Genomic DNA, 526,423 nt, shown 5'->3' on the forward strand with positions numbered 1-526,423 from the left:
ACCTGTACATCTCTCTCCCAGGTTCAAGTATTAGGTCAATTTACAGATAAAGAAACTGAGGCTTCAAAAATGACAAGGTGTCAGGATGGGGGAAAGGGACTGGCTTTTCCTCACTCACCCTGTGCCCTCCTGTTTCCTACCCCAGCAGCTTCTTTCACATGGGCTTCTTAGAGGAGCAGCTACCCCACCCCCTCTTTTCCTTTCTTTTTCCAGAAGTCTAACTTTTGAAATACATTTTAAAATATTTGCCTGTGTGGGAGAAATACATTTATTTAGACAGGAAGGGAAAAAAAGGGCTCAGTTACCAGTTTTTCCATGAAGCCTTCCAGCCCACAGAGGTCTCTCCTTTCCATAAATATTTTTAGCATAACTTGTCTTTATTATATATTCTCCTATTTATAGTCAAATAAAACATATTCTAAAATGTGGAATGCCAGAACACGCACGCTTTGGGTGGCATGTGGAGGCGGCGTGAGATGGTGGAAGAAGCAGTCTCTAGAAGTCTGGGATGGACACTGGTTGTTGGAGGACTGAACAGCTGCGGAGGTGCCTTGTACACAGCAGGCACTCAGAGTTAGTTCTCCTCCCTGCTCTGCCCTAGGAGTCTGATTTCCCTAACGCACAAGAGGCTCTACCTCTTACCAGCTGCGTGACTCCAGGGAAGTTACTTGCCCTCTCTGGGCTTCAGTTTCCTCACCTCAAACACAAAGATGATAAGAAACCTATCTCACAGGGTTGCCATGAGAGTGCCTCTTTGATAGCAGACATAAAGCATGAAGCGGAGTCTGGCACATCGTGGCAGATCTGCCATTTCCATACAGGAGGACTTGGAGGACTTGGGACCTTGTCTTAAAGCTGTACATCCAAGGTGCTTACCCTAACTTTGCCCAGCCAGTATGTTTATTGGGAATACTGGGGGCCTTGGGGGCTGCACAGATAGGAGCAATGTCGCCTCTTAGTCATTACAAATGTCCAGTAAACGTCTGCCCTATTGTTGTCTCCCTGATTCAGGTCACTCAGCTAGTGAGTGGCCCAGCCAGAACCGTAGCCCTGGTCTTCTGTCTGACTCCCAGGCCAGTGCTCTTTCTACCCAGCCTCTTGTTCCTTCATATCTAATTCCTCTCCCTTCTACAGGCACTGCTTCACAGTCCCTATTGCAGATAGGAAAGGTGAGGAGAGAAAAGGTGAACAACGTGCATGGCCCAGGGAGTCGAAGCAGAGGGGAGACAGGCCCCTCAGCCAGTGATGCCCCACATTGTGGGAGGTTCCTAGAGGACAAGCTCCTACACAGAAAGCTGGCTCCTAGTCTGATGGGGTGGCAGGACACAAGAATACGTATGGAAACATTGCCAGGACATCCAAGAAGTGGCCTCCAAGAAGCCTTGAGCTGGCATTGGGGTAGAATCTAGAGGACTAGTCTCAGAGGTCTCCCTGGAGGAAGAGAATGTAGGGCTCAGTGTGAAAGAAGAGACAGGACCAGGCAGGGTATAGAGAAAAGGCACTCCACGGAGGAGAGAGGCTGCCCCCAAAGCTTAGGTATGTGGCAGGGCAGGGCTGAGATCCTGAGGGTGGGAAGCAGTGGGCCAAGGTAAGCCGCGGGACCCGGGACCATCAGCCAGACTCTCAGTGGCCCTCCCCAGGTGCCCTTCCATCTCACAGCATCTGAAACTCCACCCCGCCTAGGAGACACCCTTCCACTCTACCTCCATCCTGGCCCTCTGCGGCGGGGGTAAAAGGATGTCAAGGGGGTTCCCTAGGGCATTTGGGCCGAGAAGGGGCTCCCCTGCTCAGCCCCTGGCCCTGAATAAAGGAGAGGGGCTGTGGAAGGGATTCCCTTCATGGTTTCCTTCCTCTTCTTGAGGATCAAGAACTACCCGGCCGGGGTCCCCCGACCTCTCCCCAGGCTTAAGAGCAATTCAAGGGCCGAAAAAATAGAGACACAAAGACGAGTCTTCCTGGGGCTGTCTCAGGGCTCAAGGGCTGTCCAGAGACACCGCCCAGAGTGTAATCTGGGGTTACACGCTCCAGATTGCGTAAGGATGAGGAGACCCCGCTTGGTGTTTTCGAAGCACTTCCACGTTTGCTCTACTTAGTTGCCATGGAAGGCGTCAGGGCCCCAAGAGAAAGTGGCCAAGGTCTCCAGACCGGAAATGGCAGAGCTGGAATTAATGCGAGATTTCCCCTAAATCCAGGCCAGGGCTCTTAAAAATCCTCTGCAATTTTATTTGTTAAATTACAAAATCAAACATGCTCGTGGTAAACAAATGTGAGCGTTGCAGGCCTGCGTGATTTACGAAGTGAGAGGCCCGTAATCGCACTCCCAGAGGAGCGAGAATTTGGTCATCCTCCGACGCCGGCTTCCAGGTTTCTCTCCGCGTCGCCAGAGATGGGATCTGGCCCGGCGGGTCCTCCCTGAGGGGCCCGCGACCGGAACGCCCGGCCGGAAGGAACAGGGCCGAGCCCCAGCTGCGCTCCCGGGGGCGGCCGCGCTGCGCTGCGCCAGGCCCGGCTGGGCGGGGTGGGGCCGGGGAAGCCGCTACGTCACTAGCCAGTCCGGAGGGAGCCGCAGCAGGTCCAGCCAGGATTCCATTACCTCACCCGGCAGCGCGGAGCTGAGGCTCGGTCAACACCCCTGCACACCATTGGCTACCGTGCCGCCCCTCCGACCAGTAGCACGGGCGCATGCAAATGAACCATTGAGCCGAAGCTTCCTTCGGGTCCGTCGTAGGCAAATAGACGTCATTGTGAGGGTGGGGGAAATGAGTTAAGAGGGGTCCTGAAATCTGTAGAGTGCTGGTCTGGGGGCTCGCCATCCCAAATCTGTTCCAGCCTGTCCTGAGGAAAATGGAGTATAATTAAGGGTGAGCGCCCTTAATTCTTGAGCTGTCTTTGCAGATACACCTCGCTGCTTGGAGACTGAGTGAACCTAAGAAAAGGTGCAAAAACTATTTAGGTCAACTTGGAGAGCAGGGAAGGGAAGAAATAAGAAATAAAGAGGTACGGAAAGCTGGAACATACTTCGGAGAAATACCTAGGTCAGCCCTCTCACTGGAAACACAGCACAGAACAAAACAGACACAGCTCCTGTCCCCGGGCTGACAGCCAAGTAGGAGAGATGAATGTTCAACAATCTTGCACATAAGTAGTAAGTGCCATGGTGTTAGCCAGCGTTCTCCAGAGAAACAGAACCAATAGGATGGATATACAGAGATATAGAAAAAGATTTATTATGAGGCACTGGCTCCCATGATTATGGACGCTGAGAAGTCCCCAGGATCTGCCCTCCGCAAGCTGGAGTAGTTCCAGTCCGCGTCTGAAGGTGCAAGAATCAGAGCATGGATGTCTGAAGCAGGGAGAATATGATGTCCCACCTCAAAGAAGAGCAAATTCGCCCTTCTTCTGCCTTTTTGTTCTATTCAGGTCCTTAACAGATTAAATTATGCCTGCCCATAGCGGTGAGGGCGGTCTTCTTTATTCAGTCTACGGATTCAAATGCTAATCTCTTCCAGAAACAGCCTCACAAATACACCTAGAAATAACATTTTACCAGCTGTTTGAGCATCCCTTAGCCCAGTCAAGTTGACACTTACAATTAACCATCACGGTGGCTCACGCCTGTAATCCCAGCACTTTGGGAGGCCGAGGCGGGCAGATCACTTGAGGTCTGGAGTTCCAGACCTGCCTGACCAACATGGTGAAACCCCGTCTCTACTAAAAATATAAAATTAGCTGGGCGTGTTGGCGGGCACCTGTAATCCCAGCTACTCTGGAGGCTGAGGTAGGAGAATTGCTTGAACCCAGGAGATGGAGGTTACAGTGAGCTGAAGGTTGTAGTGAGCCGAGATTGTGTCACTGCGCTCCAGCCTGGGCAACAGAGCGAGACTCCGTCTCAAAAAGAAAAAAAAAAAATAACCATCACAACCATAAAGAGAAAACGAAATGGAGGATGTCAGTGAGATATTTAACGGGTAGTTATAATTTTTGCAAGGGATGGATAAGAGAGAGCTTCTCCAAGGAAGTAGCTTTTTTGTTTGTTTGTTTGTTTGTTTGTTTGTTTGTTTTGAAACCGAGTCTCACTCTGTCACCCAGGCTGGAGTGCAGTAGCACGATCTCGGCTCACTGCAAGCTCTGCCTCCCAGGTTCAAGCCATTCTCCTACCTCAGCCTCATGAATAGCTGGGATTACAGGCGCATGCCACCAAACCTGGCTAATTTTTGTATTTTTAGTAGAGATGGGGTTTCACCATGTGGGCCAGGCTGGTCTCACACTCCTGACCTCATGCGATCTGCCCGCCTCGGCCTCCCAAAGTGTTGAGATTACAGGCGTGAGCCACTGTGCCTGGGGGGAAGTAGCTTTTAAACTGAGGGAAGGCAGGGCACCACTGGAGGCTCAAGCCTGTAATCTCAGCACTTTGGGAGGCCGAGATGGGAGGATTGTTTGAGCTCAGGAGTTTGAGACCAGCCTGGGCAATATAGAGAGACTTTGTTTCTACTAAAAATAATAATAATAATTTAAAAAATAGCCTGCTTGGTATTACAGGCCTGTGGTCCCAGCTACTTCAGGGCTGAGTTGAGAGAATCACTTGAGCCCAGAAGTCTGAGGTTGCAGTGAGCTGTGACAGCACCACTGCACTCCAGCCTGGGCAACAGAGTGAGACTCTGTCTCAAAATAAATAAACTGAGGGGAGTTTGTCAGTGGAGAGTTAGGGGAAAGGGATAAGTTGCAGGGAGAGGAAACGGTAATGAAAAAGTGCCAGCTTGTTAGAGCAGCAGAGTAAGGCAAGTGGCTGGAGCCCAGTGACTAAGGGGGACGGAGCTGGGGATGCGGCGAGAGGAGCACTCAGCCCAATCCACAGGCCCTTGTGCCAGGCTCTGTGCTGATGACTTTTTTCCTTTGTCTCTTCTTTCAGCAGCCATCGAAGGTGGGCACTATTTTAGTATTGAGGAAACTGAGGCTCTAAAAGGTTAAGTAGACCAGGTGCGGTGGCTTGCGCCTGTAATCCCAGCACTTTGGGAGGCCAAGGCAGGCGGATCACATGAGGTCAGGAGTTCGAGACCAGACTGGCCAACATAATGAAACCCCGTCTCTACTAAAAATACAAAAATTAGCTCAGCATGGTGGCCTATGCCTGTAATCCCAGCTACTTGGGAGGCTGAGGCAGGAGAATCACTTGAACCTGAGAGGTGGAGGTTGCAGTGAGCCAAGATTGCACCACTGCACTCCAACCTGGGCAGCAGAGCAATACTCTGCCTCAAAAAATAATACAAAATAAAAAATAAATAGGAGGTTAAGTAAATATGTCCAGTGTCACACAACTGAGAAGTAGCAGAGCATGGTTTTGCATCCAGACCAGTGTGGCCTCAAAGTCCTTACACTGAGCTGCTATGTTATTGCCTCCCAGCGAAGAAGTTGAGCTTCCCAGAGTCGAAGAGATTTGCCCTTCATTTCATGGCTTGCCGCAGAGCTGGGACCCCTGCCTCAGAGAGTTCTGTAGATACTGTGAAGAGGGACAGGGCCTAAGAAACGGGAGAGGGACAGGGAGGGTGGAGAAAATGCTCCTGCAGCAGCATTCCCTGAAGACCCTGCCTGTGCCCAGACCCTACCCATGCCTTTGCGCCTTTGTGTGCAAAAGTCCTTCTTGCCCAAGCTGGAACTTAGGGTTTGCTGGGGTAGAAAGACGCAGAAGTTTGTAAGTGTCCGCTTCTAGGGGTGTGCTGCTGGCCAGCAGCCACCGCCCTGAAGGCTGTGGGAGGGCTGGCCACTGGGGCAGCCCAGATGAGCTGGATTTTGTGTGCTGTGCCTGTTGCTAAGTAACGCTGCTCCTGCTCTCCCCAGCGGAGCCAGCTCTGGTTACTGGTGACAACCCTCAAGGGAGGGTGCCTGGAGAGACATGAGGCAGGCAGGAGGGAACTGAAGGAAGCCAAGCCCTTCCCCACACAGGTTTATCTGGCACAGGGGTAGGTATTCCTTAGCTCTCTGGTGTTCTGGTGTGTGTGTGTGGTTTTTGTTTTTTGAGACAGTGTCTCATTCTGTTGCCCAGGCTTGAATGCAGTGATGCAATCATAGCTCATTGCAGCCTCAGCCCCCCTGGCTCAAGTGATCCTCTCACTTTTGCCTCCCAAGTAGCTGGGACTACAGGCATATGCCACCATGCCTGGCTAATTTTTGTATGTTTTGTAGAGACAGGGTTTCACTACGTTGCCCAGGCTGGTCTCAAACTCCTGAGCTCAAGCGATCCACCCACCTTGGCCTCCCAAAATGTTGGATTACAGGTGTGGGCCACCACACCGGCCGTCTCTGGAGTACATTAGGGGCCTGTTTCCCCTGTGCCTTGGCCATGGGCTCAGAACTCCAGGACCCACAGGCACACAAGGAGGGTGCAAAGGCATGGGCAGGGTCTGGGCACAGGCAGCGTCTTCAGGGAATGCTGCTGCAGGTGTTTGGAGGGGAGTTCTGCCCCCACATCTGAGCACCAAGGAGAGAGGTGGAGTGTGTGTGCATGTGTGTGTCCCTCCCGTCATTGGACAGGCAATCTGTGGTCAGGCAGGTGGGGCAACTCACTCACTTTCCACTGCTCTTTTAGAAAATGTCCCACACTTCTCCAGCTGGGGGCTTCCCACCTGTCAGAGGGTCCTGGAATCAGAGTAAACAGGTCCTAGCTCCCTGGGAGTGCCTATTGTGCCTATTCCACTAAAGGATTTGGGGAATACTAGAGAGATAATTTCACTTAAAGCATTAATATTTTTAGGGAGAAGTTGAATTTTGGTCTTTTTGTTTTTGTTTTTTTGTTTTGAGATGGAGTCTCACTCTGTCACCCAGGCTGGAGTGCAGTGGCACAATCTCAGCTTGCTGCAACCTCTGCCTCCCGGGTTCAAGTAATTCTCTGCTTCAGCCTCCCAAGTAGCTGGGATTACAAGTGCCCACCAGCACGCCCAGCTAATTCTTGTATTTTTAGTAGAGACGGGGTTTCACCATCTTGGCCAGCCTGGTCTTGAACTCCTGACCTCATGATCCACCCACCTCGGCCTCCCAAAGTGCTGTGATTACAGGCATGAGCCACCGTGCCCGGCCTGGTGTTTTTGTTTTTTAAGCAGGTATCTTTTTTGTTTTTTTTGTTTTTGTTTTGTTTGAGATGGAGTCTTGCTCTGTCACCAGGCTGGAGTGCAGTGGCTCAATCTCAGCTCACTGCAACCTCCGCCTCCTAGGTTCAAGCAATTCTCCTGCCTCAGCCTCCCAAGTTGCTGGGGCTACAGGCATAAGCCACCACGCCCAGTTACTTTTTGTATTTTTAGTAAAGACAAGGTTTCACCATGTTGGCCAGGATGGTCTCGATCTCTTGACCTCATGATCTGCCTGCATCAGCCTTCCAAAGTGCTGGGATTACAGGCGTGAGCCACTGCGCCCAGCCCGTTAAGCAGGTATCTTAAAGGCACAGAATTGGCATGGCCATAATCATTCATACTTCTCTCTGTCCTTTTTTTTTTTTTTTGAGACAGGGTCTCATTTTGTCACCCAGACTGGAGTGTAGTGGCACAATCTTGGCTCACTGCAGCCTCAACTTCCTGGGCTTAAGCGATCCTCCCACCTCAAACTCCCGAGCAGCTGGGACTAAAGGCACATGCCACCACATCCGGCTAATTTTTGTATTTTTTGTAGAGACAGGATTTCACCGTGTTGCCCAGGCTGGTCTCAAACTCCGGGACTCAAGCAATCCTCCCACCTCAGCTTCTAAAAGTGCTGGAATTACAGGTGTGAGCCACCGTACCTGACCAACATAATCATAATTCTTAACATATGATCACCATATGCTGGGAGAACGCCCTCCTACACTCCTGAGCCTAGCCATGGTACTCTCAGAAGTAAGGGTGTATGTGCCTAGTCCCTGGAGGGGTGTGTGGCTCTGCCCTCCCCAGTAGGCATCAGAGTGTGTGGGTGCCCCCCTGTGTCCAGGGCCACCAGTTCAGTAACAGAGTGGGCCGTGAAACAGGAGGCATAGGGATGAGGGTGGAGTGCAGCCCTGGAATGACACCTGCAGCCTCCACGTGCACCCTGAGTTTCTCAGGCTCCTCTTCCTCTTTTCTTGGGGGCCCTTAGCACAGGAGCCAGAGCAGCAGAGCTCTCAGCCCTCCCAGTGCTGACTGTCTGCAGAGATCCAAGTGCTTGCTCTGGGCAAGGCCCTGGCTCCCAGCATCCGGAGGCTGCCAGTGGGCACGGCGTGGCTGGGAGCTGCCTTAGCTGCTCAGGCTTGGGAGAGGGACCATCCCACAGGAGCTCAAACCATAAATGTCCAGACACAGAATCACATCAGAGCCATCCTCAGCAGACCAGGCAGGGCTGCCTCCCAGGGAGAGCTGGGTAACCGGAGCTGCTGGCAGGCCCTCAGGTCACTTCAGGAGCACAGGGCAGTCAGCTGACGCTGCTGGGCTAAGAGGCACTTGTGGTAAGGATGGGGCTGCTCCCACCTCCCACTGTAAGGCCCCCCCTCAATCCCTAGTCTCCCTATGGAGATTTGTGGGGAGCCCACAGCTCTGGCTGGAATCCCTATGGATAGCCACTGTGCCTATCAACACACCCCTCACTTCCTGGCCAGAAGATGCCTGGCCATCTTCTGTCCATGGAGTTGAGGCCACCAAGCAGCCTCTTCCTCAACCCCATCAGCCCTGCCCAGTCTCTGTGCTCTCACCTTCCCCTCCCGCCTCAGAGGAAGAGTGGGTATGTCTGCTGCTGCCCCTCCGAGAGAACCTGTGCACATTCCTGAAGACCCTCCTAGCTCCTGCAGGCCTAGTTTGGTGGGTGGTTAAGCTGGGCTCAAATACGCATATTCCCAGTGTGGCTTTAGGCAGGCTTTGTATATCTGCTGAGCCTCAGTTTCTTGTTTGGGAAATGGAATGATAATAATAATATCTCCCTTTTGGTGTGGCTGTGACTGTGGGACTTTAAGAGCACATTCCAGGAGGCAGATTGCCCAGCCCTGTCTATCTGTGTGGCCTTGGGCCAGTCACTTAAGCTCTCCGGGCCTCAGTTTCCTCATGTAGAACAGGACAGCGATATGACCTACCTCCCTGAGTTGTTGTGAGGATCCAGTGAGTTTTTATGCATAAAGCACTTAAAGAGTTCCTGGCATGAGGTCAGCACCATGTAAGTGTTGGCTATAATTAGACAATGTTTGGAGATCACTTTCCTCCGCCTTGGCTCCTAATAAGCTCTTGGTGAAAGGTAGTAGTTATTTTTAACTTCTTCATTCTCCTTTACTGTCTTAATTCCCACCTTTATTTAGCCTTGCAATTCCCTTTAAATACCTTATCTTCTCCCCTCTTTTGTTGTCAATCTGCTGCACTACCAATAAAGGCGTGCATAAATTATATTTGTCCCATGTTTACATTCATAAAACATTTCCCATGCACTCCTGTCCCGACCTCACAGCAAACCCGTGAGGGAGCAGTGCGGCTCATGTCATTGCCCTCATTTTGAGAGCCCGGGACAGGGTGTGATCTGTCCAGAAGCATCAGCTGCTCAGGGGTGTGTCCAAGCCACCAGTGAGGGTATTCCGACCTTGGGCACCAGAGCACACCGGATGATGCACCCAGGGCGTGCCAGCTTGGTGCTGCCAGGGCAGATTAGCGCAGGGGGCCCTCCTGCTTCCGGTCCCAGCTGTGGGAGCGCCCACATTATGGGAGGAGAGGCCTGTGGGCTTTTTAAATACCTCCCATTCCAGCAGGAGCCCCTGCGGCCCCCAAGTGCTGTACGGTGGTTCCCTCTGCTGGTAACAGGAGGTACTGCTACCTCTTATAAGGGAGGAAGTTGGATCCCTTCACATTTACGCAAAAAGCTAGCCAAGGCCGGCCATGTGCCGGGCCCTCTTCTAGGAACCACAGAGGAAAAGAACCTCGGAAAGCCCTGGCCTTTCATGGAGGTGCCTTCTATGGGAGGGATAAAGACAAAAACATATATAAGAGAACGGCACATAACGAGAAGTGCAATGAAGAAAAACAGAGCCGGGTGAGCTGCTAGCGAATGATAGAGGGCGCTAGCGATACGGAACGGCCAGAGACGGCTTCTCCGAGGAGGCGACAATGTAGCAGGGACCTGAGCGAAGCTAGGAAAAGAAAGGCCCCTACCCGGGGAAAGGCCATGGAAACACAGGACAAGTGGGAAGGCGCTGAGATGGGGGGAAAGTCTGGGTATGCCGGAAGAACAATGAGGCCCACGTGGTTGAGGGCAGTGCCGAAAGAGGCCGGGCGTGGTGGCTCACCCCTGTAATCCCAGCAGTTTGGGAGGCCGAGGCAGGTGGATCACCTGAGGTCAGGAGTTCGAGACCAGCCCGGCCAACATGGCGAAACCCCGTCTCTACTAAAAATATGACAAATTAGCCCGGCGTGGTGGCGGGCGCCTGGAATCCCAGCTACTCGGGAGGCTGAGGCAGGAGAATCACTTGAATCTGGGGGGCGGAGGTTGCAGTGAGCCGGGGTTGTGCCATTGCACTCCAGTCTGGGCGACAGAGCGAGACTCTGTAAAAAAAAAAAAAAAGCAGCAGTGAGCAAGGTCGGAGAGGCGGAGGCCTCCAGCTCCTTCCTTACCACGTGGTACGTGAAGAAGGCAGAGCTCGTGCAGGCTCAGGAAGCAAAAGGAGAGCCCTAACCAGCATGCAATGGGCTGTGTGCGGGGCCTCACCGCTGCCTGTGAGTGGGTATTCCTGGCATTACCACCATTTTGCAGAGGAGGAAACTGAGGCTAAGGAAGGTAGAGGTTGTGTGGTTTGCTCAAGGATGGAAATATAAAGTCACAGAGCAAGGACCTAAATCCAGGTTTGTCTGACTCTAGTTTTTTGGTTGTTTCTTTTCTTTTTGGTTTTTTGTTTCCTTTCTTTCTTTTCTTTTCTTTTTCTTTCTTTCTTTCTTTTTTCTTCTTCTTCTTTCTTTCTTGTGACAGGATCTCACGCTGTCACCCAGGCTGGAGTGCAGTGGCCAGTGGCACAATCACGCCTCGCTGCAGCCTGGAACTCCAGGATTCAAGCGAGCCTCCCATCTCAGCCTCTCCAGTAGCTGGGACTACAGACACTCAGATCATTTTAAAAAATTTTTTGTAGAGACGAGGTCTTGCTGTGTTGCTCAGGTTGGTCTTGAACTTCTGCTCAAGAAATCCTCTGGCCTTGGCCTCCCAAAGTGTTGGTGAGCCACCCCTCTGGCCGAATCTGGGCTTTTAACCATAAGTTAAGCACTTGGAGAGAGAGAAAAAAAGGCAGCACAGAACAGCACGTAGAGAATGGCCACAATTGTATTCAAATACATATATGTGTATTTTATATCCAGAAAAAAGGCTGAAGGCAATCCACTGCATGTGATAATTTCTGGAGGTGACTTATGTTCTCCTTCCACTGTGGGGCTGGGGCAGGGAGAAGGATGGTCGTCACCCCCGCAGAAGGCAAGAGACTGCCCTTAGAGTTGATAACAACCATACCTCACACTCACAGGCTCCTTTGCGGTTACAAAGTGTCCTTCACTGCTGAGCGTTTGCTCCTCACCACAGCCATTTCACAGGAAAGGAAGCCAAGCCTCAGAGAGGCCGCGACTCTCCCTCAGATACCCCGTGGCACGGCTGGGGCCAGGACCGACCTCTGCACGTTCTGAGTCCTGCAGGCGCATTTCCAGGAGAGAGGAGAGCTGACAGAGAGCTCCAGGAGGGTCCAGGAGCCAGGCCGGGGGCAGGGTGACGAGTGTGGCCGTTCCAGAGTCTGCCGGCAGAGGGCGCCGCCGCCCCGCAAGTCGGCCAGGCCACGCCCCCTAGCAGGACCCGCCCCTTTGCAGGGGGGAGCCACAGCACCCTGTGAGGAGCGGCTCGGCGGGCTGGGGTTCGAGGCCATGGGGATGAGAGGACGGTGGACGGGCTGGGCCGCGGCAGGAGGAGGAGCAGCAGGGGAGGGGCTGGGCCGGGGCAGAAGGAGGAGCCGCAGGGGAGGTCACCGGCGGGCCAGGGTCTGCGTGGGTGAGGGGTTGAGCGTGCAGAGGCGCCCGCGTCTGCGGCTGGGAGCGCGAGATGGAGGCGGGGTGGGGGCGGGCTAGTGCGAGGGGAAGGTCCCAGTGTGGCGGGCGGCGGTGCGCTACGGCGCCAGGACTTCCTGAGGCGGCGGGACTGGCTGCCTCGGGAGGCGGTTACTCGCTCCGGCGCTGCCACCTGCTTCCTTCCCAGATCCCAGCAAAGCATAACCCCGAGGCCCGCTCTGCGCTCCCACCCCACTCGCGGCGGCGGCACGCCCAGGAGGGAGCTCCTCTCTGCAGCTCAACCCACAGCCTCGCAGCCCCGGGGCGGACGAGGGTGGAGAGGGAGGGCGGCTCGGGGCGGACGAGGGTGGAGAGGGAGGGCGGCTCCCGGCGGGCTCCACCCGAGCGGCACCGCCAGCCCCCAACCGCCGCAGTCTAGCCCAGGCCTTGAAGGCCAGCCTGCAGCCTCTTGAGCAGCGCGGGGGGCTCCAACCCCCAGCACCTCCACCTGTCCCATCTCTCCTAGCTGAGCCCCAACTCTGGTCTAGACGGGAACCCTTGAAGAGCAGACTCCGGCAGGGATCCCCCGCCGGCTGTGCGCCCCAGCCCCGACTGCTCTCCCTTCCCCTCGCCCCTGAGCACTGGCGATACCCAGCCCGCCGGCAGGGGCTGGACAGTGTTGAGCCCCGCCCCCATCTCCTCCCTCGCCCCCACCCGTACCTCCCTCCAACCAAGGCGAGGACATAGATGCGTCAGCTAGGATCCCTGCCCTCTAACAGCTCCCAGTCTGTAGGCAGACGGCCACCATCCATACCAAAGCTTACACCAGGCAGCAGAAAGTGGTTCCGGGCCAGTGGGAGGCACAGGTCCTTAGCTCCCCAAGAAGACACAGCCTCAGGGGACCGAGTTCGGCCAGTATTTAGAGTCCCAAGGATCTGTGTGGGACGGAGCTCAGAGATCTCCAGAATCATCTTCAGTCAACATCCTTTCAATAAAGACTCACTGAGCAGCTAGGGTGCTTTAAAAATACCAACGCCTCAGCCCACCCTAGAACTCCTGGATCAGAATCTCAAGGGGGCCAGGAGTGGTGGCTCACACCTGTAATCCCAGCACTTTGGAAGGCCAAGTTAGGAGAATTGCTTGAGCCCAGGAGTTTGAGACCAGCCTGGCCAACATAGCGAAACCTCTCTCTACAAAAAATACAAAAATTAGCCTGGCGTGGTGGCGTACGCCTGTAGTCCCAGCTACTCCGAACGCTGAGGATCGCTTAAACCCAGGAGATTGAGGCTGCGGTGAGCTATGATTATACCACTGCATCCAGGTTGGAAGACAGAACAAGACCCTGTTTCCTGTTTCTTTCTTTCTTTCTTTTTCTTTTCTTTTCTTTTTTTTTTTTTTTTTTGAGACAGACTCTCGCTTGTTGCCCAGGCTGGAGTGCAGTGTCCCAATCTCTGCTCACTGCAACCTCCACCTCCCAGGTTCAAGCGATTCTCCTGTCTCAGCATCCCCAGTAGCTGGGTTTACAGGTATGTGCCACCATGCCCGGCTAATTTTTATATTTTTGGTAAAGACTGGGTTTCACTGTGTTGGCCAGGCTGGTCTTGAACTCCTGACCTCAAGTGATCTACCAACCTCCCAAAGTGCTGGGATTACAGGCGTGAGCCACCGCACCCAGCTGACCCTGTTTCAAAAACCAAAAAAAAAAAAAAAAAAAAAAAAAAACCAGAAAAGAATTGCAAGGGGAGGGGAAGGGAAAAAAGAATGGCAAGGGTAGGAGTACGGCCCTATCTGCTGTTAAATGTCCCCCACCCTGTTGACTGCCGTAGCTGCCAGCCACTGGTCTTGCCTTATTTGCCGAGAGACCACACTCCTCAGAGAGAGTGGCTCGTGCCAAGCCCTCAATTAGAGTGAGATTTGGGGGGCTCCAGAAGAAGAAGCTATGTATGCTGGGACCTGGGTGGGCTGTCACTCTGTGGGTTACTGAGTGGACCAGATCAACTGTGAGTCACTAAAGGCTAAGTGACTCTGTAGGGGAGCAGCTGGGAAAGAGACCCAGAGGCAGTATTTGCATGTTTACTTTTTGCATAAATTTGTGTGTTCTCCCCACAAAGGCCAACTCCAAGATGGAAGGATCACTGAAGCTTAGGAGGTGTCCCTGAAAGCAAAAATTCATGTGTCTTAGGCAACCTGGTGGCCTTCTGCTCCTGGGAGCTCCCCATATTGATTGCATGCAAGACACATCTCTAAAAATAAAAATAAATTATAAAAAAATAATAAAAACACTTTTGCATCTTGCAATTGAAAAGTATGTTTCCTCTCCACTATCAACCACAGTCCATGAGCTTTCATACCACACAGGGTTCTGTGCAGAGAAGGTCTGTTGGTTGGAGTCATTTAGTCATGTAGTTAGATGTTCTGGACTCAACTGTTCATTCATTCATTCATTCAGACGTACCTCCCTTCCATCAGTGCTGGTGTGAGATGGGGTTCACTCCCTTGGGAGCCCACAATCTGGGTGGTGGGGTGAGGAGTGGCCCTGGGGACCAGAAGTAGTGGGAGGGTGTCTGAGCACTTCAGATAAATGGTTGTGGGGTTCAGGGGAGGCTCCACTTTGTACAAGCCTGCAGCAGGCTGAGGAAGGGCTGAAGAGGTGGGCGCTAAGGAGGGAGGGAGGCTGCTCCCAATGGTTGGCTGATGGGAGAGCCCTGCTCTGTGCCCCTCTCCACCTGGTATGGTCCCGGCTCCCCACCAGGGGTCAGCACACTGCTGCACTCTGGCTGTTTTACTCTCTTGAGGAACTCTCCTGGGTTTCCCTGGCCCCTCCACAGCCCCTAGCTTCCTTTCTGTCTCACTTCTCTGAGCCCATCACTCCCCAGTTACCGTCATTTCATCCACCCGTCAGTGCAGGACCAGGCAGCCTCCCAGCCAGCCAGCCTGATGTCTCTCCTGAGCTGGGGAATCCCACAGCCTCCCTCACTTCCCAGCCTCATGAGCTTGGGCTGGGCAGCAGAAGGGGCCTCCTGCTGTCTTTCCTCTTCTCCTGCTGCCATTCAATGCAAGGTCTCTGGTTTGGTTTCCAGGGGAAATGGGAGGGTTCAGAGGTTCGCTCCTTCTAATAAGTTTTCCCACATGTGTTAGCAAAGCTCTTCTCCAAGCCCACCTCCCCTGTTTTGTGGACCCCACCAAGTCTCCAGAGCCCCCCTATGCTCCCCTTAGATGGGAATGCTCTCCCTCCCTCCAGCACAGCACCTGCATGCATGGAACCGGGAACTCTCTGGGCTGGCCCCTCCTCCTACTGCTCCCTGGCAAACCTTGGACCTGCTCTTTCGGGTCCTACCTCTCATATACCTCATATACCCACCAAGCCAACACCACTTTTTCCACAGGCGAGGCCCCTAGCCTGAGAGGCTCAGCTCATTACTCACCATCTCTTCCACCCTGTCTTCACACCCCTTCCTCCAGAAAGACTTCCTTCTCACCACCCTAAGCTATAGAGACAAACAGGCATGAGAGCATCTTGGCCTTGCCAGGCGCCAGCTATGCTGCCTTAACCTAATTCTCAGTCTCTTTATCTGTCAAATAGAGAGAGCTTTCAGATGTACTGTGAGGTCTCAGTAAGGTAATGGATGTGGAAGTGTTAGCCCAGCACATAGGGACACAGAAGTCACCTGTCCTTTTTTTTATTTTTTGAGATGGAGTCTCGCTCTATTGCCTAGGCTGGAGTGCAGTGGTGCTATCTCGGCTCACTGCAATCTCCACCTCCCAGATTCACGCGATTCTCCTGCCTCAGCCTTCCAAGTAGCTGGGATTACAGGCACCCACCACCATGCCTGGCTAATTTTTGTATTTTTAAAAGAGACGGGGTTTCGCCATGTTGGCCAGGTTGTTCTTGAACTCTTGACCTCAGGTGATCCACCTGCCTCGGCCTTCCAAAGTGCTAGGATTACAGGCATGAACCACTGTGCCCGGCCACCTATTCTTTTCTTGTGGTGCAGCTGCCACCCCCACTGCCCACCCCCAGCCTGATGATGGGAACCTGCCCTTGCTAGGCACACTGGCTGCTTCTGCAGGGCTCTGTGGGGACCTCAGACCAGAACCCTATCAGCAGGGCCATGTCCCTCCCATGACCATGCATGAAGCCTGGAGTGGAGGCCTCTGTCCTTCCCTGGAATTGTCGGGAGCCCCTTCTGGCCTAGCATGGGGGAGGGGCTCCCACAGAGTTCCCTGAGGCTTTGAGAGGAGCAGAAGGCTGGTGGGAGGCAAAGGAGGGGCGGCAGGGCAGGGGGAATACCGACCACACAATATTCTGAGTCCCTGCTCCTTTTCCCATCCACCCCCACCCCCTCCGCCAAACACGATCCCTGGGTTAATTTTTAGCATCGCAGCCCGCACATTAGTCACTCCCTGTCACCCACCTACACGGCAGGAGGCTGCTGTGCTGGTGCCGTCATCCCATCAGCTGAGAGGTGGGATCTAGCCCCGCCCTGGGCACCCCTCACCCTCCCCTACGAACTCACGGCTGGCCAGGAGTCCCCGTCAGCCTGGGTGAGGGGGCACCGACATCACTCCTGGGACTAGCTACATGGCAGGGGGTGGGGACAGACTGGTGGTCAAGGGACTTGGACTCTACTCGGAGGAGAAATCTAGGGAGGCCCCTGCAGCCTTCCACCCCCCTGTAAGGTGCCAGGCTATGCCCAGGCAGTTGGTCTCCTGGCAGCCTTGGATCTGGGAACGAAGGTGTGAGGGGGCCCCTCCCCTAGACCTGAGCCTCTGGGAGCCAATATTTGTCATCGCCACAGAGCAGCTGTTCAAACAGGGAGCTTGGGGAAGCTCCATTTTCTTAATCAAATGTCCTCCCTTCCTGGGACAAGGGAGGACAGGGTGGCCAGGTGCAGGTCCCCTGGCTGGGGCCGCCACCCAGCCCCAAAGGGATTTTCAGAGAAGGGCCTACAGATGCCAGCTACAGATGGAGCAGAAGAGGGGCGGTCTCACCCAGTCCCTGGGGCTCAGAGGTGAGGAGGTGGTGGTTACCCCTAGGCAGGGTTGGCCGCAAGGAAGCATTTACTCATCGGCATGAGTTAATAGAGCCCCTCCTGTGTGCCAGGCTCTGTTAGACCCTGGAGGTGCAACTTCAAACAAGGCTGGGTTCCTGCCCTCACAAAGGCAAGACAGAAACAAAAGACGTCAGTGCGATTCCCAATTGGGAGAAAGTGCTATGAAGTAAAAAAGAAAATAGACAGGCGCGGTGGCTCATGCCTGTAATCCTAGTACTTTGGGAGGCCAAGGCGGGCGGATCACCTGAGGTCAGGAGTTCGAGACCAGCCTGGCCAACATGGCAAAACCCTGTTTCTACTAAAAATACAAAAATTAGCTGGGCGTGGTGGGCGCCTGTAATCTCAGCTACTCAGGAGGCTGAGGCAGGGGAATGGCTTGAACCCAGGAGGCAGAGGTTGCACTCCAGCCTGGGTGACAAGAGTGAAACTCTGTCTCAAAAAGCAAACAAACAAACAAACAAGCCCAGAGGACTCAAGATAAAGAATAATGGGGTCGGCAGGGCACGATGGCTCACACCTGTAATCCCAGCACTTTGGGAGGCCGAGGCGGGAGGATCATGAGGTCAGGAGATCAAGACCATCCTGGCTAACACAGTGAAACCCCGTCTCTACTAAAAATACAAAAAAATTAGCTGGGCCTAGTGGCAGGCACCTGTAGTCCCAGCTACTCGGGAGGCTGATGCAGGAGAACGGCGTGAACCCGAGAGGTGGAGCTTGCAGTGAGTCGAGATTGTGCCACTGCACTCCAGCCTGGGCAACAGAGCGAGACTCTGTCTCAAATAAATAAATAAATAAATAAATAAGTAATGGGAACTCAGGGAACTACTTCCTATTTGATCAGGCAAACCTCTCTGAGGAGGTGATGTTTCAGCTGAGTTGTGAAGAAGAGTGTTCCAGGCAGAGAAGACAGCCTGGGTGAAGGCCAGAGGCAGTAGAGAGCTTGACATATTTGAGGAATAGGAGCAGAAAGGATAGTGTGCTTAGATGTAACAAGTGACATGGAAGGAGAAACAATTTGAGATCAGAGGGAGAGGCAGGGACCAGATTCTAGAGGGATTCATGGAGGGCATCAGGATATAGTTGCAGAGGTTGGATACTGCACAAAAGGCTCCCAGTTACCAAACTGTTGGGGCTATGTGGCTGCTGTCAGCCTGGAGAAAGGGATGCTATGTTGTTATTTGTCTCCCCAGAAGGACGTGTTATGGATAGGCCATGGTAAAGTGTTTGGACCTTATTCATTTATTCCAGGGAAAGGCATGATGGGTTTAAGCAGAGGAGGGTTGTGATCCAGTTTCCTTTTTGAAAAGATCATGCTGACTGCTGTGTGCAGAAGGGATGCTCAAGGAGCAAAAGAAGAAACAGAAATGGGACCCACTCAAAAAGCAAGAACCATGGTGCAGGACAGGCGGGGAGGGTCTGCTCAGACCTCTCTCAAAGCCACCCTTTGCATGCTGGTTACTCCCCGGGAGGAGCACTGGAGCAGGGGCCTCAAGTCCCAGGCCCAGCTCTGACACTAGCTTGCTGTATGACTCCAGACAGGTCACTTCAAAGAGGTCGTGACCACCACTTGGAGATGCTTGGGCACACGCCATGTTGGCACATACTGTATTGAGGGTCTACCATGTGCTAGCGTCAGGCAAGAATAAAGCAGTGAAGACAGAAAAGGCTCCTGAGCCCTGCTGCCAGAAGCGTGCATCCTCCTGGGTGGGGAGGGCAGGCAAAGATAAACCCATAAAAGTCAAGACAGTCTCGGATGGCGATGCATAGTCTGATGGGAATAAAACAGGGCTGTCACAGGGGAGGATATGACTGTATTTACCACTGAGTGGGAAGGTCTTTGGGAGGCAGGGCTGAGGACTGAAGGAGCCACCTGTGGGAGGGGTAAGAGCAGAGACCCTGACAGAAGGGGTCTGAAGTGTGCCAGGTACAGCCAGCAGCGCAGCCAGAGCAGGGAGTGAGAAGCAGAGGCTGGTAGGGGTCAGAATCTCATCCTGGGAGGCCGGGCGCGGTGGCTCACGCATGTAATCTCAGCATTTTGGGAGGCCAAGGTGGGCAGATCACCTGAGGTCAGGAGTTCGAGACCAGCCTGGCCAACATGGTGAAACCCCGTCTCTACTAAAAATACAATTAGCTGGGTGTGGTGGCACCTGCCTGTAACCTCAGCTACTCGGGAGGCTGAGGCAGGAGAATCACTTGAACCCGGGAGACGGAGGTTACAATGAACTGAGATAGGGCCACTGCACTCCAGCCTGGGCGACAGAGGGAGACTCCAACTCAAAAAAAAAAAAAAAAATCTCATCCTGGGAGTATGGGAAACTGCTGAAGACTGCTAGAACAACAGAGTGATCCGTGACTGGGCCCGTCACAGGCCAGGTGGTAATGCCTCAGGTCCCTGCAGATCTGGCTTGTGCCCCTCAAGGGAGACCTCAGAAGCTGGGAAGAAAGGCATGCCAAATGCCGAGCACACGTATTTCTACAGGGATGACTAAGGACTTGAGGCAAGCCTTGGCCACCACCTGCTTTGGGTATTTGGGGAGGGAGGCTCAAGTTGTGAAGAAGCGTGGGGCCTCCAGCTCAGGCCCATACATGTAAGTTTAAATCTCCCAGCCTATTTCCCTGGCTTCAGGCTGCAAGAAAACAAGATGTGTGTGTGCGTTGGGCGGGGGTTGGGATGGTGGAGTCAGAGCTTGCCCCAGCCCAATCCTCCCCCTCAGGCAGTCACCACACTCACACAGATGCAAAAAACCATCCATTTTATACAGTTTGTGGTTCAGAAGCAACAATATGCTGAACGGTGGAACAGGCTGTGCTGTCCCCACTCCACCTGAACTTGCCGGTTCCTGTCTCCCAAGGGGCACAGAACACAGGCCCCCTGCCTGGCAGGACCCCACTTAGTTACAGGCCCCTGGGAGGGGCGAAGCCCTTAGGGGTCGAGGCCAGGAGGGAGGAGGACCAGCACCTGATGCCCCTGGGGGCCCGCTGGGTCATGGAACTGTGTGTGTGGAGGGTGGGGGGTCAGCCCACCACGGGCCATTTCTCCCCAAGGCTAAGGGCGGGGGAGCAAGTAAAGCTGAGGAGAGGGCTGCATGGGACAGGGTTCCCATCCCCTGCTGGGAGGGTGTTCCTGGATACCCCACAAGGCACTACAGATGCAGACTGTAGGCGAGCACCCCCATCTTTGGCCCCCGATTGCCTGGCTCTCCCCCTGCTCCAGCTCCCACTGGGGTTTGGGGGGCGGAGAAGAGAAGGGGCTGGGCCCCCACCTCCCTCAGCAGACACCAGCCAGGAACCGACCCGGCGGGCCGAGGCTAGCAAGGACCCTCTCCCGCTGCTCTGGGCTCCTGGGGTCCTCTTGGCTCGGCCTCCCCCTCTTTTAGTGCTGGCTGTTGCGAATAAATAAATAAATACCTCCCTGCCCGCCCCCGCCCCTACAGCTGGCTCTCCTCCTCCTCCAGGGAGCGGTTGAGTCCGGGGATGAACTTGAGCAGCCGCCGGCGGAAGCTGCGGTACTTGGTTTTGCGCAGGCCGGGGCCGCATAGGACCTGCTCGCGGGCCTCAGTCCACAGCGCGCCCGGCGCGCCCCCGCCTCCGCCCCCGCCAGGGCCCGCGCACCTCACACTGGCGCTGCGGCTCAGCGCGGCCCGCGGCCCGGGGACCGGCCCCACGGCAGGGGTCTCGGCGGGGCCCGGGCCCAAGGCGCGGGCCGGGGGCGGCGGGGGCGGCAGCGCCGGCGGCTCAGAGTCCCCGAAGAAGCACGTGTGGTAGACGGCGTCGTCGATGTCGCCCCTGGCCCGTCGGGCGCCTCCGCGCGGACGCCCGGGTACGGCGAGCAGAGGCCCGAAGGGCAGCGAGCCCGGGAGCAGGCCCGCGCCGTACAGGCAGGAGCGCACCGACTCCAGCGTGTCGTAGATGCTGGGATCCTTCACCACCAGGCCTGCGCGGAGCCGGGAGAGGTGGGAGGCGGGTCAGGCCTGGGCCGTGGTGTCCTCCGCAAAGGGTGGGTCGAGGGCACGGGCGGGGCATCCCTGCTCCGTCCTGCTGACCATCTCTGTGGCCCTGGCCAGGCACAAACCTGAGACCCTACTTCCCTCACCCGCAAATCAGGAATTATCACTCAGCTCCTTATGGGGGCCGCTTAGCACAAACGGGCCTCGGAAAGAATGGACACAAACTCTTTGAGCCCTGGTGTTGCCCTCTGTAACGTGAAGATGACACTGTCTGTTACTTACCTGCAGAGGGCTAGCGTGAGAATAACCAGAAATGTGGGTGCGGCAGTACCCAAACTAGTAGCTCAACAAACCTTGCTTTCCTGTGGAGGTTTACTAGTAAACCCTTCTTTACTAGAACCCGCCAGTTCTGAGGGGGAAGCGCAGACGGGGTGTCTGTAGCAGAACAAGTGGCCCCTCACACCCCAGGATCTACTCACCATGCACCAGCCGCTGCTCCTGCACCATGAGGGACCTGTACTCTCCCCACTTCTCATACAGGGTTTGCTGCAAGAGACAGTCCCCACCCCACTGTCACAAGCTAGCAGGAAACTAGCAGGACGTGGGTACAGACGAGGGATCGGGGAGTAGACAGAAGAAAGCTTCAGTTAAAGGAGATTCAGCTATAAGTGACCCCCCACAGGGCAGAGGCTTGGGAAGAGAAGGGTGGAGCCCAGACATTATCTAGGTTCCCCTACCTTCAGGTACTGCAGACGAGCCTCCAGTTCCGCCTTCCGAATTGACGTCCCATATAGAGTTTCCAGTCTGAGGTTGGGGAATCAAAGGCTGAGTGAGCCACAGGCTGAGGAAATACCAAGAGGCTGAGCTCAGGAATTCAAGCACCTCGGCTCCTAGACATACCTGAGAACATTGCCTGATGCCTTAATGATGTCCACAATCTCTCGATGCCGGATGCCTTCCACATTCAGGCCATTGACGCTGGCGATGGTGTCCCCTGCCAGGCAGACAAGGGGGTTAGATTTGCTCCATGGGGCATGCTAGAATTCCGGCCTCCTACCTTAGCCAGAAAGGGGAGAAGGGTGGGTAGTAACTCCAAGGAATACTCCTGAACTCCCTCCTCCAACTCCTCATGGTTCTCGGTAGACCTCTGACATCTCTCATACTCGATCCAAACACACAGAACCACAGCCATTCCTCTGGGCCTGTAGTGATTACCAGGTTGTCCAGGCCCAGCACCCCAGCCAAAGGGCGGGGACCTCACACACCCAACACCCTCACTCTACCCTCAAGAAGTTCTGTCCCAAAGCTAAGCCCACCCAGGACCCTGGGCTGCCCTCAGATTTGGTTATTTCTGTCCAGTCCATGCTGGCCCTAAGACCCAGTCAATTCAGGGAAGGGCAGGTGAGCAGCACCCAGCTGGGAACCGACCCTGGCCCCAGGCATGGCAGGGCCTCATGGATCCACAGAGAATCAGTCCAGCCTCTGGTGGTGGAAGAGAAGCACAGGGAATGACTGGCCCCCAGAGGGATAGTTCTGCTACCCTGCACCACTGGAGAGCCTCCTGACCTCAAGTACAGTGTGCCCCATGTCAGGGCCCCATTCCCATCTGTAAAAAGGGGTATGGATCCCTGCTGTGGATGCTTCAGGGATGATGGGGAGGGAGAGTGGATTTGAAACTACCTTGAGAAGTTGTAGTATACCACTTGGCTACTGCTACCATTTAAATATGATTTGTCCTCAAAACTCATGTTGAGCCTTCATCCCCAACCTAACAGTATTGAGAGATGGTAGGACCTTTAAGAGGCATTTGGGGCCGGGCGCGGTGGCTCATGCCTGTAATCCCGCACTTTGGGAGGCCGAGGCGGGTGGATCGCCTGAGGTCAGGAGTTCGAGACCAGCCTGGCCAACAAGGCAAAACCCCATCTCTACTAAAAGTACAAAAAGGAGCTGGGCGTGGTGGCCGGTGCCTGTAATCCCAGCTACTCGGGAGGCTGAGGCAAGAGAATTGCTTGAATCTGGGAGGCAGAGGTTGCAGTGAGCCGAGATCACGCCATTGCACTCCAGCCTGGGCAACAAGAGTGAAAGAAACTGTCTCAAAAAAAAAAAAGCATTTGGGCCGTGAAGGGATCCGCCTAGTGAAGGGATCCATGCTGTTTTTGGGGAGTGAGTTCTTGCTCTGGCAGGACTGGTTTAGTTACTTGGCGGGTGGGTTGCTATAAAGGAAGATCACCCATGTTTTGTCTCTTTTGCATGTGCCTACTCACCACTCTTGCAGGCGTTCCTGCGATGAGATGCCATCCATCATGTCAGAACGCAGCATGAGGCCCTCGCCTGATGTGGCCACCCAGTCTTGAACTTCCCAGCCTCCAGAACCATGAGCTAAATAAACCTCTTTTCTTTATAATTACCCAATCTCAGGTATTCTGTTATGGTAACACAAAATGGACTAAGATAGCTAGCACGGGCTGCTGGTAAGTGGGAAGGAGGTAGGGGCTTAGGGGCAAAGATGGTGGAGGGGGGATTGATTCATACAGTTTCAGGCTGCCCTTCCTGGAACCTAGGGACTCTAGATCTGCTCAATCCAGGAGTCTCCTACTGAGGCATAATTTCCTTGTTAGAGGAAGTAACATATTGCTTTGGGAGGCAGAGGCAACAGGAGGATCGCTTGAGCCCAGGAGTTCAAGGTTATAATGAGTTATGATCATGCCACTGCACTCCAGCCTGGGTGACAGACTGAGGCCCTGTCTCTTAAAAAAAAAGTTTTTAATGTTTTTAAAAGGGAGTAACATCGGTTCCTCAGCGTTGGGCCCATATGGGGGCAGGATTGGCCTGATCCCCAGTATCAAGCAGACTCAATGGAATGTTGCTTCTTCCCCGGCTCCTGCCCATGCTGACTGCCAGGTTGCTGGGAGGAATCAGAGCAGCAGCAGCAGCATCCACCATTAATTAGGCCCTGGCGCTGTGCCCAGGGAATCCCCTTGTCACACTGTGATGTTTGGATGCATTATTACCCTCATTTGGTAGATGGGGCTGTGCAAGATCACACAGTACATGGCCAATTTGCCTAGATCCAAAGTCCAGATTCTACCCATTCTTCTTTCTGGCCTTCTCAAAGAAGGAAAAGGAAGAGGAATTGATTTCAGGAGAGATTTCTCACCCCCTTTGCTTGGGAGTAAGGTCATATCCCCTTCCCAGACCTGGGTGTCCTGGGCTCAGGCCCCACCTGGTGTGAGCCCAGCCAGCTGGGCAGGACTAGACTCATGAACTCGGCAGACGAAGGTCACCATTTCCACACGCTGCTCCTCCCGGTGGTGAAGTCCATAAGTCTGTAATGGACAAGGGGACCCTCAGCCCAGGGTTGGGACAAGTCCGTTCATCCCTTAGGCTGGCCGTCCAACCCCCTCCAACCCCTGTGTGCAGCTTCTCCCACCTGGATCTCAAAGCCGAAGGTCTGGTTATCCTTCTTCTCCAACGTCAGCACTTTCCTGCAAGAGACACAGGGGTCAAGACAATCAGGATTAAAAGGTGTAGCAGTCCCATAGCTTGGGCCTCCCTGGATATTGACAACTGGTCTAGAACATTCCAGCAGGACTCAGTCTCCAGTGACAGCTCAGTCTCATCACAGATTATTGGAATGTCTTTCCCATACCCAACTGAAATCAGCCTCATGGAGCCACAGAGAACCAATCCAGCCTCTAGTGGTGGGAGGGAAGCACAGAGAAGGGCCAGTCCCCTGAAGGATGGGCCGGCTGAGTTTTTTAGCCACATCCCAGCTTTCCAGTGAGCCCTACAGTACCGCTTACTGACTAGCTAAGGCCCCAAATTCAGCCACAGCCTGGAGCCTCCTCTGTTCCACAGCTTTGGAGAGAGGACTGGCCCCACCCCCAGAGGCCAGTCACGAGGCTCAGCAAGACCACAGCTGCTCCTCCCAGCTATGCTAGGGCCAGCCCACCAGATGTGGGGGCTGGGGGAGGGGAGCCTCGAGGCCGCCCCTTCCCGCACTGAAGGCCTGCCCGCTGGACACAATGGTCTGGAGCTGCTCCAGATCCTCGCCTGCTGGGGGAGCCCAGTTTCCTCTGCCCACTCCCACCCCCTTCCTTCCCGCCCAGCCAGACGCACAGTTAAAGCAGCCTCCAAAGGCCCCTTCAAGTAGCTCAGCCTCGGAAAGGCCCTGGAGCCCAGGCTTCTCCGCTCCCAGCCTGACCCAGATATTCCCCCAAATGCTGAGCAGCACCTCCCCACTCCAGCTCAAGCCCCTCTCACTGAACAGCAGGCCTTTCCCCTCTCTGTACTATTGGGGCAGGGAGCGGAGTGGCTGGGAGTTCCGCGTCTACCCCAGTGTTCTAGGGTTTTTTGGAAGGGTCAGCAAACTTTTTCTGCAAAGGGCCAGATGGTAAATACTTTAGGCTTTCTTTGCAGGCCCCTTATGATCTCTCATATATTGTTATTTGTTTTTATTTTTACAACTCTTTAAAAATTACTAGCTCAAGGGCCAAACAGGCCAATCTGGCCAGCAGGCCAGTTTGCTGATCCATTTTAGAGAAAGTCAAGCCCAAATCAGGGGTGGGACATGAGTAGGGAAGGGAAACTGTGGGGTCCCAGGGCCTGGTGTCAGCACCTACTTCTGCCCACACTCAGATCCCTCCTAAGAGGGCTGTCACAGGCTGGGACCAGAAGAGGACTGACATTCTGGAGGCAGGGGCAGCCAGCCCCAAGCAGCTGGACACAGCCTGGCTAAGGTCTGGGCCCATGGGGTTTGCCAAGGCTGGGAGGGCTCAGGGGAGCCCAAGAGGCCTGGGTTAGGACGTTCCCCACAGACTTTGCCTACACCCCCTCCCAACTCCCACATCCATTCATCCAGATCTCCCCAGGGAGTGGTAACTGGCAGGGACTGGGGGTGTGCTGAAGAGAACCTAGTGACTCAAAAGTCCCCACCTCCTTTCTCTGCCACCCCTTCACACAGCCCACACCCCCACCTGCCCTCACTCCCAGCCAGGAGCCATGCTTAAAGGCTAGGAGAATGACTACCCTCGCTAGGCTGAGATGCTGTCCTGGCACCCCCCAACCCAGCACCTCACCCCTTTGGAACATGGCAGGGGCTGGGTGCTGGTGACTCACCGCTGCTGTTCAGGACTCTGGCTGAGATTCTTCCAGCGGAATCCTGAGCCCTGGGCAGTAAGATGGTCAGAAGGAGCAGGTGAGGCGGGACTGTCCTTGAGCAGACACTGGGAGCACTACCCTGGTCACAGCGACCCACTTCCTGTCTGCCCCTTCCCAACTCCACATCCACACCTGCTTTGGTACTGGTGGAACTATTTGCCAAGCGCCACTACTGGCACCACTCCTCAACTTTCTCTACAGGCCTTACCTTCGTATCTGGGACTGCAGTGACACAACCATCCTCCTGGGTTCCAGATCCATGAATCTCTAAGCCCTTGCTGGTTTCCACACTGGCAGCAGGTGGGGAGATCATTATTCTAGAATGGTCTCCACCCCTAGGGCCCATGTCTGTAGAGGCTCAGGCCATCCAGACTCCCAAAGCTGAGGCAGGGGCTCTTCCTCAGTGGGATTCAGAGGATAGGTGTCGCCTGGGCTCACCTATCAAGGTGCTCTGAGGACTTTCTGCCAGTTGGGTCTCTCCATCTAATTTCTCAGCTACGGACAGAGGCTTGGGAGGGCTGGGGTCAGGGACCCTGGCCTGAAGGGCTGGCAATCCCAGCCAGAATTTGGGGTCAGAGGTGCCAGGTGTCCTAAGGTACAGGCCGTTTCAGGGACCAGTTGTGGATCCCAGCTGCAGGTGACCAGCTATGCCCAGCTATACCTGGATCTCTCTCTCCATTGCCATATATTTTGTGCTTTCTGGGACAAAACATCTTAGATGTCAAACTTGTCAGCAAGTCTCACTAAAGGAGCGAGATTGGGAGTTCTTTAGGGGTGATGGTGGGGGGTGTGGAGGAAGGATGAGAGATGAAGATTCCTGTCTCTTCAGGGTCCTTGATAAACTAGTCTCTCACCCTCCCTAACTTTTTGGTCCTTGGAGGAGGTCCAGTCCCAGAGCAGCCGTTTTCTTTGGAGCCTGCACAGCCCAGGGCCTTTCTGGTCTGTGCCTTTGCTAACCCTCCCCCCAGGCTGCCCAAGGCAAGTAAGAGAAGGGTCAGAACCAGACTGGCCTCAGGGGTGGGGACAGTTCCCAAATGGCCAGGGAGGAAGGACTGGGCAGCACAGAGAGACCCCTTTGTCTTTCAACATGATTTTCATAAAATGCAAATTCTCAACAAGCTGTTCATTGTGTGGGGGCTAGCTGGGGGCCAGGGGCGAAGGAGGGCGGCTGGGTGAGGAAAGGCCACCAGTCCCCTCTCCTTAACCTGGTGTGGTGTAGGTTCTGAGCCTCAGGTCCCCTGGGGCCAGAGGAAGAGGCTGGCAGAGGGGACTCAGAGGTGGGCGCGGCCCGCATCCTTCCTGCCCCGCGGGCGCCCTGCGACCCCTCCCACTGCGTCCGGTTCCGACAGAAGTCCAGGGAGCCGTGGCCCTCGCGCCCCGCACGTCAGACGTGGGGCCAGGCGGCAGGCCCCGAGCCCAGGAATCGGGGAGTCCCCTCGGAAGGGTGTGCTCTCCGGAGTCAGCGGCTCCCCACGCACTTCCTCAGAGTGAGAACGCACGCGGCGCAGCCACCCGCCCACTTCTCCCACCGGGGGCTCTCGAACCTTCAACTTGTCTGGGGCTGTCTCTGCCCCTCGGGCGAGGGGATCCTGGGGACCCAAGACACCAGGCCACGGGGAGGCCCTCAGGGCATGGGGGGCAGAAAGCCAGACGGAGCGAGTAGCAGAAGGAGGGTGCTGGGAGGAGTCAAGGAGGGAGAGAGGGGGAGCGCTTGGGGCGCGGAGTTGAGAGCCTGGGCGCGGTGTGCAGGCGAGAGGCCACGGCCTTCGGAGCAGCGGGGAACGCGGGGGGTCGAGGCGCCCAGCGGGCCGGGGAAGAAGGTGGGGGACTCCGCGGACGCCGAGGAGAGGGCACTGCGGAGTCAGGAGGCCGTGTAGGGAGGGGGTCGGAGAGGGGCTGAGCAGGTCCCGAAGGCGGGCAGGGGACGCACCTTTCGGCGGGGCAGGGTGCCCCCGGACACGGCGAGCGCGCGGTACAGCTCGGCGGGGTGATAATCCTCCAGCGCCGCGTACAGCTCGTCCGCTGGGGGCCCAGGGGTGGCGGCTGCGGCAGGGGGTCCCGGGGTCGGGGTCGGAGCGGCGGGCGCGACTTCCGAGTCGGGAGCCCGGGCGGCGGGGTCCGGGGTGGCCGCCGCCTCCTCCTTCTGCTGCAGCTTCCTGAGTCGGCGGAGGGTCATGGCTCCGGCGCCGGGCGCCCCTCAGAGACTGCGCTGGCTCCGCTCGGCGGGGCTGGCGGCGGCTGGGGGGATGCCAGCCGGGCGGGCCGCGGGTCGCCTCCCTTTATAGGCTCCGAGAGCGGGGCGGGGTTGGGGGCGGGCGGGGAGCTGCCTCGGGTGGCCTCGCCCCCAGACGCAGGACCCTCCCCGCGGGGCGCAGCCGCCCTGGAGCCCCGCCCACGGCGCTCGACGGTCGAGGAAACTGCGGGAGCTGGGCGCTCAGTGGGGGAAACCGAGCCGCGGACGCGAAGGGGCGGGATGAGGCCCCCGGGGCGGGGCTCGGGGCTACGTGATACCTGGAGGGGTCTGTGAAGGGACATTGCGAAAGGTTTGAAATTTAGGGACGAATAGCTCTGGCGATTCATGGAGGGGGGCACGGTAAAAGGTCACTGTAAGAAGCCTGGGGAGTCGGGGAGGTAGGGAGAGTCACGGGCATCCGAGGGGCTGCAGGAGACTCTAGGGCAAGGAGAGCGGCAGCGGGGCTGCGCGGGAGTGGGGGTGGAGGCGCGACGGAGGAGGGAGGAGGCTCCCTGAACTCACTGCGCAGAAGCCCCCAGGGAGTGAGAGGGCCCAGGATTTTCCCTTGACACAGCTGCCCCAGAAGATCTGAAAGAGGCTGCCCCCTGTTCGCACGTCTAGGAGAAAGGGAAGAGGTGGAAATCCTGAAAGCAGTAGGCTTAGTTCTGGCCTGTCCCCTCCGAGGGGCTTGAGTGATCCCTGCTGGAAACACCTTTCCTCAGCTCCTGATGCCTGGCTCAGATCCCCCTTCCCAGCAGACAGACGCTTACTATGGACTTGACTCAGGAGGTTGGGATGAGCCCAGGCTGAGTGGGAGTTCAGGGCTCTGGGGATGGCCATGCTCAGCCGTTCTCTGACCCCATCTTAGGGACCATCCCCCAGGCTGTTACCATGGCTGCCAGGCGGTAGGAGAGGCGGGAATGGCCCAGCCGAAGTCTCTGTCGTCAGTGGTGCCCGAATAAGAAGTGAGAGGAGGAAGTGGAAGGCAGCGTCTGGTGTCTAAAGAGCGGCTAGCCACCACAGGGCGTCAGCAGCACAAGCTGGGGACTCCATGTCCCAGCACCCATCGGCCAAGAAGCAGAGGCGGCAATGCGGTGCCCCTGTCTGTCCCCTCCTCCCCCAGTCTTCCCAAATCTGTTATGCCTTCACCGTTAACGTTTATTGAGCACTTACCATGTGCTATGCACACTGTTTGTTCTGTGTGTCCTTCTACATACATGCATTAACTCACTTGGTCTTCATAACAACCCTACGAAATAAGCACCATTATCCTCCCTTACAGATGAGGAAACTGAGGCCCAGAGAAGATAAGTAATTTGCCCTAAGTCACTCAGCGGCAGAGCTGAGATTCAAAGCCAGGCAGCCTGGTTCCAGAGCCTGCAATCTAACCACTCTGTGATGTTGTCCAACATTTAAGCCCTGCTGTGTGCCAGGTACTGGCTAGGCACTGGGGTTACAGAGGCTCTTGGCCTGGTAGGGAGTGGTACCTTGCACATGTGCTGTGTTAGACGTGGCATAAGGAGCACAGAGGGGCAATGGCCACGTCCACCTGCGAGGCCAGGAAAGGCTTTCTACCTCCTGCCTGTCTCAGTTCTCGCGCCTGGCTCAGTCTTCTTCTTCTCTAGTCTCCTTGACTCTGTGTTCTCCTCCCCATCCCCAGTCCTCTAGGCCCCCATCCCCTACAAGAGGTGTGGGTGGAAGAGGGTGCTTTTCCGCCCCTCAGTGATTGCACAAGTCCAGATGGCAGGATGCTTGTTGGGTGGGGGGCCGGGGTGGATTGAGGACTGCCAGGAGCTAAGAGGTAGCTCTCTCAGTGCCTTCTTCTCCCTCCTCCCACCTCCCGCCTTGGCACCACCAAGTGGCCATCAGCTGAGGGGCCGAGGGGGTGTCGGTGGGGAAACATGGGACTCTATTGTGAAGCATTAGCACAGATGGACCCTGGGACCGTCTGTTGCCTGCTCCTGACAGACAGCATCTGTGGGGGGCGGGAGGGGGAAACGCAAAGCGGAGAGGCAATGATATATATTCCATTCATTCCATTGCTTATCCCCAAAGGGACCCAGCAAAAGGGCATCTTGCACAACCTCCTCTGTGAAGGAGCCACCCCAGCTATCACAGAGGGTTACCTAAGGGACATGTCTCCTTGCCTGAAACCTGGAGAAGTGGATGCCACAGGTGTGGCACAGCCCGTGTCTAACAGCCTGTGGAGCCAGTCATCCTTCAGCTGATGTGGAGGCAGACTTCCCCAGTTTATGCAGGGCAGTCCACCTCCAGGCCTCCAAGTGAGTGAACACCACCAGAGGACTAAAATTCACACCTTGTTTCCTCCTCTTGCTAGGCAGAAAGCCGTAGAGAACCCCAGAATAAGGGTGGGCCCCGGAAATGCAATTTTTATCAAGTCCTTTGTGTGATTCCTTAAATCCTGGGATTTCAGAGCCAGAAATGGCCCTATGGTCTGGAAAGGATAGCGTATGGTCCAAGCCCTCATTTAACAGAAGGAACTGAAGCCAGAGAGAGAAAGACAGAATCATAACAGGGACTAGAACCCACTAGAACCCAAGTCTCTTGACTCCAGAGACTGTTTAATTCAGCTGCTGGTAGCTCCCTGAGAGCTCAGAGATCCCTGCCTGCTTCCTCCTCCCAATTTCCCCAGTTTCTCCAAGGAGGCGCCCCTGGAGCCCAGGATGCCATACTGTGGAGTGGTTATGCCCTCTGGTGGCCATGAGTCTCGGTGGAAAATCTTCAAGCCAGGCGGAAAGGCTGGAAGACTCCACCTGGAATCCCAGCCCTGTTTCAGGAACCCCCACGGCTCCTCTTCCTCCCAAGAGGATCTGGGCACATCTGGGATGCCAAGCTCCACTTTGGTCACTGAATTCTGGAATCTCACAGCCAAGTCAGTTAGGAAGTTTTTTGCATCAAAGCTGCTTCTGCTGCAGGTGAAATTCAGCAGGGAGAAGGCAGACAGCTGGCGGGCCTTCTTGGTGCACTAACCTTTGCATACCAGGCAGTATATATGAGGCCTCTAAAGCTTTGCCTTCAACTCTCCACAGCTTTCTCCTAAGCTTGAGTCTCTTGGCTAGCATCTGTTCTCATCCTATCTTCTGCAGCCCTTTAAAGCTTGGGCGGTGGGGGAAGCATTCTGCACACCACCTGCAGCTTCATACCAGGATACATCCCCCTCCTCCTCCCTCCAGGAAGCCTCCCCACAAAACCTCCACCGCTCTGGCTCCTCAGACATCTGTACTCAATCTGTACCTTCTTTCCAAGCCAGCCTCTCTCAGAATGAGCTCTCAGGTTTCCCTTCCTTTGCTCTGCCTGCCCTGGCTCCTGACACTCCTGGCTGGCCTGGGGTGGGGGCTTAGACGGTGGGGGCGCAGCTAAAGGACAAGGCCTAGGTAACACTCCTTCTCTTCAGGGCAACCCCTTGCCTGGCTATGTAACAGTCAGCAGCCCCCTATGGAGGAAATTGGGAGAGCTGAGTCTTCCACTGAGCAGCTTAAGCTCTAGGGTACCATGATGAAGTCAGAGCACTTGGGGCTAGTGCTGGCCCCTCTGGAGTCTGACCTAAGTCTCAGAGCTCTAACATGGGCCTTGTCCATCAGCGGGGCCCGGAACTGGCAGAGATGAATAGTTTACTGGGAGTTCCTCACTGGGTACTGTCACTGCTCCTAAGCTGGGGAGGTGGGAGGGAGAGGGCCTGGGGCCCTGGCTCTCTGGTCTGTCAGGAATGAGGGGCTGGGCCCCCAGTTGCATGACATCCCCTCTTGTGGGCGGTGGACAGCTGATGGGCAGCTGACTGGGCGGGGAGTGGCTGTTTTACTTCGTGGCTCCTATTGCCCAACCATTTCCATGGGACAGTGTCTGTGCGTGTTCAGGGACCTAGAAGAGAGAAGCTAGCAGTATGGTTGATCTGGCACAGTCCAAAGATCTGATCCCAGGGGGTCTTGGAGTAGGATCAATGTAGATGTTGCAGTTTATTTGCATTGAATGTGGGTGGTCTCTGGGTCTAGTCCTGTTCAAAGGCCAGGGACCATCTGGCCTCTTGGATGAAAATGGCAGGGCATCTTTGGCATGAACGGGCTGGAGTGGCAGAAGGAAGGAAGGTTAAGTCTCCAGGTTTCCTACAGCATCTGTACACAACTCCTAAGACATAGGGTATGTGTTATGTTATCTTACCCGGCCTCATTTCAGAACAGGTGCACATAGTGAAGAAAGAAAATGGCAGTTCTTAGGGCCCTAGACTGCCCACATCTCTTTCCGCTTGGCAAACACACTTGCTCAGCTGTTTCATCCCTGGTTCCCTCTCCCAGGGGACAGTGTTGTGCTCCAACCCCCCTAACCCCCAAACACATATGCAGAACTGCCAGGCTAAGATTCTTTTACTCCAAACTGAAGTCAGCTTTCCTTTTTCCCTCACCATTCACATCTGATTATGCCCCAAACCTGAGTATTGTACCCACTCTCTCTCCTGCTGTTGTTCCCAGCTTCTTTTTTTTTTTTTTTTTTTTTTTTTTTTGAGACGGAGTTTCGTTCTTGTTGCCCAGGCTGGAGCGTAATGGCGCAATCTTGGCTCACTGCAACCTCTGCCTCCTGGGTTTAAGCGATTCTCCTGCCTCAGCCTCCCCTGTAGCCAGGATTACAGGCACGTGCCACCACGCCCGGCTAATTTTGTATTTTTAGTTGAGATGAGGTTTCACCATGTTGGTCAGGCTGGTCTCGAACTCTTGACCTTGGGTGATCTGCCCGCCTCTGCCTCTAACAGTGCTGGGATTACAGGCATGAGCCACCGCGCCCGGCCCTTCCCAGCATTTCTTTTTTTTTTTTTTTTTTGAGACAGTGTCTCACTCTGCCGCCCAGGCTGGAGTGCAGTGGAGTGATCTAGGTTCACTGCAAACTCCGCCTCCCGGGTTCAAGCGATCCTCCTGCCTCAGCCTCCCAAGTAGCTGGGATTATAGGTGTATGTCATCATGTCTGGCAAAATTTTTTGTATTTTTAGTAGAGATGAGGTTTCACTGTGTTAGCCAGGATGGTCTCAATCTCCCGACCTGGTGATTCACCCGTCTCGGCCTCTCAAAGTGCTGGGATTACAGGTGTGAGCCACTGCGCCCCGCCCCTTCCCAGCTTTTCTTACTCTGCCACCACTACAATTCCTTTCTAAAGTCAGCACTGTGATTTTCCCAAAAGACAAACAGGATCACATCACTCCCTTGCTTAAAATCCTCTACCATGGTCTGAATGATGGTGTACCTCTAAAATTCCTATGTTGGAACCTAATACCCAATGTGATAGTATTGAGACATGGGATCTTTAGGGGGTGATTAGGTCACAAGGGCTCTGCCCTCATGAATGGAATTAATGCCCTTATAAAAGAGGCTTGAGGGAGGCTGTTTCCCCCTTCCACCATGTGAAGACACAGAAAATGCCATCTAGGAGAACAGGCCCTCACCAGACACTGAACCTCTTGACCCCTCGATCTGGGACTTCCCAGCCCCGAGAACTGTGAGCATTACATTTATATTGTTTATAAATTACCCAATCCATATTATCCTATCCAAAGAACTTTTTTTTTTTTTTTTGAGATTGTGTCTCACTCTGTCACCCAGGCTGGAGTGCAGTGGCATGATCTTGGCTCACTGCAACCTCCACCTCCTGGGTTCAAGCAATTCTCCTGCCTCAGCCTCCCAAGTAACTGGGATTACAGGTGTGCACAATCATGCCTGGCTAATTTTTGTATTTTTAGCAGCAGCGGGGTTTCGCCATGTTGGCCAGGCTAGTCTCAAACTCCTGACCTCAAGTGATCCACCCACCTCGGCCTCCCAAAGTGCTGGGATTACAGGCATGAGCCACCATGTCCAGCCATCAATCTAAGGTACTTAGCAGCAGCAGCCAGAGCTGACCAAGACACCCTCCAGTGGCCTATTCCCTACATCAAGAATGACAAATGTGTTTTAACTTATGGGACAGTAAGCACGCTGTTGAGAAAAATGTGGAGACCAACTCAAGAGGACAAATTACTGATAGATTAGTACAGTCTGAGGTAGCTGTCACAGGGCAAGTGATGGCATTGGTGTTACCTATTTGCCATTTCTGGCCCGAGGATGAATTCCTGACCTTTCAGAACTCAGCATGGGAACAGCTCTAGCAGGCTCCCTCATACTGAACATCTGTGGTTCTTGATTGGCAATTCTTTTTGACTAAAACCCCCTCCTCTCCTCAGTCAGCAGGCCGAAATAGATGTCCCTCTCTTGCCCCCAACCTCCTCCCATAGTATTCTATCCCTATGGGAGTACTGATCTCCTTCCATCCTATCTGTTTACTCACCCATTCCACCAGGTAGGGAGCCACTGGAGGGCACGGATATGTTACTTCTTCCCCAAGACACCTCATCTGTGGTCCCATGGTACTTTGCATACTGCTCTGTAATGGGATTTGCCCAAATCTGGTATTGCTGCCTGTACAAATCCTATCTGTCTAGATTATAAACTCCTTGAAGGGCAGGGACCATGGACTGTTTAGCTTTCTTTTCTTTTTTCTTTTTAAGACACTCTTTCTCTGTTGCCCAGGCTGGAGTGCAGTGGTGCAATCTCGGCTCACTGCAACCTGCAACCTGCAACCTGCAACCTTCAACCTCCACCTCCCAGGTTCAAGTGATTCTCATGCCTCAGCCTCCTGAGTAACTGGGATTACAGGTGTGCGCCACCACACCTAATTTTTGTATTTTTAGTAGAGATGGGGTTTCGCCATAGCTTTCTATTCTACCTACCACTCCATTTATTAAGGTTGCTTGACAAATACTTATTAAAAGAGCCCAGGCTATCCAATTGTTCCTTAAACTGCCCTAAACCCCCATTAACCCCCCATTTTGGCTTCCAAGGAGAATTCTCAGAAGAACCCAGGGATATCTTCCATATTCCTTAAATCCCATCCTCTGACCATGGAATCCCCAATAACTTTCAGGATAGTTGTCCAGCTGTTTCGTCATATGCTATTCCAGATGTTGCTGTGAAGGTATTTTAGACGTGATTCACATTTAAATCAGTAGACTTTGAGTAAAGCATATTATCCCTCCATAACGTGGGTGGACTTCATCCAACCAATTGAAGGCCTTAAGAGAAAAGGCTGAGGTGTCCTGAGAAAGGATTCTGCCCCTAGGACTGTGACATCAATTCTTCCCTGGGTCTCTGAGCCTGCTACCCTGCCTTGCAGCCCACACAACCATGAGTCATCTCTCTTTCCAGTCTGTCTGTCCATCCATCCTATCGATTCCGTTTCTCTGGGGAACCCTGACTAGTAACACCGTTCCTGGCCTGACCCAGGGCTTCTCCTACTTCCCTCACCTGTGCTGTGCATTCCTCTTACGTTCCTGAGTCTCTTGAACTCCACCACTCCTCATTCTGGTTTGGTTGTGTTTAGCAAGCACGTTCTAAGGCCTGTAAAGGTCAGAAGACATATGGGCTGGGGGACAGAAATTTAAGCTATGTGAAACAATAACTCAAGCGATACAACATTCAAATGAAGTCAAGCCTCCTGTGTCACAGGCCTTACTAAGATGAAACATTGTTGGCAACCTTCAAAGGCACAGGAAGAGGCACTAGAATGGTTGCCATTCTGATTTTCAAAATGGTAGAGTTGAGCCTGCAATCATAGCCTAGTGAATTTTAGGTCCATGCCTGGCAAGATGACTGACTATTCACAGGATAGCCTGTAAGGGGCCTTCATTTGAACCAGGCTGAGATTCACTACAAACCACTCTGTCTTTCTTTCCAATGAACAGGTAGATAGATCAAAGAGAGCCACAATTATACTTTAGCAAAGTACTTGGGCTTCTTCTGCTATCTCTGTCCATCTAAAAATTATGGGCCAGGTGAAGTGGTTCATGACTGTAACCCTAGCACCTTGGGAGGCCGAGGAGGAGATATTCCCTGAAGCCAAGAGTTCAAAACCAGCCTGGGCATCAAAGGGAGATCCTGTCTCTGTTTAAAATAATAAATAGGCCGGGAGCGGTGGCTCACACCTGTAAGCCCAACACTTTGGGAGGCCGAGGTGGGCAGATCACCACCTGAGGTCAGGAGGAGGTGGGCAGATCACCTGAGGTCAGGAGTTCGAGACCTGCCTGGCCAACATGGTGAAACCCCGTCTCTACTAAAAATACAAAAAGTAGCTGGGTGTGGTGGCGGGCGCCTGTGATCTTGGCTACTTGGGAGGCTGAGGCAGGAGAATCGCTTGAACCCTGGAGGTTGCAGTGAACCAAGATCACGCCACTGCACTCCAGCCAGGGCAACAGAGACTCTGTCCCAGTAAATAAACAAAAAATAAAAAACAAAAAATTGGCCGGGTGAGGTGGCTCACGCTTGTAATCCCAGCACTTTGGGAGGCCGAGGCGGGCGGATCACGAGGTCGGGAGATCGAGACCACGGTGAAACCCCGTCTCTACTAAAAATACAAAAAATTAGCCGGGCGTAGTGGCAGGCGCCTGTAGTCCCACCTACTCGGAGAGGCTGAGGCAGGAGAATGGCGTGAACCCGGGAGGCGGAGCTTGCAGTGAGCCGAGATTGCGCCACTGCACTCCAGCCTGAGACTCCGTCTCAAAAAAAAAAAAAAAAAAAAAAAAATTATGGCCAGGACACAAGGACAATTTAATTAGCAGCTGATTAGATTATTGGGATAGATGCCAAACTTAAACCACACTTTTAGGAGTAAGTTACTTGATTTTCTCAGCCCAGCAGAGTCTCAGACAGGGAAACTCACAACAATGCAAAACTCTGGGTAATAATCAGGATTTAAAAGTAGTGACAGGCTGGCTCAATGGGCATGGTCTACAGTGAAGTTTAATAGAGTAAAACTATAAGGTCCTGCACTTGAGTTCAAAACACCAACTTCCTTTATACAAGGAGAGGGTAGCTGGATTTTACTCAATCAAGAGATGAGATGCGGCCGGGCGCGGTGGCTCACGCTTGTAATCCCAGCACTTTGGGAGGCCGAGGCGGGCGGATCACGAGGTCAGGAGATCGAGACCACGGTGAAACCCCGTCTCTACTAAAAATACAAAAAATTAGCCGGGCGTGGTGGCGGGCGCCTGTAGTCTCAGCTACTCGGAGAGGCTGAGGCAGGAGAATGGCGTGAACCCGGGAGGTGGAGCTTGCAGTGAGCCGAGATCGTGCCACTGCATTCCAGCCTGGGCGACAGAGCGAGACTCCGTCTCAAAAAAAAAAAAAAAAAAAAAAAAAAAAGAGATGAGATGCAGTCCTGGGATGTGATCTGCGGCATCAAGCACACAGTCTGTGGGGTTCTTGTTCTAGTCTGTGATGTCTGCTAGACATCAGACATCTGGATGGAACGTTATGTACGCATCCTTTGTGGCCCGACTCTAGCTGGGTTCAGAAGAGAGCAGCCAGCCTGGGTGAGGAACGTGGAACCAGAGCAGGATAGTGCAGTGGGGGAAGGGCTGTGCTCTGTGGTCAACATCCCGGACCCAAGGTCTTTTCCACCCGTGAGCTACGTGATCTTGGGCAACTTATTTGACTTCTCCAATCCTGTTTCCTAATCCATAAAGAGAAGATAATGATGCTCATCTCATATGGTTGCTCTGAAGATTAAAACAGTTAATATACGTAAAGCAAATTTTGGCACATTGCTTGGCATGCAGTGAGTTTTCAATAAGTATTCACTAATATTAACTGAAGAAACTCGAAGCTTTGCCAGAAGATTCATGACAGCTGCCTGTAAATATTTTAAGGGACCTTATAAGGGAAGAGAGAGTAACTGCTTAGAAAACCCTGTAGAAGTCTCATGGAAGTTGCCCAGCTCTACAGAAGGAAGGGTTTTCCACTGAGCCACGGAGCCTACAGATGGAGCTGTGGTCCAGCATTAGCAGGAGGCCACACAGGCACCTGACCGGGACATCGTAGGGAAGTCGAGTGCCTGACAGTGAACTAGGGGATCTTGCAGGTCTATTCTAAACTGGATTCTATGATTCTAGGACTTGTTATCTTAGATTCCCTCAGCCTAGAGAGAGAGGACATTCACACCCAATACATGCTGAGAATACCAGAGGAGTAACCGCTGAAGACTCCCTCCTCAAAGTCACCTAAGCATCCCAGAATTCACAATTTCACTTCAGCTTAGGAGGAGGGCTCATGCCTCTAAGACATGAGTGTGACTAACCAGGAGCATGACCCTGTTGTGTAAATAGGTAAAAACATGAGAAGACAAATTCAGACAAAGCCCAAGAAAAGGGCGCTTGGTTTCTTCTGCCCCTGACATGCCAGACCTGCCCTCCAGGAACACAAAGCAACAGTCTCAGGAAGACCCAGGACGCTGGGATCAGCACTCCTCTTGCTGGGGTCTGCTACAGCTGGTGTGAGCACTAGACCCGGACCTTAGAACATTCACCCCATTCCCAACTCCCCTGACAAAAGCTGGGTGGCCGCACTACATATGTGGGACAGATGGCACCAGAGCAGCTCTGTGAATAAAACTTTTAATAATGTACAGCAGAAATTGGACAGGCTCATTCTTATATTAAAACAAAAGATTTCCTATATTACAATTTATTTACATTTGCATACTGAAGAGGTAAAGTGTCTAAGTGGCTATTTTACAGTCCTTTCTAATAAAATGTACAAAAACAAACAGAAGTACCGAGAATGCCGTTCGGGGGCCTTTATGGCGACGTAAGAACGGGCTTGGACTTGGTCTGTGAATCCAGAATCCAGAGGTGCAGGTAGCACTATGGATCAGGGTTAGCCTCGGGGGGCCAAAAACACGGCTTCAGTTTCTCCCCAACTCTCACTTAGTGTTAAGAGTGGCAGGGGTGGGTGTGGGAGCTTCCCAAAGACCTGCTCCATCTTCCCCAAAGGTGGAAGAGTTGGACTGTGTGTGGGGTAAGGGCAGAAGGGCCAACTGGGGAGTGGGCTAGTGGCTTGGGAGTGGACGTGTGTCGGCAGATCCCAGAGGCTACTTGTGACTCTGGGAAGAGGAGTCTAAGTTCCATCATCACCTATAAACCACCAAGGTTCTGCTGCAGGGCGGATAGGTGAGAGGTCAGCAGGGGTAAAGACAGTCCCCCCAATGACACAATGGTATTTAAACGAAATTAGTGGCCAGTAAATTGGCCCAAAGGTTAGGGGAAGATCTCCTTTAATGCAAGGAAAGAAGCAATAATCAGTCAAATAAATAGAAGGGCCAGGAGCACTGGGGAGCCTGAGGGCAGGGACAGGGCTCTCCCTCCTCCACAGGCTTTGGCAGAGAACTGCTGGGTTGGAGGCAGAGATGCTCTAAGGCTGCATACACAATACACCTCCCCTGGGGACAGGAAGGGGGCTCAGAATGAATGCAGGGATTTGAGGTCTCACCTAGGGTTCTAAACCCCAGGTCTCATCACCCGCCTCTGGTCTCTTTGTGGAGGGGGTTGTGGGGGTTCCTCTTTCTTCAGTGATCTTATATAAGAACAGTAATTCTAGGCTCAAAAGGATCGTAGAACCAATTATGAAACCTTCTGGTCTCAAAACAGGCATCTACTTACTTGAATTAGCTCTTTTTACAGTGCTCCAGCAGTAGGACCCAAGCATGTCTTGTCCACAGATGTATTCCCAGCACCTGGCACCCAGCAGGCACTTCACACACATTTGTCGAATAAATGCCTGGAGAGGGTACAACCAGCTGGACAGTGCAAGAAAGGGCCCTAGAGCAAAAACCACTCATGGAATTGGGGGTGGGGACAAAATGCGAGAGAGACTGAGCCTCAGGGCAAAGAGGAACTCTCACTGCTGAGTGGGAACAGGCTCAGGTGCAAGGACAAACATTTCCAGTGTGATTGAGCTATGTGCGTTCAATTGGATAATTTTTTTTTTTTTTTTAGGGATTTCTTTAAAAACAAATAGACTGAGAGGTAATCACAGAGATGGTTTTCCTTTTACAAAAACTTAATATTTAACAACATTAAAAAAAGTTAAAATCCAAACCCTCCCAATAAAATTAAAAAAAAATCAAACCACTCCAGTTAAAAGTTATGGCTTCAAAGTTATTATATACCTAAGATATGCAGACCAAATCACCACCCACAGCCGTGCTTCTAGGGCTTCGTTAAATACTATCCTCAGGTTAAATAACATGTTCGGCTCAGGCTGTTCCCTCCAGTAGGGCTCCTGAAGTGGATGCAAACCTCTCACCTTCCCTCCACCCTGATCAGACAGTCCAGTAAAAGAAGACCCATGCAGATGCCTCCCTCCCACCCCAGACTCCCTCCCCACTCCTTGCCCGCCCTTCCCTTCCCCACCCCAAACCCACCATCACCAAAAATATACACTGCTGTTTCCAGGATCTGGGAGATGAAAGACAGATGTGACATTCCAATCTGAGTCCCGAGATCTGGCTTCACATTCCTCGGCCCTTCCTCGATGCTGCTGAGGATGATGCCCTTGGGCTGGCTCATTTCCCACGGCTGACACTAACACCCAAGACTTCCACCAGGATTCCTTCCCTGACCATCCCACCCGCCTCCCTCACATTTTGGCCCAAAAGCCTCTTTTGTCATGGACAACTGGGCCAGCTTTGGTTCTACAGTCTGAGATGGAGGAGGAGAGCTGTGCTGATGCTGGGGTGGGCAGAGTAGCCTGCCGGACACAGAGTACCACTGTGGCATGAGGGGCTCTGGGGGAGGGAGAGACCTCCAGGGAAGGGCACCAGGGAAACTAGATGCTGCTCACTACTGAAAAGAGGCACCAGCACGCACGGACAGCATGACGACCACACCCCCGACCTGCACATGCACAGAAAGCTCAAGCAGGTAAGTGCGCACCTACAGACACACACACACACTCACACGCACGTGTAAGGGCATGGCACGAACCAGGCACAACGGGGGACGCACCTCGGCACATGCACACACGGCTGGACAGACAAGCGGCAGATTCCGTCTCCACTGGCAGTCTCCCCGCAGCGTCCATCCCAGGGAGGAGAGGAAAGCGCGGCTCAGAGCTGCCTGTGAGAGGCGCTGCACCTCCGGTTCTTCCGGGCCACCTTGGTGTGCTGTGGGCTGGCCCCCGAAGGAAACCCTCAGCGCAGCTCAGCACTGGCAACACTTCGGCTCCTCCGGCCCCTCCCAGGCCCCCCCCCCCACCCCCGTCACCGCTCCTGGCCATGTGCCAGGTGCACCGGGTTTCACGGGGCTTCCCACTACAACCAGCTCGAGTTGTGGCACTGAGTTCTCCACACGATTCGCTCTCAGAGTCTCCATGCCATTAGGAGGTAAATAGAAAAGGTGTCTGTCTCAAACCCAACATGGGAGTGAGCGAGTCTCCCGGGCTCTGTCCCTCTTGCGGGCCAGGGATCCTGGCCACAGAGGGCTGGGCAGAAACCAGAGGTAGGCCTCCATCGCACGCTCGACGCGGCAGCTGCGCGTAGTTCTCGCTGCCAGGAGCTCCGTGTGGAGAGAGGGAGCAGTTAGATCTTCACGTCTTCCTGCACGCTGAGCTGGGAGAGGGTCTTCTTGATGCGCAGGGCCGTCAGGCGGGCCGCGCCGTTGGCATACCAGCACTCTCGCATCATCTTCCCCATCACCCGCAGCGCCTGCGCAGAGAGGCCCAGGAACCATCAGCTCGGCCATGCCCTGGAGAAGCCTTTCTGGTTCCGAGGCTCTCACTCATTTCCCTGCCACCTCCCACTCAGTGCAGAGTCTGGCAGATCCACCTCCACCCGCCGGCCGACCTTAGGGAAATGCTCTGCAAGGCTCCCTTTGTCCCTTGGCTCTTACTTTTTCTTTTTTCTCTTTTTTTTTGAGAAGGAGTCTCACTCTGTCTTCCGGGCTGGAGTGCAGTGGCACAATCTTGGCTCACTGCAACCTCCGCCTCCCAGGTTCAAGTGATTCTCCTGCCTCAGCCTCCCCAGTAGCTGGGACTACAGGCACGCGCCACTACGCCCAGCCAATTTTTATATTTTTAGTAGAGACGGGGTTTCACCATATTGGTTGGCCAGGATGGTCTCACTCTCTTGACCTTGTGATCTGCCCGCCTCGGCCTCCCAAAGTGCTGGGATTACAGGCGTGTGCCACCGCGCCAGGCGGCTCTTCCTTTTTAAGGGACAGCTTGCACAAATGAAAGGCAAACGCTGCAGCTAATGGCCAGCTCTTTTGGTCTCATCTGCCTTCTGAAGCAAACCCTGCCCCGAGGGTTCCAAGGAGTGCGGTGAGAAGTGCTGCTCTATGATGCAACACGAAAGCATCAGCTAATATGCAATTCTGTTCTGAAATGCAGAAATGCCCTCTAGTGGTTAGACTCTTTAAAGGCAGGGCCAACCTCGACTAGGTAAGTTCTGGGGCTCTAATGGACAGCAAGGTGACTAGAGTCAACAATACTGTACACCTGAAATGTGCTAACAGTAGGTCTCAACTGCTGTCACTACACACATAGGCAACAAGGTGAGGTGACAGATGTGCTCATTAACTTGAATGTGGTAATCATGTCACAATACATACATGTATCAATTCAGCACCTTGTACACCTTTGTTACAATTTCGTTTGTCAATCACACCTCGATAGAGTTGGGAAAAAAATAAGTAAAAGGAAATGCAGAACCGCAAGTGACAAGGAGGCCCATGAGCACTTCGCTAGGCGAAGCCTGTTCCCCTGAACACTCTTAAGACCCTAGAATTCCATGTTTATTAGTACATATGTCACAAACATGTCCTCCTATCAATTCTTTCCACCAAATGTTGTTTCCCCCACACCCGATTTCATCTGCCATCTCTCCCAAATTCACATTCTCCATCCCAATCCCAGCCCCGTCATACACATCACCTCCTCCCTTCGGAGTTTCTGGAAAGACCACTTTCCTCACAGGCATGTCCTCCTCCTCTGTCTGGTGTCAGGGCTTCTCTCATGGACACCTCCTCCTCACGCTTCCATGGAGCTCAGCTCAGCTCAGGCTCCAGAGCTGCTTTCCTAGTTTGGTGTCTAACAGCTCTGGGTTCAGTTGTCACTTGTTGACCACCTCCCTCATCTGTGTCTTGGAGACAAAGCCTTTTCCTTTTTCTTTTATGAGACAGGGTCTTGCTCTGTTGCCCAGGCTGAAACGCAGTGGCCCAATCATGGCTCACTGCAGCCTTGACCTCCTGGGCTCAAGCAATCCCCCCACCTCAGCCTCCCAAGTACCTAGGACTACAGGTGGTGTGCCACCATGCCTAATTTTTTATTTCTTGTAGAGATGGGGTCTCCTCACATTGCCCAGGTTTGTCTCGAACTTCTGAGCTCAAGCTATCTTCCTGCCTCAGCCTCTCAAAGCGCTAGGATTACAGGCCTATGCCACCACACCAGGCCCAAAGCCTTTTCTTCTTCTAGGCTGTGAACTCCAAATGGCACCCTACAGGGTCCAAGACAAGAGACTGTAGCTCCAAAGGGCTTGGGATATGTATAATAGCACCTAATAGTAAATAATAACTGACACTCTCAGAGGGCTCCTCTGGGGCCTGACCCCATTGTCAAGAATCCCTTTTCTAAGGTGGAGAAATCAGGCTGATGGGAAAGCCGCAGGAGGCCGGCTTCTTACCTCATAACTCTGCCACCAGTTGGGGATGTTGGGACGCAGCTTCTGATCACATACGACCTTTCGCATTTCCTCAATGGAAGGGTCAGAGGGCACTAAGTCGTAATATGGCAGCTGATATTCTTCATGGACTCCTGGGAGAAAAGAAAATTACCTGAGTTATCAACAGCAGGAAGAGATTACTCAGAAGCCAGTGACAAAACCTACATTGTGCTCTGTAAATACCACTACCCCCTAAGGTTCTTTAGAAAGTTAGTTAATTCTAAGTATGGAACAAGAAATACACAAAAGGGGCCGGGCATGGTGGCTCATGCCTGTAATCCCAGCACTTTGGGAGGCCAAGGCAAGCGGATCACCTGAGATCAGTAGTTTGAGACCAGCCCCGCCAACATGGTAAAACCCCATTTCTACTAAAAATACAAAAATTAACCAGACGTGGTGGTGAACACCTGTAGTCCCAGCTAGCTGAGGCAGGAGAATCGCTTGAACCCTGGAGGCAAGAGGTTGCAGTGAGCAGAGATCGTGCCACTGCACTCCAGCCTGGGCAAGAGTGCAAGACTCTGTCTCAAACAAAACAATTAAACAAAAAGAAATACAAAGGAGTAGCCAGGAACATTTTTTTCAGAGCCAAAGCAAGGAATCTATCAAAGACTACTGCGGTCACATCAAAAGGCACCAACTTGATAAGCTCCCAACTGACCAAAGATGGGAACCTTTAAGTAACAATAAGACAAATAACTTCAATGGAAACAAATATTTTTAAAGTCTAAAAAAGGAAACTTCAGTCACCTCTGTGAGAGGCTACAGAACCATCTCATTATTTTGAAAAATGGTAAATAAGTGGAAAGAATCAAGTATTTTTTCTGCCTCTCCTATTCCAACTATATATCATGGGAACCAAATACATATGTAGGGGAAGTAATCATTCGCTTAGTTTTGGACAATATCACCACGGCACGTTAACAACACAAAAATAGAGAACCAACACTACGCAACTTGTCACAGAAGGACAGAGGAACCTCTGTGAAGGATACGTGTCCCCAAACCCCCAGAAATGATTCTAGCTGCCAGATCTAACTACCAATTCATAGGAAATACCAGGAAGAGTAGAATATGTGAACTCTATCTAAGCAATCTGTAAAATCTAGCCTGGGAAATTCTACAGGACAAATGACCTGGATTCTCCGAAAAAACAGAGTGGGAAGAAAAAATGAGGGGGAACAGGTAGACAAGAAGAGATGTAGGAGGTGTATTCATCAACTGCAGGGGATAAAACTTATTGGAACCCCGATTTGAACAAACTGCTTTAAAAATTTAGGAGACTGGGGCAATCTCAACACTGACTAGATGTTAAGTGATATTAATGTTTGCCAGGCACGATGGTTCACACCTGTAATCCTAGCACTTTGGGAGGCTAAGGCAGGTGGACCACCTGAGGTCAGGAGTTTGAGACCAGCCCGGCCAACACAATGAAACCCCATCTCTACTAAAAATAGAAAAATCAGCTGGGAGTGGTGGTGGGCGCCTGTAATCCCAGCTACTCGGGAGGCTGAGGCAGGAGACTGGCTTGAACCCAGGAGGTGGAGGTTGCAGTGAGCTAAGATTGTGCCATGGCACTACAGCCTGGGTGACAAAGACAAACCCTCTCTCAAAAAAATAAAAATAAAAAGCCAATTAATTTTTCTCAAGCCCTTTTCCAGAAAAAGAAAAACAAAACTAAACAACAAAACCCTGCTGTCTTGAGCTAATGAGACAATTTTTTTTTTTTTAAAGTAGAGATGGAGTCTCTCCTACCTCAACCTCCTGAGTAGCTGAGATTACAGGCGCCCACCACCACACCCGGCTAATTTTTGTATTTTTAGTAGAGACAGGGTTTCACATTGCCAGGCTGGTCTCGAACTCCTGACCTCGGGTGATCCGCCCACCCTGGCCTCCCAAAGTGCTGGGATTACAGGCGTGAGCCACCATGCCTGGCCTTTATGTCTGGCTAATTTTTTTATTTTTGTAGAGATAGAGTTTCGCCACGTAGCCCAAGCTGGTCTCGAACTCCTGGCCTCAGGTAATCAGCCCACCTTGGCCTCTCAAAGTGCTGCGATTACAGGTGTGACACAGTGCCCACTCTGGGAAATATTTTTAAATAGAGAATTGGACTTGGTAATTATCTAAGGGGTAGTTACAGGCTTAAGCCCTGGCCTCAGCCTGTCCGAGTCTGAACCCTCGTTTACTAAAATAGTTATGTGACCTTGGACAAATTTCCTAACTTCTCTGTGACTCATTTTCTTCATTTGTAAAATGGCGATGATAATAGCACCTACTTATTTACTTGTAGTAGTAAAGATTAAATGAGCTTATACATAGCAAGTGGTGAATGTTAGTATTGTTATACATTTAACCTCAATTTCTGGATGTCATAAGAAGAAATAAACTTATTCACAGTTTAAGACCTGTGTGACCAGATTTTTCTTAGTCTGTTTTTTTTTTTGTTTGTTTTTTCTTTGAGATGGAGTCTCGCTCTGTCGCAAGGCTGCAATGCAGTGGCTCGATCTTGGCTCACTGCAACCTCTGCCTCCAGGGTTCAAGCGTTCTCCTGCCTCAGCCCCCCGAGTAGCTGGGACTACAGGCGTGCACCACCATGCCCTGCTAATTTTTGTATTTTTAGTAGAGACAGGGTTTCACCATGTTGGCCAGGACGGTCTCGATCTCTTGACCTCGTGATCTGCTCGCCTTGGCCTCCCAAAGTGCTGGGGATTACAAGCGTGAGCCACTTCGCCTGGCCTCTTAGTCTGTTTTACTGCATATACTGATCAAAATTTAGAGGTCCAATTCCATGAATACTACCTAGGCACTATTTCCGTAATTTGGATTTTACCAAACATGTCATAAATGGAAGCTGGAAGAGGGCATTAATATACAAAACAGTTCTGCTGGAAGACTTGTCATATTTTTTGTAGATTAGATTTTTTTAAATTTTAATTTTTGTGGGAACACAGTAGATGTATATACTTATGGGGTACAACATGAGATGTTTTGATACAGGCATGCAATGCGTAATAATCACATCAGGGAAAATGGGATATCCATCCCTTCAAGCATTTACACTGTGTTACAAACAATCCAATTATATTCTTTCAGTTATTTTAAAATGTACAATTACATTATTGACTATAGTCACCCTGTGGTGCTATCAAATACTAGGTCTTTAAAAAATATGGAACCCTTCAGGAATTTGCATGTCATCCTTGCACAGGGGCCATGCTAACCTTCTCTGTATCGTTCCAATTTTAGTATACATGCTGGCGAAGTGAGCACCACCAGTTCTTTTTTTCAACCACTTTCACTGCCCTGGAATCTCTTATATCACAGATAAATGGCTGAGAGTAGGGCTCTAGAGGTCCTGGAACTTGATCATGTGGCAGAATATGTGGAAATTATCATAAAATACTGATATACTAAGTTGACAATAAGAAGTGTTTCTGCTAAATCTGATACTATTTCTTACTGCATTCTGTCATGAATAAGAAGTTGCAAATGCCAACGATTTTTAACTATGGGAGAAAAAACTCACTTTTAAGAAAAATCTATGCACTTTTATAAATTTAGAAATTAGCACTATTATTTTAACAATGAAACAGCAGGGTTTCCCATGAATGTGGCTTGGGAGCCACCGCGTTAGAATATACTGCTTCTGATGTGAAGGAGACCACTGCATGAATACCGTGCTATTCACACCGGGGCACTCCCGGCCAGGGACTAATAAAACAATGTTTGTTTGTTTATAAAGCCAAACGAGCCTTCAGAATGGTTACCATAACACACAACACTATTCAACAAGCTGATCCCTGAAGAATAAACACACCCTAAGCACAGCTACCTCCACACCTTTGATGGCAACCTTAAACAATGATTCAGGCTCTGGCAACAGGCATCCAACAGGTTGTAAAAAGAAAGGGGGCAGTAAAACAGCTTTGGGTGATCCAGCATCCTGGAATGGGAGGTAGGAGCAAAGGCAAAAAAGAAAGGTACCTCCAGAATTGCATCTTCGAGCAATCTCCCAATATACAAGCCCGAGGGCATAAATATCAGCACATTTAAAGGAGTCAAAGTGTTTCATATTAATGGTTTCATCAAGTACTTCAGGGGCCATGTATCTGCAATAGCAAAACAAACATGGTCACGCACAGAAAATGATGACTGCTCTCTTTAAATCAAAGTATTGATTCAGGAGCCCTCTGAATGTGGAAGAGTATCACCCTGATAAAGTCCCTTGGGGCAGAAGAAGTGTACATATCTCTTCATTGCAAACTCCCATGTTTTAGATTTGATTCTAAATACTTCAGCACAGATTTGGCAATACCAGGCTACTCTGATGTGTATCTCTATTTTTAACCATCAAGATTTGTTTATTTGGCCAGGTGTGGTGGCTCACGCCTGTAATCCCAGCACTTTGGGAGGCCAAGGTGGGCGGATCACCTGAGGGCAGGAGTTGGAGACCAGCCTGGCCAACATCGCGAAACCCCATCTCTATTAAAAATACAAAAAATTAGCCAGGCATGGTGGCAGGCACCTGTAATCCCAGCTACTCGGGAGGCTGAGGCAGGAGAATCACTTGAACCCGGGAGGCGGAGGCTGCAATGAGCCACGATTGCGCCATTGCACTCCAGCTTGGGCAACAAGAGTGAAACTCCATCTCAAAAAAACAGAGTAAAGATTTGTTTATCTGAAGCATGTTTTGACTTCTTGGCAGAAGTAACTGTAATGTGGGTCACAAGGGCAGTAACAGTACATAATATTTGGTTGACACCAGGGTCTTTCACTTTATTGAATGTAGAGTCACAGTGATGGGTTGAGCTTAAGTTTCATTCTGAACTTCTTTTGTTATCTTACCTGACTGTAGATATGTCAAAATTAATTCTAGAGGTGGTCAGTGGCACCCTTGATGACTCTGAGTAGTAATTATGAGTAATTACTATGATTCCAGCCACCCCAGCCCCCACAATAAATCAGGGGATAATCTTAATTAAATTCATTTAGATTCAGCAAATTTCCACCTCTTCCACTCTATTAAAAGGCAGTCCCATTTCCAACTCATGAAGTCAGTTTGCAATCACAGCTCCTTACTTCTTACCTCACTTCTGCATGAAGTGGGAAGCAGGCCCATAATCTTGAAGGGTGCCCCAAATCTCCATCCTGGGTTACCTCTGCTATAGTTTGGCAAATCTGCTCTCCAGTCCCTAAGAACATGCTCCCTGCCTCCTTCACAGCTCTCTGCACAGGAGATGACAGTGTTTTCCCTCTTCCCGAGCCACACTTGTTGCGTGCTGTCCTTCTAAATGCTGCTCTAGATTGTCCTTCTCTACCCTCCGACCTTAATACCACCAACACCAATGTGCGTACAGTTTATGGAGCTGTGCTCAGTACTTGTATCTGTTACATGCAGTGATGTAACTTTCCAATGTGGGGAGTGCATGTTCAATTCAACTTTCAGTGGGCTGAGAGCAAGGTCCTCGCCTCCTTTATCGACACCTCCTTCTCCTGTGCATATGGGAAACGGCACAGATGGGATACTCAGTAGAAGCTGCTTAGCAAGGGCAGAGGCCCAGGCCCTCCTACCGTTTGGTCCCCACCCTCTGATTCGGGGCAATGTCGATGGTGTCAGTGACTGCATCGTGACGGACAGCCAGGCCCAGGTCTGCTATGGCACACATGCCATTTTTCTTCACCAGAATGTTCTTTGACTTTAAGTCTCGATGAGCAATTCCAGGCTTCCCTGGCAGAGAAAAAAACAGGGATCTTTACAAAAAGATGATATAAATGTTAAAAGCATAGACTCTGCAGCCAGACTGTATAGGTTTGAGTCCTGGCTTTGCCTCCTGCTAATCCAGTGACCCTGGAAAAGTGACTTTAGCCCTCTGTACCTCAGTCTTCTCATCCATAAAATCAGAATGACAGTACTTATTTCATGGGACTGTTGTGAGGATTAAATGCATTCATGTAGCTAAGACCACAGAAGCACATGTGTATTTAGCTAATATTTGTATTAATATTTACTACTACTACTCGCCTTCCCTGAGCAAATATGCTCAGGTACAGAAGTGCTGAGGGACTGAAGGGAAGTTGCTGCAATGCCTAGTTCTCAGAAGGAAACAGGCCCGATGATGAGAACGGCATTGCACAGGCTATAGGAATAGGATCCACCTTTCCCGGGTGATTTTCCATTGTGGCCCTGGTCAACCAGGCATCAGGGATCACACCTGCCATTGTGACAAGATCCAGGATCTCCCAAAGAGCCGACATGATAGTCAACAGGCAGCAGAGCTTCAGGTCTTCTTCCTCCAGGAAAACCTTCCCAGATTAGTAAGGCCCAGCATCTAATCCGCCAGCTGTCCCCATCAATGAACATGGGAATCACTAAACTGATGTTCCCAGTACACTGGTTTATCTTTTTAGTTCCATTTTTTCTCATGTCTACTGTGGGATTCTAAGATGATTACTCCTTCATAACAAAGGACTATGTCAAGCCATTGATTGACAAGTAGCTGAATATTGACATTATAGGGTTCCTGAGGGAGTTCTAAAGACAGAGGTGAAGGGAACATCCTGTAGATACCTCACTTAAGTGAAACTCAAACCTCCTTTCCTTTAAATTAAACTAGAGTTCCTGAGGTCCAGCCCCAACTTCCTCAGTAAAAAGGAATTCTAGGAACTAAATCAGGACAGTGTGGAGCTTTCATGCCTACACCACTTCGCTGCTCCTGTGCTAGTCCACTCACCTTGAGTGCCCACGATCTCCATATGCAGGTGTGCCAGCCCACTAGCAGCAGACAAGGCCAGCTTAATCATCCCCTCAATTGTCACTGTGTACCGGTTCAGATAATCAAACAGGGACCCGTGCTCATGATAGTCAGAAACAAGCCACAGCTGTGTCCAGGTGCCATTATCTGCAGAGAACCACAGATGAGTTCCAGAAAAAGCGTAACTATCAGCAAAACGGTGAAGGTTGGTAAGGATAAGTGTGTACAACACAAAATCCAGTTAGACTCCTGAATTCACATTTCCCACCTCCATGCCCCCTGAAGCCCCATCTAGCATCCTTTCATTTATAGTGGTCTACCAGTTTGGGACCTCAGTAAGGACAGGGGAACACCATTTCTTTCTTAGGACTGCTCCTGATTTCTTTTAGGTGAGCTGTAGGATTCTGAATATTATCTCAAATTTGAAATGTGAGGTACTCAGGAAAGAGGAGGCACATGCCTGGGGAACGTAACAGCTATCACCAGCTTTGTCTGCAGCACTGCTTTGATCCTCACCAAGACTTGCTCATCTGCATGGGAGAACCACAATGAGCTGGATCTACCACCACCAAACAGGAAAGCCTTGGAGGGCCTCCTGTGTCCCAGCGACCCTCTGAACACAGCCCAAACACAGCACCTGTCTCATCTGTAATGTTTCTTTTCAGTCTGTTGTTCTTACCAGGCTATGATATCTCTGTGAGTAGGAAAGATCTCCTTTATGCATTATTGGATTCCAGGCCAAAAAATGCTTTTCAGTGCATGAACGGCCCACTTCCAAGTATTCCCAGAGAGGCATCTCATCCTTCAGAGGAGCAGTGGAAGGTAGAGTGCATACACTTTATTTTCTCTTTTACACTAGGGACAGCAGGAAGGAGGAGAGCAGGAGGAGGGAGAAAAAGAAACACCAAAGCCAGGAATCGAATTAAGCCATGCCGTTGTCAACTGGAAGACTGGAAATTGAGTTGAAATCTCCAAAATTCCAGGCTGGCGCTGATTCCAGGGCACCATACTATATATACACCATGTTAAAAAGGCAAGAACGAGGGAGTCCGATTGTTTCCCTTCCCTGGCCTTAATGTGGGTTTTGAAAGCCAGATCCCTATCACACAAGCTGCCAGAATCAATAAAGGGAATGGATCCTGGAAACGCACACATCTTGGCTTCTCTTATCACAAACAAGGGGCCCACCCAACACACTGCTTCTTGCACTCTAACCAGTCCCAAAGTCCTGAGGACCCTGCTAACAAGTTCGAACAGAAGACATGATTTGATCCTTTTAAAACATGTAAGATTTAAATTTTATCAAAAGGTGATAGTGTTTAAAAAGGAATAGCTTACTCAGTGGGAATAAAAACCTTGCTCTTCCCCTTCCTCCCTTGTATTGGAATCTAAGGCTCCTCAGCTTGGGGGCAGCAGAGGCCATTACAACTTCCCACAGCAATGTGAGGAATGAGCAGTCTGCTGTTGTTTCAGGAATGAAAAACAAATAGCATCTTCTGTAGGCTTTGTAGACACTAACTTCTAAATTGCACCATGCCACAGGAGCAAGTCATGTCACAACTGCTAGAGAGACCCTTCCACAATGCGAACCAGCCACTCATGGCATCCTCTCTGTGCTCCGGGTGCCATTACCTGTCCACGTGTCTGTCCCCTTCTTCCTGGGAACTCTGTGAGGGGAGGGACTGTATCTTGCTCTTATGTGTGATGGTCCAAGCAGTCTGGCCCACAGGAGTCAATAAATGTTACAGAATTAATGAATGAAATTTTAATTACTACCTACTATCTTCAGAATGGAATACAATCCTCTCAAAAAGGCCCCTCATAATCTGGCCTCTGCCTGCCTCTCCACCCACAGCCATCCAAGTTACTTGCTGGGCCCCAAACCTCACCTTCACACGTCTGCAGTACCCTTCCCTGCAAGGAAAGTTTTTCTTCCTGACCAATTCTTGCCACCTTTGTCTCAATCGGGCTCAGGTACGAGTCAGCCCCAATTTGTGCTCAACAGAAGAACTCATGTTTACCTCCTCTAATCACCCTTACTCGTCATCCTTTGCTAGTCAATGAGGTCCTCAAACATAGGGAGGTGCCTGGCACATAAGAGATTCAAAAACTAAAGCAATAAAAGGGAGAGAAAGAAGGAAACAAGAATCCCCACGGACAGGACTGACCAAGAGCAGTGTCTGAAGGCGACACTTCGTGGACTACAGGCTTTTCTGTCGTTATCTTCCCTGCCAGGGTTGAGGCCACAATTCCTCACCCCCAGTGATTTTCTTTTTTTTTTTTTTTTTTGAGACGGAGCCTCGCTCTGTCGCCCAGGCTGGAGTGCAGTGGCGTGACCTCAGCTCACTGCAACCTCCGGCTCACTGCAACCTCCAGCTCACTGCAACCTCCGCCTCCTGGGTTCAAGCAATTCTCCTGCCTCAGCCTCCTGAGTAGCTGGGATTACAGGTACGTGTCACCATGGCCAGCTCATTTTTGTGTTTTTAGTAGAGATGGGGTTTTGCCATGTTGGCCAGGCTGGTCATGAACTCCTGACCTCAAGTGATCTGCCTGCCTCGGCCTCCCAAAGTGCTGGGATTACATGTGTGAGCCAACGCGCCCAGCCCATCCTAGTGATTTTCAAAATAAGCTTATGGGACCCCCTGCAGGAACTACACTGGAGGTGGGTTTGGGGGAGTGGAGAAAGAGACACTGAGCAGGTAGGGTGAGGGGATGTATCTTGTTTATCTGAGTAAGAACTGCTTGTTTATTTGCTTGATAACCTGGATTTCTGTATAAGCTTTTCATGGAATAAAAGGCTCCACACTTTAAGGAAAGCATGGAAACCTTGACCTTACTCAAGTTTTCTTTCTACGGATTACAATGAGGAAGGCAAACAGAGCTGTGCGCCCCACAGCTATGCACTTTCTCTAGCATCCTCCATCTGGGAATGCTGTATCGAAGCCCAGCCCTTACCTTTATTGTCAGCGGCAATAAATCCAAGGATGTTTTCATGGCGCAGCATGACCGTCTGGTATATTTCTGCTTCCCTGAACCAAGACCGTTCTTCACGAGAAGAGAATATTTTCACAGCCACATCACCACCCCTCCAGCGGCCCCGCCATACTTCCCCAAACCGACCCTTGCCAATAATCTCTTGTAAAACGATGGTTCGGGCCACTGTGCGCTGGACAAAGAGGGGTAACCCTGTGGACCAAAGAATAGGAAGAAACCTGACATTGCAAATTTGACAAATTTTCCAACTCCCACACTAATTGGCACAATGGAAAGACCCTTAACATGGTGTCTTCATCCTACACTGGTCCATTAACCATGGTGAGCTGCTGCTGCCCCTACGCATTTCTAGGTAATCTACCAGAGGGCTGAGCCAGGCGGAGAGATGGGAAAGAGTGAACACAAACAGGAAACGTGTATGATTAGCTACCCCTTATCTAAGCAATTTCTCCTCTCAGTACGCACGGATGATAGATTTGAATGTAAATGTTTGACCAGATTTACCAACTCTTCAGCCAGCCACCTGTGGACCGATCCACCCACATCTGCTTTCTTTTGGTGGAGGAAGGAAAGAGAGCAGAGGACGTGAAAGTGTGGGCTCATGTGCTGGGGGCCACCTTCTAGCTGTTCTGCTTATTAGACACTAGAGGGCAGTGCTGTGAGGCCCATGGGTTCCCACCTCCAAAGAGAGCAATGCTCTGCTCACAAGCGGAACTCCAGATGTAGAATGGAGGACTATCTATGTTTAGTCTAAGATTAACTTTACTGTCTTTATAAAACTCAACATTGCTTCATTTGACTCATTCAATATATCTCTATGTATCCAATCACCCTTACCATCACAAGTGACTCTTAACTGTCTTACTCTCACCCCCAATCAAATAAATAAATGCATTATTAATCCCTAGGTCTGGTAGATGGGAACTACCATTTACTGCATGCTTACTATGCATTAGGCTCCGTGCTAAGGGCTTTACATACATTATCTCACTTCCCCAAACCACCTGGAAGGTAAGGCACTGTTACCTCCCCATTTTATAAACAAGAAAACTAAGGCTCAAAGAGGAGGTTATGTAATATTCAAATTCATACGAGCAGTAAGTGGCAAAGCAGGGCTTAAAATCTAGGACTGTCTGACTCTATAATCTATGCTTTTAATGACAACAGTATAGAACCACCAAAATGTTTCTCAAATTAGCCCCCGCCTCTCCATCTCCGTCCGCCTGTCCTACTTTTGGACCTTCTCTAAAAGACTTCCAACAGGTCTTTTGCCTCCCATCTCAGTCTGCTCTTGCCCTGTGCACCCACACACACCCCGCCTCACCCCATCCTTCCCAACAGAAGGCTGGTAGTGAATGAATTCATCCTCCACACCACTGCCAGAATTCCTTCCAAAGGAAAAAATGAACATTCATTTCCCACATGGAAACTTTCAGTAGAAGCCCCTTACCTAGAAGATAAAGGTCAGCCCTCAAGGTCCTCTACACATGGGCCAGCCTGACACTACCCCCTGCTTCCCCAGCACAAGCACATCATGCTGGTCTCCTTATCATAAAAGTTCTTTAAACATACAGTGGACCTTCATGCCTTTTTTTTTTTTTTTTTTTTTTTTTTTTTTTTTGAGACGGAGTCTCGCTCTGTCGCCCAGGCTGGAGTGCAGTGGCGCAATCTCGGCTCACTGCAAGTTCCACCTCCCGGGTTCACACCATTCTCCTGTCTCAGCCTCTCCGAGTAGCTGGGACTACAGGCGCCTGCCACCACGCCCGGCTAATTTTTTGTATTTTTAGTAGAGATGGGGTTTCACCGTGGTCTTGATCTCCTGACCTCATGATCCGCCCGCCTCGGCCTCCCAAAGTGCTGGGATCACAAGCGTGAGCCACCGCGCCCGGCCTTTGTCTTTTTCCTCAAGGTATTTTCATTGGCCTGGAATGTTCTTTGCCCTCTTGCCTCTCTTAAAAATTCCAACTCATTCTTCAAGACTCCTTTTTTTTTTTTTTTTTTTTGAGATGGTGTCTCGCTCTGTCACCCAGGCTGGAATGCAATGGTATGATTTCAGCTCACTGCAACCTCCACCTCCTAGGTTCATGTGATTCTCCTGCCTCAGCCTTCTGAGTAGCTGGGATTACAGGTGCCCGCCACCACACCCAGCTAATTTTTGTATTTTTAGTAGAGATGGGGGTTTCATCATGTTGGTCAGGCTGGTCTTGAACTCCTGACCTGAGGTGATCTACCCAACTCGGCCTCCCAAAGTGCTGGGATTACAGGTGTGAGCCACTGTGCCTGGCCTTTTTTTTTTTTTTTGAGATGGAGCTTTGCTCTTGCTGCCCAGGCTGGAGTGCAATGGTATGATCTGGGCTCACTGCAACCTCTGCCTCCCGGGTTCAAGTGATTCTCCTGCCTCAGCTTCCCGAGTAGCTGGAATTATAGGCGTGCGCCACTACACCCGGCTAATTTTTTGTATTTAGTAGAGACGAGGTTTCACCATGTTAGTCAGACTGGTCTTGAACTTTTGACCTCATGTGATCTGCCCACTCTGGCCTCCCAAAGTGCTGGGATTATAGGTGTAGCTGCCCAGCCTCAAGACTCCTTTAAATGTGCCCTCCTCTATGAGACTCTTCCCAACAATTCCTGTCTCTCTGATCCAATCCTGGATCAGCCTTTTCTTTTTTCTTTTTTTTTTGAGACGGAGTCTCGCTCTGTTGCCCAGGCTGGAGTGCAGTGGCATGATCTCGGCTCACTGCAAGCTCCGCCTCCCAGGTTCACACCATTCTCCTGCCTCAGCCTCTTGAGTAGCTGGGACTACAGGCGCCCACCACCACACCCAGCTAATTTTCTGTATTTTTAGTAGAGACAGGGTTTCACTGTGTTAGCCAGGATGGTCTGGATCTCCTGACCTCGTGATCCGCCCGCCTTGGCCTCCCAAAGTGCTGGGATTACAAGCGTGAGCCACCGCACCCGGCCGGGTCAGCCTCTTTCTAATCTGTTTAAAACCATATCACCCAGAAGGTATTCAGTATATACTTATTTAAATGAATTAAAAGTCGTATGAGCAGCATGGACTCACTACTTTAAAAACCACATTATTAGAAACCTAACACCTTGGAAGCTCTGCATATTCTCAATGAAGAATATACTAAACCACTCAGAGGGAAATAGTTATTAACCATTTTACTACAGACGACTAAACAACTACCATGGCCCTTCCCTTGCTTCAGCTGGTCTGGGTCTTAAAAAGACTTTGGAAAACCCAATCTACCCTCCTCTAGCAGCAAATCAATTCCCACAGTCAGCCAGGAGGTTCTAACCACTGCCCCAACTCTTTCAACAAGGAACAAGCCCTAGATTTTTGCTGTTTCTAAAAATATGCAGCTTTTAAATATATCCATCATTTTGGTGCTCTCTACTGCAGAGCTTAATAAAAGCAAAGCCACTGAAATTCAGGAGATGTCACAGCTCAAAGTACTCCCGTGTCAAGCAGAATGTCTGGGCATGACTGATGGCATAATTTCCCCACAGAACAACAGTCTTGTCCCACGTCAAGGAAACATACATAAAAACATGCAAAGTTCTCACAAATAAGATCCTCTGCATTTTAGCTAGAATGGCAACAGTGATCTTTGTGGATTTTTTTTTCTTTTTTAAGAACGGACTTGAAGCCAAGAATTTGAGACCAGCCTGGGCAACAAAGTGAAACCTTCCACACACACACACACACACACACACACACACACACACACACACACTGCCAGGCTTGGTGGCACATGCCTGACATCTCAGCTACTCAGGAGACTAAGGTGGAGGATCTCTTGAGTCCAGGAGGTTGAGGCTGCAGTCAGCTGTGATTGCATGATGGCACTGCAGCCTGGGCAACAACAGAGCGAGACCATATCTTAAAAAAAAAAAAAAAAAAAAAAAAAAAAAAAAAAAAAAAAGGAACACAATACCATTGTCACAAAAATAATGGTTTATCTTCATTAAAAAAATTCTTTGTGAGGCGGGCGGATCACTTGAGGTCAAGAACACAAGACCAGCCTGGCCGACGTGGCAAAACCTTGTCTCTACTAAAAATACAAAAATTAGCCGCTGTGGTCGCACATGCCTGTAATCCCAGCTACTCAGGAGGCTGAGGCAGGAGAATCACTTGAACCACGCAGGTGGAGGTTTCAGTGAGCGGAGATTGCGCCACTGCACTCCTGCCTGGGAAACACAGCAAGACTCTGTTTCTAAATAAATAAATACATAAATAAGTTAAAAAAAATTCTTTTGCATTCATGTTCACATTTAATAGCTAGCTGAGCTATACCCTGAGACCTAAACAACCCCAAGCCCCTTTATCTTAAATTCTCGTCTTATGCAAGGTCCAGTGTTTGGTTCATTTCCCTCATCTGAGAAAGACTTGGTCAACAAAAGGCAGTACAGGAAATAGTGCTGATGCTATGCTGGAGGCCCACACTGCCTTTATTTTCACCCCCACCAAAAACCCTTGGGCAACTGGTACAAGTCAATGATTCACCAAATCCCAACTCTAAGCTTTACTGGATGTCCTTAAACTCCCCTTGTGGTTGCTCAGAGATCAATGATTAGCTGTCACCACTTCACAGGAATCTGGCACACTCCTGTTTCTCAAAAGGGGCCCTGAAATCGAGCACTCCACTGCTCAGGTGGAACCAGCTGAATTTTAATAGATGTATGTACAGTTGCAAAGCTTAGAGAGGCAGGACTTCTGTAGTGGATAATTGTGTACTATACCTTGGGAATCCCAGGGAAAGAGAGATTTTCTGTGAACCCATTATCTTATCTTATTACACGTCAGACTCCAAAAGAAGGGAAACTAGGAAACCAAATGACTCAATGCTGGTAGAAACAAATGCAGGGCCCCCAGCCTTCTCTATAAGCACTCTATCCTGGTGGGAAACTGATAACGCCAACCACAGACACGATGCCCTGGAGAACTCGGTACCTGAGCCAGACCCTGAGGTGGAGAGATCGTAGACGAGATCCTGGAGCGTCTTGTCTTTGGAGAGACACATCTCACATGAGGGATCTTCCATGTCCAGTCTCTGGCGGTTGTGATAGACACGCTGATGATAGTTAATGACAAGGAAAACAATGATGATGATGAGGAACAGGAGGAACACCGGGCCAGCGATGATGCCTACCAGCTCCACCGGGCCCCACATGGACGGGTGCTCAGGCTCCTTGAGGTGACCTGGGTCAAGTGAGAGAGGAGAGGAAAAGAATGAGAAGTAAAAACAAGAGAAAGAGTAAAAACACCTCCCTCAAAGTGAAGAGTGAAAAAGACCCCTTTCCCTGTCGATGTGTTCAGGCTCCCTTGATCTCTCTGATCTTCCTGGCTAGTCTTGTCTGCCTAGATGCTCTCAACTGCCCAACTTCTTTAGTTAAGGCACCTCTTTCCACAGTCAAACCCACAACCTACTTCGTAACCTCATGCATTTCATGGTACTATCCTCGCCTCAGGCCCCTACACAGATGCCTGTTTCTGCTCTTTAACTGCCCACAGCAACTCTAAGCTCTGCTCTAGTTTCTCTCCTTTTCCTGTGGGCTCCACAGTAATGCCTCCTGAATGGTAGACTTGCAAAAGGGTGGTATGTGGTGTTTCTCAGCTTTGGTCACTGGCCTTTCCTATTCTGGTCCCTCCTCACATCTAACCATCATCCTCCCTTGAGGAGTCACCTTTGCTCGGCTCTGGGGCCATCTCTTTCTGGATCAGTCCCACATCCTCCCGTGGGGATCTCTGCCTGGTTCTTCCACTCCTCACCGCTGCCTATGGCTGCTAAGCCACTATTCAAAACACTGCGGGCACCTCTGGGACTAACTTGAAAATCTGCTTCCTCACCCTCTAATCTACAAAAGCAACTCCTGAGAAACCCCAGCCTTTGTCACCTTGGGGAACATCCAAAAGGCATCTTTACCATCAAACCAAGTGAGTGGGCAAGAGTAGAAAAAAATGAAACGACGGGGTGCCCTACCTCCAAGCTGAGCCACTAGCCCAACAAAGGCATGCACTCACCACTGGGCACCCTCAGGTCGATCCTGTTGCAGTAGTCAGTGTAGCAGCAGTGCGTGTTACGCAGGTCCTCCGAGCTCAGGCAGTAGAAGGGCTTCCCGGCAGGGACCAGCTCCACTTTGGGGATGCAGGTGCGCACATGGTGCTCCATCCCATCCAGATTGAAAATGGAAACCATGCAGGCCCCATCTGTCTCACACGTGTAGTTGGCCTGGAGGCAGCTGGTGCACGCACACAGCAGAGCTGCAGGAAATTGGGGAGCAGACATTGACATCAATGGTGAGATCTTTTGCAGGTCCTTTTCCAAACTTAGAATATAATCCCTTAGCATACTTGATGTTCCAAAACAGTTTTTATAGAGATGGGGCCAAAAAGATATCCTTAACTGAGCACAACTTCACCTGTTTATTTAGCTCACAAACAAGGATTTTGAGGCTGCACTATTATCCTCTAAGTGCTCTACTTTATGCCTGTGAGAGACAGAGGAACTACCTTTTCTTCAAATTGAGATGCCTGACAAGAGGAAAGCATCTTCCTTTTGGAGAATGTGGGGCTGCCCCCCACTTCATGCAGAGCCACCTAGGGTTCCTGGAGCTATCACCAGCCCTATCTCCCCCAGCAGGAACCAAGCACACCCACGGCTTCCTGCAGCATGCATGCTCTCACACATTCTTTTGCTGCAATGCTTTTTTCCTGCCTAATTCTTACATATCCTTCAAAATTCAACTCAAATGTCACTTCTTTTGAAAAGCTTTCCCTGACCACTCCATTATCGTCCTCCTGCCTTTAGAAGTCCAAGTCAGGTGCCCCTCTCATTCACGAGGGGCAAAATGGATATCCTCCAAAGAGGAGAACTTGAGAGCCTCCCTCATGAAGTTATTGTGAGAATTAAGTGAGATAATGCATTAAAAGTGCTCAATACATTTAACCCATCCTGAAAGGCCCCTGGATAGCATGCACATGCGTTCACGCATGCGTGCGTGCACACACACAAATTTTTTTCAAACAGGCAGTGTACACAATCACCTCTGGGATTAATGAGTTTTGCTGGGTAAGTATCATACATAAGTGTGTCCCATTTGACAAGAAATTACTGCAAATGAATTTGGCGCCTCTGAAAGCCTCTTCAGCAGCCCTGGAATCTGAAATCCTTTATTTATTCAACTAACAAGAATAGCACAGACAGCAGCAGTTGGTTCTCCCCAACACTGTCTCCCATGAGACTAACCTAGCTCTGACCTCTTGGCATGGGCAGGAGTGCTGCTTTGCCCACCAGAACACTGAGGCTGGGGCTCGGAAGTGCTGAAGGAAGCACTCACACACTGGCAGGTGGAGGTGGTGGGGGCCCAACTGAGTCCCAGATCACACACTAAGTAAATACTATCTGGATAACAACTGGGAATGCATTCACACTATGGCCCCTGGAGATGAGACACTTATGGGCAGTCCCATGAAAAGCTACCCTGTCATAACTCACCGATTTAGGCTGTACATAGTCTATCTTCGTCTCTTCCTCCAATATTCTGAAAGGCATCTCTTGGCTTTTCAAATCCCAAGACAGATTCTAAATATCTCAGTGCCCAACCCCTCCTTCCTTAGGCTTTCTATAAATGAGCCGATTCCTTGCTAGTCCCACCCGAGGAAACCAAGGAGGCAGCCCTGGCAGGTGGATAGACAGTGTAGACAGTGCAGATCTTCACTTATGGCCTGTTGTATTTTTTCACGTTTCATCAGATCCCTTTCTTCTGGGAAAAATTCTAAAACATGCAGCCTCTTGCTTAAGAGTTTGGGTAGTGTTATTTCTTAAAGTCAGAACATTTAAAGAAGGTGCCTATTAGACTAGGATCCAAATGATAAAAGGGATTTTTAAAAGTAAATTTCTCCTGAATTTTTATTCTAACCCATTTAGACACAAAAAAGACTAAGGAATCGCTTCATTTTCCCTTCCAAATACCTTTGTTTGCTCCCTCTCTTATTCTTTCTGCTTTTACATTTACTTCTGAAACTCTTAGAATACTAGATCCAAACCTCTTTCACTCACACTGGAATCTTAACTCAAGAAAGCTAACTCCCATTCCCCTTTGTGGCAGTGGGGACATTCAGGCACTTTAAAAGGGGTTCCCTATGGAAAGCATACCTCTCAATATTTGTGTTGTGATGTCCAGCAAAGAGAACAACATTGGTTCTATTTTGGGAAGCAAGAAGGGAAAAGTAACAACTTCAAGAGAGGACTATTCTGAGCACAGTGAGACACAAGCCCAAACCCACAGTTGTCTTTCAGAAAAGCGCTCACTCCAGAGCCCACCAATTAGAGGGACTGAATAGTCAGGAGCCTCTGCTTCCAGATACTTATGCTTCTTTCGTTAGTTCACAACCTCTTTTACAGTGATTCATTCTGGAGAACGAACACACCCACACGTGGCTCATTATTTTTGGGAAGTACTTAAACAATCTTGGTGTAAGACAGGAAAGAACAAAAGTGGTGAAATCTATGCTAGACAGGACGAAGAACGGAACTGGGGGCTGGGCCGTGTGGGTTTGTGATAAGGCGCTGGGTGAGTCCCTGAGCCTATCTGGGCCTCAACTACCCAAACAGAAAACACCGTTTATCTTACAGAGATGGTATGAAGATTAGCCAAGCAACTGCTAAGAGCTGTGGGTCCTCTGAGAAAGGCCGCTCTACACGTATCTATGTCTAATTACATATTTTACAGAGTGAGAAGTCTGAAAAAGATATATTTTAAAGATAACTACCACCGCTGCCCATACCCCTGAAAAGATCAGAATTACCATCACTAGGAGCCACAGTGGGAATCATAGCAGGAACAGGTCAGAAAGGCTCAAATGCCAGCTTTAATATTAACCACATAACCTTGAGCAAGGTATTAACCTTCTTGTACCCATTTCCTAATCTGTAAAGTGGGGCTGTTAATATGCAGCGTTAGGCAATTTTGTTGCTGTGTGAACCTCACAGCGTGTACTTAACACAAACCTAGATGGCATAGTCTAAGTGGTGTAGCCTCCTGCTCCTAGGCTAGAAACCTGTACAGTATGTAACTGTACTGAATACTGTCGGCAATTGTAACACAATAAGTATTTGTATCTAACATAGAAAAGGTGAAGTAAAAACACAGCATTATAATCTTATGGGACTTCCATCATATAACAGTGTGGTCTATCACTGACCAACATGCTGTTACACGGCACATGACTGTATTTCACAGGGCTATGTAAGAATTACATGAAGAAATATATATCTAGTTTTTAGAGACAGGGTTTTGTTATGTTGCCCAAGCTGGACTCGAACTCCTGGGCTCAAGGGATCCTCCAACCTCAGCTTCCTGAGTAGCTGGAACTACAAGCACGTGCCACCACGCCCAGCAAATATATTTTTTAAAGTACTTAACAACTAGTAGATATTCAATAAATATTAATCCCCCCTCAATGTAAAACCTAAAAACAAAACAAAAAAACGCCACCCAAGTAAAAATATGCCTCCTTAACCACTAATTAGGAAGTGGCAAGTTTCAGTAAGAAACTGCTGTTCAAGTTTCAGCTCTATCAGGAACTAGTTGCATGGCTTTGGGCAAGTCATTTAACCTCTCTGAACCTCATTTTTCTCATGATTAACCAGAAACAAGGTACTGAACTATGCGACCTCTAAAATCCTTTCCAGCTATGTTTGAATCTAGTTTTAAGTTCACACTGTTTGATCCCTGACCCAACACTGGACAATTCTGCTCTGTTTTATATGCCTTTTCCTAGACATCTTTTAAAGACAGACATTTTGGCTAGCCTTCTGTTAACATTCATTTTCCACTGAAACAAAAGTGATAAATTATAAAAACATCTAAATTTACTGTAAATCTTAGTTCATTAAATCACGCACACTAAATTCATTTCTCTGAAAAGCTAAATCTGGACTAATGATAACAGCCCCTTAGAATCTGTTTCATAGTGACTCATCGGGTTAAAAATTTTACACACCATGTATATAAACAATACATACCTAAAACTCTCCTTATTCCAAGGCGGAAGAATTACGTAGTAGAAATAACACAACTCGGAAAACCAAATCACAGGAGTAACAAAATCACACTCTACACATAAACAAGTTAGGAAGTGGTCAGAACAAAAGCCCTACTAGCATAGACTTTTGTCATTAACAAGTTAGTCAAATTTAAACTAAAGACAAAACCACCTTGGCAGGGTTTGAACATGGTTCCAAAGTATGATTGGAAGGTGGTTTGTGGTAGGATGTAAATGCAAATTTGATTCACGAGACAGGCTGTGTTTTGAGTAAGGCTGACAAGTTCCAACCTGGGCAGGCTGTCTAGCTCCGTGTTACAGAGGCGCCTAACACAGCTGGAACTCAGAAAAGACAGGCCACTCAGTGACACCATAGCCCAGCTAAGAATTCTCAAAAACCGCCACACAGGGTCAGACTCACGGCCATTTAGCCCAACATCCCGCCTCAGACACTCACCAGGAGCGGTGTGGGAGAGGGCAGCATGATGGCGCCCCCTGTGAAAGGGAAGAGGCACAGCACACAACGTCTAAGTTTGTCCTAACAGATGAAGGTCCAGGAGTGCACCTAAAACTTTTTTGAAGCTATAGTAATTATGAATTTTAACTTAATTACTACTTGGGAATAACAAATTTCATAAATTTAGTAGTGGTTGTGGAGCACTGTCCTGTTTAAGTACGCTAGACTTTTTCAAATTTCACTGGGCAACCTTCTAGTTCTGCCCTTATTCTTCGTGATTTTATGACTTGATCATAAACTGCTTCTCAGCACTCTTTTCAGATGAGAAATTCACCGAACAGGCCAAAGTGATAAGAATAGCCTAATACAACCGTGATTATTTTAATTATTCTTCCCTGGCCCTTATCCCAACCCCCTCCAGTTTCTCTGGGATAGAACAAAGACCATAACTCTACACAACTGTGATTGCAGGATCAGAGACATCAGTTTTATATTCAGGTAGGATGTTTTCAGTTTGTTTCCCGTAAGAAAACACTGTGCAGAGCTACGCTGTGTTATTGTATCAGGAGTTTTCACTTTCATCCTCTCCTGTGATCCCCACAGGAACTGAGGAGCTGAGGCAGGTATAGCTGTCTCACTTTATGGATAGTAAAGCCTCAGAGAAGTTAAGGGGCTCACAAGTGGTAAACCAGTAAAACGATGGAGCACATCTCCAACTCAGGTCTCCGGGGTCTAAGTCTGATCTTTTCCCCACAACACCACACAGCATTCTACCACACTCTTTCTGACAACACTTGGCACACAGAGCCAGCAGGGCCATGGCCACACTAGGAACACTTTCATGTGATCAGATTCAGCACCCTGCAAATGTCATTCACATCACTTTCAACACATTCTTACCCTCCCCGTACCAAATGCACTATTGGTTTTCTGACCAAAGAGCCACACCACGTCTTCCTGCAGTTCATCTCCAGGAATTTAGTGTGTTACAGCCTGGGATAACAATGCCACTGGAAACCTCAAGGTTTCACCATGAATTCCTTACTTCATATTGGTGACTCTACCAATATTATACAAGTGGTGCTTTATCCCTACTTTATTTTTTAAGACTTTTTAAAAAATTGTCTTAGAGACAGGGTCTTGCTATGTTGCCCAGGCTGGAGTGCAGTGGCTATTTACAGGTGCAGTCATAGCTCACTGCAGCCTCAAATTCATGGCCACACACGATCCCTTCTGCCTCAGCCTCCTCGGTAGTTAGGACTACAAGTGTACCCCACCACGCTGGCTAAGATAGTTCTTTATACACAGTGTAAATTCCTTTAATCCCTTTGTGACTTTAAAATAACTACCTGTATAGACTTTATTAGGGTCTTTCAAAGTCCAGATCAAGTCTTTCTCTTTATTCACATGCATACTTACCTCTATAAAAAATTCCAATTAGCCCGCCTGGGCTTTGGAGAAACCATACTGCCACCTTCTCTCGAGTGGGTAGTATAATGTTCTCTTAGATTCAGTAGCCCTAACTTTTATTATAGGTCTCATCAGCATAGCAACCAGGCTCTTTCTGGAAATCTCTTTACACATATAGGAGTTACAGGTCAATTTAACAGTCTTCTGGCTGTGGTGCCATTTGAAGAAATAGACTGTGTTCCATTCACCTTTGCATCTCCAGGGCTGAATTCTAGTAGATCCACACTAAACATCTGCTCAAAAATGGCCATTTATGATGACAACATTAACGTCCTTTGAGATGCGAGGAAAAATAATATTGTCCCAGTTACTATGGTCATATAACAAATTACCCCAAAAACCTGTGGCATAGAACAACCATTTAATCTATGCATGGATTCTATGAGCCAGGAACTTGGACAGGGCAGCAGGGACAGCTTATCTCTACTCCACAACATCTGGGGCTTCAGGTGGAAGACTCCAAGGCTGGGGCTGGAATCATCTGAAGGCTTATTCACAGTTACATTTGGCGCATGATGCTGGCTGTTGGCTGGGGACCTTCGTTCTTCCTGATGTGGTCCTCTCCAACTACAGGATGAGCATCCTTTATCCAAAATGTTCGGACCAGAAAGTATTGCAGATTTCTGATTTTGGGGGATTTTAGAATATTTTCATATACATCTGACTGGGCAACCCTAATCTGAAAATCTGAAATCCAAGATGCTCCAATGAGCATTTCCTTTGAGCACACTGGTGCTCAAAAACTTTTGGATTTTGGAGCCTTTTGGATTAGGGATGTTCAACCTGTAGTCCCTTTGTGTGGGTTAGCTTGGGCTCCTCATAGCATGACAGCTGCCCTTTTCCAGAGCAAGATCCCAAAAGGAAACAAATCTGGCAGAAACTGTGTCCTTCTAGCAGCCTAGCCTAAGATACCACAGAGCATCACATCCACCATATACCATAGATCAAAGCTGTCAAGCCTCCACCCAAATTCAAGGAAGGGACATGGGTAGACCCTGCCTATTGGAAAGAGTGTCAAAGTCACATTGTAAGAAAAACATGTGGGATAGGAAATATAGTTGCAGTCATTTAGGAAATACAATTTGCCACAAAGACCCACTTCTTTAGGTCTAAAACATCCCATATATTTATCACTACTTAAATTCAGAATAAAATAACATTTATTACAAGCCAACTATGAATATAAAATTGGTTTTAAACCTTTACCTCGAGAGGTATCTAACATCTACAACTTGTCCACTTTGAAATAATTTGGACTTTTATGTTTCCATAGCACGCTTCTCAATACAAGTAAAGAAATAATTCTTTTTTTTTGAGACGGAGTTTTGCTCTTGTTGCCCAGGCTGGAATGCCATGGTGCAATCTCGGCTCACTGCAACCTTTGCCTCCTAGGTTCAAACAATTCTGCCTCAGCCTCCCAAGTTGCTGGGATTACAGGCACCTGCCATCACGTCTGGCTAATTTTTTGTATTTTTAGTAGAGACCGGGTTTCGCCATGTTGGCCAGGCTGGTCTCGAACTCCTGACCTCAGGTGATCCACCCACCTCAGCCTCCCAAAGTGCTGGGATTACAGGCAGGAGCCACCGCGCCCGGCCAGAAATAATTCTTTCAGTTTCTCTACCTCCTCTATCACTGACAGCACCTTTAGGGAGATATAATTACATAGTGATTAACAGCCTGGGCTCTGAGGTCAGACAGCCTAAGCTTAAATCCTGGTTCCATCACTTGTTAGCTTAGCAACACTAGGCAAGTTTCTTAGGCTCACAGGACTCGGGCTGCCCAATTAGACAATGCAGAAAACTAAGAGAATCAACTTCATAGCGTGGCTCTGAAGAAGAAGATAATCAGTATATAAAGCTCTCAGCCAAGTCCCTATACAGCTAAGTGTACAATTAAATGCCAGACATTCCCACTAGCACCAGCCACCGATTCTCTAGCAGGTTTCCCCCAACCTTTTTTTGTTTGTTTTTGTTTTTAAGACGGAGTCTTGCTCTTGTCACCCAGGCTGGAGCACAATGGCATGATTTCGGCTCACTGCAACCGTTGCCTCCTGGGTTCAAGCCACCACACCACCTTTAATATTTTTAAGTGCCTTTAATTTTTTGTCATTGATATTGCAATCTTCCGCAAGTTATATTTTAAATTGCAGTTTCCCACAATATTATTATCATACCTAAAATAACTGACAATAGCCTTAATATAATCAAATATCCAGTCAGTGTTCAAAAATCCTTTATTATCTTGAAAAAATTAACAACTGGCTCAAATCCAGATCCAGGAAGGGCACAGTGGCTCACACCTGTAATCTCAGCACTTTGAGAGGCTGAGGTGGGAGGATCTCTTGAGCTCAGGAGTTTGAGATCAGTCTGGGCAACATAGCGAGACCCTGTCTCTACAAAAAGTAAAAATATCAGCTAGGTGTGGTGGCACACGCCTGTCGTCCCAGCTCTTCAGGAGGCTGAGGTGGAAGGATTGCTTGAGCCCGGGAAACTGAAGCTAAAGTGAGCTGTGACTGCATCACTGCACTCCAGCCTGGGAGACAAAGCTAGACTCCGCCTCAAAAATAAAATAAAATGAAAATCCAGATCTAAATGAGGTTCTTCCACTGCACTCAGCTAAGAGATCTCCTAAAACCTTTTTTAATCTATAGGTTCCCCCTTGCGCTGTTATTTTCCTTGCAAGTTATCTGTTGAAGAATCTAGGCCATTTGTCCTGCAGCTTCCCATATTCTGGATTTTTTGGGTTGACTCTCCAAGGTGTCATTTAACATGTTCCTCTCTCCTCTGTATTTTCTATAAGCTATTAGCTAGAGTTAGAGGTTTGATCTGATTCAGGCTCAAATTTCTGGCTAGAATACTAACAAGTGATGAATACCATCCCTACCATCCCTTGCAAAGGCACAGAACTTCCAGTTGTCTCTTTTTGTGATGTTAATTCTTTTTTCTTTTCTTTCCTTTTTTTTTTTTAGTAGTGTTTTCCTCTTCTACTTTTCCAGGTCCTGTGTAGGCATTCCCTCTATCTCCACACTCCCCTCCTCAACCCAACACCATTAGCTACACAGATTTTGGCACATACACACACACATCTTTAGTCTAGAAAAGACTAAGTATTCCCTCTTCCAGACTACTTGAAATTTACTTTGTAATCGATTTCATCCAATATGCAAGATCAAATTCAGTGTATTTCCTTAAGTAGTTCTAAGACTGCGTATCCTAAGGATGGGTTCTTAACCAAAACTGCTATATTCCTCTCTTGTTCGTGTTTGGATAATCAGTCTCTAATCACTGACGTCCGGCCTAATTCTGTGGCTTCTCCAAGCTCATTATCCCAGTCGGATGGTCTGCATGATATCTCTCTTAGCCCAACTATACCATCTATATAAGGAAAGGACCTCGCTGAGCGATCTCACATGGTACTGTCTTTATCTAGTAAAGCTTCTACCTCCCATTGTGCTTTGATGCAGCCACATCCTCCCCACAGGTCTGTACTCTTAACATCTCCAACCTACTGGTTGTCTTCCCACCCAGCTGCTGACACTGAATCAAATACATCAAAGCTCTTACTTGCTACTAAGCATTTCAATTCTAATATTTCATTTCGAGGAATTCTACTTGCTTGGGGGGTCCAAAACCATAAATGTTGTGCTATTATGAATACCATATATCAGGGTTTTTTTTAATATACTTTATCTTTACTACCTTTTTTCCCCCTGCTTACCAAATTAATCCATGTTTCCTTGTTTACAAAGAACTTCAACCACCACAGAAATATATAATGTAGAGGTTGAGAGCCCCTCTAATTCCTGCCCCAGAGATAATTACTAATACATGTTTGATGTATATTCCTCCAGGGTTTCTTATGCATACTATTTTTCAAGAGGAATTTTTTTTGCAAATTGATACTGAAAAACTGAGAACCGAACTTGTCCACCAACATAAATTAAATTACACGTAATGTACAGTAAATATATGATCATATATTATATATAAATTATATACATCAGATGAGATTCAATACAATCCCTATCAGAATCTCAGTGGCCTTTTTTTTGTTTTTTTTTCCAGAAATGAAAAAGCCAATCCCAAAATTCATATGGAATTGCAAGTGACCCTGAATAGTCCAAACAATCTTGGGAGAAAAAAAAATAAAGTTGGAGGACTCATACTTCTTGATTTCAAGCTTACAACAAAGCTACAGTTATCAAACAGAATGGTGCTAAGTATAGACATACAAACCAACAGAACAGAATTGAGAATCCAGAAATAAACCCATACATCTATGATTAACTGATTTTCAACAAGAGTGCTTAGAACATACAGGGGGGAGGAAAAGTCTCTTCAAAAAATGGTGATGAACAAATGGATAACCACATGCAAAAGAATGAAGTCAGACCCTTACCTAACACCATGTGCAAAAATTAACTCAAAATAGATCAAAGACCTAAATATATTAACTAAAACTTAAACTTCTAAAACTCTCAGAAGAGGGGTAAAACTTCAGGAACTTGGATTTGGCAATGGTCTGTCAGATATGACACCAAAGCACAAGCAACAAAAGTAAAATGGATAAACTGGACTTCATCAAAATTAAAAACCTTTGTGTATCAAAGGGCAATATCAAAAGAGTGAAAAGACAATGGACAGGAGAAAATATATGCAAATCATATATCTGAAAATGGTCTAGAATCCAGAATATATAAAAAACTTTTCAAATTCAACAACAACCCAATTAAAAACTGAACAGGAGCCACGCAAAGTGGTGCATGCCTGCGGTCCCAACTATTCAGGAGTCTGAGGCAAGAAGATCTCTTAAGCCCAGGAGTTCAAGGCTGCCATGAGCTAAGAATACAGCACTGCACTCCAGCCTGGGTGACAGAGCAAGACCCCTTCTCTAAAAAACATAATTTTTAAAAAACCAACAAAACTGGAAAAAGACCTGAACAGACATTTCTCCAAAGATATACAAATGGCCTGCAAACACACGAAAAGATGTTCAACATCATCTCTAATGTATTGCAAATTCAAATGCGAGTCAAAACCATAATGAGATACTACTTCATACCCACTAGGAAGGCCATAACAATATGAAAAAGAAATTTAATAAGTGTTGGTGAAGATTTAGAGAAACTGGAACCCTTGGTGCATTGCTGGGACATAAAAGGGTATAACTGCTGCAGAAAAAAGTTTGATGGTTCCTTAATAAGTTAAACCTAGAATTACCCTATAACCGAGCAATTCTACTCCAAGGCATATACACAAAATAACTGAGACAAATGTTTAAACACAGACTTGTACATGAATATTCTCAACAGTACTATTCACAATAGCCAAAAGGTGGAAACCACCCAAATGTCCATCAAATGATGAATGAACAAAATGTGGTATATTTATGATGGAATATTATTCAGCCATGAAAAGAAACTATTGATACATGCTATAATATAGATGAAACTCAAAAACATTATATTGCATGAAAGAAGCCACATATTAAGATTCTATGCATATGAAATGTCAGTCGGGCATGGTGACTCATGCTATAATCCCAGCACTTTGGGAGGCCGAGGTGGGTGGATCACTTACAGTCAGGAGTTCGAAACCAGCCTGGCCAACATGGTGAAACCCTGTCTCTACTGAAAATACAAAAAATTAACTGGGTGTGGTGGTGCATGCCTGTAATCCCAGCTACTCAGAAGGTTGAGACAGGAGAATCGCTTGAACCTGGGAGGCAGAGGTTGCAATAAGCCGAGATCATGCTATGGCACTCCAGCCTGGGTGACGGAGCAAGACTTTGTCTCAAAAAATAAATAAATAAATAAAAAATAAAAATACAAATTAAAAAATAGTGGTGATGGTTTGCACATTATGAAGGTACTTAACACTACTAAATTGTACAATTAAAATAGCACATTTTATGTTATACGTATTTTGCTACAATTTAAAGCTACTACCATAAATCCCTATTTGCCAAACAACAATATACGATATAATCTCAATAACAAAAACAAAAAAAACTACAGTGTTTTTCAAACTGTCTTCTTCCTGAATCTCTAGACTCTCCACCGTGTCCAAGAATCTCTGAACTCACAAAGAGGAAACCAGTGTCCTTTTCAACAGTTTCTCACTGGTATCTAGTACAGCACCTGGCAAATAGCACTGCGCTCAATAAACCTCACTCAACAGATCTCAGCCTAATAATTTCAGGGGCAGAGGGGCCTCCGCCAGAGTTGCTCAGCTTTTACTCACTTTATAAACATTTCTATATTTTCATTTTTAAGAGTTCCACTGTCTTAAAAAGAAAGACAATTGTTAATAGCTACTGATCTAGACAACTGCCAAAATGTTTATGAAAATCTGAATCAGGTTAAAAAATGTCTGGCACTAAACTGTTCACAAAATAGAGGCAATGTGTGGCTTTCCTGGGGGGCGGGAAGGCAATAACTAGGAACTGATTCTGCACCAGCAAAGTTCTAACCAGCCTAAATAGAAAACTCTTGCAGCAGTAAAGCAATCACATGCTATTTGGTTAAAAGAAAAAAACACCCAAGTTACATTTTCACCTCTTACAATCATCAAAATTAGATTTTAAAAATACATTAAAACAAAAAGCTTTCAAGTACCCACGAGCCATAATAAAGTCAAATTTTACAGGTGCCAATGGTGGTATATAGAAAAAAAAAAAAAACAAAAAAAATGTACTGGTAAAAAGCACTTATGAAAAAAACATAACTGACTTAATAAAGGAAGCTATTTGTATGGTGGGGGGTGGAGAGAAACACAGATTTAACAATAAGACACTTGATAAGCTTGGTATTTAATTCCAATCTGGGAAAAGGTCTTGGAATGGGGTTTGCATAAGAGAAAGGTGTTTGGAAAAGCCAGCTCCACACTGTATCCATTCTACAAACTGCCTTTCTGACATTCTACTTGGAGACAAACCCAGCCCTAGAGAGCTGTTTAAACAAGTTCAACCTTAAGTCTCAGTTAGAGAATGAAAGCTTTGTTCTCACTCAGAAGAGACGTTTGATGTTTATGCTAAGGAGACCTGTCATTGCAACTTAATTTATGGCTGACTGTAAATACCTGAACATCTAGCAAGGGCCCACCTGCTGCCCAGGAGAATGTCAAGGTAAGACTGAAATGAGTGGGCCTCATTATGAGGGAGTGTGTCCAATGTTCCTGGGACCTATGTGTGCAGACTCAGCTGTCATATTTAGACAATCAGGAAATTGCATTTCTCCTTTGATTTCAGTTTATGATGAACATGTAAAACCACTGTTTTCTTTGTTGAGTCTGAATAAACATACTTCTGGCTCAATAGAGCAGGGAAGGATATTTATCCCTGGTATTTTCTTCCTGACCTATTTATTATAATATGGACGAATGGAGAGGAGACAGTGTATGTCACAGTTTTGAGTGAGAAGAGGGATAGGAATGATTGTTTCAGGCAACTGGGACAATGAAAAAGGAAAAAAGAAATCAGTCAAACTGAGAATAAAACTAATGAGGTTGGCAGATCAAGTTCATTTGGCTGGAATAAAATGGGTAGGTGGTAGGACAAACAGAGATGAAAGAGGTGAGGTAGAAAGAGAGATTATGATGTTCCAAGTAACTCACAAATGTTGCAGCATTTTTTGAGTAGGATTAAAATACTATATATACAAGATTATAATAAAATTAGAACAAAACAGAATTGGAATTATTTACCTAGGATTTTACTGAGGATGGAAAAGAAATGAATGAATTCAATTAAACAAACTTATTAAGTACTTAAAGCATGCAAGGCTCTGTGCAGGCCAAAGCCATATAATGAATAAGCCAGCTCCCCGCACCAACTCTTTGGGCAGAGAGAGTGGGAGGAGAAGACAACTATAAACAGTGCAACTCCAACTACCAATACAGTCTGAGGGGAAAAGCAGAGAGGATGGAATCACTGACCAGGAGAACACAAGAGGACGACGGTCCACACTAGAGGACACTGGGTTTGGCTAGAAGTGAGGAGAAGCATTCCAAAGAAAAGGAAAAGGGAAGGCAAAGGGCTGTGAAAAGACATTAGCTATACTGGGTTCACAGTAAATTGACAGTTCCAACAATGCCAAGGTTCCAGCCAAAGACAAGAACAGTCAGGGAGACTAAGACCAGATGAAACTGACTGCAATGCTAAGCTAAGGGGTCTAGAGTTGATCCTAGAAGCCACACAACCTCTAGGTCAGACAAACAGGGTGCATTTCCAAAGTTAGATCTAGCTGTAGGATGGAAAACAAATGGGAGATTGAAGGCAGAGAGCCTGGTTAGAAGGTCACTTTTACAGTACTCACAGTTTATAGTACAGTACAATATTTAGAGCACATGTTTTGGACTTGGATTGACTTTGGACCCACTGCTTAACTTCTCTATGCCCTAGTTTTCTCATCTGTAAAATGGGAATAAGAGTCCCTAGCCCCTCAAAGAATAACTACATAGAGTAAATGATACAACACAGGTGCTTAGCATAATACTTTAGTATATAGTAAACATTCAGCAAATCAGATGCTTTTATTACAATTGTCACCTGAACTCCTCATAGTCTGTGGTAGTTCCAACAAGCAGAAAAAAAGTCCATTTGCGTGTAAACTTTTTTTTTTGAGACAGGATCTCACTCTGTCACCCAGGCTGGAGTGCAGTGGTGCAATCATGGTTTGCTGTAGCCTCAACCTCCTGTTCTCAAGCTATCCTCCCACCTCAGCCTCCCAAGTAGCTGGGACCACAGGCACACGCCACCAAGCCCTTGTAATTTTTAAAAATGTTTTGTAGAGACGAGGTCTCATTATATTGCCCAGGCTAGTCTCAAACTCCTGGACTGAAGCGATCCCCTGCACCTCATTCTCCAAAGTGTTGGGATTACAGGCATGAGCCACTGTGGCCGGTCTCTGTGTGTAAACTTCTAAAGAGCAAGGACAGACTCTTTCCCCAGGATCCCTCTCAGCATTCAGCTTGGTGCTAGGCACGTCCTGGATATCAGAAATGAACACTGACTGATTACAATTCAATCTTATCTTCTACAGGTATAAAAGGTAATATGCAAACATATACCAAGGCAATATACAAGGATGTGGGGAAAGGTGAGTCCTCTACTACCAAAAAAAAAGAAAAAAAAAACAAAAACTCAGAAATTACTTCAATTCCCAGATTCCTCAATTCAAACATCCCAAGCACCTAAAAAACTTATTTCCAAAGCATCCACAATCCCCTCTCCCCTCCACTCACAAATATCTAGAAAAAAGTTATAGTCAGATGAAAGCCACATGTGGTCAAAGGATTTATTTTTATATGTGAGTGATGGGATGGCTGGGCACCAGGTCTCAAGTACCCTCATGCCTTTCTTGCGGTATTTCTCATTATTCCCCTCTCTTGCTTTACCTATTTTCACCATCACCATTTGACTTGCTCCCACCCAATGCATACATTTTTTAAACCACCACCTAGTTACTATTTCACAGTTCCTACAGGTCAGAAGTCCAGGCACAGCATGGACAGTGCCAGTTAGGGTTGCCTTCTCATCTAGGATTGGGTCCTCTTCCAAGCTTACTGGTTGTTGGCAAGATCCACTGCCTTGCAGATGAAGGACTGAGGTCCCCATGTTCCTCCTAGCTGTCAGCTGGGAACCACTCTCAGCTCCTAGAGTTTGCCTGCAGTTCCTTGCCATGTGGCTGTTGGGATCGGCAGTTCACAACATGGATGTCTACTTGCTTCCAAGCCAGCTGGAACATCTGATTTCCTCTTGTGCAATCAGCTGAGAAATCTCTCTGCTTTGAAAGGGCTAGTTCAATCAGGACAGACCCACCATGATAACCTCCTTTAGATGGCTAAAGGTCAACTGATTGAGAACTTAATTCTATCTACAAAGACTAGCATTTGAATACCTGAAGCAGGTGTGTGTACACCAAACATGGGGAATCTTGGGGGAGTGAGGAGCAGAAGGTGGACTGTGGTAGGCACAACTGCCTTACATTTCATACTTTTGTTTATTGTCCACCTCACCTGGCAGAAGGTAAGCTGAGGGAAGGCAATTTTGTCTCCTTTGGTTTACTACTGTATCCCTAACAGCTGTAACAATGCCTAGTCTATGACAGGTGCTCAATAAATATGTGTCAAGGGACCCTTTGGATCAGGGGTCCCCAACCCCTGGGGCCACAGACCGGTACTGGTCCACGGCCTGTTAGGAACCAGACCACACAGCAGGAGGTAAGTGGCAGGCGGGTACCTGAGCTCTGCCTCCTGTCACATCAGCGGCGGCATTAGATTCTCATAGGAGTGGGAAACCTACTGTGAACCGCACATGCGAGGCATCCAGCTCGCATGCACCTTATGAGAATCTAACATGCTTGATGTGCCTGATGATCCTTTTTTTTTTTTTTTTTTGAGGAGTCTCACTCTGTCCCTCAGGCTGGAGTGCAGTGGCGTGATCTCAGCTGACTGCAACCTCCGCCTCCCGGATTCAAGCTATTCTCCTGCCTCAGCCTCCCAAATAGCTGAGATTACAGGCATATGCTGCCACTACCATGCCCGGCTAATTTTTTATTTTCAGTAGAGATGGGGTTTCACCATGTTAGCCAGGCTAGTCTTGAACTCCCAACCTCAGGTGATCCACCCACCTCGGCCTGATGTGCTTGATGATCTCAGGTGGAATAGTTTCATACCAAAACCATATCGCCCCTACTTCCCCTGTGGGAAAATTATCTTCCACGAAACCAGTCCCTGATGTCAAAAAGATTGGGGACCACTGCCCTAGATCACCATGCTAGGTACTCAACATGCATATGTTTAGTTTGCAGTCTGGAAATGAGACTTCTAACTACATGTATTAAAATTCTGGTTTAGTGAAATTCTACAATTTTATTTATACCACTTTTGTATACAGTTCTAACAAAATACGGTTAATGCAAATTTATTTGTAACCCCAATATCAACATTCGTGGTACCTTCCTGCTCACTGACAGCCATGCACAGAATAGTGAAACATTTGAAACACCCACCACATGCGTTCCCAACTGAGGTCAAACAAGGCAACACCCTGCCTTCTTGTTTCAGCTGGCATACTGTAAACAAGTTATCCTTTCTGCAGTATATTTAGTGTCATGCTTTTCATTGATGATTTTGCTGTATAAAATGGTCCCCCACAAGTAGTGCTGAAGTGCTGTCTAGTGTTCCTAGGTGCAAGAAGATAGTGATATGCCTCACAGAGAAAATACATGTTAGAGAAGCTTGGTTCAGGCATGAGTTAATAGTTCTGCTGTCAGTGAAGTTCAATGTTAATGAACCAACAATACGTATTAAATGAGGTGTCTTTAAACAGAAACAAAGCCAGGCATGGTAGCTCAGGCCTGTAATCCAGCCCTTTGGGAGGCCAAGGCAGGAGGATAATTTGAGCCCACGAATTTGAGATCAGCCTGGGCAACAAGTGAGACCCCATCTCTACAAAAAAGTTAAACATTAGCCGGGTATGGTGGCATGTGCATGTGATCCTAGCCACTTAGGAGGCTGACAAAGGAGGATTCCTTGAGCCCAGGAGTTTCAGGCTGCAGTGAGCTATGATGCTTTTTTTTTCTTTTTTTTTTTTTTTGACGGAGTCTCACTCTGTCGCCTAGGCTGGAGTGCAGTGGCGCAGTCTCGGCTCACTGCAACCTCCGCCTCCCAGGTTCAAGTGATTCTCCTGCCTCAGCCTCCTGAGTAGCTGGGATTACAGGTGCACACTACCACGCCTGGCTAATTTTTGTATTTTTAATAGAGACAGGGTTTCACTCACCATGTTGGTCAGGCTGGTCTCAAACTCCTGACCTCATGATCCACCCGCCTCGGCCTCCCAGAGTGCTGGCATTACAGGCGTGAGCCACTGCGCCCGGCCTATGATGCACTCTTGTGCTATACAGCCTGGGTGACAGAGCAGGACACTGTCTCAAAAAAATAAAAATTAAAAATAAAAATAAACAGAAACAGAAACACATAAAACAGGCCAGGTTCAGTAGCTCATACCTGTAATCTCAGCAGGTGAGGCCCAGGTGAGTGGATTGCTTGAGCCCAGGAGTTCAAGACCAGCCTGGGTAACATGTCGAAACCCTGTCTCTACCAAAAAGTAAATAAATACAAAAATTAGCCAGGTGTGGTGGTGTACACCTGAGGTCTCAGCTACTCAGGAGGCTGAGGTGGGAGGATTGCTTGAGCCTGGGAGGAAGAAACTGCAGTGAGTGAGATCATGTCACTGGACTCTAACCTGGGCAACAGAGCAAGACCCTGTCTCAAAAAAAGAAAAAAAAAAAAAGAAACACGTAAAATAAGGTTATGTATTGACAGGTTGAAAAAGTGACCAGAGGCTCGCAGGAACCTAACCCTGTATTTCCCCTAGGAGCAATGGTTGAAGATTTGGTAATTCAGTTCTACAATTCAACTTTATAGAACTACCACAAATAACAAGACTGTATTAGTCCCATTTTACAGATAAAACAATGAAGCTGAGAAAGAAGTGAAGTGGCAGCTCCAGGCACACTATGGCACAGCATCCTGTTTTATTTTCTTCACAGCACTCATGGACTGATAATTGTGTTTACTTATTTATTTTCAGTCTAAGCCATTGCAATTATAAGTTCCATAACAGCAGAGATTTAGGGACTTTTGTTCATCTTGTTCTGTTATTTCCCCATGCCAAAAACTGTTCCAGGCACATACCCAATCCAATGAATAAAGAAATCTATATGTTAACTCTGTAAATATTAGGGGTGATGTTATGGTTTAAAGGGAAAGGCAGTTACTTTCATTATGCTAAATTCAAAATATTTAGGGAGACAAATGCAGGCTTAAGACTGGGTGGAGACTAAAGAAAACCAAAAAGCCCAGAGTTGCCTAAAGTGGCACTGTCTCTGAACCCTAGAGAGCAGATAAAGATTGCCTGGGATGGAAACTTCACAGCTAAACCAAACTATGGCAACTCTACAGAGTAAAGGAAAGAAAGATACTCTCTGAAATCATATTTTTGCTTAGCACACAATTTCTCCATAACAGAGGAGAGAGAGCAGACATGGACAGAAATGGTGCCTCTGAAGCCAAAGCTCAGGTTAAACCTGCATGAGAGTAAAAAACTGAGAAGAACAGAAACTCAGAGCAGGTATCTGAACCTGGCCATGAGGCAGTGCCTGCAGAATGAGAGAAATGCAAGTTGGACTTAAAAGGTTCTCGCATTCCCAGTCCAGGTGGAACTGATGGGCTGTGGTTGCCTGCAGTTATGTCCAGCATCAGAAGCACTGGTGAGAAAGGACTCTAGGATTCCCTTTTTATGAATACAGAGAGGAAAATGAGATTAAGACCCTCTGTTTTTTTTTTGAGACGGAATCTTGCTCTGTCACCCAGGCTGGAGTGCAGTGGCGCTACCTCAGCTCACTGCAAGCTCCGCCTCCCGAGTTCACGCCATTCTCCTGCCTCAGCCTCCTGAGTAGCTGGGACTACAGGTGCCCACCACCACACCCAGCTAATTTTTTGTATTTTTAGTAGAGACGGGGTTTCATCATGTTAGCCAGGATGGTCTCGCTCTCCTGACCTCGTGATCCGCCCACCTCGGCCTCCCAAAGTGGTGGGATTACAGGCATGAGCCACCATGCCCGGCCGATTAAGACCCTCTTACACCAACTCCTACAACAGCTAACACAAGAACTGAAGACAAAGAGGCGAGATCCCAGAATTAATGTTCACTGCTACTCTGAACAAAAACTGAACAGTAAACAATAAAGATTTCAAAATTATAAAGAGCTACTTCAGTATTCTAATTTAACCTTCAAAAATTAAGATGACCTAAAGCACCACGAACTGAGAATTCCATTCCACATCAACACTCTGTGCTCCTCAGCTATTATGAGAACAGACTGCAACCCAATTCAACTCATGTTCCAAAATGCAACAAGCAGCTTCAACAGGACATGCTGGAAGAAGCAGCACGTCTCATCGTTTACTGATTCATATTTTGGTAGCAAGGTTACAATTAGCTCACCGGTGGAGAATAAACCTATTTATAACACAGCAGTCCACCTGAAAGACATAATCATCTAAAAAGGTTCTTAGAGGAAAATAAAGTGCAGGTTCTTCCTGTACTGATTGCAGATTCCCAAGGTCCTTTTGGATAAAGTCCTCAGTCTAACCTTCCTGTGTTCACAGTCACCATTCTGGCCACTTCTCAGCCTCCATGTTCTTATGTAACATTTACATAGTGCCATAAACATACCCAGAGTTGCGTAAGAATTAAAACGTTGCCAAACCAATAAAGCCTAAAGCAGGTCACTCCCTCCAGACTGTCTTTGATTAGCACAGGTATGCTGCCTAGTCGACGATGTAAGAGCCTGCCAGAGACAGAAATTAACTTGAGGAAATCTGAAAGGGGTCTACAAAAAAGCACAAAAAGAAAATAACCATACTGTGACATGCTGTACGTCTATCAATCACAGAGTATGTTTTTCTGCTCCTTAAGATAAAAAAGTAACCCAGCATTGCTTATTCACTGAAGTCAGAAACTGTGTCTAAAAATACCTCCCCGCCAACTGGCTATCAGTAAGTCAGTCTCACAAATGTCCCAATAAGAGTGACACAAAATATTTCCTTATTTTACAGAGGGAAAACTGAGGCAGTCACAGAAAGGTTAAGTTACTTGTTCAAGGACAACTTGTAAGGGAGCTAAGTTCTAGGGCTGAAAACCAGCCTCCTCCCTCCATCTGGCTTTAACCTTTAACCAGAGTAGCCATTTTAATATGTTTTATCACATCTGTTCCAGGAGCTGTTTAAACAAAACTAATCAGAGGTCTCTACAAGACTGCACTTCCACTGTACTTAAAATCCATGTCCACTCAACAAAATTACAAGGCTTGGCTTGAAATTAGATTTTCAGTCCGCTCACAAAATTTCAAAATGTTCCTATGAGAATGTCAAATGTCTCTCTTGTTGCTTTTGTCTTAAGAAATGAATGTCATGTTCTCCTGCTACTAACTCAATTTTACATTTTTAAATGTGAAAATTCCAAAGCCAGGCCTTAAAACATGTACACCTATCAAACGGATGCTATTTCTAACTGAAACTCATTCTCCTTATCACTGGCCTTTTACTAAGTCCTAGTTAATTCATTAATTAATAGAAACACCTATCCCTTACTGCCCGCACATCATGTCCAAGTATCAGGCATCAGAGCTGTCTGGCTCTGTCACTCCTCCAGCCCACGTAGGGGAGCACTATATAGGAAATGCAGGGGAGGGGAAAAAAATCAACTTCTTGTTATCCCACAGCCTCTATTTTCCCAGAACTGACGTTTTACTTTAAGCCCTTCGCAGCAGTGGTCTCCATAGCATGCACTATTGGCAACTAGACGTGTCCCGGAAAAAACTGTAGTGTCTGGCCAAGAAGTTTAAAGGCCCTGGAGAATGTTTGCTGGACACACAACCTAATTTCCAATTTACCAAAAAAAGAAACGAACTCCCTATTTTACCCACCCACCTTAACCCCCACAAACATCCATTTTAGGAAGGTTACAAAAAAATGAACTCTGCCCCATTCAGAACCACTTGGATTATCAAACATTCTTAACTAGGCTCACAACCAGAAAAACCCCACAAACACTACATCAAATCAGCAGGGAAATGACTGTTAAAAATCCTGGATATATTAGGGGCAGGATAAAAATTCCTATATGAAGATTTAAAGATTTATACATACACACACAAAATGACAAACCTAGACGTTCAATCTCCCTTTTTTTCTTCCTTACTACCCAGTAGAGAACATTATGTTACACATTCCAAAAACATGGCCCTTAATAAGGCCCGAGGAACATCCTTATTCATGCAAATCATTATCTCACCACAAATATCAAGCTCTGTTCATACACCTTCACCATGTTTCTCAAACCCCACAGCACAGATACCTAAGCCACAGAGCAGTGAGGCCGAAGAACACACACGAGGTGCTCCTTAGGAGAAGCATTAGCCCGTGAACAAAGACCCCGCTGCACAGGCTCCACCACTGGGAACAAATATCAAAGCCGGAGATAATGAACTTGTTTTTGAGACTCCAAAGTGGCATGCTGTCTTTTCTTGACTGTCTGGTTTATTAAAGACGACTGAACCCACCTGAGAATCATTATTTTTAGTGTAAGAGAAGCGAGCCACAGAACACACTTTATCTCCCATTGCTGGAAGGTTAGGGGCTGCTGAGAAGTCAAAGCATCAGGCTTTGTACCTCGGGAGCCAATACAATCCTGATCATCTCTCCCAGATCCATCTGTGGGTCAATAATCGCTTCAATATAACTGCCAAATATAACCTTCATCTGCTACCCCAAGGCCAAAACACATTCGCCACGACTCTCTTAAATGAAATATTTTAGGGTTTCATCTGCTCTTAGCCCCCAAAGCCTCAAAAACAACATAGCCAGCGGAGTGTCCCGCAAAAAGGTACCCGCTTCTAGAGAGAGGAGAGTGGGGGTGGTATAAGGCGAAATGCAGACTGTGGGGATTGGAAGGTAAGAGGTGTGTGAGGGTGGGCGGGCTGGGAAGAGGCATCGTGTAGGAAGGTAAATAAGTACTGACCAAGGGCCGGGGATACAGTCCAGTGGTGGGATCTTTAAATAATCTTGGGGGGTTGGAGACAGGTTCTAGGATTTCACCTGAAAGGCATCCACAAAGTGATTAACTGAATGGGCCCCCCGGGGTAGGGTGGGGGAGGCGAGGAGGAAAGCAAATACACCTAGATTCAGATCAACCCTTGGGGAACTCGTTTCCACAGGGTTAGGGATTCCAAAGCCAGGCTCCAAAAAGGTTTAGGGGCCTGTTCGTCCCACGTCCCACTTCCTCCAAATAGCCTCCACCGGGCATGAGTGCCGGAGGGCGGAAGGGGGATTGCCCCACTGAACTCAAGGGATTGAGTGAAGGGGAAATGTGACTCCCTTTCCCAGAACATTAGGGAGGCAGTGGAGGGAGGAGAAGAAACACGCCAAGTGCAGGACCTGAAGGAAAGGTTAGAGACCCCTTCCCCTACAGTCTGAGGTGCGCGGGCTCTCAACATCAGGATCCCTCGGAGAGGCTAAGACCCCACCGCCCGAACCCCACAATCTTGGCGGGAGAAAGACGCCCCCCAGGAGCATCTGGAGGGAAGGAAGAAAGCCCCCCCGCCCCTGGACACGGTGAAGGGCAGAAACCATGGACCTCCAAATCTTGGGGCTGGAAGCTCAGACTTCCCTCTATGGAACATGAGGGCGCTGGGAGCGCGACCCCTGAGAGCTGCCCGAATCCAGTTCCGCCTGCAACAGGGCTCGGGTCCCCAGGGGCCCGGCGTGAGCTCCGTCGCCGCCGGGCGGCCGCGCCTCGGAGATCGGGGAAGCTGACTGGGGGTCACCCCGACTCCTGTGCGCCCCCCACCCGGCCATATTGTGCGCATGGGGAGGGGGCGCGCTGTAGTCCAGCAGCCGCGGCTCGAGGCCTCGCCCTCGCCGGGCCCTCTCCATCGCGGCCCCCGCCCCCCGCCCCAGGACTCACCCTGGATCCCCCGGGGCCCGGACCCGCCGCTGCCGGCGAGCAGGAGGACAACAAGGGAGAAGAAGGAGGAGGCTCCGGCCGACTCCGCCATAGTAACCACCGCCGCCGCCGCCGCCGCCGCAGCCCAGCAGCGCCCAGCGCGCGCGCGCGCGCCCCCGGCGCCTCCCCTCCTCCCGCGGCCCGGCTCCCGCCTCCCTCTCCTCCGCCCGGCGCCTGCACGTGCGCTCCCGGCGGAGCCGGCGCCGCGGCCGCCGCGCGCGCCCCCGAAGGGCGGGGCCGGGGCGCGCGCGGGCGCCCGCCTTAAAGGGGAGTGTCCCTGTTAAAGGGGTGGGCGGGGCTCATGCCTCGGCCAACCTCGCGGATCGGTGCCGAGCCCGGCGCGGAGGAGGCCGGAGCCGAACGTGCAGTCTCCTCCCTCTTCGGCACCCCACGCAGCGCAGAATTATCTTATCAGAGTCGATCCCCCGCCCCCGTCGAATATTCTACGAATCCCGTGCGTGTTCCAGTTCCTCCTTCCCTGCGCCTAGCCTCAAGCCCCTAGCGCGTCCCCTGGGATCATCGCCGCGGTCTTCTAACTGGTTTCCTTGCCTCGCCTTGCCCCCTGCCATCCTCTGGACGCGGCAGCCTGTGTGATGGAATCGCGGCACGCTCCTTTTCAGAACATAGCAAGGCTCTTTATTGATGACAGTATGGGTAAGGGTGCCGTGTGAGGCACTCTGATTGGGCTGGTAGGTAGAACCCTTTTGGTAAACAGTTGGCATTATGCATCAAATGCCTTAAAATCTTCATAGCCGTTTACCCAGTATTGTCCCCTGTCCTCAAGAAATAATAAGAGGACAGATGTTTATGAAAAATGTTAACTGTATATTTATCATTGTAAAAAGGTGGAAACTAAGTAGACAATAATAGAAAATGTTAAATTATGGCCCATCCATATCATGGAACATTATTTAGTAATTTAAAATCCTGTTTAGACATGAGAAAATGCTTACAAGATAATGTTAAATTAAAAAAGCAAAATGCAAAACTGTTTACAGTATTATTCAAATTGTACTGATAATACGTGTTTATCGGAAAAAAAGACTGGAAGGATATTTACCCAATAGTAACAGTAGTCATTGCCATAATTTTTTTACTTTTAACATTTCAATAATTTCTAAATATTTTTCAAATAAATGCTACTTTCAAATCTAGAAGAAATGCTTAAGAAAGTAAACAGATCACTCCATATCTTTCTGAAAAGAGGTCAGTTTCTTTAGCTTGAGAAAGAGCTTGATATAATGGAAAGGGCAGAATTTTTGCAGCCAGAGAATTCTGGATCTGAATTCTGCTTCCTACTAACTAGCTGTGAAAACTTGGGCAAGGTTTGAACCTCTCTAAGCACAGTTTCACCATCTGAGATCTAGGGGTGGAAAAGATGGCCAAGAGATAGGGGGAACAGTTTCTTAAATGGAATTCTCACCTTCTAAGTTTCACCAACCTGAAGAACTCCCATCGTCATATCCGGAAAAAATAAAACTGAAGACACACTCACCAGACACAGTGTACACACAATCACATAAAGTCATGGGGAGGCATTGTCTACAAGTTGGTCAGTGTAGCTGGATGAGTAAATAACTTATTCTCCTCTCCCTCATCTCCCCCAAATAGGCACACCCCACCCAGTCCCTCTAAGTGGTTTCCAATCCATGCTCTATCCACCCAGCTGTGGTGCACACAGTGCTAGGTTACTGTGTTCGTTTCCTACTACCAAACTGGGTAGCTTAAAATAACACATGTATTCTCTCACTGTTCTGGAGCCTAGAAATCTGAAACCATGGTGTTGGCAGGGCCATGTGCTCTCTGAAGGCTCTAGGGAAGAATCCTTCCTTGCCTCTTCTAGCTTCTGGTGGTTCCCAGGATCCTTGGTGTTATTTGGTTTGCGGAAGCATAATCCCATGTCTTCACATGGTTATCTTCCCTCTATGTCTACATCTCTGTCCACATTTCTCTCTTCTTACAAGGATACCAGTCATTGGATTAGGGCCCACCCTAATCCAGTATGAGTGCAAATGATCTTAATTGGTTACATCTGCTGCTAAGATCCTCGTTCCAAGTAACATTACATTCACAGGTTCCTGGTAAACACGAATTTTGGGTGGACACTATTCAACCCAGTACAGTCACCAACCCCTGCAGTTAAGAAGGGAAAGCCAACCCCTCAGGAGCACATATCTGAAGCCAAGGGGGAGGGAGGTGTCTTTCCTTATTCCTTGCTAAGTGCTGCCATTGTGGCTGTGAGGCCAGGGGTCCCAGAGGGGACCTGTGGTTGCGTCACTCCTAGACAATAATGTCAGCCACACAGCTAAATATACAGATCAGGGAACCAGAATGCTGGCTCCACAGACCAAATGCCACCTCTGTCAGCTCCATCAGCTCACTTGACAGCATTGAACTTTGGGCAAGATACTTTACCTCCGTAAACCTCATTTACTCGTCTTGTCAAATGGAGCTAATAATAGTTCTATGTCATAGAGATGTTGTTAGTATTGATAAAATATGGTAAAGCATTTAGCATAATCTCTGACACATAGGAAGTGATCTAAAAAGAATAGCTATCATCATCATTATGAGTTGACCTTCACTACAATCCTAGGAAGTGGTTGAGGCATGTCAGAGTGTGCCCCGATGAAGCAACTGAGACTTAGAGAAGGTAAGCGACTTGCCAAGGCCCACATACAATCCAACATTAAAGCCACAGCCGACTGGTCCTGTGCTTTCTTCAACAGCAGAGCATCTCCTGCTTTCATAGGGACTGGTCTTCAGGACCCAGCTGAAGGTGGGAAATGAGGTGGAGCAGGGGAGGGGTTAATCATATACCTCACACCCCATTTGTGAGAGTTTGGGGCATCTCCAAACTAGAGCTTTCCTAGGTGATGTGTCTACCTTCCTTTTAGGTCCCGCGCTAAATAGAGACTGCCTAATCCCTACCTGTGCCCTTCGCTCCTTCCCACAGCCTGGCCCAAGGATGCTTCCTTCTAGTTCTCCTCACTATCCCTAAAGGCCTCAGTAAGTGTCCATTTTCGTAAGCCTTCTTTTTTTTTTGAGACGGAGTCTCGCTCTGTCTCCCAGGCTGGAGTACAGTGGCGCGATCTCGGCTCACTGCAACCTCCGCCTCTCCTGGGTTCAAGCGATTCTTCTGCCTCAGCCTCCCAAGTAGCTGGGACTACAGGCACACGCCACCATGCCTGGCTAATTTTTGTATTTTTAGTAGAGACAAGGTTTCACCACGTTGGCCAGGCTGGTCTTGAACTCCTGATCTCATAATCTGCCTGCCTCGGCTTCCCAAAGTGTTGGGATTTACAGGCGTAAGCCACTGTGCCCGGCTTTGTAAACCATCTTAATCCAAGGGCTGGACCCACATCACAGTCTATGAACTTCTTTTCCCCTCTGCTCTGTCTCTTTGTCATGAGAGTCCCCAGAGCTATCAGGAGCCACTTCTCCAGGAAAAAGTCTTACTCCTTAGTCCCACTGACTAGAGTGACAAGCCAGTGTGACAGCTGCCACATTGGTCGCAACGCACAGAGTCACCACTACCTAGGGTATCATTTGCCTTGGTGAGCAGCGGGTCATTCATCCCAAGAAGACAATAGCTCATCTTCACTCATCCATTCCACAAGCACTTACTAAGCACCTACAGTATACCAGGCACAACATATAGACGTGGATAAGCTTGGCTTCATGGAACTTAAAATCTAATAGAGAAAAGCATGAGAAAAAGAGCAACAACGGGTTATCTCTGTGAGGACACAAGCCCGTAAAGAGCCAATGGGGACCACTCAGGGGACATGAATGATTCAGCTGTGAGGGGACAGGCTGAGGAGTTGAGAAAGATTTCACGAAGAGACAGGCTACACTGATTCTTGGAAGATCAAAGAGTCCTCCCCAGATAGGCCTGTGTCAGGAGGGCAGGAAATGGCAGGAGAGTGTTTTGCCTGGCATTTAGGAGAACCGTGAGCAGCCTAGCGGCACACCCAGAAGATGCACGCTGAAGATGATGGAGAGTGGAAAGGTAATGTTGGTGAGCCAGGCAGACGTGGAAGTCTACTTGGAAATGCAGCACACTGGAGTGGGAGTCTCATAAGAGACCCTCTTCAGTACACTTGGAAGGGTTCTAAGTGTAAATTGATCATGTTTGTATTTTAGGAAGGGCTAAACTGATCATATTTGTAAACTGATCATATTGTGTTAGGAAGATCACTTTGCTGAACCAAGTGAATTTGAACTTTGTACAGAGGCTGGTTGGAGGAAGACAAGACTGGTTGTAAGGAAACCAAAGAGGAGGGAAAGCCCAGGCATGATAGGAGGTGGACCTGACCCCAGGCAGCAGCAATGTGAAGGTGGAAAAGAGAAACAGATTCAAGAGTTCAAAGAGGTAGAAATGACAAGATTGATTAGATACGGGAAATGAGGAAAGGGGATGGTCCCATATGACTCTAGGATAATCTTAGGTGACTAGCTGTCTGGTAGTTTCATTCAGCAGACTAGAATGCGCAGGTTTGGGGAAAAGAAAATGAGTTCCTTGGCTGGGCACAGTGGCTCACGCCTGTAATCCCAGCACTTTGGGAGGCCAAGGCAGATGAATCACCTGAGGTCAGGAGTTCAAGACCAGCCTGACCAACATGGCGAAACCCCTAAAAATACAAAAATTCGCTGGGCATGGTGGTGGACACCTATAATCCCAGCTACTCGGGAGGCTGAGGCAGGAGAATCACTTCAACCCAGGAGGCAGAGGTTGTGCCACTGCACTCCAGCCTAGGCAACAGAGACTCTATCTCCAAAAAATAAAAAATTTTAAAAATGTAAGAAATGAGTTCCTTGTCAGGCATACTGAGTTTGAACGTACGTGGAGCCACAGAGATGTGGATTTGGAAGTTAGCAGCATATCATTGTTGTTCGAACAGCTCAAGGAAGCAAAAGAATTCTGGAAATACAGCAGCACCAGCAAAAAAGAAGACAGAAGGAACAGTAATAGAAGTAGGGATAGAATCTTGCCACGGCAAGAGAGGCTTTCAAGAGGTCCATGGTTTGTAATGTTGAGAAGAGGCCAAGTAAGAGGAACAAGAGTCTCTTAGGGCTTTGGTGACTTCTGATTGGTGACGTTTACCTGAGCAGGCTCAGTGGAAGGTGGGGTGAAGGCCTAACTTTAGGAGGCTACAAGTGGGGGTGAAGGCTTAAAAACACTGAGTATCATCTATTATTTAAAATAACTTGGCTATGATGGGAGGGGGAAATTTGGATTTCCTTTGGAATGGTAAACCGGGTTCCTTGAGCAAATCTTCGGCTGAAAACAACTCAAAATGCTCAGTGAACTATCAAGAAAGTGAATACTCAAGTAAAAGACTAAGAATCAAAGAGGAAAGCTGGTCACCAAAGCTGGCTTTTCTGTTCAGAGCCTTTGCATACGGGTGAGCTCGGACTTTGGTTTTCACAGGCAAGCAGGATATAGGGGACAGGAGACAGAGCTCAAGCTCATCCAAAGTGGGAAGTCTAATAACAGATCCTGTGCCCAAGGCTGTGACCCACAAAGGGTAATACACTTCGTCTAAGGGGAGACCAGAAATAATTCACTCCTCAGGCTGGGTGCGGTGGCTCACACCTGTAATCTCAGCACTTTGGGAGGCCAAGGCAGGTGGATCGCCTGAGGTCAGGAGTTCGACAGCAGCCTGGCCAACATGACGAAACCCTGTCTCTACTAAAAAAAAATACAAAAATTGGCCAGGCCTGGTGGCATGCACCTGTAATCTCAGCTGCTGGAGAGGCTGAGGCAGGAGAATCACTTGAACCTGGGAGGTGGAAGTTGCAGTGAGCCGAAATCATGCCATTGCACTCCAGCCTGGGCAACAAGAGCAAAACTCTGCCTCGAAAAAAAAAAAAAGAAAAAAGAAAAAGAGATAATTCACTCCTCCAGGAGTGAATACAGGGAAAACTGCCTGACTTAAACTTTGGCTCTTGAGATCACACCACTGCACTCCAGCCTGGGTGACAGACTAAGATTCTGTCTCAAAAGAAAAACAAAAACAAAAACAAAAAAACCTTGGCTCTGAGTGAGAATGGGAGAAAATATCCCCTGAGAATTCATAACGACAAGCTGGCCTCAATGATGTGATTTTATTCAAAATTCACCCTATCTAGGCGGTCTGAAAAACTACACACTATTTAGATTCAAGTGGTCTGAGGCCCATAGTACTTCCTGGTAGTACGTGGAAGAAAGAAGAGCAAATCATCTGTAGAGGAACCCAAATTGAACTCAGGCTACAAGGAATTCTCACAGACCAAATTTTAAGAAATATAATCTGCATAGACAAAAATCCAAAATAGGCCCAAGAGAAAAATAAGTCAACTTAAAATTGTATACTCACAGAAATGGCTTTAAAGATCAAAGGCTAAATAAAAAATATATGTTATGTATGAATTCATGCATGCTTTACTAACAGTTAAGTATTCACTAATAGAAGAGAAACAGTGTATAACTTATAGGTTAAGAGAATGAAGAAATAGAATTATACAAAATAATCCGAAAGGAAATAAAAAGGGCAATTTAGGTTGAGCATTCCTAACCCAAAAATCCACAATCTAAAATGCTCCAAAATCTGAAACCTTCTGAGCACTGACATGATGCTCAAACGAAATGCTCATTGCAGCATTTCAGATTTTTTATTTTTGGATTAGGAATGCTCACCAGGTGAGTACCATGAAAATATTTCAAAATCTTAAAAACTCTGAAATCCAAAACACTCTGGTCCCAAGACAAGTGATACTGAATCTATGGTAAAGTGGGATAAATAGAAAGAAGAAAATAAGATGGTGAAAATAAATCCAAATATATCTGTGATTACAATAAATGTAAAAGGACTAAGTAATCCAATTTATTTTTTTTATTAATTTTTTTTGCATACAAAAACAATAAACATTTTCTAAAAATACATACAAACAAAAAGATGCGTATCAAACATATTAGGAAGGTTGCACATGGGAAGTCGGGGAATAGAAATGGGGGGTGGGAGTTAAAATAAATGAGAGAGGGACTTTATATGGATCAGTGATAATAACTCAATCCTCTATTTGACAAAGAAGAGGGAGAAGGAAGAGGAAGAAAAAGAAAGTGGGATAAAGGATCAGAAAGGGAGGAAAATAGAAAAAATTAGAGTATGACTCCAGGGTAGACCTGTTTTGTTGTCACTGAGTTGGTTGGTTGGTTTGTCTGTTGTATTCTTCATGTTTCGCCAAGTTGGCCAGACTGGTCTCGAACTCCTAGCCCGAAGTGATCAACCCGCCTCACCCCCCAGAGTGCCGGGACCACAGGCGTGAGCCACCACGTCCAGCCCCCACATTGCTTCTGGCCTCCGTGGTAGACCTCCCAGACGGAGCGGCCAGGCAGAGGAGCTCCTCACTTCTACCCAGACACGGAGCGGCCGGGCAGAGGAGCTCCTCACTTCCCAGACGGGGCGGCCAGGCAGAGACGCTCCTCACTTCTTTCCAGATGATAGGTGGCCGGGCAGAGGCGCTCCTCACTTCCCAGACGATGCGTGGCCGGGCAGAGGCGCTCCTCACTTCCCAGACGATGGGCGGCCGGGCAGAGGCGCTCCTCACCTCCCAGACGATGGGTGGCCGGGCAGAGGCACTCCTCACTTCCCAGATGGGGCGGCCGGGCAGAGGAGCTCCTCACTTCCCAGACGGGGCGGCCAGGCAGAGACGCTCCTCACTTCTTCCCAGACGATAGGTGGCCGGGCAGAGGCGCTCCTCACCTCCCAGACGAGGCGGCCGGGCAGAGGCGCTCCTCACTTCTTCCCAGACGGGGCGGCCGGGCAGAGGCGCTCCTCACTTCTTCCCGGACGGGGCGCCCGGGCAGAGGCGCTCCTCACTTCTTCCCGGACGGGGCGGCCGGGCAGAGGCGCTCCTCACTTCTTCCCAGATGGGGCGGCCGGGCAGAGGAGCTCCTCACTTCCCAGACGGGGTGGCCGGGCAGAGGCGCTCCTCACTTCCCAGACGGTGGGTGGCCGGGCAGAGGCGCTCCTCACTTCCCAGACGGTGGGTGGCCGGGCAGAGGCGCTCCTCACTTCCCAGACGGTGGGTGGCCGGGCAGAGGCGCTCCCCACCTCCCAGATGGGGCGGCGGCCGGGCAGGGGCTGCAATCCCAGCACCCTGGTAGGCCAAGGTAGGCGGCTGGGGAGCGGGGGCTGCCGCGAGGCCAGACCACGCCACCGCACTCCAGCCCGGGCAACACCGAGCACTGGGTGAGCGAGACTCCGTCTGCAGTCCCAGTACCTCGGGAGGCTGAGGCGGGCCGAGCACTCGGCGTGAGGAGCTGGCGACCAGCGTGGCCAAGATGGCGAACGCGTGCCTGCAGGGAAAGGAGAAAAGGCAGGCAGCGGTGGCGCGCGCTGGCAGTCCCAGGCAGTCCGCGGCATGGGCAGCAGCAAGCCGAGTAGATTGCAGCGTGGGCCAGAGAGGGAAAAGAAAGAAAGAAGGAAGGAAGGAAGGAAGGAAGGAAGGAAGGAAGGAAGGAAGGAAGGAAGGAAGGAAGGAGGCCGCTTTCCCATTTCTTAACATCCAATGCTAATTCCCTGTGGGTCAGTCTCTCCCCTTCTCAGCACCAATGGCCCTTGGGATCTGATCCACTCATTGGCCAGTTAATGGCCTTGTTGAGTTGGAAAGAGCATTTCATTTATTAAATAAAAATTATAGAAAGCCGTCAGCCTAGTCAACACAGTGAGACGCCCCCTTCTCTACCAAAAAAAAAAAAAAAAAATACATTAGCCAAACATGGTGGCGCATGCCTGTAGTCCTAGCTAGGACTGAGGGGGAGGAAGGCTTGAGCCCAGGAGTTCAAGGCTGCAATGAGCCGTGATTGTGCCACTGCACTCAGTAATCCAATTTAAAAATAAAGATTTCCAGACTGGACAAGAGAAAAAGAAAAGGGGATTGCAGAAGGATACACAAGATGAAGGGAGTGTTTACTCCCTTTTGTTGCTTTAATAAGAAGAGAAAGACTGCAGCTTAGACTGCAATAAAAGAGCCAAGAAGAGTTCGTAGATACAGGAAGAAGTAGTAAGTAATGGAGCCAGAACCCAGGGTAGATGAGAAGCACAGGATAAAGATCCAGAGGTACAGTGATTAGCCTTGGCAAGGAGGAAATTACCTTGCTAGAGCTGGAGGAACGAGGTAAACCAAGAGAAAGTTTATAGGCGTGAAGGGTCATCCTGATGTTCTCAGTCAGGCCCTCTGTTTTGGTACAGTATGCTCAGGGGGCATGGTGGTATATGATGGTAGATGTGATTGAGGAAGGTGGTAAGGATTTGTAAAAAGCCACTGTGGAGAATGGGAGTGGTGTCCAGGGACATAGAAAAGCAGAAAGGGATTGTCAGAGTGGCACTGGCGCCCAGGCAGGATTACAGAACATAAAGTTGAGGTCATAACAAGCCTCTTTTATAATACCATTTCCTCGGGAAATGCTCAGCAGTCCAGGCTGGGAGCAGAAGAGGGGCCGTTTGGAGGTTGAAGGTGTAGGGGTGGGGCCCTGGTGACGGGACCAGGATGGTGAGGGAAGCAGAGGGAGGGCAGGTTAGGCAATGAAAAGAACTTGGATGGGATATGGCTGGTGGCTGAGGATGGGGGCTAATTAGAGGGACTGCTCTGGGCCTGAGAAGCCCAAAGGCCAGAGTCAGTGTTAGGGTCTTGCTGTGGTCAGCAGCCCGTAGTCTGTGTTTAACAGTCCCATGGGATGGTGCGGAGCTGTGGTGTACTTGGAGAAAACCCTCCCAGGCTTTTCTTGCTCACTTTCTACTCCAGAGGCAATTGCATGATTTTTAGAAGCAAGCCTTCTTTGGTTCTTTTAACCTGCACATTGACCTCATCCTCCCCCTACCCCATCCATTCCCTAGTGGCTCCTTGGAAATAGGCCCTGTGCCCTCAGCCTTGATGATTAATACATCAGTTTCTATCTGGGATGCCCAGTGGCCAAATGGGATTGCTCTTCTGGTCATTTTCCTTTTGTTGTGGACCTCATAGCTTTTGCCTATCTGGCTGGTCCCCTCCTGTGATGGTACAGTCCAGAACCTTACACAACACATCTCTGGGACTACTGGTGGTGTAACCTCCCTGCCTCCTGGTCACCCTCCTTCCAGTCCACGAGGCACCCTGCGACATAACTGTATTCTAAGAAAGCCTCCTTCATTTTGTCTGTCATCTGCCTTCTTCAAAATCCACAGGCTCCCTATGGCCAAGCCAAAAGCATGGCTTTCTAAACTAAGAGGGGATTTGAGAAATGATTCAGTTGGACTCCCTTGTTTCACAGATGAGGAATCCCAGGCTCAGAGAAGATGTGTGACTTGCCCAGGACAGAGCCAAAACTGGTAGTGAGGCCTCTACATGATGAGAACTTACTATCCATCCTAACTCTCCTGCACATCACAATACGTGCAGAGACTGCATGTACATGCTTAACCTCTCTGACCTTTGGGTTCCTCATCTGTAACATGGGAATGATAATCTTTAATTTTGGAAAAATGTTGTGAGGATAGAACGAAACTGTCATTTATCAATTGCTAAAGGCTGTAGGGAACATTGACTCCTAAGAACTTGACACAGATTATTTACTCAATCTTCACAGCAACCGCATGAGAGTAGTAGTATTCACCCCATAGTAGAGACAAGGAACTGAGGCATAGAGGGATTAAGTAATTTGCCCAAGGTCACCTGGCTCGCCCACGTCCTGATAGCTCCTCTTTGGTCCTGGCTTCCCCCATCCACCGCCTTCTCACACACGCACGCACACACACACACACACCACACAACCAAGTGCCTCATGTAGTTTTCCTCCTGTCTGGATCACCAGAGTCTGACACTGTCACCTGCTATACCCACTTCGCCTAGGGGAGTTTGCATGGTCTGCCCTCTGGCCACGGATGAGCGCACCAGGGCTGGGCATTGAACCAAGGGAAAGCAAGAAATAAACTGGCTGAGCCATGCAAGTCCTTTCTCATGAGCATTTGAACTAAGAAGTTACAAAAACCGAGTTACTTAGGTGGTGGCGGGCAACGGAGACTAGCTGGACGCTACCCTGGGCCAGGGTGAGCCAGGAGAGGGGAGTGGAGCAGAGGCCCAGGGAAAGGAGAGACAGAGACCCCTGGTGTTTACCCCAGGTGTGCTGGGAATGTGTTCATGCACACACACCCTCTGGCCTCGCCCACTCTAACAGAATCCCCAACATATAACCAGCCCAGCGTCTTCTCAGATCCCATGAGATCTGACTGTATATTCCACTGCTGGGTTCTCTGAGATTCCCATCTATCTTCCTAGGAAATCCTCTTTTCAGTTCCACTGGTTTGAGTGTGTTTGTCCTCATAGCCTGTGAGCCCTGGCTAGAACACCAGCTCAAGTAATTCGACCAGCTCAGGGCCTGACTCCTCTGGGAAGCCTTCTCCCTACCTCTCTGTATTCATCTCGTCTTCCCCAGACAGATCCCAAACCCTACTACAGCAGCGGTCACTTCCCTTTCCTTCTCAGCATCCAGCACGTACCTGTGGATTGGCCACATCTTCTACCTGGGGGTGCCCATTTCCAATTTTGCTCTTTGAAATTATACTATCCTTATGGTTACCACTTAATGTTGTAGCAAATCCATGTATCCGTCCATCATCTGTTTATTCTTGGAGCATGTATTTAGTGTCTGTGTCAGGCACTGGGCTAGGCCCTGGGAATGATGAGGATGTAGTTCTTCGTTCTTGCCCCATAGGAGTTCACAGTCCAGGAGGGAAATCCAGCTTCCTCTTGCCAAACTGGTCACACCAACATAGGCTTTGCTTTCATGATCCCAGCTACACACAAACACACATTCCAGACGTGACTATTAGCCCTGTCACGTTGTCACACACACCCAAAAACAGGCTCTATCTTGTTTTCTCCTCCCCATTCCCCTTCTTCACACCGAGTGCCACCCCTGTTTCCTGCCTGGCCTCTCACTGTGCTCAGCTCTGGAAGATGCCCTGAAGTCCTCGCTCCACCCTCTACTCTCCCTCCTTTTTTGATCCTCATTCTGTGGTGCGGGAATTGACACTGTAGTCTAAATGTGTGTGTTTGTCTGTGTGCGTGCGTGTGTGTGTGTGTGTGTGCGCGGGCCTTTATGCTATTTTAAGACCCCAGCACTTTGCAAAAACCTGATGGAGAATCCTGCCAAGGCCCAAGGGTGGGGGAGGGGAGGCTGGGCAATCTGAGCCTGGGGCAGACTGGGAGTCTGGGGAGCCAGGTTAGCAGCCGCCAGCTGCAGAGCCTGGGCTCAAACTGCCGCCGTCAACTGCTGGTTTCCTGGCCCGCGCCAGCCCAGCCCGACCCGATCCGTCCACCTCCTCTTTGCCATGCCCAAGTCCTCATTCCTCTCCACGGGTTGCTTAGGAGTTTGCACACCAGGCATCATGTAAAATTGTTGTGTTTCTGGAAACACATACACATGCAGAGAAGCCTTGAAATTCTTCTTGGAACAGGTCCAGGGATTTATTTATGAAATTCCCAGGGGGTGAGAGAGACAGAAGTCTGGACTTTGCAGACTGAGTGCTGTGCCGTCATCTTATCAACATAACCACCAGCTCTAGTGTGCACTTACTAAATGCCCACTGCATGCCCGGGCCAGGCTGGAGGGGGCTTGTGGGGAGCACAGGTGCTCAGTACTGCAGGCAGCAGGGATGCCTTCTCTCCCCAGAGGAAAAAAACCAGACATGGTATTGACATATTTTGGGCATGGTCCCCAACTCTGACCTCCCTGCTCTCTCTCCCAGCGGCCCTATCTCCTCACTTCCTTGCTCTCCTCTCTCAGTCTGCAGCCTCTCTTTCTCTTACCCACCTTCACTTTGGAGTCTATGCTGTCCTGTGGATGGATGTGTGGGTCTTCCAAAGAAGGGCTTCAAGGGTAACATCTACAGCAGGGAGAAACTGTAGTGTGCTCAATATGCTACTCCAATTCTTTGCAGTATGGCATGGAGAAGAAATGGGGTTTATGTGCAGGTGTGGCAGGGTCTGCAGAGGCTGGAGAAAGCTGGGGTGTCCAAGCCTCTTAAGATAGTTTCCACCGGGCACGGTGGCTCACGCCTATAATCCCAGCACTTTGGGAAGCTGAGGCAGGCGGATCACCTGAGGTTGGGAGTTTGAGACCAGCCTGACCAACGTGGAGAAACCCCATCTCTACTATAAATACAAAATTAGCCGGGCGTGGTGGCGCATGCCTGTAATCCCAGCTACTTGGGAGATTGAGGCAGTAGAATCTCTTGAACCTGGGAGGCAGAAGTTGCAGTAAGCCAAGATCGCGCCATTGCACTCCAGCCTGGGCAACGAGAGCGAAACTCGGTCTCAAAAAAAAAAAAAAAAAAAAAGATAGTTTCCATGTCCTCCCCAAGGACTTTAGGCAGACGCTTCACTGGGAACTAGATGGTCCCCAGTCTGGTCAGACTGATGATGTTGGGGATAGAATCTTTGCTTTGCTTCCAGGAACCAAATGTGTAGAGCTTTCTGCAGCAAGACAGGTCAACAGATCTCTGCCACTTATCTAGCCCACCATCTCCAAGAGAACCTGGCAGGACTTGAGGCTTCTGTTGCCTCCCTTTAATTCAGTAGGGGTGGGTCTGAATGTGTCTTTAGTTTCCCATGTGCACCCTGCCTTTGAGAGGAAGCCATATGATCAATATCTGTGGAATGACTGATGTTATGCAAATGTGATTTTAGAGGTAAGCTCCCAGTGGAAAATATGGACTAGTCTATCAGAGATAAGATAGAAAGACATAGAGGGCCACTGCACTTACCACAGGAAGTGGGGGACTTTTAAAAATCAAAGGTGGCTGGGCGCAGTGGCTCACACCTGTAACCCCAACACTTTGGGAGGCCGAGGCGGGCAGATCACTTGAGGTCAGGAATTTGAGACAAGCCTGGCCAACATGGTGAAACCCCGTCTGTACTAAAAATACAAAAATTAGCCGGGCATGGTGGTGGGCACCTGTAATCCCAGCTACTTGGGAAGCTGAGGCAGGAGAATCACTTGAACCTCAGGAGGCAGAGGTTGCAGTGAGCCGAGATCGCGCCACTGCACTCCAGCCTGGGCGACAGAACAAGACTCCATCTCAAAAAAAAAAAAAAAAAAGAAATCAAAGGCCACCACCGTCTAGAATATAATCAAGTCAGGGGAAAGGTAATGAAATATGCTAAGTAAAAAATGAACACTGGAACCTGAGCAACATAGTGAGACCCTGACTCTACCAAAAAACATTTAAAAATTAACCGGGCATGGTGCTGTGTTGCTGTAGTCCCAGCTACTCAGGAGGCTGAGGCAGGAGGATCACTTGAGCCAAGGAATCTGAGGCTGCAGTGAGCTGTGATCATGCCACTGCACTCCAGCCAGGGCGACAGACAGAGCAAGACTCCGTCTCAAAAAAAAAAAAAAAAAAAAAATCAAAGGCCACCATCTAGAAAATAATCAAGTCAGGGGAAGGTAATGAAATATACTAAGTAAAAAATGAACACTGGAAGCTGAGCAACATAGTGAGACCTTGACTCTACCAAAAAACATTTAAAAATTAACCGGGCATGGTACTGTGTTGCTGTAGTCCCAGCTACTCAGGAGGCTGAGGCAGGAGGATCACTTGAGCCAAGGAATTTGAGGCTGCAGTGAGCTGTGATCACGCCACTGCATTGCAGCCTGGGTGACAGAGCAGGATTCTCTCAAAAAAAAAAAAAAAAAAAGAAAAAGACAGAAAAGAAAAGAAAAAACAAACACTGGAACAACAATAGGAAGAGTCCTTTAGGGATGACAGAACTTTCCCTACTCTACTCTAAGCAGCCTAGGCTCCAGGCTCTGAAGTTTAGGCTCCCACTTGGTTTAGAAATAAAAAACCCAAAACGTCCCAGGGGTCTCACAGACCTCAGGAATTCTCTCCCTTCCTTGGGAAGCCCCAGCCTGCTTACACGGAATGAGTTGGGGTGGGGAGATATGCCTTCCATGCCTTCCAGCAGCCTCTCCCAGGTGAGGCAATCAGGTGTGGGCAGGCTCACCAGCCTGGGAAGCCTGTTGTGAGTAGGCGGGCCCATTCCTGGCTGAGAGGAGGGCAGCGTCTGCCTGCCAGGGCCTGTGTTCACGCCCATGCATGCGTGCATGTGTGTGTGCATGTGTGAGTGTGTATGTGTTGGGAGAGGGTTGGCACGGCACTGAGGACACAGAAATGTATCCCACTCATATCTCTAAAGCTAGCCTATGCTACATGACCCTTCTCCCAGGCTTATGGGAGGATAGGAAGGCTCAGATCTATTTCCTGGCATCTTAGTAGCAACCATGGGCTTTGGGTTCAGACACATCTGAGTTCAAATCCCAGCTCTATTTCTTGCTAGCTGTGTGATTTGGGACACATTGCTTAACCTCTCTGACCTTTGGGTTCCTCATCTGTAACATGGGAATAATAATCCTTAATCTTGGAAAAATGTTGTGAGGATAGAATGAAACTGTCATTTATCAATTGCTAAAGGCTGTAGAGATGAGAATTATGACTTCCAAGGGGTCCATAATGCAGGCACTGACATCAGACTGCCAGGTTTGAACCTCATCATACCTCTGTCACCTCACCTGTAAAACAGGGATAACAATGGTACCTACCTCATTGTCATGAGGATCAAATAAGTCAATACACAGCACATTTAATAGTATCTGGCTATTGTAAGTGCTCAAAATGTGTCAGCTCCTAGCACAGAGCTGGTGCTCACTCCTCTCTCTGGTCCATGTCCCAGGACCCAGCCCCACTGCAGAGCTCCTGTCCCAGCCTGCCCGGCCTGTGGCTTCTGGCCAGTTTTTTCTTACAGTAAAATCTGTTTTTTCCTCAAGCTGGTCCTTCCCAGGCATGCTGTTGTCATGGGAACCTACAGAGGCCGCCTGGGTTTGGGGGAGAAAGGGGTTGTGGATTAAAGCCAAAGAATCCTGCCACTGCTGTTGCAGCCACTGCAATAGTGGGATAGCCACCATTCTAGCCCTCCAGAATAGAGCCAGATGGTGGCGGGCCAGAAGGGGAGTTTATCTGGAGGTTCACTCCTGCCTTGGCCTCATCTGCTGTTGAGTGGGCCCCTAATCACTCAGCACCGGCTGAGTGGGTAAGACCCTATGATTCAACACTCTCTGCCACCATTCCTCTAGCACCTTTTCAAAAATGGAGCCGGTACTGAGCACTGTTGTTTCCTTGTCCTTGTAGGGCTAAACAGAATCATGGCTTAGAGTAGGGCTTTAGAATTGATTTACTGCTCCTCTTTACCTTCAAGACAAATGCGAATCTCCAGAGCAGAGACAATTAGTTTCATTTAACAGATGGGGAAACTGAGGCCTCAGGCACCCAAGTAACCACCTGAGTCATTTAGCCGGTGAAATGTGGAACCAAGACCTGGAACCTAAGTGTTTGGATCTTTGCCATTACCCCCAAATGCCTGGGATCTCTGTCTCAAAAAAAAAAAAAAAAAGACCTATCCACAGAGATGTACGTTGCAGCATGATTTATGATAGAAAAATCAGAAAGCACATCTATATAGGGGATGGCTTAATAAATTAGATAATACACTATTAAATATTAGGCAATCATTAAGAGGATTGCAAAGTCTGTGTAGAAATATTAAAATGTTTATATGTTAAGTAAAAAATACTAGACACAAAATAGAATATGCACCATGATTATAAGTATGCAAAGTATGTATGCAATGAAAATATCCGCTTCAATTTGATGGGGTGAGATTATGTGTAATTTTTTCTCTTTTCAAGTTACCAAAATATAATACTTTGCCTTTTCAAGCAAAACAAAACAAAACAAAAAAACTCTTGGGATGATATAGGGTTAAGCACTCGGCCCTATTTCTGAAACTATTATAAAGAAATGGGTGCAGAGAGTTCCAACGTCCCTCCCTCAGTCCTTGCCTCATTCATCTATTGAGTATATATTGAGAATAATTTTTTATTGAATATCTACTATATGTGTACATATCTTGTTTCTAATTTTCACAATAATTGTTTCACAAAATAGGTAAATTACTTAGGACTTTGTTGGTTTCATGTAATAAAAATCCATGCTAGCTATTTAAAGAATTTTTTTTTTTTTTTTTGATACAGGGTCTCACTCTGTTGCCCATGCTGGATGCAGAGTGCAGTGGTGCTATCTTGGCTCGCTGCAACCTCTGCCTCCTGGGCTCCCACCTCAGTTCCAGAGTATCTGGGACTATAGGCATGCGCCACCACACCCTCCTGACTAATTATTTTTATTTTTATTTTATTATTATTATTATTTTTTGAGATGGAGTCTCACTCTGTCACCCAGGCTGGAGTGCAGTGGCGCCATCTGGGCTCACTGCAACATCTATCTCCCGAGTTCAAGAGACCCTCCTGTCTCAGCCTCCTGAGTAGCTGGGATTACAGGTGCCTGTCACCACGCCTGGCTAATTTTTGTATTTTTAGTAGAGATGGGGTTTCACCATGTTAGTCTGGCTGGTCTTGAACTCCTGACCTCATGATCCACCTGCCTCAGCCTCCCAAAGTGCTGGGATTACAGGTATGAGCCACCACACCCAGCTACTTGTTTGTATTTTTTGTAGAGATGGGGTTTCCCATGTTGCCCAGGCTGGTCTTGAATTGCTGGGCTCAAGCGATTGGCCAGCCTCTGAACTACCAAAGTGCTGGAATTACAGGAGTGAGCCACCATGCCTGGCCTTAAGGAGATTTTTTTTTTTTGGTTTAAGGGTGCAGGTTTCTCACAAGCTCAGTGCAGCTGGCCTCAGTCAGTCACTGAAAGCAGGACATTAAATGTACAAGACGCTTTCTCTGTTTCCACCCTCTCCTCCTCTCTGGGCCTTTGCTTCCTTTGTGCATTGGCTTCCATCTACTCTTATGCAGACCAGCTTTTTCTGCTTCCCAGCCACACAGGACCATATGGCTACTGAAATATAGCCATGGGGTCTACAGTCAGTCTAGCTGTATGGGAAAAGAGTCCAGTGTGACTCCCTCTGGGTTCCAATTCCTAATTGGGGATGTAGCAGCTGATGGTGCCAACCTCTGGCCCAGTCATCTGTGGGGAGTGGGCTGCATCCTGTTGGACTAACATGGCGGCCAGGAACCACCATCGTCTCTGTGTGCATAGGGAAGAAGGGTCAGTTCTCAGAAAAAGCAGGTGAGAGTGGGTGGGTGGAGATGGGTCAAATGATTGAAAAGAGAAATCAACATATGGAGACATGGTGAATATTATGATGCCTCTCTCTGCAGATGAGGACTCTGAGGCTCAGAGAGGTTGGTTGACATCCTTAAGTTTTTACAGCTTGAAAAGAACAGAGCTGGAATTCAAACCCATGCCTGCCTCTCTCCAAAGTCCACTCCATCACACCACCCACTCATGTGCTGACAAATGCAAGTTGGCCAGTCTAAGAGTATCCAAGAGGGGATAGTATGTGTAGAGCCTGGTGGCAAAAAGGAAGTGTGGGTCTAAGGAGCTGAAAGGGACATGAAGAGCGAGGAGGACTATGGACGGAGGTGTGGCCAGAGCTGTAGGCCAGATCAGGTCAAGCAATAAGGGCCTGTTAATAAGGAGTTTGCACTTTAACCTGAAGGCAGTGACACTCAGCAGATAGCATTATGGAATAACAATTTGCATTTTACTTTTTTATTTTATTTTATTTTATTTTATTTTATTTTATTTTATTTTATTTATTTTGGAGGCAAAATCTCACTCTGTTGTCCAGGCTGGAGTGCAGTGGCATGATCTTGACTCACTGCAACCTCTGCCTCCCTGGTTCAAGCAATTGTTGTGCCTTAGCCTCCTGAGTAGCTGGGACTGCAGGCGTGTGCCACCACGCCCATCTAATTTTTTGTATTTTAGTAGAGACGGGGTTTCACCATGTTGCTCAGGATGGTCTCAAATTCTTGAGCTCAGGCAATCCACCTGTCTCGGGCTCCCAAAATGCTGGGATTACAGGCATGAGCCACCACGCCTGGCCAACAATGTGTATTTTAGAGGAACTTCTCCAGCTACGGTGTGAAAAACGGACTGGAGGGGTCAGGATGCAGGAAACCAGGAGGAGGTCCCACCACCCTAGGTGAGAATGATGGTAGCTAGGACCAGGGTAGGGATGAAGAGAGGTGGACAGAGTTAAGATATAACAGAAGGTAGGATGGACAAGACTTTGTGTTCATTGATTGATTGGGGATAGGGCCTTTGGTGATAAGAGAGAAGGAAGTCCTAACAAATCTCATGTGTTTATTCGCTAGTTATACCAGTCTTGGAATATTGAGGACAGAGCAGGTTTGGGGAGTTCTGTTTCAGACACGATGAGTTTGAGAGGCCTGGGAGCCATCCAAGGAGCCATCCAGAAGGAGCTGGGCCTTGAGGTCTGGAGCTCAGGAGGGAGGCATGAGCTGGAGACACAGATCTCAAAGTAACCAATAAGCACTAAAGGCAAGGCATGATGTGCTCACCCAGGAGATGTATGGAGAGGGAGCAGAGGAACTGGGCGCTAGGAACACCAGCATTTAAAGGAGAAGCAAAGAGAAACCTACAAAGAAATCTGAGGAACCCTGCAGAGAGGTAGGAGGGAGATGAGCTGAGTGGGGTAGGAAAGCCAAGAGGCAGAGTGGTCACTGGAATAAGGAATGACTGGGAGGGTCCGCTGGATTTAGCAACAACACCAGTGGTGACCTCCAAATGATCAGTTTCCATGGCAAAATCAGGGGGCGTGGGCTGAGGAGTGAGTGGGAGGTGAGAAGCTGGCTTTTCCAATAAATGTGAGCAAGAAGGGGAGGAGGAGGGAGTCCAGGGTGGCTGGAGGGGTGTGGGCTTGAGGGTTTCTCTTGGCAGCCAGTTGATGCCTTGTGGGAAGGACCTGATGGAGAAGAGTAAGTTGAGAATTCATTCAGAAGAGTGAAAGGTTATTAAGTGTGAGGAACCTGAGGCCGGGCGCAGTGGCTCACACCTGTAATCCCAGCACTTTGGGAGGCCAAGGCAGGCGGATCACCTGAGGTCGGGAGTTTGAGACCAGCCTGACCAACATGGAGAAACCCGAGCTCTACTAAAAATACAAAATTAGCTGGGTGTGGTTGCACATGCCTGTAATCCCAGCTACTCGGGAGGCTGAGGCAGGAGAATCGCTTGAACCCGGGGGGCGGAGGTTGCAGTGAGCTGAGATCGCGCCATTGCACTCCAGCCTGGGCAACAAGAGCAAAACTCCATCTCAAAAAAAAAAAAAAAAAAAAGAAAAAGAAAAAGAGTGAGGGACCTGAAAGGGGGGCTGGAAAGGTAGAAGGAGGAAGCAATAGAGACACAGGTGAGTTCATAGGTTTGTTGTCTGCCATTGAGGGCATCTTAGGGCTTCTCTTTTCTTTTGTTATCTGATGGAGTCTCACTCCGACACCCAGGCTGGAGTGCAATGGCACGATCTCAGCTCACTGCAGCCTCCACCTCCCGGGTTCAAGCGATTCTCGTGCCTCAGCCTCCTGAGTAGCTAGGATTACAGGCGCCCACCACCATGCCTGGCTAATTTTTGTATTTTTAGTAGAGACAGGGTTTCACAGTGTTGTCCAGGCTGGTCTCGAACTCCTGGCCTCAGATGAGCCGCCTGCCTCAGCCTCCCAAAGTGCTGGGATTACAGATGTGAGCTACCGCGCCCAGCCTAGGGCTTCCATTTTATTTATGAAGAAGCAAAGTCAGCGTGGGGAGTTTCAGTTGTTGGAGAAGTGTAGAATGTTTGAAAGAGACTTATTGGAGGATCTGAGAGCCACAAAGAGGGTTGTGACTCTCAGATCCTCCAATAAGTCTCTTGTTAGAGGAGTGATTGTGATAAATCTGTTTTTGTGGTTTTACCTCAACACTATGGGGATTAGATTCCCAAATTCACACCTGAAACACAATAAAAGTGCAAATCTGGAAGAATGGTGGAAAGACCAGTTTGAATAATGAATATTGATCAAAAACAATAAAAGAAGAAGAAAGAGAAGTAATTTTATTCGTTTCAGGTACATACAGTAACACAAAATATTACCTAGTGGTTGGGAAAGAATCATTTGTAATTAGCATAGAAATTGTTTGCAATGTAAATGAGTGTTTCTGAAGTACTTGACTATGCTTAAAAACAGTACTTTAGTATTTTAAGAATTCCCCTTGTGGGGCGAAACCACTTTATATCTATTTTAAGACCTTGTTAAGTCTGCTTAAATGAAGTTAATTTTTTTTTTCTGGAAAAGATACTGGCTACATCAGAAAACAGTTTCTGGCAAAGGTAAGATTGTGCAACTGCACAAGCACTTTCCAAAGGCCATTTCCACCAGAGAGCAGATCTGATTGCCGGAGATTGTTACTAAGGGAACAGTGGGGCATGAATATAAATTTCATTTCTCTAAAGACCTAACTAAAGTATTGATCCAAAGGGAGCAGCCAGTGAACACAGGATGAAGAGCCTTTTTCTAATTGAAATAAATACATATAAACATAGAAGTATACATATATATAATCACAGGTTTTCACCTTGCCTTGCAAATCTCTCCTATTTAGCTGCAGCCCAGATGAGGAGGCCAGGGAAATAAAAGAGCCAGGAGCTGGGGAGCAAAGCAAGAGGTGTTGACACCAAGCTGGTCTGCAACTCTGCAGAACTGAACCTGCGAACACTGTCGGCAAGGATAGCGTACTATCATTAGCATTATTTTTATTATTGAACAACAATTCTGGCCAGGCCTCTTGCCCAACATGATCACAGCCTCACAACCGCCTTACATATTATCCCCATTCTGAATAGGAGGAAACTGAGTCCCTGGAGGTTCTGTTATGTTTCATGCCCAGGATCTCAGGGTCTGCAGTTGTTAATTTTTTTTTTTTCTTTTCCCTCTATGGTCTTCGGGTTAATCATGGGGTAACATGTTATCATCCTTATTCTGTGCAAGGTAGTGAGACGTCTCTTAGATTTTATTTTCCAGCTCCTTCTCCAATCCCCCTTTCCATCTCCACCTATCTTGCTGTCCTCACCCCCAGGCACTGTAGTGAGCTTGCTCCACGTCCTAAAACGTATGTATATCCTTGCTAAGCATATAATATTGTTTTGAATATGTATGCATCCTAAACTTATATAAAAGGCATTGTGTTATAACCCTCATTCTCTTCATTTGCCAATCAATTCCATATTTTTAAGGCCTATCTATGTTGCTGCATATGTGTCTGGTTAATTGCTTCCAATGGATGACATCGTATTCCGAACATTTTGCTTATCTGTTCCCCTGGGGATGGACACCAAGGTTGGTTCCAGTTTCCTGCTACCACAAGCAACAGTATGTTGAACTTCATCATGTGTCTCCACTTATGGACTTGTATGAGAATTTCTAGGAGATACATGGTTGACCCTTGAACAAGGTGAGGTTTGGGGTGCTGATCTCCCATGCAATCAAAAATCTGTGTATGACTTTTGACTCCCCCACAATTTAATAATAGTCTATTGTTGACTGGAAGCCTTACTGATAATGAACAGTCAATTAACACATATGTATGTTATATGCATTATGTACTATATTCTTAAAATAAAGTAAGCTAGAGAGAAGAAAATGTTAAGAAAATCATAAGGAAGAGAATATATATCTGTGTGTGTGTATATATATATATACATATTTGAGATGGAATCTCTCTCTCTGTCACCCAGGCTGGAGTGCAGTGGCGCGATCTCGGCTCACTGCAAGCTCCGCCTCCCTGGTTCAAACAATTCCCCCGCCTCAGCTTCCCGAGTAGCCAGGATTACAGGTGCACGCTACCACGCCTGGCTAATTTTTTTTTGTATTTTTTAGTAGAGACGGGTTTTCACCATGTTGGCCAGACTGGTCTCGAACTCCTGACCTCAGGCAATCTGCCGGCCTCGACCTCCCAAAGTGCTGGGATTACAGTCGTGAGCCACCGTGCCTGGCCGGAAGAGAAAATGTATTTACTATCCATTAAGTGGAAGTGGATTATCATAAAGTCTTCATGTTGAGTAAGCTGAGAAGAAGGAGGAAGAGAAGGGGTTAGTCTTGCTGTCTCAGTAGTGGCAAAGGAGGATGGAAATCTGCACAAAGTGGATGCATGTAGTTCAAACTTGTGTTGTTCAAGGGTCAACTGTATACCCAGGAATGGTATCATGAGGCCAAATGGCATAGGAATACCCATTTTTACTAAGTAATGCTTAAAAGTCTATGCCAGCTTATACTTCTACAAGAACTGCACAAGAGTTCTTATCCCCCCACACCCTTGACAACTCTTAGCATTATCCACTTTTCTCATTTTGCCATTTTGATGGATGTTAGTTTGTATGTCATTTACACGTACATTTCTCTGATTACTAGTGAGTTTGAGCATCCCATTCTATACTTGTTAGCCATTTGGGCTTCCTCTTTTGTAAATTAACTCTGCATGTCTCTCGCCTGTTTTTCTCTTGGGTCTTACTGATTTGTAGTTTTTTATGTATTGTAGATATTAATGCCTCAAAAGTTTTAAGGACTGTAAATATCTCCTTCCAGTCTACCATCTGTCTATGAGTTTTATTAATTTTTCCAATGTTAAGTGTATAATTGAAGAGTGAACTGATATAGTCATATTCATATTTTGTTTTACAGTTTGCACTTCAAGGGTCTTCTTTTTTTTTTTTTTTTTTGAGACAGAGTCCTGCTGTGTTGCCCAGCTGGAGTGCAGTGGTGTGATCTCAGCTCACTGTGACCTCTGCCTCACGGTTCATGCGATTCTCCTGCCTCAGCCTCCCGAGTAGCTGGGACTACAGGCACCCGCCACCACACTTGGCTAATTGTTTGTATTTTTAGTAGAGATGAGGTTTCACCATGTTAGCCAGGATGGTCTCCATCTCCTGACCTCATGATCCATCCGCCTCGGCCTCCAAAAGTGCTAGGCTTACAGGCGTGAGCTACCGGCACCCAGCCAAGGGTCTTCTTTAAGTCTTTCCCCAACCCTTGGTCACAAGGATGTTCTCTTGCATTTTCTTTTACTAGACTTATAGTGTGGCCTTTTATACTTTGGTCCTTAATCCATGTGGAGTCCAGCTTTGTAGACGATGTAAGGGAGAGTCCCAACTGCATTTTCTATCTGAACGGTGATCCAGTATTTCCAACACTGTCTAAAAAATCTGGCCTTTCTTCACCATATTTTAACAGCTTTATTGAGATATAATTTACATCCCATACAATTCATCCATTTAAAGCACATAATTCAATGACTTTCAGTATATTCACAGAACTGTAAAACCATGATCACAGTCCATTTTAGAACATTTTCATCACCCCCTCACAAAACCCTGTATTTTTTAGCCATCATCTTCAGTTTTTTTTTTTTTTTTTTTGAGACAGGGTCTCACTCCATAGCCCAGGCTGGAGTACAGTGGTGTTATCTCAGCTCACCGCAACCTCTGCCTCCCAGGTTCAAGCAATTCTTGTGCTTCAGCCTCCTGAGTAGCTAGGATTACAGGTGTGCACCACCACGCCTGGCTAACTTTTGTATTTGCAGTAGAGACAGGGTTTCACCATGTTGACCAGGCTGGTCTCAAACTCCTGACCTCAGGTGATCTGCCTGCCTGAGCCTCCCAAAGTGCTGGGATTACAGGCGTGAGCCACCGTGCCCAGCCTTCACTAATTACTGATGCAACCTTTATCACATATCAGTTTTCAGATGCGTATGGATTTGTTTCTGAGTTCTTTGTTTTTTGTTTTGTTTTTAAGATCGGATCTCACTGTCACCAAGGCTGGAGTGAAGCGGTGTGATCACGGCTCACTGGAACCCTAGACTTCCACCCGACCAGCGGGCTCAAGCAATCCTCCCATCTCAGCATCCTGAGAAGCTGGGACCACAGGCATGTGCCACCATGCCTGGGTACTTTTTTATTTTTTGTAGAGACAGGGTCTTGCGACGTTACCCAGGCTGGTCTTGAACTCCTGGGCTCAAGAAATCCTCCTGCCTCAGCCTCCCAAAGTACTGGGATTACAGGCATGAGCCACTGCGCCTGGATGTTCCTGGGTTCTGTTTTGTTTTGTTTTGTTTTTCAGACAGAGTTTTGCTCTTTCACCCAGGCTGGAGTGAAGTAGCGTGATCTTGGCTCACTGCAACCTCCACCCTCCAGGTTCAAGTGATTCTCCTGCCTCAGCCTCCCGAGTAGCTGGGATTATAGGCACCTGCCCCCACATCCGGCTAATTTTTGTATTTTTAGTAGAGATGAGGTTTCACTGTGCTGGCCAGGCTGGTCTCAAACTCCTGACCTCAGGTGATCCACCTGCCTTGGCCTCCCAAAGTGCTGGGATTACGGGCGTGAGACACCGTGCCTGGCCTGTTCCTGGGTTCTTTATCATGTTCTGCTTGTCTAGTTGTCTACTTGTCTGGTACTATTCTATTTTTCTGTGACTTGTCTTATTGTCTTCTGGGGCAAGTCTCCCCCTTTGCACTTCTTTACAATTGACTCGGCCAAATTCACATATCTTTGACCCAGGAATTCCACTTTTTAGAATGTATCTTACAGAAATACTTGAATAAAGGAAAATAATGTATACACAGGTTTATTCACTGCAGCCTTGGTTATAATGGCCCCAAACTGGAAAAAAACAAAACTTCCAAAAATAGGGGACTGGTACATTCAAAGAGTGGAATACTACACTGTTTTAATTTTCTGTAGGGACTAATTCTTTCTTTGCTGCCCAGGTTGGACTCAAACACCTCAGCCTCCCAAAGGGTTGGTATTATAGGCATGAGCCACCACACCGGCCTTTATTTCTTTATTTTAATTTTATTTTTTTTTGTTCCCACACTACTCCAATGTAGATGCATTGGCTTTTGAATCATGTGAATGCATAACATAGTCAGAAAATAACCTAAAATAAAGAAAATTGACTTAGTTATTCATGAACTTATACTCTTCCATATAAATTTAGAATAAATTTGTTGAATTACCGAAACAACAGGTAGGCTAGGCGTGGTAGCTTGCACCTGTAATCCCAGCTCCTCGGGAGGACCAGGTGGGAGGATGACTTGAGGCTGGGAGTTTGAGGCCAGTCTGAGCAACATCTGAGTAAGACTTCTATCTCTAAAAAAAATTAAAAGTAAAAAAAATTAGCTAGGATGGTGACATGCACCTGTAGTCTCAGCTACCCGGGAGGCTGTCTCAGGTGGATTGCTTGAGCTTAGGAGTCTGTGACCAGCCTGGGTGATATAGCAAGACCCCGCCTCAAAATAAGTAAATAAGTAAGTAAGTAAAATCCAACAGAACAGCTGGAATTTTGTTTTTGGTTTGTTTTGTTTTATTTTTTGAGACAGAATCTCACTCTGTCTCCCAGGCTGGAGTACAGTGGTGTGATCTCAGCTCACTGCAACCTCCGCCTCCCAGGTTCAAGCAATTCTCCCACCCCAGCCTCCAGAGTAGCTGGGATGACAAGTGCCCACCACCACGCCCGGCTAATTTTTTGTATCTTTAGTAGACATGAGCTTTCACCATGTTGGCCAGGCTGGTCTCAAACTCCTGGCCTCAAATGATCTGCCCGCCTCAGCCTCCCAAAGTTCTAGGATTACAGGAGTGAGCCACTGGGACCGGCTAGAACAGCTGGAATTTTGACTTGGATAAAACCCTTTGCTCTTTACTCCTCTGCTCCTTCCATCAAGTGTCAAAAATGCAATGAGAGATGTGAGGGCCTGAAGCCAGGATAAGGCCCTAGCTGGGTGGCAACCAGGACTGGAAAACAGTTAAATCAAGAAAATCTCCAAGTTGTATATGCTGGCTGTTGTTTTTCTTTTAAACGCTGGCCACTTAGAACCATCTATTCCACTTTTCTATGTTTGCCTTACCATTTTATTAAGGAGTTGCATCTCTGGAGAAGAGGGGGAAAGAATCATTGAATATAAAATCTTTAAAACATCTGTCCATGAGCAGTGACTACTTAAAACACCAGTGGCAGGCCAAGCCTCATCACCCACTTGGTGGCAGGTTATCTCAACTGCAGGCCCAGCGCTTTAGGACAACTACCTTTGTCAAGTTGAACTTACAAATTCAACCCAAGAAGGGTGGTAGGGCCTGCCTCGAAAACTTGTTTGCTTTGTTTATTTTTCTAAACATCAGTTCAGCCTCTTGGCCTGAAGGATCATAGATTCCAAATTAGTAGACTCAAAATTAATGAGATTTTCCAGTAACAAGCTTGAGACTAAAATTAAGGAAAATGCACTAATTATAGACTATCTAGCCACCTAACCACTACTTGGATCCAAGCCTCTGGGAGGAGAGGAGGAGGGAAGAGGCCGGTCCTCGATGAGACCTGCGCTGGACTGTCCTTCCTCTAGGTGCTGCTGCCCATTTCCCTGGCCTGGGGCCTCCCAGCATCCAGTGCTTACTGCCTCGGGGCTCCCATCCTGACCCAGGCCAAGCTGGGCCCCTCTTCTGAGACCTGTGTAAGCCTTCAGGCCAAATTCCTGGAGACTATAAAATAGGGCCCACAGTGGAGGTAGGGGAATCCTTTCTCCTCAGTTCTGGGAAGCGGTATGAGGTGGGGGTGTGGAGTGGGTGGTGCTGGGAGAAGGAAGAGGGGTAGAAAAGGCAGACAAAATGCCCATTATACCTAAGCCTGTCGATTTCCTTTTTTCATGTCTTTATCAGTGTTTGTGACTGAGCTTCTTATCAACAGGAAACGCCTGCCTGAGGGGATGAGGCAGGTCCTGGGGGCTGGACATGGGACAGGGAATTCTGGGTAGTGTGTGGCGGCTGGGCAGCCAGACCAAGTGGTCACCCCTTTCCCAGGACCCAATAAGGTTCTCAGGCTCTTTGCCTTGGCATCTGGTGGATCCTTTGATGTACACAGGAAGACAGCACACCAGACATGCCCCAAAGCCAGAGGGTCTACAGGAGGGAGCCCTGACCCTCTGTGATCAAGGAAGGTCGCCAAACAGCTCAAGCTATAATATGGGAATTGTCTTTGCCCCTAGTCTCCACCAATCACCAATCCCCCTCCTTTCCAGATGAGGAGGCCAGACAACTGGCCAAGGTCCCAGATAACTTTCTGACAGTCACCTCAACTGGCCCTTGTAAGTCTGTTTCTGCATCTGAGCCCTCAGAGGCCAGCGTGTGTGTCGAGCATCCAGGCCTGGGACAATGAGGTACTTGGTATAGACCTCCAGATGAAGAAGAGGAGGGGACTCCAGCACTGACTGACCTCCTACTGTGTGCCAGGTGCTCCAAAAATATTGACCATGACACTAGGATCCTTATCTCTCAGATAAGCCTCCCAGGAGAGGAACAGACTGCAGGTCAGATTTCCCAAGAGGTGAAGATCTAATCTTAGCGCTGAAAATATAAATGCCCATGAGGGATGTCTGGGCCAAGCAAGGCTTTATGGGTGGCTGAAAGAAACAGGTTTATCTATCTAGACATCTTTCTTCAAACCGGCAGAAGACTGAATAGAGAAACAGGAACTGGCTGTTCTCCTGGTAGGAGAGGTGGGAAGGGTTTGTGCAGAACAGAAGATGGGTTACCTGGCTTCCCGTTCCTTACCCTCTGCCTATCAGTTGACCCTGAGCAACCAGATTCTGTTTCTGGTGATGCTGGTAATAAGGAAATTCCCTTTATTTCCTTGCCCATGTGTCTCCCTGGACAACCCCATTCTCCCCCTGCCTCACCATTCGCTCCTGCAGCTGGGGATGTAGGTCAGTAAGAGTGGGTGGGTGAGAAAGAACAGAGAAGAGACTCATCCAGACATGACACCCTGTAGGGCAGCAGTGACAACACTTTAACCTGAAAACTGCCTGAAAATAGACTGTGTGTCTATGACATTATGCAAATCATATGCAAAGTCAAGAAGCCCTCTGTCTCTATTTCGAGCAAACTGAATGTGGCCCTGGTGGAAGCAGCTCATTCCAAGAGTCGCCCACCCAGAGTGACGATTGCACAGCTAGCATCAGTCCCAGCCCTGGGAGACTGGACGCAGGACGTGCACCCCCCATTCCTCCCCCAGGACAGGGACTTCTAGGCGTGAGGACTTTGCCATCTCTTGGGCTGTTGATCTTAATGTTGGTGAGGATATGGAGGAAACAGCGCCCTCCTTGGAGCTGGTGCAAGGCAGGACTGAGGGAGGATGGTGCCTTGGAGGGTGGAGAGGAGAAATGTTGGTGAGGCCTTGGCAGGGGAAGGGGTGGCCCTCTACATCAAGGCTTATATTCCAGGAGCTCCCCTCAGCCCCATTGTGGCATGCTATGGCACCTATCACCCCTCCGGGAGGGCCTTTACCACACAGATGGTCCTCTCCCTCTTTGTCTAGATAGGGAAATTGGGGCCTGGGGTCCCCCAGGAAGTCAGGACAAAGCTGCAGAGAAGCAAAGTGAGCAGTGGGTTTCTTTCCTCCAAAGGCAGGCAGGTTCCCTGAGGTCTACTTGTAGGCAGGGGCTCGGATGGGGTGACTTCCCAAGGGCTCTTTGCAAGAACTGGAGAGCAGTGAGCCAATCTTGCCGCAGATCCTCCTCAGCGTTCACGTACCCCTTTCTCTGCAATTTCCCCGCTGCCCTTCTCCCCACTCTCCAACCATAGCCTGGACATCATGGGGGGGACGTAAGGACAGAGTCTGGCAGGCACAGGGGGAGGGGAAAGGCTGCCTTTGCCGGATGCTAGCAATGCTCTTATTTCCTCAAAGCTGGTCTGAGGCCAGGTGCCCGAATCCTCTGGGAAGGCACTGTGTTGTGGGGGGATCCACGAACCCAGGGTAGGAGGTTCCAGGCATGAGGCCGCCTTGGGGGTGCAAGGGGCCACATGGTCATCTGTGGTGTAAGGTGTACCTTTCCTATGTTTCCCTAAGACAGCATCTAGCACAAAGGCACAGATTTTCTAGGCTGGGCAGTCCCATGGGCCAGGACCCTCTCAGCTTCTTTTAGTACCTGCCTCCCCCATGGCATGTCCCCACCCCGAATTTCTGGGTGTGAGAATGGGATGTGTGTGTGAAGTGCTTTCTGATCCCAGGACAAGGCAGATCCCCAGGGGAGGGGATCTTCCCATGCTGGGAATGGGGACTGACTCCTGGCAAGAAGGGGACCCCATTTGAGAAGGGAAGTGAGAACAAGGAATTGAGGAGGGAGGGTCCAAGCTGCCGGTTCGGAAGCAGAACGCCCTTTGGTAGGTGTTGTGTTCGGGGGACAGTCCCTGCAGAACAGCAGGTCAGTGAGCACACGGACCCTGGTGCCCGGGGGCGGGCAAGGCTGCCCCACCCTGCCGGGAAAGACCCGCAGTCCCTGTGTAGGGATGGGAGGCGGCCGCTGGGCAGCCCTCGGCCAGCAGAGGGCGACGTGGCAGACGTGGCGACCAGGCTGCTCCCAATCTGGGGTAGGAACTGAGATTTGGGCCCCCGCGGGGGTCTGAGCAGGGGCGTGAGGAAACTGTGACCTGTCTAAGGGCAAAGCTGGGCGTGTATCCTGGGACTCTATCCTCCCCCGACCCCTTTGGTTCTATCTGCACCTCTGCGACGGGCCACTGCAGAGGCATTGGCCTGGGAAGACTCCGGAGCTCAGGATTTAACCATGGTTTATTGCAGACCTATTGTGTGCCAGGCACGAGCCCAGTGCTCCCGAAAACAGTATCTCCAGGTACGTGTGCAGACTGCTCTCAGCAACGCCACCTCCTTCGCTCCCTGGCCATTGGGCCCCCTTCTCTCTACCTGTCCCCTGTCACTCCACTTCCTGCCCCAGGCCTTCTCTTAGAGATTTTCCAGCCTTTGGGGAGCTGCTGCTTTCAGTTTCTGGCTGTGGGGTCTCAGCAGGAGTTTGTTCCAAAACCCAGTAGAAATAAAATCCTTCAAGAGGGAGATGATTCGTGGGCTGGGTGGATTCCAGTGACCAGAGGACGTGCAAACTCTGCCCTAATGATCTGGGAACCTAGCCCATCCATTGAGCTTTCTGTTTTCACCCAGTTTCACTTCCTGGTTCTCCTCCGAGCCTTGCACAGTGCTGGGAGACAGGCCTAGAAAAGTGCCACCGTGAGGATGGTGGAAGACACACATCAGATGCCGGCCTGGGGAGGTTGCTCTGGGTCATTACAGCAGGAGCGGGGAGAGTTTTCTTCACTGCCCTGCCCCTAGGCTGAGGACTACTAGGCCAGGTCTTCCCAACCTTGGGGCTGTCCTTGTCCATAGCCTGAGTCCCCACCCTCGCTCCTTATATTCCTCAAGCTCCCCTTCAACCCACTTCCCTGCAGCCCACTTCCCTGCACCCAGGGGCCAGGACAACCTGCTCCATACGTGAGCATACATACATCCTTGAAATTTCCAAGTGCCAAACTTTCTGTGTGTCTCTCTAGAGCCATTGAATTCTCCCGAGACACACTCTCTGGGCCTGGCCAGGGGTGTGGGCCTGAGCCAGGGGCCAGTAGGGGAGCTGGAGGCTTTTTGGATGGATAGCTGAATTTCTTTTGAGCCTTGGAAGCCTTGGAGGAAGCCGCCTTGCAGTCCCGGGGCAGAGAAGACTATGCCACAGAGAGGGCGAGGGGCTGGCTTGTGGTCAAAAGGCCCAGAGCTGTCTGAGCCCAAGGGTGGCCACTGGCATAGTTTTAGGCAAGAATTGGAGCTTGCAGACTTAGACTAGGAGGTGCTCCAGACACTCCTTGAGTCAGGTAAAGTTATTTTCAAACCCCCATCTTGAGGCAAATTGCCAGGGGCTGGAGCATAAGGAATAGATGAGACTGAGGAAGTTAGCTCTCATACAGGCTGAAATGTCAGAGAACTAGAACTAAAGAAGCCTCAAAGGACATCAGGACCAAATCTTCCAATATGTAGATAAGAAACAAAGGTCCTGGCCGGGTGCGATGGCTCACACCTGTAACCCCAGCACTTTGGGAGGCCGAGGTAGGCGGAACACCTGAAGTCAGGAGTTCAAGACCAGCATGGCCAACGTGGTGAAACCCTGTCTACTAAATATACAAAATTAGCCAGGCGTGGTGGCATGTGCCTGTAATCCCAGCTAGTCAGGAGTCTGAGGCAGGAGAATCATTTGAACCTGGGAGGTAGAGGTTGCAGTGAGCCGGGATCGTGCCATTGCACTCTAGCCTGGACAACAAGAGCGAAACTCCGTGTCAAAAAAAAAAAAAAAAAAAAGGGCCAGGCGCGGTGGCTCACGCTTGTAATCCCAGCACTTTGGGAGGCCGAGGCGGGCGGATCACGAGGTCAGGAGATCGAGACCACAGTGAAACCCCGTCTCTACTAAAAATACAAAAAATTAGCCGGGCGTGGTGGCGGGTGCCTGTAGTCCCAGCTACTCGGAGAGGCTGAGGCAGGAGAATGGCGTGAACCCGGGAGGCGGAGCTTGCAGTGAGCCGAGATCGCACCACTGCACTCCAGCCTGGGCGACAGAGCAAGACTCCGTCTCAAAAAAAAAAAAAGAAAAAAGAAAAAAAAAGGTCCTGAGACAGGCCTGCTTTTGTCACATGGAGCAAACACCAGGGGTCAGACCTGGGTCTCTTGACACCCACTGACCTTCCCCCTGCCATGCTTGGCCTCTATATCCTCTCAGTTAATCTGAAAGTCCTGGGCCTTTCCCATCTGACCTGCCCCTTTTCTACTGGCCTGTGATCCTGTCACACCTCAGTAGGACCTCTCAGGTTTTAATGCCCTAGTAAGTCAGGCCCCAGCTCTCTCAGGCAGCTGACATTCAGCAAGCTGCGCTCTTGTTGAGGAGACAGAAAGCCCAAGGCATCATGGAGCTGAGATACAATCCACAGAGACAAACTGATGGGCCCTGGCTCTCTGGAGCTTATGCTAGAGGCTGAAGCGTGGCAGGGAAGTGTGTGCTGAGGGCTGGACAGGGCCCAGTGCCACCCTGGCAGCTCTGGTGGGGCAGTGGGGTTGATCAAGGGCAGGGGGCAAAGCGCAGGCCCAGGCTCTGAGTCTGGGACTGGGATTCCCTGGCTTGGCACTCTGACTCTGGAGCCTCTTTTGCATCCTGTCCTGGTGGTAGGGGGTGCACCCTGCTGGCCATAGGGGGTGGGGAGAGAGCCAGGCGTCAGGGAGCCTGCCGCTTTGAGCAGGCCAGACAGCAGGGGATCAGATTTCAGCCCAGCTGTATTTTTGGCTGGGTGGGCTGGGGGCCGAGCAGGCAGGCGCAGCTGCCCATCCCCAGCACACACCACACTCACACTACCTCTACCCAGATAGGGCACCATCCACTGCCCCCCACCCCCCAGCACCCTGCAGGCAGAGAGGAATCAGGTGCTCCTGGGCTACTGAATCACTTTAGGCTTCTCTGGACTGTGGCTAATTTTCTGTAGTGTCTTCTTGATCCGCAGCGCGGTGAGTCGGGCAGAGGGGTTTGGGTACCAGCACTCCCGCATCATCTGAGCTAGGCCTGAGAGGACCTGGGGGTTGGGAGAGAGGTGCAGAGGAGAGGAGGCAGAAAGAGAGATGCAGAGAAGAGGAGGGGGTCGGGAGAGAGATGCAGAGGGAGGTGGGTCAGAGAAGATGGGAAGATGAGGAGGATGGCCGGTAATGGGGAGACATAAGCAGGAGAGAAAGGATAAGAGGAGGGAGATGAGAGATTGGAAAGGAGAGTGAGAGGAAAGACAAGCGGTGAGAGAGAGAACAGAGGATGACAAAAAATCAAAAATGGAAGAGGAAGAGAGTAGAGTGAGAAAGGGATAGAGAAAGACAGGGAGGACAGAAAGAGAGAACTCAGATCTTCGGGAGCACTCAAGCCCCCTTGGGCAAGCAGTATCTGTGAAACACCTTACCCCCATCCCCACCTTTGCTAAGATCCACAGGAAGGGGCCGATTCTTCAAGCCTGGGGGCTACCACATCCCTATCCACAGCCTAAGACCCCAGTGCAGAGGGCAGTGTCTTCCAGTCCCTCCATCAGCCATGGCTGGGCCCAGGGGACTGTGGAAGTTTGAGAAGTGAGAACTGCCCTAAAAATGCCAAGTGTCCAGGGAGCAACCCATCCCAAAAAGCTCATCAACCCATCCCAAAAAGCTCATCACCCCATCCCAAAGAGCTCATCACCCCATCCCAAAAAGCTCATCACCCCATCCCAGGAAGCTCGTCAGCCCATCCCAGGAAGCTCATCAACCCATCCCAAAAAGCTCATCACCCCATCCCAAAAAGCTCATCACCCCATCCCAGGAAGCTCATCACCCCATCCCAGGAAGCTCATCAGCCCATCCCAAAAAGCTCATCACCCCATCCCAAAAAGCTCATCAACCCATCCCAGGAAGCTCGTCAGCCCATCCCAGGGCCTGGAATGAGCTAGCCCCACTTCTGGCTCCTGAAAGTGAGGCGTATGTGTGTGTGTACAGGAATGCATACATGTGGCTTTTTGCGGATATGTACGTTGTACAGAAATGTATGTCTATGTATACATATATGTATACATGTATAGAATATATTCATTCTTTCAGTAAATATTTATTAGCACCTATTGTGAGCCAGATACTATGATAGGTAATATGGATGTAAGGGTGAGCAAAAGACATGTTCTTTGTCCTCACGGGGCCAACAGTCTGGCATATATGCATATGTGTATATTTCTGAGTGTATGTTCAGAAGGATATTCACGCTTGTATGTGTTGATATACATGTGTGTGTCTTTGTATAAGTGAAGTGTTTTGAGAAAAAACAAGGACAAACAACAACAAAACAGCAACAAACAAAGACAAATAGCAACAAAAATACCACACTGGTCAAGTGTGGAGGCTCACACCTATAATCCCAACACTTTGGGAGGCTGAAGCAGGAGGATCACTTGAGCCCAAGAGTTTGAGATAACCCTGAGCAACATAAAAGACCTTGTCTCTACAAAAAATTTTAAAAATTAGCCAGGTGTGGTAGTGTGCACTACACCTAGCTACTGGGGAGGCTAAGGCAGTAGGATCGGTTGAGCCCAGGAGTTTGAGGTTACAGTGAGCTATGACTGTGCCACTGTACCCCAGCCTGGGTGACAAGAGCAAACAAAACCCTGTCTCTCAAACACACACACACACACAGCCACAGAGAGCCTCTGACTTTTCACAGGGAAGGTGAAGGTTCTTAAAATCCCAGAATGACCAGATGGCCCTGGGGGCAGGGAGCATGGGCCAGGGTTGAAAGAGGGAGTACCTAGAGAGGTGCCCTAGCCAGGACACTCAGTATCTATCTGAGATGAAGCAGAGGCCTCAGACACAAGTTCCTGGGCCCAGAAATCCCAGCTGTGAGCCACCACCCCACGCCATTCTAGTCCCAGCGGAGGCCTCACCGGGTCTGCAGCCAGCCGGTTAGGGATGGTGGGGGTCTGCTGATCCACACACACCACCTTCTTCATGTCCTCAAAGCTGGGGTCATTGGGCACCACATCATAGAAGGGTGGTCTATAGTCCTCCACGATCCCTGGAAATGGAGAATGGACAGGACAATCACTTGGGAGGCCCAATACCACCCAGAGGAGAGCCTTTTCTACCCTCTATCCAAGGGCCAGAAACCAGTGGCCTGGACATGCTACCCCTGAGAGGGATGATATAATGCAATAAATGTGTTTCTAACTAATATTAATGACTGCCATTTGTTTTGCACATGGCATGTGCCAGGTATTCTGCTGTAAACACTTTTTTTTTTTTTTGAGACAGAGTCTCGCTGTCGCCCAGGCTGGAGTGCAGTGGCGCGATCTCGGCTCACTGCAGGCTCCACCCCCCGGGGTTCACGCCATTCTCCTGCCTCAGCCTCCCGAGTAGCTGGGAGTACAGGCGCCCACCACCTCGCCCAGCTAATTTTTTGTATTTTTAGTAGACACAGGGTTTCACCATGTTAGCCAGGATGGTCTCGATCTCCTCGCCTCATGATCCGCCCGCCTCGGCCTCCCAAAGTGCTGGGATTACAGGCGTGAGCCACCGCGCCCGGCCTGCTGTAAACACTTTACGTGCTTTATCCTGTTTGTCCTCACAACAGCCCTAGGGAGTGGGTACTAGTATTACCTCCATTTTACAGATGAAGACACTGATGCTCAGAGAAGTGGGGCCCAAGGTTCCACAGCTAGTAATGGCAGAGGCAAGACTCAAACCCATCTCGGATTCCTAGGCCAGCCTTGTTCCAGCCTTTCCTCAGCTGCCTTCCACCCAGTGCCTGGGACTTCTCCCAGGCCCCAACTATCACACATGCCTGATAATAATAACACCAAATGTTTACTGAGCCCTGTATGCCAGGTGCTGTCCTAAGAGCTCTGCATGACATCCTCACAGCAGCCCTGTGAGGTAGGTAATACTATTAGCTCCACTTCATAAGCCAAGAAATGAAGGCCAGAGAGTTTAAGAAACTTGTCTAAGATCAACAGCTAGTAAGTGACAGGGCTAGGATTTAAGCCCACAGTCTAACACCAAAGCATGTGCTCTTGACCTCTGAGCTGCACTTATTTTTTACCCAGGTCCACGTAACAACACCCAGTGTCAGGGATGGCACGGGCCTCTGCTGACTCCTGCAGCCGGCGCTGACCCCTCCTCTTGGTGTCCCCAGTTCACAGTTTTTAGCTTTCTGAAAACAATGCCTGTGGAGCTACAGACAGCCCCATGCCCCATCCTGTTTCCCAGCCCGAGGCTGGGGGGCCATGGCCACACAGGCCGCAACCTCGATAGAGCCTTCGCCAGCTGTTCTCCCCATGGCCAGCTTCCAGGCCGGCCCCTGTGCCGCTCACGCCCTAATCAGTGCTGCACAGGCTGAGTGTGTCTAATGGGCCTTTAATCAGTGCCGGGGCTGACACCAGATTACAGTGTTTATAATGCGCCGCGAGTCCGTGTGGGGCTGATGGAGCTTCCCCCTCCACCCCAGGCAGCCTCCTCCCAGACTTTCCTTTCTGCCCTGCAGCCTGGTCCAAGGAGCCTTGGCTTCTTCCAGGTTCCTCTTTCCCCCAATCCCAGTCTCCTTAGAGCCCACTCTGGCAATTCATGCCCGGAGTCTTAAGGAATCTAAGCACCTCATGAGTCTCCCCAAGGGACTGGTGACACCACGGCCTCTGTTTTCAGTCAATGATCGCCGAGGATAAATGAAGTCTGGCATAGGGCTGACTCCTGGTAGATGCTCAGGAAATGAGGACATCCTTGTCCCGAAGAAGCAGGGCTCCAGCCATATCCTGAAGATTGTCCCCAACCTGTCAGGACTGCTGGAAGTCCCTCACCATGGACAGCCTCCTCAAAGGTTGACAATGCTCCCACCAGTCTAGACGACCCACCCATCCTCCGTCCACTCCAGGGCTGAGACAGCATCGACCTCAGGGCTGTCTGCCCGGGGCAGGTCCCTCTACCTGCCGCAATCCCTCTAAATCAGAGTCCCCTGTGGCAACCCACAGTAACAATGCGGCAGCAATAAGCAGGCAGTGCAGGCACTCACATGCATTGTGTGCATGAGGAAATCAAGGGCCAGAGAGGTTTAAGTGCACACAGTGATGATGAGCACTGGCCACCGGGCAGACTGCCCGGTTTCGGACCCTGATGCTGCCTCAAGCCCACTGTCATTCTGTGCCCCTGTCTCCTCAGCTGTAAAATGGGGACAATATGAGGTCAGGCACTCATTCTATCTACAACAATAACGGCCACTAATATTTAGCTCTAGATATTGTTCTAAATACTTGGATTATCTCAACAACTGGAAGCTATTTTTATTCTCATTTTATTTATTTATTTTATTAATTTTTTTTTTTGAGACAGGGTCTCACTCTGTCGCCCAGACTGGAGTGCAGTGGCATGATCTCGGCTCACCGCAACCTCTACCTCCTAGGTTCAAGCGATTCTCCTGCCTCAGCCTCCTGAGGAGCTGGGATTACAGGTGTGTGCCACCACAGCCGGCTAATTTTTGTATTTTTAGTACAGACAGGGTTTCACCATGTTGGCCAGGCTGGTCTTGAATTCCTGACCTCAGGTGATCTGCCCGCCTCGGCCTCCCAAAGTGCTGGGATTACAGGCATGAGCCACTGCACCCATTTTACAAATGAGGAAACTGAGGCACAGAGAGGTCAAATAACCTGTGCACAGTCATGGCAAAATCAGGAATAGAACCCAGGAAGTCTGATTCCAAGGCTATGCTCTTAGCCACTAAGCAATACCACTGCCTTGTCCATACCAAAGAATTAAATAAGATAATACATGTAAAGTGCATAGCATGGCATCTGGCACATATTTAAGCTCAATCAGTATTAGCTGCTATTAATATTTCTGTTATTATCATGTACCCAAGACTTCACAGCCAGACTCACAGACCCTGTTATCTGTTTTTAAGGTTTATACCTTAAAAGGTCACTCAGCTGAACCAGCTGGTGGGCAGCATGGAAGGGGTGCCAGGAGGTCTGGCTGCAAACCTCCCAGGCCACAGGCATTGGCCATGGCAGGAAGCTCCTGGCTCCACAGGCTGATTCCCCTTTCCCTACCCTGTGTAGGGTGGGCCCTCACCATTCACGATGGTCCGGCGGGCAATCTCCCACAGCACCAGGCCAAAGGCCCAGATGTCAGTCCACTTGTAGGACTCAAAGCAGTCCATGCGGATCTGCTCGTCCAGCACCTCAGGCGCCATGTACCGCTTGGTGCCCACTCTCGGGTTGTTGCCGATGTCCAGGTAGTCGCTGCCCTGTGAGTGCATCACAGCCAGGCCTGCGGGGGTGAGGCCTGTTACTCCTGCCCCTCTCCGGAACCTGGGATCCAGGGGGTAGGCAAGGTGGGGACTGAGAGAAACAGTGGGACAGAGAGGGGAAGGCAGATGGAGACCTGCACGGAGATGGACTGGAAGACAGTGGCCACAGAGAGAACCACGGCCCCAGGTACTCTTTGCTTGTGTAGTGCTCTCTAGGTTCCCAAGAACCCGGAGGGATGTGAGTGGGCCAGGCAGGCATTATGAGCCCACTTCACAGAGCAGACCCGGAGGCTGGTGATGGGGAGGGATGTAGTTAGCGAAACCAGGATGAGAACCCAGGTTCCCGGCTCCTGCCTCCTTTCTCCTAACTCCTGGAGCCAGGATGGTATGGTGGAAGGAGTCTGGGTTTGAAAAGGGTGTTCAGACAACTCGTGGGGTCTTGAGGAGGAGAACTGAGACAACATGCGCCTGTAAGTTTTCAAGTGCTAATCATGGTCACCGCCCACAGGCAAAAGAAAGGAGAGCGCACAAGCTCCGCCCACCTGTGAAGGGCGCGCCCCTGCCCCGCCCAGCTCACCCAGGTCGGCGATGCAACACTGCAGGTTGCTCTTGACCAGCACGTTGCGGCTCTTGAAGTCACGGTGGGCAATGGCTGGTTTGCCCTGTGTACCGAAGATCTCCACGTGCAGGTGCGCCAGGCCGCAGGCTGCGGACACAGCTAGCCTCAGAGCCAGATGGGGCTCCAGCGTCTGTCTCTGCAGAAAGTCGTAGAGGGAGCCGTGCTCGTGGTAGTGCGTGATGAGCCACAGCTGCGTGCTCGAGTTGCGGGAGGTCATGTCCGAGGCGATGAAGCCTGTGTGCAGAAGGGTCAGGTGACTCAGCCAAGGGGCTGGGGCTAAGGGAGGCTGGAGTGGTCAGGGTCAGGGTGGGGTTGGGGGAGAGAGAATGGGCTGGGTCACTGCTAAGCTAGATCTGTGGGTGGGGGTTGATGTGGCTTAGGTCAGAGAGAGCTGGAGTCAGAGGTTGGGTCTGGGCCTGGCTTAGTGGCTTGCACCTGTAATCCCAACACTTTGGGAGGCCAAGGCAGGAGGACTGCTTGAGCCTAGGAATTTGAGACCAGTCTGGGAAACATAGCGAGACCTCATCTCTACAAAAAATAAAAAAGTTAGCTGGGCATGGTGGCACATGCCTGTGGTCCCAGCTACTCAAGAGGCTGAAGCAGGAGGATCGCTTGAGCTCAAGAGGCTGAAGCGGGAGGATCGCTTGAGCTCAAGAGGCTGAAGCGGGAGGACTGCTTGAGCTCAAGAGATTGAGGTTCCAGTGAGATTGCACCACTGCATCCCAGCCTGGGTGACAGAGCGAGGCCCTGTCTCAAAAAAATAAATAAATAAAATAAAAAAGAGGTAGGTGCTGCAAGTGGGCTGAGAGTCCTTCAGGTTTCTGTTAACGTCTGGAGGTCTGCAAACTTGAGCCCTGAGTGCAGCAGGGCAAAGCCCCAGGCCTGGCACAGCCGGCCTCTCCCCTTGCCTAGGATGTTGTCGTGTCTGAGCAACACTGTGTTGTAGATCTCAGTCTCTCGGAACCAGGACTGTTCATCCCTCGAGGAGAAGATCTTGACGGCCACGCTCTCACCGTGCCACAAGCCCCGCCACACTTCGCCATAGCGGCCTTTCCCTGATGGCCAGAGGGGAAGGTGAGGGTTACACACTGGGCACACAGAGCCCTGGAAGAGCCCCACATCTTGATGCTGCACTGCCTCCCTTGCCCACCCCACCCACAGAACCCCAGACTCTTAGGTTTAACTTAATCCAGACACAAACCCAGCGGCAGGCCACTCCCAGCTGCCTCTCGTTCCACCCTGGTCCTGCAGAAAGAAGAACCTAGCCCTGGCCCATCTCCAGCCCACTCCCTGCCCAGCAGAATTCCAATTCTGACCCAGGCCTGGCACCGCCTGTGATTCCGGTAGCCAAGAACTCCCTCACCCCTCCAGGCTCATGAGAGCCCTTGGTCCTCATCCACCGGGCTCACCCACTGCTCACCCACACACTCCACCAAGGCAACCTGCCGTGCCACTGTCCTCTGCACCAGGAAGGGGAGCCCCGAGCCACTCCCTGTGGTGCAGTCACTGTCCAGGAGGTCCTGGGGGTACGGAGAGGCCACTGAGAGGCTGCCACAACCAGCCGCAGCCCCCTTCTCTATCCTCCACCTGGGACCTTCTGGGTCACTGCAAGCTCCTCACTCGCCCAGCTCCCCACTGGCTCTAATCTCTGGGTGACCCCTCTGATTCTGCAGTTCCTATCTGCCCCCCTCCACCCTGTGTCCCAGGTCCCCAGGCCCATACCCCCAACATGCTATCGCCCTGCTCAGATGCTTTCAGGATGAGACTCGACTCTCCCAGCTCGCTGTGCAGGCCACGTTGCTTCTCCTGCCTCCGTCGGACATGCCACAGGCCCAGGACACCCAGGGCCGCCAGGGCCAGCAAGGCCAGCACGGGGCCCAGTATCAGGGCCAGCTGGCCATCTGTTCCTGGCTGCTCCGAAGGAGTTTGGGTGGCTGGGGGAGGGGGACACTGAGGCTCAGCTTCCACTAGGTCAGCTCCCCCCACCTCGGGCCAGACCACTCTGCCAGTTAGATCCCAGAGTCCTGCCCACCCACTTCCCCGCCCCCAGCCCCTTTATTGGCCAGAGCATGAGAGGAAAGGAGGGAAGGGAGGGCAGGGTCCGAGAAGATGGGGAGGGAGTGCTAGGGCAGCTGGACGTACCCTCCAGCACCAGGGACACGTTGTGGTTGCAGAGGTGGCTGTCGCAGCAGTAGTGGTTGACGAACTCGGTGGGGCGCCCCCTGCAGAGCTCCCTGTGCAAGTTCCCGCAGCCCCGATGTTCCTGGGGGTGCCTCCCCTCCTCCCGCACCAGCACTACTGTGCACCAGGCCCCCCGGCAGGTAGGCCCCCTGCAATGTGGGTTCTCACACGTGCAGGTCACCAGCGGGCCCCGAGACGGCTTCACGGGGTCGCCTGGGAGACACACCGGAAGCTCAGCCACCGTGGGCCCAGCTCCCACAGGCTGAGCCCGACACCCATTTCTGTCCCACTGTCCCTCTCGTCTGACCTCTCAGACAAACACCTTGAAGCTTTGGTCTCTTACTTTCATCCTCAGTCATCCTTCCCTCAGAACCCTCCCCTCAGGGCAGCTGACACTCTGAAAAGCAGGCTTCTGTCCCCTCCTGGCTCCTAGGTCCTCCCCTCCCAGTTCTAGGCTGGGCTGGGCCCCCAGCCCCAGCCCTGAGAGCTCTCCCAGGCTTGGCCTGCCAACACCTGCTCTCCCTCCACCCCACATGTAGGCTTCCACCCTAGCCTGACAGAGCTCCAGCCTGTAGGTCTGGACCAAGAGGAGAGCAAAGGAGGGCTGGGGTAGCTGGGGGCTGAGTCTAATGGGGCCTCACTGTCCTCCACTCTCCAGTCAAGCTCCTAAATTCTCCCCAGCTTCTCAAGTTCAGCCGCAGGCAGAGCTGATCCGGGCCCAGATAGCCCTTTCTCTATCCAGGTTCCTGTTTCCTAACTGCTCCCCCAGTACTCACCCTGGGTCACCAAGGCCATCAGCAGCATCAGCAGGCCTCTCCTGGGGGAGCCCAAGGTCATGGTCCCTGCAGAGAGGAGCAAGAGAGGTGGAGTAAGAGCCATGAAATGTGACAGCCGCTGGCTGTGGCTCCCTCCTGCCCAGAGGAAATCACGGAGTTTTTTTTGGAGGGGAGGCAGGGAGGCCGCCTCCCTACTCCCTGCCGCCTGGCTTTGGGGCGGGGCCTGCAGGGGAAGTCCTGGTTCACTTCCCCATGGAAACCATCCTGTTAGAGGTGAAGGGTGGAGAGCAATGTTTAAGTGACTGAGAGCTTGGGGAAACCCTAGCTCTGCACCCCTGCTGCTGAGCTCAGACTGGAGGCAGGTTGGGAGAGCCGCAGGGAGCACCCAACTGGGGTAGAAGGAGCATCTCTCCAGCAGCTCCCCTTCTGTTCTGTGTCTCTTTCCCACTCCCTCACAGCCTCCACCCCTGCCTACCCTTTTCCAGTGCCCCCCCAGCCCTGGCTGCCTCAAACATAAACAGGCTCCTGTCTTCACTTCCTGCCATTCAGGGTCCTGCCAAGCCAGGAACAGGAATCAAGATTGTTTAGATTGAGGTCTGGATAGAACAGGCAGGAGTCACGCACAGCAGGGAACTAAGGGCATATTTTCAGGGTGGGCTGCAGCAGCCACAAGGTCTGGAGGGGCTTTTTAAATATGCCCTTAGTCCCTTGCTACCCTTAGTTCCTTGTGCCTGGGACACCCACATGACAGAATTCTAGGTGGACATCCTGTGAATCATAAAATCCAGCTCCTTGTTTTACAGAAGAGAGGGGTAAGGCTCATACAGGGAAGAAGACTTGTCCCGGGTCAGACAGGACTCACTGGCACCAGCAGGAGTACATCCCAGGTTTCCAGACTCCTAATCAAGTGCTCTCTTCACTCTGTCCCTATCCAGCAGTGGCAGCCCATGTCCAAGCCCTCAGGGCTGTAACAACCACACAAAGCTTGGACGGTGCAGGGTCATGCCAGGTGTAGAGGAACCTCTCTGCAAGCTCACCAGAGTATAAGCTGCCCTCTTGGAGCTGTTCCCTGGCCCGCTTCTTTCCCCTTGCCATCTAGGAAAGGGTGGGTGGAGGGCCAGTGATGTGGCAGGGGAAGTGAAACACACTTAGACACTGAATGTTTGACGTTCCATGGCTGACTAGGGTTGAACTTTTCCAGAAGTTTGTTGGAGAGTGTTAGGGGGAGTAATTCTGGTCTGTGATAGTCCCCAATCCAGGTACCACACCAACTAGTGCTTCTGAAGCCACGCAGTCTTCATTTCTCAGAGGTTTAGAACCAGAAGATATCGGCTAAAGCTGCAGCAAGAAGGACCCTGGTCAGACAGCAGCAGGACTTTCTGAATGGTGGAGCGTGTGCAGGTGTGTGTCTGGGGACTGGATCCTAAGGCAGGGCACAAGGCAGGGAGACTGTCCTTTGGCATGACATGGTGAGCCTGACAGGGCTGGGCACATGGCCACAGAGGCTTCAGAAGGCCCATAGTTTAAGAATGGTGCCAGATGAAGACCCAAGATGCTGAGGCTCTGAGGGCAGTATGGCTAGGGGTGGGGTAGGGGGGCTTCATAGGTCTCTCTGGCTGGTGGCAGGCCTGGCCTTCCTGCCTGGGCTTCCTCTGCCCCAGAGGCCCAGGCTGGGGGAGGAAACAGAGCCCTGGGCTGCTGCAGCTGTGTCCTCAGCCTCTGCCTGACCTCCTGCCTCTTGCCCCTCCCGCAGCCAATGAGGACTCTGGCTAGCACTGTGTGGCAGGACCAGCGGTGGGATGGGATGGAGAGAGCACTCTAGAGGAGCTGAATCTGCCCACTGGGGTACTAGCAGGAAGCCATCCTTGGCGGCCTTTGCTAGCCCAGAAAGCTGCAAAGGAGAGGGTTTGAGGTGGAAAGAAAAAAGTGGCTAACAATAAGGCTAAAATCCAGCATTCCTCTAGGACCCTCTGTCTGTTCCTCTACTTCTCTGGCCGTGCCCCAGTCCACCCTCCTTCTACTTTATCATGCATCAGAATCACCTGAAGTGCTCAATGAGAAAAGCATATTCACTGCTTTCACCCTCACTCCAGACTCTGATTCAGTCCTGGAATCAGCAAGAAACATGCATTTTTTAAAAGTTCCCCAGGGAGTTCTGATCAGTTTGTGTGGGCACAACGCTAAGTCTGGTTCCTCTGCTTTCATTTTGCTGTACAGGGCCCTGCTGGGTGAGTGGGAGTGGGATGCAGAGGGAAGGGACACTCACTCCCACGCAGGATCCTCCCCATCTACTACAGAAGGGACAGCCAAGGGTAAACACCAAAGCTGGGACTTGGTGACACTGTGGAGTGAGGCCTGTCTGCATCTGCAGAACCCATCTATGGTCTAATCCTGGGAATGTGATGGAGTAAAATTGGGACTGTCTAATTTTTAACTGGACCCAGTGTGAGATCAAGTACAGGAGGGTGCTGAGTCCTGACCAGTCCAAACTCAGAGCTGACTCTGTACGATTTGCCCTGAAATCTGACTGAAGCACAAACAGACTCCTGGGGCCTGGCAGGATCCTTTCACTTCTAAGCAAAACTTTGTGAAAGATCTCCTGCTGACAGAAGCATCACTATTGTTGGCCAGAAATTACAGACGTTAAACTAATTCCAAATGTTAGCTAAACACTATGAAATACTTAATAATAACAGTTAACCTTCTCTGAGTACTAATTATGTGCTAAGTACTGAACTTGAATGGTTTATCTGATTTAATCATCACAACAGTCCAATGGGGGAAAGTGAGGCTCAGAGATGTTAAGTTTCTTGTCCATCGTCACTGAGCGTGTCTTAATAAACTTAAATTGCTGATAATAAATCCTTCCTTGGTCATTGTTATTCCTCCAATTGTTTGGGGTTAGATGAGTCCCTCGAAGGAAGAAAAAGACATGGGTCTCGGTGGACATGAACAAATTGCCCACTACTGTTGTTATTAACGGGTGCCCTACTCAGATTTGTTTAAATGCAGACAGCGTTTTTGTTTGTTTTTAATTTTCTTTTTGAGACAGGGTCTTGCTCAGTCGCCCAGGCTGGAGTGCAGTGGTGCAATCATAGCTCACTGTAGCCTTGAACTCCTGGGCTCAAGTGATCCTCCCACCTCAGCCTCCCAAGTCCCAAGGGACTACAGGGGCACAGCACCATGCCCAGTTTTATTTTTAGTAGAGATAGGGTCTCACTACATTGACCCAGGCAACAAAGATGGTGTTGCTGCCCAGAAATCATCTGTTTGCCATAGGCTTAGTCAAAGTCTGAGCCTCAGGTGGGGAGAGCCAGAGTAGTGGTATGCCCGAAAGGTGCTTATCAATCTTTTTCTCCCCAGCACACCTGAAGGATTGATAAAACCTACTCCCATCAACGGCAGTGGCTCAGCACAGCAGTGATTGTCACAGGGCTGGAGAAGCGCCATATCGAGCACAACTTTCTGGACTCACTCTGCACTTCAGTAGGCCTTACCCCAACAGCAGAGGACCAGACCCAGCTGTTCATATTGGGTTGCCCTTACGATTCATCCGTGTGATTTATTCGCCCTTCACAGCGGGGTGATGCAGTGGAACAAGCCTGGATTTTCAGGTCTCAGGCAGACCATGGAGGCAGCACAGTGTAGCACAGAGGTTAGGGTGCGGGCTCTGAAGCATGGTGACCTGGGTTCAAATCCTGCCTTTGCCACTTAGAGGTATGAAATTTGAGACAAGTTACTTAAACTTTCTGAGGCTTAGGCTTCCCATCATATGTAAAGTGGGAATAATAATAGTGTTATCTCTTAGGTAAAATGTAGTACAGTTATTTAGCAGAGTATAAGTAGTACACAGTAAGCACTTAAATGTTATCAAGACCCCAACCATGCCATTTATCCCACCATCCAAGGAGTTTTGGACAAGTCCCATATTCATGTCTGTTTCCTTTTCTGTAGGGTGGGCATAGTAATCCCTCTTCCATTAGTTTGTAGCCAGGATTACATGAGAAAAAAATATATATATCTAAGTGTCTAATAGTTAGTACTCAATCAACGATAGCTATTTCTAACAAACCAATGAGATGGGAGGACAGGTGAGAGGACAGGTATTAGGACAGACCCTGACTCAGCCAGAAGCTGGCCATACATAGAGAGGGTGAGAGTAACTGTCCATTATGCCCCTGTCCTTGGAGAAGGAAAGAGGAGCTGGGGCAGCCAGCCCAGCCATGGGTTTCGCAGCACTGGCCTCCATGGAAAATCTGGGGTCTCAGCCTGGAGGGAGACTGGGGTCCCCTCTGGCCTGGATCCTGAAGGAAGGTCGTGGCAAGGAGATGACTGACCATGCGGGGCTAGGGTGAGACTCCTGGGTTGGACTGATAGTGTCAGATTCCTCAAGCAACAGCTGGAAGGACTGGTCTGGGACAGGTGAGCTCTGCGGGGAGGCTCAACAGCTGTGGAAGTAGGCATTCAGTCCAGGTCCACCCAGCAGCCTGGAGGACGTGTGATCCCTTCTGTGTGAGTAGAGCAAGACAAGAATCCCACTGCCCATTTTATGAAGAGGGTAGAACAGAGAAGTGAAGTCACTGACCCCAGGTCACCCGACTAGAACCAAGTTTCTGATTTCCAGTCCGGTCTCGTCCAGTCCCCTCCAAGTGTCAGGTAGAGTCATGGGTAGCTGTGCGCGGTCAGCCAGGGGCAGCTTGCGTTTCTAATGAGCTGGGATTGAGCCTACCGCGACCACTCTGCCGTGACTCTGGGGTCCGCCCGAAGGAAGGGCCCACTGAAGCGGGGGTCAGGCCGCCCGCCACCCGGTCCCGTCCGCGGGCCTCGACTCACCTCTGGGCCCGCTCTGCGGGTGGCTGGGCGCGAGCCTTCGGCGGACCGGGGCCACCTCCCCTCCACCGCGCGGCCGCAGTTGCACCGCGAGCGCTGGACGGCGGGCTGGGGTCCCGGCGCGGCCCCGGACAGGACCGGAGCTGAGGAGGGGCTCGCTCGGCGCGGCTGGCGCGGCAGCCTCCCGGGACTGGGATGGGGGCTGGAGCAAAAATGTTTCTTATTCCAGCGTCTTCCTGCCTGGCCCAGCTCCACCACTCCCTCCTAATAAACCGTTTCCTTATTGCCCAGCTCGCCGACTGGCCGCCGCTCGCCCCTCGCTGGGACTGCAGGACCAGGACCCTCCCCCGCGCCGCTCCCAGCCCTTCAGGGCGGCCTCCCCTCCCAGCCGCCCGCAGCTCCCGGATCGCTGGCCCGCACCCGGGCCGGGCCTCCCACATCCGCCTCCCCGAGGGGGCGGGCCTTGGACTCAGGCCGTGGGGGTCCCGTGGGGGTCCCGTGGGGGTCCTGTGGGGGTCCTGTGGGGTCCTGTGGGGTCCCGTGGGGGTCCCGTGGGGTTCCCGTGGGGGTCCCGTGGGGGTCCCGTGGGGGTCCTGTGGGGTCCGGACCCACAGCCGTGGGAGACAGAGCCGCGACTGTAGGCAACGTCTGGCGGCCGGAGTAGTGGGTGGGGGTAGAGGGGGATCGGCTGGCAGCAGCGGAGGGGCCGCCTGGAATCGGGGCGCCGGGAAGGGGCCACCGAGGAAGGGACAGGCGAGGGTGGGACGGGGAGGGACACTACCTATCCTTACCCCACCCTCAGCCCGGGGGTCCTCGGTCTAGGAGGCTCGGAGCAATGAGGGCAGAGTTTGGGGCTAGCAGAATCCAGATACGTTTTGGCTCCGCCCTCGGGAACTCCCGACTTGGCCCAAATCCTTCAGTCCCCTCCCTCGGGCCCCTTCATCCCTCATTTGTCCCCTCCTCTCTTCAGCAGCCTCTCCCCATCCGCACTCAGCACAGGGATATACAGGCCCAGAGGGACGGCCTTGGGTTAGCCCTGAGGATGGTTTAAGCCCTTCCTGGCCGCTGTGCAGCTGGGTGACAAAGACACCCCCGCCCCGCCAGGGACGGTCAGAATGGAGGGACACGCTGGGAGCAGCCTTGGACCTTCCCCTTCCAGGCAGGGCCCCCAGCCCAGCAAATGGAGCTTTAGATAGAGGTGGGGAATGGAGCCTCCCTAGAACACTGCTGACACAAGACAGCTGGGGAGGGAAGCAGAATGGCTTCATACCGGCAGGGGAGGGGGATACAGACTCTTCCTGGTGCGCCTGCACAGGCTGGGAGCACTGACCTCACTGCCCTGCTTTGCTCCAACCATCTAAGTACCTGCAGGACTCTGGTCTTAGTCCTAGCCTCCTGGTTATCCACAGAGACTCTGAAGTCAAACTACCTACTAGGAATGCAGGCTGGTTGTGTTACCGTAGGCTAGTGACACCTCTCCATGCTTCAGTCCCCCATCTGCTAAATAGGCATAGTAAACCGTGCCAGCCTCATGGGGTGGTTGTGAGAATAGAAGGAAATGATGCTTATCTCAGCTCATAGCAAAGATGCTGGCTGGCTGAGCCTGACTCAGAGGAGGCCCTCAATGAAGGCGTTTGTTAATTAAATGAATAAATGAAAAGGCTGGGGAGGGGGTGGCCTCAGAGACACTTGGAAAGACGTGGGTATTCGAAGCAGGAGTAGACCTCTAAGGTGTCTTACTCTAATATGGGGATTCCACAAGATGATCCAGGGACCCCTCCTCCTGCCCCGCCCCACCTTTTGACAGGAATAGAGGCTGGGGGAGATAATGGCTAAAAGCTCAGACAGGCATCAATTATTGACTGACCTCACTTTCTCTGCTGAAACCCTCCCCATCCCCCACCCCGCAGCGCTTCACGAATTGTGAGCGTTGTGAATTCCCAGAACCCTGACACACCCAAATTTCAGTGTCAGGACAGAACTGTGTCCTGCAGCCAATAGGAAGTACTATGGGATTACGATATCTGCTCTTTCAGATTATAGCAGCCACTTGGGCTCTCTACGAGCTGGAGAACTGGGAGCCTGGCCGTGGGTCTGTCTTTCACACTCTCTCTCCCTGCTCCGCTGAGGCTTCTGGTCAACCTTTTCCTCCCCCAACCCCTGGATCTCTGTCCTGAGAAGCAAGAGTGGGAAGCCTTCAGTCTGAGAGGCACACTGAGCACAGAAACTTCGAGATGGACAAAAGCTGAGAGTCACTTCTGACATCAGCGGGGGATGGAAGACTATCTGGACAGAGTTTGTGAAACAGATAAAAATAGAGTACATTTTGGAAGTTGGAAGAGAGGACCCGGGGGACTGGGGTCTGTTCATCAGTGCTGGAATCTTCCCCATCTTCCCAGAGCACTGAGCCCTCTGGCCCCTGACTGGTGCTCTTTGGGGCTCTTGTGAACCCCATGCCTTCCAAAGCACACAGAGAACCTGGGGGAGGTGTCAGAGTTGGAGATCCAGAGTTGGAGAAAGCCCTGGAGAGTCATCCCAATGAGAAAAGGGAAAAGGAATTACAGACTGTGTCCAAGTCTACAAGAATTAATTACTCAGAGGGACCAGCTGTTCCCCATATTCAGTGAGGACAGAACAAGAGGAAACAGGCCCAAAGGCAAAGATTTAGATTTAGATAGTCAGAAGGATTTCCCAACGGTGCAGGAAGCAGAGGCCTGGAGATTCTGTGTGGGGTGAAACCTCAAGGAGATTCTCATCTGTGGAAGGCGGGTGACATGGAGTCTGTCAGTCTGTCAGGAAGGCAGGGCAATGGACACCTTCACCTTTCAGGACCAGCTATGAGTACTAAGTTCAAGCATCATTCTTTTCTTTTCTTTTTTTTTTTTTTTTTTTTGAGATGGAGTCTCGCAGTGTTGCCCAGGCTGGAGTGCCAGTGGCGTGATCTCAGGTCTACCTCCCAGGTTCAAGCGATTCTCCTGCCTCAGTCTCCCAAGTAGCTGGGATTACAGATGTGCCCCTCCACGCCTGGCTAATGTTTGTATTTTTAGTAGAGATGGGGTTTTATCATGTTGTGCAGGCTGGTCTCGAACTCCTGACCTCAGGTGATCCACCCACTTGGCCTCTCAAAGTGCTAGGATTACAGGCATAAGCCACCCGGTCCAGCCTCAAACATAACTCTTGATACTAGTGTGGGGCTGGCTTCATGGGAGTGTGACCTGTGCAGATGCACAGGGCCCCATGCTTGGTTTAATGCGCTGTCATTGCCATCTTAAAATTCTTAATGATATTTTTTTTCCATTTATTTAGGTCTCTTTTATTTATCAGTGTTTTTGTAGTTTTCAGCATTAACTCCTTTATGTGTTTTATTACATTTACACTTTTTTAAAGCAATTATAAACAGGATATGCTATTTTTAATTTTTGTGTCCATTTGTTCATTAAATTATATAGAAATATAATCGATTTTTACAATTGATCTTGTATACTGTGACCTTGCCGAACTCACTTATTCAAGGGGGTGAGGTTTTTGGGTTTTCTACCCCTCATGGATTCATCGGGATTTTCTGCATAGACAGTCATCTGCATCTGCAAATAGAGACAGTATTATTTCTTACCTTCCAATATGCATATCTTTTATTTCCTTTTCTTACCTGACTGCACTGGCTAAAACTTCTAGCCTTATGTTGAATAAGAGTGGTCAGAACAGCCATCCTTGCCTTGTTTCTCTTAGGAGAACACAATCTATTAATCATAATGTTAGCTGTAAGTTTCTTGTAGTAGCCACTCTATATCAGATTGAGAAAGTTCCCCCATTCCTCTTTTTTGTGTGTGTGTTCTTACCATGGATGGCTATTGAATTTTCTCAAATGCCTTTTCTGCATCCACTGATATGAATTGTGTAATTTCTCTTTGTTAGTCTGTTAATATGGTAGATTATGTCGACTGATTTTCTTTTCTTCTTCTTCTTCTTTTTTTTTGTTTTTTTTTTTTTTAGATGGAGTTTTGCTCTTGTTGCCCAGGCTGGAGTACAATGGTGTGATCTCGGCTCACTGCAACCTCTGCCTCCTGGGTTCAAGCGATTCTCCTGCCTCAGCCTCCCTAGTAGCTGGGATTACAGGTGCCTGCCACCACACTTGGCTAATTTTGTATTTTTAGTAGAGAAGGGGTTTCTCCATGTTGGTCAGTCTGATCTTGAACTCCCGACCTCAGGTGATCCACCCGCCTCAGCCTCCCAAAGCGCTGGGATTACAGGCGTGAGCCACTGTGCCCAGCCTATGTTGACTGATTTCCTAATAGTGAACCAGGCCTTGCATCCCTGGAATAAACCCGCTTGGTTATAATGTGTACTTCTTCATTATATATAGCTCAATTTTATTTGCTAATATAGTAATTTGCTGCATAATGAAGTTTCAGTCAAAAATATTCCACACATACGATGATGGTCCCATAAGATTATAAATGGAGCCAAAAAATTCCTGTTGCCTACTGATGTCATAGTAATGCATCGCATTACTCATGTGTTTGTGCCGATGCTGGTATAAACAAACCCACTGTGCTGCCAGCCATAGAAACGTACACAGCACGTACAACTATGTTCAATAAACAATACTTGATGATAAATGACAGTGCTACTGGTTTATGTATTCAATATCCTATACTTTTTATTATTATATTTTAGAGTATGCATCTTCTATTTTTAAAAAAGGTTAACTGTAAAGCAGCCACAAGCAAGTCCTTCAGGAAGTATTCCAGAAGGTGGCATTGTTATTACAGGAGAGAGCAGTTCCACACATTACTGCCCCTGAAGACCTACCAGTGGGACAGGATGTGGAGGTGGAAGACAGTGATAATGATGATCCTGATGCTGTGTAAGCCTAGGCTAATGTGTGTGTTTTATTAAAAAAAAAAAAAAATTAAGTACAAAAATGAAATTAAAAGTTTTAAACATAGAAAAAACTTATAGAGGCCAGGTGCGGTGGCTCGTGCCTGTAATCCCAGCATGTTGGGAGGTTGAGGTGGGCAGATCACCTAAGGTCAGGAGCCTGAGACCAGCCAGGCCAACAGGGTGAAACCCCATCTCTACCAAAAACACAAAAAATAGCCGGGCGTGGTGGTGGGCACCCGCAAGCCTAGCTACTAGGGAGGCTGAGGCAGGAGAATCACCCCAACCCAAGAGGCAGAGGCCGCGTTGAGCCGAGATCACGCCATTGCACTCCAGCCTGGGCGACAAGAGCAAAACTGCATCTCAAAACAAAACAACCAGTTTTTGTCCAGTTCAAGGATTATTTTCTGTGTCCTTCCACCCTGCTATTGCACTCATCCAATGAGTTTTTATTTCAGTTACTGCAATTTCCAGTTCTAAAATGTCCATTTGGTTCTTTGTATCTCCTAAATTTTTATTATTATTTTGCTGGGACATTCTATTTCTTTTTTGAGATTTTTGATTTTTTTCATTTGTTTCATGATTGTTCTTAATTGCTTACTGAAGCCTTTTTTTTTTTTTTTTTTTTTTTTTTCGAGATAGAGTCTCACTCTTCCTGCCCAGGCTGGAGTGCAATGGCCTGACCTTGGCCCACTGCAACCTCTGCCTCCTGGGTTCAAGCGATTCTTCTGCCTCAGCCTCCCAAGCAGCCAGGGTTACAGGCACCCAGCTACGCCCAGCTAATTTTTTCCATTTTTTACTAGAGAAGGGGTTTCATCATGTCAGCCAGGCCGGCCTCAAACTCCTGACCTCAGGTGATCCATCCGCCTCAACCTCCCAAAGTGCTGGGATCACAAGCGTGAGCCACCATGCCCGGCTACTGAAGCCTTTTTCTAATGGCCACTGTAAAATTTTTGTCATAACGATTCTAACATCTCTATCATCTCCGCGTTGGCATCAACTGTGTTTTTCATTCAGTTTGAGATCTTTCTGGTTCTTGGTAAGACAAGCGATTTTTTTTTTTGAAACTGGATATTTGGGGTATCATGTAATGAAACTCTGAGTCTTCTGTAAATGTTCTGTTGTAGCTGGCGTTTTATGATACCATTCTGGCAGGGGAGGAGAGGGTACATATCTCGTTACTAACAGTGGGGGAAAAAGTCTAGGTTCTCCATTCAACCTCCACTGATGCTCATTACTGGCATGTGCGGGTGGGAGTTCCGCTGGAGGGAGTAGGAGTGCCTCAATGCTGCTCCTCCATGGCCTCTGCTGACACCTTCCCGGGGAGTGGCTTCCTTATTGCTAGACTGTGGTCAAAGTCTAGGCTCCCCTTTCACCTTTTGGGGGTGTAAGTGCGGGACTGCACAGTTTTTTCTGTGGTGTGGAGCTGGAGTAGAGCAGTGATTGTGTTTAAAAGTTATGGCCGGGCGCGGTGGCTCACGCTTGTAATCCCAGCACTTTGGGAGGCCGAGGCGGGCGGATCACGAGGTCAGGAGATCGAGACCACAGTGAAACCCCGTCTCTACTAAAAATACAAAAAATTAGCCAGGCCTGGTGGCGGGCGCCTGTAGTCCCAGCTACCCGGAGAGGCTGAGGCAGGAGAATGGCGTGAACCCGGGAGGTGGAGCTTGCAGTGAGCCGAGATTGCGCCACTGCGCTCCAGCCTGGGCGACAGAGCAAGACTCCGTCTCAAAAAAAAAAAAAAAAAAAAGTTTTCTGCCTCACTGGGCTGCTCTCTCCTGGTCTTCTGGCTGGACAGGGCAGCTTTTGTTGGCACTTTCTATGTTTGTGCCCACTGGCATTTTCAGGTTGTTGGCTTCTTTGGCTCCAATTCTCTGCCAGAGGCCCTGGCTTTCTTCAGGTTGCGTTTGGGTTTGAGAAGAGCCCCTGGCTTGAGCTTGGCTTTGGGGAACTGGGATAGGTAAGTCATAACTGAGTGCTCGCCCACATCCGAGCGAATGATTTCTTCAGGAGTGGGACACCCAGCCATCGTCTGCCTGCTGCATGGTTTCTCCTGCGTTTTCCACAGGCTTCTGTGGGTGCCGGGATTCCCAGTCTGGGCACAGCCCTGGAGCACAGCTGTCTACCAGGGCTCTCAAGGCTTTGCTGTCTTGCCAGTTCTGGTTAAAGTTGGTGATGGGCAAGTAGGGGATCTTGTTCTGAATCCACCCCAGCAGCCTCTGCTTCGGCATCCGCTTCTTGGCATCATCATCCCCTTCATCCTCACACAGGGGCGTGGAGACGGAGTAGCGGAGGATCAGCGTCCACACCAGATCCAAGATGAGCTTCAGGTTCCCATCCACAATGGTTTTGCTATCGATGGACGCGAGCTTGATGCTGTCATGGTCCAGGAGCTCGAGCGCCACGGACACGGTCTTGAGCTGCGTCTGGCGAAAGGTGGGCGGCTGATGGTACTTGAGGTGCATGTGCTTCTGGCTGAGCACCTCGAGCAGCGCGATGGGCCGCAGCCCGTCGCTCAGGTCAGCGCCAACGCCGTTTGTTCACGCACTTGAGGTGCTCGTTGCACCAGCTTGTGAACGTGTTCTGCTGCATCTTCTTCCACGGCGCGTCCTCCGCCAGATCCTTCTCGGTCACCGGCATCTTGGTGGCGGGGAGAGCGCAATGCGCAACGAACTGCCGGGAAATGGTGTTTGGAGGCCCAAAGGCCGAGGAGCGAGAACCGAAGCGGAGCGGGAGCGGGGTTCTCGAACTTGCTGCTACCGGAGCCACGGCCGGCCGGGCGTGCTGGTGCTGCTCTGAGGCCGCCCGCCCCTGGCCGCGGGAGGCGCCTGGCCCCGCGCCTGCGCACTGAGCCGCCTCTTAATATTCTTAATGATGTTTCAACAAAGGACTCAGCATTTTCATTCAGCAATGGGCCTCACAAACTATATAGCTGGTTCTGCACCAGGGAAGGTAAGGAGAAACAGCAAGGGAGGAAAACTGGCAGGGCATGAGATGGGCTTTGCTCCATTGAAATTGCAGGGTGGGAGAATTATATCAGACAACCTAGGGATTTTTTGTTTGTTTGTTTGGTTTGGTTTTTGTTTTTTGAGACAGAGTCTTGCTCTGTTGCCCAGGCTGGAGGCTGGAGTGCAGTGGCACGATCACAGCTCAATGCAACCTCCGCCTCCCAAGTTCAAGCAATTTTCCTGCCTCAGCCTCCCGAGTAGCTGGGATTACAGGCATAAGCCACCAAGGCCCTGCTAATTTTTTTGTGTTTTTAGTAGAGACGGGGTTTCACCATGTTGGCCAGACTGGTCTTGAACTCCTGACCTCAAGTGATCCTCCCACCTCGGCCTCCCAAAGTGCTGGGATTACAGGCGTGAGCCACTGCTCCCAGCCAACCTAGGGATTTTTTAAACACAAGAAACATGAAAACAGTAGAACAGGGTACCCAAGGAGGAAGAACTGCGGGTCTCCATTAGGGGAGAAGTGGGACAGATGTCTGTAAATTCCATTTATCCATCTATTCAACACATAGGAGAGATGATCAGTTTTGTGGGCAAATGGAGCCTGGGATTTGCCTGGAGGAAAAGGGAGAAGAAACGACTTCTCTAGGTCTTCCTCAGCTCAGGGCAGAAAGCATGATGGTGTCCTGAAAGAGCATAAACTGTGGGAGGTGGGCCCTGGGTTGCAGGCCCAAATCATGTATCTGGGCCTCAGTTTCCTCCTCTGGACACTGAGGGGTTTCGACCAGACAATCCTGAAGGTCCTTGCCTGCCTTAAATGCTCCCTTTTGGCTCTAAGATTCGGGAATACTACCCGGTCCCAGAACCGGTCACTAGAACTCAGGTAGGAAAGATAGCTTGGCTGGTGCCTAGGTTTGGGGAGGATGGGGGGTAGCCAGAGTGCTGCCCCACGACTCAGGAAGAGGCTGGCAGATTCCCAGACTTTGAGCCGCCAAGTCATCTTCCTCTTCCTCTCCAGCTCTTCCAGATCTCCTCCAGATGGGCTCGTCCACTCCCCCCCACCCCCACCCTCAGGATGACTCTTCTCAGGATGGAACCTCTTGAGGAAGGGATGCCACGTCAGGGCAGGAGAGTCTTAAGATTGGACGGCGTCCACACGGTGCCACGGAGGTGGGTGGGCCTGAAGCCTGGTCTCTGTGGAGAAGCTGCTTTAGCGCTGCCTGCCTGGCAGTGCAGTGAGCTGTGCATTGCCCCTCCCTCCAGGCTTCCCATAGACTCTAACTGTCGCCCTCCAAATTGGCCTCAGCACTGAGGAAGAGGAGAGTTAGTGGAAAGAGCTCAGACTTGGAGTTGGAAAACCTGTGTGTGAGCCTCAGTTTTCCTTCCTGTAGGAAAGGGTTGATAATTCCTTCTCTACCACATTCTCAAACTAAGCAAACTATGTGCAAAAGCCCTCAACCAGCCGGCTGTAAAACCCACAAGGACACTGGTTTGTGAGGAAGGAGGGGCAGAGGTGTGGGATAGGAGGAAGGGCACTGAACCAGGAGTCAGGAGACCTGAGGCTTGGCCGTACACAGTGGAGGAGTCTCTATTTCCTTGTCTGCTCAAAGACGAATAATACATGTTGCCCTTTCTACTACTGGCTACATGAGAGGTTATGATACAGATGAATATAGCCCCTGAAGAGGCTGCAAAGAAGGAGGCAGCTGTTTTGAAAAAAAAATTAAAAGAATCCCAAATAAGCTCAGGGTAAAATAAATACAACTTTGCCGAAGAGTTTATAATGAGAAGCAACCGTACCCATCCCCAGACCGCATTGCTAGGGCCAACCTTTGTCTCAAAGTTCCAAATACTAGTTTTTCTGACATTTACTTCAACAAACCCTCAGTAATGTGTGTACACTGCTGTCTCTAGATTTAAAAGGTTCAGGATTTAGGCCACTTAGATTGTCTCTAATTTTTTTTTTTTTTTTTTTTTTTGAGACAGGGTCTCACTATGTACTCTGTCACCCAGGATGGAGTGCAGTGGTGAGGTCATGGCTCACTGCAGCCTCAAACTCCCTGGCTCAAGTGATCCTCCCACCTCAGCCTCCCAAGTAGCTGGGACTACAGGCATGCACCACCATGCCCAGCTAATTTTTTAATTATTTGTGGAGATGAGGTCTTGCTATGCTGCCCAGCTGGTCTTGAACTCCTGGGCTTAAGTGATCCTCCCACCTTGGCCTCCTCTCTCTCTAATTATTGATCATCATATTATTATTTTATAAATTTAAGTAGTATAGCCCAACCTCTAGTTCCTATTTATGGTATTAGAAAGAATCTCTTGACTGTGCTGATTGAGGATAGCGGCACCCTGCCCTTCCCTGAGCTGCAATGAGAGAAGACATGTCAATTACCTAAGATGAACCATCTTGTTATGGGGGGTGTTCAGCTGGAACTCCTGAAGGTGGAGATGCTCTGACGGCCGTGCTGAGCATTCCAGATGGCATAGGAGTTCCTGAAGGTATCAAGACTTCCCCATTCCAATGAACAGCAAAGTCTGAGTTTGCTTGGATGAGGAAGGGCAGAGTTGACTGGCAAGGGGGTGGGAGCCTGGCACGTTCTTGGGTGGTGTTGAGAGAACCCTTACTGCATGGGGAGCGAGTTTGAGGCATTAAGGCGACCATCCACAGTGTGGACCAGAAAAGGTTCCCAGCATCTGAGAGTAGGTAATGGCCCCGGCTGAGAGAAAATATTTGGAAGGGGGGCTGCACGTCTGGGAGAGATCAGAGCCAGCGGGATTTCCTTCAGCTCCAGCCACTCCGGTGGGTGGGACCGGATTGCTTATGCTGGACACAGGAATCTGCCTTTGTTTCCAGCTGGAGGGGAAATGCCATAAATACTGCCCCGTTCCCACCCCTCCAGCATCCGTGCCTAGGCTCTGCCCTTCTCAGGACCAGAGGGCCTGGGACTGAGGGCCCTCAGGTGAGTGCTTATTTCCAGGACCCCCAAATCCACAGGCCTCTGCCCCTTGTCCCCCAAAAGCAGGGCACTGGCATGGATGTAGGAAATAGGGGTCGGGGTATCCAAGGCGGGTCTGGAGTAAACAGGAACAAATAAGGAGTGAGGTTTAGACCTGCTCACCGCTCTCCTCTCCCTTGGAGGGATCATGGCCTTTCACAGTTAAGGAGGACACCAAGCTCTGAAGGGAGGACTTAAAGGCAGGGCCTGGGCCCCCCTAGCACCCCAATTCCTGCCCAGATAGATGGACCATGAAACTCCAACCAGTCACACAGGCAATTTTTGGAGCTGGATGGCTGGGACAATGGATGCGGTGTTGTGGGGCAGAAAGGGCAGAGCAGGGCATGAGCCAGGAATGTAGGGAAAAGGGGGCCCTGTTTTTATTTTTTCCTGGTCAGTGAGTGTTTGTGCACCTGTGTGAACAAGTGTGTATATGTGTGCCTGCATGTGAAGCCTCGCTACGTGCACCTGGGTGTTTGTGGGCCAATGGGCCTGTGTAGATGTCCGTACCTGTAAGCCCTTTGCTGACGGCTTGTCTGCAGGTGTCTGTCTAACCATCTGGAGTAGAAGTTGGCAGGAGCGGGGGTGTTGAGGAGGGCCTAAACCTTGTCCTCAAGCCCTCTCCTTCAGATCTAGGTATTTTCCTTAGGGATGAAAAGGTCTCCCTGTGGGAAAGGGGAGAGGAGAGCAGGTGTAAACTTCTGTGTGAGCTGTGGCCAATGAGGTCTCTCTCAGTGTGACCAGCTGAGATCTGATTGGTGGAAGGTTCAGACAGGCCAGGGTAAGGGTGTGGCTGGCCTGGTGGTTGATGTGGTGGAAGACGCATGTGTGGTCCTAACCACTTGGAAGGTGTGGCTGCTGGAGAGGGGGCATCCTGTCCAGGTTCCCCAGTATGGAGAAAAGAGGACACAGACCAGTGGGCCCGCACCTGTCCTCTGTCCTCCCTACATATATGTACTCCCTTGCCTTTTCCTGGTGAAGGGTTTCCTGGGGCATGCCCTGGAATGCCCACCACCGGTCCGTGGATAAGAGCAGCCCCTGAGAGAAGGAGGGAGATGATAAAGGCCCCCCTGAGCATCCAGGACCTTAGAGGAGCCTGAACAAGGTTCTTCCCTACGCACATGGTTTGAGCCTGGGATAGGCCCCAGGCTGAGCCAAGGGTTAGGGACACAGACATGGTCCCTACCCACATGGGAGTGAGTAGGGTTCCCCAGGAGTCCACACAAGCCTGGCTGACATCCCAGTGTGTGTCGGGACAGCCGACTCTGCAGTCCCAGGTACAGGAGCCCTCTGCCTCCCAGGTGGAGGGTGGACATGTGCACACTCGGGAGAAGCTCCCCCAGCTGCCAGCACTGTGGCGATGAGGTGGGCCGGGAGTGGGCCTAGGGTGGGGATGCAGAGATGTGTGTTTTCATTTCCTGGGCCCCAGAATAGTTTCCTAGAATCACAGGGGAGGCCATGGGGCCCCAAGGACACATCCGCCAGCCTCCTCCATGGAGCTGCACCCTGGGCTGTTCCCTCACTCGCTGCTGATCAGGTATAATCCCAGGCTGCTGTTGACCTACCATGCCCTGACCATGTGCCAGGGGTGTCCAATGCCTCTCAGACCCCTCACTCCTCGGGCTACAGACAGCCCTGGGTGGCAGCAATTGTGGTCTCATCATTTGATGTTACACACGAGGTGACTCAGGTTGGGAGAGGCAGAGCCAGGACTGAAACCCAGTTCTGTCTGACTCCAAAGGCTTTGCCATACCTGCATTCTGCACAGCCAGGGGCCTCACTATGGATTTCCTGGCCTCTGCTGACAGGGACTGAGTTCGGAAGCCTCAGGAGCTGTGATGAGGGAGGTGGAGGCAGGGATATTAGAGGAGAGGTTGACTTTGGGAGGCACAGGCCAGAGCAACTCCAGGCCTCAAGGTTCTCTCCCTCTGATCAGCCTGAAAGGGTTCTGGGAGGGGGAGGGAAGGCTATTGTCATGATCTATTAGAGGATTAGAGAGAAATGGCTTCGCCTGGGAGGGGGAGTTGCTAGAGTGAAGTCTGGGGACTCTAGCTGTCCTGGAGATGGCCAGGGTTTGGAGGGGTGGGTCTTCTCCAAGGCGGAGAGGCTCCCTCTGCTGGAAAACATGCTCCAACCTGGAACCCAGGCATTAATGTGGGTTCCACCAGATCCACCACGGCCAGGACAGAGGGGCCAAGGGAACCACAGAGGGCTAGTTCCCTGGCCTTGAAGGTACAGTAGTTGCCCCTGAGCAGGTTGGAGGTGGAGGGAGAGGCTCAAAGAATCAGAGGCTCAAAGTTTAATCCTCCCTGGCTGTAAGCAGATGCCATGTGCTACAGTGGAATGAGCGCAGGCTTTGGAATCTCACAGACTTGAGCTCCAAGCACTGCTTTGCCACTTACCAACTGGTGACATTGGGCAAGTTGCCTAACCTTTATAGCCTCAATTTCCTCAACTGCAAAATAGGAAGGCTGTGCAGATTAAATAAGAAAACGTAGGCCGGGCGCGGTGGCTCATGCCTGTAATCCCAGCACTTTGGGAGGCTGAGGTGGGTGGATCACCTAAGGTCAGGAGTTCAAGACCAGCCTGGCCAACATGGTGAAACCCTGTCTCTACTACAAATACAAAAATTAGCCAGGAGTGATGGCACATGCCTGTAATCCCAGCTACCCAGGAGGCAGAGGTTGCAGTGAGCTGAGATCAAGCCACTGCACTCCAGCCTGGGTGACAGAGATGAGACTCCATCTCAAAAAAAAAAAAAAAAAGAAAGAAAGAAGGAAAGAAAGAAAGAAAGAAAGAAAGAAAGAGGGCCAGGCATGGTGGCTCACAACTATAATCCCAGCACTTTGGGAGGCAGAGGTGGGAGGATCGCTTGAGCCCAGGAGTTCGAGACCAGCCTTGGCAACATAGTGAGACTTTATCTCCACAAAAAAATTAAAAAGTTATCCAGGTGTGGTGGCACACACTTATAGTCCCAGCTACTTGGGAGGCTGAGGCAGGAGGATCCTTTGAGCTCAGGAGTTCAAGGCTGCAGTGAGCTATGATCACAACCTTGCACTCCAGCATGAGCAGCAGAACAAGACTTTGTCTCAAAATATATATAGATATAGATAGATAGAACCAGGTGCGATGCCAAGTGCTGCGTCATCTCATTCAATTCTTATAACAACCCTATGGTGAACATGTTACTCTTACCTCTATTCTGCACGTGACACCTGTGAGGCTCAGAAAGTGTAAGTAACTTGTCCAAGGTCACAGGCCAACTCCCGGGGAGGCATTTTGCCACGATGCTAATCCATGACTATTGATGTAGCTTCTTTCTCCGTCTATGATGTCCAATGCCAAGGCTGGCTTCCTATGCCATGATTTCAGCAGTGGGTGGGGAGGAAAGACATCTAGCTCCATCCTGGAGGCCCTGAAGCAGTTTAATCCAACTCACTTCCCCAGGGCTCTTCCTTAATACATCACCTCTTGATAGTACTTTACAGTTTATGGAACTCTTTCACCCATACTAGCTAGTGGATCCTTCCAATAGTCCCATTTTCTCCATTTAACAGATGTGAAAGCAGGGGCAAGAGAAATTTAAGTGCCTTATTCGGGATCAAATAGGTGGGAGACAGTGAAGTTATCCTTGAGTCCCTTCCAGTCCACCATAGTGGCCTTCAGAGCCCTTCTGGGAGAAATCATATATTATCTGACCCTATTAGTCATTTTCATCTCAGTGTGTGTGTGTGTGTGGGGGGGGTGTATTTTCCCTATTCAAAGAGTGGATTTATTTTTTAATGTTTCAAAATTTGGTAGACATAATTAGAAAGTCAAAACGCCCTGTGCAGAATTCCACATAATTTATCTAGATACTCTACCCTCAAGGAGATGGTGTATAACTCCCCACTCCGTTGGTGTGGACCTTGTATAAGACTTCCTTCCAAAGATGACAGTGCAGAGAGGGGGAAGAAAGAGAAACTTTACAGTGGAGAAAACTGACAAACTACCTGAGCCAGGTGATTGAGGTCTATATCAAGTGATAAGTCATGTTCATACTATATGCCTCCCTTGACATGATGTGAGAAAAACTTTACCTCTGTGGAATCTTCCTTTCTGAAAACCCAAAGACCCAGTCTTACATTAATTATAAGAAAAACATCAGACAGGCCAGGCGTGGTGGCTCACACCTGTAATCCCAGCACTTTGAGAGGCCAAGGCAGGCAGATCACTTGAGCTCAGGAGATCAAGACTAGCCTGGGCAACATGGTAAAACCCCGTCTCTATCAAAAATACACACACACACACACACACACACACACACACACACACACCCCACCACCACCACCAACAACAAATCAGACAAACCTCAACTGAGAGACATGCACAAAATACATGACCAATACGACTCAAAACTGTCAAGATCATGAGGAACAAGGGAAGTCTGAGAAACTGTCACAGTCAAGAGGATTCTGGGAGATGTGATGATGAAATGTAACAGGGGATCCTGGGTAGAATCCTGGGATAGAAAAGGGACATTAGGGCTGGGCGCGGTGGCTCACCCCTGTAATCCCAGCATTTTGGGAGGCCAAGGTGGGCGGATCACTTGAGGTCAGGAGTTTGAGGCCAGCTTGATCAACATGGTGAAACCCTGTCTCTACTAAAAACACACAAATTAGCTGGGCATGGTGGCGCACGCCTGTAATCCCAGCTACATGGGAGGCTGAGGCAGGAGAATCACTTGAATCCAGAAGGTGGAGGTTGCAGTGAGTCGAGATCACACCACTGCACTCCAGCCTAGGCAACAGAGCAAGACTCTGTCTCAAAAAAAAAAAAAAAATTAAGGAAATCTGAATAAATCTGTTCAGTCCTTTTCTGGAGAACACTACTGTGTTCTTCCCAGGGATGCTCCAGTACCGCACTGGGGGTTAGCGTTAAAGCCTTAAGGCCACACTGGATGGCTAGACCTCAATCTTGAGCCCTGCCAGCGTCTAGCTGCAGGACCTAGGCAATTCCTTAGCTTCTCTGTGCCTCATATCCTCAAAGATAAAATCCTCAGGATTACTGGAAGGGTTAAATGTGTTACTATAAATAGTAAACACCTTCTAAGTAGTTGCTATCATTATTATAAACATACAAGCAAATATATTTACACAACAAAAGTTTGAGAAAAATATCCAAAACTTGTAAATAAGGCCAAAAAAAAAAAGTTAGTGCCCTTTCAAAGATATTTTAGATCACTGGCTAATAACCCCACTTATGGGTCATCTAGGGGAAGTTAACTTTGTTTGACATGCTATTAATATTTACTATTGATAAGGACCCAGGCTCTCTAAAAGGACAGATTAACCTGTTAAAGATTGATAAGTGGCAAATTATTTTGGTCTAGTAGAAAAAAATAAAAATGGTTATGGCTTTATTGCCAGGTGTGAATTAACTTTTTTGTGTCTAACTTTGCAATTTTATTCCAGCATTCATTTTTTCACTGATTGTCAATAATGGCTTTTCTTTTTTTTTTCTTTTTTTGATCCATCCTGCTGGTTCACTCATTAAGTAGTTAAATAAATCTTGGTACTTGCTATATATTTGTCTTAGTCATGTTTATCTTCGTGAAAATTTTACTTCGACCAATAATAATATGCCATATACACTCCTCCACTCCTTAGTTATTTTTACTTTATACATCTTGATGGTAGTTTCATATCAGAATATAAACAGCTTCCTTAATCTTATTTTAGAATACACTGTAGAGTATGCACTGTATGGATGGACAGCAATTACATCCGTAATCAATCTAGCCTGTCCCTTACTGATGGACACTTCAGGTGTTTCCACTCTTTCACTCTTGCAAACAATGCTGGAATGAATGACCTTGTATGTGTATAGGTTGAGAGCAGATTTACTTAGGCAGAGGTGGATGGGGAGGCTGGAGGCACTCCAGAGGGGAAAGAAGCCTTGGGAGGGGCCTGATTACCTGTTCCCAGCCTGTCCTATCCCATCTTCCCCTACTTCTGTGCCATTCTGGCCTCCTCCTCCTCCTGTTTCCTCTTCTGTATCCTGAGCTCCTGGTATCGCCAGAGAGGAAGGGCCAGACTTTGATGTCCTGCAGGACTGGGCTTCGGCTGGCACTGGTAGGGGGATGAGGATGCCTTGGAGAGGAGGATCTTGGGGACTTGGGGCCTGGGGCTGGTGCTATCCTTGGGTTGTAGCCACTGAAGGCACTTGCTCAATATGCCCTGAGGGCTCTGGTAGGGGACGAAGACCCACGGGGACCTCTGGGGACTCCCTGGCGGGGACTGGGGAACCAGGGGTGGGGGCGGGGCAGTACCTAACAGCTCTGGCACGGACTTGCTTCGGGTGCCCAGCGAAGGTGGGTGGTCAGGGCACAGAGTGTGGCAGGCAGTGGTGACAAAGGGACTGGCCAGGCTGGTTGTGGCAGTCACAAGGTGGTCCAGAACACCCCCCTCCTGAGGAGACGGGGCAAAGGGGAGGCTCAAGGTAGCCTGCAGCCGCTCTAGGAGTGAAGGGGCAACCTGGGCCTGGGCCTTGGCTTGGGCCTGGGCCACAAGCCCCGACAAGGCCGGCCACTCGGGCTGGTAGTGCTGGCTAAGCTGCTCCACTTGGGGCCGCCTCAGCAGCTGCCGAATCCTCCACACGGTGTCGAAGCTGTCGGTCAGCACTGCCCATTCCAGGGCCGTCTTGCCCCGAACAGGGTCCACTGCTGTCAGGTCAGCACCTGGGAAGGGGCACAGGGGGTGACATGTGGCGGGATAGGGGTTGATTTGTGGAAGGGCAGATTCTTTAGGAGCAAGACTGATGTGGGTTACATTCAAAGCCATAGAGTCCCATCCTGTTGAAGGTGGAACTGGGGAGGCCAGTGTTGCAACCTCCTGTTTAAGAGAGATTAAGACGCTTAGGTCCAGAGAGGGGAAAAGACTTCAGAGAGACCTATTGTGGGGCTCCACCTGGGGCAGTATAGGGATCTCCTCAATCCAAGGAGCTGAGCAGAGCAGCGGTAAAGGCTGCCCAGGACAGGCAGAGGCCTGAGCTGCACCCTCTGGGGCAGGTGGGTGGGGATGGTCGGCTGGTTCCCTCTCCTGGTTCTTCTCACCATCTCCCTCTCCCATCTTGGGGTAAGGAAAGGGTGTAGAGCGCCCTCCTTTTTCATTCACTCCTTTTTCACTCCAAACCCAGTAAGGTGTGTGGGGAAGGGAAAAGTGGAGGCAGGGGTCCCCCAGAGTGACCAGCAGAGGGCAGCCCCACTGCGGGGAAAGAGAGCCCCCAAACAACTCCACGGACAATGTGGACTTCACCGCACTTCCCCCTGAACGACCCCACAGAGCCACAGGCCTCAACAACACTTCCCTGGATCCCCTGGAAGCCTGGCTCGTCAGAGTTGGAGGTCGTCCCAGGGAAAGCTAACACCCTCACAATACTGGTGAGGCCCAGAGAGGGAAGCCACTCAGCTAGGAACAGAGGCTGGTTCCAGATGCCAGCCTTTTTTCGTGTTAGGTTTTCCAGCTGGGCTAGGTTCCCCTCCCACACTTTTCTTCCTGGGACCTCCACACACAATGTCTGAGCTATCAATAGCAGGACTTGGTTGATTGTACGAAGCCCAAAGCATGTGCTCCCCGCTCCAGGAAGTTGAACTAGATTGATCCTCCATCTCCACCTCTCTCCTCTCTGCAAATAATCACAGCTGACTTAGTGTCTGGTGGGCAGGCTTGGAGGAGGGACTGGAGGCCACACACCCCGGTCCAGGCCCCACACACCTGCCATGAGGAGGGTGGCCACGCACTCACAGCGGTTCCGCATGGCAGCCTTCATTAACGCCGTGAGCCCCCGCTGGTCCCGGCGTTCCAGGTCCAGGCCCACATAGTAGTTGAGCAGGAGACTCACCAGAGGCACATGGCCTGCAGGGCAGCAAGGGTAAGCTTGGTCCCCAGGAAAGGGGGTGATGAAGCTCCCAAACCGCCCTCCACCCAGCAAGACAGAGTCTGGTGTAGAACACCGTGCAACAAGGGTGGGGCTGAGGCCCTGTCTGCATCAATAGGGGGGCTGTCGGAAGTGGGGTGCAGCAGCCTCACACCTGCTTGGGCAGCCAACATGAGGGCCGTGTCTCCTCCTTTGTCCTGCTGGTTCACATCAATGAAAGGACAGTGGCTGAGCAGGGCCACAACACTCTGGAAGCCGTGGTAGCATGCGACCATGAGGCCTGTCTGAGGGAGGGGCAGCTCAGATCCCCTGCTTTCCCCCTGGGCTACTCCAGGGCCCCTTGCACCCTCTAAACCCATATCTGTCCCAGAGCCTGCCCCAAACCCTGTGAAGACCTGCACTTAACCATTCCCTTCCTCCTAAGGACTGCAGGGGGTATTGCCCCTGAACCCCTATCAGGGAGCCAGGCCAGCACGGTGTGGTGAGGATGCAGAGATGCCCCCAGCTGTCCTGGGAAGCCAGGACATCTCACCCTCCCATTGCTGTCCACCTGGGTGGCGTCCTCTGGGGAGACCCCACCATCCAGTATGGCTTGGAGCTGGGTGGGATCATTGTGGACACAGGCCCAATACAGGGCCCCCAGCCTGCAGCCTGGGGTGGGGGTCTCCTTGCCCGGGCAGGGCAGTGCCTCAGACATGTCCAGCCGTCTCCTGTGCAATGCCAGCTCTTCCTCTTCCAGGCAGGGGACCAGAAGGTGAGTCGCTCTTCTCATGCAGCTGGCATCTAAAACACAGAATGGAGAGGAGTAGTGAGTGTCTCCCTGGATCCTAGGGAGGGGACCCAGCAGCTGCGAAGTGCACAGCTCTTGCCCCAGGGAAAACATTTATCCCAGCAGGGGTCCCGCCCCACCCACCCTGAGAAAGGAGAAGCGCTGGGTCAGGAGCCCTAAGCAGGCAGGGTTCACTCTAGGTCAGCACCCCAGTGAGACTCACGGAGAGAGGGTCGTCGTTTTTTCTTACTTGGGGTTCGGAGGGTATCTATGAGGCAGTCAACGCGGGGCACAGCCCAGACTCCGCGGAGCACAATCACCGGGTCTCCGAATGCCTCCAGGTGGACTATCCCTCCCCAGGAAGCAACGCAGGTAACAGATGGCCGGACTTTCATAAAGAGCTGCTGCAAACACCTCCGGGCTGAGCCGGATCAAGCAGCTGGGATTGGGGGCCCCGGCGGGGCGGGTGGTCACGTCTCAGGAGCGGACCCAGACAAGCCCCAAGATCCTCCGGGTGGGCGGGGCCTGAGCCGGGCAGCTCCTCCCCGCCGGGGCGGGCTCACAAAGACGACGACTCCTCCTCCGGGTGGGCGGGGCCTGAGCCGGGCAGCTCCTCCCCGCCGGGGCGGGCTCACAAAGACGACGACTCCTGACCGACGCGCCCACCCTCGGCCCTGGCGACGCCGGCGGAGATGCAGCCTCGTGGGGTCTCCGCCCAGCTTTTTAGGCCCAGCCTAAAGCCCCTCCTCATTGAGTGGAGCGCGACTTGCTGAAGAGGTGATTGTGGGAGAGGGTGTGAGTGAATGCAGGTATCTCATTAAATAGGGTTGGTACTCTCAGAATGACTCTGGGGTGGGGTCTCCAGGGGTCACCTGAACTTATTTTTTGAGGTTCTGGGGAAATAAAAACATAACTGTCAAATTATGAGTATAGAGCTGGGCCCAGTGGCTCACTCCTGTTATCCCAGCGACTCAGGAGGCTGAGGTGGGAGGATTGCTTGAGCCCGGGAGGTCGAGGCTGCAATGAACCGAGGTCGCGCCACTGAACTCTAGCCTGGGCAACAGAGGGAGACCCCCTTTAAAAAAAAATTGTGGCCATGCGGGGTGGCTCACGCCTGTAATCCCAGCACTTTGAAATTCCAAGACGGGTGGATCATCTGAGGTCAGGAGTTCAAGACCAGCCTGGCTAACATGGCAAAACCCTGTCTCTACTAAAAATACAAAAATCAGCTGGGCTTGGTGGTGGGCGTCTGTAATCCCAGCTACTCAGGAGGCTGAGGCAGGAGAATCGCTTGAACCCGGGAGGCAGAGGTTGCAGTAAGCCGGGGTCGCACCATTGCACTCCAGCCTAGGCAAAAAGAGCAAAACTCCTTCTCAAAAAACAAAACAAACAAAATTGTGAGTACAGACATTATGTGTCTAGTGCAGGTGGGCAGTCGGGGCACAAAGTGCGGCAGGCAGTAGTGAGGGAAGGTTTGGCCAGAAATTATGACGTATGAAATTTAATAGATTAGTTTCGGTGTGATAAATTAAATATGAAATATTTAAATTAAATGATTTGTTAATACAATGATAAATTGTTATCAAAATATTCTTTAATATTTATATTACACATTAAGCTTGATGGATTGGTTTTGGTCCACAGATGTAGAAAATTGAGCCAATGATATTCCCCCATTGGTATCACTCCCATCATCAGACTGTACAAGACCTCTCTCTTGTTTTACTTTCTTTAGTTTCTCTCTTTCACCCTTAATCCCCACATCCCGTTCTCCTCCACCCTTTACCAACTGGCACTTGTATATCCTTGAAAATGTACATTTCATTGAAAAAGATAGTATTGATTTGTGTGTTTTTATTTTATTTTTTTCTTTTTAGAGACTGGGTCTTACTCTGTCACCTGGGCTGGAGTGGAGTGGCATGATCATAGCTTACTCCAGCCTCAAACTCTTGGGCTTAAGCGATTCTCCCACCTCAGCCTCCCAAGAAGCTACGAGCTTCTCAGAGGCACACAGGTGTGTGCCACCACGCCTGTGTAACTTTTTTATGTAGAGATGGGGATCTCACTTTTTTGCCCAGGCTGGTCTCAAACTCCTGGCATCAAGTGATCCTCCTGTCTTGGCATCCCACAGTGCTGGGATTGCAGGCATGAGCCTCCATGCCCTGCTTGTATGTGTTTTTAACTAACATGTTACAAATTGTGCTGTAGAACTTATTCTGTTAGTTTTTTCTTTTTCACTTAATACTGTGTTTTTAAGCTCCATCCTTATTGCTTTAGGTGCAGTGTATCATTTGGATGTGCATTTGGTTTTTAGTAACTAAAAAGCTGAGTGGTATGTTGTCCATAATAGACGGGCTCCTCAACATTAATCTAAAACTGCTTTCAGTGTTTCTTCTGCACTGCAGAAGTTGGAAAGCTAAAACAACACTTCCCAGATTCCCTTGAGCTATGACTCTGTGGTTTGGGTTCTGCTCTTGTGCAAGATATAAATTTGGAACAGAGCTACATAGCATGGGACATCCGTTTTGCTGTCACAGGTCATGGCAGCAGCAGCAAGTCTCTGGTGAGCAGCTTCCTGATTCATCAGCTTCCTGTAGTAGTGACTGTTGTTTTCTCAATCACAGGCAGAGGTCATGTGACTCTCAAAGCTGGGGGTTGTTCCTGGACCTAAGCCTGCTTCTCCATCCCTTTCTGTTTAAACTGATCAGATTTCTTTCTTTCTTTCTTTCTTTCTTTCTTTCTTTCTTTCTTTCTTTCTTTCTTTCTTTCTTTTTTTTTTTTGAGACAGAGTTTCGCTCTTGTTGCCCAGGCTGGAGTGCAATGGCACAATCTCGGCTCACCGCAACCTCCGCCTCATGGGTTCAAGTGATTCTCCTGCCTCAGCCTCCCCAGTAGCTGGGATTACAGGTATGTGCCACCACCCCTGCTAATTTTGTATTTTTAGTAGAGATGGGGTTTCTCCATGTTGATCAGGCTGGTCTTGAACTCCTGACCTCAGTTGATCAGCCTGCCTTGGCCCCCCAAAGTGCTGGGATTATAGGCATGAGCCACTGCACCAGGCCCAGATTTATTTCTGTTGTCTGCAGTTGAACTCTGACACATGTAGCTTAAACAAAGAGGTGCTTGTTTTTAATATATGATAAAAAGTGTTCAGGAATAGGAAACTGTTGATGTTGGTTAAGAAACTTGTCAGGGCCTTCTCTGGGATTCCCTTGACTTTTCCTCCTAGGCACAGGATGGCTGCTAAACCTCTAGCCATCACAGCAAAATGGGATAGATGCACACTGTGGAATTCTATCTATACAGCAGTTAGAAAAAAATCTATCAGATGATAAACCAGACATCTCTGATAATCTAACACAATCCCTGTTCATAACTACCCTTCTCTCTAGCTACCTTTCACTTAGGTGTTATCATGTAATGCAGTTTTGGCCAATGAAATGCAAACAGAAGTCTGATGGGCAGGGATTCTAGGAAATAAGTTCACGCCATTGTTGTAAATAAATTTTCAATGCTGCAAGGAAATAGCACTCGAACATAAATTTAATTTTCTCAGCAAGACAATTTTTACTTCTATAGAAGGGTGCGAGTCGTGAATGGAACAATGGCAAGAGCACACCTGGACAGGGGAGGAGAAAGAGTTCTTATTCCTGACACACGGCCCTACTGCTGTGGTGTTCCCCTATTGGCTAGGGTTGGACTGCACAGCCTAAGCTAATTCCAACTGGCTATTTTAAAGAGAGCAGGGATATGAGTTAGAGTGGTGGGGTGGGTAGTTTCGTGGGAAGGATGGTTAGGAACAGGGAACTAAAGGTGATTTAGGTCAGAGCAGGTGACCGGGGTGACTCAGGTCAAAGCAGGTGACTGGGATGACTCAGGTCAAAGCAGATAAACGGGATGAGTCAGGACAGAGCAGCTGACCAGAGAACAGATGTGAACTACTGATTAGGACTGGAGGAAAAGTTGTTTACTGATACTAGGAGCAAGGGGACTGAAGAGAACCAGGAAGCTAAACTTTAAAATGGATAATCAAAGAATAAGAGAGCTGAACATACTGACATACTGATTCTTTGAAGAGAAACTTGGGGTTCACTGTAATTAACACTGTCTTGATGAAAGATGTGGGGTGCACCACTTTTCTTCTTTCTTTCTTCCCTCTTTCTTCCTGCTTATAGAATTCCATAGTGTGCATCTACCCCATTTAACCTATCCCTTCTTCCTGCGATAGATGCTTAGGTTGCCTCCAACTTCCTGTCACTATAAATAATGCCGAAGTGAACGCCCTCATATGTATCTAGTTGCGGACCCATCGGGGTCTCTGAGATCTCTAGATCACAGGGCACACACATACACACTTACTGAGTGGATGCTGTCAGGTTGCACTCTGTTTCACCATATGTGCCTACCAGCAGTGCCTAAGAGTCTCCCTACATCTTAGACAACACATGTCATTATTCAGCCTTCTAATGTTTGTCAATCTGATAGAACTATAAAGCGATATTGCTGTTTTACATTGGATTTTTCTGATTATCAACAAGGTGAGCATATCTCCACATGCCCTGCTGGCCACTCTTGTTTTCCCTCCTGTGAATTGACTGTTCATGGCCTTTGCTCAGTATTCTATTGAATTTTCCTATCCTTTTCTTATTGATTTTTCAGGAATTCTTTTACTATTCTAGATAATAAACCCATTGTCAGATGGGTTATAGATGAGGCAACTGTACTATTTAAACCTTTCTGTTAGCTTTATCTATGGTGACCTTCATTGAAATAGCTCCTGAATTTTGATATGGTTAAATTCATCAGAATTTCTCCTTATACTTTGTGCTTTAGGGTCTTGTTTACTAAGAATTTTCTACTCCAAGATCACAAAGACCTTCATTTCTTTTATTAATCTTGCAGTTTTATTTTTAATATTTAGTCTTTAATTCATCTGGAATTCACTTTTATAATACTGAAGAAATAATCTGTTATAGACTAAATTGTGTCTCCCTCAACCAATGCCAATTCATATATTGAAGCCCTAACACCAAAAATGACTGTGTTTGGAGACAGGGCCTTTAAGGAGGTAATTAAGGTTAAATGAGGTTATTAGGGCAGGGTAGGGCCCTAATCCAATAGAACCGTTGTCCTTATAAGAAGAGGAAGAGACACCAGAACTCTCTCTCTCTGTGCCTGCACAAGAAAAGGACACATGAGGACACAGCCAGAAGGTAGCATCTACAAGCCAAGGAGAGAGGCCTCTCTGGAGACCAACCCTGCTGACACCTTGATTTTGGATTTCTAGCTTCCAAAACTACGAGAAAATACATTCCTGTTGTGTAACCCATTCAGCCTGTGTATTTTGGTAAGGCAACCTGAGCAGACTAATAAAGGATCCAACCTTATTTTTTTCTCCATTTAGCAAGATAACTCCATCTGTTAAACAATTGTCTCTCCCTTGATTTGTGGTGTTGTTTTTATCACATGTAAATGTTGAATTCTCTTTTATGTTTTATGCTATGTTTCAGTTATCTTATAGCATCTTATGAGGGCATTCCTGTGCCAGTGCTACACTGATTTTATTACTCTAGCCTTGTAGTCTCTCTGACTACCTGATAGAGTGAGTTCTCCATATCTGATTTTCTTTTTTGAAATTGATTTTTATTCTCTCATATAAAATTGCATATAAGATTGTTGGGTTCTTTTAAAATTTTTGCTAGAGTTTTGATAGGCATTTATTTGAATTTATAGAGTAATTTGGAGAAAATTGACTGCCTCATAATGTTAGATCTTCTCTCCTCCCTGAACATGGGATACGCTATGATCTGAGTGTTTCTCCCAGAATTCATATGTTGAAATCCTAACCCCTCAAGGTGATGGTATTAGAAGGTGGGACTTTTTAGGGGGTAGTTAGTGCCTTTATAAAAAAAGACCCCAGAGAGCTGCCTCACCCCTTCCACCATATGAGGACTGATATGGTTACGCTGTGTCCCCACCCAAATCTCATCTTGAATTATAGTTCCCGTAATTCCCACCTGTCATGGGAGGGATCCAGTGGGAGGTAATTGAATCATAGGGGCAATTACTCCCATGCTATTTTGTGATAGTGAGTTTTCACAAGATCTGATGGGGTTTTTGTTGTTGTTGTTGTTGTTTGAGACGGAGTTTCGCTCCTGTCGCCCAGGCTGGAGTGCAATGGCACGATCTCGGCTCACTGCAACCTCCACCTCCTAGGTTCAAGCGATTCTCCTGCCTCAGCCTCCCGAGTAGCTGGGATTACAAGCTTGTGCCACCACGCCTGGCTAAATTTTTTTGTATTATTTTTTTTTTTATTTTTATTTTTTTTTTGAGACGGAGTCTTTCTTTGTCCCCCAGGCTGGAGTGCAGTGGCGCGATCTCGGCTCACTGCAAGCTCCGCCTCCCGGGTTCACGCCATTCTCCTGCCTCAGCCTCCCGAGTAGCTGGGACTACAGGCGCCCGCCAACACGCCCGGCTAATTTTTTGTATTTTTAGTAGAGACAGGGTTTCACCGTGTTAGCCAGGATGGTCTCGATCTCCTGACCTCGTGATCCGCCCGCCTCGGCCTCCCAAAGTGCTGGGATTACAGGCTTGAGCCACCGCGCCCGGCCAATTTTTTTGTATTATTAGTAGAGACAGGATTTCACCACATTGGCCAGGCTGGTCCTGAACTCCTGACCTCAGGTGATCTGCCCGCCTTGGCCTCCCAAAGTGCCAGGATTACAGGCATGAGCCACCGCGCCCAGCGATCAGATGGTTTTATAAGGGGCTTTTCCCCTTTTGAATGGCACTTCTCCTTCCTGCTGCCCTGTGAAAAAGGTTGTGATTGCTTCCCCTTCTGCCATGATTGTAAGTTTCCTGAGGCCTCCCCAACCCTGCGGAACTGTGAGTCAATCCCACAAAAGTGTTGGGAATACAGGCGTGAGCCACTGTGCCTGGCCTTAATCTTGATAATACTTTACAGTTTAACATGATTTCCCTGATATAGCCCCAGCCCCTCCTCATCCAAGGTAGCTATAATCCTAGTCTCCTGTCCATTATTCTTTTGCTCTCCTTTATATATTGTTTTACTACCTCTTCTGTATTTCTTCAGAGTATTTATATTATGTATATATACATATACAATTTTAGCTATTTTATTTAGAAGCATATAATGCTTTATGTAGTCATTTGCTGTCCACTTTTATCACTTAATATCATATTGTTAAGTTTCATTCACATTGTTGTGTTTCTATGGTCTACTCATTTTGGTTGCTGTATAATACTCTATTGTGTTGATGTACGACGGTTATTATGCACTGTCTTTTTTTTTTTCTTTTTTCTCTTTTTTTTTTTTTTTTTGAGACGGAGTTCTGCTCTTGTTGTCCAGGCTGGAGTGCAATGGCGCGATCTCGGCTCACCACAACCTCCTCCTCCCAGTTTCAAGCGATTCTCCTGCTTCAGCCTCCTAAGTAGCTGGGATTACATGCACGTGCCACCACGCCCGGCTCATTTTGTATTTTTAGTAGAGACGGTGTTTCACCATGTTGGTCAGGCTGGTCTCGAACTCCTGATCTCAGGTGATCCACCCATCTTGGCCTCCCAAAGTGCTGGGATTACAGGCATGAGCTACCGCACCCGGCCTATACATTGTCTTATTAACGGATATTTGGTATGTGTCCAAGTTTCTGCTATTATAAATTCTGCCACTATGAACACACTTGCATGGTTGTTTATGGAAAAATATTCCTTGGTGGCCAGGTGTGGTGGTTCACACCTGTAATTCCAGCACTTTGGGGGGCTGAAGCAGGCAGATCACCTGAGGTCAGAAGTTCAAGATGAGCCTGGCCAAGATGATGAAACCCCGTCTCTACTAAAAATACCAAATTAACCGGGCGTGGTGGCACATGCCTGTAATCCCAGCTGCTCGGGAGGCTGAGGCAGGAGTATCGCTTGAACTCCAGAGGCAGAGGTTGCAGTGAGCCGAGATGGTGCCACTGCACTCCAGCCTAGGTGACAGGAGCAAAACTCCATCTCGAAAAAAAAAAGTATTCCTTGAGTCCAGGCACAGTGGCTCACACCTGTCATCTCAGCACTTTGGGAGGCTAAAGCTGGCAGATTGCTTGAGCCCAGGAGTTTGAGACCAGACTGGGCAACATGGCCAAGCCCTGTCTCTACTAAAAATGAAAAAATTAGCTGGGCTCGGTGGCACATGCCTGTAGTCCCAGCAACTTGGGAAGCTCAGGTGGGAGGATCACCCAAGCCTGGGAGATTGAGGCTACAGTAAGCCAAGATTGCATGACTGCACTACAGCCCGGGCGGCTGGATTGAGACTTTGTCTTAAAAAAAAAAAGAAAGAAAGAAAAAGAAGTATTTCTTGAGTGTATACCTACAAGTGGAATTGCTCTTATTTTCTAGTTTTCTGAGATATGTGTGCAACTAATTAATTTTCATCCTTTCTTCAAGTCTTTGAATATAAGCCTTATAGATCTTAAATTTCCCATTGAATACTACTTTAGTTGTTCCATTTTTACTTCCTCTTTGGTCAATGAATTATTTAGAAATGTCTTTAATAACTTTCGAACATATAGAAATGATTTTTGTTACTTATTTCTAGCACTGTGGTCAAACCTTTAAAATCAATCAAGACTTGCTTTATGATCTAGTATGTGATCAGATTTTGCCAAATACTTCATGTGTGCTTTAAAGACTGTATTTTTCAGTTGTTGGGTGCCATGATGTGTGGAAAGTATTTCACTGGTTTCTGGCTTTCGTTGTCTTGTTGAGAGTTCAGTGTGTCTGCTTTAAAGATTGTCTTTTCTTTTTTTTTAATTTAATTTTTTTTTTGAGACAGAGTTTCACTCTTGTTGCCCAGGCTGGAGTATAATGACACAATCTCGGCTCACTGCAACCTCCACCTCCCAGGTTCAAGCGATTCTCCTGCCTCAGCCTCCCGAGTAGCTGGGATTACAGGCGCCCACCACCACACCTGGCTAATTTTTTGTATTTTTAGTAGAGACGGAGTTTCACCATGTTGGACAGGCTGGTCTCGAACTCTTGGCCTCAGGTGATCTGCCCATCTCGGCCTCCCAAAGTGCTGGGATTACAAGCATGAGCCACCACAACCGGCCTTCTTTTCTTAAGTCTTCAAGGTCTTCTTCCTGTCTTTGGTGTTCTTAAGTTTTACTTCAATGCTTAGGTATGGATTTCTTAGGATTTATCTTTTTTTTTTTTTTTTTGAGACAGGGTCTCACTCTATCAGGTGATCCTTTCACCTCAGCCTCCCAAGTAGCTGAGACTACAGGCACCTGCCACTATGCCCAGCTAATTCTTTTTTCTTTTTTATAAAGAGGAGGTCTCACTATGTTGCCCAGGCTGGTCTTGGGCTCCTGGGCTCCAGTGATCCTCTTGCCTTGGCCTCCCAAACTGCTGGGATTACAGGTATGAGCCACCACGCCCAGCCTAGAGATTTTTTTTTCCCCTGTGAGCTATTTATTATTTTCCCTAGAAAATGATGTCGGAAATTTCTTGAGGCTGAGGACTAAGGCATCTTCCTTTGGAGAATACGAGTTTTTTTGTTTTGTTTTGTTTTGTTTTTTCCTGCCAGGCATGTAGAGGTATCAACCAGTCCTGAACCACTTTAAACTAAATACCTAACTTGGATAGTTTTGGGTCATCCAGGGCTGCAAATAAGCGCAAAGATCAGCTGGTGGTTACAACTCAGAGATACAGCCTCGCTATCAGCTCAGCACCAAGGCAGCTTTCATTAAAGTCCTCTGGATGTGACAGTGGGATAGATTTATTTCAGGTTCAATCTTACATGAAGGATGAATCCTTGGGAGTCACAGCTTTTTAGAGAATCTCCTATTAGATTCCTTACCTTGGTTCTATCAGAAATAGAGACTGTGAAAGTTGAAGTTCAAGTTTGCCTAATTCGACAAATATCCTCACACTAAAGAAGGATTCCTTCGTCTGTTTCCCTGAGTTCCTACCTTCCCTTAGACTTTAACCTAATACTTTCTTGCTATCTGACCAGCTCATCTACACTTTTAAAATAATTTGCATATTTCAACCAGCATTTTTACATGACTTATGCTGAAAAATCAGTCCAGAATCCAGCCAGTCATATTATTGGAAATAGAATTTCCTCTATTCCTAATTAATTGCAAAAAAGCCCAATAGGAGACAGATGTGGTGGCTCACGGCTGTAATCCCAACACTCTCGGAGGCTGAGGCAGGCAGATCACTTGAGGCCAGGAGTTAGAGACCAATCTGGGCAACATGGCAAAACCCCGTCTCTATTAAAAATACCAAAAAAAAAAAAAAAAAATTAGCCAGGCATGGTGGCCTGTGCCTGTAGTCCCAGCTACTCAGGAGGGTGAGAGGTTGGCTTGAGCCTGGAAGATGGAGGTTGCAGTGAGCTGAGATTACACCACTGCACTCCAGCCTGGGCAACAGAGCAAGACCCCATCTCAAAATAAATAAATAAAATAAAAAGCCCAATAGGAAATGGGCAAATAGCATGGTCAATTAATTCATAAAAGAAATACAAATGGCCAGGCCAGGCGCAGTGGCTCACACCTGTAATCCCAGCACTTTGGGAGGCTGAGGTGGGCAGATCACCTGAGGCCGGGAGTTTGAGACCAGCCTGACCAACATGGAGAAACCCTATCCCTATTAAAAATACAAAATTAGCCAGGCGTGCTGGTGCATGCCTGTAATCCCAGCTACTCAGGAGGCTGAGGCAGGAGAATCACTTGAACCCGGGAGGCGGAGGTTGCAGTGAGCTGAGATCGTGCCATTGCACTCCAGCCTGGGCAACAAGAGCAAAACTCTGTCTCAAAAAAAAGAAAGAAAGAAAGAAAAGAAATACAAATGTTCAATAAATGTATGAAAAGATGCTTAACCTCACAGGAGGCAGGAAAAGGCAAATTAAAATAACAATGAAATATTGCTTTTGGCCCATCGGTTTGGTAAAAATTAAACATTAATAATATTAAGTGCTTACACTGTGGGGGGAATGTAAATTAGTGAAATATTTTTGGAAAGCATTTTGACAGTATCTATCAAAATAACAAATGTACATACACATTGACCCAGAAATTCTGCTTTTAGAAATCTTTTTCAAAACAGTGCTTGCATATGTGAGCAAAGATAGACTGGGTAGGCCTGGCATAGTGATTCATGCCTGTAATCCTAGCACTTGGTGGGAGGCTGAGGCAGGAGGATTGCTTGAGGCCAGGAGTTCAAGACCAGCCTGGGCAACACACGGAGACCCTGTCTCTACAAAATAAATAAATACAAATAAATAATAAAATAAAATTTTAAAAGACATACTGAATATACCTTGAAGCATTGTTTATAATAGTAAAAAAAAATTAGAAACAACTTAAATGTTCATCAATAGAGGAAAGGTTAGAGGCACATGTAGATTATGCCTCCATTCAATGCCTCCATTTATCTTCAAGAAGAAGATAAATATCTACATGGTTTGTCCTGAAAATCTCTCTGAGCCACCTTGTTCGTGGTTGGAAAAAAAGCCAAATGTAATGACACACACACATACAAACACACAGGCACGCACTATACTGTATACATATATATACACACACATATACACACACACTTGAGGCCAGGAGTTCAAGACCAGCCTGGGCAACATAGTGAGACCCCGTCTCTACAACATACATATGTGTGTGTGTGTGTGTGTGTGTGTGTGTGTGTGTGTGTGTGAGAGAGAGAGAGTGAGAGAGACTGGCTATTTACATGTTTTTTGTAAATGCATAGAAAGAGCTGGAATGGTTATTCTTTTTTTTTTTTTTTTTGAGACAGGGTCTTGCTCTGTCATCTAGGCTGGAGCACAGTGGCACAATCATGGCTCACTGCAGCCTTGACCTCCCTGGGATCAATCAATCCTCTCACTTCAGCCTCCTGAGTAGCTGGGACTACAGGCATGCGCCAGCACGCCCAGCTAATTTTTGTGTTTTTTTTAGAGACAGGGTCTTGCTGTGTTGCCTAGGGTGGTAACTCCTGGGCTCCAGTGATCCACCCACCTTGTCCTCCTAAAGTGCTGGGATTACAGGCATGAGCCACCGTGCCTGGCCAGAATGGTCATTCTTAACATTGGCTGCACAATGTAATCACTTAAGAACTTTTTAGAAATAGTGATACCTGGAACCCACTCTGGAGATTCTGAGGCTGTTGGTCTGGGGCACAACCTGGGCAACAGGAGTTTAAAAATCTCTCCATGTGATTCTAATGTACAGCCCAGATGGGGAACCACTAGAAAAAATGATGCTCTTTAAAACATGGTTAACTTAAAGAGGAGGAATAAGAGAAGGATGAAGAAAAAGGTTTTTTGTTTGTTTATTTTGAGATGGAGTCTTGCTCTGTCGCCCAGGCTGGAGTTCAGTGGTGCGATCTCCACTCACTGCAAGCTCCGCCTCCCGGGTTCACGCAGTTCTCCTGCCTCAGCCTCTCGAGCAGCTGGGACTACAGGCGCCCGCCACCACGCCCGGCTAATTTTTTGTATTTTTAGTAGAGACGGGGTTTCACCGTGTTAGCCAGGATGGTCTCGATCTCCTGACCTTGTGATCCACCCGCCTCAGCCTCCCAAAGTGCTGGGATTACAGGCGTGAGCCACTGCGCCCAGCGGGTTTGTTTTTCAAACTTGTATAATGTTTGAATCTTCCACCTAGATAATTACTACTTGGTAATGATAGAAAAAAATATATAAAAGAATCAGAAATATTTCCCTGTTTCTTTCTTTTCTTCTGCACACAGAGTTCATCATCCCTTGGTGGTAGCTCTGATTCATTCATTCAATCACTATTAATTGAAAACTACTCTGCGTCAGGCACACAGTTCAGCGCTTGTGTTTTTCACACTAGTTATCATTAATCTCATTCTTGGCCAGGTGCCGTGGCTCACACCTGTAATCCCAGTACTTTGGTTATCTCCGTGTCTCCTGCATTTAGTACCTTGTCAGCCATTCAGTAAATGTGAGTTCCCCGCCAGATTCTCCTCTGGCCTGAAGATCACCCCCAGCATCATGCAAGAGTGATGGTCAGGGACAAGGAATCTTATTTTTGTTTGTTTGTTTGTTTGTTTGTTTTGAGAGGGAGTCTCACTCTGTCACCCAGGCTGAAATGCAGTGGCCCGATCTCGTTTCACTGCATCCTCTGCCTCCCGGGTTCAAGTGATTCTCCTGCCTCAGTCTCCTGAGTAGCTGGGACTACAGGCGCGCAAATATGCCCAGCTAATTGTTGTATTTTTAGTAGAGACGGGGTTTCACCATGCTGGCCAGGCTGGTCTTGAACTCCTGACCTCGTGATCCGCCTGCCTCGGGCACCCAAAGTGCTGGGATTACAAGGGTGAGCCATCGCGCCCGGCCTAGGGACAGAGTCTTTAACCTGTGCAGAGAGACCGTAAGAACACGTAGGTAGGTGAATGGGGATTTCACATTTTGCTTTTCAAATCCTCTTTCCCCCAAGCCCAGAGAAGCTACTTCTAGCACCAATCACCTCAGCCTCAGCAAGGGTCTTGTTACTGCGAGGCAACTGTCAGCCAGCAGGTGGCAGGCCTGGGCAGGAAGTGGAAGAGCATCCCCACCCCACAGGCTTGAGGCTGTAGCTGAGGTTTCTAGGGTCAGGTGCAGTGTCTGGGTCTTGGCAGGGCAGATGCACAGGAGGGTGGTGGGGTTCCGTTTCTGGCTCAAAGGAAAGGGATTATTTCTGTAGATCAGCTTTAGCCAACCTGGATGGGTACTCCAAGTGTGAGGATTTTTTTTTTTTTTCAGAAGGAGTCTTGCTTAGTTGCCCAGGCTGCGGTGCAGTGGCACGATCTTGGTTCACTGCAACCTCTGCCTCCCAGGTTCAAGTGATTTTCCTGCCTCAGCCACCCGAGTACCCGGGATTACAGGCGTGAGCCACCACATCCGGCTTACTTTTGTATTTTTTTTTCTTTTTTTTTGAGACAGAGTTTCATTCTTGTAGTCCAGGCTGGATGCAGTGATGCCATCTTGGCTCACTGCAACCTCTGCCTCCAAGGTTCAAGCGATTCTTCTGTCTCAGCCTCCCGAGCAGGTGGGACTATAGGCATGTGCCACCAAACCTGGCTAATTTTTGTATTTTTAGTAGAGACATAGTTTTACCATGTTGGCTAGGCTGGTCTTGAACTGCTGACCTCAGGTGATCCGCCCATCTCAGCCTCCCAAAGTGCTGTGATTACAGGTGTGAGCCACGGTGCCTGGCCAAGTGTGAGGATTCTTCTACCTTCTACCTGCATTGATGCCCTGTCTTGAAGTGCCCTGTCCAGGCCTCCCTCCTCAAGAGGACTCCACAGGGATCCCTTCCCAGCCCCTGCCAAGTTCCCCAGGCCTGGTCTTGACCCTCTCTGTGTATGCCTTTGTTGATAGAAATGACTGTGGTAGTGGGGCGTGGAGTTGTTGGTTAATGTGTAAAATAATGGATAGCTCCTGGATGATACAGGTACACTTCAGCCAGGGCCTTCCACAGTCTCAGGCTGTGGTCTTAAGGATTAAAAGCAAAGGCCCTTTATGGATTACCCTCCTTTGGACCTCTCAGCCGCTGGGGTCTGACAGGAGTTCACAAGGATGTTCCTTTGCCTGCCGCTCCTATTTCTCAATCACTCTCTTCGGTGTCTTCTGCTGGTACTCCTCTTTCTGTCTGCCTGTCTTCCCCTTTTCTTCAGCTTGATCTTTCTCATCTCGCCATCTGGCTCTTTCCATCTCCCTCTCCCTCCAATGCTCTCTCTTAAGCCCTGATAACATACACTGCTTGCTCCCTAACGTGCTCTCTGACTGCCCTGTGTAATCTCCAGCCATCTAATCCTTTGGGCTGGATTTTTGCCCGGAGTCTTGACTTGCGGAATTCAATCAGAAGAGAAGGTGGTGGGGCAGGGGGCGGGGGGTGGGGGGCGGGGGGCAGGGGGGCGGTGCAGGGGCAAATCTACAGAGAAGGAACTCAGGAAACTTTTGAGTCTGCTTTGGGAACCAAATATTGTGTCATCTCATCCCTTTCCTTTCTTCTGGGATCTTTTTCCAGCAGAAGCCCCTCTCCTCCCAGCCTCCAGGCTTGGTGGCAGTTACAGCTGGAGCCAGCAGTCAGTGGGGAAATGGCCCAGCCTAGCTGAAGGACTAGATGCAGGATGGGACCCAGCAGAGCAGGGCAGAGAATGGAGGAGGTGGCCTCTGACCCCAGCTCTGGCCCCTTCTAGGGGTCCTGTGTGACCTGCCACAGGTCATGCCCCCTACTCCCCAACCATGATCTACATCACAAAGCCCACAGCTCGTAACTCAGAGCCAGCCAGGAAGGTCTGGGATTGATTTAGGGTCCACTCTGACCAGCTCATCCTCACTGGACTATGACCCCTTGGGTGTGGGTGAGGACAAGGGTCATGGGTGAAGTTCAGGCAGGGGTGTCCTGACCACCACTACAGCATACCTGTTGCAAATCCTTCTGCACTCCTAGTGGACTGGAGGGGAGGTCTGGGTACATGAATTCAAGGTTCTCACTGAATAACCCATTCCCTCTGGCACAGCTCAGGGCCATGGTGAGGGAGCCACGGTGATTGCCTAGTGGGCGTTCAGGGACAGCATTCTCAGGAATCAGGCTCAAGGTATCTTACAAAGCAGAGACAGCTTCATTGCCCACCAAAAGGGCAGTCAGTTAAGTCCTAAGTAAGCCCTTCCACCCATCACCACCAACCGCAGTTACACTGAGCTGCTCAGAGCTGGTGTACATTTTTGTTTACAAAAATTTTTACATTTATGTTTAGCCTGGTATATTTCATGTTATCAGTTTCCATTCATCCACCATTCCCTTCTGGAGATATCACTGAAGAATATTCTCTACTCTGAGTATTTCACTTTTTTGACCGTCATCCACAGTAAATACATTTACTTCTGGACCCAGGACACATGAATGCACATGTAACTAAAAGCAGCGTTTCCTAAAACTGTAAAGCGCTGTGATGTTTTCTACTCTATTCTATTTTGTTGTAAGGAAAAAAAAGTTTTTAAAATGATTCCGTCAACAAGTAGTGGGCCGGCACTCAGAGTTTCCAGTAAATAACCTCTTACATCTTTACACCTTTGCAAGTCTTTAAAGCCCATTTTTCAAACATAGAATCCATATAATCTTCATAAAAGCCAGTGAGGAAGATAAGGCAGGGTTTTTCATTGACCCATCTTACAGATGAGAAAACAGAGACTCTGTGAGATCTGCTGAAGATCACCCAGCTGGTGTGTGGCAGGGATGGGATTCTGAGTCAGGTCTTTTGTACACCTGTTCATGGTGCCCTAATGCCCCGTCGTTTCACTCTTTCCCTGTCCTCTGACACCCTCCTGATTGAGGTCATTGTTTCCAGTCTGAAGGCCATCCCCTTCCATGGGGAAGATGGAGAGACATGGCAGCTGAGTAATTTTGTTTCCCGTCATCTGTTAACACCTCACCATCTGTCAATTCCACCCTCAGCCTCCCACCCACTACCCAGAGGCCAGCGTGGGGGAAGAGGCCATTTTCTTAGAGTCTGAGCCTTCAGGCCCCCTCCCACAAAGAGACTCAGAATACCCACAGAAAGCTCATTTTTCAGCTCAGAACAACAGCTGTGGACTAGAATTACAGGGGGCAGCACAGGAACAAGATTAAGGACTTTCTGAGGTCAGAGGTATAAAGCAAGGTGAGTCACCCCTCCCTGACCACCAGGTCTTGTCTTCATGCCCCCCGCACTACCACCCCCCATCTTGCTGAGGATCCAGAGCTGTGAGGAAGGTGAGCTGATCCCAGCAGCAGGAGCCCTGCAAGCTGCTTCAAGTGTGGCAAAGCGAGTCCATCTTACAGGGGCCTGGGCAGATTTATGGGGCCTTGGGTGTGGCTAGCTGTTGCTCAGCTTCTGCCTTTCTAATTCTCCCCTCTCCTTGCTCACCCTGCCCCCTCCTCAAGAAGGCCTTTGTGCAGGACAATGAGGAATCCATAAATTCCAGGGGACAGGGATGGGGGGAGGGGAACACTGGTCACTTCAGCTCCCCCCCATCCACCCTGGGGGCCCTGCATAGATAGCAAGGAGGGGCTTCCATGGAGTGGCCCCCTCTCATCTGATTCACACTGGAGCCCAGAGACAGAAGTGGGCCAAGCCCCACCACTGGCTTTCACAGATGAAGAAACTGAGGCTCAGAAGCAGAGGGCGTCTCCAGACCCTGCTTCATTCACTCTGCCTCTCGCTCATGTATTCATCCTCTTCCTCTTACCTATGCCCTGGTCCTTCCCTCACTCAGGCATTCACTCCACAAATACCTATGGAGTTCTAGATGAGCACCAGGTACAGAGGGGGCAATGGTTGGTGAGACCCAGCCCCTCCACCACCCCCCACTCTGGAGGGTCATAGAGCAGTGAGCTGTGGTCCCAGAAAAGCCAAAGCATAGCTCCAACCCCAGTTTTCCAGCTGGCAACCTGTACTCTTTCATCAGCAAGCCCTACACGGCTTTCATGAGCATTTTGGAGTTTGATCCTGGTGGGGGCCCTGGGAGACGGGTATTATGTACGTCTCCCCCACCACTTTGCTAATGTGGTCTCAAGAGGGTTAATTGTCACCCTCAAGAGGGTAAATGGTGGGCAAGATCACCCCTCTGGTGGGTAGCAGAACTGAACCAGGAACCACCCTCTGCACCACTCCAAGTGCTGTGGGGACCCAGAATATGGGCGTGGGCTGAGGTTCAACTTCCTCTTCTACCACGTGCCCAGCTGGCCCTGTGCCTGACCCCCATGCCGAGCTTTCCCTGGTGTTCTTCCCATCTTCCCGCAGTAGTTATTAAATGTCCCAGGCTCACCCTGATTTCTTTACCCCACTCATCTATCTGTTGGATAGTAATAATGAATTCAATGCTTATGCTGCCTGTGTGTTGTGGTGTGGATCTGTGTGTGTGGTATATCTGCTTGTAAACTGAGGCTATTAGTGTCTACTTCACAGGAGGATGGAATGAATTAAATTAAACTATGTAAAGGACTTAGAATGATGTCTGGCACAGTCAGCTGATTAGCTGTCAGCCAAGATTATTGTTCTAGCCAGCCATGGGTCTGCCCGTGTGTGCAAGGCATCTAGGTGTGTACCAGGTGAGTACAGGTGTTTGTAACTGGCCCCACCCAAAGAGAAGCCCCCTTGGAGGTGACCAGATGAACTAGCATCCAATTTGGTCCCAGGGACTCCTTTCCCGGAATGTATGGAGCATGTATTGAGTGCTTCTTGGTTTGCACCAGCCTTCGTGCTAGAGAACAAGAAAGACAAGTTCCCTGCATTCATGAAGCTGACATTCTGGTAAGTGAAACAGACCACAAACCAAGTGAATAAGAAAGATAATTACAGAATGTGGTGAGTCCTGTGGAAGAAATATATAAGGTTAAGTGACAGACTGGATCGGGCAGATGGGGCTGCTTTATTATTGTGGTCAGGGATGATGGCAAGGTGACGTTCCTGGGAAGGATCTGGGCAGAGCGATCCAGGAAAAGCACCAGCAAAGCCAAGGCCAGAGGTAGGGGAAAGCTTGTCAAGTTCAATGAACAGAAAGGCAGCCAGTGTAAGCAGCGTCTGGGCAGTGGGGAGAAGGATAGGAAGAGAGGTCTGTCTGTGCAGGTAGGGGTTTCCTTCGCAGGGAAGCTGTGGGTGGCTGTTAAGCGAGGAGGCACATGCCCTGGTGTTTTCCTGATTTGTATTTTTAAAGGTCTCTTTGCCTGCAGTGTGAACCGATTGTTGGGGACCCTGGAAGAGCGGACAGGAGTCTTTTCGATTGTGCAGGGAAGTAACAGGAGCTTGGGCAGTTGAGTGGGGGCAGGGGCAGGGGCAGGGGCTGTTTTAGGAACTATGTTAGAGACAGAGGAACAAGATTCAGAGTGAGGATGGGAGAGGAATTAAAGAAGAAAGAAAGGCCCAGGGAGCCCAGTTGATCCTGTTGTTTCTACTCTGGGCCAGGAGAGCCCCCCTGTCCTCTTTGACCCTGGCCCTCACCCACAGGGGCCAACCCTAGCCGTTTGCTCTCCCGCTGTGTCCACCCTCAGCAGCCCTCAATCAAGGGCAGGCCAGGCTGGCTCATCCGAGACCTTTGTGAGAAACGGTGCCCCCTGCCCTCCTTCAGAACGAGTTAGCACCTGCCAAGACCCAGCTTGGAATCCCATTCACCCACAACCACGCCTCCCACCTTGTATAGGTCACAACCTGCACAACCGTACAGCTCCCCTCTCCCTAGCCTGGGCCACTGGCTCGACCTGAAAATCTTCAGAACTTTGAGGACCTGCAGGCCCGGAGCTGGTTGCAGCCGGCCCTGGCCTGAAACAACTCTGGGGGTGGGGGCGGCTGAAGACTCGGCCTTTCCAAAGGGAATCTCTCGGCCCTCGTCCCGGGAGAAGGAGGTGTCTCCACCGGGCCCTCACATCACTCTCCCCTAGAAGCTCGGATGCCTGCGCCCCAGCGGCCACAGCCGCCCCTCCCGGACCCCCTCCCCGTCGGTTCCCGGCGAGGCCGCCGCCTCTCCCGCAGGAGCGAGCTGCCGAGCCGATCTTCCGGCCCCAGGCTACGGCGGGGGAGGGTCCGAGCCGTAATTGCTGCCATCTGCTCCCTCCTCCCTCCTCTTCCCCCACAGCCTGGGGGAGGCTCCGACGCTCGCGCTCTGGCCCCGCGCCCCCGCTTCCGAACGTCCGCCTTTTACGCGCAGCCCCGGCCACCGAGGGGCGGGAGCTCCAGGTGGCCCGCGAGCCCCCCTGGGGCGAGTGCGGGGGTGAACCGAGGGCACCCATCAGCATCTCTCTGGTGGGGGGCGGGCCCTAGTCGGAGCCACACAGCATTGCGAGACGGGATCCCACCGCTGGGGTTCTGCTCCTCGTGGAGCCAGGCCTTGGGAAGCACGGGGGTGTCCCTCGGCCACTCGCTCGGCCGGCGTGCACACGGGTGGGTAGCTCACGCCCGCCTCGGGATACGGATGCTTGGATCTGGATCTCGGATCTGGACAGACGCGTCCGGGATGTGTGTAGGAGGGAGGCGCAGAGCCGAGGCCCGGGCCTGAAGCCGGTGGGGAGGAGGCAGGACTCTGCTCTTCGGGCCCGGCGGGCTGGAGTTATCGTCGGCTGGGGAACCTTGGGCAGCGCTCAGAGCCGTGTCCTCACCTGTAAAATGAGGACCCAGTACCTGCTTCTTGGGTGCATCCAGAGGATTTGATTCCACAGTCTGGGAAGCAACACCTGCGGGTGGGAGAATGGTTAGGCCTAGGGAGACAGGGGCATCAGGCCTGACCCTCGCCTTGGGAAGGTGCTGTGACAGAGCTGCGAACCCGGAGGCGGCAGGGACTGTGGGGGAAGAGGGAGTGTGGGCTGGGGATGGGAGGCTGGTATCAAGGCCATTTCCTGGGGTCTCCAGCAGCATGGGCTTCAGGGGGTGAAGATGTCTGATGACAGTGCTGGGGGGCATTGGAGGAGATCTGGAATGTTTATGGATCACCCTCAGAGCTATCAGAGTCTCAAATAATCTGTCGCATTTTTCTCATAAGAACACTTTTGCCTGGCACCCTGAGTTCTGATGCTTTGCTCCTCTTTGTTTCTTCTGGATTTCTGCTCACTAGAGTCCTCACAGGGTAACAGAGAGCATCTGACTGCCCTGGTACAGGAAGCCACTCACCCCGGTCCCCTGGTGACAGACAGCCATGCTGCCCAGGACCTAGAAAATCTCACCTTGTGGCACAGAAGGTGCCTGCTGCCTCCCTCTCCTGTAGCTTTGCTGACTCCAACAAACCTGTGTTTGTCTCAGAGGCCAGCTCCTGCAGGACTGAACTACATCTCCTTCCCCTAACCGTCACTGCCACCAGTCTGATGGCCTGACCCCTCAGCACAGTGAGCCTTGGGGTGCCGAGAGCAGGCCTCCTCAAAACCCTGGAGGGGCTGTCACTGTAGGGAGGGGATACATCGTGAGAATTCTGGAATCACAGGGACCATTGGACAACCCGAGGGTAACTGACTTCTGCAGGGGTCAGGAAGATGCCCCAGAGTCAGCGGCTGCTGGGCTGGGGTTGGAGGGAGGAATAAAATAAAAGTTGACCAGGGCCAGAAGGCTCAGCCCCAGGGAGGACTGTTTGAGGCCTGAAGTTCTGGACCAGCCCAGGCAACATAGTGAGATACCATCTCAAAAAAAAAAAAAAAAAATTAAAATATTAGCCAGCTGTGGTGGTACGTGTCTGTAGTCCCACCTACTCTGGAGGCTGAGGCAGAAAGATTGCTTCAGCCCAGGAGTTGGAAGCTGCAGTGAGCTATGATTGTGCCACTGCACTCCAGCCTGGGTGACAGACTGAGACTCCATCTCTAAAAAAGTTTAAAAGTTCTCCAGAGAAGGAAGAGAAATGGTGCTCCAGGAAGAAGGAGCAGTGTGTGCAAAGATGGGAGTGTGAAAGTCCAGCTGCAGCCTGGGGAAGCATGGCAAGTGTGATGTACCTGCAGGAAGAGTGTTGGAGGGGAGGAGTTGACTGGGATATGGAGGGGAACCATGTGTGAAGGGAGTCTGAGGGACACAAATACCAGGTGAAGGAATTTCGACTTGAGTGTGTTATAACAAATTGAAGCATCTGCAGGAAGCAGTGGACAGGAACAAAAATGGCCAAAGACAAGATGTAGAATGAAAAGGCAAGGGCCAACCTAAGTGATAAAAAGGCTATTCACTCATCTGGGCCTCACACCTGGGAGACAATAGGGATTGGCGAGGTTTCTAGAATTCCCTCAATGGTGCATAGGTAAGCCCCAGGGATCCCTCCTAAAGGCCACAGTTGTTACTCAGCCCCAGCCAGTTGTTGCCATCCAGGAATGCAAACATGTTGCCAGTGTTTTCAAGAAAATTTAAAAATAGAGCCATGTGCAGTGCCTGGAGCCTGTAATCTCAGCTACTCAGGAGGCTGAAGCAGGAGGATCATTTGGGCCCAGGAATTAAGGCTGCAGTGAGCTATGATTGCACCACAGCACTCCAGCCTGGGGGACAAAGCAAGACTCCGCCTTAAATTTTTTTTTTTTTTTTTTTTGAAACAGGGTTTCACTCTGTCACCCAGGCTGGAGTACAATGGCACCACGCCACTCAGCTTACTGCAGCTTCTGCCTGCTGGGCTCAAGCGATCCTCCCACCTTAGTCTCCTGAGTAGCTGGGACTACAAGCACGCACCACCACACCTGGCTATGTATTTTTTTGTTGTTTTCTCTCTTTTTTTTTTTTTTTTTTGTAGAGACGCGGTTTCGCCGTGTTGCTCAGGCTGGTCTCAAATTCCTGGGCTCAAGTAATCTGCCCACCTTGGCCTCCCAAAGTGCTCAGATTACAGGCGTGAGTCACTATGACCAGCCAAAAAAATTTTTTTTAATAAATGTAGATTTTTGTGTTGCCTTCTGGCTTTTAAATCTTGACAACTATTTTAAAAAAAGTTTAATTATGTGAGTGCCTTAACTACACAGGACACAAACATAATGGGACTAGATTTGGCCCACTGGCCACCAGTCTTCAATGGCTTCAGAGTTGCTGGAAAGCTATTGGAAGTCTTGCAAGGAGGGAAATAATCTGAATAACAGGCCTGTTTTAGGACACTCACTCAGGGGCAGTGTGGAGGAATGGACTGGTAGCAGAAGGTCAGTGGGGGCAGTTGCGGTTGTCCAGGCGAGAGGGGCTGAGGCCTGAACAAAAGTGGCTGACCAGGAGATAGGGAAGACTCCCCAGGCGCACTGTAGGGATCTTCAGGGATTAGCCCACCCTGGGAAGTTAAAGGTTTAAAGTCTCCTGTCCCTTTGTCCCCTCTGAGGGATTGCAAAACATCATCATCTAGTGGGTGGAGAGGCCTATTTAGAGTTGGATACCCCTGGAAATCCCCAAGGGTGGGTGCTGGCAGGCCACCCCACGGGGCTAGTAAGACATTCCAAACTGCCTGCAGAGGGAGGGGTTGTCCTGGGGGAGGGGCTCAGGAATCTGGCCTGGCCTTCAGGAAGACCCCAGCCAGCCCTAATGGGAACCACACGTGGGGTGAGTTTGGAATCCCGGATTGCCTGTGACGTTTGGCTTTGGAATCGGACACTTGGCTGGGGTCACTCCTGACCTGCTGAAGTCTGAGGCCTCCCAGCCCCAGCTCTCCTCCTAATCGCTGCCAGACGCATTCTGCCCTGGGGCCTGCCTGGTTTCTGGAGAGAGGGTGCTTCTTGGACCCCACTTGCTGTAAGAAGGTCATCATCTACGCCCTGGGGGAGTAGGGGTCCTCAGGCAGGAATTCCAGGCTTCCTGCACGGCCAAGGGTTGATGCCCTCAGAGATAGCCGACCAAGAAGTTCCTTCCAGTGTCCATCAAAACAGTATTCCCTGAATTTACAACCCTCTTGGAGTCCTGATGGCTTCTGGCCTTGTAGAGACCGGTACCCTCAGCCTCCACCCCTCCCTTGCAGCGTCTGCAAGTGCTCTGTGGCTCTGGCAGTCGGAGCCTCCTCCCCCCCATGCCCCACAGGGTTAATTCCTTGCACCATCCTCAGGCACTAGGAGCAGGGAGCAGTCCAAAGGGCAGGGGACAAGCCCTGTGAACAGGTGGTTTGCTCCTGAGGAGTCCCTGAAAAACAAGAGGAGGGAAATGAGTCTCTCCCAGCACACTTCCCAAGACTTTCTCTTCCTCCCAACCCAAATACCTCCTTGTCTGAGGACTAGAGCTGCCACGTGAAGAGATGTGTCAATACATCATAGAGGGTCTAGAAAAACTCTTGGTCTTTATTTGAGTGGCTCACCCAGTCCTTGAGCCATGGCTGTCATCACATCTGCTAAGCCCTCTTCATAACCCTCTGACTATTGTGTGTGTGTGTGTGTGTGTGTGGGTGGAGGATGCACTTTCTGCTTAAGTCCCTGACACTCCCAAGGGCCCCCTCAGGCCCAGCCCCCTCCCCCTTGGTACCCTCTTTGAGAACTTCCAGGCAGCCTGCTCAGCATCAGGCCAGGGGCCCAGGAGCTTGGACAGGCTGCATTCCTGAGGGCAGGGAAGAGGAGGGGGGTACTGTACAAAGCCCACTCCTCCCTTCCAGCACAGACCCAGTGCTGCCCGGACTGATGCTCTCTCTAGCCACGCTGAGGATGGCCAGTGTAGCTTCATAAAAACCCGGCAGCAGGGCCAGGGAAGTAGGGGCTCTCCTAAAGATTAAGCCTTCTGTGCCCTGGAGCTCTTCCACTCCCGGTGGGACCTAAGGTTCCAGCATGAATAGCAGCTCATGGTGGGCACTGGGTAAAGGGTCGTGCGGCGAGGTGACCAGGCGTGGAGGAGACACAGCCCGCTTGGCATAACTTAACATTCCTTCTGCAGGGCAGCTCAGTCTCCCAAAAGTCTCTAGCGAGAGCGCAGGGACTTCCAGAGAGAAATCAGGCCCAGCCGAATGGAAGCTCGGCAGCCGCTGCAGAAGCTGAGAGCGCGCTGGGGAGGAGCGGCACCTCCTCCGGAGCTGAGGATTAGGGTAGTCCCTCCAACCCAGCCCGTCCCCATCCCCCAGCCCGATTTCGGGAAGCTCTCCCAATGAATATTTAATAGCTCAGCGCTAGGCCTGATTGAATTTTAATGCTGGCGACCCGAGCCCGGAGCCCAAGTCCAGGCAATTAGTCAGGAGCCATTAACGCTGACGGAGCTGATTTACGGGCGGGACCGGGCCCCGGGCCGGGGGCGCCCAGGCTGGCGGGCGGCCGGGGATTGGGCGGACTGAGCCTTTGCGGCAGCCAATCTTCGCGGCTGCCTCAGCCTACTTTGCATCTCATTTGCATAGCGCTCCCAGGGGCAGCCCGGGGCACGGCTTGGGGAGGCCCTGGGCCGGGGGTCTGGGAGGCGGGCGGGTGATGGGGAGTGGGGCCCAGGCGTGGCCCTCCTCCCGGGGCCGGACTAGAATTTATGGCAAAACCTCTCTCGGTTTGCACGTGGACAATCCCGCTGTTCCCTGGTAGGGTCCAGGTCTGAGGGCAAATTCCAAAGGAAAAGGAGGGGAGCAGAGACCACGGCCGACCTGGAAGCCAGGCAGCTCCGCTGCGTCTCGGGACCTAACAAAGAGCTCCGCGGTTAGCAGAGGGAGGAGCCTTTCCCGCCCTCGCTGTGTGCCAGGCGCTGTGCCTGCCTAGATCTCCACCTTCCTGCCCTGCTGCCCACCCCCTCCCGGCCCCGCCCTCCTCCCCCGGCCTCTCAGAGGGGGCATCTACGCTGATGGGAATGGAGCTGGTGGTTTTCTGGGTTTTCGTGGTTTTCAGGTTGGATTATGCCCCAGAAGGCTAGAGAGGAAGCCAAGGGCCCTCGGAGGAGACGGCCCTCCTCTCCGCCTTGCCCCTCATCCCTCTGACCTGTGTGAATGAGCTGGGACTCAGCCTGGAGTGCTCTATTGAACTATGCCCGACCCCTTAAATCATAGGTCAAGGATTTAGCTGGCCTGTCTGCTGCCACTCTGGCAGGTGGCCTCCTCCTCGCCAGCCCCACCCCTTTCCCAGCGGGTCCACGGAGCTGTGGTGGTGCCGCGGTGGACGGTGGCATCCTTCCCTTTGCAGGCAGGCGTCCCCATGGGTTCAGGCCTCCCTTGACCTGGCACGGAGAAAGCCCATGGTTTGTACTGGGGGCATGGGCAATGGAGTGGGGTGGATAGAGCTCTGGGCTGGAAGGCCAGAACCTACACGGAGGCAGTGGGGAGGTTGGCAGAGAATGGAGAGACATTAGTCAAGGAAGGCTTCCTGTTAGAGGCAGGGCAGAGTAGAGACTGGAAGGGAGGAAGGGAAGGGGTCAAGGAAAAAGGAAAGGAGAAGAAATCTTTCACAGGGGATCATCCTGTTTGAGGCAGGAGAGAGTAAGCTGAAAGCCCAAAAAGCCCCACGCTGAGTTTGGTATTCTAGTGCAGAGGTTCAGCAGGAGGCTGCCCTCCTAGGCCTAACCCAAAGACGCAGGCTGTGAAAGGATGAAGGGATGATGACCTTATTATCACCGTTTAAGGAGTACCTGCTATGTGCCAGGCACTATGCTAAGCAATGCCAATATATTGTTTCATCTAATCTTGTTTTTTCTTTTTGTTATGTTTCATCTAAAGTTTTGTTTTGTTTTGTTTTGTTTTGAGACGGAGTCTCGCTCTGTCGCCCAGGCTGGAGTGCAGTGGCTGATCTCAGCTCACTGCAACCTCTGCCTCCCGCGTTTGAGTGATTCTCCTGCCTCAACCTCCTGAGTAGCTGGGATTAAAGATGTGCACAACCACGCTCAGCTAATTTTTGTACTTTTAGTAGAGACAGGGTTTCACCATGTTTCTCAGGCTGGTCCCGAATTCTTGAACTTGTGATCCACCGGCCTCAGCCTCCCAAAGTGCTGGGATTACAGACGTGAGCCACCGTGCTCGACCTCATCTAATCTTTATAGCAACCCAATGAGCTAAGTATTTTTAGAATTCCCATTTTACAGATTAGGATACTGAGGCTCCGAGAAAGGTGGTAGTTTGACCCAGATCACTTAGCTAGTGGGTGGCAGAACGCTTGCTCTTGTCCACTACTCCACACTGCTCACAGATACCTCAAACTTACACTTTTTTCACCCCCCAAACCTGTTTCTCCTACTGTGTCTCTTCTCTCCTTTTACCGGCACCTACCCGGTGATGAAAACAGATCCTGCATGTAATCTTTGCCAAAAGCCTGAGAAGTGATCCCATCCACATTGTCACCCATGCCCGAGTGCTTGGTGTTATTGATCATTTACAGTCCCAAAGGTTTCTAAGTTCTGCTCCCTCCTCTCTGCCTGCCCCTGCTTGGTTCAGGCTCAGGTCATCCTTGCCAGGGCCAGGGGAGGTACACCACATTGAACTTCCGTCTGTGCCAGGCTCTGTGCTAAGAGCTTTCAGGCATTGTCTCTGCATCAGCCCTCTCCAGAAGCCTAAGACTAGGTCCTTTGATTACCAGGGTCTCCATTTTACAGATGGGCTGGGGAAGGTGGGGAAACTGTGGGAAGAAATCCCCAGCTGTACTGGGCCTGATGGTGGAGCAGCGAGCAGACCCCACCGGATCAAGCGCGCTTCAGAGTCTCTTGCCTTCTCAGCTGCTCCTCAAAACCCACTTCCCCAGGCTGGTTCTGGATGCCTCTCCACCCCCTTGACATAAAGGTGTTTTGGGCTTCCAGCTACGAGAGACCCAACTTAAAAATGGCTTATACAGCATTTATGATGTCACAAAACAAGAAGTCCCAAGGCTGTTGGTAAAGTCAGTGGTTCAACAGTGTTATGAAGGACCTAGGTTACTTCTCTACTTCTTTGTTTCTTGTTTTTTTCTTTTTCTTTCCTTCTTTCGTCAGCTTTATTGAGATACAATTTATATGCAGTAGGAGGCAAGATTTTATTTTATTGTTTATTTATTTATTAAGACAGTGTCTCCCTCTGTCACCCAGGCTCGAGTGCAGTAGCACAATCACAGCTTATTGCAGAATTGACCTCCTCGGGCTGAGGTGATCCTCCCACCTCATCCTCCTGAGTAGCTGGGACTACAGGCATGCACCATCATGTCTAGCTAATTTTTGTGGTTTTTGTAGAGACAGGGTGTCATCATGTTGTCCAGGTTGGTCTCGAACTCCTGGACTTAAGAGACCTGCCTGCCTGGGCATCCCAAAGTGCTGGGATTATGGGGCATGAGCCACTGTACCTGGCCAGGATGCACAGATTTTAAAATTACAGTTTGATGAATTTTGACAAGTGTTTACCTGGTCACCACCATTCCAATCAAGATGTGGAATATTGACATCATGCAGCAAGTCCCCTCCTGTCCATAGGCAGTCAGTCCCCCCCACCCCTGGCCACCTCCTGCTACAGGTAATCTGATGTTTATCTCTAGATCAGTTTTGCATATTCTAGGCAAAATATTATATGTACTCTTCTGTGTCCGGCCCTTTGGCTTCAGACAATGGTTTTGAGATTCAGGCATTTTATTGTATCAATAGTTTTTTTTTTTCTTTTTTTTTTTTTTGAGATAGAGTCTCGCTCTGTCACCCAGGCTGGAGTGCAGTGGAGCGATCTCGGCTCACTGCAAGCTCCGCCTCCTGGGTTCACACCATTCTCCTGCCTCAGCCTCCCAAGTAGCTGGGACTACAGGCGCCTGCCACCACGCCCGGCTAATTTTTTTGTATTTTTAGTAGAGATGGGGTTTCCCCATGTTAGCCGGGATGGTCTCGATCTCCTGACCTTGTGGTCTGCCTGCCTCGGCCTCCCAAAGTGCTGGGATTACAGGCGTGAGCCACCGCACCCGGCCTCTTTTTTTTTTTTTTTTTTTTTTTTTAGATACAGGGTCTCGCTATGTTGCCCAGGCTAGTCTCAAACTCTTAGGCTCAAGGAATCCACCTGCCTCAGCTTCTCAAAGCGTTAGATTCCAGGCGTGAGCTCATGCCCGGCTCATTGTTATTGCTGAATAGGTTTCCACTCAAAATATTCCACCACATTTCTTTCTCTTTTTTCTGCCATGCTTATCCTCTGGATTTTTGTCCTTGTATCCTGACTTCCCTCAAAGTCACAAGGTAGATGCTGCAGTTTCAGACACCACAGGCAGACAATGACATTCAGAGGCCAAGAAAAACTGTTTCTCTTTCAGCTTCTGTGAAATCTTTTTAGAAGCTCCCCACAAAACATCCCCTTATGTCTCATAGGCCAAATCATGCCACGTGTCCATTCTTAAATGGAATTTTAGAGACCGGCCTGGGCAACATAGGGAGACCTCGTCTCTACAGAAAACTAAAAAAATTAGCCAGGCATGGTGGCACACACCTGTAGTCCCAGCTACTCAGGAAGCTGAGGAAGGAGAATCACTAGAGCCCAGGAGGCTGAGCCTGCAGTGAGCCGAGATTGTGCCACTGCACTTCAGCCTGGGCAAGAGTAAGACCCTGTCTGAAAAAAAAATAAATAAATTCTGTGATGTCGCTTCTGCTATTAGGTTATAAAAAGACAATGGCTGCCGGGCACGGTGGCTCACACCTGTAATCCCAGCACTTTGGGAGGCCGAGGCGAGTGGATCACCTGAGGTCAGGAGTTCAAGACGAGCCTAGCCAACGTGGTGAAACCCCGTCTCTACTAAAAATACAAAATTAGCCAGGCGTGGTGGGGCATGCCTGTAATCCCAGCACTTTGGGAGGCCGAGGCAGGCAGATCACCTGAGGTCAGGAGTTCAAGACCAGCCTGGCCAACATGGTGAAACCCCGTATCTCCAAAGATACAAAATTTAGACGGATTAGACAGGCATGATGGCGGGTGCCTGTAATCCCAGCTACTTGGGTGGCTGAGGTGGGAGAATTGCTTGAACCTGGGAGGCGGAGTTTGCAGTGAGCTGAGATTGAGCTATTGCACTCTTGGTTGGGTGACAGAGCAAGACTCCATCTCAAAACAAAAACAAAAAAACTGTGGCTTCTGTCTTGAATGCTTACTGGTGCTTTCTCTTGGATCATTTGCTGTGGGGGTGGGAAGCCAGGGCCATGTCATAAAGACAGTTAGGAGGCCTATAGGGAGGCCCATGTGGTGAGGCCCTGAGGTGGTCTCTAGCCAGTAGCCAGCTAGGAACCGAGGTCTGTGCACAGCCATGTGAGTGAACTTGAAAGTGGGCTCTCCAGTCCCACATGCCTGCAGCCCCCAGAGGACAGCTTGAGTGCAGCCTCATAAGAGACCAGGAGCCAGAACCACCCAGTTAAGCCATACCCAGAGTCCTGACCCACAGAAAGTACAATATAAAATGTTGATTGCTTAAAGCTGCTAAGATTTGGGGTAATCTTTTTTTTTTTTTTTTTTTTTTTTTGAGATGGAGTTTCGCTCTTGTTGCCCAGGCTGGAGTGCAATGGCGTGATCTCTGGCTCACTGCAAACTCTGCCTCCTGGGTTCAAGTAATTCTCCTGTCTCAGCCTCCTGAGTAGCTGGGATTACAGGCATGTGCCACCACATCTGGCTAATTTTGTACTTTTAGTAGAGATGGGGTTTCTCCATGTTGGTCAGGGTGGTCTTGAACTCCCAACCTCAGGTGATCCGCCGGCCTCGGCCTCCCAAAGTGCTGGGATTACAGGCGTGAGCCACCGCGCCCAGCCGATTTGGGGTAATCTTTTATGCAGCAATAGATAATTTGGTAGAGCACTTTTTTTTTTTTTTTGAGATAGTCTCGCTCTGTGGCCCAGGCTAGAGTGCAGGGGCACGATCTCGGCTCACTGCAATCTCTACCTCCTGGGTTCCAGCAATTCTCCTGCCTCAGCCTTCTGAGTAGCTGGGACTACAGGCGCCCACCACCAAGCCTGGCTAATTTTTGTACTTTTAGTAGAGACGGGGTTTCACCATGTTGGCCAGGCTGGTCTCGAACTTCTGACCTTAGATGATCTGCCCACCTCGACATCCCAAAGTGCTGGGATTATAGGTGTGAGCCACCGCACCCGGCCCACTTTTTTTTTTTTTTTTTTTTGAGACGGGGTCTCACTCTGTCGCTCAGGCTGGAGTGCAGTGGTGCAATCTCAGCTCACTGCAACCTCCGCTTCCTCTGTTCAAGCAACTCTTGTGCCTCAGCCTCCCGAGTAACTGGGATTACAGGTGTGTGCCACCATGCCAGGCTAATTTTTTTGTATTTTTAATCTCTATTAAAACCATCTCTACGGGGTTTCACCATGTTGGCCAGGTTGGTCTTGAACTCCTGACCTCAAGTGATCTGCCCACCTTGGCCTCCCAAAGTGCTGGGATTACAGGTGTGAGCCACCGCGCCCAGCCTGGTAGAGCACTTTTAAGAAATGTTCTGTATCACCAGTACTTGTAAGATGGCCCAGATGCTGATTCTGTGTGGAAAAACAGATATTGACAGCTGGGAGTTGAAAAGTGATCCAAGAATCAGACTCTGAATGGGGTAAAGTTTTAGGAGAACCTTAACCAGTTTATTTCACCCATGTTTTCCTTGTTACATAAGTACAAAAGTAGTAAGTCTAAGAGAGCCTTTTCAGTAAGTGTAAAATAAAAATTCTAAGTGATAAGAAGTCATCGTCACTTTAATCAGCAGTTTTAGTGTTTTTTCTTTCTCTTTTTTTTTTTTTTTTCAGATGGAGTCTTGCTCTGTTATCCAGGCTGGACTGCAGTGGCGGGATCTCGGCTCACTGCAACCTCTGCCTCCCGGCTTCAAGCAATTCTCCTGCCTCAGCCTCCTGAATAGCTGGGATTACAGGCACCTGCCACCACGCCCAGCTAATTGTTGTATTTTTAGTAGAGACACGGTTTCACCATGTTGGCCAGTCTGGTCTTGAATTCCTGACCTCGTGATCCACCCGCCTTGGCCTCCCAAAGTGTTGGGATTACAGGCGTGAGCCACCGCGCCCGGCCAGTGTTTTTTCTTTCTAAAGTACATGAAGTATGGTGGTTCATGCCTGTAATCCCAGCACTCTGGGAGGCCAAGGCGGGCAGATCACTTGAGGTCAGGGGTTCGAGACCAGCCTGGCCAATGTGGCGAAAATTTGTCTCTACTCAAACGAACAAACAAACAAAACTCACAAAAATTAGTTGAGCGTGGTGGCGCATGCCTGTAATCCCAGCTACTCAGGAGGCTGAGGCAGGAGAATCACTTGAACCCGGGAGGTGGAGGTTGTAGTGAGCCAAGATCACGCCACTGCACTCCAGCCTGGGCAACAGGGTGAGACTCCGTCTCTAAATAAATAAATAAACGAGTTTTCCTATATTTAAAATTTTGGTGTGCCCCAGTAAGCCTTTACCATTTATGCTTTACGGCCTTATGACTGATGCAAGGGAAGATGGAAACACGCTGGGGAAGGATGCTTCCTCAGGGGCATCAGGCGCCCGTCGCAGCTCCCAGAAGTGTGGCCAGTTGTTGGGCAAATGTCCAGGGGCCAAAATCCGCACAGGGCACGAGGGGGCCTGGGGTTGGAGATCTGGCTATATTTTGAGCAGAGTTACACATGGATCGGGATTCATAGACTTTGAGGAGTTTGCCTTCCCATCGGGAGGGAGTGGAGCTGTATCAACAAACCACTTTGCAGGGAGGGAAGAGGGCAACCCAGGGGCTTAAGTTCCCTGGGTAAAGGGCAGCCTAGGATTTGAACTCGGGCAACCTGGCTCCAAAGCCTGTGCATGCGATAGTCACTACGTTTTGGCCTTTGAGATCTGTAGCGAGTTTTGCAATCACTGAATCCAAGCTCCTGATTTTACAGTTGAGGGAGCAGGACTCGCCCAAGGTCCATGGGGATGGGGTGGCTGAGCAGGACTCTGCGGGGCGTTGTGGATTAGTGTTGGTGAAAGGAGGGGCGGGGGCTGTAGGCATGGATGCTAGCTGGCCTCCCCACCCTGCCGCAATGCAAAGTGCCCCTGCTTTCCATCCGGGGAAAGGGCACAACTTGATGGGGGTGGAGGGCGCAGGTTCGGGAAGCCGCCCGCCTACTTCATTCCCGGGATTCCCAAGGCAGCCATTGTCCAGGAGGAATGCTGGGCAGGCAACACGGAGGGCGGGGCCTCTTCCCGTTCCCCAGACAAGCCTGCTTTGTGCTCTCCACCCCGGCCCCTCCTGGCCCTCACCAGCCAGACCTTCCCAGCATTTTTCAGGGGTCTCAGGGCAGGTCTCTAAGAGATGAAGCTACTCGGAGAGGAAAGGACCATGGGAGATGTACTCAACCCTGGAGGTCTGGGAGGGCTGCCTGGAGGAGAGGTGAGAGCACTGCCCAGAGGCCTGGGCTCCTGCTTCCTCAGAGATAAAAATATGCATTCCTAGCCTCTGGTTACTAGAACTTTATCCTAAGGCAATAATTAGACACGTGCACAAAGGTGGAAGTTACAGGTTTGTTCATGAAGCTTTTATTTCTGGAAAAAAATCAACAACAAAGGAAACTTTTTTTTTTTTTTTCCAGAAGAGTCTTACTCTGTTGCCCAGGCTTGAGTGCAGAGGTGAGATCTTGGCTCACTGCTACCTCTGCCTCCCAGGTTCAAGCTATTCTCCTGCCTCAGCCTCCCTAGTAGCTGGGACTACAGGAGTGCGCCACCATGCCCACCTAACTTTTGTATTTTGAGTAGAGATGGTGTTTCACCATGTTGGCCAGGCTGGTCTCAAACTCCTGACCTCATGATCCGCCGCCCGCCTTGGCCTCCCAAAGTGCTGGGATTACAGGCAAGAGCCACTGTGCCCGGCCAGGAAACTTCTTAAATTAATTTAGACATGTCCACTTGATGGAATATTAAGCTGTCATTAACAATTGTGTAGTATAAACGTATTATAGACAGGAAAAGATGTTCAAAATATTTGTCCATTGGCCGGGTGCGGTGGCTCACGCCTGTAATCCTAGCACTTTGGGAGGCCGAAGTGGGTGGATCACTTGAGGTCAGGAGTTTGAGACCAGCTTGGTCAACATGGTGAAACCCCGTCTCTACTAAAAATGCCAAAATCAGCCAGCTGTGGTGGCACATGCCTGTAATCCCAGCTACTTAGGAGGCTGAGGCAGGAGAATTGCTTGAACCTGGAAGGTGGAGGTTGCAGTGAGCCGTGATCATACCACTGCACTCCAGCCTGGGCAACAGAGCAAGGCTCCCTCTCAAAAAAAAAATTGTCTATTAAGAAAAGTATATTATAAAACACTGTGGAGATCTCTCTCTCTCCGTGTTTGTGTGTGTGTGTGTGTGTGTGTGTGTGTGTGTGGAGAGAGATAGATAAATAGAATAATATCTCACTGACTCCAAAATGGTTTTGTGTTTGTTTTGTTTTGAAATGGGGTCTTGCTCTTTTGCCCAGGGTGGAGTGCATTGGCGCAATCATGGCTCACTGCAGCCTCAATCTCCCCGGCTCAAGCAGTCCTCCCACCTGAGTCTCCTGAGTAGCTGGAACCACAGGCCCCCCACCACTGTGTCCGGCTAACTGACTCCAAAATATTACTGGTGGTTATCTCTGGGTGGTGGGATTAAAGGCGTTGGATTTTTAAATTTTTTTGTTTTCTGCTTATCTATTTTTTCTTATGAGTATTTTTTAAATAATAGAAATGGGTTTTACTACGTTGCTCAGGACTCATGCAATCCTCTTGCCTCGGCCTCTTGAGTAACTGGGGCTGTAGGCACATGATGCCTTTCGAATTTTTGTAAAAGGTGTTCTGCTTGTGTAACTGAAGTGTGTGTGTGTGTCTGTGTGGGCAGCTTAACTGCCCACTGCTCTGGGGTGGGTATCCTTCACTCTCAGAAGTTTCTCCAACGTGGTACCTGCCCTGGGAGGGTAAGAGAGACAGCTGTTGAGGCATTAGAAAAATGAGTGTCAAATAGGCAGCCCCTGAGCCTAATCATAATAGCAACAACTCACTTAGCACTTTGCAAGGCGTTTTCACACACATTATCTTATTTGAATCCAACCACGACCCTGTGAGGTCACATCATCGTCCTTTTCCAGGTGGGGAGACAGGCTCCCCAAGATTAAGCGGCTCCCCAGAGACAGTGCAGAAAGTGACAGAGGTGGGATTCAGTCCAGGGTCTCTGACCTTCACCCTTGGCACCCCGCTGCCTCCCTGACTCATGTCCATTACAGCATGCAGCATTTGTTCATCCACCTGTCCCTGTCCCCCACTGACCTTGGGATCTTACTTGAGTCACTGTTCCTAGAACTTAGTACACTCAGGCATCAGTACATGCTATTGAATAAAAGAATGAATGAACATTCAAACCTGGCGCCCTGGTGAAGCAGGTCATGGTAGGTCACAAACTTGTTCTTTAGAGTCCGTGCATTCTTTTTTTTTTGAGACAGAATCTTGCTCTGTCGCCCAGGCTGGGGTGCAGTGGTGTGATCTTGGCTCACTACAACCTCCACTTCCGGGGTTCAAGTAATTCTGCCTCAGCCTCCCAAATAGCTGGGACTAGAGGTGCCTGCCACCACACCCGGCTAATTTTTGTATTTTTAGTAGAGATGGGGTTTCACCAGCTTGGCCAGGCTGGTTTCAAATTCCTGACCTCAGGTGATCCATCTGCCTCAGCCTCCCAAAGTGCTAGGATTACAGGCGTGAGCCACCGTGCCTGGCCTAGACTGTGCATTTTTATACTTGCCATATTCTCTGTATTTATTTCTCTTTTGTTCTTTAACATTTTGCAAAGCTCTTTGGAAGACAGCTGACAGCAAGAGTTGCCAAAGGAATGGCTCTGCCTGGATCTGAACTTGTTCCTCCCCACTGTACACACCCATAACTAGAGACAGCCACCCCTGAGGCCAAGGGAGCAGAGGGGAGGCTCTTGGGTGTCTCCCTTCCTTACCTGAAGGGAGGGTTTCTATCTAGAACCAATGCTCGGGAAGGATGAGATTCTACACACTGAGTCATGCTGAGCACACACCCTCCCTTCCACACCCTGGCAGACTCCAGGCCCAAAGAGGTGGAGGTTCAAGGGTGGGGTGCAGATACCAAGGCTGGGCGAGTTAGGGAAGGCATGCTGGAAGAGAGACCTGGAAGGCTGGTTTAGGAAGGGGAGGAGGTTGGGGCTGAAGGGAGAGAAGCAGGGAACCTACTCCAGTAGTGCTGGATGATTTAAGTACAACCAGATGTGCTGGGAATCTCTTGTCAGGCTCAGGCCCAGAGAGGGCAGAGTGGGGGTGGAGAGACCGCTGGGCCACTTGGATTTGCAGTTCCCTATTTTGCCGTGGGTCTGTAAGCTTTAGGGAGCAAAGAAGCCCAGTAGGATTCCAGAGGTTCCAGATGGGCTCGCATGTTAGAGGGCGGATCATGCACGACTTGGGGGAGGCTTCTGCCTTTGGACAGGGTGGAGTGGGCTCAACCCCTAGAACCCAGGGGGGACAAAAGATTGGAAGTGCTCTGCTAGGATGCAGGACAGATAGGGAAGACTTTACAGAGAAGGGCATATCTGAGTTGGGTTCTGAAGGATGAATAGGAGCTCACCAGGCAGAGTAGGGAAATGAGATTCCAGGCAGAAAGATTCTGAGGTATTAAAAAGGTATGCATGTTTAGTGAGAGTTTCTGTGTGACTGTAAGGTACATGGTGAGATCAGTTTGGGGTGCTGGCTGAAAAGCTGTGCTGCAGGATGGTGCAGGATGTGCTTCTGCTCACAGAACAAACAGCAGGGCCATGTGTGGGGCAACGATTTTGGAAGTGAGGTATCAGGGTCCTTGCCAAGTGTTGGGCCCCAAGGAGTTAGTGGAGACTGATACCCACCCAGCTCCTCCTCCCAAGTCTGAGCTGCATAGAGGGAGGAACATGTTTTCTAGTTTTCCTACAGGCTTTCGAGGGCTCCTAGGCTGGATGTGGGGTGGGGATAGGATCCAGACCAGACACAGCTTGTAGCACAGTGGGAAGGCAAAGCTGGTATACATTCATGAAGAGTAAGAGTTTCGGGGGTGGTTTGATCAGGGTTGGGGAGGCACTGGGAACTGGGCCTTGATGGGCAAACAGCAAGAATGAGAAGGGCTAGAACTTCCATTTGTGGGGACAGCAGCCTGAGTCCCGGGCAAGTGTGGTTGGGGGGAAGCCCAGCTGGGTGTGGTGCCCTCTGGGCACGCACCCCAATCCCCAAGCCAGGACACATTTCCTTCCTTTCCTGCTCATAATGATTCCTGAGTGGCCGGTCCAGAGGACCACAAAGAGGCCTCCCCGCCCTTTCCTCTTCCTCCCTTCCATTTCCTTCTCCCTTCCTCCCCCACCCCATCCTTCCCCCAACCCGGGGCCCTTTTCTTTCCTTCCTCCTCACCCTACTTGCTCCTCCCGCCCTCCCTCTCTAGCTTTTACTTCCTCCCTCTACCTCTCCCCCCTCCCTCCAAAATCCTTAGTGCTGATTCTCCCTAGACCCATGGAGTTATTTTTCATCTTAATGTTTTTAGAAAGCCCTTGTTGCAGGTCTCTGGACCAGGAAGGTCACACACTCCCACACTTCTGCTGCACACCCACAGGCATGCGCCCGCAGCAGGTGCCTGCACTCAGCCACACAGCCAAGCATAGCACCTGTCTCCCCTGGGGGCGGGATGGGGGTGGGATTCTCCACCTTGGATGTGATACCAGCAAAAGGGCTGGGAAAGAATGGAGGGCCCTCTGCAGACGCCACACATTACCACCATCATTACCACTATTATTATCCAATCCATTGCCAGGCACTTGACCTGCCTGGGGATGATCACAACCACCTCAGCAGGGGCTCTCAGGGCACAGATCCCTTGACTGGGGACAGCCAGGAGTGAGGTCAGCCCAGAGTCCTCAGAGATCAGTCTCTCAGGGCCCCGCCCAAGAGGGCAGGAGGTAGAGATGTGATGAACGGCCTTCTGCCAGGACGGAGGATTTGTCAGCCCAGGAGGCTGGATGATGTATTAACAGGACTTTAATGAGCTCTGGGAGGGGGAGCCACACTTCATCGCCCGAGCACTGGTGCAGGGTGGGAGGTGGAGGGGTGAAGTGATCAACCTCACCCCCACCTGCTAACTAAACCTCTTAATGTCACCCACAGCAGTCTGCCCACTGGAAACAACTCAGTACTGCCAAGCTGCTGGCCTTGCCCCTGGAGTCCAGCCTTCTCCAGCAGGCTGATGTCTTCCACTAACTCACTAGCAAGGCCTTCCTTAGCTTTAAGCTTGTCCTTCCTTTACTCCTGGACTCCTAGAAGATGAAGGAGAACTGGATCCCCGCTCCAGGGGAGTGCATGATCAATTCCTTCCTTCACACTGAGCCTCTCAGTCCAACCCCACTCCTGTCATCCCCCCTTCCGTGGAGCGTGGTGGAGCAGGATCCCCATTGGCAATGCCATACTTGGCTTCCTGGCACTAATCCTGCTGGCTGAGGCAGCCAGCTCATGAGGATATTAGTCTTTCCCTTAGTTCCTGTCTCTGGCTCTCGGGGAACCTGACAGGTAGGGGTGGAAACAGTGCAGTGGATTCTAGATCCAGCTTTGCTGTGTGACCCCAAGTGTGTCACTTCTCCTCTCTGGGCCTCCAGTGCTCCAACAATAAGGAAATATTCAAGGAGTTCCTTCCAGCTGGTATCCTGGGATTGTCCCTCCAGCAAGGGTTCCAGTCTCCTAGCATGGTGGCTGTGGCTCCCTTCATCCTGCCTGATTCTGAAGCCAGGGGTTACTCTAGCACTCTGAGCCTTGACACATCCCTCCTCCTGTGCCAGGGCAGGGCCCTGGGGGTGTGGAGTGGCAAGGAAGAGAGAATTCTGGAGGTGGAAAAGACACTGACCTTGGCAAGTGCCAGAACCTGCGTAGGTGCTGGTTGCTTCCATATGTGGGCTGGGAAAGAAGTGGGAGCTACTGAGGCCCTCCCCTTCTGTTTTCCTGAGTGGCACCTAAAGGAGTGCTCCAGACCTGTCAGACCCCAGAGGCTGCAGGGGAATCTGCATTAGAAGAAGGGAGGGGGTAGTGTTTGGAGTTCTACAGGCTAGTGGGTGAGAGCCAATCTTGCCCCACTGACACTCAGGCTAGGCAGCCACTCAAAAGGAAAACAAGCTCTCAGGAGAGAGGACCCTTAAGCACTGCCCTTGGGTGGAAACACGATTGCCTTGGGACCTCTGGAGGCTCAACATCAGGAAGGTTCTCTGGACCCTCCATCATCAGCACAGCCCTCCTCTTCCCTTCTCCTGGGGCAAAGCCGGTTCCTGGTCTTTATCCCTCATGAAGCCCTGAGTGTGTGTGTGTTGGGCAGAATTGTGTCTACCCTTCGACTGGGAGCTCCAGGAAGACAGGGCTGTGCCTCTTGGACTCTCTTGGGTATCCCTGGTGCCCAGTCCAATGTTTGGCACAAAGTTAACACTCAGTATGTATCTGTTGAACGGATGTCTTTGGACACTCTCAGTGGACTAGAGGTCTGGGACTCATCCCTCATCTTTTCTTCCTGCCAGTCATTCTGCTTGGCCCAGTGTGACTGCCGCCTTCTGGGGAAGCCCTCCAGTGGAGCCCTCTGTTTAGATCCGCTGCCCCCGTCCGGTGCTCGCCCTCCTCCCCCGCAGCCACCCGCTCCCCGAGTGGCATCAGCGCGGAGCCGCGGCCTTGGCTGGCGGTGGGCCCTGCCCTCTGCAGCCCGGGAGGGCAGGCGCAGCAGAGTCCCGCGCGCAGTGGGTTCTCAGCTCACCTGGGGGCGGAGGAAGTGAGCAAGAGTCCTTCCAGGCTGTGGCCAGGGGGCCAAGGCAGTCCTGGGAAAGGGGGTCTGGGGCGGCCCGCGGACGGGGCGGGCCCAGGCCGGCTGCCTTCACCTTTGCCCTTCGACCCAGGAAGCCGCCCACATCCAGCGGACACGCTCGACGGGCTGGGCTGCTCAGTCCCGGCCTCGGCCCCGTCCCCGGGCCGTCCCCCACCCCTACCCGCCGGCCCGACCCCCACCCCTGCCCCAACTTCCCGCTCCGACGGCCGAGAGGGGCGGGGCGGACGGGTCTGAGAGTGGCGAAGGACACTCTCCACACCGAGGGTCATTTGCTCTTTTTTCCCCTCTGTGGCTAATTTATTTTAGAGCCGGGGCGGGAGGGGGCGGGGCCAGCCGGGAGGGTGGCGAGGAGGGGCTGGGCAGGCCCAGGGGAGGTGGGGGCGGGGCGGGGGCGAGGTGGGGGAGGGCGGGGAAGAAGCCGGGAGTGGAGGGGCCAGAGAAGGGGCGGGAGCTGGGGGAAGAGAGGGGCACTAGGAGAGGGAGGAGCAGGGAAAGGGGAGGGGAGCTAGGGCCTGCGAGGGAGGGCGCTGGGGGCGGGCGAGGGGAGGCGGGGGTGGGGGTGGGGGGTCTTGCCTGCGGGGGGAGCCGGGGCCGCCCCTTGTCCGGCCACCCCCACTGCCCAGTCCCGCTCCCGCCCGCGGCGGCCGCAGCAGCCGCAGCAGCAGCGGCTCCAGGATGGTGAGCGCCACTGCCCCCCAGCCCAGGCCTGTCGCCCCCGGCCCGCGCCGCCGCCCCGGTCCCCGGGCCGGACGCGCCCCCAGGCCGCGCACACTCACCTAGACGCGGCCGTGATGCCGAGGTACGGGGCCGCGGGCGGGCCGGGAGGGGGCGGGGGGAGGTGACCGTTCGGTCAGGGTGTCCGGAGCTTTGTCCGCCGGCGCGGGGCCGGAGAGGGCGGAGAGGGCGGGGGCTGTGGGTCGCGGGGTTCAACTCGGCGGGGGTCGGAGGGCAGGGCCGGCGAGAGACCCTAGCGGGTACGTGGGAGCCGAGGGTCACTTCCCGGGGGGAGGGGGCGGGAAGAGCAGGGGATCGCCGCCCGGCCGCCGACGGGCACCCGTCTCGCAGCCCCCTCTGGTGCGGAGGCTGCAGCGAAAGCGAGCAGCCGGCTCGGGGGCATCTGCTGGCCTGGGGGTGGGGAGCCAGGGTTTGCGGGTTCGGGTCCCAGAAGGATCCAGCGTCCGGAGCCCGAGGGCCGGCCCGCAGGCCCCTCCCACTCCGTCAGGTCTTTGTCCAGCGGCCCCTGTGTGTGTGGGAGGGGTGGGGGCTGGGTTACTGGCCCGGAGATTCCCCAGCGTGGTGACGGGGCAGTGACAGGAGACCGAGGCTACTTAGGGTCCCCGCGCCTCTAACGCCCACCCTCTTCATGTCTTCTCCCCTGGCCCGGGAGAACAGAGCCCGCGTCTCAGAGTCAGGGGCTTGTAGGAGGCTGTACTCACCTTCACCCTGGGGCTACAGGCAACAAGGGGGACCCCCGGAGCGGCCAGCTCTCCAGAGAGGGCCCCTCAAACTTCCCCACCGCAAGAGCCCCCTCTTGTTCTACACAGAGATTCGCATGCTAGCAACCCCCCTCTGCAGAGGGTCCTTCGCAGATTGTTGAGCCCTGTAGGTGATCAGCAAATGCTGGTCCCGTTCCCCAGCCCCGCTGGTCCCCCTGCCCCCGCCGGAGGAGGAGGCCTGGGAAGGGGTCTGCGCGGGGCAGAGAGCGCGCGGCCTGGACCCTGCGCCCAGCGGCGGCCCGGAGCGCAGGGGTGGGTGGACGGGTGGGTGGGCTGTTAAAGGGACGGTCACTAAATCAGGATTAGGCCGTAGGGCTGTCAGGCTGCCGGCCCTGTCTCCATGGATACCTAATTTGGAGGAGAATAGAGGACGGAAGAATGTTTGTGTTGTCGTCCGCACGGGCTGTGGCGGCGGAGCGGTCTCCCGCTCTCCGCCCGGCAGCGAGGAGTGGGGACCAGGTTCCAGCCCAGCTCTGGGCTTACGGCGCAGTGGGGCTTCCCGGTTCCTGGGCCGTGGGGCCATCCCTGTGGAGTCGCCCAGTCTCTCTGGAGTGGGCTGGGCCCGCAGATGCCACAGTGCGAAGCCCTCTGACCCTGCAGAGGGAGTCCCGGACCCTCCAGGAGCCTCCCCCGAAATCCCATAGCATCCTCCTAAAGCCTCCCCGAGCCTCCCAGTCCGGAGCCGACGCCATTCCCCGCTGTGCCTTAGCCCCCAAGGACGGGCGCGCCGGGCAGCCCGGTGCTGTGGTGCCGCTGCCACCCAGCTGTGGGACGCGGGTACCGGGCGGCCGCGCGAGGTGTGGACAGGGGGCGGGGCGGGACTTCCTGGGGTGGGCGGGGGAAAGGGGCGGGGCTTGCCGGGGTGGCTGGGCTGGACGGGTGACAGGCCTCGTAAATCCTCTTTGCCATGTTTAACACCATTTCATTTCTTTTCACTTGATTCCGTTGGCATCCAAGGCAGACGGGAGCGACCCTCGTGTCCTCGCTGTAATATCTTCTGGGCGAAGCCCTTTTGGGCCAAAGGGAATTGGGCTGTGTGGGGCAGAGGAGTTGCTCCTGGGGAGGCCTAGATGACCCGCATTCCTCGGGGGTGTTCCTGTTGCCCCCACCCCCGCCCCAGAAGAAGAAAAAGAAGGGGCTGAGAGACACAGAAATGAGTTTGGCTTCCGAGGCCCTGCCCGATTCTCTGGCCGTGGTGTGGCTGAGGGCTGGGCTGAGGATCCCGTGACTGTCAATTCCAGTACCAGCCTGGGGGAAGGCTGGGGAGAGCCACCCAGACTGAGTGTGGCGTGGCAGAGCCCTTTCCTGCCTTTCTTCTGCTCACTCATGGCCACAGCTTTTTATGGATCAGGACTCCCCTCCCTGCCCTGCCTGGGCCGCAGCTTTATTGCTGAGATCTAGGGCTCTCTCCACGCAATTTCACGCCTCTCTGCCTTTGCTCCCGCTGTTCCTCCAGCCAAATGCCTTCCCCATTGTCCCTGTCTTTCCACAACCTCCTTATTCTTCAGGGCCCAACTCGGATGCGCGCCTTCTCCGCATCACCTCCCCAGCCCCGAGCTTCTGTCACTTGCTCCTCCCTCCGTGGCCTGCACCTGTGCTCCCTTACGCCTTTGTGGCAGGGTCCACTGTGGGCTTTGACTGAAATGGAGCATGTACTCCCTGGCCCTGCCCCCACTGGGCTTGCCACAGGGCTTGACACCTTGTGGGTGCTCCATAAATATTGGTTGGCTGAATAAAAGGGGTTTTGTAAGGGCCTTTAGCCAGGCAGTCTGCATAGCATGGAATCTGGCCACCTTCAGGTAAACAGCTCTGTGCTCTTGGGTGGTGGAGACCCCTGGGTGGGGCTCCTCCTCTCCCTTTTCCTTCTTCGCCTCCTCCTCTTCCCCGTGACCCTACCCCACCCCCCCAAGTCCAGGGAGGACTTTGCCCCTTCCCTTCCCCACAGACCAGCATTCTTTCCCTGCCATTATCATTCTGTTAAACAGAGAGGCCAGTCAGGATCCATATGGATCACATTAACAATTGCTTATTATCTGGGCCAGGACTCCCCCAACTCTCCCCCCAGCTCCCACTGCTACCATTGCTGGACCCTTAGGAGCCCTGCCTTCCCCTCCCCCTGCCGTCGGTCAGCCAGGGAAGGCAAGAGACAGGCTGGTCTCCCTCACCTTCCCTGTGCTTTCTAGCAGAACTTTGCCTCTTCTGGACTTGGCGGTTATCGACTCCTTTACCAGATTTAATGAAAACCAGGTTCCTGGAAGGAGTATGGCTCTGTGAAGCTCCAGGGCTGCAGCAGGGAGATGTGGACTCCAGGCCCTGGTGCCCCTGTGCTCTGCAGCCCTGAGACCCCCTTCAGGGGACAGAGACTGTTGGGGGGGGCGGTGAGCCACAAGAGGTCAAGCATGGGGTGCTGGCATCTGCCACCCTAGCCTTGGGCTGATCCTGCCCCCTTTTGGGAGCTGGCTGTCTGGTGAGGGAGATCAGGGCAGACAGACCCTGCCAGGCTCTGTGGCGTTGGGTTCCCAGCCTTCCCCTGCAGTCAAAGAAGCAAGAAATCTGTTAGAGCTTCCCAGAGCTGCCACTGAATTGGCCTTGAAGGATGGGGAGTGCACTTCACGTTTAAACCCATATATAACCCAGGAATACTAGGGCATGGAAGAAGCCTCCAAGATTACCCATTCTGGGGGTCCATAACTTTTTTTGACTTACAGAGCCCTTGGAGGCACTGATGAAAGCCATCCCCAGAAAAATGCACTTCCATTAATCGACACCAGACTTTGCATTCTGCTTTAGAGGGTTCTTGGATCCCCTGAAGCCCAATGGGGACCTTATGTCAAGAAACCCTCACCCTAGTCCAGCCCTCTCTGATGTGCTGGGGGCAGAGTCATGCCTGCAGCCTGGGTTTCCTGACCTCCCCACTCAGTGCTCACTCCACGGCCTTATTACTGGCAGTGGGACCACCAGAACCAAGGGACCAGGGGTATGAGACCAAGGTGCTAGGCCAGGCTTTAAGTGGGAAGAGTTCACACTGGCTGGGTCAGGGTCTGGGCTGGTCATCTCATCTCTGACTATGTGGCTTGGAGAGAGGCTGTCCAGCTTTTTTTTTAAGGGTCCACTCGTCTCCAGGAACAAGTGGCAATTGCTCTTCTCCAAGGAGTTTCATAAGCATCTTGATGAATCATAGTTAACGCTTCCACACACTTGTTAAACACTCTGTATCTCATCTGTGAGGTGAGAAAATAGAGTGAAGAATGGTGTCCACCTCCTAAGCAGGATATTGTGAGGATGAAAGGAGTCAGAGCTGGGAGACCTGAGTCCTAGTCTTGAATGACTCTAGGTGCAGGTGTTCAGGGCTGTGGTTACTGTTGAGGCCGGCATTTCCCAAGTTTGCTTAGCCAAGGAAAGGGGACTGCAGTGCGAACCCCCTGAGTGCCTTCTGTCTTTTCCTTTAGTACCGAGGTATGGTCAGTATCAGCCTTTGGAATATTCATCTTCAGGGCTGGAGGCAGAGTGGGGGTTCTCAGTGAGTGGGAGGGCTGGGCAGTGGCCATGGCCTGCCTCCATAGCCCCAACCCCATCTTATGATGACCAGTCATGACCCCTACCCTAGAGACCAAGCCTTGTGCTTCAGCAACCCCTTGCTGCTAATCAGATGTAACTCCAGACAAGTGACTTCATCTGTTTGGGTTTCAATTTCATCATTTCTAAAATGGGGATAAGAACCTCATATAATGGTGATGTGGCCCTGGTTTCAAATAGTCTGCCCCTTTGATTCTGAAGCCTACCTTGGGGACCCGCTTAGTGACTCAGGGCCCAGGGACTCCAGACAATGACTTTCTGGCATAGGAGTGAGGATGGGGAAAGGATATGTGTGTATGAAAGTCCTGGCCCACAGCAGTGCTTGCCCAGGCCATCTTAAAAAAAAAAATTGCAGAGGCGGTGGTCTCACTATGTTGCCCAGGCTGATCTTGAACTCCTGGCTTCAAGCGATCCTCCCATCTTGGCCTCTCAAAGGACTGAGATTATAGGTGTGAGCCATTGCCACCAGCCTTCCAGGCCATATTTGAAGCCGCCTCCAACATGGAGTCAGGGCAGAGAGAGGGTGGGCAGGTGGATGGGAGGAGAGGCAGCATTGATGCCTGCAGGAGTCTGGAAGGTAGCAGCATAACTTCCTCTGTCCCCTCTCACTGCCAGGGCAGACTCAGGCCATGTGGTCCCCAGCCCAGTGTTGTGATTAATCGGGGATGGATGTGAAGATGTGACAAACAGCCCGCATTGACTCTTTTTTTTTTTTTTTTTTTTTTGAGATTGAGTCTCTTCTGTCACCCAGGCTGCAGTGCAGTGGCATGATCTTTGCTCACTGCAACCGCCACCTCCTGGGTTCAAGCAATTCTCATGCCTCAGCCTCCTGAGTAACTGGGACTACAGGTGCATGCCACCATGCCCAGCTAATGTTTTTTGTGTGTGTGTGTGTATTTTTAGTAGAGATGGGGTTTTGCCATGTTGGCCAGGCTGGTCTCGAACTCCTAACCTCAAGTGATCTGCCCACCTCAGCCTCCCAAAGTGTTGGGATTACAGACATGAGCCGTGAGACTTCACTTACTATTAACAAACCTGTGTTGAGCACCTACGCACTGTGTCCAGTACTGTGCAAGGCTCTGGGTGAACCTCAGCTGCTCCCGCGGGTGCCCAGCCAGGACTGGCCTTCCTGGGCCTCCCCACACATGCAGTGGACACCTATGGACCAGGCTCTGAGCTGGGGCTTTTATGCTTTGGCTTCCTTAACCACCTGCAGCCTCCCACACGGCCAGGGAGAGCCCAAGGGGGGCCCCCAGCTTTGGTGTTGCTTTGCCACAAGTGCCTAGCATGTATTATGGCTGTGAGGCCTTGAATATTTTATCCAGGCAGCTATTCATCCAGCAACCATTATTTTCTGATGTGGTGCCACCTTCAAGGAGCTCACAAGATGTTGGGGACCAGCGAAGAGGCAAAGGGACAGTCTATGCTTTTAGGACCACTGTCCCTGCATTCTCTAAGCAGAAGGAAGCCACAGAGGGCATGTGAGCTGGGGAATGGCAGCCTCTGGGCTATGGCGAGGGTACAGGACAGGTTTCAGAGGCTGTAAGGGGGAGGACCAGCATCTGACAGCAGGGGCTCGCCTCAGAGGAGTCCTCAGCAGATTGCCTTTTCCTGGGGGAGGCTGTGTTGGTGGGCATTAGAAGCAAAGTGAGACAAGGGCCACTGCTTGGGGAGGGTCCACCTGCAGCCGACTGCCCTATTTGACCCTTGGATGCTTAAGAATCTGGAGGTGTTTGTTCTTTCCAGGCCAGTGGGGAAAGAAAACTGGTAGGATTTAGGTTATACCTGAAAAAGGATCCCGCTTCCCCAGCCCTCATATCATGCAGCTCCCTCCCCACCCAGCCTGTCTGTTGGCTTCTGCTGGAGCAAAGGGGCTCCCTGGGAACTCTCTGGACACCAGGAGAAACTGCACCTTCCTCCTTGCTCTCTGGAGAGACAGCATTTCATCAGTGGCCGGGTCCTCGCTCCTCTAGGAAGGGGCTTCCTTTCCAGGCACACTGTGTCCGGCATGGGCTGGCCATTCTTGTACCATCGTCTTCCATACTGTGTCCCTCTTCAGGCCTAAGTTTTGGGGACTGAGCCCCTTGTTGAGAAAAAAGGAGCTGCCTAAAATGGGGAAGGCAGCTGGGAGGCTGAGGTAGGAGGAGGTCAGGAGTCCATTCTGGGACTTGTTGAGTTTGTAGTGATTGTTAGATATCAGAGAAGAACTGTGGAGAGGACGGGAGAGCCCTTCCACCTACCGGGCAGTGCCCCTCCCGGGAAAGGCATTCTCTGATGCTGAGTGCCTCCTCTGATGGGGACTCAGCACTTCTAGAGATGGCTCACGTGTTCTCAGATGGGGCCAAGTCCTTCTGTGAAGCCAAAAATCTTTCATGGAGGATTTGCTTCTTTTGAGGAAAAGGGGAGGAGGGGCTGTGCAGAGCTGCAGGGGCCGCCACAGTGGGTCATGCAGAGATCTGGTCCTCGGGAGCCTTTCTCCTCCCCACTCCTCTGAGCACAGTCTCAGGCTTGCCATCCTTTCTGATCGCTCTCTGCAGAGTCTGGCTGAGACCCTAACCAGAGCCCTGGGTCCTAGCCTTGAGGCCAGCGCCTCTCAGACCTGGGCAAGGATTTATTTGGTTCCATGAGAACAAGTTTGAGATACGCTAAGCTCCGGGGTTGGTGGCTAAGTGTGGGAGGGGGTTCAAGAAAGGAGGGCTGGGGCAGCAGGGGAGGTTGAGGAAGAGTGTGGGAATCAACTGCTCCCTCGGTTTTCTGAGCTGTTCGATGGGAACACCACCACCTGCTGTGGCAGGCAGAGAAGTATCTGGAGCAAGACTGCTGGGGGTGGCATCTGTCCCAGCTTGGTGACTTAGACAAGTTAATCGAGCCTCAGTTTCCTCACCTGCAACATGGGAATAACGTCCTCGCTCAGATTAAATGAACTGATGTGTGTGAAGCACTCAGGGCCGGACTTGGCTTGTGCTGAGAATCCCATACGGGAGCAGGCAGACAGGAGCTGCTGTGGTTTTCCTAGCACCCTCCCCCGGTATCTTTTTCCCTCTGTGTCCCTGTGGCCCTGCAGGGGTGGGGGGCCACCCCCTTGAGGACAGCCCTGCCCACTCACACCCAGGTGGACCGGCCAGGCTGCATAGCTGGAGTTACTCCGCTCAGCCCCCCCAGGGCTGGGAAGAGGGCAGGAGGGGCTGAGGCAATTGCTGGGGACTCCTGGGTAGGCTGCCTGGGCCTGTTTCCTTGCCTTTGGTAAGGCCTGGCCCTGTGGGGGCATGTCTCTCTCCCACCCCCATGCATGGGAAGGGGCCATATTTGGGGCCAGGGCATGCAAGATCACCCAGACTTTAAAGCTTAAGGCTTTTGGAGGCCACATGCCACCCAAACAGACTCAAGTCAACCTTGGACCCTAAAACTGGCTACGGGGAGGGCAAGTGTGGGGCCCTCCAGGAGACTCTAGGCTCTTGGGCTGAGCCTTGTGGTCCATGACCCCGAGCAGTTCCTGCAGACAACTGTATTCCAATGTTTTTGTTTTTGTTTGAGATGGAGTTTTGCTCTGTCGCCCAGGCTGCAGTACAATGGTGTGATCTTGGCTCACTGCAACCTCTGCCTCCTGGGTTCAAGCAATTCTCCTGCCTCAGCCTCCCAAGTAGCTGGGATTACAGGCATGCGCCACCACACCCGGCTAATTTTGTATTTTTAGTAGAGACGGGGTTTCGCCATGTTGGTCAGGGTGGTCTTGAACTCCCGACCTCAGGTGATCCGCCCGCCTCAGCCTCCCAAAGTGCTGGGATTACAGGCATGAGCCACCGTGCCCAGCCAATGTTATTAATTCCCTTCGTAGTCCCATGTATTTTTCCTTTATGCATTGAGAAAGTATTTTTGAGAACAGGTCATAGGTTTTCCAGACTGTGAAAGGGGCCTAAGGCTGAAAGTGGTGAAGAGCTCTGGCCTCACCCTCCATCTCACGCCCATGCAGGGCCAAGTCCCAAGCAAAGAGGAGCCCCAGATGCAGACCCAAGAGGAGACAGGCACTGGAAGGACCTCACCAGCCCCAGATCACAGGGGCACCCCAAGTGGACAGAGGACAGTCCACGGCGGCCTCCACTGAGCACCTGCGCCCTCCCCGCCGTGCCCGCTCACTGAGTGCACAGGTGCGAGGCTGCGTTGTGTGCTAGAAACAGCACCTCAGGGAGGGGAACTGACTCCGGACAGGGCAAAGCGCAGAGTCAACTGCAAATCCCTGTTCCTCAATGAAAAAGCAAGTCATCTTTTTAAAAAATAATTGCTGACAAAAAGTCATGACTATCATTAAAAAGTCCAGGTCATCCTCGTTCCCAGCGGCCCTGCTCTTTCTACCACTGTGTGTCAGGGAATATTTTCTGAGGGAGGGGACTTTGGGAAGGAGCAGGTCAGGGTAGAGAGAGAGCTGCAGAAAGGGCTAGAGAGCTACTTGCACCAGGGCTCACAGACAGGAGCTGGCTGAGCAGCGGAGGGAATGGGAACCTAGTTAACAAGTGATGTCACCTCTACATTGGGCATTGGAGTGGAAGGGCAGAAGTGCCCGGAACATGCTTTGGGGCACCAAAGAGGGAGACAGGAACAGCCTCAGAGAGAATGGGCTGATGTGACTGGAGGAGCTGGAAGCGGCCCGAAGCTGGAAGGAAGGACAGACTCATCCACCTCTGGTGCCACGCTGAAGGGTTTAGCATCGCCTCCGTGCTTGGTAGGAGGCTGATTCTGTTTTAGACAGAAAGACCACCCTAGCAGCCATATAGAAGAAGGATTAGGAAAGCAGAGAACAGAGGCAGAGTTCAGAGGTGGGGCCAGCTGTGGTGGGGAACATGAGAGCTGTGGGTTGTTTTAGAGAGAGACTGTTAACCTGACTTCATGGCCAGCTAGATGAGTGGGGGCCGGAGAGACAGACACAGGGCTCCTAGGTTTCCAGCCTCGCTGAAGAGATGGAATCAGGGGAGAGGAGGTGGAGATGTTTTCCTTGGGCATGTTGAGTCTGAGGTCTCTGTGGACCCTCCCAGAGGGTTCTAAGATTCTCACCTAGATTCCTACATCTCCTGTTAAGATTCCCGGGGACAGTGAAGAATGTGGCTCAGTTATGTCTGGGCACAGTGGGCTGTCAAGAGGGACCTGACGCAGGAGCATGAGACTTGCCTGGCAGTTTCTAAGTGGCAGAGGGTGGGCTGGGGGGGTCATGGGAGGGCCCTGGTGCTCCTCCCTCTATTAGCAGAGGAGAGGCTGGTGACAGATGTCCCAGGACACAGGTCAGAGCAGCCAGGGGTCAGGCGAGGACATCCTGGGAAGCTGTGGTTTGGGACTGCATTTTCAGCGATGGTCAGCTGGTCAGGGCAGGACAGGGAACGCACTCCTGCAAGGCTGGGCTCTTCTGGGGCCCTGCAGGCAGCTCTAGGATTGCGTTTTCTCTTTGGAGTCTTCTGTCAAACCAGTCGGGTCCTTCTGGGCCTGGAGAGCAGCCCCCTACCTCTTTCCCAGGCCGCTGTACCTAGCCAGTCTCTAGGAGCGAGTTGGAGCCTGCCCTGGGTCCTGCACAGGTGGCCCCTCCAGCCAGTCAGGGAAGTTCCACCTCTCCTTCACTGCCCTCAGGCCAGCCTGGGAGGGGGATGCTGCCTCTCCACCCCCCATTTCACAATGAAGGAAACAGATCAAGACATTGTCCCACATCTCAGAGGCTGACTCTGAAGCCAGTGCTCACTCCCTGCAATGCCTGAGTCATGGGAGGGGGGAAGGGCTTGCTCGACTGGGCTCAGAGACCCCTGCAAGCCATGGGTCAGTCTTTCAGGTTGCCCTTCAGACACCTGCCTTACCCAGGTTACTAATGGGTCCAGGCTCTATTGGGGTGGGGTACCTGGAGCAGCCAGTGAAGTGGAGAAAGCGGAGAAGGGAAGGAGTGTGTCTCACCGCAGAGCAGGCTCACGCCACAATCCTCCCAGCAGCCTGCTGAGGGCACTGAATGAGACAGTGGAGATCCAGCCCCCAGCCCAGTGCGCAGTGGCCTCTGGGAAGCACAGAGACAGGGCAGCCCTTACTCCTTTCTTCCCCCAGGGCCCAGGAGCTGACGTCCATCTCTGACCTGCTCCAACATAGCTCATGTGTAGTGAGAAGTAGGATGTGGTGTGGTGGGCAATTCCCAGCCCCAAAGACTCGCTTTCCCCGGCCTCCACGAACACTTCTAGTGGCCCATGCAGCTCACTTCGAGCAGCTGGGAAGGAGAAGGAGAATCAGCCTTGCTAATCCTCCCGGAGGTGTGACTGGCTGACAGCCTGGAGCCTCCCAGAGGTTCCATTTGGCTTAAAAGAGAATCCTTGTTAACCAAAATGGTGTTCTCTTGGTGAAATTGCAGGCAGCCTAACCAAGGGGAGCAAACATCTAGACAAGAGGGAGACACGCTGTGTTTTCTTTGGCGGCAGGGACTAGGGTAATAACAAGGCTGTTTCTCTCTACCTGCTGTCTCCCAGAAGATGGGCTGGGGACAGAGCACCAGCCTGGAGCCCCTTGTGTTCCTGGATATTGCCTAGCTTTGGGGTGAGATGAGACAGTGGAAGGAAGGTGGTCTGAGCATCCCAGGGCAGCTTCTGGCGGAGGGTCCAGAGAAAACATGGAGGTGCTGTTGGGAAGAAGGGGGCGGGGAGGAGAGGAGAGCTGGAAAAGTGATTAGCAGCTCTGATGAGGTTGGAGTCAGGCCTGGCGGCCCCAGGGCAACACAAGAGAAAAAAGGAGCTGTTATTCACAGAGGGTGAACAAAGATGGCTGCCTGACTGAGGCAGCCCCCCAGCCCATGCCAAGGCAGCCAGGTCACGGGGGGTACCGGCAGGCCCCATGCCCTTGGCATGGATGCCCCTCATGGGGATTGGGAATGGGACTGAGTCTGCAGGGAAAACATCGGAGCCTGCATCCTATGTCCAGTTCCCAGCTCCCCCGGACCTTCTTTGAGAGCAGAGGAGGCCCAGGAGCCACCCCCAACCTCCTGGGGTAGTAGATGGGCTGTTTGATCAGTGAGTGTGTAAATTGGGATTTTATGGATCGCTTATTCACGGCTGGAGCTGGGGCCCCCAAATTCCTCTGTGCCCCAGAATGCTTAATCTAGTCTTGAGCTTCCCCCTGAGAGGCAGACGGGAGGAGAGCTCCCCACAGGCCCCCACCCCTCCTGCTGTGTCCCCTCCCAAGGCCCCAGGCTTTGTCAGTTGCAGGTTGAGCGGTTCAAATGTGCTAATACACTCCCTGGGGGCCACCGGACAGTGGGACTTACTCCTCAGTGCTGTGATTGGCCAGAGAGACCACAGGAGGGGGGTTTCTGGCAGCAGCTGGGAGTGTGTGTGTCTGTGCACCCACCCACCGGCTTGTGCGCCTGTGTGAGGGGAGGAGGGGGCTGGAGGTGTCCACCCTGCTCAGACCACTGGGCAGAGACAAAGGACCTTCATCTAGCCTGGGACGAGGATTAAGCCCACCAGCCATGTCCCTACCTGGTCAAGCTGGTTAGGAAGTCCACTGCCCACCTCTACATCCTCCTATTACATTGTGACATGGTAGGGGCTTATTCAATGTGTGTTGAATGGATGGATGGATGAGTGACCACAAGAGTGACTGCATTTCTAACTGGGGTGTGTCTGCTGGAATAATCCGGCACCAACAGATTCCTCTATCTCCCCTTAGGATTCTCAAGTATCCGACCCCCACCGAGACTCACTTTAGCCCAGGCCTGACCAGACATCAAGGCTGGACATGAGAGACTGGCCAGGCCTCGGGGGACACAGCTGTGACCCCCAGACTGTGTTACCACTTGAGAGTGCTTTCACTGTGGTCACATTTCTCCCTCTCTGCTGGCCCCCATCTGTCCTTGGGATTGGATGAGGATGAGGATGGTGGGTGGGGTGGGGGAGGGGTGTTGAGCAGCTGATGGGGGAGGGCAGCGTGGCCCAAAGGCCAGATGACAAACTGCCCTGTCCTACCTTCCTCTCCTCCTCCTCAGCCTGTCCCTCCTCTCCTGAGGCAGGGCAGACAGGCGGGGCTGGGGCAGAGGGAGTTGACTCAGCTAGCCCATCCTCTCTCCCCTGGTTCTAGGGAAAGCTCCAGTCCAGGGTAGCTGTAAAACTGCCTGGGAATCCTAGGAAAAGAAGCCTGCAGGGTGAGGTGGCTCACTCCTGTAATCCCAGCACTTTGGGAGGCTGAGGTGGGTGGATCACCTGAGGTCAGGAGTTCGAGACCAGCATGGCCAACATGGTGAAACCCTGTCTATACTAAAAATACAACAATTAGCCAGGTATGGTGGTGCATGCCTATAATCCCCGCTACTCAGGAGGCTGAGGCAGGAGAATCAATCACTTGAACCCAGGAGGTGGAGGTTGCAGTAAACGGAGATCATGCCACTGCACTCCAGCCTGGGTGATAAGAATGAAACTCTGTCTCAAAAAAAAAAAAAAAAAAAAGAAGGCTAAATCTGAAGGAAGTCCTGAAGACCTTAAGAAGCGAGACTTCTGTAGTCCCAGCTACTTGGGAGGCTGAGGCAGGAGAATGGCGTGAACCCGGGAGGCGGAGCTTGCAGTGAGCCGAGATTGCGCCACTGCACTCCAGGCTGGGCGACAGAGCGAGACTCCGTCTCAAAAAACAAAACAAAAAAAGAAGCGAGACTCCATGGAAGTTCAAGATAGAGCAGCTCTCTCCCATAGAACTTTCTGTGATGATGGAAAGGTTCTGTGTCTGTGATGTCTACTATAGTGGCCACTTCCACATATGGCTGTTGAACATTTGGAATGTGGCTAGTACCACTGAGGAAGTAAAATTTTTATTTTATTAAATTTTAATGACTGCAAATTTAAATAGTTACATGGGGCTAGTGGCTGTCATTGGACAGTACAGGATTAGAGGCTGTGTTCAGGGCTGAAGCAAAGTCCTTGGGTGCAAGTGCCAATTCTGCCCCTTTTTGGCTGGTGGCCTTGGACAGGACTCTTCCCATCACACTGTGTTCCTTCCCCAGGTTGCTGGGCTGCCTCGAAGGGAAATGCAGTGTGGGCCACCTGCAGTTAGAGAGTCATCTGTTCCTTTGGGTGACTGGGCTGCCCTCAAGAGGTCCTGGATCACAGAGGAGATAAACATTCAGGGACAGCATGGCAGTCACAGTGGGAAAGAAGTGGCTGCAGGGAGCTCTAGACTTTGAGGCATCTAAAGAACTTCCTTGGGAGTCAGTCCAAGAAGTCTTCCTGGAAGAGGGGGCGGTGGGGGAGGGTTGGGCAGGAGCTGAGCCAGGGGATGGGTGGGAGGCTGTGCCTGAGAGCTTGGCCCTGGAGATCTGCTTATTTTGAGCTTGAAATGAGGACCCTGTGCTTTGAGGCACCTTGGAGAGCCTCATTGCCTCTAGGCTGGGGTAGGCAGTTGCTGACACATGGGCTGAGTCCCACTTCCCCTCTTACGGCTTGTATGACCTTGGGAGAATCTCTTTCCACACTTGCATCTCCATTTCCTCTTCTATAAAATGGGAAGAATAATGCCTATCTGGCAGGGACGTTGTGAGGATGAAAACGATGGATAACTATGAAAGTTCTTTGCAAAAACTAGAAGGCTGGGTGAAAGGGAAAGTTCATTCCTCAGGGGTGCTGGGGCCCTGGCCTGGCCTCTCAGAACAACAACAGATGGTCACAGCTTGGCTGTGGCCCTGACCGCAGACACAGGCAGGGATTTCTGTGCTGTCCCCTCCCGCCAGCGTGTGCACGCACACACAGAACCCAGATGGGGGCCGCTTGGCCAGCTTCTCCCAGGCCAACCTCCTGCTGTTTGGCATTTGACATATGAGGAGACCAGAGCCAGAGCACACCCCTCACCACACCTCCCACCCCAGAGAGGAGCCAGACTGGCGGGGCGGCCTCTGCACCTCCAGGAAGCAGGATCCCGAGGCCCTGATCTCTTTACCATATGTCCAGAGGCCTTTGATGGGAATTCCAGCACCCCTTTTGTCCTCTCCCACAGGCCTGATGGGGTGGGGGGTAACAGAAGGAGAGAGATTTAAAGAGAAGGAGGCCCTGTGGAGTCTCTGGGTGGCTGAGATAGGTGCCTTTGGGGGCTGGACACTTTCCTCTGGTGTTCACAGACACAAATGCCCCTTCTGGACTCTCCTCCCCTATCCATTCCTGAGGTGATTCCCTGGCTTCACCCCTTGCCACCCTCACCATCACAAGTGGACTCAAATTTAGTCACCCTGAATGCTTTCTTTATTTGGTCACAGATGCCATTTCAAGCCTCTGGGCTCATCCATCCATCCATCCATCCATCCATCCATCCATCCACCCGTCTGTCTATTCATCCATCCATCCATCTGTCCATCTGTCTGTCCATCCATCCATCCGTCCATCCATCCATCCATCCATCCACCTGTCTGTCTATTCATCCATCCATCCGTCTGTCCATCTGTCTGTCCATCCATCCATCCATCCATCCATCCATCCATCCATCCATCCGTCTGTCTATTCATCCATCCATCCGTCTGTCCGTCTGTCCATCCATCCATCCATCCATCTGTCCGTTTGTCTGTTCATTCATCCATCCATCCATCCATCTGTCTGTCCATCCATCCTGTAGTCTATTTAGAACTTACTCTGTGCCAGGCACTGCCCTAGGTGCTTGGGATATAACAGTGAACAAAACAAAGTCCCTGCTCTCATGAACTTTCTAGTGGGTACGCAGACAATAAAGCAACAAATAGGATTGTCCCCTTCAACCTGTTGTTCCATAATCTGATGGATGAGTGTTACAGGGAACATCCGGTTGAAGGGGACAGTGTCTGCCGAGGCAACAGCTAAGCAGAGACTTGATGCTAGGAAGGCTGCGAGCCCAGGGAAGGTGTGCTCCAGACAGGGCAGAGGCAGGGGCGCTGAGGTGGGAGGCAGCTTGGTGGGAGGAGCTGCGAGGAGGCCAGGGTGTGGAAGGGAGGGAAGAGGGGCAGTGGCAGCACGTGAGGCCGAGAGGTAATGGAAGCAGACCATGAGGACCCTGCATGCCAATGAGAGGACTTTGGCTTGTATTCTGAGTGAGATGGGAGCCACCGGAAGCTTTTGGTGGAAGAATGACTTATGGAACATGCTTTCAAGAGTTACACTGGCAACTGTGTTAAGAGAGGACAATGTAGAAAAGGGGAGGTGAGATGGAAGTGAGGCCGGGCACGGTGGCTCACGCCTGGAATCCCAGCCCTTTGGAGGCCAAGGAAGGAGGATTGCTTGAGCCCAGGAGCTCAAGATCAGCCTGGACAACACAATGAGACCCCCATCTCTACAAAAAAATTTTAAAAATTAGCTGGGTGTGGTGGCTCACCACACCTATGGTCCCAACTACTTGGCAGACTGAGGCAGGAAGACTGCTTGAGCCCGGGAGGTCGAGGCTGCAGTGAGCTGTGATCACGCCACTGCACTCCAGTCTGGGCAGCAAAGTGAGACCCTGTCTCAAAAAAACAAAACAAAACAAAAAAAAGAGAGAGAGGCTGCTGCTGTCATCCAGGTGACAGCATCCCTGGAGGTGGTGAGAAGTGGTTGAAGAATCTGATTTGCTGTTCTGAAGAGTGAAAGAGAAGTTAAGGATGACCGCAAGGTTTCTGGCCTGAGCAACTAGAAAGGATGCAGCTGCCATTTCCTGCAATGGGGAAGACTGAGGGAGGGCTAGGTTGCGGATGTGGGAGCCCGGAGTTTCACTTTTGGGCATGTTGATTATGCCAATTAAATATTCCAGTGGAGATGTCAGGAAGAAGGTTGAATAAAGTGCGGAGTGCAGGGGAGAAATCTCAGCTGGAGAACTATGTTTAGGAAACATCAATACACAGGTGATGGTCAAAGCTAGGAGATGGGATGGGATCATGCAGGGATTTACTATGGAGAGGGAAAAGAAGGCTGCAGGACTGAGCCCTAGGTCCGCAGGGTTTAGAAGGGAGTGGGTGATTGGAGGACAGCAAAGAGGCTGTGGAGGGGAGGGCAGCAGGGGCCAGGGGAGCGCAGGGCCCTGGTTTTGCAAGAGGAGGGCAGAGCATCAGATTCAGCTGTGTGGTTATGAGGCAAAGGTAGTGGAGTGTTGGGGGCAAATGCCTGCTTGGAAGGGGTTCAAGAGGGAATGGAAGGACAGGAATCAGAAATAGTAGCATAGAAAAGGTAAAAGCAAGCAAAGAGAGAGAGATAGAATGTAGCTGAAGGGGGATTCAGGAATTATTTTGGGGCCCGGCACAGTGGCACACGCCTGTAATCACGGCACTTTGGGAGACTAAGTCAGGTGGATCACCTGAGGTCAGGAGTTCAAGACCAGCCTGGCCAACATAGAAAAACCCTGTCTCTACTAAAAATGCCAAAATTAGCTGGGCGCGGTGGTGGGCACCTGTAATCCCAGCTACTCAGGAGGCTGAGGCAGGAGAATTGCTTAAATCCAGGAGGCAGAGGTTGCAGTGAGCCGAGATCGTGACACTGCATTCCAGCCTGGGCATCAGAGCAAAACTCTGTCTCAAAATAAATAAATAAAATAAAATAAAAAATTAGCTAGGTGTGGTGGCATGTGCCTGCAGTCCCAGCTGCTCAAGAGACTGAGGTGGGAGGAATGCTTGAGCCTGGGAGGTGGAGGCTGCAGTGAGCTATGGGGACACTACTGCACTGTAGCCTGGGCAACAGAGCAAGACCTTGTCTCAAAAATGTATATATATTTTGGGCTTTTTTTCCTAAAACGGGAACTATAACAGCATATTTGCGAGCTGATGGGAGTGACCCAGCAGAGAGGGAAATGGATCAGGCAGGAGAAGGGGGAACTGAGGGAACAGTGTCTTTGTTGAAAGAGGGTGGGATCAGTGCACAAGAGGGAGACTTCAGACAGCTCACCCGTCCTCTGTTCATCCTTTGTTCTATCCCCTCTCCCGCCAAGGAGTGAGCTTAGGGACAGGGAAGGAGAGCGTTCGGCTCTCATGCCCCACTCAGGGGTGTGCTCCCTGCCTTGTATCCTTGCCTTTCCACAGCCTGTGGAAGTGGGAGGAGATCTGCTTTCAGGTCCCAACTTGGCCTCCAGAGGATTGTGTGACCTGGAGCCAGCCACATCTGTCTGGAACTGTTTTATCTGCAAATAATACCTGTTTAACTGGGGCGCTGTGAGGAGTGGGTGCCAGTGCTCCCTGCTCAGCTCTGCACTTTCCTTGTTTTCTCCTGGAGCCTCCGAGCTGGGACCTGCTGTCCCCTCCATGTCCCAGTGCTCTCCATGACTGCTGCAAAATGAATTCCTGACTCCCCAGCGAAAAGTACCTCAGCTGTCTCGGAACCTCCAGCATTCTTTCTTTTCCTCTTTTTTTCTTTTTTAGCTATATCACCTTATTTTTTAAAAAATCTATCAACTATATTTATTCCTGTAATTCTCCATTTGCACAGAAAATCAACAGTTGTCTCTGTTTTAAGGGTAATACAGGCTGGGTTTGGTGCTCATGGGATTACATGCCTGTAATCCCAGCACTTTGGGAGGCTGAGAGAGGTGGGCTGCCTGAGCCCCGGAGTTTGAGGCCAACCTGAACAACGTGGTGAAACTCTGTCTGTACAAAAACAAACAAACACACACACACAAACATTAGCCAGGCTCGGTGGCATGTACCTGGCACCTGTGGTCCCAACTACTAAGGAGGCTGAGGTGGGAGGATCGCTTGAGCCTGGGAAGTTGAGGCTGCGGTGAGCTGTGATCACACCACTGCACTCCAGCCTGGGCAACAGAGTGAGACTTTGTCTCAAAAATAAAAGAGGGTAGGCCGGGTGCGGTGGCTCATGCCTGTGATCCCAACACTTTGGGAGGCCAACGCAGGCGAATCATGAGGTCAGGAGCTTGAGACCAGCCTGGCCAACATGGTGAAACCCCATCTCTACTAAAAATACAGAAAATTAGCTGGGTATAGTGGTGGGCACCTGTAATCCCAGCTACTCAGGAGGCTGAGGCAGGAGAATCGCTTGAACTCAGGAGGGGGAGGTTGCAGTAAGCCGAGATCGCACCACTGCACTCCAGCCCATGCGACAGTGTGAGACTTCGTCTCAAAAAAAAAAAAAAAAGGGTAATTCAATATTTTTATTTTAAAATTTCTTTTTTTTTAAATAAAAATGGGTATATTTATGGTATACAAAATGATGTTTCAAAATATGTACCCATTGTGGAATGGCTAAATTGAGCTAATTAACATATGCATTCCCTCACATAGTTATTTGTGGTGAGAACACCTAAAATGTACTCTCAGTAATTTTCTTTTTCTTCTTTCTTTCTTTTTTTTTTTTTTTTGAGATGGAGTCTGGCTCTGTTGCCCAGGCTGGAGTGCGGTGGCACAATCTCGGCTCACTGTAACCTCCGCCTTCCAGGTTCAAGCGATTCTCCTGCCTCAACCTCTCCAGCAGCTGGGATTACAGGCACCGGCCACTACACCCGGCTAATTTTTGTATTTTTAGTAGAGATGGAGTTTCACCATGTTGGCCAGGCTGGTCTCGAACTCCCGACCTCAGGTGATCCGCCTCCCTCAGCCTCCCAAAGTGCCAGGATTACAGGCATGAGCCACCGCACCAGGCCTACTCTCAGTAATCTTCAAGTATACAATACACTTTTATTAACTCTAGTCACCATATTGAACAATAGATCTCTTGAACTTATTCCTCCTGAAATTTTGTCTTTTGACCAACCCTCTCTCTTTTTCCTTCCTTCCTCCCTCCCATTCTCTTTCATTCCTTTCTTTTTTTCCTCTCTTCTCCTCCCTCTCTCCCTCCCTCTCTTTTCTCCCTTCCTTCCTTCTTTTTTCCTCTCTTCCCTTCCCTCCCTCCTTTCTGAGGAAACACTTTTGTTTTCTCTTCCCTGTTAGCTGATCAAGTCTGCAGGCATGGGTCCCAATGTGGTCCGGTTTGCCTCTCAAGCTGGGAGTCACAGCTGGCACACAGTGGCTGGCACACTGAAGGTATCATGGAAGGAAGAATCATGCAGCCACCCCATGGCATCCTCTAGCTCATCCCTAAACATGTGTTGAGCCCTACTCATGCTAGGCCCCTTGCCAGCTTTAGGGCAGCCCCCAGGCAGGTTTTGAAGGCTATTCTCTGGCCCAGAACTGGGGGAAGAGGTTCCTGTATGGTAGGTGCCAGGGCTGTGGCAGATGACCAGTCTTCCAGAGTCCCCTTGTTACCCCTCCCTCTCCTCTCCTCTTGCAGTAACTGGGGGGTTGGCATGAGGGAGAGGGCCTAGAGGAGGGGGCACAGTCCTGTTCAAGCTCTGCCAGGCAGCCAGAGACCCCCTGGGGCACCCGTTGTAAGCAGTAGACAAAAAGCCTGGGACAAAAGGCCTGTGGGAGCCTTGGTGAATAGATTAATGAGATTTCCATAAGGGAGGCCGACAATGGGATTCTCCCTTCCAGCCTCTTTGTTCCAGGCTAAGATAATGGAGCTCAGAGGAGGCTTGCCTAGAGGCATGGCCCCTTCTCCACACCGGCCCAGAGCCAACTCACAGCTGCCCCTTCTTGCCTACCCTGCCCCCAGCCCAGTTTGGTCCAATCCCTTCCCTCCCCTATGGGTGATGGAATCCAGAATCAGAGAATTTCTGGAAGATCCGGAAGGAATCTTAGGGGTCTCTTTTGGGGGTTCGAGGAGGGTGTTGATGCTGTGTTGTTGGGGTTTCTTCCTACCTCACCCTGTACAAAATTTATTTCAGTGTTTCTAATGAGAAAGGAAGGTTAGAGGTCCACCGATCTAAACCAACGGTCTCAATGGACAGATGAAGAAAGTGGAGCTTAGTGAGGTTAAGTGTCTTGGCCATGATCACAGAGTGACAGCTCAGGGCATTTGCTGCCCCAGGAAGCCAGGGTGGGCTGGGGGGATACCTACTGCCTGCATCGGGCCCTGTGCATGGAGAGCCTGTGGTCCTCAGGGATGGGAGAGGCACCCACAGGACCCAAGGGCAGCAGGACCACGGGGGAGATCGGTGCCTGAGTGTTCTGGCCAGCTGTGAAGGCTGAATCATCTCTCATGAAACTTGTAAGACTTCCTAAAAATGAGGGGAGAGGTTTTAGGAATGACTTGACTCCTCCATCCGGTAATTCTTTCCGTAACTATTGATTGATTGCCTGTGAGTTTGAAGGACTGCGTCCTGTGGGTAGAGTCAAGCGGGGTTCCAGCTTCCTATGTGCACAGCTGCACTTCACCTTCAAGGTCTGCAGAGAAAGAGCTGCCTCAGGAACAAGACCTTGCTCCCCAAACCAGGCAGTTTGAGAGAGAGAGTGTTTTCTCCACAGAGTCCCAGCTACCACCTGGGAAAGCTACAAAACCCAAATAAGGAACTGTGTGCCCAGCCCAGGGGTGTGTCTGGTTATCTGATGGCCCTTCACAGGGAAAGACAGGCTCTACTTGGGCGTTTTACCGGGAGGGGACACAAATTCTCCTGCCTGCTCTGAAGGGTAAATACACAGCACTTGGGGAGCACAGCCACTGTTTCCACAGGCCCAGGAAGTGAGTGTTGGTGAGTGTAGGTGTGCAGTGTGGAATGACTCAGGCTCTTCTCTGGCTGTAAGCGCAAAGGGCTGGGCCAGAGAGCCCTTGCAGGCAAGTGGTTCAGGGCTGGGCTTTGAGTCGTGTCTCCACTCTGTAATAGCCATGTGACCCTGAAGATGTGTTCATCTCTGTACCTCAGTCTCCTCCGCTGGGGAGGCGATGGGGATGACAGTAACAGTATTGATCTCAGAGCTGGCACGAGGGCTGCATTAGAGATATAAAACATAGACCAGGCGCTGGTTCTGTACGCAGTGCTTGGGTTTTGGGGAAATGGCGTCAGCTACTGGCTCGTCATATTATTACTGGAAGGAACCTCTTTTCACAGAACATTCACCAAGTTTCCCCAGCCCCAAGGAGAAGTTACTTGTTTAGTGTCACTCAGCAAGGTTGGGGCACTGCTTGGGTTCTGAATTTGTAATTTGTGCCCCACACTGGACTGTGTCCATTATATACATTATCTTTAAATCCTCACCGCCACTCAGCATGACATACGTTATGCCCTTTAACAAATGGAGAAATTGGCTGGGTGCAGTGGCTCAGGCCCGTAATCCCAGCACTTTGGGAGGCTGAGGCAGACAGATCACTTGAGGCCAGGAGTTTGAGACCAGTCTGGCCAACATGGCAAAACCCTGTCTCTACTTAAAAAAAATATATACAAATAGAAATGGGGAAATTGAGGTTCACTGAGGTCAGGCAACCTGCCCAGGGTCACACAGTGTGTGTTTGGGCCTGGATTCAAACGAGGTCTCTGAGATTCAAAGCCTAACTTTCCCCTGTGTCCTCAGGGCCTTTCATCACCTCCGGCATCACTGATCATCGGAGTGTGACTTGTGAACCTGGACAGAAGACAGGCGGTCCCCGTCTTGGGGAGATCCTTCCTGAGGCTCCTGCGGGAGGCAAACTGGCAGCAGGCCCAGGGTCTCTGTGTCAGAGCAAGAGGGCTGTAACTGGCCTGGGGGTGGGGGCAGGGAGACAGCATTTTTCACCTATAACGGGCTAGGGGAGGAAGGCAAGGCCTGGCAGGCCTGGGTCTGTTAGGAAGCATCTAAATGAGATTGCACTTTAAACAGGTGCGTGCCAGGCACAGGCATGAACATATGCACATGTGCCTGCAGCTGCGCACATCTGTACACATCCCTGGTGGTGTGCACGTGCATGTTGGTGTGTATTCAGACTCACGTGGGACATCGTTCTGAGCCTGTGTGCAGGTAAGGCAATCTCACCCACTCTTCTCAAACTTCTGCCCTCTTCCTGCCCTTAGGTTGGGGCTGGTCCTTTGGCAGCTGAGTTCTTTCTCTTGGAAGGGGTCAAAGGAAAATGTAGCGCTATGGAACTAAGTTTAGCAGAAGTTGCTGACCTGGTGCCCTGCTTCCCGGTTAGATTTTTTTTTTTTTTTTTTTTTTTTTTTTTTTTTTTTGAGATGGAGTTTCGCTCTTGTTGCCCAGGCTGGAGTGCAATGGCGCAATCTCAGCTTACTGCAACCTCCACCTCCCAGGTTCAAGATATTCTTCTGCCTCAGCCTCCCAAGTAGCTGAGATTACAGGTGCCTGCCACCATGCCTGGCTACTTTTTTTTTTTTTTGTATTTTTAGTAGAGAGGGGTTTCACCACGTTGGCTAGGCTGGCCTTGAACTCCTGACCTCAGGTGATCCACCTGCCTCAGCCTCACAAAGTGCTGGGATTACAGGCATGAGCCACTGTGCCCGGCCCCTGGTTAGATTATTGAAAGGATCTCTAGTAGATGTCATGTCACTGCATGTAGACAATGATGCCTTAAAGGAGGATGAAGAAGGGAAAAAGGGATGAGCTGGTAGCTAGTGGGGAACCCAGGGTCAAGAGAGGTCATTTTGAGGATGAGAATTAATCAAGCTAATTGGGGGGAGGGGGGAGGGGGCGGAACCTAGGAGGGATAATTGATGGGGCCGAGGACTGGGGTGGATGGACCCTGAGGCCTTTTGGGTGCAAGATGGATACAGATGTAGATAAAGGTAGAAAGAGGGCCAGAGGTAAGGGAGCTTTGCCCAATGACTTCATTTTTTGCCCTGGCTAAAATGGGAGGAAATTTACCTGGAGTGGAAGGGCCAGGTAATGAAGGGCCAAATGAAGATGGAGAATAGAGATCAGTTGGTCTAGATAAGAGTGTCATGGACAAGGTCCCCTCTCTGGAAAGGTGAGAGGGGCTGAGCCGTGGAGTAGAGGAGACATTGTGGGTATGAAGCTGGGAGGACGGGGTGGAGGATTGGAGGTGGCTTACTGGAGTCCACAGTTTCCAGGGTGGAGCAGTTCTCAGTGATGGCCAGGGCCAGAGGATCTTCGTTGGTGGGTGGAGGTTTCAGTAAGGATTGCTGAAGGCCAGGCCAGGGGCTGGTGAGAGGGAGCCTGGCCCAAAATTCTGGGGGATGAGGGACATCACTGACAGCTTTAGGAGCACACAGGCTGGCGGTGGGGAAGGAGATGTGTGTGGACAAGTCCAGATCTGAGCCTTCTTCATTTACTGTGTCTGTGCCCTTGGTGGGGAAGGTGTCACTCTTTTTCCCCAGCTTGTCCAGTTTAATATGTTCAGGGTAAATGCTATCATCAAGGTCAAATTTCTCTTTCCATATTAAGTAAGGAAACAAAGCACAGAAAATAGTAAATAGAAAAAAAAAAACAGATTTGTGGTCTGGGTAGTAACACAATACTTGCATTTGTATAACTTTTGTTTGTTTGTTTTGAGATGGAGTCTCGCTCTTGTCGCCCAGGCTGGAGTGCAGCGGTGCCATCTCGGGTCACTGTAACCTCCGCCACCCGGGTTCAAGTGGTTCTCCTGCCTCAGCATCCTGAGTAGCTGGGATTACAGGCGCCCGCCACTATGCCCGGCTAATTTTTGTATTTTTAGTACAGATGGGGTTTCACCATGTTGGCCAGGCTGGTCTTGAATTTCTGACCTCAGGTGATCCACCAGCCTCGGCCTCCCAAAGTGTTGGGATTACAGGCATGAGCCATGGAGCCCGGCCAATAACTTTGATGTTACCTCCTAAGACTCTGCAGCCAGAACCATTTGTGATTTTTGATGTTCCAGGAAATTTCCCTCTTTCACACCATGTAATGCCTCTGATCTTTGGAGATCCTTCTCAGCAAGAGCTGGAGGGCTGCATATCTGCCCCCAAGGACCTCGCACTCAGCTCTGTTACTCTGTTCTCCCTCCTGCCCAGTGGCCAGCATCACCTCTCAAATGGGGGCAGGACAACCTCGAGAACTCCACGTACCTTCCTTTTTAAGCTACACTTTTATGGCTCATGCCTTCCCTAGGCCAGTGGGGATGAGAGTAAATAGCTTTATTTTCAAATGTCTTCTCCCATTGATGTCAGGTCACAGCCACATGAAGTAGAGAGCATCAACAGGGGTGGGGTGCTGTCAACAAGCTGCTGCTAGGAAGGCCAGCTGTGGAGAACTGAGAAGCCAGCAGGTTATCTTCAGCTTCCTTTTCTACTATATACACCCACTTTCAAAGCTCTGGTGACCCAACACTTCTTGGTGTTCTCTATGGACTCGAAGTATATGGATGGTTATGTAGGTTGTGCACAAGCCTTACTTCCAACAGGGCACAATTCACAATTCCAGTGCAGCAGACACTAGATTTATGAGCTTTCCAGAAGGTGGCAGTAAAGTGCCTTGAGGAAGGGAATATGGCACGTGAGCTAGCACAGCCCTGGCTTTCTGAAGGCACTGTGCCCTGCACCTTTGAAGGTGCTGTTCTTGTGATCTGGGACACCCTGCTCACTTTAGCCTGTCTGGTCGACTTGATCCCTCACTTTTCATGGTCCAGCAAAGGCACCACCTCCTTGGGAAGTTGCCCCGAGCCCCAGTACCCTTGGCACATACCTCTATTTTCTCACTTCAGAGGCCATTGTCTACCTACCTGTCTTCTCCACCCGGCTGACCCATTCTATTCACCTTTCAATCTTTCCCCATGCCTAGCAAAACACTTGGGATTTGCTCCATAAAAATCCGTTGAAGAAAGAATACTGAACCTATGAGAATATGTGAACCTGTTAACTTGTCTTATCAAAAGCTTAGCTTTGAGAAATCATCATCGGCATCAACTGTTGCTGGGTGTGCCATGGGCCTCTTAGTCTTTGAGATATTTTATCAGGCTGGCCCACAGAAGCCCTGTGCCTGGGTAGAGCCATTCCCCAAGCCCCAGATCCCCTCACCAGAGTGTTTGGCTCATGCTGGGAGGTGCTAAGGGAGTGTCAGGAACAGTGACGGAACATCTCTGCTGTGTTTACAGCATGGATGGCAAGAAGGACGTTGTTTATTACATCTCACAGGTCTGCTTCCTGAGGACTACGAAAAAAAGTTCTATGATCTCTAAGACAGGAACACTTTTGCTTTGAGTAATGGTGTTTTTTTACTTTGCAGTGAGTCTGATGACCTCTCCCTATTTGGCTACTGGGAAGCTCAGAGACAAATTGGTGGTCCACATCCTATGATGTGCATTGTTGTGCATTAACTTTCCCCCATCTTCTCCAGCATATGACCTATTTGTTCTATATATTTTTGTATTGTGGTGAGACCTATTGGGAATAAAGCAGGTGACAGCACCTGCCCCAGGCACACAGCCATTACATGCAGCTGGGTCTGGAATCCAGGTGCTCTGACTTCATCAGGCAGAAGCCAAAACCAAGTGGGAAGGAAACGAATGCTCTGGGTCAGCCACTGAGGTTTCCCATGGATAAGGCAGTGCCACACACGCCAGCATCTCTGACCTCAGGCCCAGAGGGGGCCTTGGAATCTCAGGAAAGGCTGAGGTGAACAGAGCATTTAGGAATAACAAACTTCTGGGTCACTAGGCCAGGGACTCTGGGCAGGCCTCATACATCTCTTTACATAACCCTAGTGCCTCTGTAGTGGCCAGCACACGGTGGGTGACAAACAACTCTTACTGAGCGAGCTTCACTTGAGTTTGACTCTTCCGAGGGCTGGGGTGTCTCGCCCACTGTCCGATCCTTCACTAGAAGGCAAGGATCACGTGTCCTACAGAGAACATGGCTGGAGTGGCCAGGACAAAAATAATAACCATTGCCTACAAGGTGAAGTTAGGGCCAACCACATCGTTTCCACACCCCTTTGGGCGCTGAGGAAAATATTTTCAGACAACTTTAATCCTGGGACATAAGAAGTGTATTTGGTGCCTGGAGGGAGGGCCCCAAGAGAGTGGGGCGGTAGGTGGTGGATGCCGGAAGCCCAGCCTGTCCAAGCCGCATTATAGGCGGACTGGCATATGGCTAGCAGTGGCCCACTGGGTCCTCGGTGGCTCAGCCCTCACCAGCCCTCCCGTCTCTTGCCCGCAGCTCTGTCGAAGATGCACTGGACACCGGAACACGCCCAGCCCCTCAACCAGTGGCCAGAGCAGCACCTGGACATCTCCTCCACCACCCCGTCGCCGGCCCACAAGCTGGAGTTGCCCCCCGGGGGTCGCCAACGCTGCCACTACGCTTGGGCACACGACGACATCTCCGCCCTCACTGCCTCCAACCTCCTAAAGCGCTATGCAGAGAAGTACTCTGGGGTCTTGGACTCTCCCTACGAGCGTCCGGCCCTGGGCGGGTACAGCGACGCCTCCTTCCTCAACGGCGCCAAAGGGGACCCCGAGCCCTGGCCAGGGCCGGAGCCACCCTACCCCTTGGCCTCACTCCACGAAGGCCTCCCAGGAACCAAGTCGGGCGGTGGGGGCGGTTCCGGGGCTCTGGGGGGCTCCCCAGTTTTAGCCGGGAACCTCCCTGAACCCCTCTACGCCGGCAATGCGTGCGGGGGCCCGTCGGCGGCGCCCGACTACGCGGCAGGCTACGGCGGGGGGTACCTGGCGCCGGGTTACTGCGCGCAGACGGGCGCCGCGCTGCCCCCGCCGCCCCCGGCCGCGCTCCTGCAGCCCCCACCGCCTCCGGGGTACGGGCCCTCAGCGCCGCTGTACAACTATCCCGCAGGGGGCTACGCAGCGCAGCCCGGCTATGGCGCGCTCCCGCCGCCCCCAGGCCCACCCCCCGCCCCCTACCTGACCCCGGGCCTGCCCGCGCCCACGCCCCTGCCCGCGCCGGCACCGCCCACCGCCTATGGCTTCCCCACGGCCGCGCCGGGCGCCGAATCCGGGCTGTCGCTGAAGCGCAAGGCCGCCGACGAGGGGCCCGAGGGCCGCTACCGCAAGTTCGTGTACGAGCCCGCCAAGGCCCCCGCGGCTGACGGCGCCTCCTACCCCGCCGCGGACAACGGTGAGTGTCGGGGCAACGGGTTCCGGGCCAAGCCGCCGGGAGCCGCGGAGGAGGCGTCGGGCAAGTACGGTGGCGGCGTCCCCCTCAAGGTCCTGGGCTCCCCCGTCTACGGCCCGCAGCTGGAGCCCTTTGAAAAGTTCCCGGAGCGGGCCCCGGCTCCCCGTGGGGGGTTCGCCGTGCCGGAGCCTCCCAAAGGCGTGGACCCCGGGGCCCTGGAGCTGGTGACGAGCAAGATGGTGGACTGCGGGCCCCCAGTGCAGTGGGCGGATGTGGCGGGCCAGGGCGCGCTCAAGGCGGCGCTGGAGGAGGAGCTGGTGTGGCCCCTGCTCAGGCCCCCCGCCTACCCGGGCAGCCTGCGCCCGCCGCGGACCGTCCTGCTCTTTGGGCCGCGGGGCTCGGGCAAAGCGCTGCTGGGCCGCTGCCTCGCCACGCAGCTGGGAGCCACGCTGTTGCGCCTGCGTGGCGCGACCCTGGCTGCGCCCGGCGCCGCCGAGGGCGCGCGCCTTCTCCAGGCCGCCTTCGCGGCCGCGCGCTGCCGCCCACCCGCGGTACTGCTCATCAGCGAGCTGGACGCGCTGCTTCCCGCCCGGGACGACGGCGCGGCGGCAGGGGGCGCGCTGCAGGTGCCGCTCCTGGCCTGCCTGGACGCGGGCTGCGGCGCGGGGGCTGACGGCGTGCTGGTTGTGGGCACCACCTCGCGGCCCGCGGCTCTGGACGAGGCGACCCGCCGGCGCTTCTCTCTCCGCTTCTACGTGGCGCTGCCCGACAGCCCGGCCCGCGGGCAGATCCTGCAGCGGGCGCTGGCCCAGCAGGGCTGCGCGCTCAGTGAGCGGGAACTGGCGGCGCTGGTGCAGGGCACGCAGGGCTTCTCTGGGGGCGAGCTGGGGCAGCTGTGCCAGCAGGCGGCGGCCGGGGCGGGCCTCCCGGGGCTGCAGCGCCCCCTCTCCTACAAAGACCTGGAGGCGGCGCTGGCCAAGGTGGGCCCTAGGGCCTCTGCCAAGGAACTGGACTCGTTCGTGGAGTGGGACAAAATGTACGGCTCCGGACACTGACAGCGCGCTGGGGAGGCCGCGGGAGCCGGCGTCCCTCCGTCCCCGCCGCCTCCGCGTGGGAGGGATGTCACTGACTAAACCGGGCTGGCAGGAGCCGGAGTGGTGAATGTGGGATCGGGGACAGGAGGGGTCTGCCGGTGGATTTTTTTTTTTTTTCGTGGGAATGAAAATGCTTCTGCCAGGCAGATAGATGCCATATGCGCCGTGGACTCAGGTTTTTCCTATTTATTGTGGACTGGAAGCCACAACGCTTTTGTCTCCTCGCTATCTGAACGGCACCCTCCTTCTCCCTCACTTTCTCCACCCCATTCTCTGCATTCTCTCGGTTTTCTCTCCCTTTTGCTTTGTCGCTGACACCCCTGCCCTCCATGCTGGCCCTGTTTCTCTCCTGCCCGTCCCTCCCCAGCTCTCCGTCCCTCACCCTCTGTGCTTCTGTCTCCATCCCTGGCTCTCCAGCGTCCCTGGTCTTGTGGTCCCTGAGCTTTAATGCCTCTCCCTGCCTTCTGTTCTTATTTGGACTCTAGTGGCCCTTTGCAGGAGCTCTGGAGGCCCAGGGGCTGAGGAGGAGGGTTACCCCTCTACCCATCTGAAACCTAGGGTCTAGGGGGATCAAGGAAAAAAAGTCCCCAAAGAAGGGGAATTTTTTGTTTGTTTTTGAGGGGAGATCCCAGAAATGTAGCTTGTTTCATATTTTAGGCTTCTTATTTTTGTAAAATGTGTAGAATTTGCTGTTTTTCTTTTTATTTTGACAACTCAGGAAGAAACTGACCTCAGAAAGAATGTTAGACTTTGGCTGCTCTCCTGTGTGCCCCTCACACCTGCCCTCCCACCTCCACCCTCCCACTCCATCCAGGGGACCAAATTCTCCCAAACACTCAAAAAATGAGACTTTCGGGGAAGGGGAGAGGAAGGCCCAGAGGCCTCAGTTCCTGGTCAGGAGCAGAATGTATTCCTAAGGGCTTCCTCCCCAGGGCGGAGGCCTAGGCATGAATGTGGGGAGTGGGCTGTGGGGTTGGAGAGAGGGGAGGCCTTATTCCTCTCCTGCCGCTCCCCACCCCCTGCCCCACCCAACCCCTCCGCTGAGTGTTTTCTGTGAAGGGCTATCCAGAGTTAGGATGCCCTTGCCCAGTTCCTTCCTGAGACCCAGAAAGTAGGCTGGGAGGGCCCAAATGGGAAGGTGACCTAAGCAGAAAGTCTCCAGAAAGGTCATGTCCCCTGGCCCTGCCTTGGCAGAGGTCCCCAGTGACTTATGCTAGGAGGATTCCATCTGGGTAGACAGTCTGGCCACAAAATCAGCTACTGGACCTCAGCCGCCTCTGCTGGAGGCTCTGAGGAGGAGTGAGCATCCCTTACTTGGGGGGCTCTGTGAGGAAGTGTGCCTTCCCCATTCCCCCGGAGTCCTAGGTCTGGAGCTCCAGGGCTGGGAGAGGGTGAGGGAGATGGGCAGGGGTGTTTTCTCTGACCTTAGGGGCTTAGTCTCAGTCCTGCCTGAACTTTCCACTAGGCTTGGAACCCTTCCGAGAACCATATTTCTCTCCTTCCCACTAATTTTCCGTTCATGAGGCTTTAGCAGTTTGCTCCCACCACCCCCAGCCCATTTCACAACTCTGATCTTTGTCCAAAGCAGGGGACACGCCCCCCCACCACTTTTTCTCTCTCCCACCTCAGCCTCCCATGCAGTTCCTTGACTGCCCGTGCATTTCCTAGAGTCTACTGCCTCCCCTCCTGGCTGGGAGGGTGTCTGTGGGGGACCTTTCAGGGGCCCTGGCACCCAGGGCCTGTGCTGGCCTAGGAGTGCTGACTGGAAGGCTGCTCTGTTTCCCGCCACCCCCCCCGCCATTGCTTTCTGACCCCATCTTTGGAGCTAGCTGCCCGCAGGGCTTTGGTGCCTCACAAGCCGTGGGCTGCAGGGTCACAGCCGCAGGCTGCAAAAGACCCAAGCAGGGACCATGGAGTGAGGGGTTCTCTCAGGTGTGTATGTATTGGGGGTGGGGGGGGTGGAGGGTGTCAGGGAAGTTGGGGTGGGATCCCAGCCTTCCCTTCAAGAGGCAGGGAGCTCTGGGAGGTGGAGTCCCCACCGCTTCCTCTACTAGGCTCCTCCTGTTCTCCAGGCTTGGGGAGCTTTGCACAAGGAGACTGCCCCCAGCCTAGTGGCACCTACCTCATGGGCTCTGGGGTGGGTAGGGGAAGGGCTGGTCCAGCTCTAGTAATGTTGGGGGGAGGCATACCAAAGAATCCAGGGGCAGGGAGTGGGGAGGGTGACTTCCGAGCTGGCCTCTCCCCTTCCTCTACCCAGACTGGGGCTGGGATCCTCTCCTCCCGCTGTAACCATTTCTACCTCATTTTGCTGCGTGTTGTACATGGACGTATTTATCTCCTGTCTGACGATGCTCTGCAGTTGTGGTCTGTCTACCTCAGAAGAGACTGTATTTTAAAAGAAAGTATTACACAGTATTAAAGTGATGACATGTGGTTTGCAGAAGATTTCTTGGGGGCAGTGGGATGTAGGAGTCCTCTGGGAGGTGTCTGGACACCTGGGTATGCTGGTGCCCTGGGCGGGGTGTTCCTAATGCCTTAGTAACAAGGAGCAAGGACTCCTGTGACTCGCTGTGATGCAGTGAGCACCTACAGGAACGGGCACTGAGGCCATAGGGAAGAAGCCATGGGTAAGGGGCCTTCCTGCCGTTCTGAGCTCTGACATTCAGCACTGGGGCAGGCTCATTGTATCCCCAGAGCCACAAAATAGGGGGGCAAGGAAGGGCTCACATATTTGTTGAATGAGTGAAGAAATGAATGCAATGGAGGAAGGGGGTTGCTGAAGAGAGGGAGGAGCCATCCAGAACCTGCAGCAGCCTTCACTGAATAGAGCTAGGGTTATACTTGTATTCCATTCTCAGTGGAGATAAAGGGGGCAGAGGGCGGGGTGTGGAGATGGCCGAGTTCCAATGTTTCAGGTCACGTGGTGTCTTTTGTCTACCATCCCCCCATCCATCAGTCCCCTAACTCCATCTGTGACAGCTCATCATAAACTGGGAGACTGAACAACCTAGGAACACTTGCTGAAAAAGCTCTGTAGAGATGCCAGTGAGAGACTTGGACTCACAACTGCTAGGTCCTTGAATACTCTAGGCGAGATTGCAGAGCATGCGCAAGAGCACAGGGGAGTGGTGCACCCAGGCTCCCAGCTATGGCTCACTGCACACATTCAGGAGGCAGAGTGAGCACCAGGGAGACCCTGCAAAGCAAAGAGGACACGAATGTGAGTGTGCCTGGAGGTGGGGGCTCTAAGGCACTGCCCCAGAGTCCATTACCACAAGCCTCTCAGCCCTTGGAGGTCCAGACCCACCTGCCCCCACTCCTCTATTTTGCACCTTACTGTGTGCAGACATTGGGCCTGGCACTGAGGATACAGAAGGGGTCAAGCACAGCTGCTATTCCTGGAGCCCACATCTAGGTGGGAAAAGCTCAGAAATTGATCGTTTAAAAATACAACTGGATAAAGCTGCTGGGGGTGGGGGACCACATCAAATTAGTCTTTATATTCATACACCTAGTGCAATTATCTGGTACACAGAAGACATCGAATAGATGTTTCTTGAATAAATCCTCTAATTTCCAGATGAGTGCCCTGGTGGAGGATGCACAGGTTATCTTAAGAATGCCAAGAAATGGCTGGGGGTGCGGTGGCTCACGTCTGTAATCCCAGCACTTTGGGAGGCCAAGGTGGACGGATCACTTGAGGTCAGGAGTTGTGAGACCAGCCTGGCCAACATGGTGAAACCCAGTCTCCACTAAAAATACAAAAATTAGCTGGGCATGGTGGTGCACACCTGTATGTAGTCCAAGCTACTCGGGAGGTTGAGGCACGGGAATCACTTGGACCTGGGAGACAGAGGTTGCAGTGAGCCGAGATCATGCCGCTGCACTCCAGCTTGGGTGACAGAGGGAGATTCTGAAACAAAACAGAACAAAACAAAACAAAACAAAGAAAAAGAATGCCCAGAAAAGATCATGACTTGTGGTGGTCTTGGTGGGGCGTCGGGAAAACTTCCTACCCAGGAGGGGAGGGGGATAGCTGGGCAAAGTATGGAGGCTGGAAACTGCATCTTAACGTGCTGTGCCATGAGCCTTGATGTGTTACAAGATAGTGAGGGCAGAAATCGGAGAAGTGAGGCTGGAGGAGTCAGCGGGGACCTCACTGTGGAGGGCCTTCCATGTCCTGTTAGGAGCTGGGGCTCTATGATGAAGCCTTTGTGGGAGTTTAGGGGGCTGAGGACAGGACTGATTTGCAAGTTAAGAATTCACACAATGGCCCTGCCTCCTGGCTCATGCCTGTAATCCTTGCACTTTGGGAGGCTGAGGCAGGAGGATCCCTTGAGCCCAGGAGTTCCAAGACCAGCCTGGGCAACAGAGGGAGACCCTGTCTCTTAAAAAAACAAAAAATACACACATTGACTCAACAAATCTTTACTGAACACTTATTATGCTCTAGTTGCCATGGGGACAATGTATGGACCTTGCAGTCTAGTGGGGGGAGACAGTAAAAAGGCCGAGCTGTGGTGTGCTGTGGGGCAGATAGGAGGAGTCCCTAATGGGGACACCACTAAGGGGTGTGACTCAGAGTCAGCGGGGGCTTCCCAAAGGCGCCTGACAGCAGGAGGAGTGCAGGCGGCGATCAGAATGAGAGCGAGAGCCAAGCTTCCTTGGGGGAAATGGAATAAGTGCAGGTAGGCAGGGCCCCAGTGTCAAGGGCAGGGATGGGGGCTGGAGGCCCAGCAAGAGAGTAGGAGGGTCTGGACTCGCACCAGAGTGGGGGAATGGGATGATGGATTCATTTAATAAATACTAAACTTTAGTATTTGGTAGATAAGAGGAGAATTTAGGAATTCAGGCCAGGCACGGTGGCTCATTCCTGTAATCACAGCACTTTGGGAGGTGGCAGAAGCGGAGGCTGGAGCTGGAGACCAGCCTGGGCAACACAGCAAGATCCCCATCTGCACAAAAGGAAAAGAAAAAAAGAGAATGTAGGAATTGATTGAATATCGAGGTTAATGGAGAGCAAGCGGTCTAGGGCGTCTGGTAAAGAGGGGAGCGGTCGGGGAGTACATGAATTAGAGGAGATGTTGGTAACTTGTTCAGTTTGAGGTTATTAGTGGCTATTAGGAGGCCTAGGGCAGGAGCTACAATGTAAAGGCCCAGAATCCTAGCCTCCTGGGGGGCTGAGAACCCCCTTCCTGGGTGCTGCAAGCCATCTTACCCCAGTTCCTGAGTTTCGTGAGACCCTCCAGCAAGTGCCACGTCGGAGTCCCCGTCTCCGTCGCTGGGTGTTGGCAGCCCCCTCGTCTCCAGTCCCCTCCGCCACTAGGGCTTCCCGAGGGTTCGGAGCCTCCTCCCTCCCACAATCCGCGGCGTTCGGAACCCCTCCCCCATCGCCGGCGCTCGGAGCCCGTCTCCGTCCCCGCACAGACCTCGGTCCCCGGTTCCCGCCAGGGATGGCGGCGCGGACTCTGGCGGGCGCCTTGGTCCTGGCGCTGTGGGTTCGGGCGCTGGCTCCGGCGGGGGCCGTGGACGCTATGGGCCCTCACGCCGCCGTCCGTCTGGCCGAGCTGCTGACCCCGGAGGAGTGCGCCCATTTCCGGTCGCTCCTGGAGGCGCCCGAGCCCGACGTGGAGGCCGAGTTGTCCCGGCTTTCTGAAGACCAACTGGCGCGGCCCGAGCCGCTCAACACCACGTCGGGGTCTCCGGGCCGGCGGCGGCGAGAGGCGGCCGAGGACCCGGCGGGCAGGGTAGCCGGGCCGGGAGAGGTGTCCGACGGCTGCCGGGAGGCGCTGGCGGCCTGGCTGGCCCCCCAGGCCGCGTCCCTGTCCTGGGACCGCCTGGCTCGGGCCCTGCGGCGCAGCGGCCGCCCCGACGTGGCCAGGGAGCTGGGCAAGAACCTCCACCAGCAGGCGACGCTGCAGCTGCGCAAGTTCGGGCAGCGCTTCCTGCGGCGACCCGGCGCCGCCGCCCGCCCGCCCCTTGCCCCGGCCCCGCGCCCCCGGCGCGCCGCGGTCCCCGCGCCCGACTGGGACGCCCTGGAGCTGATCGTGGAGCGCCTGCCGCAGCCCCTGTACGAGCGGAGCCCCATGGGTTGGGCGGGGCCGCTGGCGCTCGGCCTTCTCACCGGCTTCGTCGGGGCGCTGGGCAGCGGGGCGCTGCTCGTCCTGCTCACGCTGTGGATCACCTGCGGCGGCGACCGGGCGTGGCCCGGCAGCCCCGGCCCGCGCGCCCCGGTGCAGGGCTGGTGGGAAACAAAGCCGCTCCTTCCTGAAGAGTGGCGCGCGCCCCCGGGGGCCTGGGCTGCAGATGGGCCAGATTCTCCCTCACCTCACAGTGCCGTTGCCTTCAGCTGTAAAATGGGAGCACAGTCTTGGGGCAGTGGTGCTTTGGACGGTTTATAAACGTTATGAAATACTGAAAGGGCAGAGAGTTTGTTAATCCGTTGGAAAGGAGCAGCAAAGCCCGTGGGACTGCCGGTGGAAGAGGGGCTCAGGTACCAGGCTCCCAGGGTGGCAGGTGCACCGCCCAATTCTTGTCAGCTTAGCTTTTTATTTTTATTTATTTTTTTAAGACGGAGCCTCGCTCTGTCACCCAGGCTGGAGGGCAGTGGTGCGATCTCTGCTCACTGCAACCTCTGCCTCCCGGGTTCAAGGATTCAAGCGATTCTCCTGCCTCAGCCTCCCGAGTAGCTGGGACTACAGGTGTGCGGAGCCACGCCCCGCTAATTTTTGTGTTTTTAGTAGAGACGAGGTTTCGCCTTGTTGGCCAAGCTGGTCTCCAACTCCTGGGCTCAAGTGATCCGCCCACCTGGGCCTCCCAAAGTGCTGGGATTACAGGCGTGAGCCACTGCTCCAGGCAGATTCCTTCTTATCTTGCAATTATTCTTCCACGAAGAGTTACCACTTATTGAGCACTGTGTGCCAGGCCTCATGCTAACCAGTTACATACATTATTTGATGTACTCTTCAAAACCCAAGGAGGAAGGTATTGTCTCCATCACACATGCAGAAACTCGGCCACAGCTATTTAGTGGCCTAGTCATGTTCTCGAACCTACGGCCGTCTGACCTGAAAGTTTGAGCTCCAGAAGGAAAGGTGTGTGCGCAATAAGGGGCTTGAAAAACATGATGGGAACCAGAACAAGATGTGCAGCTCCCCCTCGGGGCTACTCTTGGGCTCTGCTGGAGTGTGCAGAGGCAGCACCACTAGACAGGAGTGTGTCCACGTGCAGGGCGCCGCCTCCGAGGTGCTGCCCCCCCAGGCAAGGCCTCCTGACATGCTGAGTGGAGTCCCAAACCTTTCCCACACACCTGGGAGTGGCTAGGGCACTGCCTGCCCAGCCAAGGGGCTGGGCCGGGGTTAAGTCCTCACGCAGACTCTATCCCCGCCACAGGACAGAGTGGGGTCCTGCGAGGTGGTGGCGCCTGTCCGCCTTGGGCTTCAGTGTGAGGGCAATGACAGAATGACAGGCCAGTCCAAGAGGAGAGTTGAAAACAAGATTGACGTAACCCTTTATTGCAAATTCTAAAGTAAAAAGATGTACAGTACAAAGTAAAATTGAAATTTCATACTATAAACTTCCAATCCACTTACACATTCTCATTTCTCAAGCATTTCTGCCATTTCCGCATAAACAGAACAGGGAACAAGTCGAGGAGGTGAGGGAAGGAGATACAGCAAGGGGAAAAATTGTCTTGAATAATCACAAACCCCAGAAGCAAGTGAAAGGAAAGACATTTTCTCGACCTGCTGTCCTGGTGATGAGAAGCGGGGGTGGTTGGAGCAGTGCAGTTTAAAATGGCTCTCAGAATAGCAGCATTTATGGTACCATTTCAGCTTCCTTAAGTCCAGTAATACTTTGCCCTTCCCTAGCGCCTTTGCCTCTGTATCTCAAAACGCTTTACAAAACATTTAGTTAAAGCCTCACAACACCCCTGTGAGGTAGGTCAGTATTATTATCCCCATTTTACAGATGGGGAAACTGAGGCACAGAGAGGTTAAGTGACTTGCCCAAGGCCACACAGCGAGCCAGCGGTCAAGCTAGGGATGGAACACAGTTCTGTCCCTTTTCTGGAACCACTGGACCACACTCCCCTTTACCTATATACATTCTTCACACACACACACACCACGTGTTCACACCCACCCACCCCACCCCACTTAGCCTCTATGTACAGCAAACAGCAGTGGGGGGCAGGGGCAGGGGGTGCCTCAGGAGTTTTAATGGAGGAAATCTTGGTACTCTTGGAAAGGGAATCCAAGAAAGCACAGAGCTGAACAATGGAAACTCTGTTGCAAAACTTGGGCCCCTCCCAACCCAGACTTCCTCTTCTCTCCTGATGTCCCCCTGGCTGGCAAGTTGCAGCCAATTCTTTAGGGGGTGGGGGGTACCTGAAAATGAACGAAGCTTTTTGCTAAACTGTGGGCAACATCTGAGAAAAGAAAGAGGCATCATTACAGAAGATGCCCAGGACTCAAGTCACAAAGTCACGACCCATGGCGATCTCACCTCCACAGCAGGCCTGGAGGCTGGGGGCCGAGGGCAGGAGGATGGGGACTGACCTACCAGCCATCTCGCTCCAGAGTGGGCACTTCGAGATCCTCCTGAGAGAGTGTTCCTGAACCAGGAGACATGGCCTAGGCCTAGAGAGGGATGTCCCCAAAGTGGGACAGGTAGAGAAGGAAGAGGAAGGGTGCCCCCACCCCCACACAAATGTGAAGGAGACCAGCCCTCGTCTGTGGGCCTGTCTGGGGCGATGGAGGGCAGGGCCCAGTATGAGCTTGCAGAGTGGAGGCTGTTGGGCATCACGCATGCCCTAGCTTTGGGGCATGGGGGTAGGGTTTTTTTTTTTTTTTTTTAACATACAGGTGAAAAAGGCAGAAGTAAGGCCAGTCTAGCTGGGTTGGCTGACGTCATCTCTGAGGGCTCTGCCAGGTGGATTAGGTGAAGAGAGGTTTTATGGGCCTCTAAGCACCGGCCAGTAGTGGGGAATGCCACATGCAATGGGTGAGTGGGGATCTGGGGGGTCAGGACCTTGCTTTTCTTCCAATCTCCTTCTTAGCCAGAACTTTGCGAGAGCCTCTTTGATTTCTCTTCCCTCCATTCCCCTCCTTTCCCCAAATGTGCTAAGGTCCCAATTCCCAGACCCCTCCCAGGACTCAAGAATTGGGATAGTCAAGCAACAAACACACCAAGACAGGCTTCCCTTGTACAGTAAAAAGGGTCATTTTTATTTTGTTTCCTTTTGGCTTAGAGGAGTGATGGACTTTTTTATCACGTCTCAATAGGGCAGCGTTGGCCTCCATGCATTCACTAATACACTAATCTTCAGTGTTGGTCTTTTACAGGTTTACGTTGGTTGCAGCAAAAAATAAAAGAACTCTGGGCACTGTCGCTTTAGGGGCTTTGACTGGGAGTTTGTTTCTCTCTCTCCAGTGAACTTCTGACGCCAAAAATGGCTCGTTTAGAAAGGAGTGAGAGTAGGCCATGTTAACATGGAAGTTTCTTCCTCCTCTCGTCCTCTGCTTTAAATTACAGAGTCTCCTCATCCTAAGCAACAAGGAGGTTAAGGAAAGAAGAGGGGGAAATGTTTTTCACACACAAACCAGCAACCATGTCAGCTGCTGCTCAGTGGCTTTGGCTCTGCGTTTTAAATAAACAGCATCACACATCTTTTTGCTTTTTGTCCTTTTTTTAAAAGGTGGATTGTGGAGTATAAATACTGCACCAAGGACCTGGCTACAAAAAATAAATATTTATATTATATTTATATATCTATATATATATGTGCAGTGATACTGTGGCTGCGCTGCTTTTTGATTGGCTTCGTTAATATTTGGCAAAGCGTTGCCACTTACCCACTCAGCGAAGATGCACAAAAACGTTATCGCTGATTCTTTCAGTTCAATGCCTGTTAACTGCGGGTGTAAACTGCTGGTGATGGCGTCATTTACTACCAAAGAAGTGTGGAGCAGGATGGGTGAGAGAGTGAGTGAGTGAGCAGGTGGAAGGACAGTGGGTGAAGGATAAAAACGTGGGAAAAGTTTTTTTTTTTAAAAAGTGAAACTTCAAATACAGCGGAGGTGGCTTCTTTCCTGTGAGGCTGGCTGATGGGTGCCAGATACCAAGGCCCATGTGTTACTGAGGAGACAGCCTGCTGGGCTGGGGTCAGGAGCTAGCAGAGGGAAACGGTTAGATCTCAGAAAAATGTCATCACTATGCTCTAGTAGCTTAATGACATCACTAGCATGAGCACATGGTGTACTTGGCGGGATCTCACAGCTCTGTTGCCCATCTCAAGACCTAAGAACAATTATTAAGTTTAGCCAAATCTTGCATAGACGTGGTTAGAATTTATTGCACATTGGAACAAAAATATATATTTTTTGTTGTTTTGGAAAAGACCATTAGCAATAAAAAATTTTTTGTCTGTCTGTCTGGTTTGGGGATGTACATTGGCTGACAGCATCTAAGTTCTAAGAAGAAAGAAAAGTATAAAAAATAAAAATAAACATGACAATGGCATAAGCCAGAAGCCATTTCCTATTTAATAAGTTAATAATTTGTATTTACAAAAAGGCATGCCAATAAAATAAAATTATATATTACAGTATTTATAATTCTCTTAAAAAGAATAACCATACGTCAGCTTCTGTTTTGTGCTGTTTACAATGTAGCCTGTACATGTTACTATACATTCATCCTAGCAGTTAGCAGGGTCACTGAAAGATAGGCCTTCCCAGTCTGGTATTGGGTGTAGTACAAAAATTCTACGGATGCTGCTGCAGAAGCAGGCTTAAGAGAGCTGGACAGAGTTTCTAGTGGTCCAACAAGATAGAAAGCTCTGCTTACCAACTTACTGTGGTTTGTTCTATGCAAAACTAGTCAGGTGGACTGTGAAATTACCTTCAAAGTGCTTCTACTGCAAGGCAGATCGGTGTGTCTGATTATGGGTTGGTTCTTCTTCCCCCTCTAGTGTATGGTTCAGGAAGAATTTATTTTGATTTGGTTCACATGCTGAAGTCTCTTTTCACTCTTTGTATAGACTTCCTGACACATTCAACTGCAGCATCTTGGCTTTGAAATCCAGTCATTAGGTGAGAAACCCCTGGACTAAAAACTGTCTTTCCTAAAGCAGGAGATGGAATGGAAGATATGACGCTCCCCCAGAAGCCACACTTTAATGACAATGGGCAGGTCGCTAAGCAGATAGCAAAACTGGCTGCAAGGGAATGCACTGAGGGAAGCTGGAACATCCTAAAGAATTAATATTAAATTGCTTTCTCATGAAAACCAGTGCAGTAAAGAAACCAAGAGGGCTTGGTTCAGAGGCGGCTCCATCTCTACCTCAGGTCCCACCAGTGACTATTATTCTAATAATAAATGAAAGAAACCACAGCCGTAACCCCAATGCTGCTACCCTCACCCACCTCTGTGGGCAAGGGAAGCCCTGCTCAGTGGAGAAATGTGATGGAGGCAGGGGAGCCATGCAGTGTGTGAATACGCGACAACCCCTCTGCAGAAGAGAGAGGTCAGTTCAGAGTATCTGAACCCCTCGCAGTATCGACCCATGCCTGGAGAAAGCCACAATGCAGAGGACATGATACGAAATGGAATGAGCACCCCATAACTCCCAAGGAAAGGTCGTTTTGAGTTCCCCAAATTACCCCTAGAGATAACTGGTGCTACTTTGAATAGCACTTTTATCTCTACCCCAAATAAGTGTCAGTTCTCCAGTATGAAGGCTAAACGATCATCATAAATATTGCAAGATACAAATGAACTTTTTTTTTTTTAGCCCTAGGATTTGGTTTTACAGTGACATAGTACAAGCCATTTGGGATCAAAGTCTCCCCCATGTACTGGACACAGAGCAGCATTAAATAGTTCATCTTGCGAAATGTGCAACAATGGCTGTATGTTAGAGATGTCTGTTAAACATATACACGCAACGGATCCATCTGCTTGTTGGATTGGGTTTGTTTTTTGTTGTTGGTGGTGTTAGTCAATTAGTTGGTTGTTTCCCTACCCAGAAGGTGTATGAAGGACTTTTAAGAACTCATAATAAAGAATTGTAGCCGGTATGGAACTCTTACCATTTTCTCCAAATACAGTGAACGGTGCAGGGCTGGGTCCTGTCCAAAGGCTGACCCAATGCAAGGGACTAGGTTAGTAGTGTCCTGTGGTGTATGGATCTCATGCATGACTTCTGATCACGGCATGCCATCATGCAAATCATTTCTACGCATTGAACGAGCACAATGTTTGGAATCGGCCTGAGCAAGTCCTCCTCAGCCTGAAGAAACCTGATTGTTTTCCCCCACCCATCTCCAAACCACGTGAAGCCCATGTGGAGAAGATGCGCTTTATGTCAAAGAAACTGACAATTAAATGACATGGGCTAAATGTGAGTGTGTGCGTGTGTGTTTTCTTTTTGCTGCTTAGCTTAACTAATGTAAGAATGCAAATATAGTTTGCATGAACAAACGAACTTTTAAAGTGATGCTTTCTGCTTCTGAGAATCAATAAAATGAAAAAATAAAATCCATTTGGCTGCAACGGAAATATGCTGGTCCCGGCAGCCTCTCTTCTGCTTCTGTATCTGGTTAGTTTTGTCCTAAGTTGCATTGACTGATGTGGAACATGCAGTAACCACCTGCCCAAGCATTAGAAAATCTGTAAGTCTAGGGAGCGGGGTCCTTTGCCCTTGGCAGGTCACTGCTCAAGATGCAGCTGTGTTACGTGGTAAGCGGACGACGTTTGGTATAGATCTTCAGGTTAGAGTCTCCACAGCTGTTCTGCATTGATAATATTCAGGAAGTTTGTAAACAATCTTTCACTTGCGAGTTTTAAATCTGTATAATACTGAATTTTTGTTCTCTAACACTTGGATTCTCTGACCTCTTTTTGTCTTTTGGCCCTTTCCCTTCTTCCTTCCTCTGCCCGCTGCTGTTTCTCCTTTTCAGGTTTAGTTACACTGTCATAGGACGGGAGGGAGGCTGTAGATGGGGTGCTCTCTTTTTTCTCCCGGTGTGTGCCTCCATTCTCCAGCTTATTAGAAGTTGTCTTTTTGCAGATGAAGCCCCGCCTTGCCAAATGTCCCCGGTAGGCACGCTGCAGGACCACTGCAGATACCTCCTCCTGCTTGCGACGCAGCGTGGTTGTGATTGGCTCGTAAGACACTTTGGAAGGATTGGATGCCACGAACCGCTCTTCCATCTGCTGCCGCAGGATGTCCAACTCCCCGCTATCTCCCAGGACCCGCTTGGTGAAGGCAAAAAGGATGTCCAAGCAGTGGATGCGATCCCCACTCACCATTGGCAGATCCATAGCGATGAGCTCAATGGTATTGGGCTTGGGCACTCGGAGAGGATGCTCCAAGGCATCTGCAAAGTCTGCCAGCTTACAGTACTCAATGAACTGGGTGGCATCGGGGTCGAACTTCTCCCAGATCTCATAGAAGGTCTCGAAGTCATCCTCACTCAGAGGGTCTGCACTTTCCTCTGTGGCTACACTGAAGTTCTCCAGGATGATGGCAATGTACATGTTCACGACAATTAGGAAAGAGATAATGATGTAGCTTACAAAGAAGAAGATGCCCACTGAGGGGTTCCCACAATCTCCCTTAAAGCCACTCCCTGGGTGTTCCTTATCTAGGCTGCAGTCAGGGGGGCGGTTTAGGATGGGCAGCAGCAGGCCATCCCAACCAGCTGAGGTTGTGATTTGAAACAGGCAGATCATGCTGTTGCCAAATGTCTCAAAGTTGAACATGTCATCGATACCAGCCTCGTGCTTCACATATGCAAAATTGGACATCCCAAAAATGGAGAAGATGAACATGACCAGGAAGAGCAGAAGGCCGATGTTGAACAGGGCAGGCAAGGACATCATTAAGGCAAAGAGCAGGGTACGAATCCCTTTGGCGCCTTTGATCAGACGCAAGATGCGCCCAATACGGGCCAATCGGATGACTCGGAATAGGGTTGGGGAAACAAAGTATTTCTCAATTATATCTGCCAGGAACATTCCTAAGAAGAGGAATAGAAGGAGTTATGTTATTGAGATTGCAGACACCCTTTCTCTTTATTTTTTTTTACCTGGCATTGTGGAACCCTTAGGTTCAAAGGGCTTTGCAGAATAAGTGCCTTACTATTCAGTCTGAACTCTCAAAAAGTGACATTTTGGCTGGGCATGGGGGCTCACGCCTGTAATCCCAGGACTTTGGGAGGCCAAGGCAGGTGGATTACTTGAGGCCAGGAGTTGGAGACCAGCCTGGCCAACATGGTGAAACCCTGTCTCTACTGAAAATAAAAAATTAGCTGGGCATGGTGGTGCACATCTGTAATTCCAGCTACTTGGGAGGCAGAGGCACAAGAATCGCTTGAACCTGGTAGGTGGAGGTTGTAGTAAGCCGAGATCGTGCCACTGCACTCCAGCCTTGGTGACAGACCAAGACTCTTGTCTCAAAACAAAAAACAAAGTGACATTTTAAACATATAGAAAAGTAAACAATAAAATAGACACCTACGTGCCTAACATGCATAACACACACACAAATTTGTCTTTTGATGTTGTTGTTTTTTGTTTTGAGATGGGGTCTATGTTGCCCAGGCTGGTCTTGAACTCCTGGGCTCAAGTGATCCTCCTGCCTCAGACCTTCCGAGTAACTGGGATGGAACACAGATTTAATAGAGGCTAGCATTTTACCAATTTTTCTTCCTCTTTCATCATTCCCAGATGAAACATCCACAATGCTGAAGATGGTATGTATCATTCTAGTGTGTGCCTTTATAGATTTACTATGTAAGAATCCTATATATATATAATTTCCTACTATGGTTAGGAAATTATACTGTATCTGTCTTATTTATTTATTTTAAATATTTTGTAGAGATGGGGGTCTGCTATGTTGCTCAGGCTGGTCTTGAATGCCTGGGTTCAAGCAATCTGATCCTCCCTCCTCAACCTCCCAAAGTGCTGGGATTACAGGTGTGAACTGCCACATCCAGGCTCTATTTGTCTTCTGAAGTCCATCTATTTAGGTCTCTACCTTGTTTTTGAGATTTAACATTACAGTTGTGAGATTGGTCCCTCATGTTGAAATAATTTTAGATTAGTCATTCTAACAATTGAGTGGTATTCCCTTTTATGAATAGGTCCTCATTTACTTGTTTTTCTACTCAAGAATGATTAGTTTTTTTTTCCAGATTTGTGCACATATGATTTTCCAAGATGTTTTTTTTTTTTTTTAATTTTAATTTGTCTTTGAATCCTTTAATAATATCTTCAGTAAAACACAAAAGTGGGATTGGGGTCTGCTGCACTCACAGTTATTTCCTTTAAAAATCCATTTATCTGTCAGCATTAGATTCATTTATTCAATAAATAAATACTGACTACTACACATGCTTCCATTTGCATCTATGCACATTAAACATAACAGACTTCCTGGCATTTTAACATTGCTTTAATAATTACATTCCCAAATACAGAGGTAATCATGCTTCTTAGTCATCATTCACATCTATCAATATATCTATAGTTCAGTCCAAAAATAGCAGTTGCTTTACAGATAAATTTTTTATTTATTTTTTTTTTTACTAAGAAAATGTCTTCATTTTATTTCCTTTTTCCTTTATCATGTGACATAAGACTTTTTTTTTTTTTATTATACTTTAGGGTTTTAGGGTACATGTGCACAATGAGCAGGTTTGTTACATATGTATCCATGTGCCATGTTGATTTCCTGCACCCATTAACTCGTCATTTAGCATTAGGTGTATCTCCTAATGCTGTCCCTCCCCCCTTCCCCCACCCCACAACAGTCCCCGGAGTGTGATGTTCCCCTTCCTGTGTCCATGAGTTCTCATTATTCAATTCACACCTATGAGTGAGAACATGCGGTGTTTGGTTTTTTGTCCTTGCGATAGTTTACTGAGAATGATGTTTTCCAGTTTCATCCATGTCCCTACAAAGGACATGAACTCATCATTTTTTATGGCTGCATAGTATTCCATGGTGTATATGTGCCACATTTTCTTAATCCAGTCTATCGTTGTTGGACATTTGGGTTGGTTCCAACTCTTTGCTATTGTGAATAGTGCCGCAATAAACATACGTGTGCATGTGTCTTTATAGCATCATGATTTATAGTCCTTTGGGTATATGCCCAGTAATGGGATGGCTGGGTCAAATGGTATTTCTAGTTCGAGATCCCTGAGGAATCGCCACACTGACTTCCACAATGGTTGAACTAGTTTACAGTCCCACCAACAGTGTAAAAGTGTTCCTGTTTCTCCACATCCTCTCCAGCACCTGTTGTTTCCTGATTTTTTAATGATGGCCATTCTAACTGGTGTGAGATGGTATCTCACTGTGGTTTTGATTTGCATTTCTCTGATGGCCAGTGATGATGAGCATTTCTTCATGTGTTTTTTGGCTGCATAAATGTCTTCTTTTGAGAAGTGTCTGTTCATGTCCTTTGCCCACTTTTTGATGGGGTTGTTTGTTTTTTTCTTGTAAATTTGTTTGAGTTCATTGTAGATTCTGGGTATTAGCCCTTTGTCAGATGAGTAGGTTGCAAAAATTTTCTCCCATTCTGTAGGTTGCCTGTTCACTTTGATGGTAGTTTCTTTTGCTGTGCAGAAGCTCTTTAGTTTAATGAGATCCCATTTGTCAATTTTGGATTTTGTTGCCATTGCTTTTGGTGTTTTAGACATGAAGTCCTTGCCCACGCCTATGTCCTGAATGGTATTGCCTAGGTTTTCTTGTAGGATTTTAATGGTTTTAGGTCTAACATATAAGTCTTTAATCCATCTTGAATTAATTTTTGTATAAGGTGTAAGGAAGGGATCCAGTTGCAGCTTTCTACATATGGCTAGCCAGTTTTCCCAGCACCATTTATTAAATAGGGAATCCTTTCCCCATTTCTTGTTTTTGTCAGGTTTGTCAAAGATCAGATAGTTGTAGATATGCGGCATCATTTCTGAGGGCTCTGTTCTGTTCCATTGATCTATGTCTCTGTTGTGGTACCAGTACCATGCTGTTTTGGTTACTGTAGCCTTGTAGTATAGTTTAAAGTCAGGTAGCGTGATGCCTCCAGCTTTGTTCTTTTGGCTTAGGATTGACTTGGCGATGCGGGCTCTTTTTTGGTTCCATATGAACTTTAAAGTAGTTTTTTCCAATTCTGTGAAGAAAGTCATTGGTAGCTTGATGGGGATGGCATTGAATCTATAAATTACCTTGGGCAGTATGGCCATTTTCACGATATTGATTCTTCCAACCCATGAGCATGGAATGTTCTTCCATTTGTTTGTATCCTCTTTTATTTCATTGAGCAGTGGTTTGTAGTTCTCCTTGAAGAGGTCCTTCACATCCCTTGTAAGTTGGATTCCTAGGTATTTTATTCTCTTTGAAGCAACTGTGAATGGGAGTTCACTCATGATTTGGCTCTCTGTTTGTCTGTTATTGGTGTACAAGAATGCTTGTGATTTTTGTACATTAATTTTGTATCCTGAGACTTTGCTGAAGTTGCTAATCAGCTTAAGGAGATTTTGGGCTGAGACAATGGGGTTTTCTAGATATACAATCATGTCATCTGCAAACAGGGACAATTTGACTTCCTCTTTTCCTAATTGAATACCCTTTATTTCCTTCTCCTGCCTGATTGCTCTGGCCAGAACTTCCAGTACTATGTTGAATAGGAGCGGTGAGAGAGGGCATCCCTGTCTTGTGCCAGTTTTCAGAGGGAATGCTTCCAGTTTTTGCCCATTCAGTATGATATTGGCTGTGGGTTTGTCATAGATAGCTCTTATTATTTTGAGATACGTCCCATCAATACCTAATTTATTGAGAGTTTTTAGCATGAAGGGTTGTTGAATTTTGTCAAAGGCCTTTTCTGCATCTATTGAGATAATCATGTGGTTTTTGTCTTTGGTTCTGTTTATATGCTGGATTACATTTATTGATTTGCGTATGTTGAACCAGCCTTGCATCCCAGGGATGAAGCCCACTTGATTATGGTGGATAAGCTTTTTGATGTGCTGCTGGATTCGGTTTGCCAGTATTTTATTGAGGATTTTTGCATCAATGTTCATCAAGGATATTGGTCTGAAATTCTCTTTTTTGATTATGTCTCTGCCAGGTTTTGGTATCAGGACGATGCTGGCTTCGTAAAATGTGTTAGGGAGGATTCCCTCTTTTTCTATCGATTGGAATAGTTTCAGAAGGAATGGTACCAGTTCCTCCTTGTACCTCTGGTAGAATTCAGCTGTGAATCCATCAGGTCCTGGACTCTTTTTGGTTGGTAAGCTATTGATTATTGCCACAATTTCAGAACCTGTTATTGGTCTATTCAGAGATTCAACTTCCTCCTAATTTAGTATTGGGAGGGTGTATGTGTCGAGGAATTTATCCATTTCTTCTAGATTTTCTAGTTTATTTGCATAGAGGTGTTTGTAGTATTCTCTGATGGTAGATTGTATTTCTGTGGGATCGGTGGTGATATCCCCTTTTTCGTTTTTTATTGCATCTATTTGATTCTTCTCTCTTTTCTTTATTAGTCTTGCTAGCGGTCTGTCAATTTTGTTGATCTTTTCAAAAAACCAGCTCGTGGATTCATTAATTTTTTGAAGGGTTTTTTGTGTCTCTATTTCCTTCAGTTCTGCTCTGATTTTAGTTATTTCTAGCCTTCTGCTAGCTTTTGAATGTGTTTGCTCTTGCTTTCCTAGTTCTTTCAATTGTGATGTTAGGGTGTCAATTTTGGATCTTTCCTGCTTTCTCTTGTGGGCATTTAGTGCTATAAATTTCCCTCTACATACTGCTTTGAATGTGTCCCAGAGATTCTGGTATGTTGTGTCTTTCTTCTCACTGGTTTCAAAGAACATCTTTATTTCTGCCTTCATTTCATCATGTACCCAATAGTCATTCAGCAGCAGGTTGTTCAGTTTCCATGTAGTTGAGCGGTTTTGAGTGAGTTTCTTAATCCTGAGTTCTAGTTTGATTGCACTGTGGTCTGAGAGACAGTTTGTTATAATTTCTGTTCTTTTACATTTGCTGAGGAGAGCTTTACTTCCAACTATGTGGTCAATTTTGGAATAGGTGTGGTGTGGTGCTGAAAAAAATGTATATTCTGTTGATTTGGGGTGGAGAGTTCTGTAGATATCTATTAGGTCCACTTTGTGCAGAGCTGAGTTCAATTCCTGGATATCCTTGTTAGCTTTCTGTCTCATTGATCTGTCTAATGTTGACAGTGGGGTGTTAAAATCTCCCATTATTATTGTGTGGGAGTTTAAGTCCCTTTGTAGGTCACTGAGGACTTGCTTTATGAATCTGGGTGCTCCTGTGTTGGGTGCATATATATTTAGGATAGTTAGCTCTTCTTGTTGAATTGATCCCTTTACCATTATGTAATGGCCTTCTTTGTCTCTTTTGATCTTTGTTGGTTTAAAGTCTATTTTATCAGAGACTAGGATTGCAACCCCTGCCTTTTTTTGTTTTCCAGTTGCTTGATAGATCTTCCTCCATCCCTTTATTTTGAGTCTATGTGTGTCTCTGCACGTGAGATGGGTTTCCTGAATACAGCACACTGATGGGTCCTGACTCCTTATCCAGTTTGCCAGTCTGTGTCTTTTGATTGGAGCATTTAGCCCATTTACATTTAACATTAATATTGTTATGTGTGAATCTGATCCTGTCATTATGATGTTAGTTGGTTATTTTGCTCGTTACTTGCTGCAGTTTCTTCCTAGCCTCGATGGTCTTTACAATTTGGCGTGTTTTTGCAGTGGCTGGTACCGGTTGTTCCTTTCCATGTTTAGTGCTTCCTTCAGGAGCTCTTTTAGGGCAGGCCTGGTGGTGACAAAATCACTCAGCGTTTGCTTGTCTGTAAAGTATTTTATTTCTCCTTCACTTATGAAGCTTAGTTTGGCGGGATAGGAAATTCTGGGTTGAAAATTCTTTTCTTTAAGAATGTTGAATATCGGCCCCCACTCTCTTCTGGCTTGTAGAGTTTCTGCCGAGAGATCAGCTGTTAGTCTGATGGGCTTCCCTTTGTGGGTAACCCGACCTTTCTCTCTGGCTGCCCTTAACATTTTTTCCTTCATTTCAACTTTGGTGAATCTGACAATTATGTGTCTTGGAGTTGCTCTTCTCGAGGAGTATCTTTGTGGCGTTCTCTGTATTTCCTGAATCTGAATGTTGGCCTGCCTTGCTAGATTGGGGAGGTTCTCCTGGATAATATCTTGCAGAGTGTTTTCCAACTTGATTCCATTCTCCCCGTCATTTTCAGGTACACCAATCAGACGTAGGTTTGGTCTTTTCACATAGTCCCAAATTTCTTGGAGGCTTTGTTCATTTCTTTTTATTCTTTTTTCTCTAAACTTCCCTTCTCTCTTCATTTCATTCATTTCATCTTCCATCAGCGATACCCTTTCTTCCAGTTGATCGCATCTGCTACTGAGGCTTCTGCAATCTTCGCGTAGTTCTCGAAACTTGGCTTTCAGCTCCATCAGCTCCTTTAAGCCCTTCTCTCCATTGGTTATTCTAGTTATCCATTCTTCTAATTTTTTTTCAAAGTTTTTAACTTCTTTGCTATTGTTTTGAATTTCCTCTCGTAGCTCAGAGTAGTTTGATCGTCTGAAGCCTTCTTCTCTCAACTCGTCAAAGTCATCCTCCATCCAGCTTTGTTCCATTGCTGGTGAGGAACCGTGTTCCTTTGGAGGAGGAGAGGTGCTCTGTTTTTTAGAGTTTCCAGTTTTTTTGCTCTGTTTTTTCCCCATCTTTGTGGTTTTATCTACTTTTTGTCTTTGATGATGGTGATGTACAGATGGGTTTTTGGTGTGGATGTCCTTTCTGTTTGTTAGTTTTCCTCCTACCAGACAGGACCCTCAGCTGCAGGTCTGTTGGAGTTTACTAGAGGTCCACTCCAGACCCTGTTTGGCTGGGTGTCAGCAGCGGTGGCTGCAGAACAGTGGATTTTCATGAGGCCACAAATTCAGCTGTCTGATAGTTCCTCTGAAAGTTCTGTCTCAGAGGAGTACCCGGCTGAATGAGGTGTCAGTCTGTCCCTACTGGGGGGTGCCTCCCAGTTAGGCTGCTCAGGGGTGAGGGACCCACTTTAGGAGGCAGTCTGTCCGTTCTCAGATCTCCAGCTGCGTGCTGGGAGAACCACTACTCCCTTCAAAGCTGTCAGTCAGACAGGGACATTTAAGTCTGTGGAGGTTCTTGCTGAGTTTTTGTTTGTCTGTGCCCTGCCCCCAGAGGTGGAGCCTGCAGAGGCAGGCAGGCCTCCTTGAGCTGTGGTGGGCTCCACCCAGTTCGAGCTTCCTGGCTGCTTTGTTTACCTAAGCAAGCCTGGGCAATGGCGGGCGCCCCTCCCCCAGCGTCGCTGCCGCCTTGCAGCTTGATCTCAGACTGCTGTGCTAGCAATCAGCGAGACTCCGTGGGCATAGGACCCTCCGAGCCAGGTGCGGGACACAATCTCCTAGTGTGCCGTTTTCCAGGCCCGTTGGAAAAGCGCAGTATTAGGATGGGACTGACCCGATATTCCAGGTGCCGTCTGTTTCCCCTTTCTTTGACTAGGAAAGGGAACTCCCTGACCCTTTGCGCTTCCCGAGTGAGGCAATGCCTCACCCTGCTTCGGCTCGCACACCGTGCGCTTCACCGACTGTCCTGAACCCACTGTTAGGCACTCCCTAGTGAGATGAAACCGGTACCTCAAGCAGAAATGCAGAAATCACCCATCTTCTGTGTCGCTGGGGCTGGGAGCTGGAGACCGGAGCTGTTCCTATTCGGCCATCCTGGCTCCACCTCCAAGATGTTACTGATACTCTCCACAATGGAATCAAATTTCCATGTCCACAAACAATAAATGAGAGGTCCTGGCTACACCTCATGACCTCATTATCCTTTAACTTTGATGTCTTACTTATTCTCTAATGCTAGCAATTTTTAAAGTATCTTCTTCTTTGCGCTGAAAAAACATCTTTGTTTCCCATAGCCCTACCTCGCTAGTCTACCAAACTAGCCTAGAAAACTAAAGGGACTCTCAGGAGTGACTTTCAACTCTGAGCGGATAGATTTTGTGCTGCAAGTCGTGAATCAGAAACCAGTATCAGGCTGGGTGCAATGGCTCATGCCTGTAATCCAGCACTTTGGGAGGCTGAGGTGGGCAGATCACTTGGGGCTAGGAGTTCAAGACCAGCCTGGCCAACATGGCAAAACCCAGTCTCTACTAAAAATACAAAAAAATTAGCCAAGTGTAATTCCAGCTATTCAGGAGGCTGAGGCATGAGAATCACTTGAACCCGGGAGGCAGAGGTTGCAGTGAGCCAAGATCACGCCACTGCACTCCAGCCTGGGCGACAGAGTGAGACTCCATCTCAAAAAAAAAAAAAAAAGGTACAAAAATTAGCCAGGCAGGTGGCGCATGCCTGTAACCCAAGCTACTCAGGAGGCTGAGGCAGGAGACTTGCGTGAGCCTGGGAAGCAGAGGTTGCAGTGAGCTGAGATCACACTCCAGCCTGGGCGACAGGCAGAGACTCTGTCCTTAAAAAAAAAAAAAAAAAAAAAAGAGGAAAAGAAACCAGTATCAGCAGGTAAAGATGCCAAGGCATTAGGCTATAAAGGCAGAAGGTGAAAGTGTACAAATCAGAGAGCCTTTTTCTAGTTATATTCATCCAGGGATTCACCTCAACCAGGCCACTTGTTCTTTAAAGCTACAGAGCAACGAGGGGACCCAAATGAGGGGCCACAGAAGGAAGGAAGAGCAGTTGAAAAGTCTGGGAAATGACAACCGAAGGGAAGGCACTGACGTGTTCTCTTCGTTCAGTACCTTCTCTTGCCGTCCAGGCACTAACAAGACAATGGGAGCTTCAGCTGACATGAGGGATTTAATTTAAGGAAACATTTCTCAATCATAAGAATGCATAAATACTGGGGCAGTTAACTGCAGAAGGCTATAGAATCCCCTTTGAAGAATCTTAGCTTTTCAGGAAAAGAAAAGATGCAGTAAGTTCAGAGAGCGGGTCAGGTAACCTCTTGGAGCCTCTTCAGGAGCTAGAATTCCATGGGATATTTAAGCCTTCAAGAAAATCTCTACCTTAGCCAGGACCCACCCATGATGATTTCTCAGCTTCTCAATTAAATCATAACCAGTGACCAAAGAAGTCAGGTTATGTAATATATATTCAAGTATATGTGATACTTGCAGCCCATATATGGTGGGCAAGTAGGGCTTCAGAGAGAAGATGATGGCTGAGGTAGGTTTTGAAGGATGAATGTGTGTTTGTCCCCATAGAAAAAGGGAGAGAAATGGGGCAGACAGTAATGTAGGCAGTAGAAACACCATTTAAGGGGTACTGTAGGTGGTTTCAGAGCTAGTTTTACCCCAATTCCTTGTGATGGTTAATATTGTCAACCTGATTGGAATGAAGGATGAAAAATATTGTTTCTGGGTGTTGCCAGAGGAGATTAACGTTTGAGTCAGTGGACTGGCAGAGGAAGACCCACCCTCAATGTGTGTGGGCACCATCTAATCAGCTGCCATCTCGGCTAGAAAAAGCAGGCAGAAGAAGGTGGAAGCAGCACACTTGCTGAGTCTTCCGGTCTTCATCTCCTCCCGTGCTGGATGCTTCCTGCCCTGGAACATCAGACTCCAAGTTCTTTGGCTTTTGGACCTTTGGACTTTTACACCAGTGGTTTTACAGGGGCTCTCGGGCCTTTGGCCACAGACCAAAGGCTGCACTGTCAGCTTCCCTACTTTTGAGGATTTGGGACTCAGACTGAGCCACTACTGGCTTCCTTGCTCCTCAGCTTGCAGATGGCCTACTGTGGGACTTCACCTTGTGATCATGTGAGATCACAACTATCCTATTAGTTCTGTCCCTCTAGAAAACCCTGACAGATTTTGGTACCAGGAGTGAGTCTAGAGGAACAGAATTTTAAGGATAGATTTCTTTAGTTGGTTTTGGGGTTTCTGGAGTTGGCTGCTTAATCTGATTAGACCTGAAAATGCTAAGGACTCTACTTCTGATAGTATGGCGAACACTGATAGTCCCTGGTGTGAACTGTTTAGAGAGTTATGCAAAATAGATGGTATTTGATATTCCTGATTCATCGCTCTTGAGAGGCAATGAGTTTAGTGACTCTATACATAATACCTTTGACCATATGTGGAGAACCAAGGAATATAATGAGGTTGGTTGGTTCTCCTAAGTTCACTGGAGAAAGTGATGAAAGAAAAATTAGCCGGGCGTGGTGGCGGGCGCCTGTAGTCCCAGCTACTTGGAGAGGCTGAGGCGGGAGAATGGCGTGAACCCGGGAGGTGGAGCTCGGCGCCACTGCACTCCAGCCTGGGCGACAGAGCGAGACTCCATCTCAAAAAAAAAAAAAATAAGAAAAAAAAAGGATGAGCTCAGGGATTCTAACTCCCAGCTCCAGAGCACATACTGACCCTCAAGTCTTCTAAGATTTCCCTGAGTCTTATCTTCTGTAGACAAAGGGCTGAAATTGCAGAAAATCAGATACAAGCTCTTACCATGCAAGTGGCTGGCCTGCAAGGAAAGGTGCATGCGTAGCCTCCCTAGGTATCTATTGTTAAAGTGAGGGCATTGATTGGAAAAGAATGGGACCCTGCAACTTGGAATAGGGATGTGTGGGAGGACCCTGTTGAAGCTGGGGACACTGAGCTTGTAAGCTCTGACAGCCTTTTTTGCCAGAGGAAACAGCCTCCCCACCCCCAGTGGTGGCAATATCCCTTCCCCCACCCAGGCTGCCACCAGCCTTTCCACATTTGTCTGAGATTAACCCTGCAATGCTTGAGGCAACAGTGGTCTCCCCTGAAGCAGTTGCCAGGCAAGACAATGCTGATTCTCCTCTGAACCCACCCCCAACACCCCTGTTTGTTTCTAGACCTGTAACTAGACTCAAGTCATGGCAGGTCCCTAGAGGTGAGGTTCAGAGTGTGACTCACGAGATGAGCTACACTCCAAAAGAACTGCTTGAGTTTTTTTTTTTTTTTTTTTTTTTTTTTTTCGAGACAGAGTCTTGCTCTGTCACCCAGGCTAGAGTGCAGTGGTGCAATCTCCACTCATTGCAACCTCCACCTCCCGGGTTCAAGTGATTCTCGTGCCTCAGCCTCACAAGTAGCTGGGATTACAAGTGCATGCCACCATGCCCGGCTAATTTTTGTATTTTTAGTAGAGACGGGGTTTCACCATATTGGCCAGGCTGGTCTTGAACTCCTGACCTCAAGTGATCTGCCCCCCTCAGCCTCCCAAAGTGCTGGGATTACAAGCATGAGCTATGGCGCCTGGCCTGCTGGAGTTTTCTAATTTGTACAAACAGAAATCTGGAGAACAGGTATGGAATGGATATTAAGGTTGTAGGACAATGGTGGAAGGAACATAAAGTTGGATCAGGTTGAATTTATTGATATGGGACCACTAAGCAGGGATTCTGTATTTAATATCACAGCTCGGGGAGTTAAAAGGTTCTAATAGTTCATTTGCTTGGTTAGCTGAAACATGGATCAAAAGATGGCCCACTGTGAGTAAGCTGGAAATGCCTGATCTCCCTTGGTTTAATGTAGAGGAAGGGATCCAAAGGCTTAGTGAGATTGGAATGTTAGACCTACTCATCCCAACTGGTAGGGTCCAGAAGACATACCCTTCACAAGTACCTTGCAAAATAGATTTGTGAGGGGAGCACCTGCATTCTTGAAGAGCTCTGTGACTGCTCTTCCCTGTATGCCAGACCTTACAGTGGGAACTGCAGTCACTTAACTGGATAATTTAAATGCAATGGCAATAATTGGATCCCGAGGTGGCAGGGGCTAAGTAGGGGCACTCAACTCTCAAAGGCAAGGTGGGCATAGCTACCATAATGGATAGCAGAGGCAAAGCAGCATTCAGAATAGTCTGACTAGTGTAGAGCTCTGGCATTGGCTAATTAATCATGGTGTTCCCAGAAGTGAAATTGACAGGAAGCCTACTACATTCTTTCTTGATTTGTGTAAGCAGAAAACTTCCAGGTCAAGTGGACAAAGGGCTAATTTGAATTATAAAAATAGAGAATCATGCCCCCTAAACCAATTTCCAGACTTGAACCACTGTACAGACCCAGAATAATACTCCCCTTGAATAAAGGGGAGGCCTGGTCCCTTTGAGGAAGGACCCCACTACACTACTGACAATTTATACTGCTAATCTTTCTCCCATGCTTCCCCAAGGAGACCTCCGGCCTTTTACCAGGGTAACTGGTCCCCTTTCGGGGACTACTGGACACTGGACACTGGCTCTGAGCTGACAATGATTCCAGGGGACCCAAAACATCATTGTGGTCCTCCAGTTAGAGTAGGGGCTTATGGAGGTCAGGTAATTAATGAAGTTTTAGCTCAGGTCTAACTTACAGTGGGTCCCGGATTCACCCCGTGGTCATTTTCCCAGTGCCAGAATGTGTAATTGACACAGACATACTTAGCAGCTGGCAGAATCCCCACATTGGCTGACTGGTAGTGTGAGGCCTATTATGGTGGGAAAGGCCAAATGGAAGCCATTAAGGCTGCTTCTACCTAGAAAAACAGTAAATCAAAAACGATACTGCATCCCTGGAGGAACTGCAGAGATTACTGCCACCATCAAGGACTTTTGAAAGATGCAGGGGTGGTGATTCCCACCACATCCCCGTTCAACTTTCCTATTTGGCCTGTGCAGAAGTCAGACAGATCTTGGAGAACGACAGTGGATTATCATGAGCTGAACCAAGTGGTGACGACTCCAATTACAGCTGCTGTACCAGATGTGGATTCATTGCTTGAGCAGATTAACACATCTCCTGGTATCTGGTATGCAGCTACTGATTTGGCAAACGCCTTTTTCTCCATTCCTGTCCATAAGGTCCACCAGAAGCAATTTGCCTTCAGCTGGCAAGGCCAGCAATATATCTTTACTGTCCTCCCTCAGGGGTATATAAACTCCCTGGCTTTGTGTCATAATCTTGCTCACAGAGATCTTGATTGCTTTTCCCTTCCACAAGATATCATGATGGTCCATTACGTTGATGACATTATGCTGACTGGACCCAGTGAGTGAGAAGTAGCAAACACACTGGACTTATTGGTGAGACATTTGCGTGCCAGGGGATGGGAAATAAATCAGACTAAAATTCAGGGAACTTCTACCTCAGTGAAATTTCTAGGGGTCCAGTGGTGAGGGGCCTGTCAAGATATTCCTTCTAAGGTGAAGGATAAGTTGTTGCATTTGGCCCCTCCTACAACCAAGAAAGAGTCACAACGCCTAGTGGGCCTATTTGGATTTTGGAGGCAACACATTCCTCATTTGGGTGTGTTACTCTGGCCCATTTATTGAGTGACCTGAAAGGCTGCCAGTTTTGAGTGGGGTTTAGAACAGGAGAAGGCTCTGCAATAGGTCCAGGCTGTTGTGCAAGCTGCTCTGCCACTTGGGCCATATGACCCAACAGATCCAATGGTGCTTGAGGTGTCCGTGGCAGATAGGGATGCTGTTTAGAGCCTTTGGCAGGCCCCCATAGGTGAATCACAGAGGAGGGCTGTAGGATTTTGGAGCAAGGCCCTGCCGTCTTCTGCACATAACTACTTGCTTTTTGAGGGACAGCTCTTGGCCTGTTACTGGGCTTTGGTGGAAACTGAACGTTTGACCATGGGTCACCCAGTTACCATGTGACCTGAACCGCCTCTCATGAACTAGGTGCTCTCTGACCCATCTAGCCATAAAGTTGGGTGCGCACAGCAGCATTCCATCATCAAATGGAAATGGTATGCACCCGGTTGAGCTCGAGCAGGTCCTAAAGGCACAAGTAAGTTACATGAGGAAGTGGCTCAAATGCCCATGGTCCCCACTGCTGCCACCTGCCTTCTCTCCTGGAGCCTGCACAGATGGCCTCATGGGGAGTTCCCGATGATCAGCTGACAGAAGAGAAGACTAGGGCCTGGTTCCAGATGGTTCTGCAAGAAATGCAGGCACCACCCAGAAGTGGACAGCTGCAGCACTACAGCCCCTTTCTAGGACATCCCTGAAGGAAAGCAGTGTAGGGAAATCTTCCCAGTGGGCAGAACTTCGAGCAGTGCACCTGGCTGTGCACTTTGCATGGAAGGAGAAATGGCCAGATGTGCGATTATATACTGATTCATGGGCTGTAGCAAATGGTTTGGCTGGATGGTCAGGGACTTCAAAGAAGCATGACTGGTGACAAATTTGGGGAAGAGGTATGTGGATGGACCTGAGTGGTCAAAAACTGTGAAGACATTTGTGTCCCACATGAGTGCTTACCAAAGGGTGACCTCAGCAGAGGAGGCTTTTAATAATCAGGTGGATAGGATGACTCATTCTGTGGACACCACTCAGCCTCTTTCCCCAGCCACCCCTGTCATTGCCCAATGGGCCCATGAACAAAGTGGCCATAGTGGCAGGGATGGAGGTTACGCATGGACTCACCAACATGGACCCCCACTCATCAAGGCTGACCTGGTTATGGCCACTGCTGAGTGTCCAATTTGCCAGTAGCAGAGACCAACACTGAGCCCTCAATATGACACCATTCCTCGGGGTGATCAGCCAGCTACTTGATGGTAGGCTGATTATATCGGACCTCTTCCATCATGGAAAGGGCAGCGGTTTGTCCTCACCAGAACAGACACTTACTCTGGGTATGGGTTTGCTTATCCTGCATGCAATGCTTCTGCCAAGACTACCATCTGTGGACTCATGGAATGCATTACCCACCGTCATGGTATTCCACACAGCATTGCTTCTGACCAAGGCACTCACTTTACAGCTAAGGAAGTGCGGCAGTGGGTTCACGCTCATGGAATTCACTGGTCTTACCATGTTCCCCATCATTCTGAAGCAAGCTGGATGGACAGGATGGTGGAATGGCCTTTTGAAGTCATGATTACAATGCCAACTAGGTAATAATACTTTGCAGGGCTGGGGCAAAGTTCTCCAGAAGGCCATGTATGCTCTGAATCAGTGTCCAGTATATGGTACTGTTTCTCCCATAGCCAGGATTCATGGGTCCAGGAATCAAGGGGTGGAAATGGAAGTGGCACCACTCCCCATCACCCCTAGTGACTGGCTAGCAAAATTTTTGCTTCCTGTTCCTGCGACATTATGTTCTGCTGGCCTAGAGGTCTTAGTTCCAGGAGGAGGAATGCTGTCACTAGGAGACACAACAATGATTCCATTAAACCTGAAGTTAAGATGGCCACCTAGCCACTTTGGGCTACCTCTAAGTCAACAGTCTAAGAAGGGAGTTATAGTGTTGGCTGGGGTGACTGACCCAGACTATCAAGATGAAATCAGTCTACTGCTCCACAATGGAGGTATGGAAGAGTATGCATGGAACACAAGAGATCCCTTAGGGCGTCTCTTAGTATTAGCATGCCCTGTGATTAAGGTCAATGGGAAACTACAACAGCCCAATCCAGGTAGGACTACAAATGCCTCAAACCCTTTAGGAATGAAGATTTGGGTCACTCCACCAGGTAAATAACCACAACCAGCCGTGGTGCTTGCTGAAGGCAAAGTGAATATAGAATGAGAAGTAGAAGGTAGTCGTCAATACCAGCTACGACCACGTGACCAGTTGCAGAAATGAGGACTATTAATTGTCATGAGTATTTCCTCCTTATTTTGTTAAGAACATGTTTGTGCATGTATACACTTGTACTAGGAAAATATCTTCATTTTAGTTCTTTTCTTTTTCATGTGACATAAGATTTGTTGGCTTCGTAACAGCATTTAAGTGTTGTTAACTTTATGTAATAGCACTCAGGTTAAGGATTAGTGCACTTCTGGTTGTATGAAGGATAGCTGTATTACGTTAGGCATAATTATGACCTTATTATTGTATTTATTTGGAGATTAAGTATGATTTCAGGAGATGTGTACAGGTTCAAGTTGGCAAGGGGTGGACTTGTAATGGTTAATATTCAGTGTCAATTTGATTGGACTGAAGGATGCAAAGTATTGTTTCTGGGTGTTACCAGAGATTAGACTGGTGCAAAAGTAACTGCAGTTTTTGCCATTACTTTTAATTTGAGTCAGTGGACTGGCAGAGGAAGACCCACCCTCAATGTGGGTGGGCACCATCTAATGGGCTGCCAGCTCAGCTAGAAGAAGCAGGCAGAAGAAGATGGAAGAAGCTGACTTGCTAAGTCTTCCAGCCTTCATCTCCTCCCGCGCTGGATGCTTCCTGCCCTCGAACATGAGACTCTGAGTTCTTCAGCTTTTAGAATCTTGGACTTTCACCAGTGGTTTGCCAGGGGCTCTCCGGCCTTTGGCCAGACCAAAGGCTGCGCTGTCAGCTTCCCTACTTTTGGGGATTTGGGACTCAGACTGAGCGACTACTGGCTCCCTTCAGCTTGCAGATGGCCTATCGTGGGACTTCACCGTGTGATCGTGTGAGTCAGTTCTCCTTAATACACTCCCTTTCATATATACATCTATCCTATTAGTTCTGTCCCTCTAGAAAACTCTAATACATTTCTTACTTTAAAAAGATGATTTCTATACTTTTGTTTCCGAAAAAATTAATGATTAATAAAAATCCCCATCATCAAAAACATCTTTCTCTTTTTAGAGTACCATTTGAAAATAGGGGGTATGATTTGGTCTGTGGATTTTCTGCACCATTCAACGATGAGTGGCCAGGCCAGTTTCAAGAGCAGTGGACAAGGGTGGCATTGTCCAAAGTGTGTTTTGTGAGAAATTAGGAGAAGGGACTTGAGGACTTGCTCACTTACCAGCCACATGTCTTGGGAACCCCTCTGTGCCTCAGTTCCTCAGGATTCTTAGAGGTTTGTTGAGAGGATTATAGGAATTAACATCTTTAAAGCACTTATAATGGTACCTGGCACATAATGTATTCCATTAAAATGTGAGCTATCATTATTATTACTGAAAAAAAGGAAACTGTGGTCTAATAAAGGTGGGATGCTATGTTACATTTAAAAAGAATTCTTTCTTTAGTTTTGAGACTAGGTCTCTGTCATCTAGGAAGGGCAATGGCATGATCTCAGCTTACTGCAGCCTTGACCTCCTGGGCTTAAACAATCCTCCTACCTCAGCCTCCCAAGTAACTGGGACTATAGGCACATATCACCATGCCTGGCTCATTTTTTTTTTTTTTTTTCAGAGATGGGGTTTTATCATGTTGCCCAGGCTGGTCTTGAACTCCTGGGCTCAAGCTGTCTGCCCGCCTTGGCCTCCCAAAATGCTGGGATTACAGGCATGTGCCACTGCACCCAGCCCAGAATTCCTTACTGTAGGACTTCCAAGAGAATTCAGTAATGTTCACTGTGAACCCCCAAAGGAAAATTAAAGGCAGTGTTTACCTAAAGCAATTTCCTCATGAGATTCTTTTCTTGGGGAGAAATGTACAGGATTAGTGTTCCACATATCAACACACTTTTGGACAAGCTGCTCTGGAGGACAGAAGTAGAGGGTGGCACGGGCCAAGGGGAGACCCCTGCCTTCTGGTATCTTAGTCACCACTGCACTAGGCCCAGCGTGGCCAATGGAGCTCTGGGGCTGCTCTCGAGCACTCTCTCTAGTGTAAATGAGTCAGACTTACCTGGAACTAAGTCTCAGTTTTATCACACAAGATGCCTTTCAGGAAGGCAAGGAAACATTTTGGGAGGGCAATCAACAGGGTGGCATTTCCTTCTGCCTGCCTGCCAGGATATCATCTCCCCCACACTTTTAGGTTGAAGCAAAATGCACACAGTCACTGTTAAAAAACATGGACTTTGGGATCAACTCGAGTTATGCCTCCACCACCTCCTAGTGAGTGGCTGTGGACATCTATACAGTCAAGATAATAAAGAAGCTTACTTCCTGGGATGTAGTAAGAATCAAGTGAGACAACACAGGTGAAGAAACTCTCCAACTGTAGTTGGCCCATAGTAAAATCTCAGGAAACAAGCCCTGCCAGTAACAGCAGCACTACCATGGTCATCACCACCAGAACTTACCCAGACTGTTTCATTAACAGCCAAGTTAACAATCATTCCTTTTTTCATTTTATAGTTCTATTGTGCTACATTTTTTAATGACAACTTTCTTTTACCTTCCCGGTTAGACTTTAAACTCCTTAAAATCAAGAACTAATCTATTTTCTTTTCTTTTTTCCCTGAGCCACAGAATTTCTAATCCAAGACTACTAAGAACACTCAGTAGAAGCTCACTGACCATGGAACCTGCTAGGCAGGCCCCCGAGATGACTCAGCGGCACACATGGGCTTAAGCTAGGAGGGTATCTTGCCTGCACTTCAGACCTGTGTCATTCATTCCTCTCCCCGGAAATCTCATCCTCACAATCAGTCAGGTCCCCTTTCCCCCCGCCTACTTCCCCAACCCCACTCACCCACAATGGAGAGGATGACTACCACGAAGTCGAAGATGTTCCAGCCAATGGTGAAGTAGTAGTGCCTCAACGCAAACATTTTGAGCACACACTCACAGGTGAAGAAGATAACAAACACCAGGTTAATCCAGTAGAGGATGTTCTCCATCTGCTTGCTTTGAGTGTCTGTCTCCACCATCATTGTCACCATGTTAAGGCAGATGAGCATCATGATAACAATGTCAAAGGCTTGCTGAGTGACAAAATCAAACACGATTCCTTGGATTTTGTTCTGGGGAGGAAGGGAAGGAAAAGATAAAAGACTCATGAAAACCTTTCCAAGCCAACCTATGGAAGCTGTCACCCTGCTAATCGAGGTACCCTATCCCTTCTTTTCTGTAATACTGGTCAGCTCTGCTGCTCTATCAGGAGCATGGATGGAGACCAACATCAATATTACCTTACCAAGAGCTTTCCAAAGTTACCATGCTTCTCTCTTTCTGTTTTTTTGTTCGTTTTTTTGAGACAGTCTCATTCTGTTGCCCATGTTGGAGTGCAGTGGTACAATCTTGACTCACTGCAGCCTCTGCCTCCCGGGTTCAAGCAATTCTCCTGCCTCAGTCTCCCGAGTAGCTGGGATTACAGGCACACAGCACCACGCCTGGCTAATTTTTTGTATTTTTAGTATAGATGGGGTTTCGCTATATTGGCCAGGCTGGTCTCGAACTCCTGGCCTCAAGTGATCTGTGTGCCTCGGCCTCCCAAAATGCTGGGATTACAGGTGTGAGCCATCATGCCTGGCCTTTCTCTCTGTTTTTAGAGATGGGTCTTACTGTGTTGCCCAGGCTGGAGTGTAGTTGCTACGCACAGGCACGATCATAGCACATAGCAATTCAAACTCCTGGCCTCGGGTGATCCTCCTGCCTGAGCCTCCCAATGAGCTGGGCCTACAGGTGTGCACCACTATACCCAGCTGACCCACTTCTCTTTTGTGGACTCTGGATGTCTTCCTACTTACCCAGCTACTCCTTTTTTGGTCTCATCTGCAAGCCATTTCTTCTCTGAATCCCTTTTTTCTCTAAATTTTTGCCCTATGAGAGCTCATCTATTCCTGCTCCTTAAGTGGTATCTATGTACTTATGCTTCTCAAGCTTTTCTTCTCCAGCCCATACCTTTCCCTTGAACCTGAGTTGCTTACTTGCCCCTTCTTCTTGATGACTCATAAGCATCTCAAACTTACCAGGTCCAAGCCTCTCACACTTAAGTCCAAAGCAGAGCCAAGTCTGTTCCCTGCCACTCACCCAGCTTGTTCCTCTCACCTCAATTATTCATCCAGGCTCTCAAGCCAGAAATCTGGGGATCACCTTTGTCTATTTCTTCTCCCTCATCTGATCCACTGAAGGGCCTGTTGATTCTTCCTCCAAAATTATAACTTGGGTTCATCCACTTCATTCCATCTTTATTGGCTCTACGCTAACCTGAGCCACCATCATCTCTCATCTGGACTTGTCTGGCCGCTTAACTGGTCTCCCACTTCTTCTCTTGCCCTCATCCAATGCAGTCTTCATACAATAGCAAGTGTAATGATTTAAAACAAATGGATCATGGCCAGGTACGGTGGCTCATGCCTGTAATCCCAGCACTTTGGGAGGCCAAGGCCTCCCAAAATTGATCACTTAAGGTCAGGAGTTCAAGACCAGCCTGGTCAACATGAAGCCCCATCTCTACTAAAAATACAAAAATTAGCCAAGCATGGTGGCAGGCGCCTGTGGTCCCAGCTACTCGGGAGGCTGAGGCACAAGAATTGCTTGAACCCAGGAGGCAGAGGTTGCAGTGGGCCGAGATCACGCCACTGCACTCCAGCCTGATTGACAGAGAAAGACTCTGTCTCAAAACATAAAACAAAAAACAAATGGATCACATCATTCCCCTACTTAAAACCTTTCAAGAGCTTCCCACTGGACTTGCAACACAATCCCTATTGTTAACCTGGCTTACAGGGAGACACCTGGCACAGTCTGACTCTGCTCATCAATGTCCCTCCTCTGGCTCACCACCCCCTGGCCACACTGTTTTCTGCTTCTGGGGTCTTGTGTATTCTGCCAGGAATCTCTTTCCCCTGCTCTTTGGTTCCATCTTTTTTTTTTTTTTTTTTTTGAGATAGGGTCTTGCTCTCTTCCCCAGGCTGGAGTGCAGCGGCACAATATAGCTTACCATACCCTCTGCAGCCTTGACTCCTGGACTCACGCCATCCTCTCACCTCAGCCTTCTCAGTAGCTAGGACTACGGACATGCTACCAGGCTTGGCTAATTTTTTTTTTTTTTTGTACAGATGGGGTTTCACTGTGTTGCCCAGGCTGGTCTAGAATTCCTGGGCTCAAGCGATCTGCCTGCCTCTAGCTCCCAAGTTGGGATTACAGTATGAGCTACCATGCCCAGCTGGTTCCTTCTCATCCACTCAAGTAGACCCTCCTTAGTGAGGCTTTCTCTGACTACTATATTAAAGTAGATCCACCACTTATGGCTCTCTAGTTATTTTTTTTCCCACAAACTTCCACATTTTATTGTAGCTGTTTGCTTACTTATTCTCTACCTCCCCAACTATTATAAGCTCCATGACAGCAGTGTCTACCTTTTGTTCATCACATAATGCTTAGTGCCTGGTACATAGTAAAGACTGATAAATATTTGCTAAATGAATGTTAATCACTCTTTATTAATGTTTCCTACTTTTAAAAATATTTTATTTTATTTTGTATTTTTTGAGACAGGGTTTCTCCCTATTGCCCAAGCTGGAGTACAGTGGCACAGTCATGGCTCACTGCAGTCTTGGCCTCCAAGCTCAAGCAATTCTCTTACCGCAGCCTCCTACGTAGTGAGGACCACAGGTACCGATAACCACGCCCAGCTACTTTTTACAAAATTTTTTTTGTAGAGGTGGGGTCTCATTATGTTGCCTAGGCTGGAAGTTATTATATTTTAATGTGGAAGAAAATACACTCAGGTTCCCATATGTAAAGTACTAAACAGAACTTTAGAAATGTTAACCCTTTTCTATTCCCTTTAGTCCCATTTCTATCACAAAATGAAGCCTTAACATCAAGGAAATAAAAAACCCCAACTCTTCTCTTTCTTAAGATTCCTTGCTTTTTTGTTTGTTTGTTTAAGTACCTAGGTACTTGGGCTGGTGCTAATTTTCAAGATTACTTTAACTTGGTGGTTTTCAATCTGCTCTGCAAAGCCCTAGAATTTCTTTTTCTTCAAAAGTTGATGTGGTAGATGTGCCACGTGCAGCGTGTGGAACTATAACTCTTGATTCAAACATAGTCACTCTACTTTTATTTTTACAAATTAGATTGTCAGGGAAGCTTTTGTATTAAAGGTTCTGATGGGGCTTTTTTTGGTGTTATTGTGTCTGGTTTTTAAAGCTGCTAAATGGAAGTTACAGAAGAAGGAACTTTGGGCCTGGCTTTTGGGGGTGATGTCCCACCCAACTGGATATATGGAATCAGGAGCAGGGCATCTCCTTCTCCTTCTCTGAAACAAGACAACCTTCACCAATGGAACAATGGAACAGAATCTCAGCCCCCTAATCTGTTTTATAAAAGGCTCAGCTCAAGAGAGGGAATCAGGGCATGAGGCTCACATAGTTTTATCCTCTTCTGCTCCCACAAATAACCAGAAGCATGATTTTAGCTTCTAGACACATCCTGCAAAGACATACTTATTGAGCAGAGAGAAGCTGAAAAAATTATGACCAAATCCTATCTTGAACTGGTAGGAAAGAGAGCAACTTTATTTCATTTTCTCTTGTTAATTTTTGGTTGTCTCTAAAAACCTCTCTCTACCAGGGCCAAAGCCAATGTGGTTCACATGCTGATTCTTGGTGGCTGCCCAAGGAAGGCTCAGAGGATAGGTCGAGGATTGATGTAAAAGCCCCCATGCCTTAATCCCTGTTTTTCTGCTATCCTATTCCGATCTTTTAGATGGGTGGTGAGGAGAGGATTGGGCACAAAGCAGCCAATCACTTACCTTTTTCCTTCCTTTGCAGTAACCCTAGCAGTACTTTTCCTACACGGGTTCTCACCAAGGCCTCAGCCTGCACAATGCACTTACCAAGGGGCGGGGAATAGGTTTCTGTGGCTTCTTTGAGCCCAGCTTTTTCATGGCATTATAGTACTTCTTCTGTTCTTCAGTCATAAAGATGTCCTGACCTCCGAAGTAAAGGAGGGAAGAAGAAAATAGACAATTACAACTGGCTCTCAACATGCTATGGGTTTGGACCTAAGGTTCAATACTGAGAACTGAGGGGAGACCTATCCCTTTCCTTTGTAGCTAATAGCTGTCCCAGAGTGGGGTAGACCTGCGATAATCATTCAGCTCTAAAGAGATACCTGCTTTTGTTTTTAGCTCAGGATTTCTAAGATCTTCCAGTCCCAAGGTAGAAAGGAAATGGATTAACTAATTATAGACCCTCACGAAAGAGTAAACTTGAGAGCAGTGACTCTGAAGGCAGTCGTATCTCACAGTCTCATTTTCTGGGGACCAGCTTTCCTGATACATTCTAGAAAAAACATTTTAGAATAAAAAGATCTTCATGTCCTGGCTGATACCCAATTTATTTTAGATGATACCCAAAATTTGGAAATTCTGGTGCAAGAAAGCAATTTGGAGGATGTCTTGGAGTATGCTGGGATAGACTTGGCTTACAAAATGAGTAACAAGCAATTTTTTCAATTTGCTCTGTAAAACTTGTTAACCATCTAGAACAAGTAAGGAAGTAAACTTTCCAAGGGTGGTCTCTCAAATCCCAATTTGCTTGTGCTCAGAGATTGACTAGATAATCACAAGTCTAGAGAGTTTCTACTTCTTGCGATAGCTATTCATCTGTTTCTTCCCTTTTCATCTCTGTTGCTAGACTGCGCTCTCTGACCTACCTGCTTCTGGTGGGAGACCAAGACCAGTAATAGGCCTCAAGAATAAAAGACTGCTAGTAAGTGTGGTAAACTACATGCTGCAAAATCCAGCCCCGAACAGAAAGAGTGGGTTGGGGCTAACGTATGGGGGCCACGGTCACAGTGAGCTGACAATATAGATTGTAGAGAAAGAAAGAGGGACATTTTCTTTCTAGAGATAGGGACAAAGGTGCCTCTTATCTGGGCTGACTTCCAACCACTGGCAATGAGGGGAGGAGACCTATCTTTTTCTTTTGTTGATTGAAGTTATCAATGATGACACCAATGAACAGGTTCAGGGTGAAGAAGGAGCCGAAGATGATGAAGATGACAAAGTAGATGTACATGTAGATATTGTCCTCATACTTAGGCTGCTCATCAGGCTGTCAAAGGACAGGATAAAAGAAAGAGAATCAGCTTCTAGTTTGGAGTTGGACATGCCAAGGCCATCAGCCATAACTGTGATCATTTGAGCTGCTGAACATCCTGGGGTGGGAGAGCCCTAGATTCTTTCTGCCTGCCTACTTTACTGCACTGGCATGGCCTGCCTTGAGAGGGCACTAGTCGTCCTCCAACTCATGTGGAGAACATGCAAATCATGAGGCCACAGGGAGGGAGGGCTGTCTGCTAGGAGCCATGCTTTTGCTATGAAGCAGGATTGAAGCATAGACAGCTTCACTGGGGCCACATAAAAATCAAGTCTAATCGTCGGGGGCCAATGTAAGAGAGTGATGACTTACTGAGACAAGGAAAGTGACCTATAATCAGTAAAACAAGCAATAAATGTTCCAAAGAGAAACGTCAACTTCTCCATTCCTCCATCCCTTCCTCTTTCTTGGTGGGATCGGTATACCACGCTGCTTGCTTTCCAGCCATCTGAGAAGGTGGTATTTTCGCCATGTACATCCTTACCTTCCGGGAATCTACAGCTGCATACATGATGTCCATCCAGCCTTTGAAGGTTGCCTGGCAAACAAGAGTCAGTCATTAGACGGTGCCTATTAAGGGAGTGGATGGGAGTCTAGGTAGGGGTCCCAAAGGCCAGGCTTAGGTTCAGTGAGAACACAGAACAGGGGTTTGGGTGCAGCCTCCCTTGGGCACAGAATTTTCTGTTTATTACTACAGGTCCCAGGAGGGCTTTGTTCCTGAAAATAACAACAAAGTTTGGCAAATAAACATGTTGAAAATGGTAATGGGATTAAGGCTTTACAAAAGGACTCAAAAACATGGGCCTGAGGATCCTGCCTAAAGTTAGGGAAAACTTTTACGAGTGAATGGCAGGAATCTACTGAAAATGCTTGGAACTTAGCACTCCATTCCACTGAGGAATCATTTTTTTAAAAAGGTGGTAAGCAAAAAAAAAAAAAAAAAAAAGTGTTAAGCGATAGGGGTCGGAAAAACCATAGTTGCATTTAAAAGAAAAACAAGATCAGACTTACCTTTTACTAATATACACATGTGTAGCCTAGGTAGTGGCAATACCAGCTTTATCCTTGACAGTCCCTTCCCAGTTCTACTCCTTCAGTCTACTATATCTAGACTGATTTTGGAAACAAATATGGATAATCCATGTACTAACTATTCTCCGTGTTTTATATACTCAACCAGATTCTAAGGTTTTTTCAGGGCACAGGAAGGTCTTTATTCGTCTGAGGGCCCTAGTACTCTACTGTCAAGCACAGCATCTTGCATATGGCAGGGACTCTGTGACTACCATGTTTGACTGGCTTGTGGATGTGCACTGGTTTTCTGGAGATGCTTCAATTCAGATTCAATTGGTGGGTCCAATTTTTTGAACTGGGATACAACAGCAAAAAAGCTTTGGGGTAAGAAAAACTACAGTTCATTCCATGAACTTTGCCTCCTACTATGAGTTGACAGTGAGTGTTTACTATATGTAAGGTTAGGTTGAGAGCTTCATCTGTGTTATTGCAGTTAGTCTCCCAAGAACTATATGAGATAGGCATGGCAATATAGTAACAAAAATACTTAATAGCAATTTTCATTAATTAAGCATGGTTATATGCTGGAAATTGTGCTAAGAAATTTTTAAAAATCACAAATCCTCTTAACAACCATGCAAGGTATCATTATCTATATTTAATAGATGAAGAAACAGAGAGTCAGAGAGGCTGAATAATTTGTCCAAAGTTACATATCCAATTAAGTATCAGAGTATGGTTCAAATCTATTAACAGTCTAATTTCAAAGCCTACGAGTTTCACTGCATTATGTTGTCTTGTCACACATTCCGAAACACTAGTGAGAGAGGAAGTGAAAACTAAGCTTCAAGAATGAAATTAGGCAAAAGAGAATTATCTAGATAGTTAAATCCTTCCTTACTGTGATACATTAATCTGATACCTTTCTCTGGGGTGGAGCTGAGGTGAGTGTGGCACCAAGGCACTGCCATGGTTTTTTCCTAAGTTAACTGGAGTGTAGTGAGTATGTACTATTATTTTGCTCCATCACAATTGCCATTACTTTTTTGTCTATGTGCTTATCTTCTTGATTTTTTTTACCCTTCTCTTTAACTGCACTCTCTGACCGGGAAGGGAGGATGATCTCTCTGCCACTTTATTACACTGCAGGAATCTTTATTTGTTGCTGGGCACAGCTCTGCTCCTGAGCACAGTGAGAGATTTCCTTTGAGTGAGATCTTGTGGAAGTCAGAGAATACTCAGGAAAAGTGTCTCTCTGAAACTGGTTTGGGGAACAATACTGTTTTCTTGGACTTATTGAGAATAATCCTGATTCTAGAAGTAGGGTTGAGAAGAAGCTAAATGGGATTTGTGCTAGCTGCCTGAATTTCACACAACTGAAAAAACAAAAACAAAAAATAAAACATTACTTACTACTTGAAGAAGGGCCAGGTATCCTGCCCCAACATTGTCAAAGTTGATCTTCACGTTCTTCCATCTGATCTCTGTATTGTTCCCCTCCATAAGCTTTTCACATTCAGTTTTATTGTTGACATCCTCAATTTCAAATCGGATTTCAGAAGTCTCATTAAAGCAGTAGTGGTACTTTCCCGCAAACAAGTTAACTCCCATGATGCTGAAAATCAGCCAGAAGATGAGACACACCAGCAGCACATTCATGATGGAGGGGATGGCGCCCACCAAGGCATTCACCACCACCTGCATTGGAAGGGGAAGTTGCTGAGTGTTGGGTGGAAATAAGAGCAAGCATATTTTTTGATTTCCAGGAGGGGAATGACATTGTGTGGCTTGTTCTGTATGGAAACATTACATTCCCTTTGGAATTAGAGTAACTGGATGGACTGACAAGTAGGACCAAAAATTTCTAAGTCTAGGACTATACTGAAGGAATTTTAAAAAGTTACAGCTTTATTTTGACTAACACAAATTCCCCAGCCAAGCTGACCTAGGTCTTCTTTCCTATGCATCAGCCTGGGATTGAAAAATTATTTCTTAGTCCAGTCTCCCTCTTCCTCAATTCATAAAATATGCCCAATGGGAAAATATGAGTAACTTTCAGCTTGCTAGTTGCCTTTCAACAGACATTCCCCCTCTGAAAAACAAGGTATAATTGTTCAAAATCACAGAGAACTACCCGTTGTGGTTAATAGAGAGCCAGTTAACAGTACATAATGTCTCTTTTATGACTACGCAAGGCCAGTTATTTTATTTCAGGCAATAGCTGAGCATGCATATTTTGCAGGCTCAAGAAAAAAAAAGCTATATTCCCTCTACCAAACAGTATAAAATAAAATCTGAACAGATGTGCCTTCACTCAAGGTTCATTATACTTCTCCAGCCTTTTTATTCTGACTTTGTAGGCTTTTAAATCGGAGTCGCTCCCTGCTAGGCTAATGCTGTCGTCTCTCTGCTCATTTCAGGCCTTGACTCCACTCATCACAGTGTATTAGAAATAGGGATGACTTAAAGTTTTTAAGAGAGTTTTGGGTTAGATCATCACTGCTCTTGAAACTAAAAAAAAATTGGCATATTACTAAAAGTCACTGACTACAGTAAGCTCAGGAATAAAAAAAAAGCAAAAGAAAAAAACCCCTTAGGAATCAAAGTTTCTGGGTTGTTTTCAACTTTGATTTTGCTTTACAGTATCAGTCAGAGCAGCACACAATTTAGAGTTTAGATTTTCCTTATCTTTTGGTTTTGCCTTAGACTGCATTGTCACTCATCAGGACATGTGGCTGATCACAGCTACCTGTTCTATCTTGTGTAAAAAATGCAATGATATTCTTCTGCTAAGGAGTCACTCTTCCTTTTAGATTAAAATATTCATTTTGTGTTTCTCCAATTCATATATTAAGGCCTTTAGACTGAGAGGCAGTTATTTCTTAATTCTTAGACCAAGAAATCTCTTCTAGATCTGACAGCTCTGCCATTAGTATAAAGTGTTTATTACTTTGTTGTTTATTATGTTGAGCAAGGAAAGCCAGGATATCTGAAATCTGGAAAACCTTCACTTTTTTTTGAAGAATGATATTCATATTTATTTATGTTACCAAATTTGTCATTTACTCAGATTTGAATTTACCTCTTCATTCTACAGTTGCTCACCCTTTGGCGGGAGCACCAAAAAGCAATGAAATGTGCAAAAGAACAGGCAAAAGGAGGATGATCCACAAATGGAAAAATAATTTCTCAAACAATACGGGAGTAGATTATGTAAAGATTCAAAAGCTCAAGTCTATGTGACAGCATTTCGCAGTAGACCTTAGGTGGCAGATCATGACTTTCTGTTAGACCATTACAAATGTGGCATAGGAAGTAGGCCCCAAAGACTTGAAACCGAGGCATATTGCTTTTTAATCTCAATTCAGAACCTACTTCCTCTAGGAACTCTTCTGACTATGCAGAGAATGATCTTCAGCTTCTACTCAAACCCAGTCTAACCTGTCCTACATACTATAGGTTACAGTTAAATATGGGTTAATATTTACCGCAGGGAAGAAAAATTAACGAAGTGATCTCTTTGAACTTTTATTCTCATAAAGTATATAGAAAATTTTATATATTGATCCATTTGATCAAGTGAATCAATATACAAAAATATTCAGAGCCTTATTCTCTGATATAAAATCCTATAAAATCCAAAGTTTTATAAGATGCAAATGTACTTTAATCATAACCAGAGGAAAACTTTTTACCTTAGTATTATGAATAAAACAGAAACAGAGTTGATTAATTTTTAAATTTTTACTTTTTTTGAGAAAGGGTCTCACTCTGTCGACCAGGCTGGAGTGCAGTGGTGCGATCTCGGCTCACTGAAACCTCCCCTTCTTGGGTTCAAGTGATTCTCCTGCCTCAGCCTCCCGAGTAACTGGGACTACAGGTGCGTGCTACTGCGCCCGGCTAACTTTTGTATTTTCAGTAGAGGTGGAGTTCTGCCATGTTGGCCAGGCTGGTCTCGAACTCCTGACCTCAAAGTGATCCGCCCACCCCGGCCTCCAAAAGTTCTGGGATTACAGGCATAAGACACCGTGCCCAGCCCAGGGTTGATTAAATGTACTAATAATTCTTCCTTGCTTTGAACATTAGCTGATAAGCTGCAATATGTTAAGTAGAAACTATTTAACTGTGCTCTGTATGTAATGATCATTGTGCTGTTATTCTCAGCAACCACTGGGCAAGAGATCATATTTCTTATTTTGAACTCTCACACTAAATATATATTATAAATGATAATTCAAATTTCCATTGGTAGCACTTAATGAATTTGATCCTCTCTTTTCTACACAAGCTCTCTAGTTATTCTACATTGCCTTTAATTATCATGAAATCTATTATTGTTAAGAACTAGACATGGAAATATCACTCAAAGCTAGGTTTTAGTAATCTATAAAAAGTTACTTTTATCAATGGAAGTTTATACTTGGCAATTGATACAAATCCCATTTAATTGATGAGAAAATTCCAATGGATATTAATTCTTACAGTATTTTTGTCTTCTCTATAATGTTTTGGACATTATTGTTGCTCATTAAATCCTATAAAATCTGTCAGCTGGCTTTTAATATCTGGCAGAGGGAACATGGCTTTAATGGACAACTATGTACTGACAATCAACAAAAATGCATGCATGTTTCATGGCACTAATATTATATACCCTCAAAAATTTAACAGCACAGCGAAATCTTTAAATGAAGATTACTATGGAGGAGAGAAAAGCAAAGAACTACATTAAGTATTCCTTTGCCTATAGCACAAGTGCTTCAGTCTTCCTGGTCTTTGGTTTGAGGAAGAAGAGGAGACTGAAGTCAGTGTCCCAGGACAGGCTTGGGTCATATGCTCCCTCTCAAGTGAAGCTCTGAGTCTGTAACTGGAGCAGCACAGTGACAGTTGAGCCCATCTGCATGGATGGTGTTCAGTTTATGAAGATTTCTTGTTTAAAATATTCTAAAGGTAATCTCTCAAGTGTTGGCATATAGAAGAACCAAAACCAAAGAATAAAAAAAAGTGCCCCATAGAAAAATAACATTTAAATAAAACGTGTGTACCTAATTCTGTTTATTACTGGGGAACTTACTATAAGCTTAGCCAAATCCAATCTTTCCTTCTTGCAGTTACTCCTCCACAGAAGAACTAGGAAACCTGCAGGGCAGGAATGGATCCCTGATCCCTTTTCACCTGCCCAACCAGCCATGGTCAATACTGTCTGTCAGTTGGCTGGAGTCAACCAAATGAGGTGGCACTCTTATTCCAAAGCTTCCCTTCATGCACATTTATTGTTTTAAATTCCAGCTTTGGGTTCAAACTTGTTCTTGCCCATACTATCTTACCGAAAAAAATCTTGATGTAGACGCTTTTCAAATAAAACATCGTAATGCTTTTCAAATAAAATTATCTACTGTTCTGATTATTCATTCGGGACCTCCAAGCTCCGAAACTACTTTCAAGTTGAAAAATGAAAGTTTTTAGGGGACTGGAAACTGAGGGTCCGGGAAAGGTACAGAAAGAAGGGGCAGCTAAAGGGAAGAGGTGTGGCTCCGAAAACGGCTTCTGCATCCAGGTTATTCAAGGAACTGCCTCATGAGCAAACTGGCCTCAGCGGCCATGAGGACTGCTTCTGCCTGCCTGGACAGGGCTGACAGTAACGAGCGTCTAGAGGGAAAGAGTTAGTAACAAGCGTCAGATGGGTCACATGGGCATTTCTTTTGTAGGGGATGGGGGGATTTCTTCGGGTATTACCAGTCTCTTTTTGGGAGATCAGGGATCACCGTAAGGGGATGCGGAGGAGCTCAGGACGAGTACTGTCTTCCGTGCACTTCTTTTGGCTGCATCTTGTCCTCAGTTTTTCAGCCACCAAAGTGGATTATCAACTTTATAACAAAACCAGTATGGTTTATTAAAACATTTTATTAGCTCCCTCTGGAAAATGTGCAAAGGTGCAGGGAGCAGAAAAGAGCATTTTAACCACATTTTCAATCTCACCGTGGCTGTCTAAACCACTGAATCTTGTGTAATAAACTCTCTTCCTAAATTTAGCCTGAGCATAGCAATGACCTTATTGCGCACCTTCTAAAACCTCTCTTATCTGTGGGACAAAGTCTTAAAATCCCCAGTTTTTGGAAAAATTAAAATAAATTTACACTACAGTGGAACTGCCCTTCCTGCAGATGGTTTCAGGAGAGTTGCAGAAAGCTTACATTTAGTAAACCAAACTGTGACTGTGCTACAGAAGAAACACGAATTTGTTGCAAAAAGCATTTGTCTGGATAAATTAACATAATAGAATTCCCAAGTCCCAATTACGTTTTCATCTTCCTATGCAACTGTGGGTGGCTTCATGGAGTAACAGCCAGGGATCACAGATGAGGAATGAATGTAGCAGCACTGTCCTGGTATCTAGTTTTTCCAATCGGTCTTGCTTCATGTAGACTATTGTAACAGTTTAATTTTTATTCCTACATTCTGAGGTTTGCACATTTAAAAATATATCCTCTGGTTTGCTCTCCTGCATGTATTCAACATCTGAATTGAAGCGAGTTTTCTTGGTCTCGTTAAGTATAACAGACCTCTCTCTGATCACCACAGGACAACTGTTACCACCAAAGCCAGTTGCCCCTTTGATTTTAAGAAATTGACTTTTTAGTGTCTGTGTGTGTGTGCGCGTGTGCGCACGCACGCACGCACATGCACAATTGTTTAAACCAAAAGAGACAAGAAAATGGCACCAAGAAGGCACCTTGTTTCTAAGTTGGTGGGGTGACAACACCCTGTATTGTTTTGGGTGGAGTATCACCAAAGCAGGAATAAGAGGGATCAAGAAATTTCAGGAGAACTAGCTGATATTCAGTCATCTAGCATCATACCTGGTTGTTGTTTTGACAGTGTTAGGGGACCATACAGCATGGGCAGAGGGGTTGGGGGTGAGGAAAAAAGCTTTGCTATCAGACAGAGGCTGCCAGTCCGTATGGGACTGGGCTGAGAACAACAAGGTGCAATAAGAGGAATCTGAATAGAAAGAAAAGCATTTCTTCTCCCAGGGCCATGCCAAATTCTGCTCCATCCCCAATTCCAGGCCTGCCATCATGTCTTCAAGCCCATTCTCAGCTGCTTTCTCAGTGACCCCAAGGCCACAGTCCCCACCTGGCTGATGCCCCTACACAGCACTCTTCCTGCCTGAAGCCTGTGCTTTTCAGTGGGTCTGTGGGTTACAATTCCCCTTCTTTGCACCTGGTGATTCTCCCTATTAAATCAACAGCCCAGAAAGCCGCCCCGAGTGCTACAGGTAAGCCAGGCCAAATGAGAATAGCCAATGTTAACATGTTCTGCGATGGCATGTTGTTGGGAGTGGGGCCAATATTAATGTGATGAGGCAGCTTAACGCAATTCCCCTTTGCACGGGGCAGGTGTGGGGAAGAGAGTGGAGGATCAAATCAGCAGCTGCATCACAGAATTCGTGTTTGAATGATCTTTCCACCATGTGATCAGTTCTAGCATGCTTAAACAGTTTCCATTGGCATGCAGAAGGATCAGCTGCTCTTAGTATCTTACCCTCATCCCTTCAAATCGTGATAAGGCTCTTAAGGGTCTCAAAGCTCTTAGGGTCCTAAGGGACTTTATGGCACCTAGTTCCGAGTAGCCCAGGGCATTAGCTATAAGGCTGACTAAAGAGACCTACACAGAAACAGAAGAGAAAAACAAAAACAAAAAAGGTAACAAAAAAAAAAAGAAAAAAAAAAAAAAAAGAAAACAGAGGTTCCAGAGTGTTAGAATAAAGCCCCTAGCACTGAAGACACAGATTGGGCCCCCCAGGTAGAGGAAGTGGGTAACACCAGCTGCCTATTTCAACTTGACTCAAACGACCTGGAAGGAAAGGTGGTTGAGAGGCAGAAGAAAAAACAAGAGGGAAGAGAAAATCGAGAAAGCGGTAGAACACACACACAAGTTGGAAAAGGGGAGAGGCTGACGGGAGAGGGAGAGAATGAGGAAGTTCCACTGGAAGGAGAGGAGCCTGAACAGACGACAAGAGCCTTACCCTCGCCCTTTACAGTCTCTGCAGGTCCCAGAAGTCCCCATTAAATTAAGCCAGACAAATTTAATGGTACCTATGGAAAAGAATACAGATAAATACACATACTGCACACAAGCTGCCCCCTCCTCAGCTCATTCACCACTGGCTTTCCAAGAGGGACAAGCTCTCTTACTCCTGGTTGACAAAAAACCATTTGTTTGAGAATTTGATGCATCACGACATTAACAACAATGAAAACGTTCAATAAGTACCATGGCTGACTTGCAGTTCCCAAGAAGAACTGTGGCTCCATGAGAACTCACTTAAGTGAGTTCTATCTCTATCTTTTAAATACATCCTTCTATCTCTCACTTTTAACTACAATAACCCTTCTGACTTTTAACTATAACCAGGACCCCTCCATGGCCACAAGAACTTGGGTGAGTCTGGACAACTGAATCCATACTTTTCCTTATAATTCTCATTCCTTCCTTCCAGAACAGTCCAAAATGAATTATCCTCAGGTCTGTCATTTCCATGTCAATCTTCTATAACTTTTATCATTAGAATAATAGCTGGAAGAATTATTGGAAAAAAATTTGATAGATGAGGAAATTGAGACCCGTACACAAGAATTTGCCCAGGGTTACACTGGCAGTTCTGCAGCCAAGATTAAAGACCTCCACTGCCGGACTCCCAGGCCAGTGCTTTTTCTTCCACAGATAGGTCACGTCCCCAGTGGGCAGGTTACACGACAACGTTCCAACAGGACTATCTGGACAATCCAGAGTTGAATATGTTGCCGTACCAGGGGGAAGAAGCCTGCAGACCTCCAGGCTTAGACGTATGGTCAAACACTTTCCTGCTCTGCCAGAGGCAAACTTACCTTGTTCTACCAGAGCTCTCACAGCAGTGACCACGATGCCTTCGCAACACCATGCTAACTACATTTATGCCTGCCTGGGCCTGAGCTGAGAGTTACAGAATTCTTCAGGGGAGGGCAGACCTAAAAATACGTTTAGTTAGTCAAACTCCAGAATGTTTGGGTTCTGGGTTTCCTTTTTTTTTTTTTTTTTTTTTTGAGACGAAGTCTCACTCTGTCGCTCAGGCTGGAGTGCAATGGCGCAATCTTGGCTCACTGCAACTTCCACCTCCTGGGTTCAAGCAATTCTCCCTGCCTCAGCCTCCTGGGTGAGTAGCTGGGATTACAGGCATGTGCCACCATGCCTGGCTAATTTTGTATATTTAGTAGAGATGGGGTTTCACTGTGTTGGCCAGGCTGGTCTCAAACTCCTGACCTCAGGTGATTCGCCTGCCTTGGCCTCCCAGAGTGCTGGGATTACAGGCTTGAGCCACCATGCCTGGCTGGGTTCTGGGTTTCTTACAACACAAATTCTAGGATAGGTTAAGATATTTCCATCAACAGCTCTTAAATTCTTCCTACTGGGAAGTGGTGGTTGCAGATCAGCTTAGCTTACTTAAATTGATGATATTTTAAAGAAAATTTAGAGAGGAAAAAAAAGAAACAATCTACAGCTTAGTTTCATTTGCTGCTTTTTAACTCTATTCTAGGGCTTTACTTCTTTGATCCTGTGTCTGTGAATTGCACACACACAATTTTTAAAAAATTGAAGACATAATCAAGCAGCATGACTGGCAGGGGGTAGAAGTGGAAGGTGAATGACCTAGCAAGGGTCAGGATGAGCAGGTGTAAAGGTTTCGATTTAAAAAACAGGTATGGCCGGGTGTTGTGGCCGAGGTGGGTGGATCAGTTGAGGCCAGAAATTTGAGACTAGCCTAGCCAACATAGTGAAACCCCATTTCTACTAAAAATACAAAAATAAATTAACTGGGCATGGTGGCACACGCCTATAATCCCAGCTGCTTGGGAGGCTGAGGCAGGAGAATTGCTTGAACCCGGGAGGCAGAGGTTGCAGTGAGCGATGATGGTGCCACTGCACTCCAACCTAGGCAACAAGAGAGAAACTCCATCTCAAAATAATAATAATAATAAAATCAATAAAAAATAAAAAGGGGTATGAACCTTGATCTATGCATGTGCCCATAATCCACCAGTGTAGTTATCTTCTCTGAAGCCCTGGGCAGTGTCCAAAGCAAGTCTGGAAGTAAATGTTGCCCTATTAGGCTACCCTAATTTTCTTGGAAAGGCAGATGGTCCAGAGTTCAATGTCTGCCTAAACTATGGGCCACAAAAGCCCTATCTAGAACACAGTAGCACCAACTAATCCCTTTCTCTCCATCCGTCCATCATTATCAGTAAGAATTTATATGGAGGTATCTACTTCCCTATTATTGCCAAGTGCAGCCAACTCTTAACTCCAAAAGAATTGAAAGTTGCCAGATTCTTCATGAGGCCTTAATAAGTATATCTGAAGGGAAGCTATTCTTTCTCAACCATGTAACCTGGACTCAACAGTGCCCTGGGTCAGCTTCATTTTACAAAACTTTGTCAGGTAAAGATTCCAAGAAACTAAGCTTTGAGTGGCTATAGGCACCATATAAGGTAAGAAGATCCCAGCTCTTCAGGATGGGTGACTTATCTGATAACAAATAGCCCACAGTGTGGAGAATGAAGGAGGAGGTCTAAGGGCCAATTCAGTGGCTGGCTGTAAATGTTGCTGAGAGATAAGCTGTTACTCAGCTGATTAATCTGGCCCAGGACGGGATCAATAAGGGTCTTATCTGGGTTATTCTTTAGCAGTTGAGGGCTCTCTTATAATCCTCTGAGTCTCTGTTAAGCCCTTCCTGGAGATAATCCTAACATTGCTTAAAGTATTCTTTAAGGAAAGAATCAAACCTAAAAAAACCAAACAAACAACAACAACAACAAAGGAATTGAGGAGACATCAAATTCAGGGCATCAAGCTGGGCGCCATGGCACGTGTCTGTAGTCCCAGCTACTCAGCAGGCTGAGGTGGGAAGGCTGCTTGAGCCCAGGACTTTGAGGCTGCAGTGAGCCATGATTGTGCCACTGTACTCCAGCCTGGGCAGCAGGGTGAGACCTACCTAAAAAAATTTTAAAAATGAAAAAATAAATAAATTCAGGGCATCTATGGTTGCAGGCTGGAAAAAAAGGGGGAAAGACATTAGGTGATTTTTCCAAAATGATGTGAATATTTTCAAACGGAGAATGTTTTCAGCAGTCTGAATTCAGGATGAGGCATGTGGTCTCTGCAAGTCCCCATTTCCGGAACCGACAGGCTTGCTGATCTCCATATACAGTGGGATAAATGTCCTGGGGAAAAGATGCCAAAATTCTTTTACAGGACACAATCTCCAATGCAGCCAAGGACCTGAGCAAAACAGAATGTTTTCCTTGTTTGGGAACTCATACGGCTTATAAATAAAAGGAATTAACCTTGGAAGTCATCTGGATAATCCCATGACTCTGAAAAGTACTCACAGCTTTAAGGGGCAACAAGGAAGAATGAAAATCAATTAGGAAAACAAATGCGATGAGTAACAGACTCAGACATCAAGTCACCAGTGGATGGTGTTAAGTTAGGACCTAACCTTCTGGATGTTCTAAAATGCCAAAGAAACCAGACACTACTGAAATGGACACCAAAAAGTCCAGCGGTTCCAGCTGTTCAGGTGACAGGCCAAGACTAATTGTCCATCCACAACTCAAAAGTGGCAGCGATTGGAGCCACTGTGATGGCCTGGGAATGTCCCCCGACCTAGCACAAGCCTGGAATCAGGCCATAGTTGCTATGGAAGCTAGTGTAAGCTCCCCAGGGGCTGGGAACATGCTTGCAACAAGGATAACCTCTATTTCTCCTTATTGTTTCTGGAGCAGTTCTACACAGATAATGGCATTCAACTATATTACTTACTAATAACTGGCACAGAGGTCTTCACAGGAGCCAGTTGGGCACCACTGTAATGTAATGATCAAGCAACCCCCAAAAGCTAGAGGAACTGATGAATTAGTGTCAGTTGGGTGCATGCCTGTCCCATGCTCTTTACCCCCTTCCACCTCGTATAAAAAGTCATAAAAACGTTTGTGAAATAAATGCTGGCTGGGCACAGTGGCTCATGTCTGGAAACCCAACACTTTGGGAGGCCAAGGAGTTCCAGACCAGCCTGGGCAACATGGTGAAACTCCATCTCTACCCAAGATACAAAAATTAGCCAGGCATGGTGGTGTGTGCCTGCAGCCCCAGCTACTTGGGAGGCTGACATGTGAGGATTGTGTGAGCCCAGGAGGCAGAGGCTGCAGTGAGCAGAGATGGTGCCACTGCACTCGAGGCTGGGTGACAGAGTAAGACCTCATCTCAAAAAATAAATAAATGCTAATGTGTAGGACTGTTAGTGCTTTAGCAGCTTATTTGTTTAGCAGGGGCATGTGGGATACCTGATCAACATCCTCAAATTCTGGGTAGCTCACCCTAGGGGAAAGAGAAGAACGTGTTCTGGTGAGGGTAGGTCACGGTGGGGAAGCTCTGTTTCAAATCACAGCCTCCCCAGGCAGCTGGGAGTACCAGTTTGAGTTCAGGTGTCCCGCCTGACGCCAGGTAGTCCTGAGGAGCTACTGTGAAATGAAGACTCTATGGCACTTCCCCTTTCTCTAGAAAGAGAACTGGCCCAGTCTCACTTTGGCTCTCTGGATCTCATCTCAAGCCCATTCTTTAAGTCTTAGAGTTCCAGCTTTCTGTCTGTGGGAGGTACAGGTCCTTCCACCACAGGATGGTATCAACAGTTACTGGAGAGAGTGCTAACATCTCTCGCTGCGAGGGTCTCACACTGGTACCCTCTAGGGCTGGGCTCCTGACCTCATTTAGGCATTTCCCAAAGGCTGGCTTTTTGAAATGGGGATGCAACTGAGGGCACAGTGACAGTTCTGGGAAGGGGGTCATTAACCATGGAAATTGCAGACAATGTATTGGAAAAGAAATCCATTTATAGAGCAGAAATCATGGCTCAGTGTTGGGCACCTGCCATCGGAGACATTTCTATGCTGCTCTATCCTGGATCCCAGAGGTACTCTACAGGTAGTTCACCATGCAGCCAATGAAACCTGCATTCTACATGACCAGTCTAGTCTCCACCGTTCTACTTTCTTGGCACTTCACAGCCCTCAGAAGGAAGTAAATTTTCCATAGGCCCTGGTCCTACAAATCCCATTCATCCTTTCTTTAAAATGCTGATTTGGCTGAAAGAAAGAAGCTTTAGTTATTACATAGAATAAGAGAACAGTCATCATCCTTAGTAAAGCTGACAAGGGACAAGTGATGGTGGGGTGAGAAAGAGTTAGAGAGGATGTCACTTCCAACCTGGAAAAAACATAGGAGGTCATGGCCAGCAAACCTCGGAGATAGTCTTGGAACCTGGAGGAAAAAAGGATTTCTCAAGTTTCATGATCACTGTAGAATGGCAACGTGTGGGAAGAAGGGGGGACTTTATTTCAGTATGAACTCCCCTCGCCTAATAAACTGACTTGTTTGGATGAGTCTGGTATCAAGACTTGAGTTGGATGGAAGTGTTCATGGGAATGGTCAGCAGGAGAGACCACAGAGATCCCACTACCACCTTCGTCCCAGCAGCCCCCATTTCATTCTCTCACCCCTTCTCCCAGCCACAAAAAGAGGACATCTTGCTGGCCTGGGGCAAGAACTTTCCTGTCCCCAGCCTAGTAACAAGGGCCTTTAAGATCAGTGATTCCACTTCTCCTAATCTCTGAATCTAAGTTAAGCCAAACCCACCAGACTTAAGAGTTGGTTGGTTAGTTCCCCTGGAGCAAACGCAGGGACTTCAGAGTTCCCCTTCCTAAAATGAAGATCTGAGTGCTATGAAAGGAACTTTACCCACACCTACATCTACATCTTGATCTATAACCTGGGCCCAGGGCAGCTACTGCCATTAGAAAAAGAGAGACCCCTGTTTCTGTGTTCCTGCTGGAAGGGGTGGGAAACAGAAAGCAAGACACCTACAGCCACAATGAGGAAGTCCAGCCAACACCAGGCATTGGTGAAGAACTTGACGAAGCCATAGGCTGTCCACTTGAGCAACATCTCCAGGATGAAGATATAGGTGAAGACTTTGTCAGCATATTCCAGGATGGTGCGGATGGTCTTTCTCTGCTCAATGTAGATGTCCTCGAAGGCCTAAAAGAGAGGCAGCAGCTGCCTATGACAGTGCCTAAAGGCAAGCAGGCCACAGGGAGCACTGCTATCCTCAGGGAGCCCTCCCACATGGGCTGGCCTATCATCAGCTCCCTGTCTCCTTCGCTTTACTCCCCCACTACACAGGCTTTTTATTTTTTAACAGGTTTATTGAGATACAAGCCACGAATCATAAAATTCAGCCATTTAAAATGCCTTTTAGTATATTCAGAGTTGTGCATCCATCACCACAATCAATTTTAGAACATTTTCATTACCTCCAAAATAACGCCCCCCTAAACCCCCAACCCCCTAGCCCTAGGCGACCACTCACCTACTTTCTCTCTCTAGATTTTCCTTCTTACGGCTGAGTAATAGTCCAATATATGGATATACCACATTTTGTTTATCCTTCATCAGCTGATGGACATGTGTGTTGTTTCTATTGTGAACAATGCTGCTGTGAACATCTGTGTATGGGTTTTTATGTAGACATGTTTTTATTCTCTAGGGCATATGTCCAGGAATGGAACTGTTTAATTTTTTGAGGAACTGCCAAACTGTTTTCCAAAGTGGTTGCATCATTTCACATTCCTACCAGAAGCATATGAATGTTCCAATTTCTCCACATCCTCACCAACACTATATATAAAAGACATGACAAAATCTTTCCTCCTTTTAGTCCCTTGACACCACAGTATGGGTGGAGGGTCATATGGGTGCGAGATACTCAGGTGAAGAAAATCTTATCACTATTTCTTTGGCATTCATGAATGGGATAATCCTTTATATGGTGGTGTGAGCATTCCCATCTGCAGAGTGGTGGACCACACAGGTGTGGTGCCAAGAGGAGGGAATTCCTAAAGCACAGGAAAACCTGTGGAGGTGGGAGGAAGTCCTCTGTGATACAATGGGAAGTGCCTGCTCTGAACAGCTCCAGGAGAATAGAATTGGGTTGTCTGCAGCCTCACCTTCCAAAATGGAGGCACATGGGTATCGGGTGCTCCACTTTCTCTTTTTTTTTTTTTTTGGAGATGGAGTCTTGCTCAGTTGCCCAGGCTGGAGTGCAGTGGTGTGATCTAGGCTCACTGCAACCTCTGCCTCCTGGGTTCACACCATTCTCCTGCCTCAGCCTCCTGAGTAGCTGGGACTACAGGCGTGTGCCACCACACCCGGCTAATTTTTTTGTATTTTTAGTAGAGACGAGGTTTCACCATGTTAGCCAGGATGGTCTCGATCTCCTGACCTCGTGATTCACCCACCTCAGCCTCCCAAAGTGCTGGGATTACAGGCGTGAGCCACCACGCCCGGCTCCACTTTCATCAACAGGCAGTTGGGGGGACAGGGGTCATGGGTTCCACAGTCCTACTCAGGGTCTCAGTGCAAATAAATCCCCTTTGCTCAATCAAAAAGGCAACAGCTTCCATGTCAGGTTTCCCCTTAAACCCATCTGTTAGAAATCCCTTCTATAATTCAAGGTATGTGAGATGCCCAAGACTGATCTCATGTCACTGAGGGCCCTAATCCCCACTCTCTTTAGTCCCATTGTAACCACGTTCTAGTTTCTTCTTGGACATTTTAGCTGTGGCTTCATTTTGTTATTTTTTTATTTTATTTTTTTTTTTTTTTGAGATGGAGTTTCGTTCTTGTTGCCCAGGCTGGAGTGCAATGGTACAATCTCAGCACACTGCAACCTCCGCTTCCCAGGTTCAAGCAATTCTCCTGCCTCAGCCTCCCGAGTAGCTGGGATTACAGGCATGCACCACCATGCCCAGCTAATTTTGTATTTTTAGTAGAGACATGGTTTCTCCATATTGGTCTGGCTGGTCTCAAACTCCCAACCTCAGGTGATCCGCACGTCTTGGCCTCCTAAAGTGCTGGGATTAAGGCGTGAGCCACTGCACCTGGCCACTTTGTTATTCTTAAATCTCATGCCTACTGTTGCACAGGGTCTGCAGGTACTGAACCAAATATCCTTTGCCTAATCATTAAGACAAATAAAAACTGTTAAAGGTGAGCAGTAAAGAAAGTTCAAAACCTTTAGTTCACTACTGCTTTATTCTTTTTTGTAGAGATGGGAAAGAGAAGAGCCAAACAATGGGTCATACTGTTTAGATTTTTGTTTACTAGATTTGAAGAATAACAATGAGAACAATAATAAAACGCCTTTCTCCAATCACTCGGCTTAGTCTGATCCTCTCTTTTCTTAAGGGCAGAGACCATGCTGTCACCTCTGTCATCTCGGGGGCCTCGGAGGCACCTCAGGAAGTGTTGTGTGAATGCTCGTTGATGCAACAAATGGCCCAGGGGCAGGCGGGGCAGTCTGGCTCCCCTTCACTCAGATCAGTGGCTACCAAGCCATCTTTTTTGCCTCCTACTTTAATCCTGACACCTTCCTGTGTAAACCTTCCCCTCACTTCCCATGGTCCTTTTCATGAAAGCTGTCTTCTTCACCCTTGGGCTTGTCTTTAATACGCACTGCTGCCTCTCTCAGCTTTTCTTATTCTCCTGCCTCACAAATCAGTGAAACTTCCCAAGTCACTGTCAAAATCTTTAACACTGAATTGGGGGTTTCTCCCTTGTTATGTTTTTTTTTGCTTCCAGATCAAGCTTTGATTCCACACCTACATGAATGTGCCCACCTTCTTTAAATACACTTCAACATTATGCATTCTGCACCTTTCCCTTAAGGAAAGTGTGTACTGTCTCTGGTCCCTGCTGTCCTCAAAACTATTCAACCAGCAAGCAGCTCCCTCACACCACACCCTGTCCAGGTCTCCTCAGTTATAACCCAGCTAAAAATAAAAGCAAATGCCAAGATAATTAGTCTCAGCAGTGGAGGGGCCTGTGTGTTCAGGACTTGTATGTTTCACTGATTAATAAGCACTTAGGACAATGTGAATATAAATAACCTTTGTACCAGAGATCTGACTCTAAACATTTGCTAATGCCACGTGTTCTCTAAATCCAGTAGGCTGTGAAGAGACAGTGAGTGGAGGAATAACACCTCCCTCCCATCCTGGGTAACCGAAAAGCAAAGAACAAGAGATTTGGGGCATTAGGTAAGAGAGGGAAGTTCATTTTAGGGGCTGCTAAGGATGGGGCAAACCAGGCAGTGGGGACACATGAGAGGAATAGTGCTAAGAGGATCACAGTGTGAACAAGTATAGATTCTAATCCCACAGGCTCAAAGTAGCAGCCTAAAGCACTTTAACAGATCATTATTCTCGGGACCACAGCCAATCTGTTTTCAGAGCCACTGGGCTTTGGCCTCAGCCTTTTCCCACTGGCTTCTCTACACCCTTCCCCAGCCAGTCCCTCCTCACACTCTCCCCTGGACCTCACCAGGGCGCCACTGCTCAGCAGAATCATGAAGATGATGAAGGTCTCAAACCAGTTGTGCTCCACAATGAGGAAGCAGGTTTTCCGCAGGATCCACCAAGACTTGCCTAGCCCTTCCTCGATGTTGACCTGGCAGCACTTGAACCGCTGGACACAACCTGGCACCAGCGGGAGAGGCAGGTCAGACCGTGGAAACGTGCCCCGCCCAGACCTGCCCTCTCCTCCATCTCCCAGGCCCTGCCAGGTGCTGCCCCACCACACAGCCAGGAGGACAGTGGCTGAATCAGAATGTCTGATTCAGAAATGGAGAGGGTGGCAGGGCTGGGGCTATGCTGCAAAGGCTAATGGGGCAAGGCCCTCTGGAGTCAAGAAGATGTCCTACTAAGAAGCACTGAGAGGGAGGAGAAAAGGTAGTCAGGAGGCAGGCACAGCCATGACAGAACAGGCCATTCTAATGGAAATTTTCGGGCTGATGCCAAGAGAAAATGGACAATGAAAAGTGTTGGAATAGAAACTTGTTATATACTCGTCAGATACAAATAGGGGAAAAATCTACGTTTCCTTCAAAATGGTGGGGTGGGGAGCAAAGTTCTTGAAGATAGCCACTGAGCTGCCCCTCGCCCACCACTAGCCCTGGCACAACTGTGTCTGTGAGCAACGTGAGTATCCCAAGCCCATCCCCTCCTCATCCCCTTTCACCTTCTGTGAAGCAGGCATCTGGATCCAAGTATTCCTCAGGCTGTTCCACAGGAACCTCTTCTACTTCTGGTTTGATATCAATGGTACTTCCTTCAGAGGAGCTGGTGTCATCTAGTTTCTAGACACGCAAGGAAAAGAGAAATCAGGCAGCTCTGCGGCAACATGCCCACTCCACACTGAGAACTCTGCCTCTAGTGGGGATGAGGCACCAGCTCTGACTCTTCTCTAGAATTCTTACTACAACTCGCGATAAGCAAACCATATCCAGGGGCCCTCAAAACTTCTGTCCAGATGGGATATAACATCAAAACCTACCCACAGACGACAATGACCCACCCAAAGCTAAATGCAGCTATAGGTTGGTTTCAGGGCTATAACTCAGATGAATGACAGGGAAGTACTCGAGGGCTTATCCCAGCCTCTGACCCAGATGATCCAGAAGTGACAGAGGTGGGTCCAGGATCATCTTAGGATTCCACCTCACTTAGGAAAGGCCTAGAATGATACTGGGAGGGTGGAATTAGTTCTCCAAGTAAATTGGTTATTCCAGAATCTCTCTACCAAGCCCATAGCTGAACCAATCCCCAAGGCTGAGAGCACCCTGTTTGTTCTCACACAGGATCAAGGCTGTTTCTAGGCTGGGACCTTACATCTTTGCTGCCTTCAGGATCCGACTCGCTGCTAACATCCTCTGTGTTGAGGTTCTCAAAGTCAGACTCGCCCACAGCAATGGGTACCCGCACAGTCAAGTTGGGGTTGTTGATGAAGGACATGTGGTCCTCATCAATGATGTACTTCTCCACGCTGCTGCCAATGCCACTGGTTGTGCCATTGCCATTCTTCTGGAAGTCGCCATTCCGGTGGATGTCTGCACCGGTGTGATTGGCGATACAGTTGGCCTTCTTTTCATACAACTCATCCAGAGGCTTCACCTCATCGGCCTCACGCTGCTTAAAGTGGGCCTGCATGAAGGCGTGCACCTTTAGTTTGGTCCAGGCCACACCCTTCTTGATACGGATCACTGAGATCTGGAGGTTGTTCATTTCCCCATCGTCATCTGTGGCAGCCAGGTTGTCTGCACTGAAGGAGCTCAGGAGCAAGGCCAGAAACAGGTTCAGCACCTATGCCAGTAGCATTGGAAAAAAGGAACAAATGTAGAAAAGTTATCCACCGAACTCAGGGTTGCAAACTGGAAGCCAACGGACTTCACGTGACAGACTCAAAGAGGCTCTGTTGTGTTGTGTTTGGCCCACATAGTATTTTAATGCTCATGTTACCAGGTGGGAATGTGTTTGGTTTTGGTTGTAATACAAGGAGTTTAGCACCTCTTTTCTTGGGTCTTTTATAGTTTTACATACATATATATGTACCCGAAAATATATTACTTCTCTTATAATCAGAAAAAACGAAGGCTGTATCCATTTTGGAAGGACATTTCCCCAAAATAAAAAGGTGAATATACATTATTGGGGAGTGTCACAAAGTGCATAGATGCCACGTATTCATGAGCAGAGTTCTTAGAGGACCCACATCAGAAAAAAAATTAGGCTTGAAGTGCCATCCTTTCACACAAAAAAACCAAGAAGGTAGAACTGAAACACACTTCATGTCATCATATTTTAAGAACAAATTTTGTTTTCCTAACATTTATAAAAATAAAATTGCTTTAGCAAGACAGTGATGGTGACTTTTATATTCTTTTGCATAGCCAAATGTCAAGCCATCAGATACAAGTTTATTTATTTTTGTCTTAATCTCCTATTTTACTACATTGAACATTAAGATTAATTAATTTATTTTTATTAAGACTTACTTTTTAGGAGTGGGAGAGGTGCTCACTTCTTGATTTACACTTGGTCCTTACTTTGTCATACTTGGGAAGAAGAGTAAGGCATACATTTTAGGAGGAGATAACAGTCATGTGCAGAGTGGGAGGGTGGAAACAATAAATGAACTATAAGTGTTTGGAATATCTGCACCATTTGTAGAGTTAAAAAGGAATATGGTTGGTAAAATGCGGGTGAGTTGGAGAGGGCTTTGAAGGCCAGGCTGAGGGATCTGAATTTTATTTAATTACATCCACTACTGGTTCTTGAGTAAAGGAGTCACAGATGATGACGGAGATTTGAAAAAGTCATTCAGACTAACTACATACAGAGGGGAAGGGCAGAAGTTAGGAGGCTGTTACATGCATGCATTGATAAGGGTCTGGATTAGGCTACAGAAATCCCAAATCTTAGCATGCATTAGAATCTCAGGGAGTGAGGGGTGTGGATGTTTGTTAAAAATATTTCCTTAGCCTACTCTAAAGATATCTGGATTCAGTAGACTTGGTATAGAGCCTGGGACTTGGCCTTTTTTTGTGAGTGAAATTTGTGTAATTATGATGCAGGTGGTCTTGAGACCACATTTTTATAAAGTACTGAATGAATTATAGAAATGCAAAGGAAGGGGCAGATCTTAGATACTATGAAGAAAGATATCCACAGAAATACTATGAAGAAAGATGCATTTAAGACACATCAGATATTTGCTGGGAGTGGAGAGAAAAGAGACAGAAAATACTCCAAAGTTATAGGTTCCTAGAAACTAGATGGGCAGAAGGACTACTGAGCAAAGGGGAACCTGAAAAGTGTCATCAGGGGTTAGTGGTAACAGCTAATTTTTGTCAAGTGCTCAGGTATCTGGAGACAGCCATGGGGAGATCTCTTTGAGACAAATAAGAACAGGAGAGTGAAGAAAGCATGGCAAAGTCAGAGCTTGGGAATGCTGATCATGCTACATACCGGGAAGCCATTGTTATAGTCGCTGAAGTAGTGAGAAGACTAGAGGGATTGGGACTGAGGGAAAGGTGGCTGGGAGTGGAGAACAGAAGAAATTAAACATTACAGTAGCGATTTTTTTGTAGGTCAAATGGAAGAACAGAATAGCTGTAGCTGGTTTGGAGGCTGATGAGTAGGAGCCTTTTACTGTCATGCTTCTCTATGGCAGAAAAAGGAAGAGAACTCATGTGGATGAGCGTGTAAGGGACAGATAAGCTTGTCTTCTTCCAGTTCTCTTTGCCCTACACTTGCAGGTGGGATTAGGGGCCTGATCTGTAAGATAGTCCTTTCTCAAACTTTAGTGTACTTTTGAGTCACACAAGGATCTTGTTAAAAATGCAGATTCTGATTCAGTAGTTCTGATTTGGGGCCTAGAATTCTGCATTTCTAACACACTCTCAAGTGATCTTGTTGCTGCTAGTCCTCAGATCACACTTTAAGAAACAAGGTGTTAAGATCTGTTGGTGACTCTTCTAAAGACAGAGGTAGAAGAGGGCAGGTGGACAGATCAAAGTAAAGCAATAAAGTGATTTGTCATTTATATAAATTAAATAAAACTCTAAGACGGTTTAGAGCAGTGGCTCTCAATGGAGGGCAATTTTGCCCCCCGGGGACATCTGGCAATGTCTGGAGACATTTTTGGTTGTCACAGCTCTGAGGATGCTACTGGCATCTAGTGGGTAGAGGCCAGGAGGGATGCCGCTGAATCCTACAATGCACAGGACAGTCCACAACAAAGAATTATCCAGCCCAAGATGTCAATAGCACCAAAGATGAGAAATTGTGATTAAGAAAAAGGAAGGCTTCTGCAGGCGAACGGGCACAGACTTTGAAGTCTAGGTTCAAATATAAGCCCTATATTTATTTGGGAAAGTCACTTAATTTTGCTGAGTTTGCTTTCCTAACTCTAGGAAAAGGGTTGACAAGTTGTGGGGGTCATGACTAAGCAGGCACTCTGTAAGTATCTGTCTCCTCTCCTTCATTTGTACCTTAGGGTTTCTGGACCAGGAAAGAATAAAAATCAACAAACATGACGGGTAGTAGAAGGACTAAGCAGTAGAAGGACTTGGGCTTCCGGGCCAAGGGTAGAATATTCAGGGTGTAGAACGAAAATATCTACAAATTAGTACTAACCACCAAGTTGCCAATCACCATGACCATCATAAAGACAATGAGGCACATGGCCTGGCCTGCCACTTCCATGCAGTCCCACATGGTCTCAATCCACTCCCCGCACAACACTCGAAAGACAATGAGGAAGGAATGGAAAAAGTCATGCATATGCCAGCGAGGGAGTTCACAGTCCTGGTTGATCTTGCAGACACACTCTTTGTAGCTTTTTCCAAAGAGTTGCATCCCCACCACGGCAAAGATGAAGACAATAATGGCCAGCACCAGTGTCAGGTTGCCCAGGGCACCCACTGAATTTCCAATAATCTTGATGAGCATGTTCAGGGTGGGCCAGGATTTGGCCAATTTGAAGACTCGGAGCTAAGGAAAAAAAAAAACCCAAACAAAAAAATAAATGATACTCAATCAATTTTCTCACCACATGGCTAAAATAAAAACATAAAATTAGTAAGATCAGATTAAATATGTTGAGCACCCTTGGAAAATTCCCAGGACTTTCTAACAGTGTCTCAGACTAAATGGGGAGAAACTGAGACATAAATAAGGGAAAACTGATTGATTTCAGAGTAGCTGAAAAAATTGTAACTAGAAACCAGGAATACTGCCTTAGTCCCGTACTTTAGATCTGAGTCAATCTGCTTTTTGAAAACCCACACATGAACATATCCCTTTCCTACTAATTTTCCCTTGACTTCTCACAGGACAAGTGAAAGAAAACGTGATTTGTAGGAAACCAAAAGACTAGCATGGGAAGGACAGTTTAAAAAAAAATCTATCTCCTTAAAAAAGCAAACATTAAAAAATTCTAAATATCTATTTTGCTTGCCAATAAATAATCAATGGCTGATTAAAAAAAAACCGTTGTGATATGCTTGGAATAACTTGAAGGAAAAGCACAACTCTCAAACGGGGGCAGTTCCACATACATCAGTCATCTTATGAAAAGAGGCTATACTGGCCAGGTGCAGTGGCTCATGCCTGTAATCCTAGCATCTGGGAGGCTGAGGTAGGTGGATCACTTGAGGCCAGGAGTTCGAGACCAGCCTGGACAACATGGTGAAATGCCGTCTCCAATAAAAAATACAAAAATTAACCAAGTGTGGTGGTGCAGGCCTGTAATCCCAGCTACTTGGGAGGCTGAGGCATGAGAATCGTTTGAACCTGGGAGGTGGAGGTTGAGGTGAGCCGAGATCATGCCACTGCACTTCAACCTGGGCAGCAGAATGCGACTATCTCTAAGAAAAAAAAAAGAAAAGAGCCTATACTGTTATTCAGAGGACAGAACTTTTAGTACCTGTCAATCATGAAATATCTGTATTCTGTAATAAATAATTACAAGATCTTGGCTAACAGCCTGTTATTTATTTATTTATTTATTTATTTATTTATTTATTTATTTATTTTTGAGACAGAGTCTCACTCTGTCGCCCAGGCTGGTGTGCAGCGACGTGATCTCGGCTCACTACAACCTCCGCCTCCTGGGTTCAAGTGATTCTCCTGCCTCAGCCTCCCAAGTAGCTGGTATTACAGGCATGCAACACCACACCCGGCTAATTTTTGTATTTTTAGTAGAGATGGGGTTTCACTACGTTGGCCAAGCTGGTCTCAAATTCCTGACCTCAAGTGATGTGCCCACCCTGGCCTCCTGAAGTGCTGGGATTACAGGTGTGAGCCACTGAGTCTGGCCCAGCCTGAGAATTATAATGCGTAAAGGCTATGGCAGTGTGGCCAATAAAATTGTAATTACGAGATCATCATTAGATGTCATAAGCTAACAAATAACTAACATAGAATGTAATAGGAATTTTGGTAGAAGGCAACAGCACACTTTGAACTTTTTCTGTAATTGAAAAGTTGTCTTATCAGAGAGTTAAAGATTTACCAGGTGTTACCCTATATGCATACATCTGGGCCACTCACATTGTTTTCAACTGAGTGGCTTTTTAATTTATTAAGAATATAAGTTCTAAGGCTACTCTCAATCCTTTCTTTTGTCACTTAGATAATAACTATTCTCAAAAAAGTCCACTGTGGACTGGATCCTAACCAAAGGGTAGTAAACAGAGGTTTCAGAAATTTGGCAGTTATTTGTGACTTTGACTGAGTGAAATCTCTATTTTACAAATAGTTTCACTTTTTCCAATTCTCTTTCTTAGAACTGCTGAATATCTCAATGAAGAAACCTTAAACCTTCTGAGTTGCAAGTGCTTATTTTCCCAATAGGGAGTGAAAAACCTGAGCCAATTCTAATGCCAGGGAAGCAGTAGTGACCTTTGTCTGAGTGGGATACCCCCAGGGTAACTCAGTTTCTCAGAGGAGTTAATCAGGATATCACGCTTATGTTTACAGACAGCTGTTTTTGAAGATACCATTAACTATTCTTTCAGAGTCATTTTAGTAACTTAAACACTAACTTCTTCAAATACATTAATACAAACTCCTTTTTAGCTAATGATATGGAAAATAAAGCCAATGTTCAACAACTAATTTCAGTATAATACAGGTGCTCCGTGACTTATGATGGGGTTATGTCCCAATAAACACATTGTAAGTTGAAACTGCTGTAAGTAAAAAAAAGCATTTAATATACATAACCTACTGAACATCACATCTCAGCCTAGCCTACCTTAAACATGCTCTGAACACTTACATTCGCCTACAGTTGGCCAAAATCATCTAACAAAAGCCCATTTTATAATAAAGTATTGAATATCTCATGTAATTTATTGAATACTATACTGAAAGTGAAAAACAGGATGGTTGTATGGGTACTCAAAGTGTGGTTTCTACTGAACGTGCATTGCTGTTTTGCAGAATGTAAAGCTGAAAAATTGTAAGTTGAGCCATCATAAGTTGGGGACCATCTGTATTAAAAAACATTTTATTCTCATTTTTTGGAAGGGCCACCATGATAGAAGAAATGAAGAAAGTCATCTTTGAACAAGGAGAAATTCTTGCCATTTCAAGGAGATGTTCGGATAAAAAAAATAGATTCACTAGCAAACCCAAATTAGACCTCACACTGGGCCTTGGGGGAGTTCATTTTCTTCATCTAGTATCTTGGGTCTTATTTTTCACTTATCATCTTAGACATCTCTTAGATTAAGCAGCATTTTCTAAAGAGCTTCTTAAAATTGATTTCTGTTTGCTTATTGATTTTTAACAACTAACTTCCATACCAGGTATTTTAGGAAAGTTTTCAGTATTTTAGTAGCTAAGCCAAATAACTGGAATTGGGAGTAAAATACAGCTAATATATATTTTTAAATCATCAAATTAATTTATGCAGAACTCTTTCTAGTAGCTGCAAGATAGGAAACGTTAAAAGAAATTGGAGAAACATGGAATACCAATCGGAAAGATCGCAGCACTGAAAGCCCCTCCACGTCTGCTAGACTCAGTTCCATTAAACTGAGGGAGACAATAAATCCGTCAAAAATGTTCCAACCTTCTTGGAAATAATAGTAGGGATCCATGGCTATGAGCTTCAGGAACATTTCCGCTGTGAAAATTCCAGTGAAAACCTAAATAGGGGGATGCAGGGGGTAAGAAAAATAAATAGTAGAAAGAGAATGCCTTTATCATTATTTTTGAATACAACATGTCCAAGAAACCTCAAGAGTTAACTTTAGTTAAATTCTGCATCTGAAGATATCAATACCTGGATGTCCCATGAGAACCCCACCTGATGCAGGAAAATCTTCTTTTCCTCCTGAATGAAGTCCCCAGCCCCAAAGTTCCCATCTTTGTCGCCAGAACCACTCAATTTAAACTGTTCAAGAGTGCAGTTGAGAAAATATGCTAAGCAATGGCAATATTACACAAGGCGACTCCTTTCAAAGGGTCAGCAGTCATTTTGAATGTATATAATACTTGTGATGTTTGCTTAAAAAAACACTCGCGTTATAATTAGATTAGAAAAATAAAGTATTAATGCTAATTTGACATTATATCTTACCAAACCTAGACATTTGTCGCAAGGTGTAAAAGCATACAATATTGCCAAAATGTGCAAAATATAGCAAATAATATCTATAATCTCACCACCTTGCATACAACTATCATTTTTATGTATTCTCTTTCTGGTTTTTTTTTCAAATACACATGTATTTTGACAGAGTTGGAAAATCATAGAATACATAATATCTTGGGCCTGATTTTTCACTTATCGTTAAGTCTATCCACGTTGCTACACAGTTCTCCCAACTCTCACTCTTACTGCCTGTGTAAAATTCTACTGGTGGCTGGGCACGATGGCTCACTCCTATAATACCAAAACTTCTGGTGGTCGAGGCAGGCAGATCGCTTGAGTCCAGGAGTTTGAGACCAGCCTGGGCAACATGGTGAAAACCCGTCTCTACAAAAAATACAAAAATTAGTCGGGCATGGTGGTGTGCGCCAGGGACTCGGGAGGCTGAGGTGAGAGAATCACTTGAGCCCGGGAGGCAGAGGTTGCAGTGAGCCAACCTGGAGTGCAGCGGATCGTGCCACTGCACTCCAGCACAGGCGACAGAGCAAGCCCTATCAAATAAATAAATAAATAAATAAATAATAAATAAATAAATGAATAATGAACAAAATTCTATTGGGTAAACATATCCTCAAAGAATTTTCCTATTGTTGGAGACTTTGGTGCTTCCTTTTAATTTTTTTCAATATGATAATCAATGACGTAATAAATGTTTTAGATTTGTAGCTTATTGTGTGCAAAAATGACATCTTCCCTATGTTACCCATCTCCCATTTTTCTGCTGACAGAGTGCCTGCACTTCCCGATGCCTTCTGTATCCTGCAGGCATTAGGAGGTGATATGGAGGATGAAAGTCAAATCCCATGAATGCCAGTTTTGACAAAACCAATACCTTCATTCTAGGCTAACCATATAATAACAGATTCTTATTGAATATTATGTTTTTAGAGGAGAGGACTTATTTTTACAATAGATTTAAAACTGTCATAATATATTAGTACTTGTAACTACCTGTTTACCAAGTTTCCATATGAAACAGTTTAAGGAAAACTGAAGATATAGTCTGAGGACAAATTTAAAAATAGTAAAAAATACTTAGATTATAGATGCTGTTTGGAAATATATTGAATTAATGAACAGCAATAAAAAAAACAGAATGATGACTGAAATACATCAAAACGGGTAAGTGGGCTACAGGTTTTTGGTGTTCATATGCTTTTCTGTAGTTCCTCATGTTTCTAAATTGAAGATGCAATATTCTGAAATTGAAAAAAAAATTCCACAAAGAGATCCAGTTAAGTAATATCAAAGTTCATAGTACAAGTTAAGCATCTATAGATGGAACATCCCTCCAAGTGAGTTCAGGGAAAGTACAGACAGCTCATCAAATCCTGACATACATTTCACTCTTAGTGTAAACCCATCGGAGGTTTCTCCACATAGAAATGCTAGCCTGCCTAACACACGCCAAGTAGAGACTTGATTTGTTATCCCACTGGTTCCTGTTAAACACACAGGAAGTGCTCATGAACAAGCACTGGCTGATTGACCACGGAATATCTACACTGTGGGAACTCTGGCTCCTAAGGGAAATCAACAATGACACAGTTACGTGGTGTTGCCTATCACCAGGATGAACGGCCCCAGGCATCAGGAATCGTCTGTGACAGAGGTCAGCCACCATGTTGCTTCAACACATGGTGTGTTGCCATCAGTTGGGTGTGTGTCAAAATACATCTATAACTATTAGCTGTGTGAAGGAATTGCTTTTTTAAAAATTGTGAAGAGCAGATTTAAGGTTATCCTATGATGCTCTTGTTTGCACTGTGATATGCTTCTCAAAGAGGAGAAAGGGAAGAATTACATGCAGTGTATCAGCAATTATATATAAGTGTCTGCTATGGTTTGAATGTGTCCCCCAAAGTTCATGTATTAAAACTTAATCCCCAATGCAACAGTGTTGGGCAGCAAGGTCTGATAAGAGGTAATTAGGTCATGTGAGGACTCTGCCATCATGAGTGGATTAATGTTATTGCAGGAGCGGGCTGGTTATGGCAAGAGTGGGCTTTGTGATAAAAGCAAGTTTGGCCCTCTCTTGCTCTCTCACTGTTAGCTTCTTCTGCCCTTTGGCCTTCTACCATGGGATGATGTAGCACAAAGGCCTTCACCAGGTACTGGCACCATGCCCTTGTACTTTTCAGTCTCTAGAAATGTCAGCCAAATAAATTTCTGTCTGTTATAAATTACCCGGTCTATGGTACTCTGTTGTGGTAACATTACTAAGACAGTGTTGTTCTCCTGAATGTCATCAAATATTCACTTTAGAATTTATGTTCTTATGCAGCAGTTCTCAAAGGGTAGTTGAGGATCCTTGGAGTCCCTAAGACCCTCTCAGGAAGCACATGGTCCTCTCTTTTCCAACTTCAGAAGTACCCCCCATCTGTGGTTTTGCTTTCTGCAGTTGCAGTTAGCTACCATCAACTACAGTCCAAAAATATTAAATGAAAAATTCTAGAAAAACAATTCGTAAGTTTTAAATTGCATACTGTTCTGAGTAGCATGATGAACTCTTGAGCTGTCCTGCTCTATCCCTCCCAGGATGTGAATCATCCCTTTGTCCAGTGTATCCATGCTGTATGAACTACTTGCCCTTTAGCCACTTAGTAGCCATCTTGGTTAACAGATTCACAAAACACAGTATGGTCATGCATTGCTTAACGATAGGGATATGTTCTGAGAAATGTGTTGCTGGCAATTTAGTCACTGTATAAACATTAAAGAGTGTACTTACACAAACCTAGGACTTACATATATTTTTTCATATATATATATATATTTAATGTGGAAAGCCAGATGTCCCAGCACCTTTACTTAACATCAATCATTTCCCTTACTTGACCTGCAAGGCCAATATCAAATGGCATATAACAAGTTTTTATATATGTTCCATTATAATCTTATGGTATCACTGTCAGACATACAGTCTGTCACTGACAGAAATGTTGTTATGTGGTACGTGGCTGTACATATACACACACGTATATATATACACACACATACACACATATACATAGATACATACATATATGTGTATATGTGTGTGTATGTGTGTGTGTATGGCTGGGTACTAACTGAGGTTTCAGGCATCCACTGGGGGCCTTGGAATGTATCCCCCTTGGATAAGAGAGGACTACTGTACATATCTGTGTGAGGCAAGCTTTTCTTCCTATACTTTAGCTAAAATAACATATCACAACAGACTGAATGTAGAAGCAGAAAAAGAGAATCTAACTATCTTCTATTAAACCAGACATGAGGCCGGGCACGGTGGCTCATGCCTATAATCCCAGCACTTTGGAATGCCCAGGTGGGTGGATCACCTGAGGTCAGGAGTTCGAGACCAGCCTGGCCAACATGGTGAAACTCCGTCTCTACTAAAAATACAAAAATTAGCCAGGCATGGTGGCGGGCACCTATAATCCCAGCTATTCTGGAGGCTGAGGCAGAAGAATCGCTTGAACTTGGGAGACGGAGGTTGTAGTGAGCCGAGATTGTGCCACTGCACTCCAGCCTAGGCAACAGAGTGAGACTCTGCCTCAAAAAACCAACCAACCAACCAACCAACCAACCAGACATGAAAGATATTTGCAAAATGTCGAACAATGCCATTCTTCCAGTTTTTCTTAAAAAATATAGTTTCCCCACACCAATATTTATGTTCATGTGTAATAGGTATATTATTGTGATATTTACTTATTTATTTTACAGATGGGGTCTTGTTATGTTGTCCAGGATAGTCTTGAAATCTTGAGCTCAAGTGATCCTCCCATCTCAGCATCTTGAGTAGCTGGGATTATAGGGATGAGCTGCATGTCTGGTTAATTTTTTTATTTTTGTAGAGATGGGGTCTCACTATATTGCCCAGGCTAGAAAGCAATGGCTATTCACAGCCGTGTTCCTGGAGCTTCGGCATCAAATTCCTGGCCTCAAGCCATGCTCCTGCCTCAGCCTCCTAAGTAGCTGGGACTCACCTAGCTATATTATTGTAGTTCTTTAATTACAAAATGAATGTTTAGAAATTTTCTCAGTTTTAACTTCAAATATGATAAATATCAATAGACATAGCACTTATATTTAAGAATATAAAGGAGTCCTGATCTCCTCAGAATATTCTATAAAACAATGGTTCTCTATTCTCTATAAAATACTCTGAATTCACAGTCGTCATATCTTTCTAGTTTGGGTTTTGTTGTGTTTTGTTTTTTGAGATAGGGTCTTGCTCTGTCGCCCAGGCTGGAATGTAGTGGCATGATCATAGCTCACCGCAGCTTTGAAATTCTAAGCTCAAGTAATCCTCTCACCTTGGCCTCCCAAAGAGCTGGGATGACAGGCATGAGCCACGCCTAGTCTAGTTTGGACAAGCCCGTGGTCATATGCCTGATAACCTGTAATGCTACGTCAACAAGTAAGGCCTATATAGTCCTAAGATTGGGGTATATTTCACTTGGGCGTCACTATGGGGTCTGGGGAGAAGTCACACACCTCCTTCAGCCCTAATTGCATTTGCAGATAAAATTTAGCTTATTTGAAAGTGATGAGCGTATGGCATGCTCCTCTCTTTGTGCTCAGAAAAGGGCTTGTCAGCTCCTGTTCTGTAGTAGATCTTCGCCCAAAGTTAATCAAATTCAATTTGATTAAAAGTTCTATGTGTACTGCAATGGAGACATGAAAAAAAAATGTGACCATGAAAAATAATGGTTCCTTACGAACTCAGTCACCAGAATGTAAGTAACTCATCCTGGTTTGCCACTTTTCACACTGAAAGTCCTGCATCCCACATCTCCAGTTAGGGTGATCAACTCGTACCTGTTGACAAGGACTGTCCCAGACCAAAAAAGAGAATTTCAGACCAATATCCTTGATGAACATTGATGCAAAAATCCTCAATAAAATACTGGCAAACCGAATCCAGCAGCACATCAAAAAGCTTATACACCATGATCAAGTGGGCTTCATCCCTGGGATGCAAGGCTGGTTCAACATATGCAAATCAATAAATGTAATCCAGCATATAAACAGAACCAAAGACAAAAACCACATGATTATCTCAATAGATGCAGAAAAGGCCTTTGACAAAATTCAACAACCCTTCATGCTAAAAACTTTCAATAAATTAGATATTGATAGGATGTATCTCAAAATAATAAGAGCTATCTATGACAAACCCACAGCCAATATCATACTGAATGGGCAAAAACTGGAAGCATTCCCTTTGAAAACTGGCACAAGACAGGGATGCCCTCTCTCACCGCTCCTATTCAACATAGTGCTGGAAGTTCTGGCCAGAGCAATCAGGCAGGAGAAGGAAATAAACGGTATTCAATTAGGAAAAGAGGAAGTCAAACTGTCCCTGTTTGCAGATGACATGATTCTATATCTAGAAAACCCCACTGTCTCAGCCCAAAATCTCCTTAAGCTGATTAGCAACTTCAGCAAAGTCTCAGGATACAAAATCAATGTACAAAAATCACAAGCATTCTTGTACACCAATCACAGACAAACAGAGAGCCAAATCATGAGTGAACTCCCATTCACAACTGCTTCAAAGAGAATAAAATACCTAGGAATCCAACTTACAAGGGATGTGAAGGACCTCTTCAAGGAGAACTACAAACCACTGCTCAATGAAATAAAAGAGGATACAAACAAATGGAAGAACATTCCATGCTCATGGGCTGGAAGAATCAATATCGTGAAAATGGCCATACTGCCCAAGGTAATTTATAGATTCAATGCCATCCCCATCAAGCTACCAATGACTTTCTTCACAGAATTGGAAAAAACTACTTTAAAGTTCATATGGAACCAAAAAAGAGCCCGCATCGCCAAGTCAATCCTAAGCCAAAAGAACAAAGCTGGAGGCATCACGCTACCTGACTTCAAACTATACTACAAGGCTACAGTAACCAAAACAGCGTGGTACCAGTACCACAACAGAGACATAGATCAATGGAACAGAACAGAGCCCTCAGAAATAATGCCGCATATCTACAACTATCTGATCTTTGACAAACCTGACAAAAACAAGAAATGGGGAAAGGATTCCCTATTTAATAAATGGTGCTGGGAAAACTGGCTAGCCATATGTAGAAAGCTGAAACTGGATCCCTTCCTTACACCTTATACAAAAATTAATTCAAGATGGATTAAAGACTTAAATGTTAGACCTAAAACCATTAAAATCCTACAAGAAAACCTAGGCAATACCATTCAAGACATAGGCGTGGGCAAGGACTTCATGGCTAAAACGCCAAAAGCAATGGCAACAAAAGCCAAAATTGACAAATGCAAATGGGATCTAATTAAACTAAAGAGCTTCTGCACAGCAAAAGAAACTACTATCAGAGTGAACAGGCAACCTACAGAATGGGAGAAAATTTTTGCAACCTACTCATCTGACAAAGGGCTAATATCTAGAATCTACAATGAACTCAAACAAATTTACAAGAAAAAAACAAACAACCCCATCAAAAAGTGGGCGAAGGACATGAACAGACACTTCTCAAAAGAAGACATTTATGCAGCCAAAAAACATATGAAAAAATGCTCATCATCACTGGCCATCAGAGAAATGCAAATCAAAACCACAGTGAGATACCACCTCACACCAGTTAGAATGGCCATCATTAAAAAGTCAGGAAACAACAGGTGCTGGAGAGGATGTGGAGAAATAGGAACACTTTTACACTGTTGGTGGGACTGTAAACTAGTTCAACCATTGTGGAAGTCAGTGTGGCGATTCCTCAGGGATCTAGAACTAGAAATACCATTTGACCCAGCCATCCCATTACTGGGTATATACCCAAAGGACTATAAATCATGCTGCTATAAAGACACATGCACACGTATGTTTATTGCGGCACTATTCACAATAGCAAAGAGTTGGAACCAACCCAAATGTCCAACAACGATAGACTGGATTAAGAAAATGTGGCACATATACACCATGGAATACTATGCAGCCATAAAAAATGATGAGTTCATGTCCTTTGTAGGAACACGGATGAAGCTGGAAACCATCATTCTCAGTAAACTATCGCAAGGACAAAAAACCAAACACTGCATGTTCTCACTCATAGGTGGGAACTGAACAATGAGAACTCATGGCCACAGGAAGGGGAACATAACACTCCGGCGAGCGACTGTTGTGGGGTGGGGGGAGGAGGGAGGGACAGCATTAGGAGATATACCTAATGCTAAATGACGAGTTAATGGGTGCAGCAAAACAACATGGCACATGGATACATATGTAACAAACCTGCACATTGTGCACATGTACCCTAAAACCTAAAGTATAATAAAAAAAAAAAACCAAAAACTGCAAGGGCTTCCTCAGGCCTCTGCCAATTAAGGTGGTTGGTTACCCAACCAGGAGGGGACAGAACAATAACTAAAAATCATGTGACAAGTATTTAAAAAGAAGTATCCATATGGGGCTATAGAAGCACAGATGAAAGAAAAATTAAAACCTGAAAAGAATTCTTTTTAGCTGAAAATCTAGGTAACCTATAATTAAGAAATGATAACATTCATTTATGTTTAGTGAAGGAGGAAAATAACTTTCTGCTTTTTTGCTTTTGCTTAGAATCTGAGAACTTAAACTTACATGTCAGATTAAACCCTAGCTCTTCTTTCCATCCCCTTCCCCGTGAACCACTCCGTCCTGAAGGCTGTAGGTGGGCATGCCGGTAGAGGGAGGCTGCTGCCCAGTGCTGGAGCCCCAGGAAGGGCACGGCCCAGCAAGGAGAGTCAGACATGGAGGGGAGCGAGGAGGTCCATGTAGGACAGCAGCCTGGCGTGGGCTGTCTGAGCCTGTGGGCCAAGGAGAGGCATCCGCTTTGGGCGATAGTCTAGGATGGGCAGTCGGAAGTGGTATGAGTGGCTACCCCACATAGGTGTTGAGGCCCAAGTAGGATGGGAGGACGTCCACACTTGAGGGGGTGGGGGACTTAGCAGAGAGAGTCAGAGCTTAAGCAAGATAAAGAGACCGTCTCCAGGAGAAGATCCCGGAGTGGGCTGAGGAGGGACTCCCCGCAGGGGAAGACTCACAAGGGGTACCAGAGCCAGGTGAGCTGAGGAGGGACTCATGTAGGGGAAGGCCTGATGTGGGGTGTCAGATCCCGAGTGGGGTGAGGAAAGTGTCCAAACAGGGAGGTGGACAGTGAGGGTGTGAGAGCTCATCAGGGTGAGGAGGGTGTCGCCTAGTTTGGGATAAAGTCACTGGGCCAGGTGAGAACTTCCAGGAGTGTTCACAGACAGGTGGTAGCATGAGCAGGGTGAGGAGGGGTGGCCTGGTGAGGGGTGTTAAGAGTCTGTGCAGGATAAACAGAGCTTCTATGTCGGAGGAAAGTCTGGTGTGGGATGACAAGGATGTCCATGCAGGCGAAGGCCTACTGGGAGGCATCGAGGCATCAGGGTCTAAGCAGGGTGGAAACCATGTGTGAGTTGGACTGGTGGGGGTTCCAAGCTGAGGAGTGTGAGCAGGTGTCCACATGGAGGACACGGCTCGGGTGCTGAAGGGGTGGGGGGCACCCAGAGCCTATACAGGGTGAGGAGGGTACCCAAGCTGTAAAAGGTAACAGTGGCTTTTTGATCAAGTAAGTATACCGAAGATAGTGGCAACAAGGTTTCTTATTGTTGGAGGCGTGACAAATACAGAAAGGGAGAAAACTAGAAAGAATCTTGCAGTGCTGGATTAGAACTGGAAGTGACAGGATCAACTCATGGTTTGCAATATCCACGGCAAGCTCAATATAAATAGCTCATCGTGTCCTGAGAGGGGCTGCACGCTGCTCCCATAGCAATATGCATACCTAGATCTCAGATCTCTACCTCTTCCTTTTTTTTTTTTTTCTATTTTGTTTTAGAGATGGGGTCTCATTGTGTTGCTAAGGCTGGTCTCAAACTTTAAGCGATCCTCCTGCCTCAGGGGATACTCAGCCTAGATCTCTACTTCTAAATGCCATTTTTCCACTAAAAGACTCAGGGCTTCTTGAGAAATGGCTGATTCGAAAAACACAAAAGTAGACTGGAATACCTTGTGGTACCAGAAAGCCAGGAAGTGATGAAGACATGTCAAAGTGATCAGAAGCCAGCTTGAAGGGATTCCCACTGGCCACATCAGAGGAAGTCTAAACATCAAATGGATTATAACTCAGATAAAATAGAAAACCATTAATCCATACTGATATAAATAAAGGAAGAAATCAAAATCTGAATGAACAGGAAATTTAAATCGTTTCAAACGGTCTTCCTCACAAATACCTATTAAGTATACAGTAAGTCCTCACTTAATGTCCTCAATAGGTTCTTGAAAACAGCAACTTTAAGCCACATGATGTATTATATGCCATAGGAACTTAACTCTTGTTTATATCAACTGGCCTATGGTAAAACTGGTTTTGTTATACAGCATATCATTTAGCTTAAAGTCACAGTTTCCAAGAACCTAGAACCTATAGAGGATGTTAAGTGGGGACTTACCGTAAATGGGAAAAGCGTAACTTCACAGATGAAAAGCCTGGCAGACACCTCCTTAATCAAGTGATTAATGAACATCACCAGTAGTGGGACAAATGGAAGCTATGTGCCAACTGGTAGATATAACGTGAAGAAGATAGTCTCACTTATCTGATATTCCTACCAAAATGCAGAACCTGCATCTAATCATAAGGAAGCATCAGACAAGCCCACATTGAGGGCATTCTACATAACAAATGGCCTGTAGTCTTCAAAATGTCAAGACATGAAAGTCAAGGAAAGACTGAGGAACTGCTCCAGGCTGAAGAAAATTAGAGAGATATGATAGCTACATGTAATGGGGTAATCCTAAAACTGCATCCTTTTGTTATAGAGGATTCCACTGGGATCACTGGCAAAACTTGAATAGGGCCTGAGAATTAGACCCTTAACTTAACTCACAATCAGGGCTATAGGAAAAGCCTCACATTCCAACCACAGGACAAGGTCATACTTTATTTTACAAGTCAGTCTCATTTTTTTTCCATCCTCTTATTCTCAGGTTCAGTCAAAGGCTCTACCCAATTCTCCAGATCTCTGAAAATTCTCCTATTGAATTATACTAACACAGTTCCTAAGATTTATAAGGTACTTTTAGCTATCCCAAAGACTTCCGTATAGGTTCTCATTTTATCTTCCCAACCAATGATGGCATGGTATTATCCTAACTTTACAGATGCGAAACATTTCTGGACAGAAATCAATGACTTATTTAAGGTTATACGGTATTTAATAGGAATGAAAACCCAAATCTTCTGACTTCTAATTCTGTGTTCTTTCTGCCAATCTCAGCGCTCGTGTTGACTGGCAGCAAAGTATATCTTTGAGTTTCTGGTATTGTTCAGAAAACACTCATGAGGTCCAGCACACACCCAACTTCCTTATTTGGCATCTCCACTCAGTGAACAGACACTTAATATGTCCAAAACAGAACTCCTGATTTTACACGTCAAGCCAGTTCCTTTGCAGTCATTCCACTTTTCCCTCAGTTATTAAACCCCCACATCTAGGCACCATTCTTGATTTCTTTCCTTTTACCCTCACATCTAGTACAAAGTATGCTGGACCATATACTACCCTCCCTCCCACTGCTAATTGTACATTTACTTGCCGTTTGAAAACTCTTGCCACCTAAGAGCTTTCTTATTCTAGAACTTGGTTCTGGGTTGGCTTGTCTCATGGAGTTCCTGAATATTAGCTGTCGACCTTCTCTTATTTCCTCTTTCTTTACTGACGGTTCTGAGCAAAGTCCTGCATACTTACAATTCTAATTTAGATGTCATCCTAAATCTCTAAATTTTCATGACAGGAAAAATAACATTATTTGCTAGCCTGGTCTGACTGGAGTTCTAGTGGGGATAGGTGAAAAAGCCTCTCAAAATCCCTTGAAAATCAAAGACTGGTTCTGTAAAAAGTAAGGAAAAGTAAAGATTTTGAGAAAAACAAAACTCTATAGGGAAAACAGAACCACCAACATCAACAATAAAAATTATCAAGACATATTTCTCATTACTTAACTCTTGGCTACTAAAATCAAGCTTATATCTATATGATATTGTTGACAGGCTTAAAATTCTGCTTGATGGCCAAGGTACTGTGTCAGCCAGTCACAGCATGTGCCCACCAACAGGCACCCTTCAGAGCCAGTCAGCAGACTTCTTGGACAGTCTGTGGGAGTGTCCCATTTCAAGACTACAGGCATTCCATTGGACTGCACACAAGGGTTTAATCACAGCAGAGAGCCTGGAGCATGTCACCAACCACAGACATGGAGACTGGAAAGACCACAGAATCATCTTGGATGTATACCAGGGAACACAATGGGCTACAAAGGATCTCTTTGCCATGTGATTTTCAGAATGAGAAATGAAAATGATACTGTAGTGCTCTAATAGTATAGTAATAGGACTTAAGGTCAAAACTGTGTGGTGTGTGTGTGCGTGTGTGAGAGGGTGAGAGAGCACACACAAGAGAAACTGGGCAGAAATCATGCTCAAATCATTAATAAACGGTAACAGCCAGATCTGGACATGCCTGTGGTTAACACCTAAGGAATTAGTTAATCCCCAGGTGACCTAGGGGATTCTTTCTCACTACTTTTTTTTTTTTTTTTGAGACGGGGTCTCGCTCTGTTGCCCAGGCTGGAGTGCAGTGGCGCAATCTCGGCTCACTGCAAGCTCCGCCTCCCGGGTTCACGCCATTCTCCTGCCTCAGCCTCTCCGAGTAGGTGGGACTACAGGCGCCTGCCACTACGCCCGGCTAATTTTTTGTATTTTTAGTAGAGACGGGGTTTCACCGTGGTCTCGATCTCCCGACCTCGTGATCCGCCCGCCTCGGCCTCCCAAAGTGCTGGGATTACAAGCGTGAGCCGCCGCGCCCGGCCACTACTTCTTTACTATCTATCAAAATTCAATTAACTCCTGATTTTTGTAGTAAAGAAAGCACATAATCCTCAAATCACAACTACTTAATTTCAGAATACACACTTTGTAATCTGTTTTTTTTTTAAACTACATACTTTAATGGCCTAGAAGTTGGATTGGAGGGGGAAACCAGCCCTGAGTGAAAACTTTCCCATAAATAGTCCCCATTTAGGTAATTAAGGCCTGACAGAGCAGGCAAATCCATAGTTACATGTAGCGTACTGTAAGAGCTCCCCTATTTTGTGGTAGATGTTACTTAAGGTGAAAGGGGAACTGATTTGCTGGAGCAATGCAGGAATCAATGTGAGAAACAGAATGAGGAAAAAATCCAGAAGTACTTGGCTCAGGCTGCTGAAACCAACCCACTGTACCAGGCCTCCCATTCTGTCGCCAACATTGGTTTTCTGCCAATAGCTCCTAAATGACGTCTTCAAAGTTCTGCAGAAAGAGGAAAGGGATCACAACAGTGAGCAGAAAAGCAGCTGGTGTCCTGGCATATGTGGAAGCATTTGTCTTCCAATTAACTATTACTTTCTTTTCAAAGAAACTCCAGCTTTCAGTACCAGAAAAAGATATCTTACAGGCAAAACAGGTTCCAATCCTAATATCAGGAGACAGTGTTCCATCTTACCAGATTTCCTACAGCCAAGACATGTTCAAATTGTGGTGTCATAGGATGGTGCTCCATTGCCATAAACAGTGTATTCAGGACGATGCAGATGGTGATGGCTAAATCCACAAAAGGGTCCATAACTATCAAGTTCACAATCTCTTTCAGTTTTATCCAGTAGGGGTGGCACTCCCAGATGAGGAAAGTGTTGGCAAATTTATACCAGCAGGGCGGGCACTTTCTCTGAGACTCTTCCAGTTCTATAGTAAGTAAGAACAAAGACGGCCCCTCAATCACAGCAAGAAAACCAGGGGGACACGCTACTCACTCTCACAGTCATTATCACTGTTATTAATATGGAATCAAGGTTGTTTGAGTGCTGACATTCCTAAGTGTTTTCCTTCTCTCTAAGGTGGAGAGGAAGCATGATCTATACAAGTTGCCTCCCTGTTAATAATGATCTAGTTATAAATGAAACTCAAGCCATCAGTTATGGGAGTAGAGCAAAGAGGTCAAGAGCTTGGCCTCTCAGGTCTGACTCCCTGGCCTCAACCGGCTTGAATGCTTACAAGTTGTGTGATCCCAGGCAAGGTAACTGACTTCTCTGCTCAGCTGCCTCAGCTGTAAAACAAGGCATCTACTTCACAGGTTATAGGACTGAATGAGTCCTGTAACCTCATTTTTATGTGAGTTTGATTAAATTAGATGCTGGTGTAAAGCAGTCACCACAGTATCTGGCACAGGGTAAATCCTCAATAAATGGTAGGTATTCTATTATAGACTGTATTATTCAGTTATTGTCAGAGAAGCCATCAAAAGTATGGACTCAAGCCAGACATATTTGAGTTCAAGTATTAGCTCAGACACTTGCTAACTGTGGGACCTTGAACAAGTTACTTTGATTTGCTGTGAGAATTAAAGAGCTAAAATATATACAAAGTGCCCCAGAATACCCTGGCAGATAGAAAGTGCCATGGAAGTGTTTGCTATTATTATTATCTTCATTAGCAGAACCAGCATCATCAACCAAGACACCATGTAAAACACATCTGCTACGTTCTCAAAGAAGTACAAGTTACTGTCTCCACCCTTAACAAGTTCACAGCTCATGGTTGAGTTAGAAATACAAGTCACATTCCTCTCCCCTTTTCACCCTTCCTTCCTTCCTTGTTCTGTCTCCTCCTGTCTCCTTCTTTCTTGCTCCTTTGCCCTTTCCTGCTCTCATCCTTTGCTTTTCTCTTTCTTTCTACAGCTTCTTCCTCCTTCCCTCCCTGGATCATCATCTTCTTTCCTTTTTCTTTCTCTCCTTTGTCTTATCTTCTCTGTCTCTTTTAGAAACAGAACGTGTTATTTTTAAACAAGATCTCACATGACCCCCAATACATAAAATACACCAGGAATTGCCCTAGATGAAGCAAGAGCCCACTCGGATAATTTCTTCCTCTCCTGAGGCACTCCCCTAGAACTCCAGGACTCTGATACACACAGACTGAAAAATCATTGGACTAGACGATCTCAAAGGTCACTTCCAAAGCAAAGATTCAAAAGAATTATCAGATATCAAAGACAGACACTCAACTGGCAGTTACAACAATCTAGGTATGAAGCCCTACATAACAAAGCTCTCCTCAAATTAAGCATGAAATACAACTGTCAGGATTACAAAATTCCACGGACCCCGAGCTAAGAGGATGCTTTTTAAGAGGTGAACTTTGAAAACCTGTCAGAATGTGAGGTATTGATTCTACAGGGTTGGCTGTAACAGCTACTCTCTCCCTGCCCAATTCTGCTGACACTACCAAATCATTTAAGGAAAAAAAAAAAAATTCCCTAACATTTCACCAAAACCAAGATGGCTGCCTTAAATTAACCTACGTTCCCTTTTCCAACCAGCTGGATGGCGATGCTTTATTTTAGACAAGGTGGTTTTGGCTGAGTTTCTGATTGGTTCCCTGGTTGCTAAGAAAATGGTTGCCTTGGTTTTTCAGATTTAAGGACCCCTGTAAGCGCCACGTGGGAGGCTGCGTGGGAAAGGAAGTCTGTGAGGAAAATCTGCTGTGGCTTCTTCCTCAGAGAACTCCCTCCCTTCCTAAGGTAAATATAGTTTTCTCCCCCAAAAAAGAAAATGACAAGGTTCTCTTATTTCCATAAATTCTTACAGTACATATTTGGAAATTTAGTTCCGTTCCCTTTTTTATCTCCTCCCTTCTCCAAACGACTGCTGCTCATTGGCACGTGGAGGCTGAAGCTGCGACTGTTCACATTTATGACAGTTGACACAATTGTAATGTTTTAAAATGAACTAGGTCTTGAGTCTTGCCACACAGCAAAAAGGGGTTTTCCTGCCCTACAGGGCACCAAGAAAATTCCTCTAGGGATACCAGACATCTCTTAGCCACATTTACTGAGAAGGGAAGATCCTCGGGATAATCTTTTACGCCTACAAAAAGCAAGACAATGTGGAGCTTCAGGAGCTAGAAAAGATCATTCGGGGAATAAGCAGGCTTATCAAGTGACTTATGACTTTGCAAACTGTTACTGGTTCCACATGCCTGGAATGGCCCAGTATTTGGCGTGGGGGAATGGGTTAACACGTAGGGGTGAGATGTCCAAAGGTTTGTGGGGTTTCTCTTACTTTGCTTTTGGACATTTTCAGAGAGTTACTCTAGGTCTCAACCTCAGGGGTACTGGGAATTGTTTTCAGAAAGGACCTCACAATTTCACCAACAGGAAGGGTTTTCTAATTCTTGACAGGATTCTGGAATTCTCCACTGTGGTTTCTAAACTATTAGGTAAGTCATAGCCTGCCTCTTGGGTTTTAAATAATAATTATTTTAATCTTTGGATTAAAATAATGTCAAAGTTTCCTAACTGAAAGTCTGAGAGCAAGAACTGCAATTCATTCAATGCTGGCTTTTAATGCTGTAGCAAGCATTAAATACAGAGGGACCAATGGTTAAACAGACAAGGATGTTTCATTCCCTCTTACGTGATTCTGGTCAGCCATTCATTGCTCTTTGCTTATAGCAGTTCTGTCCCATCAGCTTCAACAAAAGGGTCAAATACAAGGGGAGAGGATAGGAGGAATGCCTGAGCAGGAAATGGCAGGACAGATAAAACTACGTGAAAATCGGGGCTTAGGAAAGAGGACAAAGAACTGGAATAATATCTTCCTACTCAGGAACACAACTACATCTGTCTCTGTCTCCTGAGCTACCCTTACATCTATTTTTTTTTTAATGTGTGTGAATGGTGGGTAAAGGGTGGAGAATAAGCACAGCAGGACAGAAAGAGAAAGAACAGGGAGAAGAGGGAGAAAAGAGAATTTTAAAATGTCCCAATGGTTTGTATCCAATTCGGTAAAGGGATGAAAGCTCTAAGGCCTCCGAAAGGAGCCCTGCAGCACCAGCACTCCTACCATTCTAAGCACAGCCAATGTCTGCTTGATAAACATTGTTTGAGCACCTACTTTTGCTGGGACCTATGCTAAGCCAATGCAGTAATACATAAATAACTGTTGCACTATACTGATAGTTCTGCTGTTCTGATGTCTCTACCAATAATAAAATGTACCTGTTGGAGGTTGTTAGTTTTTCTTTCTCAACTGCCACAGATACCCAGAGAAATCTTGTCTTGGTCTCTATGTGAGTAATAAAATTAGCTAAAGTTCTTAGGCTAGGATTTCTTAGCTTGGAATTCTTAGGACCTGCAGTTATTTGCCCACGATCTCAAAGTATAAGCTACGAAGCTTGAAGATGTTCTATCAGACAGTAACCTCGATGGTAATTAAAGAAAACAGGAATAAATGCAGGTTGTTAAGGCAGGTGAAAGCAGTTAATTCATTTTTTTACTTGATATAGTCTCAAGGTCGGTCTAGTTACAGTCTCATTCTTTGCACGTATGTGGGGAAGTACGCACCCTTAGAGAATTCTTTTCTAGGGACTCTCCCTCCACTGCAACCCCCTCCCCAACACACACATACACACACGCACATATACATACACACAGAGTAGAAGTGGCACTGGGTTTAAATGACTAAAAAAATAACTTGTCTCAAGGATACCGGGACCATTTTGAGTTTTCTTGTCTCAGGGACTTTGGTTATTCCGGGCATCTGCATTCTGAAGAACAGCAATTTGAGGCCTCAAGAATAGTCTAGATCTACAATGAGACAACTCAGCTAAATCAACATAAATCCAACGGAGAAGATAGGTGCAGAATCCATCAGAATCTTGGGAGAGGAAATCTGTCACTGAATTTACCTCTAAAGAAAGCATGCAGATCCTGGACTACAGACCACAACTGGAGAGGAGCTGATTTTTGCTAGGGGGACTGTGGCCTAATGGAAAATCTTCAGGTATTCCTCAGCACGCCAGGTTGTGTCATAGAGAACCCACCTAATACAGAGAACTCAGGCACTGACAGCAACATTACTGCAGACGTGCTATGATTCAACAGTGGTTGCTCTTTCTCTGTGGCATGGAGCACTCAAAGTAAGAAGGGTTTCAACTTACCTAGTCACACATCAAATTTATTTATGGATATGTGGGGGTGTTTGAAGAGAGACAGAACTAGGTGCAATCAAAACGCACAGTACATTCTTCCTTAAGGGAAAACCAAAAGGGCTGTAAGTAGTTAAAAAGGAAAAAAGGAAGGTATGTTTTGGGGTAGAGGCCATGAAGGAAATTCTATGATTTTATATCTTTGCAGTTCTTCAATCTACATTCTTTTATGCCTTACAGCACCCGACTCCTCATGATGACAATGACAGGGGTCTTGAGTTCTTCTAGGTCACTCATGCAGGTCCTTTCCTATCTCTTACCTACCTGTGTACAATGCTGGCAGCATATCTGAAGCCCATATATTTGATTCTCTGCATGTAAATTTAGGAAGAGAATTTGTGATTCTAGTTTCTATATAGGAATAGGTTCCATTCCTAAAGCTCAGAGACAGTCTTTGCAAAACTCAGACCAAGGGACAGGGATTATATTTACCATGCACATTACATATTTATATCTCAGCAGGTTGGACTGACATCATAGGGCACATACCTTCTACTAGTGTATTTGTAACAACACTCATTATACTGTTGATTCTGTCCTTCCGCCCGTAGGAGGCTAATTGGTCCATGGAAACTAAAAGAGATCCAGGGCCTTTCTTCTTAATTTCCACCTCAGTTGTAGCCTTAAAAAAAAAAAAAAAAAGCAAATAGAGTGAGTTAAGTCTATAAAGGTAAATCTGGGCCTTACTTGATAGACAGTCCAGTGTGTGATCTTCATTACAGTCTTTAACTTTGATCCTACAGTCCTATTCACTTCAACAAGTAGAATGACATGAATCGGCCATGGTTCATCCTTATTTCTATGGGTGATAAGATGAAGTCATTTAAGTCAGTGTGAATCTACAATGATCCCAAGAATCTGGCTGGGACCCAAACATCTCACCTGGTTCATTCCAAGCACAGAGTAGAAAGACCAGATCCTCCTGGGGTACTGTCATCAGAAGTAGACCCTGAGTTTTCTGGTCCTAATCTCAAATCCACAATATTTGGCTAGAATTGGTCCACATGATAAAGTAAGTCAAATTTACTTCCATTTGAAATTTCATTAAAGTCAAGTTCCTGATCACACTGAGTATTATAGATGCTGTTTCTTCCTTGAGTAGGAGCACTATTATTCTAATAAACTGCCTCTTCCAAATACCAAATCTGGGCCTAACTGAACATTAGCAAGTTGAAGATCTGCTCCAGGTCTCCTGTAAGCCACTGTAAGAAAGTACAGAAAGGTTTTGCTATCTTAATTAAATATATTGTATCTTATGTTTATCTTGCCCTTTCACAGTTTTATGAGTTCAAATGCCCAATAAAAAATGGCAGAAAATATAATCAGATTGTTATAAAAAATATGATTACATGCTCCACCCTGGGCAATAACCGGTATGGTAGATTACAGCAAAGGGTTTCTTAATGTCCCTGACTTACGTTCTTGTGACTATTCCACATCAGTTCAGGCTTAATGGGGTGGCTTAAAACCTAGCTCTTTAGTAACCATGCTGTTCACTGTACCATATCACCCACGTAGACTTGGCTCTTCCTTCTAAGATGGTGAAGGTAAGAGGACAGAGACAATCGGCAGCCCTCAGAGGACAGGGGAGATTGTATGAGGCTGGAGAAGCATATGTCTGATCAGTAAGAGAATGATCCTAGCTGTTTTAAAAAGAAAATAATTACCTCTGGAGAGCTACATCAAAAAGCCCATCTGTTCTAAACATCTTCAGATTTTAAGGACTGAACAGAAGAAAGTTCCTAGCAGATTATGATTTATCTTATCAAAGTGTTTCATTAGCCTGTAGTCCCAGCTACTCAGGTGGTGGAGGCGGCAGGATTACATGAGCCCAGGAGTTAGAGACCATCCTGGGCAACACAGAGAGACCTCATCTCAAAAAAAAAAAAAAAAAAAGTGTTTCATCAGACCGTTTCACTGATTCAGATTTGGATCTTGTTTGTTTTGTTCGTTTGGCAAAGCTACAGAAGAAATACAAGAAAAAAAAACGATTTCCCTGGGAATTCCTTGCTGCATTACTATACTAACATCTGTGTACGTAAGAATGACTTGTGGTTGTAGCCACAGGAAGACGCCTCCTGCCTGTGGAAAAAGGAGAGAAGAGCAGGAAGGACTTTGTATTGTGGTTTGAGTGCTAGCATAGCTGCAGAATAGAACATCAGGCAAATCTCTAAGGTTTTTTGTTTTTTGCTTTTTGAGAGAGTCTGCTCTGTTGCTCAGGCTGGAATGCAGTGGCATGATCTCGGCTTACTGCAACCTCTGCCTCTGAGGTTCAAGCAATTCTCCCACCTCCGCCTCCTGAATAGGTGGGATCACAGGCGTACACAAGCACACCCGGCTAATTTTTGTATTTTTTAGTAAAGACAGGGTTTCTCCATGTTATCCAGGCTGGTCTGGAACTCCTGGCCTCAAGTGATCCTCCCACCTCAGCCTTCCAAAATGCTGGGATTACAGATGTGAGCCACCACGCCCAGCTAAAATTTAATTTTATTTAAACAAATACTTACTGTGTGCTAAGTGCTGTGGATACAGTGGTGAACAACACATACAACATGGTCCCTGTCCTCTTGATGGGTTTCGCCATGTTGGCCAGGCTGGTATCAAACTCCTGGCCTCAGGTGATCCACCCACCTTGGACTCCCAAAGTGCTAAGAAATCTCTAAGGCTTTTTGTTCCAATCCCTGGCTTCCAGACAATATGTCTGGACCCACCTGGGACCTGGGGGGACTTGCCACCCTGAAGGGGAGGACACAAACCTGGCTGGCTTCACCACCTGCTGACTGTAGAGCCCTAGGGCCTTGAGTGAACACAGGTGGCAGCCATGTAGTGGTTACAGCGGGCCTTGGGCAAGACCTTGTGCTGTGCTGGCTTCAAGTCTGACCCAGCAGTCCCAGTAGTAATGGCCAGAGGGGTGCTTACATCAACACACTCCAGTTCAAGGTGGCTCAGCACAGAAAAAGAGACTCCATTTGTTTGGGAGAAAGTGAGGAAAAAGAACAAATCTTTGCCTTGTAATCCAGAGAATTCTTCCAGATCTTTATTATCCAAGACCACCAAGGTGGTATTTCTATGAATCTGCAAAAACCACAGCATTATTGGACTTGGGGCTCAAATTCCTTCAAATATCTGGAAAGCCTTCTGAAGAAGGACAGGCACAAACAAGCCCAGATTGTGAAGACTATAATAAATACCTAGCTTGTCAATGCCCAAACACCAACAAACATCTAAAAGCATCAAGATCATGCAGGAAAACATGGCCTCACCAAAAGAATTAAATAAGGTACCAGGGACCAATCCTGGAGAAACAGAGATATGTGACCTTTCAGACAGAGAATTCAAAAGAGCTATGTTGATGAAACTCAAGGAAATTCAAGATAACACAGAGAAGGAATTCAGCATTCTATCAGATAAATTTAACAAAGAGACTGAAATAATTACAAACAATCAAGCAGAAACTCTACAGTTGGAAAATGCAACTGGATACTAAAGAATGCATTAGAGTCTCTTAATAACAGAATTGATCAGACAGAAGAAAGAATTAATGAGCTTGAAGACAGCCTATTTGAAAATACTCAGAGGAAACAAAAGAAAAAACAACAACAACAACAACAAAACGAAGCACACCCGCAAGATCTAGCAAATAGCCTCAAAAGGGAAAAATCTTAGAGCTATTGGCCTTAAAGAGGATGTAGAGAAAGAGATAAGGATAGAAAGTTTATTCAAAGGAATAATAACAGAAAACTTGCCAAACGTAGAGAAAGATATCAACATTCAAGTACAAGAAGATTATAGAACACCAAGCAGATTGAACCAAAAGAAGACTACCTCAAGGCATCTAATAACAAAACTCCCAAAGGTCAAGGATAAAGAAAGGATCCTAAAAGCAGCGAGAAAAGAAAAAAAAAACAACATACAATGGAGCTCCAATAAATCTAGCAGCTGGCCTTTCAGTGAAAACCTTACAGGCTAGGAGAAAGTGGTAATGATATATTTAAAGTGCTGAGGGAAAGAAACTTTTACCCTAGAACACTGTATCTGGCAAAAATATCCTTCAAGCATGAAGGAGAAATAAAGATCTTCCCAGATAAACAAAAGCTGAGAGATTTCTTCAACACCAGACCTGTCCTACAGGAACTGCTAAAAGGAGTTCTTCCAGCTGAAAGAAGAGAGGATGTTAATGGCAAGAAGAAATCATCTGAAGATACAAACCTCACTGGTAATAGTAGGCATACAGAAAAACACAGAATATTGTAACACTGTAATTGTGGCATGTAAACTCCCACATGCCACAATTACAGTGTTATGATAAGCCAATATAAATAATAACTACAACAACTTTTCAAGACATAGTACAATAAGACATAAAGAGAAACAACAAAAAGTTAAAAAGCAGAGGGATGAAGTTAAAGTGTACAGTTTTTATTAGTTTCCTTTTTGCATGTTTGTTTATGCAATCAGTGTTAAGTTGTCATCAGTTTAAAATAATGGGTTATGCCAGGTGCAGTGGCTCACGCCTGTAATCCCAGCACTCTAGGAGGTTGAGGTGGGCAGATCACCTGAGGTCAGAAGTTTGAGACCAGTCTGATCAACATGGAGAAAGCCCGTCTCTACTAAAAATACAAAATTAGCCGGGCGTGGTGGCACATGCTTGTAATCCCAGCTACTTGGGAGGCTGAGGCAGGAGAATCACTTAGGAGGTAGAGGTTGCAGTGAGCCAAGATCACACCATTGCACTCCAGCCTGGGCAACAAGAGTGAAACTCCGTCTCAAAAAATAAATAAATAAAAATAAAATAAAATAATGGATTATAAGACATTAATAATATTTGCAAGCCTCATGGTAGCCTTGAATTGAAAAACACACAACGGATACACAAAAAATAAAAAGCAAGAAATTAAGTCATACCACCAGAGAAAATAACCTTCACTAAGGGGAAGACAAGGAAGGAAGGGAAAAAGTAAAAGAAGACCGCAAAACAACCAGAAAACAAATGACAAAATGGCAGGAGTAAGTCCCAACTTATCAGTAATAACACTGAATGTAAATAAACTAAACTCTCCAATAAAAGGACATAGAGTGGCTAAATGCATGAACAAATAAGACCCAATGATCTGTTGCCTACAAGAAACACACTTCATCTATAAAGATACACAGACTGAGAATAAATGGATGGAAAAAGATATTCCATGCCAATGGAAACCAAAAAAGAGCAGAAGTAGTAGCTATACTTACACTAGAAAAAATAGATTTTAAGACAAAAATTATAAGAGACAGAGATCGCTATTACATAATGATAAAGGGGTCAGTCTAGCAAAAGGATATAACAATTATAAATATACATGTACCCAACACTGGAACACCCAAATATGTAAAGCAAATATTATTATAGCTAAAGAGATAGACCTCAGGCTAGGCACAATAGCTCATGCCTATAATCCCAGCACTTTGGGAGGTCCAGGTGGGTGGGTTTCTGGAGCCCAGGAGTTTGAGACCGACCTGGGAACATAGCAAAACCCTGTCTCTACAAAAAAATACAAAAATTAGCCAGGCATGGTGGTGCATGCCTATAGTCCCAGCTAATCAGAGGGCTGAGGCAGGAGGATCACTTGAGCCTGTAAGGTCGAGGCTGCAGTGGGCTGAGATCGCACCCCTCCACTCCAGCCTGGATAACAGAGCAAGACCTTGTCTCAAAGAGAGAGAGAGACCTCAATACAATAACAGTTGGAGACTTCAACATCCCACTTTCAGCATTGGACAGATCTCCCAGACAGAAACTCAACAAAGAAACATTGGACTTAACCTACACTAAGGATGACCTAATAGATATTTACGGAACATTTCATCCAAAGGCTACAGAATACACATATTGCCCTTAGCACATGGATTATTCTCAAGGATAGACCATATGTTAGGTCACAAATAAGTCTTAAAATACTCAAAAAATTTGAAATATCCGGCATTTTTTACCACAATGTCAAGCATCTTTGAATAAAACTAGAAAACAGGAGGAATTTTGAAAATGACACAAACACATGGAGATTAAATATGCTCCTGAATGACCAGTGGGGTCAAAGTCAATGAAGAAATTAAGAAGGAAACTGAAAAGTTTCTTGAAACAAATAGCAGAAACACAACATAACAAAACCTATGGGATACAGTGCAAGCACTACTAAGAGGGAAGTTTAAAGCTATCAGCACCTTGTTGGGAGCAAGCCCCCCAAAATCTGGCCATAAACTGGCCCCAAAACTGGCCATAAACAAAATCTCTGCAGCACTGTAACAGGTTCATAATGGCCCTAACACCCAAGCTGGAAGGTTGTGGGTTTATGGGAATGAGGGCAAGGAACACCTGGCCTGCCCAGGGTAGAAAACCGCTTAAAGGCATTCTTAAGCCATAAACAATAGCATGAGCGATCTGTGCCTTAAGAACATGCTCCTGCTGCAGTTAACTAGCCCAACCTATTCCTTTAATTCGGCCCTTCCCTTAGTTTCCCATAAGGGATACTTTTAGTTAACTTAGTATCTATAGAAACAATGCTAATGACTGGTTTGCTGTTAATAAATATGTGGGTAAATCTCTGTTTGGGGCTCTCAGCTCCGAAGGCTGTGAGATCCGATTTCCCACTTCACACTTCTATATTTCTGTGTGTGTGTGTCTTTAATTCCTCTAGCGCCACTGGGTTAAGGTCTCCCCAACCGAGCTGGTCTTGGCAAGTGGCGTCCATTCGTGGGGGCTCAAATCCAGGTCAAAGGGTCGCCAAAGCGATGGTTGGAACGGAGGAGGACACCCGAGTACTCTTAAAGCAGTACCCGTGGTGAGTAAGAAGGGGAGCTCGGACGCCTCAGGGTAACAATGGGACAGGTATGGGGTCTGGTTCGTTTCACCTTAGAACTTTTTCACACTGATAATGAGGAGGAACAAGAGAATAGTGAAGTAACAGAAGAGGTTACAGAGCAGGTTTATTTGCCAGCTAAAGTTAAAGCAGCAAAGGAAGGAGAGGTTCATCCCTACCCTTCTGCACCCCCTCCTTATTATTTTGAAGAAAATGACCCCCTGGCTCTTTCTTTTCCAGAGGACATTGGGCGAAAAGTAGTTGCCCCAGTGACTGTTCGAGCGGCACCTCGAGCGACGGCTCTTAGTTCTATTCAGGCAGGAATTCAGCAAGCTAGACAAGACGGTAATTTAGAGGCTTGGCAGTTCCCTGTTAGAACAAACCCCCCAGATCAACAGGGAAATATTACAGTTACATTTGAGCATTTTCCTTTTAAATTACTCAAAGAATTTAAACAAGCTATTTATACTAAAAAAGAATGTAGAAAAAATTAGCGAGTCAGGCCGCCAGATAGGGGAAAAAGGAAAACTGTTGAGTCTGAAATAGGTCCAACATGTAAAAAAGGAAAACACTGGACTCGTCAGTGTCACTCTAAGTTTGATAAAGATGGGAACCCGATTTCGGGAAACACCATGAGGGGCCCGTCCCAGGCCCCGTTCTAAACCAGGGCATTTCCAGCTCAGGCCATTCCCTCACCCCTGTACAATGTCTGTCCCCCACCACAGCCTGTAGAGCTGCAGTAGATTTATGCTGCACAAAAGCTGTGAGCCTTCTGCCTGGGGAACCCCCGCAAAAGGTCCCAACAGGAGTCTGTGGACCCTTGCCAGCAGGGACAATAGGATTACTTCTAGGAAGGCCTAGTTTAAGTTTAAAAGGCGTACAAATACATACAGGAGTCACTGATTTAGATTACAATGGGGAAATTCAAATTGTTATATCTACTTCTGTTCCCTGGAAAGCAGAGCCAGAAGAGTGCATAGCACAGCTCCTGACTGTGCCGTATGTGGGAATAGGAAAAAGTGAAATTAAACAAACAGGAGGATTTGGAAGCACAAATAAACAAGGCAAAGCAGCTTACTAGGTAAATCAAATTACTGATAAACGCCCTATCTGTGAAATAACTATTCCGGGAAGGAAATTTAAAGGTTTGGGAGATACAGGAACGGACATTTCAATTATTTCTCTATAGCACTGGCTGTCCACGTGGCCAATTCAATCCGCTCAATTGAACATAGGTGGAGTTGGTAAAGCCGCTGAAGTATATAAAAGTTATATTTTGCATTGTGAAGGGCCCAATGGACAACCTGGGACTATTCAACCAATTATAACTTCTGTACCTATAAACTCATGGGGAAGAGATTTATTACAACAATGGGGAGCACAAGTTCTAATTCCAGAACAATTATATAGCCCTCAAAGTCAACATATGATTCATGAAATGGGGTATGTCCCTGGTATGGGACTAGAAAAAAATTGCAAGATTCGAAAGAACCACTTCAAGTGGAAAAACAAAGCTCCCGCCAAAGATTAGGAAATAATTTTTGATGGCGGCCATTGTTAAGCCTCCAGAACCTATACCTCTAAAATGGTTAACAGATAAGCCAATTTGGATAGAATAATGGCCACTACGTAAAGAAAAATTGGAGGCTTTAGAGAAATTACTTGCTGAACAATTAGAAAATGGGCACATAGCTCCAACATTTTCCCCTTGGAATTCTCCAGTTTTCGTAATTAAGAAAAAATCAGGTAAATGGAGAATGTTAACTGACTTAAAAGCCATCAATTCCTTTAATAGTCATAGATTTAAAAGACTGTTTCTTTACTATCCCTTTAGCTGAGCAAGACTGTGAATGGTTTGCATTTACAATTCCTGCAGTAAACAACCTGCAGCCTGCTAAGCGTTATATGATCACTTGCAAAATTCGATTTCTCACGCTGGTTTAATTATAGCTCCTGACAAAATTCAGACTACTACTCCTTACTCCTACTTGGGGACCCGAGTAAATGACACTACCATTGTGCCACAAAAAGTAACCATACGTAGGGATCAACTAAAAACATTAAATGACTTTCAAAAATTACAAGCGGACATTAATTGGATACGACCTGCTCTAGGCATTCCTACCTATGCCATGAGTAATCTGTTTTCCATCCTTAGAGGAAATCCTAGTCTCACTAGCCCTCGGCAATTAACAAAGGAGGCAGAGGCAGTGTTACAACTAATTAAGAAGCAAGTCCATAAAGCTCAAATACATAGAATAGATCCAGAGAAGACTCTCGATTTGCTAATTTTTTCAACTCTGCATTCACCTGCTGGTGTTACTGTCCAAGAACAGGACTTAGTAGAGTGGCTTTTTCTTCCACATGCTAATTCACGGACTCTAACTCCTTATTTAGATCAAATCGCTACAATGATAGGGATTGGGAGAACTCGGATTGTTAAATTACATGGATATGATCCTGGAAAAATTATTGTCCCTCTCATGAAGGCACAAATACAGCAAGCTTTTATAAATAGTCTTACTTGGCAAACCCATTTAGCTGACTTTGTGGGTATTCTCAATAATCATTTTCCTAAAACGAAGCTGTTTCAGTTTTTGAAATTAACTAACTGGATTCTCTCTAAAATAACTAAATTTAAACCAATTGAAGGTGCTGACAATGTTTTTACAGATGGGTCTCGTAATGGTAAAGCTTCTTATTTTGAATCAAAAGGTAAAGTTTTCCAGACGTCCTATACTTCAGCTCAAAAAGCGGAGCTTGTAGCTGTAATTGAGGTATTGACTGCTTTTGATATGCCTATTAATGTGATTTCTGATTCTTCATATGCGGTTCACTCCACACGGTTAACTGAAAATGCTCAGTTACGATTTCATACAGATGAACAACTGGTGACTTTATTTACCCAATTGCAAATAGCAGTTAGGAGTAGAATGCACCCTTTTTACATCACTCACATTAGAGCTCATACACCTCTTCCAGGACCTTTGACTGAAGGGAATCAAATGGCTGATCCCCTAGTTGCTAATGCAATATCTAATGCTAGACATTTTCACAATTCAACCCATGTTAATGCCTCTGGTCTCAAACGCAGATACAGCATTACCTGGAAAGAGGCTAAAGCTATTATCCAGCGACGCCCAACTTGCCAAATGGTACATTCCTCACCTTTTACAGGAGGAGTTAACCCTCGAGGACTGGAACCTAACTCTCTTTGGCAAATGGATGTCACACGTGTTCCCTCGTCTGGGAGACTAGCTTATGTACATGTATGTGTGGACACCTTTTCTCACTGTGTCTGGGCTACATGCCAATCAGGAGAGTCTTCTGCCCGTGTTAAACGTCACTTTTTGCAGTGTTTTGCAGTGATGGGCATTCCAGCTTCTATTAAAACAGAGAATGCCCCAGGCTATACTAGCCAAGCTCTAGCTACATTTTTCTCTGTGTGGAATATTAAACACATTACTGGTATCCCATACAATTCTCAAGGACAAGCCACAGTGGAAAGAATGAATCTCTCCCTAAAACAGCAGTTGCAAAAGCAGAAATGGGGAGATAGAGAATATGGAACCCCACGGATGCAACTGAACCTAGCATTATTAACTTCAAATTTTTTGAGCCTGCCCAAAGGCCAGATGTTATCAGCAGCTGAACAGCATCTACAGAAACCAGCTGCAAAAACAGAAACAGAACAACTGATTTGGTGGAGAGAGCCAATGACAAAAAGTTGAGAAATAGGTAAAATAATAACTTGGGGTAGAGGTTATGCTTGTATTTCTCCAGGCCACAATCAACAGCCGATTTTGATACCATCAAGACACCTGAAAGCTTATCATGAGACAGATGCTGAGGAAGAGACTCCGGGAGGATCCCGAGGACCGCCCGGTTGCAGCCATGTCAAGACCGATGCTGAGGAGGACCCCAACTGTCACGAGCAACACCCGTTGAACACAGCCACCCACCTGGGGACAGATGAAGAAGCTGTCACAGATGGTGGAAGAAAACCTGAGGAAAGCGGGACAGCCAGTCACAATGAATAATTTAATGGTAGCTATGATAGCGGTTATCACCACTGTCGTGAGTATTCTTTCAATAAGGGCCGGTAATAATGCCTGGATGCAATCACTCTATGATACAGTTACACATGCTTTCTGATCTCAGTATTTAACATAATAAATCTGCTCCTATAATTGAGGCATACGCCCTCAAAAACCTATTTGTAAACAGGATTGGACCCAGTTAGAAAAAATGAACGTACCTGTTTAGGAAGATTGCTTTGCAGAACAGGCAGAGGTGCCACACAACGATTCCTATGGAATCATTATCAATTGGTCCCCTAAGGGGAGGTTTAGCTTGAATTGCACCTCTCAGTCTGTATGCCACGGCCACACTATATTCAGATGATCTGAACAAAATGGTCAGATGGTAGAAATGGCAAAAAGTACGGCAAAAGTTCCTATTATCTGGAACCATGGTGGTATAGTGGCACCTCGACCTCAAATGATAGGGCTCGTTGTGGGAGCTAGACATAAGGATTTGTGGAAACTATTAATAGCACTTAATAAGATCAAAATTTAGGAAAAAATAAAAACCATCTACAAAGACACTCTACAAACTTGTCTTTGGATATTGCAAAATTAAAGAACAAATATTTAAAGCATTCCAGGCACACCTGACCTTAATGCCAGGAACTGGAGCGCTTAAAGGTACTGCAGACAAATTAGCAGCTAGTAACCCATTAAAATGGATAAAAACACTTGGAAGCTCTGTGATTTCAATGATGACTGTGCTTTTAATCTATGTCGTTTGTCTTTGTATAGTCTGCAGATGTGGATTCCGACTCCTGCGAGAAGTAGCTCACCGTGACAAAGCTGCCCTTGCTTTTATCTCTTTGCAAATCAAAGAAGGGAGACATGTTGGGAGCAAGCCCCCCAAAATCTGGCCATAAACTGGCCCCAAAACTGGCCATAAACAAAATCTCTGCAGCACTGTAACATGTTCATAATGGCCCTAACGCCCAAGCTGGAAGGTTGTGGGTTTACAGGAATGAGAGCAAGGAACACCTGACCTGCCCAGGGTGGAAAACCACTTAAAGGCATTCTTAAGCCACAAACAACAGCATGAGCGATCTGTGTCTTAAGAGCATGTTCCTGCTGCAGTTAACTAGCCCAACCTATTCCTTTAATTCGGCCCTTCCCTTAGTTTCCCATAAGGGATACTTTTAGTTAATTTAGTATCTATAGATACAATGCTAATGACTGGTTTGCTGTTAATAAATATGTGGGTAAATCTTGGTTTGGGGATCTCAGCTCTGAAGGCTGTGAGACCCCTGATTTCCCACTTTGCACTTCTATATTTCTCTCTGTGTGTATGTCTTTAATTCCTCTAGTGCCACTGGGTTAGGGTCTCCTTAACTGAGCTGGTCTCGGCAGCACCTACATCAAAAAAGAAGAAAAACTTCAAAGTAATAATCTAATGGTGCATCTTAACTAGAAAAGGGCAAACAAACCCAAATTAGTAGAAGAAAAGAAATAATAAAGAGCAGAGCCAAAATAAATGAATGTGGGATGAAGAAAATAAAAAAGATCAACAAAACAAGAGGTTGTTTATCTTTTGGAAAGATAAACAAAATTGACAAACCTTTAGCCAGACTAATGAAGAAAAAAAGGGAGAAGACCCAAATAAATAAAATCAGAAATGAAAAAGGAAACATTACAGCTGATACCACAGAAATTCAAAATAACATTAGTGGTTACTATGAGCAAGTACATGCCAATAAATTGGAAAATCTAGAGAAAGCGAATAAATTCCCAGACACATTCAACCATCAAAACTGAACCATGAAGAAATCTAAAACGTGAACAGACCAGTAACAAGTAACAAGATCGAAGCTGTAATAAAAAGCCATTTAGTAAAGAAAAACTCAGGACCTGATGGCTTCACTGCTGAGTTCTAACCAACATTTAAAGAAGAACCAACGCCAATCCTATTTAAATTATTCTGAAAAATAAAGGAGGAGAGAAACTTCCAAACTCATTCTATGAGGCCAGTATTACTCTGATACTAAAACCAGACATAGAAATATCAAAAAAAGAAAACAACAGGCTAATATCTCTGATGAATATTGATGCAAAAATATATTTCCAAAAAACCCAACAAAATACTAGCAAACCAAGTTCAACAACACATTAAAAAGATCATTCATCATTACCAAGTTGGATTTATCTCTGGGATGCAAGAATGGTTCAACACATGCCAATCAGTGTGATACATCATATCAACAGAATAAAGAACAAAAACCAGATGATCATTTCAATTGACGTTGAAAAAGCATTTTATAAAATTCAACATCCTTCATGGTTAAAAACCCTCAAAAAACTAGGTATAGAAGGAACATACCTCAATATAATAAAAGCCATATGTGACAGACTCTCAGCTAATATTATACTGGATGGGGAAAAACCGAAAGCTTTCCTCTAAGATCTGGAACACAACAAGGATGCTCACTTTCACCACTATTACTCAACATAGTACTGGAAGTCCTACTTAGAGCAAATGGACAAGAAAAAGAAATAAAAGGCATACAAATTGGAAAGGAAGAAGTCAAATTATCCTTGTTTACAGGTGATATGATTTTATACTTAGAAAAATCCAAAGACTCCACCAGAAAACTCTTAGAACTGATAAATTCAGTAAAGTTGCAGGACATAAAATCAACATACGAAAACCAGTAGCATTTCTATATGCCAAAGGTGGACAATCTGAAAAAGAAATAAAAAAAGTAATCCCATTTATAAGAGCCACAAATAAAATTAAATACCTAGGAATTAACAAAAGAAATAAAACATCTCTACAACAAAAACTATAAAACACTGATGAAAGAAATTGAAGAGGATGCAAAAAACTGGAAAGATATTGCATGTTCATGGATTGTTCAATATTGTTAAAATGTCCATATTAGTCAAAGCAAGCTACAGATTCAATGTAATCCCTATCAAAATACCGATGGTGTTCTTCACAGAAACAAATAAAAAAAATCCTAAAATTTATATAAAATCACAAAAGACCCAGAACAGCCAAAGCAATCCTGAGCAACAAGAACAAAACTGGAGGAATCACATTACTTGATTTTAAATTATACAACGGAGCTATAGTAACCAAAACAGCATGGTACTGGCATAAAAACAGACACACAGACCAATGGAACAGAATAGAGAACCCAGAAACAAATCCACACACCTACAGTGAACTTATTGTCAACAAAAGTGCCAAGAATAAACACTGGAGAAAAGACAGTCTCATCAATAAATGGTTCTGGCAAAATTGGATATCCATAAGCAGAAGAATGAAACTAGTCCCCTATCTTTCGCCATGTACAAAAATCAAATCAAAATGGATTAAAGAGGTAAGTCTAAGACCTCAAACTATGAAACTACTATAAGAAAACATTGAAGAAACTCTCCAGGACACTGGTCTGGGTAAAAATTTCTTGAGTAATACCCCACAAGCACAGCCAACCAAAGCAAAAATGGACAGATGGGATCACATCAAGTTAAAAAGCTTCTGCACAGCAAGGAAACAATCAGCAAAGTGAACAGACAACCCAAAGAATAGGAGAAAATATCTGAAAACTATCCATCTGACAAGAGATTAGTAACCAGAATATATAAGGAGCTCAAAGAACTCTATAGGAAAAAACAGAATAATCCAATTTAAAAACTGGCAAGAGATTTGAATAGACATTTCTCCAAAGAAGACATACAAATGGCAAACAAGTATATGAAAAGGTGCCTAACATCATGATCATCAGAGAAATGCAAATCAAGACTACAATGAGATATAATCTCACACCGGTTAAAATGGCTTTTAACCAAAAGATAGGCAATAATAAATGCTGGAGAGGATGTGGAGAAAAGGGAATTCTTGTACACTCTTGGTGGGAATGTACATTAGTACAACCACTATGGAGAACAGTTTGGAAGTTCCTCAAAAAACTAAAAATAGAGCTACCTTACGATCTGGAATCCCACTACTGGGTATATACCCAAAAGAAAAGAAATCAATATATCCAGTCGGGCGTGGTGGCTCATGCCTGTAATCCCAGCACTTTGGGAGGCTGAGGCGGGTGGATCACAGGAGGTCAGGAGTTTGAAACCAGCCTGGCCAATATGGTAAAAACCCATCTCTACTAAAAATATGAAAATTAGCTGGGCATCGTGACACATGCCTGTAATTCCAGCTACTTGGGAGGCTAAGGCAGGAGAATCGCTTCAACATAGGACCCAGGTGGCAGAGGTAACAGTGCAGTGAGCCGAGATTGTGCCATTGCACTCCAGCCTGGGCGACAGAGTGAGACTGTCTGAAAAAAAAATGAAGAAGAAGAAAAAGAAAAAAGAAATCAGTATATCAAAGAGATATCTGCACTATCTGCACTCCCAAGTTTGTTGCAGCACTGTTCACAACAGCCAAGATTTGGAAGCAACCTAAGTGTCCATCAACAGATGAATGGAGAAAGAAAATGTGGTACTTATACACAATAGAGTACTATTCAGACATAAAAAAAGACTGAGATCCTGTCATTTACAACGACATGGATAGAACTGAAAGTCATTATATTAAGTGAAATAAGCCAGGCACAGAAAGACAAATATCACATGTTCTCACTTATCTGTGGGATCTAAAAATCAATGTAATTGAACTCCTGGGGATAGAAAGTAGAAGGATGGTTACCAAAGGCTGGGAAGGGTAGTGGGGCAGGGTAGCGGGGACGTGGAGGTAGTTAATGGGTACAAAAAAAATTGTTAGAAAGAAAGAATAAGAGCTAGTATTTGATAGTACAACAGGGTGACTATAGTGAAAATAATTTAATTCTATATTTGAAAATAACTAAAAGAATATAACTGGATTGTTTGTAATACAAAGAAGAATGCTTGAGGGGATGGATATCCCATTTTTCATGATGTGATCATTAAGCATTGCATGCCTGTATCAAAGTATCTCATGTACCTCACAAATATATATACTTACTATGTACCCACAAAAATTTAAAATTAGATAAAATTTTATAAGGACATGCAAAGGCTCTAGAATAGGAAAATAATCTCTTGAGGTGCTACTTAATAATCTTAAAAATGTTATTTTTTGTTCTTAGGGCTTATACTACCTCATTTCAAGAATTAAAGTTACAATACTCAAGACAAATATATATTGGCATAAGCATAGACAAACAGATCAAGGGAACAGAACAGAGTCCAGAAATAGACCCACATATATACATCAACTGATTTTTGTCCAAGGTGCCAAGTCACTTCAATGGAGAAAGGAAAGTCTCTTGAACAAATGGTGCTAACAGACTGGATATCTATCCAGGTTGACTTCTATCTCATTTCACACACAAAAATTAATTTGAGATAAACTGGAGACCTGAATGTAAAACTCAGAACCATAAAACTTATAGACGTAAAATATCTTCATGTTCTTGGGGATAGGCATCCTTGAACAGGATGCAAAAAGCCATATCATAAAAGAAAAAAATTGATATACTGAACTTCATTAACATTAAACATTTTTATATCTGACTTGTATCTGGAACATAAAAAACGAACAAATCAATAATAAAAAGTCAAAAAATGGGCAAAAGATTTGAATAAACAATTCATTAAAGAAGATGTATGAGAAATCAAACATATAGGAAAAGATAATTAGTCACCAGGAAATGCAAATTAATGGCACAATAAAACAACATTTTATATGCATTAAAATGCTAAAATCAAAGACTAACAACAGCAAGTTTGGCTAGGATGTGGAGCAAGTTAACCCTAATACATTGTTGGTAGGATAAAAAAATGGTGTAACTATTCTGAGGAACTGTTTGGCAATTTCTTATAAATTAGACATACATTTATCATATGACCCAGGAATTTCACTTTGATGTATCTACCCAATATAAATGAAAACGTTTATGTTCTAAAAGGGTTTTATAAGAATGCTCATCGCAAGCTTATTCACACTAGTTGCAAACTGGAAGCAACCTGAACGTCTACCAACAGGAGAATGAATAAACAAATTGGGGTATCTTTATACAATGAAATACCACTCAGCAATAACAAGGAATGAACTACTGGTATATGAAACATGAATATGTCTCAAAAACAAAAATATCTTGTTGATTGAAAGCAGTCAAATACAAATACATATTGTATGAGTCTACACATACAAAAGAAAACAAATCTATCTATAGTGATACGAGTCAGAAGTGGTTGCCTGAAGTGGAAGGAACTGATTAGAAAGGGGTAGGAGAGTACTTTTTAGGAGAGTCTTGTGGTAATGATGGGTTTAGGGGATGATCGTCAATCGCTCAGATAACTCCTTCTCCACCTCCTTTTTACCCACAACTTTGGTTAACTCTTGGGTGAGGCTTACCCAATGTCCTACCACAATTTGATTATGCAGAATTCCTTTGAGAAGAAATATGGAATGCAAAAATACGGAGTTTAAAATATGTATAAAATATTATCTGTATTGTGGAAATAAAGATCAACCAAATGAGAAAAGCAAAGGCTATTTAGACCTTGCTATACTGAGGGAGTCAGCCACCATAACTGCCATTTGTGTTTTGGCAGAAACTCAAAGGCAGGCAGAGGAGTGGCAAAGATTTACAGGTGAGAAAAGGGAAGGCTTGAAACTGTGGCTTGATTGGAGGCTGTTGGCATGGGGAAGCTGTAGTCAAGGTAATAAAAAGTGGGACATCTCGTATGATGGGTTGGGGGGTGCATGTTTGGCTCTCTCTGGTTGAACCTAAGTTGAAAATGGGAACAAAAATTAAGGAAAGCTGTCAGTTATCAATCAAGTCCTGGCCATTTGGGAATTTTTTTTTTTTTTTGGGAAACAGGGTCTTCCTCTGTTGCCCAGGCTGGAGTACAGTGATCACTGCTCACTGCAGCCTTGACCTCCCAGGCTCAAGTGATCCTCCCATCTTAGCCTCCCAAGTAGCTGGGACTACAGGTGCATGACACCACACCCAGCTAATTTTTTAATTTTTTTGTAGAGATGAGGTCTCACTATGTTGCCCAGGCTAGTCTCAAACTCCTGGGTTCAAGCAATTTTCCTGCCTCAGCCTCCCAAAGTGTTGGGATTACAGGTAAGGGCCACCATGCCTGGCTCTCATTAGGGGACTATTGTTACAGAAATTATTACTTAGCTTCCTGGATTGTCATCAGAAACAGCAACCTGGCTTCCTGCAAGTTTGACTTATAACAGGCTGGCTTCTTGGACTTTTTATTGTAGATAAGGGGGATGGTTTCTTGGGCAGGTCATGGGTCAATGTTCTATTTTTATATATGGTCTAGTCATTGTCCATTTGTAGATGTCTCATAGTATTCATCAAAATAGGCTGATTCATGGAGAGAGAGAGGGCAAACATATATTCACCAGTGTTAACTAACATGACACAAACTAAAATTGTCTATGAAGGACATCACTAAAAGTGCTGAGAGGGGGCTAAGATGCTGTCTAGAGAACAATATATCTGTACTACCAGGAAAATCTAATCTGTTAAAGTTAAGGTACACCAACACGGGTGAGCAGGCCCTCTTCCCTAAGTGAGGTTTTGAAAGCTGGGTTCTTGGCTATTCTTTTTCTTTTTTCTTTGTTTTTGAGACAGAGTCTCGCCCTGTCACCCACACTGGAGTACAGTGGTGCAATCTTCACTCACTGCAACCTCTGCCTCCTAGGTTCAAGGGATTCTCCTGCCTCAGCCTCTTGAGTAGCTGAGATTAACCATGCCTGGTTAATTTTTGTATTTTAGTAGAGACAGGGTTTTACCATGTTGGTCAGGTTGGTCTCAAACTCCTGACCTCAAATGATCCGCCCGCCTCGGCCTCCCAAAGTGCTGGGATTACAGGCGTGAGCTACTGTTTATGTTAAATCAGACAACTGAAGGGAATAAAATCTGGAGGAGCCTCTCTCCCAGGTAAAGCAGCTTCACTGTCAGCTTCTCATAGTCAGCTTCCACCTAGAATTCTGCTTGGGCTTCTGTGAGATGTACCTTTGTTACAGGCTCAGCTGCTCAATTCTCATCACCTGGCAGTGGGAAGTGGGCTTCTTCCTTCAACTATGTTGAGATCCAAGGGCCAGAGGAAAGATCACATACCCTTTCCCTCCCCTTCTCTATCTCTTCAGTGTTTTTTGTTTTTGTTTTTGCAAATGGAGGTGTATGGTTTTTTTTTGTTTTGTGTTGTGTTGTTGGTGAGTGGGGAGGATAATTAACATTTTAAAGTTAGGAGCCTTTTTTTAATTCAACCTGTAGAAGCCTTGGAGGAAAAACCTTCAGTAACTGAGGAAGCAACTGAGAACCTTAAGTAAGTTCTTTGAAAGTTAAACCCAGTACCAGTTTGTTCCATTTCTCTTAACCCAAATGCTGTTTACTGGGGCATTTAGCCACTGACTTCCAACCTCCTAAATTACAGCAGTCCTTTTCAAAGAGATATCCTACAATAGCTGCAGATGGCAGATTCTGCCCACATTTCTAGAGATCTGCCCAAGGAAGCTTGACTTCTTATTGATTCTAAATTGTTTTCACATGGAAATACATAACTGGATGTTTATTAGCCAGTCACCTTTCTTGGAATTAAAATTTATAGCATTTTATAAGTATTCTTAGAGCCTAGCCATAATCTCCTTCCCAAGCCTTTCTCAAATTTGCATAGTGTTTTGCTTTAAAATAATTGTACAGTAATTTCTCTTTCTCAAACAAAGGATTTTTAGAAGGAGCCCCACCTTCTCCAAGTCAAGCAATTTGGTACTGTTTACTTCTCAGAGCTTTCAGGGCCAAAAATGTGTAAGAAAAGGAAAGAAAACTGGCTTTCTGAACAGCAAGAATGAGCCACATAATATGCTTCACACTTTATATATGAAGCATATTATATATGAATAATATATATACGTTATATTTTATCTTCACAATAGCCCTATAACAGAGGTCCTTTTATCTCTTTTTACAGAGAAGAAAATGGCTTAGAGAATTTCCCAGGATCATATGCACAAATACAGAACTTGGGCTTCAGAGTTAGTATATTGTAATGGTTAACGGTAAAAACTTTGGAGTTAGATTGCTTGGATTCAATCCTAACTCTACTGCTTACTGTGCAATCTTGGACAAGTTATTTTATTCCTCTAAGCCTTGGCTTCCTCTTCAGTCAGATGCAGCCAATAGCAGTATCTGTTTCATAAGGTCCGGGCTGTGAGCATTAAATGGGTTAATGCTTATACATTTGCAAGCTGCCTCAACATGATTTCTCAATTGCATGTGATTTCTGGATTGCCAGTGGCAATGAGTGAAGAGAAATGATTCTCCCCTACTTTCCCAGCTCAGAGATGGAGACGTAAGAAAAAGTCCCTTTATCCTCTGCTTCAGCAAAAAGCAAAGGTGAAATTCCAAAATGATCAAAAAATCTCAAACTCAACCACAACTGAATAACTAATGAAGATATAAAATAATTTTTGATGAGACTATCTAATGAAGTGACGTCTGAACGTCTTTTTTTCTTACAGCCTATTTCTTAATTTAAGCCTGAAGGAAAAAAATATAGATTTGGCATAGCCTAAGCAGGAATATTGTGTGAGACCAGTGCGTGCACTATCAGTGGCTCCTGTGCCACTCTATGAAGCACGAGTATACACAACTGAATGCATTCTAATTGCTCAGGTTAGTCTTTGGCTGTGGATGCATCCAAAATGTTTGCCAGTAACAATCACTACATCCTAGCCCAAAGAGGTATTAATTTTCATCTGGCTTGGGCTTCTAGTTAATTTAAGAGATATTAAACAATTAGAATCTCTTAATATTTATAATTAAATTTATAATCCTGAATAATACAAAAGTCTTAATATACTGTGTCCTTCTAAGATAAGTGACTGTTTTTCCCATTTTCTAAAGGAGCTAATATTTAAGCTGTCAGGAAGTTCCTTTTGGTATCAGAAAGACCTTGGTTTAAGGTCCAATTCCCCAAGTCACTGGAGCGCTCTGAGTCTCATCTGCTAATAGGATAAAACCACCACTGAATAGAGTGATTATAAGAATAAAATGAGATAATGTATATAAAATGCTCAGCATAGTATAATAAGAACTCAGTATATGATGGCTATAATCATTATGCTCACTACAGAAAACCAGAAAAAACAGAAAAGTATAAGGAAGAAAAAAGTCAATAATTTCTTCTCAAAGGCAACTATTGCTAACTTTTGGCTGGTCAGCTCTTTTCTCTATGTAGTTTGTCTTTATGTAATTTGGTATCATACCACACAAACTATATGCATCTTGTTTTGCTGTTTTCTTCCTTTGGGCCTATTAATGTAACTTACACATTTTCCCACACTGTTAACAACTAGCCGTAAGAGTTTCTTTATGGCTTCTAATAACATAAATAAATACATAAATAAAAATAGTTTTTCCTAGTTATGAGGCCCTTGGGAACGATATGGTCTTGCCTACCTCATCTTCCTTTCACTGTGACCTCCTGGCCTTGGGAATTCTCAAGTCTGTCACCATCCTCACTTGAGGTCACTACAGAGAACCTCCTAAGTGTTTATAGGGTGCTGGGTATGTAGGTCCCCCAAAACCCAAATGCAGACCTTTACAGACCACAGTGTAAAGCAGTACAGAAAGCCTTACATTCCACAGCCATCTGCTTAACTGACTCTCAATTTTTTCTCCCACACAGTGTAACAGAAGGTGCTAAAAAAACAAAAACAAAACCCCCAAACCTGATCATCTCTCTTCAGCTGAAGTTTAAGCTCCTTCTTCCTGAATACCTTCTCTAATACCTTTTTGTTCAGAGAAAAGGCAAGCTGCATTATTTGGCTTAAATATTTTTAAAAACTGCCAGTATATCAAAATTCAGTTTGGTTCTAAACATTTGAATTGCCCCAACTCTACTGCCCATGTTGATCCATCCTTCATTTGCCACTGATATTATCTCTTGTTTTTTCAGAGAACATAATTATCTAATTGTGGAGCCCAAAATTTATCCCTATAGAATTAGTGAAAGTCAAATAAAAATTAAATGTAAAGATAAGTATCTATAACATTTATTTTGGCCAACTATCTGGAGCCACTGTTGCTTTTTTTTTTCCTTTTTTGAGACAAGAGTGTTGCTCTTCTTGCCTAGGCTGGAGTGCAATGGCGCAATCTTGGCTCATTACAGCCTCCGCCTCCCAGGTTCAAGCGATTCTTGTGCCTTGGCTTCCTGAGTAGCTGGGATTACAAGCACGTACCACCATGCCTGGCTAATTTTTGTATTTTTAGTAGAGACAGAGGTTTTGCCATGTTGGCCAGGGTGGTCTCAAACTCCAGACCTCAGGTGATCTGCCCACCTCAGCGTCCTAAAGTGCTGGGATTACAGGCATGAGCCACAGTGCCTGGTCCACTGTTTGTTATTGTTGTAAAAAGTGAAAGATTTATACAATCTAAAGAGAAACCAGAGGATTATTATTGTTCTTACTGTTGCTGATCTTAAATAGGTGTCTAGAAGAGCAACAGCCAAGTGTCTAGGCAGAGAACAAATTAAAATTAACTGGCACGTGGAAGATTAGGGTCTCTGAGGGATCTGAGATTCTGGCTCTATCAGTGATGAGCTGTAAGACCCAAAGGAACACAAATTCTCTGAACCTTTTCCCCATCTCAAAAACAGAAATATTAATCTTCACTTAGTCACCCTTACAGATTTTTTTTTTTTTTAAGATGGAGTCTCACCCTGTTGCCCAGGCTGGAGTGCATGGCGCAATCTTGGCTTACTGCAACCTCCCCCTCCCAGGTTCAAGCGATTCTCCTGCCTCAGCCTCCTACATCCAGCTAATCTTTTGTATTTGTAGTAGAGATGGGTTTCAAACCACGTTGGCCGGGCTTGTCTCGAACTCCTGGCCTCAAGCAATCCACCTGCCTTGGCCTCCCAAGGTGCTGGGATTACAGGCGTGAGCCACCACGCCCAGCCCAGAATTTTTATTTAGGATAAATTAAATAATGCATGTAAGAGTAATTTGTAGCTTTATAAAAAGCTATACAAACGTAAGGGGGAGAGTATTTTTGCTTTATTTTTGATAGAGTCTCACTCTGTCACTCAGGCTGAAATGTGGTGATCGTAGCTCACTGTAGCCTCAAACTCTTGGGCTCATGTGATCCTCCTGCCTCAGCATCCCAAATAGCTGGGACTATAGAGGTACATGCCACCATGCCTGGCCAATGTTTTTTATTTTTATTTTCTGTACAAACAGGGTCTCACTGTGTTGCCAAGCTGGTCTCCAACTCCTGGTTTGAAGTGATCCTCTTTCCTTGGCCTCCCAAAGTGCTGGGATTACAGGTGTGAGCCACTGTGCCCGGCTGTATTTTGCTTTTAAATAAAAGGGAAGGGCAAGACTAGACAATCCCAAACACATACAAATTGCCTTTTGATATTTTATCTATACATTCAATAAACTTTATCCATGATTGTCCAGTTTTCCTCCATACATGCATCATGCTAGTTAAAGGATTGGCTATCTTCATGCTGTGTTAGAAGAAACTAAAGTGTTAGAACGAAATAGACTAACATGCTATCTCAAGGAGCTTATACCAGCTGAAGAGGGACTGAGGAAAGTTAGAAATTAGAGGTATGAAGGATTAGGATCACTGAGGTTATAAGAATTTAAAAATAAAAAAGATATAAACAGCTTAGAATTTAAAGAAATGTTAGGAGATGGCTCTTCCCAAAGAGGGGCACCATTATTCAAACCTCTAGATAACTGATTTTGTGAAGCTATTATATGCAACTCCTCCAGAGCCTGACATTTGATTACATTTAAAATTCATCTTTTGCTTCCCTTTTCCTTCCTCCCCCATATACAATGTGTTCTTGCCCCAACCTCCCACTTTTTCCTCCCTTGATTTATTTCAATTTCAATCCCTTTTAAAAGTCTGGGTCCAGTTTCCTGTTGGCCTCTTTAACCTCTCCTTGCCTGGCTCTGCTGGCACACACCTCGCACCTGACATCACATGAGCATTCCTCTTTAGAAAAAGCACATCTCATTCTTGCAGAGGAGACTTAGAACATTATTCAAAACTCAATTACTTTTTTGAAATTTAAAGGATAAGATCTCTAAATTCCAAGCTGTTTCCCTAGGAGGGTAGAAGACATGGGGGAAGAGAAGCAATGGTAGTTCCAAACCGGCTGAGACTTGGTCATTGGTGGTGGCTTGATGGCATTCTCATTCCATCCGGGCAGGCTCCGGGGCCAGAGGCATTCAGTCAAAGCAGGTGGGAGGAGGGAAACACAAGCACACAGACCAGCAAAGATAAAGATGGAGAGAAAGAAAACGGTAAAATAAAGGAAGGAGTTGATAGGGGAGAAGGAATGTCAGAAACAAGGAGGGAAGATGGGGAAAATGGAGCAAAGAATAAAGGAAAGGAGAAGACAGGGCGAGTAATAGGGGGAAGACTGAAGAGAGAAATAGAAATAGACCAGGAAGAACACAGAAATGGCTGGGGTCTTAACAGGAGTGGGGTCCAGACAGACCAAGTGGGATGGGCAGAGCAGGAAAAGAGGAGGGGAAGGGGCGGGGGAGACTGCCATGCCTAGCCTCGATCTATTTGTGTTCTTCCTTACACTGTCATCGGTAGCTGCCTTATCAATTTTCACCTCTGGCAGGAGACGCCCGCCGATGTGGGAGCCGGGGCCGCCGATGAGGGACACCACGCCATTGCAGTCCACCGTGCTGTTGCGCTTCACGCTGCGCCGCAGGCTGGGGAAGATGCGCGAGGAGCGGCTGCCCTGGCTGTAGCCACTGTAGCCGCTGTAGCTGCTCCGGCGCTCGCGGGCCCGGATGGGAATGAAGAGGGAGTCCCGGCGGCCCTCGCTCTCCTCCACCGTGCTGTGCTCATCATCCGCGAACTCATTCTCGGAGCCCGGGTCTCGGAACCGCCCAGGTCCCCTGAAACTGAAGATGCTGCTTTTGCTGTTGTGGCGGGAGAGGAAGGGCGAGCCTGGGATGCTGAGCAGTGACTGCAGGGGCAGAAAGGGAAAGAGAGAGGGAGGGGGAAATGAGACGGGAGTGGTCCTTTACACTGAGGAAAGTGGTTAGGCTCCCAGCCGGCCCCACCCTCGCAGTCCTGTGATCAGAACACAAGTGTTTCCAGAAAGCACTTCTGCATGTTGACTGCTACAGTTCATCACCCATTGTTACTCACCTGTGCTTGACCAGTTACGGATTCAAAACGTCTACCCACTGTTCTTGCACGCATCCCTAAGATGCTTTTATCTCATGTTATACGCAAATTATCCAGGGGGGGAAGCACATGGCTGTGTATCTCTTTTTACCATGGGCTCAGAGGAGGTGTCTTTAACTGAAGTTAGACTATGCCACACTGGGCAAAAAGACAGAATTTATTTATCGTTATATATATATAACGATAAATAAATATTATATATATATTATTATTATTATTTTTCGAGATGGAGTTTCGCTCTTGTGGCCCAGGCTGGAGTGCGGTGGCGCTATCTTGGCTCACTGCAACCTCCAACTCCTGGGTTCAAGAGATTCTCCTGCCTCAGCCTCCCGAGTAGCTGGGATCACAGGTGTCCACCACCACGCCCTGGCTAATTTTTGTATTTTTAGTACAGATGGGGTTTCTCCATGTTGGCCAGGCTGGTCTCAAACTCCTGACCTCAGGTGATCCACCCGCCTTGGCCTCCCAAAGTGCTGGGATTACAGGCATGAGCCACCACTCCCGGCCAAAAAGACAGAATTTAAAACGTGCTTGTATCATTTGCCATTCTCTCCAAGTACATGTCCTGGTCAACTACCACTCCAACAGTGGCCTTCAAGCCTTTTAGTTCAGTTGAAAATTATGTATGCCCCCTCCCATCCATTTTATTTATGTATTTATTTATTTTTCCTTTTCTTTTATTATTATTATATTTTAAGTTCTAGGGTACATGTGCACAATGTGCAGGTTTGTTACATATGTATACATGTGCCATGTTGGGGTGCTGTACCCATTAACTCATCATTTACATTAGGTATTTCTCCTAATGCTATCCCTCCCCCCTCCCCCAACCCCACCTCGGGCCCCGGTATGTATTGTTCCCCACCCTGTGTCCAAGTGTTCTCATTGTTCAACTTCTACCTATCAGTGAGAACATGCAGTATTTCGTTTTCTGTCCTTGTGATAGTTTGCTCAGAATGATGGTTTCCAGCTTCATCCATGTCCCTACAAAGGACATGAACTCATCCTTTTTATGGCTGCATAGTATTCCATCCAACCCATTTTAAACATATTTTTTTCATCAAAAGTTTACATAGTTGTAAAGTATATAATTCCCAAACAGCTGTAAGTTATATAATGTCCGGCACTGATGTTTTTAAATAAAACTCTTCTTTACCGTAAAGTTTGTGGTAAAGAAATTTACTTAAAGAATTCTTTAGCATAATTTTTTTCTTATTTATTCTTCTCCTTCAATTTCATACTTCCTTTCCATATTCCCTAGAGAATTTTATGTGAATGTACATTTTATGTTTTAATGTATTTTACTGCTCACCCCTGAATTTACTTCTCTATGTTGCCCAGGCTGATCTCGAACTCCTGGGTTCAAGTGATCCTCCTGCCTTGGCCTCCCAAAGTGCTGGGATTACAGGAGTGAGGCACCGCACCCAGCCTGTTAACACTTTTGATGTTAATACTGGAAGGGCCATGGGGCCCCTCTCTAACATTTTTGCCCTTATCTTTTTGTTGGCTACAATTCCAACAAATTATATTAAAAATTATAAATAAACTGTACTTACTATTAAAAAATTTTCTATGACCATGAGTCTCTAAGACATTTAAAAAATTCTCCTGGATTGAGTTTGTATTAATATTCTTATCAATACAACTGATCAAGCTATACGAATATATTACACATTTTACAGGTAGTAGGCTTAAGAAAGAAAATTGTCTTAAAATGCATTTCTTAATAAGATGGCTGAGATGTTCTTTTCAATTGGTGTTTAAATATTTGTTGGTAGTACTACTTATTATTAGAATGAGACATGGCTCAACATCAATCCTCCCCACCTTTCTAACAATCGATTTTATGTGCTAAAACCTTATTCACATAAATATTATCTTGGAATGGAAGAACTTTGTTATAGTAATGTCACTCAATTCTTTGGACTCCTTCCAAGTTATATACCAAAAATATATAGCAAACTATCAGCAAAATTTATTGTAATAATCTATCGGCTGGCAATTAAGTCTTTTTTCAATTTTATTGAAAGCAAAGAACTGAAAACTCAATTTGTCAAAAGATTTGTTACCTACACACATTCCCTTTCTTGATTTCTGAGGACATCAAAAAGCTTTATTATTTACTAATAATCATGTGGGTTATTCTCAAGAGTTACTCTTGTACTTAAAGGAAGCTCGTTTAACCCAACGGATGGTTGAAATAATCAAAATATTATTAATGTCTTTCCATCACTGCCAACATTTATTTTTAATATGATTTTATCTTATCACATGATTTAAATTATTTTCATCAAAATCTACCTTAAAGTCACAGATTTAGCTCATTTATGAAAATGTTCAACCACATGATCTAATGAGCAGTCAGTCCTCAATGTCAGAGCAGTTGGCTAAATTGGATTTATTTTCATTTGAAACAGCATGATCCCATTTTTCACTGTTAATAAATGTATCAGTATGTATTGCAAGGGCAACAATCTCCTGAAATGAAAACATCTCAACATCCCCAGTTATAATTCTGTTTCACTCGTAACAGAAATATGTAAAACAGAAATATGCCTCAACCCCCCGCGCTCAAGGCATCCTCCTGCCTCAGCCTTCCAAGTAGCTAGGACTACAGGCGTGTGCCACCATGCCTGGCTAATTAAAAAAATTTTTTTTTAATAGAGATAGGGTCTCTATGTTGCCCAGGCTGATCTTGAACTCCTGGATTCAAGTGATCCTCCTGCCTTGGTCTCCCAAAGTGCTGGGATTATAGGAGTGAGGCACTGCGCCCAGCCTGTTAATACTTTTGATGTTAACACTGGAAGGGCTACGGGACTCCTCTTTAACATTTCTGCCCTTACCTTTTTGTTGGCTACAATTCCATTTCTGGTTCTATACTTTAGTTCCTGTCTCTTTGTGTAATGTACAAAGCCCCTGTCCCCAGATTGGCATATTTTCTTTGGATAATTCTAGTTGCATATTCCATTCTCTCACTTGTGTCTTTCACGTGTTATGTAGGCTTTTCCTGCTTTGGCTTTAAGCAACCCATGAACTTCTAAGACAATAAATGAATTTGATCACTGGGACCACATCAAGAAAAGCACTAATCGTAGATAATTTTATATAAATGTCATTGTTAGATACATGCCATATGCGTGTATCATATAGGTCTCTAGAAAACAGGATCACCCTGACTTATTTTGTTCTTCTGCCTCATCCTTGTACCAGAGAGAAGGAGCTACATTGGTTAGATTCCAGAATGTTGACTGAGCCTCATTTATGAGTAGATGTCACTGTGTGTTAAAAGGACACATACGCTGTGTGGCAGAGGAGCACATAACAGAGGAAGCCCTTGCACGTCCTTCTTCCATATTGCTGGATTGGTAAGCTCACTATTCTTCATATATACATGTTTGGGCACCCCCACTGAATCACCGATTCATTCCCCTGAACCAGCTCTACTCGGTGTGATTCACAGGCAGCTAGTACATGACTTGTTATTGGTCTGCAATGAGACAAGTAAGGAAACTGAGAGGGGCATTTAGAAAGTTTTGTAACAATTAGACACAGTCATAACATCTAAGAATGTGATGATTTTTCTAGAAATTGATTGTTGCTATATTTTACAATAGTATCAGTTCATGAAGAATTGGGAAAAATAGAACGAGTCCTTTACCACAGGTAACTTGAGAAACACTGCTCTAAACAACGTGGCTGGCCAGAAGATGGTGTCTTAAAGTGTACTTGGGATTTTGTTTTAATCAGATCATGGTAAGGTGACAGACACAGAGGCAACTGCCTTTGAAAAAAGAGTTCGTTACTTCGGTTCCCAGGAGGAGTGGGCTTGCCATGCCATGAAGGGCCATATGGGGAAATATAAGTGTTGGTCAGGAGACAGAAGGAGTGAGGGGGAAAGTTTAGCCTGAGCCTGTGGTTTCCTCAGGAAGGAAGGGATGAGGCAGGATAGGTAAGTCTGAGCAAGTTTAGGATTGGGGAGTTTGAATAATTTTGGAAGGCTCTGGCCTACAGAGGGGTAACTACTTGTCTGGTATCTGGCTCTGGGGTGATTTAGGGCAGGGAAATATTGGCTTAGTGAGTGAGTTAGATAAAGGAGGAAGTTGGGAATGTGGGCTTTGGACTGGTTGATCTGCACATGAAAAACATGTTTGAAGGCAAGCGTAACATAGAACACTGAGGTTCAGGGTACAAGCCCAGGTGTTAATAACCGGTGCCTTGGGCACATATATCTCTCTTGATGGCATCACTGGGGAGAAATATGGCCAGGAAAACACAGGACTCAGGTACTCATGGCCCCTTTGCTAAATGCCACAATCACCTTTAACACTATCACACCGTCCTAAAAATGGCATTCAAGACCCTCCCAGCTTTGACTCTAACTTACTTATTCTACTTTATCTTTCACTGTTTTCTCATACACCCTACCATGCAGCCACCCTGCCGCAGGTCTTTATTTCCTCTGCTTCCAGTGCACACTCCATTTTCAGCTGGGGAAATCCTCTCAGTTCTCCATGATCCAGCCCTTCTGCTTCTTCCTCTACTAACTTCCTTAATCTTTCCATAGCACCAAACCCCCTTTCAGAATATTTATGCTCTACTTTATTTTTTATTTTTTTCTTCAAGACAGGGTCTCACTCTATTGCCTGGGCTGGAGTGCAATAGTGCAATCACCCACTACAGCCTCAACCTCCTGGGCTCAAGTGATCCTCTCACCTCAGCCTCCCAAGTAGCTGGAATTATAGGTATGTGCCACACCATGCGGTATGTGCCATACCACGCCTGGCTAATTTTTATATTTTTTGTAGATATGGGGTTCCGCCATGTTGCCCAGGCTGGTCTCAAATTCCTGGGCTAAAGCAATCCTCCCGCCTTGGCCTCCGAAAGTGCTGAGACTATAGGCGTGAGTCACTGTACCCGGCCTACGCTCTACTTTTTACAAGTTCTTTATATACATGTTCTATCTCTCATTTTTAACCAACTACAAACTCCTTAAGGGCACACTGACTGATTCATCCTTATATCTCCTAGAGTGCTTTGCACACAGTAACTACAATGTTTAACTTAATTAACATGCATTTAGATTAGGTACTGCGGCTTAGCCACCCGTTTTAGGGTTGTTCCACACCTGCAAGGGGTCACTGCTTCACTTCTCACAGCAAGCTAAACTACACTGAATTCATAATTTTGCCTTAGGTCAATGCTGGGTGCTGACACTACCTGGTACATTAGGCCTTCACATTAGGAAAGAGGTTTTATGTATTTTACAATAAAATTTAATTTTGTATAATTTTTTTTTTTTTTGAGACAGAGACTCGCTCTGTCACCCAGGCTGAAGTGCAGTGGTGCAATCTTGGCTTGCTGAAACCTCCGCCTCCCAGGTTCAAGCTATTCTCCTGCCTCAGCCTCAAGTGATCTGGCCTCAAGTGATCTGCCCACCTCAGCCTCCCAAAGTGCCAGGATTACAGGAGTGAGCCACTGTGCCTGGCCAAAACTTAATTTTATTTAACCAAATACCTATTGTGTGCTAAGTGGTATGGATACAGTGGTGAACGAGACATACGACATGGTCCCTGCCCTCTTGAAACTTGGAGGCCAGGAGGAAATATCATATACTACATGAGATCTAATACATCAGACTATTCTTAACCTTAAGGATAGTGATAAGGATGGTAAGACAGTGATGAAGGTCATGACCAACTCAGTGAACCTATGAACACTTAATAATCAGGATCCTAAGATAATACATAATACGAGGAAAAACTGTTCTATTATTTTCTAATTCTTTGTTTCACTCTTTGCAAAAGAGTAGTCTGCAATGAACAAATGTGAAAGGGGTAAAGGTGACTTGCCCCATTTCTCCTTGTACCCAGGATCCAATCCTGATTTAGGGCATTCCCTAAGGAGCTACATCCTGAGGGCTGAAACCCCAACCCTTCCCCAATCTCAATTTTCCTAGAGGTTTTCAGTGATGACTCAGGATCCATGGCTCTATTAAATCCTGGGATCCTGTGTAGTTTATGAGATAAGTAGGCCTTACTCCCTCTTTTCAAAATCTTCCTGTCAACCAACTAGGAGCTTTTAGTCCTTTTCAGGCAGTCACAGTTAAACTACAAATTCCAACTTAGGTTTAGATGTTTGCTTGGGAGAATGGCTCTGGGATGTTCTGGATTTGAGGGTGTAACTTTTGCATTCCACAGAAAAATTATCTCTAGGGATCTCAGGGGATACACGTAAATTGTCTGTCAAGATGAGGCTTACATAACTGGGACGTTTGGAATGTGATGAAGGAGTGATTTTACATGTTCTATTTCCATGCCATATTTCACTTTTTCTTTCTAGTATAACAGTGGTTCTTAAAAGTGTGGTCTGGAGACCCCTGGAGGTCCCTGAGACCTTTTAAGGAAGGCTCATGAGGTCAAAATTCTTTCCTAATAATACTGAGATGATATGTGCTTTTATCACTCATCTTCTCATAAGCACACAGTGACACTGTGAGCCTGACAGCTTCATAATATTTAAATAGTTTTCTGACGAGATTGGTGGTAATAATAAATATAGTTTTAAAATCTCATGTGTATTTGGAAGATTTGCATACACTCAGGAAATGAAAATTTCTCAAATGATCAATGCATGATGCTAGAAATCATTCACGGGTTAAAGATTTATGGCACAAAAGGGACGAAGGGATTTTACTGTAACAGAGTACAAAGTTACTGATATAGTCTCCACGTCACAACTGTTTAAAAAATTGTCACTGTTAAATTTTGGAACAGCATCAAGGAGGAACAGTCACAGTTATCTGAAAAGGTTATTAAAATATTCCTCCCTTTTCCAACTACATATCTACATGAAACTTGATTTTCTTCAAATACTTTAACCACAGAAAATCATATTGCAACAACTGAATGCATGCATAAGCCAGTATGATATTTCAACTATTTTCTATTATACTACAGATTAAAGAGATTTGCAGAAATGTAATACCAAAGAAAACCCTTTTTTTTTGTTTTGGAAAACAGTTCATTTTTCTTAAAAATATATAATTTGTGTTAATCATGTAATGGGTTTATCATTACTACATTTTTTAAATTAGTAAATATTGTTTAATTTTCTTAATTATAATTTCTAATATGAGAAATTAAAAGCACATTTTAAAAAGGTTTTTAGGTCCTCAAAAATTTTTAAGAAGATAAAGGGGTCCTAAGACCAGAAAGTTTGAAAACTGCTGCAATAGAGCAATTAAAATACTTTGAAAAAATAGGCTCAACTTAATACTTATAAACTGCCCTGAGCCTTAAAAATAGAGAGAAATAGGTCGGAGATGGGTGAGCAGGAGATGTCTCAAGAAGAACTCAGGCTCAAAATGGAGGTAAAACCACTGCCTGGTCGCCCCCAGCCCGACTCCGGCCGTCGCCATTGGCACCGGCAGGAAGAGGGCCATGACCCAAAGGAACCAGAGCAGTGGAGAAAACTGTTTATTGGTGGTCTGAACTTTGAAACTACAGATGATAGTTTAAGAGAACATTTTGAGAAATGCGGCACACTCACAGATTGTGTGGTAATGAGACACCCCCAAACAAAATGTTCCAGGGGTTTTGGTTTTGTGACTTACTCTTGTGTTGAAGAGGTGGATGCAGCAATGTGTGCTTGACCACACAAGGTTGATGGGCGTGTACTGGAACCAAAGAGAGCTGTTTCTAGAGGGGATTCTTTAAAGTCTGGTGCCCATCTAACAGTGAAGAAAATTGTTGTTGGTGGTATTACAGAAGATACAGAGGAATATCATTTGAGAGACTACTTTGAAAATTATGGCAAGATTGAAACCACAGAAGTTATGGAAGACAGGCAGAGTGGGAAAAAGAGAGGATTTGCTTTTGTAACTTTTGGTGATCATGATACAGTTGATAAAATTGTTGTTCAGAAATACCACACTATTAATGGGCATAATGGTGAAGTGAAAAAGGCCCTTTCTAAATAAGAGATGCAGTCTGCTGGATCACAGAGAGGTCGTAGAGGTGGATCTGGCAATTTTATGGGTCACAGAGGAAACTTTGGAGGTGGTGGAGGTACTTTTGGCCGTGGTGGAAACTTTGGTGGAAGAGGAGGCTACGGTGGTGGAGGTGGTGGTAGCAGAGGTAGTTATGGAGGAGGTGATGGTGGATATAATGGATTTGGAAGTGACGGTGATGGTGACAACTATGACAGTGGTCCTGGTTATAGTAGTAGAGGGGGCTATGGTGGTGGTGGACCAGGATATGGAAACCAAGGTGGTGGATATGGTAGCGGTGGTGGAGGATATGATGGTTACAATGAAGGAGGAAATTTTGGTGGTGGTAACTATGGTGGTGGTGGGAACTATAATGATTTTGGAAATTATAGTGGACAACAGCAATCAAATTATGGACCCATGAAAGGGGGAAGTTTTGGTGGAAGAAGCTTGGGCAGTCCCTATGGTGGTGGTTATGGATCTGGTGGTGGAAGTGGTGGATATGGTAGCAGAAGGTTCTAAAAACAGCAGAAAAGGGCTACAGTTCTTAGCAGGAGAGACAGCGAGGAGTTGTCAGGAAAGCTGCAAGTTACTTTGAGACAGTCGTCCCAAATGCATTAGAGGAACTGTAAAAATCTGCCACAGAAGGATGATCCATAGTCAGAAAAGTTACTGCAGCTTAAACAGGAAACCCTTCTTGTTCAGGACTGTCATAGCCACAGTTTGCAGAAAGTGCAGCTATTGATTAATGCAGTGTAGTGTCAATTAGATGTACATTCCTGAGGTCTTTTATCTGTTGTAGCCTTGTCTTTTTCTTTTCATTATATCAGGTATATTGCCCTGTAAATAGTGGTAGTGGTACCAGGAATAAAAAATCAAGGAATTTTTAACTTTTCAATATTTGTGTAGTTCAGTTTTTCTATATTTTAGTACAGAAACTTCAACAAAATGCAGTTTTGAAGGTGTTTCCTTGTGAGTTAACAAGTAAAGATCATTGTTAATTGCCATTTTGTATGAATTTTGCTAAAGTTAACTGTAAAGAAACACCTGCTGACTTGCAGTTTAAGGGGAATCTATTCTCCCCATTTCCAAACCATGATATGAATGGGTACTGACATGTGGAGAGAATAGATAATTTGTGTGTTTGCAATGTGTGTTTTAGATAAATAGGATTGAGTATTTAAATTAGCATTTGTGAATTTATAGCATTATGATTATCTTCAAATGAAAAAATCTCAAAATTTCTAAAAAAAAAAAAAAGAAGAACTCAGAAGCTATGGAAATAAAAGAAACTGACACATAACTGAACTATGCTGTGAGAAAACTGAAGCCACATTCACTATTAAACTAACAGAAGAGATGATCGTGCACATGTGCAGGAGTAAAGAAGGGGTGGTTAGGAGCACAGGCTCTGGAGTTGGATGAACCTGGGTTCAAATCTTGGCTTGAACACTTCCTAGTTATATAACCTTCTATAACTAGTTATAGTTGTAAGTTATTCTTTGTAGGCCTTGATTTCCTCAGTCACTCTTCCAGAGAAACTGCAGGAAAGTTCTGGGACAAAGTATACTACTATCCCTTGTAGCATCTAAGCTACTCTTGGCAGTCAGCCTTGGCCTCTAGGAATTTACTATTTTTTTTGAAAGGAGAAATTAGACTAAGTGAATATTTTCATGCAAAGCAGGACATCTCAAAAACCTGGTTTTATTTTTTGAGTTAAGGAGCAATCAGTGCACCTTCGTACTAAAGCCTATAGAATAATCAGAGACCATTGAACAGCAAAGCGTTAACAGCGCTAAGGTATTCATAGCTCAGTGAGTCTCTCAAGACAAGGGTAAAATTACAACAAAGCTACTATCATACGTTCCCCAAAAGAGGCTGAACTAGAAGAAAGGAGAGGTGAAGGTGAGATAGAGATGGCTTCAGGCTATAAAGAAGTCTCTCAGAAAGGGTCAAATCAAATTTCTAAAAGTCTTGCATTCATTTGTCTAACAATATCTAGCCATGTGCTAAGAAGCAGACCTTGACTTTAACACTTTAAGAGAGAAGAGGATACGAACATAAATAAATATGCACACAGAGTATATGTAGAGTACTTTCTATATGTAGAGTAAAAAGCAACAAATAAAGAGGTACATATAAAACATAACAGAAAGATAAAATGAAGATTTCCAACTAGAAAACAGGAGAGTCAGGGAAGGTTTCTTGAAAGGAAGATATCAAGAATAACTATGATGTAGAAATTCAAAAACAGAAAAATAGGGCATTTTATTTAATTTTAATTTTTTGGTTTGTTTGTTTTTGTTTTTGTTTTTTTGGAGACAGGGTCTTGTTCTGTTGCCCAAGCAGGAGTGTAGTGGTAAGATCACAGCGCACTGCAGCTTCAACCTCCCATGCTCAAGCGATCTTCCCGCCTCAGACTCCCGAGTAGCTGGGACTACAGGCATGTGCCACCACGCCTGGCCAATTTTTTGGTAGAGACAGGGGTCTCTCTATGTTGCCCAGGGTGGTCTTGAACTTCTGGCCTCAAATGATTCTTTCACCTCGGCCTCCCGAAGTGCTGGGATTACAGGTGTGAGCCACTGTGCTGGCCAACAGGACATTTTAGAGAGGGTGTTTCTTGAGCAAACCACAGAGGGTAGAAAACAAACATCATATATGAAAAATATCTAGTAGCTCATTCTGGTTTAGGTATAGGGTGCTTGATGGGGCACAGAGACTGGAGAATGAACATAGGTTGTGTCCATACTAAGGGGATGGGGAATGCTATGAATTCCAAGGTAAGGAGTTGGGACTTAATTAGCAAACAGAACGAATCTGATTAAGGGAATTCCCTCTCCCATTCTTCTTAAAAACTATTCTAAACTGTCAGTATTTTCTTTAAACCTCCAAACACAACCTCTCATTCCCTTCAATAAGATGTTTAATTCCCTACATTATCAAAAAATTAATTCATTTTTTGTAGAGACAGAGGTCTCACTATGTTGCCCAGGCTGGTCTCAAACTCCTTGATTTTTAATTCCCAACATTATCAAAACACTAAACTGTCAGGGGTTATCTTCCTCAACTTCTTACTCCTTTTCTACAAATTTATCCACCTCATCCTTCCCTGTTTTCTTAAGGTTTCAGGGAACAAGGGTCCCTTTTCTGTTAAAAACCACATCTATTTTGCTATCTTCCAAGATTGTGCTCTACTTCTATCTATTCTATTTCATTTTCTAACGCATCCCCCTTTTCTGTTTTTTTTTTCTTCCACAAATTATAAACATGCTTATTTCCACCCACACTCTTTAAAGAAGCTGGGATGAGATGTCTGTACTCACTGTCTCCACTCCCCACTCAACATGGCATCCTTCCTTACTCTGGACTAAAACATGTCTTTAAAGTCCTCAATGACTTTATATTGCCAAATCCGATGGACGTTTTCAATTCTGAGCTCACTAAACATCTCTGTTAAATTTCAATCCAGTAAAAAAAAAAATAAAAAAATAAAAAAAAAGTTTCAGAAGTATTCTGTAGGCTATATAATAATGGATGTATACTTTATTGTTATTTGAATGAATACGTTACATCAAAATTATATATTTCAATGATATGTAAAAATGATCCCAATCTGAAAAAGATATTTAATTTTTTAAAAATTGTAAATAAAGGGAAAATTAATACAAAATAAATGTCAAATAAAAATCTCTGGAAAAACTTAAAAAAAAAACAAAAACAACAACAAAAAAACAAAAACAAAACAAAACAAAAAATTTCAGTCCATTGATCACGGCCCTGCCTTCTCCAACATCGCTGCTCTCCTGACTTCACTGAACTCTTGGCCCTCTCGGCTCCTCCAACACTGTTTATCTGTTTTCTTTCCTGGACTTCATCTCCTATGCCGGTGAACAGCAATGGTCACGTCTTTGGCTCACTGTTCTTCCAACGGACACACTCTCTTTGAGTAATCTCCACAAGTCTCATGGTTTCAGTCACCACCTCTCAGCTCAGGACCTCTTCCCTGAGCTATCATTTGCCCATCCTTGTCTAAAAAAATCTCTACTTGGTTATCCAACAAATAATTCAAACTTTGGATGTCTAAACTGGAATATGCGTCCCTTCTAAACCTAGACCGTCCTCTTTTTCTTGTTGTTCCCTCCTCACCAACACACACATACACTACCTAATTCCTGTCTATCCTTTAAGCTTCAGTTCAGAAATTTACCTTTCCCAGAAAATCTTTACTGAATCTCCATGTTGGGATAGATCTGTGCTTTTCTAACACCCGCAGCATATCTCAATTATGGAATAATACATGCTATTACATAATTTTTTAGTGTGTTCGGCTGTCTCACTGTACTGTAAGCTCTCTAGGGTAGGGATGATGTTTTAATCACCTTTTAAGCCCTAGGACCTAGCACAATCCTTGATATGTAGTAGGTACTCCATAAATGCCTACTACATGAATGATGAGAACTACATTATAGGACATAATCTGTTGATAGTATATAAAATACAAAGGAGAAGGAGATAGACTAGAGAAAACAAAACTGCAGTGGACAAACGCAGTAGAACAAAATAATACAGTTGTAAAGCCAAAACTAAGATAAGGCTAAGGAATGGAAAGAAAGGGATGGACATGAGGGATTTTGCTTATCCCCTGAAATGAATAAGACTGGCAAAAGACTGAACCGGAAAGTGAGAGATCCAAGTGGGAAAATGAATCATCTCTGGGAAAAAAGAAAAGACACTGGATATACTGCCATAAACAGTAACTATAATCTATTCTATACCTACCAACTTTCCAGCATTTCTTTAAAATGGGAAATTAAATGGCCTAAGAATTGGATTTTGGTGGTGTTCTCTGAAATCCAAAAATACCTATTTATGTGATGACATCTATAGTAATAGAACGCTCAACAATTACCCTAAGTCCTCTCTTCTCTTTTTTGCTTAGTTTCCTTATTTATCAAAGTTGGGAAAAACTGGAGGCTTTCAATCTACCATAGGCTAACTTATCAGTGTGATACTACATATCCAGAATAATTAATCAGTAGAACTTGCCATGCTCAAATAAGATGTCCTGTTTCATGACTCCTATTATTATTATCCCCTATAATTAAATGCAATTCTTAAACAGAGATGTTTGAGCTAAATTCTGATGCTTAGAGGAGAAAAGCTCTCCCTGATGTTTTAGAACATGAAGATTGCTGGTGTGACATATACTTTACTGCCAAGCAAGTCTGCCAAAGGTGATCACATAGTCTAGGGTTGGCTTTTACATCAGAGAAGGGAGGGCAGGATTAGAATGGAGAATGTTCCAAATGTGCTGGTAACACTTCCTCCCAGAGGAGAACAATATGGAGCATAGTGAGGTAGAAATGAGGATGCAGGGATGGGCCTGGAAAATACAGGGCCAAAGGGGAAAATAAAAATCAAGTAGGATTAGAAAAACCAGATTTTTTTAGGCTTATTGAGCCAATGCAAAGAGTTTACCTGTTGTGGGAATGCACGTCAGTACAATGAGTTTGGAGAGGAGTATGGAGGCTCCTCAAAAAACTACAAATAGAATTACCATATAATCCAGTTGTGACAGTTAATACTGTGTGTCAACTTGACTGGACTGAAGGATGCAAAATATTGATCCTGGGTGTGTCTGTGAGGTGTGTTGCCAAAGGAGACTAACAGTCAAGTCAGTGGACTGGGAAAGGCAGACCCACCCTTAATGTGGTGGGCACCATTTAATCGGCTGTCAGTGAAAACAAAGCGGGCAGAAAAACGTAAAAAGGCGAGACTGGCCTAGCCTCCCAGCCTACATCTTTCCCCCATGCTGGATGCTTCCTGCCCTCGAACATCCAACTCCAAGTTCTTCAGTTTTGGGACTCAGACTGACTCTCCTTGCTCCTCAAGTTTGCAGACAGCCTACTGTGGGACCTTGTGATTGTGTAAGTTAATACTTACTAAACTCCCCTTTATATATTTATATACTAATAGGATATATTTATATATCCTATTAGTTCTATCTCTCTAGAGAACCCTGACTAATACACCAGCAATTTCATTATGGGGTATATAACCGAAAGAAAGTCAGTCAATATATTAAATAGATATTTGCACTCCCATGTTTATTGTAGTACTATTTACAATAGACAAAATATGAAATCAACCTAAGTGCCCATCAACAGATAAGTGGATAAAGAAAATGTGGTATATTTACATTATAGAATACTATTCAGCCATAAAAAGAATGAAATCCTATCATTTGCGGCAACATAGATGGAACCAGAGGTTATTATGTTCAGTGAAATAAACCAAGCACAGAAAGACAAATATAGCATATTCTCACTCATATGTGGGAGCTAAAAAAGTGGATCTCTTGAAGGTAGAGAGTAGACTGGTGGTTACTAGAGGCCAGGAAGAGGAGGGGATAGAGGGGATGAAAGAGGAAAAAGAAGAATATAATTGTACTTAACACTGAACTGTACACTTAAAATGGTAAAGATGGTATAATACATATATACACATTTTACCTTAATAAAAAATACGTTTTTGAAAAGGTATAGAAAAAAGAAGAGTTTACCTGATTCATGATGGAAAATTTCCTCCCTATTCTGTTGTCTGGCAGCCGAAAGGCCTTCCTTCTCATGCCATCTTCTGACTCTGACTTAAACACCTTCTCAGGATCCCCTTTCTCCTCTCCTTCAGAGAGTTCCTTTTGCTTCCTCTTCTTTCTCCTGTTACGTCTTTCCTTTGCACTCTTTGAGCTGAGTTTAGAGATTTCAGAAGAGCTCCGAGGGGAGCCCCCTCCTTCTTCACCTTCTTCCTCTATGGCATCTTCTGAGACAGTTCCTGCTGAAGTGGCCATCGCAGCAGCCTGGGAAAGAAGCCACAGCAGGGAAGCCAGACCAGGGCAATTAACTGGAGCCACCCAAAGCCAACCAATTAGTACAGAACATTTCCCTACCGCAGGGAAAGGAGGAAAAAAGGAGGCAGGAAACCTAGACTGTTAGAGGGTTTCTGTGTATTCTGACACACAGCCCTAAGTGAACAGAGCAGAACCCAGTGGTGAGCGTTTGAGACAAGAACTTGGCTGCTGCCTTGGTACCAGAGGATCCCTTCTGAGCAAGTCTGGAAATGAATGCTAAGTAACATTATACATTACGGGTCCTAAAAATGTATAAATACATGTACATTTAGATAAGGATTAGAAAGTTAAGTGTTAAGGTGATGAGATCACAAATGTCTTTCAAGTTTTACTTTAATATTTTGCCTGTATCTTCTTTTTAATTAGAAATAATACTTTTTATGACCACAGGAATCTTAACATTTTTCCCAAGAAAAAGAATGTGCTTATGTGAAACACTATATAAACTGCCCTGGTCACTTTTTTCTTCCCAGTCATCATGGCGGTTGCACACTGAACAGTTGAGAAATTCAACAAAAGATGATATGAACAAACAATTTGGCTGTTAAGACAAATGGAATAATTGGATCAACCATCTGCAGTTGTTACTTGGGTTATTTTCATCAGACCAATGGTCCCTATTTGAAAATATGCCTAGAAAAGATCAACTGCAGTGAAAATCAGATGGGGCCTTAGTCACCATGATCTGGTAGGAAGGTCTGTTGCAAAGAATTCATCACCAACCTGTGCCTCTTCCTGTTGCTTCTTAAGTTGCTCCAACATTGCTTTAAATTCAGCCTCTTTTTGTTCTGCCTCCTCCAGTGTTGCCTGATTCTGTTCTTCATAAGCCATGGCCACCACAGCCAAGATCAAGTTCACCAGATAGAAAGAACCCACAAAGATGACCAAGACGAAGAAGATCATGTATGTTTTCCCAGCTGCTCGTAAGGTCTGCAAAGACAAAGGCCATTTTCTGAGTCATTTGTACCAAATGAACCAGGCTGAAAACAGCTAATGGGCCAAGTTCCTCTGTAAGGGCACTATTTGCATTTTGTACAGGACTGTGTTTTCTTATGCAGTACTCCTTCCTATTGTGGGCACTTGGTACTCCCAATGGTTGAATGGTTTCACTTATCCTCAACTCATATTAAATGGCAGTAGTTATCTCCCAACCATTGTGACAAAAAAATCCCCTCTCATTTCTAAATATTCCCTATACACTCCTTTCATAAAAAAAGTTTGATTTTGGGCTAAGACAAGTATAAAGAAAAGAATACAAGACAGCAGCTTATTTATCTACGGATCCTCAAATAGCATTAACAGACAAATTATGTCTCTGAAATCAGGTCCAAGTTGCAGGAAATTTCATCTTTTTTTTTTTTTCTTTTTTGAGATGGAGTGTCACACTATCGCCCAGGCTGGAGTGCAATGGCGCGATCTCAGCTCACTGCAACCTCTGCCCTCCCGGGTTCAAGCGATTGTCCTGCCTTAGCTTCCCGAGTAGCTGGGATTACAGGTGCCCACTACCATGCCCAGCTAATTTTTTGTATTTTTAGTAGAGACGGGGTTTCACTATGTTGGCCAGGCTGGTCTTGAACTCCTGACCTCGTGATCCACCTGCCTCGGCCTCCCAAAGTGCTGGGATTATAGGCGTGAGCCACCACGCCCGGCCCCATCTTTTTTTTTTTTTTTTTTTTAGATTGAGTCTTGCTCTGTCACCCAGGCTGGAGCGCAGTGGCATGATCTCAGCTCACTGCAACCTCCGCCTCCCAGGTTCAAGCAATTCTCCCACCTCAGCCTCCCAAGTAGCTGGGATTACAGGCGTGTGCCACCACGCCCAGCTAATTTTTGTATTTTTAGTAGAGATGTGGTTTCACCACGTTTGCCAGGTTGGTCTTGAACTCCTGGCCTCAAGTGATCCACCTGCCTCGGCCTCCCAAAGTCCTGGGATTACAGGCATGAGCCACTGTGTCCGGCCAGGAAATCCCCATCTTGAGTGACACCCTTCCTTATTCTTTTGCAATAGGATGAGTTTTAAAAGGATATGACAATATGACATAAAGGATAGTGGGGAGGTTAAAAAAAGGCAGAAGGAAACTAGGTTTTAGGTTATGTACATGCAACCCACTATTACAGAGTTTTCATCTTTATTCTGTTAACCACAAAATGGGCCAGGCACAGTGGCTCGCACCTGTAATCCCAGCACTTTGGGAGGCCAAGACAGGTGGATCACCTGAGGTCAAGAGTTTGAGACGAGCCTGGCCAACCAACATGGTGAAACCCTGTCTCTATTAAAAATACAAAAATTAGCCGGGTGCATCATGCCTGTAATCCCAGCTACTCGGGAGGCTGAGGCAGGAGAATTGTTTGGAGACTGCAGTGAGCTGAGATTGCACCTCTGCACATCAGCCTGGGCAACAGAGCAAGACTCTGTCTCAAAAAAAAAAAAAAAAAAAAAAAAAAGAAAAGAAAAAAAAAACAGCATCAATCACAAATATTTCATGAGAAACATTCAACCTGAGGGAACTCTAGGTTGTGCAACAGAAAGGTAAGAATTAACTCAGATATTTGAACTAGAAACTTCCCTTAAAGAGGGTCCTTCATGCCTGAGAGGACATGTTTTTCATTTTCAAAGTAACTGGTATCACCAAATGACACAAAGAGAAAACAATGGACTGTCATAAAATTTGCAAGCTGTAAGACACTTAGCAATCACTTACACTAACTTCATTACAACCAGCAAAGTTAAATGACTTGTCCAGAGTCACCAGTGTAGCCCAACAGAATGTTACTGACCTTATTTTTATCTGTACAACCTGCTTGAACAAGTCCAAATGTGTTACAAATCTCAAAAATGTTGATATATTTATACTCCAAAGTCCTTATGGAAATTCCATCTATATAGTGCTTTGCACAAAGAGTTGTTTAATTTTTCTGAAACAGAAGCCCTAATGGTGGCTCACGCCTGTAATTCCAGCACTTTGGGAGGCCACAGTGGGAGGATCACTTGAGGCCAGAAGTTGCAAGACCAGCCTGGGCAACAGAGTGAAACCCCAACTTTCCAAAAAGTAGAAATATTAGCTAGGTGTGGTGGTACATGCCTGTAGTACCTACCTCAAAAACAAAACAAGACAAAACAAAAAAAAACAAACCCTAACCCCAAATATCCAAAAGGAGATATGCTGCAGAGGATGAACAATAGGAAGTAGACAGAGATAGCAGATTCTCAGGCCAGACAAGAGGCCATCAAGGCTGTTAAGAGTCTACAGCTATACATGACTGAGCATTCAAGAGACAGGGATGAGAACTGAGAGAATTCACTTAATATCAAAAACCAGCTGACTGTGGGAAACACAACAGTTAGATCTTCCATAATGTCTTCACTAAATGTCTCTCACACAGAATGTCCCCAACCCCATATATGCTCATGCAAACTCTATGGCCAAAGGAAAAGAGGTATTACTCACCAATTGATACAAGTTTTCCCAATAGTCCTGGGTCATAAGGCGAAATAATGCCAAGAAGGCCCAGCTAAAAGTGTCAAAGCTTGTGTAACCATAGTTGGGGTTCCTTCCTGCTTTCATACACTGGTATCCCTCTGGGCATTGCCTAAAGAAAGAAAGGGAAGTTCAGGACTTTTCAGCATAATTCCACTCAGCCATGACCTTGGAGATAATAAATAACATAATTCTATTTACTCCATGACCTTGGAGATAATAAATAACCATTGATAGAGCCAGGCCAACAAATTGGAAGAAAAAGAAGAAGGAAATAAGCAGCTAGCCAACTTCTGGGGACAGCCTAGGATCAGAATCACCTGGCATGGTCTTTAAAAATGCAGATTCCTGCATCCTTACCCAAATCTAGGAATTAAAAGTTCTGGATATGGGATCTATGAATCTGCATTTTTAAGAGGTATGCCAGGTGATTCTTATGCATGCCAAAGTGTGAGAAGTACTGTTCTAGATTCATATCGATGTGCAATTCAATCAAATTTAACTTAGCTAATATCCCAAATGACAAACGGCTAGAAGTTCCTCTTTTTTTTTTTTTTTTTTTTTTGAGATGGAGTCTAGCTCTGTCACCCAGGCTAGAGTGCCATGGCATGATCTCAGGTCACTGCAACCTCTGCCTTCTGGGTTCAAGCGGTTCTCCTGCCTCAGCCTCCTGAGTAGCTGGGATTACAGGCACCTGCCACCACGTCTGGCTAATTTTTGTATTTTTAGTAGAGATGGGGTTTCACTGTGTTGGCCTGGCTGGTCTTGAACTCCTGACCTCGCGATCTGCCTGCCCCGGCCTCCCAAAGTGCTGGGATTACATACATGAGCCACCGCGCCTGGCCAGAAATTCCTCTTAATCGTTTGTTTTCTTTACATTCATTGTGACAACCTAAGTCATAAGGGGGATTTCAGTTACCTCAGTTACACCATTTCTCCTGCTTTTAGATTCATCTCATATTTCTTTCAATGTAATCTCTAGTAGTCTACTTTAATACAGAAATTAAATGGATTTCTAGACATTGTGGTCATGTTAAAACACAAGTTCTTAGAGGACCAATATACTCTGAAAAATGACACTACCACCCTACATTTATAAAGCCCTCTGTTTACAAAGCACTTTCTTTTTTTTTCTTTTTCTTTTTTTTTTCTTTTTTTATTATTATACTTTAGGTTTTAGGGTACATGTGCACAATGTGCAGGTTTGTTACATATGTATCCGTGTGCCATGTTGATTTCCTGCACCCATTAACTCGTCATTTAGCGTTAGGTATATCTCCTAATGCTGTCCCTCCCCCCTCCCCCCACCCCACAACAGTCCCTAGAGTGTGATGTTCCCCTTCCTGTGTCCATGAGTTCTCATTGTTCAATTCCCACCTATGAGTGAGAATATGCGGTGTTTGTTTTTTGTCCTTGCAATAGTTTACTGAGAATGACGTTTTCCAGTTTCATCCACGTCCCTACAAAGGACATGAACTCATCATTTTTTATGGCTGCATGGTATTCCATGGTGTGTATGTGCCACACTTTCTTAATCCAGTCTATCGTTGTTGGACATTTGGGTTGGTTCCAACTCTTTGCTATTGTGAATAGTGCCGCAATAAACATACGTGTGCATGTGTCTTTACAGCAGCATGATTTATAGTCCTTTGGGTATATACCCAGTAAAGGGATGGCTGGGTCAAATGGTATTTCTAGTTCTAGATCCCTGAGGAATCGCCACAGACTTCCATAATGGTTGAACTAGTTTACAGTCCCACCAACAGTGTAAAAGTGTTCCTATTTCTCCACATCCTCTCCAGCACCTGTTGTTTCCTGACTTTTTAATGATGGCCATTCTAACTGGTGTGAGATGGTATCTCATTGTGGTTTTGATTTGCAGTTCTCTGATGGCCAGTGATGATGAGCATTTTTTCATGTGTTTTTTGGCTGCATAAATGTCTTCTTTTGAGAAGTGTCTGTTCATGTCCTTCGCCCACTTTTTGATGGGGTTGTTTTTTTCTTGTAAATTTGTTTGAGTTCATTGTAGATTCTGGATATTAGCCCTAAGCACTTTCATGTAATGTAAGTGGATCCTTACAGTAACCCTGTGAGCAAGAGAGAGCATGGCTTATTAAATAAATCCATTTTACGGATGAAAAACACCAAGGGTCAGGTAAGTTAAAAGGCTTGCCAAAGGTCTTAGAGCAGGAAGCTTCAGGATCAGGACTCAAATACTATGTTGCTACTCTTTTTCCTCCTCTGTGCTGTCAGGTCAAGCATATTTTGGGTCATCCTTGGATCCATAACTATCACTAAGATGGTATCTTTACTCTCTATTGTACTATAGGATGAGAGGAGTCCCCAAGAGGCAGGTAAGCTATCTGGTGTTATTGATTTTATCCTTAGATTCTTTCATTTTGGCTTGAGACTACAAGCACAGTCACTTACTAGTGAAATGTCAACTTTAGATGGACAAATGTGAAACAAAGAAAATCTACACTAACCGATAGGTCAGATGCAATTCTAAGTTCTACTACTTGAGCACAAAGAAAAGTAAACATATTGCCTATTTTGACCCAACTAATAATAGGTACATTATTTTAAGGAAAGAGAATAAAACTAGGTGAGCCACTTACCCAGCATCAGAACTGTTTCCACAGAGTAAAGGTTCCAGCATGCCAGGAACTATGTAGAAATTTGCTAGAAAAGTTTGAGGAGGCAGGAAATGAACAGGCAGATTTAAGTGAATGAGAGAATAAGGTTACACTGTTCCTAACTAGCCCCAGCAGAAACAGTTATTGATTTTAAGTTAAAAAATCTTTTCCAACAGCTGTGACAGCTGATAAGAATTCTTTCCCATTAATGATTTTCTTATATATATTTACAAATTAAAAGTGCTACCCCAAAGTTCTTGATGCAATATAGTTTTCACAGATACCCAACTTCCATTCATACTTCAAATCTATATTCCAGATTCTGATACTTGAATCAAAGGGGCCTAAAAGTAAGTTTTCTGAGTTCTACACCCCTTTATACCACTATATTCTTCTATCCTTACAACGTGTCTTTAACAAAGATATTTTAGAGCTCATTGGTCACTAGATACTAGGTTCTATTTTAAATTACAAGGCACGTTTTCCTTTCCAGCATATGTCTCCGAAATCTCCTTTGCAACACTTTCTTATGGTTACTAAACTGACTTTATTTTCTTAGGAATGACTAATAGTTACATTGCTAACTTTTTCATGAGTCTAAAGAAGTATCACTACATCAAATTTTCCTTTGGTTCCTCAAATAAAATGATTAAAACTCCTCAACTGTAATAGGATTGAATAGTGCCTTGGTGATCACCTGATTCCCTAGACTAGATTGACTGCGATAGTCTTAGTAGTATTAAGAAAATTTGAGTTCCATAGATACATTCTGGACTAAATGTGTAAATATCCCAAGTAACTCAGCTAGGGAAAAAAATAATTTTTATCAAGCTTCTAAGCCTGAATTTCAAAGCAAAAGTTTAGGGGTACATGCGAAAAAGGGAGAGACGGCTGATGTTTGAGAGCTTCTGAACACAGTCCTACGTCGAGGAAAGGAATAATTTTACAAGGCTAGTTCTAGTAGCACTGCCATTCCTTTCCAGCTCCAACTACTCCTTTTTTTTTTTTTTTTTTTTTTTTTTGAGATGGAGTTTTGTTCTTGCCCACCCAGGCTGGAGTACAATGGAGTGATCTCGGCTCACGGCAACCTCCGCCTCCCGGGTTCAAGCGATTCTCCTGCCTCAGCCTCCCGAGTAGCTGGGATTACAGGCATGTGCCACCACGCCTGGCTAATTTTGTATTTTTAGTAGAGAGAGGGTTTCTCCATGTTGGTCAGGCTGGTCTCAAACTCCCGATCTCAGGCGATCCACTTGCCTCAGCCTCCCAAAGTGCTTGGATTACAGGAGTGAGCCACCGCGCCTGGCCTCCAACTACTTTTTTAAGCCCTGTGGTAGCTTCTGACCATGTGAACTAGGAATAGACTTTTCCTATTCCTCTTGCAGAGAAGAGGCTACCTACTTTTATTGTTGATATACTCTTCCCAATCAAAGCCTTTGGTGCCATTTTCAAGATAGCTCTCGTTGAAGTTTATGGGCCACACAACACACTTGTTTCGAAGGTTCCCCATGAACAGCTGCAGTCCGATCAAGGCAAAAACACTCAGGCAGAACACCGTCAGGATCATCACATCTGACAGTTTCTTCACAGACTGAATCAGGGCACCCACAATTGTCTTCAGGCCTGAGGAGACAGAATCCCCGGAATCAGAGGCACCTCAAAGCCCTCCCCACCTCCCCAAGCCTCCCTCTTAGCCACTGGCTGCTACTCCTCCCCACAGCACCACTCTTGAAATACGGCCACTTTATACCACGAGAATAATAGGTCAGCAAAATTATCAATATTCCAGAAGTATCCATTTTTAAGTGAATACATCTTAAAAAGCAAAAGAAAGGTTCTTCTACCAACAACGTGTGGCTCCTTTCTTCCTGGGAACACTTTCCCGTCTCTGACCACTTTTTAGTTCCTCATACAAGCCCAGCTCTTACTTGCCGTAGGGCCTTCATACCTGCTGCTCCCTCTGCCTGGAATGTTTCCTGCTATATTATCTTGTCCTCTGTGCCTAAATCCTACTCATCCTTCAAGGCCCAGTTTAAACGTCAATTCTTCCAGAAAGCCTTCTCTGACTTTGCAACTCGTCTCCCTCCCCATTGTTATTGGTGTTTCACTAGCATCTTATACTTTCTTCTGTAGCATTTGTCATGGTTATAATTGATTTTTTACATCTATCTTGTTCACAGCTGTATCTATAGTGCCTAGCCCAGAGTAGGTATTTAGTAAATATTTGTCAAAGAAACAAATGGAAAAATTAGGAATTGAGGAGGCCTCCAGGTTAGAAAGAAAACCACTGGGAAGTTTAAAAGCCAATAATAAGTGAGAAGGTACAATAATATTTTCCCAAGCATTCTGGAAATGCCAAGGTATTGAAAAGGTTATTATTAATCCAGTATTTACACTTTGTCTTTTTCCATTTAAAAATATACTTTTTCTGTATCACATATATTGCCTGCTTTCTACAATGATCTTTTTTCTGTCCTAAATTAAAAACAAAAACATTAAAAAATTTTTAATTTTAAGTTTAAATGTAAGACACTGGCTCAAATGCAGACTAAAGGTGTATTTCTTAATTGCACACGGAGAGATCAGTGACAGAAGACACAGAAAAATATGTTTGTCGGTTCATGCTTTTTGGGTCCAAATGAGCCTTTATGTGCCCAGATATCAGGCTATCCATAGGATATGGCCAACAAAGCACTGAGCACTCTTGGTAGCCAATGCACCAGGATGAGCAAGAGGCAGGCGCTAAGCCTTAACACACAGGTCTCAGGAAGAATCTCATCCCTGCTCACTTCTGAAGGCAAGACCACTGAACTGAAATTTAAGGGAATCCTAATCCTGGCTTTGAAGGGTGTGGCTGGGTAGATAATCACTAATCTTAACTAAATTATGCCGCTTACTTGTCTGACCTACGCAATACGCCTTCTAACCTCTCAGAATCTCAGTTTTTTCATCTTTAAAGTAGGGAAAATTATAGTTGAGTATCATAGGGCTGCTGTGAGGATTAAGTGTGGTTCATATAAAACACTTGACAAAGCAGCTGGGCGCAGTGGCTCACGCCTGTAATCCCAGCACTTTGGGAGGCCAAGGTAGGTGGATTACCTGAGGTCGGGAGTTCAAGACCAGCCTGGCCAACACGGTGAAACCCCGTCTCTACTAAAAATACAAAAATTAGCCAGGTATGGTGGCATACGCCTGTAATCCCAGCTACTGTGGGAGGCTAAGGCGGGAGAACCACTTGAACCTGGTATGGGGGCGGAGGTTCCAGTGAGCCAAGATTGCACCAGTGCACCCCAGCCTGGTTAACAGAACAGGACTCTGTCTCAAAAAACAAAACAACAAAAAACAAAACAAAACAAAAAAAACTTGACAAAGCATTTAGTACGTAGCAAATGAGTCAAATTGTCTGAACCTCAGTCTACTCATCTATAAAAATGGATTTACAATACCAACCTCATTGGGTTGTTGTTAGGTTTAAACAGATAATTTATATAAAGTACCTAGTAAAGTTCCTGGCACATAGCTGGCACTCAACACTTGTTATCACTATTCTACGTATGGTACCCTCCTCAAAGGGACATGATTGGGAAAACAGCACTGCTCAGGGCTAACCTCATATAATGGTGATCTAATGAGTGGTATGGACATGATTCTTCTTTTGCTGTATTTTGCAGGTAATCACCTAGACTTTTCAAAGTCGAGCCCAATAGAATTTTCTGAGTCCAATAATAGAAATGGATGCTCTGCCTAGCACAGGACCTGGCACAAAGGCAGCCACTTAATAAATTTTTATTGGGAGAGTAAATGAATGAGAAAGTTCTCTCCTCTTACACAAATATCTTAAAAGGGATCTAAGAGGAATTAAAGAAAAAAGAGCCAAGAGGTAGACTGTAGAGATAAAGTATGCAGAGTCCTGTGCTTTCTTAGAGTGAGCCTTCCATGGAGACTGTGGCCACAAAGGGATTATGAAGAGCCTGCTTGGGCTCCAGGAAACAAAGCATTTATAATCTGATTATTTTTCTCCTCACAGGGCTGTGCAGAAAGAGCAGCAGACAGGGAATGAGAAAGCTGGTATTCTGGCCCTGGCTCAGTCACTACTAATGACCTATTGTGTTTCAAATCAAATTTAAGGTTACTTCTCAGAGTCTCATTTTCTCATCTACAGAACATGGATAAACACACCACTACATAGCAGTGGGCAGTGGTGGAGAAGCTGAAGAATCTTCTCTAAAAGTCTTTCAAAATAAGGCAGAGATGTTCATTTGTTTGAGATTAAGTAATTGAAATTTCAAACTATCTTTTAAACCTAAGGCCCTGGGAAATCGTATCATAATCGCACAGCTAGGTAAGAAGGTACTGGTGGAATAAAGTAGAAGGCAGCCATCAAGAAGTAAAAATTGTTCCAGTGTAATGGAATTTATTTCCATTTAGTTGCTAAGGAACAGAGAAGTCCTTATTATATTTTGACTGGGTTGGAGTGGGCCTATATTGAGTCAATAATTCAATCCTAGGCTTCTAAAATTATGCAAGTTTACTGTTTTCAAAGTCACAGACTGATTTAAAAAATAATACTTGAATGGGTCACTAAAAATGGTTGTACAGTTTCTTTTTCCTGGACTTTTTTATGAAGCCTATACAGCCATCTCTCCAGACGATTCAATCACCTTTCCAAACACCAGATGACTGTTAAAGGACTTTACCATTGCTATTTTACTGAATTGAGAAATGAGCTGTAAGTTGTCCTTTGTATTAGTAACAAGAGTATAATACTACAAAATAGCCAAACTACTGAGTTTGTAAGTAAATAATTTGAAAAGCATACAATTTTAGCATGAGTAGAATCTGATTTTCCTGGGTTGGGAACTCTTTGACAGTTCCAGGCCCATATAAGTGGAAATTCTAGGCCATGAGCTCCAACTATCCCCTGTTCCTTAAGAATGAGCTCTCAGCAGCCATGTCTGTACAAGGTCACCTTCTCTCAGTAGTTGCAGATGTCTGGGTGGACATCTGACCTAAATCCAGATCCTTTCCTACAGGAATTTGGAACAGGATAAGAGACAGTTAAGTAATCTTTTCATGTGGTGAGAATGGTAATAAATAAATTTGGAAGCTAAGTGGTAGCCATATTCTGTCATTATATTAAGATGTGACTGAGCAGTAAAGGAAGTTAGTATGCTGAGAGAGAGAAATGGACACATGGAGAGAAGAGAGATGGAGACAAAGTACTTCCTTGTACCCGTGGCTTTCTGGCTCTGCATTCTGGTTTCTACTGGCTTCCCAGAAGCACAAGTGCATTCCAGCCCTTGGGTTCCCTGAATTATTCCTGTGTCCTGCTACTTACAACCAGAGATGACCCCAACTAATCTGATATGCCAAGCCTGCATGGAATTCACTTTCCTGGAGATGGACCCAAATGCTCACAATCAGTTGGTTTAACATCTCTTCTCCATAAACCAGATGTTATTGCTAAAGAAATGTGTAAACATGAGTCAAGGAAGCTAAAAAGACACTGTTTCAAGCCTCAGCTTTGAAGTCTGGGGCTTAGATCATCTCATTGGTGAGTTAGCTTTCAAGATGTTTAAAGTAGAAACTTAATTGGAAATGGTATTCAGCTGCTTATACTTCACAGAGTGTCAGATAAACAAATCTTAATTAAGCAAGGATAATCACTAAATAACACTAACTACAGCCATCTAAAAAGTTTACTCTCCAAGATTCCCATCCAGATCACCAAGAGAAAATGAGAAGGCAAAGGAAAAAGAAGAAGAAAGGTGATGTGGCTTCATGTTTTCAGGTAAAGGAAGGCACATGATCACACAGCAATATTAAATAATAAACAGTCACTGAACTATACATTGGTCTCAGCCAAGACTCTTCTTCTTTGCATTAGGATAAATTGCAAATGGCCATATTTGCAGACATCAATGCCAATTTATGGAGATGATGCCATCAATTCATTTCCTAAGCTCAAGCTCTACAGTCTTGCCAGCTGTGACTGCCTGAAAGCGCTCCCTCGTACCATCAACATCTGTCAATAAAGGCAAAAAGTTGTTAGTAGAATTCCTGACCTGACACAAGCCGGAATGTAGAATGCCATCATTCTGGTTGTACAGAGACACTGTCTTTTTATTCTATTGGCTCACAACATCACATTCCAGAACAAGCAAGATACTGACTGAAAACCAATTATCCAAAACAGCAGAATCCTTCTTCAAAAGACTCCTACACAACAGAGTGTGCAACAGAAGCCACGTGGGGGCAAATTGGACAGTGAGAACTCTTGGAAAAGGCTAACATTAGCTCACTTTGGTATGTGTCTGAGTAGAAACAGTTAATATATTTACCATAGGCTAAGAAAAGACAGCTGGATTCAATGTAGAGAACGGTCAGTGACAAGATGGAAAGCTGGATATTAAAGGAATTTTAAGAAGCAGGTGAAGAATTCTACTTTATGTCCAAAGGTATCTCTGAATCTCCTGTCACATTTCACAATGCCCAGGAATCCTTTGAACAAATGAACAATGCCTGCCTATGTGCTATGTCCAGAAAAATCAGTCAAGCATATTGGGGTCAAAGTCTTCCACCACTGGATGGCCAGATTATAAATAAAGTTAATTTGCCAGGCCCGGTGGCTCACACTTGTAATCTCAGCACTTTGGGAGGCCAAGATGGGTGGATCACCTGAGGTCATGAGTTCAAGACCAGCATGGCCAACATGGTGAAACCCAATCTCTACTAAAAATACAAAAATTAGCTGGGCATTGTGGTGCACACTTGTAATCCTAGCTACTCAGGAGGCTGAGGCAGGAGAATCGCTTGAACCCAGGAGGTGGAGGTTGCAGTGAGCTGAGATCGGGCCGTTGCACTCCAGTCTGGGTGACAACAGTGAAACTCCGTCTCAAAAAATATATATGTATAAATAAAATAAACAAATGAAGCTAATTCATATTCCCTAGTTTGTAGCTCGGGTTGAGAAATCTAAGTGGTTTGAAGCAATGTGAGCTAATTCCCCTACAAAGTTAATATTGGAACAGGCCTCAGTAGCAATAACAAGCAGTTCTCAACCCAGGGAAAGAACAACTGCCCTGTTCCCAGAGTCAGGCTTGGGTTCAGACAAAGCGTAGGGGTGAAGTAGTGCTGTATTGACTTTTCCTGCTGCAACTACAATCCTCATGATAATATTTATTATTTATTTATTTATTCATTAAGAGACAAGATCTCACTATGCTGCCCAGGTTGGAATGCAGTGGCTACTCACAGGTGTGGTCACAGCTCAATGCAGCCTCAAACTCCTGGGCTCAAGTGATCCTCTGCCTCAGCCTCCTGATTAGCTGGGACTATAGGTGTGTACCACTGCACCCAGCCTACACTGATAGTTCTTGAAGATTCTTTAGAGCAACAGTAATTTGAAAGAGATTGGGGGACTCTAGATTTATTTACTCGACACCCGATTCACATCACAAAGTGCGACCAAAACTAAACTAGCTCTAAAAGATGGGTCAGTGGGATCCTGTGAGTATTTAGTGTTTTTTCACTTAGGACCACTGTTAAACTTTATCTTTCCTAAGAAGCAATGTGGGAAAAGGAGAAATACAAAGGCAAGAGAATAACCAGAATAGTTTAAAAGAGACAACGACAGTTTATATCTCCCATCATTATGCAGCAGAAATTGCCACATTCACAAAGTATACGTTTAAAGAAAATGCTTTCTTTGTGAATACTGGGAGGGGAAAAAGAAAGGCCTATCATTTTCCCCGCTTCCTGTCTGATCCCACTGGTTAGGAGTGAAAGTAACAGACATGAAAGCTGAGAAATAAAATTGCCAAGAGAAAAATAATCAAGAAAGTACAATTCTAAAGAAGGTGGAATGAAATTAAATAAGTGCTAATGAGCAGCAGATAAGCAGTGCTTTGGGGCAGCCATTTAAATGACAGAAATGAAAAGGAACTGACAAGTGAGTTTCTCCCAACCAGTCCTATTAATACTTATACTATTAAATGCCACTGTCTAAGAAAAACCTGAGAAACTCTTTCGAGATTCCCACCCTTTCTTTGGGCATGTCAGCCCTGTGGCACATGATCAAAGCATGCAGAGGACGAAACTTCTGACAGAGTCACTTAGAAGTTCACTTTATGCGGGACTCAGACAAATACAAAGTGAAAACAAAGTTTTAAGACATACAAACTTTTAGGCAGAATATTTCAATGTCAAGGTGAACCTGACAAATTCCAGACTAAAGGAAATTTAGAAAGGGTCTCCTCTATAACCGACCCTTTTAGCACAGAGCTTGTGTACACTGTTCTCCAAGTTGATGCCTCTGCAGCAAAACGGAAAGCATAAGTAGTATGTATCCAAGTCAAGTCAAGTAAAAGGGTCAGAAGGTGGGTTTGGTCTTTTCTGAGCTACAAGAAAGCTCTAAAGCAAAGCATTTCTTACAGAAAAGGGCAGAGCTAACTGATGCACCTTACTGTCCAATCTTCGGGAGTCCTGGCGGCCCTGACATAATCAGAATATCTACCAAAGACACAAAGAGGAAGGACAGTATCAGCCCAGGTTGGGGGTGGGTGAGTGCTCTAGGAAAGGAAAAGCTCTCATAAAGGAAGATGATACACAGGGAGCTTTGTGAGACCTTGCAGGCTCCAGGTCAGTGGTTGCTCTCACTTCCATTCTATTTTTGGCACCCTTGGCAATAGCCTATAACCAAACTGGGAAGAGGAGAAGACAAAGAGAACAACAATTCCACTGAAGTGATCCACGAGAAAACTTGGTATACAAAACAATGGTTTTTACTAAGGGGGAATCATGGGCCAGCTCTACCACACAAGAATCAAAATGACATACTTCCAAGCAAGAGATGGCCCCGATCCACTGACTCATATACTGGTGTTCCCGCCTTGGAAGGAGACTGCATAGAAGGCAGGTAGGAATAGCACAACAGCCCTTTATGGGAGAAAGCATAATCAGCAATTTCAGAATTTCCTATGGGATGAGAGAAAACTCCCCATGAGGGAAACTTCATTACTGGATTTCTCTTGCTAACTCTAAAAGGTAGAATCGGGAGCAAAAAGATTGAGATTGAGAGCCACACTTTTAATTCAAGAACCAAATATGCCATTTACCGACAGTGATCTATTATTGGCTTTACTATCCCTTAATGTTATTTTCCACCCCAGTTAGCCTCCCAAAGCCAGCTCAATTGGGGGTGCTTCTAGAAATAGGAATCTGGGACTCTATTTCAAACTGTGAAGCTGATGTCTAAATCTTGATACAAACGCTTTCTATTGGCTTAGGTTTCTTCTGTATAATCATAAGTGCTGCTACTACAATCATTTATGGAGCACTACTATGGGCCAGGCACTGTGTTAGATACTGCATATATTCCAGATATATATATATATAAAGGGTAAATAACGTGACATATTAAGGAAATATACAAAGAATAAATAACGTGACACCAATCAAGAGTTATCTTGCAGAAATGCCATGGTCAAAAGTTAACCATATAGCAGAGACAGAGACAGAAGCTATGAGCTAGACTAGAGATAGCATCTGCTGCCCTAGTTAGTGAACAGAATACAGCTTTCCAATTTAATTTTGGGAGAGAAGTTTTGAGATCACAAGAACATAAAGAGACAGATGCCTTGCAGAGTACGCTGAGGGAAGTGAGCAGAAAACACAAGATCATATTTAAAAGGGGCCAGAGGAGGAGAGAGACCATAGGAAAAATGAAAGTAAAGATTTGGCACTCCAGATGCCTCAAAAAATAAGACAGGGCTTGCCTAAGGGTTAGGCCACCATCAATGAGCTATCTGGGGCTGTCTGGAGAATGAGCTGAGCTTTCTGTTAAGCAGATTTAAAATGGCTAGGAACTAAATCTTGGTAAGTTAAGGTTGTAGTTTTTTGCCAAGAAGTATATACTTCAACTGACACCCAGCCTTTGGTTGACAGGGAGTTAGCTACCATCGCTAAAAATATAGGAATTCATCTTTGGTAGGGCACTAATTTACTGGCCAACTCCATGCCCCAAATTTGTAAGTGGTGAAGATGAATTTACCTTCTTTGAGGTTCTCAGTAAACCACATTCCAGTTCTGCCCTCTCCAGGATTCCATCTTTGTGCTTCCCTCTCTATCTGCTATTGAGATAATGTTAAAAAGGGGAAAAAGAAGTATTTCTGGGCCAGATGCAGTGGTTCACGCCTGTAATCCCAGCACTTTGGGAGGCTGATGCAGGAAGATTGCTTGAGCCCAGGAGTTGGCAGCCAGCCTGGGCAACACATAGGGAGACCCTGTCTCTACAAAAAAAATTTTTTTTAAAATGAGCTGGGTGTGATGGCGTGCACCTGTGGTCTCAGCTACTCCGAAGGCTGAGAAGGAAGCATCGCTTGGGCCCTGGAAGTCGAGGCTGCAGTGAGCCGTCATCATACCACTCTAGCCTGGGCAACAGAGTGAAACTCTGTCTCTAGAAAATAAAAATAAATTTTAAAAAGAGAGATATTTTTGAGTCAGCCACAAGGGGAAGAGCCATGTAATAGGAATAGGATAAGAATAGGATGCCTCTGTTCTTTCTCCACATTCCTATTTCTACAAAACTGCTGTGGAGAACCTGGTCTCTACGGAGTCCTCCTTGAAAACCCATGACCACAACTGAAGTCCAAAGAGCAACAACACAGTCTTCACCTCTGCCAAGTTACTGCCAGTATATCTTAGGCTCACAATACTAACTAAAATATCTTTCCTTTGAGATTTCAAGACTGGTCTTTAGAAAGATAAGTATTACCCAGTAGCAATGATTTAAATTAAATTAAGGAATCTTAACCTGGGGTCCACGGATGGGCTTCGGGGGGGTCTGTGAACTTTCATCTGATTCTCAAAGGGATCCAAAACCTTCAAAAGGTTAAGAACCACTGGGCTAGCTCAACCAGAACCAAAAAGAAAAAGGCAAAAATTTTAAAGAGGTTGTCAATCAACTAACTCTCAACCCACCCACTGATTCTGTTTTTCCCCCTCAAACTTCTATACTTTTTGTTGCCCATACCTTTAGTTGTATCTTATCTTACCTTTGATTTTTTTTTTTTTTTTTTTTTTTTTTTTTTACCAGTGCCTGCATGAGCTTTCACTGGGATTTATGTTTGAGAATGAACCCTGAATATGTACGGTAGATGTCTACTGGTTCTTATTCTAGTGAGACAGATAGCAGTAGAACATGACAGACAGTGATTATTTAAGTGCAGTTCACTAACTCCAAGTCTCTTAAATTTGTCTCTGATACTGGATTAGTTAATTGGGTAGATCTCTTCTGTGATTAAAAAATTTCATTAATACAGTAATAGTAAATGTATAATTCTTTGAATAACGTCCCATCAGCAAACCATGCGATAGGAAGCCTAGAAATCACAAGCAATGAAATGACAGCAAATGTCAAAATTACTGTAATTCCATGGAGCCAGGAAGCAAATGATTTATATACAAAGAGACAGCTAGCTCTGTGACAATTTTTTCAAATATGGTGAGATCCAAGTGATTCTTAAGCACGTGCTTTTTCAATAGCATGGATGGAATGGGGGCTGCATGCCTGGCAAGCACTCAGAGAAAACTGCCTGAGGACCCAATGGCCATTCCAGAGAATGTCTCCCAGGAAAAACATGCAGAATGCAAGGCCATTATCAACTGTACTGATGCTGCTTTAGAATGGTGGACAAAATGAATGGAGGAGAAAGAGGAGACGTGGCAAAGTCAGTCTTATGTACAAATTATCTCACCTGGAATTACAGAGATAGTTTTCAAAGCTCGGAGAACCCTGAATGTTCTCAGCGCTGAGACATTGCCCAGGTCCACAAACTCTGTCACATATCTGTAGTAAGGGAGGTCACACACAGACACAAGTGACAAACACAGACACAAACACCAACACCAAAGGAAAAAACAAAACCACAACAAAACAAAAAGTACAATACGTCACATCAGGGCCCTATCCCAACACCTAACACCAACCCCGGACCATCTTACCTGGGATTACCGAAATAGTTTTCAAAGCCCTCAGTACCCTGAAAGTGCGTAGAGCTGAAACATTGCCTAGGTTTACAAACTCTGTTATATACCTGCAGAATCAAACCAAAGTTAACTTGTAATGGTACCACTGGGCGAGGGTTTGAGAATGGGGGGAAGAAAGGGTCTTATATACAAGCTATGGTTTCATTTTTTTCCTTGAAAAAGAAAAGCTTCAAAATACAAACATTTAAGGAACACTTGTTTTTAATCGGGCAAGAAGAATTCAAAAGTATATTAGAAAGGAGGTTCTTGGGATTTACTCCTTTCATCAGCATAGTAATGTGCTGATCCCAATCAGAATGGCTTTACTGTCAGTCAGCCCATTCACATTTTTCAGTAAAAAGGAAGGCCAGGAGTTATCAAAGACTTATGTCCCCAGGTTTTGTGAACGATTTCTTAAGAGAGGGAGACAAATTTCTGCAGCAGGAGCCCCACAAAAACAAATCTACATTAAAGTAACTCCCTAGTTGACAATGGCAAAATTGACTAAATGTCTGTATATATGACTTAATCAAGAGTTGTAATCATATGATTGTAGTCATGTCTATGTATGAAGTTTTGGCCTGTGACATACAAAAGCAGGGCTCAGGAAAATCCAAATCATGGGATCAGAGCAAATATTGTGTTAAGTGCTCATTTTAATTACAAGCTCTGTGCCTAGCAAGGACACTTAAAAATTTTAAATGAACACCAATGTGTATTCATAATATGCTAGAAAGTAAGACATTGCCTTTATATAACAGAAAGTCAGTTTCAGTTTCAAGTATTCGATGCATATCATTTGTTCACATTTTACAGTTGAAATACATCTTTCCACCAGATGCTCAGATCAATACATATTCAAATGCACTCTTTCTTACACATCATGCATACACACAAAACCTATACACCACCCCCACTACACTCTCAAACCACAGAACGCTTTCCCAACCTGGAAATAAAAATATTAAAGCCTGCTATAACTCTTCTATCATCAGCTCAGTTTCCCAAAGATACATTTTTATTGCTGAAACAACACAAATGAGCAAGAGCAGTAACATACCAATGTGGAGTTACACTGATCTTGAGCAATAGTTCGAAATTCTGGTTAGTAACTCCACAGGAAGTGCCAGTGTGGATACCTTGGCTCATGTTTTGACTCTAAAATGTGCTCTGAAGTCTGCAACACCTGGCCAGCCTTATTAAATTACATACGGTAAGACATACCCAGGAAACTCATTTTCAGCTGAAAGTTTACAACTAAAAAATTTCAAGTCTTCACAGAGGCCTTGTAATGATAGGTGTGCAAACCATGATCAACGTTACAAGGAGGAATAAAATATGAGAGGATGCCAATGGGAAATCACCTCCTCCTTTCCCTCCCAGCTGTACAGCCTCTGCTTGCCTTCTCCCACATAAACACATTATCATCGCCTGAACCACAAGAGGCCCTCACAAGCAAGAATCATAGACATAAGCCCATAGGGCCTTACATGGTTATCCATTAATTCCTCATATAGCTGTGTCCACAAATGCACACTTACAAACAGACCCAGGAGTACAACTCCACACACAGAATCACACCCAGAACACCAATAAAGTAAGGGGAGAACTTACGCCATCATGATGACACTGAAATCTAACCAGTTCCATGGATCCCGTAAAAAGGTAAAGCCATCTATGCAGAAACCTCTTGCAATGATTTTCACTAGTGATTCAAATGTATAAATCCCTGTGAATGTGTACCTGTCAAAGAAATGAATAGCTTGAGGTGATTTCTGGACAGAAACTTTAAATGAACCTTTTAAGTTAGCACTTGCCTGAAGTGTTGCTTCAACTAAGAGAGACAAAACAGAAAGGGCACAGCCAATGCAGCAGGAAGGACGCGAGGAGGAGAAAGAAATGCTTTGAATGAAACTTACTGATATGCACAAACTAAGACCTTTGGAATGTTGTACTGCGTCCTGAATTGTATTCCAAGGAAGTAACTGTGCTGCTATCTAGTACATGATCATTTTGAAGAAGGTAAGGAGGCCCCCCGGAGCTGTTTTTAACCTTAGAGAAGTCAAAAAACAGGGAAACCTAAAATTGGAGAAAACAGTATCACCATGAACTGAGGATACAAGATGGTGATGGGGCTGCAGGGCAATGGCACTGCCTGGCACAGGAAAGGGTGGAGCGAAGGGCAGTAATTTCCAGAGCATACTCCCTCTTCCTAGAGTTGACTTTTAGGGAGGGCTATTTCCTAAATTCCACATGTACTTTTCAGCCTTCTCTGTGAAATAGAGGCAATGACTAATTTTTTTTCTCCTTGATGGGTAAACTGTGGCAAAGCAAGATTCAGTGACTAAAAATATTTAAAACAAACAAGCACACAAATAAATGAGTTACTTACTCCACATTCTTCGACCAGTCAGGAGGGTTACTAAAAGTCATGAATACACAGTTGGTCAAAATAGTGCACATAATGATCATGCTAAATACTGTAGAGAAGAGTCAAGGGGCAATATTAAAATCTGGCCTGCCTTTTGTTTTCTCAAAAAACAAACACATTTCCATTGGGTGTCAGATCTAAATCAATAACCTGAAAGGAGATGAAGCACAGAAGAGAAAAACGCAAGGTGACAATGAAAACTGTGGTCACCACCATAAACACAGAATGCCACTGTGAACTGTGGATGGATGGGGCAGGACGGCTATTCTCCTTCTTTCAAAAGGGCCGTCACTGTTCTACTCCCTTTGGATGAAACATGTTCCCCTCTAACCACTTTTCAGCTCAATTACAGACTAAGCCTCTAAATGTTTTTTGCACTTAGTACAATACCTTTGCACTTTCTCAACCAAAGTTGTCAGATAAGAAAATCAATTAAATCTATATGACTAGGTATTCATTTATTGGTAAGTTAATCATCTTACATAGCTAGTTATTTGAAAATCTACACGCAATGGTTCACTTTTTTCCCGTAGTTGTTGTTCTTTTTTAAGAGACAAGGTCTCTCTATGTCATCCAGGCTGGTCTTGAAGTCCTGGGCTCAAGTGATCCCACATCCTCAGCCTTCTAAAGTGCAGGATTACAGGCCTGAGCCATCACACCCAGCCTTCCCTAGTCCTTCTAAAGGGCCGAATTGTCTTTGGGGGCAAGGCAACAGCCAATACAGCCCATATGTGTTGAATACGTCCAATGTGGGAAACCAACTGCGGCGTGTTAGGTAAAGATTTCAAGGACATCTGCACCGCCACACTTCTGAAGATTAGGTAATAGAGCAAAATCCATTCTGAAAGTGTCCAGGAATGTTTATGGATAGCAAACCATACTGCCATTTCATTTCCATCCAGAATTTTTCTCAAGCCTTTCTGTTCTTGTCTCTGAGAAAAATTAAACTATTTTAGGTCAGCACAAGTTATTCAAACTCTAACTGTCACTTAACAGGCCTGGGAGCCATATCCCACTTGCCACTAATTCACTCTCTCTTGTTAATGGCATTCACTATCTTTATTCTACCAGTGGAGTTTTAAAAAGAGAAAATATTTCTTACAGCTGGATTTTTTTTTCTTCATTACAGCTGGATTTGTCTTCATGCTTTTTGGAACCAGAAGAGAAAAAACACTCCATCTTCTGATCCAACAGAAAGGAAGAAGTCCATTGTGAATTACTTATTTCCTTATAAACCTTCAGGTTTCAGAAGTGTGTTGCTTATAAACTACAGATTTCACAACCATGTTGCTAAATAATTAAGAGTTAATAAAATGTGGCAAAAGCTTCTAAACCAATTCACCAAGTTGCCACTGCTGGCTTCCTCATCCTACTTGGAGGATACAATAATCTTCGAAGCATGGGACTACATGCTGTCAAATATCAACCAGCCATGGAAGTTTCAAGTCACCATGCAACATCACTAAATCCATCAAACAATTTTTCATTTGCCACATGCACTCTCCTATGTTAATAAGGTGTAACTCAGGCCACTTGAATAAATTGGCATTTTTCTATTTAAGGTGAGTAAAAATACCAGAAAAAAATTCCTATTTATCCTACAATCTGCATCTAAACCTCTGTAACAAGGAGGTTATTTCATCTGAGAACTATCTCACTTTCTAAGCTCACTGTTCAAAAAATTTTTTTAAAATTCAAAGCTGATTTCTAAAGCATTCATCCAACTATTTGTAACTCAAGAAGTACTTTCAAAAACCTCTAATAATGGCTTTTAATATATTAAGCTGAATAGTTGGCCACAGAATGAAATCACTGAAGTCTGAGTACTAAATAAAGTTAAGACTTCAACAAAGGTTATTTTAATTTGTCCGTACAATGATATCAACAAAATTTCAGATTCCCACAATATCATCCTAAGAAAAAAAAATAATTTGCTGAAGCTCAGCTTGGGATGTGGCAGAAGTTCACTCTTAAACCTCTGACTGATGGGCTAGTTAACTACGCTATCAGTAAAAAACTTCACATATAATCCAGTTGTCAAATATTGGAAAGGTAAACAAGCAACCATGCAATTGCTGTACTCACACCACATTTGCCGAAAAGGATATGAATGTATCAAAATTTTAATAGCTATTCTTCTTATCAGGTTAAAAGGACTTAAAATGTACAAGGCAGGCGTGGCACTAAATCTGAAGAGAGTTTTCCCTCTGTTTAATACTACAAAGGTCTGTGGAGAAAGAAAAAGAGAGAAATTATTAAAGCACGGGTATGAGTCACCACATGAAACAACAATTTCTAGGTAAGGAATACATAAACTCAAAAGTCTGTAATAATTTTTACTTCCCAACTTGGTTTTTAAACAAGCAACCTTAACACAATGTTTGCCCCACCTCCCTCCCTCTGCCCTGCCCAGATTATAATACAAATAGCTGGTGCAATCTTGGCAGTTTTACAGAATAAACTTGTTTATTTCAGAAACAGGCCATTTGAATCATACCTAAGCTTCTATGCCAGCTCTGTACACAATACTGAAGTTCATTAATTTAGGATTCATTCACTCAACAAATATTGACTGGACAAATATTGACTGGTCTCTATGTGCTAGACAGTGTTCTAGGTGCTTGGAAATGGTCAGTGAACAAGATAGCCTTGGCCCGAAGAGTTTAAATTCTAGTGGGAATGACAGACAATAAATAAAAACCATAATGAATGAGTAAATCATATAGGCTGTGCTACACAGAAGATGACAAGTGCTATGGGAAAAGGAGGAAGAACAGGGAGAGGAAGATCAAGAATGCTGGAGTCAGGGGATGGGTGAATAAAGACACAACAGTTTTAAAGGAGGTGGTCAGGATAAGCCTATTGAGAAGAGAGATTTCAGCAAAGACTGGAAGGAAGTGAGAAATGTTCTTCATTCAATCAATATTTACTTACCAATATTCAATCTGCTTTATATGGCTTTCAAGAGCCCCCAATATCAGCCTTGCCAAAATAATTAAATCATATTTCCCAGCATGAATGTTCCCATCTAGCCAAACTAGCTCATGTCCTCGGAACAGGTTCTCGTAATTCATAACGTTGGCCTCTGTTTATGTGGCTCATTCTACCCAGAATGCCCTGTCTTCTGAATTCAATTGAATTAAAATATTTTTGAGCATCTACTCTGTGCCAAGCATTGTGCTAATTACCAGGACACAACACTGAATAAAACTGTACTTTTAGGGAAGACACATATGTGAGCTAGTAATTATGATGCAGGGTAAGTACAAAGTTCAATAACAAAAATATGCATAATGTATGAGAGGCAGCAGGAGGGAGAGATTTTTTTCCCCTTGGCTGGGAAATAAAAAAGAGAGTGAGCTGGGAAGTTCACAAAGGAAGGTAACTAATATTTGGAAGGTGCTTTAAGGGATAAACAAGAGTTAAGAAAATTTAATTGGGCAGATTTAGGGAGAAGGGATGGAAAGGTAAGGGAACAAAAAATCACATGTATGAAAGCATAGTAGCATGTAGCTGCAGGTTTTTTTCAGGGAATTGACCAGAAATTCAGTGTTGATGGAAATAAAATAGGGAAGAGGGAGAGCAGACTGTGAAGCTGAGAGATGCAAGGGCCTACTAGACTGCAAGTTCCTAAGGAGACAGGCCAGTGGCAGATACACAGTCCTAACATCTCACTGTATGAGTGAAAGAGCAAATGACCAAATAAATGCTAGTCATTTTAAGTAGTTTTTTATTTTTAAATTTTGGAGCAACGCATGATCATAATTTTTTTAAAAGAAAAAAGGAACATAAGACCAAGTTCCATCTCATTAACTAATGATAACCTTTGATGCCAGTTTTTTTGTATATCCTTCTAGAAATTTTCTATGTAAATAAAAGCATACATCTATGTCCTTAAAAAGTCTCTCTCTCACATGGGATTGTTCCATAAATACTCTTCCGTACCTTGCATTAAAAAATGAACCCCCACAAAGAAGAGCCCAGGACCAGATGGTTTTGCTGATGAATTCTACCAAATGTTTAAAGAATTAAACAAACTCTCCCACAAAATAGAAGAGAATAGAACATTTCTAAACTCATTCTAAAGGCCAGTATTACCTTGATACAAAACCAAAGACATCATAAGAAAACTCTATTACTAACATCCCTTATGAATATAGACACAGAGAGCCTCAACAAAAATGCCAGCAAACCAAATCCAGTAGCATATAAAAAGGGTTGCACACCATGACCAAGTGGGATTTATCCCAGAAACGCAAAGATAGTTTAGCATTTGAAAATCAACCAATGTAATGCAACATATTAATAAAGGAGAAAAACCACATGATCATCTTAATAGATGCAGAAAAAAGCATTTGACAAAATTCAACACCTTTCATAATAAAAGTACTCAACAAACTAGTAACAGAGGTCCTTCTTAACCTGATACAGGTCATTTATGAAAAGCCTCCAACTTTTTTTTTTTTTTTTAACCTCCATCCCCTACAATTAGGCTTTTGGTTCTTTGAGGGCAGGAACCAATCTTATGCTTCCCTCCACAGTTCCAAAATAATGATCAGCCTATGTACTCCCAATACACAGTATTAGTGGATGTTTTTTGAAGTTCTTTTCTTATCTTCTATTCTTTCCTTTCCTAATCTACCAGAGTCACGTCATTCTCTTCCCAGTGGAAAAGTATTGAGCTAGATTCATTCTACAAACGCCCACTACACCATCCCTAGTGTTTGACATTGTACTGCAGTGAAATTCTTCCTGGAATGGAGCATACTGGTTCTGGTGGGATATGCTGCAGAAAAAGTCTAATCCTAAAAGTAAAGAGAAGTAGGAGACCTAGGGTTCACCTGAAACACATCAAGGGCTGAGCCATAGCTCTTCCATATCTTGGCTTCTCAAAGAAACAAACAGCCCAGGGCTTCCCCCAAACCCCTTCTCTGAAGTACTTGTACCTCTCTGTGTTTCTATAGCAACTCTCTCTATGAAAATAGCCTTTTAAATAACCTATCATTCAACCTCATGAGGTTCCCATGAAGTATGGGTGAAGGAGGAATTATTATCCTCTATACACTTTACAAAAGCTCAGGAGAGGAACACCACCTATCAAAGGTCACGCAGCAAAGAGCAGCATGTTATGCTGAGCTTCAAGCCTCTCAACAGCTTCTACTGTGCCAGATTGGGAGGCAGTTTAGTGGCAACGTGGCAAAGAATGAAGTTGGTGTGGGAGACACATTCTCTGGTGAATGAGAAATTTGAGTCCCTGGGGTAGATAGGGCAGCTAAGCAACAATGAAAGAAGCACTGGCCCATGCCCCAAGACTTAAAAACCACTGGGCCACGCCTTTACAAAATCACCTACAAAACCTATCCTTAGGAGACAGGCAACAGGATTTTTATTTTTTAATTATTATTATTTTTTTTGGGGACAGAGTTTTGCTTTTGTTGCCCAGGTTGGAGTGCAATGGCGCAATCTCGGCTCACTGCAACCTCCGCCTCCCGGGTTCAAGCAATTTTCCTGCTTCAGCCTCCCCAGTACTTGAGATTACAGGCACCCGCCACCATGCCCGGCTCATTTTTTTGTATTTTTAGTAGAGACAGGGTTTCACCATGTTGGCCAGGCTGGTCTTGAACCCCTGACCTCAGATGATCCGCCTGCCTCAGCCTCCCAAAGGGCTGGGATTACAGGCGTGAGCCACCGCGTCTGGTAGGATTTTTAAAAGTAATGTACTCTATACTTTCCATTTTTCTTGTCTCTTGGTTTGGTCGTGATGGAAATATAGGTCTAGAGGTAGCATGGAGGGTATTTCCTATCACCGAATCAGTGCCTGCAGTGCTTGGCATACAGCAGGTGCTTCATAAATGTCTGTTGATTGGTTCATGAACAAATACTTATGTTGTTTTAGGTGAGGGAAAAAGAGAAGAAGAAAAACAAAAGGAAGCCATTAGGAAATGGAAACTGTTACGCCTTGGTTGAAGAAAAACTAGGAGGTAGCAGGATTCTGAATTAGGATCAGTCATGAGTTGTCAAGTGGGAGACTGATGATTCTGGGGGAAACTAAGCATCTTTAGTGAATTCAAAAACTATGATTTTGTAAGCAGAAGGCTTTACTAAGGACATTTGATGTGTGAAATAGAAATTTCCTAATTAATTTGGGTACTGAGTGTTGCACTTAAAATAAAACTCATTTATCATCACCCCTTTCTAAATATTTATACCTTTTATCTTCATCAAGTATAAAAACAGTTCTTCTTTCTATTAACAAAAATAAACATCTAGCACACTAAACTCCTGAAATGAAGGTAAATCTCCCATACTTTAGTAGGAAATTGTATTACAATAAAACATGTTTTATTATTGAAATAATTAGATTTACAGAAAATTTGCATGCAGTTTTTCACAATGGATCTTTTTTGAAAAGCAAGATAGTCCACCTGCAAGCCCAGCACTTTGGGAGGCCGAGGTGAGTGGATCACGAGGTCAGGGGTTCAAGACCAGCCTGACCAATATGGTAAAACCCCATCTCTGCTAAAAATACAAAAATTAGCCCAACATGGTGGCACGTGCCTGTAGTCCCAGCTACTCTGGAGGCTGAGGCAGGAGAATCGCTTGAACCCAGAAGGCAAAGGTTGCAGTGAGCCAAGATCGCACCACTGCACTCCAGCCTGGGCGACAGAGTGAGACTCCATCTCGAAAAAAAAAAACACAAGCAAGATAGTCTTTGGACAAACACAAGTACTCAAAGCTTATGAATTTCCCTTTTAATACTGGGGCTTACAGTAGTTACACGAGAAAGAGATAAGTAATATACCCGGCACTAGCAAGCTTTTTCTGAAAGGGCGCAGGCAGTCAATACTGCAGGCTTTGTAGGCCATACAGTGTCTGTTAAAACAACTTACCCCTGAAACTGTGGTGTAAAAGTAGCCATAGACAACATGCAACCCAACAAGAGTGGCTGTGTTTCAGTAAAACTTTATAGACACAGATATTTAAATTTCATATCATTTTCACACATCCAACCATTTAAGAATGTAAACTACTCTTAGCTTGTGGGCCATACAAAAACATGGCAAAGCTGATCTGCCCCAGGAGATACACTAATACTAGTTCCTGACTAAGGCCAGACTGACTGCATAAGAATCATTCTGATTGGCTTTCTATTTTGTCTTATCTTTTATTTTTATTTTTTGTAGAGACAGAGTCTTGCTATGTTGTCCAGGCTGGTCTCGAACTCCTGGCCTCATGCAATCCTCCTGCCTTGACCTCCCAAAGTGCTGGGATTATGATTATAGGTGTGAGCCACTGCACCTGGGTTGCGTAGCTTTTTTTTTTTTTTTTTTTAAGACGCAGTCTTGCTCTGCTGCCTAGGCTGGAGTACAGTGGTGCGATCTCGGCTCACTGCAACCTCCGCCTCCTGGGTTCATGCCATTCTCCTGCCTCAGCCTCCCGAGTAGCTGGGACTACAGGCGCCTGCCACCACACCCAGCTAATTTTTGTATTTTTAGTAGAGACGGGGTTTCACCATGTTAGCCAGGATGGTCTTGATCTCCTGACCTCGTGATCCGCCTGCCTCAGCCTCCCAAAGTGCTGGGATTACAGGCATGAGCCACCACACCCGGCCTGGGCTGAGTAGCTTTTTAAAAAACACAGTCATAAATCTCTTCTCCAGGTGTTCTATTAAATAAGTGTGCAGAATCCAGGAATCTGTGCTCACCAGATTTGGGGAACCACTAGATCATCTCTCAGGTCATGTGCTAAAACATTTGTGTTCTCCTTCTTCACCTGCCACTACCTAACTGTATGGCCTGGCTGGGCCACTGCATGTCTCTAGATCTCATTTTCCTCATCTATAAAATAAGACAGAGGGTTGCCTGATGGGCATGCCCAGGTCCTTTCCAGCACTGATATCTGTAAGTCTACGATTTAGAAGATTCACAGAGCATCCAGGATTCAGTGCAACAAGGCAACAAACCATAAATTTGAGGAGAAAGCCTATTATTATTTATTCTTTCACATTTTATCCTTGTAGAACTCTCTTGAATTAGTTATTCTGCTTCCTTATGTTGAAGTCTGTCAAGTCCAGGGTCAACAGTGCTTGATAGTACCATACTTTTGTCGGCAGGGGGGAGCATAGAGCAGCCCCAAGGCAGAACTGCATCACACAATGCTTTTCCCTGCACTATCTCCCCTACTTTTATCCCCTGTTCTCAGGAGAACAGTGAATATGGGAGAATGGACAGGAATGATTGGTGATGGGTTGACTTTGAGATATATGTATATATATATATATATATATATGTTTCACATGGCTGATTAAACGTTTGTAATCATTGTTAAACTGCTGGTGGGAATCCAGAAAAGGACATTTGTCATCTCTTGTTCAACACTACACTCTAATGCCAGATCCTTCAAAGCCCAGATGTAGTGGAAAGGACAGCAAGCTTTGGGTCTTAACAATAATTCTTAAACAACAATCACTTGGTGCCCATGAAGTCCAATAATATTTTACCTAATCTGTCTTAAATTAGATCTTTGTGAAGTAAATGAGTTAAAAGGGAAATTGAAATTAGATTGCGGTTACTGTCCAAGGGGAAATATCGGTTTACAACAACAGCCACTGAATGCGTTTCAGCACAAGGCCCATTAAGAGCGGTAGAACAGTTCTTAACGAGTTATGGCATGGAGTATTAATAAATGTGTCATGTGGCATAAAATGAGCCTTCTGAAAAGCACAGTCTTTTCATTTCTAATTAGCAATGTGGGGCTTGGAGCACACAAGGTAGGAGCATTGCCATTGTTAACTCAGGGGAAGATATCTTCTCTTTGGGGCCCACTATTAGGGGAAGGAACATTGTGCAAGGCCAGGTAGAGCATGTTCATATACATACCAAACAAATCCCAGCATACTGCAAATGCAAAACCATAAACACACACAGTCATCACAGTACCGCAGTACAGCTAGTTTATTAGCACGTCTCCACCCCATCCCAAGACTGAAATAATTGTTTTAGCCACACAAGAAGTATAAATTAAAAAAAAAACAGGATGGGCTCACATCTGTAATCCTGTAATCCCAGCACTCTTGGAGGCCAAGATGGGAAGATTGCTTGAGCCCAGGAGTTCGAGATCAGCCTGGGCAACCTGGCAAAACTCCATCTCTACAAAAAAAAATTTGCTGGGAATGGTGGCATGTGCCTGTAGATTCAGCTTACTTAGGAAGCTGAGGTGGGAAGATCGTTTGAGCCTAGGAGGTTGAAACTGCAGTGAGCTGTGCTCTCCAGCCTGGGAAACAGAGCAGGACCCTGTCTCAGTAAAATAAAAATAAAATAAAATAAAATAAAACAATAAAGGATGCATATATATGAAAAGACTTTACATAGAAGAGTACTCAATGCGGGGGTGGAGCCTATCATAGAAGAGAAAGCTTCTTCGAGAAATATTTATTATCCAACCCCTGGTTTGCTGTGAAACACATGGCCCAGGAGAGCAGCTCTTCACTCAACCAATTCTCCCCGTCCTGAAAGGTCAACATCTCAACTAGGGCAAAGGTAATCTGCAGGCATCTGATGAGCTTCTGGCTATAATGAACACCTAGGGGCTCAGAGATTTAGCTAATCAACAAGAGGGCAGCTGGGAACCTTTGAGTCTATCTGACTATAACTACTATTGGCAATGACTTATGACTGTCCCTAGAGCTTAACTGTTTTGATCTCTGGAACTAACTGGTCCTCTCACTTTTAGCCAACTTCTCTGGCCTTAAATTCTTGCCTGCCTAAACAAAATATATGTACTTTATTCCCCCAGACCTATGCACCTCTTCTGAACTAGGCAACTGGCCAGTTGTTCATTAATCAACAGCAATTTGGCATTCATTTCTGAGTGTGCATACAGCCAATATAGCAAGCAACAAATAAGTGCCTTTTCAAAATTTCCCTGTTTTAATAAGGGAAAATATAATGCAGAATCTAACAGATTCTATATCAGGCTAGGAAGCTGTTGAGAAACAAATGACCTGTTATGTAAAAATGACTACGCCATGTTGAAAAGAATCCTGATTTATGCTAATCTGCCTAGTGAAATTCCTCAAGTAAAATTACAATATAGGTTATATTATATAGCCCCAGTGTGTCCCAGGAAAGGCTCCAGCAAAGGCATAACCGGAATGCATTTCCAGAGTACCCGTGTCCTGGTACTATCCAGCTCCCCTTAGAAATACTAAACCAAAGCAGGACGTAAGGACACCAGCAAAATCTTTCCCTAGGTGTGTACTTCTGTTTGAGCTGCATGACTATTTAGAACCATCATTTTCCATGCCTCTATTCCACTATACTGAGAATGGAGCAAAAGAAACCTCTAAATCCCGTATTTTAAAAATTCCTTCTTAGTGACTGATAATTTTACCTATGAGTCTATTTGAAGAAATAATAACATTCAATATTTATTAAGCACTTACTATGTGGCAGGTAGGCACCCTACTAAGATACTTTATATAACAATTGTCTCACAACTACTCTGAGGTAGGTACTATTTTACAGATGATAAAATTGAGGCAGGAGGTTAAGTAACTTGCCCAAGACAACACAGCTATTACGTGGTGAAATTTAGCATTGAACTGAGGCAATCTAACTACAAAGCCTATAATCTTAATTATCATGGCATACTACAATTTTAAAAAGCTTCAAAACTATTACTCAAATCTAACTATTCGTTTCACAAACAAGAAACCAAGCACAGAACGCTCTGCCTAAACAAAGGTCACAGCACTAGTGAGCAGGAGGAGGGGGCGGAGTTGCCAGGACTAGATTTCCTGGCTTCTAGTACTAAGCTCTTTTTACCACACCAGGCCATCTGGTCCAACCCTCAGATCAATGAACGAATCTCCTCTACTTAATAACTTTAACTGTTGCGAAACGGAACCCCCTGCATATGCTGTTTATGGTCTTTTCTCCAAGTTCAGTTTGATGAAGATAATGCTAGCACCACATCTGCCTGTGGCCTTACAGGTTTCCAGGTGCTTCTGCATACACTTCTTCATTTGCTTTGACCTTGTAACCCCATGCTCGCTCTCCAACCCACATTTGGAGTAGCTGCCACCCTTCCTGCTCACGTTCTGGTCACAGAAAGCCACACCTGGCAGAACAGCAGCACTGCGCACCTGCTTCAATGCGGAGCCAGCACAATGCTGCTTCCCAGGGCAGGGCAGGTCTGACCCTCCTCCATGGCCATTCTTCCTTGTTGTCCTTCAATATAAATTTGACTTTGATGGCCTTCTCCTTTAGCCTCTTAAGGTGCACAGACTACAGTTGCTCTAAGCAAGAGCAAAATGCAGGCTTATTATGTAAAGCATATTAACCCCTCTATTTACTGAATTCATATTCTAGAATCTATTCTCACTCTCCTCTCTCTTAGAAAGCAGCAAAGCAGAGTGGTTTACAGGCTTTGAGGCCAGAAAGACCTGGATTCAATACTCAGCTCTGTTGCTCATTAGCTGTCATGATCTTAAGCAACTTACGTTAAGGTTGCTAAGGCTCAGTTTTCTTGTTGATAAAGTGGGTGCCATCAATCACTATTCCAATTTTATCAGGTTCTTATAAAGATTAAATGAAGGGTCATAAGGAGTCCCTAACACAGTGGCTGGTACAGAACAGGCACTCGTTAAATGTGGTTATGATGCTGCCACTGCTATCACACAATACTGCCACTCCTTCAGCTCTTTGGCTCCAAACATGGGGTGGCCATTAGAAGACAAGAAGGGGCTGGCCAGGCACGGTGGCTCACGCCTGTAATCCCATCACTTTGGGAGGCCGAGGTGGGTGGATCACCTGAGGTCAGGAGCTCAAGACCAGCCTGGTCAACATGGCGAAACCCCGTCTCTACTAAAAATACAAAAAAATTAGCCGGGCGTGATGGCGTGCGCCTGTAATCCCAGCTACTAGGGAGGCTGAGGCAGAAGAATTGCTTGAACCCGGGAGGCGGAGGTTGCAGTAAGCCAAGACTGTGCTACTGCACTGCAGCCTGGGTGACAGAACAAGACTCTCTCTCAAAAAAAAAAAGAAGACGACAAGAAGGGGCTAACATTTCTGTTAATTTGGATCCACATACTTGGCACAAGCCTGCAGGACACTTGTGCACAAGTTAGAGCAAGAATCCAGAGCAAGGCTGCACTAGCTCAAAATGGGTCCCAAAGGTTATTTCCAACCTGGGAACTCTGGAAGTGAGAGAAAACAAAACCCCTTAGGATGCAGTCATTGCCTCCAACCTGCCTCTAGGCTTTATCTCCTGTCTTACCAAACCACACTCTATGCTTCAGTCACAACTACATTCACTATTTTAAACAATTAAACCTGTGTCATGTCTCTCGGCCTTTATATGCACTGTTCCTCACACCTGAACTACTCTCTCATCTCTTCTCTGACAGGTGAATGTTTTTTTAACCATATTTTAACATCTAAAGGTCCAGGTCAAAGATCACATCCTCTGTGAAGACAGCCCCATTCAACTCTCTTCAATAGAACTTCCTTCCCTCCTGTGTGCAATAACACTTGTACTTACTTCTATTGGAGCAGTTAACACAGAATATTGTTATTGAGGTTTACATACCAGTATCTCTCACTGGACCCTGAGATCCATGAAGGGGAGGGGTTTATCTTCCATCTACTATGATTTTCTCGGCTTAGCAAGCAGAGTACATAATGTGATGCCTATCTGGCACAAGATAGACAGTTCATACATGTTTGTTGAATGTATGAATCTCTTCTTTCATAAAGAAATACTATAGCTAAAATCACCTAACCTTTAACTATATCCAACTTTCTTCTGGGTGCCCAGTTGAAACTATACGGTCACTTTTCTACCCCTTAGCTCATCTACCCATAAAAATTCACTAATTTTAGTTTGAAAAGTCTTCTCTCCTTTTCTATGTCTCAGATACCATGCTGAAGATATGGTATGAAACAAATGAACTAAACACAACAACATACAGTTGTTCCTCAGTATCCATGGGGGATTGGCTCCAGGACTCCCAGGGATACCAAAATCCACAGATGCTCAATCCCTGATATAAGATGATATTGTATATGCACATAGCCTATGCACATCCTCCAGTAAATTTTAAATCATCTCTAGATTACTTATAATACTTAATACAATGTAAATGCTTTATAAATAGTTATACTATATTGTTTGGGAATAATTACAAGAAAAAAATGTCTGTACGTGTTCAGTACAGATGTGCTTTTTTCCCCAAATATTTTCAGTTGGTTGAATTCCTAAATGTGGAACCCATGGGTATGGAGGGCTGACTATACTAACTTCATATTGAGGCAATGCAAAATGATAGAAAATTCTCTAAAAATGATAGGAAACAAAACCAAAAAAATCATTCTGCAAAATGCTCTATATAGACAGCAGGGCATGGAAGAAAGACCGCAAAGGTGAAATTCACAGATCCCTGGAACAGAAACCTGACTCTACCACATACTAGTTGAAGGAACTTGAGGAAGCAAGTTAATGTTTCTGGAGCCACAATTGTTTCATACTTGTGAAAGCGTGCATCATTATACTGAGATATCCCTAGTATTGGCAATCCTCGGGGTCTGAAGAAAATTGGGGAGTCAAAAATGATATCCAGAATTTTGATGGTGCCATCAACTAGGAAAGTAGATAAAAGAAGGTAAGCAGGTTTGAGGGGAAGAAAATGAGTTCAATTCTGAATATACTGAGTAACCTGTGGGAAAATCCAGACACAGATGACTGGCAAGGTGTTGAATATTTAAGGAACATTCTAGGCTAGGCTAGAGTCAGCAGTCCTCGAACTGAGGCTGGATGAGATCATCCAGGGACAATGTGCCAACTGAGAGGAACATGGGCCAAGAACTGAATCTGGGGGAATATAAACATTTTAGGGAAAGGTTAAGAACATGAAAGAGAAGGAAACATTTGAGATAAACGGAAAATTAGGCCAAGGAAGTAAAGAGATATGAGAGTCAGGGAATAATAAATGGTGTCAAACACTGCAGAGAGGTTTAGTGAGTTAAGAACTTAAAAAAAAATCTTAGACTTGGCCACTTGAGATGTTATTGGGCAGATCTTATAATATCATGAAAGGGGTGAGGATGCAGTCAGGCCTCAAGGATAGAGGAGTGGGTAGATATGTGTATGTGGTGAGTAAACGCTCCTCTTTACAATTTTCAGTGGCATGGGAAGCGATTAGACTAGCTGGGGACAGGAGGTCAAGTGAGGATTCATTAGGATGGGAGAGGCTTTGAGTGTGTTTACAGACTATGGGAAAGGAACCTATATGACAGGAAAGATGGAAAATATAGAAAAGAGAGAGGGTAACTGGCCAGGCGTGGTGGTTCACGCTTGTAATCCCAGCACTTTGGGAGGCCGAGGCGGGCGGATCACGAGGTCAGGAGATCGAGACCAAGATGAAACTCTGTCTCTACTAAAAATACAAAAAATTAGCCAGGCGTGGTGGCGGGCGCCTGTAGTCCCAGCTACTCGGAGAGGCTGAGGCAGGAGAATGGTGTGAACCCGGGAGGCGGAGCTTGCAGTGAGCTGAGATTGCGCCACTGCACTCCAGCCTGGGCGACAGAGCGAGACTCCGTCTCAAAAAAAAAAAAAAAAAAAAAAAAAGAAAAGAGAGAGGGTAACCAAAGGAGTGAAATTCCAGAGGAGGTAGAAAGGCACAGGGTCAAAGACAGAGGTGACGGATTGGTCTTGAACAGAAGATGGGACACCCTATTCTCTGAAATCAGCGGAATCTTTTATTCCAACTTGGTTCCATAGGCCGAACTTTGCAGGCTCAACAGTGTCTGGAATAGAAATGCATCTTCAGAGCTTGTATCAAAAATTCTTCTGGTAAAATCAGAGTTAGCAGAAATTGTCATATGATGGGACAATCCTGATCTTAAGTTGTGTCAAATAGGGTTATACGTAAAGAAACATTTACAATTCATTTGTCAATTTGGAAACAATTCAAAAGAGAAGCATCCCTCTGTAAAATAATGACACAGTTTTCTCTCCCTGACTAAGAAAGCACTTAAAATATGTTTAATTATTGTCAGAGATTATTGATATCATTATAATCTTGAAACATTCTTTAACATTTAAATGGCCATTATTAAATAGTCCCATTCCACAGGTAAATTTTTATTATGATAAGAAGATTTCACAAATCACACCCTGGAGAAACCAACAGAAACTAATTCCTAAAATTACCAATCAGTGGAATTTTATGGCTGAGGTGACTGGCTAATAACACATATCCTAGAATTCAGGTAAAAGCTGTCTATGTCTATACCCTATGTGGCTCAGAACTTTGGAATCACAGCTTAGTACTTGCATGAGAACTTAGGACTGGAGAAAACTGCAAACATTATTGGGAACACAGGTACCCTCCATATCTAACCCAGTTAAACCTGGAGAAAATGCTGGGTTTCTTTGTAAGCGCCCCAATAGCTCACACTGATGCTCAAGTATATTTGATTGCTGTCTGTGTAAAAATCCAAGAGGGGCAAACGCTCTCAAAATTGGCTCTTTTAAAGATTATAATTTAATACTTGCTGAAGGCCTATTTAAGATACTGAATATTCGAGAGACCATATAATCTTTGATTCTCTGGATTCTCCTAGTTTAGTCTCTGTACCAAATTAGAGCACCATAAGCCTCTAAAGTATCTGGAACATATTATCTTCATTAATGTACGTATCATTATCAGTAATAATTTTATTTCCGTATTTGTTTGTTATGTGTTTCCCCAACAAAAAAAACTAAGTTCCAACAATGTATATGGCTTGTCTGTTTTGTTCCCAAGGGCAAGGAACAGAGCCCGGGCATATAGAAAACACTCAATAACAATTTATCAAATTGTCAAATGAATAATTGCATACTCGATTCCTTCCTTAACCCTCCATAATCTATCATAAATCATATTGAATTCATCCAATCCCTTTAATTTCCACTCCCACCACTGTAACTCAGACCTTCATTACTTCATAGCTGATCTGCCTGTTTCAGTTCTCTTTCCCTCCGGCCCAGCTTATACATTGTCGTCCCATTCACCTCTCTAAGCACAGCTATCATCACGTATCCTTACTCCCATTCCAGAACCTTCAGTAGTTCTCTACTGCTTCTCAAACACCACACCACACCTCTGAGTCTAACATTCGAAGCCCTCCAGGATTTGCTCCAGCTCACCCTCCCCAGCCTCATCTTCCACTGCTCCTCAGTCACTTCCCCACATTCCAATCAAATTAGATGACCTGGATTTTTCTTACAGAAATGGTCTATACTGCAACCTGTAAAATAAGTGACATGTTAGCTGTTAGCATAATCTTAATTTTCTAGATTGGAGGAATTGAGACCTTAAATGGTTAAATGGCATGCCCAAGTTCACCCGGAATTAGACAGATCAGAAATAAGATTTCCCAACTTTTGGTCTATTGCCAAGGCTACAAAAGAGAAATCTGATTTAGGAATGCTTAATTAAATTCCTTCTCCTCTAGGTAACCATACTTAGGGGACAAGACCATACATGCCCATCAATGATCCATCCCCTTGAGAAGGGCCCACCTCCCAATGTCTCAAAGGCATTTTTCTCAATTTGATTTGGTAAATAAAATAACTGAAACATCATTTTGTTTCCTTATATTGTTGGGAAAAAATTTTTAACAACAAAATAAACCAAAGTTTTAAAATATGTAGTTTTTATTTAAAACAGAAAGCAGCATTTAGGCTTATTGTGCAAAATCAGGAAATACAACTTATTAGCAATACTTCAAATCACACCTAATGAACATAAACCCTTCTGTAATGGTCTCTGTGCTGCACACCTGTTGAAAGTGTGTCAGCACAGTTTTGGCAAGGATTTTCTGCCAGGAGCTCATATAGGGCTGCGTGTGTATGTATCACTTAAGCTGATGGCACTAATATTAGTGAAGTAAGGAGAAAATTGCAAACATTATTGGGACCACAGGTACCCTCCACGTCTAACCTGAGTTAAACCTGAAACCAACTTCTTATCCAATGTAGGACTGAAGATCCTAATGTGTTTTAAAAATTTAAAAGGAGGAATCAGTTCTCCAAGTGTAGGATAATTAAGTTAGGCTACAAGGAAAAAGAGGCCTCTGGGCTGGGCCTGTGTGGGTAGAATATCAAAAGGTAAAACTAAAAGACAGAGTACATTCCAACAGGAAGAGAGGGAGACCAGAAGAAGGTGGGTGGGTGGAGGGGTCTTCCACACTAAGGAAATGGGAAGTAGTTTGCTACAGCTAAAATACGTGACAGGCAAAAGTGTGAAATACAACTAGAAAGATACAGATATGGGTCTAACTCTATTTTGCAAATATCGTAGGTAAGGAAATTAAAGTGATTTGGCCAAGTATAAACATGAAGCAAAGCCGGAACTAAAACAAGGTTTTATATTCCCAGTTAGGCACTCTTTCCACTACAGTCAGACAACACATAACAATGTTTTGGTCAACAATGTTTGGGATGGTAGTTCCATAAGATGATTATGAGGCTGAAAAATTCTTATTGCCCATGACCTTGTATCTGTCATAAAGTTGTAGCTGTAGTGCAATGCATTATCTTTTCTATGTTTAGCTATGTTTAAATACAGAAATACCATGGTGTTACAAATGTCTACAGCATTCAATATGGTAACATGCTGTAACAGGTGTGTAGCCTGGGAGCAATAGGCTATACCATATAGCCTAGGGGTACAGTAGGCTACATCATCTAGATTTGTGTAAGTACACTCTGTGACATTCAAACAAGGATGAAATGGCCTAATGACTCATTTCTCAGAACGTATCCCCATCGTTAAGTGACACATGATTGTATACTATCCTACCATAGGTTGGGGACGGACTATGTCAGATAGGAAATACTCTTCCTTTAAAAAGTAACAAGTGGTAGAAAGGTTAAATAAATTGCCTCAAGATCACATGTCCACTTGAATAACTGGCGGTACTGATAATAAGCCCAAGTCCCTGGAATAGCACCACACCTCAGAGCTCCTTCACTTGAGAAGATACAATACAGGGGGCTAACACAAATCCTTTCCCCCAGAAGTACTGCTCTTACCACTGCACTTTTTAGGACCTGTCCTATAAACCACAGGGATTATTAGGTAATAAATGAAAATGGAGCTTATTTTTCTTCTATTTGCCTGCCCAGCTTCAGCAGAACTGAGCCAATTGAGGCTGAGAATCAATTAATAAAAAATTAGAAAAGTGGGGAACTAGAAATATGTTGTAATAAATGGAGGGTCAGGAGGCATGAGCTCTAGTCCTGGTTATACCACCAACAGTGGTATGGGCTTTTGACAAAGTACTTCACCTCATAAAATTTATAAAATGAGGAGGATGAACTAGATGATGCCTAAGGCTACCAAGTTATAATTTTCTATTATTTTAATAAGAAGATATCTCTTTGCAGAAAAAGGTATACCTGAAAAGTTGAAGGTAAACTGAACTTTGGGAAGCTATATATAATTTTTTTTTTTTTTTTTTTGAGATGGAGTTTCACTCTTGTTGCCCAGGCTGGAGTGCAATGGTGTGATCTCGGCTCACCGCAACCTCCACCTCCACCTCCCGGATTCAAGCAATTCTCCTGCCTCAGCCTCCCGAGTAGCTGGGACTACAGGCATGCACCACCACACCTGGCTAATCTTGTGTTTTTAGTAGAGACAGGGTTTCTCCATGTTGGTCAGGCTGGTCTCGAACTCCCGACCTCAGGTGATCCGCCTGACTCAGCCTCCCGAAGTGCTGGGATTACAGGCGTGAGCCACCACACCCGGCCATATATAATTTTTTTAATGCAATAGGAGTGTGCCCTATTTAAAAATACATCGATCAATCTTGTAATTTAAATTTTTGTTTATATGACTTTAACACGGTATACCCATTCAACAAAAAATACACATATATCAATTGTCAGTTCTAAGAAATTGAAAAGGGATAGGAGTCAATTCTTAAGGCCTTGTTTCAGCTTAACCTACAGATTTCCTGGTTGCCTACTTAAGATAGTTATTAGGAGTATATATGGCCATTTTGTATTCAACAAATTATTAAGCATTGGAGAGCATTTTTTTAGTGAAGACAGGCACTTTGTGCAACAGAGAAAAAAGTCCTTAATTTTTCACTCAACAAGAAAAACTTTTAAAAGTGGGAGAAATACAAAACTTAGCCAGATGTGGTGGCGCATGTGTACGATCCTAGCTACTTGGAAGACAGAGATGGAGGTTGCCCAGGAGGTTGAGGCTGCAGTGACCTATGATTGCATCACTGCACTCCAACCTGGAGTTAGACTCTGTCTCCAAAAAAATAATAATAATAAAAAGTAAAAACAAAAAACAAAATTAAGACTTCAATAGGTTTAAGAAAACAACAGGAAAAAACCAAGAACAAAGGCTTTTAATGGAGTTCAAGTTCCATAAAACACATATTTGTTTTTGCTTGCATACACATAAAGAAACTCTGGAAGATACTACTATCAGTGGTTGCCTGTGCAGGCAGATAGGAAATAGGCAGATAAGAGACAGGCGAAAAAAGGAAACTTATTTACCAAGTACCTTTGAATTTTTAACCACTTAAATATATTACCTATTTTAAAAATCGAATTTAAAAATGTAAATGTTCCTTAAACAATTATTTGTAGCAAACAGCTGAAAAACAAGAAAGCCAAAGAAAGGAGGTATTAGAACGAAGTACCAAGAGACAAAGAAAATGTAAAGTAGCACTAAGAAGTCTGAGGCAATTCAAAGAGAGGATGAATCAGATTGTTTGCAGGGACCAGCTGAAAAAGTCAGTGTGAAACCCAACAAGGACCTCAGATACTTATGACAGCCAAACCAGTACCAGCTGGAATAAATAACAGTATCTCAAAAATGTGGTACACAACTTTTAGGGCCCTGTGTCCCTTGGGAGTGTGAAATCCGAGCTAAAACCAGAACTTTACTAATAGAAAACTAGTTCTCTCTTACCCACTCGGAGAAAGGGGGAAGGAAATGAGAAACAAGTTTTTGTGAGGGTCACAAAGACAATCAGTTAGAAAACGAGACCTATGAGGAAACATAAAGGATTCCACTGGTATCATTTAGCAAAGAAAAGACATCCTATTTTGCCAAGAATTATTTAAGGCAGCCCTTGAAGAGCAAATGGAAAGGAATGTCCTCTTAAAGTCATTTCTACCCTTACGACTTTTTGATTTGTGGGTTAATTCCCAGTGTGCTTCCTTGTAGAAGAGATCTTGCTAATTTAGTACAAGGCCTAGTTAGCAAGAAGTGAAGGGGTTAAGATATGCTATTCCGGCATATTGACTAAGTTAAAGACATTTGTAAAACAGCAGGTGCAAAAAGATCACTCTGACCTTCTTGTTGTTTCTTAAGAGCGGAAGATGAAATTCCTGTGTGGCAGACACTCCCTGAACCTGAAGGAAAGGCAACATCCTTATCTTCAAAGGTGAGAAGGTGGGACCAAGAGAATACTGTACTGACCTTGTTAGAATAAGTCTTATCTTTTAAGCCTGCCCACATAATTTAGTTGCTTCTTCACAATTTACTATTTTTTGTCCAATCCAGTATATAAATAACTGACTCTGCTTCTTTAGGTCTTCATTTCTTTCTTTTTTTCTTTTTTGAGACAGACTCTCACTCTGTCACCCAGGCTGGAGTGCAGTAGCACAATCTTGGCTGACTGCAACTTCCACCTCCCGGGTTCAAGCGATTCTCCTGCCTCAGTCTCCTGAGTAGCTGGGATTACAGGCCCGTGCCACCACACCCAGCTAATTTTTGTATTTTCAATAGAGATGGGGTTTCACCATGTTGGTCAGGCTGGTCTCAAACTCTTGACCTTGTGATCCGCCCGCCTCGGCCTCCCAAAGTGCTGGGATTACAGGCGTGAGCCATTGCACCCAGCCCACGGTCTTCATTTCTTCATGAGGGTTCCTGTGCTACATAAAGCAAGTATTATGCTTTTCTCCTGTTAATCTATGTTATGTCAATTTAATTCTCAGACCCAGCTGGGACCCTAGGGGAATGGAGGTGGAGTTTTCCCACCCCTATAGAAGTATCAGCACTGCTGGTAAAAATCTGCAAGTAAACTTGAGCAAGAATATTATTTTTAATCAAGTAAAATATCCTTCATTTAAAAGCACAATGAACATATCTAAAGTGCTAGCAATGTTCTTTCTTGACATGCTGTTAGTTTGTAATCATTATGCTATGCATTTATATTTTATGAGCTTTTCTGTATGGTGGTATATATTTTTTCAAGATTACCAAAATATTACTAAAGTTATCCTTTCCAGGAACAATTTACCCTTGTGATGAAGCCGAAGGCTGAAGTCAGAATTTCTACCATGAAGAATCAGTCTTCCAATGGAGCACCATCAAGAACAATTTGGCCTATCCAATGAATGACACCCATCAGGTCCAGAGACCCACTCTCTTTGGTAAATCCCCACTCTCAAGCCAGGCCACTGAAATCTGAGGCATTGGGAATGGAAAGAGGCTGTCTATAGCGCAGGAAGCAGGGAAAAAGAGTATGCAAAGGAAAATTGGGCTCTAACAACGATTAGCTCTACATATTTTTTCATATCTCCTGTCAGGTTTAAGAAAATGGGAAATTAGAAATGAGATCATGTCCTTTGCAGGGACATGGATGGAGTTGGAAGCCATTATCCTCAGCAAACTAACACAGGAACAGAAAACCAAACACCACATGTTCTCACTTATAAGTGGGAGCCGAACCATGAGAACACATGGACACATGGGAGGGATCAACACACATCGGGGCCTGTCAGAGGTAGGGAATGCGGGGAGGGAAAGCATCAGGAAGAATAGTTAATGGACGCCGGGCTTAATACCTAGGTGATGGGATGATCTGTGCAGCAAATCACCATGGCCCACGTTTACCTATGTAACAAACCTGCACATCCTGCACATGTACCCCTGAACTTAAAATACAAGTTAAAGGAAAAAAAAAAAGAAAAACTACAAAACAAAAAGAAAAGAAAATGAGAAATTAATTTGCATTTGAGTTGGAAAAATAGTTTAGGTCCAGAGAGATGAAGTGTCTTGCTGAAAGTCACAAACTAGTTTTGAGAAGGTTTTTTTCTTCATTTATTTCCCCACAAATTATCTGTGGTAGCTTGGACAATACATTTACTAAAAAATAAAAATGTAAATAATAAGGCCAAGCACGATGGCTCACACCTGTAATCCCAGCATTTTGGAAGGCTGAGGCGGGTGAATCACTTGAGGTCAGGAGTTTGAGACCAGCTTGGCCAACATGGTGAAACCCCATCTCTACTAAAAATACAAAAATTAGCCGAGTGTGGTGGTGCATGCACCTGTAGTCCCAGCTACTCAGGAGGCCGAGGCAGCAGAATCGCTTGAACCCAGGAGGCAGAGGTTGCAGTGAGCTGAGATCGCACCACTGCACTCCTGTCAGGGCAACAGTGCGAGACTCTGTCTCAAAAAAAAAAAAAAAACAACAAAGTAAATAATAAACATGGTAAATTATGGTAGAATCAGGATTTCTTACTTCCAATCTACTGTTCTTTACATCATATCATTTTGTTCATTAAACTTTCTAGATTTACCAGTGAAAGAATAGACTAATGGTTCCACTTTTTTCTATTACGTAGCTGCTCTGAGCCTGTAGTCCCAGCTACGCAGGAGGCTGAGGCAGGAGAATTGCTTGAAACCAGGAGGCGGAGGTTGCAGTGAGCTGAGATTGTGCCACTGCACTCCAGCCTGGGCGACAGAGCAAGACTCCATCTCAAAAAAAAAAAAAAAATCTGCCAAACGAGGGGTTCCCTAAAACGGTGTCTGATGCCAGTCCTCAAGATTCAATTATTTAGCTGGTGGATCACCCAGGAGGCTTTGTTTCTCTACTTGTTGCCTTGTTTCAGAAGATAATCATAAGAAAGTAGCTCAAGATTTAGTCAAATATTTGTTCAGGAAGTTTGAGACTCTTGGCCAAATGAAGACTGGTGGTTCTTTCACCTGAGCTCCCTACCTGCAGGAATAACAGAATATTGACTCTACTGCAAGAATCAGTGCTGGAAGAATCAATCCAGACAACTGTGTAACAGGGCCAATGACCTGGGTCTATCCTCATTGGCTGTTTGCTTTACTCAGTTTTATTCCTGTCCCCAGCAGCTATGCTCTAATGTCACAAAGGGGGCTACAGAAGAGAGCAAACACACCATCTCCACCACACTACTCTACTGGTGTCACAATAGTAACATCATCTTTATATTAAAGATAGAATTTTGGATGTGTGTTTGAGAGAGGGAGGCTGTACTATCTTTTACTATCCCATCTTTTAAAGATTGTTTTAAATAGTCCCATTTCATTTACATCCCCTTTTTCTGATCTGGCCTGGAGCCAAAATCAGAAGTCTTATTAATAGAGTTGACAAGTGCCAAGACCACAAATGACCCTTAGTAGCAATTAAAATGAAAAAGAATCCCCATAAGCCAGAACTGAAACAAAAGGTTAACTACTTATCCAAACTTTGGCAAAGAGACACAGTTCTTTCTCCCCCATCTCCCTAAGCCTGTTAGGAAACGGGTATCTGCAGCTGCTCCTCCTCCTCCAACTCACTTTCTGCGTCAAATAGTATGGGTCAAAGTCCTCCAGGGGAACTGCAACCAGGCCTTGGGGGATGTCCCCGTAGATGAAAGGCAAACTCTTCCCTGCTTCCAGGTCGCTGTTTGGCTTGGGCTTGCTGTCCTCATCGTCCTCCCGATGACTGCCATCCGCCTTTGGTGGTTTCTTGAGCTTGCTCTCGGCAATGCGCCTCTCAATGTTTGCCAGCGACTCAGGGGTGAAAGGCTTGAAACTATCAGGGCCTGGTGGTGCAAGCAGCCGCGCTGCCATCTTCTCATCCTGCAGCAGCTTCGTTAGTTATGCTGCGTCCAGGACAGGTCAGCTCTGGAAGAACAGCAACACAGACAGCATTAATCAATCACTGCTCTAAAAAGAGGCCAGACTAAACCATCTCACTCTCAACCTTAATTCACAACCTTTGCATAAAAACACATAGTTTCTTCCATGACATGCTTATTTTTCTTTTCAGGAAATCTGTGGCATGGACTGATCTGCCAAGAGAGATCAAAGATCAGGAGTCTCCTGAATTGCTAGTATTTATTATATTCACTTAGATGCAACTCACTATTAGGAACCACATACAACAAAAAGGATATATTCTATTCCCTCAAGGAACTCCTATTCTAAACAAACAAGGAATATGTAACGTTACCCAGGGGCATATATTAGCTGTGAAGTCCTTATAGTTCAAGTCACCTTCCTTTCCTAAAGCTCCCCTCCCCAAAGAAAAACTCTTCCTTTCAAGGGCAAGATGAGGATAAATTGTCATTCTTCTCCAATTTCAGTTTCTGAAAACAAAACAAACCCTTCAAACTTTGGAGACACAAAATATAGATGAAATCGCTTCCATCTGCTTTAGTTCTTCCATTTCAAGTTATTTTTCAATCATCAAGTTGTGTAAAATCCATTCAGCATAAAAGTCCAAAAGTATCTTCTTCAACGATCAAGCTCAGAGGGCAGATACTGTTCTACGTGCCGCCAGCTTAGCAACTAGAAAAAGCAAATGGGAGTGGAATCCTAGAGAACTTCCTCTGATGCAACAGCACTGCAGCACTACAGGCTGAGCAGCAGCAGAAGGGGCTGCGTGTGACTCCTGACAGGGGCTCAAACCAGGAAGGACGGAGACATGAGAACAGTCGCAAACAAAAATTCCCTTCTAAAAGGAAAACTGAAGTAATGTCTTATGAGAGCCAATGATTTCTAAGCATGGTATTTGAAAAGCCCATTTTCCATTTATGTTTATAAGAGTCCTGTATTATTTAAACACATGCAGTAAAATGGAGGAATCAATGCCTGGTTTCAAAAGCAGCAGTATTCAGTTTCAGGCACAAAATGACCTGAGCAGGTAAGTTTACTGTGAAAGGCTTAGGGCTTTGCTGGCAGTTCATTGGGTGCTCATTGTACTGCTTTTTTCTCTTTAGTTATGTGAACATCATAAGAACAATCCACGAATTTTTTTTTTAAGGCTAAAGATTGTTCTTTCCCCTCTTGCTTAGCCCTCAAGGTCCACTTCAAGCCAACTAAACCTTGAGGCTCCTCAAGAGAACAGTAGCAGAGTTAACTCTAAATAAGTTGGGAATGAGATACCCAAGAGCTCCTTCCACAAATCCACTTGCTGAGATTCCAGATCTCTGGAGCAGTGGTGATTGCTAAGTGTTGCAAGACAGTGTGTAGTGTCTGCATGAGGGCCGGTCAGCTTGCTCACTCACAGCAGGGGGCTAAAGAGGCCATAACCACAAGTTTGCCCCACATAGACCAGTTGGCTTCACGCTGCGCAAAAAACACCACCATACTACAGACAGTGGGGTCAGAGAAATCATTTCCATGTAGGAATTATCTAAGGATTTCAGAGCTGTAAGGGTTTTACAAATTTAGTCCATTTGATTTTAGATGAGGAAAGGTGGGGTCCTAAGACATCAGACAACTTGCCCTGAGTCACAGGGCCAGGATAAAAATCACAACCAAAATGCTCTGGTGCCCCATCTCAGAACTTCTTTCATTATAATAAATATCAGTTATCTATCCTCCTTTCCTATCTCCCACTACTCCCTAACAGGAATAGTTTCGTTTAGTAAGTAAATCATATAGATGTTATGGCATTACTGATCTAAGACTAGTTACAATGCTTTCCCCAACCTAAAATTCCTTTTCCTTCATTCTTCTCCTACCCATCCTTGCATTGCCCCCCAATAAATCCCTGCTCCTCCACAGTCTTCCCACCAACTCAGCCTTGACTAATTATTTCCCTTTCTACACTCCTACAGCACTCCACCATGACCTTAGCTAACATTTATCACATACTATGTTTCAAGCATTATTCCAAGCACCTTGCTTGTATTAACTCGTTCAATCTCCAGAGCAGCATATGAGGCAGATATTATCATCACTGCTTAACAGATAAAGAAACAAAGTCAGAGAAAACTAATGTAGCTTGCCCAAAGTTATACAGCCAGAAGAAGATTTGAAACCCACTACATAAACTTGTTTCGGCACTTAATCATTGCTGAATTGTACCTTTTAGAGAATAAATTCCCAGAGGTCTTAAACTTCTTTTGTGTCCCTTTCACAGTGAATAAGATTATACCTGAAACCCATGAGACCAAATACATGAAGACTCCTTGGCTCCTACATTCACGCTTATTCTCAATCCTAGGTCACTCTCTGTTCCTACGCAGAGGACAAAGAATACTGCAAGCGTAAGTCACTGAAGATGCTGACAAATTCTTGTGATCTAATTGCAGGCACTGGGTTCTTCACAGCAGCCCAGGGCTAAGTTCTCTGTCTTTGCTTTCAGATCCTGTTTCTTCCTGTCTTCTCCAAGACTGTGTCCTCTCAATTACCCCTGCTCTCCATCCCATCTTCAATTGTACCTTTTCCTATATCTTCTCCCTTTACATCTCCACCCCCACTCTCTTTGTTTGGCTTAAGTGACACTATGTTATCCTGGTTGAACTACAGCTGCAGTCTCCTCTTCCTCATCAACTCTTCCTTCTCTAAGGGCTGGCCTTCTGAAATTTCTCTGTTACAGTCTTTTAGGGATCTCATTTATTCAAAATAATTTGTACATTGGTAATTTTCAGATTTCTCTCACTGGCCCTGATTGTTCTCCTGAGTCCCACAGTTGTCTCTAGGGGTCTGCTATGACTTTCAAACTAAAGCATTTAAAAACTACTCATCTTACTCCAAAACTGATTCCTCTTCCTGGCTTTCTTATTTCTGGACCAGCCATCCAGCATGGAATCTCAGTCACCTCTGCCAAGTTCCCTTTTGCTATCCATAGCCAACCAGTCACCAGCCTTTCCAATTGCTCTTCCTTCAGAGCTTCCATTTTCAATAGTATTGCCCTAATTCAGGTCCTACTGCAATAGTCTCCCCACCAGTGGACCGGCCCTCAGTCCACCAGGCATATTTCCAAGGATCCATTTCCCTGAAAATCTGCTTTCATTAAGTCATTTCCCTCCCTCAAACTTAGCAGAGTTATAGGACAGATTCCAAATTTCTGCCATTTCACTGCCACTCAAGGCATTCTACAACCGTATGCATCATAAACATTCTCTTCTATGGCTTCTCTGCAAGAACACCTGCGCTGGTAACTGTATTCTGAGTTTTAAATTTTTTGAAGGTATAATACAATAAAGTACGCAAACCTTAAGTGCACAGCTTATTTTGTACATATGTATATGCCTGTGTAACCACCACTGAAATCAAGATGTAGAACATTTATTTCCAGCATCCCAGACAGCTCTCATGAGCCATCAATAACCACTCCCAGCAAAAGCTATTCCGACAGTTATCACCATATATTAGTTTTGCTCCTACCTGAACCTCATGTAAGTAGAATATAAACATACTCTTTGGGTTCTGGCTTCTTTCACCCAACACTATTTCTGTGAAATTCATCTTCTTACATGTGTAGCAGTAGTTCATTCTGCATAGTATTCCATGTATGAATGTAGTACAATTTATCCATTCTACCTTGATGGGCATCTAAGTTGTTTATAGTTTTAAGCTATTATGAATAAAAGCTGCTAAGAGCCTTCTTGTAGGTGTCTTTTGGTAGCCATACCTTTATTTCTTTTTGGCATATAGCTAGGAGTGGAATGCTGGGTCAGAGAATGGCAGATATTTAGCTTTAGTAATATTCCTACAAGCAATATAAGAGGGTTCCAGTTGTTCCAAATCCTCATCAACACTTGGAATGACAGTCTTCTGAATTTTACCCACTCTGGTGGGTATAGCAGCATCTCGTATTTTTTTAAGAAGTAATTTATTGGGATGAAATTTACATAACATAAAATTAACCACTTCAAGGTGAACAACTCAGTGGCAGTTAGTACATTCACACTACCACTGTTACCTAGTTCCAAAACATAAGCAGTTTCTCTCCATTCCCAACCTTCAGCCTCCACCCTTTGCCACCAGCTCCTAGTAAATATCAGTCTTCATTCTGTCTCTACTGATTTATCTATTCTACACGTTTCATATAAATGGACTCACACAATATGTGAGCTTTTGTGTCTGACTTCTTTCACTTAGCATAGTGTTCTCAAGGTTCATCCATAATGTAGCATGTATCAGTACTTCATTCCTTTCTATGGTATTTCATGCAGGGTACAGAATTAATGTACAAAAATCAGTAGCATTTCTATACATCCACAACAAACTAGCAGAAAAAGATATCAAGAAAGCAATCCCAATTATAATAGTCACCAAGAAATAATAATAATAAGACCTAGGAATAAATTTAACCAGGAAGGTGAAAGATCTCCCCAGGAAAACTATAAAACACTGATGAAAAATCAAAGATCACGAAAAAAAAGTGGAAAGACATCCCATGTTCATGAACTGGAAGAATTAATATTGTGAAAATAACCATACTACCAAAAGCCATCTATAGGTTCAATACAATCCTTATCAAAATACCAATGAAATTATTCACAGAAATAGAAAAAACAATCCTAAAATTTCTATGGAACCACAAAAGACCTTGAAAAGCCAAAGTAATCCTGAGCAAAAGGAACAAAGCTGGAGTTATCACACTATTGGATTTCAAAATATACTACAAAGATACAGTATCTAAAACAACATGGTATTAGCATAAAAAGACACATAGACCAATGGAAAAGAATAGAGAACACAGAATTAAATCCACATATTAATAGCCAACTGAGTTTTGACAAAGGCACCAAGAACATTCATTGGGGAGGGATAATTTCTTCAATAAATGGTGCTGGGAAAACTGGATAACCATATGCAGAAGAAAAACTGGAACCCTATCTCTCACCACATACAAAAATCAACTCAAAATGAATTAAAGACTTACATATGAGTATGAAACTACTAGAAGAAAACATAGGAGAAACACTTCAGGACATTGGTCTGGGCAAAGATTTTATGGAGAAGACCTCAAAAGCACAGGAAACACAAGCAAAAATAGACAAATGGGATTATATCAAACTAAAAAGCTTCTGCACAGCAAAGGAAACAATCAGCAGAGTGAAGAGACAACCAGTAGAATGGGAGAAAATATTTGTGACAAGGGATTAATATCCAGAATATATAAGGAACTCAAACAACAGCAAAAGACTAAATAATTCAATTAAAACATGGGCAAATGAACTGAACAGGCATCTCTCAAAACAAGACATACAAATGTCCAAAAAGTATACGTAAAAATGCTCATCACTTATCATCACGGAAACGCAAAACAAAACCACCATGAGATACCGTCTCATCCCAGTTAAAATAGCTATTATTACAAAAACAAAGTATAATGAATGCTGACAAGGGTGCAGAGAAAGGGGAACTCTTTTTCTTTTTTTTTATTGTACTTTAAGTTCTAGCCTACATGTGCACAACGTGCAGATTTGTTACATATGTATACATGTGCCAGGTTGGTGTGCTGCACCCATTAACTCAACATTTACATTAGGTATATCTCCTAATGCTATTCCTCCCCCCTCCCCCCACCCCACAACAGGCCCCGGTGTGTGATGTTCCCCTTCCTGTGAGAAAGGGGAACTCTTATACACTGTTGGTGGGAATGTGAATTTGTACAACCATCATGGAAAGCAGTATGGAGGTGCCTCAAAAAAATAAAAATAGATCTACCATATGATCCAACAATCCCATTACTGGGTATATATCTGAAGGAAAGAAAATCAGTACGTCAAAGAGATATCCACACTCCCATGTGTATTGCAGCACCATTCATAATAAATAAGATATGGAATCAACCTAAGCATCCATCAACAAGGAATGGATAACAAAAATGTGGTATATATACATAACGGAATACTATTTAGCCATTAAAAATGAACAAAATTCTGTCACTCGTGGCATGAATAAGATTGGAGGAGATTATGTTAAATGTAATAAGCCAGGGACAGAAAGAGAAATACAGCATTCTCACTCATATGTGGAAGCCTAAAACATTGATCTGATAGAAGTAGAGAGTACAATAGTGGTTACTAGAGTCAGGGAAGGATAGCAGAGAGGCACGGATAGCCAAAAGTTGGTTAATGGATACAGAAGTATAGCTAGCTAGAAGGAATAAGTTCTAGTGTTCTATACTACTAAAGGGTGACTAATTAACAACAACTTACTGTATATTTTTAAATCGCTAGAAAAGTGGATTTTGAATGTTCCTAATACAAAGAAATGATAAATATTTGAGATGGATATGCCAATTACCCTAATCATTACACACATTGTATACATGTATCAAAATATCACACTGTATCACATATTATGTGCCAATTAAAAACAACAATAAAACCAAAAAAACCCCAAAATATATATCCCAAAAATATATATACCACAATTTGTTTACACATTCATCTGTTGGTGGACATTGAATTCTTTCTACCTTTCGACTGCTATGAACAGTGCACACACATGTACTTGTTTTAGTACCTATTTTCAATTCGAGTCTATACCTAGGTGTGGAATTGGTAATTCTACACTTAACTTTTTTGAGGAACTGCCAAACTGTTTTCCTGAACTGTTTTGCATTTTGTCGCTGAACCATTTTGTATCCTCAACAGCAATATAAGAAGGTTACAATTTCTCCATATCCTTGTCAACACTTTATTTTCCCTTTTCTTATCTTTTTTTTTTAATTGCTGCCATCCTAATGGGTATAAAGTGGTACCTCACTGTGGTTTTGATTTGTACTTCCCTAATGATACTGATGCATTTTCTCATGTGTTTGTTGGCTCACTCTTGTCTAAATTTGTATTTGTCTGATGATATTGAGCACTTTCTCATAGGTTGATTGGCCATTTAGACATCCTCCTTTGTGAAGTGCTGATTTAAGTCTTTGCTCACTTTTTCCTATTGGGTTAAACTGCATTTTTCTTACTAGTTTGTAAGAGTTATTTGTATATTCTCCATTGAAGTCATTTGTCAGATATAATATTTCAAATATTTCCTCTCTTTCACCTGTCTTAATGGTGTCATTTGATAAACTGTAGTTAATTTTATTGAAATCCAATCTATCAGTCTTTTCCTTCATGTTAGTACTTTTTTGTTCTAAGAAATCTGCGCCTATTCCAAGGCCATGTAGGTATTCTCCTTTGTTTTACAATCTTTATTATTTTACCTTTCTCATTTAGTTTTGAAAACCATATGAACTGATTTTCATATATGGTGTGAAGTGGAGGACAAGGTTCATTTTTTTCCTATGGTTACATAATTGACCCAGCATCACTTAATAAAATGTCTGGTCACTGTTACTTTCACTGACTCCTAAAAATATTTTCATTTCCTTATTTTAGACCTCCTGACATCTTTCTTTCTTACCTAAGTTCTATTCATCCATTAAAACAAGCTTAAATGTCTTCTGTTTCTGAAGAAGTTATCTTGCACAGTAACAAACTTGTTAGATTTAGAAGGAACTTAGAGACCACCTAGTTCAATTTGCCTCATCCATAAGTTATATAAGAGAGGCTGAATTGTCTAACTGCCAATTAGTGACAGATGCAAAGCTATGACCCACATTTCTTGGCTTCCAATATAATGCTCTTTTCACTAAAACACCCAATCTCTAAGTCAATGACCTTATCTATCATACCACTACTATATCATTGTGCATCTTCCTGCAGTGCTAAAGATGACACAGGCAGCCCAGATGATAAAGGAACAACAGAAGCAACTATTGGCTCCGGCAGTTCTAAAAGAGATTGAACTAGACTCAAAGATACGGACAAACAAATGGGTAGGGCTCTCTTCTTTTGGTTGTCCAGGAGGATTAAGACCTTAAAATGCAACCAGCCACAGTGACTCGCCTGTAATCCTAGTGCTTTGGGAGGCTTAGATGGGAAGATCGCTTGAGGCCAGAAGTTTGATGCCAGCCTGGGCAACATAGGAAGACACTATCTCTACAAAAAGTAAAACAATTTATCTGGGTCCCTCTGGTGGTCCCAGCTGCTGGGGAGGCTGAGATGGGAGGATCACTTGAGCCCAGGAGTTAGAAGCTATAGTGAACCATGATGGTGCCACTGCACTACAGCCTGGGTGACACAACTCTTGTGTCTAAACCTGTCTCTAAAAAAGAAAAAAAAAGACCTTAAAATGCCAACTGTGGCCTGAAAACAAACAAAGAATCCAAATTAAGGGACACAGCGTGAAAGAGGAAAAGAAAACCAGTATTGAAATGCGGTTATAACAGGAATGAAAGGAAGAGAAGTCATCTAGGAGGGGCTGTTAAAGCAAACACTCCAGGGCCAGGTGCGGTAGCTCATGCCTTACAAAGTGGTGTAATCCCAGCACTTTGGGAGGCTGAGCCAGGCAGATCACTTGAGGCCAGGAGTTCGAAACCAGCCTGGCCAACACAGCAAAAACCCATCTGTACTAAATATACAAAAATTAGCCGGGCATGGTGTACATGCCTGTAATCCAAACTACTTGGGTAGCTAAAGCACCAGAATCGCTTGAACCCGGGAGGTAGAGGTTGCAGTGAGCTGAGATCATGCTACTGCACTCCAGCCCGGGTGACAGAGTGAGTCTCTGTCTCAATAAATAAATAAATAAAGCAAGCACTTTATGCTAGAACACACAAAAAAATATGTTGGGAGGAAGATCAAATAAAAGGTAGCAAGTAGCATTAAGGTCTTGTCTCAGGCTGGGTGCAGTGGCTCACACTTGCAATCTCAGCACTTCGGGAGGCCAAAGCAGGAAGACTGTTTCAGGCCAGGAGTTCGAGACCAGCCTGGTCAACTATAGTGAGACCCCATATCTACAAAAGATTTAAGGGGAAAATTAAAAAGATCTTGTCTCATACTTGAAAAAAAACAAACTTGGAGGACTCACATTTCCTGATATCAAAACTTACTGCAAATCTATAGTAATCAAAACAATGTGGTACTGGCATAAAGACAGACATATAGACTAATGGAATAGATTAAAGAGCCCAGAAATAAACCCTCACATATATGGTCAAATGATTTTTAACAAGGGTACCAAGACCATTCGATGGGGAAAACAATCTTTTTAACAAATGTTGCTGGCAAAACTGGATATTCACTTGCAAGAGAACGAAGTTGGATCCTTACCTTATACCATACACAAAAATTAACTCAAAATGGATCAAAGACCTAAATGTCAGAGCTAAAACTATAAAACTCTTAGAAGAAAATATAGAGGAAAAGATTCATAACATTGGATCTGTCAGTGATTTCTTAGATATGACACCAAAAGCATAGGCAATAAAAGAAAAAATAGATAAATGGAACTTTATCAAAATGAAAAACTTTTGTTGCTCAAAGGATACTATCAAGAGAGTGAAAGGGCAACTCAGAGAATGAGAGAAAATATTTGCAAATTATATCTGTGATAGAATTAATACCCAGAATATACAAAGAACTCCTAAAACTCAACAACAACAAAACCCAATTAAAAATAGACAAAAGACTTGAATAGACTCTTCTCCAAAACAGATATAAAGATGACCAATAAGCACATGAAAAGATGTTCAGCATCATTAATCATTAGGTAATGTGAGTCAAAATCATAATTAGGTACCACTTCATACCCATTAGGATGGCTAATATTAAAACACAAACAAAATTTCTTACCTAAAAACACATACACACAGAAAATAACAAGTATGGGTGAGGATGTTGAGAAATTCAAACTCTAGTGCACTGCTGGTGGTAAAGGAAAATGGTGCAGCTGCTATGGAAAACATTACTGCAGTTCCTCAAAAAAATTAAGCATAGGATTACCATAATATCCAGCAATTCCAAAAGAACTGAAAGCAGGAACTCAAAAAGATATTTGTACACACACGTTCTTAGCAGCATTAGTCACAACTGCCAAAAGGTGGAAACAACCCAAATGTCTATGAATGGATAAACAAATGGATGAATGAATAAACAAAATGTGAAATATACATATAATGAAATATTTATGTAGCTTAAAAGGGCAAGAAATCCTGACACATGCTACAACATGGAGGAATCTTGAAAAAATGCTAGGTGAAATAAACAAGATACAAAAGGACAAATATTGTATGATTCCACTTATATGAGGTACCAAAAATAGTCAAACGCATAAAGACAGAAAGCAGAATAGGGGTAATCAGGGGCTGTGTGGGAATGAGAAGTTACTATGTAGTTGGTACAGACTTTCAGTTTGGGATGATCAAAAAGTTTATAAATGATCTCGGCTCACTGCAACCTCCGCCTCCAGGGTTCAAGCAATTCTCCTGTCTCAGCCTCCAGAGTAGCTGGGACTACAGGTGCCTGCCACCATGCCCAGCTAATTTTTGTATTTTTAGTAGAGACTCGGTTTCACCTTGTTGGTCAGGCTGGTCTCAAACTCCTGACCTCAGATGATCCACTCACTTCGGCCTCCCAAAGTGCTGGGATTACAGGTGTGAGCCACCTCACTTGGCCCAGTTTATATATTTAAAAATGGTTACGATGGTAAATGTTACAGATATTTTACTACAATTTTTTTTAAAAGAGAGAAAAAAATTTACTATGCCCCCCACCATAGGCCATAAATGATACTCTGATGAATAATAGCTCACTCCTGCCTTCAAAGGACCTTATAGTCTTCTGAGGTAGCAGACAAGTAAACAGGCAAAGTACAGTATGCTAAATCTTCCAATAAAGTAAAACAGGCTTTTAGAGAATATACAAGCAAGACATCTAACCAAGTTTGGGGAGATCAAGGAAAGCTTCCTGGAGAAAGTAACATCTTAGCTAAAGCCCACAGATGGGCTGGTAGGGTGGGTTATGGGAAGAAAATGGGTAGAGCTTTGCAGGAAGAAGAAATAGCATATTTAAGAGACTACGGACAAGAGAGATCAAGCCACTTGGGTACTGCAAGCAGTTCAGTATAAGTGGATTTCAGAAAATCAGCTAACAGGTAAGCAGGTACCACATCAGGAACGCAAAGCCCTACTCTCATGGGAAGGAGTTTTGCTTTTATTCTGAAGGCAATAAGGAGATAGTGAAAGCTTTAAAGTAGAAAATGATTTGATCAAAGTTCCATTTTAGGAAGGTTATTCTAGCTATAGTGTATAGAATGAGACGAGGGAGGAATAAGATCAGAGTGAGAAAGACCAGGAAGAAGACTGTTGTAGCAATTCCACTGAGAGATGACAGCCTAAGCCAGGTAGCAGCAGCAGGGATGATGTACTGGACAGTTCTGTTGACTAACTAAAAGAGGAAGGTAAGATATAAGAAAAATCAAGGAAGACACCCAAATCATGAGCAAAGGGATGAAAGGTAGTGAAATTCACTGAGACAAGGAATAAGATGTGATGCAGAGCGCTCAGGTTAAGATGATGACCACTTTTGAACATGCTGAGTCTGAGGTGCTTTGGTACCTCCAAATGGAGGCATCATATAGGCAGCAGGATACGTGCTTCTGAAGCTCAAAGGAATGATTTTTTTCTCATCCATATTTGCTATTTATTTAGTCTTCCTGTTCGGAACAAAAAGTCAAGAATTCACAGATACCACCAGCTAAGCACCTGTTTCAAGTGAAACATCAGCTTCAGCTTAAAAAATAGTTTCTTTATAATTAATTAAGTAGTAGCAGAAGACCCATGTCGGCTGCTTCTTTCTTCTCTGGAGAAGTTGGCAGGATAACTGCAATCCTAGGAGCTCTCAGTGTTGAATCTGGGAGGTGGAACAAAAAGTAGCCTCTTCCAAATCATAGAGGTAATGCGTAGAGAAGAGATATTCACTGATATGGTTCAGCTGTGTCCCCACCCCATGTTGTGGGAATGACCAGGTGGGAGATAACTTGAATCATGGGGGCGGTTTCCCCCATACTGTTCTCATAGTAGTGAATAAGTCTCCTGAGATCTGATGGTTTTATCAGGGGTTTCTGCTTTTGCATCCTTTCATTTTCTCTTGCTGCTGCCATGTAAGAAGTGCCAGCCAGGCGCAGTGGCTCACGCCTGTAATCCCAGCACTCTGGGAGGCTGAGGTGGGTGGATCACGAGGTCAGGAGTTCAAGACCAGCCTGGCCAACATAGTGAAACCCCATCTCTACTAAAAATATGAAAAATTAGCCAGGCATGGTAGCGGGTGCCTGTAACTCCAGCTACTCAGGAAGCTGAGGCAGGAGAATCACTTGATCCCAGCGGGTGGAGGTTGCAGTGGGCCGAGATCTGTTGGGAGCAGGCCCCCCAAAATCTGGCCATAAACTGGCCCGAAAACTAGCCATAAACAAAATCTCTGCAGCACTGTGACATGTTTATGATGGCCATAAAGCCCATGCTGGAAGGCTGTGGGTTTACCGGAATGAGGGCAAGGAACACCTGGCCCAACCAGGGTGGAAAACTGCTTAAAGGCATTCTTAAACCACAAACGATAGCATGAGCGATCTGTGCCTTAAGGACATGCTCCTGCTGCAGTTAACTAGCCCAACCTACTCCTTTAATTCAGCCCTTCCCTTCATTTCCCATAAGGGATACTTTTAGTTAATTTAATATCTATAGAAACAATGCTAATGACTGGCTTGCTGTTAATAAATACATGAGTAAATCTCTGTTCAGGGCTCTCAGCTCTAAAGGCTGTGAGAGCTCTGATTTCCCACTTCACACCTCTATATTTCTGTGTGTATGTCTTTAATTCCTCTAGCGCTGCCGGGTTAGGGTGTCCCCGACCGAGCTGGTCTTGGCAAGTGGTGCCCAATGTGGAGCGGCCCAGGTGTTCCTTGCCCTCATTCCGGTAAACCCACAACCTTCCAGCATGGGCTTTATGGCCATCATAAACATGTCACAGTGCTGCAGAGATTTTGTTTATGGCCAGTTTTGGGGCCAGTTTATGGCCAGATTTTGGGGGGCCTGCTCCCAACAAGATCACACCACTGCACTCCACTTTGGGTGACAGTGCAAGATTCTGTCACAAAAAAAAAAAAAAAAGAAGTGCCTTTTGCCTCCCGCCATGATTGTGAGGCCTCCTCAGCCATGTGGACCTGTAAGTCCAATTAAACCTCTTTTTCTTCCCAGTCTCGGGTATGTCTTTATCAGCAGCATGAAAACGGACTAATACAGTAAATTGGTACCAGTAGAGTGGGGTGTTGCTGAAAAGATACCCAAAAACATAGAAGCAACTTTGGAATTAGGTAACAGGCAGAGATGGGAGCAGTTTGGAGGGCTCAGAAGATAGGAAAATGTGGGAAAGTTTGGAACTTCCTAGAGATGGGTTGAATGGCTTTGACCAGAGAGGCCTGATGGTGATATGGACAATAAGGTCCAGGCTGAGGTGGTCTCAGATGGAGATGAGGAACTTGTTGGGAACTGGAGCAAAGGTGACTCTTGCTACATTTTAGCAAAGAGACTGGTGGCATTTTACCCTTGCCCTAGAGATCTGTGGAACTTTGAACTTGAGAGAGATGATTTAGGGTATCTGGCAGACGAAATTTCTAAGCAGCAAAGCATTCAAGAGGTGACTTGAATGCTGTTAAAGGCATTCAGTTTTATAAGGGAAGCCAAGCATAAAAGTTTGGAAAATTTGTAGCCTGTCCATGTGATAGAAAAGAAAAACCCATTTTCTGAGGAGAAATACAAGCTGGCTGCAGAAATTTGCATAAGGAACCAGGAGTGAATGTTAATCTCCAAGACAATGGGGAAAATGTCTCCAGGGCATGTCAGAGGTCTTCATAGCAGCCCCTCCCATCACAGGCCCAGAGGCCTAGGAGAAAAATAATTTTGTGGGCTGGGCCCAGGGTCCCCAGGCTGTGTGCGGCCTAGGGACTTGGTGCCCTGCATCCCAGCCACTCCATCTGTGGCTGAGAGGGGCCAATGTAGAGCTCGGGCCAAGGCTTCAGAGGGTGCAAGCTCCAAGCCTTGGCAGCTTCCATGTGGTATTGAGCCTGCGAGGGCACAGAAGTCAAGAATTGGGGTTTGGGAACCTCTGCCTAGATTTAAGAAGATGTAAGGAAATGCCGGGATGCCCAGGCAGAAGTTTGCTGTGGGGCAGGATGCTTATGGAGAACCTCTGCTAGGGCAGTGTAGAGGGGAAATGTGGGGTTGGAGCCCTCAGACAGAGTCCCCACTGGGGCAATGCCTAGTGGAGCTGTGAGAAGGGGGCCACCATCCTCCAGACCCCAGAATGGTAGATCTACCGACCAGTTGCATTGTTCGCTTGGAAAAGACACAGACACACGATGCCAGCCTGTGAAAGCAGCTGGGAAGAAGGCTGTACACTGCAAAGCCACAAGGGTGGAGCTGCCCAAGACCACGGGAACCCACCTATTGCATCAGTGTGACCTGGACATGAGACCTGGAGTCAAAGGAGATCATTTTGGACCTTTAAAATTTGACTGCCCTGCTGGATTTCAGACTTGCATGGGCCCTATATAACCCCTTTGTTCTGGTCAATTTTTCCCATTTGGAACAGCTGTATTTACCCAATACCTGTACCCCCATTGTATCTAGGAAATAACTAGCTTGCTTTTGATTTTACAGGCTCATAGGCGGAAGGGACTTACCTCATCTCAGATGAGACTTTGGACTGTGGACTTTTGGGTTAATGCTGAAATGAGTTAAGACTTTGGGGGACTGTTGGGAAGGCATGATTGGTTTTGAAATGTGAGGACATGAGATTTGGAGGGGCCAGGGGTGGAATGACAAGGTTTAGCTGTGTCTCCACCCAAATCTCATCTTGAATTGTACTCCCATGATTCCCATGTGTTGTGGGAGGGACCTGGTGGGAGATAATTTGAATCATGGAGGCAGTTTCCCCCATACTGTTCTTGTGGTAGAGAATAAGTCTCACGAGATCTAGTGGTTTTATCAGGGGTTTCCGCTTTTGCATCTTTTCATTTTCTCTTGCTGCTGCCATGTAAGAATTGCCTTTCGCCTCCTGCCATGATTCTGAGGCCTCCCCAGCCATATGGAACTGTGAGTCCAATTAAACCTCTTTTTCTTCCCAGTCTCAGGTACGTCTTTATCAGCAGTGTAAAAACGGACTAATACATCCAAATTTCAAGAATAGAGAAAGTGGCTTAATAAAAGAAACAGGACTACCCACTCTAGGAGACTACATAGAGACACATTTACACACCAGGAGTGGTGGCACGCCTATAGTCCCAGCTACGCAGGAGGCTGAGGCAGGAGGGTTTCTTGAGGCCAGGAGTTTCAGACCTCAGTGTGCCATGGTCACACCTGTGAATAACCACTGCTCTTCAGCCTTTGGGCAATATAGTGAGACTCTATCTTTTCCAAGTTCTGAGTTCAGAATTTTGTTTTTGAGATGAATGTAAAAGCACCTAAAGGTTATGAAAAAAATTCTTTTTGTGTTAAAGAACCTCGCCCAATCCTGTAGATATACTTGGCCTCCCATGGGTCAGCGGCCCCCACCCCTCTCCTCCCCAGAGGCCAGTTTGCGGCAGCACACCTCACGCCGCCATCTTTGCTCCTCAAGGGAAAGATTTAATAGCAAGAAGCAAAAGAAGATAAGAAGCTTGGTATAGAACTATAGCTAGACTCTGAGGACTGCGAGACAGCTCTTTGCATGTTGATATATAGCTCATTTGGAATTAGCCAGAGGAGCAGCTCTGCACTGGGAGGAAGGTGGGTGGCTCTTATCATAGGAGAAGAGAAAAATGCAGCCAGATGGATGGTTTACACTGTCCCCACTCCCTGGGCTCCTCTTTTCTCCAATGACAACGAGATGCTACACTCTGCCAATTTTCTACTTTGTCACTTACAGATTTCACTTTGGAAAATCTATAACAGTTCTAGAAATTGAAATAAAAACAATTTTGTCAAAGCTTAGTTTTAATCATTTTAAACATTAAAAATTGCAGTCTTCAGCCTCTCTTGATAACATCAAGATCTGCTCTCCCTCCTACCAGGTCTCAGGGACCTCGTCAGCCTGGTGAATGTCTGCATCCATGTTAACGGGGAACTGCCCATACATTTATCTGTCTCCCTGGATTTCCACCTAGTGAGGCCACTTCTGAAGTCTTTCCTTCCTACGTCTCACTCCACCAAATTTACCCAAAGCTGAGCTATTTGCCTCTGATTCTCAAGAACTGGTCTCTTCCTAATCCTTCTGAGATAGTCACTGTTGGTTGACTTACATATATGTCTTCCCCCAGAAACCCTTTGAAGGATCTGTTCATAGAATACTTTGACAGAGGCCTAGTGTGGATATAAATGTATGATTATCCATAAGTAACTATCAGGAGATACTTGTGAAGCACTTACACTTTGATTACTTGGATTTTTTTTCCTTAATTCAGAGATGGGGTCCCATTGTGTTGCCCAGGCTGGACTTAAACTCCTGGGCTCAAGCAATCCTTCTGCCTCAGCCTCCCAAGTGGCCGGGACTACAGGTGCATGCCACCAAGTTAGTACTCAGATATTTTAATCTAAAAACACTAAGAAAGATTCTTAAGAATGGATCCTATTTAATGAAGTCAATCCAATGATTATAATTATTAGAAATGTATCCCAAAGCTTCTCTGAGCAAGTTCCATCAGTCCAAAATGAAGACAGGTTTCCACCTTGTATATACATCCATATAGCCACCAAGCTACTAGTATCTGCTTCCATCTCCCTGGCCCTACAGACACTACAACTCAAAGCTGTCCTCTATTTTACCTCCCCATTCCCCCATCACCTATTTTTTCTTCAAATTTAACTTGCTTTCCATGTTTCTTTTATTTCTTCCACAAGGCACAAGAGCCTTTCCCTTTATATCGCAAACAGAAAACCCTTTGTAGTCTCTAATTGTTGCCTCCACACCTATTCTCATTTTCTTCACCAGTTTCCTTGATTCAAGTTATGATGCAAACAATTTTTCCTGCCCATTGTTCTATAACTGAAAAGTGTTTCATTTCTTCCCACAAAGCTTTTTTTGTGGTAAAATATACATAATATACAATTTACCATTTTAGCAATTTTTAAGTGTACAGTTCCATGGCATGGAATACATTCACATTGTTGTACTGTAATCGGCACCATCCATCTTCAAATCTTGTCATCCAATACTGAAACACTGTAAGTCAAGTTTTACTAGAATGCAGCCATATTTATGTAAGTATTGTCTGTGGCTGCTTCTGTGCTACAACAGCAGAGCTGAGTAGTTGCAAAAAGCTGTGAGGCCCACAATGCCTGAAATATTTACCATCTAAGCCTTTCCAGAATAAGCCTCTCTACTTCTTGTATAGTTACCATAGCAACCGTCTAACTGGTCTCACTGCCTCCAGTTTCATTCCTTTTCAGTCTACCTGTCCCAAGAGTGACTTTTAAAAGATATAATTCTGATCAATTAACTTCCTTGGTTAAAATCCATTAGTGGCATCCTGTAGACTAATGTGTTCCTGAATGTGTTCCTGGGGGCCACCATTTCCTCATTTGAGGGTTAAATGAGCTGATACATATGAAGTAGGTTTTAATAATACTTCCAATAATTGTTGTTAATATGGACCACTAACTACCTGCTAGACACAGTTCTAATAGCTTTATATATAATTCTTTTGATGCTTCCAACAACCCTCTGAGGTAGTTATTGTTCTTATCCCATATCACTGATGAGAAAACTGAGGCATAAAGAGGTTAATTAAGTAACTTGCTCTACGTCCCACAGTGGGATTCAAACCCAAGCTGTGTGGCCCCAAGGTCTGTGTTCTTAACAACTTCACCACACTACTTCTTGTGATCAGCACTCTTTCCCCTTCCCTGCATCCCTTCTAAGATCCCTTCCAGCCCTATGAGATCATAACACTTAACTAATGAGCTCTCCTGGAATCTGACAGACTAAGCAAAGTTGGTTTCTCTGACAGGATTACCAAGATTCAAAATACATAGAGGCTTAAATCAGAAGGAATAATATCCTGACTCAAAATCTATCATCAAATAATTATGTGTTGAATAAAGTAATGAAAATGCAACACACACAGGCTAGACAAAGGTTCATAACTATTCAGTTGACCCTTAACACAACAATGACCAAGAATTTATCCATTCAATGAGAACGTCTTGAGTGTCTACTACGTTCCAGGCACTGGAAAGCTTAGAATTTAAACCTGGTATCAGAATACACTCTCTTAAGTCATTATCTGTCTGTCATGTTGGAAAATAGATTCCTGTGTTGGACAGGAAGAAAGGTGCATTAAAATTTTAAAGTTTTTTTGTTTTCACTCAGTGGAAGTCTTTTTCAAATCATATCTTACATGAAATGTCCATATATAATATTGACAAAAGTATTTCTGCTCTGGTTGAAGCAGGAATGAGCCTCAAGTCCACCTCATTCCTCTCCTGCAGAGTATAAGGATGGCTCTAAACTATTATACAAAATAACAATTGGCTCGCTTTCAACTCCAGAATTCAATGGCAATTCTTTCAACAATATAGATCTGGAGTTAATTACTAATAAAGTTCTCTTGAAATAGACATGCCAAAATACACAGAAGTAAAGAAGATACATCAAAGTCGTTATGGGCCTGTCTGCAAAGCAGGCGTAATACCTATGAACGTTATAATAATATATACAGGCACTCTATAAACATTACATTTAATCTTCATAACAACCTAATCAGGCAGGTATTGACAGCTTCATTTTACAAGTGAGGAAAGAAAGTGAGACTCAAACTCAAAGAAAATACAGGAATTCCCAGGATCACACTGGGAGCAGCCTCTCTGCAAAGTCCACATGGTTTCCCTGTACCATGACATCTTTGACAATGACTAAGATTAAGTTCTTTCCTACTCCAAAGAAGCTCTGAAAACAAGATGAAGACTTCTAATGACAAGAAGAGAACACCTGACAACTCAGGGAACACTCAGGTTGCTTCAATGACCAAAAAGGATTACTGTGAAACTGGGTTAAACAATAGGGCATTAAAGCAATATCGAACTCCAAATCAAAAGCTGTGAGGCCACCCAGCCTTCAGTGTGGCTAAGAGGTCTGGATACAGGCATCACGAAGGCCACGTCAGGCTTGTGTGCTTTTTGCTCTTCATTTGCTGAATCAATCACTAACAGGCAGAAGAGCAGACCCACTAAATGGTTACTGGAGGATATCCTACTGACCAAATTCAGAAGCATCACTCACACTTCTATGAAGTTTTACAAGGGAAGAGAAGATGGGTTACCCAAGTAGCTGTAGTGGTGCTCAAATAAGGTGACTGCAAGCAGAAGAGGCAAAAACGATGGGGAGGCCTGAGGTACAGCTTCAACCATGGGGGTGATAAAATCATCTCACAGGGTACTGTGAGGATCAGATGAGAGAATGTTTGTCAAAAGCTTACAAAGTGGTATACAACTATAAATATAAAAATACACAGTAGCCAGGCTATGAATGGCAGCAACAATCCAGTGTGGCCAGCCATGATTAAAAATAGAGTGGAACTTTCCTGAACAAGATTTCAGACTTGTTAGGATCTTAGGAGATTGAGCTGACAGAGTGACAAACTGCAAACAGTTGCTGAGGCTACAAATTAATGTAACCTCATATTTGTATAGCACTTTCACACTTACAGAGCATTTCCTTATCCTTTACTTCAATTCATCCTTACTTGGAGTTCAAAGGAGCAAATATTACTAGATCCAGCTTCATAGAAAAGGTGTTTGGGGTTAAGGAGGTTCCCTTGTATCAAACAGCCAGTGACACAGGCACAAAATATTAAGTGGCCCCCTGTCCATTTTCTAAGAAGAGATAATTCCTTTCTTGTTTCAATTAGCTATTTTCCTTATGCCGAAAAGAACAATAGGTAGGAAGAGAAAGTGGAAAACTCTCCAAATAATGATAATGATGGCGACGATTAAAAGGCCAGGAAGGAGCAGTCTAGGAATGTGGCTGATGCTGCAGAGCATGGTGCAGGAGAAAGAAAAAAAGCAGATAGGACAACCAGTATACAATGTGGGCAAAAAGTACTTTTTAGGAAGTCTAGTAGTAGAATGTCCAATGCATCTTCTTTTCAACAGTTCTCCAGTAAAGATCTGCATTGTTCTTTAAGTCTCTTGGAATTGAATTTGAGTGTGTGTGTGTGTGTGTGTGTGTGTGTGTGTGTGTGGTTTCTGTTGTTCTTGTGACTGTTGTGTTTTGTTTTTACAGTACCTTAAGACAAAAGCAGGGTAGCTTATGAAGTCGTAGTTACATCTGAGTTACACTGCCAGTGGGAGGGTGTGGGCTGGAATTCAGTGTTTCTGCTCTCCGCCCCAGTGATTTTCTGTAACACACTGCCTTTCCGCACAGTGGACAAGATGTGGGACATGCGTTGGTCTTTTCAGAAGCATCTATAAACAATGTCAACAATGCCTACAGGAGACACTATCTCCAAATACAAGCAAGGCAACATACATCCCAATTTTGTTAACAACGCTTTCACAACTACTGTCCAACTGGAATCTCCTAACCACCATATGACAAGATCACAAAGGTTAAGTAACTTGCTCAGGGTCAGAAAGATAGTAAGTAGCAGAGCTAGGACTTAGACTCAGGAGTTGACTCTTCATTCTGTGTGCTTTTTCTGTACAGTATGGTATTTCTCATTCAAGAAAAAAATGTTAAAATGGGACAAGCACAGTGGTAGTAAGATAAGAATATACAGTCCTTCCTTGGTATCCATTGGGGATTGGTTCCAAGATACACACACTCCCACTACCCCTTTAGATAGCAAAATCCCCAGATGCTCAAGTCTCTTATGTAAAATGGTGTAGTATTTGCATGTAACCTATGCACAGCCTCCTGTATACTTTAAATAATCTCTAGATTCCTTATAATACCTAATATGATGTAAATGCTATGTAAGTAGTTGTTATACTGTATTTTTAAATTGTTACTGTTATGTTTACTGTTTTTTCTGTCAAATATTTTTGATCTGCAGCTGGTTGAATCTATGGATGGAGAAACTACATATATGGAGGGCCAACTGCATTTCCAATCTCACTTGTATTGTATTAACAAAACTTACTCTTACACCTTTCACTGAGATGTTCAAAGTTATCTCTCTCATCTACTCAGAGAAGACTTGACTAGCAAAAGATCCTATAGGAAAAATTAAAGCAGAAGATTGTTCATAATTGCTATGGTACCTTAACTATTGTTAACCACTTCATTAATAACACATGATTTCACTAATCCTCAAAGTTGGCCCAACCCATTCAACCTCAAGGATGGTACAGTAACCTTGGCTGGTGGATGAATCAGAAACGGATAGGAAATCTGGGTTTGACAGCCATGGCTCCTTTCTCCTCAGAAACATCAGACTCTCCACACTGCTTGTTGAATAAAGTCCCAAATCCTTAAACGAGCACTCAGGACTCTTTTCAACCTATTAATAGACATTCTCTGCTTGTGTCTAATGCCTCACAAAAACATTCCTCACTCCTACTGTACTTTTCCACTCCTCCACTTTGGCTGTGCCATTCCTATTGATTAGAATGCTATCTTACCTATCGCTGCTTGGGACAGTTGTTCTTATTCCCCCGGTCAAAAAAATCTCTACCTCCCTCCTGGTATTTTAGATCACTTCTAAAAGACTACTTTAAAGTACAGGCATACCTCAGGCTTATTGTGGGTTCAGTTGCAGACTACCACAATAAAGCAAGTATCACAGTAAAGTCAGTAACAAATTTTTTTGGTTTCTCAGTGCATAAAAAAGTTATGTTTATGCTATGCTGTAGTCTATTAAGTGTAGGAAAGCACTGTCTAAAAACAAAAAAAACAAAAAACAAAAAAACAGGCCAGGCACATGTGCTCATACCCATAATCCCAGCACTTTGTGAGGTCAAGGCAGGAGGCTAACTTGAGGCCAATAGTTCAAGACAAGCCTGGGCAACACAGTGAGATCCTGTGTTTAAAAAAAAAAAAAAACTTTAAAAAAATTAGCAGAGTGTGGTGGTGCACACCCATAGTCCCAGCTACTCAGGAAGCTGAGGTGGGAGAATCACTTGAGCCCAGGAGGTTCAGGCTGCAGTGAGCCATGATTGGGCCACTGCATTCTAGCCTGCCAGCCTGCTAGCAACAAACTGAGACCCCATCTCAAAAAAATAAAATAAAAAGCATATACCTTAATTCAAAAAATACTTTATTGCTAAAAAAAAAAAAAAAAAAAACTAATGATCACCTGAGCCTTTAGCTAGTCGTCATCTTTCTGCTAGTGGAGGGTCAGCCTTAATGTTGATAGCTACTGACTGATCAGGGTGGTGGCTGCTGAAGAATGGGGTGGCTGTGGCAATTTCTTAAAATAAGACAACAATGAAGTTTCCTGTATTGATCAATTCTTCCTTTCATAAAAGATTTCTCTCTAGCATACAATGGTATTTGACAGCATTTTATCCACAGCAGAGCATCTTTCACAATTTGAGTCACACTGTGGCACACAGCCATGGTCCCACCTACTTGGCAGGCTGAGGTGAGAGGATCACTTGAGTCAGGGAGTTCAAGGCTACAGTGAGCTATGATCACACCACTGCACTCTAGCCTGGGTGGCAGAGCAAGACCCTGTCTCTTAAAAAAATCAAAAACGACAAAACAAAATTGGAGTCAGTCCTCTCAAACCTTGCTGCTACTTTATCAACTAAGTTTAGGGGATATTCTAAATCTATTGTTGTCATTTCAACAATCTTCACAGTATCTTCACCAGGAGTAGATTCCATCTCAGGAAACCACTTTCAGCCCAGCACGCTGTAATCCCAGCACTTTGGGAGACCGAGGCAGGAAGAATGCTTGAGCCCAGGAGTTCAAGACCAGCCTGGGCAACAAGGTGAACCTTGTCTCTACAAAAAAATACAAAAATTAGCCGGGTGTGGTGGCTCAAGCCTGTAGTCCCAGCTACACTGTAGGCTGGATGGGAGGATCACTCGAGCCCAGAGGTCAAGGCTGCAGTGAGCCATAATTGCACCACTGCACTCAAGCCTGAGCGATAAAGTGAGACCCTGTCTCAAAAAAGAAAAAAAAATTTTTTCTTTGCTCATCCATAAAAAGCAACCCCTCATCTGTCCAAGTTTTATCATGAGATTGCAGCCATTCAGTCACATCTCTAGGCTCCACTTCTAATTCTAGTTCTCTTGCTATTTTCACCACATCTGCAGTCCCCTCCCCCATGAACATCCTGAACTCCTCAAAGTCATTCATGAGGGTTAGAATAACTCCTTCCGGCCAGGTGCAGTGGCTCATGCCTATAATCACAGCACTTTGGGAGGCTGAGGAGGGTGGATCATGAAGTCAAGAGATCGAGACCATCCTGGCCGACATGGTGAAACCCTGTCTCTACTAAAAATATAAAAATTAGTTGGGCGTGGTGGCATGAGCCTGTAGTCCCAGCTACTCAGAAGGCTGAGGCAGCAGAATCGCTAGAACCCGGGAGGCGGAGGTTGCAGTGAGCCAAGATCACGCCACTATACTCCAGCCTGACAACAGAGCAAGACTCCGTCTCAAAAAAAAAAAAAAAAAAAAAGGAATAACTCCTTCCAAACTCCTGTTGACGTTGACATTTTGACCTCCTCTCATAGATGACAGATATTCTTAATGGCTTGTAGAATGGTGAATCTTTTCCAGAAGGTGTTCAGTTTACTTTTCCCAAATCCATCAGATAAATCACTATTTATGGCAGCTATAGCTTTACAAAATTTATTTTTAAAATAATGACTTGAAAGTCGAAATTAGTCCTTGCTCCATGGACCACAAAATGGATGTTGTGTTAGCAGGCATGAATACAACATTAATCTCCTTGCATATCTCCATCAGAGCTCTTGGGTGACCAAGTATAGTGTCAATGAGTATTAATATGTTGAAAGGGATCTTTTTTTTCTGAGCAGTAGGTCTCAACAGTGGGCTTAAAATATCTAGTAAACCATCCTGTTATCTAGGCCTTGTTGTTCCATTTATAGGGCACAGGTAGAGTAGATCTAGTATAATTCTTAAGAGGCCATTAATTACCATTTTCAGAATGGTAAATGAGCACTGGCTTCCACTTAAAGTCACCAGCTGCATTAGCTCCTAACAGGAGAGTCAGCCTGTCCTTTGAAACTCTGAAGCCAGGAATTGACTTCTCCTCTCTAGCTATGAAAGTCCTGGATGGCATCTTCTTCCAAGAGAAGGTTGTTTCTCTACACTCAAAATCCATTGTTTAGTATGGTCACCTTCATCAACTAATGATCTTAGCTAGATCTTCTGGATAACTTACTGTAGCTTCTCCATCAGTGCCTGCTCCTTCATCTTATACTGTCATGTTCTGGAGATGACTTCTTTGCTTAAATCTCTAGAACCAACCTGTGCTAGCTTCCAATTTTTCTCCTGTAGCTTCCTCACCTCCCTCAGCCTTCACAGAATTGGAGAGAATTAGGGCCTTGCTCTGGATTGGGCCTTGGCTTAAGGAAATGTTGTGGCTAGTATGATCTTCTATCCAGACCATTCGAACTTTCTCCACATCAGCATTAAGGCTGTTCCACTTTCTTATTATTTGTGTGTTCACTAGAGTGGCACTTTTAATTTCCTTCAAGAACTGTTCCTTTGCATTAGTAACTTGGTTAATTGGCACAAGTGGCCTAGCTTTTGGCCTAAGTTGGCTTTTGATATGCCTTCCTCACTAAGTTTAATCATTTCTAGCCTTTAAGGTGACAGATGTGCAACTCTTCCTTTTACTTGAACACTAAGAGGCCATGTAAGACTATTGGTTGGCCTAATTTCAATATTGTTGTGTCTCAGGGAATAGGGAAGCCTGAGGAGAGGGAGAGAGATGGGGGAACAGCTGGTCAGTGGAGCAGTCAGCACACACATAACATTTATTAAGTTCCCTGTCATATGAGTGTGGTTCATGGCACCCCAGAACAATTACAATAGTAATAACAAAGATCACTGATCGCCATAACAGATGTAATAATGAAAAAAATGGAAATATTGCAAAAATTACCAAAATGGGACACAGAGACACAAAGTGAGCACATGCTTCTGGAAAAAATGGTCCCCACAGACTTGCTCAATCAATGCAGGTTTGGCACAAACTTACAATTTGTAAAAAATGCAGTATCTGCAAATTACAATAAAGCAAAGCCCAATAAAATAAGGTATGCCTGTATCATTTCATATTTATGTATTTCATTTTCCTTACTTGGTTATACGTGCCTTAAGGCAAAAAGTATGCTTATTAATCATCACATCCTCCACAACGCCTTGCATTGCATCATGCTTTGCCCTGAAAGAGGAACACAGTAGGCCACTGGATAGTTGTTTGTGGCATAAATGAAAGAATGGTATTCAGCTATTGTCTTAAGTAAGACAATGTTGAAACTGGGAAGCCAATTGATTTTAATATCTCTTAAATAACAGACCCAGCAGTTTCGAGGTCTTCAATATCCAAGGAAACCAGGGCTCATGCCAAATAAACTATATAAGTAAATTTCTGTTCTCCACCTTTCTACACACCCATAGTTTAGGATCTCTGCAATAAAAGTTAAATGATGATTTGGGAGTATGACATTTGTTGTCAATAAAATGGAGCAGCCCTTCTTGGGCTAAAGTTGCCATGCCTTCCTTCAGATTACTAGGTAGAAGATGGTGATGGGCCAACAGGCTGACTTACTCCAGATACAAACAGGGACACAATGAGTTGAGGCATTCTATAAAGACTGTGTTATTAAAAAACAAATACTCGGCCAGGCACTGTGGTTCACGTGTGTAATCCCAGCACTTTGGGAGGCCGAGGCGGGCGGATCACGAGGTCAGGAGATCGAGACCACCCCAACTAACACGGTGAAACCCCGTCTCTACTAAAAATAGAAAAAAACTTAGCCAGGCGTGGTGGCGGGTGCCTGTAGTCCCACCTACTTGGGAGGCTGAGGCAGGAGAATGGAGTGAACCTAGGAGGCAGAGCTTGCAGTGAGCCCAGATCGCACCACTGCACTGCAGCCTGGGCGACAGAGCAAGACTCCATCTCAAAACAAATAAAAACAAAAACTCTAGGTGTAGTAGTTATCTTTGGGGAAAGGCAGTGATTATGAGAAGTTGGGGGGGCTTCTGGGTTGCTGTGTGCTGAAAATTTATGAAGCTATACAGTCATTGCATTTTTTATACGTATGTTAAAAAATGAATACTGATAAAACATATCTAATATTAAGAAATCATATCATTTAAGGCAAGATTTAAAAACAACACTTAAAATCAGATAAAATGAAGGAGGAACCACCTTAAACTTTTTAAATATTATTTATCTCTATCTTGGGTGTACTTTCTTTATTTCCCCACTTTCTCATTCATTATTTCTAGTAAGGCACCGGCATCTAAAGCTCTGGCTTTTCACTTTTCCACTTAAGAGTTCCAGAGAGAATTACTCACATCTTATTACTCAGCCTAATTACCATTCTTTTATCTATGAGTGAAAAACCTAGTTTAAAGTTTCCCATCAAATGGCTGAGTTTCCAGAATGTCCCCTTCAGTTGTGACCTTTTGTTCATTCATTCACTCATTCAAGAATTATTTACTAGTGCCTTCTATGTGTCAGACATTGTGCTAGGTACTCGCACTGATTCAATGATGAACAAAATACCTACATCTCATCCTTGTGGAGCTTAAACTCTAGCAGAGATAGATGGATTACCAGCCAATTACAATAGAGTGACACAACAGCATTAAGGATAAGGTACTAGAGGTTCATATAACCCAGCATTAGGGGCAAGTGTGTTGTAGAGAGGGAAGGGGTAGTTTTCTATAAAAGTGATACCCAAGCTGAGAAGAAACAGAAATCTGTTCTACAAACAGTAAGATGTATGAAGTCCTAGGAATAAGACAAACAAAAAATAACAACAAATCAAAATTGTTTATTTCTCTGCAGTTTGATCCAGTCTGTCTCTAGCCCCATGAGAATTTCTTCTGACTAGGAAATGGTTAACTTGTAGACTATTCTGTCAGTGTCATCACATGATTTTACGTAATATTAAATAACATTCTTTGGCTTTAAAAATTCTAACAGCTGCTAGGTGTGGTGGCTCACACCTGTAATCCTCGCCCTTTGGGAGGCCAAGGCAGGCAGATTATCTGAGGTCAGGGGTTCAAGACCAGCCTGGCCAACATGGTGAAACCCTGTCTCTACTAAAAAACACAAAAATTAGCCGGGCGTGGTAGCAGGCGCCTGTAATCCCAGCTACTTGGGAGGCTGAGGCAGGAGAATCGCTTGAACCCAGGAGGAGGAGGTTGCAGTGAGCTACGATCATGCCACTGAACTCCATCCTGGGTGACAGCAAGACTTAGTCTCAAAAATAATAATAACAATAATAATAATATATATTTCATTGTAGAAAATTTGAAAAATATAGAAAACTATAAAAAATAAAAACCATCTATGAGCCTAATACTTACAGAACCACTATTAAATCCATCCATGTTCTTTTCTTTGCCAATAATATTCAAAAGTTGTAGATCATATTCCATATACATTTTGAATCCTTTTTATTACAGTTGATTTGTTTTATGAAATATTTCAGGCATTACAGAAACACAGATAGCAATGGAACTTTGCAGACACAATGGACGACCCTGTGTAATTCTTTTCCATACAATTCCTCTCTACCCTCCTCAAAAGCAACCACTATCCTGAATTAGGTGTCTCTCACTCTCTTGCAGGGTTATGTATTATTGCCATATAAACAGTGTATCCATATATAATAAGGATTGTTTTACATGTTCTGAAACTTTATATAAATGCAACATATTGATCGTATCCTGAAATTTGCATTTTTCTATTCCACATTATGTTTGACATTTATTTCTTTTGATACATTTTCCTCTAATTCATGCATTTTCCCATTGTAGTAGTTCATTGTTTGACTCTAAGATAATTTATCCACTCTCCTGTTATGAACCTTTGTTTCCAACAACTATGTGCTATCATCAACAATGTTACCATCATCATTCTTGTCCAGATTGCCATGTGCCCACATAAGTTTCTCTTGGGTAGATACCTAGGAGTATAATGAATGGGTTCTAGGATGTGTTTGATTTCAACACTTGACCTTAAAAGATTTCTTCTTGAATCTCAAATGTTTTAAATAATAAAACTGAATAGTTCTTAAATACAATTATACAGAGATATCTTCACCAAAGTATCTCTTCCCTAGACTGGGCCAGAGTATCATAATCAAATAAAATGCATATGATTACATCAACATGGAACACTAAGAGACAATGACCAGCAACCAGGACGTCTATAGAGAACAGATACATAGTGGTACAGAAACGATCCAACAGTGAGTACGCCCCAACTGCCTTCAAGTTTAATGTGCAACTGAGGAAGTGCTGAGGCATCCATAATGCTTACGCAGCAGGAGAACCTTTTTCAGACCACGTGCAGCAGGAGAGACTGAGCACCAAGGAGAGAAAGACATATTCTAGATTAAGAATTGGTGGAAGGAATTTCACAAAGCATAACTGGTGAAAGCAAACCTCCTCAGCCAAACAGTTGATGAAGATTCTTACTTAAAATGTGAACTTTGAGCAAACAGAAACTAAGAAATTGACATTTTTTAATGGCCATCCCAGTTTAAAACCATGTGGGAGAGAAAACACAGAACCTTGAAGATGCTAGAAGGGAATCTAGATAAGATATTATTTCCTTTGGTCCCTAACTTCAAAATATTTCTAATTGTTATGTGCAAATGTATATGTGTATATATGAGTATGCACACACATACCAGTGCTGGTAGATACACAGCAGTTTGAAAAAGCCTGTGGGGATTCTGATCCACCACTTCTCTCAGCTACCCTCCTCCCCTCCCCTCAGCACCCTTTCCCACAGCTTGGAAAACACTGCTGTAGTTTCTCTACACAGATGATCGATGCCATGTGTAACACAGAGCTTAACAAAGTACTTCACATATATTACCACATTTGAATCTCAAAATAACCCAGGGCAGGCAGGTGTTGTTATTATTCTTATTTTATAGATCAGAAATATAAAGCTCAGACAGGTAAAGCAATTTGCCCAAGGTCACAGTGAAGGGTGGGAAGGGGGGCTGTAAAAGCACGGAGGAAACAGAATAATGAATATAGGTCATGGAAGGCAGACTTCCTACAGGGAAGCTAGGCATGCTGCAAAGTGCCTTGGACAAAAAAGGCTTGTTCAAAAGCGCTGGGAAGAGGGGTTGACATGATGCCTCAGGCTTCAAATGTACTCATCATGAATTCTCTTGTTCATAAAAGAAAGATCCAAAGTAAATATTATATTATTCTCTGTAGTTTGCTGTATGCTTCTTATATTTCATATTAAAAATAAATTCTATGAGCAAATTTAGAGATATCACTACAGCGTGGTTCAGGTGTCAGCAAAAAGAACTGTTATGATACGACCCCAGGGTGTAGACAATGCTTGAAGACTAGGTAGAAAAGATTTTACCTCTCCAGGGATGAGAAGAGGTGAAAGGCACAATTATGTCTAAGACTGAGGTTAGACATAAGAGTACAGCCACAAGGGAGGGGAGTGTCACCAACACTAGAACTCAGAGGAGAACTAGGGAGGCCCCAAAGAAACCAGCAATGCCTTACACTGAGTCAAGCTGATTTCAGTAACCTGAGACTACATATCTAAGACTACTTATTCTATAAACTGTTGTTCTGAATTATTTCCCCCACAGCAGAAAAATCATTTGTGCTTTTAAAAACAGATTAATATACCCAAGCATAATGTAATGAGTACTGCGGGAAAGAAGCATTAAAGGTTTGAAAAAGAACAAAGACTAGGAATTCCAGAATTTCTTTTTTGGGAAGAAATTCTTCTTTATCAGTGGAGGCTATGGTAAGTTCCTTGAACAAGTGCTGGCAACAGAACCTGGCCAGCCAGGGAGACATGGGTTTGGGAGCCACAGGCTCTCTGAGAAAAGCATTTTTAAAAACTCTTCTGTTCTTATCTGTTTTACTGGTTTTACTTATTTCCCTGGATCCTCCTATATTAGACAGGGGAGTGGGGGGATGTATCTTGCTGAAGGTGCACAGCTGGGCCAAGAATAGAACTCTAGCATCCTGTCTCTCAGCTTACTTCTGGACTATGCTACCTCAGGAAGGAACATTTGAAAATAGTAATTCTCTCCCACCTTGCCACCAAGCTGTGCACAAGCACATGATCAATGAATGAAGCTGGCTAAGTGACTCAGCACTGGGCTGGCTCTCCTGTGAGTCAGGCCCAGAATCCTAAGTGCTTGGAAGTATGATCTCTTTAAATAAGACTTTGAAACAAGGGTCTTTACCAGTGGAGATCATCACAAGACTTCAGGGATATTTTATTTTGTTTGATGAAGGCTTAGGATCATCACCTCTAGCATCTTAGGCATGAACCAGCTTGAGTAATTCTATCATCCATAATTTTCACAGATGTTGCTTTCTTGCTACACTGGAGGCTGCTTCAAGTAGTGGTCTCAAAGTCCAGAGCCAGTTGAAGTACGCAGAGACAAAAGCACAGACAGGACAGTTGACAAGTGGCTGGACCACAAGAATAAATCAACAACTTAGAATCACATCTGCATCTTTTCCTCTTTAATGCAGAAAAAGACCTCCAAGTAAGGTTTTCTCTTGTTCCTCTGAAGGATAACAACTATGCATACTGCTTGGGGGGCATATTGGTAAGCTGCCCCAACCTGACCCTGTCAATAGCCATTGGTTTTGACCACCTGCTCCCAGCAGGGAGGAAGCCAGCCTCTGAGCAATGACCCCTGTGACAGATGGCACAGACAGAAAAGGGCCAGCCAAAAATACGCCCTCCCACAGAGGGAGGGAGCCTGGGTGTTGAAAGGAAGAAGTCAAAGAAACAAAGCAATGAAATTCACCAAGTGTATCTAAACCTTGCCCTCGGGATACCAACAGTCTTTTGAATGGCAGATGAATCAAAACCCTTGATGATGGGACCTCAGGACCCTGGGCACAGCAAGCTGCCATTAGCAAGGCTTTGTAACAAATTATTTTAGAGAAAAGTGTGACAATGAGATGCAGTGAAGGACTCCCAGAGCCATTAAAGAGAACCTGAACATATAAGGCAGTATTAGAACAAACTCAAATTTCCAAAGATTGACAAGTCTTGAAACAAACAGTTCAGAGAACATTGATTGGAAATTGTCAGTCCTAGAATGGACTTGAATTGGCAGGAAAAAAAAAATCCATTAGTCCCTGCTTGGGTTTGATTACTTATACTAGGAGGGAGATGTAAAAGAAGCAAAAGTGCAATGAACTGGCATAAAAATGGTGAGGAGAGGAAGTGTCACTTGTCATGAGCCAGTGCCCAGCACTCTACAAGGGGCCTTTCCGGACAGACACCAGAATGCTGTGGAAGAAGCAGCATTTTTAAAATCATTTTACAATGAAAATGAAACAAAATGCCACAGCAACAACATTCACAATAGCCAAAGATGGAAGTAACCTAAAGTGTCCATTCACAGATGAATGGAAACAAAATGTGGTATATGCACACAATGGAATATTATTCAGCCTCAAAAAGGAAGGAAATCATGACACATGCTACAACATTAATCACCCTTGAAGACATGCTAACTAAAATACGCCGGTTGAAAAAAGACAAATACTGTGTAATTCTTCTTATATGAGATCCCTAGAGTGGTCGATCCATAGAGACAGCAAGTAGAATGGCGGTTGTCAGAGGCTTGGGAGCAGGGAATGGGGAGTTCATGTTTAATAGCTAGAATTTAACTTATGGAAGATAAAAACCTTCTGGAAATGGATGGTGCTGATGGTTACATAACAATGTGAATGTACTTAATGCCGCTAAGCCATACACTTAAAAAATGGTAAAAATGGTAAATTTTATATTATGTATATTTTACCACAATTTTTTAAAACGAAAAAATCATGGCACAGTGAAGTTAAGAAACTTGGCCAGGTCAAAACTAGGAAATGGAGAAGATAAAATTGAAGACAAGATTAAACCTTATAATTTCCCCGGCACTCCCTCCTCCACCATAGAATTGCACAGGCTTTGGGAGAGAAGACGGATGAAGACAGCCATCAGGAAGAGAACCTCAGTGCTCTGCATGGCCATCACCTGATCTGGCTGCCATGACTAATTCACACCTCTCCTCTCTCCTCCTCTCCCTCACAGTAGTCATCCCAGGTGTCACCACTCAAACCTCATCTCAGCTTCTCCTTCCCACCTCTTAGCCCTCTCCCAAGAGCATGCCACAGAGAATATCCTGCAAATTCCAAGCTTATCACAGTATCACTCAAAGATTCTAAAAAACTTCCATCCCCAGAAAGTCTCCCTGAATTGGAAGGAAACAGAACACCACCACATCAATTATGTACGTCCTCTAAACCATTCTCACTTGCAAAAAAAAAAAAAAAAAAAAAACACTATGCTGCAGAATTCACTTGCAAAACAAAAACAAAAAAGTATAAATTACCAGAGTTGCAAGGTACCTGAATTTCACCTAGCCCAGCGGTTCTATACCTGTGTGACTTTGTCCTTCAGGGAACATCTGGCAATGTCTGGAGACATTTTTGATGTCACAACTTGGGGGCTGAGGGAACTACTGGCAAGTAGTGGTAGAGGCCAGGGATGGTACTAAACATCTTAAAATGCACAGAACAGCCCCACAAGAAAGAATTAGTAGTTCAAAATGCCAATAATGCCAAATGCCGAGATTGAGACACTCTGATAGCTCTACCACTGACTGATGCTTGTACTTCCTTCACAAATTACCAGGAAAAAATAGCCTCTGCCATATCAATAGCTATGACAGACAGAGAACAGTGACCTCCTAGGCAGCCCATTTCATCTGCTAACAAAGAAATCTATTTCTCAAGTACTGTTAGAATTTGCCTCTACGAGCTTTCACCCATCAATTACTTACTCTACTGCTAGTTTTTGAGGCCAAACAGTAGTCAAATCCCTGTTCTGCATGGCAGTTCTTCAAAGTCAGAAGATAGCTACTGCATCTTCCATTATAAACACACCAGACAGACATTCAGAAACTTGTCTACACACGCTTCTATGTTTACCTAGGTTTAAGAGCCCTGGACTGAAATTCTCAAGACCAGGTAATCATGTCTACATCATGTTGCCCAGCTCATCATAAAAATATTATCCAGACTGGCATTTAATAATATATAACCAGTACTTACTAATATATAACTAGATTGAAAGCGAACATGAAACAGGTGGGTATCTGCCAACTTGCTATAATTCTTGAATAAGAAAGATATCTTTATTTCAGGGTAGAAGTACCAAATTGCTGGCCCACACAAACACCAGCCTGTTGACACCAATACTCAACTCTTCTTTCCACTTGAAACAGTCTATAAGTCACCTACAGCTGGGGCCAGCATGCAGTCACCACCACCCCTTTCCCCCCACCACTCCCAGATTGTGCGAATCTCTACAGAGTAAGAATCCTCTTCACCCTCCAAAAGGACAGTAACCCAAACTTTGGCACATCTCCATAAAGATTGCTAATTCTTGCCCTATCTGCTTAACCAGGCTACAAAACAGCCAAAAAACCTCTGACACTCTACATGGATTATATTATTAGTGACATCAGTGGCCTCAAAGATTTCTTCTGCAGAAGCCAGGGACCGTGTAAGCATTAAGTCTCAACCTTGAAGGGCCCGTCCACACAATCACAATGACTCACTTCTAAACAAAATTTGGAGGTCACTTGTCTATGATAAATGTAAAGTCGTCTTAAAAATTCACCAATTTGACCTTTACCAATTTGACCTTTACTGTCATTCCACCAGTCATTCATCTTCTAATGCCATTCTCATTCCTGCCTCTAATCCTCCACCTGGCATGCCCTTCTGTTTGCCAAACTAAACCTACAATGCCTTAAACGTCTGTGTCAGGATCTCCCTTGGACCTTCTATCAAGTCCTTTTTACCAACTCCATTCCATGATGATCTCTCCCAGTCTGTATACCAATTTCTCACTCACTGGCATAGATCCTGCTTTAGCATTAGTCTCCAAAGGCTTTATTTGGATGTTCTACACATTCAACAAGTATCAATGAATCAACAAATAGCTGATAAGCAACTATAATGTACTTTGCACTCTAGGAGATAGAAAATATGTATGTTCCCTAGTTACTGTCCTTGAAGTGCTGAGACTAACTCATTCAAAAATATTACTAAATACAAGAAAGCACGTGGCCGGGCGCGGTGGCTCACGCCTGTAATCCCAGCACTTTGGGAGGCCGAGGCGGGCGGATCACGAGGTCAGGAGATCGAGACCATCCTGGCTAACACAGTGAAACCCCGTCTCTACTAAAAATACAAAAAATTAGCCGGGCGAGGTGGCGGGCGCCTGTAGTCCCAGCTACTCGGAGAGGCTGAGGCAGGAGAATGGCGTGAACCCCGGGGGGCGGAGCCTGCAGTGAGCCGAGATCGCGCCACTGCACTCCAGCCCAGCCTGGGTGAAAGAGCGAGACTCCGTCTCAAAAAAAAAAAAAAAAAAGAAAGCACGTGATTACTAAATTATAGCTATAAATTATTAATACTAGACAATTCAGAAAAGAAGATCAAGGTCTCTCAGTGCTTATTTCTTGGAGTAAATGTCAGAAACAAAAGAAAAAAGAGGGCTGGGCACAATGGTTCATGCCTGTAATCCCAGCAATTTGGGAAGCCGAGGCGGGGTGGGATCACGAGGTCAGGAGATTGAGACCACCCTTGCCAACGCGGTGAAATCCCGTCTCTACTAAAAATACAAAAACTAGCTGGGTGTGGTGGTGCATGCCTGTAATTCCAGCTACTCAGGAGGCTGAGGCAGGGGAATCCCTTGAACCTGGGAGGCGGAGATTGCAGTGAGCCGAGATCGCGCCACTGTACTCCACCCTGGCAACAGAGCAAGACTCCGTCTCAAAGAGATACACTCATTCATTCCCTCAATATTTTCTGAGGCTTTTATGGTTAAGGCGTTATAACATATTTTACAATTGTATTGCACTTTAAGGCTGATATTTACTATCTCATTTCATGTTTAACAACAATATAAGATAGAACAAGTTGTAATCGTGAACCCTATTCTCTAAACAAGGAAACTGAGGATTTAGAAAGAGGAAGACATCTACCCAAAGTGTATATGTTAACGACAAAACCAACACTAGAATAAATCTCCTGACTCCTAGTCCTTAGTCTCTTAACTCTCCTCACAAGCTAATATTCCCCCACAGCACCTCATCTTCCCACTCCTTCAGCCACACATACATATAACTATGCTACTTCCCCCATTACTGCCTGTTAGAGGCAATAGTAAAAAGACAACTAAATGAAAACTTCTGAGTTTTTTTAAATATCTGCCCCAGATCCTTAAAAGAAAATCTGTCAATCACATGCTTTTGCTTATATGTTCATGAATGTGAAAACTGAAATCCATAATCCAAGCTAAAAAAATCTAAATAAATAAGTAAATCTAATTTACATATAATTAATAGAATATATAATTAATATCAATTAATAATTTAATATAAATAAATCTTTTTAAAAATCCAGAAAACAACTGGAGAGTGGAGGTGGGAGAGGGAAGAGAAAGAAAACACGGAGCAAAACGAGAGAATGTATTTTTGTCCTAAATACTAATGTTCATAAGGAAGAGAAACATACTCTATTTTGTTATAAATTTTCTATCTGTTTGATTAAAGCCCTGTAATCGTCAAAGACTAGCAAGTTCCCGGTGCATGGTAGATATTCAATAAATGTTTGCTTAATGAATGAATGAATGGTTTTTCATGATATATCATGAGCTCCTTGAGGACAAAGTCTTCATCTATAAATTTCTGTACCCATTTCAAAGTTGGCAGTCAATAATGCATTGAATTAAATAATTCAACTGGTGGGTACAGAGAGCTCTATGCAGGAAGGTCGTGTTGGGTATTCTGTGTTTTTGCTGATTCTGTATTTGTCTACCTGGCATCCATAGATCACAAGGCCAAACTAATGGCCAAAGTGTTTAAACCTCCCCTGAGAGCCAAAGTCTATTCTCTAAACCACCTCCTTTATCTAACTCTCACACATCAAGCCAACATTTCACCTGCCCTAAATCAACCGAGGACCAGGTACCAGACAACTAAGGACAGCCCTAAAGCCCACTGGAATTATTCAAATTGGCCAATTCTAACCTGTTTCCCCTGCCCTGCCTTGCCTTTCCCAAGGAAAACACAGTAAGAGCTCTGGACCGTGCTTTCCCCTCGCTGCTTCTGCCTCCTGACTGAAACTGGTGCTTCCCTCTGCGGCCCTGTGTGGTGCAGAATGCCCTCTTGTCTTGGGAAATGTAAGTAATAAACTTTTCTTTCAATGACATTGATCACTCTGTGTAGTCACTGAGTCACCTTTATAAATTACATCACTAGCCACAAATCAACTGGATACTACCACTACTAATGCCATCAGACACAAGGAACTAGAACCCAACCCAACTTAATCCTAAATGGTGGCTGACATCACTGCTTACAAACTCTCACCTTCCGTATTAGATAGCAAACTCCTTTAAAAACTTTTACCACTCAACAAATTCAATGCTACGTATACAGCAGTTACTTGACAAGCTGAATTTTACATAGACAAGTAGATAATTAGTTGACATTTTTTGGCCTGAATCTTAGCGATTGTTTAATTATTCCCTCTGTCCAAAAAAACAAAAGGGGGAAGGGGTGATTAAACTCTAATACTGCACAGTTTGACAACTTCCTATAAGGTTAAATATAAACTTAAAATATGACCCAGCAATCACACACCTAGTTATTTATCCAAGTTAACTGAAAACCAGGTTCACATAAAAACCTGTACACAAATATTTATAGCAGCTTTGTGTATAAGCATCCAAAACTGGAAGCAACAACATCTTTTGACAGGTGACTGAATAAAGAAACTGGTATATCCATCGAATGGACGATAAGTCAACAACAAAAAGCAACAAGCCATTGATTCTTGCAACAATATGAGTGAATCTTAAATACATTTTGCTAGATGAAAGACTACAAATTATATTATTCCATTCACGTGACATTTTGGAAAAGGCAAAACTATAGGGATGCAAAACAGATTACTAGTTATCAGGGTTTGCAGTGGAAGGTGTTTGACTACAAGGGGATGCACAGGGAAATTTTTAGGATAACGGAATTATTCTATGTGTTACTAGGGTGGAATATATGTTACTCTATGCATTTGTTAAAATCCGTAGAACTGTACCTTACAAAGAGTGAACTTTAAGGTATGTACGTTTTTTCAAGAGTCAACCAGGATGTCAGGGAATCCTAGGATAGGATGTAGACTGTGACAAACGAACCTAACATATTATAAATCTATGACATAAACTCATTGAAGGGGGTAGAGGAAAAATAAAGCTGACCTATATAACCTTAGAAAATAGTGTTTTGAACAAGAAATGGGGAAAGGATTCCCTATTTAATAAACAGTGCTGGGAAAACTGGCTAGCCATATGTAGAAAGCTGAAACTGGATCCCTTCCTTACACCTTATACAAAAATTAATTCAAGATGGATTAAAGACTTAAATGTTAGACCTAAAACCATAAAAACCATAGAAGAAAACCTAGGCAATAGCATTCAGGACAGAGGCATGGGCAAGGACTTCACGTCTAAAACACCAAAAGCAATGGCAACAAAAGCCAAAATTGACAAATGCAAATGGGATCTAATTAAACTAAAGAGCTTCTGCACAGCAAAAGAAACTACCATCAGAGTGAGCAGGCAACCTACAGAATGGGAGAAAATTTTTGCAATCTACTCATCTGACAAAGGGCTAATATCCAGAATCTACAATGAACTCAAACAAATTTATAAGAAAAAAACAAACAACCCCATCAACAAGTGGGTGAAGGATATGAACAGACACTTCTCAAAAGAAGACATTTATGCAGCCAAAAGACATGAAAAAATGCTCATCATCACTGGCCATCAGAGAAATGCAAATCAAAACCACAATGAGATACCATCTCACACCAGTTAGAATGGCAATCATTAAAAAGTCAGGAAACAACAGGTGCTGGAGAGGATGTGGAGAAATAGGAACACTTTTACACTGTTGGTGGGACTGTAAACTAGTTCAACCATTGTGGAAGTCAGTGTGGCAATTCCTCAGGGATCTTGAACTAGAAATACCATTTGACCCAGCAATCCCATTACTGGGTATATACCCAAAGGATTATAAATCATGCTGCTATAAAGACACATGCACACGTATGTTTATTGTGGCACTATTCACAATAGCAAAGACTTGGAACCAACCCAAATGTCCAACAATGATAGACTGGATTAAGTAAATGTGGCACATATACACCATGGAATACCATGCAGCCATAAAAAAGGATGAGTTCATGTCCTTTGTAGGGACATGGATGAAGCTGGAAACCATCATTCTCAGTAAACTATCGCAGGGACCAAAAACCAAACACCGCATGTTCTCACTGATAGCTGGGAATTGAACAATGAGAACTCATGGACACAGGAAGGGGAACATCACACACCGGGGCCTGTTGTGGGGTGGGGGGAGGAGGGAGGGATAGCATTAGGAGATATACCTAATGTTAAATGATGAGTTAATGGGTGCAGCACACCAACATGGCACATGTATACACATGTAACTAACCTGCACGTTGTGCACATGTACCCTAAAACTTAAAGTATAATAAAAAAAAGAAAATAGTGTTTTGACTGACAACTATAGGCTAATGACAAAATAATCTGTACATAAACATGGAACTCTAGTTGGTAAATCTGTAGCTCATAGGAGTATGAGTTAACAAATCTGAACGTGCTTTACGTGTGTAAGAGTTTGAACAAATAAGTAAACTCTCCATCTACCATGGTGGATGATGAGAGGCAGGTTTCTCATTGCCAGAGAGGGAAATGCAGATCAGCAAGGGGGAAAGGCTAGAATGAACTCTGCAGTACTGAGCTGGAGTCAAAGATACCAGTGCAAATCCACATTTAGCTTAGTATATAAACAGACTGATAGATACAGAAATAATTAGAAATATGTATATATACATGGGTTAGCATGCATACTTTTATTTCCTAGCTCTATTCACTGAGAGGGCCTACTAAGCAGCATGCAACCCAATGCTCAGAACTTGGTTTATCCAATAAAAAGAACTAGGGCTCTTTAGAAAAAGCTGATTCTAGAGCTGGGGCAAGGAAAATACAAGATGAACCTGGAACATCTTCTAGTTCTAAAAAGTAGGGAGGTGCTCAAGTAGCAAAAGGATGAGGGCATGTCAAAGTGACACAGAAGTTAACCTGGAAGAGGCCCTAGTAGCCAAAGCTAGAACAATTTCAGGAAGAAAATAAATAGCATGGTATTGTATTATAACCCAAGGTATAAAATAAATACAAGTCCACAGAGATACAAATTAATGACTCAATAAATAAACAAATAGGTAGAAGGGGCAAATCTTCCTTTGCAGAAGAATTCCAGATAATGTAAGTAGATAATACCCTCTGTAGGAGGTAAAGCTTAATCCTCACTCCTCCTCCACCAAGCGTGGGCTGGACTTGGTGACCCATTGCCAAAGAATGCAGTATAGAAAGAGAAAAAAAAAAAAGAGTAACTTTATAGTGAGAAACCTAGCAAACACTAACACAACCAAATGATCAAAATTAACATTATCTGTAATAAGTCATGTTAGTATCATATTCTTCCAATATGATATGATGAGGAAGGCACTTCACCTCTGTAGTAGTCTTCCCAAAAATCCATAACCCCAGTCTAATCATGAGAAAAACATCACACAAACCTAAATTGAGGGGTGTTCTACAAAATACCTCATCAGTATCCTCAAACTTATCAAGGTCATTAAAAAACAAGGGAAGTCCGAGAAACTGTCACACACCAGAAGAGACTAAGGAGACATAATGACAATGCAATGTAGTACTCTCGACTGAATCCTGGAACAGAAAAAGGACATCAGTGTGAAAAGTGGTAAAATCCAAATAAGGTGTGGAATTTAGTTAAAAGTAATGTACCAACACTGGTTTCTTAGTTCTGACAAATAAACCATGGCGATATATTAACATTATGGGAAACCAGGTGAGGCATATACAGGAATTCTCCGTATTCCCCTTGCAACTTTGCTGTAAACCTAAAATTATTCCAAAATAAAAAGTTGATTTTAAAAAATCTAATGCTGGTTTAAGGTCAAGTTAGTGAGAAAAATTAGCTGTTTATTAAAAATTTATTTGCAACATTTCTATGTGACAGAAGTATATGATCATGTTATTGGGTACCTCTTTCTACAGAGAACAAAGTGCACTTGACATACTGTCTTGTGAACTGAGTCCCCTGTAATGATACTTCTATTAACGAAGAGAAAGCTTCTATTAACGAAGAGAAAGCACATTCACTGTCAGATGCTTCCTTACCAGAGGCAGACAGAATCCTGAAAACACAGGCGTACACATTCTTTCTTTGATGTGGACTCCTTTCTTCCCTTCCAAATCTCCGGATGAGATAAACTGAGTCTCTCTGGCCATTCTGCCTACGTCGCAGAACTCAGGCCTCTGTTAGGATGTTCATTGTGTCTGGTCTGGACCCTAGACTGCCTGTAAGAGGCCTGTAACTGTGGCTGACACTCTGCCCCTTCCTTCTTACTCACTACTGCTCTGACACAGAATTAAAGAAATCTGTACTGCCCTAGTCTCTCCACATCCAGAGGAAGTTATTCCAAGAATCATCATCATATACATGAATAGATAATATACTAGCAATGTCCTAGTCTGTGGCCAAATAACTGCATAGGCTCTGCCTAAGACATCAGAACTAATGGGCAACATCTGATACCCATCCCACTATCTAAAAGTGATAGTGATGCACTTTGTATTTCTAAATGCAAATTAGCATGTTTTAGAGTGACGATTTAAAACTCTAAGAATTCATTGGCTATCCTGTGGGAAAGACGTACATTGACCACATAAACTCTGATCTCTAAATCAAATTCAGGAAATAGCATTCGAGAGGGAATTTCCAGACCCAAGTGACCTAAGTTTATAGTTGGCAAGAGCCACACTTGCTCAACTTGCTTTATATACTAAGCAGAGACAGACAAAAAATTTTATGAAGTTAAAAAGTAAACGATATAGCATCTAAGTAATACATTTCTTGACAGTCTTTCCTCTACTGCATTACTCTATAAAGCAGCTATCTGAGGAGAGACCAAGGATAAATACCTGAACATCTTCCAGGAAGCCAGCCCCACTCAAGCCATTATAAGAACCATCATATTTCTCCTTCATAGTCTGCTCCACAGTGGTTTCTGATCCTATGGAGCCCCACATTTTTTTGAGACAGGGTCTCACTCTGTCACCCAGGCTGGAATGCAGTGGTGTAACCATGGCTCACTACAGCCTCAACCTCCTGGGCTCAATCCATCCTCCCGCCTCAGCTTCCCGAGTAGCTGGGACCACAGGCGTGTGCTACCATACGTAATTTTTTTTTTTTCAATAGAGATGGTGTTTCACTATGTTGCCCAGACTGGTCTCGAACTCCTGAGCTCAAGCGATCCTCCTGCTTTGGCCCTCCAAAGTGCTGGGATTACAGGTGTGAATCACCACACATAGTTTTTTTGTGTGTTTTTTTAAGTCTGGCTGACATGGAACAAGTTCAGAAGGCAAAATTCAAAATAGAAATTCCAAGAATGTTTTATGCAATGATTGCTTCATTCTATTAAGTGCACAGCCTTCCAAGACAGCTGTTTTTCTTTCTTTTATATTTTCTACAGCATTGCATTTCTTTACAAACTAATACGTGCTCATCCCAATTTCTCAAATATAGTTATATAAAGAAAAAATTAAAGCAAGATGACTATTTGAAGAGCTACCAAAACCTGTTTTATTACTTAAAAATCTATCCAAGTAGAGTCCTCCCATATAAAGAACATATCATTCACTTTAAAATAGTCTTTTTCAGATTAATTTTAAAGCTAATTTTATTCATGATTTATTGAAATTAATTGAAGTAGAAACCAATACAATCGTACCCAAGTAAACATGAAAAACTTTAAGCATCCACTGATCTGATTTTTGGTCACTAGTATATAACGTTAAAATGATTGTTATTGGGGTGGAGCCAAGATGGCCGAATAGGAACAGCTCCGGTCTCCAGCTCCCAGCCCCAGCGACACAGAAGACGGGTGATTTCTGCATTTCTGCTTGAGGTACCGGTTTCATCTCACTAGGGAGTGCCTAACAGTGGGTTCAGGACAGTCGGTGAAGCGCACTGTGCGCGAGCCGAAGCAGGGCGAGGCATTGCCTCACTCGGGAAGCGCAAGGGGTCAGGGAGTTCCCTTTCCTAGTCAAAGAAAGGGGAAACAGACGGCACCTGGAATATCGGGTCAGTCCCGTCCTAATACTGCGCTTTTCCAACGGGCCTGGAAAACGGCACACTAGGAGATTGTGTCCCGCACCTGGCTCGGAGGGTCCTATGCCCACAGAGTCTTGCTGATTGCTAGCACAGCAGTCTGAGATCAAGCTGCAAGGCGGCAACGAGGCTGGGGGAGGGGCGCCCGCCATTGCCCAGGCTTGCTTAGGTAAACAAAGCAGCCAGGAAGCTCGAACTGGGTGGAGCCCACCACAGCTCAAGGAGGCCTGCCTGCCTCTGTAGGCTCCACCTCTGGGGGCAGGGCACAGACAACCAAAAACTCAGCGAGAACCTCCACAGCCTTAAATGTCCCTGTCTGACTGACAGCTTTGAAGAGAGTAGTGGTTCTCCCAGCACGCAGCTGGAGATCTGAGAACGGACAGACTGCCTCCTAAAGTGGGTCCCTCACCCCTGAGCAGCCTAACTGGGAGGCACCCCCCCAGTAGGGACAGACTGACACCTCATTCAACCGGGTACTCCTCTGAGACAAAACTTTCAGAGGAACTATCAGACAGCTGAATTTGTGGTCTCACGAAAATCCACTGTTCTGCAGCCACCGGTGCTGACACCCAGCCAAACAGGGTCTGGAGTGGACCTCTAGTAAACTCCAACAGACCTGCAGCTGAGGGTCTTGTTTGGTAGAAGGAAAATTAACAAACAGAAAGGACATCCACACCAAAAACCCATCTGTACATCACCATCATCGAAGACAAAAAGTAGACAAAACCACAAAGATGGGGAAAAAACAGACCAAAAAAACTGGAAACTCTAAAAAACAGAGCACCTCTCCTCCTCCAAAGGAACGCAGTTCCTCACCAGCAACGGAACAAAGCTGGATGGAGGATGACTTTGATGAGTTGAGAGAAGAAGGCTTCAGACGATCAAACTACTCTGAGCTACGAGAGGAAATTCAAAACAATAGCAAAGAAGTTAAAAACTTTGAAAAAAAATTAGAAGAATGGATAACTAGAATAACCAATGGAGAGAAGGGCTTCAAGGAGATGATGGAGCTGAAAGCCAAGTTTCGAGAACTACGCGAAGAATGCAGAAGCCTCAGTAGCAGATGTGATCAACTGGAAGAAAGGTTATCGCTGATAGAAGATGAAATGAATGAAATGAAGAGAGAAGGGAAGTTTAGAGAAAAAAGAATAAAAAGAAATGAACAAAGCCTCCAAGAAATTTGGGACTATGTGAAAAGACCAAACCTACGTCTGATTGGTGTACCTGAAAATGATGGGGAGAATGGAACCAAGTTGGAAAACACTCTGCAAGATATTATCCAGGAGAACTTCCCCAATCTAGCAAGGCAGGCCAGCATTCAGATTCAGGAAATACAGAGAACGCCACAAAGATACTCCTCGAGAAGGGCAACTCCAAGACACATAATTGTCAGATTCACCAAAGTTGAAATGAAGGAAAAAATGTTAAGGGCAGCCAGAGAGAAAGGTTGGGTTACCCACAAAGGGAAGCCCATCAGACTAACAGCTGATCTCTCAGCAGAAACTCTACAAGCCAGAAGAGAGTGGGGGCCGATATCAACATTCTTAAAGAAAAGAATTTTCAGCCCAGAATTTCCTATCCCGCCAAACTAAGCTTCATAAGTGAAGGAGAAATAAAATACTTTACAGACAAGCAAACGCTGAGTGATTTTGTCACCACCAGGCCTGCCCTAAAAGAGCTCCTGAAGGAAGCACTAAACATGGAAAGGAACAACCGGTACCAGCCCCTGCAAAAACATGCCAAATTGTAAAGACCATCGAGGCTAGGAAGAAACTATAGCAACTAACGAGCAAAATAACCAACTAACATCATAATGACAGGATCAGATTCACACATAACAATATTCACGTTAAATGTCAATGGGCTAAATGCTCCAATCAAAAGACACAGACTGGCAAACTGGATAAGGAGTCAGGACCCATCAGTGTGCTGTATTCAGGAAACCCATCTCACGTGCAGAGACACACATAGACTCAAAATAAAGGGATGGAGGAAGATCTATCAAGCAACTGGAAAACAAAAAAAGGCAGGGGTTGCAATCCTAGTCTCTGATAAAATAGACTTTAAACCAACAAAGATCAAAAGAGACAAAGAAGGCCATTACATAATGGTAAAGGGATCAATTCAACAAGAAGAGCTAACTATCCTAAATATATATGCACCCAACACAGGAGCACCCAGATTCATAAAGCAAGTCCTCAGTGACCTACAAAGGGACTTAAACTCCCACACAATAATAATGGGAGATTTTAACACCCCACTGTCAGCATTAGACAGATCAACGAGACAGAGAGTTAACAAGGATATCCAGGAATTGAACTCAGCTCTACATAAAGTGGACCTAATAGACATCTACAGAACTCTCCACCCCAAATCAACAGAATATACATTTTTTTCAGCACCACACCGCACCTATTCCAAAATTGACCACATAGTTGGAAGTAAAGCTCTTCTCAGCAAATGTAAAAGAACAGAGATTATAACAAACTGTCTCTCAGACCACAGTGCAATCAAACTAGAACTCAGGATTAAGAAACTCAGTCAAAACCGCTCAACTACATGGAAACTGAACAACCTGCTCCTGAATGACTATTGGGTACATAATGAAATGAAGGCAGAAATAAAGATGTTCTTTGAAACCAACGAGAACAAAGACACAACATACCAGAATCTCTGGGACACGTTCAAAGCAGTGTGTAGAGGGAAATTTATAGCACTAAATGCGCACAAGAGAAAGCAGGAAAGATCCAAAATTGACACCCTAACATCACAATTAAAAGAACTAGAAAAGCAAGAGCAAACACATTCAAAAGCTAGCAGAAGGCTAGAAATAACTAAAATCAGAGCAGAACTGAAGGAAATAGAGACACAAAAAACCCTTCAAAAAATTAATGAATCCAGGAGCTGGTTTTTTGAAAAGATCAACAAAATTGATGGACCGCTAGCAAGACTAATAAAGAAGAAAAGAGAGAAGAATCAAATAGATGCAATAAAAAACGAAAAAGGGGATATCACCACCGATCCCACAGAAATACAATCTACCATCAGAGAATACTACAAACACCTCTATGCAAATAAACTAGAAAATCTAGAAGAAATGGATAAATTCCTTGACAAATACACCCTCCCAAGACTAAACCAGGAAGAAGTTGAATCTCTGAATAGACCAATAACAGGTTCTGAAATTGTGGCAATAATCAATAGCTTACCAACCAAAAAGAGTCCAGGACCTGATGGATTCACAGCTGAATTCTACCAGAGGTACAAGGAGGAACTGGTACCATTCCTTCTGAAACTATTCCAATCGATAGAAAAAGAGGGAATCCTCCCTAACACGTTTTACGAAGCCAGCATCGTCCTGATACCAAAACCTGGCAGAGACTTAACCAAAAAAGAGAATTTCAGACCAATATCCTTGATGAACATTGATGCAAAAATCCTCAATAAAATACTGGCAAACCGAATCCAGCAGCACATCAAAAAGCTTATCCACCATGATCAAGTGGGCTTCATCCCTGGGATGCAAGGCTGGTTCAACATATGCAAATCAATAAATGTAATCCAGCATATAAACAGAACCAAAGACAAAAACCACATGATTATCTCAATAGATGCAGAAAAGGCCTTTGACAAAATTCAACAACCCTTCATGCTAAAAACTCTCAATAAATTAGGTATTGATGGGACGTATCTCAAAATAATAAGAGCTATCTACGACAAACCCACAGCCAATATCATACTGAATGGGCAAAAACTGGAAGCATTCCCTCTGAAAACTGGCACAAGACAGGGATGCCCTCTCTCACCACTCCTATTCAACATAGTGCTGGAAGTTCTGGCCAGAGCAATCAGGCAGGAGAAGGAAATAAAGGGTATTCAATTAGGAAAAGAGGAAGTCAAATTGTCCCTGTTTGCAGATGACATGATTGTATATCTAGAAAACCCCATTGTCTCAGCCCAAAATCTCCTTAAGCTGATTAGCAACTTCAGCAAAGTCTCAGGATACAAAATTAATGTACAAAAATCACAAGCATTCTTGTACACCAATAACAGACAAACAGAGAGCCAAATCATGAGTGAACTCCCATTCACAATTGCTTCAAAGAGAATAAAATACCTAGGAATCCAACTTACAAGGGATGTGAAGGACCTCTTCAAGGGGAACTACAAACCACTGCTCAATGAAATAAAAGAGGATACAAACAAATGGAAGAACATTCCATGCTCATGGGTTGGAAGAATCAATATCGTGAAAATGGCCATACTGCCCAAGGTAATTTATAGATTCAATGCCATCCCCATCAAGCTACCAATGACTTTCTTCACAGAATTGGAAAAAACTACTTTAAAGTTCATATGGAACCAAAAAAGAGCCCGCATCGCCAAGTCAATCCTAAGCCAAAAGAACAAAGCTGGAGGCATCACGCTACCTGACTTTAAACTATACTACAAGGCTACAGTAACCAAAACAGCATGGTACTGGTACCACAACAGAGACATAGATCAATGGAACAGAACAGAGCCCTCAGAAATGATGCCGCGTAGCTACAACTATCTGATCTTTGACAAACCTGACAAAAACAAGAAATGGGGAAAGGATTCCCTATTTAATAAATGGTGCTGGGAAAACTGGCTAGCCATATGTAGAAAGCTGCAACTGGATCCCTTCCTTACACCTTATACAAAAATTAATTCAAGATGGATTAAAGATTTATATGTTAGACCTAAAACCATTAAAATCCTACAAGAAAACCTAGGCAATACCATTCAGGTCATAGGCGTGGGCAAGGACTTCATGTCTAAAACACCAAAAGCAATGGCAACAAAAGCCAAAATCGACAAATGGGATCTCATTAAACTAAAGAGCTTCTGCACAGCAAAAGAAACTATCATCAGAGTGAACAGGCAACCTACAGAATGGGAGAAAATTTTTGCAACCTACTCATCTGACAAAGGGCTAATATCCAGAATCTACAATGAACTCAAACAAATTTACAAGAAAAAAACAAACAACCCCATCAAAAAGTGGGCAGAGGACATGAACAGACACTTCTCAAAAGAAGACATTTATGCAGCCAAAAAACACATGAAGAAATGCTCCTCATCACTGGCCATCAGAGAAATGCAAATCAAAACCACAGTGAGATACCATCTCACACCAGTTAGAATGGCCATCATTAAAAAATCAGGAAACAACAGGTGCTGGAGAGGATGTGGAGAAATAGGAACACTTTTACACTGTTGGTGGGACTGTAAACTAGTTCAACCATTGTGGAAGACAGTGTGGCGATTCCTCAGGGATCTAGAACTAGAAATACCATTTGACCCAGCCATCCCATTACTGGGTATATACCCAAAGGACTATAAATCATGCTGCTATAAAGACACATGCACACGTATGTTTATTGCAGCACTATTCACAATAGCAAAGAGTTGGAACCAACCCAAATGTCCAACAACGATAGACTGGATTAAGAAAATGTGGCACATATACACCATGGAATACTATGCAGCCATAAAAAATGATGAGTTCGTGTCCTTTGTAGGGACATGGATGAAACTGGAAAACATCATTCTCAGTAAACTATCGCAAGGACAAAAAACCAAACACCGCATGTTCTCACTCATAGGTGGGAATTGAACAATGAGAACTCATGGACACAGGAAGGGGAACATCACACTCCGGGGACTGTTGTGGGGTGGGGGGAGGGGGGAGGGACAGCATTAGGAGATACACCTAATGCTAAATGACGAGTTAATGGGTGCAGGAAATCAACATGGCACATGGATACATATGTAACAAAACTGCACATTGTGCACATGTACCCTAAAACCCTAAAGTATAATAAAAAAAAAAAAAAATTAAAAAAAAAAAAAAAAGATTATTAAGAAAATGCTCCATTGTATTGAAAAACCTGCATCTCAGATTTTCCAAGAAAGCTTTGATTTAAAATAATCACCACAATCCATCAAAAAAACCATAAATGACAACTCTTAGGTCTCCATAATATTAAATACTTCTCTAAGACTGCTTCTTGCACAAAATTTTTTCACACTGAATGTCTTGATCTAGGGACCAGGAAAAAAATGATTATCACTTTTGCAGGTCTTCTATTCCACCATCAGTACATCAGTACAGTAAATAACAACTTCCACCTGCCCTCTCTACTAATACAGACATGCTTGTGTAGGTGAGAACACGTGATAGACAAAATGTTCTTAGAAGAAAAGCTTTAATCCGACCAACATTTGAGGACTGGGAACTGACTGTCCAATCAATTGGTCATCTAAATCCTCTTGACTGTTATATCTTTCCCTTTTGTTTGTTTACTATTTAGTCACTTTACGATACTCTTTTCACAGCTTGTTGACACATCTCTTACTAGAATTAGAAGCGTAAGGAAAGAAGGAAAATGTCAGTTAATCCTTTTTATTTTTTTCCACATAATTTTGGTAAAAGACTTGGTAAAACCTGAGTTAAATGTTAACCTGAGTTTGAATGAAGATTTAAGATTATATAAAGGCTTCTATTACCTATTCTAATATTCCTTACCATATCAAGGCTTAAAAGTTGATGGATTATTTGTAGTTATATGAAATAAGTTAACAATATGCTATTAATAGTTTTAAATGTACTCACATCATTAGCCCAGCAATTCTAATCCCAGGTATTTATTCTATACAGCCTCGCATATGCAAAATATGTATACAAGGATATTGAATGCAACTTTCCCATAATAAGGAGTTTGAAATTAATGGAATAAATATTTCTTTATTTACTGAATATTCATTAATGAAATAAATGCCCATCAATAAAGGACTTATTAAATAAATGATAGTATATCCGTTTAATAGCATTCTGCATAGCTGCTAAAAAGAACAAGGCCTTCTATGGACACTGACATGGAAAGGTCTCCAGGACATATTAAGAGAAAAAGTAAGGTATATAACAGTGTGTACAGTACACTGCCATTTTTGTTAATATATGCACACTTATCCATATTCTAGTTTGGTAATAAGTACAAAGTCTCTGTAAAGACACGAGAAACTGGGAAGTGGTTGCCTCCAGGGAAAGGAACTGTGTGGCTAGGTGGTAGGTAACTGAGGGAGACTTACCTCTCTTACTTTGTTCACTTTATAGCTTTCCAATCTGGTGCTAAGTGCAGATATTATATATTTAAAAAAAACTTTTTACTTAAATTTAAAAATTAAAAAGGAGGAGGAGAGGGCATCCTGCACCAAAAATACTGGAGTCGTTCCTCAGGGTGTCTCCTCCCAGGACCTCGAGGCCTGTCAATCTAGTCACTTGATCTCTCAAGGTTGAGAACCTGCCTCAAAGCCACCACCTTTCTCACGCCTGCCAGCCTTGTTCCTCTCTCAAATAACCAAAGTTTCTCACTCCAGATAAGATGAAATAAGTCCACTCTACCCTGTATCTCCCACTGTATTCAACTAAAATCCTTGGACAGAGCTGCTCCATCCATTACTTAATGACTCTGAAAAATAACTGATAGCAGATAGTTTAGGAAAAGAAACCTACAATTCAAAGTATCACAAAACCAGCAGAGTTTTGCCTTTTTTTCTTTCTCTCTCTCTCTCTCTCTCTCTGTGTGTGTGTGTGTGTGTGTGTGTGTGTGTGTGTGTGTGTGTGTGTGTGTGTTGTTCTGGTATCTCTTGGCCTGGACTCAAAAAAGGCAGCCAAATCCAGAACTGTGCCCCAAGCACAGACAGAAAAAGCTGCAGAAGACCTCCATTTCTGGTCCGAGAAACAGAAAAGGAAGCCCCTAGACACGAAAGGGAGGGGAGAAAATCTGAATTGTGTGTGTGTTTCCTGCTCTCTCCTGCCCTACCTCACGGTAGTTAAGCAGCAGTGGCAGCCAATAGCAAAAGGTTTTCCCTGACCAGGGAAGCTGGGATCCCAAGAGCACAGGAAAGCCTCCCTTGCTTTTTGACTCTCTGTATCTTGCCATTTCGTTCTCAAGGGAGATGTGGTCATAGGAAGTAAAAGGCAGAACAGAGAAACTAAAAGTCCAAGACTTGCAATCCAGTTAGATTCAGGTTGCAAATTCCTTCCTGCCTTCCGGGGCTCATCTCCAAGCTGTGCATGCACGTATCTGGCCCTAAACAGCACACCAAAGGTTTTGACAACTAATCTCTAGAGTATACTGCTGCCCAGATCTGAAACTGGCCACTGGCTGGAATAAACAGAAATAGAATGGCAAATACTTTGAAAACTAAACTGATTTTGGACCCCAGCCCACAGAAGGCAGGAAGGAATTTGCAACCTGAATCTAACTGGATTGCCTGCTAAAACAAATAAGCAAGAAACATTCTCTATATGATTTAAACAAGACCCAAAGTCTTCTAACAATTTGAAAATGTTCAGGATACAAATTCAAACTAACATACAAAAAAACTTGAAAATCTCAACATCTCACAAGGAAAAAGACAATCAACAGATATCAATGCAAGATGTTAGAATTGGCAAAGGCTTTAATGCAGCTATTCTAAGTATGCTCGAAGAAGGAAAGGCAAACAGTCTTGAAATAAATGGAAAAATAAAAAGTCTCAATGAAGAAACAGAAGACTTTTTTAAAAAAGAACCAAATGGAAAATTTAAAATTAGAAAATACAATAACAGAAATTTTAAAATTCATTGGATGGGCTCAATAGTATAATAGAGATGACAGAATAGTTGATGAACCTGAAAATACACAAACAGAAATTATCCAAGCTGAACAAGAGAGAGAGAAAAGAAGGAAAAAAACCACAGAATCTCAATGACCCATGGGACAACACCAAAAGACTTAACATTTGTATCAGAGGCCCAACAGGTAAGGAGAAAGTATAGTGCACAAAAAGTATTTGAAAAAACAATGGCTAAAACTTCCCAAATTTAAGAAGACATAAACTTACAGATTTAAGAAACTCAGTGATAACCAAACAGGATAAACTCAAAGAAATCCCTGTGCAAAAACATCACGATCAAACCAGTGAAAACTAAAACAAAAAATCTTGAAAGCAGTAAGAGAAAAAGGATACATTACACATAGGGAAATAATAATTTGAATGACTGAAATTTCCCATCAGAAATCATAACAAAAGACAGCAAAGCTTTTTTTTTTTTTTTCTCTGTCGCCCAGGCTGGAGTGCAGTGGCATGATTACGGCTCACTGCAGCCTCAACTTCCCAGGCTCAAGTGATCCTTCCACCTCAGCCTCCCGAGTAGCTGGGACTACAGGTATGCACCACCATGCCTGGCTAATTTTTTATTATTTGTAGAGATGGGGGTCTCCCTATGTTGCCCAGCCTGTCTCAAACTCCTGGGCTCAGGCAATCCTCCCATGTCAGCCTCCCAAAGTGCAGAGATTACAAGCAGGAACCACCATGCCCAACCCAGTGAAACACTTTTCTTTTGTTTGTTTGGAGACAGTTTCACTCTGTCGCCCAGGCTGGGGTGCAGTGGTGCAATCTCTGCTCACTGTACCTCTGCCTCCCAGGTTCAAATGATTCTCCTGCCTCAACCTCCTGAGTAGCTGGGACTACAGGTGCCCACCACCATGTCTGGCTAATTTTTTTTTGTATTTTTAGTAGAGACAGGTTTCACCATGTTAGCCAGGCTGGTCTTGAACTCCTGACCTCAAGTGATCCGTGAGCCAGGCATGAGCCACCGCACCTGGCCTAGCCCAGTGAAACACTTTTAAGTGCTGGGGGAAAATGAAAAGAAACAAATGTCAACCAAGAATTGTATATCTAGTGAAAATATTTTTAAAAGATGATGATGAAATACAGAAATTCTCATATAAAGAAAACCAAAATAATTCATCACTAGCAGACTACTCTAAAAGAAATGCTAAAGGAAATTCTTTAGATGGAGGGAAAATAATATTACAGGGAAATTTAGAACTTCAGGAAACAAGGAAGAGCAATAGAAGTGGTAAATACCAAGGTAAATGTAATACCCATTTTATTCCTTTTTGGGTCTTTAAAATATAAATGACAAGGCCAACTGTGGTGGCTCACGCCTGTAGTCTCACCATTTTGGGAGGCCAAGATGAGAGGACTGCTGGAGTCCAGGAGTTTAAGACCAGCCTGGGCAACAGTCAGACCCTCATCTCTGCAAAAAAAAAATTTTTTCTTTAAATTAGCCAGGCATGACGGATGACATGCACCTATAGTCCTATCTACCCAGGAGGCTGAGGTGACAGGATCACTTAAGCCCAGAAGTTTGAGGCTGCAGTGAGCTACGATTGCACCACTGCACTCCAGCCTGGGTGACAGAGTAAGACCTTGTCTCCACAAAAAATAATTTTTAAAAATAATAATAAAATATAAATGATGGTTGAAAAGCACAAATTATAACATTATTGATGGGGTTTTCATGTATGTAGATGCAATATGTATGAAAATTACAACATAAAAGGGAGACAGTAAAGAGATCTACATGGTACTAACATTTTTTGTTTGTTTGTTTTTGTTTGAGACAGGGTTTTACCCTGCTGCCCTGGCTGGAAGACAATGGTGTGATCACAGCTCACTGCAGCCTCAAACTCCCAGGCTCAAGCAATCTTTCACCTCAGCCTCCAGAGAAGCTATGACCACAGGCATGAGCCACCACGCCCACTAATTTTTGTATTTTTTGTAGGGATAGGGTTTTACCATGTTGCTCAGGCTAGTCTCAAATTCCTGGGCTCAAGCGATCTGCCCACCTTGGCCTCCCAAGTGTTTGGATTATAGGTGTGCACCACTGCACCTGGTGGTACTAACATTTCTATATTCCACTTAAAGTGGTAATATATTAATTCTAAGTAGACTGAACACTTAAGTATGTATATTGTAATTCCTAGTGCTACACTAAAATAACTATATAATGAAAACAGTAAAAAAAAAGAATATTAAAAATAATCCAAAAGAAGAAAAAGGAAATAGAAAACAAATAAAATGACCGACCATCCAAACATATTAATAACTACATTAAATGAAAGTGGTCTAGCCGGGCGTGGTGGCTCAAGCCTGTAATCCCAGCACTTTGGGAGGCCGAGGCGGGCGGATCATGAGGTCAGGAGATCGAGACCATCCTGGCTAACACGGTGAAACCCTGTCTCTACTAAAAATACAAAAAATTAGCCGGGCGTGTTGGCGGGCGCCTGTAGTCCCAGCTCCTCCGGAGGCTGAGGCAGGAGAATGGCCTGAACCCGGGAGGTGGAGCTTGCAGTGAGCCGAGATCGCACCACTGCACTCCAGCCTGGGTGACACAGCAAGACTCCGTCTCAAAAAAAAAAAAAAAAAAAAAAAAAGAAAGTGGTCTAAACATACCAACTAAAAGAGATTGTCATTGGCAGTTACTAATCAATGGGCATAAACTTTCAGTTAAGTAAGATGAATAAATTCTGGAGATCTCCTGTACAACATTGAACATATAGTTAACAATACCGTATTGTACACTTAAAATTTGTTAAGAGGGTACATCTCATGTAAAATGTTCTTACCACAATATAATTTTTTCAAAAAGGAATAAGAAGAAGAGAGGTTGTCAGAATGGATTTAAAAAAAAAAAAAAAGAACATACAATATGCTATCTACCAGAAACCCACATTAAATACGATATATGTAAGTTAAAAATAGAATGTTAAATGCAATATGGTATCCTGGACCGGATCCTGGATCAGAAAAAAGGACATTAGTAGAAAATTTGGTGAAATCCAAATGAAGTCTGTAGCTTACCTAATAAAGTATTATACCAATGTAAATGTCTTAGTTTTAACAAATGTATCACTGTTATATAAGATGCTAACATTAGGGGAAGCTGGGTGAAGAAAATACAAGAACTCTCTTTACTATTTTTGCAACCCTTCTATAAATCTGAAATTATTTCAAGGGAAAAATGTCTTTTAAGTAAAAAGTGGAAAATAAATGCCATGAAAATATGAACCGACAGAAAGGGATGATTATATTAATATCAGATAAAGTAGACTTCAAAGCAAGGAAAATTACCAGGGATAGAGACACTAAATAATGATTTTAAAAAGTCAATTCACTAAAAGACATAACAATCCAAAATGTGTATGTAACTAACTAAAGAACCTTCAAATATACAAAATAAAAACTAACAAAACTAAGGATAAAATGGACAAATCCACAAGTATAGTCAATCTTCCTTTCTTAGTAATCAATAAAACAAGTCAGAAAATAATCAGGGATACAGAGAAACTAAACACCACCATCAACCAACTTGAATAGATACCAATATTCATAGAACATTCCACCTAACAACAGAATATACATTATCTTCAAGTACACATGGACAGTCACCAAGCTAGATCATATCTTGGTCATAAAACAAACCCTAACAAATTGTAAAATATTGAAATAATACAAAGTATATTCTCTAATCATAATGGAATAAACTAGAAATCAATAAAACAAAGACACTGACAAATCTCCCAACACTCCAAACAACATACTTCTAAATAATCCACAGGTCAAAGAGAAAGTCTCAGGGGAAACAAAAATCGACATTTCAAAATTTGTAAAATGCAGTGACAACAGTACCTAGAGGGAAATTTATAGCATTAGGAGATTACATTAGAAAAGAAGAAAGGTCTCAAATCAACAATCCAAGTTTCCACCTTAGAAAAACAGAAAAGGAACAGTAAATTAAAGAAAGCAGAAGAAAGAAAATAAAGAACAGAAATCAACTACATTGAAAACAGAAAAATAGAGGAAAATTAATACAGGAAAAGCTGGTTCTTTGAAAAGATGAATAACATTAATAAGCCTCTAGCCAAAGGGAAAAAAAAGAATGAATATGCAAATTATCAATATCAGGAGTAAAAGAAAGTATATCACCATAGACCTCATAGATGTTAAAAGAATAAGGAAATACTACAGACAAATCTATACACACAAATTTGACAACAAAAATTAAATGGACCAATTCCTTGAAAGCCACAAAGTACCAAAACTCACCCCAAAAGAAATGACAACCTGAATTGTTCTATATCTATTAGAGAAATCTAACCTATAGTTTAAAACCTTCACACAAAGAAAATCCTAGGCTCAGATGGTTTCCCTGGAGAATTCTACAAAATCTTTTTCCGAAAATATTTTTTTAATGTTAAAGGGAACATATCCCAACTTATTTTATAAGGTCAGTATTATCCTGATACCAAAACTAAACAAAGACAGGACAAGGAAAAAACAAAACCACAGACCAATATCCTAGTGAACATAGATAATGCAAAACTTCTCAACAAAAGATTAGCAAATCGGCTGGGCATGGTGGCTCACACTTATAATCCCAGCACTTTGGGAGGCGGGGCAGTTGGATCACGGGATGTCAGGAGTTCAAGACCAGTCTGGCCAATATGGTGAAACCCCATCTCTACTAAAAATACAAAAAATTACCTGGGTATGGTGGTGGGTGCCTGCAATCCCAGCAACTTGGGAGGCTGAGGCAGGAGAATCACTTGAACCCAGAAGGCGGAGGTTGCAGTGAGCTGAGATCGTACCATTGCACTCCAGCCTGGTCAACAAGAGTGAAACTCCATCTCAAAAAAAAAAGATTAGCAAATCAAATCCAACAATAGAGGAGAATACATCACCACCAACTGGCATTTACCCCAGAAATGCAAGGCAGGTTCAATATCTGAAAACCAATGTAATTCATTATATTAACAGACTAAACAAGAAAAAAATCATATGATCATATCAGTTCATACAGAAAAAGCATTTGACAAAATTCAACATTCATTCCTGATAAAATTCTCAGTAAACTAGGAATAGAAGGGAACTTACCCGACCTGATAAAATGAATGTACTAAAACTAGCAGCTAGGGCATGGTGGCTCATGCCTGTAATCCAGTACTTTGGTAGGCCAAGGTGAGTGGATCACTTGAGCTCAGGAATTCAAGACTAGCCTGGGCAAGATGGCAAAACCCTGTCTCCACAAAAAAATGTTAAAAATTAGCCAAGCGTGGTGGCATGTGCCTGTGATCCCAGCTACTTCGAAGGCTGAGGTGGGAAGATTGCTCAAGCCTGGGAGGTAGAGGTTGCAGTGAGCTGTGTTCGTGCCACTACACTCCAGCTTGGCTGTCATAGTAAAACCTTGTCTCAAAAACAAAACAAAACAAAACAAAAAAACAAGCAGGGAATATCATACTTAATAGTGAAAAACTGAATGTTTTTTCCCTAAAATCAGGATGAATGCATGGATGTCCAGTCTCACTACCCACATTTGATATCTTACTGGAAGTCTGTAAAAATGGGGAAAAAAAGAAACAAAGAAAAGGCATATAGATTAGACAGGAAGAAATAAAACTATTCATGGACTATGATTATCTATATAGCAAATCCCAAGAAACCTTTAATAAAGCTTCTAGAACAAGTGACTTTAACAAGGTTGTAAGATACAAGTTTACATACCAAAAAACCATCCTATCTCTATATACAAGAAATAAATTAGAAACTGAAATCTAAAATAGAAACATTTACATTAGGCCGGGTGCAGTGGCTGACATCGGTAATCCCAACACTTTGGGAGGCCAGGGTGGGTGGATCACCTGAGGTCAGGAAGTTCGAGACCAGCCTGACCAATGTGGTGAAACCTTGTCTCTACTAAAAATACAAAAATAAGCCAGGCATGGTGATGCATGTAATCCCAGCTACTCGGGAGGCTGAGGCAGGATAATCACCTGAACCCAGGAGGCAGAGGTTGCAGTGAGCCGAGATCGCACCACTGCACTCCAGACTGGGCAACAAGAGCGAAACTCCGTCTAAAAACAAACAAACAAACAAATAAATTATATTAGCTTAAGAAATACTTAGGTTTGGCTGGGCGCGGTGGCTCACACCTGTAATCCCAGCACTTTGTGAGGCCGAGGCGGGCGGATCACAAGGTCAGGAGATCGAGACCATCCTGGCTAACCCGGTGAAACCCCGTCTCTACTAAAAATACAAAAAAATTAGCCAGGCGTGGTGGTGGGCAACTGTAGTCCCAACTACTCGAGAGGCTGAGGCAGGAGAATGGCATGAACCTGGGAGGCAGAGCTTGCTCCAGTGTGGGTGACAGAGAGAGACTCTGTCTCAAAAAAAAAAAAAAAAAAAAAACTTAGGTATAAACCTAACAAAACATGCAGAATCTATAGGCTGAAAACTATAAAATGCTGATGAAAGGAATAAAATATTACCCAAATAAATGAAGAGATGTATCATGTTGATTAACTGGAATATTTGATATAGTTAAGATATAAATTCTCAAAGTGATTTATAGATTTAATGCAATTCCAATCAAAATGCCAGCAGTTTTTGCAGATACAAAAGCTGACTGTGAAATTTATATGCAAAGACAAAAGGACTAAAACGGCCAAAACAACTTTGAAAAAAGAACAAAGACGGAAAAGTCACACTATCCAATTTTAAGTCTTGCTATGAAGCTACAGTAACCAAGACAGTGTGGAAGACAAAGGAAAGAATCTTAACAGCTGTGAGACAGAAGCATTAGGTAACCTATAAAGGAAAACCTATCAGATTAACAGCAGATTTCTCATCAGAAACCCTACTAGCTAGAAGGGATTGGGACCCTATCTTCAGGCATCCTCAAACAAAACAATTATCAGCCAGGAATTTCATATCTAGTGAAACTAAGCATCATATATGAAGGAAAGATACAGTCTTTTTCAGACAAACAAATGCTGAGAGAATTCGCCACTACCAAGACACCAGTACAAGAACTGCTAAAAGGAGCTCTAAATCTTGAAACAAATCCTGGAAACACATTAAAAGAGAACCACTTTAAAGCATAAATCACACAGGACCTATAAAACAAAAATACAAGTTAAAAAGCAAAAACAAAAAACAAAAAAACCAAAGTACACAGGCAACAAATAGCACGATGAATGCAACGGTACCTCACATCTCAATACTAACATTGAATATAAATGGCCTAAATGCTCCACTTAACAGATACAAAACTGCAGAACTCACCAACCATCTGCTGCCTTCAGGAGACTCACCTAACACATTAAGGACTCACGTAAACTTCAGATAAAGGGGTGGAAAAAGGCATTTCATACAACCAGACACCAAAAGTGAGCAGGGATAGCCATTCCTTTTTCTTTTTTTTTTTTTTTTTTTTGAGACAGAGTTTTGCTCTGTCATCCAGGCTGGAGTGCCATGGTGTGATCTCGGCTCACTGCAACCTCTGCCTCCCGGGTTCAAGCAATTCTCCTGCCACAGCCTCCGGAGTAGCTGGGATTACAGGCGTGCACCACCATGCCTGGCTTATTTTTGTATTTTTAATTTTTTTTTTATTATACTTTAAGTTTTAGGGTACATGTGCACAACGTGCAGGTTTGTTACATATGTATACATGTGCCATGTTGGTGTGCTGCACCCCTTAACTCTTCATTTAATATTAGGTATATCTCCTAATGCTATCCCTCCCCGCTCCCCGCTCCCCACACCCCACAACAGGCCCCGGTGTGTGATGTTCCCCTTCCTGTGTCCATGTGTTCTCATTGTTCAATTCCCACCTGTGAGTATTTTTGTATTTTTAGTAGAGGCGGGGTTTTGCCATGTTGGCCAGGCTCATCTCAAACTCCTGACCTCAGGTGATCTGCCTGCCTCTGCCTCCCAAAGTGCTGGGATGACAGGCGTGAGCCACTGCCCCCAGCCTAGGGGTAGCTATTCTTATATCAGACAAAACAAACTTTAAAGCAACAGCATTTTAAAAGAGACAAAGAGGGATATTATACAATGGTAAAAGGCCTTGTCCAACAGGAAACTATCACAATCCTAAACATATATGCACCTAACCACTGGAGCTCCCAAATTTATAAAACAATTACTAATAGACCTAATAAATGAGATAGCAACACAATAATAGTGGGGGACTTCAATACTAACAGCACTGGACAGGTCATCAAGACACAAAGTCAACAAAGAAACAATGGATTTAACTACAAATCCATTTAACAAGGGATTTAAACTACAAATCCATTTAACAACAGATTTAAACTATACCTTGGAATAAATGGACTTAACAGATATATTCAGAACATTTCACCCAACAACCACAGAATACACGTTCTTTTCAACAATGCATAGAACTTCCTCCAAGAGAGACCACATGATGGGCCATAAAACGAGCCTCAATAAATTTAAGAAAACTGAAATTATATCAAGCACTCTCTCAGACCACAGTGGAATAAAACTAGAAATCAACTCCAAAAGAAACCTTCAAAACCATGCAAATACATGGAAGTTAAGTAACCTGCTTCTGAATCAGCATTGAGTCAAAAACAAAATCAAGATGGAAATTTAAAAATTCTTCAAACTGAACGACAGTAATGACACAAACTATCAAAACCTCTGGGATACAGCAAAGGTGGTGCTAAGAGGAAAGTTCATAGCCCTAAACGCCTACATCAAAAAGACTGAAAGCGCACAAACTGACATCTAAGGTCACACCTCAAGGAACTAGAGAAACAAGAATAAATCAAACCCAAATACAGCAGATGAAAGGAAATAACCAAGATCAGAGCAGAACTAAATGAAATTGAAACAAAAAAAATACAAAAGTGAAACAAAAAGCTGGTTATTTCAAAGGATAAATAAAATTGATAGACCTTTTAGCAAGATTAACCAAGAAGAAAAGAGAGAAAATCCAAATAACATCAATAAGAAACGAAACAGGAGATATTACAACTGATATCACTGAAATACAAAAGATCATTCAAAGCTACTACGAACACTTTTATGCACATAAACTAGAAAACTACGCACATAAAAGAGATGGATCAATTGCTGGAAAAATACAACCCTCCTAGCTTAAATCAGGACGAATTAGGATACCCTGAACAGACCAATAATAAGCAGCAAGATTGAAACAGTAATCTAAAAATTACCAATAAAAAAAAAGTCCAGGACCAGAAGGATTCACAGCAGAATTCTACCAGACATTGAAAGAAAAATTGGTACCAGACCGGGCACGGTGGCTCACGCCTGTAATCCCAGCACTTTGGGAGGCCGAGGCGGGCAGATCACGAGGTCAGGAAATCAAGACCACAGTGAAACCCCGTCTCTACTAAAAATACAAAAAAAATTAGCTGGGGGCGGTGGCGGGCGCCTGTAGTCCCAGCTACTCAGGAGGCTGAGGCAAGAGAATGGTGTGAACCCCAGAGGCGGAGCTTGCAGTGAGCCGAGATCGCACCACTGCACTCCAGCCTAGGCGACAGAGCAAGACTCCATCTCAAAAAAAAAAAAAAAAAAAAAGAAAAATTGGTACCAATCCTTTTGACACTATTCCTCAAGACACAGAAAGAAGGAACCCTCTCTAATTCATTCTATGAAGCCAGCATCACCCTAATACCAAAACCAGAAAAAGACATAACCAAAAAAGAAAACTACAGACTGATATCCTTGATGAACACAGATGCTAAAATCCTTCACAAAATATTAGCTAAACAAATCCAACAACATACCAAAAAGATAATCCACCATGATCAAGTGGGTTTCATATCAGGGATGCAGGGATGGTTTAACATATGGAAGTCAATAAATGTGATACAGCACATAAACAGAATTAAAAACAAAAATCACATGATCATCTCAACAGATGCAGAAAAAGCATTCAACAAAATGCAGCATTGCTTTATGATCCCTCTCAGCAAAATCGGCATACAAGGGACATACCTCAATGTAATAAAAGCCATCTATGACAAACTGACAGCCAACACAATACCGAATGGGGAAAAGTTGAAAGCATTCCCTCTGAGAACTGGAACAAGACAAGGATGCCTACTCTCACCACTCGTCTTCAACACAGTACTGGAAGTCCTAGCCACAGCAATCAGACAAGAGAAAGAAACAAAGGACATCCAAATCAGTAAACAGGAAGTGAAACTGTCACTATTTGCTGACGATATGATCATTTACCTTGAAAACCCTAAAGACTCCTCCAGAAAGCTCCAAGAAATGATAAAAGAATTCAACAAAGTTTCCAGATACAAGATTAATGTATGCAAATCAGTAACTCTTCTATACACCAACAGCAATCAAGCAGAGAATCAAATCAAGAACTCAACCCCGGCCAGGCACAGTGGCTCATGCCTGTAATCCCAGAACTTTGGGAGGCCAAGGTGGGTGGATTACCTGAGGTCAGGAGTTCAAGACCAGCCTGGCCAACATGGAGAAACCCCATCTCTACTGAAAATACAAAAATAGCCAGGTGTGGTGGCATACCCCTGTAATCCCAGCTACTTGGGAGGCTGAGGCAGGAGAATTGCTTGAGCCAGGGAGGCAGAGGTTGCAGTGAGCTGAGATCGTGCCACTGCACTCCAGCCTGGCCGGCAGAGCAAGACTCTGTCTCAAAAAACAAACAAATAAATATAAAAACTCAACTCCTTTTACAATAGCCACAAAATAAAATAAAATAAAATAAAATAAAATAAAATAAAATAAAATAAAATACTTAGGAATATACCTAACCAAGGAGTCAAAAGACCTCTACAAAGAAAACTACAAAACTGCTGAAAGAAATCATAGATGACACAAATAAATGGAAACACATTCTATGCTCATGGATGGGTAGAATCAATATTGTGAAAATGACCACACGGCCAAAAGCAATCTACAAATGCAATGCAATCCCCATCAAAATACCACCATCACTCTTCTCAGAATTAGAAAAAACAATTCTAAAATTCATATGGAACAAAAAAAGAGCCCACATAGCCAAAGCAAGACTAAGCAAAAAGAACAAATCTGGAGGCATCATACTACCTGATTTCAAACTATACTATAAGGCCATAGTCATCAAAACAATGTGGTACTGGTATAAAAATAGGCACATAGACCAATGGAACAGAATAGAGAACCCAGAAGTAAACTCAAATACTTACAGCCAACTGATCTTCGACAAAGGAAACAAAAACATAAAGTGGGGAACAGACACCCTTTTCAACAAATGGTGCTGGGATAATTGGCTAGCCACATGTAGGAGAATGAAATTGGATCCTCGTCTCTCACCTTATACAAAAATCAACTCAAGATGGATTAAGGACTTAAATCTAAAACCTGAAACTATAAAAATTCTAGAAGACAACAATGAAAAACCCTTCTCGACATTGGCTTAGGCGAGGATTTCATGGCCAAGAACCCAAAAGCAAATGCAATAAAAACAAAGATAATAGTTGGGACTTAATTAAACTAAAGAGCTTTTGCACGGCACAAGGAAGTCAGCAGAGTAAACAGACAACCCACAGAGGAGGAAATCTTGACAATCTATATATCTGAAAAAGGACTAATAACCAGCATCTACAATGAACTCAAACAAATCAGTAAGAAAACAAACAATCCCATCAAAAAGTGGGCTAAGGACATGAATAGACAATTCTCAAAAGAAGATATACAAATGGCCAACAAATACATGAAAAAATGCTCAACACCACTAATGATCAGGGAAATGCAAACCAAAACCACGATGTGATACCACCTTACTCCTGAAAGAATGGCCATAATCAAAAAATCAAAAAACAGTAGATGTTGGCATGGATGCAGTGAACAGGGAACACTTCTACACTGCTGGTGGGAATGTAAACTAGTACAGCCGCTATGGAAAAGTGTGGAGATTCCTTAAAAAACTAAAAGTAGAACTACCATTTGGTCCAGCAATCCCACTACTGGGTATCTACACAGAGGAAAAGAAGTCATTATATGAAAAAGATACTTGCACACGCATGTTTATAGCAGCACAATTCACAACTGCAAAATTGTGGAACCCAAATGCCCATCAATCACCAAGTGGATAAAGAAACTGTGGTATATATATGATGGACTACTCAGCCATAAAGAGGAATGAATTAACAGCATTTGCAATGACCTAGATGAGATTGGAGACTATTATTCTAAGTGAAGTAACTCAGGAATGGAAAACCAAACATCATGTGTTCTCACTGATATGTGGGAGCTAAGCTATGAGGATGAAAAGGCCGAAGAATGATACGGTGGACTTTGGGGAAGAAGGCGGGGGATAAAAGACTACAAATATGGTGCAGTGTGTACTGCTCAGGTGATGGGTACACCAAAATCTCACATATCACCACTAAAGAACTTACTCATGTAACCAAATACCACCTGTACCCCAATAACTTATGGGGAAAAAAAAGAAAGCTATGACAACAGAATAGCTAAATTAGGAACATGAAAAACTCGTATTTAAAACTCTGAGTACATATGGACACGAAGCGGGGAACAAAAGACACCTGGGCCTACTTGAGGGTGGAAGTTAGGAGGAGGGTGAGGATCAAAAAAAACACCCATCAGGTCCTATGCTTATAACCTGGGTGACAAAATAATCTGTATGCTAAACCCCGGTGATACCTAATTTATCTATACGACAAACCTGCACATGTACCCCCAAACCTAAAATAAAAGCTAAAAAAAAAAAAAAAAAACTGGAGCAGTGGCTCATACCTGTAATCCCAGCACTTTGGGAGGCCAAGGCAGCGGATCACCTGAGGTCGGGAGTTCAAGACCAGCCTGACTAACATGGAGAAACCCCATCTCTACTAAAAAAGAAAAATACAAAATTAGCCAGGCGTGGTGGCGCATGCCTGTAATCCCAGCTACTTGTGAGGCTGAGGCAGAAGAATTGCTTGAACCTGGGAGGCGGAGGGCACAGTGAGCTGAGATCGTGCCATGCACTCCAGCCTGGGCAACAAGAGCGAAACTCCGCCTCAAAACAAAACAAAACAAAACAAAAACCCATTTAAAAAAAACAAAAGACAAAAAAAAACCTGGGAAAAAAAAGAGACCGTGTAGTATTGAGGAAGGGGCAGACACACACACAGATTGATGGAACAGAAGAGAGAGCCCAGAAATAAACCCACATAAATATAGGCAATTGACTTTTGACAAAAGTGCAAAATCAATTCAGGAGAAAGAGTCTTTTGAACAACAATGGTGCTCAGTTAACTGCACATCTATTAGCAAAAAAATAAAAATAAACCTAGGCCTAAATCTCATATCTAATACACAGATTAACTTGAATGGATCATAGTTAAAGGTAAAATGTAAAACTACACAAAATTTTTAACAGAAAACCAAGAACATCTTGAATTTGACAGAGTTCTTATATATGACATCAAAAACATGATCCATAAATGAAAAAAATTGACAAATTGGACTAAATCAAAATTTAAAACTTTAGCTCTATAAAAACACTATTAAGAAAAGCTAAGCTAAATGGTGGGAGAAAATATGCCCATGTAAGTTATCTGATAAAAGATTTACATCTCAAAAACAACATTTTTAAAAACAAAAATCTCAAAACTCATAGTAAGAATACAAACAATCCAATTTTTTTTTAATGGGCAAAAGATTTCAACAGACACTTCACAAAGATACACAGAGCACATGAAAAGATGTTAGACATCATCAGCCATTACAGAAATGCAAACTGAAACCACAATGAGATACCACTACACACCTATTAGAATGGCTAAGATAAAAAAAAAAAAATTTAAACCTGACAATTCCAAGTGCCAATGAGGATACAGAGCACCTGAACTCGCACACGCTGCTGAACTCTCATACACTGCTGTTGGGAATGCGAAATGGTACAACCACTCTGAAAAACAGTTGGTAGTTTCTTATAAACATACACTTACTATATTACCCAGCAATCCTACTCTTAGGGATCAGCTTTGAGAAATATAAAGGTAGGGTCACACAAAAACGTGTACATGAATGTTTGCAGAAGTACTATTCATAATCACCAGAAACTGGACATATTCCAAATGTTCTTCAACAGATGAACAGGTTGACAAACTGTTATATACAATGTTATATGCATTGGAACAGTTATATACAATACTACTCAGCAATAAAAAAGAACAATTGAAAAATACAACAGCATGGTTAAATCTCCAAGGTATTATGCTCAGCAAAAGATGTCAGTCTCAAAGGGTTACATAGTGTAGTATGATTCTACTTTTATGACATTCTGGAAAAGGTAACACCACAGGAATGGAGAACCAATCAGGTTTCCAGGAGCTGGGGATTAGGGAAAGTTTGACTGCAAAGGAATGGCAGGAGGGAGTATTTTGGGGTAATGGAACTGTTCTGTATCCTGATTGTGGCATGGTTACATGAATCTATACATGTGTAAAAATTCAGAGCTGTACACCAAGATTTGTTTCAATTTTACTGTTTGTAAAATTTTTAAAATAAGAAAAAATAAAACAAAAGCTGTTTAAAATGTTAAAAGGCAAAAATGAAATACTATCTTGGGTAGATTAAGAAGAAAGAAAAAGGCCGGGCGCGGTGGCTCATGCCTGTAATCCCAGCACTTTGGGAGGCCGAGGCAGGCGGATCATGAGGTCAGGAGATTGAGACCATCCTGGCTAACACGGTGAAACCCCGTCTCTACTAAAAATACAAAAAAAAAAAAAATTAGCCAGGCGAGGTGGCGTGCGCCTGTAGTCCCAGCTACTCAGGAGGCTGAGGCAGGAGAATGGCGTGAACCCCGGGGGGCGGAGTCTGCAGTGAGCCGAGATCGCGCCACTGCACTCCAGTCTGGGCGACAGCAAGGCTCCATCTCAAAAAAAAAAAAAGAAGAAAGGAAAAAAGGAAAATAATATTTGCCATTCATGAGCTAGAACTTCAAAATCTTTTCAAATATTAGTTTTATTGAGCTTATTCTTGTGAAGGAAGTAGTGGTTTATTTGGCTGTAGTACTGTAACAGAAATAGGTTTCCAACTAGGAAAGAGTACCCTGCTTGCCCCAGGGGCACTGTGTATTGGCCCAAAGCCACACTAGAATGCAGGGTTTCTGGTCCCTATATTTTGGCCATGAAAACACCACAAACCCTCTTGTCCAAAATCTGGACTAGCATCCATCCTCTATTTTTTGTTTTATATTGATTGATTGTGGTGAAATATACATAAAATTTACCATCTTAACCATTTTTTAAGTATATAAGTATGTAACATTAAGTACATGCATTGTGGTACAACCATCATCACTATAAATCTCCAGAACAATCTCATTTTCTCAAGCTGAAACTCTGTACTCCTTAACCAGTAGCTCTCCATTACCCGTTTCTCACAACCCTTGATAGCCACTATTCTACTTTCTGTCTGTGAATTTGACTATTCTAGGTAACTCACATAAGTGGAATCATACAATGTTTGGCCTTTTGTGTTACAAACTTTCTCAAATTTTTACCTTCGCTTTATTTTTAATTGACACATAATAACTATATATATTTATGGGGTACACAGTGATGTTTCAATTCATATACAGTGATCAGATCGGGGTAATTAGCATATCCATCATCTCAGACATTTATCATTCCTGTGTTGAGCACCAATACTCTGAACTCTACAGATCCACACTGGATTTTTCTTAATACTCCCAAAGTCAGCATTCAATTCCCACAAATAAGAGTTTTTTCTAGGTTCTAGGATTAAACCGTGGAAGGAAAAAACAAAAAAACTGGAAAGGCCTGACAACTCAGTATCCATATAACAGAAGCAATGCCTATAAGGAGCTAATGGTTCTAGAATCCTGGCTAGAAAAAAAACATACACACTCCTTCCTCTCTGGGAATGAGTTTTTTTCCTTGAGATTTTGTAACAGATTGCATTGAGTATTAAACGCATTGCTCTTAAAAAAAAAAAAAAAAACCCTTTCTCTGAGCACCACCCTTGGCAAAGGTAGGGCTCCAGGGTAGCGCCCAAGTGCAGCATGGAAGTGACATCCCCATTTGACTGCTGAGCCTCACCACTGGAACCAGCAAGGCAGCCTGTGGAAAAGTGCGAGGTGAAAGACAAGGCAACTGGCTAGGAACAAAGCACATCAGCCCCCAAGGGTCAGACTTTAATTTTAATCTAATTAAAATTAAAATGGAAAACACTCATATCTAATTAATAGCAAATCTTTGATATCCACTCATAACACAAAGATGAATTTATTTTCTTTGACCTATAAAGCTTTTGAGCAATTTCTAATGCCAGAAGTCTACCTTAAGATCCCAAAATAAGTCTTACTACCCCTTGGGCACTTATGGGTGAAGTTTCCTGCATGAGTCAGAAAAAAAAAAAAAAGGCCTTGTTAGGTAAGTGAAACATTCATATTATCACTGTACTTTGTTTCCCTACTACACTACTTAATCATTCAGTCTGTGCACTTAGTAAAACCTTTCTTGGGTTTCACACAACCCTCTCCTGCATTTCCAGAGACAAGGAAGAAGAAATACTACAAACAAAAAGATGGTTAAGAAATAAGAAAAATCTATAGATCTACTAAAATATTACTTGCATGAGAACATCCAGATTAATAAAACAGATTGCCATCATTCAGTTAAGTGGTGTTTATGGACTTTCCTCATCCCAGGCTACCTTAAGAATGCCTTTCCAAGAGACTGTTGTATAACAGTTCTTAATTACTGTTACTTTGAGCATTCAAACTAGGAGAAAGGTATGCACTTATAATGGGATTGCAAGGAGAATCTCCTAATAGAATTACTGTAAGGGTAATTTGGGTAATACCCTAAATAGAGTGCTAAATTTATTAACATCTTGCACATGAACTATGCCTGCTCTACTGGTTCCACAGCAAACCATGGGGACTTCCGCCAAATGTCTGAGTGCAAACTGTGGTAAATGTAATGGAATTTGCAAGAACTCAGTAACTTTCGTGGTGAGAAGAAAAATAATTTTAACAAATTAAATGAGATTTTTAAATTGCATTAAATTTCTGATTTTTTTTCTCTTGGTGTATTCTATTATTTTGATGTCCATGTTCCGATAATCCAATAATCCTTTATTTTTTCTTATTCAATGATCATTTCTGACGAGAAAGGGCAGTAGCAGAATCTAAGCTCCCTGAGTTCTGCCTTTGCTCTAAGTTACCACTGTATACTCAAGTTGTACGTTAGGGCCCTCTGGCCACCGTCTTGTACCCCAGCTATACCAAGAAGATCATGCAAGTCAAGTCTGACATTTTTCATCCACAGCCTAAGATTCAGTACCCGAAACAGAAAGCAACATCACTGGCTGATAAGGCCTTTTCTTTCCCTCTGCTTTCACCTACTAGAATCCTCTCAGTTACTACCTTTAACTCAGCCTGCAATTTCAAATAGTATGGCTGTCATGAAGCACATGGAATATAAACAAATGATCAAAAAATGAAGTCTACTGAGTTTCGGTAAGGACGAAAGAGTCATTTACCAAGTCTATAAAAAGGTATAGAATTCTTGTTCCTTTATCCTCCAATCTGAAGGTGAGTTGAGAATGCCAAGGAAAATGACAAGTTAAGTGTCTATGAATGGATAGAATGTAAAACTCCAAAACAAGGGTAGAGACCCAAAACAAAGATTAAATAATCTTTATCAGTGAGAGCTTAGATAATAAAGTTCAGAAGATTCAGGTTTTCCTACAAGAAATAACATTAAAAGCTCAAGAAAACCCTCTGCAGAGAAACAATTAGAAAATTAGAAATAAAGAGATCTTGTTAACCAAAATGCTATGGACCAGACTACCATGTATTACAGAACATACTTCCCCAGATTTTCAAAATAGGAGATTATCTCTAATCTTTAAAACAGTAAAATAATCTTTATTCCCTCTCCCTTTTCTCCCATGTAAAGTCATTCACTGAGTTCTACTGAGTCTTCCTATAAACTATTTCTTACATTAGAAAAATATTAAACACACACATTCAGATAACACACATATACAGTTATATTTACTTTCCTTCCTTCCCATCCTTATCACCACTACACTACTCCAACCCTTCATCACTACACAGCTGGGACAAATCAAAGAGCCAACTAAGTAGATGTCCATTCCTTGCTCTATTCCATCCAATTAGACGCTGCTGCTCAATATTCCTAAAACACTACAGTATAGCTTTGATCATCTGTCATTCTATACTCTCTAAATTCTACATTCTCCATGTCATGAAAGAAACTTCAAAAAGTCCTTAATATTTGGCTAACTCTATCCTATCTTTGCAGGCTTATCTGCCACAAGGAGATTCTCACTGCTCCCCCAAAACACTTTGTACATTTTTGCCTTCTCACTTTGGCTCACACTGTTCTACCCAACCATTCTGTAAAGCCCAGCTCAAATCATGCTTCTTCCATCAACCCGTCTCTAATCATACCAGCTTGAAATGCTCTCTCTTTCCTAAAAAATCAATTTATTAACTATACCATTTATTTAGCAATAAATCCTTTCCAACTTTTTAATCATCAACCATTATGAAAATCTTTTCTTATTTAACATTTTGTGTTTATGACTTATTTCACAAAATAAATAAGCTCCTAGAACATAAGGTCTATCTTTTATATATCCCATAGTTGCTACTCGCTAAATATTTGTTGACTGATGTGGTCAAGACAGGTGATTTAGAGTTCACTCATAGACAGCAATGAACCAATAGTTCTCAAGGCTATGTCTCCCCCTGCACTTTTATTTTTAACAGGTAATTCTATAAGGAAAACCCTAAAAGCAATGTAGGTTAGTAGGAAAGGCTGCTTCAGCCCAAACTAACTTGTACATTAAATAAGCCAAGAAATTAAAATATAAATTTTACTAAGAAAAATAAAACAGAGGGATTATGTATTTCTAAGGAAAAGGGGTAATTAATTGATCTAAGATGATCTAGAATGAGAATCCAAATCCCCAAATTATTTTAAGTCTTCCTTAAAAGACAATGGAAGTAACTGTGTGAAGAGCAGGGGGAGACAATATGTATATGTGCGTGTATGTATGCAGGAAGCATTACAAGAGAAATCAGTAACAGTAATTGCTATTATGGAGTGCATACTGCATGATTGGGAGACAGTAAAAGAAGACTTAACTTCGAACTTTTTGGTTTTTGAATTCTGTGCCTCTGTTAAATATTCAAACAAACATTTCAAGACAGAATGGAAAAGAAACTGTCAACAGAGCCTTCTGAGAAAATGTTTTTGTATTAAATGACTAAAAATCAAGAGGAAATGAAAGAAACATTTAAGAATATTACTACTTTTTTTCCATAAAGCAAGAAAATATTCCCCAGTTTTCTCAATGCAGAGATCAGATAAAGAAAGCAATTTTCAGCAAAGTTCTAGCAGAGCTAAGAATAAAATAAAACTAAACAACAACAAAAACCACCTTCCCAAGGTTCTGTGCCCTGTCCAGCAGATGAGGATCTGGTTCAGTAACACAGAGGTGTACCCAAAGGAATTGTTGGAGGGGAACGAATACCTACTCTTAAAATATGAGCAGTTCCCCAAGTTCACATCCAAATCCTCTTGCCCATTTTCACTCTGTCATTCACCTTCTTTTGCCTTCTCCCTATGATGATTCGTCACACTCCAAACACTTTCTTCCCTCCCTATCACAATACTCATCTTAAAAAATGACTAATTATCTTCAAGACATCTTTCCTACAAACAAGGCATTATGCCTCTTTATAGTATTCACCAAATCATAGGAAATCCAATTGAGATGTCTGTAGCAAATGTGATTTCTGGGTATTCTGACCTCTGAGAATGCTCTATCAGTCTCATTTGCAACCTGCTTGATTTTTTTTCTGCAATTTAATAATGCATCAATTTTTTTCATTTAAAAGCATTCAGCTTCCTGCTAAGACAAAAAGACAGTAATGAATGTAACACAAAAGCCTGTTGTATTATCCTTAATTGAGGAATTAATCCTGAAACAAGGAGCTAAATATATAATAAATTAAGCCCTACTTGTTTACAGGGTTGTTGCTCACTAAAATGAAAGAAAAATGCTATTTACACCAGCTTGCAGTGGACATTAAACTTGTAGACGCTCAGCCTTCAACTGTCTATACTATTAAAATAAGGAGAGAAGAATAGATTAAATATGAGGTGTTTTTTCATTGACAAAGTAGTTGCCATCTCTTCCTTTATCAATCATTATCTAAAAAGTAAAAGTAACATTTTAATTTTGACTTTTTCTCCCTTCCCAAGTTCATGCTGGTAAAAATGCTAATGATCAGTTAAGTGCTCATAATGGAGGAAAAAGGAGAAAAATAAAGTAATTCACAAGCTTGATGATCCATCCCTGGATAAGTAAGCATCCACTATTTCTCTAGCATTCTTACTCCCCAGGAACCCAAAATTTATAGCACAAAAAACTACACTAATCAGCTGAATATGAAAGGAGCCTGTGAATGTGCCTTTTGAGGGAGTTCAGTGCTTTCCACTTCCAGATCCTGGGACACGCCCAGTGAATACAGGATGCCTACCATCAATAGTGAATATAAAGTGATCCAAATCTCTCCATCGCCTATTTTAGTCAACCCACCCCAATCAACTCCTTCCAGGATCAAGAGAGCTTCAGTACCAAACTAAAAGTACCTCTTAGACCCTCAGGCTTCTTGCTTTTATTTCATTCTATTCTCCTCAGTATGACACATCTCCATATACCCAAGGAAACTCTTAACTATTACCCTCTCTCACCTTTGTACTACTTCTAGCCCAAAGTCCTCCCAGAACTTCTTCGGCCCCAACTTGCTGCCCGTACCCATCACCAATCCCCAGCATATTCTGTTCTCTGAGTCTCACACCAGTTTCAGCCTTGCATAAGCAAAGAAGTCCAGGTAACAATGGTCATAATTCCCTACAGTCCTGGTTACAACCTAGGCTGGCAATGGGAGAGCTTTCATCAATAGCCAAGTGTATGTGTTTACATGCAAGAGACATGGAGAAAGATAAGCAGACACCAAGATATGACCTTTTTAAAAGTAGCTAGGATAGCTGCAGAAGGAACACAAGTGTGTTACTTTGCTGCCTCCTGTTTTCATCCATATTCTACTTATTGATACATCTTCTGTTAATTTCCCCTCATCCTTCCTGCTTCCAAAATGCTTTCCTTCAAAGGCACTTTTGCCCTCCCTCTGTCTATCCCAGAATCTTTCATTATACCCACTCACTAAGATATGTTTAGCTACCTAAGTTAATAATATCTTAAAATAAAACCAAAATTGTTCACATTACTTGGTTATATGAACATCAGAATATAACACCATTTAATAGAAAGACGTCATCAAACATGAGTTGACCAACCTAGGTACCAGTCTCCACTACACCAGTTAGATAGTCCTTAGCTTGGACAACTTCCTTCATTAAGCTCTTCGATGCTCAGTTTCTTCAGCTATAAAGTGGGTAGGATATTTGCTTTACCTCCCTCTCAATCGACTGATAGAAGGATTTTGAAAGTTTTGATAAATAGACAAACACACAGTAACATTTACCAAAGGTGGCAGGTCACCTATGAGACCCATTCAAATAAAGCAGTTCAAAGACTATACAGTGGGGAAACCTAAAATGATGCTGAAGACAAAACCAACTCCAAACATGTATAATCACCACAATGTAAAAATCCAGCTCAAGTCAGCATAAAGGCAGGCCTCAGCCTTTGAGTCCATTTCACCTTCAGATCCCAGGCTACAGCTAAAAACAGCCCAGCTGGAGAGTGCCAAAGCATTCCTTTTGGGTAAAGAGTCCTATTCTAGTGTAGTTTGGGAATGGACAAGGCAAGATGTACTTTGGTAACCACATTTGCACTGTTGGTGGAAGCCAGCAGAGCAATTACACAGTAAAACTTTTCTTAGCAATGTCCATCCAAGTTAGGGTATCTACGGGTTCCATCCTCTATGCCAGACTGAAGATAAAGCAACCGTCTGCTTTTCAGACTACTGAAATTCAATACAGTACATATATACTATGTCAAATACATACATAAATACACATTAAGCTGCTAAATCCCTAGAGGAAAGGAGGCTAATATATATTAAGCACTATGTGTCAGAAACCATAAGGAAACAGAGATTTCATTTAATCCCCACAAATACCCTGCAACGTAGGTATTATTATTCCCACTTTTATGGATAGGAACACTGAAGCTCCAATAGATTAAATAACTTGCCCAAGGTCACAAAGCTAATACGTAGCAGAGTCGGGATGTGAATCTAGTTTTGTCTGATTCCAAAGCCCATACTGCTTCTGACATTTTCTTCTCAATGGTGTAACTATAGCAACCTTCTTGGGTTTTCATTTCACCTTAATCTCCAACATAGTACTTAAATATGTGTCCTGGCTGTGTCTCCATAACTTCACAAAGGGATAATTTTTCCAGAAACCTTCTCCTTTGTCTTTTGACTGCATTTACTTCCCATTCTTGCACAAACTATTCTTTTTTAGGTTAAATCACTGGGCTGGCCCTAACAGACTGCCATACATTTCAGCAATTAATAAACTTATAGGGTAAAAGTTCTGTTTCCTTCGACACCTTAATAGCCACAGTTTTTGAGCACAGTATTATTTTTCAAGCTGGTGCTCGCCAGCTTAGAGAGGCATTGTACTAGTGTTCAGTACAGTGCCTTATATATAGTAGGTGCAGAGTGAGACTATTTGCTGATTCATTGATTAAGAAAAGGTTTATTTATTCCTCAGTTAATGTGCTAAATATAAACAAAGAGACTTTATGGAAGTCCAATTCTATGAGTGAATTCTTTCACATTAAAGTTTTTTTTGGAACATTTCTAAAGGATTAAGAAAAAGGTAAGTTGAAATACAACAATCTGTTTAAGTCCCTAAATGACTAGCTGGTGAACTATAAAATTAAGAGGTTAAAGGGCTCAGTTTTAAAATACTGTCATTCTGGATAACTTTACAAGTGCTTCTTTCCCTCTCTATGGGAAAAAAAAAGACTGGAAAAACATAATAAAACACAGATAATTGTTTTGCTTATGGTAGAAGCAAAGATGGTAAGGATAGTAAAACTAAGGATGACTTTTTCCCTCTGTTTTTAAATATATTAAAATTTTTCTGCAATAAGTATGTATTTTATAATTATGGTAACTGATCTCACTCTGGATAAACTTTGGATTTTTAACACTTTCTATATAGTACAGCTTTATTGTCCTTAGATATAATCCATAGGAATTGAATATTCATTAATTCAAGCATGTGCCTTCTAGAACAATTTGTTACATAATACCAGCACATTAAAGATAATTATTTTTCTTTCCATTCACAGAATGTTTTTCTTGCTTTAGGTAGACATGTCTCTATTTTTGCATTCTTTTCAACTAAGTGCAAGTTTCTTGTATATTCTCTACAGAACAATGATTCTCAATCTTTTCTTGGAAGCAAGCACAAGAATGGCATTTACCCCGATATAGCCCCAGTTTATATGTCTTTCAACTTTATGTATATTACCTTTTCAATAAGATTAAAATACTTTGATCACAGTGGAATCCAAATGGAATGAGCTACGTTATGTGGCAGTAAGTTCCCTACCAACGGGTGTATTCAAAGCAGAGATCTCCCATAAAGGAGATTCCTGTATTGGGTGGGAGGTGGTACCATGGGAATTTTATGGCCTCCTTCCTATTTTGTGATTTTAAAATAGTTTTTTTGGACAAATCTACTTTAGTAATACTGACCTCTGCTGTGTCAAGTGCCTTTCCCAGTTCGCTATTCAAATCAACCCACAGAAGACGCTCTTCTGATCCAGTTTAATTTAGCCAGCTATCGAATTACTTCTTGTGGAGACCAAGAGTATTAACAGTTGCTTGCTATTTGAAATGACTGAAGTGTGCTGAAATAATGCAGTCAGCAAAATGTCACTTATGGCTTACATATGGATCTGTTGGAGCCTGTAAAACATTGTCTCCATGAGGGACAGCCAAAATGAAGAGTTATGTGGGAGTAATAAAATATGATAACTAGGCCTCAACCTCAAGTACAAACCCAGCTGCGCACGTACATACACATCCAAGAGAAAGCCTGCTGATAATAAAAAGCAAAGAAAAATCCAATCATGTCCAGCGTGTGTGCACTTTGCCACAGGACTGGTCGGGGAACTGTCCTTTCAGCACCACAACAAGAAACCTGAGTACAAGCCTAAACACAGGCAACCCAAAGCTGGGCCAGGAGAAAAATTTGTTAAGGGTCCTACAAGGAAAGCAACAGCAACCGTATGGTTGTTTTTAAGGATGCTGTATTCCGCTTGATTATCCTTTATTAATTTAAAACAAAACCCTCCAAGGATTTTGATAAAAGTTGACAAAACCCCAAATGAAAACCAAAGCTGCTCAAACCGAAGCCAAGAAACCAGTAACTGACCTGCACCATTATGAACTGCTTTGCAATACCCACCACCAGCTCTACTCAGAAACACAACACATTTACATACACCCTGAATCAGATGTTCAGAGAACACGGAACATGCTTGCAGCCCTCTCCAGGGAGGACCTCAATTTCTAGGACAGGGAATGTGTGCTGAACACCAAAGGATCACTACCCACAACCACCACCCCACCAACCAGCAACCAAATCCTCTTTCAGGGAGAAATGAAGGCCTTATGGGTCATGAGCTCCAAAGAAAAATGCTGCAGTATTTCAAGAACCAGGTTACATGTAATGTGCTACAAAGCTTTCAGCATTTTAAGTCTGATTCCCCCAAGATTCCTACCAGGATAGTACCGTGTAGTAATGTTATCCAGCCATTTGCATTACAAATCAAAAAAAAATTTTTTTTGAGAAAAGAAGAAAAGCACAACATCCCCCCGCTCCACATCTTCTAATGCACGTGGAGAAAAGAGAAGTGCAGAGGGATTTTGAGACAGTGAAAAACCTACCACACCCGAAATCTCCACTGGAAAGCTAAGACATCCCCCAGCCTTAACACACTGCTACCTCTCTCTAAAGGTTCTCCAGGTTCAAACTTGAGAAAACAGTTACAAAAAGCACTCTCCCCCTTTACCCCCAAGGCCCCCACCCACACTTCCTGCTTCCATCCCTGACTCTCTGGTGCCCACTGTGCATGAAAAGCAGTTTTCCTTGTGTGGCAGAGCTTGCTCCATGCTAATTATTTCTCCCTCCCCCTGACTTTAGCCAGATGCAATCCAAAGTTTCCTCTACCCTCCCCCCAAACAGATGACATCCATTTATTATGAACGCTGATGCGGAATCTTGGAATCTCCGGACATAAAATGTATTCCCCCTTGCTTCAAAAACTGCAGTGTAAGCGAGGAAGAGGGCATAGGGTGGAGTAGTCGGATGGAATGCATGGTTTGAAGAATCCTATTTATCGGGCTGAAAAATGGTTCCCATTCCATCCCAACTCGAAGCTGGGGCCCCTGAAAGGGTCTGACGGTCCTGGCTAACCCCGGGAAAGTTAGCCAAGTCTCCACCGGTGGTTGTTGCTGGCAATGGACGGGATGGAGCTGAGCTCTCAGGAGAAACTGCAGAGGCTTTGCGGTGCCCCAAGGTACCAAGTAAGAACCAGAGAGGAGGGTCCAAGCCCACGGAGCTGGGCAAACAGTCCTGTACCCCAACGCTAACAAGAAGCCAAGGGTGCTGCAGCTGATGGTAAGGTGGGGGAGGGAGAGGAGAGGAACAAGCTCTGCATTGGGTGGCGTAGGGGTGGGGGTGGGGGTGGGATGGGGGAAGGGGATATTCTCAAAGTGATGTGCTTCCAAATGCAGGAATCCTAGCCTGCCGAGGAAGGTCCCGGGAGCCCCCATCACAACCCCAGAGCACCCTGTTGGGAGGGGGACGAACGCATCCGAGTAAAGGACAGAGGGAGTCGGGAGTGCTGGCTGCGGGAAGAACCCAGGAGCCCTTGGCTTCTGCAGTTTTTAGCAATGTGAAGCCGGCTGAGGGAGAAGGATGCAGTAAGACATGGGGGAGGGGGAGGGCTGAGGGTCTGCTGTAGGAAGATCCCGACAGCGCTGCCCTTCCCAGTGCAAGCCGGCCAGGGGCCCCAACTCTGCCCGGCACCGAGGGAGGGGTGGGGGGCTGCACCGCGGAAGGGGCACCAAGGACGGGCCGTGTCCCTCACTGTAGCCGAGACGGAGAAAGCAGGGTGTCCGGGGTGGGGGCTGGTGGTCCTCAGTTCTCTTAAGAGACCCCCGGTACACACAGTAGAAGGAAGCAAGAGTTCCAAACACCTGTCCAAAATAAGGAGAGCAGAACCCCAGCTCCACCGCCCCTCGAGCCCCGCCGCGCACTCTGCGGCAAAGCCCCTGACTGGAGATGGGCGAGCCCCGCTCGAGGGTCCCGAGGCGAGAGGGGAAACCCGGAGGGCAGGAAGCAGCGCCGGGGCGGGGGCTCTGGGGCGACTTACGGCAGCGGAGGCGGCGAGGGAGGCAGCGGCGGCCCTAACGCGGGGCCCGGGAGGCGCGGCCGGACTGCAAAGGCGCCGAGGCTGCGGCGGGCGGGACTGCGGTGGGCGCCATCTTGGAGCGCTCCCCGCGCCCGCCCCCCGCACCGCCCGAGTCCTTGCATAATTGATAACTCGCGCCCGCCGCGCGCCACCGCGTGCGCGCCCCTCCCGCCGGGCCCCCCGCCCGCCCCGCCCCCGCGCCGACCCCACCGCGCGCGCCCCCTGCCCGGGCCGGCCCTCGCCCGCACGCGCCGCCGCCGCCACCGCCGCCCCTGCCCCCGCCCCCGCGCTTTGCGCCCGCCCGCCCGCGCCCCCGCGGCCCACCTACCCCTGCAGGGCGCGCCCGCTCGCCCGCTCGCCCGCAGCGCGCCGCCAGCCCGCAGGCTCTCAGACTCGCGTCCCCGCGCCGCCGGGAGCGGATCAGGGGCAAGAGGGAGCGGGGCGCCGGCAGGGGGCGCCGCGCGGGAGCGCCAGGGAGCGTCCCCGGACCCGCCTCCACTACGCCCCCGCTAAGCCGCCGGGAGGGGCCGGGGGCTGAGGGCCGGGACCCGCCGCGAGACGCCGGCTGGCTGCTCCCCAGCGCCGGGCGGCGAGACCCGAAAGCTGTCGTGGTGACTCGCGAGCTCCGTGGCCCGCGTCTGTGCCAAGTCTTACCTTTCTCCTGCCCCGCAACAGTGCCGCGCTCAGTGAAGTTTCTGACTCCAAAAGCGGAGGGAACTCAATTTACAGCATGTTGGGCCCACTGAAAAAACGAGAAGTCAATCAGCGGCAGGTGGAGGCTCGTGTTTCAGCCCACAGGGACCTGCTGCCAGGAGCGGGGAGGCGCTGCCTCCCTGACAGCCCCCAGGCCACCTCAGTCTTTCCGATCCTCAGTCTGTCCATCTGTAAAGCAGGCATGAGCATTTCAACCGCTCACTCCACCCTCGCAGGATCTAGGTAATGAGTGCCAGAGCTCTTGGCACTTTACTGTGCCTCTTCTCTACTTAATATTTTCCTACCACCAATCACAAGAGGGAACAAGGATGTAACAACCTCTCCAAACCTCAGTGTTCTCGCCTGTAAAAGGAAACAATCACAGCAAGCTTATAAACTTCTTGTTTGTACAAACGGGGAGCATGCACTTCACACATTGCTAACACAGCCTGGCACATGGTATGCTTATCACATAATGTGCCCTCTACAATACATTTAAAATTAGCTTTACTGGGGTATATTTGCGTGTGTTTAGATTGTACAATTTTGACATATGTGTACACTCATGAAACCATCGCCACCAAGGTAATGAACACACCCATCACCTCCAAAAATTTCTCCGTGTGCTGCTTTGTAATCACTCCCTGCATCGCTCGCCCCCACACACCCTCTCCAGGCAACCACTGATCTTCTTTCTATTACTGTACATTGGTTTGCATTTTCCGGAATTTTAAATAAATGGAATCATACAGTACAAACTCTCTTTTTTGTATGGCTTCTTCCACTCGGCATAATCGTTTTGAGATTATTCAGTCGTCGCCTATCAAGTGTTCCTTTTTACTGCTTAGTAGTATTCTTTATGGGGAGACACCACAATGTGTTTATCCAGTCACCTGTTTGTGACATTTAGGTTATTTCCAATGTTTGTCCATTACGAACAAAGCCGTTATGAGCATTCGTGTGCAGGTCTTTGTATGGATATATATGCTTTCGTTTCTCGTGGGTATAAATATCTAGGAATGGAACAACTGAGTCTTGTCTTAGGTGTATATTTAACATATTAAGAAGGGGCCAGACTGCCTTCCAAAGTGGTTGTGCCTGTCCATTCCTATTAGCAGCATATGAATTTCAGTTGTTCTACATCCTCACCAACATTTGGAGTGATCAGTCTTTAATTTTAGCCATTTGAATAGATGTGTAGTTTTATCTCGCTGTGGGTTTGTCGTCCATTTCACTAATGACTAAAGATGTTGAACATCTTTTCATGGACTTGTCATCTGTAAATCCTCCTGGCGAAGTGTCTCTTCAAGTCTTTAGCCTATTTTAAAAATTGGTGGGTTTTTTTCTTGTTAATTGAGTTTTACGAGTTGTTTATATATCCTGGGTGGGCCCAGTGACGCACGTCTGCTGTCCCAGCTACTCTGGACACTGAGCAGGAATAATTGCTTAAACCTAGGATTTCAAGTCCAGCATGGACAACACAGGAGACTCTGATTCTAAAATTTTTTTTAAAAAATTAAACAGTTGTTTATGTATTGTGGATACAAATCTTCTGTCAGACATGTGATTGGCAAATATTTTTTCCCAGTTTAGGGTTATCTTTTTATTCTTTCTACTCTCTTAACAGTGTTTTTCCAAAAGCAGAGGTTCTTCAGCCAGGTGCCCTGGTGCACACTTGTAGTCCCAGCTACTCAGGAAGCTCAGGCAAGAGGATCTCCTGAGGCCAGAAGTTGGAGGCTATAATGTGTTATAATCGGGTCTGTGAATAGCTGCTGCACTCAAGCCTGGGCAACATAGCCAGAACTTGTCTCTTAAAAAAAAAAAAAAAAAAAAAAAAAAGTAGACCTTCTTAATTTTTATGAAGTTCAGTTTATTATTTTTTCTTCTATGGATCATGCTTTTAGTGTCATGTCTAATAAGTTTTTGCCCAACACAGGGCCCCAAATATTTTATCCTATGTTTCCTTCTAGAAATTGTATAGTTCTAGAGTTTACATTTAGGTTTATAATCCATTTTGAATTGACTTTTGTATGTGGTATGAAATGTAGTTTGAAGTTCCTTTGTTGTTTTGTTGCATAGATATATAGTTGTCCCCATGCAATTTGTTGAAAACACTATCCTGTCTCCACAGATTACCCTTGCACCTTTGCAAAAAATCATTTACTCAAGTATGTAAGAATCTAGTTCTAAACTCTCCTTCTGTTTCATTGATATATTTATCTGTCTTGGCACTAATACCACACTGTCTGGATTACTCTGCCTTTATAATAAATCTTGAAATCAGGTAGTTTCAGCCCTTGACTTTGCCCTTCATTTTCAATATTGATCTTGCCAGTCTAAGTTCTTTGCATTTCCCTATGAATTTTAGAATCACCTTGTCAAATTTCAACAAAAATCCACTGAGATTTTGATCAAGATCGCATTGAATCTATAGATCAACTTGGGAAGAACTTATATCATAACAAAATCAAATTTTTCATTCCATGGACACTTTTAGTCCTTTTGAATTTCAATGTTTTATAGTTTTCAAGATATGGGTCTTGCTCACCTTTCTGGGATTTATTCCTAAATATTTCATATTTTTGATGTTATTGAATGCTATTTTTATGTGGCAATTTGATTATTCATTGGTATTGTATAGAAATATAATTAATTTTTGTATATTAATCATAGGCCTTGAAACTTTGCTAAATTCATTTAATACCTTTAGCAGAGCTTTTTGTAGAGTCCTTTAGATTTTCTACTGATAAACATAGAATCTGCAAACACACAGTTTTACTTCTTCCTTTCCAATCTGGATGTCATTGTTGTTGTTTTCCTTGCCTTTATGCACTGGCTAGAACCTCTAGTACAATGTTGAATAGAAGTGGTAAGAGCAGACATCTTTGTTTAGTTCTTCATCTTGGGGGAAAACTTTTAGTCTTTGGCCTTTAAACATAATGATGGCTGTAGGCTTTTTTTTCTAAATACCCTTTGTCATGTTGAGGAAGGAATCTTCTATTCCTATTTGGCTGAGGGGTTTATCAATAATGGATGTTTAATTTTGTCAATGCTTTTTCAGCATACGTTTTTTCTTTTTAGTCTTATATATAGTGGTTAATTTTCAAGTGTTAAACTAAACTCACATTCCTAGGATAATGTATTGATCGTGACATACTATCTTTTTTATATATTGCTGGGTTTGGTTTGCTAACATTTTGTTAAGAATTAGCACATCTATGTTATGAAGTGCATTTGTCGGTAGTTCTCCTCTAATACCTTTGTTTAGTCCTGGTGTCACAGTAATGCTGGCCTCATAGAAAAGACAATATTCCCTTCTCTTCAATTTTCTGGAAGAATTTGTGTAAAATTCATATTACATGTTCCTTAACTGTTTAGTAGAATTGCCTAGTGAAATCATCTGGGCCTGGAGTTTTCTTTGTGGGAAAGTTTTTGGGTTTTGGGTTTTGATTTGTTTTTGTTTTTTTGTTTGTTTCTTTTGTTGTGTTTTTTGTTGTTGTTGTTGTTGTTTGAGATGGAGTTTTCGCTCTTGTTGGCAGGCTGGAGTGCAATGGCGCGATCTTGGCTCACTGCAACCTCAGCCTCCCAGTTTAAGCGATTCTCCTGTCTCAGCCTCCAAAGTAGCTGGGACTACAGGCGCCTGCCACCACGCCCAGCTAATTTTTTGTATTTTTAGTAGAGAAGGGGTTCCAGCCAGGCTGGTCTCGAACTCCTGACCTCAGGTGATCCACTCCCCAACCCCCAGCCTCCCAAATTGCTGGGATTACAGGCGTGAGCCACCCCGCCTGGCCTGTTTTTGTTTTTTTGAAACAGGGTTCTCACTGTGTTGCCCAGGCTGGAGTGCAGTGGTGCCATCACAGCTCACAGCAGCCTCAACCTCCCAGGCCCAAGCAATCCTCCCACCTCAGCTTCCCGAGTAGCTGGGACCACAGGCATGCGCCACCATGCCTGGCTAAATTTTTTATTATTTATAGAGAGGAGTTCTTGCTATGTTGCTCAGGCTGTTCTCAAATGCCTGGGCTCAAGCAGTCCTCCTGCCTCAGCCTCCAAAAATGTTGTGATTACAGGCGTGAACCACTGTGCCTGGCTTGAGGGAAAGTTTTTGACTACAAATTTATTGTCTTTAATATAGGGATTTTCAGGTTTTAAATTTCTTATTGGTAGTTTTATCTATCAAGGAATTTGTCTATTTTATTTATATGGGCATAAAGATGTTCATAAAATTCCTGTATTATTCTTTTACTATCTATAGAATTTGTAGTAATGTCGCCTCTCTCATTCCTGATATTGGTCATTTGTATTCTCTCTCTCTTTCTCTCTCTCTCTCTCTCTCTTCCCCCTCTCTCAATTAGTCTGGCTAAAGTTTAATCAACTTTATTGATCTCAAAAAATACTTTTTGGTTTCATTGATTTTCCTCCACTGATTTTCTGCGTTTTATTTCATTGATTTCTACTCTAATCTTTATTATTTCCTTCCTTCTATTTACTTTGAGTTTCACTTGCTTTTTTCCCCTAATTTTTTTTATTTTTTAATTTTTTTATTAGACGGCGTTTTGCTCTTTTGCCGAGGCTGGAATGAGGTGGCATGATCTTGGCTCACTGCAACCTCCGGCCCCCTGGGTTCAAGCAATTCTCCTGCCTCAGCCTCCCAAGTAGCTGGGATTACAGATGCCCACCACCACACCCGGCTAATTTTTATATTTTTAGTAGAGATGGGGTTTTGCCATGTTGGCCAGGCTGGTCTCGAACTCTTGACCTCAGGTGATCCACCCAACTCAGCCTCCCAAATTTCCCCTAATTTTTTAAGGTAAAAGCTGAGGACATTTGTTTAAGACCTTTCCTCATTTCTAAAATAGACACCTAGTGCTATAAATTTCTCTGTAAGTACTACTTTAGCTGCATCCCACAAATTTTGATATATTGCATTTTCGTTTCAATTCAGTTAAAAATGCCTTTTAATTCCCCTTTTGCTTTCTCTTTGACTCGTGGGTTATTTAGAAGCATACGACCTAATTTTCAAATATTCAGGGATTTTCCCGATAACTTTGTGTTGTCAATTTCTAATTTTAGTGCATGTAGTCAGAGAACAAGAGTTATATGAATTGATTGTCTTCAGGTTTTTGAGACTTGTTTTATGATCCAGAATATGATCTATCTTGGTAAATGTTCTGTATTTTGTTTGTTTGGTTGGTTGGTTGGTTAGTTTTTTGGCTTTTGTTTTATTTTCCAAGACAGGGTCTCACTCTGTCAGCTAGGCTGAAATGCAATGGTGTGATCTTGGCTCACTGCAACCTCTGCCTCCCAGGTTCAAGCGATTCTCCCACCTCAGCTTCCAGAGTAGTTGGGATTACAGGTGTGCTCTACCATGACCATCTAAATGTTGTATTTTCAGTAGAGACAGGGTTTCACCATGTTGGCCAGACTGGTCTCGAACTCCTGACCTCAAGTGATTCCACCGCCTCAGCCTCCCAAAGTGCTGGGATTACAGGAGTGAGCCACTGTGCCCAACTGTTTTGTATGCATTTATGAAGAGTGTGTTCCCTGTTGTCATTGAATGGAATGCTCTATAAATGTCAATTAGGTCAAGGTGATTAATAGTGATGTTCAAGTATCCCATATCCCTACTGATTTTCTTTATACTTGTTCTGTCATTTATTGAGAAAGGACATTTCTGAATATAATTGCAGATTATTCTACTTCTCCTTGCAATTCTATCAGTTTTTCTTCCTTTATTTGGAAGCTCTGTTATTAGATAAATTGATGTTTAGGATTGTTGTGTCCTCTTGATCAAATCACTTCTTTATCATTATGGCATGGCCTTCTTTATCCTTCTAATATTTTTTGCTCTGAAATCTACTTTGTCTAATATAGCATCAGCATGGTATTTCTTTTTACCCCATTCTTCTAATTTTAACCTCTTCGTGTCTTTATATTTAAAATGGGTTCCTTAACAATAAACAGAATAATGAGACAACCAACAGAATGGGAGAAAATATTTGCTAGCCATACATCTAACAAGGGGCTAATATCCAAAATATATAAGGAACTCAAACAACTCAACAATAAGAAAACAAAGAGCCCTGTTAAAACATAGGCAAAGAACCTGAATAGACATGCCTCAAAAGAAGACATGCAAATGGCCAAGAAGTATATGAAAAAAACTCAATATCACTAATCATCAGGAAAATGCAAATTAAAACCACAATGAAATATCCCCTCACACCTGTTAAAATGGCAATTGTAAAAAAAAAAAAAAGGCAAAAAATAAGTTTTTGCAAGGATGTGGAGAAAAGAGAACTCTTGTACACTGTTAGTAGGAATGTAAATTAGTACAGCCATTATGGAAAACAATATGAAGGCTCCTCAAAAAAATACAAAATAAAACTACCATATGATCCAGCAATCCCACTACTGGGTATATATCCAATGGAAATAAAATTAGTACATCAAAGTGATACTGAACTCTCTTGTTCACTGCAGCATTATTCACAATAGCTAAGATATAAAGTCCACTAAGTGTCTATCAGTGGGTGAATGGATAAGGAAAATTTGGTCTTTTTATTCAGCCTTAAAAAAGAAGGAAATCCCATCATTTGCAACAATGTAGATAAACCTGAAGGACATTATGTTAAGTGAAATAAGCCAGACACAAAAAGACAAATACCATATGATCTCACTAATATCTGAAACCTAATAAAGTCAACCTCATAAAAGTAAAGAGTAAAATGGTGGTTATCAGAGGCTGTGGGATAAGGGGATTGGGGAGATGTTGGTCAAAGGATACAAGATGTCAGTTAGACAGGAAGAATAGTTCTAGAAATCTATTATACATCATAGTGACAATAGTTAATGTATTGTATATAGGCATACCTCCAAGATATTGCAAATATCACAGGCAAGTAAGTTACATAAATTTTTGGTTTCCCAGTGTACATAAAAAGTTATGTTTGTACTATAATGTAGTTACTAAGTGTGCGATAGCATTATATCTTAAAAATGTACATACCTTAGTTTGAAAATACTTCATTCCTAAAAAGGGCTAACCATCATCTGAGCCTGCAGCAAGTCATGATCTTTTTTTATGCTTTTTTTTATTATTATACTTTAAGTTCTAGGGTACATGCGCACAACGTGCAGGTTTGTTACATAGGTATACATGTGCCATGTTGGTTTGCTGCACCCATCAACTCATCATTTATATTAGGTATTTCTCCTAATGCTATACCTCCCCCAGCCTCCCACCCCCCAACAGGCCCCGGTATATGATGTTGCCTGCACTGTGTCCATGTGTTCTCATTGTTCAGCTCCCACCTACGAGTGAGAACCTGTGACGTTTGGTTTTCTGTCCTTGTGATAGTTTGCTGAGAATGATGGTTTCCAGCTTCATCCATGTCCCTGCAAAGGACATGAACTCATCCTTTTTTATGGCTGCATAGTATTCCATGGTGCATATGTGCCACATTTTCTTTATCCAGTCTATCACTGATAGACATTTGGGTTGGTTCCAAGTCTTTGCTATTTGTGAATAGTGCCGCAATAAACATACGTGTGCATGTGTCTTTATAGTAGCATGATTTATAATCCTTTGGGCATATACCCAGTAATGGGATCGCTGGGTCAAATGGTATTTCTAGTTCTAGAGCCTTGAGGAATTGCCACACTGTCTTCCACAATGGTTGAACTAATTTACACTCCCAGAGGGCTGGAATAAACTTTTTCCCACTCCTGTTGATGTTGATATTTTGACCTTCTCCCATAAATTACAGATGTTGTTAATGGCTTTTTCAATGGTGAATCATTTCCAGAAGGCTCTCCATTTCCTTTCCCAGATCCATCAGAGGAATCATTACCTATGGCTGCCATAGTCTTACAAAATGTACTTCTTAAATAATATGACTTGAAAATTGAAATTACTCTTTGCTCCACGGGCTACAGAATGGATGGTGTGTTAGCAGGCATGTAAACATTAATTTCCTTATACATCTCTGTCAGAGCCCTTGGGTGACCAGGTATATTCTCAACGAGCAGTAATATATTGAAAGGAATCTTTTTTTTTTTTTTTTTGAGCAGTAGGTCTCAACAGTGGGCTTAAAATATTTAATAAACGGTGCTGTCAACAAACGTGCTGTTATCCAGGCTTTGATGTTCCATGTATAGAGCACAGGCAGAGTAGATTTAGCATCATTCTTAAGGGGCCTAGGATTTTCAAAATGGTCAATGAGCATTGGCTTCCACTTAAAGTCACCAGCTGCATTACCTCCTAACACAAGAGTCAGCCTGTCCTTTAAAACTTTGAAGCCAGGCATTGACTTCTCCTCTCTAGCTGTGAAAGTCCTAGATGGCCTCTTCTTCCAATAGAAGGCTTTTTCTCTACACTGAAAATCTGTGTTTAGTGTGACCACTTTCATTAATTAATGATCTTAGCTAGTTCTTCTGGATAACTTACTACAGATTCTCCATCAGCGCTTGCTCCTTCACTTTGTACTGTCATGTTCTGGAGATGGCTTCTTGGCTTCTTCCTATAAACCTCATGAACCAACCTCTGCTGGCTTCAAACTTTTCTCCTGAAGCTTCCTCAGCTCCTTAAGCTTTCATTGAATTGAAGTTATTGCCTTGTTCTAGATTGGGTTTTGGTTTAAGGGAACGTTGTGGCTGGTTTGGTCTTCCACCCAGACCACTGATACTTTCTCCATATCAGCAATAAGGCTGTTTTGCTTTCTTATTATTCATGTGTTCACTGGAGTAGCACTTTAAATTTCCTTCAAGAATTTTTGCTTGACCAGGTGCAGTGGCTCATGCCTGTAATCCCAGGACTTGGGAGGCCAAGGCAAGAAGACTAGTTGAGGCCAGGATTTCAAGACCAGCCTGCACAACATAGCAAGACCCTCTCTCTACAAAAAACTTTAAAACATAGCTGGGCACAGTGATGTGGGCCATGTAATCTCAGCTACTTGGGAGACTGAGACAGGAGGATCACTTGATCCCAGAAGTTTGAGGTTACAATGAACTATGATTGTGCCTTGCCCTTTAGCCTGGGAGACATACCTTTCAGCCTGTCTCAGTTTTCAACATGTCTTCCTCACCGAGCTCAATCATCTCTAGCTTTTGATTTAAAGTGAAAGACATGCAACTCTTCCTTTTATTTGAACACTTAGAGGCCACTATAGGATTTCTTTCTTTCTTTCTTTTTGAGATGGAGTCTCACTCTGTCACCTGGGCTGGAGTGCAGTGGCATGATCTTGGCTCACCGCAACCTCCACCTCCCAGGTTCAAGTGATTCTCCTCCCTCAGCCTCCCGAGTAGCTGGGACTACAGGCATGCACCACCCTGCCTGGCTAATTTTTGTATTTTTTGGTAGAGATGGGGTTTTACCATGTTGGCCAGGCTGGTCTTAAACTCCTGACCTCAGGTGATCCACCCACTTTGGCCTCCCAAAGTGCTGGGATTACAGGCATGAGCCACTGTGCCCAGCCACACTATAGAATTGTTAATTGGCCTAATTTTAATATTGTGTCTTAGGGAATAGAGAGGCCCAAGGAGAAGAAGAAAGACAGAGAACAACTAGTTGGTGGAGCAGTCAGAGCACACACAACATTTACGCTTGCCACCTTGTATGGGTATGGTTCATGGTACCCCAAAAGAATTACAACTGTGACATCAAAGATCACTAACCACAGATACAACAGATGTTATAACAGTTTAAAAGTTTGAAATATAGCAAGAATTACCAAAATGTGACACAGAAACATAAAGTGAGCACGTGCTGTTGGAAAAAAGGCACCCATAGGCTTGCTCGATGTAGGGTTGCCACAAAACTTCAATTTGAAAAAAAAACACAATATCCGTGAAGTGCAATTTTAGAAAGTACAATAGGCCAGGTGTAGTGGCTCATGCCTGTAATCCCAGCACTTTGGGAGGCCAAAGCGGGCGGATCACTTGAGGTTGGGAGTTTGAGACAGCCTGGCCAACATGGCAAAACCCCCTTTCTCCTAAAACTGCAAAAATTAGCCAGGCGTGGTAGCGGGTGCCTATAATCTCAGCTACTCGGGAGGCTGAGGCAGGAGAATCGCTTGAACCCAGGAGGTGAAGGTTGCAGTGAGCTGAGATTGTGCCACTGCACTGCAGCCTGGGTGACAGGGCAAGACTCCATCTCAAAAACAAAAATAAAATAAAATAAAAAATAAGAAGCACAATAAAACAAGATATACCAGTACTTGAAAATTGCTAAGAGAATAGATTTTAAGTGTTCTCACCATCTGTTAATTAGCTTGATTTAGCCATTTCACAATGTATACGTATTTCCAAATATCATATTGTACATCATAAATATATATGATTTTTATTTGTCAATTAAACCCCACCACCACCACAAAAAGGTGGTTTATTTTAGGCAACATATGGTTGGGTATTACTTTATTTTCCAATCTGACAATCTTTTTTTTTCAATTGGGTTAGACAAGTTATAGTTGATGTGATTATCAATATTGGGGTTAAATCTAACATTGAGCTACTTTGTTTCCTTATTTGTTCCCGTCTGTTCTTTGTTTCCTCTCTTCTCTCTTTCTAATTTAATTAATTGGTATTTATTTTATGATTCTTTTATATACATTGTTGGTGTGTCAGCCATATTCATTGTTGCATTGTTTTACCTCTACATCAATTTAAATATCTGTCTTAACTTGAGTACTAAACTGTAAGTTCTTTTGAGGCAGGTTCAAGAATAGGGTCTGGAGGCAGGGAACCCAAGGTGCATTTGCGCTGACTTCCTAGAACCGAATCAAAAGGGAAAACCCCACCTCTCCACACCAAGTAACAAAAGGATCAGAGGCTACTCCATTTGCACACCCCCCTTTTCTGCATTGCAGATGAAAAATGAAAGTACCTGTGATTGGTCCCCTCCTGCAACCAATCAGCAATCAGACTGGTCTTATGCCAAGACTTCATGTGTAACTTTGTAACTTCATTTCAGCCTCTGATTGGTCACCTTCTGCAACCAATCAGACTGATTGCAGGCCACTACTTCAGTTACATAGGGTGTAAACCAAGTAACCAATGGGAAACCTCTGGAGGGTATTTAAATCCTGGAAAATTCTGTAACCAGCACTCTTGAGCTGCTTGCTCAAGCTTGCTCCCGGTCTGTGGAGTGTACTTTCATTTCAGTAAATCTATGCTTTCCTTGCTTCATTCTTATCTTGATTTGTTTGTGCATTTTGTCCAATTATTTTACCTGGACACTGTCCACCAGTAACACTTCGACTCCTTGCAGTTTGTATGCTTTGTACACAGTAGGTTTTCAATACATACTCACTGAATGAGTGAGCATTTGTTTCTTCTTATCTTACATCAGCAAACATTTAGTGATTACCTGCTAAGGCTGCTCTAGATAGCTGAATTAGCAGTTGGCTTCAAATGAAGCAGACCTCATACTAGATAAGGAGATGGAGGCCGGGGTTTGGCTCACACCTGTAATCCCAGCACTTTGGGAGGCCGAGGCAAGAAGATCACCTGAGGTTGGGAGTTCGAGACCAGCCTGACCAACATGGTGAAACCCCGTCTCTACTAAAAATACAAAATTAGCCGGGCGTGGTAGTGCATGCCTGTAATCCCAGCTACTCAGGAGTCTGAGGCAGGAGAATTGCTTGAACCCGGGAGGCAGAGGTTGCAGTGAGCTGAGATCGTGCCACTGCACTCCAGCCTGGGTAACAAGAGCAAAACACCATCTCAAAAAAAAAAAAAAGAGATGGAGCATTGATTTCCAGTATGGTAACGAATCAACGTGATTATAAACAGAAGGAAAGAAAGATAAATCCACAAATATGGTTAAAATATAATGACTAAAGGCTTTATGTAGTATAATTTATAAGAAAGCCAATGTGTAAATAAGTTACAAAGAAAAGTTTGAGGTCATAGATTTAAAAAAATTCAATCCTATGACATAAAGTCTTTCCACGTAATAAACTTACTTTTGTTTTTATTTTGCATTTTCTGAAGTTCTGTGGTTACAATCAGAATGTTATGTCCCCCTTGTTAAAGCTGCATTTCCTGAAAATCAGACCTTTTGGAGCTATCATTAAGCATTATTTCCCAAACAGGGAGAGAGGACGGAATTCTATATCCTTTCTCCAATATTTTAACAAACATGAAAATTACACCTTCTGGGACTATATCGGGTTAAGTAGTAATGGAATCGGTTACCTTTCAGCTCCAGGTAGCCAAGCTTACAAACTTTTCAAATATGAGGTTATTTGCTGACTCCATGAGAATCTTTAGAAGCATCAAAAATGTCAAGGATTTCTTTTAACAACTAAGCTCATATCAGGAAAAAAATTCAATACTCTGAGAAAGGAGTTTCCATTTAGAAAGACGAAAGAGGGATTAGACCTACCCAGTGTTACTCCAGAGGGCAAACCAGGACTGTGGGTGGGAGTTCCTGGAGGATAAACACCAGCCCGATATGAGGAAGGATGTTACAACAGAACCAATCAGCAACAAGGCAGGCCACCCAAAGAAGGAGCCAGCCATGTTTATTCAAGGAAAAATTATACAATCAGTTGTCCTGGACATTGTTATGTTCAAGGGCCTCTTTGAAAATTGAATGGACACCATGGATATTTTTTCTTCCCAGAAAAATGCTCAGATCCATGCACATATACTCATGCATGTATGCACGTGCACACGCAGGCACACACACACACACACACAGAGTAATGCATAATTTTGCATTTGACTGTGAAACTCATCCTTGAGGCCCAGGTTAACAATGTCTGGGGTATACAAATGTTTAAAGTATAAAGTAGGACTGTGCACCTTCCACCTCTGAGAGTCTGTGACCCTCTGGTTATATCCCCGTTCTCATCACTACCTTTAGAGGTTATTTAAGGTTTCCTGATGGAAATCCAGCAGTGGAAGTTACCTTCCTTCTTTGGATGTTCTGCCTCACTTCTTTCTACCTTTTAACCCAATCATAGTTTACTTAATCTTCCATCCTTCATTCTGGACATTATTGCTCCCTCTAAATGTACTGTTCCCTTCGATGGAGACGGATTTTAATCCCTTAGCTTTCTATGATGCCAGCTGACTCCAGTCTGAAGATTTTATCTCTGAGATTACTCCTAATCTCCTCCCACACTGGCAAGCCCTGCAGAAATATTGGTGATGTGGAAGATGTCGCTCCCTCTAGCCCTCCTTCCACTGCAACTTGTGACAATAGGCCTCGTGTGTTAGCCTGTGGACTTTTCTTGGTTTATCCTACTTTTGGATTATTGTAGCTTTGCAAATAATTTGCCAATTAATTTGGTCAAGCTGCATCTACAAGAGCATACTTCATGCCTCAAAGTCAGCATCTGTAATGGCATAGATGGCACTGCTATGCATCCTATGTAGTAAGTACACTCTTCGATAGGCACAGTTGAGAGATAGTGTTCATTGTGGCCAGCCATGTGGACTGTGCAGCCAGTTGTCTTGGATTCAAATCCACACTTCACCATGTAGCAGCCTTTTAATCTTGGGCGGTTATATAACTATTGAGCTTTGGGTTTCTTCTTTCCTTCTTTTCTTTTCTTTTTCTTTTTGAGACAGTGTCTTGATCTGTCACCCAAGCTGGAACTCTGGAGTGCAGTGGCACAATCATGGCTCACTGCAGCCTCGACCTCCCTGGGCTCAGGTGATCTTCCCAACTCAGCCTCCTGAGTAGCTGGGACAACAGACACGCACCACCATGCCCAGCTAGTTTTTCTATTTTTTGCAGAGATGGGGTTTCACCCTGTTTGCCCAGGCCAGTCTTGAACTCCTGGGCTCAAGCGATCCTCCCACCTCTGCCTCCCAAAGTACTGGGATTACAGGTGTGAGACACTGTGCCCGGGCTGGATTCCTTATCTGTAAAATAGAGATAATGGTAGCTCCTGTCTCATAGGGTTGTTATGACAGGTTATATTAATCAGTGTAGGTAAGCACTTAGAATGGTGCCTAGGGCCTACTGTGCATCCTGTAAGTATTAGTTTATAATCCATATTCCCAAGATAGAAACCTCACTTCTAATGAACCCTAAGTCCTAGGAGCTGGTGCTGCTTAATACCTTTGATTCTATGCCTACCTTTCCACTGTTATTGCCCTAATTATCTCGTTTCTACTACAATACAGGAGTTTTTTTTGTTTTTGTTTTTGTTTTTTGAGATGGTGTCTTGCTCTGTCGCCCAGGCTGGAGTGCAATGGCACGATCTCGGCTCACTGCAACCTCCGCCTGCTGGGTTCAAGCAATACTCCTGTCTCAGCCTCCCGAGTAGCTGGGATTACACGCACATGCCACCACGCCTGGCTAATTTTTGTATTTTTAGTAGAGATGGGGTTTCACCATGTTGGCCAAGCTGGTCTCGAACTTCTGACCTCAGGTGATCCACCCGCCTCAGCTTCCCAAAGTGCTAGGATTATAGGCATGAGCCACTGCACTTGGCCAGTACAGGAGTATTATTAATGGAATGTTGTTCATTCTTCCCTCTCTTTGGTGTCATGTCAGCGACTTTGTTTTTTTGAGACAGGGTCTTGCTCTGTCGCCCAGGCTGGAGTGCAGTGGCACCATCTCGGCTCACCGCAACCTCTGTCTCCCGGGTTCAAGCAATCCTCCCACCTCAGCCTCCTGAGTAGCTGGGATTACAGGCATGCACTGCCGTGCCCAGCTGATTTTTTGTATTTTTAGTAGAGATAGGGTTTTGCTATGTTGGCCAAGCTTGTCTCAAACTCCTGGTCTCAAGTGATCATGTCAGTGACTTTGGATTAGCTTTGTGACTTGCTTAGTTCAGCAGAAAGTAGACAGAATGCAAGCAGAGGCTTTCCATGTGCCTTTGCACCATTTGGCTTAGTCTCTTGCACTAAGATCTACCATGGGAAGAGCATGCCCCCAAGTAGTTTCTGGTCCAAAGCTAATGTAGAAAAGTACGGGACAGACTTGGACCTACCCTGCAGCCTTGTGCCTGGACTCCAGCCTACCCCAGCTGAATTGCAGCCAACCCACAGACCCGTAAGTGAGAAATGCTGGGAGAAACACTTAGTTTTGGAGTGGTTTGTTATGCAGCAGTAGTGTAGCACTAGCTAACCAATACAGCCATCTTTCTAGCCAGTCTCCCTATGGCTCATCTCTTTATATTCCAGTCAGTCTTCATGCTGCCAGATTTGTCTTTCTAGAACACAAAACTAATTAAATCAGTCACCTCTTAGAAATCCTTTACAGCTTCATGTAGTTATTGGAAGAAAGTCTAAACTCCACAGTGTTGCATTCGAAACTACTCACAGTTGGCCGTAGGCAACCTTTTCGTTGTTACCTCCTACAATTTTAATTCATTGGCCACACCAGTCCTGTGCAGTTCACAAATACGCCATGCACTGTCACATCTGTTGATTTGCTTTTGCAGTTGACTCTTTTTTTCTGGTCATTTGTTCTTCATTCTTCAGGGACCAACCTATATATTCTATACTTCATAACGCTTTCTCTAACCTCCTTCTGAGTCAAAAATCAAGCATTTAGTACATATTTTTTTTTCAGGGGAATACTCACAATGTGTTGCAGGTATATATATATATATGTGTGTATATACGCACACATATCTGTCTTCCAAATTATAGTGTACATTTCCTGAGACTAAGACTGTGCATTCCTGGTGTTCCATTGGCTGGATAAAACTTAACATGGCAGACAATGTCTTGCATAAGTTGCCGCTGCCTAATAGTTTAGCTTCATTTCCTCTCGCTCTCCCCTGTACAAACGTGTTCTCTCCTAGCATGAAAAATGCTTTGGCTGGGCACGGTGGCTCACGCCTGTAATCCTAGCACTTTAGGAGGCTGAGGCGGGCGGATTGTCTGAGCTCGGGAGTTCAAGACCAGCCTGGCCAACACGGGGAAACCCCATCTCTACTAAAAAATACAAAAAATTGGGCGGGTGCAGTGGCTCACGCCTGTAATTCCAGCACACTGGGAGGCCAAGGCAGGTGGATCACACAGTCAGGAGTTTGAGACCAGCCTGGCTAACATGGTGAAACCCCATCTCTACTAAAAATACAAAAGATTAGCCGGGCATGGTGGCATGCGCCTGTAACCCCAGCTACTCAAGAGGCTGAGGCATGAGAATCTCTTGAACTCGGGATGTGGAGGTTGCAGTGAGCCGAGATCGTGCCACTGCACTCCAGCCTGGGTGACAGAGCGAGACTCCGTCTCAAAAAAAAAGAAAAGAAAAGAAAATGCTTTTAGTTCCCCCAAATACCCAAGACCTGTGGCTCCCAGAATGTGCACCAAGGCACCCCAGAACACTTAATTAACAGAGGCCTTGAAAAATATTTTAACTTTTTGAGGGAAATACACCAATACTCAGCATCTGTCAGATACTGCGTAACCTTTAACGTGAAGTAGTTCACAATTTCAACATTAAATACAAGCATTCCTTTCAGTGACATTATCTCTTTCAAAACTGGGTTTTCAAGAGTTGCTATAATAAAACACAAATATGCTGGGCGCGGTGGCTCACGCCTGTAATCCCAGCACTTTGGGAGGCCGAGGCGGGCGGATCACGAGGTCAGGAGATCGAGACCATCCTGGCTAACACAGTGAAACCCCGTCTCTACTAAAAATACAAAAAATTAGCTGGGTGTGGTGGTGGGCACCTGTAGTCCCAGCTACTTGGGAGGCTGAGGCAGGAGAATGGCGTGAACCCCGGGGGGCGGAGCCTGCAGTGAGCCGAGATCGTGCCACTGCACTCCAGCCTGGGCGACAGCGAGACTCTGTCTCAAAAAAATAAAAACACAAATACCACGTGAAAAATCAATGTGAAACAGGAAAGCATGGTGGTGGTGTGCAATCTGATCCCAACGTCTGGGAAACTGAGTAGTACCCAACACGTGCACACATTCTATTAGTACATCACTGTGGTTATTTAAGAATAAAATTAAAATATTCTTTTCTTTCAATTTATGTGTATGATTTTTTAAGCAGCTATTTTGTTATTAGGACATAAATGGTTATTAAGTTGTTTGGACCTAATCAGTCAGTCATGGAACAGTTAGGCATTATTTCTGGACTAGAAATGCCATGAAAAATCCACCAAGACACTAAGGGCTCAGTAAACTGAGAAGGTTTGGAAATGTCTGCTCTGTACTATTTCACTCACCCAGACTTTTATTCATGCTGTTCCCATGCTTGAAATGCCCAGCGTTCATCTGGCAAACTCTCATTTGTCCTTCAGAAAAATGAGATTGGATTCAGCCTCCTCTAGGAAGTCTGCCTTGACTTTCACAGATGGAGGCAGCGGTGGGCCAGTTCAGCCCAGCACCTGCCTCAGAGTGAAGCTCCTGTTTCCTGTTTGTCAGCATTCTGTGTGCAATAACGCTCATCAGATAATAAAGACTTCGTTCCTTTGTGGAAAATGTCCCCAAGAAGAAATCCTGGAGTCCTCCTTGACTGTTGTCTTTCTCTCAAGCCTCACGTGGAATCTGTTGGCACATCCAGAATCTCACCTCTTTCACCAGGGCTACACCCCTGGTCCAAGTCACCATTATCTTTCACCTGAATTATTTCAACAGATTCTCAGCTGGTCTTCCTGTTTCCACCCTGGCCCCTCTTTGGTCTTTTCTCAACTCAATATCAAGAGGGATCCTTTTAAATATAGAGTAGATCAAGTTACTCTACTCGAAATCCTCTAATGGCAGTAAAAGCTAAAATCCGTACAGTGAATGACAGGGCTCCCGTGATAGGCCCCATTAACGCTCCAACTTCATCTCCCTGTATCTGCTCGCACCACGCGTGCTCACTGGCCAAACCTGTTACTCAGACACACCAGGTATGGTCCCTTCTCAGGGCCTTTGCACCTGCGGATCCTTCTGCCTGGAGCTCTCTTCCTCCAGACAGCCACAGGGGGCCCTCTTACTTCCCTCAGATATTAACATTACTATCTCCTTTACAATGAAACCTTCCCTGACCGAAACTCAAAATTCCAGCTCCATCCCCAACTCTTCCTAATCCCCTTTCCCGCTTTATTTTTCTCCTCAGCATATATTGTTATCTAACATACTATGTATTTTATTTATCTTGTTTATTGTGTGACTCTCCCACTAGACCATAAATTCTAGGAGGGCAGGGCTTTATCTTCACTACCTAGAATGCTGTCTATTAAGCATTCCAAATAAACATGTTGAATGAATAACGAAAACTGAAATGGGGAAAAAATGTATGGTTTTGGCACAGGGTTAAACAAATAAATCAATAGAGCAGAATAGAAATCCCAGAAATAGACCCCCAATATTTGAACTCCTGGTGTATGACCACACGGGGCATTGCAGATCAACTGGGAAACAACAGATTTTTCAATAAATGGTGTTAGAATGATTGGGTAATTACTTGGAAAATAATGAAATTAGAGCCCTAGTTCCAGGTGAAATAAAGGTCTAAAATGTGAAAGCCAGAACTAGAAAGCCTTTGAATATAATACTGGAAAATAACTTCATGACCTCAGGGAAAAGGATTTCTTAAACAAGATACGAAAAGTGCTCTCTATAAAGGAAAAGACAAATTCAGACCTGCTAAAACTAAGAGCGCCTATTTTTCAAAAGATACAATAAAGAAAGGGAAAAGACAAGTTACAAGGTAGGAAAAATATTTGAAACATATGTAATTGGCATGGATCTAAGATTAAGAACTCCTACAATCAAGAGTAAAACAACCATTAGAAGATGGGCAGAAAGGCTGAGTGTGGTGGCTCACGCCTGTAATCTCAGCACTTTGGGAGGCCAAGGTGGGTGGATCACTTGAGGTCAGGAGTTCGAGACCAGCCTGGCCAACATGGTGAGACCCCCTCTCTACTAAAAATACAAAAATTAGCCAGGCATAGTGGCAAGGGACTGTAATCCGTTACTGGGGATGCTGAGGCAGGAGAATTGCTTGAACCCGGGAGGCAAAGGTTGCGGTGAGCCGAGATCGTGCTACTGCACTCCAGCTTGGGCAATAAGAGCAAAACTCTGTCAAAAAAAAAGAAGAAAGAAAGAAAGAAAGAAAGAAAGAAAGAAAGAAAGAAAGAAAGAAAGAAAGAAAGAAAGAAAGAAGGGGAAAAGAAAGAAAGAAAATAGACTTAAATAGGTACTTCACAATAAAGAAAATCCAAATGGCCAATAAGCCTAAAAAGAGGCTTTAATCTTTTTAAACCTTTAAAAACATTCAAATTAAAACCAAAATGAAATGCCTATCAGATTGACTGAAAATTTTTTTTAATCTGAAAGCACCAGTGTTGGCATAGATGCAGAGCAAGGAGAACTTTCACATACCACTGGTGGGCACATGAAGTGGTACAACCACTTGCAAAATAGTATGGCATTCTCCAGTAAAGCTGAAGATAGGCATAGGCCACATGCTGACAAGTTCACTCCTAGGCATATACCTTAGGAAATACGTGCTCACCTGCACTAGGATATATGCAAAAGAAGAATCACAGAAGCAATGTTTACAATAGTCAAAGGCACTTCAACAGTAGAATAAATAAGTGAAATGCAGTCTGGTCACAGAAAGAACTACTCTACAGCCACGAAAATGGATTCACTATTAATAGATCTACACAGAGAATCATGGATGACTCTCACAAGCATAATGTTGAACACAGAAATAAGGCACAAAATACATCTGATTACTCCCTATAAGGTTCAAAAACAGATACATTAGATAATTTAGGGATCACATATAGGTGGTAAAGCTATAAAGAAAAGCAAGGCAATGCTTATCCCCAAGGTCAGGATAGTGTCTACCTCTGGGGTAATTTGAAAGGGATGATGGGAGGGCTTCCTGGGGGCTGGAAATATGCTGTTTCTTGACTTAGATGGTGGTTATCAAATCTTCACTTTGCACTTTTTTATTGAAAACTGTATTCTCTGTTTTGTGCACTCTTCTGTGTATATGATAATATCTCTCATAACAAAGTGAAATTTTAAAAAGAAGAAAAGTAAGAGGAAAGCTGGCAGCTGTTAACATTACAGACAGACATTAAAAGTCTAAGAAAATGTAGTTCTTGTGAGAAAATGGAAATATTGGATCACTTAGAGAGTGAGATGTCACATATGCCTGCATACGCCTATGCAGCCTTGTGATGTGGATGAGCCTACCACAAGCATTAGGTGAAAATAAAGGTTGGGCATGGTGGTTCACGCCTGTAATCCCAGCACTTTGGGAGGCCGAGGCAGGTGTATCACGAGGTCAGGAGTTCGAGACCAGCCTGGCCAACATGGTGAAACCCTGTCTCTACTAAAAATACAAAAATTAGCCAGGCGTGGTGGTGGGCACCTGTAATCCCAGCTACTCAGGAGGCTGAGGCAGGAGAATTGCTCGAACCCGGGAGGTGGAGGTTGCAGAGAGCCAAGATTTCGCCACTGCACTCCAGCCTGGGTGACACAGCAAGACTCTGTCTCAAAAAAAAAAAAAAAAGAAAAGAAAAGAAAAAGCAATTTGTGAATCTGTTTCAGCAAGTGTTCCAGTCAGTATACAAAAATATGATTATCAGGTGAGATAAATTATTAAGCGTCTGAAGGAGTCACTTACAATTTTAGTTTGTGAAAAAATGAAAATTGTATACTAGAGTGGGGTATTAGTGAGGACAATACAAACTGCAATACCAGGTAAACACTGTAATCTCAGTAGCTAAATATAATAGAATTTTATTTCCCATGTGAACACACAGGGCAGCAGGAGGAAGGGGTGTGAAGTGGTTTTGCTCTACGCGGTCATTCACTATCATCGTGGATGTGGACATAGTAATAAGGACTCTGGGTCTTTTTGTTTTAAACAAGTACACACACATACACGCAAAATTCTGTTTCTTTTTTTTGTTGTTGTTGTTTTGTTTTTTTTGAGACAGAGTCTTGCTCTGTCACCAGGCCGGAGTGCAGTGGCGTGATCTCAGCTTACGGCAACCTCCACCTCCCAGGTTCAAGCGATTCTCCTGCCTCAGCCTCCCGAGTAGCTGGGATTATAGGCATGTGCCACCACGCCCAGCTAATTTTTGTATTTTTAGTAGAGATGGGGTTTCACCATGTTGGGCAGGATGGTCTCCATCTCCTGACCTCGTGATCTGCCTGTCTCGGCCTCCCAAAGTGCTGGGATTACAGGCGTGAACCACTGCGCCTGGCCACACACACACAATTCAACCGTCTCATATTTTATACAAAAGGTGGCGTAGTATACAATGTCTTCTGTGCCTTACTTATATTCATTTAACAATACAGATTAGAAATCTTTCCATGTTCATATATAAACAGCCTCCTTATTCTTTGTTATAGCTGCATAGTATTCCACTCTATGGGTGTTTTGTAACTTATTTAACCAAGGACTGGCCCTCTCCCCAATGCCTAGTATAGTACCTGTTACATAGGGAAGGTACTTTACAAATATTTGATAAATGAATACCTCCACCCTCAAGAAGGTGGTATGCAATAAAGCATATAAACGTAGACATGAAAAAAAGCCAGGAGCAAAATGTATTAACATTAAACAGAGGTAATTTTTTTTTTTTTCTGAGACAGTGTTTTGCTCTTGTTGCCCAGGCTGGAGTGTAATGGCACGATCTCGGCTCACTGCAACCTCCGCCTCTTGGATTCAAATGATTCTCCTGCATCAGCCCCACAAGTAGTTGGGATTACAGGCATGTGCCACCACGCCCAGCCACTTTTGTATTTTTTAGTAGAGATGGGGTTTCACCATGTTGGTCAGGCTTGTTTCAAACTCCTGACGTCAGATGATCCACCCACCTCGGCCTCTCAAAGTGCTGGGATTACAGGCATAAGCCACTACACTCGGCCCAAACAGAGGTAATTTATGTAAAAGGTAGTTATTCAGGCAACACGTCGGATATGATGTCTAAGAGCCCAACTTTTAGAGTCAGACTTACCTGTGTTGGAATCCCAGTTGTACTGACCACTTAGGTGTATGACCTTGGGCAAGTTATGCACTCTCACTGTGCCTCTGTGTCACCCTTAAATGGGAATAACCAATTGGGATAATGCAGATACAGCACTTAGCACAGCTCCTGGCATATCCCCAGTGCTCAGTACAGGTCAGATACTATTATGAAATGGGGCTAACAAGAGGAATCTCACAGAGGTATGTTTGGATGAGGAAGGAAGAAAGTGGCACAGATGTTACAAAGAAGTCAATGGGAAGGAACACCATGAGCAAAGGTGTAGAGATGGGATCCCCAGGGACTATGGGGACTTCGTGGGAGACACCATCGGATCTGTGACTGGGGCAAAGGCAACCTCCTGGGGAGAATGAAAAAATGAGATTGGTGAGATGTGGACTTTGACAGCAAACTGCAGTGTGTGCTTAAGACCACTGTAAGTCAGAGGAATGACATGTCAATATCTCTGTTTAATAAGCAGTATTCAGGATGGATCAGACAAGAAAAAGACCAGAGAGAGGGGAAGGAATTTAATATTGAGTTCCTACTTTGCATTGATTTTGGCATGTTACAAAGTTTATCTTGTTTCATCTTCACTCAACTCTATGATGCAGGTGTTATTAGCCTTATTACAGAAATAATGAGGCTTGAAGAGGCTACTTATATTGTCCATGATTGGAGAGCAAGGAACTGGTAAAGTTAAATTTAAACCTAAAGTTGTCTGACTCCAAAGCAGAGGTATGCGGGGGCTGACTTATAAAGGCTTGCAAGACCTGACAGTTAAAATTTCAGGAATTTTGTGAGTTTTTTTTTTTTTTTCCCAAGACAGAGTCTTGCTTTATCACTCAGGCTGGAGTGCAGTGGTATGATCTCAGCTCACTGCAACCTCCACCTCACGAGTTCAAGTGATTCTCCTGTCTCAGCCTCCCAAAGTGCTGGGATTACAGGTGTGAGCCACCACACCCGGCCTGTGAGCATTTGTTAAACACAGCCACTACTAAAAATTAAATGATGTAAACTTACAATTAAGTAAGTTGTATTTAAAACAAGGTAATAAATATTCAAAGCATATCATTTCTTATTATTACTACCTTTGACTGTTGTCTGTGCTCCTAAGTTGACTTACATCTCTTCCATCTACATGGTAGAAATCTGATATATCACTGTGCTGCTGAACATCTCTTCCCAACGCCACATCCAATAAGGTCACAATCCCAGCATGAAATTGGCCAAGATAAGAGTATTTACAACGTAGCAATTGGCACATGTTACAAATTACAGCTTGGTTTGGCATAGTGTGGATTATCTAGAGTTAAGAAGGTGGTAGCAAAATGTTAATAATATAGATTTTTAAAGATAATCTATATTATTAACATTACAGATTAAACTTAAAAGTGTGTAACGTCTATAGATTAAACTTAAAAGTCTGTCATGTCTATAGCTGTTCCATTTTGCATAACACAAAAACACTGAAGAAATAGTCTTCTAGAATTAGAAAACTGTTAATCAATTCAGCAAAGTCACTTATGTCGTTGACAAATGAGTGAAGTTCCAATATGTCTTTGCTTTCCACTTGGATTTCATTTATTACTGTAAAAAAATCAACCAACATTCACATTAGAACTATACTTATTTGTCAGTTGCAACTATTGGTTAGTTATGGATACAGATTTCAGGAAAAATATCAACAAAAGCATTCTGTGAGAATCCAATGGCTATGGGGTCATTTACAACAGAGCATTACATACAGACATCCTTCCTATTCTTGTGCTTTGCAGATATCGTGTTTTTCACAAATCAAAGGTTTGCGGCAGCCCTGCATCAAGCAAGTCTACTGGTGCCATTTTCCCAACAGCATGTGCTCACTGTGTGTCTTGGTGTCACATTTTAGCAATGCTCCCAATGCTCATACTTTTTCATTATGATTATATCTGTTATGGTGATCTGTGATCAGTGATCTTTGATGTCACTATTGTCATTGTTTTGGGCACCAGGACCTGCACGTAGATAAGATGGCGAACTTAATCCATAAATATTGTATGCCCTGGCTGCTCCAGTGACCGGCTGTTCCCCCATCTCTCTCCCTTTCCTCAGGCCTCCCTATTTCCTGAGACACAACGATATTGAAATTAGTCCAACTGATAGTCCTACAATGTCCTCTAAGTGTTCAAGTGAAAGAAAAAACATTCCTTTCAATTGAACATCTCTCACTTCAAATCAAAAGCTAGAGATGATTGAGCTAAGTGAGGAAGGCATGTCGAAAGCTGAGTCAGGCTGAAAGCTAAGCCTCTTTCACCAGTTGGCCAAGTTGTGAATGCAACAAAAAAATCATTGAAGGAAATTAAAAGTGCTACTCCAGTGAACAAATGAATGTTAAGAAAGTGAAACAGCCTTACTGCTGATATGGAGAAAGTATCAGTGGTTTGGATAGAAGATCAAACCAGCCACAATGTTTTCTTAAGCCAAAGCCCAATCCAGAGCAAGGCAATAACTCTCTTCAATTCTATGAAAGCTGAGAGAGGTGAGGAAGCTGCAGGAGAAAAGTTGGAAGCTAGCACAGTTTCCTTAAACTCATGAGGTTTAAGGAAAGAAACCATCTCCAGTACATAGAAGTACAAGGTGAAGCAGCAAGTCCTGATAGAGAGGCTGTAGCAAGTTATCCAGAAGATCCAGCCAAGATCATTGATGAAGGTGGCCACACTAAACAACAGGTCTTCAGTGTAAAGAACCAGCTTTCTGTTGGAAGAAGATGCCATCTAGGATTGTCACAGCTAGAGAGGAGAAGTCAATGACTGGCTTCAAAGCTTCAAAAGACAGGCCGACTCTCTTGCCAGGGGCTAATGTAGCTGGTGACTCTAAGTTTAAGCCAATGCTTATTGGCCATTCTGAAAATCCCAGGCTCCTTAAGAATGATGCTAAATCTACTCTGGCTGTGCTCTATACATGGGATAACAAAGCCTGGATGACAGCACATCTGTTGACAGCATGGTTTACTAAACATTTTAAGCCCACTGTTGAGACTTACTGCTCAGAAAAGGAGTATTTTCAACGTATTACTGCTTATTCACAATACACGTGGTCGCCCAAGAGCTCTGATGGAGATGTACAAGGAGATTCATGTTGTTTTCATGCCTGCTAACACAACATCCATTTTGGAGCCCATGAATCAAGGAGTAATTTCAACCTTCAAGTCTTATTATTTAGGAAATGCATTTTGTAAGACTATGGCTGCCATAGATACTGATTCCTCTGATGGATTTGAGCAACATAAACTGAAAACCTTCTGGAAAGCATTCACTATTCTAGAAGCCATTAAGAACATCTGTCATCCGTGGAAGGAGGTCAAAATACCAACATCAACAGGAGTTTGGAAGAAGTAAATTCTAACCCTCTTGGCTGACTTTGAGAGGTTCAAGATGTTAATGGCGGAAGAAACTGCAGATGTGGTGAATATAACAAGGAAACGAGAATTAGAAGTAAAGCCTGAAAATGTGACTGCATTGCTGCAATTTCATGATAAAAATTGAACAAATGAAGAGTTGCTACTTACGATGGATGAGCAAAGAAAGTGGTTTGTTAAGATGGAATCTACTCCTGGTGAAGATGCTGTGAACATTGTTGAAATGACAATAAAGGGTTTAGAATATCCCATAAACTTAAGTTGATAAAGCAGTGGCAGTGTTTGAGAGGACTGACTCCGATTTTAAAAGTTTTACTGTAGGTAAAACGCTATCAAACAGCACTGCATGTTACAGGGAAATATTTCATGAAAGGAAGAGTTAATTGATGTGACAAACTTCATTGTTGTCATATTTTCAGAAATTGCCACAGCCACACAGACCTTCAGCAACCATCACCCTCATCAGTCAGCAGCCCTCAACAAGGTGAGTCCCTCCATCACCAAAAAGATGATGACTCACTGAAAGCTCAGATGACAGTAATATTTTTTGGCAATAAAGTATTTTCAAATTAAAGTATGTACATTGTTTTTTAGACATATGATGCCGCACACTTAACAGACTACAATATAGTGTAAAAGTAATTTTTATATGCACTGAGAAACCAAAAAGTTCACATGACTCACTTTGTTGCAACATTCACTTTATTGCGTGGGTCTGGAACTGAACCTGAACTATCTTTGAGGCATGTCTGTATTTAACATTATTTGTGAATTGTGTGCTGCACATCTTTTACATCAGTAAAATTTATAATTAACATCTATTAAATCAGTTGTCAAGAAGAAATTTTTAATAAACATAATAAACTAGCTCTCTGGAAAAACTACATCTCCATGCACATTTGCTAATATTCACCAGCATTCCACTGCTCTACGTTATATCACCTTGCCTCCCCAGCAGAAAGGGAGAGCAGTCATGCTTCTCTCTATCAAGTTAATTAATACCAACCTCCATCAAGCATAGTATATTTATTTTAGGCAAACTATGTTATTTTCATTTGGCCTATTCCCTGATTTTCTTCTAAGGCCTTGAAATACATCACTGCTTATTTTCAGCCCAAATTATGCAAGTATGTAAGACTTCCTCTAACTCTGTAAATAGTAATTTTCTGACTTTGCCTTTTCCTTCAACACACTGATTCATCGATTCTAGGATGCATATTTTTTCACATCTTAACATCTCTGAAATCGAGAAGCCTCTTCCAGCCACTGTTGGCCAGGCAGCAGCTGTGTCACTGCCTTCCCATGTGTGAACTTGGCCGTAGCTATTATACTGGCATCACCATCGATGAGTTTGATTGCTGCTTAAAATGTCTTTTAAATGATTGCTCATTGCAACCAAGGGTTACTGTAGTCACAGAAAGGCAGGGAAATAGAAATACAGCAGCAGGGGGAAATTGATAGTGATAAAGCAGACATTTCACTTTGGAGGAATGGCCAAAATTCCACATTGTCTTGTAAAGACCAACAAAGAGTTATATAGGACCTAAGAAAGGAAGAGACCCATACTTAGATGAACTTGTGCTCCATTTGCTACTGAAATACATGCAAAAGCAAGGTCTATCATAAGCCAAGGCAACTGAAGGTAGGAAAATCTGCCAAATCCCTTGAAATAAATCAAAGAAATCTCAAGGCAGCAAGAAGCTGATATATAATCAATTCTGCATCGCCCAGGGCCATCGTTAAGACATTGCTTCATACTTTTTTTTTTTTTTGAGACGGAGTCTTGCTCTGTCGCCCAGGCTGGAGTGCAGTGGCGCAATCTCGGCTCACTACAAGCTCCACCTCCCGGGTTCACGCCATTCTCCTGCCTCAGCCTCTCCGAGTAGCTGGGACTACAAGCACCCGCCACCACGCCCGGCTAATTTTTTTGTATTTTTAGTAGAGACAGGGTTTCACCGTGGTCTCGATCTCCTGACCTTGTGATCCGCCCGCCTCGGCCTCCCAAAGTGCTGGGATTACAAGCGTGAGCCACCGCGCCCGGCGTTGCTTCATACTTAATTGACAGCATTTTTTCCCCTCTTAACGGTTTATAGAATAACGATGCATTTAATGGTAAGTGGTATTTGAGATTTGCTTAAATCTAAGAACTAGTTTTATTTTCCTCTTTCAGGTACCATTTTATATACCATGCATTTCTTTACATGTATATAAAATATCTTGTATGTTGCAATGCTTTGCTTGAGAAATGTGACAGCTACTTTGAAACTAAAGGAATCCCTCCATATATAATCTACCCTAATTCCATCACACCCCTCTGCAGTTTTACTTCCCTAAGAATGTAAGATCCAACTCTTTTTTTTTTTTTGAGTTTGAGTCTTGCTCTGTCACCCAGGCTGGAGTGCAGTGGCACAATCTCTGCTCACTGAAACCTCTGCCTCCCAGGTTCAAGCGATTCTCGTGCCTCAGCCTCCTGAGTAGCTGGGACTACAGGCATCCACCACCATGCCTGGCTAATTTTTGTATTTTTAGTAGAGACAGGGTTTCACCATGTTGCCCAGGCTGGTCTTGAACTCCCGACCTCCAGTGAAACACCCACCTCAGCCTCCTAAAGTACTGGGATTACAGGCGTGAGCCACCGCCCCAGGATGCAACTCTTTTAAAATTAACTTTTAGAGTGAAGTCTACATACAAAAAAATGCAAACACTATAAATACACAGTTCAGTGAATTATCACAAGGTGAGCACCACCCAGGTTATGAAGTAGAACATTAGTAGCATTTCAGAAATCCTCTGTGGGTCCCTCAATGTCACTAACTCCACTCTGATCCTCAAAGATAACCACTTTTCTGACCTCTACTACCATAGATTAGTTTTGCCCATTTTAAAGTTTTATATATCAATAGAATAATATAGTATATATTATTTTTGGCTTCTTTCACTCAATAATATGTTTGTGAAATTTTTTGAAGTTATTGTGTGTAGCTTTAGCTTACCTGTTTTCACTGCTGTATGTTATTTTATTCCATGAATATACCACAATTCCTTTATCTCTTCTGCTGCTGATATTTGGGTTGTTTCCACTTCAGGCCTATTTTGAATAGTGGTGCTATAAATAATCTTGAATCCTCTGTGTGTGCCCATAGTCCTCTGCCCCTCTTGGCTTCTCTCATCACTTCTGTCTACATGTCTTATCCCCCTACTAGATGGGAAGCTCCTTGAGGGCAGGATCCATGTTGGATTCAATTTGTATTTTCCATGCTAGGGAACCAATTCTTGTGTTGAAAACTGGTAAAAGCAGGGAAAGATTCAAGCATTTATCCAGCCTTTCCAATGGGAACTAAAAATATGGATAACCTAATAGCTAATGAGAAGTTTCCCTTTGTGGAAATATTTCAGCTAATAAATAAAGAAGGAATAATAGACGTAAAATATCACCATTTTGTATCCCCTAAGCAACAGTCCCCAACCTTTCTGGCTCCAGGGACTGATTTCATGGAAAGCAATTTTGCCACAGATAGGGCAGGGTATGGTTTCAGAATGATTCAAGTGCATTACATTTATTGTGCATTTTATTTCTATTATTATTACATTGTAATATATAACGAAATAATTATATAACTCACCATAATGTAGAATTAGTGGGAGCCACGAGCTGGTTTCCCTGCAACAAGATGGTCCCATCTGGGGGTGATGAAAGACAGTGAAAGACCATCAGGCATTAGATTCTCGTAAGGAGTGTGCAACCTAGATCTCTCGCATGTGGAGTTCACAATAGGGTTTGCACTTCTGTGAGAATCTAATGCCGCAGCTGATCTAACAGCAGGCGGAGCTCGGGCAGTAATGCACACGATGGGGAGCGGCTGTAAATACAGATGAAGCTTCACTCACTCACCGGCTGCTCACCTCCTGCTGTGCAGCGCAGTTCCTAACAGGCCACAGACAGGTACCAGTCTATGGCCGAGGGCTTGGGGACCCCTGCCCTCAAGAACGAATAATAGATCGAACATGCTGGCTGACATCTCAAAAGGAGAGACAACCGTACATTTTGTGCCTGTGTGAAAAGTCATGCCCTCCTCCAGCAAATATGAACTTAAAAGAAATAGAGGATATGGAGGACTATTTTAAATAACAACACAGGGGCACGCCATCAGCAAAATCCTGATGGGACAAATGACATGGTTTCCTCAACACACAAATTGCAAGGGAAAGGAGAGAGAGAGAGAAAGGAAGGCAAGAAGCTACAAGTTAAAAGAAACTTCAGGGACATAGAAATCAATTGCACTATATTGACCTTATTTGGGTGTTGATTCAAACAAACTAAAAATAAACAAACATGCAAACCTAATCTGAGTGAATACTTGCTATTAAACGATTATTGTAATTTTTTTTTCTGTTTTTTGAGACAGAGTTTCACTCTTGTTGCCCAGGCTGGAGTGCAATGGTGCAATCTCAGCTCACCGCAACCTCTGCCTCCCAGGTTCAAGCGATTCTCCTGCCTCAGCCTCCGAGTAGCTGAGATTACAGGCATGCACCACCATGCCTGGCTAATTTTGTATTTTTAGCAGAGACGGGGTTTCTCCGTGTTGGTCAGGCTGGCCTTGAACTCCCAACCTCAGATGATCCACCCGCCTCAGCCTCCCAAAGTGCTGGGATTACAGGCTGAGCCACCGCGCCCGGCTGACTGTTAATTTTTAAGGTATGACGATGTTGTGGTTATGTTCTTATAGTTGTGAGTTCTTATCTGTTGGAGAATCAGGGTAACGTATTTACAGGTGAGATGATTTTCAAGCCATGGGGAGGGACGCATATGGTATATAGATGAAAAAAAAATGGAAGTGAGTTGATAGTTGTGCTTGGGTCATGAGTCCATCAAATTTCATTATATATTTTCCCTACTTTTTACATGTTTGAGATGTTCCATAATACATTTTTAATACAAAAAAAGTCTCTTCTATGGTGCCTATATCAGTACTTTACAAATAGTAGTTACTCAAAAAGTATGCATTGAATGATGGAATTGTCTGACAGCAGCCTTAGCAAAAGGGCCATCTTGGCTCCAACACACATTTTAGAGCTGATTTTCACTCAGCATCTTTCGTATTTACAGTTGCTGCTCTTTCCACACCCACTTTTGAGAATTCCCTCGACCCCCAATCCCCTATCACTGAACAGCCCTAAGCAGCTGATCAGAGCTGAGGGCAGCTGTGTTGACAATTAATTCACGGACAGGTGGGGCCCATCAGATTCGCTCGGGGAGAGAACAAGGCTTGGTCAGACAAGAATGGGCTCTACAAACGCAAGGATTTGTCTGGCAGGAGCAAGAGTCTGTACCATATCTTTTGCATGAAAAGGTGTTCAGTTCACTCATAATAAGGGAAATGCACTTGAAACTACACTGAGATACCATTCCTTATCCATAAGATTAGCACAAATTTGAAAGCTTAGCAACATACATGATTGGCAAGGTCATGGGGATACAGGCACTCTCCTACATTGCTGGTAAAAACACAAAATAGTACAACACTACGCAGAGGAAGTTGGCAATATCTAATAGAACTGCTAGTTGGCCCAGCAATCCCACTTTTAGGAATTTAAATTCAAGAGACCCCTCCAATAATACAAAACTACATAGGCACAGGGTTATTTATTGCAGCATTATGTGTAACTGCAAATTACTGGAAACCACTTAAATGCCGCAAAGTAGGAGATTGGTTGAATAAACTACAGTACAGTCACACACAGAGCACTATGCAGCTGTAGAAAGAATGGAGATGATCGCTACAAATTGAATTGCTAAATGCAAAAGAGCATGTATGGTACATCAATTTTGTGTAAAAAAAAAAAAAGAGGAAATGAGAAAACATATCTGCTTATTTTTTTACAAAAAGACACAGGCAAATTAAACCAGAAACCAGTGACATGGGTTACCTGCTGGGGGTGGGGAGTAGACAAAGCAGAGGCCATAGTGGGCGGGAAACCAGATCCACACAAAACAACCTGCAAAAGTCCTGCTTTGTAACTGTGGCGTTTCCTTGGTGTAAATACTCCCACTGTATTCAAGCTACCTGCAGAGATGTATAGAATGGGCTCTTGCAAGCCAGGACAGCTGGCTCCGGCACAATACTCAGTGGAACGGACAGGGAAGTAAGTGATAACTCTCTGTGCATGCCTTTTTATATAGCTTTTTCATCAAATTTCTTGAAGTGTACTTTTTTTTTTCTTTGAGACAGAGTCTCGCTCTGTCATCTGGGTTGGAGTGCAGTGGTGCGGTCTCTGCTCACTGCAACCCCAGCCTCCTGGGTTCAAGCGAGTCTCCCTGCCTCAACCTCCTGAGTGGCTGGGACTACAGGCGTGCGCCACCACGCCCGGCTAATTTTTTTTGTATTTTTAGTAGAGACGGGGTTTCACCATGTTGGCCAGGCTGGTCTCAAACTCCTGACCTCAGATGATCTGCTTGCCTCGGTCCCCCAAAGTCCTGGAGATTACAGGCATGGGCCACCGCACCCGGTCAAATTTCTTGAAGTGTAATTTACATACAGTAAAGTGAATCCATTCTAAGGATACAATTTGATGAGTTTTGATGAATGCATGCACCCTTGTAACCATCACTCCTCACCAAATCAAAATACAGAATATTTCCATCACCTCATAAAGTTCCCTTATAATACTTCTCCCCAGGCAAGCCCCACACCTCCCACCAGCTTCAGGTAACCCCTTAGCTGCTTCTATCACCATGGATTAGATGTGTGTTCTTTGGCGTTTTATGTAAATGAAATCATACAGTATATACTCTTCTGTGTCTGGTTTCTTTGGCTCAGCAGGATGTTTTTGAGATTAACATCCATGTTGCAGTGTGTATCAGAGTTCACTTCTATCTGTTACAGAGGAGTATTCCAATGCCTGGATATGCCACAATGTATTGATCCAATCACCTGTTAATGAACATTTTAGTTGTTCCTAATTTTTTACAATTATGAATAAAGTGGCTATGAACGTTCATGTACAAGTCTTTGTGTAGACATATATTTTCACTGCTCTTAGGTTGATATGTAGGATTACGATTTCTAGGCCACATGGTAAGTACAAAAGCTTTCTAAGTGTAACTATAAAAAATCGTTAATCTTTTTCAAAGTGGCTCCAACAGCAGTTGGTGTGCATTTTAGTCATCTGCATCTTTGTCGATGTTTTTTAATTGTCATTCTTTGAATTTTAGCCATTCTGGTGAGTGTGTAGAGGTATATCATTGTGATTTTAATATGAATTTCCTGATGATTAATGATATTGACATTTTTATGTGCTTATTGACAGAGAGCATATCTTTGTTTGTGAATCAGGGCTCCTTGGAGAAACTGCTGATTCCAGAGCTGAAGCAGGGAAGGCACAAGATGAGCCTGGAATGCCTTATATGCCAGAGAGTGAGGAATTGCTTTAAAAATATGATGAGCATATGTAATAAAAGACACAGCAATCAGCTTTATGAGATTTCCACTGGCAAGATCTGGGCCATAAAAAATTTAAACATCAAAATAGTTAAGGAGAGTCATAACCCATTGAATAAAATAAAAATCCATGAGTTCATAGTAATAAGAAACAGATGAATGATAGACACTGACAGATAAATGTGGAAGAAGTGATGTTTAAAAAGTAACGATTTTACAACTGCCATAGTAAAAATGGATTTAGGAAAGAGCCGTCCAATGCATCGAAATCAAGGCAGATATGGGGGGAGGTTTGATGAACAACACAACATTTGCATAGTCTGAAAATTTCCATTCACAAGTGAGTTATTAGTTACAAAGGAAAAATAGTAAATATATAGTGCAGAAACTAAGCAATGCATTATCACCAATAAGGGACAAATGAATATCACACACTCTCAGATGTGATTTCCCAAGGAAAAATATATAACTTATATATTGTTCTAGCCAAATACGTATAACCTATGTCTAATCACAAGGACACATCAGAGAAACTCAAACTGAAGGACACTCTACAAAATAACTGGTCTGTATACTTCAGAAATATTGACTTGAAAGACAAAGACAGACTGAGGTGCTCTTCCAGAAGGAAGGGGGCCGAAAATGTGGGAGAGCCAAATGCAGCACTCCTTCCTGGGCTGGGTCCTGTTATAGCAGGGTCCCCAACCCCGTGGCCTGTTAGGAATCAGGCCACACAGCAGGAGGTGAGCAGTGGGCAAGTGAAGGTTCATCCGTACTCACAGCCACTCCCCAGAGCTTGCATTACTGCCTGAGCGCTGCCTTCTGTTAGATCAGCGGGGGCGTTCGATTCTCACAGGAGCACAAACCCTGTTGTGAACTCCGCATGCGAGAGATTTAGGTTGCATGCTTCTTATGACAATCTAATGCCTGATGATCTGTCACTGTGTCCCATCACCCCCAGATGGAACCATCTAGCTGCAGGAAAACAAGCTCATGGCTCCCACTAATTCTACATTATGGTGAGTTGTATAATTGTTTCATTATATATTACAATGTAATAATAATAGAAATAAAGCGCACAATAAATGTAATGAGCTTGAATCATCCTCAAACCATCCCCCCCGCCCCGAGTCGGTGGAAAAATTATCTTCCAAGAAATCAGTCCCTGGTGCCAAAAAGGCTGGAGACCCCTGCTGCAGAGGGGAAGGATGGCCATGAGGGACATCATTAGGGCAAATGAAGACATTAGAATATGCACCGTAGATTAGATGAAAGCGATATGCCAATGTTAGATTTCCTGAACTTGATCACTGTAATGTGAAAATGTAAGAGAATATCCCTATTTGGTGTGCACACTGAAGTATTTAGGAGTAAAGGGACATGATGTATGCAACCTCTCAAACTGTTTTAGAAAACTATGTGTGTATACATATATAATATAGGTACAGTATATATTATAGAGATATGTATGTGTGCATATAACACATACATATACATGGATAGAGGGAATGATAAAACAAATATGTATGACAAAAATGTTAAAAATTGGTGAACGTGGGTGTATACTCTGCTATCTACACCATTTTTGCAACTGTAAGTTTAAAAATATTTCAAATGTTTTCTAAAAATTCAGAAAATAAAGCACCATGGCAAAAGAAAGCCCTGCAAGTCAAAGTTATACAGGAGCAGAAATTAGGAGCCAGAGGAGGGACTGTCAGTGGAGAGGAGATTGGTGTGGATTCATCAAAGGGTGCGAAAGCCAGATGGCTCCAAGAGCGCCTGACTGTCCAGTTCCTGGAGTCACTCCAGAAGGCGCTCGGGCTCCCCCAGCTACTTTGAACAGTTTCAGCTTCTTGTGTGGTGAGAGGTGAGCACCTGGGCTGTGATAACATGGAAATGACTGTTTTATTTTCTCACCTCTGCTGTTGCTCTGGACACGGGGGTTCTGAAGCTAGCATCTGTGGAAAGATTTAGAGCCTGTGAACTCTAATGGGAAAAAAAATCTTTATTTTTTCTGACTACTAACTGAAAATTAGCATTTGCTTCAATTATGAATGTAGGCAACAAACTCCAATAGGATTAGCAGTACCTATGAATTTGTCATCAATAAAACCCACAGATATTGTCATGTCACAGCACGGCTACTGCAGATGTCTTGAAATCTTTACATTCATTGCTACTTGCAGCCAACGCATCTGGATTTGAACAACTCTAAATGAACCTACCTGAAGGCAGACACCATGTTGTTTAACTCTGTGTCCCTATGTACGGGGTATGGTTCTTAATAGGTGGTCAAAATTGTTGGCTGGAATGAATTGATTTCTGTAACTCTGCTAATACCTCACTATCTGGGAATCCAAAGACCTGAGAAAGATACAAAACAAACAAACAAACAAACAAAAAACAAAAAGCACAACTTGTTGGAAATGGAAGCTATTCCATTCCTTTCTTGATTCCACAAGAGAGGCTGCCATGGCCTCTCCCATCTGCCATGTTTCCTTTAGCTTGCTGACTCCTCCCCTCTCAATATTAGTGAGATACCCGCCACTGAAGAACACTCTTCTTTACTGTCAGTTTCAGACATCCTGTTTTTCTGTGACAACTGTCATTTAAAACAGGGGTCTAGGCCGGGCACGGTGGCTCACGCCTGTAATCCTAGCACTTTGGGAGGCCGAGGAGGGTGGATTGCCTGAGCTCAGAAGTTCGAGACCAGCCTGGGCAACACAGTGAAACCGTCTCTACTAAAATACAAAAAATTAGCCAGGCATGGTGGCGTGCGCCTGTACTCCCAGCTACTTGGGAGGCTGAGGCAGGAGAATTGCCTGAACCCGGGAGGTGGAGGTTGCAATGAGCCAAGATCATGCCACTGCACTCCAACCTGGATGACAGAGTGAGACTCTGTCTCCAAAAAATAAAAATTAAAAATATAAAACAAGGGTCTAGTTTCCCGGCTTAGGCAGCTTGTTCCCAAGCTGGGCGCACATTCCTAGCAAGAGCATAGCTGATTGGCACAATGAGATAGCCGGACTCCCTCCCCCCATGGCAGGGGGCCCTAAGCTGGAGACACCTTGCTAAGAGAAGGTCCATAGATAAATATTTTATTATCGCAAGAAAACAAAACCCTGTGAGTAAATGTAGAGCAAAAAGCACTTGATAAAATGACTTCTACTATAAACATATCAGTTATCTATTGCTGCATAATAAACTGCCCAAAATTCAGTAGCTTAAAACATCAACCATATATTATTTCATATCATGATGTGGGTTGGAAGGGCAGTTCTGGGCTCTCCTGGCCCCACGCAAGGCTGCATTCAGGGCTGGATGCTACAGAACAGCCTCACTCGTGTGTCTGGGGCCTTGGCTACAATGGCTGGAATGTTCAGGATGGCCGGGCGTCTCGCTCCACTAGGTGTCACATCCTGGACTTCTTCTTTGCATGATGGTTTGGGGCAGAATCCCAAGAGGACCAAGGTGGGAACCACTAGTCCTCTTGATTCTGGCTTGGAAGTCTTACCATTCTGCCATGTTCTATTGGCCAAAGCACACCAAAAGGCCAGCCCAGATTCAAAGGGGGGAGAAATAGATGCCATCTCTTGATGGGAAGATCAGCAAAGAATTTGTGGCATTTTTAAATCCATCCCATTATGTGAAAAAAGGTAGCATCCTAAAGCACTATGATAGCAACCACATAGGAAGGTGTCAGCAGAGCGATAAAGAGTAGAAAGGGAACACACATGAATTAAATGTTATTTTGGTTTTTGGCTCTAGGGTATCTGCGTTATTTTATTTTGCTTTGTTTTTCTAGAAAGTGAAGGTCAAGAGAAAAATCATGAGGATGGTAAATGGAGTTCAGGCGAGTCACTGAGACACAGCAGAAGGAGCTAGAGTTGTTTGTCCTGGTGAAGAGAAGGCTCGGCAGGGATGGGGAACTGATTTAAGATGTCTAGAAGACTAGCGTGTGTTATTGGATTTGTTTGTGTGCTGCCAGAACTAGGACCACTAGGTGGACATTCCAGGAAACATTTTCCTTAATTAAGAGAGAATAACCATCAGAGATGTACACAAACTAAATGAATGCCAGATGAGTCACCTTCCACTTGGGTGTGCAGTGACAAGCAGACATTGACCCCTTTTCCAGAAAGGAGAAGTTATTCTGCATCTGGTAGGGCCTCTGAGATTCCTCCCGACCCTGAGACTCAATGGTGCCATCTCCTTCTGTGGTAACCTTGGGAGTCTGTGATATTGGGATCACCCAAATGTCCATCCACTGGGCATCTTCCAGAGCCTCCATGCCAGCAGCTGCTCCCTGAACTCTGCAAAACTCCCAAGTGCAGGCTGGGTGGCACTACCTGTACCCATCCTTCCTGACAGCCTCTGACAGTTTTGCTCCTTCATTCTGGTTTTATTCTGAGATTTTCTTCTTAGCTTTCCCAGGAGGAACTTGCCTTGCCCTGTTGTAAGGTGGAGCATGTTTCTTTGCACTGGTTTATGGTGGAATCATCAGCTTCTCTGCAAGGCAGCATCCATCCTATTCCACTGGTACCTGACTCAAAGTTATCATCAGAAAGGTCACTGGTAGATTCGGTGTCATGTGGCACCTCCACTTTTCTCTGGCTTTCCTTAAGAGTGCCCAGGGTAGGCAGGGTACAGTGGCTCACACCTGTAACCCCAGCACTTTGGGAGGCCGAGGCAGGCAGATCATCTGAGGTCAGGAGTTCGAGACCAGCCTGGCCAACATGGTGAAACCCTGTCTCTACTAAAAATACAAAAACTGGCCGAGCGCAGTGGCAGCCTCCTGTAATCTCAGCTACTCTGGAGGCTGAGACAGGAGAATCGCTTGAACCCAGGAGATGGAGGTTGCAGTGAGGTGAGATCGCACCACTGCACTCCAGCCTGGGTGACAGAGTGAGACCCAGTCTCAAAAAAAAATTTCTAGAATATTAGCCTAGAAACACATCTTGCTGAAGTCCGAGGTGAGAAAGATCTGTTTCCCCTGATTTGGGAACACATTCCACCACCCAAACAGCATGTGGGTGTTTTCTTTTTTCTTTTCTTTTCTTTTTTTTTTTTTTTGAGATGGAGTTTTGCTCTGTCACCCAGGCTGGAGTGCAATGGCGCGATCTCAGCTTACTGCAAACTCTGCCTCCCGAATTCAAGCAATTCTCCTGCCTCAGCCTCCCAAGTAGCTGGAATTACAGGCATGTGCCACCACGCCCAGGTAATTTTTTGTATTTTTAGTAGAGACAGAGTTTCTCCATGTTGGTCAGGCTGGTCTCGAACTCCAGACCTGAGGTGATCCGCCCACCTCAGCCCCGCAAAGTGCTAGGATTACAGGCATAAGCCACCTCGCCCGGCCCGTGTGGCTGTTTTCTATGTGCCATTGCTTTACACATATTATCTCACTTAATCCTAACAACACAGTCCTATGAGGCAGGTACAGAGAGAAAATGGAAGCAAAGAGAAATTCAGTAACTTTCTCAGGGTCACATGGTTGCCAAGTGGCAGAACTGAATCCCAGGCAGTCTGACTCCAGAGCCTGTGGACTGGAGCCTTGCACTGTAACAGCTAGTATTGACGGAGCACATAATATATGCATGGCAACGTCTTGAGTGCTTTACACAAGCTCCCTAATGTAACTCTCATAGCAACAATTCTATGCCATTTGTGTTATTATCACCATTGTTACAGATGAAGAAACCGAGGCTTAGAGAAGTTAAGAAATGTACCCGGCCCAGCGCAGTGGCTTACGCCTATAATCCCAGCACTTTGGGAGGCCGAAGTGGGAGGATCACCTGAGGTCAGGGGTTCGAGACCAGCCTGGACAACATGGTGAAACCCCGTCTCTACTAAAAATACAAAAAATTAGCTAGGCGTGGTGGCGGGCGCCTGTAATCCCAGCTACTCAGGAGGCTGAGGCAGGAGAATCGCTTGAACCAGGCAGGAGAAGGCGGAGGTTGCAGTGAGCCAAGATGGTGCCACTGCACTCCAGCCTGGGCAACAAGAGCAAAACTCTGTCTCAAAAAAAAAAAAAAAGAAAGAAAGAAACGTACCAGAGGACACAGACTTGTGAGCTGCACTGATGGATGAAACATGGCCAGAAGCTATTTGATATGGTACTCCTCCCACAGAAGGGGAGGTTTCTCTTCCCTCCTCTTGAATCTCGGCAGGCCTCTCACTGCTCTGGCCTTTAATAGAGAACAGCAGAGAGGGTGCTCCGTGAGTTCCCCACTTAGCCTTTAGAAGGCCTGGCAGCTTAGTCTCTTGGAGCACCAATGGCCGTGTAAGAAGTCTGACTCCCGTGCTGACAGACCACGTGGGGAGGTCCTGAGGCCACATGGAAGGAGACACCGGCCCCACTAAGTGCAGCCCTCCAGCTCACCCAGCAACACACCAGATATGTGAGTGAAACCGTCTTGGGCCCTTCAGACCAGCTCAATTGCTTGGTGTCACTGCTGAATATCAAGTGACTTCAGGTGATGCCAGATGGACATGCCGGCCCTGTCTGAATTCCCAACCCACAAATTCATGTGCTCTAATAAAACGCTTGCCGCCGTGTCTCCAGGTAGTTTGTTACAGAGCAACAGATAGCCTCAATAGTGGCAAGCCTTGGAGATAAACCCAGGCTGTCTGACTCAGAAGCTCATGCATCAAGCACCAGGCCATTCAAATGATGTGAGCAGCCATCATCGGGCAAGAGAAAAAACATAAGCATTCCACCTGTTTTCATAGAAGCCCCTGAATTTGTTCCACACCACCAGGCAGTGACTCTGTGGCTTCTGTTCAGGGACCCTGCTGATAGCTCTTCCATCAGGGATGATAGGGGATGACCCAGATGAACTCAGGGCTGCAGGATGGAACGCATGACACCCACGAAGGTTCAGTGTCAGAGAAGAGCAGCGTCCGCCACAACTGCCTAGAAGAAAAGGGAGCCAAGGCGGCTGAATGATGGGCCTCCTAAGCTGAGTTCCAACAAATAACTCTTCCAGAAAGAACAGAGCCAAGTAATGAATACTAAACGTACAGCAGGCCCCCACGCGTCCAGGGAGATCCAGCGATGAAGAGGTAAGAGCAGGAGCTGGGGACAGGCGGCCTTGAGTCTAATCCCAGTTCTGCCGATTCTCTGCTGTGCAACTTGGGAAAGTTACCTAATCTCTCTGACCACCTTCTCCCACTTAACAGTGAGAGATAAAATATAGAGATAAAATCATATAGTCTGTGTGACACACTGTTGGCATATAGTAGAAACTCAATGAATGTTAGTTTCCCTTGATCCTTACCCAGGGATGCCGAATATCATTGAGTTCTTTTTATTCCTCAAACATTTCACAGTTTCTGATCATTTAGCATTGGTCATATTTAAAAGGGAGTAGCGAAGAGGTGGAAGAAAAGTGAAATCGGAATCCTGTCCCCCTTTGGCAACTAACCAAGGCAACTTGCCACCCACTGACAGTGAGGAGCTGGGTCTCAGACCTCGATCTGGCTGCCTGAGCCAAGCCTCTGAGCCTCACCACCTCTGCCCAGCCACCTCTGGAGACAGTGGCAAGGTGGGCTGTGGCTGGAGGGCTCAGAGCCTACTGGTGCCCAGGCAGCTCATCTGTCCCTAAGCACAGTTTCCCTAGACCTACTTTTAGCAGGCCACCGAAGTGTGGGCTGTCTTGATGGTGATGTCCACTCTCTGATTGCCTTGTCTGCCTGTTTGTCCTGCCTGTGCAGCGTTGTCAAGACTCCTAGGGACAGAGAACAGATTGTGGGACTCCCTCACTTCAGCTGCTGGGAAGCACTACCCAACAAGGGGTGCAGGTCTGTGCTGCTGCAGCTGATTAGAAAAGGACTGCTGTGGATTTCACCATCTGTCGGCCGGCAGGGAGGAGGAGCAGCACCCGGGGAGCTCGCTCATGCTCAGTCGTTTTTTTTTTGTTTGTTTGTTTTGAGACAGAGTCTCACTCTGTCGCCCAGGCTGGAGTTGCAGTGGTGTGATCTCGGGTCACTGCAACCTCCGCCTCCCGGGTTCAAGGGATTCTCCTGCCTCAGCCTCCCGAGTAGCTGGGACACGCCCGGCTAATTTTTATATTTTTAGTAGAGATGGGGTTTCACCATGTTGGCCAGGCTGGTCTCGATCTCCTGAAGTCGTGATCCGCCCACCTCAGCCTCCCAAAGTGCTGGGATTACAGGCGTGAGCCACCGCGCCCGGCTTCACGCTCAGTCTTTTTAAGAGCAAGAACCTGCGAGTGGCTCAGCACATCCACCTACACACTGCTGGTCAGAGTTAAGTCGACAGACACACCCAGCTGCAAATAGGCCAGCAAATGTGAGTTTACCTGGGTGACCTCATACCCAGCTAAAACTCTGCAATTTTAGAAGGTTGGGGGACAAGTAGTCTCCACCTCCTCACTTCACCCCTTCAGCTCATGCCTAAGGTAATAGCATAAACATGTAAAGTTTTGCCAGGAAAAATCCCAATAAAGTGATGACTGCAGGGCAGTCATTATATTAAAATATATATTATTTTATTAAAATTTTTATATTAAATTATATTAAATAATTATATTTTATTACATATATTTTAATATATATATTTAAATATATATGAAATATATATTTAAATATATATTTAAATATATATGAAATATATATTTAAATATATATTATATATGAAATATATATTTAAATATATATTATATATGAAATATATATTTAAATATATATTATATATGAAATATATATTTAAATATATATTATATATGAAATATATATTTAAATATATATTATATATGAAATATATATTTAAATATATATTATATATGAAATGTATATTTAAATATATATTATATATGAAATATATATTAAATATATATTATATATGAAATATATATTTAAATATATATTATATATGAAATATATATTTAAATATATATTATATATGAAATATATATTTAAATATATATTATATATGAAATATATATTTAAATATATATTATATATGAAATATATATTTAAATATATATTATATATGAAATATATATTTAAATATATATTATATATGAAATATATAAAATATATATATTAAATATATATAAAATATATATTTAATATATATAAAATATATATTTTATATATATAAAATATATATTTAATATATATTAAATATATATTTAATATATATTATATATAAAATATATATTTAAATATTTATTATATATAAAATATATATTTAAATATATATTATATTAAAATATAATAAATATATATAATAAATATATGGTGACTTGTAGTGTCGGAGAGCAAGGAAGTGCTCAGAAAATGAGAGGATCTCTAGAGACACAGGAACCAGCTTGAAAGAGCTCCCAGTGGTCACCGCGGGGATAATGTTGAGCAACAGAATAAGTAGTGTAGGACTGGATTACAACCCAAAGTATGGGATATACATAAGTCCATATTGGTGTAAATTAATGATTCAATACATAGACGGGCACAAGAAACAGATCATCCTTACAGAAGAATTCCAAATAATATAAATAGGTAAATTCATCTTAGGAAGTGGAGGTTAATTCTTGCCCCCACCTTGAGTGTGGGCTGGACTTAGTCACTCACATTCCAAGAATACAGTAATGAAAGGAAAAAAACAGTAACTTTATGGTGGAGACACTTGGCAAACGCTGCCTAAACCAATCAGTTCGGGTTAACTTCGTCAGTGATAAGTGATGTTAATATCATAGCCCCCGACACGGTGTGATGAGGAGGGCCCTTCACCTCTGTTGTATTCCTCCCAAAAACCCATAGACCCATTCTAACATTCTAACAGCAAGCAAAACACCAGAAAAACCGAAATTGAGAGTCTTCAAAATATCTCACCAATACTTCTGAAAATTGCCAAGGTCATGAAAAACATGGAAAGACAGAAATTGTCACAGACGAGATGTGGCGGCTAAGGAGACACGATGACTAAATGCAAAGTGGGACCCTGGATCGGATCCTGGTACTAAAAACCATAAAAACTCCCAAAATCCAAATTAAGGCCAGGCGTGGTGGCTCACACCTGTAACGCCAGCACCTTGGGAGGCTGAGGCAGGTGGATCACCTGAGGTCAGGAATGCAAGATCAGCATGGCCAACATGGTGAAACCTCATCTCTGCTAAAAATACAAAACTTAGCCGGGGCTGGGCGCGGTGGCTCACGCTCGTAATCCCAGCACTTTGGGGGGCCGAGGCGGGTGGATCACGAGGTCAGGAGATCGAGAGCACGGTGAAACCCCGTCTCTACTAAAAATACAAAAAAAAATTAGCCGGGCGTGGTGGCGGGCGCCTGTAGTCCCAGCTACTCGGGAGGCTGAGAAAGGAGAATGGCGTGAACCCAGGAGGCGGAGCTTGCAGTGAGCCGAGATTGAGCCACTGCACTCCAGCCTGGATGACAGAGCGAGACTCTGTCTCAAAAAAAAAAAAAAAAACTTAGCCGGGCATGGTGGCACGTGCCTGTGGTCCCAGCTACTCGGGAGGCTGAGACAAGAGAATCGCTTGAACCTGGGAGGCAGAGATTGCAGTGAGCCGAGATCGCCCCACTGCACTCCAGCCTGGGCGACAGAGAGAGACTCCTCAAAAAAAAAAAAGTTAAGTCTAGAGTTCAGTTGAGTCATGTACCAATGCTGTTTTCTCAGTTGTAACAAATGTAGCAGGGCACTGAAAGATGTTAGCTTTAGAGAAAACAGGGTGAGGGGAAATAGAGGAACCGTTATATTATCTTTACAACTCTTCTGTAAATTTAAAATTATTCCAAAATAAAAAGTTTACTACTATATATATGTATATATACTAATATACATGTATGAAGATAATCTGCATCCAGATTCTGCACCTTCGTTTCAGGGGCTTTGACACTTTTCTGACTGGAAAAGACTCTTTCGGTTATAACCTACCGAGAGGTGACAGCTGCCGGCAGTCCTCACAGCCCTCACTTGCTCTCGGTGCCTCCTCTGCCTGGGCTCCCACTTTGGTGGCACCTGGGGAGCCCTTCAGCCACCGCTGCACTGTGGGAGCCCCTTCTGGGCTGGCCAAGGCGGGAACCGGCTTCCTCGGCTTGCAGGGAGTGTGGAGGGAGAGGCGCGAGCGGGAACCGGGGCTGCGCACGCGCCTGCGGGCCAGCTGGAGTTCCGGGTGGGGGTGGGCTTGGCGGGCCCCCCACTCGGAGCAGCCAGCAGGCCCTGCCGGCCCCGGGCAATGACAGGCTTCGCACCCGGGCCAGCGGCTGCGGAGGGTGTACTGGGTCCCCCAGCAGTGCCGACCCACCGGCGCTGCACTCGATTTCTCGCCAGGCCTTAGCTGCCTTCCCACGGGGCAGGCCTCGGACCTGCAGCCCGCCACGCCTGAGCCTTCCCCTGCCTCCGTGGGCTCCTGTGCGGCCGGAGCCTCCCCGACGAGCGCCGCCCCCTGCTCCACGGCGCCCAGTCCCATCAACCACCCAAGGGCTGAGGAGTGCGAGCGCAACTGGCAGGCAGCTCCACCTGCAGCCCTGGTGCAGGATCTACTGGGTGAAGCCAGCTGGGCTCCTGAGTCTGGTGGAGATGTGGAGAACCTTTACGTCTAGCTCAGGGATTGTAAATACACCAATCAGCACCCTGTGTCTAGCTCAGGTTCTGTGAATGCACCAATCGACACTGTATCTAGCTGCTCTGGTGGGGCCTTGGAGAACCTTTATGTCTAGCTCAAGGTTTGTAAACACACCAATCAGCACCCTGTGTCTAGCTCGAGGTTTGTGAGTGCACTAATTGACACTCTGTATCTAGCTGCTCTGGTAGGGCCTTGGAGAACCTTTGTGTCTAGCTCAAAGATTGTAAATGCACCAATCAGCGCCCTGTCAAAACAGACCACTTGGCTCTACCAATCAGCAGGACGTGGGTGGGGCCAGATAAGAGAATAAAAGCAGGATGCCGGAGCCGGCTGGCAACCCACTCGGGTCCCCTTCCACAGTGTGGAAGCTTTGTTCTTTCGCTCTTTGCAATAAATCTTGCTACTGTTCACTGTTTGGGTACACACTGCTTTTATTATGAGCTGTAACACTCACCACAAAGGTCTGCAGCGTCACTCCTGAGCCAGCGTGACCACGAACCCACCAGAAGGAAGAAACTCCGAACACATCCGAACATCAGAAGGAACAAACTCCAGACGCGCCACCTTAAGAGCTGTAACACTCACCGCGAGGGTCTGCGGCTTCATTCTTGAAGTCAGTGCAACGAAGAACCCACCAATTCCGGACACATTGCTACATACACATGTATATTATCTGCAGCAGAAATGTCCCCAGACAGTCCCCACTGTATTACTCCCGGTGCACTATGATGTTTCTTTTCTACTCTATTCCGTTTCATTTTAGTGTTGGTCTCACCCACTGATGAGCCTCTCCCTGGGACTTTGCCCCACGTGGCCTCATCTCCACCAAGCCCCGCACACTGTCAAGACCCAGGGCTTCCGTGCTGGGACCCACTTTACCCAGAGATGGACTCCTTATTCGTGTCTCCGCCCAGACACCACCCCTTCCGAAAGGCCTCCCCTGGCTAAAGGCACACACCTCACGTATAACCCCATCATTCTCCGTCCCCTTACCCTCTTTCTGTGTCTTTGTGGCACTCATCACAGCCTGCTCTTATGTCACATACATGTGCCATGTGTTCGCTTACTGGCCTTTCCCTGTCTAGAAAGTCAGTGGCATGAAACCAGGACTGTTACCTGTTTGGCTCCCTGCTGTGTCCTACTGCCTGGTGCACAGCAGCCACGAAATAAATATCACTTCATTGTAGAATTCTCCAAGTTTCTAGATACAAGTCAAAACGTGACTTGACTAAACCTGGGACTTCCTTCCTTTTCCCTCCTAAGGATGGATAGCCCCAGCTTCCCTGGCTGCTTGCATGCTGCCTGCACCATCCCCCCGCCCCCACCAGTGTGCGTGCAGCTTTTATGGAATAATCAGCCTCTCTTTGCTTGCGTTTGGCTATTCCTGCAGCCTTCTTGGCAATCTTTTTTTTTTTCCAGCAAGAATAAGCGAGGAAAGAAAAGTGGGGGAGGAGGAGGAGGAAGAGGAAGAGGAGGAAGAAGGGGAGGAGAAAGACAAGGCTCTGGTTTTCCCCAGCACCATTTCTCTTGCACTGAAGAATTGTCACTCTTGGCCATCAGGTTTCTACAAGCTCACCCTGTCCATATCCCTGACTTTGACATGCTCTGCCAGTGTCTAAATTAATTCTGCATAAAATGACTTAGGGGCTCTCTTTGACTACATTCTGTAGCTCAGTGTTTTCTGGATAAAAATTGCTCCTACCTCTTAAAGGCTGTACTTTTCTCCCGCTTTGGACCATTGTGGAGGGAGAGTTACTGTTAATTTCCTAATAATTATGGGCTCTACCAGGGGGATTCAATTGTTAAGTAGAAAAAAAGAGGAATATAGCAGTGTGAGCAACATACACAGAATATTAATGTTTGTGTAAAAGGAGAAGGTGGAGAATATGTATTCAGTTTTTGATTGGAAATACATAAAATGCACAGAAAATATACAGAAGAAATGATAACATTGTTTCCCTCTGGAGAGTTCCTTGAGAACAGAAAAACTTTATAGTTAGCTATTCTAAGCATTTAATCACCAACTAATTTGCCCGTGCAAGTGGACAAGAAGGTAAATTCAAATCGTGTTGAAGAAAAGAAAGCAGTTGACCTCTGGGTGCTTTGTCTGCTTAGGAAAGGTGAGGACTGTGATATCATCTAGGGTGAAACAGTTGTGAAGTAGATGGAGGAAATTGATCTTTGATATTAAAGGCCATTGTAAGAACTTCGTAAGCCCCAGAGACTCCTAGTTTTATTATAGCAAATATATTAAAACACACTCATATCCTATGTTAAATGTAATTTGCCCTGTAATTTTTTTTTTTTTTTGAGATAGGGTCTTGCTGTGTCACCCAGGCTGGAGAGCAGTGGCACCATCACGGCTCACTGCAGCCTCTACCTCCTGGGCTCAAGCGATCCTCCCACCTCAGCCTCCTGAGTAGATGGGACTACAGCTACTCAGAAGGCTGAGTAGAGAAGGTCCCACCATGTTGCCCAGGCTGGTCTTGAATTCCTGAGCTCAAGTGACCCACTACACCCTGGCCTCACAAAAGTGTGCTGGGATTATCCACCGTGCCTGACCCTGCCCTGTAAGTTTGAAAGGAATTTTATAACTTTGCTTCAGAAATTATTTGACGATGAATAATATTTAATTTACAATTGGCTACGATTACTCAGGAGTCACCATCTCTACCCAGGAATTCTTAAGAAGTGAAAAATCTAACCCATAAAATTCTTTTCAAATGGAATAAATATTTATAAATATTAAATTTAACAATTAATGAAGTTGACAATGTTACGTTTTACTGATATCTAATTAAGCATTTACAAAATTTTTTTTTTTTTTTTTTTTTTTTTTGGCATTTGGACCCAGTAACTTCTTTTTGGGTCCACAAGATAAAATGGCCCTATTGATATGTGTCCCCCACGTGTTCTTCTGGAATCTCTACCCCAGGGTAAATGGGACTTTATTACCCTCCTGCCTCCCTCCAACCCCCCAGCCCCTCCCCAGCTTTATCCAGTCAACCCTCTTCAGAAGTTCGTCATGCTCAACTTTTTCCTCTTTTATTCTTTACCCTTCTTCCTTTTCTCATCTTTCTTTGGCACCCAAAACATTTCTGATAACACCTCGGCTCTTGGCGCTCTGAGCTCTATTAATGTGCTAATGCCCTAAATGGTTAATGACTCACAGTCCAGGCAACTTGTTTATGTCTTTTCATAGTTACATTTTAATTGGGCCTTTTTAGAGATACAATACTTGAATTAAAAAGGCTCTCTTTAATGATGTGAATTTAGGACTTAGTTGTGGGAGATATTTCTAGGGAGGTGCAAAATCCTTTGGGAGTAAATTCCAGCAACAAAAAAAAATCCTCTTCCCCTGAGAGCTCAGAAATGAGCTGGGGAGGTATCGTGTAATGCATAATCAGGACATAAGGCAGACGGCACCATTAGGGACGCGTAGAGGAAGGGCTGTGGGGGCTTACAGCAGAGAGCTTGCTTTCAGCTGCGGGAATCAGAGGAGGTTACCTGCAGGAAGCGACATTTGAGTTGGACCCTAAAGGATGAGTGGGGTTTAGAGCCCTGGTGCTTCTGGCTCACTTTCCCTTCTAACCAGCTGCTGTTCATGAGTTGCTCCAGCAGAGGGCAGGCATAGCAAAGACGGGAAGGAGAGTCCGATTCTTCAGCCCAGTCTTGCGTGGGGCTTTGCATGCCCAGAACTATCTAGACGGCTTTCTGGGTTTACTAAGAAGGGGCGGTAGCTGAAACCTGGTGCCACCTGCCCTGGTGCCACCTCTCCATGGACACTAAGATGCCCTTTCTAAAGCAGTCAGGTCGGGCAGCTTTGGGCAGTCCAGCCTGGGGAAGGGGAGAGGATTGCCTTTCTGGGTTGCCATGGGAGCTTACTCCCCACTCTCCCTAAGGGACTGGGAGCCGAGGTATGGGTTGCTTTGGTGCTTAAAGTTTTTCTCTGTCTAAGGTCAGATGAGACAATAATTCATGCTCAAGTGGTTTACTAAGGAAATATTCCCAAGAAAATATTATAAGGGAGTGGGGACAGCAGAATAGGGAAAGAGTAAATACCAGGCAAGTGTCAGATTTGGGGTGAAGTCCCAGCCTCAGCCTAATGCCTGAGGGAGCTCCAGGGGCGTGCCTTGCAACACAGAGTTTGCCCTCCCTCAGGGCAAAGGAACAGGGCTTTGTACTGCTGCACCCATCAGTGGCTGACCACGGCTGCCCCAGGGGGACATTAGCTGGCAGCCCCGTCCAGTTCTTGGTGCATCTGGGTGACGTAGCCCCAGGAGCCCATGCTTTATCATCTGAAGACAGGTGTTGATATGAGCCATCGACGGTGAACACACACAGCTGGAAAGGGGATCTGAGGACAGCTGGGTGCGACTCCGACCGCCTTTGCTACTCTCTCCAAGGCCCCTTCTATTTATCCAGTCTCCCCATGACCAAAGACTTTGTCTTGCAGACAGAACCACCACTGGGGAAACCCAGGAAGATTCCAAGCCCTCTTGGAATCTTTTCTTCTTTTCAGAAGAGATCATTTCTGCACCTCCAGTCTCGCTCTGGGGAACCTGTATTTTTATTGCAGGAGTCCTCACCTCTGTCCCCTAATCCCTTCTACCCCAGCTCCTCAAAATGCATCCCTTCAGAGTTCTCCGCCCTCAGCTAATTGTCAGTTCAGGCATTGACGTTCCCCGTGGATGCATTAATGGCAGAGAGAAGCTCTGCACTGTATTTTACCCAGCTATATACACTGTATGTAGCTGTTTCTCATTCCTTGTCCAGGCCTGCCTGATGGAGTGGGTCTCTAAGTGCAGTTCCTGGCCCTCCAGCATCAGGCTCACGGCAAGTGCGTTTTATAGTCTTAACTTCCCTGCCAGCCCCCATCCCACCACACACACACAAAAGGGGTCTGGAAATCTGCCTCTTTCACAAACTTCCTAAGTAATTCTGGTGCTCATTAAAGAATGAGAGCCATGGCCCAGGCACTCAAGGGGAAAATGAGTCCTCCAGAGAACTTTCAGGAACCCCCATGGCCAACTTTCACCTTTGTCAAGCCACATCTCACCTTCTCAAGGAGCCCCACCCCTGCCCCAGTGCTCCTGATCCCCGGTACCTATTCTACTTCTTCCTACCATAGCATTATCACCTTATTCATCATGTGTATCGCTTAGTCTCTCACCTTCCCCCATTAGAACATGAGCTCCATGAGGGCAGGGATCTTTGTCTGGCTGACTGCTATGTCCCACTGCCTGGAATGCAGTATTCACACATGGTTGGTGTTCAAAAACATGTGCTGCATGAATGAATGGAGTAATTGTGTGGAGAGGCATTAGAGTAACTGAAGACAAAGATCATGACAAATTATCCACTTCTAAACTTCTTTGATAACAGACACTGCATTGTCTGTGCCCTGAGACCCCCCTCAGATGCAATGACTTACTGGCGGGACTCACGGGACTCAGAAAAGCTGATATACTCACAGTTACCATTCATTACAGGGAAAGGATACAGATGAACATCAGCAAAGGGACAAAGAAGGTGGCGACGTCCAGGAGAAATCAGGCAATCAGGCTCAACCTTCTAAGTGTCCTTTCCCAGTGGGCCTGACGGGAATGCAGTTAATTCCCCCAAAAACTATGCATGACAACAAGTGCAAAATATTATCAACCAGGGATGAGCCTTGTTGTCCAGGGGTTTTATGTGATGGCAGTACCCATATGACTTATTTTAGCCACTCAGTCTCTAGTTCCCCACGCTACTGAGAGGTCAAACTGTTGGTGCACAGCCCAGGCAGGGCCTTAGGCATACAAAACCAGACATTCACCATAAGTCACTTTATTAGCACAAACTGGTCAGACTGATGCAGTGTGGCCTAAGGCCTGGGGCATAGAAAAAAAGTCAACCAGGCAGGATCTTCCAAGGGCTCAAAGGTCACCTCCCAGGAGCCAGTCCAGGGCCCAGTCCTGAAGACAGGCCTTTCTTTGGAATGTGCAAGATTTCAGCAACCCAGACCTGCTGCATTAACCTTTTCCTGCACAGACACCAGTAAGCAGATTCTCAACGTGGCCCCAACTGAGACTGTTCTGTAATTAATCTATGTGGTTGGTATTGGTCTGACTTCTCGCCAGATGTTATTGTGCCTAATTAGGATATACTTGCAGGCTAACTTACCTCAGGGTTGGGTCATATATTCATTTCACAGGGTTGATGAGCATGTACTGTGTGCTAGATATGGTGCTTTATGGGGAATGCAAAAAGGGACATGGCAGCCATGGTCCCTGTCTCAGGAAGTTTAGTCTAGTCTAATTACAGGTCAGTTCTTGGACTTTGGCATATGAAGGATTCTTTGGAGATAACAACCCACTCCGAGGGCAAGCAGGGAGAAGAGATGACTGTGGAGCGGAGATGATGAAGGTGCGGGAGAGAAAGCCTCTTCCCCGTCGGTAGCTCTGCCCTTTGAACCTTCAGCAAGCAGATCCTGGGAGATTCCTGTGGCTTGTCTGAGGCACTGGAGATTTGCTTGGAGCAAGGCTGCCTTCCAAGATAAAGGGCAGCCAGGAAAAACCTTAATACTCTATCCATATTTATGTATCAAATACTTACATGGCACCTACTAGTGCCGGACGCCATTCCCAGCATTCCGCAGATATTAGCTCACCGCCACGCCAAACCTCTGCCTGTAGCTCCCGGCACATTCCTGATGCTCTGCGGGCTGTGTGTCCTGGGGAGAGCAGCAGATGTCACCAGCCCTGCCCTCAGAACCTCTTCTGGTTCTCGTGCTTTCTTACTCTCATATGCCCATCCCATCCCAGGCTCATGCCCTCCTTTGCCTTGTGTCCTCAGGAATGCCCTGTCTTCTGTGAGCACACTCCCCTATATGCTTGAGCTTTCCTGCTAACACTTCTGGAGCTTTGCTTTCACTGAAGCCTGACTTTCCCCAGGATATACTGACGCTCAGCTCAGGTAATCGATGAGCCAGTGACAGATCAGTCTGAAGTCTGAGAAGCAGGCGAGGGCAGTAGTAAGGACAGAAACAGGAATTCAAGAGGAAAACACCCAAGGGCAGATCAAGAGGTCCCAGAGTCCCTGAGACTCCCTCAGCAGAGCCAGCACCTCAGATTATGTTCCTCTGCATCATTTCTGTATCTCAGCTCAGCAACAGCTCTGCTCATACCCAAGAAATGCTTGTGGATTAAACACAGAGGCCCAGTCTCTGTGAATGCTACTGGGATGATATTTATGCACCATAAAATAAACGTTAAACACTCAATACATATATTGCACTGGAGCAAAGTGATTTCAAATATATCATAAAATGACAGGGATAAAATGAAGTGACTTTCATTTCCTGCTTTTTATAGAGAAGGAAACTGATACGAAAAGTGCGGAAGTGTCTTACCCAGGGTGGGTCATGCAGCTAGTGAGTGGCAGAGCTGGGATGAGGAGCTGAAATCATGGTCAGATGGAGGTGGAGTTTGGGCCCCCCAAAAGGCTCACCAGTTGTTGCTGGGCAGGCATTGCATTTGCCCCTCATCTGTGTAGCTGAAGCTGAAAGGAAGTCTTCAGCATGCTCAGTACTGAGAGAAAATCTCTCTTCTCCATGATGCCAACCTCAAGAGGGAAGAGGGAGGTTGCCCTCAAATAAACTAGTGATATGTGTGGGCGAGTTTTGCCTGAAAAATGTAGCAATTCCCCAGAATCCAGGCGCAGGTTTTCTTTGTTTTTTTGTTTTGTTTTCTTTGTTTTTTGTTTTGTTTTGTTTTGGAGACAGGGTCATGTTCTGTCACCTAGGCTGGAGTGCCGTGGTACAATCATAGCTCACTGCAGCCTCAAATTCCTGGGCTCAAGCAATCCTCCTGCCTCAGCCTCCTGAGTAGCTGGGACTACAGGTGTGTGCCACCATGCTCAGCTAACTTTTAAATTTTTTTGGTAGAGATGGGGTTTTGCTATGTTGCCCAGGCTGGTCTTGAACTCCTGGGCTCAAGCGATCCTCCCACTTCAATCTCTCAAAGTGCTGGGATTCTACAGGCATGAGCTGCCATGCCTGGCCAGGTTTTCTAAATTTCAAAATATTTATTGAAGTTCCTATTTGTCTTAAAGTGCACTTGTACTATCTCAAACAGCAGGTAAACCCCTGATAGTAGGAACCCACTCTTTCTTTTCTCAATGTTGAGGTGCCTGGAGGAGGCCCTAGCCCAGCTCGGCATCTGTTGTTTTTTCTGGCCTGGGGAAAGGCTGTACTTCTCTGTTTTGTTCAAGTCCTGGTGGCTGATAAAGAATCTGGGCTACTCCTACCTGGTTTTGGGGGTTTGGGGGGACAATGAGGGGCCTCAGCCTGGTGGGGAGCTGAAGAGCCTGCTCAGGGATGCCTGATCATCTCTACTCACCCAAAACCCACGCAGTCCCAACCATCTCCTGCTGCAGCAAAACGGCACGTCCATTCCCTGCAGAGGAGAATACGTTGGTTCTGTTGGGGAAAGCAGTTAGTTCAAGAGGAGTATCAAGAGCTTTACAAATCGGCATATCCTTTAAATAAACAATTAGCATTACAGAATCTATTCTAAAGAAATGATGTGACAGAAAAACCTTTACTTACAAAGATGTTTGTCACAATCTTGGTAACAGGCAATAAATTAGAAATAGCACAGATGTCCAACAATAGGGAATTGGTTCAATCGGTCATTGTGTATCCCTTGATGTCATCCAGTTATTAATAATGATGTTTGTAATGACTTTTTGATGACATGATAGTGGCCAAAAAAATCCAGATTCCGCCCACAAAAAAATTTTCAAGATAATCATGTGAGGTGGTGGATATATTAATTAGCTTGGTGTGGTGATCATTTCACAATGTATGTATCTATCAAAACATTAAGTTGTTCACTTTATATGATTTTTGATGATTATAGCTTAATAAAGCTGAAAAAAATTCAAGTGTTACATACAGCATGATTTTAATAATGTAAACAGAAATATGCTCAGAAAATGACTAGAAAGAAATGTATCAAAATGTGGTTTCCTTCAATGGTAGAATCATGGATTTCTGTTGTCTTCTTTTCATACTGTTAAACCTGCTTGTTAGGCGGACAGCTCAGAAGGCCCCTGTGGTTCCATCCTTCGGTGCTCACACCTTTGTACACTCCCTCCCTTCAAGTGTGGGTGGAACCTGTAAGATGCAGCCAACAGACTGCGGCAAAGGCGATGGGATGCCACTCTGTGATTATGAACGTTATATAGCAAAGGTGAGGAGATGTTTCTGGTGTAATTACAGCCCTTAGTCTGTTGACTCTAAGTTAATCACAAGGGAGATTATCTTAGTAGGCCTGACCCAATCATGCGAGTTCTTGAAGAAAGCATCCAGGAATAAGAGGTACTCTCCAGAAGGGGTTTACCTGCTGTTTTGTTGTTTGTTTTGAGACAGAGTCTCACTCTGTTGCCCAGGCTGGAGTGCAGTGGTGCAATCTTGGCTCACTGCAACCTCTGCCTCCCAGTTTCAAGCAATTCTCTTGCCTCAGCCTCTGGAGTACTTGTGATTACAGGTGCCCACCACCATGCCCGGCTAATTTTTGGATTTTCAGTGGAGGCAGGGTATCCCCATGTTGGCCGGGTTGGTTTTGAACTCCTGGCCTCAAGTGATCTGCCCGTCTTGGCCTCCCAAAGTGCTAGGATTACAGGCATGAGCCACCGTGCCCGGCCTTACCTGCTGTTTGAGCATAATACGGGTGCGCTTTAAGAGAAATAAGAACTTGGAGAAATATTTGGAAATTTAGAAAACCTGTGACTGGATTCTGGACCTCCAGAAGCTATCAGCCATGACATGACATGGCCATAGAGACCAGTGGTCTCTGAGAGTGGAGGGCCTCAGCCCGCAGCCACAAGGATCTGAATTCTCCCAACAACTTCCAGGATCTTAGAAAAGGACCTCCAGCCTCAGACGAGACAGAAGCTGCAGCCAACACCTTGACTGCAGCGCCTGAGAGACCCTAAGTAGAGGACCCTGTTGAGCCACGCCCAGGCTCCCAATCCAAGGAAACTATGAGATAATAAATGTAGGCCGGGCACGGTGGCTCACGCCTGTAATCCCAATACTTTGGGAGGCCAAGGCGGGCGGATCAGGAGGTCAAGAGATCGAGACCAGCCTGGCCAACATGGTGAAACTCCTTCTCTACTAAAAATACAAAAATTAGCTGGGCTTGGTGGCGGGTGCCTGTAATCCCAGCTACTGGGGAGGCTGAGGCAGGAGAATGGCGTGAACCTGGGAGGCAGAGGTTGCAGCAAGCTGAGATTGCGCCACTGCACTCCAGTCTGGTGACAGAGCAAGACTCCGTCTCAAAAAAAATAAAAATTAAATAAATAAATAAATAAATAATTAATTAATAAATGTGTATTGTGTGAAGTCACTAAGGTTGTGGCCATACGAAAATGAATATCTTTATAGTTGTGTTTAACTTTATAATTTTCTGTACCTTCTAAGTATTTACAGTGCTGTCAATTAGAACTTCCTGCAATGGCAGAAATGTTGTCACCTGTGCCGTCCAATCCACCAGCCATTAGCCACACGTGGCTATGAAGCACCTGAAATGTGGCTGGTGGGACTCAGAAATGAAATTCTTTAAAATTTTATTTTAAACAGCCACATGTAGCTAGTGGATAGCATATTGGACAATAGTTCTGTACTTCGTTCTTATTTTTTTAAAAATTGGCCCATTTAACAAATTGCAGGTAAATGTCCACTTGGAAAGGAAATGGCGAGAAAATGATCACATCTAAACAGGAGGCACTGAGGTACAGCAGGAACAGCATTCACTGGTCTTTTGGCCCTGAATGTTATTATCTCTAGAAAGGAAATAACAGTAACTGCCCTCAGTTTCAAGGGTCAGGTAAGAGGCTGCACACAGAAAGGCTGCCATGAAGAAAGAAGCCAGGCCTTATCTCCCCTCTGGTTCTGGCCAAATTGAATGGAAGAGAAGCTGCTTTCTGGGGAACTTGGGTGCTTTCTGACCCAGATAGCTCAGGCTAAGGAGACAGGAAGGATGAGCCCGTGTTCCATGCGAGGGCCCCTGGAAGCTCTGCTCTCTTGTGCTGTGACTGTAGTTACAGTTGAAAGCTGCGTGTGTGTGCTCCCTATCGAAGGCACTGGCAGACACCTTTCTTTCTGGATGTGCTCTTCTGGCTGAGTACAGGGGAATCTTGGCTCCTACCCAAGTGGAATCACACCACTTCGAGGCAGCTCATGGCCCTCAGGAGCTGGGGTGGGGGTGGCGAGAATCTCTTCCTGTGAATGCTCACAGCAGCCTCTCTGGGAGGAGGTGGTGGTGAAAGAACAGAATCAAGTGGGAAAAGCATAGTTATAAAATAATTGTGGCCGGGCGCAGTGGCTCACCTCTGTAATCCCAGCACTTTGGGAAGCCAAGGAGGGTGGATCACCTGAGGTCAGGAGTTCAAGATTAGCCTGGCCAACACGTGGCAAAACCCCATCTCTACTAAAAATACAAAAATTAGCTGGGCGCAGGAGCACACACCTGTAATCCCAGCTACTCAGGAGGCTGAGGCAGGAAGATTGCTTGAACACAAGAGGCAGAAGTTGCAGTGAGTCGAGATCGCAGCACTGCACTCCAGCCTGGGTGACAGAGTGAAGCTCTGTCTCAAAAAATAAAATAAAATAGTAATAATAATAATTATACATTTGAATGATAAAAAGTATATTTTCCTAATACAAGATACAGAAATTGAAGCTAGATAAAATCTCTTTGGCTGGTGGGGCAGGAGGCTCTGGGAGATAAATAAATGTGGTGGAGGCCAGGCGCGGTGGCTCACGCCTGTAATCCCAGCACGTTGGGAGGCCAAGGCAGGCAGATCATCTGAGGTCAGGAGTTTGAGAGCAGCTTGGCCAACACAGTGAAACCCTACAAATATAAAAATTAGCCAGGCGTGGTGGCGAGGGCTTGTAATCCCAGCTACTAGAGAGGCTGAGGCAGGAGAATCACTTGAACCCGGGAGGTGGAGGTTTCAGTGAGCCGAGATCGTGCCACTGCACTCCAGCCTGGGCAACAGAGCAAGACTCCAGCTAAAAAATAAATAAAAAACAAATGTGGTGGAAAGAAAAAAGAGCTTTGAAGGAGATCTGCTGCTTAATAACTGTGTGACCTTCAGAAAGTTACTTAGCCTCTCTGAGACTCAGTGTCTTCATCTGTAAAGTAATTATACCTACTATATAGTGCTCCACAAAAGGTATATTTTATTTGAAACTATGTCTAGTCCAACAGCATCCATGTACCTCATCCAATTCCAACCCTCTGGGGAGGACAGGAGCAATGGGCAGAAGGAAAAAGAAACCTGCAGACTTGCTGGGCATGCACTGTGGGGGTCAATGTCAGCAGGAACTGAGGGAGATCTGGAGCTGGGGCTTGACAAGCAGAATGAGGCCCCTGAGCATTCCCTGACATGTAATGCCTCTTGGTATGTTTATCCTGTGCAAGGGGAGAGATGGATGGGAGGAACCAGTAGTTGAAGATATAGGAAGGGGCTGTGTTGGAGTAGGCAGTGGGAAGTATGGGACCCAGAGGCAGGTGCTTGATTTCTTCCATTGCCTCTTCAAAGCAGGTGGTGAGATAACCATAGTGAGATATCGGCAGTGAGATATTTGTCATGGAGACAATGAAAGGCTGATAGGGAGGCCTAGACAGGCCTCTCCTCTCCTTCCTCTAAGGGTTTTCATTTCCACCTTCCTGGTTGGGACTTTGCCCGTGGGATGAAGACTCTGGTTCCAGAGATTTGATCTGCAAGGTCACGGTGTTGTCTGAGGGTGTGACTTATCTCTGTAGTAACATAATGCAGATGCTCTCTGGTTATATTTTTCCAATAACTCATTAAAGGACAGGCAAAGCTGTGTCTGTGACCGAGTGATAAGATAATGGAGTTGTCCCTTTCTCCAGGCAAGGGATTGAAGACTGTGTGAACCCTTTACTTTGGACCTTCATCAGTGGCGATATGCCAGAGCCAGGCGACCACTCAGGGACATGTGTACCAGCCTACCCTAACAGGTCCCTGAGGGTTTAGGTCCTATGAGGGGCTTCTTCCTCCTGATGCTGCTGCCTCCAGCTCTCACCTGCTGAACTCCGGACTTCAGCTTTCCTGGACCCTCTTGGATGTCTCTGGTCCTGAGCATGGTTCCCTGGACTCACATCTGTCCAATCTTCCATCCTCGTCACACCTCTGTGGCTCCTGACTCATCGCACCTAAGGCCCAGGGTGGATCCTGCCAAGCAATTCCTGCCCTCATTATAGACTCAGGGAATATTGGAAGACAGCTTAGAAACCATCTCAGTCTGTCCCCTCATAAGGAAACTGTAGTCCAGAGAAGGAAACTGAAGCTAGTAATGAGCAGAGTGAGGACCAGAACCAGAACTGTATCTCTTGACTTGCCCCGGCCAGGGCCTTGTGACAACCATCAGCCTTGGGGTCCCTTACAAAGGTTTTCTGCGCTGTGTATTGGTGAGACCAGCCTCCTCCTCACTGTAATGTACTTATTTCTGTTGCTCCTTTCCGGGCTGGAAACTCCTGAGTTGTTCACCTCTGTGGCCTGGGCATCAGGGATGGGGGCTGGCACAGAGCATGCGCTCCGTCATTATTTGTTGATTCAATAGACGAGTCAGTGTAGATATGGCCAAACCAAATATTCAGCTCTCAAAATGGTCTTCTGGGCCTAGAAAACTAGACCAGCTGAACCAGTGTGGTTATAACAGTGATGTATATTTGAGCACAAATGTGCTTTGGACTCAGAAAGACCTAGGTTGGAATCTTAGCTCTGCCATCTACTGGCTGTACATCATACAAATACTTAACTGTTCTTAACTTCAGTTTCCACACCTGTAAAAAAGGAATCACAATGCCCACTGTCGCGAGAGTTAGATGAATTACGCACTTGAAGTACAGTGTTTGGCACATCCGGAGCACTCAAATCATATTAGAGATGACACTCATTGCCAGTCCTACCCGTATTTCCGTCTAAGAGCAGCCCTCACTCACAGCCTCTGCCATCTGCCTGACTCTGACACTGGCCACATCTGCTTGGACCTGGGTGGAGAATTAGCAGTAAGGGTCAACCTGCTCCGTCCTCTTTGTGGGACCTGGGCCACCTTGCAATGAACTCTCTCCCTTTGACCCACTGGGGAAACCTTGACAACTTAGCTGTGGGAATCCATTGGCAGAGGGTGCCTCAATGTGGGGGGGAAGGCTCTTCACTCCTAGATCAGGGAAAACAGCTTGGCACTGCTGCACTGAGGCCCCCCATGAGCCAATGCCATCCGCACACAGGGGTGTTGGCCCAGTGCAGGGTGGAGTGGCACAACATGTGGGCAATGGGTGATGGAGCCGGTGGCAGCACAGGTCTTGCTAAGCAGTGGGGATGACACAGAGAGCTGGAACTGGAGCCTAGAATGGGGAGGTTGCCACTGAGGTCAGACATTCCGCCCTAAGGACTTTTAAGAGGGTCTGGAAGTCCTACAATGGCAGCTGGAGGTGGGACAGTCATGAAAATACTTTCCTGTGTTCTTACGAAACTCTGTTTTTAACCTAGACCCACGAAACCTGGGTCCCATGTCACTCAAAGATCCAGCCTCCGAGCAGTGGGGACTCCAAGTGCTGAGGCCCTCATCCACCTGCTGGGCCCCAGCCGCAGACAGCCTCATCCCACCCATGCTTTCTTCCCCGCACCCGTCTGCTCCCTCCTTCTAACGCAGACATCTGTTCCCCACCCACTCCTTCGTCACCATCCTCCCATCTCTCATCCTGCTTCCAGGCGGTGTCTGTCTGCAGCGCCCTCTCTGTCCCTGTCTTGAAGTCATGGGCCTTCAAGTCCATCCTCCCACACCTGCAGCTTCCTGGCATCCTCAACCCTGGGCACTTGGTGGTACCAGGGCAGCCAAGTCCATTCTGGGACAGCATTAGCTGTGAGTTCCTCACGCTGAGCCCAAATCTGCCTCCCAGAAGATAAGCTGGTCTTGGTTACATCCTCTAGAGCTCTGTCAAATGAGCTTAATCTTTATTTCACATGACAGCTTTTCTCTCAGACGCACGACATCAGGGTGCTGTGTTACTGCACCTGCACTTCCTCCACGGCCAGTCACTCATGGGCTCCGAGTCTGTTGTTTCTTCATTTGTCTCCTTATCTTCCCTCTTCCTCTCCATCACCATTGCCCTGCCGTGGCCTGGCTACATCAAGTTTTTCCCTTTTCCAATTCTTCTCCCTCACTGCTACAAGATGAATTTTTCTAAAATGCCAGTGAGCACACATCTCCCATCTGATGGTGCCTTAGAGCTTACAGGATAGTCCCCACCTCATAACCTGGCATTTAAGGTCTTCTTTCCTGGGTCTCCTGTTTTAAGCACAATTGCTTCCTGATACAAAACCCTTAACTGCAAGCAGACCAATCAATTCATGGTCATCCTGCCTGTGGGACCCAATCTGTAACTTCTTTTCCTCCTCCAACCCTGTCTTCTCTTTGAAGGCCTCCCTGTCTCTGAAAGAGTCCCCTCCCTGATGCTGCAGAACCCACAGGCCTCACCACTGTGCTTTGCATATATAGTCTCGTTTTTTATGTGAGGCCAGTTGTAGATCCTTAGAGAACTCATTTCACCTCCATGCCCGTCAAAACTCGTGTCCTCAGGCATGAATTTTGAGGACAACGATGAGATCAACCCAGCTGCCAGTACTCCCCGAGTCTCTTCGCCATTTCCTTCAACAGGTCATCCTCAGGGCAGGCTTTGGTTTCTCTGTTTTTCCAGCAGCCTCTGAACAGACCACAGTGCCTTCTGTGGGGTCTGACCACTGTCAGGTAGACTGAAACCATGGCTCCCCTGAGCACAAGGTAGGGAAAGGGATGCAATAAATTATGATGTGGCAATTATTTATTTAAATTGCCAAAATATTTCATCAGTGCTTGAGTTCTTCACATCTTAATGAGTCCTATGTTCTTCCTGGGAAAACTTTTCCAGGATTGCTCAGGAGCAGGGACAACTTTCTTTGCTCATTCATTAAAAAACAGTTGCATATCTGCCATATCCTATGAATACTTCCTGGAACAAATTCTAGAATGTGAATTTGTTGAATTGTTCCAGAAGAAGACTTTGAATTCTTATTCACTTTCTCAACTTCTCTTGCTATTTACAAGTGACGTAGTAGTATGTTCTCTAATTTCACATTTCTCTACTCTTTTATTTTTCAGTATGTCTTTTAGCTTACATATCAGGCATGTGTTTTAGAAGCAGCCCTCACAGTCACGATCCCATAGTCAGACCCCTTAATGGATTCAGTAGAGAGGGGAAGCTGAGAGCACAGATTCCAGACAAACAAACATGACTTCACCCTGGGTTCTGCCACTTACCAGCTATGTGAACTTCAGTAACTTATTTACCTTTTTGAGCTTCAGTTTCCTCATCTGTAGAAGGAATAGTACCCATTGTGTGTGTGGTGAGGATTAGATTAGAGAATGTATTTGTGACATGCTTATCACACACACACACACACACACACTCACACCAGGTGCTGTCCACTACTGCCGGTGATTCTCTCAGTGAAGTGCTTCAACCTTGCATGGTAGGTTATGAAATGCCCAAAGCAGGCCTTTGATGACGATGACTGTGATGATGAAACTGTTAAACCTAGACATGGAGGCCCCTATGACTCAAAACTAGTGCTGGAATCCCACAGCTCAAAGTTACCAGAAAACCGTTTTACTACTGTTTAGCCTGGGTAGTGAAGGCCAAGGCATTTTCTCCTTGTCCACTGTGGCTATTAGGGAAATCTGGTGATGATGATGCATTGTGTAATTTCTGAGAGAGTGGAGGGGCTTTGGGGACTATGGTAATATTAGTAGACAAATGGTCGCTACCCTTTAGGGATATTGACCATAGCACTACTTCCACTCCCACCCTCCAGTCCCTCCATATACACCAAAGATCAATGGCCAAATAAAGTGCTGATGATCTTACAACTAGGCAAACATTCCCTAACTCCAAATGAAAGGTAGAAGTTGTGCTGGAGAACGTGGTGTAGACTACGAGCCCAAGCCAAGTCTCTCTTCCTATGAGTTAATACCCATAAACCACACAGACAAAGGTCACAGTGACCATGACTCCTGTCCCCTGGACTCTAGGGGTCAACTCCACCACACAGCTGCAAATCCAAGCATCAAAAGGGCAAGAGGAGGGAGGACCTGCTGCTACCAGAGGAGGCTCAGAGGGCACATGGAGGGGACCCTGCCTTAGCATGCTTGTGAATTCATGACTCTTCCTTATTGACCCTACAAAGTAGGTAGTATTATCACTCCCATTTTGCAGGTGAAAAAACTGAGGCACAGATGAAGCAAGTAGCCCAAGGGCATACAGCTATGGGGGCAGAGCTGGGACTTGAACTCAGGCAGGTTTGTACCTGATTGGCTTGTTATATATTATACACTATCTCTTGCTAAAGGCCTCAATCATGCCCTCAGCCTCTGGACAGGGAAGCTCTGTGCTTCCCTCTATCTGTGAGCACTGACGTCACAAGCAAGTGCGGCCATGGAAAGTGTGCTCTGTCGAGGCAGCAATGCAGTGACTTGCAGGTTGTTCTTCTAAGTATGTGCCTCTGTGTCTTTATAATTAAACACAAGCAAAAGGTAAAAGGGGTAATTCTGTAGCCAGGTCTGTAACGGGGAACAGGCTTTGGACATCACTAAGATAACTAGACACATCCTTACTATGTCTCTCTGGCCCTTGTTTTCTTCTAGGGGAAACGAAGTCGCAACCCTGACAAGGAACACTCTTCACCTGCCATATTCTTTATCACTTCACTCTCACTCTTCCCTGGTTGGCCCAAAGGTGGCTTCAGGCCCAAAGGCCCCTAACCCATAGGCTGGCCAGGGACCTACAGTGTGGCCTGCTGAGAAATGACGAGCAATTGCATTCTCAGTCTTGGGAATCTGACTTTGGAAATACAGAGGCAATGAAGCTGTGAAGAGTGGGGGTTGAAGCGGAAAGAATCTGGAGTTGGTTAAGGCTGTGATAATCTAGGCAGGAGAAACTGACATTGTAGCAGAGCTGAGTATTACAGAGTGGAGAGCTGGAAGTGACGCAGACACAGAAGAGCCTGGTCAAGGCAGAGGAGAAGCATTGTGGCAGCTGACGTTCAACCCTGCCTGCAAAGAAGAATCATCTGGAGAGGGTTTCACAGATATTGGCACCTGGCTCCCCTCCAGAGAGTCTGTGTAATTGGTGTACAGTGGGACTCAGGTACTGATGCGTTAGAAATCTCCCCACTGACCTTCAGAGGAGTTTCTTGGCCTCCCAGCATCCCTGCTGCTGAGGTTCGTGGCCCTCTACACTCCGGCTCCAGCTCTGCAGAGGCCCCGTGGCGCAGGTTCTCCTGGGCCCACTGGCAGTCACTTTGGGACACGTAATCACTCGCAACTCCTGCCTATCCTTTGCTAACAGGACCCTGATTTTGTATAAGTATTAGAGCAGCAAAATGGTTACAGAAGATGGGCCCGACACCACAGGATGCGTCTAATGGGTTCAAACCAAACATGATAATCCCATTCCCCTTTTCCCATCTTAGAGATGAGTATGTGATTCAGTTCCAACCAATGACATAGGAGGAAGGTGGCCTTTTGGGAAAGATTTTCCCCTTTTTAGAGAGAGAATGGGGGAAGCTAGAAAACCCTCTCACCCTATCTGCATTTGGAAGTTATGCTGCAGATGTGACACCTGGAGCTTCAGGAGCCATCTTGTGACTATGAGGGGAAAACCCAAGAGAACTGCAGAGAAGCTGACCAGAGCCCTGATAGGATTATTGCTGAATTAACCAACCCAGGAATCACCTACCTCCAAATTTTTTATTGCTTACCATGTGCTTACCATGAGCCAGGTGCTGTTGTAAGCACTTTTCTCATATCAATTAATGGAATCCTTAACAACCCTGAGTGTGAAAATGATACATGTCATCTCTCTGCACTTGTACCCCAGCCCCTCCACAGTCCAAGGCATCAGAACTGGCTCTGTTTCCTGCAGGAGCAGCCTTCCCATGCTCTACTCAATGCAATCTAAGCGTGTCTCTCTGTGAGACAAAGGGCATGATGTGTGTACTGTTGGGATAAAGAATAGCCAAAAGATAGCAAAAGGCCTCAGAACTAGTGAGCTCTCTGTCTGTAGGCCACAGGCTGTGCTGGCACTGGGTGTGTAATAAATGTCCACACGGTGCCACATGTTCAGGACGTTCTCAGTGGGTGCCTTTCTTGGCACTCAATAAAGCTGCTGCTGGGCTCCCTCACCCTTTCCTTTCACCCCCTCACTGGCCACTCTACTATCCCTCCATTGCTTCCCTCTCCCCCTCTTCTCTAAGTCTCCAACAATGGGATATCAGAGGAAGAGAAAC

General features: G+C 45.6%; 8 protein-coding genes, 1 long non-coding RNA gene, 1 other non-coding gene and 1 pseudogene across 34 annotated transcripts; 4 read left to right on the plus strand and 7 right to left on the minus strand.

The window, feature by feature from the left end:
* Positions 1-10,707: 10,707 nt before the first annotated feature.
* On the plus strand, positions 10,708-14,251 carry LOC134731649 (uncharacterized). The gene is made up of 3 exons (XR_010114107.1): positions 10,708-10,805; positions 11,527-11,823; positions 14,090-14,251. It is a non-coding gene; the product is annotated as an uncharacterized lncRNA (long non-coding RNA).
* Positions 14,252-19,768: 5,517 nt separating this feature from the next.
* TAMALIN (trafficking regulator and scaffold protein tamalin) lies at positions 19,769-28,402 on the minus strand. 3 transcript variants are annotated; one of them, XM_055294767.2, is made up of 8 exons: positions 28,070-28,402; positions 26,098-26,147; positions 24,410-24,464; positions 24,203-24,305; positions 21,880-21,973; positions 21,717-21,783; positions 21,459-21,525; positions 19,769-20,966 (listed from the first exon to the last, which is right to left on the minus strand). In XM_055294767.2, exons 1-8 carry the CDS (start codon positions 28,313-28,315, stop codon positions 20,461-20,463), a joined length of 1,188 nt encoding a protein of 395 aa, XP_055150742.1. In that variant the 5' UTR covers positions 28,316-28,402; the 3' UTR covers positions 19,769-20,460. The 3 variants fall into 3 exon arrangements, with proteins under 3 accessions (XP_055150742.1, XP_063467312.1, XP_055150743.1); XM_063611242.1 differs by having other exon boundaries at positions 26,348-28,212; XM_055294768.2 differs by lacking the exons at positions 24,203-24,305; positions 24,410-24,464; positions 26,098-26,147; positions 28,070-28,402 and adding an exon at positions 24,137-24,161.
* A 47-nt stretch (positions 28,403-28,449) lies between these two features.
* Positions 28,450-35,929, minus strand: LOC134731650 (protein enabled homolog). 3 transcript variants are annotated; one of them, XM_063611244.1, is made up of 3 exons: positions 35,710-35,929; positions 34,694-34,789; positions 28,450-28,989 (listed from the first exon to the last, which is right to left on the minus strand). In XM_063611244.1, the coding sequence occupies exons 1-3, from the start codon at positions 35,720-35,722 to the stop codon at positions 28,811-28,813; spliced, it is 288 nt and encodes a 95-aa protein (XP_063467314.1). In that variant the 5' UTR covers positions 35,723-35,929; the 3' UTR covers positions 28,450-28,810. The 3 variants fall into 3 exon arrangements, 2 of the variants coding, with proteins under 2 accessions (XP_063467314.1, XP_063467313.1); XM_063611243.1 differs by lacking the exon at positions 34,694-34,789; XR_010114108.1 differs by lacking the exons at positions 28,450-28,989; positions 34,694-34,789 and adding an exon at positions 31,732-32,452.
* Positions 35,930-38,836: 2,907 nt separating this feature from the next.
* On the minus strand, positions 38,837-83,415 carry ACVR1B (activin A receptor type 1B). Of its 11 annotated transcripts, none has more exons than XM_055294769.2 (10): positions 83,214-83,405; positions 59,729-59,968; positions 58,658-58,906; positions 53,659-53,889; positions 52,042-52,164; positions 50,683-50,850; positions 49,523-49,679; positions 47,936-48,060; positions 43,916-44,046; positions 38,837-41,941 (listed from the first exon to the last, which is right to left on the minus strand). In XM_055294769.2, exons 1-10 carry the CDS (start codon positions 83,302-83,304, stop codon positions 41,816-41,818), a joined length of 1,641 nt encoding a protein of 546 aa, XP_055150744.1. In that variant the 5' UTR covers positions 83,305-83,405; the 3' UTR covers positions 38,837-41,815. The 11 variants fall into 11 exon arrangements, with proteins under 11 accessions (XP_055150744.1, XP_055150745.1, XP_055150751.1 ...); XM_055294770.2 differs by having other exon boundaries at positions 52,042-52,161; positions 83,214-83,404; XM_055294776.2 differs by lacking the exon at positions 52,042-52,164 and having other exon boundaries at positions 53,659-53,748; positions 83,214-83,404.
* On the minus strand, positions 47,115-47,221 carry LOC129492483 (U6 spliceosomal RNA). The gene has a single exon (XR_008660910.2). It is a non-coding gene; the product is annotated as a U6 spliceosomal RNA (small nuclear RNA).
* A 30,351-nt stretch (positions 83,416-113,766) lies between the features above and the next one.
* On the minus strand, positions 113,767-125,648 carry ACVRL1 (activin A receptor like type 1). Of its 4 annotated transcripts, XM_055294783.2 has the most exons (9): positions 125,399-125,648; positions 124,584-124,835; positions 124,164-124,375; positions 123,862-123,961; positions 123,350-123,496; positions 122,400-122,675; positions 121,645-121,842; positions 118,473-118,603; positions 113,767-116,603 (listed from the first exon to the last, which is right to left on the minus strand). In XM_055294783.2, the coding sequence occupies exons 1-9, from the start codon at positions 125,499-125,501 to the stop codon at positions 116,469-116,471; spliced, it is 1,554 nt and encodes a 517-aa protein (XP_055150758.2). In that variant the 5' UTR covers positions 125,502-125,648; the 3' UTR covers positions 113,767-116,468. The 4 variants fall into 4 exon arrangements, with proteins under 4 accessions (XP_055150758.2, XP_063467315.1, XP_063467316.1 ...); XM_063611245.1 differs by lacking the exons at positions 123,862-123,961; positions 124,164-124,375; XM_063611246.1 differs by lacking the exons at positions 121,645-121,842; positions 123,862-123,961; positions 124,164-124,375.
* A 20,973-nt stretch (positions 125,649-146,621) lies between these two features.
* On the minus strand, positions 146,622-150,255 carry ANKRD33 (ankyrin repeat domain 33). 3 transcript variants are annotated; one of them, XM_055296263.2, is made up of 5 exons: positions 149,993-150,255; positions 149,506-149,756; positions 149,128-149,257; positions 148,841-148,951; positions 146,622-147,774 (listed from the first exon to the last, which is right to left on the minus strand). In XM_055296263.2, the coding sequence occupies exons 1-5, from the start codon at positions 150,135-150,137 to the stop codon at positions 147,044-147,046; spliced, it is 1,368 nt and encodes a 455-aa protein (XP_055152238.2). In that variant the 5' UTR covers positions 150,138-150,255; the 3' UTR covers positions 146,622-147,043. The 3 variants fall into 3 exon arrangements, with proteins under 3 accessions (XP_055152238.2, XP_055152240.2, XP_055152239.2); XM_055296265.2 differs by lacking the exons at positions 149,506-149,756; positions 149,993-150,255 and having other exon boundaries at positions 147,009-147,166; positions 147,367-147,774; positions 148,811-148,951; positions 149,128-149,248; XM_055296264.2 differs by lacking the exons at positions 149,506-149,756; positions 149,993-150,255 and adding an exon at positions 147,866-147,928 and having other exon boundaries at positions 147,044-147,774; positions 148,811-148,951; positions 149,128-149,248.
* Positions 150,256-152,578: 2,323 nt separating this feature from the next.
* On the plus strand, positions 152,579-218,245 carry FIGNL2 (fidgetin like 2). 2 transcript variants are annotated; one of them, XM_055294794.2, is made up of 2 exons: positions 152,579-152,649; positions 215,784-218,245. In XM_055294794.2, the coding sequence occupies exons 1-2, from the start codon at positions 152,598-152,600 to the stop codon at positions 217,748-217,750; spliced, it is 2,019 nt and encodes a 672-aa protein (XP_055150769.2). In that variant the 5' UTR covers positions 152,579-152,597; the 3' UTR covers positions 217,751-218,245. The 2 variants fall into 2 exon arrangements, with proteins under 2 accessions (XP_055150769.2, XP_055150770.2); XM_055294795.2 differs by lacking the exon at positions 152,579-152,649 and adding an exon at positions 189,549-189,655.
* Positions 218,246-223,061: 4,816 nt separating this feature from the next.
* TMDD1 (transmembrane and death domain 1) lies at positions 223,062-224,209 on the plus strand. Its single transcript, XM_055294817.2, has one exon. The coding sequence runs from the start codon at positions 223,243-223,245 to the stop codon at positions 224,188-224,190; it is 948 nt and encodes a 315-aa protein (XP_055150792.2). The 5' UTR covers positions 223,062-223,242; the 3' UTR covers positions 224,191-224,209.
* Positions 224,210-225,270: 1,061 nt separating this feature from the next.
* Positions 225,271-462,095, minus strand: SCN8A (sodium voltage-gated channel alpha subunit 8). 5 transcript variants are annotated; one of them, XM_055294786.2, is made up of 27 exons: positions 461,939-462,095; positions 383,995-384,324; positions 362,492-362,610; positions 360,345-360,434; positions 359,567-359,695; positions 357,682-357,773; positions 347,327-347,548; positions 345,911-345,974; positions 343,263-343,404; positions 340,540-340,746; positions 339,472-339,765; positions 324,336-324,698; positions 300,323-300,455; positions 295,293-295,531; positions 282,040-282,213; positions 278,693-279,049; positions 275,387-275,857; positions 274,737-274,854; positions 274,041-274,195; positions 270,525-270,698; positions 264,111-264,233; positions 257,979-258,263; positions 256,036-256,089; positions 255,369-255,506; positions 254,285-254,389; positions 250,190-250,460; positions 225,271-231,816 (listed from the first exon to the last, which is right to left on the minus strand). In XM_055294786.2, the coding sequence occupies exons 2-27, from the start codon at positions 384,268-384,270 to the stop codon at positions 230,669-230,671; spliced, it is 5,943 nt and encodes a 1,980-aa protein (XP_055150761.1). In that variant the 5' UTR covers positions 384,271-384,324; positions 461,939-462,095; the 3' UTR covers positions 225,271-230,668. The 5 variants fall into 5 exon arrangements, with proteins under 5 accessions (XP_055150761.1, XP_055150762.1, XP_055150763.1 ...); XM_055294787.2 differs by lacking the exon at positions 357,682-357,773 and adding an exon at positions 357,929-358,020; XM_063610469.1 differs by lacking the exon at positions 461,939-462,095 and adding an exon at positions 440,183-441,894 and having other exon boundaries at positions 228,122-231,816; positions 324,303-324,698.
* On the plus strand, positions 332,153-333,717 carry LOC129491062 (heterogeneous nuclear ribonucleoprotein A3-like; annotated as a pseudogene).
* Positions 462,096-526,423: the final 64,328 nt, after the last annotated feature.

Source organism: Symphalangus syndactylus, chromosome 10 (assembly GCF_028878055.3).
Source record: "Symphalangus syndactylus isolate Jambi chromosome 10, NHGRI_mSymSyn1-v2.1_pri, whole genome shotgun sequence".
Classification (NCBI taxonomy): Eukaryota; Metazoa; Chordata; class Mammalia; order Primates; family Hylobatidae; genus Symphalangus; species Symphalangus syndactylus.

Bases quoted from the DNA above. Each gene is read 5' to 3' on its own strand.
- TAMALIN (XM_055294767.2), bottom strand. From the start codon at position 28,315: ATGACCCTCCGCCGACTCAGGAAGCTGCAGCAGAAGGAGGAGGCGGCG. The intron at 24,465-26,097 runs GTGAGTCACCAG...TGTCTCTTGCAG, and splicing joins CAGAGTCCTGAACAGCAGCG to GAAAGTGCTGACGTTGGAGA. The intron at 21,784-21,879 runs GTATGTCTAGGA...CCCCAACCTCAG, and splicing joins GCATCAGGCAATGTTCTCAG to ACTGGAAACTCTATATGGGA.
- LOC134731650 (XM_063611243.1), bottom strand. From the start codon at position 35,765: ATGAGGAGTGGTGGAGTTCAAGAGACTCAGGAACGTAAGAGGAATGCA. The intron at 28,990-35,709 runs GTGAGGGAAGTA...CCTTTCTCCTAG, and splicing joins AAGAGGAATGCACAGCACAG to ACGTGCGAACAGGGGGCAGC.
- ACVR1B (XM_055294769.2), bottom strand. From the start codon at position 83,304: ATGGCGGAGTCGGCCGGAGCCTCCTCCTTCTTCTCCCTTGTTGTCCTC. The intron at 58,907-59,728 runs GTGAGTGCATGC...CACTTGACCCAG, and splicing joins CGACCTGAGGGTGCCCAGTG to GTCACCTCAAGGAGCCTGAG. The intron at 41,942-43,915 runs GTAAGAAGCCGG...CTCTCTGCGCAG, and splicing joins ACTGGTGGCAGAGTTATGAG to GCGCTGCGGGTGATGGGGAA.
- ACVRL1 (XM_055294783.2), bottom strand. From the start codon at position 125,501: ATGGCTCTTACTCCACCTCTCTTGCTCCTCTCTGCAGGGACCATGACC. The intron at 124,836-125,398 runs GTGAGTACTGGG...TGTGTCTCCCAG, and splicing joins GATGGCCTTGGTGACCCAGG to GCGACCCCGTGAAGCCGTCT. The intron at 122,676-123,349 runs GCAAGGGGAGAG...TTCTGCACACAG, and splicing joins CAGACACGACAACATCCTAG to GCTTCATCGCCTCGGACATG.
- ANKRD33 (XM_055296263.2), bottom strand. From the start codon at position 150,137: ATGAAAGTCCGGCCATCTGTTACCTGCGTTGCTTCCTGGGGAGGGATA. The intron at 149,258-149,505 runs GTGAGATGTCCT...CCCCTCCCTCAG, and splicing joins AGGTGGACAGCAATGGGAGG to ACAGGCCTCATGGTCGCATG. The intron at 147,775-148,840 runs GTGAGTGCGTGG...GCCCCTTCCCAG, and splicing joins GGCTGCCATGCGGAACCGCT to GTGCTGACCTGACAGCAGTG.
- FIGNL2 (XM_055294794.2), top strand. From the start codon at position 152,598: ATGGGTTCAAGTGATTCTCCTGCCTCAGCCTCCCCAGTAGCTGGGATT. The intron at 152,650-215,783 runs GTATGTGCCACC...TCTTGCCCGCAG, and splicing joins CCCAGTAGCTGGGATTACAG to CTCTGTCGAAGATGCACTGG.
- TMDD1 (XM_055294817.2), top strand. From the start codon at position 223,243: ATGGCGGCGCGGACTCTGGCGGGCGCCTTGGTCCTGGCGCTGTGGGTT.
- SCN8A (XM_063610469.1), bottom strand. From the start codon at position 384,270: ATGGCAGCGCGGCTGCTTGCACCACCAGGCCCTGATAGTTTCAAGCCT. The intron at 264,234-270,524 runs GTAGGTGTCTTG...GTTTCTGTGTAG, and splicing joins TGGACTTCCTCATTGTGGCT to GTCTCTTTAGTCAGCCTTAT. The intron at 231,817-250,189 runs GTGAGTGGGGTT...TCCTCTTCTTAG, and splicing joins AGTCATCCTCTCCATTGTGG to GAATGTTCCTGGCAGATATA.